Raw genomic sequence first — 576,716 nt, forward strand, 5'->3', positions numbered from 1 at the left:
TCTGGCCCTTTGTTGAGTTTTATCAGGTTATTTCGGCCAATTTGACATTGTCTCTATCACACATACTGAGAAACAATTTTCTGGGTTGGAAGAGCTTGATTTTACTGTGCTGGCAGTATCCAAACTCAGAGTGAGAAACTAATAGATTTCTTGTCCTTGTCTCTAGCCAAGATCCTGAGTGTATTTGCACCTGATTTTAAAAAGCCCAGTTTTTCTGAAGATTAATTCTATGTTCCCAGTCATATCAGAGTGGGAAAATATGGAGTAAAGGACAAAACACCCATGGGACTCTAAGCATGGTGGCCTTTTGTCAGGAGGATGAAATTCAGCCTTGCAGGGACCTAAAATACTTTTGGCTCTTGCTTTGGCTTTAATTTCAGTACTTCTTTGTCTTTGTTTTTCCACAGTAACTCCCAACAGAAATCTACACACTGAAATGGAGCCTACTGAAACCATGCCAAAATGGAGAAGACAGATGTATTGATATCACTACTTAATTCAGCCAAACGATTTTGGTTGACTGCAGGGTACAGGTGTGAGAATGAAGACACTGCATATCTGCCAGTCTGCCTGCTCCCTGTGATTAATGGCCTTGCGCTTTCTGCTGCTTCTCACAACTCCTAGCGTATAACTCCTGAGGGGAGGCAAGTAGAGGCTTGATCTGGGACTCTCATCAGACTGTACGAACTCCGTGACCTGCTGTTCTGGTATTAATAAGAAGTTAAAATATGCACATGCATCCATACATACAGCTCAGTAGAGATATATTACTTAGCAATAAAGTAACAAGTATGATCATGTAAAAAAAAATAAAAAATGCTCACAGCAATTTCTAGCAAGAAAGGCCAAATTAGCTCTTTGCAGCCACTGGTTTTTAGTGACTGAAGTGTATTGAGATGGTAGTTATCACATTACCACAAAGGAGCACGAATTAGAATGTGCTAACTACATTTTTCTCTTTCTCTTAAAGGTTTCAATGAAAGAAGACCCTACAGATTCAACACTGAAAAACGTACCCCAAATCCTGCAAGAGTTCATTGGAGACAGGAGTGGGGGAAAAGGAAGAGAAGGAGGAAGCCCTTCTGCCTTCATCAATGGTATTGTTCTTACCCACGGGGGCAAATGCCACCACCAGCAAAAGGAAGGGGGAGTCTGTGCATCTCGCAGATTAAACAGCAAGCAGTACTAAAGGATTTAGCCACGTGGCCACTGTTGAAGGAACCACAGTACAGAATTAGATACCTTTTTAAAATTTACGTGTTCCCTCTGCTCAGGGCTGAATCCTTATTTGGATAAATATTTGTTTCAAAAAGCCTATCTGGCTTGCTCCTCTCCTTCAAAGCACAGTTTGAAAGAGACCTAATAACAGCACTTACCACCACCACCCCTGCAACCTGATAAATAGGGCACGCATTTAGAAAGTAGGATGGTCTAGGACTTTAACTGGGCACGACGACAAATGCTACTGTGCTACTTTCAGTCCCAAGCTGCTTTGCACAGAGCAAGTTGAGTGCACTGTGCACTGAGTGCCCTGGTGGCTCCCAAGGAGAGTGTCAGAAGTCATAGCTCCTCTGTGACCTGAGCCACATGAAAGCAAAACTGCATAGTGCTCAAATCAGCAAAAAGTTAAATGCATGTTGTGGTTTAACCTCAGTCGGCAACTGAGCACCACACAGCCGCTCGCTCACTCCCCCCACCCCGGTGGGATGGGGGAGAGAATCAGAAGAGTAAAAGTGAGAAAACTCATGGGTTGAGATAAAAACAGTTTAATAATTGAAATAGAATAAAATCCTAATAATAATAGTAATAAGAAGAAGAATAATATACAAAGCAAGTGATGCACAATGCAATTGCTCACCACCTGCCGACCGATGCCCAGCCAGTCCCCGAGCAGCGGCCCCCCTGGCCAGCTTTCCCCAGTTTATGTACTGAGCATGACGTCACATGGTATGGAATGTCCCTTGGGCCAGTTTGGGTCAGCTGTCCTGGCTGTGCCCCCTCCCAGCTTCTTGTGCACCTCCAGCCTTCTCAGTCGGCAGAGCATGGGGAGCTGAAAAGTCCTTGACTAGTGTAAGCACTGCTTAGCAGCAACTAAAACATCGGTGTGTTACCAACATTATTCTCATCCTAAATCCAAAACCCAGCACTGTACCAGCTACTAGGAAGGAAATTAACCCTATCCCAGATGAAACCAGGACAATGCACTATCCCTATTTACTGACATTTTGAGCCCTTAGACCTGGAATATGCAGCTTTCCAACTGCCTTAGAGGTTTCTTTTTGAAAGCAAAAGACTGAGGACTATTTCTCTTACTCAAGTATCAATAATGTCTTCAAGCTCCTATATATTATATGACCTAGAGGAGAGATTCGAACATGTGGCTAAATATTTATATTGATAAGAATGGACTGTTACGAGTCAGACACAATGATCAATTAAACCGCCCTGTAAGAGCCAGAAAACAAAAATGACCTGAGGAAACAGGGGCACACACACATACCCCTCAGCTGATGTTAGCTTAGAAAAACTGCCATGGTTAGTTTCTTTTGATTTTTGTATTAAAAGAGGAGGCTGGTTTTGAGGAAATCCATGGTAGTTTGCCTCCAGTGCAGGCTTCAGTGTACTGGTGTAGCCGTGGTAGGTGAAGTTTGGGGTGAGCCTGGTTCAATTGTTTTCTAAATGATTAAGCTTACATTGAGACTGCATGCAGATAAGAATTGATAAATCATGCTGGGTTTCCTAGGTCATGTACTTCAGACTAGTCATTAGTTTGAATTTGTTTTGCACATTCAAGCATAAGTTTCAAAAGCAAGATTTTCTTGCACACAGAATTATCTGTATTATTGATCACTATTATTGTCCAGTTATTTAGAAACACTGAATTGAAGAGTTAGACTGTTCATTCATTGATTCATTAAGAGCTTTTGGCAATTTTTCATTTCAGTAGTTTTTGATCACGTCCTTGAAATTACATCATGGCAGAGCCAAAATTAGTAATTAAATTTCAGTCTTTTTCTGATAGCTTCAGGCTACCATCTCAGGTGGCTTTCCAGTACAGGCTACTTTAATTTGAAACCAAAAATACATTCTGAGATACCCCTTTGAGGTAAAGAGAGCAAAAACTAGTTCTTTACATTAGCCATTTCTATTTCTTTGGGCCACTATAAGTTTCTCCTCATTATTCTGAGGCAATATTATATAAATTCCCAACCACTGTTTGAAAAGCAGGTGACAACCATCAATAACTAGACCATATCTCCAGAACTCATGTGATGAAGGACTGGCAGAAATCCCTGCACTTTTAAAGATGCGGCTAACTTCCATTACTGGACTAATTTAAAGCTGTAATTTAAAGCCCTTTGAAATCACTGGACAAAGCTCCCATTGACTTCAAAGACTGGTAGAGTAGGCACCAAACGTGTGTATGCCATTTCTGAACACTTACCAAAACAGCCCCTACATGTGCATTCATGTGTAAAGAACGCAAACACTGAAACCTGCTGCTCATCCTGTGTTTCCTCCCTCCTCATTCCTCCTGTCACCAGCAGTGAGTACCTGCCTCCCAGAAGACATAAGCATGCTCCCAAAAACATCTGGAGGGGTAGACTATGAGGTTCTGAGATGGATTTCTAACAGGTTACAAGCATGGGTCCTGGGATTTTGACCAGGCCAGTTTGTAAAATGTGATTTCAAACTTTATTGCCCTTCAGCTGATGAACGTTGTGGCAGAAAGGGTGGAGTTAGACTCATGTCTAGCTCATTCCCTTTCCTTATTTCATTGTCTTTTCTGTAGATCTCACTAATAGCATCAATGGTACTATCCACAACTAGAAGAGACCATCAGCCGTTCATTCCGTTCATCCTATTCAAAGCAAGCTGAAATTCTGGCAGCTGTCTATAGTCATGTTCTCATCTTTGTTTCCCACCCTCAGAACTGGCTTTCTGGTTGCAAGAGTGAGAAACATAGCCCTGTAGAAAAATATATGAGTAACTGAATAAAATAAAATAAATAAAAAAATAAAAAATTGAGCCAAAGTAATTAAATTCCATTTCCATTGAATTCATGGGGACTGTGGGGTGTAACAGAGGAGCAGTTGGGTCACTAAGAGGACTACCACTTCTCTTAGAGAAAGGGAAATCTTCACAGTATAGTTAGTGCCTAAGCTTTGGATAACTGCTGAGGTATCTCAAAAAGTCCTCAAGGGTAAAAGTGTATGTTGCTGTGGAGTACAATGCTTACAATAATGATTTATTAATAATGCATCTATTTTGTTCTTTGTAAGATTTGGAACCCAAGAGGCCATTTTCAGATCCATTCCAAATCCCACTATTTCAATGCTAATTACTAAAAGTGCAGGAGCAATGCACTCTCTCTGCTTGGACCATCTGGCAGATTTCTGAGCTTTGCAGTTTGTTGGTCTTCAGAGTTACTCTGCAAGTTATAGAAAAAAAATATTTTTGAAGTCTCATGATTAGTTAACTTGTTAAAAAAATAGAACAATAGAAATGCAGAGGTTCTACTAACAAAGGTTGAGGCTTCACATTAACAACAAAGTAATTATGAACTCTAGAGAATGGAAGGAGCTATTTAATATAAATAAACATTCTTTTTCTACAATGTTTGACTGGGGTTTCCATCTTGTGATGTTTTTCTGAGATGAACCTCCATAAAACAGTTAAATGCAATTGGTCAGCTACCCTTTGATGTCTGACAGGGGCATTGTGAGGTAACAAATTAGGCTGTTACAATGCACTGCAAGCAAGAAAATGGGCACTGCTGGTGAAATTGTATCAGACTTGCTTCTTGAAAGTAAGACAAGCTGTACTGAAACTTCATTGAGAAGAGATTTCTGCCAGGCTAATAGCTAATTAGCCAGAATTGTTGTGCCTTGGACATGACACCATTAGATGGTCCCCCTGACAACTGCGTCTAAGGACACAAATAGCTGTGGATGTGGTCTTTAAATCCTCACTGATGTTTGAGTCAATGTTCAGTGAAGCAAGCGCCCATTGGTTTTATGTGGAAAGACATACATAGCTAAACAGGGCATACTCCAGTCACTAATGCATTTGTCTCTGGAATGCCAAAAGTGTGATATATGTAAATACATAAGGTAATTACTTGCAAGATTAAGCTGCTGCTGAATAGTTGTTTATTCAGTTACAAGAAATCATGATCACTTACAAGAAATCAAGAGAACAGCTTGTTAATCAAATCTGGTCCCCTGTTATTACAATCAATATGCTGCCCTTCACAGACTTCTGGAGTCACCTGTGTAAGACCTTATGTCATGTTTGCTTCTTTAAGTAAACGTTTAAAATTGTCATGAACAAGAATACAGAAGTATGCTGCATGAGAGTTGAGCACCCAGCCTACAAAGCCCTTTGCTAGCATGCCCGAAAGACCTCAGCTAGCATCTCTGTGTTGAGCTGGGGGTAGCTGATGACTCCACACCTAGTATACCTGCTCACACCTGATACCTACAAGTTCTTAAATCTTGTTTCTTTCCCACTTCCAATCCCTAATTTCATGAGAGTTTATTAATTAAATATGCACTGCATATTAATTAAATAGAATTTATTTGTTTGTGTTTGCATTTCCATTTTTCAAAATTACTCCCCAGTCTGAGATAGTTGTATCCATATATACACTATAATAATGCACAATCTAATACGGTAAAAACTCATCAAAATAATTTCCATACAAAACAAATCAATATGCAAATAACATGTCCCACTCCATCCATTTAGCCAATACCCTGAGCAATCTAAATAGCAGAGCTGCATGCCGTTTGAATACAAATGAAAGGAAACAGCTGGTGATACATACTAGCGCATGGGCAAACTTCTTCCATAATGGATTTTCTTTCATCATCAAATTGCTCAGAAAGTACTTTTTAATTTGCTTATGCTCAAGTCATTCAAACTTTCATAGTAGAGAGAAATTACCTGTAGTATTGATTACCACAGACATGAACCACCAGTGCTCTGTGATCGGCTGCATTTATACTGATCTCTGGAAGAAAAAGTGTTGGTTTTGACGTCTTACACAGAAACACTTAGTGGCCAGTCTCCTTGAGATATAGTTGGGCCACATAGCTTTGGGGAACTGCATTTAGGATTAATCAGTCCAGCAATCATAGCAAGAGCTTGTAGCCATGTGCAAGCACAAATTTCCCTGAAGACCACATTCTTTGAATGCAAATCTCTGCCAAAGCATTGCTACAGGTGAGTGCTAGGGCACACCAGGGAATGAAGCTGGGACCTGCATTCACCCTTTGATTTGGCCAGGTGGTGTCTGCCTCCATACATCTCCTCTATCACAACCTCAGATAAACTGTCAGGAAGACAAATTAACCCCTGGGCCTAATCCTCGCATACCAAAAAGCAAGATTTATAGGTACCAGAAGGGGAGCTAGCCTGCCAACAGTTTGATGGTATGGTATCAATCTACAAATGTGATATAGATATGCAGATCCTGTGATTCCTCTGAGGTACACTCAGACTTAGAGACCCTTGGGTTGAAATCTTTCTGGAGTCATTAGGAAAAAAATCCTGAACTTACCTTTTCCTCCAGTGATCTGAAAGAAATCTAAATAACACAGGAGATGAGAATTCCAGTTTTGGCACCCTGAAAAATTTATTACTGCTCTAATACTTAGTGCTTTTGACCTCTGGTTATATCAAAAGCATACAATGATTTTATGTTTTTTTTTCATTTCTTTTGCCAGATATCCACTACGTTTCCACACAGCTATGTGGAAAATGACTCTCTTATAATGTGGAGAGTCACATGGCAAAGAAATGTCTAGATATCGCCTTTAGGAGATGCTATGTGAGCAGTTATAGAAATCTGGGATATCGAGATATCATCCAGTCCATTTTCATGCTCTGAGACAGGTTCAAGGATATTTTGCAGGTCCTTCCCAGATGTATTTCCAGTTTTCTTTTATGCCCCTCAAAGACAGATCTCTCAATGTTTCTTGCTAACCAGTGAGATAGCCAAAAAGCCTTTTCTGCTAGCCCGTCTTTAGTTTTCCCAGGGTTGGTTAAGCCCTACTACCTTTTGTCTTACTCTGCATGGACATACAGTACAGCTGAGCCTACCCTCTTCATAGGAGTCTTTTATTTATTTGAATATTGTGAAACATGCTCCCAGTCATCATTTTTTTTTCCTTTTTTAATGCTTAATAAAAATTATTCCTTCAAGTTTCCATATAGGTCATGCTTTTTTCTTAATGCTTTAAAACAGTTAAAAACCAGATAATTTCTCAACTTTTTTTAAAAAGATTTTGTTCTTTGTCTTTTTTTAAACATCTTATTCTTTGTCAGTTTGTCTGGCTTTTCTTTTAGCAGCGGACATCAGTACCCCAGCTGAGAAATCACTAAAGCTGAGAATATCAAATGACTTTCCAATTTTTGCGTATGTGTTGTGTTATTCAACGCGTGTTTAGTCTCTAGTCCATGATAAACACTCATCCTTTCCACACTGCCTGCAGCCTAACCAGTTTTTCCTCATGTTTTACTTCTGTCATTCTTCTTAAATGCAGTACTTTGTACTCAGCTTCACTGAATATCATCTCAGTGTTTTGGGGCTATTTCTCCAAGTTATCAAGATCACTTCAAATTTGACCCCCTTTCTAAAGTATTTGCAGTTCCTTTCCCCTTCGGTGTCATCTGTGGATTCGGGAAGAAAATTATTGTCCATCATCCTAACTGTTAGTGCTGGTATTGCGTATTACTGAGTCCAGAAGAGACCCTCATGGGCCCCTCCTTGGTATGCCCTCTAGTTTTACAGAATCCCATAATCACTCTTTGACTGCAGTTTTGAGCAGTGATGCACTCACCCCATAATAATTTCATAGATTATGATCCATGTATAACTGTGATTAAGGCATTGCTCATGGTCTTAAATTAGACTTTTAAAGTCTCGAGATTGACATTTGCATTCTTCCTCCCCCCAGACTCGTGATGGTAGTATAAGCCAGAATAAAGGTTGTGCGTGGGCTATTCATCTTAACATAAGCAGATTTGCTTTCAGTAAAACCTAAATTCAGATTTCCCTGGATTTACAATGCTGATTTTAGGAAAATTCTAACATCTATATACTTACAGATGCCTGCATAATACTTGCTTCATTTTCTTTAGCTGCTTTTTTGTAGTATTTCTTCATGAGAGGAAAAATTTAAAATACGCTATTCCTTAATACTAAAAAAGAAATCCAAATGTTACCGCATTATATTTCTGAGGCTGACAATAGAGGAACGATGATAAGGAAACCACATTTAGTTTAAATCACTTTGGCCGTTCAAACACCCAAGGATAGATTTTCCACAGCAGCAAAGCACTGCAGAGCCTTCAAGAATGTGATGACTGGCAGAACCAGGAGGGAGCAGATGACCGAGTCCTGGGAGAGGCCTTCCCGTGCCCCGAAGCAGCTGCTTCCACTTCTCGCTCTCCTTTTCTTCCACACACGCCTCCTCCATATGGGATGGTATCAGCATGCTGGCTTCGTCTCGCTGGGACGGGGGCAGGCACACAAGAAGTCATCTGCAAATTCACCTTGGCAGGGCAGCGCAAAGCAGGCGGCCAAGCTCAGCCCTGCACTTGCGTTTAAATTCCTGGCTTGGAGAGCTGTGAAAGGAGTGGCAAACAGTTAAATGCAGTCTTTAAATAGTTGGGATTGCTGGAGCAAGTAATTTCCCAGAACGTCTGGTGTGTGTGGCCAACCTTTATCATATGACTACAGTATTGTAGTAGAGAGAGCTTCATCGCAAAATAGCTGCAGAGGTAACTGACTGCCTTAATGATGATGGCACAAAAGTCCTATTTAAAATATATCTGACTTTTGCTCTGGCCCTGCCTATAGCCCAGTATCCGTGGGTTTTAAATTGTGGTCTGTGGACCACTGGAGTTGGTGGCCTTTCTTATAAGGACTCTGCAAACGATAACTAAACGTCCTTCTCAGCACAAGCCCCCCCCCAGCCTGTTGCTAGTAGCCTCAAATATGTCATGTCACAGCTAAACCTAAATGTTTCACCAAAATATTGTGGAAAATTTTTAAGGAGCCCACAAATGAGAAAAGTTAAACACCTATTGCCTGTTTACCGTTGTAGCACCTAGGTATCATTACTTAAATTTATGTTAGTTACAATCTTTTAGCACATATTCATGATACTGATTAATTTAAATGTCTTTGTTATTCTATTAAGATCATTCAGGGCAATACTGATATAGATAATAAATTTTTAAAGATGTTTTAAATTACTTTTAATTGAACAATTAGCTTATTTGCATTTTCTCAGGAAGTTACTTGTAAGTTCAAAATAAATGTTATTTTTTTAAGGGGATTGGACAGAATATTTCCATTTAAAAAAGAAAAAAAGCACCAAAACTTCCGGGGCCCTTTATTCTGAGCAATTTCTTACTATTCATAAATTTCCATGTTCACATATTGTTAAAACATTGGCTATCTCATTGTTTCACCTCAATTTCAAGATTTTTTTAAATGTTATCATCTATATGCTTAAAACTTATTAAGAAAAAAAGAATGGCAAAAGGTCTTTGAACTAAAAGAAGCTATACCAAACTAAACTTTTTTAAACATTTAAAAGACGAGTAGATGAGGCGCTTAGGGACATGGTTCAGTGGGTGGTGGTGTTGGGTCGACGGTTGGACTCGATGATCTTAGAGGTCTTTTCCAACCTCAATGATTCTATGATTCTATGAAACTAAAATTATTTTATTCACCATGAAGTCACAGCACAGCTGCATATGCAAAGTATGAAAGGAAATAGAAAATCAAGGAAGAAGAAACCATAATAAAGTACATATTGTTATAGAAACTGTAAGCAGAGCCTTGGAACATGGAGATCCAGGTAAGAAAATGAGGATGAAATTTGACAAATCTATCAAGACAACAGGCTGCAAAAAATAAGGAAAGTAAAATATTGCAGAAAAGTTTAGGGGTATATTCTGCTACTCTTACTGAAAGGTTACAGGATGCTACTCACAGAGGGCATTACCCTGTGAGTAACTTCTTTCATTTCAGTTTACCCCTTGCATACTGATGGAATGTGTTAGCAAACTGATGAACATCAGAAAACCAGTAAGCATTGATGGTATTAGTCCAGGTTGTCTGAAAGCATGCAAGAATTCAGTTGACTTTGTTGCAAATAAAAATACATAGTTGCTCAGTGATATTAGCTCCTGTACTGGAAAAATGAAACAGTGAGTGTTGTTCCAACATATGCAATTGTTTGACCCTGACTCCAGAACATACAAATGAACTAAATTCATTAAAAATAGAATGATAAAACTTTAAAGTGAGCATGATACACAGCTAGAATCATCAGGATTTCTTTAAAGAAAAATATTCACTCGCATGTTGATTCAAAAATTCTTTCAGTTTGTGGAAAAAAAAGAAGGAAATTCAAAGGCATCTTCTAAGTGAGGATTTCCAAAGGAATAAATACTTCTTTTATATTTATATTTATATATGTATCTATACTAAATTTCTAAGCAGGGGCAATAAGCCTCATCACCCCTTAAAGTAATTCCTAAAATAACTCTTAAGTAGTCTTTCTGGGAATACAGATGTCATGAACAAAGCACACAATGATGCAATTCAATTACAGAGATTTCACTGAAGTTCAGTTAAGATGATCCACGGATCTCACTCACAGGTTTTTAGTGATGATATTGTGCTGTTTTGACTAGGATGATGCTAGTAAAAACCTTATGTTCTCTCATCATATACACGGTTCTTTCACGTAGGTCTCTCTGAATTTGGTGTAGCACTGTATATTGGTCAGAAGCCTGATGACAAAATAAAACAATAATCTGCTTATACCATTTCTTACTGGTACATGCCCATGTGTGTCATCCTCCCAGCACTGCCCACTCATGCCTCCCGGCATCAGCTTCAAGGAGGAAATCCTATGATGCCCCAGTTAATTAAAAGCATTCCAAAGGAAAAAAAGCAGTGTATAATAACATACAAAAGGCATTGAAAGGTTTTGAGGGGAAAAAAAAATCACAAGAAGGATTAAAGTGACAAGGTTAGAGATAATCTTGAGCAGCTAAGCTGGTTCAAAGGTATATGCTACAAGAACGAGTGCAACTAAACTCTTTCAAACTTAGCTTCAGTCGTTAACAGACCCTTCTAGGGTACCGTGCCATCCTTTTTTTTTTTCATGTTAGGCTTTCATTTTAGTATTAAACCAGCCACAGGAGGAAATTGGTTGAAAAGAATAGATCATTTCTCGGTAAGTAAGTGGGAGGAGGAATTATGGGAAGAGAAAAACAGCCAGACATACAAACAAGGAATTTGGGATGGAATCAAGGCAGCACAAAAGTAGATTATTGGAGGTGGGAGAAAGAAGGAGGAAGAGAGAGAAACAAAGAGAAAGAGAAAAGAAATAGTAGCATGTTCTTGATTACTTGCCTAAACCCTTTACATCATTAAGATAACAGTCAACCCTAAACTTCCATTAGCATTTCATTGCTTTTATGCTTTCTAGCTTTATCAAGATAAGCCTGAAAAATAGCAAAAAAAAAAAAAATTTATAGGTCAATTTCCAAATTTTCTTTGTGTATTTCTGTATGTATATCTTGCCCTGTTAGACACAAGAAAACTGTTCTAGCATGAGTAAAATGGATGTTACCATGCTTTCTTTGTTTTAGAATGTGTTTGTCTTTCCAGAAATGCAAGGATTTGCTTGTATTAAATTGTTACCTTTTTTTTTTTCTTGAAGTTTTTTATAGAGCATGCTGATTCTGGTTATAGCTATCTTATCCAATTATGATGATATTCTATCGAACTTCAGTTTAAGGATTTTGTTCCTTCTGCTGTCTTGTGTGGGTGTGAAAAGGCTAGATGTAGGCCAGCACAAAGGAAAGAAAACAGATTTGTTTTTATTCAGATTGAAATACTGAGAAATAAGGAGCATATACTTTCCAGGCCAATCACTACCACCTGCCTACAAATATGGCTGGTAAAGAAAAACTTCCTTAAATTGCTCAGCTGCAGTTCTTCATACACAGGGGCATATTCAGCAAGTGAACTCTCAGACAGTTCAAATATTAAAGCGGCTATGTGGAGATGCAGTGCCTAGCTTTGCCAAAGAAAAAGAAAACACATTTTTACTTTTATCAAGGCACACTGTCAATGTCATGCTGCTCAAAGCTGCTTCACCCTCTGTGCTGTTCACTGATTTTTTTCATTATTTATCCTCTCAGAGATGTTGAAAACTGCTTCAATTAGGTTAAAAAGCCCCTTTGGACTTCCTTCAGTCTTAAAGCAACTTGTTGTTTTCCTATTCAGACTCTTCGTAACTTCCAGAAACAGGGCTTATTCAGTCAAAAAGGCTGAATGTATTTCTTTACTAAAGTATTTGCACTCAGTCTTTTCATTTTCTTTCCTTCCACAGCCCACCCCTACCAATGCACCCCTCGGTAGCTGTCAACAATTTTTTTCTGTCCAAGGGAATAGAAAAAGGAATAAATCTTCACAGTCGGACCAAATGTCTTGTCCAGCTGCCTTCAAAAGGCAAAAATTTACACTATATGTTCTGCCACGTTGCTTTATAAGTGCTGCACGTTATCAAGAACAATGTATGGACAGATTCCCATCAGGTGTGCCAGGGTTCACAGGAGCTGTAGAAATTCTTCATGTTGCTTAGGGAAAGATGACTTTTTTTTTTTTAAGTACAAGAGATCAAAAGCTGATGCTTCCCTTTTGTTCTTACTTCATTTCCTACAATAACCAAATCAATTTTGTTGTCCAGTGCATGATGAGTAATCCCAGATACTTGTAAACTACTGGAAAAAAACCAAAAAGGCAAAATTAATGGGGCCTTCAAATAATTTTTGGGTGGAAACATTTTCCCCTTGAGAAGAACTACCTTTCTTCATTATCTGCATTACCCCTCCGAGGAGAACTACCCTCCCCTCGTTATCTGCAGAATCAAAGGTTAGCCATTCTCCATTTGTGCCTTTGCCCAGTATTAATTCTGTGATTGAAAGTAAAAAGTGCTGTGTCTTTTGACTTCTGTAATAGCTGGCAGAATTGATCTATTATTTAAGCGTAAGATGTTAATCGTAGACAGGGTAATGGAGACTTGAAAGATCTTTTCTTCTTCTACTCAAAGATTTCTCAGACAAGGAAACCGAAAAAAGAATGGATCGCTTTGTTGACATGTGATGGGAAACAAAAGAGAAGAATGGAAAGGGACTAATGGCTGGGCCTGATACATGTTTTTCTTACATTCTTTTATTATGCTAGGGAGCCATTTCTTTCGAAACAGGAGGCCTGTCGTAAAGAGGGAATTGCTTGTCATTTGCAACAGCATACCGAAGCCTGGCCCTGCCAGCTGTGCACAGGTGTGGCGGGAAGAGCAGTCACACTGACACCCGCCAGCAGCTTCCCACACGGGTTCTTGTAGGAACAAGGAATAAGGAAAGGAGAATCTGTCAGGGACTCTCTTGAAAGGTGTGAAGCAAAGAGATCTGTTTAAAAGTCTTCTGCATGTAAAAGGGCGATGTCAGTCTTGAACATCGTCTCTACACTTGCTGCAGACCTTCAGCGACAGAAACGGCTGATGGTGGCCAGCCAAAACAGCTAGGAGAGCAACGCAATGGGAGGGAATGAGGAGCTGTTAGCTGGGATTGGGGACCAGATCCCACAACGCAGGCAGCTGCAGCTTAAGCCCAGCCTGCTGCCCCGCAGTTCCAGGACGTGGAGTTCCAAGCCTGTGAGTGATGCTCCCCTCCCCACAGTGCAGCAGGAAAGCAGCCGGCCGGTCTGCAAGGTGCTACGCTGAGAAAAGCACCTTTCAGGAAGCAGGTGCTGCGCATTCCCATTCACCTACCTTGTTTTCATCCTTTCTCCCTTTAATAACACACAATTCATTAGGCCAAAAAGATTACTTGTTGCAAATGAGGACATACAAGCTCATGTTGCATCAAAATGTTTAATTTAAATTTTCTGCGTGGGACGTGATCTGGTGTTTCTGAATTTTGCAGAAGCTATTATTGCTACCAACACACTCCTGGCAAAATTGTTACCGACGTTCAGAAAGGGGAAAAGCAAGAGAATATGTAATTATTTTTTTAAATGGAATTCCAGAAACTAATGTTTTAATAGTCTCTTGTCTTTTATTTGAATGTAAGATTAATATTTTAGCCAATTTCAGCCAGTCCTATTTTGACAGACAGCATCAAAACTAACTAAGAGCAATGTACACTGGTCTCGCCAAGAGAGAAATGAACCTGTCTAGCCAAGCTCATATCCTGCTCTGAGACAGCCAAGTATGCAGTTCAGCTTTCACAATGTACACCCATTCACATTTCACTGAGACAGTAATTCTTGTACAAGCTTTTCATCCATACTTTTAGTAGGGCATCCACAAGGAAATCTGACCGATTGCATCTAATTTACAGGTAAAATTCCAGACCCAGAAGGCTCTTTGTTGCTGCTGTTGATGTTGTCGTCATTATTATTTAGCCTGCGTTATTAGTTGCAAATATTTTCCAAAACAGGTTTTGCATCAATAAAAATTATTTTGGAGAAACCAAGGAAGTTTAACGATTTGGATGAATATGTTATAGAGAAAGAACAAACTAAGTACAAAACTCTTTTTCACAAACCAAACATCAGGTTTTAAAGGATGGGAAGCTTGTATTAGGCACCTAAATCCATATTCAAATATCTGACAAATCTTGTTTTAAAAAGTACTGAGCATGCAGCATTTCCCACTAAGAATTCTGCTTGAAATAGATATGTTTTTTGGAAGTTTATCTATTGACACGGGGAACTGTCTTTGGAGCTTAAAATGACATCCCGTTCATATTCAATAGCAGAGTACAAAAATAAATGCAAGTATTTTTAGGTACAGATACACTTAAAAGTAGACTAAAACAAAAGCGCCCAAAACATGGCATTTGGCAAAAACTACTGCTATTTACTCTAGCAGCCCACAGTGAGTGGATTTTAGCACTGTAACAAAGATACTTAAATCCTGAATGGATTTAAATGCCAAGCTTTACTGTGATTTTACTCTATCACAGGCTGTGGAAAATCCTATGCTTTTGGATCACAGTTCTTAACACTCTTCTTTCTCCTATTTTGCATAGCTCTGGCCTGCAGCTTATTTGAAGTTTTCTTCCACAACTGTTTTTTAGCAGAAAGTTGGGTTTTGCTGTCATAACAGCCCACTTTTCAGCAAGAGATTAAATATTTCTTTTGCCAGAAAATGTGAATACGTGAATACTAAAAAATGTCTTCTCACAACTGCTGCCAAATATCTCTCAGGAATTAAAGTTCAAATGTCTCAGGTCTCCATCAGCAGTTGCACGGTAATGTGCTGGGGAGAGGGAAGGCAATGGTATATCCCTGGACACGTAGTATAAATATGTATAACTACATCAACAGAGGAGAATGAGGACACAAAGCACCAGATGCACAATTTTCACAAAATAGTAGCCATTTTTGTCAGACAAAAGTTTCCAATATAAATATTTCTGTTCTTGAGAGGTTTTCTTTTTTGGGGTGGGAGCATGGGGAGCAGAGTGCTGGCAAAGAAATAGTTGAAATTTCACTCAAAAGTCCTTTTAACGTTTTTTCCAAAGTAAAACCAGCTTTTCAGCAGCCGTAGTAACTATTCTCTGACTCCTGTTTTGAATAAACCCTAAAATGAAACTTAATTCAAGCTGGTAAGTTCTGCCTGACTCCAATTTATCCCTAGCTGGCTCCATATTTCTAGGGAGGGCTGTTGTCATCGCGTAATCTTTGCTTAAACGCAGCCCAGGTTTCAGGTTTTCTTTTAAGAAGTCCCAAGCAGCCTTACTCAATAGCCCACTGTATGATGTATCGGGCAGGCCTGGGCAGACCCCGGTATTAGAAACTTACTTGAACCTCTGCTTCAACTCACATCCAAACCATGTCACATTTTATGAAAGGCAAATATATACTCAGTTTGCTTTGGCAAGTATTTTCCATTTTCTGCACTCACTGTTCTCAAAACGGAGAGGAAAAAATGGCTGAAGGCTTACAGAAAACCTGGTTTTGGGAACAAGATTTTTTTACTAATTCGGGAATGCCAGGCAGGTTGATTGAGTAGTGGATGTTGATGCCACCCCCAACCTCACTTCTGCACCCCTGAAGAAAGGCTGGTTACTAACACAAGTTCCCTATTGTCTTTTTTTTCTTTAGGCCTACAATAAGCAGTTTCTTTGCTGGGTCTTGCTTTGCCTGTTACAGGAGGAAGAGTCTCAGCTCATCCCGGTGCTGTGCTATGGGGTGACTGGTACTGCTGGGGGGGAGAAGAGACAGCAGCTGAGCACAGCGGGTAGGATCATCACCACACTGAACCAGGAGCCCTCCAGCCTCTGGGAGGCTGCTGAGGGGACCGACAGGCAGCCCTGCCTTGGGGACAAGGGGTCAGCAGAGGGTACAATGAGAGTCTGACGCAACTCAGAAATTATCGTGCATAGGCTGAACCAAGCCTGGGGCATGCACCCACCCTCCAAGGCCGCAGTGGGTAAGAATATTAAATCCTTTTTTATTTCTCGCTGGCCTGACCTAATCATTTTGAGTTTTTTTCTACTTTAAAGAGTACTATCTCCATTAAAACACAGCCTTTTCAGTTTAAAAGCTCTTTAGATAACCTGGGGCATCCCACCAGGGAAGTGCTAAGCAAATCAGCTCAAACCACGTCCTGTCAAAAAAATTGTTGGAGGATTTTTTCCATCTTCCATGCTCAAATATGAATAGTAAGCAGAAAGCAATGCTCTGAGATTGCAATAAAACAGAGTATGTAGCCCTTCTGGTGAGCTAAAAGAAGTGGGTAGTAAATGAAAATATTATTTAAAATGAAAGAGCAGCAGGCAACAGACTGAGTTTTAATTGATTATTTTTGTTTTCATGACAAGGATTCAAGCTGTGATCAAATGAGCAGTGATTTGTAGCTGTTCTTGATCAGAAGGACAAAAGCCATGCTATCTGCAGGGAACGAGGATGACCGACTTACTGAAAGGCACCGGCGATGCCTCAACTACTCATTTTCATTTCAGATCAACGATATTTGAAGCCAAGATACTCTAGCTGTTTAATTTCCTCTTTAATTGTCGGAGGGGCTGGGCGGTATGATTGCAGTTGAGCAGGGCCAGGAGCGAATGCTGTGCCCGTTTATGGAAGGCAGCATGTCGAAGGTGGGCTCCCGACGGCTGCCCGCTGGAGCTGTGCCAGGCAGCAGAGGGAAGTGCCCAGCCCGAGACGGGCAGGCAGGCTGCAGGAGCATCTCCTGCACACCAGCCAGCATGTCCGCCTGCCCCTCTCCCGCCAGAGCCCCCACAGTGCGCTCTCCCTCTCGTACCCAGCCAAAAGCCTGGTGTGGTTTTTTGACAAGCCACCTGTATGCTCAACTTTGCTGCAACAGGGGCACAGGTCCTTCGCTGAGGGCGAGGAAGCCTCCTGAAGGAGGATCTTGGAGAAGCAGGCTTGTGCCAGTGAGGGCGAGGCAGAACCACGGCCGTGCATGCTGCGCACCACGAGAGGACCGGACACATGTGCATCGGCTGGTGTTCCCGACTGGCTGAAGCTTGGTACCTGTGACAACAGGTGGGAGCTGGTGGGCGTGCAGAGGTCAGCAGTCCGCTAGCACAGAGCGGCAGCGGGCACCGCTTGCTGCAGAACTGAACAGTGCTGTGACACAGGTTGCTTGTGGGCAATGGTTAGATACAAGGTAGGCAACAGTGCTATCATCAACCCTACTGTCATCCAAACAGCGAGGAAACGTTTGGTAGGGGTGATGTTAAATGTGATCAAAGTGTTAACTAAGACATCTAGCATGAAGAAAGAGGCCAAGGTTTGATTTTCTGGCTGCTGCTATTTCCACCCCCTTCTCCTTGCAGTCCTTGCAGTCAGAGCAACCATACCTTTTACTCACCCAAGCCAGGCAGCTATTCCAGTGTCTCGTTCCCCAGCCTTTTCCCGACAGCAACGTGAGCACTCCTCACACCTTCCTGTAAAAATACATCTGGCTAAAGAATGGCATTTCAGTATCTGTTTATGCCATGAATAAAACAATGTGTATTTCAAATGTGTTGGAGAAGGGAATGTTGATTCAGGAACACTGATAAATTATTGTCATTCATAAAAATAAATTATTATTTTTCATGTAATTTTATTTTCCTACAACATGAAGTTGTAATATGTTATATCACATATAAACACATAATGTGCAATCATATGCCAGAAAATATATAATGTAATGTACAGTATGATATTGTAATACTTATTACATAACTTACAGTATTATAAAATAATATGCATATGTATAACAAATCTGTAGTTGAATTAAAGTCATTAATTTAGTCAGCATTATTTAGTGTTACTGAAAGGAATGATTTTGACCGAAAGTGGGAGGTCTGAGACTGGCTGCTATTGCCTGGTAGCTTAGCATAGTTTAGGATGCAAGCACGTATGACAGAAAACTACAGCTGCGTTACTGCAGCCCTACATCATTCCCCTTGAGAATGCAGTCTATGATTTTACTCCAACTGTTGTACCTTCTCCCCTGAAACATTTCCCAGACCAAATGGGGGTGGGGAACAGAAAGCTCCTTGTCATCATCTTAAACCCAGGCTTGTGGGAGTCAACTATGTGCTACTTTTTGTGTATCTTTCGTCTCTCCTTCTCTTTTTTTTTCTTTTTTTTTTAAGCTAAACAGGTGTCATAGTGAAGAAAGGAAAGAATATGTATTTAATTCAGTAACACCTCTCAAAAACATATTTTAAAGTTGTTAAAAGCGGCTTTTCTTTTTGGCTTTGCATTATGACTAACTGCATCCTTCACTGAACTATATTCTAAACTGAAGTAGAGAAATATTTTAGAAGTAGCTGTGACTGATACTCTTTGAGCCAGTCCCTAACGCTTACTAGAAATGTTATTGTCTACTCATTTTTACTATTAGCCATTGACTATGCCACAGAAAAATATTCCAGCAGTGCTGACAGCCATTTTCCGCTGTGATTCCCCTCCGCTCCCTGGATGCTGAGCATCCACAGTTGCTCTTCCACATGGTGGCAATATCTTGGCACTGAGCTAGGCACCTGAACAGTTAAAAGTGTATTACTTATCTGTAGGGTAAGGGCTGCACCACCTCATCTCATCTGTGGATTGTCACAAAGGTGGTTTGTAACATGCACTCAGCAACCAACACAAAAAAAGAAAGGTCAAGACCTTCCAGCTATGTTTTCTTCTTCTTTCCTGAAACATTTACATAGAAGAATGTTGTTTTTGAGCAGCCTTATGTTGTGATCTTCCCAATTAACACAGCACTTCAGCAGCACTCATTGTAAGGTGAGATAAATGCCATATTAAATTTTTGCCTAGGAAATGAGATAACTCCTAATACTTGAATTTCATTCTACATCCCTTCAGGGAAGGAGGGGAGTTTATATTATAAAATAAATGAGTATTCACTGTTTCACATCGGCATCCAACATCTGAGAGTCAGCCACAGAAACTGGCAAACCCAGCTCCTTTTGCCACACACTCAGGTCCAGAGTGATTCCTATTATTGATTTCAAAGACTGAGTCTAGTATAAGTGACAGCTGCTACCCCACCGCAGTGGCCTCTTATGTAAAATGAGCAAATCTGAAAACTGCATGCTCCTTGGACTGGAAACACAGGGCAAACTCCAAAAAGATTGACCAGTCACGCTGAAACAAAACTATTTCTATGCAAGCATAAATGCATCTGGCTAGCTGAAGAGCAATTACATGAGGAAAGAAAGCAGAAATTAAATCAGAGCTGAAATAATTTGAGAAAACAGAAGTAGAAATAAAACCAGCTTAAGTCAACGTAGAATTGTTGCTCTACTTCAAAACTTGTGTCAAATCATTTCTCAAAACTGACGTTTTCCTGCAAAAGATTTTGATTTTTCTGCTCTGCCTCCAGCCTGCTGCAACTGCTCCCAGGGAAAATCTATTGCAGTGCCTCTGCTATAGGATCTGCAATGCACTTCTCCACTCTTTCTTTTATTGATACACATGTCTGGAATAAGTTTCCCCATGTGCCTGTCCGGATACCTGTTCTTCTGGCATCTCATCTGTGAGGCTACTGCCCAGGCTGTGCCCAGCAATCCCTGATGTGGGTTTGGCTAACACTGCTGTAATGAGGACGTTTGACAAAGTCATTTGGTTCCCACCTAAATGTCCCATATTGTATTCACTTCTCTTTTCAGTCTACCCTCAAAGTGTAGAGAGCTGGGTGGCATCCCTGCCCCTCCTCCCTGCCTCTTTGTGTGCAATGAAGCACGTTCTCCCCCATCCCCAACATGGCCATGGAGGACCTCCTTGGATTTCTGTGCATCTGAGGCTGACAACCCTGCCCCTGATTGTCCTTGGCCTTGGTGCTTTCAGCTGTGATCCAGCACTCGTGACTCATCTTCTAACCCATCAAGGCAGCAATATTCTGGTGCAAATATCAGTTGCAGGCCACCTCCCCCACTACCCTGTTGCCCCATATAGCTGCTTGCAAATGAAGGGGTTGGTCCTGGCTGCTTACATGCTGCTGGCTCTCTCTGGCAGTGTCTCTGGGAACCAGAAGATTGCATTGGACAGACTGGGATAGGGGAAGAAGTCTTTTTTATCTTTCACATTCATGATAGAAATAGGATAATTATTCCAGGGGTTCTTCGTGTTTTGGTTGGGGGAAGAGGGTGTTGAATGCTGAGGTCAATATTTCAGCCTTTGCCCAGATGGAAATCTATTGACTTTTGCAAAAGAACAGCAGGAGCAGCAATTATGTTTATTTTAACTTTGGGATTTTGTGATTAGCTGTTTTCCAGAATAAAGCAAGACTGATACAGAGACCAAAGGTGTGCAAAACCAATCATTTTCTGCAAATGAGACTGTATCCTACTTATTCAGGCTGAGAAAAAAATAATCTCTTCTGAAGTATGTGTCATTGTACCCCATTGTTCAGCAGTCCAGGCATTTCCAAGAAGCATCACAGATTTTATCTTAAAATTGCTTTTATAATTTTGATTATTAAAAATTAATTAAGTCATGTTAACCTGACATGTGTGTGTCCATCCAAGTAGTAACATGGGAGCTGCTGGAAACAGAATAAACAATTAGTCCAGTTCTTGTCATCACAAGAATGTAATGCACAAAAGTCATGTGAAACCTGTCAGTTGGATACAACATCGATGTCATATACAGGGTCAGCCTGGTCTACTTTTCCTCATCTGGTTACACATCACATTCTTGAGAGAAAGGGTGAAGAAAAAAGCCAGCCCATGCTGGATCTCACAGTCTTCACCCTTATCTAGTTTGAGGGGGGAGAGAAATTTCTGGTTTGCCCGCAGCTGATGATCAACATAACTTCTGCAGGTTGAGGCTTGGTAATCTCTGCCATCATCTGCTCTCAGAGCAGAAACTGCACATGCAGTCACAACTCTGGCCTGGACCTTTATTCTTTAAAATGTGGCTGTTCCTCACAGTGCTCTCTTGCTTTTGTCAAAGGGTCCAAGAACCACGCACACCCCGAGCCTGCTCCAGCTGAGTACAGAGAGAGACTCCTTGGCCAAACCTGGCATGTCCAAAGTACAGTTCAGTCCGTATGGGGCCAGTTTTATATCAGAGGCACCTTTCTTTCTCTGACGTCAAGAGCTGTGACTGATTCGACATCTGCCAGTTCAGGGGCTGGAATTTGTCATCCCTTGCTATACATCGACTCTGTGAGGTCCCTGAGAGCATTGGCCACTCCTGCGCTCCTCCGGTTTCTCCTGCATTTGAGCCCTTCTCTCTCTCTCTCTCTCTCTCTCTCTCTTCATCTCCTGACTGTTCCCATCTTTCGATCTCAGGACCGCTGTTATCTGTGCATTGCTGTCATGGATCTACGAGGAGGGGATGATGGGACAGGGAAGGAGGAAGCAGAATGGCTGTAGGACTCTGCAGAGCCAACAACACAGGGTCCCTGGCAGGTGACTAAAGCAAATACAGCACGGTGGTACTGTACAGCCAGATGAACGGGGGGTCAGGCCAGGCTGCAGGGAGCTGGAAGAAACCGGCCAGATTCCCTGCATGACATTTGGCAGCTCTGTAAACCACAGTACCTGAAACAGTCCCTGTCAGACAAAGGGAAAGGAGGGTGGTAAAGCATCTCCCCCCACCCCCAAGCATCTGCCCCCTGTTAGGAGCTACCTCATATGACCTCCACCAGCTTTATGCTGCAACCAGTCTTACCCCAGCTGGTTGTCAGAACGAAAGTCACTTTCTCAGTATTGGGAGCCAGGACAGGGTAGCTGGGGGAAAAGCCTTCACGCTTGTATGTTCCCAGTATCAGGCTGCCTCTGCTGGCTGTGCTTGAGAGCTTCAGTCAATCCAGGTGCCGCCTTTCATTTTCATTTGTAAGTCTGTTTCTGCCTGTAGAAAATATTGCTGCCGGTCATTTCCAGCACTGCCACCCTTCCACCATTCATTGCCATTGACAGCTGCACAGAGTGACTGCAAGCTGCCAGGTTGGATTTTACAGCAGCATTTTACACCCACCTTTGGAAAATCCACCCACCAACATCCTTCAGGGGCTTAGAGAGGCCTGTTGGGTGGCTCCTGGCTGAGGGAGGAAAATCATGGACACTAATACTGTGCACATGCCCGTGCTTTACATTTACAGCTGTTTGGGCACCTCAGACTTTGGTAGGAGCAGTTGCATGGCTCACTGAGAAGGGCTGCACATTTCAGGAGGGCTTCCTGGTGGGAATTGCATTGCTTGGGGCACCCTCTTTCTCTTACAGCCTTTTCAGAGCTCTTGGGTGACCACTGTTCTGCCAGTCCTGCCCCAAACTTCACTTTTGATCCTTCGATTCTGTTTACACTCAAGGCATATCAACGTCCATAGTTTTGCTGTATAGTAAACCACTCTTGAGTCACATCCTTGGCTGCCCGTCCCACTGTCTCTAACATTGTTATTAAGGTTTGCATGTAGATCTTTTTACGGTTCATTCACTAAAGAACACCTGCATTCCCAACTGATATCTCGTCACTACTGATATCCAAAAAACTGTGTTTTACAGTCTTGCTTTTAATGTTGATTGCCTCCGCAATAAAGAAGAATGCTACTGAGAAAAAAAAAAAGATTAAAATGCTTGCCTCTGAATTCCTTATTCAAGGATATCAGCTTCACATTACAGCGAGGCAAATTAAGGACATACACTATAACATTAGAAAACATCCATTAAATAAAGCTAAAATTGAAGCTAAAATTACATGCTTTTAGTGACTGCATTTTATGTGGTGGTATCACCCCTTGGTGAGCTCTCAGAATGAGCTGCCTGTTGGAAATCTGGATGATGCCTCAGCTTAATCTTTAAACCTCCAGTGTTATCTGCCTAACAAACCAAATTAATCTCTGTAATTTATGTAATTGTTATTACCAAAAAAAAAAAAAAAAAGAAGGCTCAAGAGGAACACAATCAGAGTTTATAAAGAGCTCCAAGGATTCTTTATGGAATAAATGATCCATCCTGGCATCCGACTGGGAATGGGGTAATGGCAAGGGACAACATAGCTAAAACTTCAAGAAAGCATTTCTAACAATATTTTTGGACACTTCAGCTCTACCAAAGCCTTGAATAACCCTAATGACAAAAATATTCATTTCCCCCTTATCCCCCCATTCCCTTATTTGATACTCATTATCCCCTTCTGTTGGACACACAGCCACACCACTGACCACAGGTGGTCACTGGATTTGAGAAAGAGAATGGCAACTGGTCATAGCTTTCCAAGGACCTCTGGCTTCACACCTAGGTACAATCAGCTGCAGTCATCAAGCTCTACCTTCAGGTGGGAAAGCATGGGTCCAAGAAAGGATACACAAACAGCTTGCAGAGTTTTCTGCGCTTTCTGAACTGGCTTTCTTTCAAACACAAAATCAATTTCAAAGTTTTCCAGTCTTTGCTGGTGTCTCCAAGAAGTTTGGGAATCACTGGTGTAGGGAATTGTTTTTAAATCACCATCACTTTCCACACTGCCCTGTAAATGATTATCTAGACTAAAGATCCTCAGACTAAAGAGGATAATCCCAGTTTGCATTGTGGCTATTCAAATTAAGGTCAAAAGCCTAAGAGAACTTCAGTGATATCTAATATTTGTGTCAGGGCTCAGGGAGCACACAAGATTTTTTGGTCTGAAAAAACAGGCCACACTTGTAAAAACTTTGCAAGCTTGCATAAAAAATTCTGACAACTCATTTCTTTTGTAGTGTCTTTGTAGGTGCTTGGTGCTGTTTGTGTGCCTGGCTGTTCTGCGCTACTGCGCATCTGGGCAGTGCAGACCGTCCAGCTTCAGTCATTTGCATCGCAAGAGGATCAACAGGTGATAAGTAATTGAAGCATGAGAAGATTAATTTTATTGATAATATGTGCACAGTTTTGTCATCACAAAATCGTCAATGATGAGTTTTACCATCAAAAGAGAATTCAGGAACAGAGTACAATTTAACATTAATTAATGTACACAGTCATAAGACGGGCAAATATTAATATTCAGTTACAGGTGAAAAAACTGAGATGCTGGAAAAGTTAAAGAGGTTTCTTGAAGATGTCATCATGAGGTTCCATATTTGTTGTATCTTTACTTTTTTTTGTCAGATACATGTGTTCCACAGCAAGTGCTGTTTCCAATGGCTCATAAACTTGCCTTAGGACGTGGCAGGAAAGCGTGGGCTCTTAATATAACCTGTCTCATCAGGAGTAGAAGAAAGGCCTGAGCTACACTCCTTTTCTTTGGTGGATTTCTAAATAAGAATGTATAGGACTGTCTTGAATGTGTTCCACGTGAATTAGAAAAAAAAAACCAAGAACTTCCAACAATATCTGAAAGCTTGACATTTATTGGGAAAAAGACATCCCTTCAGAAGTTAATCTAATGATTAATTACTTTAGCTGTTCTAAATATGCAAGTTAGTTATACATTATAATAATATTCATATAAATATGCTCAAAATATACAACATATTCTATCAAAATATCCCTAGCTTTAATTTGCAGCCATTTTACTGGGTTGGATGGAAACTCCTGATCAGGTAATACTTCCACCTATACCCGTGGTGATGGTCATCTAACTATCCACCATGGCCCTGAGTTGTGTTTCATTCACTGCTTCTCAAAGCAGACTCCCCTAAATAGTGCGTGTGGTTTAGGGTCTTTATTCCTAACATATATAAGAACCTACATTAAGCTATGTGAAAACATGGTTTATTTACTTGCACAGTGTGCTGATTCTGTAGCTTTTCCTTGTGTTTACTTACTAATTCCATATTTTTGTGTCAGCACCTTCAGCATTGTTTTTTTCTTCCTGACCAACACAAAAAGCACTGAACAACACAGGGGTGAAAATAGGTTTCTGTGGAAGCCTATTAAAAACACTCTCTCCACCCAGAGGAGAATTCCTTGCTAGTGACCTATCAATTAGCCAGTGTTAATGTGTTTCATAGCAGTGATATTGTTTTAGCTTTGCAGTGAAACTGCTAAGCGATAGCACGTGGAATGTGAGTGGGGAATAGCAGGGCACTAAACTGCATATCCAAGTTCATACGGGTTAATGGTTATTCCTTTCTCAAGGATCACAGCAATAGTCCAGCTTACTTTAGGAGAATTTTCCTAATTATGTGCAGATTTATAGCATCCTGGTTCTGCAGGTAAATTTATAAAGGCTTGAGGAAGATGATGGACTGTTCATATTTGCCCAAGTATTCTCACATTTCTTGCTGCTGAGGTGGATAATGCCAGTCGATTTCTGCACTACATTACAGAAAAAAGGCTTGAAAAATCTGTGGTTTTTGCCAAAGCTGTTGATGAGCTATGACGTGGCAAAAAATTAAAAAATACGTCAAAATGCGATATGCTTTCAGCCAGCCATCAGAAAGAGTTTGCTTGAATTTGCTTCAGATTTTTCTTTGGTGACAGACCATACAGGCAAAACTGAGACCCCACCTGCTTCCTAGGGATGTTACAGGTGAGATGGGGAGCCTAGTGACATTTTTAACTCAAAACTATCACTGTGAGATAAAGGATCATCTTTTTTGAATAAACCTCTAGGTTAGAGGTTAGGGTTTGATGTTTTCTTTTGCCACAAGACAAGTATTGCATCTCATGGAAGTTATCTTGGGCTAGATTTATAAACAAATCTAGAGCTCTAACTCCCTGCAGTGAGAGCAATTCAGCTATGTACCTTGATAAAACTGCTCCTTAATCTTGCCATGCCACTGTCCCCCCCACATCGGTAAGAAGGGGTTGTACCACCTCTTCTTGTTCATCCTGCCTACTGATGCTCAGAGAACTGGTAGGTGAGACCCCCCTCCAGTCATATTGCCATATTCTGCACAGTGCTGCACGCTGACAGTGAGGATCAGGTTGGGGGGGGGGGGGTGTCAACCAGAAGGTGAGCACATCCACTGGTGCCTCAGTGTGCACAACCAGTGCCACCCAGCAAAGTCAAATTACAGAAAGAAAGTTCAGGAACCAGTTTATCCCAGCTGTCAGACCTCACTCGGCAGCCCGCAGCGGCTGGAAGCCTCTGTTAACCAGCCAGCACAGGTAGGCTTATGGCTGGTTAGCAGAGCTGAAGTGCCATAAGGGCATCCCCAGCATACAGATAAATATAACCCACAAAGTACCGCAGTGTTTATTGTAAGACTAAGGTGCCGTCTTCAATCTATTCTCGTGAAGCAAGTGTTTCTAGCTTTGCCAGCTGCCCAGGGCTTCTCTTGAACAAAGACTGCCCCTCACAACAATTTGCAGGCTAGATTTATGATCTGGATGTGATTCAGACTTAATAATAATTTCAAGCCATCCAACTGTAAAAGGGTAAAAGGTCACTTACTCATCTCACCTACTAGCACTTGTAAGAAAGAGCCACAAAGATATTCCTGCGTATTACATGACATTTCTTTCCTGATGACCTATGTAAATATTCACCATTTTTTTATTTGTTTGTTTGTTTGTTCTTCTCACCCTAGGTCTTCTAATCATATCTACCACCAGGACAGAGCTGCAGCAAAAGAAATTGCTGCATAAACAATGATGCATTTCAATATTTACTTTAAACTCTGCTTAAGTCCTCTTGGACTAAAACTATTTTGCAACTGCATTCATTGTATTTAAACAGGCTTTCACAATTTAACACTGGTTCAGAGTTAGGTAAATTAAATTCTATTTCACATGTTTGCATAAAGATAAAATTTCTTGGCAGTAGCCTGTTCTGTTTGTTGATGTGGCTGAAGCAGACAGCATGACAAAAATACTGAACAAGAACATTTTAACTTTAATACTTGTAGTGGATAGAAGCCAGACAGTGAAATAATATTTCTCTTTATTTTTTAGTATTCTAGGTTTTTGATGAGGAAAAGGTCATTATTGGTTGGTTACAGGGCTATTGCTGAAGTTAATTCAAATTAGTAACTGGCTAAAGTGGCTAATGTTTTTAGCCACAGAAATTTTATTTGGTGCAGAGAGGAAACCAAGAGTTTATTATCATATGGACAAAGCAGACTGAAGCCTACCATCTGGACACATCACTAACAAACACCGACCTCCAAGTGCAGTTTCCATTTCTGATATGCATTGAGTCTGCTCTTAGAGGGAAACCATGCTGGTGATGCTGGTGGTAATCTTGGAGGTTGGCTCATTTATGTGTAAGGCCTCACATTAGGTCCCACACTGCTGGCAATTGCCCACTTTTTAATGATAGCTATGAGTTCACTACATCAGGTCTATTTTATTACACATAAACTTGCAAGAGTCCCAGCCTAGAGCCCACAGCAGAGGTGCCTTGTTACTGCTGGTCAGTATTTTTTTCCTCCTGAAATACTAGCTCAACTTTGAATCAGTGCCTATCAGAGATATGTGGTTCTTAGGAAAAACAAGTTTCTTTGAGATGGGAGAAATTGTTCTCTATTCTTACTGTGCTCAAAGACAGTGGTTCAAAAGAACTGGAGAGCAGTTGATACTACAGCCGCAGGAAGGGGAAAATACAGAGGTCCAGAAAGAAAGGAAAAAAGGAAGAAATCCATCATTACCAGGTTGTCTTCTAATTTGTTTTGGAGATTTGTTTTAACTCCTCACACACAACCCAGAGATAAGCTGTTAACATAAAGTAAAAGCACAAAAATTACTCTTCAGCATATGAGGAGATCTGGTGGACATCCACCAGGGAAGCTGGTGCTCTGGGCTGCCGATCTCCTGGGAAGGTGCCTGCGAGTAGGGACGCTTTAGGAGGCAAAGTTTCGTGCAAGGTGCTTTAGTTTTTGTTAGCATCAATTTGGCTCTCATTGAAACTTCATCGAGCATAGTTTTGGAGCCAAAATGGCAGACCAGATTGCTGGCAATCCAGTGGTACCCCTGTTAATGATCACTAATTGGCTGCTGCAAGCCTGGTGATGTTTTCTTTAATGAGGAAACCGAGAGGATGTTGAACTCAATTTATACTGACTGGCTGAGTAACCCTTCAGACGATTTTCTTCAGAGATAACAACACATTACTTAAACCAAAGGCTGTCAGCACCTACTGCTCAAATATTGAGGCAACTCACATTAACAACTCCCACACAGAAACCCGATTTTCTGTTTTGTGTTTATGTACCAGACCTCAGTCAGTGTGTGAGCTCTCAAGCATCAGCAAGAAACACGACCACAGGGAACACGCAGAAAAAATATCATTACACACACAAAAAAAAGCTAAAGCTATGATCTGACGGTGACTTCAGCAATCTTTGTCCCAGTCTCCCTTTGTCATGCTGGGCATGTATGTGCCTGTATGCATATGTGCGTTGGTCAAAGAGCACGTGAGTCCAGATAGACAAGGACATGCACGTTTTTTCAGAAATAGGCAACAAACAGCAGGTAAAAAGCCGTAAGGCAATTGTGCCGTGCTTTGTCTTTCAAGCAGAGCCTTTTCATCCACAGATGTCAGAGAGCAGAGATATGCACATCAGAGAGTTATGCTAAAAAATCCAGCCTTGAATCCTGCCCGCTATTGGCTGTGGAAAATGTGCAGGTGAAATAAATCAAATTAGCAGCACAAGTCTTTCTGCTTTTCCAGAAAAGCTTTGAGGAAAGTTCCTCGTGTTGTCTGAAACAGCCTCCTGTTTAAATGTTATTATCTATAGGTTTTCCAGGTTGGTGACTGGCTGATGTTGTCACAGACCTCTTGCAATACGATAGGAGTGCAGCTCTGCATCTGTTAGGATGTTTTTTGCTTGTTCACTTATTTACTTGGGGTTTGTGAGCATTTAAAGACTGTCTTTAATTTCTTAGTAGATGGTGAACTCCAGATCAAGAGAATATACTGCACAGGTATGATGGATGAATTTTCCTCTCTTCAGATTTCTTTGGCTTTGTTGTGGGTTTGGTGGTTGTTGTTTGGTTTTGTTTTTTATCAAGCTCTCCTATGAATTTTAATCACAAGGGCTGTGTAAGACCTGGGGATGTAAAACATAGTTTTCCATGGCATAAACAGTTGTTAACATGGAGGGTTGCACTCATTTTTGTCTGCCTACCATGTGTTTGCTCTGAAAAATATTTCTGTCTTAATCTTAAAAACTACCAACACCACAATAAAGCTGCCTGCCCCTAAGTACCCACCTGAGCCTTCCAAAATCAAATATTTGTTGAAGAACCAAGACATCTTGTCAGGTGGAGTCTACAGCAACCCAGTCACAGCCAACCAGGGAGTACACAGGTTTGAGATTCAACATTTATAACCAGAAACCAGCTTCTGACTGGAAACAGAGAAGATGGAGGCAACCACGCAAGTGTCTGAAACCTTGTGCTGGAATAAGGGTTGCAAGATAGCACCAACTTACTGCTCTAGCACGGGGTAACAGGTGGAGGGGCTTTGCAGTTACAGTGCGGGGGGGATTGCTATGCAGAAAGCAATTCCATTACGGCTCAGAGAGTCCTAATTCCTGTAAGAAAAAATAAAAATAGAAAATGAAGAAACATTGGATTCCATAGCAAGGAAAGGCTATCCTTTAAAAGGATTATAGCGAAATAAGGAACAACTGAAGCACAAATATAGATGCTCTCAGTTACTGCCAGGAGAGAGGCTTAAAGACGCTTTTGGTCTTACCCGGCATGACAGCTCTTATTATGGTACATTAATTACTGTAATCTATGTGAGGAATTTATATTCCAAAACCACTCCCAGAAAACCAAGCTAGCTACATTTCCTCTGTTTTCATTTTCTACATAATTGCCACTGATAGGAAGAAGAAGAGAATGCCCTTTTCAACCTGTGCCTTTCTGCAGCACGTTGTATGTTGACAGCAATGTCTTTACTACTAGAAAGCAACTCCTGTTCTAATCTGTACCTCAGGAGAAATCCTAGTTCAGGTTTCATGGAAAATCATAGGCAAAGGTGGGCTTATTATGGCTGTGGATAAATAATTGATCAGGTTTCAAAAAAACCACCCATACAAGGAATGGTTTTGGGAAGTTACGAATATTTCTAGGAAGTCAAGGGAATGAATGACTAAACCATATTTGGGGCCAAATCATGAGATTTGAAAATATTTCTACCCATCTCTGTGGTGTGGGTTCATGGCAAGTTTATGTCTGTTTTAATATCAAACGCAATTAACATTTCATGGGATCAGGAAATCCCATAAACGTGGATTTAACTGTAAGCACTGACGTGAAGAGCACTCTTACAGATGAATATACTCATACACTACAGCCCCTGAATAGCACCAGGCAGGAAGCTTCAAAGGGAATATAAAAAGCTAAAGAAGTTGATTTTTCTTTTCTTCTGTACAGAGTCCAAATTTATCACTGCAGGTCTTGGTATTTCCTTGTGGTTTAGTACTGTTTCCACTAGTGCAAAACCCAAGCAAATAAAAAGTATGGCTTAGAAGATCACAGGTGTGTGATTGAAGTTTGACTACGCCTGTTAAGGATAAGTGTTTTGATTTGGGGAAAAGTGCTAAATGAGCACAAAAGGATGAAGTTCAGGTCATGCTGACATTAAAGACCTGAAAAAGGCAGTAAAATCCTTATAATCGAAGCTGAAAAAAAAAGACACTAAGTCAAGAAGGAATTGTGAATACTAAGCAAGGCAGTAAAATAATATCAGTATGAGTAATGGAGACTAGAAAAGTGGTACCCCCCCAAACCTAGAATCCAATTTGGTACAAGCTAATTCATCAAATTAAAACATGTAAAATATCCAAAAATGCCACTAGAGAGGGAAATATAGGGCATAGACATATGATGGAAAAACACTGTCACTACCCGTCAATTGAGCTGCTTCTCTGCATTCCAGATAACCAGTAAAACATTATGTTAAATTACCTCCCTGGAGTACTAAATAAGTCAATGGACGGCCATTAGAATACAAATTTGGTGAGCTGTCTGAATAGGTGTAAATCCAAAGTGAGCTCTGTGTCAGTGGAACAACTCTGCAGTTGCAGCTGGCTTAGGTCCCTGCACACATGCTTCTGTGCTCGAGCCACTGCCCCAGTGCTCCTTCTTAAATGGAAGTATCTTCAGCAGCTTTCCTGAGAAGTTTTGTTAAGGAAGCTGTTTTTGAAGGAGTTAATGGCAAGGGAAAATTATTCCCTATGAAGTTCTGTACAGGGATCATTGACTCCCATTATTGCAATAAGCAGTGGCATTCTCCTGATACCAAACCAAAGGTGTTTACTATTGCTAAAAATCTCTGAGCTCTATTTCAATTATTTTATCTTGGGTACATCACTATTAAAAACAATTTTTCCACTGTATAGGACATTTCATAGGGCCATGACAAGAGAAAGCACTTTTCAGCACACAGATATAAAAGCGATTCCTTCTGCAGCTGTACTGGCTTCAAAGCTTTATTTAAAGGTTGGGACCTTAAATGTCCCATTTATTTGAAATTTGATATTTATTTCACTTTCAGTCAATGCCTACTGCTGCAGCTAACAAAAGGGAGAATTAATGCAAAACCATGGGCTTAGTGATTAGCAAATATGGTTGCTGAATCCTGGAACATATACTGTGTTACTGTTAATTACCTTCCATGATATTTTAAAATCCAAAGCCATTGTTGGATGAGGTTTGTGGATAAATCCTTTGGAGAAAAAAAAAAAAAAAGCACAAATAACAGCTTCTTCCTGCATTATCAGCCTCTAGGACTGGATTGTGAGAATGCTGAGTGTTACACCAATTGAATTTTTTTCCGAAATGATATTATGAGACTACCATCTCTGCTCAGATGTTCATTTCAGTTGAGGCTATATTACATTCAGTTTAAGAACAATTAAAATAAGCCAGACTCAGTATCAGTGTAACAGTTTTCACACAGCCCTTGATGTCAGTTTTACAATACAAATTTTTAGCAGGCTTCTGTACTGGTATAAAATCACTCCTTCAAACTGATAAATCCTCAGCTAGGTAGAGCTGTAATCAGTTTCCCACAAGCAGAAAAGGCAAGGGGGAAAGTATGCAAAAAAAGTGCCCAACCTGGATCCAAAGAGCCAACTGGAAACAAAAGGTTTATCTGTTCCTGGTACACCTCTCACCGTGCTTTCATTTGCACCACGGAGCAGTCTCAGAGCATGCCGTCTGGTGTGTTTGTTTGTTTGTTTGTTTGGGTTTTTTTAATGAATGAGCGAAACTAAAGAGGTACACTCTAACTGGTAGTGGGTGTTCAGCCTGTGGGACTAGCCTGGAGCTAGTCCAAAACCCAGGAGTTCAGCACCAGCTGTTTTGCTCTACAGATCTGCTCCTGTTGCCCTGTGCTTCCTACCAACACAGATGTTGCCAAAATGCCACCTGTACTGCAGCGCTTACTGCTTGCGAAAGCATTTTTCTCCCCTAATGCTCAGTAACGGTCACAACTTTGCACAAGCACCTGTTGCAATCAGCCTGCTTTTTGCTTGAGCAACTAGCTGGCTTGACTACTCAGGAGGTCACACCTCAACAGCCTTGCCCTTGGCAGTTCCCAAAAAGCCTCTAAGTTTCTGTGAAAGTTTACTGACGAGTTTGCCAAGCCTTCAGTCACATTCTTCCGCATTTCTGTTTCCACTTTGCCTACCCTTGCTACTGCTGGGGTTGAAATCTTTGCCAAACCTCCCAGGTTAGCACATTTACCTCTTTGTACCATCCCAGTTAGAAAATGTTGTCGCATGGCAACACAATGCAAAGCATTCATTCCGCTACACAGAACAGTCTAGCTAAAGGCCGTTTCAGCCGCACACAGATTCATTTCTGTGGAGAAGCGAAGAGAGAAAGAAAGGGAAAACACTCACAGATCCCAGAACCCTTCTTTATTTAGAAGAATGGCTTTTAAATGAAGTCAAGCAGTATCTTGTTTTATCATTCATTTATTTAGCAAAGAAAGGAATGAATTCAAATACCTCACACAATAAACACGTATCTATTCCCTGATATCAAGATGCAGATTTGCTTGTGAACAATTTTAATGAATCTGGTTTTTTACTATTGAAGTCATGTTGTACTGTGCATGGATTTGTGCAGAAGCAATATATTTTGGGCTCAATCCTGTAAACACATTAAAATAAGTAACTTGTTACATCCAGACCACTGAACTCAGTGTGGTTACTTATGTGATGAGTAAAATCATACTCAAGAGCCTAGCTTTTGCCCATCTAAATTTAGGCATCCAAATGACAGTGAAAAGTAGAAGTGTAACCCTCTAGGCTCACTATAGTGTTGGTGGAGAGACACAAGCCCTCGCCAGGACGTAACCCTGCCCATCTACGGATGTTCTCCCCGACGAGACATAGAGGGTGCTGGTGGCAGCTACAATCAGAAATTGGTCAGATGCCTCAAGCACAGCGAGCAAAGCTCAGGCTAAACTGTTTACAGAATTGATCTCATACAGCAAAGCCATTAGGCATACAATTAACTTTAGGAATGTGCTTATGTTGCGCTGATTTTAATAAAACTGGTCCCACATTTAAAGAAGTGAATATATTTATTCTATAACTATGAGGAAAAAATATTGAAGCATTTATTCCCATTAACATTTTTGTTGCATCTGGGACCTCTTACTTTCTTTTCTGGTTTGAACAGCCATATGGTCTGATGCTCTGAGAACTTTCTTCACTTAAGTGCTTTGGTAGCTCTTGATTTGTACATTGATGTGGTATTTTCCCACAGGTTACTGCGGAGTTCTGGTAGAGCTGACTAAATGCACAGTGTCCTACACCCATCTGAGACTTTAATCAGTACCGCTTAATAGCCTGGAAATCAAAGTCATTTAAGCCCCATTCCTTCACCCACTCTCTTATGAAAAACCTAATACTAGTCAAAAATCTCTTGATTAGTTTTAGCCAAACCACACTGCTCCAACAGCAGGTGACTGCAAACGGCTGGAAAAGCTTCCACGTAAAGTAACTTTAAATGACCATAAAGGTCGTCAGGCTCAAATCAAAGTACAAGGTAAATCTGCAAGCACAGGAGTTCATTCTCTAAGGAACTGGGGAATGTACGCTATGTATCAGACACGAAAATAAGCCCAAAATGTGTACTCAAGCACAATTCTACTTTGAGTTATCCAATGAAAGTATATACTGTACAGGATCTGACTGGCAATCCTGCTTCCTCCTCACTCCATCTAGCAGGGCTACACATAAACAGCTTTACTCAGAGAATTTTGATCTATCTGCTGATATGTTTGCACTCAAAATAGAGAAACATTTTTAAATTTATGCAATCAGTGCAAAAGGGATTTAGTAATTTTAACTATTGGCATCAGGGGTAATACAATTATTTATCCAGAAAAGATCACTTTATCCAAGCGAAAGGATAAGGAGTATTTAAGCATGGCATTTAATGAGCAGGGGAGTTGATTTTCCCCTTCCAAGAACAGAACAATGATGTAAGAACCAAATTTTACCCTTGTGCAAATTTGAGAGCTCCATCACCTTAAACAAGATTTGCAGGCAAATGCCCACTTTGTTACATTTTTGGCAAAAGAAAAATAAGAGCTTTCATGCAGAAATCCGCTTTTCACCAAAATGTATGTAGCCTATTTTAGAAAAAATGCTAAATAAAGTAAATTGAAAATATTAGAGACTGCACTTTGCTTTCCTCCACGTATTAGGAAAGGCTGTATTAAAATACCTGGGCATACGTGTAGAACTCAGAAGGTGAAAATACTGATATAGGCGGTACATCTAGGGTCCTCTAAAATTACCTAAGACACATCAAATGGCTTTAAAACCTGTTGTCTCAGAATCTAGCTTGACAAGGAGACCTTGCCATAAATTTTTTCTCATTGAATTGCTGTGAAATTTCCATGTTTACCCTACTGTTTCAGAGAGAGGTTTGAATATACCTCTGCCTGTGAATTAGAACAATGTAATTTAGGAAGCTAAACGACGGGGGGGGGGGGGGGGGGGAAGTTTAAAAGAAACACTTTTCTGACAAGTTGGAAAGGTGTTTAAATGACATCACATGGGAGTTGCTCAAAGATCTGGAACACCTGAAATACTCCTTTGGGAGACGGAAGTGTGAGCAGACTGAGCATCTGCTAAATGCACTTCTACCTATGATCATGCAGACTTAACCTAGGGTATTATTACTGCATATATAACACATATCTAACATATGTATCTATCCATGAAAAGAATGGAAAATAGATCACTGTAAAGATAGGTGTGCCTCAAACTACTGAAGAGTTAAAAAAAAGCTAATTTCAGATAATTTTAATTAAAAAAGGTTAAAATAAAAATACATAGTTCAAATATTTTTAAGATATTTGTCTCATAACTAATAGTCTAAATATAAAATCCGTAAGTCAGACTAATGTGCTCTTATGAGAGGGGCAGAGAGGAACAGTGTTGTGCCTACGTGTGTATGTGTGTGTGCTGCTTTTTCTTGGCAGTGGCAGCAATATAGATTTTATTTATCTCATTTAAATGTAAAATTTTATCTTTTGGCATGAACAGAGTGATTCAGATACTGGACTAGTTATGATTTGGAGAGCTTTTTCCCGCTCTATCTGTTTCACTGAATTTACTTGCAGAGAAAATTTCTCTTACCCAAGGGCAATCAGCTAGTTTTTTCCTGGAAAACCAAATCTAAATGTACAGTAAAAAAATCACAAATTACAGAGAACCAGTATTATTATACTTTCTGGAGATGAACTGGTGCAAGGGTGGAGTGCTTTCTTCTGACTGAGTTAGTAACAGGGAGAACTATTCAGCTGGAAAAAATAGGTGGCTGATCTTAATTATTTTCATAGATGTTAAATGTGCGTTCATTTTACTGCACAGCTTTCCAAAGACCACTTGCTTTGCATTTTTCCATTTTACTGCAGAACAGAGATAGGAAGCATAGTGCTACATTCAGATCTATCCCCGTTCAAAAATGCTGCTCATTGCCGTCGTTAGATACCGTGTTTACCCTTGCTATGTAAGTGGCTGGACCACCAAAGCGGTGCTCAAATGCAGTCTCACGTGATCAATGTTTCTTGGTACTTCTTGCTTTTTTTGTACATAGTTTTGAATCATTATAATCTGTACATGTTTTTATCTATTTGCCTATCATAGCATAACCTAATGATCAATGGCTCTAAACGCAGAATGGGAACATTGCCACTCTGCTTCTCCTTGCATACCTTCCTGGTATATTATCTTTGCATCTAGCATGCTCAAAAAAATGAAAGCCCAATTCTTTAATCCTTAATATTCACTTTTAATTTCTTCTCACAAACTTCTGAGAATAACAAATGCTGCCTTACTACTAAGTACTCTGGCAAATCTGGCCCAAATCCCTGCCCTTTTCTTTTCAATTATACATCTGGAATTTCAGATACAAAAATAACAATGTCATGTATGTGGGTGAAGACAGACAGAACAAAGAAAACGGTATAAAAATCCTTTGTGTTTCCTCACCTGCCACTACAAAAGGAATTAAAACTGATAACTTAAAACTCAAAACATTATTTTAAATATTTACATCAATGAAGTCCAACAAGATATTCACTTAAAACACCGTAAGAATGTTCCTCTAGGGGCTGACTAGCGTGGGTCGGACATGGCAGCAAGATGAGACAGCGCTTTGCAAATACATCTGCGTTTTCTGAGCCAGCTTTGTTTGTCAGACGTGCATATAAAGTAAAAGCTGGAAAGAGAAAAGCAGATCTACGATTATGCCTACGTACCCCCAAGAGCCTGAGAAGGCACACAAAACGCGGTGCAGTCGTATCTTTCCGTGACCAGCCTGACGGCGAGTGCTACAGCAGAGAGACGAGCGGGTTCCCATACGCACGCCCCAGCGGGAGGAAGCCTGTGGGATGCCACAACTCGTGCAAACCCAAATGCTGCAGCAAGGCCGGTTTACTAACGACACACAGAAAAACCTTCCAGTGTGCCTCTCCTACCCGCCCTCCTCCCTCCGCCTCCCTGTGGGACATGCCCTTGCACACCCTACCAAAAATTAAATCGAACTAGGTGAAGGCTTTATGCGACTGGACTTGGCTCGCAACTGGAAACCACCAACCCTGTAGCTTTCTGGGTTAATTACAAGATTGTATCCCTCGGTACGGCACAGCTGAACTACAGCCAGAGTGATTTACAGCCCAGGAAGATCAGCCCTAGAGAGCCCAGAGCTGCTGCACAGCATCGCTAGACCACCACGTTTCTTCTTGTCGTTGTTCCCAGCACCCTGCGAGCTCTTTTTGGTGGTGTGAGCTTCAGGAGATCGCACAGAGGGCTCCGTGGCTAACAGCAGAGCTCCCTTTTCAAGCCTCATGGAAATAAAAGACAATGCCTAAAAAGAAAATTAGATTTGTACTCCTGGCGCAGCTTTAAGGGGTAACATTATTATTTTTTTTAAAGCTCAGGAATTACTTAGTCACTTCTTAGAGAAATCTGACTGGAAGTTTATGAAACTGAGTGAAGCGATGCAATCCTTATGAGTGGTCCAGCGACACCGAGGGACTATAGCTGCACCCGACACTGAAGGCCAACCTCGCACCCTGCAAAGAAAACATCATGTCACAAACAGGTGTTTGGGGCTTTTGGCAGCAAAGGGACACTGATGGCTTGGATCGTGCTTGAAATGTCTCTGAACTTCATCTCTGAAGCCTCAATCACATGAGCAGTCAAGTAGCACAGGCCTTGGGGACTGGGGAGTTACAGGATGCCAGAAAATACACAAGCCCATTAGTACTCATCATAATTATTGAAATCTGTAAAATAGGTATTAGAATAAGTCTTTGCAGTAAGATGTGGATTGAAGTATTTGTTTCTCTCCTCCAGAATCAGGTTGTTTTTGTTAAATGCCTGGGGAAAAAAAAAAGAGAGAGATAAGAAAATGGGAAGGACAGAAGAAAGGTAGCCACTAAGTGCTCTTTCACCAAGGCAATTTTTGTGGCAAATATCTGTGTATAGTAAGTCAGTCAAAAATGCATTGACAAATACCTGCACAGTTACAAAAACGTGCATTTGCATGTATCTGCTTACATAATAACATTCCTACAAAAAGCAATGCTACTCAATAAAGTAAAGCCAGGCACTTCCCCCCCCCCAATATTATAAAACTAACGTTATGATTAAAAATACTTCTTAATCATACATACTCAGTTCTTCCTATTAGAATGATTCACACATTACTTTTTTACTGAATAAGAATTATTTTCTCTTTACTGCATTAATTCCTCAATTTTCAAATGCAAAATGTAGGAGAAATGTCTGAAGGTCTTAAGAGTGTAAATCCTGTTTTTTTTAAAAGTTATATGGGTATTTAGAGTATGAATTTTCAAAGTTTTTTTTTATTTCTGTAGCTCTGTAGCTATCCAGAGAGATGATTAGTGGAGTTTGCAAAAGCTTTAAATTAGGTACATATTCCACCACTGATTACAAACTCTAGACTTTTCTTGCCGTTTTTAATTAAATTCTTTAAAATGAAAGAAAAATGCAGAAATTAAAAACTGGATTATCCAGGTAGGATTTAAGAAAAATCCTCATTTACAAAAAGCTTTGCAGCTGCATGAATAAACCGTGTAATCTGAAGATACTGAGCTAGGTATTTTCAGAACGCTCATCCTTCCTTAATCCAGTGGATCTGAAAAGCAGAGCTATTCTAAAAGGTCATAAAAAGAAAATAGCTGTTTGGGAACAATGATCATATGATACAGATATCATGCCAGACTCTCAGCTAGTGTAAATCTGTACTGCTCATTTACAGAGTATTTTGGGTGGGAACACTAGCTGAGAGTCTGACCCATAATATATGCACCAGATACATCTCCTGTATAAAGACAGTGCAGGAAGATGAACAGTGCCCTCAACACCGTATCACGGGAGCCAAAGGATTATCTTCAGTATATGTCACGATGATTGTTAATGGCCTTATTTACTTCTTGAACAAGCCACTAGGGAACACAATTAGGAAAAAAAACCAAAACCACAAAACAAAACTTGAGTGGTCTGTTTTTTTCCAGGAAAGGCTGCTGCTGTATAAATTACACATACACACAAAATCTAACTCCTGTGTAATAGGGACTGACGAAGGAAAGGATCTGTAATTACAATGCTTCAAGTGAAATCTATTTTTGTTATTAACAATCAGCATAATTTGAGTCCAAATGCCACTGCAGAAAACTAGCAAGTAGTGTTCGTTTGATACAGCAGAACTGTTGTCTAGGACCATACCATATTGTCACCGAGAGGCTACCAAGCTGTCACCGAGAGGCTACCAAGCCTCGTACAATCCACTGACTATTATCCGCTGCTGCTGTTTCACGTGGGCACCAGTGACACAGCCAGGAGCGGTCTGAGGACTATCAAGAAGGACTGCAGAGCCCTGGGAGCAGCGGTAAGGGACTCAGGAGCGCAGGTAGTTTTTTCATCAATCCTGCCGGTCAAAGGGAAGGGGTTTGAAAGGGCCAGTCGAATCTGGCGAGTCAACAAATGGTTACGGGACTGGTGCCACAGCCAGGGGTTTAGCTACTTAGACCATGGGACTGGCTTTGAGAAACCTGGTCTGCTGGGGGCTAATGGGGTCCATCTGTCAGAGAAGGGGAAGAGCATCTTCAGTCATAGGCTTGCCAAGCTGGTGAAGAGCTTAAACAAAAGTTGCCAGAGGAGGAGAACCTCAGTCCATCCCACTCCTACCAGTTTGACGCCAGGGCCAGCAATAGGTGCCCAGAGCCTGGAGAAGGATCACAGGCCAGCAGGAGAGTGCCTGAAGAGCAGCACAAAGGAACTCCAGCCAGTAAGACAGCTTCATCGGGGGCCCAACTTAAATGCCTCTATGCAAACGCACGTAGCATGGGGAATAAACAAGAGGAGTTGGAGACATGCGCACGCTGGCAGGGCTACAACCTTATTGGCATCACGGAGACGTGGTGGGATGGCTCCTATGATTGAAGTGTTGGGATGGAGGGATACAGGCTCTTTAGGAAGGACAGGCAGGGGAGACGAGGAGGGGGTGTCACCCTCTTTGTCAATGACCAGCTGGAGTGCATGGAGCTCTGCCTGGGGATGGATGGGGAGCCGACCGAGAGCTTATAGACCAGGATTAAAGGGAAGGCAGGGACAGGTGACATTACGGTGGGGGTCTGCTACAGGCCAGCTGACCAGGAAGACTGAGCAGATGAGGCCCTCTATAGACAGATAGGAGCAGCCTCAGGCTCACAAGCCATGGTCCTCATGGGAGGCTTCAACCACCCTGACATCTGTTGGAGGGACAACACGGCAGGGCATAAGCAATCCAAGAGGTGCCTGGAATGCGTCAATGATAACTTCCTTCTCCAAGTGGTAGAGGAGCCAACGAGGAGAGGTGTTATGCTGGACCTTGTTCTGAGCAACAGGGAGGGGCTGGTGGGGAATGCGAAGCTCAAGGGCAGCCTGGACTGCAGTGACCACAAAATGGTGGAGTTCAAGATCCTTAGGGCACCGAGGAGGGCGCACAGCAAGCTCACTACCCTGGACTTCAGGAGAGCGGACTTTGGCCTCTTCAGGGATCTGCTTGGTAGAGTGCCATGGGACAAAGCCCTGGAGGGAAAGAGGGGCCCAAGAAAGCTGGGTAATATTCAAGGATCACTTCCTCCAACCTCAGGAGCGATGCATCCCAACAAAGAGGAAGTCAGGCAAAAATGCCAGGAGGCCTGCATGGATGAACAAGGAGCTCCTGGACAAACTCCAACACAAAAAGGAAGCCTACAGAGGGTGGAAGCAAGGACAGGTAGCCTGGGAGGAATACAGAGAAATTGTCCGAGCAGCCAGGGATCAGGTTAGGAAAGCTAAAGCCCTGATCGAATTAAATCTGGCCAGGACATCAAGGGCAACAAGAAAAGATTCTATAGTTACGTCGGGGATAAAAGGAAGACAAGGGAAAATGTGGGCCCTCTCTGGAAGGAAATGGGAGACCTGGTTACACGGGACACGGAGAAGGTGGAGGTACTCAATGACTTTTTTGCCTCAGTCTTCACCGGCAAGTGCTCAAGCCTCACCACCCAAGCCACAGAAGGCAAAGGCAGGGACTGAGAGAATGAAGAGCCACCCACTGTAGGAGAACATCAGGTTTGAGACCATCTAAGGCACCTGAAGGTGCGCAAGTCCATGGGACCTGATGAGATCCATCCGCAGGTCCTGAGGGAACTGGCGGATGAAGTTGCTAAGCCACTATGCATCGTATTCGAGAAGTCATGGCAGTCCGGTGACATTCCCACTGACTGGAAAAGGGGAAACATAACCCCCATTTATTGAAAAGGGAAAAAAGGAAGACCCGGGGAACTACAGGCCAGTCAGTCTCACCTCTGTGCCTGGGAAGATCATGGAGCAGATCCTCCTGGAAGCTATGCTAAGGCACATGGAGGACAGGGAGGTGATTCAAGACAGCCAGCATGGCTTCACCAAGGGCAAGTCCTGCCTCCCTAGCCTAGTGGCCTTCTATGATGGAGTGACTACATCAGTGGACATGGGAAGGGCTACAGATGTCATCTATCTGGACCTCTGTAAGGCCTTTGACACGGTCCCCCACAACATCCTTCTCTCTAAACTGGAGAGGTAGGGATTTGATGGATGGACTGTCCGGTGGGTGAGGAATTGGTTAGATGGTCGCATCCAGAGGGTAGTGGTCAACGGCTCAATGTCCAGATGGAGACTGGTGATGAGTGGCGTCCCACAGGGGTCCGTACTGGGACCAGTCCTGTTTAATATCTTCACCAATGACATAGACAGTGGGATCGAGCTCACCCTCAGCAAGTTTGCAGATGACACCAAGCTGAATGGTGTGGTTGACACGCCAGAGGGATGGGATGCCATCCAGAGGGACCTGGACAAGCTCGAGAAGTGGGCCCGTGTGAACCTCATGAGGTTCAACAAGGCCAAGTGCAAGGTCCTACACCTGGGTCAGGGCAACCCCCGGTATCAATACAGGCTGGGGGATGAAGGGATTGAGAGCAGCCCTGCCGAGAAGGACTTGGGGGTACTGGTGGATGAAAAGCTGGACACGAGCCAGCAATGTGCGCTCGCAGCCCAGAAGGCCAACCGTATCCTGGGCTGCATCAGAAGAAGTGTGGCCAGCAGGTCGAGGGAGGTGATTCTGCTCCTCTACTCTGCTCTGGTGAGACCCCACCTGGAGTCCTGCGTCCAGCTCTGGAGCCCTCAGCATAAGAAAGACATGGACCTGTTGGAGTAGGTCCAGAAGAGGGTCACAAAAATGATCAGAGGGGTGGACACCTCCCCTACGAAGAAAGGCTGAGAGAGTTGGGGTTGTTCAGCCTAGAGAAGAGAAGGCTTCGGGGACACCTGATTGCAGCCTATCAGTACTTAAAGGGGGCTTATAAAAACGATGGTGGTAAGCTTTTTAGCAGGGCCTGTTGTGACAGGACAAGGGGGAATGGCTTTAAACTAAAGGGACGTAGATTTAGACTAGATAGAAGGAAGAAATTTTTTATGCTGAGGGTGGTGAAGCAGTGGCACAGGTTGCCCAGAGAGGTGGTGGATGCCCCATCCCTGGAAACCTTCAAGGTCAGGTTGGACGGGGCTCTGAGCAACCTGATCTAGTTGAAGATGTCCCTGCCCATGGCAGGGGGTTTGGACTAGATGACCTTTAGAGGTCCCTTCCAACCCAAAGTATTCTATGATTCTATGATTCTATGACCATATACGTTGTGCATTATAGAGCTCCCAACCCACTTCTCACCTTGATGGCTTCTACAGAATCATATTTGTCCAGTTTGTTGATATGGTTGGTAATGCTGGTGTTTAGAGGAGCTGGTGACACAGGATGGATGACAGTTGCATCATGGGACTGTTGTTGGTATCGTTGGCAGTAAGTGTAAACAAGCAGCGTAAGGAGGCAACCAAGTATTGAGCTACTTAATCCCACTGCAATCATGTGAAACATGTTGAACTCTGCAGAGTAGAGAGCAGAAGACAATCTTATTTTTAAGGAAGTAGCAATAAAAGCTTAAGCTTGGGGAAAAATGTAGACAAGTGCTTGATTCAAATAAGGATAAGGGAAATTTCATCTCTTTCCCAGAAACATCTCAGCTGCAATGGTTTATCCCTGCAGTAGCAAATGCACTGTACTTCCCTGAAGGGATCATTATAAGAATCTTAGATACCCATACATCTCTGTAAGTATTAAGACTGAAGATTTTTGAAAGATGCTTAAACAAGTTCAGAACCCAAATAACAGATGAATGAATTGCATTTTGTATGTTTGAATAGTTCAGCAAAATTTCTTTCTTCAGACTGTATAACAAAGCCTTTTTATATATAAATTATGTATATAATGTACATACATAGCTTTTTTTCATTGAACTACAGTATCACCTCCTCTGCTGTTCTTCTAGTTCTTTCTCTTACACATAGTGACTTGTGGCAGAATAAACAAGATCCTGATATCTTTGAATCACAATCCTAATTTCCCTGAAATGTTTTCTGTATTCCCTTTAGTTGGTGCATGTCCCAGAAGCAGTGGCATACATTTTTTCCATCCCCTGCTTTGATTCTTGCTGGGTCTCACTGTTTCTTTGTCTTTGATATATGGCCAACTTGTTCCCTTCTCCAGCCTTCAGAATTTTTTCTATATGGAAGGGTGGGGTGAGGAAGAAACAGTAGTGTTTTAGGGGAAAATGGGAAGGGGGCGGAAGAGAGACACTCCTTAAAGCTCAGTGTGCTTTTAACCATAGCAGCCAGAGAGTGCAAAGTCAACAACTCAGAACCCAGCACTCTCCTGTCTGCTCTGCCCTTCAAAGATACTATGGGATCAGACAGTGGGAAACCCTCTCCACCTGCGCAAGGATTAAAACTGAGAGGAAGCTCATTGCTGCATGAAACTGTAGAAGGGAATCTACAGCACAATCGTGCCCTGACGTTCCTGAACAGAGATATCGGGTCAGATGGGGCACCAGTAGGATTAGCTGGAAATAAACAAATTACACTGCTTTTCACTGTTATTTCGAACTGGAGCTGTGCTTTTTGATTAACAAAGAAGTATCAGTGAGAAGCTCATGTTGGAAATTTCATCTTAACATTACTGAAAATTTGTTTGTGGTTGCCTACATGCACAAGCGAAAGATTTTAAACTGAAAGACTGGCACCAGTCTGAAAAACACCTGTTAACGTTTTTCACTGTAATACAGAAAAATGGTCCAGCACATGGGTCCCATTTTTGGCAAATGCCTAAGGTAGGAGCTTTACATGCCTACTGCGCATTTAGAAACACAAACAAATATTTAGGTGACTAGGTTGACTAACCCAATATATAAATTTTCACTGAGATATCCTTCTACACTTCTATGAGAATTTCCCACTGTTGCAGAACTTGCCAAAATGTTTTCAATGTACCACTGCTAATTAGAAAAAAAATCAAATCGCATTATCCTGGCTCCCATAACAAGTTACCATGCACACTAGCACCCTTGCATAACCCCTGTGTTTTCATTGTCCCTTATTAGGTTAAAAATGCAGCTTATCTGTGCCTGGAAGAATACTAGAACCGGCCAGAGCTATTACCATGACGACACAGACTAAGCGTGATAGCTCAGCACAAAAAAATGGTCATTTTTCCTTTTTCTTCTTCTTATTGTTTGGGGTTTTTTTAACAGTTTTCTCTTTCAAGATTTATTTTGCTAGCATCAGGACTCTCTGGAATGGAACTTTTTTTTTTACTTTTTAGTTTTGTCTTCGGCAGCGAAGCTGAAAATGTGTCCCAGATACAGTCTGAGCTATTAAATGAGTTAGCAGGCTGGCTTTCTGCTATTCATTTGGAGTCCCAAAAAGGTCTGTGAAATTATTATCCTGAAAAAGGTGGAGCAACTTTACAAATTTTGACCTACTGATAACTAGCTTATAATAGGAATTTCTTTTTGAGACAAGGGTGACTGCCATACTGAAAAAGAAGAAAATACAAACATCCAGTAATACATGTTCTTGTCTCAAAGGTGAGCAATGGCAGATGGATATTTAATGAGAAATCCTGTAGTAACTACATCTCTTTTTCTGCACGAGTGTAAATAATGAGAATGCGGCATTGAGAAGGTAGAATAAAACTAAGAGAGTGCAAAAGGTGAAACAAAAGGAAAAAATGGGGAATCAATATTTCAGCATTTAATGCACATCTAGAGCTGAAAAGCTTACCGCCACATCGTTTTTCTTCTATGCTGCTGGATCGTGCCACTGATATTTCTAGAAAAATAAATAAACCGCTTATGCCAAGGAGAAAAAATATTACAGAGAACTACTAGTTTGATTAACACAGTAAGGATTTAAAAATTTATTCTACTACATTCACTCCAAATCCAAAGTAAAAAAGATTTTGACTATGTGGTAGAATTAACAAAAAGGTCCCATGACATCTTCAGGTTCCTTAGTTTCCCAAGCAAAAGCAGCAACATATTTAATTCTTGCCTCAAAACATCTCTGGAATTAAAAAGATGAAGTGCACATGAAAACATTCTTTGTGGAGTTTAAGCATGTTGAGAAAGCACTGATTTTCTGAATAGTAAAATTAATGAGAGTCTAATTACCTTGTGATCAAATGGGCTCATTACTTCTAAAATCACATCTAGCACTAGTGAGAGAAGAGGGAATTTATGAATCTTCAGAAAAGATGACTGCCAATTTCATGGGTCTCAATTGTAAACTAATAAAATGTAATTCCAGCCTGTATCCTTACCATCTTGACTTTGGAAACATTCTGAATAAATATTGAATAAAATCTGTTGGCAATCAAGTTTTCCCACTCTTTACTTCAGAACCATGGCTTCTGTGAAGGGACGTCCTGCCTTACAAACCTCTTGAACCTCTCTGAAACAGTCAATGATCATGTGGATATGGGTGGGGTAACTGACACTGTCTACCTGGATTTCAAAAAAGCTTTTAAGTTCCTTGTCAAAGGCTTTCCAAGCAACAAATGAGATGAGGGAAAAGACAGAAAACAGGGCAGTACTATGTGCCCAGTTCTTACAAGGGAGGAAGGTTACCACTTCTACAGGGACCTAGGCTTTTCAGCAGAGCTAGAAAAGCAGGAGGCAGATGTGGGTTTGAAGATTGCTGATGATACAAAGTCAAGGTAGCATGGACAAGGGCATGCTGTGAAGAGCTGCAGAAGTGCCCTACAAAACTAGGCAATAAAATAACAAATGAAACAGAAGGTAGATCAGTATAAAGTAATATATACAGTAGAACGCCATCCTGGTTTCACATATAAAATGGTGGGCTGTGAGCTGACCATTACTACTCATGAGTGAGACTGGGGGTTTATGACAAATTGTTCCATGAAAATATCAGCTTAGTGCTCAGAAGCAATCAAAGAGGCAAACCAAGCCTCTAGGTTTGGTACCTACCTCTTGCTAGGTACTACCAAGAAAGCAATAGTGAATAGGACAGGATATCAGCATCATGGCACTTTACAAACCCATGTGCTGTCCACACCATGAACACTGTGTGCACCTCTGGTTTTCCCATCTAAGGATGTCTCTAGTAGAACTAAAAACAGACCAGAGAAGGGCAGCAATGATGGCCACAGGTATGCAATAGCTTCTGTATGAGGAATAACAGAGTAGGCTCTCCGCCAAAAGATGATCCACATGCAGCTACTGCTAAAGGGATCACAATTTTTTACCTTTCTTCACATGCTAAATCAATACTATTTTCAAAATGAGAAAGTATCAGACCTGACAGAACAGCACTCTCACAGAGAGTTAAAGGCTGAGAGCATACTTTGTCTGGTTGAGACTGTTAATTCACAATCCAAACAAAAAGCAGAAAAAAATGTACCAGAAAACCATAAAGCTCTGCAAGGTAATGTTGGTAAGGACTAACTCTGGAAACACAGGAGCAGCAATGACGAGGAGGAGTCATTTTTGCACTCTGCAAGAATCACTCTATGTACTAAGTTCTGTAAAGGAACAGAGCTAAGGTAAGCAGGAGGAGGAGGAGACAACATGAGGGTGGACATGCCAGCACACTAGCTGAGGAAAGGAGGGAGGTAAATTAGAAAAAGAAAGAGAAGTCAGGAGGTAGGGAGGGAGGGAGGGAGAGAACTCTGAGTCGGAGGACCTGGAAGAGTGAAAGCAAGCTGAGCGATCCCAAGAAAGCAAGCTAGTTTGCCTAAGGTGAGCGTAATGGGCATGACCTTATCTGCTGTGATATGGGTAATTTGAGGAGGAGTGGCAAACAAACCAGAAGGGTGAGAGAAGAGGTGGCTCATTTCAGATTCTGAAAATGCCTACTTTCCAAAACAAGATGTAGCGCTTATATTGGATTAAGCAGGGGATTCACAGAATGTGAATATTAACGGAGCTGCTTCAAAAGCCTGAGAAAAAGGGGGAAATATAATGTGGGAGTTTTTGCTTTCACACTGACGTTTTTCACATTGGTTTTGGAGGAAAAAATAGTATTTGGGAGTTAAAGCATTATGCACCATCCATAAAAACAGTGTTTAAATTTGTTGATTTCTTTGTTATATTGTACTATACTGTACCGCATAGTCACAGGAAAAAAAGGTTGCTGTACTGAGTAAACATAATTGCATTTCAAATGATACATTAAAATGTAAATTTCTCTGTCTATGAATAGACTGCTAGCTTTTTTTAATGTACACAGGCGGAAAGATGACTGTTAACAGCAGTGCAATGTGGCCACCCATACTGTTGCGTGGATTTAAATGACTGCTGTGATTTAAAAAAAAAAAAAAAAAGAGTACAGTCATGAGTTTCGATAAATGCTATAGAATAATACATGACGTGACTATCCGTCAGGTACTTAGTGTTAATGGGGGAGACAAGGACCTGGGGCACAGTTAATAGTATTTATCTTTCTAAGCAGTTATTAATTTAAGGGACTCTGTGAAATGATTTCCAGATTAACTACCACAGCACCAACTTTTATATATGCAAACCACAAAACCTAGAGGAATGTTTCTCTAATAACCCCAAAGTCTCAAAAACACATAAATTAAAGAGCAAACTATTTCTCCTAGCTGTCTGTAGCCATCCCTGCACCCTGCTACCAAGTAGGAGGGGAGGGACCTGCTGAATGCTGTGACAGTGACTAACCAAAGTCCCAGGCGTGACAGCAGGGACAGCTCTACAGCACTCTGTGCCATGAGGCAGACTTTCATGAAGACACTAGATCTAGCAACATCGGCTCTACATAGTAGACCAACACACTTTGGCTGACAAAAGGCAAGTCCTGTGCCAGCTCTCGTCTCTGCACAGTGCAGTCTGGAACAGTACTACGCCTCGCTCCTGAAACGTTGAGAGATTTCACTAATCTTTCAAGGAGCAGGCTGATCTCACCTGGTATAAAGTTGGAGTCCAAAGCACAGGCTCGGCTCTCGGTGGTGTTGCCCGTGCACTGGCTGCCCACAGGAAACAAAATGATGCACTGACGAATGCGGAACTGGAAGCCAGACGAGTCGCAGTCGGACCACTCGGACCACTCGGACCAGCTGTCTGCAACAGGCAGAGAGGGACACAGACAGACGCTGCAATTAAATGCTTCAAGTACACCAAGTGAGAGAGAAATAGCCTGTATTTCTGAATTATGACAGAAGGCTTCATCCCCAGCTACCACCAACTAGCAGAGGACAGCTCTTTCAGTACGATAAAATAAAGGCAGTTCAGCTTTGGCAAAAGTCTCTGAAATGTGGAGTGTGATGGTAAATTTGTCACAGACGTATTACGGCTTTGGCTTCTGCTGCGGCCTTTGTGTGTGGAAGTGAGAAGCTGGAGGGATTCTGTGGTGGTGACTGAAAGAGCGATTGCTGTGGAGTTAATTCCAGTCTAGGTTGTTAGGGTGGACAATGACACTGTCTTTTTTTTATGAACCTGACAAGTAGCAATGAGAGCTGTAAGAGCATGTATTCCAGGTCTGAAACAGGATGTTTATTTAACCACAAAAATAGTAGTATCTTGCAGATATGGTTGGGGTTTTTTTGGTTTTAGCTTTTGTTATTTCAGGTCCATTTCTTTGCTGTAGATAGATCTCATCAAATATTCTCACCTTCTCTTCCCCATTCAGTTCATTATCAGCTTCTATTGTTTCTCTACATTTCTTCCTCTGCCTATGTAGTTTTGATTAAGACATTTTTATTTCATGCCTGTGTGATCTCAGAATACTTCCCTTAAATAAAGTGAATTGATCTCATTCCCATGAGGTGCTGCGAGTTTACTGAGCTCAGCTTTCTTACAATTCAAGCACAAGTCTTGCCTTCATAGCAATCTTCTGAGTTTGGCATGTATAGTAGAAGACAGAGCTCAGTTAAACATTTTTCTTTCTTGTGTTGGCTTTCTCACTGAGGTATGTTTTATGGTTTTGATACGCATTAAATAGTCCTAGTGTGCCAAACCAGTTTTGTTTCTACTTCAAAATTCTAATTGATTTTACGTCACTATGAAGCAAATTTACAAATTTCATTTTGCTTCAAATAAAAAAGTATATATTAACCTAGTTTTGTTTCAAGTTAGATTGAAGAACATTAAAATTTGTGAATAATTTGGAAAATTCATGAAGGTTAGGTATACTTTTTATGAATCGGGCGGAAAGTCAGGAAAGCCTTGTACTGTTTTGGGACCCTTTCAATACATTGCATAAATCCAGCATACAAGGTTCACATTTACTCATTACCTTCCCCTTGGCCATAGAGGAAAAGGTTAAAACTCTTAGTCATCTAAAATTTAACAGATTCTAACAGGAGTATTTGAGATCACAGTCTTGAAAAATGTCAAGCAATATATGCTTTCCATGACAATGTTGGACATTCACTTCCTAACCAATAGTATGGTAAAAAGAAATGGATGGAGGAGATGGACCTAACTTCAGCACAGAAAATCTCAAGCCGTGGTCCTGGAACAATTTCAAGACAGTAGAAGCGTGCTGGTTAGAGACAGGAGCAACCAGTCCTAGCAGTCTGTTGTTCAGATGCATGTCATCACTTGTGGAGTTGTTCATAAAACAGATTTACTCAGCAGCTCATGTAAGAACCTGGATATCGATATTTATGAACAATTAGCAACTGTCTGGATGGGGCCTCCTTTGAGCAACAGGGCAAATACCTTGACACAAGCAGCTGATGTCAAACAGTAGGATCTTGTTATTGTGAGGAGCAAGAATACTCAGCTCTGTCCTTCAGCTCTTCTGCTTCCTAGGAGAGGTCTTGGGAGGACCTCATTTGCAGAGTGGGTAGTAGGAACATGGAGGCAGATGATATAATGTAGTTGGATCCTAATTCAGTGGGGTAGGAGAGCTGAGGTGGGAGTCAAGCAAATGGAGCAGGCTTCTTCCTGCTTATATAGTGTGGCACGGCCAGGAGCTGCTGTTGTCACCACCAGTGTCAGCTGCTGGACCTAGGTAAACTAAGTACATGGATCCTTACCTTAAATATTTGGTAACAATAAAGCCCTGCTTGTTCAAGTTTAAAGGAATGCTGCTCATTACAAATCTTGGCCCAGCTCTCGTCGGTGGCAGAGAGCATGCTTAAGCCAGAGCCGATACTCTTCCCCAGTCCTGGTATAATTGGGATATACGCAGCAGCTGCCAAAATGCTCGTGAGCATCCTAAATGCAGCTTGTTGGCTGATGTACTCTGCAGCCTCGTCTTGTCCAATGTGCTTTTGGCCCACCAGGTTCCTTGCTGAAGGGGCTACATCCTGTGATAAAATAGGAACCTCTGAGCACGTGTAGATCATGCTAGGTTGCATACTGGTGGCTGGGCAAGGCTACTGTTCCAGCCTGCCCTTTAGGCATGGGTCTTCTGTCAAGGTGTTTTGAGCAGGGGGTCCTATAAAAGACACTATGTGCATTGGGACCTTCCCACATATGCAACACAGGGCATCTCCCTCCCATCCTGGAGTCCCATGGTGCCGCCCAGGCGCTACAGCACAGGTAGTCAGTGGGTCTGGTGCCATGCTGATCAGCTCCGTCTGGCACACAGAATCACAGAAGAGGAGAGAGGGGACATTAGTGCACGTTTGAGAAGGGTGGACATCCCTGCAACGGTGGATCCTGGTACCAAACCTGTGTTTTGAGGAGTGCCACTGTTAGGAGCTCAGAGAGTCACACAGAAGTAAGGCACCCAAGACTGACAGATGTATCATTTCACATTGGCAGACCTGCCCTTTGTGGAGCCGCTATCTCTGTCATCACGGAGAGGCTGAACCCATAGCTTTGGCATGCACTTCTACAGACTCAGTAATCCTGCCTCATCCTTTTGATTTCTTTAACTTCAAAGTATCTGAGGCTTTCCACCTCAGGCAGGCTCCTCTCAACTTGCTCCTCAGTTCTTTGCAAAAGTCACGAGAATGGAAAAGAGAGGGTGGATGGGAGAGGTGTTTAATCTGGAACTGCTTTTCACCTCTAACACAGCAAGGCTTACTCAGATGTCATGTTTTCTTCCTACAGAGTCTTGGCTGGCCTTTGAAGCCAGGTTAAGTCCAAGCAGTTCCTGAAAGATCCCTTGGTCAAGAAGGCACCTCAGAAAGATCAGGCCACCCACCAGTTTGTAAAATTATAAATTTCTTTCACACAGAACTACACCCTAATTTCTAAATGCTCAACTGCTTTATCCATTATTTGCATGTGTGAGTTAGCAATTCAAGGATAGAATATATTTTCCCCTCTTACAGAAGCAGTAAATACTTTCAGTATAAAATACTGCTTTATTCAGTGCATTAGAGACACCGTTGCAACTAATTACACTTACTGATAAGCAGCCTATAAACCACTACTGATCAATAGTGCAGGGCTTCCATTCATATTAATGCGATTGCATTTGGATAAATTAAAAGAAAAAACACGAACGCAGTGATACAGCTTTTAAAATGAAAGACGAGAAAAACTGATGTAACAGCCGGTTAAGACACAAGTCTGTTACTTTCTTTTAAGTGCATACTTGCATACTTTCAGTTGGATTTGCCATTAACCCTCCATATCCTCAAAAAATCCTTAGTATCAGGATTCCAGAAATTTTAGTTTTCTGCTGGTTTTTTTTGGCCAAAGAAAAAAGTACTATTTAAAATTCCAAGAAATCTTTACTCTTTTCACAACTTAAGAAACATTATAAATAATTTCCATTTTTGCATATGCATTTCTGTGTTGGTTGTTTGTTCTTAGATTCCAAGTGTCACTACTATTCCCTTCCTATATTAAACATGCCACTCAAGCAGCGAATGTCACCAATGGTACTTCCAGATCTGCACAAGGAGGAACTGCTGGCCACACGATCCTCACTACAAGAAAATGACTCTGCAGGGATGCAGGAGTCTGTTCAAACTTGACATGTGTAGCACTGCAGTTATTTTTGTCCCATACCAATGTGAAATAAGAGCAGTACAAAAAAGTTTTGAAATCTGCATTGTAAACATGAGGCAAGGGCCATTCTCACAGCTAGTTGATGATACGCTGTTTCAAAAACCTATGGCAAATTTTCAGTGAGATTGAAATATTAATAAAACATCACAGAATGTGAGAAATACACTTCACCCTCTGAAATTTTATTGCTTTATAAAAGTTTTCACTTCCTTGAACCAAAATGAAACCAATCTCCTCCTCCTCCACCCCCCATCTACTCCAAAATTTGGCTAACAAGCAGGTCCAAATAAGATGGAGAGATTATTTATAAATGTTTGCAAACTGTCATTTCTAGAAAATGGCGGTAGAAAACAAATGCACAACAAGAGAAATCGCTACAATACTAGCACAACGAATGCACCAGTTCTGACCTTTTAAAGATGCCTTAAGGATCTCAAGGCAGCTATGTAACTTCTACATACAAATACATACTATTTGTCTTGAAAAATCAAATCATCAACTGATTTCTATGTTTGGGGGTTTTTTAAACACAATACAGAGTATTGCATCTGCTTTAATTTTGACAAAGTAGGTACTTTTATTCTGCTGCAAGACAGGCAGTGCCTAGAAAAGGAAATTAACCTAAATTGTAGTTCAGCACAGGTAATAGGATCCATAAATTCGAACTCATGGGGCTTGTGCCTTAACATGCACAGCCTCATCATATGAGCAGAAAACTTTTGCTATGAAGTCTAAGAGCTCGCAGTGAAGCAAGTAATACAATGTGGCATCAGAGCTGCTTTTTTTTTGCTGTTGCCTGTAATCCATTAATCAGCAATAAATGAAAACAGATTTTCCCACTGGCTTTTCACTAATGATTTTATCTGGGTTTGTATGGTTTTACTCTCTATTTGTCACTTAAATTTCATGAAAAAAATTAGTTTCCTTTAATATGGTCAAAAGGCAGAGTCAAAGTTACAGAAAAAGTCATGATCCATAATATCATACAACTAACAGGAGTGCCGAGACATTTCATTTACTAAGTACTCCACCGTCATTTAAAAAGATGAAGTCTCTGCTCCTTAACATCCGAAGTTGAAGAAGGTATTTTACAAAGAGCGTTAAGGTTTGCTCTGTGTTTTATATGAAAACAGGGCAAACATTATCTACTTGAAGGACCTTCTGATAACACGTGTTGTTGAATATTAACCTCAGCAATTTGCTTGCTGTGAATGTTTAGTGTTATAATAAATGCACTTCTTAGTGATATTGTTATTAAAAGTCTCCCAGGCTGTTTGCATGATCCACTTCAAATACTTTACAATTTTAGTTTATCCAGACCTGGAACCTGGTAACTTAAATTTTAATTTTTAAAGAGGGAGAGAGGAGGTAGTGTCCTGTAGGCTATATCCTATTACTTGATTTAATGTGATTGTAGCATGTAAGAACTGATTGTGCACTTCATAAGGGAGAGAAATTATTTGCTCCTAAATAATAGATCAAGGAGCATTATGTTGCCTAACTGTGAATGCCTTATTCTGTGGCACACAAACAACAAAGCTGCATCGGCTGATATATCATACCTGGACACGGCTGTGTGTTGCAGAGTGCTTCTTCAGTGTGCAGTCCAAGGCAGATATCTCCTCCGTATGCTGGTGCCGGATTTGTGCAGGAGCGGGTTCTCATGTAATGCCCTCCTCCACAAGTTGCTGAGCACTTTGACCAAGATGACCAACAAGACCAGCCTCCATCCACTGAAAAGGCAGAAAATAATCATATTGTTCCGAGTTAATGTGTGACATGACATAATCCAACCCATCTTTCTCATATTCTGTGGATCCAACTCATGGCCTACTGAAATTATTGGACATTTTTAGGTGTCACTGAACATAGGCCCACAAATTTAATCTTACCACAATGCAATTTAATTTACATATTTTAAAAGCCCCTGGTATACTGGGAAGTCATCCATATGAGACACTTCCAGTGGGTACCATAATAGCTTTAAGGCCAAAACTCTTTTCTTTTTCTTTTTCTTTTCTTTTCTCACTTGTGAGGAAATAAAATACCAAAGCTTGTTTAGCAGAAGTATTATATGCTCAAACTAATTTTTTATTCATAAAATAAAACTTAGCCCAATAATATCAACAGAGACTGAGGAATCCAGATTTTGTTTTGCAACTCAGGTGAGATTGCCTTAACCCTACAACCCATTTTAATTGATCTAACACAGTTGTAGGGTTTGATGGGCCAATATAATGTTACAATCGTAATGCAGCTCTCGCATAGATGCCAGCTGCAGAACAATGGCAGTAGTTCAAAAAAGCAACAGACAAATGACAAAAAGGAGTTGCCACTTAAAGTTTCAAACACAGATTGTTGAAGAATTTTTTTTTTCCCCCATTAGTATTTACTGATTCAAGTATGTCAAACTGTTCTCCAGTCTGAGTTTTCACAACGTTCCTCTGAAACGTAGGCTGGATTTCACAGGAGCCCCATTTGTCAGACGGCTTTCGACACATGGCCGCTGAACAGGCTTCTAATGAAAGTTCACCTCATTGCCCACACTGGACTGGCTCCTTTGCAGCCACTGTTCTTAAAGCTACTGCTCCAGGGTGTATTTCTGGCATTTATGGCCATATTGCTGCCCATCTGCCAAAGGCTTCCTATCTGCAGCCACATGACAAAGTCAGATGTACTTCTCCCAGGGACAGCATTCCCTCTGCACAGAATCTCAGTATTTTGTTAATTTCTCTTTCAATTTTTTTTGGAGGGAAAAAAGGCACCAAAAGACTAAACTTTCAAAATGTTCATATCCTACAAAAAATTTATTTCTTTTCAAACCTCTATTTAAAGTGTTATCACTTGCTTTCTTAATACATAAGTAAGGAAATTATTTACCACGTCTGCAACTGATTAAAAGAAATACAGTGTGTGTAATTCAACTGACGCTAATAGATGAGACCCTAAGTATAATAAAGGCAATGTGCCAGTAAAGTTTTGGTTTACGACAGGGCCCTAAACTGAGCAGAAGTTTTGCCTTTTTTTCTCCCATCATTCACACCAGCAGTGGGCATTTTACCACACAAAACAGAAACTCATTATTGCCTACTTTTAAAAATACTAGGTAAGTACACGTTTTCTGTACACCATTTTTACAGCGCGCTCATTGAAGACATTCCTTGTAAGACTTTACTTCATGGTTTATTGAAACAATCGATTGTCACTGATGTCTCCAAAACATTCATCCAGCATTTCACAATGACTCCTTTTGATTCTTTCTGTTCAATTAATCAAACAGCCTTTCAAGGAGTAAACCAGTTTCCACTGGTTTATTGAAATGCTATTCCATAATTATCTCTTACCAAAAAAAGGGAGGTTCCAAATCTGAAAAAAATTAACTTACAATGAAAATATCTGTGCAGAATTTCTATTTACATTCTCTCTTAGATGGAGATGTAGAACATAAAAAAAATACTCATTTTATTTTGGTAGCACTGTATACCACAAATGCACCCATTGAATCAAGCAGAATGACTTCTATGCAAAGGCTGCAACAGTGAGAAAATGGGCTAGGAGAATGTGGTTATTTTGATATTAAAACCTACACGTGCATTTTTGAATGTACTTTCCAATACAACATACCCTCAGGTTCTCATCTGCTAATCAAACAGGTAATTCGCTAGTGCATACCTAAGGCTATTAACTAATCCTGTAAGTGTTGTTGCTGAATATATAACATTTTAGTCTCTGTATTGTTTGCAACATTATCCTATAAATCAAGAAAGCATGGAGTTCGCACCTCCTTGCTAAGAACAGTAGTTGTAAGAACTTTTGCAAGTAATGTATCTGGCCTCTGAATAGCCTGATTGGACAGACAGGATTCGTGGAATTTGGTACCATATTCCAAGTGTGTCATTTAAATAATTTCCATTATTAAGGAATTCAATTATTGCTACATTTTTTTTTTTATATATATATGTTTGATGATGCTTTATCATCCTTTGTCTATTATATTATGTCTCCATTAACTGTAATGGAGACAGTGACCCCCAACACTTTCTACTTACTTTCCAATGGACCAGAGTGAGAATTACAAATGCACACGCATTTGAAGCTGCCATCTGCCATCTATCTATAGGTGGCCAAGAACACAGAGACCGATGTGACATCTAGGAATGTCACCATGTTCCACAACTGCAGGGATCATTGCTATACTATAAGCCTTCGGATGTAAAGGGAGAAGTGGGTCTGGGGAAGATGGGAGAGGACAGACATAATATAATAGACAACGTTAGATTTGATCATGGTTGAGCTGGATGGTGTAAGTATAACTTTTTTTCTTAGTGACTATTTACTGACAGGCTGCCATCCTAAATCTCTAGTCCTCTCAAGGATTATCGTAACTACCTCTTTTATTTGTCCCCAGAACTTTTCCTTCTCAGCAACAAAGGATGATAAAGCATCATCATGGTTAAATAAGATCAAAGGAGTGGGTATTTACTGCTTGAGTTTTTACAAGACCTAAATAGAGCTCTGTGGTTTCTTTCATCTTTCTTTAAAGTTGCTTAGCAACACAGCACCATCTGGGGTTTTTTTTGTTTTTTTTTTTTCTTTTTGTCATGGAGTCCTTAATGTTATTTCTGCTTCTTATAGGAGGAAAAATACACAGCTGCAAGGGAAGTTCCAGCCACTACAGTTTCTTTACATAACAGTTTTGTAGAGCTGTTGGACAAAAGAAAGTCATTAAAGCAGTTCCACAATGAAAGACACAAAGAGTCTACGTTTTCTGACAATTACTGAGATTGGTCTCTTTTGGAAGAAGGCACCCTTCAGCTAGCAGGGTGCTCTCAAACAATGCTCTTTCCTTTATAGTAAAGCAAACAACTTTTTGCCTACTGGCTGTTGTTGTGGTTAATAAATATTTCTTCACTATAATGAAAAAAAACCCCATAGGTAAGAGGATGTTCTAGGGAGAAACAGTGTACAGAAATGGGATCTCCTGGGGACACGATAAAACATCCACACTACTGGAGAATTTCCAAGAGACAATTAAGTAAACTGGATACCCTGCTATGCATTTTGGGTTTTACAAGGAAGTGGAAGGAAGCGTGGGCAGACACACTGACCTCACCTGCTTTCATGAGAACACAGATAGGATCACAGGCTCTTTCATATACTGCCTGGTCTCATTTCAGATTTAAACAACAACAACAAAAAAATTCTTTGGTTTCTTTTGGTTTATGTCTTTAGGTTTATAACTTTTCATGTTCATCTTTTTGAAAGCGTAGCAAAAGGGAATAAAAAATGCTGAGAGGTCAGTCTTTTCTATATGCATGAAGGAGTATAAATAGAGGGGCAATAGTCCTTTCCACCCACCAAAATGCAGATGGTGTGCTTCCCGGTGGCTGAGTAGAAGTTAATTTCAGGGACACTGGGTGTTTGGCAGCCTACAGACCTAGGAGAGTACTGCTCCCTTCCAGACACCTGGGGATCATCCCATACCACATCACTTAGTCTACTACTTTTTCCTAATCCTGTGGGATATTGCTGTATATGTTTCAGTGTGGGAAAGAGCAATTTTTACATCATAGTTTGCAAAGGCAAAGTCTTGTTTCTGTGATGCTACAGTTACCTTTTATTCACAAAAGCAATGCTGGATGAAACAGTCAACATAGTGCAGTGCAGAAACACAGAAGGCAAACAAATGTTTCTAAGGAAAGAACAACAAAATCTAAGGATCAACCCAGGTTTAAAGCTGTAGCTGAGACTCTTAGAAAAGCAACAGTTGCTTCCAAAGGGCAGTTCAGCCCTCTCCTCACTGGCTACAGAAGCAGCCTAGAGAGATCAATACATGGGAAGAGACAGACTTCAGCAGCCTCAGAGACAAGATTTATTGGATCGGAGCAATTTTTTCCCCCTGATTTAGGAAGTTACTGTGGGATAAATTTTGTCCATTCCTTTAAATATATTTCTGTTTCCTTGTGGGAAGTATGTTTCCTTTGTGTTCAGTTTTGGGCCCCTCACTACAAGAAGGATGTTGAGGTGTTAGAGCGTGTCCAGAGAAGGGCAACGAGGCTGGTGAAGGGTCTGGAGAACAAGTCTTCTGAGGAGCAGCTGAGGGAACTGGGGCTGTTTAGCCTGGAGAAGAGGAGGCTGAGGGGAGACCTCATCGCTCTCTACAACTACCTGAAAGGAGGTTGTAGCGAGGTGGGTGTCGGTCTCTTCTCCCAAGTAACTAGCGATAGGACGAGAAGAAATGGCCTCAAGTTGCGCCAGGGGAGGTTTAGATTGGACGTGAGGAAAAATGTCTTTACTGAAAGAGTGGTGAAACATTGGAAGAGGCTGCCCAGGGAAGTGGTTGAGTCACCATCCCTGGAAGTATTTAAAAGACGAGTAGATGAGGCGCTTAGGGACATGGTTTAGTGGGCATGGTGGTGTTGGGTTGACAGTTGGACTTGATCTCAGAGGTCTTTTCCAACCTTAATGATTCTATGATTCTATGATAAGTATGACTGCAAGGAAAAAAAATATCGGATAAAAAAAAAAAAAGCAGTAATGAAGAAAACAACAGGCAATAACTGGCTGTAGGGGATGCATAAGTAACTTAAACAGTCTTTCAGGGAGTTTTGTATATCTGAAACTCTTTATTGTTATTAGCACATTTAGTGATATATGAATTTATTCAGTTCTTCTCAGCCAAAATGTCATAACTAAACCAAACTAAAACTACTATAATAAAAATTTGAAACTGGTAAAATCCCAAAATGTTGTCACGAAGTATCAGAATTTCAAATCTAAGAGATGGCAACTGTCCTGTCCCTCTGATCCACCACTATGCTCTGTGAAGAAAAGGGAATAAAAATTCATGTAGCTCGTGCTACGCAATGGCGCTTATGTATCTAAGCTTTAAACTTCTAATTAAGGCACATTGGTCAAGTGTCTCCATGTGCAAAAGAATAAAAGAGAAAGCAACAAGTAATAAAACAAAACAAAAATGAAGAAAAAGTTGTCTTTTCCTACAGTAATAACTGAAGAGACGTGTAATATTGTGAACTAGGACAGAATTCCTTACATTTGGTTATTATTATATTCAGGCAAACAAATCTTCTAGTTAGTGAATTCCTGTATTTTTTGTAAATTTGCAGAATTTACCATTCAAACAATGCTTTTCTTCATCATCTATTTACATCTTCATAATGTAAATATCTCGCAAGTCCCCAAGGGTAACAAACCCCTAATATGTCTCATAACAGACTCCTTTCTTTTCATATTGACCACATATTAGTAACTGAAAGAAAAAAATGTCAGTGAGCATTCACAGATCCTTTCCAGAGTTATTGAGGCTGTTCAGTGCTTGCCAGCTCAACTCTTCACCACAACTCTGAGCCATAAAAAAGGGGCTGAGGCACAGGGCCAAAGCATAATTTGCTAGTGCAAGACAATAGTGCAAATTCTCCTATCCTACCCCTCAGAGCAGTTTGGCCACGTGGAAACTGAGTACTGGGAACAGGCTTTATCCTACACTGACTCCCAAACTATTTCTGCAGATTATTTGGCAGACTGCTAGTTAGTCGAAAGCAAAATTGTATGAGGGAACGTTCTAAAACTTGCACAATACAGACAAATCATATTCCTGGGCCTGGGTACAATTTCTGGCAATTTTCTGGCACTGTTCAATTTACTATTATATATTCAGTCTTCAAATACTATGAACAAAAGTAATCTGCCCAGTGACTGCTATCAATCCGCATGTCAGTGGACCATTTACTTTGCTACAAGCTGTGGGAAAAATTTCACTGTTTCTCTCTCCCCTGCAGGCTCAAGAAAGATTTAACAGTAGCTGCTGAAGGCAGGTTCTAGATAGTTTCAGTATTTTTTTTGAAGTTCTGGGATCCTGCAGCACATTTAGCCATAAATTACTGGCTATTAATATATTAATGAGTATATTTAAAACTATGCTGCAAGACACTTAACCAGACAAGAGATCCTTGGACACTCAGTGATTGCTCCATGGGCTTTTCCACTGTGTCAGTCCTTCAGAGCACTTAGTATCTTCCAGGATGACACTGAGCCCAGATTAATTGATTTAGAAGCACAAAGTCTTATCGACTTTCAGCATGACTTAAGTATCGCTCAGTATATTTCTCCATCACTCATCTTTCTCACCAGTTTACATCATAAGGGGTTGATCCTGTCTGCAATAAGCAGGGAGCACAGCAGAACCTGAGCCTGCACTAGCAGGAAGGCTTCTTTATGGCTACAATCTCACCCCTTCCTACTAACCGGAATATTTCTGAAAGGCTATTGACTGGACTGGACTGTAACTAAATAGTTCTGTGCCAGCATGGAGCACGTGAAGCTCTCCTTACCCCGAGGGAGCTCCGGTAAATCTTAGAAAGCATCAAATTCTTCTTTGTTGCATTTTTATTTCTAGTACTATGGCCAGTACTTTTGGGTCGAGGTCAGAACAGAGTCTCCTCATATTCCTTAGTCTTTCTGTCTGCACCTTACTTACTCACATGGGCAACAGTGAACTGTGCAGTCCCTGTTTTTCTCCTCGATGCTCACAGTGGCAAGAAGGGCCTGACATTTACTCCTACTCAGTCCCCGCATCTTGTCTACAGCCTCATCTATGTGACGAGGGTATAGTCAATACCATGATAAGATTTGCACCTACACCAACCTTTCTCATGAACATCTGCAAGGGTTGTGTGATCAAAGCCTAACAGGGACATTTTAGAAACTCACTTAGATAGCTAGGGTAAGAATCAGTTTGTACAGCTGTCCTAAATATAAGCACCCAGGAAATAAAATCCAGTCCCTAGTACAGTGGTTAACAAGAAGGCTGAAAATTGATCCAAACATGGTTTCTCTTCCTGGCTGCTCTCCTCTGTGCCCCTACTGTGGTGTCTGCCACGTTTGTACGTGTGGGCCTGGAGCAAAGTCTCTTCACCCATGTATTGTTTATGTCTCCCCTTTCCTGATGCGGTCTCATGAATGTCAACCTAATAGATGTTCATGTTTACTCACCAATTTAACTTTCTGTGACTTTCATTAAAAATGGAGAGAATTCAATTTCATCACTATGCTTCTCTAATAAAAAATTATCCCCTTTCTACAAATTTGTAATCAGATCTAATTTATGGATAAGCCTTATTCTGCAATCATTTTTTACTCTCCCATGTCTTAAAGAAAAAAAATAATCAATTACATCTACCGCTTGCAATGTTTTCCCTTCAGATTTATCTGAGATCTGACTTAGCCCCTTACATTTCTTCTTAATTACTGGCAAACAGTAGTTCTGTAGCTGAGGAACTTTGTGATTCCTCGCAGGCTATCATACATCTAAATACTTCATTCAAGCTCTACATATTTATTCAAATTTGCTTTGCACTAAAAAGAAAAATGAAACTTGCCTCAGAAGAAAGTTATTAGATATATTAGGACACCCCTTCTTGCTTCAGAAAGGCCCACCACACTTTATACCAACTGATCTTTAAAAATATTTTCAAATTCAGAGACAGCAAAAGAGGGAATAATTTTTATATAAAGCACAATTTCAAGTTCTGCCTTACAACTTCGTGTATTTTAGTTTTGGGTATTGGCTAACTCATAAACAACAAGGGACTCTACATCAAACATGTCTGCATAACTGTGTTTTACTGGTTGGAACAACTTCCTTCAAAAAACAGTGTACTAGCTACAGAGCTAATTAAAAATACCACTTCTGAAAACCTTTAACTTATTTTAACTTTGAAAAAATCCAACAAAATTCAAGACAGTGTTTAATTTAAGAATCAACAGCAAGAGATGAACAACAAATCTGGCCCTGTTTTATAGATAATCTGGGCCCATTTAATGAATGCACTTCAGTTACTACAGTATAGTAATACAATCAGATATCTTAAAGCTTGTGAGCAGAGCTGTTAGCTATTACTACACCACTCACCTGCTTCAAAGAAAGCTGAAGGCAGTGTCTCATGGAGGGATTCCCTTTGCAAGGGAAGAAGGAACCGATGAGGACGTGCTACGTTCTAGATTGCTTCACCTACTGCGTGCATCCCTGGGGAGGCTTGCACATGTTAGTACAATGGTCTCCTAAATCTTTGACCTAAAGCATTACTGTCAACCTTCAAAATTTTTCACAGATGAACAGTGCAGCTGCATGAAACAATTGTTTATAATTTTATTATTCAAGAAAAGCAAGGTGTTATGATCACAGTTTGGGAACTAATGAATTAGAGCACGCACTAGGGCTGTGCAAATGTGGAGAAGATTTGGGCCACAATTTTATAATTCTCTGCCAACTGTTCGTTCTCTGCTGATTCCCTTTCACCTCTCTCTCACACTGCTTGGTGTAGAAAACATGACCACCCTTCACTGATCATGCTTCTAAGCTCAGAAAGACATATAATCTCTTCCCTTGATCTCATCAGATGATTACACTGCCAGATAGAGAAGCTACACAATGAGCATCTAAAGCTACTTTCCTCCTCCTTGGATGCAACAAGAAAATTTCACCAGAAAGTGCTGGCTGCTTGTGCCCAAGCGCCTTTTTCAGAACCTCAGTGGCTCAACGGGCATTCACCCAGAGCGAAGCAGGGATCCCCAACAGAAATTCCCTTTGGATCTGCCCCACCAGCAGGAGAGCTGGAGGCTTGAATGCCTCAGGGGGCTGCCTGAGGCATTCAAGTTGCCAAGCAATCCTACTGTTCCCATTAGTAATAAAACTGCAGAGAAGTTCACTTTCACTGAGCAGCGAAGAACACTCACAGAGCTGTTGGGTTTGTGGGATATCTGCCAAAACATATTACTTAGGTTCAATTCAAGATGGAAACATGTTTTTCAAGAAACTGTGTCCTCCTGAAAGGGAAGCCCTGTCTTCTGCACAGATCTACTGCTTAGATTCTAATGCAGAGAATGGACAGTGACTGTCAAAGGGCTTACAAAGCTTAGGGAATGCACTGCAATGACAAGATTGGACAAAATATTCAAATTAAAAAAAACATATCCATGATTTAGGGAACACAGTTTTAACTTGTAACCATATAGATATATATAGACATAGATAAATACACACACACATATGTTTTACTATAGTAATATACATATGTAATATGTATATTGCCATGGTAATCCTCCATGTCCACATTTGTATAAATGCCAAAAGCTCCAAGTCTTCAATAATAAAATATGAAGCACTGTTATATATAATTAATACAATTAAAGATGTATGAAAGCTTATTTCTAAATTTACTTGTTGATACTGGAAAGAACTGGGTCTCTCAGTCATTATCCTTCTTCCTCTCTATCATTTCTTACCTTGAATTCTTTCCTCCTACTCCAATTGCTCTTTCTTTTCTTCATGTGTTCTCCTATATCCTTCCCCTTTCTTTTTCCACAAAGCCTCTGCAAAACTCAAAAGCCTTTGAATTTGGATGTCTGTTTTATGAAGGGTGAGAGGTGACTGAAGCCAAGATTTTTTTTCCCCCCAAATGCCTAAGATACAACAATGATTTACAACCCGAAGTAGGTTCTTGAAAACATATATTCTACTTGTAATCCTTTTTATAGAATCTTAAAACAACTTTCAGTGAAGGAGAAGCTCAAGATTCCAAGAACAATCTTTATGGCCTACTTGAGTTACCATCTAGTTTGGTGATCAGTTCTGAACCTTATTTGCTGGAGGCTCTACACTCAAAAGCTAGCACAGATTTAATGGCAACTGTGATGCAAATGGTATTTTGAGTTTAAATAAAGATTAGGCCAGATTTCTCATGTCTTGCCAGGTTTCTTATGGCTTTTTTCCTCTTGTAAGTTTACTTATTAAAATTATATTTTTACAGTCTCACAAGTGAAAAAAGACATAGCTGTTAATACTGTTGATGATAAACTGACTGACATGACTTGGAAATCTTACTCAAATCCACTTATATTATAAAGGTAAATTTGAGCTGTAGTTCATTCAAAACTTAAACAAACCCCAAACCCACCAACTAAAAAAGAAACCAAACCAACTATTGCAAGATATAGCCTTGAAGATGAGTTATTTTATTTTCACATGCTTCCCTCATTTCAGTTGACTCTTACCTGGACAAGGCAAAATGTTGCACTCCTGGTACTCTAGAGATGGGCCGAGGCAAGGAAGTCCCCCGTACTTGGGCTCAGGATTGCTGCAGACCCGTTTACGATTCCGTATGCCTCTACTGCAGTCACGACTGCACTGAGACCATGGAGACCAGGGTGACCAGGCACCATTGATGGTATGAGCAGAGTATCGTCCAGAACGCAAGAAATCACCTGACAACCCTAATAAAATAAGGATTGAAAAAACCAATACTGAATTAAAACAGTATCTCACTCCAAAACAACATTTTCCTCTTCAAATTTACTCCTAGGCTTCTAATAGTAATATGACCAGGAGGGTCTTGTCCTTTAGTCTCACAATCCAAACCCTGGTTTCATCTCAAGAATCTCTTCCATAATAAAAATTTCATAAACACTTGAACAGAACTACAGCGAAGACTTGGATCCAACTCTTTAGTTAAAGCTTTACAGCTGCATTGGACTCGGTAATGACTGAACTACCGGAGTCATTTTACTTCACCTGAGGATGATAAAAATTCTCTCTCTTGCACAGGAATTGTCATCAGAAAATCTCCAAATACATTACATAGGTGTTATTGCCTCTGTTTTAGAGGAAGAAGGTTGCACAGAAGACAGGACTGAGCTGCCTGTGACCACTCATCGAGCCAGTTCCCCTGGTCCTACTGCAGGGCTCTGCTCCCTTGATCTACCCAGTCTGCCTCCACTAGTGCTTGCTGTGCCCAAAGGCTCATGGGTGTCCTACAAAGCAATGCACTGTACTTATCCTAACCATAGTCAGACTTTGTAGACAGTGTACAGCAATAATTCCACAAAATCTAATTAGACTGCCCTTTTGTGAAGAGCAATGTTTTGCCACTTTAAAAACAGTTTATTTTCCACTGAGTTAAGAGTTCTAAACCACATATAAGCTATGGAAATCAGCCCTTTGGAGACACACACAATAGAATACTTCCTAGTTAAAATAACCATCTGGCAAGTGGAAAACATCTTTTCTAAGTGAGTTTAGTGCTGAGAAAAGGCATTAGATTAAACAGTGATAGAGGCTGAAGTCCACTATTTATCAGTGAAAGGGGAACACACAGAATCTTGTTCACAGCATACAACCAATATGCTGGGATGTAGCCCCGCGTGAAGTCCTAATAATCTGCAGTTAGTTTGAGTATCTTTGTCGCTTTCAGGCTTGGTCCTGCATGGAAAAAGACTCCCTCAACTGTACTCAGCACAACACCGAACTCACTCTTGAGCTGTAGCATTACCTCTAAGCAACACTACTAAGCATCTCCAGCAACACTACTGGGATTTCCTACTGTTGCCAAAGCAGTTCACCTTCCCCAGTGCTAGCATCACTGGAAACTCTACGATCGATGGACCGCTAACTGCTGCTTTTATTACAAGCACTTATTTAAGTACTTGTGATGAGAGAAGGTCCTGTGAATGGTACTTAAAACAGCAGAGGATGTGGCTGCCTGCCTATGCTAGAGCTTCAGTATTGCTAATGTAAGTACAGATGAATGGTATCATCAACAGTGGAGAAATGTAGGGGATTGCAGCTTGAACTGCAGCACAAACTTTTATTCTTAAGAAATTGTTTTATGCCCTACCGACAAGCACAGGCACTGTGGGAGTATCAAATGGAGCTAAAGAAACAGAAGATGTACTGAATCACGTACTGAAAACAGCTGCAAGTAATACCGTGAAAAGACTGCCCAACATGAGTCCTGGACTTAACAGGACCAGTACTCTGGATAACCAGAATGGAGGAACCCCTCATTCGTGGTGTGCAGTACTGAAACAATTACGCCTCATTTCTACCTGTGCTTATGGCATTAGTAATGCTGCTTAAGTTCTGCCCTGAGGAGTACATTCACAATCATCCCAAAGCAGATGAGACTTTGCATATTTTTATTCAACACTTGATAGCAACTGGCAATATTGGAATGATGATGCAGTGACACAGAAATACTTGTAATAAGAAACTGTTGAAATTAATAAGAAAACAGCAGAGCAGCAATATAAAAATGACTAAAAATGGGTAAAACCTTTCAGTGATTATAGAGGGTAACTATTTCTCTCCTGCTGAGCCAGATTCTATTACAGATATTAAAAGCAGCATTTCAAGAAACATGACATACATTCAAATCCAAAAAGGGAGCAAGTACAGAGAAACAGTATGGGAGTTATGAATACAGGTCCACTTTCCAGCTCTGTAAGAGGCTTTTTTTTGCAATTTTGTATCACTTTGGGCCTGGAAATGCCCAGCTTACGCATGCAGTGAGCTGTGAGACCAAAATAATAGTATTTTTTTATACCAGAATTTCAAATTAAGGTTTTTTTAGTTATTAACAGCAACGCAAACAATGGAAAAAGTGTTAATCAGACCAGATTGCCAATCGTTTTCTTCATAAAACACTGCAGTGTGCATCACTTCATATCAATACTAGGATGTTTTGAAGACATTTTTGCAGGACAGGTGTAGCTTTTCCAGTCCTAAGAAAAATATGTGATCCTGTTTGCCGTTATGATATTAGATTTCTTGCGATTTAAATTGGGGAGTGGGGAGGGGAATCTTCTAAGGGAAAGCTCTGAGGTTCTTTAGCTCTGAAACAGAATAATATACTAAAGAATCTTTTCAGAGTGGAGTTTGGTCTGCAGCGAGTGTTCCTCTGTGTTTTCTTCTTTCCAAAGCATTAAAAAAATTTATTACAAGGAGCAGTCTTTTCTCAGTTTTACAGTAATTCATACAGTGTTCATAGAGGGGCTTTTAGAATTTTCTCTTCAGACAGAAACTGCACGTTAAAAAATTAACATTATGATACTAATGACATTAAAAATAACAAGATCAGTTTACCTTCTGGAAGTACAGTACTATATATTCCTTGAACAACCTTATAGACTTCTACAATGAGGTGACTAGGTTCATGGATGAGGGGAGAACAGTGGATGTTACTTATCTCAACTTTAGTAAGGGTTTTGACACTGTCTCCCATAACTTCCTGATAGACAAGTCAACAAAGTATGGGCTAGATAAGTGGACAATGCGATGGATTGAAAACTGGCTGAACAAGTGGGCCCAGAGGGTTGTGATCAGTCATACAAAGTCCAGCTGCAGGAAAGCCACTAGTGATGTACGCCAGGGGTCAGTACTGGGTCCAATCCTGTTTAACACCTTCATTAATGACCTGGACAAGTTTGCTGATGATACAAAAATGGGAAGAGTGGCTGATACACCAGAGGGTTGTGTCGCACTTTGACTAGGCAGAGAGGAACCTCATGGAGTTCAACAAGGGGAAATGCAAAGTCTTGCATCTGGGGAGGAACAATCCCATGCAACAGTAGTTTGAGGCCAACCATCTAGAAAGCAGCTCTGCAGAGAAGGATCTTGAGGTCCTGGTGGACAGCAAGCTGACTGTGAGCCAGCAATGTGCCCTTGTGGCAAAGAAGGCTAACAGCTTCTTGGGCTGCATCGGGAAGAGCCTTGCCAGTAGGTCACAGGAGGTGATGCTTCCCCTCTACTCAGCATTGGTGAGATCCCATTTGGAGTGCTGGGCCCCATTCTGGGCTCCCCAGTACAAGAAAGATATGGACTTACTGAAGCAAATCAGGGCAGGGCCAAAGGATGATTAAGGGCCTGGAGCACCTTTCATATGAGAAGAGGCTGAGAGAGCTGGGACAGTTCAACCTGGAAAAGAAAAGACTCAGGGGATCTCATCAATGTGTATAAATACCTGATGGGGGAAATAAAGAAGAGGGACCCAGGCTCTTCTCAGTAGTACCCACCAACAGGACAAGAGGCAATAGGCACAAATTAAAACACACAAAATTCCATCTGAAGACAAAAAACCACCTTTTTACTGTGAGTATGGTCAAATACTGGAACAGGTTGCCCTTAGAGGTTGTGTAGTCTCCATCTGTGGAGATATTCAAAACTCAACTTTACAAGGTCCAGGGGCAACCAGTACTTAGGTGACCCTGATCGAGCAGGGGGATTGGACTATATGATCTCAAGAGGTTCCTTCCAACCTAAACGATTCAGTGATATTTAAGTACAATGGAAAAAAAAAAAAAAGTAGAAATAGTTCACTCTCGACTACAGCTTTACTTTTACCTGTACTCTTATGAAAAGTAAACATGATCCATTTCCTCTGTTAAGGAGGAGATTTGACTGATTATTCAAGACGTGACTATTTTCCTATTATTCTTGCATATTTATACTTTCCACACCTAAAATCTCCTTTGCTGATTGTATTCAGAAGTTAGTTGCAACTTCTTATAAAAGGAGAACACCGTGAACAGATGGATTATAAATCTGTTTTATAGGTTATTCTAAGGATCTTTCTTGAGTATTATAAGAGTTTAGGCCTCTGAAGATGGGGGGAGAGAAACTAAGCAGGTGGTCGTCTATTTCAGATACATTAAGAAAAAGAATGATTATTTCTTTCAGAAGATGGCAAGGCACAGAACGGCTGCCTCTCTGAACACAAAACTCTAAAGAGCACCTTTGGCAATGACAGAAAACTCACTCTGTGTAAGTATCCCATCAATGCAGTCTCTGCATTTCTACAAAAACTGTAAATATCTCCTTCATAGACAATGCAAAAAAAAAAGCGTGACCTGAACAAAATGACTGGATATAAACATAGCAGCAAATACAATATAAAATAGGTAGATACTAGAGAAGAAATCTAAGAGAAAGGAAGACATAGTTGAAAATTAATGAGACAGCATTCTGTAACAAACCCCTTCAGTTTCAGGACCTTGTGCTTCTGAGGCATTTTCACTGTGTTACAACTCAGATCATACAGTCTCTTTTACGTAAAAGTTCTTCAATATCCTATATAGCTAATATTTAATAAAGGCACCCCCCTAACAAGTTTTTAGTATTAGAATATTGATACTTTCACATGCTATTTTGAAAAGCCAATATGGAGTATGAATCTTTAGGGTGAATTTGCCTAGCATAATACCAGCATGAGGACAATCCAATAAATCATGTGCACATATACATACATACACACATATATACACATATATATAAATATACATATAAAAAAGAGGACTCATGGTCTAATTATTACATGTCTGCAGAGCTCTTGTAACTGTCCATGCAAAGACTTTGTTGCAAATGGAAAGTCCAACCACCCCTTTCCTTCTTTGGCCAACTGATGTGTAGTAACTTGTTAAGCTATGGAAAACGGGTGGAGAATAAGAATCATTGAGTCCTTCAGCTAAGAAGTCCTGTTTATTAACTGAGGTGGTGGCAGGGATGGGGAGCAGAGGGGGTAATGCAAAACTAACCAAAAGATTACACTGTAGAATTTCTTCAAGAAAAACTTCTTCAGAAAGTAAGTGGCTATACAGAACAGAGTCCTATCTGTATCACAGTTTACATCAAATTCGATAGGAGAAGGTATAAATATAAAAGCATTGTAATCTTTCAGATCAAGTGGCACGAAACTATGAAAACTCCTACTTCTCTCATTAAATTGTGGTTTTCTTGCTTGCCATCTCTGTTTGCGATTTGGGTTACTTTCTGATTGCTCCACATCCACCTCCAAGAACAGAAACCAGATTGTGCCCCCCAACAGAAAACAACATTAAGCCTTCTGTATTTCTCAGCTTATTGTCCCCCAAGATGAAAATATCTGGCTAAAAAAGAATGCAAGGGCCAATGCCCTTGGCTTGGTAACAGCAAAAGTCTAGTTGCTAAAACAACACCTAAGCTCTTATTATTTAAAACCTATCTACAGAAATAGTTGTGAAATCTGCAGAAGAATGATCAGTCATAGCATCATCAGTGAACTAATGAATAGTCTTCCAAAGACAGACAGAACAGCTGTGAATCAAATCCAGATCTGGCCTTTATGACAGGTTCATCATTCAAATGTTTTAAACTAAATCATTCTCAGAAAGCCTATGGCTGATTTAAAGCCCTGTGAACGACTCGAATGTATCAATTCTGCTTGCAGTTTACCAACAGGCTTATTTTCAGTTGTTTAGAAGCCGTACTCAATTAATAAACTGCTGCACACTGAGGCTAGAAAAGGGAATTTAAATATTTAATCCCAGTACAATTTTAAACAGGCAGCTGTTCTTCCCTAAAGCAAAAATTTCCACAAGTAACAACAAGTACTGCAAAAACTTCAGTAAAAGCAGTCACAGGGATTTTGTGGACAAAATAACCATCAACTTCTAAGACCAGGGAAGACAGAAGATATGAACTGACATCTAAACAGAAGACTATTCTCTCATTTTAAGCACTTATGCTTTGTTCAGTATGGGCAAAATTACAGAGAAATTAGCGCTGCTTTGCTGCTGACTGACTTACTCCATTATACTTAGCAAGCACGTATAACAGAAAAAAAATTGTCTAATTAAGTTACATAAATCTGATCTAAACCAAGATGATTTGATAATTTCTAAGTAAGTTTTTAAAACTTTTTGGTCGAATTGGAATAGTCTAACAACTCCATAAGAAATTAATCCTGTTCGGAGACATGTTAACATGAAAGTCACCTGCCCTGACCAGTACAGGAGAAAATATCTGCCTTTGCAAAAACCTGTAATGAGACTTTGATTGGCCTGATACTTCTTGAAGACTGCAACATTCCCAGCCGAGTTCAGTTAATTTGCCTTAAAAGAGGCAAATGTAATAAAACACATATATTTATAGTAATTCTCTAGTCTAGCCTGTAGCTAAGGAATACAGCTCTAAATAAGAGAGAAGTAGCAGTGACACCTGATAAATTGTATTACTTGACTGATTTATGCCTTATGTCCTCCTGTTCAAACCTAACAAAGAAAATTCAACTATCCAAGCAGTCTAGGTTCATGACTTTGGGAGAAGATGATCTGGAGCCAAAATTCAAGTATCCTGAATCATTTCTAAATGACAGCATGAAACGCTGCTTAAAGTGCAGCAGGTAACAAGGATAAGCAAAGATTGTTTCAGTGTTGTCACTTTCTGAAGATATTCTGCAGGTATTTGAGAATATCATTGAAGCATAAAACTTACATACCTTCAGGCCTATATACCTATAACTTATAAAAACCTTATAAACCTTCAAAATCTACTTAGTAAAATTTAACTGGTAAAATGCAATGACAAACATTAATGCAATGCAAAGATAACATATTTAAAAAAAAAAAAAAACAGTATGCAGATGGAGGATGTTATGTTACCATGAGAACTTTATTTCTTGTACCTAGCTTTTCTGTGTTTAAATATGTAATTCCAAAGTTCCAATGAAGAGTTGCTGTTTGTCAGTCAAACTTGAATTTGTTACCAAATTCAGTTTTAACTTCCACAATTCATTTTGTTATCTCAGAATACCACGGTTTAGCTTCAATAAGACAGTATAAGAGATAACATCTCAAAGGTACTCCTCCTGACTACAGGACATTACTGATTATCAGACCTGTTTTATTCTGTACTAAATTCTGAATGCACTATAGATTTCCTGTGGGTAACAATAGGGTTTAATCAATCTCTTCACAAAGATCGTGGCCACTAAAACAGTATTTCAGCCTAAATTACGTCCTGCCTTCAAAAATAACTATTGTTTTAAGTTTGGCATAGAGAAAGCAGTGACAACTGGGAATCTAAGTTCAGGTTTCCAGGTGCCTTTTTCTCCTTTAAGGAATTTGTGACTTTTCTTCAGATTTTATTCTCCCTTCCCACCTAAATAAAATAAAAGACTCTTTCAGACTGACTGAAATTAGAAGCACTGTCTTTGTTTAATTGTTTTCTGAAGGTATTTTGGGAGCTAACCTCGTCTAACTTTGGCAATGTCAAATACAAGTGTCTTGTCTAAGCTCATCATTGCTGTTTCCTTTATATACACAATGGAAAGAAAGCAGTACCTCTAGAGGGTGGTTTGTGCACATATACATACATATGCACGGCAGCACTCAGCAGTGGCGTGACTTTGTTCAGGCCACGATAGTCTACTGTTAGTCTCCACTCTCCATTAGACTTTCGCACTGGCCATATGGGACTGTTAAAGGGTGAGCGAGTCTTGCTGATCACTCCTTGGCTCTCCAGTCGACGAATCAGCTCATGGATGGGAATCAGGGAGTCTCAGCTGGTGTGATATTGCCACTGGTGCACCATTGTGGTAGCGATCAGCACCTGTTGTTCTTCGACCTTCAGCAACCCCACAACAGAAGGGTCCTCCAAGAGACCAGGCAAGGTGGACAGCTGTTTAATTTCCTTCCTCTCCAAGGCAGCTATGCCAAAAGCCCACCGGTACCCTTTTGGGTCCTTGAAATACCCTCTCCTGAGGTAGTCTATGCCAAGGGTGCACGGAGCATCTGGGCCAGTCACAATGGGGTGCTTCTGCCACTCATTCCCAGTTAGGCTCACTTCAGCCTCCAACACAGTTAGCTGTTGGGATCCCCCCGTCACCCCAGAAATACAGATGGGTTCTGTCCCTTTATAGCTTGATGGCATTAGAGTACACTGTGCACCGGTGTCCACTAGAGCCTTATACTCCTGTGGGTCCAATGTGCCAGGCCATCGAATCCACTCAGTCCAGTAAATCCAGTTGTCCCTTTACTCCACCTGGCTGGAGGCAGGGCCCCTCTACTCCTGGTCATAGTATCCGTTACTCACTTCTTGTAAATGCAAATCAAAAGTCCCTTTATTAAGATTGGAAGTGAGATCAGCCCTTCTACTCTGTCTGGGGAACTGCTCGCTGGAAACTGGAGCAGCAATTTCCCTCGAAGAACCCCCTTTTGTGATTGGTTCTCCTTACAAATCACGTACCCGTGCCTCTAGGGTTGAGGTAGGTTTTCCATCCCACTTCCTCATGTCCTCTCCATGGTCACATAGGTAAAACCACAGGGTGGCCTGTGGTGTGTATCCACTATATCCTCTCTCTTGAGCAAAGGGACACTTACTCCTAATGGCAGAGATACTGGTCCATACAGGTGGGGAGTAGGACCTATCCTCTTTGAGTTGTTGGACCTCTCGAGACAGTTTCTCCACAGGCAAGACGCAGGCCCGTAGGGAGGAAGAGAGACTTGCTCCGTATTGCCGGAGTTGGCCAGCCAATTCATCCACTGTTGGTTCCTCTCGTCTTTCCAGGTCATTACTGCCAATGAGTTGGCATATGACAATGGTGCGCCCCATACAAACTTCCGCCACATGGGTTGGGTGCACTTGACTTCATCTGGATCTTTGGATAACTGCTCGTTGTTCAGGTCACCATAAATCACCTCCAGCATGGCTGGAGTCCTCTCCATGGGGGTCCTCTTGCTTGGGTGACATATGACATCTTCCTTGAAGGAATACCTTTCCTTCACACCTGAGGGGAGTCGCCTCCAGAGGCTGAGGGATTGTGCCCCTTTTCCAAACGCTTTGTCAATGCCCCCTTCCCTGGAAAGGGATCTCAGCTGCTTGGCTTCTTTACCCTCTAATTCCAGGCTACTGGCCCCGTTATCCCAGCGTCGGAGCAGCCAGGTGACAATGTGCTCGCCTGGATGACGACTGAAATCTTTTCACATATCTCACAGCTCACCCAGAGATAAGGATTGGGTGGTTACCATCTCATTTATGGGTTCTGCCTCTTCCTCCTCCTGTTCTCATGATGGCCCTGGTTCATCTTCATCCCTTACTAAATGAGCTTATTTTCTTGTGGATTTTGTCTTGTGTATATAGGGGTGACTGATACTGGCACGGGTTGGTTCTCTGCTTCAGCCACAGTGGCTGTCGCCAGGGTTTGAGTAGCTGCAGTGCCTGTAGTGGGGGTTTGAGTAGCCGCAGGGCCTGTTGGGGGGCTTGGTCTCTGGATGGTATTCTTAAATAATTGTTTAACCTTAAACAAGATCTGAACCACATTCAGGAGACATAGCAATAGGAACATGCTGGTTTGAACATCCCAAGGATACTCAAAATTCTCAAGAGCTGTTGTAACTAGCCTGAAGGAGAAAGGGAAGGTGAAGGAGCGGGGGAAAGTGTCCCCCCCCCATCTCCCCCATAGATTGGTTCCCCGAGGAGAAAAGGTAAAGAGTGTAATTATTAATAGTTTCCGAAAGGTGGCTCCCGAGGTATGGAGATGATGGCAATGTCAAGTACAAATACCAGATTAGTCTCACGACCGATAATTTTATCACATCATAAACCAGTAGTGTTACACAGTGCAGCAGAATGGTATCCTTGATCCAGCTCCCAGAGGTGACAGACAGCACAACAGGGAACAGGTACAGCAAGAAAGGTGTTACATGACACAACTTTGAGAGCAAGCATGACAGCTTTGAGAGTAAATTAACCAACACTGTGATCAGTGACTGTTAAACCAATATGATGAATGCTTATAACAAATTTGCCTTAACATGCTCTAGTCAGATCTGTCATTATCTCAACCCTTCATGCCCCACGTTGGGCGCCAAAAGGACTGTTGTGGTTTAACCCAGCAGGCAGCTAAACACATAGCTGTTTGCTCACTCCCCCCCAGTTTATATACTGAGCATGACATCATATGGTATGGAATACCCCTTTGGCCAGTTTGGGTCAGCTGTCCTGGCTGTGCCCCCTCCCAGCTTCTCGCTGGCAGGGCATGAGAAGGTGAAAAGTCCTTGACCAGTGTAAGCACTACTTAGCAACAACTAAAACATCGTTGTGTTATCAACTTTGTTCTCACCCTAAATCCAAACCATAGCACTATACCAGCTACTAGGAAGAAAATTAACTTTATCCCAGCCGAAACCAGGACACCATGGTATCAGATGCTTATCTTCAGATGGATCCCACATTCCTCAGGGGTGCTAGCTGTCTTTGTAGACTACAATGGAGTTCAGAGTTAGGTGAGATAAATTCAACCTGGAAAAATCAGGTAACCTCATACCCTGTGAAATTTTAATCCCTGGATTAAAAACTTACGTTTTCAATACAACTCGTAGTGCTTATATATCAGATAATCCTACAGAGAGTCAGTTAGATTGTTTAATGTAGATATTTAATATTTTTCATAAGCACACATTAAAGCCTATGGTGATTTAATTTCTAGACTTTTAATGGTGGACTGTACAGACATTTGCATTAAGATGTGCAACAACATACACAATGTCTCTCAGTTTATTTGAAATAGCTGTCTGTTCCCTATTGGAGCACTATATGAAAACCCAGAGGCAGAGAACAAAATGTATGCATTTTTCTTTCCTCTTAATGAAACTTCAAATCAGAAAAGCATGAATAGAGTGTGCAAATGCTACTGCTCGGCTGATTAAGATAGAAATCTTACCACACTCAGGAGGAGTCTGGTGGGTTTCTGGTAAGAAGTTCTACCTCTAAGCTCAGACTGCAAAGAAAGTTTGCTTTGCTAGTGTCTGACAGTGAAACATGATTCTGTTTAACACAGCATGACTATAGTTGCACAGTGGGAGATTATAGGCAATGAGAAAATTTCTAACAAATGGCTCTCTTCTGCAAAGAACAGAGAACTGATCTTTGCAGAACACATCTTTGGTAATGAAGTATGCCAAGCATGCTGTACCGGTATTAATCTTTCTATAAAAGCCAGCAAATTGCTACAGTTCAACATGGAGATAATGAAAAGAATGTTTCACAGTATGCAGGCTCTGGTCAGGTGGAAGTAAGTTATGATGTTTCCTTGCTATCTAGCCAGAAATTGTGAAAGTGTCCGCCAAAATTCATGGTTTCCCATTCTCATGAGATCCTTCTGTTCCAAAAGCTTCAGCTACACTACATGACTCTTATTCATGTATTTTCTTCCCATGAAATCAAGGAGCAGCAGAGGGGTGGTGCGTTGACCTAAATCCAAACCTGGGATCAGGGAAGTGCTCCTGAATCCTGCAGTTTAGAGGCAGTCAGTAAGTTTCATCACATCAGCAAATCAAAACAGTGTCCCCCCCCAGCAAATGTTCCACTCCATACTGTTCTGACATCCATAATCAGAAAATGCCTAAGCAAACAGGCTCAAAATAAAATGTGGCTAAAGGAGACATAGCAGTAACTCTTTTCACCAGAAGCATATTGGTTAATGCAGCCACTTGGAACACCGATTGGGTTTGATCTTTCATTACAGAATAATTACAGACTCACTGGCCCAAAAGAGTCAAAGATTGAGCACGAATTAATGACAAAGTTATGAGGGCACTCACTAGGAGGAATGGACAGATGTGTAATAGTTTCTGCCCTGTCAACTACTCTATATAAAGTATTTAAATATTCAGTAGTTTTGGGATTAGTCAGCAAAAATCCTTCTCCCAGCTGAACATTTCAATTACTGTGCAGCGGGGTCACTCCCATACATTGGGCCAATGATTAATTGTTTCCAAATGAAGCAAAGCAGCAGCTTCAGCAAGATGCAACAAATAAGCTACAACACTAGGAAATTCAGGACTCTGATGTTCAGAAGTGAAAGAAAAATCTTCAAGCTAATCAGGCAAAGAATGCACCCTTGTCTCTTGCACTCTGCCTGAACGCTTTATTTAACAAAATGTAGGCACTGTTACTTCTGACTAGATTCTGTAAGAAAGAGTCAGCTTATGCATCCAACTCCAGCAGAGGACTTATGATCATGACTTCAGAGCTGAGAAAGGTGTCTCCATGCTTAATTTGCTTGCAGCAATGTGGTCTAAGACAAACTGGCTCTTGCACTGGTTTGTCCTACTAACCTGCTCTCTAAATAGCGTGTCGGCTTTCTTATACTCCATTCTTAAGTGCTGACATAGAATCATAGAATCATTAAGGTTGGAAAAGACCTCTAAGATCATCGAGTCCAACCGTCGACCCAACACCACCATGCCCACTAAACCATCTCCCTAAGCGCCTCATCTACTCGTCTTTTAAATACCTCCAGGGATGGGGACCCAACCACTTCCCTGGGCAGCCTCTTCCAATGTTTCACCACTCTTTCAGTAAAGAAACTTTTCCTCACGTCCAATCTAAACCTCCCCTGGCGCAACTTGAGGCCATTTCCTCTCGTCCTATCGCTAGTTACTTGGGAGAAGAGACCGACACCCACCTCGCTACAACCTCCTTTCAGGGAGTTGTAGAGAGCGATGAGGTCTCCCCTCAGCCTCCTTTTCTCCAGGCTAAACAACCCCAGTTCCCTCAGCCGCTCCTCATAAGAATTGTTCTCCAGACCCTTCACCAGCTTCGTTGCCCTTCTCTGGACACGCTCCAGCACCTCAACGTCCTTCTTGTAGTGAGGGACCCAAAACTGAACACAGTATTCGAGGTGCGGCCTCACCAGGGCCGAGTACAGGGGCACGATCACTTCCCTACTCCTGCTGGCCACACTCTTTCTGATACAGGCCAGGATGCCATTGGCCTTCTTGGCCACCTGGGCACACTGCCGGCTCATGTTCAGCCAGCTGTCAGCCAGCACCCCCAGGTCCTTTTCCGCCAGGCAGCTTTCCAGCCACTCTTCCCCAAGCCTGTAGCGCTGCATGGGGTTGTTGTGGCCGAAGTGCAGGACCCGGCACTTGGCCTTGTTGAACCTCATACAGTTGGCCTGGGCCCATCGATCCAGCCTGTCCGGGTCCCTCTGCAGAGCCTTCCTACCCTCCAGCAGATCAACACTCCCGCCCAACTTGGTGTCATCTGCAAACTTACTGAGGGAGCACTCGATCCCCTCATCCAGATCATTGGTAAAGATATTGAACAAGACCGGCCCCAAAACTGAGCCCTGGGGAACACCGCTCGTGACCAGCTGCCAACTGGATTGAACTCCATTCACCACAACTCTCTGGGCCCGGCCGTCCAGCCAGTTTTTGACCCAGCGCAGAGTCCACCTGTCTAAGCCGTGAGCCGCCAGCTTCTCGAGGAGAATGCTGTGGGAGACGGTGTCAAAGGCCTTACTGAAGTCCAGGTAGACCACATCCACAGCCTTTCCCTCATCCACTAGGCGGGTCACCTGGTCATAGAAGGAGATCAGGTTGGTCAAGCAGGACCTGCCTTTCATGAACCCGTGCTGGCTGGGCCTGATCCCCTGGTTGTCCCGCTCATGCCTTGTGAGCGCCCTCAAGATGAACCGCTCCATAATCTTCCCCGGGACCAAGGTCAGGCTGACAGCTGTCAGACAAGAATATACCCAGATTCTTCTGTAGATCTACTTCTAGTTGTTGTGATTACTCTCCTAACTCTGTACTATCTGGTGGGAAAAATATTCTCTTTCTCATTTAATCTCATGAAATTTTAAAAAGGTGTCATAAATGTCAAAGTGCTGGAAGACAGCAAACAGCACCACTGCCACACAAAAGTCTTATTTAGGATAAGAAAGGTAGGTCATACACCAATCCTAGCAGAGCAAAATCTCTGCTAAATGCTAGTTTGAAACTTAATTTGGATGAAAACAGAGGAATAGCAGAAACACTTGTTACAAGAGTTGCTCCATGCCAAAACCTGCCTTGCTATCCAGACCTAAAAAATAAACATTGGAGACTGTAGATTACCTGAAATGGGAGTGACAGAGTATGAAACAAAGTCTCATCTGGAGTACCATGGGTTTTGTTTTATTATTTCACGCAGTTTGGTACTATGTATTTCTTTAAAAAATTACTAACATCCTGCCCCCTCCAAAGATACACAGGTGTCATGTGAATCAATGAAGCTTTTACACAGGGTGAAGGGCATGGGGGAAGCTTCTAGCATCTTCTCACAGAAGCCACTCCTGCAGCCCCTCCCTCTACCAAAACCTTGCCACGTAAACCCAACACAAGCAGGAAATGCTTAACACTGATTTTCACAATAGTTGGTCTGTCAGAAAAAAAGTATTGAGAACTAGAAAGCCCAAGGACTTGGAAACTATTCTCTCTTTGTGGCCTTAGATAAGCCAAATGCCTTCAGTTATACATTTTTTCAGCTAACCTGGGTGTTGTGAAGATACAAAAGGCTATGTAAGTGGACAGCAGTCTATAAATATTAAAATATAATAATTAAAAATCAGTATTTCCTTAGATTATATAACTAAAATATAATACTTAAAAAGAAACACTGATATATAATTTAAACTAGATAATGAAATGTATTAATAAAAATTAGAGTGACTGTCAGAAGTTCGCCTAGTTTTTAGTTTTTATATATATACATATAACATTTATTCAAAACTATGTTTTACTGGTAAGGAAAGAACAAAATTCTGAAATAAAATAATTCCAATTTAAAGTCATCTAAAGTTGAAAATATTTTGAAGGAGTCCAGTCTTCCATCTCAGAAATAAACAGAAATTTAAATTACTAGCAATAGCATAACATAAACTTTTATAATAGAAATTATCCAGTTCATAAACCCCTTATTTAAACACCTGCATAAATCTTACAGTTGTTACTTTAGAATTACTGAGCAAAAAGTTCTTCTCAGCATCAATACTACATAGTCTAGGTAAATATTTACCAAAATACATTAATGCTGCACAAAGTCTCCCCCGGTAAAAACCCGAGAGAGTATAAGGAGGTGACAGAATCCTCCGAGAACTGGGCTGCCATGTCATGGCTCGCAGATTATTGTAAAGAATATTAAAATAACCTGGCAAATCTCATAAACGGTGGTAAAAGACACTTGATTAGTCTGAATGATGAAGCTAAGTCCAGAAGAAATACAAGCTAGATTCCCTGTTGAGATCACTATGTCCTCCTTTTCATTATCCGTTCTGTTATGCAAAACACCAGCAAACAAAAACTTCCACTCTGTGCTGAAAATGGAACTGCAGACACCTCGCTAGCAGGAGGCATCGTGCAGCCACTCTAGCTTTGCTTACCATCTGTCGAGCATCCACTGCTGCCATCACTGGAACAATAACGCATTTCAATCCTTTGCCTTCCCACCTCTAGCAAATTTGGGTCAGGCAAGCGCGCTTTGCAGGTGTATCGGAAACGTTGTTCATAGTGGCCACCGTTGTCTGAAATATTGACTGGGGTCCAAGGCGTCCAAGGAGTTGTCTTTTTTAACTCTGGACAGGCATTGGTGTTACAAGGCTGATATTCCTGAAAGAAAATGTTCATAATGAATATAACCATTAAATAAGACTTAAAAAAAAACCCACAAACCCTCAAAACAGACAAAAAGCCAACCAATAAAAAAGCCTCTGATATTTTTTCCAGCATTTCCAATAGCAGTGATCATCAATAAACTTTTAATTCCAATCTCAAACTGAAAGTGTTTTTTTCTGCTTCTAGGCAAGCACAGTATCACACTGCTAAAAGCAATAATATACCAGTACAAATTAGATCTATTACATCCATAAAAACAGTAAGCTGAACACTGTAAGTACCATGATAAAGTGCATCCTTTATAAATTAATAGCCCCAAATAAGGTGTAGCTAAGTATGTTAAAGCTTTTAATTAAGAGGAATTCTGATAAACTGCAAGTACAAGACACAAACCAGCAAATAATTCCTTGGTAAAATCTAGTGGCATATGAATAAGTGAACCACTGTCCATTTTGTATATTGCTCATGTATTACAAGGGGACAATGGACAAAAAATGTTTCCTATTACAGAATCTGGCTCCCTGAGGTGCGTGTTACCCATAGCTCCAGCATTGCTAAACCTATCATCAGAAGCAAATTCCCTGTGGACTGATATGCACCAAAGGGAACAGACCACACCTAAGAAACAAATGCAGAATTGCCAATATTCTCAAGCCCCAGAATATATGTCTTCTGATGAGTATCGTCAAGATCTGTAGGTCCTGCCCATTCATTTCCCAGAGCATAATACGCTTCATCTGATACAAGTGCTTTGTAAACTATATGGATGAAATTAAACAACCATTAAATACCAGAATGAATTCACACTGACAAGTTATTAAAGACAAAAAGAAACAGGCATCAGTGGGAGAATTTTAAAATGATCTCTCTACCTCTGACCTCTTAGAGAGGTACTCAGCGGAGGGTACCTTCTGAAAGGGAGCCTACTAACTAAGCTTGTAATTCCACTAAATACTAACAAATATGGACACAATAGAAATAATGGTTTTATCACATAGTACAACCTCTTTCTTCCATAACCCCTACCCCAGCTGATACCACCATGTTCTAACAAGCAATAGATTACCTGCTCCTCTCTTTCCCGTGGTGATAATAGCCTTTTTATTTCATACTTTCGTCAGTCCACTACCTCTTCTCTCATACGGTCTAACTTATTAACATAACCAATTAGGCTGAGAGCAATTGCTCTCAACCTATATTTTGGTTTAAAGGCTGTGTTGCTATTTCAATCTAAAAGAAGCTGCTTTGTCTGAAAGCTTTTCTAATTTTTCCATCTGTTAGGGTTGGGAAAAAAATTATTCCCCAGAAACCTCTGCCCCGCTAACACAGCAAGGCACCAGAGAACCCAGCGCTGTGTTCAAGACTCTCATGTTCTGAGGCCAGGTGGACTTGTGACAAACTTCCTGGTTTCATAGTTTTGTGGTACTTCAGGCAAGAAAGAGCTCTTAGCCCAAAGACTTCAGCTGGACTACTCCTGTTGACTCCTCAAGGCTGTGCAAAGCCCCTTCCCACCTTAAAACCTGGTGATCACTACAATGGTGACCACCTGAGTCATACTCAGGGACCATCTATGAAAGAGGATCCCTTTAGAGCACAGAGGACTGGATCAACTTTTCCGGGATCTGAGTTTCAGCCTTCATTGGTTTTTGGATCAGAAGACAGCAAAGAACAAGCAAACTATCTGGTCCTGTGTACAGCAGGGGAAGTAATTTCTTCATGACTCCTCCAGGCAAGTGTTTAAATCCTGTATGTTTTAGACTGAGGACAGGATAGGTACGACTGTTCTCCTTGCAGCACATAAACTGTAAAAAGGAAATCATAAAATTAACAGATCCCAGAAACAGCCAGAACCACCACGCTTGCTATCCCAACTGGCTATTGACCTCCAACGTGCAGTCCCCTCCAGCAGCTGGATTACAGTGCATCTTTTAGCAAGAGCACTCCGTCTTTCCCTTTTTTTTTTTTTTTTAAAGATGTCTAGCACTGATGAGTCTATCACCTCCCCGCATCAGCTGTTCCACTATTTAGTAATCCTCAAAGCTAACAAATTGCAAGTTAATTCAAGGCTGCATTTTCCCCTTAATTTAATTTTCCAGTCACTGAATTTTGCTGTGCCTTTATCAACGATACTGAAAGTGTTTCTTGTCCTGTACCTACAAACATATTTTTCATGCCCAAGTACCCATACATAATGATAAAATAAGCTGAACGTCTTAAAGCTACATAGTATTTAAAACCTGATCTCCAGGTCCTGTGCATCTCTGTGGCTTCCTTTTGTCCTATTTCCTTATTTTCCTTAAGACTGGACACCAAAATTTGACTTGGAACTCTTGAAGCAGTCTTATCAATACAGCATGCAGACGCAATCATGACCCTGTTCCACTTGACAATCTGACTTTAATACATACATTATTGCATTAGTGCTTTTTCCTTCCACAACATTGCACAAAGAGCTTAAGTAGACCCAGTTATCTTTGATAACCTGTCCTTCTCTAAATCACAGCTTTACAACTACATATAGTTTCCTATCCCACACAAGAAGCTGGTGTTTGGCAACATTAAAATATGTTTTATTAGCTTCTGCAATTATCTAGTATATTATTTACTACCTCAACAATCTCTGTCATGGTCAAGTTTTACTGAAGATGTCTTATATCACTGTCTAGACTGCTGATAAAAATGTTAAGTGCTATTGACCCAAGAACTGATTCCAGGCAGATCCTGCTAGACACGTCCCAGTCATTTATATCTGTCCATTAACACCACATTTTTCAATTTGTCAGTGAGCCAGCTTTTAATCCATTTAACATTTGCCATATATTTCAGTTTTCCAAATCAAAGTATTTTCTGCTGCAAAGGCAAATAAATGTCTTGGAAAAATTCAATGACAGTCTGGGAGAAGTGCTATATCACTTCCAAACATCTTGAAACATAAGCGCTTTTCTAGTAGCATGTAAGCAGGAATAATTCAATCAGTATAGTAGCTACTACAGTGTTTGTTTCAATATAGTCACAATCGTCTAAAAGTTTCAGTTCCTCATTTGCTGTTGATTTTTGTATTGATATTTTTCAACCAAAAATAAAAGCTGCTAGAAATGTGAGGTCTTTCTTTACTGGATATGGCGTAGACAGGTGAGGGTCATGAAAAGCAGAATGTGTGAGATATGCAATGAACCCCTTGTCAAATAAAAATAGGCAATAGAGGAAGAAGTTCATTTAGTGGCAATGTATTGAATGTTGCTTTGCTAACACACATCTGAGATGGTTCACTCATTTCTTGAAAAAACAGACTACCAGTAATCAGTGTGCTTCAGGATAGGTAGTCCCTTCATACACCCTAACAGAGGGTATACTCATATGTTCTTACACGAGCCAGAAAAGAAAGATGTTCCTTAAGAGTATCTGTAGAGACCATTTGTTAGTTTTTCCTTTCTTTTTGCTTGGTGCATAGCTTATAAGAACGTTTGTCTGCTGTCATGCCTGTCTTATTCAACCACTGGATAATAGCCATGAAAGGCTCAGAATGGCAGGGGAAACAAAAGTATATGTAGATTACCCAGAAAATATTTACAGCAGTAAATAGTCTATCTTTGAGAAAATTCAGAGGAATATCCTAACAATGGATGACCCCACGAAGCTCTGGCACTAATAACGACCTGGCAGAGCCTGTTGACTTCTCTCACAAACAGTGAGTGCTGCACTGCTCTACCAACTACCGCGTCTGCCACAGAGGAATCAAAAATCACACAGTGCTTGATGAAAGCATTGATGTGATCTGACGCTACAAAACGGCAGTATAAGCAGAACAATGATCTTGCTCTGAATGGTCTCAGATTTGGAAGTAAGTAAAGGGGGGGTGAGAAAAGGCACAATTCAGATCACACATGGGTATATTTAGTCCTGCTAGCATGAAGACATAGTCTGATTGGAAAGATTTGTCAGGGACTGGGAACATGGAAACTGCTATCTCTGCTTGGATTATCCTCCTCACCTTGTCCAATGCTTGAACAATTTACTCAAGTGGGATTTCAGGAATATGGCCCTCTCCAAAGCAATTCGACCAGCTAGAGTCATGGATACGATAGTAAAGCAACCACACAGTGGAATAAAAGTCTCAGATGAAACACTGAGGTCTCATCTCAGCAAAACAGTGGTAAGAAAGAACTAGAAAAGCAGTGAAGCATTCTGCTTCAATAGGGCTGTTCAGAGGAACCAAGACAGTGGCTGCCAAACTCCACCTCATGTGCTCCATGTGGAATAAAGGAAGAGATGGGGTCGAGCTCTCCTGGGAGGGACCTCTAGATATCCGTAGAGGAAAACTTCAGGGGCTCATATGATGGGTTTAAGTACATTAGTTCTTAGGGTAAACTTGTGGACTTAGAACAATAATTATTTGAGCCTATTTGCAGACTCCAAAAATATCATTGCAATAGTTCAAACTTAACCATGTTTTCAAAGTTCTCTTTGCAAGTTGTCCTAAAACTTGAGGCCTAATTCACCATATTGTGGCCTTTAGTTCAGAGTGGATTTAGTCAGTTGAGATTGTTAAATTTATGCCTGGCTATGCCTGGCAAAGATACAATGAGACTTTTAAAGATTAAATTTCAGGGGACAGCTCAACAGTTAGTTAGGAATTTTCCACAAAATACACAAATACATACATCCATCACAAAGCACATGTCTATGAAAACGAGAAATTAAAATTAAAAATTATCATGAAGCATACTGGTGGTAATATGAGAAAAGTCATCATATATTGAAAACATAATTTGGAATGATAGAAAATAAACATTGATTATGCTATTAACCAGCTACCTTGCTTCTGTCTTTAAATAATATTTCCTAATATTTGTGTATAATGAAAAAACAGTATTAATGTCATGTTTGGTACCAAGATTTATTTAGAATTATTTGGTTGTATTATTCTAGAAAAGGACAACTAAAATGTAATATCTAAAATATCTTATTTCAAACTGGAGGAAATTGTGCTAAATAACATAGCACAAAATTCTACTGTTTTCTCAGGGAGGACATGGAACAGACTGATTTTTTTTGCCTCTGCATAGCCACTTTAGTCAAATTCCTGAAAATTTTGAGAATCTCTGAGACTTTACTCCTAGTTTAAGTTTTAACAAACAGCATGATAGCCTGATACTTCCTTAGGAAACTAGGCTAAAAATCTTATCTACATTTTAACTACATTTGAACTACAACTTTTACGAAAAACAGAATTCAGATAGAGAGTTCTATTCCCATTTATATTACATGTTTATATTGTGGAGGGATTTCTCCTAACAAACTCTTATTTCTTTCATGTATATAGTACGTCTATGTTGAATGCACTTCTTTACTTCTCATCTGTGTTTTTCTTTCTCATCTGTTAGTGTGAGAGACTATCTTCACAAGGCAGCTAAATCAACATTAACAGTCCATTTAAGTATTTTCAGCCCAACGGTTATCTTTTATGATTTGCTTTTAATATATTGTATTAGTTCTCGAATATTCTTTTGGAATCGCCAAACAGTCCATTGATTAAAAAATACTTATAAATTTTTGCTTTTGCTCCATCAACTTCAGTTTGTCTGGCCCAAAATATTTATTTAGTTTTTCAGCTATTAAGACACCAATAGAAAAGAATGTCACTGATTCATAAATTGAATGGTGTAGTATGTCACCTGGGACAAGACAGGGCTGTAAGGTATAAAAACCTGAGTCTCTCAGCCACCTCCCAAGCTTTGAGTTTGTCACAGCAATATGTAGTTAAAGGAAAGGATAGCTCTCACGTGCAATCAAAACAAAGGCCAAAATGAATGTAACAGTGTTATAAAACTTGAGAGAAAAACAGTTCCTATTTATAGGGGGCCTTGTTTACACATCAAAACATAAGTTTCCTGAAGGACTAATATACCCTCTCTGTCTCCAAGAACCAAAAGATAGATAACATTTATCTTGCAGTGGTTGAAAAACACATTCAGGAAATCACTAACTGAACTTGAAAAAATAAGTGGTTCATTTATTTTCATTACAGAAATGTAAAGTCTTATCCATTTAGAAAAGCATTTTCAAACTGAAACAAACAAAAGACAAGTATGTCCCTGATCATGTTTCTATTTATTTCCACAGTTTAAAAAGCCAGGTTCTTCAACCAAATACCATTAGATATACCTTACTTTATCGCCATTTTTCTATTACAATACTATTGCAAAAGCATGACCTGAAAGAACACCCATTGTAAATTTCACAGCTATACTTAAAAAACAAAACCCCAAAACATTTCTAAGATTCCCTTTGTATTTTAATCATGAAAGGCACATCCATATCCTAGTTCATAGGTAGTATTTTAGCTTCAGTTGACATCAATGGGAGTAGTTCTATTGATTCCAGTGGAGTCAGGACTTCAGAGACTACTGCTGAGCGCAGATGCAATCCTGTAGTGCTGTAAAGTAAGGGTAGGTAGCTTGTGTTCATAACAGATTTTTAAAAATATTTTGATGGATAGAAGGAAGAAAATCATGTTACCCTATGCAGAAGGAACAGGTTTCTTCTGAAGTGAATGGATTTCTTTTTTGGCTGCAAATACTGACTGAGCACAACCTTTTGTTTCAATTTTGTGTATTTTAAACAAAATAATTGGAAAAACTTCCATTGATGTAAAGGGGAATTTAAAAGGAATTAAAGGCTGGATTTGGAACCATTTTCCCTGGAGTTCAGAGCCTGTTGGGCAGGTCATTAGACTGGGACAGTTCGATACTCAAATCCTTCCTATATTCAACATCAGTCATTTTATTTATATAAGGAAAGTTCCTACTTTCATCATCTCTTCATAAAACCATCAAATTTTGGAGTGAAGAAAGCTACCACTTTCCTCTTACTTTTTCTCTACCAGCCATTTGTGTAACTCCATGCTCGAAAGCTACATTTTATGTCAAACTAGTCAAACTTTTGTGAAGGAAATTGTTACAAAAAATTAAATCACTTAATCATGAGTAGCTTAACTGAATATCTCAAACGCACAGGGTTAGTAGGAGCACCTTCAGCTCCACCTCAGCAAGCAGAACGGCCTGGTTGCATCAAGGAAGTGCAGTTTTTATGCTTAAGTACTGCTTCTTGGACGCTCACATTCACATTGGCACCTGAGAACCATTTAGAGTGATAAACATTTATTTCACATACATGACAATTCCTAATAGTTCATTTTAAAGCATGATATTTGGAATTAACTCATATTCAAAATGAAACTAGAAATGTCTAAGGAATAAAAAGCTTCTTTATTCTGATGACAGAGATTTAAAAAAAAAAAATATAGAAAGAGGCATAGTAGTTAATTTGGATTCTTCCAAACCTACTCCATTTATGGATCTGCGTTACAATTAACCACCCTACTCAAATGCACCTAGCAAATGAAATTGTTATGTGATACAAAACAGGACAAATTTGTCAAGATTTGTAAATTGTTTTTCTTTTTTTTTTTTAAATAACTGAATACATCAAGAACTTATGTGTATTTTTGCACACCGCTCGTAGAGAAATGAAAAGTAGTAAAACCATAGTAAATCCACAGCAGCAAGTCTGCCTGCTGACAGCTCAATTTGTACCAATCCTCCAAGCGTCCCTTGTGTGATCCCAGTGCTAGTACTAGAGGATCCCACTTCTATACCCCATGTACAGAGCAGCCTGCTAACACAGCGCCTTTACTTGAATCTCCACACCCATTTAACACTTGCATGGGCAGACTATGAGCTCCCTGGAGGAGAAGCCATTTTGGACTGCCTCTTTGAAGGCCTTTGTACAACGGCATCCTGGTTCATCATTAAAGCTTTCAGGCAGCAGGACAACAACAGTAATGTTGTAACTATAACGCTTTGGAGGCTAGCTTCCTGCTATGGTAGGCAGCAGATTTTCAATCCAACAGTTTTAAACCCCTTAGCGAGCTGCAAGTCAAGACCAGGGAACGGCAACCATGCCGTCCTTCCCAGACTGCTAAGGCAGTAATGGGTCCCAAGCTGTAGTCACTATGGGAATTCAAACTCTAAAATGGAAAAAAAAAAACATTCTCAGTGCTTGTATGTTCTTAATATTGGAGAACATCTCAAAACCAGTCAAAGAACTGACTAGTGGAATTTACGGTCAGTTTTCAAACTAAGAATGACGTACACTTAAAATGTAATGTGTTTCAGTGAAATGGATCTGAATTTTGGTTACAGATGTGTCTCCTGGAACTTGCCTGCTTGTTCAATAACTATTCAGAATTCAGTGTCCTGAATAGGCTGAAACTAGAAAATGCATGTTTGTTTTTACTGGACACTCACCTAACTTTCAGGGATGTGTTTCAAGTCCACAAGGGGAATTAGTATTCAGTCTTGTCACCCAGTTCCTTTTTGAATGTGGATTTACTTTGAATTCTAGACTTCTCTTATTAAGTTAACCCTAGATTTTCTTTTGATGAATAATACCTTCTATGTTTTGCCCACAATAACATAAGCCTCCTGTAAATTACCCTGTTCTTTTCACTCTTGGGGCATTGAAGATATTGAATGTATTGTTAACATTTAGGAAACAAGCAATGCCTCTAAAAATGCATGGCCTAAACAGAAAATTCTTCCTCTCATTCCTCCTTCCCTTTTACTCTATACATGGTCTATGAAACATCTCACAAAATAGACGAGCTGTGCAATGTGCTCTGAAGGATCACATATTCAGCTACACGCAAGAACACAGCAAATGGGTTTCCTCTGACTTAGGGGGTTTTTTTAAGTAACAAATTTTACTTTCATGATTTTTACCACATTCATGCAATTATGTGCTTTTCTGTATTGGTGTACACCACTAATTCTAAGTGTCACACTTAAGCATTTTTGTCAGTCATGTAATTGTTAGGGACTTGCCACTAATTAGGAGTCAAAGATACTTAATTGCCAGTCCTAAAAATTGATAAATAATAGTCCAGGTCCTCAAAATCATTACATTGGCTTAAAAGAACCCTGGACAGAGGGAGGGGGTCCATCTAGTAAAGGAAACTGATTAAGTTGTTCATGCATTATCGTTAGGAAGAGTGTGTCCCATCCTTCTACTGAAAACTACCGTTTTGCAGATAAGTTACTGTTTAGGAGATAGGTGTCCAGGGCTTATTTGCTCCAGTTCGCAGTCAGGAGTCATACTGAAAATCCCGCCTTATCTATGGTTTTGTATGCCGTATTGCAATCTGGCACAGCACAAACACGTCTCCTGTTCTAGCAGCTCTACTGAGATGTAGGAACCTCCAGAAGGGGGGGATGAGAAGCTGGGACATCACCACCTGAACCCGCTAAAATTTGATAAGCCCAGAGGTGTCTGTCAATGGACTAAGGATTCAGTTATTTTTGCCCTGAGTGTTGCCATTTAGACTGCTGCAAAGCCTGCACAAAGGAAGTAGGACGTATTACTGAGCTGGTGAAAACAGAACACACTGGACCATAAATAATCAAGGCTGTACGGCTGAAGGGATTGTCCACCTATAAATGACTGCATGGATCTACCAAAACTGACTCAAAACTGATTTCAGTTAAGCAGGTGCTATTCTGCCATGTAATGAAGACCTCAACTGCAGTAGGAAAGACACGACCTCCAAATCTGAGCAACAACATGACAAGTAGATGATGAAATATAAATATCATTAAAGGTAAATGATGTGTTACTTGTACATGAATCAAAATTAATCTTTTAGGCATTTAAATCAGAATTTAAAATTAGTGTGTAAACATCAGCTTTGAAATCTATATTTATACATTTAAATATAAGGAGAGGATATTCAACTTTACCTTTAAAATTAAGAACGTACTAGTTGCAATTTGAAAAGACCAGGGAAAGAAATGTAGCTTCCTGTGAGCTGCAATTTTGCTTGCCTGATCACTCAGTATTTCAGAAGTGGGGAAAAGGGGGTTGTTCAAGATTCCATTTTGGGGGGTACAATCAGCTGATTGGAAACAAGTGAGTTGCTGCAGCTTAGTGAGTTACCACTCAGCTGGGCCATGCTAATGATCTGTGCATGTGGCTTTATTCATTACAAATGCAAATGCAAGTGCAAAAGAAGGCAGATTAAGTCAGACGGATTAGGGGTGATTTACTTTGCTGTAATAACTCCATTGTTTGCAATTAGCTTCACATACTCTCACTGTGAAGCTTAAAGTTTTTCACGTAGGCCCTATAATTCCTGGCAAAAATATTTTAAATTGCTGAAATACTTATTATTAACTTAAAATGTATTTTTTTAAATTACTGGAAATCATGGCTATCCAAGTATTTATTAACTGAGAGTAAGAATGTTAGAAGATAATCCAATAGTCAAAAAGGCATGAAAAGGCTGTCAACTCATCAATTTTAGAGACTGCTGCTTTGTAATGACTGCAAATCTGTTATCACACATAAATTACCTTCATTTCTATTCTGCAGCGTACATTTTCCTTCATGTAGGCTTCTAGAAAGACGATGAGAGCTACATTCTTGTTGTAAAAGGAGATCCTCAACAACAAATTTTTAAACACCTGGGATTTTAGTTTTCACAGGTAACACTAGAGTTACTTGGCTACTTTGTGACCTGGAAAGAATTTGATCCTTAGATTCCTGATTCTTAGATTCACCCATTGCTAGCTATAATGATTGTCCATGTGCCTTTTCCTGAATTTAGCAATGGGAGAAATCTGCAAACAAGTTTCAGCTGGTTTTGTCTGCCACCATATGTCACTAACTCCACAGGTTGCTAAAACAATGTGTAATTGCAAAACAAGAAGAGGAGAAGAAAGTAAAAGCTGCACAGCCTGTAATCATGGGGTTTAGGATAAGGAACCAGGGTGGTACTCCTACAGAGAAAAATGGCTCATTTCTTTCACAAGGCAGTTTCAAATTAAGTACAGTGGTAAAGTTGTTCTGGAAATTTACATACTGAGGACACATTTATTTCCATAATATTTTGACCTGGAAAACCAACTGTGTGAAAAGCCAGCCAAGAAGTAATGCAGAAAAATAAAACAGTTATTACTATTTTATATCCAGCCATAGAGCACGCTTTCAGATTCTTATTCATTTACCCATAGTCATTTATTATATTGCCAGTGCAGCCTTATACCAAAATTAATCCTTTTATCAGCCTATAGATCATCATTAATCTTATTTTCTACAATTACACAATCTTTTAGGTTCAGCTGAACTTTCACATTTTAAGCTCAAAATCTGAGGGCTAAAATGCAACCACTAATCAGTGGCACATCAAAACAGACCTGAGAGTATGAAATTATTAACTGCTTGTGAAGTCATTTAGACAACAAGCACTCAATTGCAGCTTGTCTTCTTGGTTCCCCCCTCCCCCACCTTTAATTATAAAGAGCTATAAACTGTGTTTTATACAAAAATGGAAGCAAAATTTGAGAAAGCTAATGTTGGAAAGAGATGAAGTCTGGTTTTGCTCTGAAAATCTGATTATTTTAATATTCTTACTGTATCTTTCATTCCAAAGAATGACTTAAATGGTATACAAATCACTGGGGAAAAAAAAAATCCTATAATGTCACCACTCCTGAGGTAACACTCTAAATGTTAGAGCAGCTGCTAAATGACAAATGCATAAGGGATGGAAATGGTACAAAGTGAATAGATGAGGAGCCATGAACTTTAATTCAGAGTTGCCAGCCCAAACCCAGGAGCTGCAGTGAAAAGCAGAATTGCTTGTTGAAATGCATTAAACTGTGCAAGTATTTAAATCCATTGAAAATAGATTTAGCCACACAAATGAGACACATTCAAAGATTTTGATCATCTGCACCTTCTAATGAGGTAGCAGAAAGGGTATGCTCTGCCTTTCTGAAAATGAAGCCACTCAGTAGGGGATCTGAGTATGGATTTGGAAGCCTAGTGAAGGTGGCAAAATACAGCTGCCAGAGATCTCTCCAGCACCAGATGGATTGCCGTCGTCTCCAAAAATTCCAAATATTAGGAAGCTGTAATTATTTACTAGGAGGGAAGTCAAGAATGGTAAGTTAATGTGTATATGAACATCCACGTCTTCCTAGCTCAGAGGCCACGCTAGTCTTCTGTAAATGAGTGAAAGAGGAAAACCAAACACAACCCCCATCTCCCAAATTCCTTTCAAGCAAAATTTTTCTCTTTCTCTCTCTGTGGAGAGTGTGGACAACACCTGTGGAAAATGGGTATAGCAGGTAGGTTAAAAAAAATAATTATACTATAAACCTCTTTTTCAGGCCTTGACCCAGGCACACTGAAGTGAACAGTAGTATAACTGAACTGAAAATGCACTTAAGCACAACTTAATACTTTATCACACCACAGACATCTGCCTTTCCCCAGGGCAGAAGTTACAGCAGAGCTGACAGACGTGAACATGTGCCCACACCTCAATCACTGCTGCTACAGTCGAATGTAAAACACAAAACCATCTTCAGTTACAGCTTGTAATCACTTGGATGAGGAAGCACAGTGACCGAGATGAAGACACGTTTGCTTCTGCCAACTCCACTATGGGAAAATATGACCTCTAGCAAAGGGGGACACCTGAGCTGGTTAAATTAACAGTTGGGCAGGAGTGTTGATCTGCTCGAGGGTAGGAAGGCTCTGCAGAGGGACCCGGACAGGCTGGATCGATGGGCCCAGGCCAACTGTATGAGGTTCAACAAGGCCAAGTGCCGGGTCCTGCACTTCGGCCACAACAACCCCATGCAGCGCTACAGGCTTGGGGAAGAGTGGCTGGAAAGCTGCCCAGCAGAGAAGGACCTGGGGGTGCTGGCTGACAGCCGGCTGAACATGAGCCGGCAGTGTGCCCAGGCGGCCAAGAAGACCAATGGCATCCTGGCCTGTATCAGAAAGAGTGTGGCCAGCAGGAGTAGGGAAGTGATCGTGCCCCTGTACTCGGCACTGGTGAGGCCGCACCTCGAATACTGTGTTCAGTTTTGGGCCCCTCACTACAAGAAGGACGTTGAGGTGCTGGAGCGTGTCCAGAGAAGGGCAACGAGGCTGGTGAGGGGTCTGGAGAACAAGTCTTCTGAGGAGCGGCTGAGGGAACTGGGGCTGTTTAGCCTGGAGAAAAGGAGGCTGAGGGGAGACCTCATCGCTCTCTACAACTACCTGAAAGGAGGTTGTAGCGAGGTGGGTGTCGGTCTCTTCTCCCACGTAACTAGCGATAGGACGAGAGGAAATGGCCTCAAGTTGCACCAGGGGAGGTTTAGATTGGACACGAGGAAAAATTTCTTTACTGAAAGAGTGGTGAAACATTGGAAGAGGCTGCCCAGGGAAGTAGTTGCGTCACCATCCCTGGAGGTATTTAAAAGTCATGTAGATGAGACACTTAGGGACATGGTTTAGTGGGCATGGTGGTGTTGGGTCGACGGTTGGACTCGATGATCTTAGAGGTCTTTTCCAACCTTAATGATTCTATGATTCTATGAATTATCGTAGCAAGCGTCAGTGTAACTCATCAATCAGGGTCCCTGGCTATGTGGAAAAAAACCCCACAAAAACCAAAAAGACAATCAAAATAATAGCATAAAATTTTACAGGTTGCCTGGTCGAAAAGCAGAAACATAGAAACAGATATATGAAAAATATGCCTCTAGTTGTGGTAAGAAATGTAAATTCAGATTACCTACAAACATTCACAGGTTTGTGCTTAACATGTTCAGTAGTGAAACTGCATAGGCAAATATAAATATACAGTTGTCTTTAATTTTCTCATGAGTGGATATCAACTTCTCAAAGCTTGTACCCTTAATATAGGATCCAATTGCCCAAATGCAGGGCTCTGTTGCCATTTTAAATGCTGTGGGTTATCTCACCTAGCTTCCAAACTGCTCTAAAAGAACATGGGTCTCTCACATGGCCTCTGATATATCTTCCATGTTCACCCAGATGTTCGAAATCCCCTGTGGCTTTTCAAAAAGCAACACGTGTCTCTGTTTAGGCAAATCTGCATCCTGTCCTCGCATCCACCAGTGGAGCCTGGCATTTTTCAGAATCATGTCAGAACTGAATCTCCTGTTGGTTTAAATAACTGTTTCACATTTTCCATTTAATTTGCGGCAATCTAAAAAACTGCCTATAAATCAATTTCTCTCACACAACACTCTTCATTTTTAGCTTTTTAATATTGTTGGGTTTATAAAAAGTTTATTTACAAAGGGTTTAATTTGTCTATGTTGTATTTTTGGAACTCTGTGGTTGTGAATAAAACACTTTTTTTTGATCTCCAGCCAATTCCTGGTAAGACAGATGTTTCTGGGGGGAAAAAAAAAAAGTACTAATTGGATGCTGGCTTCATATTATGCTCTATTTCCAGTATGAGGAAGAAAAAGGCAAGAATAGCTGTGTGCTTCCTTTGCATCTCCTCAAATATGAGCTGTTCTGTAGCTGGCATGACCCTAGCATAAATCAGATCAGGTTTTAATTGACAATAGCCTGTGTGTTTCAGCTCAGAACTGCTGAAGCCTATGCTCTGCTGCTCTGGGGAAATTCCTTAGGAGACGATTAAAGCCCTTTTATTTTACACCTTGTTTGAAGTCTCAGCAAAAAGGCTAAGCACTATACAGGGGGAAGGCGGCACTGCTAAAGACATTCAAGCCAGAAGGTTAATGAAGAAAACAAAAGGAGAAAGCGATTATAGACTGTACAAAAATAGGAAAGAAAATACTGTGGTAATGAAAATAAACTGACCAGGAACAGAGTATGGCTGCCTGGTAAAATTAAATCAAAGCACGTTTCAAATGAAGCATTTTATGAGTTTCAACAAGTTGAATATATAACAACAATATCTTTTCTTAACACAGTACTCATGAGAGCTCTTGAAGAACTTTACTACTTAATGTACTTAGAACTTTAATACTTAATGTACACACAGGATCCTTAGCTTCTCTTTATAGTCAGCTACGCTCATCTCAGTCTTGTCCCAAATCAAATTTCCGCATGCCAGCTTTGCCCCCTTATCATAAAATTCACGTAACCTCATTTACAAGAGGAAGAAAAAAAGGAGATGAGCAAGGACTGATTTACCCTGCAGTGATCAAATTGGGCAGAAAAAAAAAAGTCAGTGAATATGTCATCTTCCAAAATTCTTCTTTTCAACAAACCAGAAAAGGGACATAGCTACAAGTTATGAGGGTTGAGTTACATACCAGAGATTGGAAAGTTTAACAGTGGTCCATGCCTTCAGGATGCTGAAGCTGTAGACTGCCACTGGGTAGTAGTGTTGTGTTTGCTTATCAAAGCAATATGTAAACCCACATTAAATTATTGGAAAAGCAAGGGCTGGGTAATGCACAGTGTCGTATTTCAGACATTCCTAGCAATGTGGAGAGGACTTACTGCCAGTAACTGCGTAAACATGGCTGGAATACACAAGTCAAACTCACAGGACTGAATTTTAGCTCAAGGTCAGGATGGGTGCCCTGAACTTACACTGTGGGCTTTGTAATACAGGCTTCGTTTTGACAGCTCAGTAAGCATACCATCAGCTCTTTGGCATTTTCAGGCCAATGACATTAGTAACTGGAAAATAAAAGTGTTAGCTATAGACTGCAAATTGCTTTTTATAGGAAAATAATAGGAAGTATTTTGTATTCACATTGTGCTTTTAAATTCGAAATGTCTGACCATTTACAAAGAGTTCTGGCTTATCAAACAAAACTCTGAAGTCAAGTTTGCTGAGCACCACACTATCGGAGCTGGCCGATTTACGAGTCTTGTCCTGCAGGATGATTAGGAAGTTACAGAAGCTCACAGAAGGAGTTCTATTTGGGGAAGGCAAGGAGGGATGCAAAGGCAGCTTGAAGTTGCACATATGGAAAGTGAAAATTATAGCAAAAGATTTTTGTGAGGTTTTTTTTTTCCCCCGTGGACAAGCCGGTAAGACATCCTTTTGTCTTTCCACTGATCTAAGATACTCAGATAAACTTGTCACCAAAATACAGAAGTTCTGGGGAAAAGAAATCTTTATTCTAGATGCCCAGAGTCAAGGTAAACGTAGAAAATGGTCCAGAATGGGTAGGACAGGCAATCTGCTTTGTTTTTAATTTTTCCTTAAGAATCCTAAGAAAAGAATCCTTAAAGGGGCAAAAAAAAAAGAAGAAAAGAATAAAAGCAATAAAGGTAATAAATAGAAGATAATGACACTGAGCTGAGTTTGCTCAGATGTTAATGTGACTACATAAAATAAAAGCAGCAATAGCTAAAGAAATTTCACTGATAAGAAAATGCAGGTGTTTGGCAAGAATTTGGGGATGAAAGTGTGAGGATGCAAGCAGTCAACAGGATCCCAAGGAAGAGGGAAGAACAAAAATGACAATGTAATTTTCAATAATTTTTGCTTTGCAGAATAAAATTCTCAGAAAGCCTTAAAGGGAAGGGTCAAATGTGTTTTTTTTAATGCCAACTAATTCACCTATTCATACTGTTGCAGTTTTTAAAAAGCACAAGATATGGTATATCTTTTATCTTTTAGTTCCGTAATTCAAAAATGTGTATAACGTGGGACTTAGTTTTGGTCACAGTCTCTAGCACATCTTAAGACAGTGGCTTCTCAGCAAGGTGTAGGTGTTTTAGTAAATACTTTAGTAGCAGTGATGAGGTATAGAAGATGAGGCCCACATGCTGTGCAGTTAATTCTTGGTTTATAAAAGCAATCACTCTGCAGACACTGAATGATATATAAACTCTCTGTGTTAATGGATCCCAGTACTATATGAAACCTAAGAGATTCAACCCAGGTATTTGTGTGCCAGTAGAGAGGCATGAGAGAGATGCCTAAAAGGATTTCAGGAAGGAGGAACAATACATGTACGTTTACTAAAGATTTGTTTAAGGTGCACAAAATCATGCATCATTACCTTGCTTTCGTTTCAGTGCATGCTATTTTGGAACAGAACTTTTTTTCATTTAACTTTTTTTTTTTTTTTTTTTTTTTTTACTTTTCATACAAGCAAAAGAGTATTTTTGTAACTGTTTTGCCACCTAAGATTGCATCGCTGTCTCTTCATGTTTGGACAGGTCTGTGAGAAGTCACAACTTTGAACTGTAGCTGATGTAGCCAAAACATTTCTAAAATTAGGGAAGTGGTTTTTTAAACCCCATGACAAAATAAAAAAGTTAATGTGACCACCCTGCGGGATGACAAAGAAAGTCTCTGATTTTACAAAATGGGAAGTTCACTACCTGTTTCCTTTGGAAGAATCTATGGTGGATGCATGAGGGAAATTTTTTGGCTTTTAAACATGGACTCCGGAAAGAATCAGTCCAAGGTGGCATGGCTTTATCCTGCTCAGAGGCGAACAGACATTTCATTTTGTACATGGGAATGTTCCAAAGAGCGTTTAGCTAACACTTGAACACAGGATCTGTAATGATATGGCTGCTCACATGCCTCAAAGACACACAACATTACAGAAAATGCAAATTACTTTTTATAGGATTCAGTGACATGAAACCTCAAAAAAATTTAAATCAATCAGTATTTCAAGTCAAATGAGAATAACATCCTGAAATACCTTACGTCCTCATCATTCCTTCCATCAGTTTAGCCTCAGAGAACAATTCTTAACACAGGAGGAAGCTGAGATACAGGAACCACATCTCGTGCCATAATAGTACTAGATGTGATTATTACTCACATCCTGAAGTTGTGTTTTATCTGAAAAAGCCCCCTGCTTCCTTTCTTCTACTGATGGCAGGAAGGACAAGTGGGTGCAGAGACTATATGCATTTCTAACAAAACAAAGGAATTCCTTGCTAGGGGGTCACAAGTATTTACATTAACGCCAAATTCAAGTTTCTTTGAGACTCTTTTAATGTGGTCCCATGTGCCCCTTTTATACACTGAAGATTATTAATTTTTTAAAAAATATAATTTTAGGCACAGGAGTTTAAGAACAGCAATAAGAAGGAGAGCTGTGTGGTTTATATCTACTTTAATTGAGTGATAAACAGAAGGATCTGGCTTGGAGGGGCTTTTGATCAGAACACCAACATGTAATGTTAAGATTATGTAGTTTTATCAATACAGCGTACCATCTTATTTCTGGCAAAGGGAGAGCAAATGGGGGCCTGCCTGGCATCACAATGAGATATGAATATACAACAGTTGCATTTGATCAAGGAGTTTCCTACTAATCAGCAGTTAAATAAGAATGGCCAGCCTTCTCCTACCAGGACCAAAAAATCAGACGTATCTTTATTTGCCCATGGGATAAGACTATTAGCCACCATTAAGAATGAGAAGCTCATGACATAAGTAATTTATTCCAGTGGATGTGAAGTCTACTGCATAAATTCCAGAAACAGAGAACTTATTTCAAATCAAGGTCGCTATCACAATCCCTAGACGAAATGGGATTTCTGAAACGTTGATGTGAATACTAAGAGATTCAAATATTGACAATCCAATGTGGTTTGTTTTCTTTTCATGGGTATGACAAGTACCATTACACTTTCTGAATAGGCATTCTTACATTCCAACACGGATGGTCCATCTGAAATCTAATCATAACTAAACCACTAACATGCTTCCTAGCTTTGTAGCTCAGTAAATAGGGAGTCACTGCTGTTTGTAACAGGCCACAGGTTTTGCATTAAGCTAACAAGACAGGCTTCGGGACCGGCTTTGCCTGTGCTTGTCTTGGTCTGCCTGAAGATTTGTTTTTGCATGCAATAGCAATTATCTAATTACCAGATCTCTATTACCTACTTTGTTTTAACTTTTCATTAGCTCTGTATAATTGTGTGATGTAATGTCTATAGTGATTTTTGTAACTAATGGGTATTTGTAACATCTAGTTACTGTGGATAGAATGACCTATTAGACCCCCTTAATAAAACACAGCACAGAGGAGTATCAGAAGCTTTGAAAGAACCTGCAGAGGACAATACTTGAAGCCCAGGGGCTGTAAATAACTCGCTGATGGCCAATTATTGGTCATGAAAGGAATGCAGTCTCAGGAGCAAGGTAAGTCAAGCCATTCTTGCCAAGCCTTAGAGGTAGCAAAGAGAACAAAGAACAAGCATCCAACATACCTAAAACACACTACAGAGTAAATTCAGATGCAATATGGACTTGCAGACCAATGAATAATAAGCAAGGTGTAGAGCCTGTTAGCAAACACAAAAATGATACCAACCACATCCTAAAGTGAGAAGGAAGAAACCATCAACATCAATGTCATACTTCTGGCAAAAGATTTAGGATATTGACCGGTTGCTGTAAACCCACCCCCAGATTGAAACCATCAACCTTAACACACAGAGGGGCAGTGGGAGGGCAAGCCTAACACCACAGAAAGGGGGAGACTAAAAAGTTTGTGTACCTGTTACCTGCACGTAATTTAAACTATTTGATAAGGCTGTTATGACTGTTACGACCATTAAGACTGTAATTAGGCTAAGAATAAATTCTTGGCTTTGCATGAATGGTGTATTCCTTTTTGCCTGTAACAGGATCATGAGTGTTAACAAACTGGTGGGAGTCCAAGCAATCTATTCTCTAACTTGACTGCAACAAATTTCTCATAAAATATTGCATGGTTAAGGGTATTTTTAAGTTTGCATGGGCAACTTTAATTCTGTTATTGTCATTAGATCATGCATCGGAATGCTTGAGTTTGCAACTTCATAATTTCCTTAAATCTAAAAAAAAAAAAAAAAAAAGATTCTTTGCTGGTTTTGCGATGAAGACTTTACCATTATCAACAAAGTTATATTAAACTGATTTACCATCAGTACCTTTGAATTCAGAACTATGAGATTAAACAAGAAAATGTGAAACAAAAATCTAAACGCCATTGGACAAAAAAATTCTTCAAACCCTACACGCTTAGATGTCTTGGGTCAAAATATACATGGACAAATAAGTAAATATACACATTTCTTGAAAGCATCCCAAATGCAGGAAAAGATTTTTTTTTTTTTTTTGGGGGGGGGAGGGCAAGGGGGAAAAGTTAAGCTTGAGGAATGTACATTATTGATATAAAGAACCTGAACTGATAACAATATTGGTTAGTTTTCTGTTTGATGTCTGTTCTCTACAGATGTATTTCTAGTAGTGAGAACCAGTGGCAAAAACAATTGTTAAGAAATGTAGAGGGACTCAGAATATAGAATGGAGAAATGCAAAGCATTCTTTTCAATTTACAGGAGAGAATGAACTATCTTGCATTTTTCTATTTATGGTTCAGAAGAGACTTTAAAGATTATTTTTGCTTGCAAATGAATCTCTTCAGCACAATATTAAAAAAAGTCTTAAGTCTCCAGAAAAGAGGGAACAAATGTTTAGTTCAGAGACTTGAAGGTGGCCTTTGGAAGAACCAATAGTAAGATATAGCAACTATTATCCTGACCTCTTGGAAGGCTTTTTCCTCTGTAATGAAACTGCCCTCCATATCTAAGCTGTCTTTGTTATCATGTAGTATCTGCAGAGACCTATGAATGTCCTGGCCTCCCCGGTTGTGATTATACTGTAATTATACTCATCTAATATGGAGGATGCAGATAGGACTGTAAAATGGAAATCTCTTTACAATGGAGACCTAGGACAATAATGAAGAGAACTACTCAGAAGGATTAAATTTTGTTTCTGAGTATTTGGATACTTTCACAAAGGTCTGGGAATTGTAAGGCAGAGACTGACATTTTACATTTTTGTTTTATTTATTTATTTTATTTTTCCACAGAGCTTCCAGCTTCCATTTTCATACCATTTTCAGAAAAGAATCAAAACCAGACTTCTCATTCATAGCATGCCATTTCAATGCTGGAGTGAAGAAAAGTGACAGGAAGGAACCCTCACCAGCACCAAGTCAAGGGGAATATTGTAATAAACCAATCCCATTAAAACCATTAAAGACTTAGGCAGTGGTGAGTGAAAAATGGTTTCCTCTCTCCTCTTTTTTTGCCGAAAAGGTTGAAATTATTTACCTCATTTGTTATGTTTTGAAGACCTAACATGTAATGATTTTTACAAACTAAAATGCTGACCAGGAAGTTAAAAATTTTAGGTAGTGGGAAGAAGAGAAGAGTAATAGAAGCCTTGGCACAACTGAGCTCTAGTTTCCTTAGTTCAAGACCTTACTGTGATGATAACCAAGTGGTGAACTATGAAGGTATAGAATGTGCTAGTATAGGTAAAACTGCATTCATCATACACTATCAGCTGTTTCATTTGCTTCTTCCTCACCAATACATATTCTCCAGTTTTATTTGTAATTTTGAAGCCATTTAAAAAATGCTCTGAATTTAAAAAATGTGTTGAGAATTCTTTCCTCTAAATCTGGAATATTTTAACATTAATTACAGTACTTCAAATCCTTGAATGTGTACTGTTCTGCCCTAGATACACTTTAAGGGTAAGAAAATGGAGACATCATAATTCAGAAAGTCAGGAAGATGCTCTTCCAGTACAACAGGCATTACCGTTATTGCTCCTTGGTTCCTGATCTGAAAATAACAGCATTGTTCTTAAACAAGCTGTTTAAGATAAACCTTTATGTTTCCTAATGCTGTCTTTTTGTCTAATCTGCCTGTGTAACCTGGAATACTGCTAATATAATGATTCAAAGTCCTGTTATGCAATACTTTCAATTATAGTTGGGACTGTACAGGACTTACAGTGACTGAGATGCAAATTTTATTGGCAGTAATTCATGAAGTCATTCATGCTTTGCTGCTTTTGATGAATGAAACAATCCCAAGCTCATTCAATGATTGGTACTATTCAAAGTAAGAGAAATGAGAACAATACTGTAAACTAAGCCACTAACTGAAACAGGTAAAGTCATTCTTTTTCTAAACCGCCTCTCTACAACAAAATAGCTTTCAGGAAACCTAGATGAATGTGTGTTCTCCAAAGAGCCTGACCCCAGCCTGAATTACAGCAATTCAGTCAAGCCAAAGCTAAAAAATCTTTTTAAACATTTTGCAACCAGTTTCATAGCCTTCTCCTTCAGTATCCTTTACCTCGGGCAGCCACCCAGACAAACCTGGATTAAGCTACTCCCCAGAACGTAGGTGTCTGTTGTTCTCTCCCAATATGGCTGTGCTCTTGATTCTCACTAAAACCTTGCAATATGTTCAACTATCATGTACATCCTGAGCATACACACATTTAAAAATATCTATTTACAACCCAAAATACGTCACAGATATACCTATATACATGGATACAAACCTTCTCTAACTTCAACACTAACTGAAAGTTAGACTCCACTGTTAGATTTTAATTGGAAAGTTTTAGAGGTGGTCTTTAAAGGCCTATCTGCTTTTGTAAGGTTAAAAAAAAAAAAAGTCTTCTGACATAGTATAAACTCTGCAGAGTTAAACCTTCAAGAGTTTTCTATCATAGCATAACTGTACCACTTCCTCATTTACCTTTCAAACTCACATCCAGAAAATCCCTGAAAACTATATTGTGTTTGTACTGTACACTTAAAAATATACGGACATATGGTTTGTTAACTTTAATTAATGGAATCAAATAAGCATGCATCCATTTATGAAAACTCTTTCTTTATGAACTTGTATAATCTCTTCACCACTTAAAAAACCCAACAAACAAACCACAGAGCACTTAACATTTTTCCAAGGAAAATGTAGGGAAGGAATCAATTGGAACAGCTTTGTATTCAAAATCATCTGTGAAGCATCAAAGTTATGTTTGTTGGCATCTGTGCTCCAGCTGTGGGGTTTGGAGCTTTTTATTTTTTTAATCATGTTCCTTATTCCAATGAGTATGTACTTGATTTTGTGCATTTACAGAATTGGAAAGTGAATTCATCAGGGACTGTTCCTACTCCTGCAGCCTTTAATGGCGTTTCACTAAAAGAACATGGCAACTTTAAAGCTTCACAGGACATCTATTTTACTGGGTCTTGGTAAGTGACAATTTTACAGTATAAAGCTAGATTTGAAAAAAAATCTTGGTTTTACTTGTTCTTGGTGAGTGACAATTTTACAGTATAAAGCGAGATTTGAAAAAAATCTTGGTTATACTTTGAACTGTGTGTAGAGAAAAAGATGCCTAAAAAGACAATTAAACCAGCCAACAAACAAAAGCCCCTTGCATCCAATTCATAAAAAATATCTCTGATGGCAATTTTAACCAATCCTTTCACTGTTGGGAAGCCATTTATGAGCAAGTCCTTATCTTTTTTAAAAAGCAGTCAGAATGACAGAAAGTCTGAGACTGACCCAGGTGCCCCTGAAATCAGAGGAAGACTAAATTGACTGCAATGCCTTTTGGATGAGGCCCTGTTTTAGCAGTGACAATCAAGCACTAAAACCACTTTGTGTGTCAGTTTGTGACTCCATATGAAGTATAAAATGATTCTGAAGAGCTACAGAAACCAAATGGTGTATTTTCTCCATGACTTCCAAAGATCATGGATTCTGAGTCCTCTTGCTTGACCTCTCATAGCCACCATAAGCTTATCAGGGTGCAAGTGTGGGGGAGGGGGTGTTTTGGGGTTTTTAAGTGTCATATAGCTATTGCCCAGTTCAGCAGTTCTGAAAAGTCCCCTGCAGGAACTCACCTTTTACCCTTGACTAAGCAGACTAGGTTCCTGGTTCAGGTGCCCAAGGTTAAGAAATATGAATACAGTGACAAAAACTACTGTATTTTGGCCAACTATTTTTTCCCAGAGAAACATAAAAGAATTTACTTTGCTGCTTTCTGTTCTCTTGAGAGGTGACTCCACTCAAGAGAAAAGTGTTAAGGGATTAGTCCCTGACCTTTTCTCTGCAGTACAAATGAACAAAGAAGATAGCTGAGGTCAGTACAACTATTGATGAGGGACCTGAATCAGGGACATGACCCAGCAGAGTGCTCCAGGAGGGAAGCTCATCATGGGCATTGTATTAGGGGCAGAGAGCAAATGCTTGCTGTTGATCAAGAAATCTGAGGAAGGGCAAAAAGAAATCAGCAGAACTAAACAGTAGAGCGAGAACGGTCATTAAAAGCATGAAGCCACTCTTCAGAAATCTGAAGTCATGTACAAATGAAAAATGAATGGAAAGGATCATGAAATCTGGCATATCAAATGTAAAAACACAGTAAGAGAGGCCAGAAAAGTATTCAAGGAGGAACTTCAAAAGGTATAAAAGCTAATACTCAATCCTATTTCAAGCATATCAGGGACAGAAAGCTCTCTACAGAGCCTATAGGCCAAATATATCATGAAGGCGTGCAAGGGGCATTTAGAAATCCAAGACCACAGCAGGCTGTGTTAGTTGAAGACATTATGGAACAAATAGACAAAATGAAGAAAAAATGTCACCAAAGAATATAATTAAGGAAACAGAAATAAGTAAACTGATACTAGTGGCACACAGCTTCTTGCTTAAAATTACCTTCCTATCTGAGGCCTGGAAGATGGTAGATGTGACATCATTTTAAAAAACACTTCAGGAAGTTCAGGGGAACTATAAAACAATGAACATGACATCTGAATTGGGCAAATCAGGGAAAATTATAATAAAGCATTAAATTAGTGGACACATGAACAAATATGATCTACTGGAGAACAAAATTATATACCCTGCTTTTTTATAAAAGGAAGCCACGAACCTATCAGAGTCTCTGAAGGAGTCAACAAACATATGGATACAGGAGGTAAGTCGATACAGTTTACTTCGAATTCAAGAAGACATTTCACAATGTCTCTAAAAGTCTTTTAATGAAACTTGCAGCCACAAGCTAAGAGAAGAGCTGTTATCCTTTCACAGATAATTAACCGCTTAAAAGATGGGAAATGGAAGAGAGGAATAAATGGTCAGTTTTCACAATGGAAAGTGTCCAACATGGTCTGGGCTGGGACCTGTGTGGTTAAACATATTCAACAGCATAGGAAGTACTGTAGTATCTAGAATGCCGTCTACTTTCAGGAAAACACTCTGAAGGGGGTATTGCAGGGGAAAAGGGAAAGGGTAAGTACATAGTTAAGAAAGTGCACGCTCTGTATCAGGCTGGTGCTGCAGGCAGAATGCAGTTCTAAGAACTAAACTCATCAATAAATTTCCCCCAAATAATCAAGGGTGCCTACCTTGTCAAAGGCAAAAGATTAATAGTCCATTTTCATCTCTATTTGTCTGACTATTTTAGGCAAAGCCCTTCTGTGATTTCAGCAAAGACAAATACTCTTTTTTAAATCTTGCACCCTCATGATTTAAATTTTCCTTTCTTCTGCACGTTTCACCCTACCTGCCTCTCACAAGACAGGAAATTCTGCTCATACATATTATTCTTCCTATGAAGTTTAAGGCAATGTAAGTTAGTTTTTCTTGACATTTTGGGACTATCATGGAAAGCCAGATTTGACTTTATAGTTAGGGCATCTCATATTGTTATACTTCAGTTTTACTTAGAAAACTAACCAGTAAATAAAACGCCAATCATTCTGAAAACAAAAGAAAGAAGCGAAAACATTTCCCTAACGAAAGACACCAAATGAGACTGCATTCTTTACTTTTTTCAAAATTACATTTATATGACCCTCAGCAGGTTTTTGATGGATTAATTCCTATAATCCATCATTTGCTTTTTTCCTTGCATTCTGTGTAATGGATCATTTTTATACTTCATACCAAATTGCTGATGGTAGATTTCACTATATGTCTAATATTCCTTTTAGCCCTCCATTTCAGAATAAGATTATATGCACTGATATTACTTCTTTTTCTAAGCACTTTAAAACCTCTTTAACAAAATATTCATGCTGCCAGGCTATCTCACACAAATGCTTCAGTATGTGAATGGGGATTCTGGATCAGCTTTTCAGTAAGGGATAGGACACATAAATTAACTATTTTTAATAGAAAGCTTAGTGAATTTGCAAAGAGGGTTATGTGCTCCTATGTTAAAGCATATAGTATAATTCTAGTTTTGTGAGCAACCGCCTGAAAATTTTTGAAACTTCTGACTGAATCTCTTTTTGTGCTTTAAATAGAGTGGACATACTTCACTTCAGATTAAAGCAGGATTATTAAACCAAGGTCTTGGTTTTCTAGATAGAGTAACAGCCAGATACACTCTCTGGACTTCTGCTGGTTCATGTCATTCAAGGATGTGAAAAGACTTAGCTAAGTCAGGCAACACCGAGAGATGTGGGTCTGTTGACTAACTCTCATGTTTTTCATATAGCTTGTGTTGATTGGGATGGGGACAGAAAAAACTCATCTGTGGGAAATGAAATTTGCTAGTACATCCACAGTAGCATGACATTACCAGAACAGTAAATTGACAGAGCCACGCTATCTGAGCTCCCACATTGCAGATCTGAGCCATATACAATATCCTCGCAAGTGCTGACATATAAATGGCCTTTTATAAAGAACCTTGGAATCTGCCACTACCTTCATAAATGACCTTCATGTACTAAAAATAGGGTTGCTTGTGAGTAAAAGAGCAATCACAAAGAAAAGTCTCGTGTTGAGCACTGTGCAGATGTTGGCTATGTAAGAGTCTCGTATCTGACCTGGCGCCCAGCAATCCAGCCTGCGTAATTGGCAAAGCGGCTGTAGAGCCATAGGATCAAGGGAGAGATTTAAGTTTCCTTTTCCTCTCTAAATCCATGAAGGAAATGAGTGGTTCAAGTACTATCTCTGACACAGCCTGCTTCTTCTCAATACTTGCGCAGCCTCCTAGCTGGCATGTTGTGGAAGAAACGCCTGGCCACCCACACAGCAGGATGAACTGCATAAAGAGCTGCCAATGAGGGTACCCTGAGCTAGGGACCATGAAGGCATTTAGGATCTCCTAGTACCGTCTTATTCTGTAGAAATGTTCACAGTTTGGAGATTAATATGTCAAGCTGTAACTTGCAAGTTTTCTCATGCATCCTAGAGGGAATCAACAGGGTTTCATCAATTTGTGCCAGCTGAGGACCTGGTCAACTCCCCTTAATTTTAAATGCAAGTAAATTGCTAGCAGAGTTAGCATGTCAGCTCTACCGTTTCTTCTCCACTTTTCCTTCCGGAGATTGATTTAGAGCCCAAGGAGATCAAAGTGAGTCTGTCCTTCCTCTGAATCAGCTGAAAAATAAAGGTATAGTCTACAGCATTTAGAGCCTCTCTGACAAAGCAAAGCAAGAACTGCATTTTGGGGCTGACCTATTTCTGGACCACTCCCAGTCTGCATAGGGGCTTCACCAATTTCAAGATAAACCAACTCCTTTGTCTTCACAGAGCAGTAAATGCTTCACTGATCTCTCACGCTAGAAATTGTTATAAGTAACAAAGTTGGAGATTTTCATAATATAAACAGAAAGGCCTATTTTTATGACTTCAAATTCATTCACCTTTCTGATGTTTCAGATGATGTAACGAGTATTGTTGAATGAGAAAAGCTCTGTTCTGGAATCTGCAGGATTAATAATCTTACTTTCAGCTGCATTTCTCCGACAGAAAAGAAATATGCTATGTAGTGCTGCTTTCAAGTACCATAAGGGGTACTGATAGGGGGACTGTGAAACTAGATCCTGCCCTTCAAGCTGCAAGGACAAATCACTGTGTATGCTGGTAAATGAGCTCAGTGTCTGCATGATCTTATATTCTCAGACATGAAGAATACAATCCCATCTACTGGAGTATTCAGACCTAAATATTATTATTTCAGAAAGCTGCTGCAACAGACTGAATCACAACATCCTGAAGATACAGAATAAGTTATAAATAAACACAATGAAAATGTATGTTTGCCTTTTTTAAGGCTTGTGAACATGTTTGTTCAAGATGAATGTCAGAGGCTTTGAATAACTTAATGCCTTTTATTTGGTGGCTGTAGTATTAGTACAGCAGTCTTCTAAGCCAACAACTGAATGTGGAAGGGACGAGGGAATCAACCCAGGAGGAAAAACCAGGTAGTTTTAATAACTCCATCAATAAATATTCCAGATTTTTTTTAAAATGATGCCCCAACCTGACAAAACGTGGGTAAGAATAGGGCTGCCTGACACTATTTTCACCAAAAAGCAAAATCCTACCACAGCCTAATAAATTAAAAATTACTATAATGCTCTGAGACTAAGTGAAAACAAAAGCCAGCAGATAAATATCATTAATTTGGATGGAGTTCCATTTAATTGCACTTGGATGGCTAAGAACTGCTGCCAATTAGCTCAGCAAACAAAGCAATCTCGCACTCTTCAACAGTTGCCACAGGAGTGAAGCTATAATGGCAACAGTGCATATTACTTATTCAGGCTTCATCCATCCCTCAATTTACTGAGGTCGAAGTGAAGAACAGTCAAACAAAACTCTGCTTTGTGTTAAACATCAGGTCTACATGTGAGCACACTTTTTGGTATAAAATGTGTAAACACAATGACTATGTTTGCACTGTAGCATTTTAACTACAGGTGGCTAAACCTAAAAGGAACAAAGTAAATCAGAGGGACAATTTGTTGTAAGCCGATTCAACACTCACTTACAAAGAGGAACATTGGAAATGCCATTCTAGATCAGATGTGCTGACCCTGGTTATTGTCAAAGGACAGCACTGAAATAAGTGGAATGCCCAAAGCACAGCTCTCAGTCTGACTGTTAATATTCAGAAAAAGATTTAAAACTTTAAAATGTGATTCACTATGCTACCTAAAATGTAATGGGTTTTTTTGGTCTATTATAATTATAGTTCATCCTGATATCCTGCATAATTTTAGCTGTGTGTGGTTTTTTTGATTCTTAAGAATTAAGCCTCAACAATTTCTTGCAACAAGTTACATCATTTAACAATGCCCTTGATAGAAATTATTCCCCTTAATTGACTTCATATTTCCTTAAAATTCAGTATATTACAATATAGAGTGCACAGAAATTCCAGTGGTCCCTCTCTAAACCTATCATTAATTTATATATTAGTTCTTCATACACTAGAACCCTGCCTACTCTGATTTATCAGAATCCCAATCTTTTGTCTTTCTTTGGGACATATTCCAGGGCTCAGCTCACTTCCACCAGTTGCCATGTTCTTTAAGAACAGTAAGCGTGGCTACAGAACAATTTTATGTAACAGCTTTATCATGTTTCTGAGATCATTTTCAATGCCATGCTTCATGCACTCTTTTTTCCCATTTTGATTGCAATTGCACAATGACTTAAGGTAGTTACTGAACTGCCTACAGTAAAATTAAGGTTTTTGCACACTTCCAAAGACATATCTCTGTAGCAGAAGAGACTTTGAAAATTTGTAGATGAAATAATAATGAGCTTCCATGACTTCAGTCATTGATCCAATGGTGTCAGATAAATTCAGCTTCAACAGAAGCTCAGCTTTGAAGATGATAGCAGTGGTGGAGAAATCACATTACTTGCAATATATGAAACAAAAAGTGTGATTTCAACTAGCGTCAGTCCAGACTGTTACAGTCATCCCTTCTGAGATTAGTTTATATGAATCCCTAGACTACCTTTTTTGTCTCTACTGGAAATAGCTTGCTGAAACATCCTAAATGCTAAAACTGAATCTACATTTTTCACTGCTGCGCAACTTTTTTAGTATCATAAACAACTCACACACCAGGGTCATTCTCCTGTCTTGTTCCTCACTGTGCTTCAAGGTGAGAGCAGGAGTTTCTGTTAATTTTATGTTAAGTTCACGACTTTGCAATTATGACACAACTCACTTCACTTCTATTACTTCAGCCCTCAAAGACATCTAGTGCCTCCTATATGACATGCAAATGGACCTCTGTATTGATGATGCCCCACAACTTCAGGTCACCAGCAAACATAATACAAATTTGTCTACCAAAATTACTAAGAACGCTAATAAGTAAGATCTGCCTAAAGTCATTCCTTTAGGAAATCTAGAGTAACCTCCCAAAAATCTGACATTTCCCCTTCCAGGACAACCCACTGGTATGTCCAGTTAGATTTATCCATCTTTTAACTAATACACCTTCCTGCTAGTATATCACTTTAATGATGACCCTTTTTTGTAACACTGTATCACAAATTTAATACCATATACTTTGAAGCTGCTCCATTTTGATTGTCAGAAACCCCTGTTATCTTCTTGAAGAACACCACTGGAAAGGTATGAAGTGGTCTATATTGGTAATATCTTAAGGGATTGCACTCCACTTTCCATTTACATCTGAACTATTTTTTACCCTGAAGTTGTTCAGCATTTTGAAAATCAGAGATCAGGTGAAACAGCCTGTCTCTACCTGCATCACTTTTTTCTTTTCCTTGAATTTAGGTATGAGGCTTGCTACCTTTTTTTTCCTTCTAAAACCAAACCAAACCAAACCAAACCAAAACAACCTATTAAATACAGCTCTAGTCTTTCCAGTACTCCAGGACAGAGATTACTTTGTTCTTCCTTCTTCCTTCCAAATCAGTGGTCCGTTTAAGTCTATTACATTTACCATTTATAAACTGGTGCATTTCTATAGTGTAGTAATTACTATAACCATCATATTTTGAGTTTTAGCCAGGTGCTTTCAGGGGTCAAGAAGGATTATTTTGCATAAGCAAAATTGTCTGCATAGTTTTTATCTTATTCCTCAGTTGCAACTGAAGACAGGACCCTTACTGGGCTGAGCCAGGACTCTGGGACAGTACAGAAAATACTAGATGGGCTACTAGATGACTATCTGGTGTATCCTACTCCCATGATTGCTAGATGGAGGATAGGAAGAAACTTCCTCCCAGAACAGATTGGCAGAAACACTGGGTGTTACATCTGTTGTTCTTTGTTGGCCTCAATTTCCCCAAAATACATTTCAATTGCCACAAAACTACCCATTCCCCGAGTCTGATGAAATCTCTCTGTAATTTTTTTTTTTTTTTACAGTTCTCCCTGTTTATGTCAGTTCTGATTTCATGGAAATGCTGCTTATGTATCAAATAAAGCTACACTACACATACAAAATAAGTAGATCCATAAGCACTGGAACTAAGGAAGCCTGATTTCCTATAAATTTATATTTCAAGTCTTTTAAATTTTTCCTACTCTCATTTCCCTTTCCCATATCTCCTGCCAGTAGGACTTAGCAGTCCTACTGCTAAAAATTAAAAGACATGCAGTGGCTAGTCACAAGCTTCATGTGTGCTAACATGTACACTCATTGACCAGCACCTGATGCAACTTGGACCAAATAAGGGACTCAGCTGCAACTCTGTCTTTCAAGGTGGGAGCTAATTTAGGTTTTTGTCCCCTATTGGACCACTGTTTTTCATGCAACTTGTTGCAATTCCATGTTGTCATCTAAGACTGCCCTCCAATCAAACACAGTTGTAATGGGGGAGTGGGTTCCTTACTTATGGGCAGAAGGGTAAGAATACCCGGCAGACTACAATATGATCCTGTAAGCCTTATTACTTGATGAAACTAAGCTAAACCCATGCCACCTACTTTTTGTTTTGATTTTAGTGTTCAATGACAGAGTTATGGGTTACTTTCCAGAGACAACTGAATGTTCTAGGTTCACAGCAATGAAAAAATCTCAGGCTGGATGAAGCATGAGTCCCCAGGAAATATCCTCCAGCTTCAGTATCGCTCATTAATTCATTCTAAAATTATTGCAGCACAAAACCTCAGCACCCAACATCCTTTCTTCCTAAATATCTTTCTCCTTTTTCATTCAGATTCAAAAAGCAGCCGAGTCAAAGGGAAGTAGTTCATGTCTCGTAATGCTGAGCCCTTGAGCCCAACGCCGTGGCTGTCGGCTGCAGAATGAAGGAGGTTTCAAAGACTACACCTACAGCATGGGAGCCGGTGAAAACTGCAACAAACAGCAATAGCTGTGACAGGACACACTCATTTGAAGTTGGCATTTTAGGAAACAGTGTGGGAAATTCTGAATGTAGCAAATTGGGTCTCCTATCTCTGATCAATACAACTCCCTAAGTGGATGAAGGCACTTGGCTGCCACCTGACCTTGAGGGACACATTGGCTGTTCCCTACATCCAAAGCCCTGAGAAAGCTTGTGCACAGTTACAGTAAAATTTGTTTCCTAAGTTTTTTTAAATAAGAGTTGGACTTCTGAATCAAACGCACATCATCTGTATCACAGGTACGCATATGTCCAAAGCAAAGCTCTTGAATGTGAGAACGCTCACTTTGGAGAATCATTCTAACTAGATTGAAAGAGATTTCAAATCAACTGGCATTGGTCCACAAAAGAAGTTATCGTACATGACGTGGAAGTCCCTGAAAGAGCTTGCTATAAGAACCTCAGAACAGGACTGCAGTCAGTGTCAATTGTCACAGGTTGAACTGAATTGCTTGAAGTGGAGTAGTGACAGTTTTCCAGCAGCTGAAGATTTATTTCTCAGCTTTAAATTATTTTAAAAATTACATGCTTCTCAAAAAATGTATGCTTCACACTGCTTTGTTTTAAGCAAGAAAGCAAAAAACTTGCAGTTTAGCCTCTTTTTCAAAATTAAATAAATCAAACAGCAAAATGATCACGGGATGTGTAGCTAAAGACTACCTTAAACACCTCACATTTGGATATATATGCACATCAGTTCAACCAGTTTAGACTTCACGTTTACCTTGATTATACATGCCAAGTTGATAACTCACTTTACTGATACAGTTGAGTACCACATCTACCATTAATCAATATATGTTAGCATTTTCTGAAACTATTTGTTGTGGGTTTGATTTTTTTTTTTTGTTTTACTCTCTTTTAATTACTTGGCATTGCTTATAATTGCAATAGCATATGCAGCATCAAAAGAAGACAGGCTCTACTTTGCAAAACTTTTAAAACATACAAAAACTAGCTAATACTCAACAGAATTTACATTATAGACAGAAAAAAAGATTGGAAAAGGAAATGAACATGAAGTAGGCAAATGTCATAAAAAGTACAATTTTTTTGTACCTCATGCTTGTGAGAATATGTTTTCTGGTTTTGCAATAGATGATGTATTATTTTATTTTTCTTTAACTCGAAGTCAAATGGAAACTTAAAAAAGAACCATAAAAAAGCATAATAACAATCTTCCTTTCTAGTCCCTTTTCTCTAGACTAGGCATTTGGAGTTTGTTTTGTGAGTTGGCAAGTATTTTAAAGACTCTGTCCTTTCTGATGGACAAAGTACTTCTGAAAACCTTCCATCTTCAAATTCCCTTTAAAAACTTAACGAAAGAAAACATTTCTGACATTTGTTTTTCCAAGACTTTTTTTTTCATCTTGTGTCATAACAGAAACTTTAGAATACAGATAGTTTTCCTTCCCAAAGTTTTGTGTTCAGCACACTTCCGGAACATTGAAATAATAATAATAAAAAAAGATGAGAGCGACACTAGCAGCTATTTCTAAGAAGCAAACAAAATTCCTCCTTTTTTTTCTTCCACAGCAAAACCCAACATGCTTTGTTTTGGCATATGGAAAGTATATACACTTTACCAGTTTCCCATTACAAAAACTAAAATTAATGCATATGTTAGCATGACTGCAATGAGAACACAGACAAATATATGTAAAGTATGTCACCCAACTTGAGCCTCAAACTAGATTTCTTATTCTAGCAATAATTCTTAAAAAAAGTTATTTTTTTATTACTGGCCTGAGGCAAATTCAACTGAGATTATGTTTCTCAGGGGAAAAGAAGCATTTTCTGAAGCAAATGTACAACTTATCTGAGTACGCTGTAAAATCTGAAGATATTTGTCCTCTGAGTCATATTAGCACAGTCCACAGAATTCCACAGTTCCTTCTCTAGAGCATGTATTACCTGAATACGTGAGAGTAATACCTGTTTTGTGATCCATTTAAACTTTCTATTACCAGATTTTAGCTGCTCTTAAATTTGTCTGTGGTGGTCCTATCTCTTATTAGACAATTTTAAGCATTCTTTACTAACTTTGATTAACGTAAAGACCTTGACAGGTCCTTACGGCTACAGATTTTCATTTCGAGCTTCATCATTTTGACCTTTAGGAGTCTCTGGGGTCTAATTCTCCTATATCATAAGGATTTATGGCTTTCTATATTCAGTGCAAATGCTTTCAGTCCTAAGTCTCTGGCCATCTATTTTCATGTATTGAGTGCTCTTCAGTGAGAGATGCATCTTTAAAATATCATCATGTTTTTCTCTCTTTGGAATATTTATATGCATCAAAAGATTATTATTATCATTATTATTTTATAAGATGCTAAGTTTGCGATAATTGCAGGGAACTCTCTACTGAGTCCTGATAAAAAAACATTCAAGTGTCTTGGTTGATTTTTGCTATAAGACACATACAGCCAAGGAACCAACTGATGAAAACATGCAAAAAGCAAAACACGGGCAGTAGCCCCCTGCTGTGATATTAAGACTAAGAGCAATACAACCAAACTAAAAGGAAGGAAAAATGCTAGGTAAAAATTATGTAGTATAAGTCATTAGGCGGACACAGACAACAGCCATGAATATGGTAGAAGCTGCAAAATGAGAACAGCTAAATAGATTAGGATTGGCTATACTGCAGTCTCACAGCCTGGTTGCAGATTGGAGAACGGAAGAGGTAGGTTCTCCTACAACATAAAATCTTGTCCCCTGACGCTGCTGGCAAACAAGCTGTAAGACTTCCTTTCTCAAGCCTTATAAAACCAGCTGTTGTCATTTTTCTCCCCTGATCCCCCACTGAAAAACAGCTCTAAAAACAAAGAATTGGCATAGTTGAAAGGGGTCCCAAGAGAGCATTTACTCCACCTTACACCTCTGATGCGTCAAAAATTTCATTTCAAGATGAAATGAAGCCTAACATAGTTATTATCTTCTTAAATAATATGTTCTCCAGTCCTCTATCTACACATTTTTCTTTCCCACTTTTTACGAACACAAGTCTTGACTTTACAGACCACAGACTCTGAACTATACAGCTGCAGAAGACCTATGGCAACTCATACCATTCAAACATTGTGAAATTTTCCCAGAGTTCATCCTCACTGAAGGTAAATAGGAAACCTGGAGAGTCTCCTTTTAGATTAAAGCTATCATCTAATGCTTGAAAGAGAGAACTGGGCATTTTAAGCCCTTGAGTCTATTCTCAGCTATGCCTTTAATTCACTTGTGAAAATTTGGCTCATAACATCTTTTACTCCAGACCGAATATCCAGTAGACAGGGTAGATTACTACCACTTTCATTGCAACTTTTCCTGAGATTATTTAGCTTTCAAAGTGCTCTGAGATACTCAGAATAAAAGGTTTTTAAAACAAATTAAATTCAGTAAAGATCTTTCACCACCTGAGTTTAGTATCACTACAACCAGTAAAGATGGGAAATTAGAAGTAATAAGGAACAATAATTTCTCCTTTATTCACTATGGTAACAATCCATACTTCTAATTGTTTTGAAGGATACATACCTACAACAATAAAAACAAAAATTTGGTTGAAGCAGAAGAACCTCTGATGAATAAACAAGTTTTGATATTCCTGCTTCTCATTCATTAGGATTTTATTAACATAAATATTTCATCCATTCAACAATTACAAGAAGGCATAAAAAAATTTCAGATTGCTCTTTCCTACATTAATGAAACAAACTCTTAGAAGAAATAAAGTACTTTCTTTTCCAGATACACTTATTGACAAGGTCCTACTATGGCTGCAAAACTTTTGACTCAAGACAGGTAACTTCCAGGTTCAAATTCACTGAAACTTAAACAGAACACAGACTTTATACCCGAGTCCTTTGTCTTGCAAGAACACCAGGGTTTATAGAGGATTTCTACCTTAGCTTGGCTTCCATTGGTACTTAAGTATTAGCAAGACAACTATGTATTCCAAAGCTAAGCACTTTTTTGAAACCATCAACGCAATAATTTTCTATTTAATAAAAAAACCCAAAAACATTTCCATAGCTGAACTGGTAACTGTTTTGTGACACAGCAGACACAACGTGCTGAGACTGGTAATAAATTACAAACCCCAGTAACATTAATCTCAAATCAGTTATAATTAAGAAATTTTTACAGTAAAGGTTTTCCTACTTTCCACACAGAGCTTCCCAAGAAAATTAGAGCTACATATTTTTCATTTCAGACCATGGGAAGATTCTGTGCAAAACAAAATACTGCTTTCTTTCACAAAGGGTAATGGGGTATGGGGGTAAACAGGGATGATCGAGACAGAAAAGCTTCAGATTGTGCTCTTTTCTCTGCTAGTCAGGAAGGTTTAACAATAGATTGAGACCATATGTCTGCTTTTTTGTGTACCATCAGGGGGAGACAAATATTTTGGAAAACTTGGTATAATTCTAAGTTATTACATTAATTCTTAAAGTTCAAATGAAAGACAAGAACAAACCTGTTGGATGTTTTCAATCTACTGAAAATGTAATTCTACCACCAGGATAAATGTTAAAAAGAAAACAAATCCTGGGAAAACGCACAAAACCTTAAAACTAGAAAAAGGTAATAAATGATCCTTTCTTTAATGTTGAATTACTGCCAGTCTAACAAATAGACCACAGATGATGACAAACCTCAGAATTAAGCTTACTCTCTGAAATGAAGGCATGTAAAAGTTGGTTTAATATGTGAAAAAAAATTATTTTTCTTCTACCTCTTTAATATTCTGGAACAAAATTGAGTACATGTTTCTCAGTGTGCAACATTAGGCCCGGCCATTAAGCACAACATGGCTAAAACCGAACTCTCGTTTTTCCTTTGAGCTGTGCTCACTCTTGGTCACTGGGGAGATTAACATCACCATCTGTCATTCACCAGCAGAATCTGTCTTCTGCAGTGTTGCCTACTTCAAATTTTTACCCAGGTTACGCTTTCTACATAATACCCCCTGCAGTGACAATCTACCACTAGAATTCAAATTATCATGAAACAGCACCCCAAGGTTCATCTTCTGATATTCACCTACATTTGCTAAGACTTTGCTTCAGCTTCTCATTGTCCTGCAACAATATTCTTTCCTCTGGCTTTGACAGTGTTATCCATTCAAGAATACTCACACTGAGGTTATCTTCCCAGTGTACTGCAGTGAATGTGTCACTCTGCTCTCTACCTGTCTCTGCTACGTTTCTCTCCTTCATCCATATACTACTATGCATCATCTCATTCACCTTCAAGAAAACAATGTCCCATTTTGATGTTCCCATCACACGAAACCTACCACCTCTATTTGTTCAGATATAAGAAAAAGCCCCTATATTCTTTCCCATATGTTTCTCTTCATAAATTGGGAGAAATAAATTCTCCCAATAAAGAAATAAATTCTCTTCATAAAGCACTTCTATTCATTCAAAATCATCCCGCTTCAGCTTCAAAGCCTGACAGCTGCTAGGCTGTTGCCGTGCTAAGATCACTATCGCTATTCAAGCTTACTTCAGGACTTTCTGGTGGTTCCATGTATTCACTTATTGGCTCCTTATGTATTTAAATTTCAAACTTATCTTTTTCTGTGCTGTACAGGACATAATACACTGGAGTCCTGGGCTCATAGTAGGAGTTCCTATGTACTCTGGTGATAAAAATAAGACACCATAAACCTGCCAAGGACACATCCATATCTGCACCAACCTTGCCTCAGGAAGCTCATGTTCTAGATGATATTGTGAAAAAGCTGAATTATATATATTTCTGATTGATAAACTGTGTGAATTTCAGCACACGCGAACAACACAGAGACAAACACACTCTGGTGACTCATGTTAGGGGTAGAGCATACAGACATACACAGATGCCCTATGGACATAGGGACATCCATGGCATACGGCCATAGATATTTGCTGAAGGGAAAGCTGAGAATTACTTACCACGCTGCAGCCAGGACAGTCAGGACCATTTTCACATGTCCTACGCCGTGCCTGGATTCCTCCTCCGCACTGAGCAGTGCAGCGCTCCCATGGACCCCAGCCTGTCCAAAACACATGAGGGGGGCACAACAAATGCTCATTGCAGTACCTGTGAGAAGAGGCAAACAAGGAGGCAAAGAATCTATTTAGTACCAAGACAACACCTCCCTCAGACGTCCCTCATTTGCATTATTCAGATAGATGTTTGTACAGGGAAATATTTTATACAAAGGGCCCCTCTCTGTTCATAAAGTACTGAACTAACAGTTGTCATACTGCACAGTGTTTAAACGTTTGAGGGGTTTTTTAGGCCGTAATTGCGTGGGTGAAGCATTTGTTTGCTTTATTCAGTGCCTTTATACAATCCATGTGATACAACCATGCTATTGTACTGAGAGCACATAAGCAAGGTTGACAACTACTTTATTAAAAACAGTTGTGGCTACACATCTGGGGCAGAAGTGAGTCAACCAAACGGAAGGCAACCATTTATGCAGGCAGTCTTTTATCAGTCTCCAGCTAAGCATTGATTAGGATCCATCTCTCTCCTCTTCAGAGAGCTAAACTTGCTTTTTGCTTTCCACAGTGTCTCCACTTTTATGGGTAAAATAAAAGCTAAAACATTGTTTCTAGGCATAAAGAACTGTACTGTTTTCATAATGTTAATACTTTATCTTTTAAAGGGTGTTTTTAGCTATTATAATCTTTGAAGGATTTCCCACTGGGCTGCAAACTTATTCAGAGGCCTACTAGGTTCTTGAGGGAAGCAGGAATATTTTACTATTGAGCTATCATTATTGTAACAAGACATTCAGATATGTGGGAAGGTCCCAACTTTTAGTGAGTTTTTTCATTTTTTTTGAAAATCCTAAGATTCCTGATTTTTTGAGCGTGCCATCCAATAACTCTAGCCATAGCATATGCTGCTTAGTAAGGACCTTCTACACAGGTCCAAAGGATTTGGGCCACCAGCAAGTGTGACTGGGCTCTTTAAGAGACGAAGCGGTTATTTCAGATAAAGCAAAGCCACAACAGATATTCAGAAAACAGATGACCCTGAAGGAGTGCTCATTTTATGGATGCGGCTGGGTGGCTCTTGTTCCAACTACTGACTGTCCCGAACAAACAAATCAATCTCTTAACAATATTCCCTCATTTTTTTACACCAGCCATCCAAAATCCAGTCTTCTTGCCCTTCTAACAAGTTTCCATCACTTTGTACTCTCCTGCAATGAAAACTGACTTTAATACTTCAGTAATTCATTTTCTACAAAAAGAGAAATGACAATATAAACTGTTGTCATTTTCAACAAGAATAACCATAACCACATTTTTTTTGCAGAAAGCCCCAAGATCCTCAAGCTCTAATTCTTCATTACCAAGAAATTTGCACATTCAGAATTCCGTGGGAAAAAAATGTTGTTTGTGTATGTTATATACAACAGTAAGTTTATCACATATGCTGGAGCCTATGACTCAGTATTTGTCGCTAGGTCTGAGCAACTCCATCAAAACTTAAAAGGTTGGGAGTGAGGTAAATAGGGGAGTGACATTTAGTTTTGTGTTTCTGTATAGTTAAGGAAACTATTAACAGCTTGTATTGACCCGGTCTGGTGTTTACTAGCAGACTGAGGAAAAAAAAACCCAAACCCTCAACACTTATGAATCTGCTATCTCAGAATTCTTCAGTGTGTGATTTAGGTAAATGTTTTTCAACAGTAACTTATACATAAACTACCTTCTTTTCCTCCTGCATGTTCAGTATTTGCAATTCACAGTTCGCATTATGCTGTCACTAAAGATGCAGAGCAATGTTCTGTGCCTGGATATTCTTCCCCCAAAACTCAAACAGCTGCACGCATTCTTTGTCACATGCAGTCATTTATGTGAATGTTTGTGATAGTTTGCCTCTGTGATCATTTGTTGGGTACGTGTACCCAATGAAACACAGATGTAACATTTATTTAGTCAAATGAGTACCTATTTTGCATAATTTCATTAGTTCTTAATGGAGATGTGCTAAGTTAACTTGGGACACGCACATAGGATAAAGCAAGTCTGCCATGAAGTTGACAATTACCAATATTCAGCCATGCAAAAAGTAAAATTAAGGGTGGGACTCATCTCTCCTTAAAATATAGGCATGTACAGCTGTCTAGAAATGAAATAGTTACCGAAACTTGAGCAACAGTTCATGGAAAGAAACAGCCTTTTTAAGAACACGATTTATGTCACCCTAAAGGAAATGTCTAATGTAGGTCATACAAATACAGCCCTCAATATACTGATTTCTCTCCACTGACTATAAAGGCTGTGTGGAAGACAGACATCTAAGCTCCCATTACAGCCAAAAGAAATTTTGTCAATACAAGCTATGGAGGCTAGAATGATTTGACCAAATTTAGGAATATACAGTAGAAGGAGACAAGTCACTCTCTTCTCCAGAGCCTGTATTGACTAGATTTCTACAGACCGTAGTGGAAGTTCAGACACCTGACTCACACAGAATCACTCACATTCGTGGACACCTGAAGTTAGGTGTGACAAATCTCACTTAGATGAGATTCATGACACTGTACAGTGCCTCTTTTAGTGTCAACGTGCCCTATCATCTGCTCGCTCACTTAAGCGGAAGACAGAAAAGAAACCTAACAACTGACTCAGTAAGCACTTCAAAGGCTGGCAAATTCTCTTAACCAACACTATTTAAAGATGCAGCTGAAACTACAAAGTGAAACTCAAAAAAGCCCTAAAATGCCTATGCAAGCTACTTAACTTCAGTCTAGGGAAGAAAAAAAAAAATTAAAAATCAACAGGAGTGAGTGGCAATTTTTCCTTTTTTTCAGGAAAAGGAAAAAAAACCCACAACACAGCATACAAGTAGAATCTTATTTTCATTTCTGCTAGCCAGCCTCTGAAAACATCAGGTATGTTTTCACAGCTAGAGACATCCCTGCAGTTGATCTGAGAGCTGTGCTACAGCTTTGAGCCAAGTCTCATTATATCTCTTCTTGGCTGCATTTCAAGTCACTCAGTAAACCTTTTTCCCTTTTGCTCTTTCTTCCCCTCTTAATTTTGTTCTCAGGACCCACAGGGCTAACATTTTACAGTAATTCAACAAAACATGCAATGCAAGAAACTTGAATCTGTGAAACCACTGCCCTCTTCCCTAATCTAACTGCAATGAGGTCAGAAGGGAGAACAGCCTAGAGAAATGTGGGTTTTGTACAGTGACCCTTCCTGTTTCCCCTTGCAGTGAATCCAAGTTCAAATGCCCTAATGAAGGAATTATCATACTGGGGGAAGAAAGAACATCCTCTGTCCAGTTGTGTCCACAACCACTAGTTCCTACAGCAATTTTTAAACTTTTACTCCAGGCAATTCCAGTACATCTGGAATTACTATTCTTGTTCCTATGAAGATCTCATCCTTTAGTAAAACATCAATTTATTTCAGTATTGCCATGCAGCACCGAGTACCTCAGGCTAACTGCATGACAGTTACAAATGTGTCTTTTTTATTCCACAAAGAGATGCTATTTAATTTACACACATAGTTCTTAATTTTGAACTATATTATACTAGCATATATTTAAGAAAAACAAACCTTCATCACTGTCTGCCCATTCCTATGCCATATACTGTTCTGTAGTGGGTACTCGTGATTACCAGCTGGTGACTTACTGGGAAGCACAGACTATACTGACGTTGATGGGAATGCTGGATTCCTTTAATTGAAGGCAGATACATGATGCACACACATGCCTTACTGGACTGAGATTGCTGAATCGACAGAAATCCCCACCCAGGAGACTGTGGTAGGTGGCGGGGGCCGGGGCATGTGCTCCCAGGGGCTTCTGTGGAAGAAGAGGAGGGAGCAGAGGAAGCAAGGAGCAAGGAGGATGGGAGCACACACTTCCCAGCAAACAAGACAGCCATGGGAGCGCAAGCAAGCCCAAAGCCTCGTGGCATTTGATCTACTCTGCTGAAGGGGACCAGGCTTGTTCACATTGCTCGGAAACAAGCACTGCTACACAGAGCAGGCACTTGACTCTCAGCAGTTCCTCCTTCTCACAGAAACAAGCCCAAAAGCTCTTGAATATCTGCTGAGGATTGTGTACAAAAACAAGGTGACAATATGTACTGCTTCTAATCTTCTTATACACCCCAAAATTTCCAGGGCTTTCAAACGTTTACTCCTCATCTGCAGCCAATTTATTTTTCTACTTCTGATTTGCCATGCTTTTTTTCTTTCTTGTTTTCTTATGTAATAAAAGATAACTACACTCACTAAAAGCAAGGGATTCTCATTCTAATGTCCCTCATTTCTGCACAGATAGGAGAGAGACCAGTAGACTTACTGAGCCCATATCCACAGCATCTTCCACAGAAAGGAGAGGACAAACATTTTCACTGAATGAAAAAGTCAAGACAGGATACTGTAGACTCTATAAACGAAAACCTAGAGAGTTTTCCAGCAGCTTCGGTGAATCTTTCTCATACAAGAAAAAACAGAATTTTTTAAGTCCCTAAGGAATTCATCAGGATGTCTTCCATCTGGAGTCTTAGCTACAAAATTATTTTATCTGATTAGCAAATTTTTTTAAAATATTATTTTTACTGCCTCTCCATATTCTGTCTAAATGCACATCAGCTGCACTTTTGACCTATTTCTACAAGGTGAATTGGCTTTGCAGTATTATTCTTTGCTGCTCTCTCTCAACTGTTTTCCACATCCCCCACCCCTTTAGCAGCAGAGCATGCAACAGCTTAACCTATCTGCAACACTTTAAATTGGTAAATATTGCCATTGATTTCACGGGAATGACCAGCAAGCACAGAGCTGCCTGATACATTAGCCATGATAGGATCATGGCTTTCATGAAGTAAAACAAATATAATCTAGATAAACATTTAGCTCTTAACACATGAACAAATACTCTCAAACTGAATATGCATTCACATCTGCAGGTGAATTTACCTCAGATATATTTTGCCTTTTCTGTGTTTGCTTTCTATGGAGTTATGCACTGGACTTCTACTGAAATAACTGTTTGTTGAAAAGCTGTTTCAAAGTTTGGCACAATGTTGGCTGTGGAAACTGAATCCCATATTTATGCCCCTGAACATGTGAAGGTGATGTGAATATGCACTTTTATAAAGACAAAGGCACACAATGTGTAAACCAACTAATTCTAATTTTTACTAAGACTACACATATGTTCATTTTACATATGAGCTGGGCCATTAAGAAAGTGAAATGTTAGGCTATTTATAAGCATCAATTAATTTAAATGAGAAAATCTGAGAAGCTGCTTATTGGTACTCTGGATACAAAACCGAGGTAAACGTTTCTTAGGAGTTACTGCCTGTGGAGTATTTGCTCAGCCTGCCTAAATGTACTGGGCCCAATTCTCAAAGGAACTGTTTCTGTTTGGTGCAGATGTATCTCCAGCGGTACTGGAGTGAAGCAGTGAATTAGGACTACTGCAAATACTGGTACTCCATTGCCCTCACAGCTCAAAACTCTGTACAGGCTGTCAGCCCTGAGGACACTCATAAAGCCCTAATGGCCCCAACCAGCCTCACCTGGGACCTCTACCCACACCCATGGGCCCAGGAGCTCTATTTAAGCTCTGCCAGGGACCTTCAACACTTTCCTGAGCTGTGCTGTTGGAGAAGTGCTGGACCTTGTCCCTGGCCCACCATGGAACCCTTTGGTCTAGACCTCAATGTGTGGAATGGTTTTTGGCCCTGTTGCTATAGACCTGCCTGGTGACCACTAAACCTGATCCTAACCCTGGCCTGTGGCTTGGCTTCCCAGCTGGACCTCAGACCTGCCTCATCACCATGATATCACCTATTATCTAGACTATTGGTTGGATCTGGCCACAATTGCCAGGCTTGCCCCGCTCCCCTGCTGGGGGTGGTGGGATGGGCCCTGGCTGCTGAGTTTCCCAGGACACTCTGCTTTTACAGCTCTGAAAAGATTTATCCAAGTACTTGGCCTGACACCGACAAAAATCCTGGCAAATAAATGATGCCTCATTCCTCTAGCTGCTTTATAAATGATATGACAAAACTTCCTAATATACCACACCTTCTGGAAATAAATTTTAAAAGTACTTTTAAAAAAAAACCTTTAAAAGTGTCAGCATACATCATGGATATCTTAAACAAAATCAGGGTAGAAGCAGGAAGGTCAGCTGTGAGCAAGCTAGTGAGTGAGAGGAAGGTGCAGGGCCGGTGGGAGTGGAGGGTGTTTCAAGGAGATAGGAAACAGCGACAGAGGAGCTATGAGAGAAGACCGCATCCTGCAGTAAACTCACAGGCATGTACATCCCAGATTGCTGCTGAACTGGATGAAGAGGGAAAGGACAAAAATTTCTTTACTGAAAGAGTGGTTAAACACTGGATGGAACAGGCTGCCCAGGGAAGTGGTTGAGTCCCCATCCCTGGAAGTATTTAAAAGACGTGTAGATGCGGCACTTAGGGACATGGTTTAGTGGACATGGTGGTGTTGGGTTGACAGTGGGACTCGATGATCTTGGAGGTCTTTTCCAACCTCAATGATTCTATGATTCTAAGTAACCAGCAGGCTACAACAGCAAAGCAACATAAGCCTGCTGTTCCTTCAGAACTGTTCTGAACCAAAATTCAATCCTCCTAGGCTGCTATTATTTCAACCCATTGTAAGTATCACTTTCCATTTTGTAACTGCTTTTTAGTGCACCCATTGTCTTAATACTGGACATTTTCTCCTATTATTATGGAAGTATTTCTCACGGTTTTCTGTATTTCTCTGAAACTCCTTATTGGACTTTTATTCCATGTTAAACCTAAGATGAACAATGACTACTAATGTTCATAGTCCATCACAAAAGAGCCTATCCCAACTGAACTCTTTTCTTCTATATTCAGTCGTCTTGTGTCCTGCCCTGGACTGACATCTCAGTTCAAGAAAATCAATAACTATTTTTCATGCTTGGACAGAGCTATGTAACAGCAGATATAATCTACATTTGGTGGCGATGGCTTTTTGGTCAGACAACCTATTTTCAGAAAGCAATTTAGAAAATAATAAAATGCTCTCCTCTGCCATGAAATGGTAAATATTCATGGCTCTGAAACAGCAAGAAGTGTTCACATGTTCTGTGATACTGATCTTTAACATGTAGAGTTAGAAAGACCAGGTCCTTGCTGATCTGTTAATACATAAATGTGTGATGCAACTTCCCTTCAATGGAATCTCTTCACCTGAAGAAATGCCGGAGTTGGTGTTTAATTAAATCCCACACTGAAACTCATCATAAAGGTTACTGAATCTTGTTTTCATCCAACAGCAGTATAGGATACTAAATCATCCATACAGAAACACTGAAGTAAGCTGCAAGTGCATATTGAGAGGAAACGTATCCACATACATCTCTTGGAACAGATGACTACAGTACTCCAATTCTTACACCAACACCAGTCTTCTGCTATCTAGCTTTTTGGCATGCCTCGGGAAACAACATAATGTATCTAAGAGTTGCAGTTTATATGAATATATTCTAGTTTGATTTAAAGAAATATTTAATTCCTGTTAAAATTCCTAACACATCAATTAGAGACATTAGGGTGCATGTAAAATGGAATCAGAGGCCTGAACTTTACATTCTGAGCTAGTGACAAAATACCCAGCCCAGTGCCAAAGCAGTAGATGGTGAAATCAAAATCTGAGCTGACTTGATCTGCTCAGGGGTTAATATATCTACAAACAATTTAAAAAAACCCTGAAACCTTACTAAAAGATATTTGAGTTCAAGGTGTATTATATTTATTGAATATATAACAAAGCCCTTGAAATTTCCTTTCGTGTTATATAGATTCTTAATTCATTTAAGACAAAAAAATGAACTCACAGCATCAGTAACATAATGCTGTGACCTTACTACATTTTGCTCTGAATTCGAGGTCTTGAAGCTGGGCGAGTTACAATTCAAACACACTGCAATCAATTTTCAAGGAGAATCAATTTTCAGGGTCTCAAGGGACAGCAGCACATTGCTTCAGCACAATTCTCTGGCACTACCAGGAGTTCTCAGCTGGCTCAGGAGGGATGCAGCTAAGTGAAAGATGAAAGAACCACTGCAGACCCACAGCCTTGCTAATGGGAATACTGCTATTGTACAGCAGTGGAGTTAAAGAGTGAAAGGAAAGTGAAGAGAAAACCAAGGCAGGCAAAGGAGAAAATGTCAGTGGAATACAGCTGAGCAGAAGAAATTAAAACAGACAGTAGAAAAAAGATAGCCCACCTCTCCTCACGATTCTGTCCCACACAGACGCGTCCTCCATGTCGAGGGGTTGGATTGCTGCAGGAACGCTGACGAACTTGAAAGCCTATTCCACAAGTGGTACTACAAGGTGACCAAGAAGTCCATGGTGTCCAGCCTCCATTTCTGGTAGAATAAAAAGCTCAGGCTCTGTCATCTGTTATACATAGCGAATGGCTGATTAGGTGTGACTGACAGCAGAATCTGGCCCATTAATATTTCTGTAGAAGTCATTAATACTGCATCGTGTTCCATTTCTTAAAGAATACTGAACTAAAATAAAGGTGCTCTGATCCTTCCATATTCCATGCTTTGTAATCAGCAACTGCTAAAATGACCCAATTACACAAGAAGTTAAGTACAAAGATATGAAGCTATTTAGTTGCTTTCGGTCACTTTATTCTGGGTAAACTTCATCTGCAAACTCCTGTATCAAAGTTCTGAAGATAACTTTTAATCACATATTGTTCTAATTATTATTTGTGGGTCTTTTTTTCAGGGAGATTAAAATGTCAAGTTTTGCTACCTCTTCTGAAAGGAAAGTGATTAAAGGAAAAAGAGTAATAAGTAAGTGTCAAAATGCATTAGTTCGCAATTTCAACAGAATACTCCATTAAGGTAACAATACCTTATTTTTAATGTAACAAAAAAGCTAACAGAATTCACATGCTGTATCCTGCATTTGTGAACTTTTGGAAAGGCCACTCCTGTCCCTCCCCAATATACCCTAGGAAAAAATGTACTAGACCAAACATCTCAAAAGGAATTTCATACCCTGTCCTAAGCAAAAAATGATGCACTTCAAGGAGTTCCCAAAACCTTTTGATGGCTAGCTTGCAGTTTCTGTATTGGCAGAAGACAAACAGAAATCAAGAAAAATAAAACTAAACAATAATGAGTTCTTGAGGTTTCATCATAAAAGCAAAAGTTAAAATAGCGCCTTACTTGATTTTGAAATCATTTTTTTAAACAATGAAAATAATTAAATCCAGTAATAAAAATGACATAAGATTATTCAAGTAATTTATCACAAATATTACCAATTTAAATTTCACTCATCTTGGTGTCTTGTTATTATAAGGGATATAAGAGTTGATAACACAGAAAAAAAGCTTTTTAAAAAATAATCAGCTATCACTGGTAACACAGACAAAAAATAAGATCTCTGTCAGTGCAATGTCTGATCTAAGTGGTAAAATGAAAAAAATACCTGCATATCCATGAATTCTGGGAATCAATTACTAATATAACAGTGTTAACAGAAGCAAGATGTTAAAACAGTAGTGTAATACTGCCAATGGTAGTACGTGAATCAAGTCCCAAGTCATGTTCCAAATTCCCTTCTAAACCTGACAGCCAATAACCGTTGTTTGATTGTTCAGTATCTCACAGCATGCTTATCTTTTCTACCATTCTCCTAATCTGATGTTATATACTACATTGTTATGTTTTTAGTAATTTCCCTAAAATCGACTATTTCCATTTACAGAGCTTGCAGTTATCTTGTGCAGAAGGATAATCAGTTTTATTCACTACCATGATGTGCTTCTGATGTTTAAAAAAAGAGACAAAAAGCAGAAAGAATCACTGAAAATAAGCAGAATGCACCAGTATAAGTTTCATCTTGCAATTAAAGTATGTATAATGTTTTAAACATGAACTCCTAATTCAGTTCAGAATATGCAGTGTTTTGAGTGTCTTTGAAATGATCTGCTCTCACTGTTTTTTCTGGGAGTGGTTACGTGCCTGAGGAAGACAAAAGAGTGGCTAAAGAGTGGCATAGAGACTGGTAATAGATCTAGATGTCATGATACAATCAGAAGATATAACAAAAACATCTTTCCCAAGGCAGAACGGGGGAATATAATGGTGACATGAGACATCCAAAAGAGTAAACAGTTCTGACTTCCAGAAAAAAAGTTTTATGACTTACAGAACTGAGAAAAAGTATCATACTTTAGATACTACCTAACGTTGATTTTTTTTTTTTCCTGAGTTTTTGTTAAAATTAGCTGAGGACAATACTATTTGGTACACAGCATTTGAAATCAGTATTTGCCATCCGTCTCATTCTCTCTCCCCACAAAGTCTGAGAGATACTTTCTAATGTCTCATTTGCTGTGGCCATTGCTGTGAGCTGTTTCATGCACTGAACAGGATCAGTGGATTGCAGATGAGATTTCACAGGGTAGGTTCTATTCTGATTAAGTTAAAAACTTTTAAACCATAAATGATAGAACCTGAAATTGTTTTGTGTACCTGGAACAGTTGGCAATCTCCATGGTTGGTCCTTCACACAGCCAACCTCCACACTGAGGAGCAGGACTGTCACACACACGTGTCCTGCAGAGGCAGGAGCCAACACTGGCACCGTCGGTGTGAGTGCAAGGTTTCCACTGCGACCAAGTTCCAAAATGCCCATCCACTGTCAGATTCCTCATCTAGAAACAAACACAACAGAAAGGCTTACCTAAGGCCTGACAGTTCCTTCATACAACCTCTTAATTCTGCAGTACACGGAGGTACAGCCTTCAGCCACCAACAATAAAAGCCTCCACTGGAGAGGTGTACCTTCCAGACAGCAAGCTCCCCTTATAATTTCTGTAGCTGCATAGTTCCCACCACCTCCAACCGATCTGGGCCACTGGATGCCACCACTGTGGCAATAACAATAATCACAACTAACCATTACCTTTCGCAACCGTGCTTGCCTACAGTGATTCAACAAAGTATAGTTTCACTTTCTCAATTATCTTCTGATAACAGTATTCCCTATTTGCTAAAATTTACCTGTGATTAGGAACCTGGATACTGACTGTAGAACAGCATGTGCAAGAACGCTTGTGGAAACCCAGATCTAGATCAAAAGGAAGAGGCAGCAGAGGATAATACTCCAGGGTAACAAAACTGGATGAATCAACCTCAAACCTCCATGATGAGTGTCTTTTTTTGACAACAGTTTTTTGAAGCACATATAGCACCATTTCATAAAAGTGAAATGTGGTTTTAAATATGACTCTCTAAACATTACATGTAATTGTATGTATAATTCCTAAAAACATCTTCAAAAAGCAGCACCTAACCCTCCATGATGAGACAGTTTGCTCCCGTTGAAGTCAATTCTCAACACCTTTGGCTGGAAGGGTCGGACCATTCTCATCTTGACTGGAATGTTTCCATCATGCAGCCATAACACATGTTAATAAGAAATCTTTACTGCCCAGCTGAAACAAAATGTGCTAAAGGAAATTGCAGCAGCCTCCATGGTTACTGGAACTTATAAAGAAAATGGGGCTGGACACGGGGAATTCAGCTCTCTTAACAAAGATAGGCTTTCATATTGTTAATTCTTTTAGCAAGGTGTTAATCTTGACTAATCTGTGATCATAGATGGAAATGATGGCCACTTTTTCACTTAAATGCTAAAGGATTTGCCTTTTGATTGTCACATTTTAACTTTCAGTCAAAACAGCAGTACTAACAAGTGCAGGCTAAATAGCATTTAAATTCACTCCTAGATAAAAATAAATATGTATCAGTTGTAATCATGCATATTTTATCAAATGTGTAAGAAAGTAACACTTTAACATTTGCTTATATATTGAAATAGGAACTACAGCTGTAGACTGTCATGAATGATCTGAAATGGTGTCTCCCTTTTTCTATTTTTAGTATTGTTTCATTTTAACAGTGGTGAGGGAAGTATACATTTCACTAATAATTTGAAGATACAAGAGATTCAATTACAGCACAAGACATGTTTCCACTGCCACGCTGGATGCTGGCTGATTCTTTCCACTGTGGTAAAGGTTCCATAATTTCACTCTTAATTATATTTCTCATGATTTATTTTTCACAGATATAGCTTCTCCACAGAACAGCTATGTGCATGTTCTGCCAGCTACAACTGACATAGCATAATTCATCATTTCAAAATTCTGCTGACAGCTGTTCATTGAAAATAACTCACCGACCTTTGCTCATGCAGAGTATACACTGTTGTTTTTCACAAAACAACAGGAAATACTTACTTCTAGTTAAGTGACAAGTAAACCCATTCTCTCTTACACAGCTGGTCTAACAAACATATTGTCCATAAACTAGCAATGATATGTCCCCAATCCAATTAATGTCAGAGATGTGAAAATGTCTTTACTGCTTTCTATTTCTATGCTGCACCAAAGCATCTTTATTGTTGCACCTACAATTATAAACTAAAGCTACAGTTGTCTACAGTTATCATAATTTATATCAAGTGGCAGGGAAAGTATTCATAAAACTTAGCTGAAAGCTTGAGCTCAGAAGCACAGACTGATGGCAGGTTTCTCTTTCTTGATCTGTGACCCCTAGTCCTGTAAAGATCATCCCACTGCAGTCTCTGCGGTTCCCCATGACTCACCTGCTCCGTCTCTCTATGAATATCTCCCTTTCACTAGTGATATCAAACAATTTCATCATAGGACTATAGGAAAGCAAAATGTACTGATGAGGGGCCTTTTTAGCCCTCACGAGAACCTATGCCCATTAACCTTTTAACATCTGACACGCCTCAAGGGGAAAATCACAATCATGCAGACAATATGGCTGTACTTTCCTGACACGGCTGCACTCTGCTTTCCCTCTCTACCACCCTGTTTTGTCAGCCTTTCCCTGCTGCAGATACTTCTAGTCCCTTCTTCCTTCCTAATGTCCTCCAAATATCAGTCATCTTTGTCTTGAGCCTCTCTGCACCCACCTTGTCTTCCTGGTTTGTGCCTCTGCACTCTGAGTCAAGGTCACATCTTCAGTGACCCATTCCTTAAATCTGCCACGAGCTCTTTGGTTTGAGATTACTTTGTGTATAATTCAGTGGCTCTGGAGTATTTCCTGAAGCTGCTAATGAATTCAGGTAAGATCCCATACTATACTTTTTCCCTGCGTCCAATGTTTGCTACAGCTGTAAAAATAAAGCCACTTCATGTTGCATACTTATGTAAAAAAAACCCACAACTTTTTTAAAAATTATTTTTACTTTCCTTGTAAAAGCTCTTTGATAATGTCACACAGTGTATTTTTGAGCGATGGATTGCAAGTGGTCCCACTGGAAAATATTTCGGCAAAACAATGAACCTTCATTACTATAAAAAATATTGGATGAATAATTTGACCAACTGAAAGAAGCTCAAAGTATATATATGTGCCATAGCATTAATTACTATCTATATTCATGCACAATTGGTGTAGTCATGCAACTGAAACAATAACCTAAAAAAACAACTTGAAAATTAAATCAAAGCAAGATAACCAAAATAACCACATTTGTCTCAAATGATCTTCAAAGTTCAGAGAGATTGTAACACAGATGCTCAGCTACCTCTCCTAGCCCCCTCCCTGCTCTACCATGACATACCAATAAATATTCAGATATAGGAATAATTCCCTAGGAAGTAATTTCTCAAGTGCAGCTGGTACCACTTTTAATTTTGGGCTAAACTAGTGTATAAACAGGCCTCCCTCTCTGATCCGAGTTTAGAAGAAACTGGTCATGCATTAACTTGACAAATTTTTCTATAGTGTTAAAAAGATCAGTGTAGCTTTACTAACAATTAAGATACTGGAACCAATTGGAACCAAAACAGGGAGGGCAGAAGGTTTCTAATAATCTGTTATGTTCTGCCTGCTACATTATCTTAAATGTATATAGCAAATGTCAAGGATGGACATAGCTCAGTTGTCTACAAAATGAAATTCATTACATCTCGGCTTATATATCTTGCTGTGAATACAGCATATAAAAATGCTGTAAACACAAATATTTGAAAGCCTCGCTAAGCAAAATTGTAACTGATTGCAGTTTGCCAGAATACAGTGTTATTTTAAAGGAATGTTTCTATGAGGTTTTCAAATTTGTTCAATAATGTGTTACTTAGAGTTCAGCGGTTTAAGACAGTAAAGTGGTAAAACCACGCTTTTCAATTTAGACAGTGAATTCTAAAATTTTCCTGATATTATGCAATCCTAATCTGCTCAACTCCAAAATTCCTTTGGAGGCTCGCTAAATCTTTTCATATATGATATGCAGAATAAGTCTCACAGCTGTGGATGAATTTCTGAGCAATCCTTTGGTGCTCCCCTGCTTTGACTAGACTGTCAGTTCCTACGCAACTGTCATGTATAATTGTTTCTCCAGCTGAACGGAACAGAACTGAATTCTGCTTTCTAAACCATTCATCCCTCCCCCTCCATCCCTCTTGGCCACATGCTTTGTATCTATGAAAGAAAGTAAGGGGTAATGCCAGAATTCAAAGACTAAGCAGTAGGCAGACTCCTCATGCAAGTATCGACCGACCAACCCATTCCAGTAATCCTTCCTAAAACAGCAACCCAACTAGGCCACCACCAAACCCTCCACATAACCACATTTACCCTGTAGGATTACCGCAGGGAGATATGATACACTCCATGTACTTGAAAATGAATATACTGTACAGTGCATCTAGTTACTTGCCAATCAGGGAGGCAAGGACTGCACTAGTGACTGAATCCAGACTTTCTGTGAGACAATGGCTATGTCTATATTAGCAAGTGGTACACACATAAACTGCAAATCTGGAAAATAAAACAGTTGGTGTTGAAGACTTGACACATACACCATACGTATTTTGTGGGCTTTACTTTGGACTCATTCTGGTCATGGATCAAATGCCTAGCAGTAGTTGGAGCACATTTTTGGTTTAATTTCATCTGAAAGTAATGTGGCTTGTGTGCTTCAAGACTGCTTTGTCATGTGAACCAAAGAACAGTAGATGGGAAAAAACAGAGTATTTACCACAAAGTTGCTCCTGATTTGAGCTAAAATGTTAATGCAGATTAATCCAATGCAAGCCTTTTTTATTAGGCCACTATGTGAGAGCATGGATGCAAAGGACAGGACAAGATATTGTTTACAAAATTACTATTTAATGTCAAACACAGACAGTCAGAAGACAGGAGCTAGTTCTCAAGGACCTCAGAATCGGTGTAGTGATTTGTATCTATGAGGCTGCTGCAACACATGTAGAGATCACAAGTGAAAGCTGGAAGAACTTTATACTATAATTTTGCATATCTCTAGTTCACTAAACAAAACCCAGCTTAAGAGAGAGGAGTGTCAGTAAGATGTTAAAAGGAGCTTGTTAAACACATGGAGAATAGAACACGGATGTCATATGAGCATAAATTCATAGATGCATGTGCTCCAGTGGCGAGTGGGGACAAGTTCAAGGAGTCCTTATTAGCAATGAAAGCAGAATTGAGTTGGAAAGGCTCCCTCTTCATGGGCAGAAGGCAAAGACAAAGCAGCATGAGTCTCCAAAGGAAAGAGCTTAGTAGTACAAGGAAGATCCTTCTTAACCCTCTTTTTGTGCTCTTTGGAGTGAGGGAAAAGAACCAATACTAAAACAACACTGGAACCACATTAAAAAGGAGGGATAAAAATCAACTTTGTTGTTTGTTTTTTTATTATATTAAATTTATTCAAAATCATTTTTAAAGAGAAGTGTTAAGCCACTGTAAATATTAACACTAAGTTTATTATAATTATCACTCCTGTCATTTATGTGGGTGAGACTTAACTCATACAATTCACCCTTCCAATTCATGGACTTTGAAAAATGTTATATGGCCTTTTATATTAGCAATGATGATCCTAAAAGAAAAGATTATACCACTAGTGATTAAATTTTTTCAAAGTACAAAATGGAGAAAAATCCTACAGAGAAAAATATGTCAATATCTCTAATGTTAGTGAATATTTGTATTCAAGGTGGGAACACAGACACTACAGGTAAAAAACAACTACCCTTTGACAGTACTATAAATAATTTGATTATATAAGTAGTTTGATAAAAAATAGAAAACAAACTAAATGTCCTGTTAAAATCTGATGGGAAGGCCTGAAGAAAATGGCATTAACACAGTTTTCTGAGCTTGAAAAATCTATGCCAGCTCATTTTCATGAAATTCACGTGGTATCAAAAGTTTTAAGAGATAAATGAATGTATTTGGACTTACTGGACACACAGTAATGCTTTGCTCCCATTGACTCATGCTCAGACTTTCTTCCAGTGTTGTGCATTTCTTCATCACCATGTCCCAGCCACAATAAGGGTCTTGGGATCCAATGCATGCACTGTGAATGAAAATCAGTCAGAAAACATGAACATTTATCTTCGTCTGCACCGGCCAAAGATCTCTAAATAACTATGTGGCACCTCTTCATATTTCATAGGCCTAAAACAGACAGTGAAATTGATGATGTGGTATGGCACAGATGAAATGACAAAACAGAAGAAAAATGAATTTGAATACCTACACAAAGCCAGGATTTCTTTTAAGTGCATAGCTGAATTTCTGGCTGTATGCATGGTCTGTCGTCAGGACTGATTATTGTACTTAATTACTAGAGAATTACAGCAATTCATAAAAAGCGTATGTTGCCTGCTCCAAGTAAACAAGATATCAGGAGTTACAGTTCTTAGTCTTTTCTATTGGTTTTGGAATTATAGTTATCATCTTTGTCAGAAATCAGAAGACAATGTCTACTCTTTGAAAATTAACTAGAAAACCCTCTGATTTGTTTTCTGCACTGCTGTAGAATCCCTGGAAATAAGTTCAAAGGGGTGCTGGTGGCTGCTATCACACCTCTCACATATCACATGCTGCTCTAGACATTCCCTCCTAGTGGCACTTGAGGAGGAAAAAAGAAGGTTAGAGAGAAGGATGGTAGTCCAGCTTCCTACAGACTCTGAAAGACCCGCTCTACAAAACTAGAAGTTCTTTTCTCTGTTAAATGGCAGCTTTCTCTTGCTACTGGTAGGTTAAGCATTAACAGTCCAGGCAACAGGTCTGCAGCTTCATAGCTAAAGATACATAAGAAAGTAGGTGTAAGTCCCATCATAGTGAAGCGTAACAGAATTGTTTTAACACTTGTAAAAATACCTATAAATTACACATAAAAAATATAAATTCAAACATTTTGTCTAGATTATAAAAAATGCTAGACTGATCCATGGGGATCACTAGACTCAAATCCATGGGAATTATCATTCTCTCTTTAATTGTCTGTTCACATCACATCTGTCCAGTGAAGGGCCACAAAGATGATTAAGAGACTGGAGCATCTCCCCTAGGAGGAGAGGTTGAGAGAGCTGGGACTGTTCAGCCTGGAGAAGAGAAGGCTCAGAGCGGATCTCATCAATATGTACAAATACCTGAAGGGAGGGTGCAAAGAAGGGGGAGCCAGGGTCTTTTCAGTGGTGCCCAGTGGCAATGGGCACAAACTGAAACACAGGAGGTTCCCTCTGAACATCAGGAAACACTTTTTTCACTGTGAGGGTGACTGAGCACTGGCACAGGTTGCCCAGAGAGGTTCTGGAGTCTCCTTCCTTGGAGATATTCAAAAGCTGTCTGGACCTGGTCCTGGGCAACTGGCTCTAGGTGACCCTGCTTGAGCAGAGGGCTGGACCAGATGACCTCCAGAGGTCCCTGCCAACTTCAACCCTTCTGTGATTCTGTTCTCACAAATCCTGTGTTTTATTCATATTTCTGTTTATCTATCTCTGGCATTCCTCATGTAGTTCCATGCTAACATCAGACAAAACGCAGACTTACTAATTCCTTAGTATGCTATTCCATAATACCATTACAGAGGATTCTTAGTGCTTATAAATTTCAAAGGATTAGTTTCTACACTTGGCAACGTGGATTTCCAGTACTATGTGGGAGGATAGTTCCCATCTGCAAAATGGGCACAGAGTAAGAAACATAATAGCCAAAACTCCCTAGGTACCCCTAATTAGGCTGCCAGTTCGCAGATAAAGCTTTTGGTTTAGGGGATTCAGTGTTCAGAAGAGAGTTCCCAGTGATGGCTCTTGCAGCTGTAAGCACTTAGCATTTTTGTAACTCAGGCTGCACGTTTCCATTTAACTATCTAGAAAGTGAGGAGGACAATTAATGCAAATTATGGAAAGTTTTAAGTGTCTTGGCCTTCCAGTGTTTGCAAGACAAGATGTTCAGTGATCTCCTTCAGAGTACCTCTGATAAAGCACGTATTTTATGAAAAAAGAATACAAAAAAAGTTAAAGGCTGACATCATGCACAATTGGCAACTTTAGCTGTGCTATTTCTCAAAGTAGAAGTGCTCACTTTTCCAACTTTACTATTCCTTTATGTTAAGTGTTAATATTTTTAAATGCAGTTATTATGCTTTAGACACTTTTTATTAAAAAAATAAAATATTTTAGAAGTCACTGTCCTTTCACTTAGAACCACACTCCTCTTTCCTGGGAGTAAAGCTGATCCTTCTCCCACTCTGCTCTTAGACCCCATTTCCTCTTTTGCTTCTGTTTCCACATTACTTTCCACTCAGGCAAATCAAAATGGCTTGCACCTATCATTACAAGTCACTTAGAAGTTATAAGTAGGGCACTAAAAGCATATTTCAATTGTTCTTATAACTTCCTGGTATCAGAACAGATCCTAGTTTCATGGAAGAAATAAAGTTAAAAAAAGTCCTTGCACTGCTGGGACAAAGCATGTTCAATCGCTCTGTGGACACCGAACATGGTCGTTTCAGTAAGTGAACAGGTTTGGAGAGCACAGCAGCAAGATAAAATGAGGTGAATCTTTTCAGAATTTAGTGAGGAAGGTCCACTGACCATATGAAAACTATGATTTTAAGAAGTTAATAACTCAGCTAACCTCATGCAAATGACAAGAGGCTAAGTGCGAAGAACTTCCTCCAAAAATGAGAGGCATTAACAGTCTTCAATATTTTTTTTTTTCTTTACACTATAGTACAGAAATTAATCCTGGAAACATATGTACTATTCCAAACAAACCAACAGTAAATTTTGTCTGAGAAGTACTCCTCACACGAGAAACTCTAGTTTTGCCTTTTTTTTAAAAATAATGTTCTAATTGATTGTTCCAGTCATTGTTATACCTAAGTCTCATCTTGTAAAAAGTTTAATTTTTGAAATCTTATATTCAGAGAGAAAAATCATACCATGGAAGTGTAGTTCAGCATCATCACCCTCTTTCTGGCATTTCAGTTCAGCATGCCACATATATTCATGAAATGAGGCAGGACCAGGCTTAAATAGCTGCCCTGTTCTCAGGTATTAACACAACAGTCCTTTTCTGTTCTCCCTGCCTCACATCTCAGAGGGTTTTCTTATTTATTTCTTTTAGATCACTTGCTTAGATCACCAATATCTCTGAAAAGTGGATATATTTCCTTTTAAACGAAGAAGAGAGGTAATATGTGGGTAAATTTTTATCCGTATTTGCTTAATTATGTCACCTTTTAAAACCATTTTCTTTCCTTTGAGGGATAATTTAATGTGCGAATAACAGCAGCTAATTACTTTAATCTGCTATGCCTAGATAAAAAAGAAAAGAAACAGATAAAAAAATAAGTTCAGAGATAGAAAATGAGGATAGAATAAAGCTTCTAAGTATGAAAATATCAGAACTTCTATCTGAAATGTGAAATTTAAAGGGACTATTATTACCTCACAATAATGTGTCCTTACTGTCCTCCATCAATGAAAATTTTATATTGTTTTAAATCTTTTTTAATTAATCTCTCTCCCAAGAGACAGCAGTAAGAGGAACAGCTTCAGTGTATACATGAAATAACAAAAGAAATTGTACAAAATGGCTACCAAATTCATGTACGTAAGGGAAGTTGGAAATTAGATACCACTACACAACTTTATCCCTTTCTCCTCCCAAATCTCTGTCTAAACTAAAGCCATTTTAGATGCTACTGTTGAAAAATTAGATAAATTTTAAAATTAATATTAGGTCTTTCAATTGACAGGGCTTTTTCAGGTAGTGACACTGGAAGTAGCAGAGCTGGATAATATATTAGCCATCTTGTCTCTGGAAGTCTACCTTGCATCTGAGTTTCACCAGAGATGAAAATGAATGTCTTGTCTGTTACTCCCAGTAGGCACCAGCCCACATCTCTAAGACTTCACATGATTTGTCCCTGCTGCTAAAACTGGCAATTTTGTGCAGGAAGGAAATTCAGGAATAAAAGTGAATTGGTTCATTCTAAGACTCTTGATGCCACTTACCCTGTTGAGTCAGCACTCTCTACAAAAACGTTGAACAGCGTTTGGCTTCTACTGATTGATTCTGATTTTCCTCTATGTTGTTATTTTACGTTTTTACCAAACGTAAATGATAGGTAGTTGAGTGTCTCTCCTGCAAGGCATTCATTTGGCTGCGATGGTTCGGTATGCCCACTGACAGTCATGCAACACTTAAACAATGGATTTTGACTGACTACTAACAGAACCGTAAGTCATCCCACTCTAAAGCAAGCCAGCAACAGCAGGTCATTTTCCTCAGCTATTTTATAATTATCACCAAGCAGGCTAGCAAAACTGCTCTACTTAAGATACATTTGAGATGATTTATTCAGACAGAAAATGAGGCAGAAATGAACACCATTCAGAGCAAAATATCTTAAAAACCCCATACAGTTTTAGACTAAAAAGAATTGTGTGTGCTCCAAAGAACAAAAAAACCTTAAGATTAACAGCTATATCCTGATACCATTCGTTTCAAAGAGATTTTTAAATCTCCTTTCAGGGGAAGAATATATCCCCATATCAATATACATTGTAAGTGCTAATCAGATATCCTCTTGAGCTGTAACATGTTATTCAGAGAATGTATAAATGTAAGAGGTGCATCTTCTGAGACTGTTCAATGAAGCATTTTTCTGTCTTTACCTATACACAGCATTTTGAAGAACAGAGGATATTTGAGTCTCCTGACCCTTTCAAATCGTTTCTACTGAGATAGCCATGCCTGGTTCCAATTACTGTCAACTGTGATCTGGACACTTTGTATACCAGGAACTGAACAGGGGTCACCATCTTATTTCACAGAAGCCAGATTCTTCACTGCAAATTTGAACAGACAAGTGAAGATAAAAGCCTGTCTTGTGTTCCAAATGCACTGTGTTATCTACTTCTGAATGAATACACAAATCTGATACCAGACTTCTGTACACAGGTACCTATCGGTGTTTTCATTACTACCGGTTTTGTAGACATATATATATGTGTCTGTATCTATAGATAAGTGCAATGAAGAACAGGGATCTAAAGATACAGATGAATGATGCAGAAGAACATAAATGGTACGCACACAATTTATAAAGTCGTAGAAGCTCAAACTAAGATGCGTGTCAAGTATTCAGAATCCTGCTTAACCCTTGCCTGTACCGTTAAGAAAAATCAAATCTTTTAATCATCTCAGCCACTCTGTGTGGACTACTATTGCTTCCTCCTACTTGAATTTCTATAAGGCAATCAAAATCCATCTAGGTACAATTCAATCTTGCAGCATGCACTGACAATACTAGCCTTAAATTTACAAGCTCCTCCCTTCAAATCCAGAATCAGGAATTTATGTATAATTTTTTTAATAAAATTGTTTATAACACACAATTCTCTGAATACAGACGATTCCAAGTGGCTCTACTTGGAACAAATGTGAAAGACAACTTTCAGAGCATGCCCTCTACAAGAGAAGGTAGGCTTGCCATTCATTGTAAAGAAATAACATCTGAGGTCCCCATCCATATCAATCAGCTAAGACAAAGTTTCCAGCCCTCTGATTAGGAGGTAGGAGCCTGGAAATGCTGAGACCACCAGGTGCAGCTGGGTTTTTCGGAGTCCTTTTGATGGGATGAAACTAGAGCTTGCAAATCTGTGGTTGGCAAATAGGGTCTGAAAATCATAGAACCATAGAATAGTTTGGGTTGGAAGGGACCTCTAAAGGTCATCTAGTCCAACCCCCCTGCAATAAGCAGGGACATCTTCAACTAGATCAGGTTGCTCAGAGCCCCGTCCAACCTGACCTTGAAGGTTTCCAGGGGTGGGGCATCTACCAACTTTAGGGAGTTTAATAGTTATCTTCTCATGATAATCATTCTATTTATCTTGCATTATAGTTAATTAGCAGGTATACGAAAGTCAGTTGTGCTTTATGCTTGGCCTACTCAACTTTGAAGAAGTACAGAGAGCTGGAGAATTCTTAGTGAAAATAATAGCTCCAGTGAATAATGTTGATGGTCTTCTGTAAAAGTTTGATAAACATGTGTGAACTGCAATACCCAGGTGATAGTAACCTGGTCAAATCTTAACGACTTTCCCCAAGGAGAGCCGAACTAAGGTAACTGCTCTGCTGTTTCCTCCTGGAGCATGAAGACACCAGGGCTTTTTGCAGAACTGCTTGTAAGAATTCACATGGCCCAAACTATTTTTCCCTAGCTGATTCCTGAAAACAGCAGGATTATGACAGGGTGTTCAAAACTATTCAGCCATTGGCAGAAGTCTGAGGGAGACCCTCTCCATGAAAACTGTCAATCCAAATAACTAACACAGGCAACTCATAAACAACAAAAACATCATGGCGTAATGGAAAGTGCTGAGCAACCCAAACTACAGGTGTGACAACAGGCTCTGCTTGTGGTATGGTCTGCTGTCACAGCAATAAAGTGCACTGAACTGCACCTAGAACACCAAAAAAAAAAAAAAAGGGGCAAATTTAGTCTCCAAATGTAAAACAATATTTTCAAGGGCCTTCAATAACAGTGTCTGTGGGAGTGGAGCCATGAGCTGGCAGAATAGGACTGTCCTGAATCAAAGGGAATGTCTGTCAGAGGCAACACCGTGTCACAGAGGACTCCACCACAAGAAAGTGCTGGTGGAACAGATTTACAAGGAAATACGAATTAGCTAAATATGTACAGCATATCAGAGTGATATATACAGAGACATAATAAACTATGAAGAAAAGCAATAATCACATGCTTTAGAGGCTGGTACGTGAAGATAAAACAAGGAATAATGAAATAAAAATAAAAAATAGACAATCTCAAGAAAATTATCTTGACATTGAGATATTAGCTTGTGGAACAGTCTGCTCAACAGAGGGACTGAAGTTGCATTGTCTGAAACCCTTGCAATAAACCTAAACAGAAAGATTAGAAAAGATCAGACGGTGAACGCTCTGCCATTGACACAAAAAGGAAGGACAGATGAGCTAGTACATCTTCAGCCTTTTGGCTTTTTTAAGGCTGTTATTTATACACAAGCATGCTCTATTTCTCAAAAATTATATGAAGTCGATATTAAAGACTACACATGCCCTTGATCTGGGGAAGAAACTCTAGTTATTATTGATGGAAGTTCAGAATATAGCCTTGGTGCAGTTATACAGCCCTAAGTATGATAAATGTGAACAGATAAAATTAAAATAATCCAAAAAAAGAACCACAATGCCTCAAGGCATTTTCCTTAGGTAAGGTTTACTCATTACTCTATTTACCCATTGCTATAGTGTAAAAGTAATAGTTGGCAACATATGACAAGAATGTGAGTATTAAAGCACCCAGCACTGCAGTGCCTAAGTTTTAGAAGTTTCATTACCTAGTGAAATTTATAGCCCCAAGTAAGGTACCTACACTCTCTCCACCTGTAGAGAACCAAATACACTTGAAACCCAGCATAAGCCCAAGAAAAAACTAGTCAAGCCAAAAGTGATAGGTAAGAGAAAGATTATGCCTGTGTTTTCCAAACGATCTGAGTCTCTAATGGTAGATGACAAGGAGATGCCTTATTTCATCTAGATCACAGCTGTAAATCCTCTCCTTTCTCACAAAACAGAGCTAGAATTGCTGGTGAACTCTTTAACCAGGAAGAAAGTATGGATGGTAACCCTTTTGGTGCAATGGATATTTAATTATTCCAAGCAAAGCGGTACAACTACAAAAGATATGACTGAAAAACCCACAAGTAATAATTTTATCTCCTTTTAAGTAAGTAATTCCAGTGGAAGACGAGACTTCACATACCTCTGGGCAGAGGAATAAAGTACCATTTCAGCAGGATTTGAGTCATTTAACTACTGTTCTACTCAGTAAAATGGGAACAGCACCACTTTTTTTTTTTTTAGCGCTCTTAAAATCTTGTCAATTAGACCCCATGCTCAAAAAGGGAGAAGAACGCCTAGCCTGCAGCCGTGTATGTGGTCTATGATTTGACACAGTGGTCCCACCCTGTGAGGGCAGAAGCATGTTTGGGTCCTGCAGTCAGGGCCCAAAACAAGCTAAAAAACAACCAAATGCATCTGTCACAGTTCTCAAAAAGTTCATCACACTGGTTCAGAGTTCATCTGACGTAAAACAGAACAATTGTACTGAATTACTGGAACCACACTTATATCAAAGGGAAGATATAACTAATTAGATGAAATTAACAATCTCTAATAGCATATATTTTGCAACCCAGAAGTACTTTTAGATAACCTATAGAAAAAGTTGTACGCTGAACTTTAAATTCCTTAACTACCATAATACAGTCTAAAACAAAGTGATAGTTTGTAAGTTATTTTCCTTGTTTGATCGAACAACTGTTAGTTGCATAACACTTTACCTAGTAGAATATTTACATTTATTATGGTTCCTGATCCAGCGCTACCTTTAAATAGACACTTTTCCAACTAGTCTTAACTCTCAGTTCATCCAACCTAGTTTTCTTGCTGAACCCACAGAGATATTGTTTACTCAGTTATAATTCAGCTTAAAAAAAACCCCAACTTAAATTTGTCCAAGTTTCAAGCTTTAAATATATTAAACCAGCAGCTATATTGCACATTATCAGATACTTGTTTTCTATATAAACCATTTCTTGCTGTTTCATTTCACAATTCAGAATCTGTATGACACTTAAATATCAATATAATTCCTTGAGAGTCTCATCTAGTCCTAACAAGTTAGTAAAAGAAGTCAGAGACACTTCTGATAAACAGTGTACCTAGAAAGTCATTGCTGAGGGAGGTAATTAATTTGGATTCCTACTTAGTCATTTTTCCTTCCCATTTTCCGCACCCCCCCGCAAGCATTTTTCTCCCATCAAGTCAGACTAGCTGATTCTTCATACCTGTATGTTTTGTAAAAGAGACATCTCTTCAGGGGGACCTTAATCACATGTTCCTGAAGGCCCACGAAAAGGACACTCTGGCTGTGAAGAATCTGAAGGCTCCTGATGGGCTCTCGCTGACTTTTCGGCAGGAGTTCAATTTCCTCGAGCAGGCAGCTGCTTGAAGTCTGGTTCATCGGGGCAAGTACTTTCTTAATAGTGCCATAGTCTGCAAACGCAAGAGGAACATGAGTTACTAAAAATCATACCAGCAATTCTACCTACTTGGTGTCATTCAGTGAACAAATCTTTGTCCCATGCTGGATGTTTTCAATGAAGCCTCAGAACATGGGAGTACTTTCACTGGAGTTTCCTAAATTGCTTATAGTACAGTGAAAAGAACTTGAAAACAGCCGTTAAAGTTTTCTGTGGATGTAATACAGTAAAAAATAATTTTATTAGTGCAGAACAGACTTCACAGCAGTAGTCACTAGAAAACAAGGTTTCAAAGTCTGGCTATTACAAATGCACATTCACAGCAAGGGTTACTGATTTCAGTTTACCAGATTGTACTACACTTTACTACGTTTAAAGCAGTTTAAAAAGCAATAAAGTACATCATTGCCCCAGTCTGTTTTAAAATTCTATGTGTTAAAAGCTATGGGTTTTAGATATGTATCGCATTAATTTAATAAAGCATATATGCATGAATATCTGCAGGTCTTGAGTCTAGGCGAATGTAACAATAAAACGAGGCTGCGTCCCTTCTTCTTACTTATCTGGATTTTGACCTCTGAAAAATCGTATCTTTTAGCATTTGCTCTTCACTTCTATTCTTATTGTGATTTCTAAGCAAAGACAGTTAAGCATCACAAACCAGTGTCAGATGACTGATGAGATTTCCGATTCACTCACGCAAAGTTTTTAAATAATTTAAAAATATCAAAGAACATTTGTCCTGAACACAAAGGACCACATTCTCAAACTGATAAATATTTTAGGTAGCTGTTTGACCAATACTGCATTATGCAATGTTCTATGTGCCAGCAACAGTAAATATTAAAGATCCAACACTGCAAACACATACTGAGACCAGCTCTTACTCACCTGAAGTCTCGAAAGACTGTAATTGTGAGTCGGTAACAATTGCAAGACAAATGTTTGAGATGCTCTGTTCTGCAGCCCAGTAAATATTTTTTTTTGCCATCACTAGCACAAGGCCAGAGGCTTGGTGGAGATCTGGCAGCGCAGGCTCTCAGGACGTGTCTGGCCCTCCCTCAGTGGGAGCTGGTTTTAGCCACGGCAGCAATTGCCTGGGGACCACGTGCCTGTGGCCTCCCTGTGTTGGCTTCACTCTGGGAGCGCCCGGGGCGGAGGGCTGGCACCCCTACATAGTCACTGCGCGACAAACAGCTGCTCTGGGGTAACGGGGCTGGGGGAGGGCAGCGTGCGGCTCCCAAGCTTTGCCTGGGAAGTGGTGAGGAGCAGCAAGTAAGCAACCTTAAGAAAATACAAAAAAGTAGCCTCAAGCAGACTCCAAAAGAGTCTGAAGAGGAGGTGGAGAAACCAAGATGCTAATTACTGTTAAAGTCTTCTCCCCCTTCCTAAGGAAGACTGAATAGTCAATCTTAAAACCTGGAGAAGTACTGGAAGGGGGAGCATAACACCAAATAACAGGGGGAGTTAGTAGGAGTTTATATATGAGATTTTAACCATATTACTAACAAAACTTTAATAAGTAGATAAGATGGACTTAATTTTATGAGACAGTCAAAACTAATTAGATGAACCATAAATGCTTAGCTTAGTATATGAAGTGCATTCCCCTTTCTCCATAACAAGATTTTGAGTGTAACAGATCATGTCTGCATGTTAAAGTCTTCTGACTGACCTCTCAATTCACTTCATGTAACTGTTTACATTTTTCTCCTTTCTTGGTATAAACAAGCTTGTCAGGATTTACTGTATGTAAGACTATTTGTTAGAAAAAAACTTTTATTAAATGACAATTTTAATTTTCATTAAAATTTAACCTTTTTGAGATAAAAAAAATTCTAATATGACTATCACTCTTTTTCCCAAACAACCTAAAGCAGAGTTATATTCAAAAATTAATTAAACCTTTGCCAAGAGTCAGTTATGTCTCACAATTAAGCGATAACCAGCTCAACTGAAGACCATAACAAGCAGTGTTTCCACTGGTGATTGCTGGATGCAAAATCTCAACTATAATTACAGCAAGTTTCAAGGTCGAAATATGGTCTGAGAAGTGCCCAGAAAAAAAACAGTGGCTGTATTAGTTAGTGACTGAGTGAAAAAACAAATTATTTTTTGGAGCACAGAAGCTGGAAAAATGTACTAAGAGGAATAAAAGAGATCATTTTACGCACGCAAATGAGTTGGTATCACTTTACAGATCAGTTAGTACAACTCTATACCACTTGTCTAAATGGCACCCAGCAGATTCAGTATGATTCACGATACATTGCATTTGGCTTGCCATCTTTTTCCTGCATGAGACAAAAATCAGGTACGCATTCAGCACGTGCTTCTCGCACAGACTAATATTTCTTCCTGCCACGGTGCTGGGTGCGGCATGCACAGACTGAGTCACCTGCTGTCACCTCCCCAAAGATAAAAGAGAAAAAAAAACCCCATGACTGGAGGCCTCCTTCCCCCATGCCTACATACACATTTAATCTAGAAGTGCAGTTTTGGACAAGAGAATATGATCAAAACCTAATATTTTGTGTTTCTTTTCTCCTCAGTAAATTTGTTTATTGTAGAGGGCAGAATTACAATTTTTTTATGTTCAGGTCGATGACCTGGAGAATATGGTTACAGCAGCATACTACCTTAGCACGAAATAAAATATTCTCACTTTGAGAACTGCAACACTAACACTTTCCCCAGGACAGCTGTCATGGCTCTCGTTCTTCCTTCTTATCTTGGCATACAGTCTCTGTTCCTCCCATTTCCTTTTGCTTTCTTTCAGCATCTCCCAAATCATTCCTTTCCCATTTGTTGTCTAAGAGCATCAGCACTCATACAGAAATGTTGAAAATCATAAATGACTGGGCTTTAAGTGAAGAAGCAGTGCCAGAGATCCCACAGATTATCAGGAAGAAACACTACCCTTCACAGCAGCAAGGTGGCTCATATGCAAGTTCAGTAAAAAGGAATAAAATGTTATCTGAGATCTACCTCTGCCTCAGTAAACTCTCCTACTTCTGACCTTCTATAACCTATCTTCTCTGCTTTAAATTCCTCCTGCCTATTACTCCGATTTTGCATGGACCACCTGGGAGCCCAAACTAGGGTGAGGATCTGTTTTTATTCTGCAACTTTGAGACAGACACAGATTGAATTGGCTTCTATGTTCATGAGACCATAGTATGTAGCAAGGGTATGTAGCTATCAACCTCCTCAAACTATAGTATGTAATACTGGCTATACCAGGCTTCCTTACAGCGGAAAATCATAGCCATTGCATCAGTACTTTCAAAAGCCAGGTGCTTTGCTCCAGTGTTTCCAATTCTACTACAATGTATGCAACATTATGCATCCAGTCTCCAGCAAAGATTGCAGATTTGCTGAAGAACTTGTAAAAGTCCCATCCTCAAAAGTGTTGTCTGTCATTGTCTGTGTCATTTTCACACCACAGTTGTAAAGCAAAATAAAGAGAGAAGTAGGGAAAGAAATGAGTCTTGACTACGGCTCTGGGGCATGGAGGTTTTCAGACCTGTCAAAATCTTTCAAGTGAATATTTACTTTATAATCAAACTAACTGTCCACTTCTGCCAAGAAATAGCTAAGAAGAATAGTAAACACAGACCTTCCTAATGGATGTAACTTTATTGCCGTGGACACAGGGAAAGTTCCAGTTTCATCACAAATGTCAAGGCTGAGTCCAACAGCTATTTAAGAATTCAAACAAATGGCATCTTTGCATCCTGAGCATAAGCTCTGGAATAGATCCGGACACCTGACAGCCTTGGTTTAAGAATGACCGAGTATCTACATCAATAGTAAAAGACAATGACATTGGCCAGAATGAGTAAATAACGTGCTTTGTTACCTTGTACTGCTATATTTTCAGAGAGACCTGCAAAACCAGCAACTGAACATTAGAAATCTATTCACTGTGAATGAAGATGAAGAGGAAAGAAAAATTCTGGTTGAAACATTACTATGTAACGCATAGGAGACTATGAAGAACTGAATGGAAAACCTGAGATAGAGTTGTAGAGAACAAGCTTGGAGGCAACAGAGTCTGTAATGAACAAAATTATAATGGGACAAAATCAAAGGATGATCTCTAAAACTGAAAAGCAAAGTTTAAGATGTTAATGGCATAAAGCATAGCCAGCAATGGAGAACACTGCAAGAGTGTGGTTGAAATTGTAACATCTCTAGTGACAGCTGCAAAGGAAAACAGAAAATGAACACACAAAACAAATGGCAGATGCAACAAACTAATAAACCTGTAATTACTCGAGTTTCCTAACAGAAAGAACACTCAAAGAAGCTGTAGCAACTTCTTTCTATGGAGAAGAATAAATATTTATATGAGCTATTATGTTTGCAAAATATTGCTGCATTCTTCAAGTAAAAACATCTTTAACAAATCATCCAAAATGAGGCAATATCGAAGTAAGTTCATTTCACTTCTTTAGAAGACGGGAAAAAACCTCTACCCATTCCTTTTTGGGAGGGAAACACTTTCAGTCTTAACTCTTGCCATATTTGACAGTGAAACAAAACCTAATTTAATCTTCATTTTACTGTAGTTTAGCGTAGTACCTTGGAGAGAGGGTTGGTCTCCAGAAAGCAACTGAACCTGCACCAGAACACAGAATCCAAGTCAACGTTTTTCGAAGGAGAAGCCTACGGTACCATCTTTCAGTAAATTGCAAAAGAAGTCATTGGTGCCTTCTAAACTATATGAGTTGCCAGCAAAAGAAACTTGTAATAGTCTCAAATATATCCTCAGGCCAGTTGTATGCCTATGTTTGTGACTTTACAAGTATTCCTATACTTTCTGAGCACAATAAGGTGCCTTTACAGATCTGAAAATCTCCTTGTATATACCAAGAAAAACTCAAGGAACAGCAAAATCGACTGCAAATTATAAAGAACAGTCAATGTAAATAAGGGCCTATTTTGCAATTTCCGCACAAAATACTGTTTAGAAAAGCAAGATGTCTTAAGCAGATGAAAGAATGTGGTCAATAGGGAGGAAAGGGGCCATCAACGCAAGACACAGGAAATGGAAGCTAAAGCTACATTCGGTACTTCAAGTGACATTTGTAATTGAACTTGAATAAGGTACCACCTATGCAAGAAATACACTACTCTACGTATATTATAATATGTGAAAACAGACTCATTGACACCCTTAACAATCTGTCAGCATAATACTTTTTTTTTGTTTTAAAGAAAAGTTTAAAATTAATAGATGGATATTTGGGAGAATACATTTTAAAGTGTAGTTGAAATGGATACAAATCACACATATTTTCAAGTGTAATTTGAAATAGACTTTGGAAAATTATATTCATTAACTATTTTGATTTTGTCCATTATACACTGTTTTTGCATATTATTTGTTGTATATAGATTATTTTTGCAGTGGGAAAACAGAAGCATGCAGACAGTATTAACACTGCTGAAATTAAAGAAAAAATCTGTTAATGTTAAATTTCTTGTAAATATTATCCATATGTGTATATAAACAGTGTTTACAGTAATCATATAACATTTATATTAATTAAACACCATAGAAACCGAAAAAATAAGGTACTAGGGTTGTCTTCAAGGCAGAGGTCTTTCAGAAGAATAAACTGAAATACCAAACATAAAATTGATGTACAGAACGTATAATAGTACAAAATCAAAGAAAGTGCAAGGTGATTGATAAACATCCTGTCACTGCGAAAAAATGTGTCATCAGTATTTGCTTTCCTCCACCACAGGAAGTGAAAGAAAGCCCTACCGCAAAGCAGAACATGCATTTGGTTAACAGCAGAAAATTATTCCAATGAAGAAAGTATTAGGTTGCATAAGGGCTTAAGTACGCCTAACACAGAAAAACGACACAGGAACAGCTAATGCAGCAGCTGGTTGAGCCTACTTACGATTTAGCAATCTGTGTAACATCAAAAAAGATGCATATGGTACACAGAATACGAGAGGATTTAAAACCTGCTCTTTTTTGCCCTTCCTAAAAATAACTTTAAAATTAGTTAAATCATCAGTAGAATATGGATAATTAAAGCCTTTCCTATAATCTGTTTTCCCATATGGGAGTGGGGTACAATTTGGTTCAAAGCAAGGGCATATTTAGAAGATAAGGTAATATAACCATTCTCTGTAACTTAATTTATCTTTTATCTTCAGGTTTCTGAGATATGTATTTATACTTGATTTACAGGAATAGGTTTTTAATCATACTATAGCCTAAAGGACAAGCAAAAGACTGAGCTTCAACCGTTCTGCTTTAAAAACTAAAATATATTATGGGCAAATCATAGAATCATAGAATCATTTAGGTTGGAAAGGACCTTTAAGATCATCGAGTCCAACTGTCAACCCAACACCACCATGCCCACTAAACCATGTCCCTAAGCGCCTCATCTACACGTCTTTTAAATACTTCCAGGGATGGGGACTCAACCACTTCCCTGGGCAGCCTCTTCCAATGTTTAACCACTCTTTCAGTCAAGAAATTTTTCCTCGTGTCCAATCTAAACCTCCCCTGGCGCAACTTGAGGCCATTTCCTCTCGTCCTATCGCTTGTTACTTCGGAGAAGAGACCGACACCCACCTCGCTACAACCTCCTTTCAGGTAGTTGTAGAGAGCGATGAGGTCTCCCCTGAGCCTCCTTTTCTCCAGGCTAAACAACCCCAGTTCCCTCAGCCACTCCTCATAAGACTTGTGCTCTAGACCCTTCACCAGCTTCGTTGCCCTTCTCTGGACACGCTCCAGCACCTCAATGTCTTTGTAGTACAATGTCATTGTAGTACCTCTACAATGATACAGAAAATAAAAAGAATATAGTTTGATTTTAAAATGCCCACCTTAATTTACAGAGTTTTACTTTAAATATTTTCATATTTTTACATGTATATTCATTACTTCTTTGGAAAAAAAAGTGAACCTCAAAAATGAATATGGAATTCTGATGCTTTATCAAGTCATAAATTTCAATTTTTAAAAAATTTTCATTTTTAGTTTCAGAGCTGTTCTACATGTTCATAGTTTGTCTCTCCATTTGAAATTAAACAACTGTTTGAACAATCTGGTCAGTGTGCTAGTTAATTTGTTCTTTTTCTCTACTTTTAATATATTTCTTGGTGTAATAAAATATATATGATGTGATTTTTCTACAAGTTTCAGTCAAAAATGGAGGTTAAAAATCTGAACATGTTCTGTTTTGCAGCCTTAATAGAGAATAAAACTGTGAGAAACTTACGAAGAAATTCAACAATAAACTACAGTGATTGCCTTGCTATTACAGCTCATTATCATCATGATGATAACAAGACAATGGTGGATATTAACAGAAATACAGATATAAAGCACATTTATTAGATTCAAAAGCTAATTATGTAATTGTATAACAAAAGCTTCTAACAAATATTGTAGCTGGAAATACAAAAAGAATTTCGTTGCATTTCCCCAAGAAATGTTGTAATTTTTTCTGCTAATATGGAGACTTACTTTTAAACACTAAATAGGCTAAATGAAATGTTGGTTACCCTCTGTGCCATCACTTACAGGAAATAGGAAAGCTTAAGCTCTCCCTTATTCAGGTATCTTAGTTTTCCTACTCCATTGTAGGACACTTTTGGAGAAAAAAGTATGCAAGCAACCTGGAAAACTCACAAATCATTGCTCATGGACATTTAATTAAATTTCAGTAAATTTAATTAACTGAAGCAACAGTAACCCATGTGACAAACTTGTTATTATAAAAGGTAGTATTAATACCACTGAAAATCTGGAACAAATATAAATACTAATTGGTTTCTGTCACCTCCAGAAAAAATACACAAACCACCAAGAAGTGAGCCTAACTGAAGTTCTTAGATTACCTAGCTGTTTTTTATAGCTGCAAGAATGCAAAACAACTAAAAATCTACATAATCTACAAAGTGAGCTATAATTTTAGCTGAATCATTACAGCATCATCAATGTGTCTCAAGAAATTGTACTTTATAAGTAGAACAAGAGACGTTAGATTTTTAAAAAAGCTGCAGTCTGGGGCTTGAGAAATCTTGCAGCTTATTCATGTGAGACCTTAGCCCAAAACAGTGAATATGTTTGGTCTTGGAGCTTTTGGCCCCATGTGAAGTAAATATAAAAACAGGTCCTTTCTAGTTCTAGGTCTACTCCAGAAAGACAAGTAAGGGGGTTGGTTTTTTGTTGGTTTTTTTTTATGATCCCAGATTTTAAACCAAATCATTCGTGCGCCATGCCAAATTTCAAAGGGCTTTGGATTTCAGAGGTTGTTTATGTCTTTCTGCTATTGCTAGAGAGTAACAATAATCTAAGAATCCTTGGCCATATAAGAGCACAGACTTGTACAGCTTAAAAGCTTTTAGGAAAGTCCAGGCACAAACATAGTCATTGTTGGTCTGCTGGTATGTTCCGTAGAAAGAGAAAATTAACAAAAATGAGCAAAGACTCCCAAATTTAAGGAAAAACAACTTCCACAACTAATAAATCCAAATTTCATGCTTCCTGTCATACTATACACAGTTCATAGCAACCCTACAATTAGACATTCAATTTTCTGGTGTCTTGACAATTAGAAAGAAAGAAAGAAGTGTTAAAATGGTACATATATAATTTCAATATATTTTAGTAAAAGCCACCTTTAAATTATATACAGTTATACCACACAGTGTTTCGTGTATTAACAGTTTCAAAGCACAGAATAGTTGGTTAACTATCACACTTAGGAAAGGTTTGGCTCTTTCTTTGAAGAGAGTTTTGGAAGCAGCAGAAGAAAAATGTAGAAAAATACTACATTAAAATATTCTTCTCTGGGTAAGACCCCTAGTATTTCTGCAATCTGGTTTTGTTTTGTTTTTCAATTCTTGGATGTAACAACAGCAGTTTTGAAAGATAGTCTATAAAAAGCAAGCATGCACAATATTTTAGATTTACTTTCTTTATCTTTGGCTCCAACTCCTTATTCCCTCTTTCCTATCGCTTTTCAAGTAAATATTGATGTGCTTCCTTACAGTACTGGAAATTAGTTTGAATTAAAGCTGAAATGAGACACATTGTTGATAATGCCTGTCAACAAAGGAGGTATCATGGTCTATTATAGGTCCCCAGGCTTTTATGCAGGAGAGATAATTTAACTCATTTGCCAACTATTAAGATTCTGAAAGGTGCAATTTTAGCCACGCTCTATTTGCATACCTTCTGAAATGATTAGCAAGCTTCTTAATGCCCTAGTGGCTATTCCAAGAGAAATTCAGTTGTACCTCCGCAACTAAAGGAGTTTGTCATGGCTGTATTTCAAAATATAATATATATTTATTTTATGAAGGGAATATTTATGGACTAACTTTTTTACACAGGAATTAGCACTACTGATTCAAAGACTACTTTGAATAAAAAAGCGCTCATCTAGATACTGGTTATTCTAGTATAAGGAACTTTCTTCAAACAAAGCCATGTGTTTGGTAGGACAGAGAAAGAACATACAAATTAATGACAAACACTGTTCAACAATTATTGAAGATTAAACCCATCCCCACCACCCAAAAAAAAAAAAAATTGGGTTCAGTTTTCAAATACAACAATTTTGGAATTTATCTATCAATGGAAATCAGGACAACTGCCATCTTAATCCTATCTTTATTGTTTTCCAAAGAAAGCTTCTTAAACATAATGCATTCTTTAGAACACTTCTATCCCCAGTAGACTTAATTCCCATGTATTACAAAATCTCAAAAGCATCAAGGAAATATTAAATTTGCAGTCGAATCAGCAAAGGCTTCTTCTAGTAATTACCATGAAAAGAGTTAAAAACCTCTTTAACACAGAAAACATCTACCGCTCCTTAAACTAAAAGAGACTGTAAGTTGGTACAATTAAGATTTCCACTAGCAGTGTTTCCTATGAATCAAAAATGTATTATTAGAAAATCGTACAATTCGTGTACCATCCCCCAGTGGCCATTTCATGCCACCTATGTTGAATTGGAAATTAAAGCCAGCTCCAGTCAGATTTATTCAAAAACCTTTCAAATAAATAGGTAATTCAAGTTCTAAGGGAAATTCAGATTTATTTGAGACTAAAATGCAAAGCAACTAGCAGCTAAACTAAAGCAGCATGCCTTTTTTTGAAAGACTATGCCTACAAACTTGAAGCTGCTAACTCCTAAAACCGAAATCTCTTTTTTCTGCTTTCCCTTTGGTCTTCTCTAGAAGTTTAAGCAAAACCCCATGCTAAACAACAAAACACATGCTGAATTATATGTCTCAGCCTCCACATCAATTAGGTCTGTTTTCTTCACAAAGAAAGAATATCAAAGCAAATCACCCCTTTTCCTCAGCTTGTTAGATTGAAGCTCATATACACTAGTGGCAAAATTTTACCCTCCCTAGATCTAAAACAGATGTTTCTTCCTGCCTCACAAAAGAAACCAAGTAATTTCAACAGTCTCAAAATACATGTATTTTTCATGAATCATGGTCATTGTTCACACCTTTATTTACTACTTTTCCATTTTCAATCTTATAAGAGATTTTCAGCTTGCCAAAGATGTGACTGAGAGAGATAAGATAGAAGTTCATAATTTTTTTTCTGATTTGGAGGAGCTGAACAGATCCGTAACAGTTCATGCACTCAACTGACTCAGAACTAACACATATCTTTAGAATATGTATAAGCAAAAGCATATAGCATATAGCAGCTACAGTTCCTTAACAGGCTATAGTCGATAAAAACCCATTTATTAACATTTCAATCTGTGGTACATTACTTTTATTTACATGACATAAAGCATTAGTTATTTTAAGACTTTATGAAGCGGTACTTTTAATGATCTTTTATTTGCAATCTCATTTAATTAGTTTTCAATGATAAAAGTTTTAATAAAGAAATTGCTCTTATGGATCAATTTGGAGACTTGCGAGATCTGGGTTCAATCGACAGCTTTCTCTCTCTTAAGACTTCATGTGTGAAACTGGTATTCAGGACAATAATACCATCTAAAGGGAAAAAAATTAAAACTTAAAACTTCACTTTTTGTAAAACTGTTTTATGTAACTATAACATCTTAATATAGATACTTTAACAGGTACCTTTTCTTTCTGAAGATTTAAAACCTCTTTCGTTATGCTGTTTTCTTGCACGCTGACAAATTCAAAACCAGTGACAGGCAGTAACCTTATTCTCCCTCGATGCATAGGAGACAGCTGAACTAAAGACAGAAAAGTCTCGGCTGCAGCCAAGAAAAATCATGAAGTCTCTGAGAGTCGTGTTAACATTCACCAGTGGGGAAGAGTATCAAAGAGCTGGGTGAGAGAGATAAGCAATATACTGAGCCTGTGAAAAACACCTGTTCCTTACTCTCAGCAGCTTCTGATGTGATTTTATGCCCTGCAAGCAATAGGTACCTTCCACGTCCTTAGGGAGTTTCAGGGAGGACTTACTGCTTCTTTAAAAAGGCATTGGAAAAATATTTTAATAGTCCTTGCAGCAGGGAGCAAGGCATCATCTCTCTAGCTGAATTCTCTACCTGCTTGGCTTGTGAACTGCTGTGCTCCTGTATCTGCAGGCCAGATGAACCACGCGCTCTGCATGCAGATTAAAACACTGTCAGTGAGTGGATCCGGGAGGGCTCCTCCCCATCCACAGCAGCCCCTTTTCTCCTGGATCAAGCATTCAACAAGGAAGTGGACAAGATGGCTTTGAACTTTGAAGCCCAAGAGAACCTCAGCTCTACATACCCCATATGAGTGACCTTTCTCTCTCGTGTTGCTGTGTTCATTGCAGAGGATAATCCCATGGAAGTGTATCAGATTTGCTCAAGGCACGGCTACTTGATCATGTCCCCATACCAAGTATCACCATTTATATCCCCTTCAGAAAGTTATATTAAAATGTGAGAATTCAAACATATAACAATACTTTAGATACTAACATTGGTTTAAGAAATGCTGTTCATGCAGAGAGGATATGGTTAAAATTACCGCATAAAATCTTTAGATGAGGCTTTAATGAGTTTGAGAACGGAAAGTTGTTTCTCAGGACTTGGCAAACAGGTGACTGACAACAATTTCAAGTTTGGCTCTAATACCCCACACTCGTTCTCTTTTTCTTCCTTGTGGAGGTATCAGGAAATCTCAGGTAGGCAATACAGAGCAAAGGCATGATTCATAATAACAGCAAACACAAAGTTCTTGATCTTACTAAGCAATAATCTCATTTTGAATTTGTATTTAATTTACCTGAGTTCTGTCTATAAAGGTACTCAGTAATAAAAAGGATTTACAAGGATCATGACAAATGAAGCCAGCATCCTTAAAGAAGACCAGTATAAATTTTTTTTTTTTGTCTTGCATCAGACTGAAGTAACTTGGCGTGGAAAAAGACACATTCTTCCAGCTCAGAAAAGGAATGCACTTCAACAACATCAGGTTCAAAATGAAATAGAATATCAAGACTATGTTGGTGCATCAAACCTAAAGCCAAAACAAAATGTACATATTTATTGCCTTTGATCATAGTTACTGTATTTGAATGAAACAGATCCTGCCAATATACACATTAACCTGTGAGCATGTGCTATGAGACTACCTTTACCAAGAATCCTAACAGATGTTTTTAGGAGTCTTAAATATTTTGGTCCATTGGATATGAATTCTCCTTTTAAATCAACACATGATCATAAGAAACAATTATGTGAGGATTGCTTAGGGCTGTACTTAAGGTTGTACTTGAAGTGAGCCATCTAGTTTAATACTTACAGACATAAATTAGGACAAATTAGGCTGCAGTTCAGACACAGGTGGTTGAGAAGAGTGTGACTGTCAACACTCTTATTGCCAAACATGAAAAAAATTTACTGCCTAAGGCCAGTTAGATGATAACTAAACAGAGTCAATATCAAGAGCTACACGTGAATAACACCTATTCTAGAGAATGCCCATTTGGCAATATATTGTAATTACAGCCACTCGTGCTGGCAACATCCAGCTTTTACTGTACTAAAAATCACACATACCTACACAAAACCTGAAGCCCTGAGGCAAAGAAGACACAAGAATTCTTATGGCTCTGAGTGGGAAACATTACACCTGTCAAGAGATGCATAATTTCGATATCCTGGATTCTGAAAAGAAAATGAAATAAAACTAGAAGGTTGCTACTGGGTAAGACAATTCACAATGAAACAAACAAACAAAAAAGTCTATATTAATTTCCCAGAAGCTTCTTCTCAGGAAGAGAAAACATTCCAATTTTGGAGAGACCTGCTAAAATATTTAATCAGTAGGTAGGACTGGACTTCTCAGATAGTGGAGATGAGTGCCTCTAAAGAAATGTGTAACCTCTAACTAAAATAGTAGAGTAGATAATAAACATAGATATTAATCACAAGATGAAATGGTTCTTACGATTTAAAGCTTGCTATCTGACACGGAGCAGCAGTGAAGAATGTCACACTGTACACAAAGGATAAAATTACTATCAAATACAGGCCCTGGATCCCTGCCAGTCTCCCAAAGTTGACATGTATTAACTCTGATCGGTTCTGACCGGACAGGGAGTGCTTACTGCTCCTATTATTTTTTATTGCCTTCCTTCATGCCACCACAATAATAAATACCTTGTACTACCTAACACATGCTATGAATATGATAGTGTTTTCCCACTGCATAAATTTTCCAGTGCCTAGATCAAAGAAGCACTTACATGCACAAGTGGAGAAAACTACTTCTCAGATAATAACCCACAATAAACCTTGCCTGATCTCTTAACTGAGTCATATGTGGCTATGTTTTCATTAGAAGTGTCAGAAAGACAACTGACTACTGTACAGATCCAGAAGCACCATAAACTTGGCTGACTAGAAAGTTTCTGGGACTATCCTCTACTCAAACTCATTTGCAGTTTGCGTAGTTGTCCTGGTTTCAGCTGGGATAGAGTTAATTTCCTTCCTAGTAGCTGGTACAGTGCTGGGTTTTGGATTTAGGATGAGAATAATGTTGGTAACACACCGATGTTTCAGTTGTTGCCAAGTAGTGCTTACGCTAGTCAAGGACTTGTCAGCTTCCCATGCTCTACCGACTGAGAAGGCTGGAGGTGCACAAGAAGCTGGGAGGGGGCACAGTCAGGACAGCTGACCCAAACTGGCCCAAGGGACATTCCATACCATGTGACGTCATGCTCAGTACATAAACTGGAGGAAAGCTGGCCGGGGGGGCCGCTGCTCGGGGACTGGCTGGGCATCGGTCGGCGGGTGGTGAGCAATTGCATTGTGCATCACTTGCTTTGTATATTCTTATTCTTATTACTATTATTAATAATTATTTTATTTCCATTATTAAACTGTTTTTATCCCAACCCACGAGTTTTCTCACTTTTACTCTTCCAATTCTCTCCCCCATCCCACAGGGGGAGGGGAGAGTGAGCGAGCAGCTGTGTGGTGCCCAGTTGCTGGCTGAGGTTAAACCACGACAGTAGTACATGCCCCTGTGCCTCAGTCCCAAATGAGCCAAATCCAGTACATATATCCAGTTCAAATCCAGTATGATGTGCATGGAACTTCAGCAGCAATTTCAGCATAAAGCATAGCTTTTGTTCAGAAATACAGAAGGAAAGAATGATTTTCTTTCTAATCTAATGTAAATTAGGAAGTAAATGGACAAGAGACAGAAGCAAAGTTGGGATTAGAGACATGAACCTAAAAACCCCTCACCAGAAGATATTCATCTCACTACTCTAGGACATTAAAGCAGTAATAACCACAGTATATAATATATATAATCATATGACATTATATTCTTTATATAATAGTCTAGGAGTTGGGGCATCTGGCAATAACCAGGAAATCTCACACAGCTTGTTAGTTAAAAATCAGATCTTATCTCCTAGGCAAGTGATCTAACCACTATGTTGGTTGTGATCATGCCTATTCCTCCTGAAGGTGTGCAGTTGTAGAACCAAATTTCCAAGATTCATGGGATAAGAAAGAAAAATAAAAATAAATAAAAACTAGAAGAATGAATCTATAGATAAGTGAGTCTCTGCTCCAAATATTATGACTCTTACCCAGTGACTTGATACAGTAAAATGCGTGTGGAACCTAATCTATCTTTCTGTGAATCTTCCTTCAGGTTATAGGACTCCTCACACAAAGGCCACGGTATTTGGAATAACACATCTTCACATTTTGATGACTCTTACGAGTCACAGAACAAAGTAAATAAGGCGTATCTTTACTGAGAAATTCTTCAGCTTATGAAGATTTGTCATGTCCTATGACCAGAGCTGGGTAAACACAAGGAAAAAAAATCCACAAATACTATTGGGGAAAACCCCCGTTGATTACTAGCGGCACTGCTTGTATTTGCTTAGTTGTAAACATTTGGATTTATTGAGGTTTACTGGGGAAAAGGCTACAGAATGAAGAAGCTCATAAACGTTAAGAAAAACAGGAGTTCAGTAGAATATCCCATTTAACGATTGCTTTACTGACAGCTCACACTGAATATCCTACATATAATATCATCATGTTTGTGACCCAACATTTCTTTTTTTTTTTTTTAGGGTCAAAGACGAGTTTCATATAGGGTTTGGACTTTTTTTTCTCCCCATGATTTAACTATTCCACTTTCTCTGGTTGGCAGGGGTTTACTGAGTCACTCTTAAGTATGTCCACCTTAAATGAAAGGCTTTTTAAAAGTAAAAGGCCTTGCAGAATATTCTAAAGATGTTCACAGTGCTCAGCAATGTGCAAGTTACCTAATCCTTTCTGAAAAGTTCTGATACAGCCAAGTCCCTTCAAAGGGAAGGCTTCCTCCCCACATCTCTCAGGAGAGTCCTGAACACTAACTGTGTACTCACGCAAGAGTTACACAGTTCAAAGGTCAAACTTCACCCCGAGATAAGGCTAATTCCAACAGCTGATTTCAAAATTAGGACCAAGCCTGTTGACCGGCACTGCATGCTAGCAGGGGCAAAACAAGAGATTTGAATATAGGCTTAGATGCTAATAGATACCTTAGCTTTGAAGACAGCAGGACAACAGTGAGTACCATGTAGGATGCCCCTTCTCACTCGCGGCTTCACATTCTGTGCATTAGAATTATCTAATAACAAATGAATGTAGGTGTTACGAAGCCTAGTTTCCCTGCCAGGAAGAAGAGGTGATAGTTCCAAAAAAACTAGACAGGAAGAAGGAAAGGCAATTTGGCTGTTCTAAGTTTATAAAGTAGTCAAACGGGATTTGAAAGCTCAGCATCACCGTGATAAAGAGGAGCTGGTCTCTTTTTAATGGACGGTTGAGACATTGCCTCCAGCTCTTCACAATCTTTCCCTCCCTGGCCCGCGCGTTAGCCTTGCTCCCATGCAAACAGAGCCAGCTGTTCTTCAGCCAGTACCTGCTTCTTGCAGCAATTCCGACTTCCAGTGGCGGCACAGAAGTGCACACATCGTATGTTCTTTGGACATTTATTTATAGTCTTTATCTGATTGAGCTGGGCAATTATAAAGACATTATGATAATTTGTGAACAGAAGAAAAGGGCTTCTCCTACTTAAATTTGTCCCACGAGAGAACAGAATACAAATGCCGTCTACTTGCAGCAGGCTATTCATGAACATGCTATCTAAAATACAAACAAACTATATAAGCAAGTATCAGCAACAAACTAATAAAAATCATTACCTGTTTATGGGTTGATTATAATAACAAAAAATGACTACAAATAAGTGGTGGGTAGTTTGTGAACCAAACAAAGGGCTACGATTCTCACGTATAAATGGCTGCCAATGAATAATTTAACCAGCTCTAGTTAGAGCCATCTATTTAGTAAGAAACCTCTTTAGCACTCTCCAACTGGAGGTGGCAGAATGATTTATATCTACACACAGTGATAAAGCCAAGGGAAATCAGTACTACTGGACATTTAAAATGCTGGGTTTGATTCTCTGGAGCCCTATAGTATCATTTATAACTATGCAGCCTGGACTTTAGACATGACCATTCTCATTTGGTAACATTTTAAAGCCACTTTGCCCAGTACAGATGACACAATACACAAGGCAGTGGCAAATCAACATTTCTGTGTTTAAATTACATACCAAACCAGCTATGCTTTACACTATCCTTCTTTGTCTTTAATGATATTTTACATGGAAAATAACATAAATATTCTAGCAGGAGTATATAGCAAGCATTCTTAGTAACATTAGCATAAATCCCAGAGTGAACATTAGACTCTTGAAGACAAAACCAAGCAATCTTTTAAATCTTTTTTTAAACTTCGCAGCAAAATGTTTCCTGGAAAGACTAATAATATAAACAAAGTATTCATTCAGCTGGGGTTTTCCTTTATCAGAGGTAGTGGCCACTGCAAAAGGAGCAGAGAATAAGGTTATTAATTTTATGGTTTATGGCTTGATTTTTTTAAACAAATGTTAAGATCATCATGTTGCTGTTAGGACAGGTGTCTTCCAACATGCACCAGTTTTAGACAGCAGAGTAATTGATGACTGTCCTTGCTTCAAGCCTCTTAAAATGACATCGCATAAGACCAGAACGATAAGAAGTTACAGGGAAGTAGTTTTAAAACCATTGCAGGGGTGCTTTACAACTGTGTAAAAGCACACTATACCTTTATCAAGGAAAGGCATAAGAAACAAAGCAACCATGTTTTCTGTTACAACAGAAGAGAAATAGTTTTAAAAAGTGACGACTGCCTGCCACAGTGTGTATGCCCATTACCCATCTGCACACTGATTTCCCTGTTTCTCTGTTTTTGAACTAGAAAGTATTAATACATACAAATAAACTACCTACCACTTTCATACTTGACTTGTGACTCAAATTACAGCTACTTTGATCATTATTATTATTGCATTTATACTGTAGTGTCTAGACTAAAAAGGTGCTTCTCAAACTGAGAGGAAAAGCCTATAGTTCCTTTCTACAAAAATTATCTGCAGATTACTTCCAATGACTTCAACACACTTGAGATAACAGTCAGAAACAGCACCAAATTGGAAAAAATGCAGTCAATTTAAGCTCTGTTGCTCTCTTCACCATGTATGAAACACATATAAGCATATGTTTTTGCTTACAATTTTAAGGTCTGTAACTTCACATTACTACATATATTATGACACCATGCACATTAAACTGTGAAAGCTGCACACTTTGATCAGAACCTGTAGTCTCCCAGGAAAATGACAATATTTCATCTGAGATTTTTAAGCAAAAACACGCACAACTTTTTTCCTTAAGACCTTGGGTTGTTCCCTGGCAAAAAGTGTCGTGTATTGATTACAAAAACAAAAGGAAAAAGATAGAACTGTAACAAAAATCACAGAGGAATCAAATCGTGCACTACTTTGATCAATTTGCTCCCATCTAGTAAGACAAACAGGAGAAATACAAACTGTTTTGACAGCATTCCCAAACTGAGTTTCATGCAAACTTCCAAATCACTTCATGAGGTTGAGACTGGTTTCTGGATAATATGTAGCATTGGGGCTTCATGAGAAAAATGTTACATTTGTGGAGATTTATTACCTGTTAGAACCCTTCTAAGGGCAAATGTATGAAAAAAAATCTGCATTTTCAAAAAATATCTTTTGAAATTTCTTCATGAAACCTCTCCACTTCTTCATAGTAACTGCTGTTTGTGTTTCATCAGAATTATTTTTATCATTATTCTCTGCATTGCTACCTGTAATTGCGAGGCCTTAAGAGCAGGGAAAAACACTTTCTAGAACTTATTGGACAGGGAAGCTCAAAACCTGTTTTAACATTCTCCAGTCATCTTTAAGCCTCAGATAAAACCTGGCTTTATGGCATAAAAATTCAGGTTCAGTTCAGCGAACAACCCACTCCTTAGAGACATGCAATGTAGCCAACAATAAGTCTTTCTTCAGGTTTCATACTCTCTTTATAGGTCAGCCTTACCCCAGTTTCACCAATGCTAAACTATACATCCCAAGAATCAAGATCCACCACTGGGCATATACTGTTTCTACTCAGGATATGGAGGGGACATCCTCTGTCCACTGGGAATGAAGAACAGAGAAAACATGGGAGTCTTCCACCAAGTAATTTTTAAAATACAGCCTTAAAGTTTCTTTTCAGACAGTGCAAATATTACCTTTTCTGAACTCCCAAGAAACAGCAACCAGAAACTGTTTTCAGAATACCTTCAAACTAGACACCATACCTAATAATTGTCTTATTCATTCTAATAAATCAATACATTTTGCAACAGTCCTTTAAATAAGGGCTACTTGCTCTTGTTGCAGCATCCTGTTTTCTGAAAAATGCTTTGAAGACCTTTTGGTATTGGCAATGTTTTTAACCACGGGACACCTAGGCATTTAAATTGAAAGGGAGAAATAAAAATGAGAAACAAATGGGAGAGGGAAAAAAGGGACAAAAGGGAGGGAAACAAAACTATGACATACGTAGCACCATTTTGCTTTGATTTTTTTCTAATGAAGGAAGTAAAGTCTTTTAAACTTGAAAAGTTGTCAGAATATTGGGTTGTTCTCTAGCTTGCTCTACTTTTAACTTAGTATTATAGATGATTTTTAGTTCAGAACTTCTGTGAATGCTTTCCTTGACTTTCCTTTCTGTATAACTGAAAATTGTTTCAGGGATTTCTGCCTGCCTAAAGCCAGCAGCACTGCTAGTTCTAAGCACTGCTAGTTCTAAGCAACACGAAATGTGCAGGAATTGATATATCCCTTAATTCTGTGTTAGAAGTCAGTGCAGCAAAAGATTAAGATGTGTTTCCAAAGTACTAAAGTATAGTTTTTGATGTGAGCAGTAGCTGTTAAATCTCAGCACATCAGAGTCTCCTAGCAGAATGATGACTTGGCAAAGGTTTAGGAAATGAAGACTGTTAACACAGTACATTAATGCATTTGTTTGCTTACTCCCAGTGTCCCTTTGAGTAATATTATATCTATTTAAGGTTTAATGAAATTAGATTACACTTTCATACTGTCAGGGTTATTCTCTTCGTAATATTTGTATTCTAATAACAGGGTGGATAGGCAAGTGAATGTGGCAGGGGGAAGAAGAGAGAATTTTCTCTTAACTACTACCCATCTGCTTCAAAGAATCGGATTTTTGCTTTGAGTAACAAAGACAGCAGAGCATTCATTTGTATTCAGTCCAATCTATATGCCAACCTTTCCATTGAATCATCTTTGTGCATTTTAAAATACAGTTTTTGTAAAAATGTTGTAATGAATTATAACTACAAAAGTTATGGAGAGTACATCTCATACAGCATGAGTTGGATCCATCCTGCTTTACACCAGTAGGTGTAAATTACTTACTGCCAGTACTTCTATTAGAGTTGAATGCACTTCCCTTTTGGCAGCAGAAAGTACAATGATAGCTATTATCACAGGGTTGAGTAAAAATGTAATTTAGCCCAACCAGTTTGCACATTGTACAGGCATACAACAGACAGAGGATAATTTAGGTTAGAAGGGACATGAGGAGGTCTCAAGTCCAACCTCCTGCTCAAAGGACAGCTAGCTATAACATAGACTGGGTTGCTGTCTAGTCTTAAAAACCTCCAAGGATGGAGACTGCACAACCTCTCTGGGAAATCCGATCCAGTGCTTGACTGTCCTCGGAATGAAAAAAGTTTTTCTTTATATCCAGTCTGTAACTCTCTGCCTGTTGTCTCTTGTCTTCCCACCATGCACCATTGTGAAGAACCTCGCTTCTGTTCTTCATGTAAACTCCCTGTAGGTATTTGCAGCCTGTTACTAGACACCCCCCCGAAGCCTTCTCTCCTCCAGGATGAACAAGGCCAGTTCCCTCAGCTTCTCCTCCTAGGGCATGGTGCTCCAGCCCCCAACAGAAGGTAACCCTCCACTGAATTTTGCTCCAGTTTATCAACGTCCTTCTTGTACTGGAGGGAGGACAAAACTAGATGTGGTCTAAAGTGTATTGATCTCTTCCCTTGATCTACTGGCTGTGTTCCTGTTAATACAGCCCAAGACGCTGTTGGCCGCCTTTGCTGCGAGGGCATGCTCTTGGCTCATGTTCAGCATCCTGTCTACCAAAGTCCCCGTCCTTTCAGCAGAGCTGTTTCCTAGAGCGTCAGTCCCCAGCCTCAATCATTGTATAGAGTTAGTCTTTCCCAGATTTGGGACTTCATATTTGCACCTGTTGAATTTCATGAGGTTCTTGACAGACCATCCCTCCAGCATGTCTAGGTCCTTCGGATGGCAGTGCTGCACTCCAGTGTAACTACTGGTACCCCAGTCTGGTGTCGCCTGCACACTTGATAGAGCGCACTCTGTTGTCTCGTCCAGGTCGTTGATTAAAATGTTAAACAGGACAGTACTCGGCTCCTTACCACTTGTATACATCCCATTAACAACTACCCTCTGATCCTGACATCCAAGCAGGTTTTATACATCCAACATACACGGTTGTCCACCCATACAGACCATACATCCTAATTTGGATATATGAACATTGTGGGAGACAGTGTCAAAAGCTTTGCTAAAGTTGAGGTACTACTCTCTCCTCATGCACAAATCCAGTCATTTTACCACAGAAAGTAATCAGGTTGGTCAGGTGTGATTCACCCTTGGGAAATCCATACTGAATGTTCCCAATCACCTCCTTCTCCATCATGTGCCCACAGAAGTGTGCTCCAAGGAGGTGTGCTCCTTGATTTTTCCAGGGACTGAATGCAGACCAGCCTGTTGTTCCCCAGATTGTTCCTTTGGCTTTTTTTGAAGATGGAGCATTGCGGCAAAAATTTAACTCCAAATTTAATTTGCCACCACTTTTAATAATGCAAGTAAATTAAATCAGAAAAGATACAATAATGACAACCTTTCTCAGTCTGGTAGTGACTGTAACCCCACTCTTCCACCTCTCCCAAACATAGACACGCTTCATGGTGTTAGGAGCTTGGGGTAGATGACATTGTATGCAGGAGTAAGGATAAATTCAAAACTATTAAACTTGGTGTGCTTCCAAAGTTATTGTTTATTTCCAAAGTTAAGGCTGCTGCCTTTTAGTTTCTGTTATTTAGAGAAGCAGTGGTGTTCTCAGTAATCTTCTAGCACATGTAGTTTAGGACGCAAACTCAAAGCTAACTGCTCCACAGTTTCTACACAAGCAAAGATAGGACTATGGAGAACTAAGATGCTGCATTATTACCAATATAATGAAATTAAAATTATGACCTGCACCCCAAAGAACATAAAAATACTGCCTTTCTCCCCAAATCATAAGATTTTAAGTAAATTACACTGTGTATTTTGGTATACCTTGGGATTTTTAAACTACCCTTAAGTATTGTAGGTATGGTATTTATATATAAACATGTGTGTGGTAATTTCAAAATCTACCAAAAAGGTAATTTTTCTGAAAAGTAAATATTAATATTTCTTGGAAAATAAAGCTTAGTACTTACACTCAGTTGGGGGGAGAGGGCAGAAGGAATGTTAGCAAAAACCACTGTGATTCAGTGAAATAGAAGTGAAATAGAATTGCTCTGTCAAGAAAACTTCAAGAACACTGTATGGTTAGCTGTTTTTTTTAGCATACGTCTTCTCACACTTATAAAACATACACTCTCCGATTACATAAAAGCATGCGCTGGAGTCAGACTGAAGATCCAGCTAAAGTAGTATGCTACTTCCATGAATGACCAAACCCACAGGTACAGAGAAGAATAAAAGTGGAAGGCAAGCATACATCATAAGGAGTATAGGAGCTATATCTTTTTAGCAGCAAGAAAGATGCATAGAAAGAACCTAGAACCTTCATTGAACACAATTTATTAATGAACCATGAGTAAAGTTTTAGATCCTTTCTTACTGAATCAAACATAAATGGAAACACAGTAAGGGAAACTGAAAACTGAAGACAATCAGAATTATGACAAATGACACCATTCTCAGTGCTGCTATTATAATGTAAATATCCCACAATGCAGTGATAGTCTATTCATATAAAACCAACTCAGTACATGTTTCTGTAATTCATTTTCTGTCAGGAGACCTCTACAATATAAACAGCATTTAGTATTGGCATGATTTAACTTAAAACGCTTTGATTTACCAACCAGCAGGCTGTTTTGACTACAATTGTTCAAATCCAAGCACAGTTTTAACTTATTAAAAGCTTTTATATTGCTGCCTATCTTTCAAGGAGCACAATGAGAAAGCTACAAGGATAATATGCAAAGAAATAGTCTCACCTGAATGCACCAAATTACTATGAAATTTCTTCAGAATCAAAAGAATTAATCTTCTCTGAAAAATGGTATCATGCTTTCAAGGGAAAATTAAATCATATATTGAATCACAATGCACATTTTTCTTGGGCTCTTGATAAATGATAAGCTACAGAATATACAATTTTCATTAGTAAAGAATAATTCTAGTAATTAAAAGGATTGATCCAGTTTCTACTGAATCAATGACAATTTTGAAATTTACTTCATTGATTGCAAGATCAAATAAATAGGATGAGGATTTTTTTTCCTCTTGTTGCTCAACAGATTCTTTCCCTAAATTTATCATATTTGGTGCCTACTCGCTGTGAGACAAACTATGCACATCATTAACAAACCATTGCTTTGATGACCTATCCTCTACTAATGTGCATGGGACTAAGTATTTGAGAACTACCCTAAGTCTTATGCCATGAGGCTCTAAACATGTTACTCCAGCCTCGTATTTCAGTCTCAGCTGGGGACATCCTTGTTCTGCAAAAACAGTTTTCTGACACCCTCGCTATTTTTAAGAAGCTTGAAATTTTGAACCAAGAAAGCGATACTTCTAACCAAGGCAATTTTAGATAGAGGTTTATTTTTCTTTCATTGCTAAGCTCACATATAAATGGACCAATAATAAGGCAGGGTGTAAAACTGCGTAATGAATTACTTAAAAATGAAATGAAAAGGAAAGGTAATAAAATATTTGTGAGCAGAAAAGTCAGAAATAGCAATAGCAGTAATTGTATTTGCTATTTGTAGAGTTACTTTTATCTCAGAGGATCCTAAACCATCTTATCTTGGGCAAGATTGTACCCTGAACTACATAAAAAGAATAAAAGAGAAACTTGTGAAGTCCTGTTTATAGAATTTCCAACCGTTCACTCCCTCAAGAGCATGTAGGCTTCACACCTTCAAAGAATAATAGGAAACAGACACCAAAACTTGAGTTCACAATATAATATAAACAAAGACATTGCAAACTGCTGAATTAATCTACTCAGAAAAGGAAGAAGGTAGAGTTAATGCTGTCAAAGAGGAAAAGCTGTTTTCAAGGTGCACTATATATGTTCCATAACTGATTCACAGAACATTTAAACTCACGGACCTCATAAACTTTTGCAGTTATCACAGCAATGCAGAGTTCATACCTGTGGCAAGATAGATGATATGGAAAAGCATGTCCTTGCCCTGGACAACATCCACAACCACATGGGAAAATCGGCTGTTGTCTTCCATGAAGTAAGGAATTGGAATAACTGGTTGAACGACCTCGTGCATTAAGAAGAATTTTTGAGCATCTTGAAGATTTCTCTCAGTCAGATTTACATACAAACCCTGGTCCATGGTGCCACACTGTAAACACAGAAAAGTGACATTACTCTATGCGTCAATGATAACAACAGATTTACTCTCTGATTTACAGCACAAGAAAATAAAAACCAAGAGTATATCTTGTAGTGACAGTGTGGAATTCCACTTTCAGGTCTCATTTTGGTGCTGACCGGACTGTCCACACAGTGATTGAGGAAGCTCTGCTTTCCTGAGGCAGTACTACAGAGGCTCCCTAACTCTAAAAAATATGAAAGGGCACCAGACTGACCACCACAAGTGGGCTGCAGTAGTATTTTATATATCCTATGTTCACAGGGCAGGAAGGAGAAAAACTACCATCCAACAAAGCACAGATTTTTCTGAATAGTTTTGTTTATAATTTACACAGACGCAGTGCTAAAGACATAACAAATTTTCAAAGGAAAGCCCATGTCCTACCACAGCCAGGGTCTGACAGAAATCCCAGGTCACAGCACCACGCACAGTTCTAGCAGCTTCTTCAGACCCTGCATTCACTAGCCAAGAAAGGACAGTATGGAGCTCTAACTATAAAGTGTTACCCATGGCAAAGAGATTTTTGCTTTGGAACTGACCGTATTTTATATCGGAAAACTGTACTCTTTTCTTACAGAAAAGCATTCACTAATTGCATGCACAAATTTCAACCACAAATAAACAAAGCAAAATAAGTGGCAGTTAATTTTAAGATCTTTGTGTTTAAGTCTTCAACTAACTGAGGACACAAAAGAGAAAGCTGCTTAGCGCATGTGAATATGTAAACAACCTTATGTTTACTCATGCATAATTGCATCAGAGAATTAAAACAGTACTTCACAACATTTATCGAATATGTTGGTGATGTGAAAGGCATACCTAAGTCATACTTTTTCATTCTATTATACTATGTCATAAATTATGCTATGAATTACAGCATGAACAAAATAATACAGTGTGCAAAACCCTACCAGTTATTTTTTCATTATTGCCATGTTTTCAATCTGAAATTAAGTGACCATTCCAAATCCACAACTGTTAAGAAAAACTCAAATAAATAATTTCATAATGAGAGATCATATGATGAGGAAAGACAGTTAAGCAACTGGCAGGGAACATTACTTGCTCTGTGAGCACCCTGCATGTCAGGCCAGTGAAAAAAATAAACCACGCCAAAGAAGAATTTCTCTGAATCTATCAAGCAGGAAAGATTCCAGCTGGAACGCTCACAGTACACTGAAATACATATGGTCCTTGGTCTTATGCTGGAAATTATCCTGTGTAAAGAGAAAAGCAACAATCTCCGGAGAGAAACAGTGTTCCTCAAAACTGGGACTCCAATAGTATTCTAATCTGGAAAATATTTCATTAATATAATCCAGTCTTGGAAAAACAGTGTCTGATGTAAGTACCACTACGTAGCAGCAGCCTTCCTTCAAACCACATACTTCTGTCTGTTATTGCTGAGTAGGTGAATACTCTGAGGATAAATCTACTTCCGAGACTATACAAACAGAGCTTCTGATATTTTATCATAAGCACTCTACAAAAGAAAAGTCCTCCTTTCTGGGAAGGAAACCAGTGACTCAGCCAATGAATATATCCCATCTACAAGCAGTATGTACTCTAACGCACCATCAAGTCACAAAAAATGGTTGCACCTAGCTCTAAGCATTAGACTAGCTTCTGGTATACATCAGTGCTGCAGTTATGGACCCAGAAATCTAACAGAAAGGTCAACAGAATAAAAGATAGCACCTGCAAAAGAACAGAAGTTTGACATCACTAATGATACCTAGAGATCAGTTAATGTCAATTGGCTTCAATATTGAGTTGTAAAAGGCCACGTTACAGCTTTTAACACTAGCGCTGGCCTGCAAAGCTGTTGCTCAATGAGATATGATACAACTGTTGCCACTGTTCTTGTAAATTTGATGAAGTACCAGCCATATTAAAATGAGCCAGACTATCCAAGCAAGAAATTTCTTCAACACCTGTCTTGACTGGGATTGAGAGATGAGCGCCGACAGTAGACTAGAGACTTAAACCGTTTTTACACAACCATCAGGCTGTTATCTTTGTTTGTATGTACCATTCTGTATGGGGTGCTCTCACAATAATTATCAACACATTAATACAAGGTTTGTAGGGAGAGGTTAATAACTTTTATTGGACTTGCTCAGCTAGTCAGAAAGAACGTAAGATTTTTACATACGAGCCTTTCTTCAGGCTTTCTCCTTCAAAAATTTAGCCTCATTTAGACCCTCTTACTGTCACTATTTTGACAATACAAATATTTCTACAATCTATAAAAAGCTGTATACAAATATAGCCCGCTTCTGCAAAATGGCTTACTTAAATGGTGTATTGTTACTTGGGGCTGATGCCAAACATACTATCTAGGAAAGGTAACGTGGCTCTGGCCTGTAATTCAGAGCAAATCCAGTGCCTTATTTTCCTTTGTTTGCTTAAATCAGGAAGTAATTAAAACTACCTACAATCCTCGACGGGTGATTCTATTTCATGCTTGCAAAGATCTCGTGACCCTTACAAGAAGATAGGGAAGGCACTGAATTCGTGAAATTGCATTGAGATTAAGGGATGGTGAAAGGTGGGTAAAGGTGGATACACTTAAGTATCTTGGTGAAAAGCTGTTGTTAAGCACTAAATTAATGCTGTTTTCCCTTCCATTTCCCTTGCTAGAATCACACTCACTAAAATTGTCCTAGGAGGAGTGGTGACTATGCAGAAGAAGAAAACAATGCATATGTGCTTACCTGAAATACCCTTCTCTTTTTGTAGAAAGTTCCTCTGAGTGACCCACTTTGGACTGATTAGTTTTATGCTGTCAGCCAACTGCAGATTATTACACCCTCTGAGGCTGACAAGTTCAAATGAGGGGCACACCACGTCACAAATTCTTTTAATCGGACTCTTCAGGGAGTGTGGATCACCTTGCACAGGAAAATATACAAAATCCTGACCACTCCTCCTGTACTCCCCCCCCTTTCTTTTTTCTGTCAAACAACGTTCCTTTTTCAGGTTCTAACAGTACAAATACAATATAAAAGAGAATAGCAGTTTGATCATACTTCAGCCAGGAATTAATGTTACCTTGACAGATAACTATAGTGTTTCATTTTGACAGAAGATTGAACTTAAGCCTTTTTTCTCCTACCCTTCAAAGCACATCTGCTTTTCAACCCAAATTATTTTGTGGAAGGATAAAATTAAGTATGTTGAAATAAGGGGACCTCTTAAGCCTTTTTTTTTTTTGTAATTTTTTTAAGGCCTTGGGCTATAACATACTGCAAAACTGGACTTATTAACTATGAACCATACAGCACTTTGACAAAAACTCCTGTAAACTATTGTCCTTCTCCCACGTATCTGTACCTGAAAATTCGGGTTAGGATTGGGATATGGAAGCCAAGCGGAGCGAGAGTTTTCCTGGTATTTGAAGGGTCCATTGAAGGCTTGAGTTATGGCACTCAGGTTGAAAACACAAACTGCTGAGGCTGCTATGCTGTTCCTGCAAAAGAAATATAAACATTAACCCAAGTGACAACATTAAGAAGTCCATTTGCTGAAAAATAAATAAAAAACACAGTAACTCTCCAATCCTTCAAGTAATTAACAAAGCAGATATGATCAGCCAGGAGATGATATCTCAAGATAATGATATATGATGTGCTGATTTAGGCACAGACATTGGATTTAAAATTTTTGTCAGCTTTGCCAAGTAGCTGGTGTGGGAGAAACTCAGAACTTCCTACCTTCTCCTGCTGCTCTAATACCACAAGGCCATACTTTACTCCCACACATAATCACATGCACCAGGGACAGCTTTCTTCTAGTTACAAAGTTCAGGATGAGATTATTCTCAGGGCTTATTAATGTTTCTTCTACACAACCAATGGCAGCATGACAGAAGTAAGGATTTTCAACGTATGGTATGTCTCTGGACCCTGTGGAACCCCTGAGTAAGACACCTCCACAAAAATCCCATCTTCCAAGAGATGTTGTACAGCAATAAGAATGCAAGTTCCAGAAACCCATCAAGAGAAAAAAACTTGGACTGCATACTTTACAAGATACCCCGTTAGAGGAATAAACAGGAATAAACAACAGCCGGGCAAAACATACAATTTCCTGTTCTTGTCCTGAAAATGTGATATATGTGACAATAAAGTAATTTTGCACAGTGTAAACAATATAATCCAGTGAGTATGAGAGCTCGTAATATGGAAAACTGCATTGTTCTCTTCCACAATTTGAGATAAAGGGATAGATAATGAAGGTGGCAGTTGCACAAATGTCCATTGCAGGTAAAACTGCTGACAATTGATTCACACAACATTCTTTTTTCTTTTTTTTCCCCCCTTTTTTAAACTTAGCCTGTAATTTACACAAGGCTTAAGAAAGCCCACTATAGAAACTCCAAAATGATGGAAAGAAAAAATTAACCCCAGGGGATCAAATTTGCCAACAAGTGAAAAAAGGGTTAGGATATATGGATTTAATAGCAGGACAAAAGAGCAATTTGCTTTCTTATGCTTGTCACTCTTACTTCAAAGAATCCCTAAATCTTAAAGTTTCATGCTAACAATTTCTGCAGAATCAATTATCGTTGGATTTGATAATTTCTTGCCTATATAAACTATCACTAAAGGCAGCTCACTAATATTATTAACCATACCAATGTCTTCTTGAATTTCTTGAAGTCCTTAAAGGACATCAGACTCATGCTTACAGATTTTCGGATGGTCTGAAAGAAACAAAATCACCTTCATTATGAAGCAGTGGCCATAGTGGACTTAATAGTCAACCACACCTAAAGGGTGCAGGCTTTGCTATTACTCAATCTTTATTGACAGAAATGCTTCATTTTTTTCCCCACAAAATGATTCACAGTATATTAAAAAAAGCATTAGGGTACAATAAAATCATTGCAATTTTGAAGATACTGAGATTGACAAATGCTGAATGTGATTCAGTAATATCTGATGCTGTTACACCCACAGAAAGGAATATGTTGTTCCGCCTCATGGGAAACCCATGGTGTTTTTCCACTGTCAGGTTGCAGGGCTGAAGGGTGGATCATACGGGTTGTGCAGATATGTCTGAACAGGTGTTCAACATGGGAAAGTAATCTTAACTCTACAACATCTCAACAATGTCCAAAAATTTAGTTACACTATTTGATGGCAGGAACAAATATAATTTAAATTGAGCTATCAAAAAACCTACCCCCAAACAGTTGCAATTAATTCCTCTTTGAATAGTCCATCTCTGCTGGACAAGGCAGAATGCTGAGCTACTGGGGAAGAGGGAAGTAACAGCAAGGTTTCAAATACTGCCTACTTCCATGTGGCAAAGGTAGTCTTACATTAGCGAGTCCTTTCTCAGAAGAGCCAGGGTGTGCTGTTGGCAGCGCTGACATCGTTACGCAACCTCAGAAACTGTGGAATTTGTAGCACAGGAAACTCCATCATTCCCCAAATTGCCAGGACAGCCCTTCTGAGAGAAGAGCATTGCTCTCCCTCCATGGGCAAAGCCCTGTGGATTTTCTGGAGCAGAATTCCTCCAGTTGGGCTTTCCATGGTAGGAGGGTGTCAAGACTATTTTGACTTCTCAAGAAAGATCATGTTGAACAGTGTATGAGCATGCTACCTGAGAAATATCTGTCTTCTAAGACTCAAACTAGCTAGTAAAACAGACCAACGAAATTAAAATTACTAGTCATGCTCACTGCCTGAGCTGCTGGTGCAGGGGCCAGCTTGAGTCTGGAAGATGCTTAGATGTGTTAATAAAGGACTGTACTAAAAGCAGGAGAAACTAGCTCAAGCCCAAACTCATGCTCATGGTCTAAAAAACGTAGGGATCGTAATTTGCTGGCATTAATTTCTGACTGTTTCCACCTGGTTAATGGATATTTATAGAAGGTAGGTATCCAGGTGTTTACAGCAGTAGAAAGGGGCACTGATCGACATTTTAGGTGCCCAAGTACCTTTTAAAATTCTAGGCAAAACTGACTTACAGAGCAAGACACTGCAAGCAGGTAAGAGAATCAGACACTAAAATTTGAAACCCTGTTCCAGTGGTCCAAACACTAGGCTGCACAGCCATAACACATGGGCTGCTCTTACCGAGCAACATATGAACTTCAGTTATCATGTTTAAAGTAACAAAGGACATTTCTGAGATGAATGTCTCTTTTTTCCTAAGAGTTAAAGAGCTCTTGATATCAAGCTCAGAGGCTAGGGAGCTTTTATGTCCCTCCAATCTTTTAATATTTAACAAATTTTAATTTTTAAGACCAAACTGTACATTTTTTAATTTTACCTTGTTGATATAACAGATTCAGTTAAAATTAGATTAGATTTTTGGTTTGACCCTCAAACTCACATGAGTATATGTTAGGACTAATTTAAAATACGTAAGAGCACCCCTTGTGCTCTTTTGGGTAAGATGAGTTCTTCCCGACGTGGTCAAATTACATCATGTCAAATTCATGATCATGTCACATTACAATTATAAAACATTTATTTCATAAATACATAATATATTTATGTATTACAACAGTGTGCAAAATAAAAATAATTTCTTTATAAGAACGTATGAAAAAGATGACTGAATAGTCTTAAACACAACTGGCTCCCTGCTGTAAGGAAATATTAAGAATTCTTCCTTCTTTCATACACCTTCAACAATTCATGTGGGAAGCATTTGGAACTGACACTTGTTCACAAGAGGACAGTGGATTGGGCAAAACAGTAGTTTGAATTTATGATGTTTACTTGGCTTATGCAGAAGACTTCAGCTCAGAAGCTTTAGTTTTCACTGTCACAAATAGCAAGAAAATTATATCATGGAATTTACTTACACATTAGTGGTAAAAATCCCATAGATCAAGTCCAATTCTGGCAGGAAGAAAGTGCTCTGTAGTTCATTATAGTAAAATGGAATTTCTCCAGGGCGAGAGCAGTTCAGCCGAGCTTTCATGAAGGTAGTCCAGGTATCCTCCAGCACGAACTTGCCACCAATATCATTTTTGCACACCCGAGCAGCACGAGAGAAGACTGTTTTCCCACAGTCATGTTCCACTGCATTCTCCCGGAAGAAGAAGTAGGTAAAGTTCCCAATGTCATAAGATGACACAAAATTTGGCTCTGAAAATAACAGAAGAAAAGATTATTTATCGCTTCATGCACTCATACCAACATGGAAGTTGGATTTATCTTCAAGCATTAGAGTTAGAAAAACACATCTTTTATTAGCCTTGCAGGGAACTGGCCCCATGACATCTGAGCAGGCCAGCTCATGTCCAGCCAGGATTATGAGCTACACGAACATGGCTAGACAGACTCTCTGCTCTGGGTGTCTATCGCACATAACTGTGCTGGGCAGCCCTGGCCCAGCTCAGTCAAAAGCATCACTGAGTTTTTCTTCTCCACATATGGACATGGTGTATTTTTACAAGGTAATTGCTTTATCTGTTGTGTTGACTGTTTCTGCTTTGCCACCACGCCATTACCCCAGATTAGCAGAATAATGCATAGTAACGAGTGTGACTAAGAATGTGCTCAGAGGCTGTAATGAAAAGAAAGAGAATTCTACACAAGAGCATTTGATGGTAAGATAACCTAATTTCAGCCCTATCTCGTTTAAAGCTTTTGATAGTATTACAGTCTTTTGTTTTTCTTTTTTCTTTTTTAAAAAAAATCGATTAAAAACTGATCAAAGCAACTGACGGTGATGCAGGAGAAATTAGAGAATATATATTTAAAAAAATCTAGTAAACAACAGATGGGAATATTTCTTAAAAGAAAAAAAAGGAAACAGTGGATACCAAAGACAATAAACATGTGGCCCATTTCCCATAAGGATTACTAAAACTGAGGAGAGTCCACGACCTTAAGAGAGATTGGCAACTGGATGAGTTCTTGAATGAAAGACAAATTTGATACACAGATTTGTGAAGAAGAGCCCCCCTTGTGTAAGGAATCATTATAGAACACTGGTACCTCTGAGAAACAAGCAAAAATTTTGTTTTCATTCCCAAATTTTATTCTAAAGTGGGAAAACAAAGAAACAAACAAAACTGTTTTAAAAACATCTATTGTGGGGAAACACTCCAAAGAAATTCAATAGGTGAACATTTCTTGACAGCACTACTGTACTGTAATTGTACTGTACTACTGTGCTGTAATTGAATGTAAGCATTTTGCAGGAACATCTCAAAACCTCTCAAAACTTTTGAGCGGAACTAGAAAGGCAAGCAAGCTGGCATTTCCACGCAGCAGTCCAAACTCTGTCAGACAACTCTTCTCCAAAGACGGCCCAGTTCCCAGCTTAAGTGGCCTCTTGTGCTGCTTCCCTCTCTATCTGCTGTGCTGAGAGTCTCCAGGGCAGGTTTTTGGGCAGCAATGGTCATCAGCTGCCTAGGATAGTTGAAGCTGAGCAGATACGATAGCGCTCTCACTCCTCCCTGTAACTTTCACTCATTATCCTACTAAGCGCTTCCTTGAGATTAGTCTGTAACACACCACATTTTCCCCATACTCAGATCTGCACAGGCGTTTTGCTGGAAGATAGCAACCGAATACTTTTGAGGAGAACCTGTTGGTATCCTGAGCTCTCGTAAGTTACATAGTACCAGTGCATTTGTGTCTTAAAAAAAAAAAAAAGGGCAAAATAAAGTAGTTTGAGAGGACTTGTGATAGCAATAAAGGTAAAATTGGATTGACAATATACAAAAACTTTTAGTAACATTTTCCCTATTAGAACCTCATATCTTCATTCCACATGTGTGTAAAACTTCCATTAAAATAGGGATTTTGCTTCAAAGGCTTCAAAAATCTTTAAACTTCATTATTACAGTTTATAGATTTGTAGAAATAATTCTTAGTTGCTCATGAGCTCTCATTCTTTAAATATAACATGTAATACTATTACACATCTACACACTAAACACTGAAATTAGAGAAAGCTGAAAAAAAGACCTTACTTTTTAACTTTGTTAATCTTTTTTTTCTCTAAAAATGTGCACGTTTGCTGAATAGGTAACACGGTAGAATGATATATAAGATTTAATTACAAGTACTAATGCTAAGATGACAAAAATATGTGGCTAAAAATCACAAAATTGTATACTGTCACATTCTAGACAGGGTAGACAGTTTTGGCAGGCAAAAAATACTAAACATATCCAGAGATACTTGCATGCAAAGTTTTTTTTCTTATTATAAAGCCTAATTATATTTCATTCATTCTCAATACACATCGATGTTTTCAGCTCTATGGAACAAACTTGTATTTATTCAACTGAAGTATACTAGAAAGAAAATCTTTTTAGGAATATCAGGCTAACGAAAAAAAAAAAGAACACACTGTCCCTCATTATCCAACTTCAATTTATATCCATAACACACCTAGCCATTATTTCTCTTAATCTGTAATGTACTTTCTTCCCTCACTCTACACAATATTCTTTTAGATTGTTCTTATACTCATGGAAGGACCTACTGTCTGTGAAGGAAAGAAAAAGCATTCACTAGTCTGAGTGTAACATGGGCTACTTGTCCACTGTACTAAGGTTAAGACTTACTTAAAGTAATATCCACTAAAGGTAGACATTAAGAAAAACAATCCACCTGAAACGGCATGCAAAAGTAAAATTTTCCAAATATGCGTTTGACTTTTTGTAGCCTATAAACCTGCTTGCTCTTTGAAATCAACTAAAAAATATCTTGACTGATGTAAAAAAATTCTACTTATTGTGCAAATACTCAATATCAATTTGATCTACCCACAAAAACATCCTGTACAACCATTAAACACAGAGGCCCTGCCTTGCAATGATGCCTGATGATGCTTCTTCTCGCTGGAGGCCCACTGATGTAAAAAGGTCTCGCGTTGGCACAATAGGATCTCACTACAGAGCCAAACACACTACTGGAAGCACTCAAAGTGTGGAGAATAATGAATTACAAATAAAATCTTCATAAACTGTAGGAATAAAAATCATATGAAATGCATTCAGAATGTTTTTAGGGTTCTTAAAAAATCCATGTCAATATTTCAAGGGACAATATTTTAAAGTTGCAACGATAATCGTAATACATGTATAAGTAAAAACTAGTACTCATATTTCATGGATTCAAAACTGAGAAACAATATATACATCTGCAAACACCTATGCATATATTTTACTGATTATGAACTAATAAAAATGTGATCTGCTGTTGAAACTTGTGAAAACTGTTTTCATTTGCATGAAATGTAATAATCTCAGAGCTACCTTGGGGAATTCTGTACGTATGGAGGGATTATCATGTCAGACTTTATTTATTTCATTTTCTCTTTGGGAAAAGTGAACGGAATCACTTCAAAGCTTCAAATGAAAAAGGAGATTCCTGTCTAGGAAAAATTAGTTCATATGTTTCCAAATATTGTGCTGTGAACTGCTATTTGTTGACATGGAGGACTTCCCATAAAAGCTTTTCCTGCAGAAAATGAAGTGACTCTCTTGTTTCCTGCTGAATTTGCAAATAGTTCTGGAAGGGTGACCTGGTCGGCTGCGATAGAGTTAATTTTCCTCCTAGTAGCTGGTACAGTGCTGGGTTTTGGATTTAGGATGAGAATAATGTTGATAACACACCGATGTTTCAGTTGTTGCTAAGCAGTGCTTATACTAAGTCAAGGACTTTTTAGCTTCCCATGCTCTGCCAGCGAGGAGGTGCACAAGAAGCTGGGAGGGAGCACAGCCAGGACAGCTGACCCAAACTGGCCAAAGGGACATTCCATACCATGTGATGTCATGCTCAGTACATAAGCTGGGGGGAGTTGGCCAGGGGGCGGCGATCGCTACTTGGGGACTGGCTGAGCGGCAGTCAGCAGGTGGTGAGTGGTTGCATCACTTGTTTTTCCTGAGTTTTGTTTCTCTCTCTCTTGTTGTTTTCCTTTTCATTACAATTTATTATTATGACTTTATTTTCTTTTATTTCAATCATTAAACTGTTTTTATCTCAACCCATGAGTTTTCTCACTTTTTCTCTTCCGATTCTCTCCCGCATCCCATGGCACAGGGGAGGATGAGCAAGCAGCTGTGTGGTGCTTGGTTGCCAGCTGGGGTTAAACCACGACAAAGGGTAAAGGCTTCTAATTTGCGATTTATTAGATCACCACAACAAGTGCAAAGATTCTGGTATGCAACAGGATACAGCTAATATGGATCAACATGAGAATGTCAACCTGTAATAATGTCACAAGTATTGTGTATGACCTTTATAGGTTTTTATATATTCAATTTATGACTAGACTTTCCCAAATTAAATGGAACTAATGGAATCAGGAAAGCAAGAAAGTGAGTTTGTCCATGTGACACGACAAAGATCTCTAACGTACAACATGGAGCAGTGCTACACAGATACACAAGCCCGTGCACTGAAAGCACTAGGTGGCTAGTTAGCGCTGCCTCTGGGCAAACACGCTGTAGTGTGGTATTTCTGAAGTTTGCTTACTCAGCACAAAGCCTGGGAATCTCTACAGCTTCCTTCATAAAGCAGCATGACTGTCCTGCAAGGATGTTTCCCCACAGACTCTTCTAAGTTATTGCAAAAAGACAACTGAACCGTACGAATCAAGACAGTGCTTCAATCTGAAATAATGTAATTGTTTTTACAAGGGTTGGAAACAAACCTACATTTTCCAGAGAGCGTGGTCTCTGTTCTTAACGAGAAGGAGTTTACTAAGAAGAGGCAATGCTGCCCTTTAGATTATTCTCCTTTTGCACTCACCCAGGGAACTCGGAGACCAAAGAGACCAAGTCCATACTCACTGCCAGACCGGCCACACGTTGATGCTGTCTGACCGTGCCAACTGCTCCCGTAAGGGACTGGCTGCAGCTCTGCCACGCAGCACATGCTGACACTGCAGCCCAGAGCATGGCATTCTTATAGCATGAAAACAAGGGCGCGCCGCACACCCTGGGAGGTGGCATAAGGACAGACCAGGGGATTTGGGAGTGCAAAGCTGACTGGGAATGGGATGGGGCACTCTGGAGGGCAGAAGGAGCCAAATGGTGCAGCCCCACCTGTACTGTCTCTTGCTAACAGTGTATAAAGCAAACTTCTCCCTGACTGACACACAGGTTTTCACTGGGAAAGCAGTAGCTGGAGTGGTCCAAAACAAGGCTGGGAAGTGAGACAACAATTAAGCAATATGGATGACCAAGGGTGTCGTGCGTAAACTTATTTCCTGGACCTTTTTTATTTAGTGGTGTAGATGTAGTCTGAGTGGGTAAAAGGATGAGAGGAACCCTACAGAGACTTTATCTGGGAAGAGCAATGGGAAACAGGAGCCTGAGAGAGCTCTGTGAAAGCATCTGAGGCAGTCCTGGCCTCTTCTCGCTTCCTAAGCTTTGAGGCAAGAAAGTTGGCTTGTGCTCTGTACTCTTTAAAACTCCACATCCTCTGATGTAGACTAATATGACTTAATTTACCTAGTTAGTGGATGCTACTGTTTCCAGAGTGAACCAAATAACAGGGAAAGATCTGTTTCTGGAGGAAACAGCAATTAACCTTAAGGATTATAAGGTCCAAAGCCTACTCTGAGCAAGAAAGAGCTGTGATTTCCACTGACTGTCCCTGTGAGGTGTCCACTCACATCTCAAGTGCGATGCATTCAGAGACCCAGTCAAAAGTGAAATTAGCCCCAGAAATGTGAAAAGAAAGCTAAAATTAGAAGTTTGTCAGATCTAGACACAGATCAGATTATATATATACACAAAATAAGACACACACATAGATATAGGCTGAAGGGGGAGGGGGATAATATCAGACAAGCTGTGGGATGACACACCAAGGTTAGAGGGACGGGGTGCTAGCAAGGGGCCTCAGCCTGTTGCTCTAAGACATGCTGGGTATACTGGAGCACACTTGAACTCTGATGGAGATGAGCCAGGGGATCTTGAGGTAATAGGAGCCAACAGGGAAACACTAGTGAAATACCTCAAAGGAATTAAGCGGTGTTCCTCTAAGAAGGTGACACAGCCAACAGCCCAGCTGAAGTGCCTCTACACCAATGCATGCAGCACGGGCAACAAACAGGAGGAGCTGGAAGCCACCGTTCTGTTAGAAAGCTACGACCTAGTTGCCACTACTGAAACTTGGTGGGACGAATCCCATGACTGGAGTGCGGCTATTGATGGCTACAGGCTGTTCAGAAGGGACAGGCGAGGAAGGAGGAGCGGAGGGGTTGCCCTCTACATCAAGGAATGGATAGAGTGTGAAGAGCTGTCTCTAAAGAATACCCACGAGCATGTTGAAAGCTTATGGGTAAGAATTAGAGACTGAGGCAACAAAGGGAACTTTGTGGTTGGTGTCCACTACAGGCCACCTGATCAAGGGGAGTCTATTGACGAAGCCTTCTTACTCCAGCTACAGGAGGGATTGCACTCACAGGCTTTCATCCTGCTGGGGGACTTCAACCACCCCAACATCTGCTGGAAAAGGAGCACGGAGAGCTGTTGGCAATCCAGAAGACTCCTGGAATGCATTGAGGATAACTTCTTAAGCCAGGTAATAGACAGCCCTACCACAGGGGATGCGATACTGGACCTGGTGGTCACCAACGCAAGTGAGCTAATCGGAGATGTCAAGATTGGAGGCGGCCTGGGCTGCAGTGATCATGCACTGGTGAAGTTCACAGTCCTGAGGGATATGGGTCAGGCAAAGAGTAAAGTCAGGACCCTGAATTTTAGGAAAGCAAACTTCCAGATGTTCAAGGAGTTAGTCAATAGGACCCCCTGGGAAACTGCCCTCAGGGACAAGGGAGCAGAACAGAGCTGGCAGATCTTTAAGGATGCTTTCCATAGCGCACAAGAGCTCTCGATCCCCAGGTGTAAGAAATCAGGAAAGGAAGGAAAGAGACCGGCATGGCTGAGTTGAGACCTGCTGGTCAAACTAAAGGGCAAGAAGGAAATGCACAGGCAGCAGAAGCAGGGACCGCTATCCTGGGAAGAGTACAGGGACGCTGCCCAGTTGTGTAGGGATGGGGTCAGGAAGGCCAAGGTGCAGCTGGAGCTGAACTAGGCAAGGGATACAAAGACTAATAAAAAGGGCTTCTACAGGTATGTCAGCCAAAAAAGGAAGGTCAAAGAAAGTGTACCCCCCGCGATGAGCAAGACTGGCAAACTGGTAACAATGGACGAGGAGAAGGCTGAGGTACTCAACAACTTTTCTGCCTCAGTCTTCACTGGCAACCTCTCTTCCTACACCTCTCAAGTGGATGGACCACAAGACAGGGACTAGGGGAGCAAAGTCCCTCCCGCTGTAAGAGAAGATCAGGTTCATGACCATCTAAGGAACCTGAAGGTGCACAAGTCCATGGGACCTGATGAGATCCATCCACGGGTCCTGAGGGAATTGGCTGATGTAGTTGCCAAGCCACTCTCCATGATATTTGAAAAGTCACGGCAGTCAGGTGAAGTCCTTGGTGACTGGAAAAAGGGAAACATTGCACCCATTTTTAAAATGGGTAGAAAGAAGGACCCTGGGAACTACCGACCTGTCAGCCTCACCTCTGTGCCTGGGGAGATCATGGAACAGATCCTCCTGGAAGCTATGCGAAGGCACATGGAGGACAGGGAGGTGATTCGAGACAGCCAGCATGGCTTCACCAAGGGCAAGTCCTGCCTGACGAACCCAGTGGCCTTCTATGACAGAGTGACTACATCAGTGGACATGGGAAGGGCTACAGATGTCATCTGTCTGGACTTCTGTAAGGCCTCTGTCACAGTCCCCCCCAACATCCTTCTCTCTAAACTGGAGAGGTATGGATTTGATGGGTGGACTGTTCAGTGGGTGAGGAATTGGTTAGATGGTCGCATCCAGAGGGTAGTGGTCAACGGCTCAATGTCCAGATCAAGATCGGTGACAAATGGTGTCCCTCAGGGGTCCGTATTGGGACTAGTACTGTTTAATATCTTCATCAATGACATAGACAGTGGGATCGAGTGCACCCTCAGCAAGTTTGCAGATGACACCAAGCTGAGTGGTGCGGTTGACACACCAGAGGGATGGGATGCCATCCAGAGGGACCTGGACAAGCTCGAGAAGTGGGCCCGTGTGAACCTCATGAGGTTCAACAAGGCCAAGTGCAGGGTCCTACACCTGGGTTGGGGCAACCCCTGGTATCAATCCAGGCTGGGGGATGAAGGGATTGAGAGCAGCCCTGCCGAGAAGGACTTGGGGGTACTGGTGGATGAAAAGCTGGACATGAGCCAGCAATGTGCGCTCACAGCCCAGAAGGCCAATCGTACCCTGGGCTGCATCCAAAGAAGCATGGCCAGCAGGTCGAGGGAGGAGATTCTGCTCCTCTACTCTGCTCTGGTGAGACCCCACCTGGAGTACTGCGTCCAGCTCTGGGGTCCTCAGCACAGGAAAGACATGGACTTGTTGGAGCGGATCCAGAGGAGGGCCACAAAAATGATCAGAGGGATGGAACACCTCTCCTATGAAGAAGGGCTGAGAGAGTTGGGGTTGTTCAGCCTAGAGAAGAGAAGGCTTCGGGGACACCTGATTGCAGCCTATCAGTACTTAAAGGGGGCTTATAAAAAAGATGGCGGCAAACTTTTTAGCAGGGCCTATTGCAATAGGACAAGAAGTAATGGTTTTAAACAAAAAGAGAGTAGATTTAGACTAGATATAAGGAAGAAATTTTTCAGGATGGGGGTGGTGAAACACTGGCACAGGTTGCCCAGAGAGGTGGTAGATGCCCCATCCCTGGAAACATTCAAGGTCAGGTTGGACGGGGCTCTGAGCAACCTGATTTAGTTGAAGATGTTCCTGCCCATGGCAGGGGGGTTGGACTAGATGACCTTTAAAGGTCCCTTCCAACCCAAACCATTCTGTGGTTCAATGATTCTATGATATATGCTTGTATAATATATTCAAAATCTTAGAAGTCTAGATACTGGACTAATGCTGAACGACATCTGTCTGGAGCTTGTTCATTGACCTCACTAGATCAATGAGTCACACCCTCATACCATTGGCCTCTAAAGACCCATTTCTTCCAAATATTTGTATTCAGCCAAATACTTAATGGCATTAAATTCTAGGAAGATACCTTTGAGGTTTTTTTAATAAGGTTCAACCTCCAGCGAGAAATGCTCTCCAAAAGGGAAGCTTAAAATAATGGAAAGAATTTAAGCTCCAAATGTGGCAGTCTATTTTATTTTCTTTCACCTTACTGACATAATTAATGAAGTCCATTTCCTATTTGCAATTTCCTATCCCTGTATATTCATTAAGTACATTCATTTAGTGTAGCTCTCTACAACTGTTGGAAAACAGCATAGATCTTGCATTAGGCTGACCAAGGCATCACTGCTCATGAATGTTTAAGGACAAATATTAATCATAAAGTAAAATTTTCCCACAGCATTAAACACCTTAAAAGTAATATATAACTTGTAGTCATTACAGTTATACCCATCCTCAGGAGCTGAACTTTAAAATGTTAAGTCCTGGTGTAAAATTGGTGGAAATCATTGTTTATTAATAGCTATTTTTCCTCTGTGTTTCATAATTATCTAGGACACATGCTTAAAATGCTAGTCTGTCATAGCATAGCTTGCAGTCTATTTTGACTACTATTTCTTCTGCAATGCCTCAGCACTCCATGTTTTCTTTTATATTCTTTTTCTTTTGCTAAATTGAAGATTTTATGGGTATGGAAGAGCAAGGACTGCAAAATACACTAAAACTGTGTATGCCAGACATTTTTTCCAATGTTCTCTTACATTGCTGATAGATTTTATAATACAATTCAGTATAATCAGAAAAGTGGATGCACTCATTAGACATTACATTTTATTGATGTATTCTAATAAATTCTGAAATGCAATTATTTCTTTTTTGAAAAACAGTTTTCAAATATGGTATTACAAAATTCCTTGTTCTATTGCCTGTTGTTTATTTCAAATAAATCTCCTTCATTTTCATGGTAAAGTGTTCTTACATGGCATAACATTTTGCAATTTATTATATCATTTTGCTGATGCAAATTTGCCAGTGACAAACTTAGTGACAGAAATCATTCTTTACTCTGATCTAATACCTACTCAAGTCCTTGTGAGTCCCATCTGGAGTTTGCATCACCTATATTCACTGGATAGACACCTTGTAGAGCAGTATATTGGGGGGGGCAGGACAAGGATCAAAAATATAGAGGACTACCTTAATTCACTCAGAACCTCTAGAGGTTTGGGCTATAGGGATCTATCAAAAGATGCAGAAGTTTGGATGGTTACTTAAAACTGAATCCAGAATTCCACATACACAAGAACAAAAAAACCTAACTTGCTTTGAGCAGATTTTTCCAACCAGTAGGTATGGTATGGAAAGAAAACCCAATTATGATGGCTTACCCATTTCTCTCCAAACATTTGGACTGTCATTTTCTTTTTTTTCTCTGATCTAGTTTTGCAGGGAGGGAGACAATCAAAGGGCTTTCATAGAATCATAGAATCATTAAGGTTGGAAAAGACCTCTAAGATCATCAAGTCCAACCGTCAACCCAACACCACCATGCCCACTAAACCATCTCCCTAAGCGCCTCATCTACACGTCTTTTAAATACTTCCAGGGATGGGGACTCCACCACTTCCCTGGGCAGCCTCTTCCAGTGTTTCACCACTCTTTCAGTAAAGACATTTTTCCTCACGTCCAATCTAAACCTCCCCTGGCGCAACTGGAGGCCATTTCCTCTCGTCCTATCGCTAGTTACTTGGGAGAAGAGACCAACACCCACCTCGCTACAACCTCCTTTCAGGGAGTTGTAGAGAGCGATGAGGTCTCCCCTCAGCCTCCTTTTCTCCAGGCTAAACAACCCCAGTTCCCTCAGCCGTTCCTCAGAAGAATTGTTCTCCAGACCCTTCACCAGCTTCGTTGCCCTTCTCTGGACATGCTCCAGCACCTCAATGTCCTTCTTGTAGTGAGGGGCCCAAAACTGAACACAGTATTCGAGGTGCGGCCTCACCAGGGCCGAGTACAGGGGCACGATCACTTCCCTAGTCCTGCTGGCCACACTCTTTCTGATACAGGCCAGGATGCCATTGGCCTTCTTGGCCGCCTGGGCACACTGCTGGCTCATGTTCAGCGGGCTGTCGACCAGCACCCCCAGGTCCTTTTCCGCCAGGCAGCTTTCCAGCCACTCTTCCCCAAGCCTGTAGCGCTGCATGGGGTTGTTGTGGCCGAAGTGCAGGACCCGGCACTTGGCCTTGTTGAATCGCATACAGTTAACATGCAGTTTCCCTGCAGACCTGGTCCTCCTTTCTTTTTTTCTTTTCTTTTTTTTTTTTTTTTTCATAACAGAAGGGAAACCAGAGTTCACTTCCATAATCATCCCCTTTCCTTTTCACCTTAAGGCTTGGTATGTCTGCTACTGAAATTCTATCTCTGCCTCCAATATTTCTGTTCTCCTCCTTGCTTTGGTGAATGCTGCTTTTTGTGTGTTCGTGTTCCCTGAAATTCATCCCTTTTTCCACCTTCCCCTGGTCGAGATGTATTTCAGTTCTAAGTTCTTTCATTCTCTCTGGCTCCCTGTGTATTATAGTTTTCTGCAGCACTAATGAGGCTGATGCTCCTGTCACGCCTCTCTGCAGCTGGGCACAGATGATCTGCTTGCAGGGGTGCCTTTCTTCCTTCCTTGTTCAGCCTCTCCGATTGGCACCTGACATGAGCGGGCTAAATGAGATATAAAAGAACAGGCTCTGTCCTCAGTAGCCTCCTAGTCTTTTCAGAAATGGAGAGTGGACCTTGCTGTTTTACCTAGGGTAGATAAGAAGAAAAAAAAAACCACCTTCATGGGAAGTGCTGCCTGTCTCTACTATTTTAGATGAGTGAGGAAATGCTATGAAGGTGTTTTGTAATAACTTAGTCTGGCATTGGAGAAAGGAGGTCAGGGGATGCATCTCCATCTCGTATCATCTTACTGCTCTCCTACTCTGTCATTGCCATCTGGGAGAAGACGTACAGCTTTGAAAGGAAAAACACAGCACAACTGCTCAAATTTTCCTCTGGTAGCAGCTCCAGTGAAGACGCCTAAGGATGGCTTTCAAAACCAATGGGCATTTCCCTCCCACTTTAGGATACTGGCAAAAAGGATACATACAAAAGAACAGAACCAACCTTATGGGTGGCACAACCAAAGGAAAGTAATTATTTATCTTCTTGCAAAATAAGCAACAACTGGTAGCATATGCTTTGCCTATTTTCAGTCAGGTCTCTTATCTGAAAGCTAAAGACCAAATTGCACATCTCAAGAACACACTGGTTTTGTGTTACATAAAATATTACATAATAAGAAAAGCTTGCACTAGATAATTACAAGGCTTTTCATTAAAAAACAGAAAAACAAAAGGATAACCCTGAATTATTATAGTAATTTCCATTAATCCTTAAAAGCAAAAGTGAAAGGATTAATTTTTATTCTTAGGTCATAATTTCTCTCCACATATCTTACTAGCAGAAAGAGATATAATAAAAGTCCACTAACAAACAATAATAGGAATAGATTCAGAGCTGTATTAAACCACACTAACCAAATCACCTTTGTAAGAATTTTACTTTTACTGCTACTTGTGAAGACTAAAAGTACCTGCTCTAGATTAATAAGCTTTTTATTAAGTAAAATGTTTTTAAGAAAGTGATCTCAGAAGAACTATTTTAAGAGTATCTAATAACCAAGTGCTTAGGGCACCAAGAATAAAAAGTGATAATATTATGTCTACCAGCAGAGCAGAACAATCCAAACATTCCTATACTCTTCTCAGCTGGAAAGGTTTCTAATCTGTAGGAGATTTTATTTTATTTTATTTTATTCTGTTTTGGGGCTACATCTGATATAAGGTTATATTTTAATCATCCATGGTCTGCCCACTGATGAAGTGGCTTGACATTTAGAACAAAGTTTTTATTTATTTAACATGTTCCAATAGCATCTATCATTGTATGTCTAGGATAAAGAAAATAACTACAGTGTATTTCAAGATAGTTGGAGACCCAAACAATTGCAAGCAAAGGCATCTGGCAAATTATGAAACCAAATGTCCCAGTGTTTCTCCATGTGATGAAACAGAAAGGGATTGATTGGGATCGCAATTTTTTCTTTAATCTGTTTTGCCCTCTTATTGGCTAAGTGAAGCTAATAGACATTATAGACTAACGTAAATTTTAACACTGATGCATCAGATCAAGCATTTACTGATTTGAGGAGATGAATTGAAAGGAGAAATACCTTTACTAACTGTAAATGTTGGACTACAGAAAAAGTTTCTAAGTCTAAGCAGTGGAGGCTTTTCCTTGCCAGTCTGGACCCACTGCAGCTTGTGGGCTACAAATATTACTATTCCATTTACCTCTGTCCTCTAGAGTAAACGATGATGAATTCTGCCCCTGCTGCACTTTGCAGATCAACTCTAAAGCAAAGTCTCATCAGAGGCACACTATAACAGTCAAGTCTGGATATGATTTAAACTCTATGTTACACTGAGAGCTTAAAGAGACTCAAATAAACAGCATGCTAGCTGTAAATCAAGGTGTACTTTTTTTCTTAATGAAAGATTTAATTTATTTGCTATCATTTAATAATGTCCAAAGCAGACTGCTAAGGCAGACTATTCTTTTTATGAAATACCAGAACGGTAATTTTAAAAGGTTCTAGCAACATGCTGCCCTTTACTGACCTGAGCAGTTGGCTGAAGCTCAAGGTCTTGCTGTTTGCTTTGGTCAGGAGAAGAAATCAATGGAAGAGCTGTCTGCTTTAGACATCTTTAATGTGTGCTGTATTACCTCAAATCATTTCTCTCAAGCACAGAAGTACTTGAACACAGTCTCAGAGAGAAAGGAGAGTAGGTGGCAGAACAACACACCTTAAAGAGTAAGTTACTAGTAAGCAGCCTTTCTACCTTCTTCATTTGTTTGTGCATCTATATATTCATGTGAGTAACTTCAAGCATTACTTTTTTCTCTACATGGGAAAAGAGAAGGCCAAAACATGACATCATGAGAGGGAGAGGTGGGTTCTCTGTTTCACATTTTCAGGTTTCCTATCCTGCAGCCAGCTGGGCTGTTCAATGGGGAGAGCGCTGGTTTCCAACAGTTGCTAACTCGCCTGGGTGATCACGTTCCTCTTGACTGAGAATAGTGACAGAGTTACAGAGTACTGACAAGAGTTGGCAAGAAAGGTGAGGATAACACGGGGTCTGTCTCTTCACTGTCAGCTAATAAATTCTTTGTGAGCGACCCAACCTGCAGAACTGTTGAACTATGGTGAATGCTCAGGTCATAGCACTAAGGTAGTCTGGTCCTTCAACGGCATCTCCTCATGGAGACAAGCAGAATTTCTGCATGGTGATGACTGTGGTCAAAAACCTGCTCACTGCATTTGGGCCAGCTGCATTTAATGTTGTCTATAGGAGCACCAAGAAGACAGAAATAGGCTCCATAAGCAGAGCATTAATTTCTTTTTGTAGAAGAGGAGGGAAGTTCTGAGGTAAAAAAAATTATAACTGGCAATTGTATTCAGAGATAATCAAAAGCTGAATAGATTACTACTCTTAATTTTAAAAGAGAGTAAGTTCAGTTACTGCCTCCAGATGCTTCTTTCCTCCATCACTGAAGAAGGCATGACTGTTTACACTCTAAAGTTTTCCTAAATAGCAAAAATTTTTAGGAAGTGGGCAGATATCTGTAACATTTGGCCAACTGTTTTTCTGCCATTAAAAATTGTCAAAACAGATGAAATTCAGGGGAGTCAAATCTCAAATATTATCAGCAGGTTGTCTAGTGGGTGAACAAACAGCATATTCAGAGACCCTCTAAGATGGCTCCACAATAACTAGCTCCAGTTAGCAACAGGATTTCTGTGTTGGCAGTGTTGCTGTATTGTCCATCTACCTTTTTGGATCAGTGCTTGCTCAAGATACTTGTGCTTCACATACCATGGGATCATTGAACTTTCCTTTTTCCTTTCGGTTATACTCTCACAGTATATTCTTGCAGCTTACTTTTACACATATCCTGAATAATTCATATTTTTAACCAAGCTATCCCAACTCTTCATCACCCCGAATAATTGAGTGTTGAGTGCATCAAGAAAATGATAATACAGAAATGAAAGTTCACTGACTTCTCCATACTCTACTAAGGTTTAGCACCTGATCAGAATGATGCTTAGTAACATACGCTGAAAATAACTGCTAACTTACCTATTCAGCTGATGTGGATTGCTTCTAGACCTATCAAGCCCCCAGTAGACAGCAGGACCTGATAATAAATACATGACTCTAGCTGAACCAGAATGAAGGGGGAAGATCAGACAGGCCATGAACTTAAATTTATTTTATTTGTGATATCTGTGATTCCAGAAGCTGAAATCACAGCATGGTATATGGGATGTCACCCTAGCCACGTGACACATCAGCTCTGTTTTCCCCTCCCACCGGGTGTGTCATGATTCCTGTGATTACTGACCTTCTGACGATTAAGATTAGGAGCAAGGTTTCTTCTGTGATGAAGATTCAGAGCTTCCCACGTCAAGGTCCTTCACCACAAGTTACAGCAAACACTGACAGCAGACTGCCAAAGCATATGGGCATGTCCCTTTGGCCTGAGTGATGGCACTGAAAACCCCTGAATGCACTGAGAAGTGTGCTAGCCATTAAAATCAACCATGTCTTTATTGTGTAGCAATAACACATGGAGCAAGATAATCAGCTGTGTTTTAGAGCACTGCCATCGCCCCCAGACATGGTTTGAATTGGTCCAACGTGATTTGCAGAGTAGAAAATCTAAGTGAGAAAAAACATTGCGCTTCTGAGGGAAACATGGATGTAAATGAAAAACTTACTTTAAATTGGAAACATTCACAGACACATGTGCATGCACATGCACACCTAAAACAAGGCTGAATTACAATAACTGTCAGCTACTGCTGCTGAACACATATTGACTAGGAAGCTTCCATTCCAGTTGATGCCTTACTTTTCTTGCAGGATTATCTGTGTTACTTTCTCACTGAAAGCAGCAAAATCTTCACTTCCATCCAAGCACTGAAAAACTAATGCAGTTTCTTGGCACTCAGTCACATATGAGCAGGCAAGTTGACATAAAAGCAGATGAATCCCCAACTCAAGCAGATGAATCCCCAACTCTTAGCTACCCCAGAAGACATTCCCCCTCCCTTTCACATAGGTAACTGGGCTGCTTCCAGCCTTTGATTGGATTTGCTTGAACTGGCTCCAATTACAAAACTCATCTTGTTCTTCCTCCCCAAAGATAAAAGCCACATTTTCCTGGCAACTTAATTTTAAACAGATTTGAGGCAGAAGAATGAGCTCTAATGGAGAATATATAGGTGCAGCTGAAGCTTTAAATAGACAAAATGTAAATACAGTGAATCTGATTAATTAGAGGAGTCTGGAGGGGAATTTTATTGTGCCCTTTGGCATAAAACATATCCTGTTAAACTGAAAATTCAGTGTGAAGATTTTTTCCCTTTGACAGAAGCACCCAGGTGTAGCACAGCAATTAGTTCCAATACCACGGCTGTGTGGACAAAAGGTGCCTGAACAGGGATATCTATACAATGAGTTCATTCTTCCCCTCACATTTCTTTTGCACTGCTATAATTCTGTTATGTTCCATGCTGGTTGATTTTGTTTTGTTAATTAATATTCTAAAATCAGCTGACCTTCACAGAAGGTCACAAATTTCTCCAAGCTACCTCAGATGGCTTCTTTGTACAAGGAAAATACACCAAGCAAATATGCACAATTCAGCATTCAGATTATATGAGAACTGAAATATTCAAAGTAAAGTCTGTCACTTGCAGCTGACCTAATGTTCTGAAACTAGAAGAATTTATATTTGTACTTAATTTCAAACATGAGAATAATCCCATCACAACACGAAATGTACTGTGGGAATAGGGACTGATGGTTACTGTTGTGTCACGTAGCACGCATTACGAAAATATGGGTTTTCTTCTACTGGGACAAGCATAGGCAAATTATAATATACGTAATTTCATATTTTATGTTAAATAATAATTTTCTTTTTAGAAGAATCTGCTTCTTTTTTGTAATACATACAATGGCAACTGGCCCTGTTACATCTCAGGAATACCTATCTGTTTACAGCTTCTCCCAGCTGGAAATCCTCATCAGGTGATTAACATCCATGCCACAAGAGTCATTGCTACAACATGATTTTATGATATGTTTTGCAGACTAGTCCCTATCCTTTGACTATAGTAAGTGTCAAAAACATCAGTCTGCCACCTAAGCAGCTTGAAAGCACAACTTTTTCTGCTTGTCAAGGCTGGGACCTTCAGGGAAAGCCAGGAGAATTCAGTGCATTCTAAACTGTTTATTTTCTGCTTTAGGTTTTTGAAGGACTCAACAAAAGAATGCTCAAGGCAAGCTACTGCTCTTGGCTGACTCAGCTTTACCATGTAAGCACACCTGAGAGATACAGTACAGCTCATCCCTGTGCCTGAAAACATGACTTAAATATATAAGTGCACATCTACAAACTGCAACTATATTAATTAAATGCCATAATACTTATACTAGTAAAATAAATGTATTGTGCAAAATAATTTTAAAATTACATAAACAATACTCTAAAAACATTCAAATTCTCAGAATGGAATTTCAAGACCGTGAATACGGCGAACATGGGTTAAAAAGAGATGAGTCTCATGGTCCATTAGCACTCACCATTCAGCCACTTGGAGTTGTACTGGGCAGTGCGGAGAGGAGGAAGGGCCCCCAGGCTGCGATAAATGGCAGGATCCCTTCCTGGAAAATCCATGGCTGTAGCAGCATATAATTCCCCACTGGAAGTGAGAAGAGCAGTGGAGTTGTGCTGAGGACTGTAAGGACAACGAGCCATGCCACTGATTTGATCATGTATCTCTGTCAAGTTACTTAACTGTAAAAGAGTGAGAAAAAGGGATTAAAATGACGTGAAAATTACCATTTCAGCCAAGCTGCATCAGTCTGAGCAAAATCCTATCATAAACACCAGTTATCTGCTTTGGTATTGTACAACAGTAATGAGCTGACCTTTACATCAATCTGAAACTGTCTCATACAGAAAGTTTTACTGTAATGTTGTCTGATCTCGTTTTTGCCACTTTGATATGTAAAACATGCAAGTTAATCATTAGCCACTATGCCTAAAATGTTTTACATTAGAAGCGACTCAAAAATTAATTATCTCTGCACAGGTTGTTATTATAAAAAACAGATCTGATCGCCAGAATCAACTAAGGTATTCACCATAGCAAATGGTTGGACAACGAAAAAAAAAATCTATTATCTGTTTTGTTGGTGTGTTCTAGGAAAGAATCTCATACGAAAAATTAGATTAAAAAAAGGAGCTTTCTAGTTCAGCAGAACTATCTCTCTGATTTAGTAGCTCTAATACTTTCAGCCGTAAACCACAGTATGATGTTAATATGTTATTTGAAAATAAAGGTACAATAGGTTTAAATACAATAAATGTGCCAAGGAGTTTTTGGTGATAGAGCTATTCTTTGTATTTAAACGCCTCTCCCCTCCCGAAATAAATAGCCAGCTTAGTCCAAACAGTGACATTTTGATTTTTATTATGACTATTATTGATCCTTAATGGACTCTCTTTCTCTGACACACATAAATTACAACTAGGTTTTTTTTCAGAAACAGAATGACAGATTTTCTCAACCAAGATTTCTCATTCTTGCCAGTCAGAAATCACTAATACAGGTACTCTCATCTTCTCCAGAACTACACATACACAGTATGGAGCTACCCAACTACATTTTATAACTAAACCAGTTGATGCCAACCAAACGTGACGGAGTGGCAGAAATCTTAGAAATACCTAAGGTTCATGAAAATTGGCATGTGGGAGGAACTGAGCTGCTCGTAGCTGTGCTCTCTCCCACAGCTGAGGAAAAGACTTCAGAAAGAGATCATCAGTTAACTCTCCTCTTTGGCCTGCCACTAGCCAAATCAGCCTTTTACACATCAGGTCACCCATCAACATGCAAATAGCCTGGACTCAACCACAGCATGCTCTGCCTTTTATTCTGGTGGTTCAGACCAGGGATTCAAGCTTGTGGGACGAAACATTTAACTCATACCGTCCGATTGGTGCAGATAGGAGTGAACGCGTTGGTTCCACAGGTAAAGAGATGGTTGCCTCCAACAAGAAGCACTCGAATGTAGTTCTGGCATTCCTCCTGCCATGCAGAAAAGAAAGACTATATTCAGTGATACTTCGAAGGACAGGGTAGACTAATTATGATTTGCTTTCCATGGTTATGTGTCCACACATAAAAATTTAGGGGAACAAGGCTTAAGCATACCTGATGTGTTAGCAATCATGATATACACAGATTTCCTAACTACAACACATGCATCCATCAATCTTTGTGAGAAGTTCTTAATAGGATAACAATAAACCTCTTCAGTACTGAAGATTTCTTCTAAGTGTGTATTTCAAAGGTTTAACTAAACTCCGAAGTGACAGATGCTGACTTAAATAATACACTACTGTCTTAAGAGATCAGATGCTGTTTTCGAAGACACATCAGGCCAAGGGAGGAAATTGGGAGGAAAAGAGGAGAAAGAACAGGTTGTCAGTAACACAAGTATGCTGAAACCAGTACAAATAAAATTCTTGAGATGTTCAGATGCAGATTTGTTACTACTAGTTTCATAATTTGCACAATATTTTTTGTTAGAAGCATCTACGTTTCTGTTAATTTGAAGTTTCTCAAGAAATTTCATTACCTCAATACATAGATGCTCACCCCTGAGGAATAATTTTACATTTTTTTTACCCCTTTAGGATGCGTGAAGGCTTTATGATATTAATTTCTCTCATTTCAGAAGCTAGAAACCAACAGCAATTTCTACTGTTTATTCAGACAGGAAGCCTTTTCCTGCAATACTAAAAATCTCCCAGAACTGTACGTAGGAAAGATTCAAACATCCCTCCTGGAAAAGTCAATGTCCCTATCTAATAAAATGAACAAAATCAACAACATGCTTGGAGAAAATAAAGTTTTCTGGAACCTTCCATTTGAATGCTCTCTAGCATTCATTCACAAGATAGTCTCCTGTAAAGCATTAAAAAAACTATGAAAATACATCTACACAATTCTAACAGATATTAAGTGGAATCATGTAAGTAAATCCATGTAATAGCAATGGTGCAGAAGTCCCATTATCAGGCCAGTTATATTAAATGTATTGCTTGTTTATCTTGAAAATAGACTCTCATCCTGGAAAACAAGAAATATAATCCTGAATAAATTGAACAGGCACAAAATAGACTGCAAAACAAGATGGGCAAAGTACTTTAAAGATCTCTGAGAAAACTCTCAGTATTTATTATCTATACCTTTCCTCATAAAAAATAAAGTTAAAAAAACCCCACAACCCTCTGCCCCGTAAATTCTCAGGGAAAAAACCCACCTCTTTGAAAAAATACCCTCCAAAACTACTTTTGCATTAGTCTCTCATGAAAATGTAGCTTTCAAATGCTTCTCTTTGAGCCTTTAAACATAAGTGTCAAACATCTTAGAATTAAGATTTGATTCCCATTGGGTAAAAAAAGGTCTTTATATCTTGAACTTACCAAAACTGTCATCTTAATATTCTTTCAACCAAACAGAAGCTAATATGCAACAATATAACAGAGTTGGGCAGTGCAACAAGCCTTTTAAAAAGTAATTATTGCACTTCTGGGCTGTTTCCCTGTTGTAGGTTGTTTTAACTACACCAAAAAAAAAAAAAAAAAAAGGTGACAATTCCTTTTTTTTTTGTGAGAAGGGTGCTCAGGGGGGTTCATGGAATATAACACAGTGATTTATTCTTTGGGCTGTTTCCATCCTGCCCTTTGCAGCAAGCCATGGAATGTACGTGTAGGAAAAATAAGTGGGTACTGACATTACAACCCCTCCAACCTCTCCTCTTCATATTCCAGAGCTCCCTGAAATAGTGCCATTGCCAAATTACTTGCACGCTGATCACCCACTCTTTCTGTTCAAAAATAATGTTAATTTTTTAAACTCTGACATTCCTGGGATTCACAAGATTCTTCTCTTTAATGTTGCCAAGTCCTGTGCCAACCTCACAACAATCCATACTGCAACAGGGCAAATAAGATATCTCATATCAATTTTTTGTTGGGTATATAGTACAACAAAATCAAAACTGAAAAAACAGCTTTTACAATTGGCTATTTTCTTCATACAACAAATCCACAATAACACAAAACAAATAATAAAAAAAAAAGAGTCAGGAATAAAACAATCACCACCCAAAAACATATTGAAAAAGGACTCCATTAATTAGTCATTTGAATTGTTCAGATACACTTTTCTAGCTCTGGAGTCAAGCTCAGCTGGTTCACTTTTTAGATGTGCACAAAAGAGGTGTGCGTTGTAGAAGTGGCATTGGTGAATGCAAAGGACTTCAAAACCAAAGGGTTTTTTAGTTTGGAGCTTTGGTGGTCATCTTTTACGTAGTCTTATTCTCCATTTCATCTTGACCTCTATGCCACATACTTTCCTATTCTCCTATAAAAATATCTCTGAAAGAAAGTCATTCATATACGAAGTACTTTCTACTTTTATATCAGCATACCTGAAACAAAATACAACTATTAGAAACAATTCAGCAGCCAAGCAGGCTAGGTTGCTAAGTTTAAGACCAACTTGACAGTTCAAGGACAACCTGGCTGCATATGATTATCCGTTTGCAGCAATGTTTCTTGTGTAGGCTAACATTTTAAACACATCTGTGTTTAATTTTTTAATACTCTTATTGAAAGTTCAGATGCTAACACACACAGCCATTAGAATCTTAAATAAACACAGGATAAGAGACTTTACTTCAATTATATATATTTTTTTTAATCTCTCTTTGGTTTATTGTATCTTTACCATGTGTATTTATATTTTTCCTTTGTAACAGTCTTATAACAGGACTTATAACAGTCCCTACCACAAGTGCCAGTCTGAATGGCAAATTTATTCTCTTAACCATGTGTGGTGTTTTAGACTTCTAAATGCTAATGCATGCTGGCCACAAGGACATAATTTTGTCTGGCTCGCTCCTGGAGCCACTAGTTATTTTAAGCAACAGCTTAAATTGGTGGATAAATGTCTGAAGTTTCAGTAACAAACATCAGCCTTCAAAAGTCAAGTGTGCGTTACACTGTCAAATGTGACAGATGTCCCCATGTATTTTCCCCTTCAGCTCTTTTCCCTCGTTGGCTCCTACAGCATAAACCTCAAACAACAACTACTGCTAACAGCTAGAGGCAAAAATTCTGTGCAGCTTCTTTCTCAAGAACAACAAAAAAAAGAGTTGTGTTAAACTGACCATTATCTCAAAACTACTGGAGTTGCTTCAGGGTTCAAAGCTAGCTTCTGGTTTCAGGGCACTCCATCAGGAAACTGACTGAGTTTTGCTGCCTGAACTCACTGCCCCCATGCTAATCTGTGGGCAGCAGAGCTTCAAGAGAAACCAGGATTTGAATGAATAACTTACCCACAACCATCCTTGTAGTCCTCACCCCTCGTTCACCACAGACTGGGCTGGCCCTGTATAGTTTGTCTCCAATCTTTCCTGTCCCTTCCCTACAGTCACACATGTGTCTGCCCTGAAATCTGAAGTCACCCTGAGAAATGTTACAGAAATGCAGCCCCCAGCAACTCTCCAATTTGGGCTGGACCTATTTATACAACAAGAAGCAAGCAAGCAGTCTTTTTGATAACAGTAACTGGAATTGTGTCTCCCAGGGGATTTCCTCTGAAGAGGAACAATTCACTGTAGCACTGGAGTGAATTCCTCCTGGTCTGATAATTCCCAGTTTTCCCAGGGGAAGGCTTTTGTGGTTTGACTAGGAAGAGGAGCACGCCACAGACCAGGTGCTTTCCTCATCTGCATGCATAAGTCCTCCTTATACAGAGAGTATAGTGACCTTGTTTTAGTCTTGGACATAAGGCAATAAAAGACAAATATCATTAGGCTATCCTTTCTCTGGCCTTAAATTTATCCTTTGATTTTAACCTCGATCACACCAATGAAAGCAAAAGAGGCATGAAAAGTTCAAAAAGACAGTTGTCGTTCCAGCTGGGTAGGTTGCCTCAGTCAAGATCTCTGCATTCTTCAGCAACTCCTACATGAAGCTTTCAGGCCACAAAGTCTGCACACCAAAAAAAAAGTCCTATGGTAACAATAAGAAAAGAACTATTTCCTCCCAGGATTACCTTCAAATGTAATGAAATATGAGGACTGTACCTCTCATCTAGATTGTGAATGAGGAACAAGGCTATGGATACAAATGAAACACTAAATCTTTATCCAACTAATAACAATACTAAGAAACAATCTCAGAGGTCATTATTAGAATAGTGTGTATACTATTTTACAGTGACAGCATAACTTCCAATCACCAGCTTCTTCAAAAGGGTTTGAAGAGCATGAATGAAAATCTGCATTTATGTACTTGTCCTGGTTTCAGGAGGGATAGAGTTAATTTCCTTCCTAGTAGCTGGTACAGTGCTGGGTTTTGGATTTAGGATGAGAATAATGTTGGTAACACATGGATGCTTCAGTTGTTGCCAAGTAGTGCTTACACTAGTCAAGGACTTTTCAGCTTCCCATGCTCTACCAACTGAGAAGGCTGGAGGTGCACAAGAAGCCGGGAGGGGGCACAGCCAGGACAGCTGACCCAAACTGGCCAAAGGGATATTCCATACCGTGTGACGTCATGCTCAGTACATAAACTGGGGGAAAGCTGGCCAGGGGGGCCGCTGCTCGGGGACTGGCTGGGCATCGGTCAACGAGTGATGAGCAATTGCATTGTTCATTGCTTGTTTTGTATATTATTATAATTATTATTATTATTATTATTTTATTTCAATTATTAAACTGTTCTTATCTCAACCCACGAGTTTTCTCACTTTTACTCTTCCAATTCTCTCCCCCATCCCACCGGGGAGGGGGGAGTGAGTGAGCAGCTGTGTGGTGCTCAGTTGCCAACTGAGGTGAAACCACAACAGTACTACACTAAGGTCCATTCTTAAATGCATTTCACCAGTGTTGAGTATTTGTCCTAGCAAAATTATTCAATAGAAACATATGCTTCTGCATTGTTGAATTGAATGTGGATTTTACACCACAAACAGTATTGTAAACATAATATTCAAAAGTACACTACTACTGTCTCAAATGTACCATTACTTTCATCCATCATGTTAGATCACAGTCACTGCACTGTGACTTTCAGACAAACTCAATGTTATTCTCACCGTTTTAAACTTGGAAAATCACTGTAAAACAGAGGCATGAACTTTTAGTTACACACTGCATTCCTACCATGATAGTTTCTACTGTATATGCACCTTGATCAATGCAACCTGTCATATTCTATTGTCACTTTAGCATGCTCTCCTACTTCAGAGTACTGTCATCTGAACAGTAAGGCTGAAGGCTTGAGGGATATATTACATGAAGAAGCATAAATCTTCTAGGGAGAAATTACAACTTAAAAAATGAAACATTTGCTTAAAGTATGAAGTCCCAGAAGTTCTTTTTCTCTCTACAAACTGACAAGTAAGATTGTAGATCAGAACACTTGCTAGATGCTATTTCTGCCGTTAAAGCCTTCACACATAACTTAAGTCACCAGAATTTGTCTACTCAAGTTAGAAATCTTTAAGTAAAATCTAACCCATTTCTTTTCTCTAGCTAATACCTTTTCTATATACCTCGCAAATCCTGCACCTTAATAGCTAGTGACCAGTAACTCTTAAATACGTTTCCCACACTGGGATGGAAAGAAAGGGATAGGGAAAGGACAAAGAAGATAACACCATTCTTAATGCCTTTTCCCAGTACTGTAAACTCATTTCTACAGCGAAAGATGTTTCTCCATAAAGACAATCATCTTCCATGCATGAAGTTTTACACTGCACATTCACTACACTTGCTTTTTTTCCCAAGTAATTCTATCTTTTTCTCTCCTCACAGTATAACATGGCCCTGCTTCGGAAGTGAGGCCATTCTCTCCTTTTTAATCTCAAACAGAAATGGATAGGCCAAGGGTACACTGCAACATTATTTTCCAGCACTTAGTAAAAAAAGCTGGAAATGAACTATTTAATGGGAGAAGTTAAAAAGTCAGTGATTAGATGACTATGCAGAAAGAGACTCCTCCTCTACTAGATGGTAGAAGCATTTGGCATACGTTTTTGAAGCTTGGGTTTTTTTGAGTTTTGCACATCAATAACGTATGTTGACATGTTCTACCGAACGTTGGTCCTGAAAGCAAGTGTGCTCTTCTGTAGTTATCGCTCTTGATGTGTTTTCCCTTTACGTTTTAACTCAATTAACTTTAGTCATTAAACAGTATAATAATTGCAGACATAGATTGCATGCATTTCTAACTGCTTTTATAATTAATTTGATAACTAGCTTCAGCTGAGGACAGCCACTAAAGAACACAGCATCCGTACAGGTTCCATCTGAGCACTGCACTTACCTGCGCTGAACAAAAGAAATTGTAGTTGGCCAGATAAGGAATCGGTTCTGCATACTAAAAATATATCAAGTCCCATGTCTAAAAAGTTAGTGAATTTCATATTATTTTCTTCATAGCATCAGTAGATATGAAAAATAAATGTTCCTAAAATTGCATCTAAAACACAGGGAAATAAATTGAGGATTTTACAAAGTAATTACACAGTTATTCAGGATTTACACCACTGAAAATGACATGAGAATACAGCCCATTACATATGACATGTTGTAGAGTAAAAAGAGTAAATTGTTGGAAACTAAAGTTCTTGATCATTTCAGAAAAGAATCACGTGACTGTACCTCACACCCCACACTACCTGTATTTTTTATGGTTTTTTTATATTTATTATGTTTTTTTTCCTGTGCTTACAATCAGTGTCAGACTCCTTTCCTGCAACTCTCTTCAGAAAGGGAGACAGTAAAAATGCATAAGGTAGAGATTTATACACTGAATTATACCTGCTATTAACATATAAATTTTATTAAAGCAGAACAGCTGTCTCATGCTTACCTTTGATTTGCCTTTACTGTAACAGGCTTTTTTAGTAGCTTCATCACATTGCCATTCCACTGCCTGCAACCAACAGGAATTAGTTAGAAATGCAAGGAACACAGAAATATAAACCTCAGAGCTATCTAAGCCCATGCTTGAGATATGTGCTTCAGGCATACTGATGCTTAGCTGTGGATGATTCTACCCATAATCTCCTTACAAGCTTTTTCTCCTTAGAAATGTCGTTTTGCTGCTGATGTTTTTTCAGTGTCTTAACCCGAAGTGAAGCTGGCCATCCCCATGATTCACTGTACCTACCGCTACAGGAGAAATAACCACAATCACATTTGATGCTATTTAGCCACTTTTGTATGAGTCCTATTAAGGTAAGCAGTTAGGAACACAGAGAAAGGCTGAGCCTCTCTCCCCAGCAGAGTTGGGCTGCATCAACACAGCATCTGAGGTCAGCTCTGCTGAAAGACCTTGCGCTGTAGGAAAATGTGCCCTGTTGCTGTTTTTGCAATATTTATCTCAAGCATCAAATGGAAATTTTAGTTTCTCAAGGTATGACTGCAGCACTAATCAGAAGGACTAAAACATCTGTTCAGAGAAAGGAGCAATGGGCAAACACATAGAAGACAACAGTGAAATGGAGCACTGCAAAGCAGAAGCAATTTATCCTCATTTTTGAGCTGTCTCTGCTTCAACAGATTTATGCCAGGACTGTAACGCCTAGTCTGCATTACTACAGTTTCACTGCATGAGTTAACTCCAATTATTTCCATATTTAACATTCAACAGCTATGACTTATGAACTCTATTGTTCAGTGGAGCAGGTTGTATGCTTGGTGTTTATGTCCCAATACATGCACATATTTGAATGCCTGCATATGCTGTGTAGTCAGAGTGCATTTTAAATCATTCTGCATTCTTTCACCTTGACAGTGCACATCCATGTGTTCTTTAGATAAAAATGCCACAAAGCACTATACATTTTATCAGGAAGAATTGAGATTTCCAAACTAACCACTGCTGCTTAATTATTGAAACCGCAGCTTTTTCATTTTTATTTACCAGGAAATAATGAAAGACCATTCATTCAGATTTAATATAGGTAATTTTTTGTACCTGTTTTTTAATGGAGACTATACTAATAGCAAGTAGACTCTATAATTAATAAAAATAATAGGGTGAAAGTCTATTTAAACTAAAGGGGAAAATGCCTTCAGAGTATACTATGCAGTACTCTTTGATTTGTGTTTCAACAAGCCCAAGAATGAGCTTTTTCATTTCAGGGAAAAAAAAGATTTATAAAAACTAATGCCATTACTTCTCTTTCTCCACCCCAAACCTTCTCATTCACAGTGTTTGCTTTTGCAGATGAACGACTACAGCATATTGGGGCATATATTGAAAACTTCTGGAAGAATCCGCTTGCGAATGACCCTAGTGTTTATAACAAACTGTATATAGCAGCATGAAAGAAATCTCATACTGAGTTAGATAAAAAAGCAGAAATGTGTTAGACAAAAAAGCAGCAATGACTTAACTCTTTTGACTCTGTATTGCAAAAAGCGATTTATGTCCATAACGGAGATCACAGTACAAAAGACTGCTCTTGGATGATCAACGTAAATTCCTAATCAATCCATTCGGGCACCCTGAACCTATATGTTATATGGCACTAGATACAAGTATCTGATACTGAATATATTATCTTTAAACAACACAAAAAATGTCAAATGCCTGGAGAAACACAAGAGTGTCAGTAAGAAGTCAGAGTAGAAAGATTTAGTGGCATACGCGTGCTTCAAAGGAAGGTTTGAAGGAAAGCTCTTTCCAAAGCTGAACTGAGAACATGCCAAGCATGAACAGCAGGAAGTAAGAAGACAGAAAGATTGGATTAAAGATAAAATGTTTATCAATAAATCAATTTTCAGTGACAAAATACCCAGCTTTCAATTGGCTTTAAGTCCACGGTAAAAGAGTAATTTGAAGGAGAAGGATGTGAAATGCAAAAATTACACAATGTCACAAACCAAGCAAATTAAGTATATTTCTCAGGCACTGAAAGTTTTGGAAAAGAAAATCAACAGACTTTGGAGATGGGAAATTCAGAAGCCAAAAGTGACAGTTCTTCAAGCTTTCCATGAAATCTGAGGAAAGCATACAATGCATCTCTGCAAGCAGGTCATAGTTGGAGAATCTGGGAACTCCAAGCGCGTAATAATGCAAGTAAAATTTAGGCCAAGTCAGGCAGAAGCTTTATTAACTCCGACCATAGTGAGAGAACACTGGGACAGCATCTCCCCCTTTGCTCCCCTGTTCTCTGCCAAGTGATCACAGAGACCCAGCCTATATACTGTTTCAGAAAAAAAGAAAGAGGTGAAGAAAAACGGTATTTTTAATGTTAGCAAAGCCAGGTATCCATCCCTGGCAGGGATGGACTCCTTAAGGAGCTTGCTAACTGCCACACTTCTAAGAAGGAATCAAACAGTAAATAACGTGACAATACAGAGATATGGCTCTTGCTGGAGCCTGTAGGAGTGGCACACCCAGTATTACCTTAGCTCAGAAATGGTGAGTTGGAAACAATCACAGACTGTTAGCTTTTAGTTGAATGTTCTTTTAGTTAGGATAAACGTCTTAGCTAGACCTCTCAAATATTAAATATTAATAATTTTACCACCACATCACAAAACCACTAATACCATTATTAGCATAACTGAAAATAAACTTTCTTTTCTTTCTTTGACATCCACAAAATGCATAGATTTAAATAAAGATATTAAATATTAAAACATTATGTAATATTTCTGGATACCATAGTTAACAGCACATACAAGGACCCAAATAGGATAAACTACTGTAACTATATATAAATACATATGCTTGCAAGCTAACCAAATGGCAAACTCTCTGGGAAAACCCTGTTCATGACAACATATGCCAAAGGAGGCATACTGTCTGGACAAGAAATAAGTGCAGACACACTGGTGGCAAAGCTAAGTGCCATCTTTGAAATCCAGTGTACTTATAGTCCTATAGCCCTGGGTTCCACTGCTGGAGGAGACAATAACAGAGCAGGCTGCAAATGAAGAATATTACAAAGCATCTGAAGAGAGCCGAGTATTTCAAACTGTTGTGCTTTGGTCCCTAAGGCTCCCGCATAGTTCAGTAATGCATACATATGTCCTATTGCTGATTAAAGGAAAAGAGCAGGTATAGACAAACATTTCTATACATAGCTATCTTTTTTCTTCTAATTTTCAGGAAATTTGGAGGAGTTTCCCACAAAATGGAAATTCAGATATCCAACACAGCCTACTGGTAATATACAGGGGGAAGACAGGTGGAAAACTCTCAAGTTAAATGTCATTTCAATGTGGAAAATGAGAAAAATGTGTCCTGAACCTTCAGCACATAAATACAAAACAAAATTTCCCTACAGAATAATAACAATGTGGTTTTTGTCAGTAGAAGATTAAGACTTTAAAGTTTTAATTCTGAAAGATCAGACGGACACATATGGATTGTGTTGTTTTAGAAAGCAAGTGCAAAACCAGGTTTACTTAAAGATGTTACTGTTATCCACTGCTTGTGTTAAACTGGCATATTCTCCTGCTTGATACCGTTTGCTAGTATTTCCATGAAGTTCAGATGAGAAGTGCAAATATGATATGCATACCATGTTGGCTATTTGATTCACTATGAAGGCCTACACAGCTAAAGTTCATCCTGTTAGGATCTTTTCTTTCCTACATTCCTTTATAAGAAGCTCCAATTTTCACACGGCAAAATACAACCTTCAGCATTCTGTGTACTGTTTTTAATTAATTTTATAATTCTACTTAAGCTGGCAACAAAATTCATTGAACCAAATTATTGTATTGGGTTTGCGTGGCAAGGTTTTGGTAGGGGGGGGCTACAGGGGTGGCTTCTGTGAGAAGCTACTAGAGGCTTCCCCCATGTCCGATAGAGCCAATGCCAGCCAGCTCCAAGGTGGACCCGCTGCTGGTCAACGCTGAGCCCATCAGCGACGGTGGTAGCGCCCCTGGGATAACATATTTAAGAAGGGGAGGGGGGGGGGGGAACTTGTGCAACTGGAGCCGGAGAGAGGAATGAGAATATGTGAGAGAAACAACTCTGCAGACACCAAGGTCAGTGAAGAAGGAGGGGGAGGAGGTGCTCCAGGCACTGGAGCAGAGATTCCCCTGCAGCCCGTGGTGAAGACCATGGTGAGGCAGGCTGTCCCCCTGCAGCCCATGGAGGTCCACGGTGGAGCAGATATCCACCTGCAGCCCGTGGAGGACCCCATGCCGGAGCAGGTGGATGCCCAAAGGAGGCTGTGACGCTGTGGGAAGCCCGTGCTGGAGCAGGTTTGCTGGCAGGACTTGTGACCCCGTGGGGGACCCACGCTGGAGCAGTCTGTTCCTGAAGGACTGCACCCATGGAAAGGACCCACACTGGAGCAGTTTGTGAAGAACTGCAGCCCGTGGGAAGGATCCACGTTGGAGAAGTTCGTGGAGGACTGTCTCCTGTGGGAGGGACCCCACACTGGAGCAGGGGAAGAGTGTGAGGAGTCCTCCCCCTGAAGAGGAAGGAGTGGCAGAGACAACATGTGATGAACTGACCGCAATGCCCATTCCCCGTCCCCTTGCACCGCTCAGAGGGGGAGGAAGTAGAGAAATCGGGAGTGAAGTTGAGCCCGGGAAGAAGGGAGGGGTGGGGGGAAGGTGTTTTTAAGATTCGGTTTTATTTCTCATTACCCTACTCTGATTTGATTCGTAATAAATTAAACTAATTTCCCCAAGTCGAGTCTGTTTTGCCCGTGACAGTAATTGGTGAGTGATCTCCATGTCCTTACTCAACCCATGAGCCTTTCGTTGTATTTTCTCTCCCCTGTCCAGCTGAGGAGGGAGTGATAGAGCAGATTTGGTGGGCACCTGGCATCCAGGCAGGGTCAACCCACTACAGTTATAGACAATCAAGTGTTTTCGCTCTGGGGAAAGAGGAAATGGATTTGAACATTAGTGCTAGAGAAAATAAGGATGGGTAGTACATCAGCTACTGTTACGCATCTCCACAAAGAACGTAGCTGCACAGGTTAAGGAGTAGGGTTTAAGGTAGCACATCAGTCTGTTTCTGATAGAAAGCTGACACTATTTACAGTGGCATGGCTTTTACATATCCTGCTATCAATATGGTCTTTCAAGTACCTCTATAAATTCAACGCCTTGGCTTAGTTTCTGATTTCCCAATCTTCAGCATAACTCCATTCTAGTAGACATAAACAAACCTTAATTATCTAACAGTCACCAGTAGAGCAGTGTAAAGTGTTTGCAGTGAGATTTTTAGCCCTGTGAATGTCATTGTGGCCAACTCTAAAGACTGAACTTGACAGGTACAACTTGAACTTGATCCAGTTTAGTCCAACAAGGAAGTCACAGTTCACTTTTGAACACATACTGTTTTCTTCAACTAAAAAAACAACCACGAACCACAAAGCTCCATACAGATTTGACATAAAATCAGACTGAGCAGAAACATGGCTTTGGTGTACACTTAACTCGAAGTTTGAACTCATTTCAAACTGATGGCAGGCATCTTTTTGTAAAAGCTCAATTGTAAATAACTATATCAGTGTTTTAAACATTACATCACTGATGTTTTGTAAAGTGCAGGATGAAATCCCTCCTGCCATTTTCAAAGGGTAGTGGGAGGAGAGAAATTCTAGCCAGAGAAGAAACAAATTCCAACTCTTCGATATAAACTGATTTATCCAAATGCCTTAGAAAAACACTAAAAGAGAATCATGGAAAGCGTAGAAGGAGTGAATAATGTTCACGTGTCCCTTCCATTTAAGAAGTAACTGTCAAGGTGTTCTCTTCATGCTCAACATGCAGCAACAAAGTAAGTCCACAGGCAAGACATCTGAAGGTCCCTTCCAACCTAAATTATTCTATGATTTTCCAGAAAAATTACAAAATACAAAAGGGGGAAAAAAATCAAACCCCTAAGTAATTAACTTTAATATAGACCCTTTCTACAATTATAACTTTAATCAGTAAAGCAGACAGGAAATTTGAAATTTGAACACAATCAAGAAAGGACTGGTCAATTAGAATGTGTTAGATGAGATACGTATTAGTTGTACTTACAGGTCAACAAGAAACGCATGGCTTTCACCTACAGTGGAAGCTGCACACGCAACTGAGTACAACCAGATATCCTGGAAGAACTATGCTCCTATAACTACACAGACAGTCATTAACATATACATATAGACAGGTACACATTCATATGTATTTTTATATATTAACTTCTTTGAAGTGTAGAAACAGAATGTACTCTTACATTTCATAGAGAAAGAAGTTAATTAGTCAAGAACCAAAAAATGAACAGAACAGTATTCCAGACAGATGGTCCAGCACTTCTTAAGCAGATGGCTCTGCTAATTAGATACTGGCAAAAATAACATTAAAGAAGATGGTTTAATTACACAATGCCAAAAATTAACAACTACATGATATTTCCTTTTTCATTATCTGCTTGCTTTCATCTCTTATATCATGTATTTAAACAATACTCTGGGGAGTTGGGCTATAATGGCAATAACCATAATAATACATGTCAACAAACATGAGTAATATCGCCTTATTGTTCACATCAGTCCAGCAATGGAATGGCTTCAAAAAGTTATGACTTGTTTGGCGAGGGTGTCTTGCAGCCTGCCTAATTAGCTCTCAATGAACACGTATGCTGGAGTCCAAAAGCTGAGTTTAAAGAGGCCATAAAGAAAGTGTCAGGACCATAAATGCAAAGAAAGAATGTAGCCACAGAGAAGTATACCAGCAAGACATTAGTAGCAAATTAGCAGCCACAGAGTTAGTGGTGGCTTTGATGGTTACCACAAATTTTAAGGCGTGCTTTTGTATAATGACATCCTTGCTTCCAGCAAATATGTAAAGCCACTTAAGAAAGATTTATACCTCTCTATACTTCAGAGGAACCATTTTCCTTGCTTTCCACAGAGTCATGACCCCTCGTCCTCACAGCCATTATTGCTGGAGCTGTCTATCTTGCCAATAGGCTCTTGACAAACAGTCAACTTCGGAGAGTGATCATCCTCTGTGGAAACACTAGAGTAAAATATTAAAAAGGGACTTCCCTTTAACATAGCCTTCCCTTTTGGCTCACCAAAAAGAACAAGTTGGTTTCTGGGGACTAAAGGCATGCTGGTTAGGCTTTCATATGAAGTGATAGGCCAGCAGCTCATACAAGAAGTCCAACACCGTATGGACAACTTCACTAATTGACTACAGTCACCGCAGTATCTTGCCACCAATAACCACATGTAACAGCCAATTCTCCTGGGAATAACGTTATGTATGTTTTCATTTGTTCAGAACCAGCTTTTACTTTCCATCCACAGTTAGAAAATTACAGTTTCTTATAAAGTAAGCAGTGTGAAATATATGAAAATAAACATCAAATCATGCTTGAATTTTCCAGGGTTTGGAATTCAATAAGAACTGAGATCCCCTGATAGATATATAATTCCATACTTAAACCAAGTAATATATGAAGCTTTATATGGCTTCAAGGAGCTGATGTCAATTTTATTTCAAATATACTGGCCTGAAGTATGTAAAAAAGTGAGGAGAGAAGCACATACCCTGCCAATTCATGAAGTAGCAAAAGTTTTAATTAGCTTATTTTATTGACTATGCAAATAAATAGTTGTTGAAAATTGTCAGAATTAATATGATAAAATTAAAAAAAAAAGTTAAGCATATTAGAGAAGAATTTAGAGTTACTAAGTCTTTCACAAACCCTCAGAGTTGGGCTACTCCACTGACTTCAGTGACACAAGACTCTGCCCAAGACTGAACTTTCACAAATGCCACCTACCCATCCACCCGTGCATTCCTCTCTTTATCTTCTGCAAAGATTTCTAAATGTCACAAAACATCCATTTGGTTTATATTTAACAGAGAGAGGTTTATAGAGGAAAATGCAGTTCCGAACCTGGAAGTTAGCAACTCAAAACTTAAGTATGTTCGGAACTAGGGTTTTTAGTCCTGCTCCCAGAGAGTTATTCAAAAAACCAAAACTGTTGCACTGTGACTTTCAAAGTTTTGAATGCTCCAATCTGGCATTTTGAGGCTTTTACAGTTTTTATGGACATTTAAAAATTGAATGCAGGATTGTGCTGAAGGGGTAAAACAACAAAATGTTCTGCATTACCAAACTTGGCAGCCATTCAGCAGGTAGGAATGAGATTTCATAACATATTTTTAATGCACATTCTGAAATTATACTACATAAAGTAAATTTAATGTATTGACTAAATTACGTGTGAATCCTTTAAGATTTAACATCGTGTTAGCACACTGTTTTAAAGCATTTCCTGCTTTTTAGCAAATAAGATTGATTTTAGTAGGCTCCAAGACCTTTTGAAAGCAACGTTTCATTTTATTTTTTTACAAATAGCATTATAAACTTCTAGGAGCTGATGAGAAACATCAGGATTCCCTTTATTTCAAGGAAGGGAAAGGTACTTCAATGTAATTGCATACTCCTCAACCCCCTAGGTTAAATAACAGAGTAAGTGGAAAAAAGAGTCCCCTGGCACCAGAGTGCCACAAAATGTTGGTTTGGACCTTGAGCATAGGCAGGCAGAAGTTTATTTTCCTCTACACCTGCTCATTGCTGCTAAGAAACATGGAAATGGGAAAGGAGAAGGCGGCACCAGAAGGTGTGCCATCTTGCCCCATGCTAACTTGCTGTTCAAGACAGCCATGCTGGCGTGGATGCGGGGTTAAAGTAGCCCAGCAATCAGTGCTCCTTACCTTTCAGCCACAGACAGTCAAGGAAGGTATGACACCAGAAGACTGTGCAAATCAAAAACCTTACTGAAATAATTTCTGAGAGGCACAGTCAACATACTGTGTCTTGCCCCTGAGATGTCAGACAGCTGTATTATAGCTTCCAGATACGAGCTCACAAAAACAGATGAACCTGAGCGATATGGTGGAGGATAAAATTTGTAACATCTTCTAAGTCATACTGAATAACTGAGACTACAACAAAGAAATCTTTGTATTTCTATATGTACGTATATAGTTTTGTACATAATGTCTCATTAGGAACAGAATAACAATTTTATCATCATTTTCGTTTGTCTTTTTTACTTATTTATTCAAATAGTTTTGCCATTAGGCTTTAGAGATGGCAGGCTTGATTCTGTTCATAGTAATACACATCTATAGTTCTAGAGAAAATATTACAGTGACTTTACAATAACTTATTTACAAGAATAAAAATATTTTGAAAAGTTAGCCTAAAAATGGCATCTTACAAGACAATAAAGAGACAAAAAATGTCGAAGGAACTTTAACATATATATGTCCATTAAATATGCAACCAAATCAAGGTAAGATTTTAGACAAATGAAAGCAGTGAGAAAGCAGAATGCTAACAACAGAAGAAATTTAAGAATCACCAATTTGTACAGCTTGTCCAGTGAAAAGCCAGTGAAGAAATAAATGGTTCAACAGCAGAGAGATACAAACATGAGATTTTCTACATCATTCTAGTTAAATTAATTGACCAGAAAGGTGATTTTGCAAAATCAAGATTAATTTTTCTTCTTGCCATTTAAGAATAACACATAGATATATAAAACATACAGAAAGCAGATGGGGCAAAATGGAACACAGTAAGAAAAACACCACCAAATTTCCAAAGAGTTGGCAACAGAGTTGATGGCAGCACAACTGACAGTTCACTCAGGGAAAGAAGAAATAAAGTAATTTTTATTTTGGTTATGTTTACTTTAGAATAATTGGATTTAATTTGACAAATGCTAAAATAATCAGACACAAAACAGCAAGAATATGAAGAACAAAAAGTAAAGAGGCACATAAATGAGTGTCATCAACACATAGATAATACTGTGAGCTGTGGAGAAAAGGAAAAAAAGAACAGCAGACAGAAAAATTCTCATTAAACACAAAAAGCAAAAGATGCTTATTAAAACAGGAAAGCTTGAACCTACAGCTACTAGAAAAATCACTGGACTGTAGCTGCACTGTTAAATTATACAGAAATCAAGGGTGAGAAAGATAAACAGGAGCCTCAGGACTAAGGAGAGTATCTGCTCAGAATATGAAAAAGTCTTCAAGAGAACATCACGAACTCCAATTGCAATGGAAGGAGCAGAGGGAACAAGGAGGCCCATAATGCAACTTTAAATCACAATTTCATTGTGAAGATTTGAGATAATGGTGAGGCTATGAAAAAGCCTGACTATAAGTTCATTTTTCTCTTTTTTTGACACAAGTGAATGGTCTGGAGTAATGTCAATTACACATGGAGCTTTCACCTCCAGGTTATGTGTTAAACATCATTCAAGTTATTAATTAGTGGAGGTCAGTGACATCTGGTAACCTAGTATTAGCTATGTGAAATGAGTGGGTCATTTCTATCCAATTTCTAAAAGACAAACATTCAGATCCAAATGAGTCATAATTGGCCGTTTTTGCAGAGACAACAGAACGGCTGCTTAGAGGGAAAGAAATACCCCTGGTTTATATAAAGGTGTTTACCTCATTCCATGTTGACAAGGAATCCTGGAAAAGCAGTCACTGAAACAATCATCATCATCATACCTTAACAATTCATCTCCAACTTTTTCCCTCATATTTTCCTCCCTGCTGACCTCATATTTCAGCAGACGTAGGATAGTTGTAGGAAGTTCTCCTCAACCTTTAGACTTGGCCTAAGGATTCCAGCCAATGTGCTCCAAAGAAAACAACAACGAACAAGATGTGATAAAGGGGGAAAAGTTTTGTGTCCCTTGTGCACTTGCAGCTAGAGGGTATGTTGCAGGTAAAAGACTCTAGAGATGGGGAATTTTATTTGACTTAGTTTATTGCCAACCACCACAAATCTCAGTCCATCAAAATTCCTCTGGTAAGGAAGATAAGTCACTGAGTATGCTTTCAGTTTCCTCAGTGGATGATCTCCACTACCAATCAACTGGATTCTTAATGGCAGAGAGACGAAAAAATAATCATTACTTTCTAAGAGTGTTTAAAAGGTTAAATTGACAATTCATATTTCAGACAGATTAAATTTTTATAGATTTGATAAATTATTTACAGTTGTTTTAAACCTGAGAAATCTGTTGTAAATGGTCATGAGCACATTTGTAGAAAATACTACTGATGGACCTACGTAATCAAATGTAACCTAACTCAGCTATTATCTGACAGACTGAGTAATCACTTATAACAACAGGTTGTGTAACACAGTCAATTAATCATTAATTACACTGCTAAAAAGTATTTATGCAATGAAACTTAATAAATAACTGATAGCCATTCAGTATATGCCCTTGTTACTCAGTGATTATTTGCTGTGCACCCAAACCCACACTGTGACAGGTGAGCCTCTGATGATTTTTGCAAAAGAGCTTTTGTTCTAAAATCAAAACAGAGGGGGGGAGAAACAATCACAATCTCTGTGATGTGATGCCTGGTGTACAGACTGGGAATTCTGTATTTGTTATTACTGCATGATCCATTAGCATTAGAGGATCATGAACAAAGAAAGAGAAAATAGTTCATAAAACACTGATGCCTAGCTAAATGTATCAGGTGCTTTGTGAACAGTTTTACTGATGAGCTCCTAGATTATTCTACAGTGATAGTAATTTGGCAGAAATTTCTAACTGCATGCTTTCTTTGCAGTTTTTCAAGTGGAAAAATGCCAAAAATCACACTACACCAAAGACCCATGTCTGCACTTCTAAATAACACAGTTGTCTTTGCTGGCACTTTTCTGGAAGCTATATAAGGAGAAGGTAGCCATGGGAGAACTCACCAAGTAAGGCAAAAACACTGGTACCGTAGATGAGACAGAACCTTGAAGAGCAACACCCATATCCATGAAATAAACTGGAAGGGTGATAGGCCCTTAAAACTAATGACAGAAAGCTCAAATCTCAATTTATATCAAGAAAGTCAAAGTAAAGGAGCCCTTAAGTGTCGAGAAAGCATCTCCTAAATTTCAGTGACGCACAAATTTTAGCAGCAATCTCACACAGGGAGCCTAATCAAAGAAATTTATTTCTGAACCAGCTGTGTGATGTTCTCCTCCTCCTCCTGTAGCTCCTTTTCCATTTTTCATGGTTTAGAAACCCTTTGATTGCTGCATTGGAAGAACAATATTCTACTTTGGTATTTTTCTCCCAGAAGCTGAAAGCTCAGTGGAAGTAGCTATAAAAACATGATAAATAAAGCTCATTCAACAGGATGCCCAGCGTAACTGTTAATAAGTCACTTTATGCAGCCATGGGGCTCTCATTTCTTTTTGCAGATGCCATCAGCTTTCCCCCATCAAATTATACCTTATTAACAATTTGTCCCCTGATGGGTATGTTATAGCTTTTAGCTTTTTAACACTGGTTTATATTAGATACTAGTTTAGCATTATAAACAGAAAGTAACAAAAACTTTTTATTACTAGGAATTATTTCTTAAAAATTCTCCTGTGCTTTTTCTGCTGAAGTGAGTCCTTTGAAGTCAGTGTTCCAAATCCCAGAGCTTTTGCTATAGCAAAACACTCCAAAATCAAAGGGAGTTTTGTCTAAGAAGAACAGAAGAAAGGCTAGAAATTGTAAACATTCTCAATATTCACTATAGAAAAGGGACTGCTTCTGCACAGTAGCTTATAATAGGAAACCCTCATCATAATGCCTGAAGTGCTGAAGAACTTCAGAATTAGACCTATTAGACCTAAAAGCCTATTCATTTATACCTCTTACTTTCCTGTGAATAGTGAAATGGGTTAGAACTCAGATCAGGCTAAGTGCACCTCTACAAAGCTGCAAAGTCAGAAAGCTCCAAAAACTCAAAATTAATTTTCTATTTGAAGTGTAATGTATATCAAAATAAAGATTTCTCAGTATTCTTGAGGGAAAAAATAAAGGATAATCTTTATATCTGATTAAAAAGAAAGAAAGAAAGAAAGAAAGAACTTCATAGAAAAAACACCACTGGATTTATGTTTGCCTTAAAGTGCAGGGAGGAATATGTATTATTTTAAAACAATTCAATGGCACAAACATTTGCTTAGCATTTCTCCATAATATTCAGTGTGATGCACACTTAAGAAGCTCTAGGTATTAATAGCAGTCAAATCAAAATTCACAGAGTTCAAGAAATAAGACCTGTTACGCTTTTGAAAGATATTGTGAGATTTTAATAGCAACATTCTGAATAGTCTGTCAGTGTCCTTGCAGATTCTGTAACCTCTCTTTGCAGTGGAGGTTTTTTCCAATGGAAAACGCCTACTGAAGTTTTTCAGTGCCTACTGATATTACTCAGTTCTTTTACCGAAATTCAAGGAACACATGAAAACTCACAGAGAGCCCAAGACTCATGGTAAAGCTTGCATCTATAGACATGTTTCTTCCACTCTGAAAACAGAATGGCTACAAATCAAAAAGAGTTGGGGGAAAATAAAAGACTTAAAGAACATAAAGATTTAAAGAAGAAGAGGGAATTCCCCTATTTAAAATGAATCTGCAATGCAAGCAAGGTTATTGCCTCCTCAGGGAAGGTATTTGAGGTCTAAACTCGGACAGAACCAAACGAAACTTTCCGGTAATAACTTTTCTTGAAGTATACTTCAGCCCTGAATTTTCAACTGTTTCCCAGCACACAGACTCTTATACTGCCTGGGATCTTCAAGGAGAGAGTAAGGCTTTACCTAAAGTTACCTGCAGGACTAGGATCTGAGTCTATGCTAAAGGAAAGAGATGAATACCCACGCTTTAGCTTTACAATACACAAACTGTCCTACAAAAAAGGAGCAGGCACATCAGTGAATCTTGCTTGCTCTGTGTGGCAAAGGAAACTGAGTGATACTCATTTTTGAAACCAGGGAAGAGACATCCTTTTGGCCTTCGTGTTAACCGTGACTGAGAATCTACACAACCAATTCCTCAAGCAGAAGAGGAACTTCACATCCGTAACCTAAGACACGTCCTGTCTCACTGCCAGATCTTTTCAAGGACAATGCCCACATAACTTTTCAAATGGATTAAAACAATGCATTCTTCCCTAGCCACGCTCTTAGAAATAGCACTAGATAATTCTGGCAACATTCATCCAGGCTATCAGTATTCTGTGTTAATCATGGTGCTTTGAATTCAGATACTTTTAATATTAATTCTAATCTGTGAGTTAATGGGAAAGCAGAGGGAAGGCAGGACAGAAAGAAGAGTGTGTGTATATTTAAAAACCATGCTAGGATGTAGGCTGCTTGGCTGGCTGCCAGATGTCCACCCAGCTGCTTTCTCATAAATTCATTTTGTTGCCAATTAAAAATAGAGTAGGATGGTGAGAAACAAAGACAAATCTAAACCACTTCCCCACCACCACTACTTTTCACAGGACCAACTTCACCCCTTCACTCCCAACTCCTCTACCTCCTCCCCCCCAGCAGTGCAGGGGGATGGGGAATGGGGGGCTGCGGTCAGCCTGCAACAGCTCCTCTCTGCCGCTCCTTCCTCCTCACATTTTTCCCTACTCCAAAGAACATTCATAGCTAGAGACCCCTTTTTTTAAATCCAAAATGATTTTGAAAGTTGCAGCTCTCTGAGAAAGCAGTTCCAGTTAATCCCACAAAATCTATGCTATAGCGAGATGTGCCAGACAGACTGCAAAATGAGCTGCATGCAAGCAAGGACCCAGGCACTCCACTGAGAAACAGAAGCAACAAAAAACCCCAAAACTTGAATGTCATGCCACTGTATTGGAATTATGGAATTATTACATGGGTCTATATATTATAGAAATACATTATATAAAAGTAATGATATAAAAATCACATAATTTTTATTATGGAATTATTATATGTGTGTTTGTCAAGTTTTTGCATCGATTCTGCATTCTTTTTGCTAATAGTTTGCATGCTGCCCTCTTCAAATCACAAAAAATCCAATGTGAATATCTTCATTCATGGTGCTCTCCATTTGCCAGAAATCAGTTCAGGAAAAGAAAAAAAAAAAAAAGTTCTTCTCACAGCCACTTTAGCTCTTAAAAGTATTGATTCTGATGCACACCTTCGTAACTTCTTTGGTTTTTAATCACTCTTCCAAAAATATATGCATGTTTCTATTCTTACATGAGATTGGGTTACACTGAAAATGATGAAGATCCATTAACACACATTGGTTTTTTTATGACTAATCAATAGGGCTAACCAGACCTTTAGTATAATAATCTGCTTCTAACCCTTCTTGGTACTTTAAAACTTTCTGAAACCTCCAAAGCTCCACCATCTAGACTGAAATTTTCCTCTGCTAGAGAGGAAAATATGAGCAAAAGAAGTTATTTGTAAGAATGAGACTAGAGGAAAATAAACTTTTTTAATTGTTCTATTTGTAAAACTCTCTTCTGCCTTTCTTCTTCCACACACACAATCACAAAGCGATTGGGGTGAAAATAAGATAACATAGTAGGCAGCTTTTTGAGAAGTTCTATTCTGTGCTTGACCAGAAAAAACTTCTGATTTTACAAAGTTATTAGGGTAGCAAAAGTTCAGAACAGAATTAGGATTATGAATGCACGAGGTGGATTTTGCATTTTTTTGCTGATTTTTCTGGGACAATTAAATAACATCTCAATAACTTCAAAGCGATGGTTGCTGTCCTCAGGCAAGAAAATTCAATTTTTCAAAATAAATTCTCCTGCACCAAAAAAAAAAAGCCCTTGGCAAGAACATCATGCATTCCCTAAAAGATAAACTGCTACTGCTAGTACTAATAACAAGAATAACAGTAACAGCAATAATAGCAATATTAAAGCAAGTGAGTAAACTATAGAAGGAAAAAGGGGTACCCCAAAATGAGATGGGTATATGCTGCATCTTCATAGAATAGAATCATAGAATCATTGAGGTTGGAAAAGACCTCTAAGATCATCGAGTCCAACCATCAACCCAACACCACCATGCCCACTAAACCATGTCCCTAAGCGCCTCATCTACTCGTCTTTTAAATACCTCCAGGGATGGGGACTCCACCACTTCCCTGGGCAGCCTGTTCCAATGTTTCACCACTCTTTCAGTAAAGACATTTTTCCTTACATCCAATCTAAACCTCCCCTGGTGCAACTTGAGGCCATTTCCTCTCGTCCTATTGCTTGTTACTTCGGAGAAAAGACCAACACCCACCTCACTACAACCTCCTTTCAGGGAGTTGTAGAGAGCGATGAGGTCTCCCCTCAGCCTCCTTTTCTCCAGGCTAAACAGTCCCAGTTCCCTCAGCCGCTCCTCATAAGACTTGTTCTCCAGACCCCTCACCAGCCTCGTTGCCCTTCTCTGGACACGCTCCAGCACCTCAACGTCCTTCTTGTAGTGAGGGGCCCAAAACTGAACACAGTATTCGAGGTGCGGCCTCACCAGGGCCGAGTACAGGGGCACGATCACTTCCCTACTCCTACTGGCCACACTATTTCTGATACAGGCCAGGATGCCATTGGCCTTCTTGGCCGCCTGGGCACACTGCCGGCTCATGTTCAGCCGGCTGTCGACCAACACCCCCAGGTCCTTCTCTGCTGGGCAGCTTTCCAGCCACTCTTCCCCAAGCCTGTAGCGCTGCATGGGGTTGTTGTGGCCGAAGTGCAGGACCCGGCACTTGGTCTTGTTGAACCTCATACAGTTGGCCTGGGCCCATCGATCCAGCCTGTCCAGGTCCCTCTGCAGAGCCTTCCTACCCTCGAGCAGATCAACACTCCCGCCCAGCTTGGTGTCGTCTGCAAACTTACTGAGGGTGCACTCAATCCCCTCATCCAGATCATCAATAAAGATATTAAACAAGACCGGCCCCAGTACTGAGCCCTGGGGAACACTGCTCGTGACCGGCCGCCAACTGGATTTAACTCCATTCACCACAACTCTCTGGGCCCGGCCGTCCAGCCAGTTTTTGACCCAGCGCAGAGTCCACCTGTCTAAGCCGTGAGCCGCCAGCTTCTCGAGGAGAATGCTGTGGGAGACAGTGTCAAAGGCCTTGCTGAAGTCCAGGTAGACCACATCCACAGCCTTTCCCTCATCCACTAGGCGGGTCACCTGGTCATAGAAGGAGATCAGGTTGGTCAAGCAGGACCTGCCTCTCATGAACCCGTGCTGGCTAGGCCGGATCCCCTGGTTGTCCCGCTCATGCCTTGTGAGCGCCCTCAAGATGAACCGCTCCATAATCTTCCCCGGCACCGAGGTCAGGCTGACAGGCCTGTAGTTCCCCGGATCCTCCTTCCGGCCCTTCTTGTGGATGGGCGTCACATTGGCAAGCCTCCAGTCATCCGGGACCTCCCCCGTTAACCAGGACTGCTGATAAATGATGGAGAGCGGCTTGGCGAGCATCTCCGCCAGCTCCCTCAGCACTCTCGGGTGGATCCCATCCGGCCCCATAGACTTGTGAGTGTCCAGGTGGCGTAGCAGGTCATTGACTGCTTCCTCTTGGATTACGGGGGGTTCATCCTGCTCGCCGTCTCCGTCTTCCAGCTCAGGGGGCCGAGTACCCTGAGAGTATCTTAGAGCACTGACTGCCCCCCTTACAGTTGGAACCAACTGCTAGAGCAGGAGAACACTCCAAGCACAGCTGTATTGACAGAATAAGAAAGCACCTAAACTAAAAGTAATGTAAAATAAAAGCTCTCATCCCAGTAAGCAAAAATAGGAAGAGGAAGACATAAGGCTTTAGTCTTTGCTAGTTTTCATCTTCTTCTCTTACTCCGCTGTCCCAAATCCACTGCCAACAAACTGCTGCACTGGATTAACAGCAATTAGGAATTATTTTTGTATTCATCAGTTGAATTCCTTCCTTCCAAACATATCCGTGAACTCCTCTATAGTGGAATTAACTCACTAAATGTGCTAACTAAATTAGCACATTTTAACTAACCAGTCCAGTAACCCACCAAACGCCTCCTAATACTCACATGAGCAACTTCCAGTATACAGTAGTCATAGCATCAATAAATACAAACTTGTCTCAATAAACAGATAGAGTAATGCATGTGCAATAAATGTTTTTAATCTCAATCTAAATTACATACAAAATCATGTTTGATGTTGTGTGATCTGAAAGTTATTTTCTAACATACATTATTTTTCTAGTACAGATGTAGCTTGTCATGTCTAACTGTCAAAAGAATGCTAGCTTTCCAAATGGGATAAGCCAAGCAGGAATCTCAATCACTTGGCTGTTGTTCTTGTTTTAATGAAGAGAGATTGGTATCTCAAGAATCCTGGGGGGATAATGCAGATGTGATGCAAGGCAGAGCACAGATAACGATTCTGACTTGGTAACAGTCTGAACATACTTAAAATGCATGCTTTCAAATCCCTCCCACTGTCCCCACCACAATAACATCTCTTATCAAAGTTTTGTCTGTTTTAGGAGGTAGGCTCTCCACAAATGCTAATCTGTTCAGATTCAATTCCAAACTGAAACATGCACTTGTATAAATTAAAACAATGGAACAAGCCAAAAATTTCAACGGGTTGGCTACTTTCTGCGCACAAGAGGCAGATGTATTGTGCTGCACAGGGAGTACAGAGGGAATTTCTTTCGTATCTTAGCACAACAAGTCAACACAATTTTAATTTCACTTCCCACGTTATATGTTTTATGCATGCTCCTCAACCCAAACACCACAAGTGGAAGCAGGACTGGAGGAAGAGAGGGCACTAGCTAATATTCCTGGCAGTCACACAGAGTAAATATGCTGTATCTCTCAAAGGGCAGAGTATCTCTTTATCACACATGATTATGTGCCCCAGTGAGCAGATAGGGCAAGTGTCTTTTGGCCTTTTCTGAGAAAATTACATACTGTAGTTGGGGAGAATCCTCAACTGGAGTGAGACGGGAAAGTTCACTGTAAACGCCTACAAAGGGACAGTGAAAACACTGAACTGTTGAAGAATTAGATAAAGAGATATAGGCGCCTGTTGAGATGACCTTCAGGGACCCTCAGGGACAGTACTACGCCCAAGAGATGGAGGCAGGTGACTGAGCTGAAGGAGAGGAAAATGATCCAGTGTTGGGTTCTCTCTGCCTATGCTAATGTATGGGAGCAGAGAAGCCAACAAAAAAGAAGTGAGGTACAGTGGTTATTTGATCATCAGGTGTTGCACAAAGAAAGCTGAGATAAGTTTAGTGGGATCCATAGCTCATGCCATACATCATCTTCAAAGTTACTTATGGAAACAAAACAAGGATAGAAAGGAAAAGAGAAAAAGGAAAACCTCTCTCCAGTGGCCAGCTAGGAAGAGAAGCAATTGGGGTACGTAGATGAGCATCCTCTCCAGTGCAACAAGTAGTCTCCCCAAACACATATTCTGAGGGATGCTAGGAGGTCAGAAAGTGTAGTAGCAATGGCAGGCTTCAGCTACCCTCAGAAAGTCTGGGTATGCATTACACTGAAGCCTGGCAGCAAGAGTAAATTTTTAGACATAAATCAAGGTTTTCATGAAGCAACTCAACGTGAGGCCGAAGACTAAAGAAGCAACTCTTGACTTTGTCCTGAGTAGCGTGCAGGAATAGCACTGTAATAGCAACCACAATGTACTTAGATTCAGCATCATTGCAGGAGCAACTGAATACCCAAAACCACTACAGCATGTTCTGCTTCATAATAGGGAACTTCAGTATTAAGAAGCTTGATAAAAAGGAGCTAACCGAGGCAGCTGAGAGTTAAAGTTTTGCAGGCAGTATTCAAGGACACCTAGTTGGAGACACAGGACAAATGAACTCTACCTATAAAAAAAAAAAAAACCACACGGGAAAGGGCAAAAGTAAACTTGGCCTAGATTAACAGCAGGGTAGAAGTAGTTAATAAAAAGAAGAAAGCATCTTTCAGAAAACTAAAGCAGTGTCAAAATGAAGAAAACAGTAGAGCAAAACTCTGGCAGGTTGACTCTAAAAACCTAACAATGTACACCAAAAAGAGCTTGAAGAACAATTTGCAAAAGCCATAAATATTACTAATAAATCCTTCTTCAAACACATTAAAAGCAGGAAGCTTGACAGTTCACAGAAGCAGTAAATGATCAAAGAAGTGATTAAGAAGATAAAGCCACACCAGAAAAAATACATTTCCCCCCCTGCCCAAGTTCATCATGGAAGAGCTCAAGGAAGTTCTCATCCCAGAATGGGCGAGGCTGCTCATTAAAAACTCTGTCTCAAACCACAGTGTTGTTACAAGAGGCTAGAGAATACAGATAAAATTAAAAGCAACAGATTTTCAGGGTGGTTATTTATGCAAGAATATTAAAGGAATTCAGAGATGAAAGTGCTGAACTATTAATCGGTGTAAGACCTTTAGCTTACAACTGCTTTGGTACCTGAGGACTGGAAGATAGCAAATGTAATATCTATTTCTAGAATGGGCTCCAGGAAGACCCATGAAACTGGCAGCGCTGATGTCTGTACCAAGCAAATTATCAAAAACTATATAATAAGTAATAAAGATGGTGAACAAAGATGCAAGCCCTGGTATGTGAATTCAACCACCCTGACTGCTGAGTATAAGCAGTCCAGGAGATTTCTGAAATACATTGATAACAATTCCTTGATAAAGGTGAGTGACAGCCCAACCAGGGAAGATGATCTTCTGGACTTGTTACTACAAAACAGGCGTGTAAAAGGTGAGGTCTGCCCTGGCTGTAGTGATCAGAGTGGGGTTGACAATTTTGAGAAAAGTAAGCAAAACAAATAGTAGAATTACAGTCATGGACTTGAATAGCAGATTTCAGCTTGTTTAGGGATCTTCTTGGCATGATCCCATGAGATACTGCCCTCAAAGGCACAGGGCCTAAGGATAGCTGGTTGATCCTCAGGAACAACTCCTCACATCATAAGAATGGTCTGTTCCAACATGTAGACATCCAAGCAGGCATGGCAGAAGGCCAGCACACGTGAACAAGGAACTCCTGATGGAGATGAAACACAAAAGAGAAATATACAGAAGGTGGAAGAAGGTATGAGCTCTCCATGAAAAAATCTAGAGACATTGCCTGAATACGCAGGAACAAAGCTAGGAAAGACAAAGCTCAGCCAGAGTTGAAACCAGGATGGAAAGTGAATAGCATCAGAAAGACATCTGTAAGTACACCAGCTTGTGGCTCAGAGGGTAGGGGAGTTAATGACGAGTGACACAAAAAAACCCTGAGGTACTTCAGTGCCTTCTTTGCCTCAGTTTTCACTGATAAGACCTGCCCACAGGTCTGTCATGTCCCTGAGCCTACTAGCAGAGTCTGTGGAAGTGAAGCATTACTAAATGCAGAGGAAGATCAGAGTTAGGGGGCATCTAAACTAACTGAAAGTATACAAGTCCATGGGACCAGATCAGAAGCATCTAAGCATACTGAAGGAGCTGGCCAAAGCCATTGCAAGGCCAGTCTCTATCAACTTTGCAAGGTCATGGCAATTGAGGGAAGTTCCTGACAATTAGAAAAATTATATTTGTCTACCAGTCTTCAAGAAGGCCAGGGAATACCTGGAGAACTACAGGCCTGTCAGCCTCAGTCCCCTGGCAGGTTATGGACTAAGTCATCTTAGAAGCCATGTCCAGGCACATGGAAGACAAGCAGCAACTGGGAACAGCCAGCATGGATCTGCCAAGGGCAAATCACATCTTACCAATCTGATTGCCTTCTTTGATGAGAGCGGTGCACACTGTTTTACCTTATCTTTAGCAATATCTTTGCCACTGTCTCCTGTAGTATCCTTACAGCCCAGCTATTGAGATATTGGCTGGATTAATAGATGATAACACAAGTGAAAAACTGTCTGAATCATCAGGCCTAAACGGCTGCATTCAGTAGCACAAAATCCATCTGGTAACCAGTTATCAGTCGAAGACTGATATTTGGGCCAATATTGTTTAACGTCTTTATTAACAACCTAGACAATGGGACAGAGTGCACTCTCAGCAGGTTTGTAAATTATAGAAAAATCAGAGAAAATGGGTGATCAACATGCTGGAGAGCAGGGCTGTTTTTTCAGAGGCACCTCAACAGACTGGAGAAATAAGCTGACAGGAGCCTCATAAAGTTCAACAAAGGCCAAGTCCTGCATCTGGAATGAAATAACCTGCTATAACAACACTGTCTAGAAAAATAGATATGGATATGGACAAAGTATGAATAAAGGATATCCAGGTGATACATTCTGTTTGGATTTCCAACAGGCACTGGACAAGTTCTCTTACCAAAGGACCTTTAAGAACCTCTTCAAGAAACTATGCAATCAGAGCATAAGAGGGAAGGCTCTTTCATGGATAAAGAAGAGGTTAAAAAGTAGGTGGGGTAGGTATATGGTCAGTTTTCAGAGGGGAGGAGGTCAGCAGTTGAGACCCACAGAAATCTATGGCAGAACTCATAAATGCTGAACACATCCTTAGGTGATGCAGAAAAGAGAACGAACAGTGAAGTGACAATACTTGCTAAAGATACCAAGTTTTTCAGGTTAGCAGAGAGCTGACCGTATAGAGTTCTAGGAAACCCTTACAAATCTGAATGGCTAGTTATCTATATTGAATTTAATTTGCAGTTTTAATAAATGCAGTGTTGCACACCAGGAAAAAGAACTTTAAATAATGATATTACTTAATTTCATGTATTCAGTGATGGGCTCTGAACTGAATATTACTATTAAAGAATGAGCTCTTAAGTTGCAATAACAAAAAAAGGAATTAAGAATAAATTATAAGAAGTCTGGAACTCTAGAAAACATAGTTGTACCATGGAACAAATCCATTTACCCCCTTGTTTTGAATAGCTTGTGCATTTCTGATCCAACCCCCAATTTCAAATTTGAAAGTAGAACTAGGAAAGATACATAGAAAGGGGACAAAAGACCTCCAGCTTTTGTATTTTCTCTTCAGGCTAGGATTAAACAGACTGATTCCTCAGCCTAGGAAAAAAGACACCTTAGAAGAGAGATAATAGACAGTTCATCATGAGAAAGGTGCACAGGAAATACTGTTTACTGATTTTTAACAGTGAATTAAAAGTGTATTCACTGTTCTTTGAATAGTAAAGAATAATTAACGATATAAAAACCGGAAGTTCTTCATTCACATGATGAGCTGCAGAACTCTCTTCCACAGGACAATGAAGATACAAAAAGTGGATGTGAGTTAAATGTCACAGGGTGAAGCCAACGTGAAAATATCGCTCAGGCAGGTGAGCTCTTGATTAAACCTGCCCTGCTCTCACTACATGATTCTATTTTGTGCTACAAAAACAAATCAAACACAGATAATTGTTTATTATTAAAATTTCTGCCACTCAGCGGTGTGGTCCTGTTCCTGTGGTTACCCCACTTTGCAAATCCCCTGTGACAGCTGGAAAGTTGGCTGGATAAAAACCCATCCAAGACACTACTTTCATCTCAGGAAGCTCCTGGGTTTCAAATAGCTGTGAAAGTTTTCTGAGGAAATATCATTACATGTTTAGGCGTTTCTTAGGCACGTGCCGTGGGCTAAAGACAAGACCGTACACTGTCTTGTATGATCTGACCCAGTACAGGCATCGATATAACCTCCTCATTACAAATCCAAACAGAGTTACATCATCCATTATCAGCCTTAGCTTCATTTACTTCAAATGAGCAATAAAGTTTCATTGAAACATTTTGATGTGGTTTTAAAAGAATTTCAGCAATCATGAAAGAAAGCTGAACATCATTTATAATCAACATCACTAAAGTTATTCTTCATAGCAAGGGAAATAACATGAAATGCTTATCAAATATGGAACAAGTATTTTTTTTTTTTAAATTAAGAGAATAAAATCAAGAATCTAAATCCTGTATTAAGTCTTGACTACACCTAAAATGCATTCTGTTTTTATTATAACATCCAGGTTCAAGCAGCACGCACTGCTTTCTTTTCCCTCATATGTTGTTTATTTTACACTGGAAGCACTTTTCCAGTGACTTACAATCTGTTCTGTTCCAGGCGGGTTACGAGTCAGAGCTCATAATCATGTTACCTGAATCTGAATTTGTCTTTCTACGTATGTACCCCCCATTTCCAATTTGTTCTTGCTACAGAAATTTCCCTTGTGCAAAATTTTGCGTATTCTGCACATTTCCTTTTTGCTTTCCCTGACTCAAAGCAGAGGGAAGAATGTCTAGAGATCGTTCTGTGTCCTGTCTGATAAATGAAAGTCCTGTTTTTTTGTTGCCTGGCTACACTCTGTGTCCATGCCGGCACCCGTGCAATAAACACATTCTTGCGATCTGCACTGGCCTTTTTTAGTTTGCCACTCCTGCTAGGAGAAGTCAGGGAAATGTAATACGCATCCACTGCTAACATTTAGATCTGGTTGGAGCGGGCTGGTGTTTGCAACAGGGGGAGGGAAAAAGACTGAGGGTAAGATATCTTGGATGCTGCCCCACAAGGACAGTAAGAAAAGACAGCACTGAAAGAAGAGATAAGACTTTCCCATGGGTCTCCGGGGCCAGGGGTTCCTGAAGGCTGGTCTTTCTGGCAAAACCTGAGGTAAAGGGGGCACTGAGTACCTTGGTCTTTTCCACGTCATTTGTCACCAGTTCCCCTGGCCCATTCAGCAGCGGGCCCACATTTGCCCCAGTCTCCCTTTTGCTGCTGAGGTACTTGTAGAATCCTTTGTTGCTCTTCACATCCCTTCCCAGATTCAACTCAAGGTCAACCCTGGCTTTCCTAAGCCTATCCCTGCAAGATCAGACAGCTACTCTACACTCCTCCTGGGTCACCTGCCCCTTCTTTCACTTTTTTTAGAATTTGGTTTTGTGTCTTCTGAGTTCAGTTAGGAGCTCCTTGCTCATCCATGCATTTCCATGCACATCCATTTCTACTTGCCATACATATTTTTAGTTGATCTGTAATAAAAATTCAGATACATTACTTTCAAAAAAAAAAAAAAAAAGCTATTTCAAATCAGTAACAGAGGCTTCAGGTTTTGGTATTCACTTTCTGGTGCTTGAGTACCTTGGCACTGCATTGATTGCACTGAAGTGCTAGCCACCTGCTTCCACTTACATGGCACCAGTCCAGGAATCACATCACTGTGTTGTTTCTATTTAAGCCTTTGCTGTGCCTTGTCCTCGTTCCATATTATAAATAGGTTCACTGTCTCATGGAACTAGCTATGGACCTGCCAGGCAGAAGCACCATTCTGCCTGCAGCATGGGCTCTGTTTGTGTGACATAGATGCCAAAGTCAGAGCTTTGAATTTCTCACAAGGAATAATGAAAATGATGTCCCACCTTTCAAAGCACCCACCAAATAAAAAAGGAAAGGATTTGGGTCTGAGGTACATTCTGAAGATCAAAACATCATCAAATTGTAATGTGAGCAAATCCAAGCTCAGAAAGTAGAAGGAATAAATGCCCAAAAAGTCTCACAGAGAAATAGGAGTTAGTATTTGGAAGTCCAAACAGAATTATAAATTCAACTCTTCAATAGTTTCAGAGCTTTTTTATCCAGCTAACATTTCTGAGCCAATCTAGCTGCAGTTGTGCATACCAATTTTTACCTGAAAGCTTACATCTATCTAAGTCTACCAATGTCTATCTAAAGTCTATCAATGACCTCCCTTCTGCTCTCCCTGTCCTAATCAAACCATTTCTACTTGCCAGCACAACGCTGCAATGGCCAGCAGGGCAAGGTTCCAGACAGAGCTGTAAAAACAACGGATATTTCAGTCTGTCTGCCAAAGCAAAGACAGAAAATTTTCTTGTTCATTCTTCTTAACAATTCAGTATCAAATGAATGTTTAATTTAATCCGGAATGTTTAGACTATTCCTTGTTTAGGTTTCTAAACCTGTTTTCCCTCTTAGTATAAACCAAATTCTATTCAAAACCAAACTATTCCGGAAGAAAAATTCAAAATGCTTCATTCAGGAAATGTTAAAATATGCTGAGATTTTGTAAAATAATCACAGATTCCCTCACTTTGGCTTACTAAGATTGGACAGAATTCACTTTTTTTTTCATCATCAAAATTGTCATCTATCCTCAAAAATTATCAGGTTGTAGTCTTCACCTAGTTCTGAACCTTTCCATCATTGTCTTTCAACTACTTCTCTCCGGCTTCCAATAGTCTCCTCCCTACCCTGAAGGTCCTGTGACCACCGTGTTTGAGTTTAAGCCGAACTCCACAGTTTTCAGAAAGCTTCCCTTACGAATACAGCATGTAGGCCCAAGTGTTTGCCCATCACAAAAGAGGTGAAAAAAAGATAACAAGCAAGGAGTAAAAGCCATAGACAAGAGACTCCAGATTAAAAATAAAGGGGATGCTTATTGGAAAATATCCCTTATCAATCTCCAGTCCGGCAGAGAATGATTCATGCTTTTCAAGGCTAAGCCCTGGATCGGGAACCCTACTGAAAATATTGAAGATTCTCTAGTCTAAAAACAGGCAGACAGACAAGTGGGAAACTAGACACTACTCAGAGTCAGCAAGTACTATCAGGCAAGAAAGGAGACATATAGATTAAAAGATCACACAGGAATCCAGATAATCCACAACCGGAAATTAGCTGGAGAAAAGGAAACAAACAAATAGTTACAGAGAAAAACTGATGCATGAATAAATGCCTTTTTAGTGTGTTTAGCCTTAACTCTGCCTTGTATGTTTAGGAATAGGGTTAAACAAGCATTTTACTTTGGAGTTGCTGTTTCTGAATAGATTCAGTCACATTGTTATTCTTCCATTCAAAATAAAGGTTTACATAATGCCAAACACAGGTGGGATTTCTCTTTGGCCCAAAGAGCAAGCATGAGTGGTTGGTCACTGTGATTCCAGTAAGAGATGCTATGCCTGTCACCGAGAGAAAGCCGCAGGGAGAGAGACTCTGAAGGAGACTGAAAGAGAGATAAAGCACAATTTTGTCCTGTGGTTATAACACTGGTTGGAACAAGCTTATTGGTTTTGTAACATAAGTAGGTCTTCCCCATTTTCTTCCTTTAACAACATTACCCCAAATCACATTATGTGGCATTGTTAATAATGTCAGTGTAAAATGAGACAATTAAAATGACATGAAATTGGATGAATGACTACTTGCCGAAATAAGTATCAAATAAAACAGTACATGGCATCAGCTTTGAATTTAAGTATCTCAGCTGGAAAAAACTACACTTGATGAGTTTTTCCCACATGAATAGGCATAAACATAAATAAAAAAGCCTATCTTTCTTGCTCTGCTCATCAGTAGCTCTGCACATCTGATAGTGATGCATTATTGAAGTGCTCTGTCCGAGTCTCGCGTGAGTACTGTTTTTTACTGCAATAGTTCCAGGCTTCCAGCTGAGATGCTCAAGAAGCCATCCCAATTTTGAAATATAGGCAAGTTATTCAGATTTAGTTTAGTCACAAACTATGTAACATGGCATTTTGGTTTTGAATTTTTCATTTGTTTCGGGTTTTTTGACGGTGGCTTTTGGCATCAGGACACTTGCTTAAGCCAAGTTACTATTTGCTTTCCATTTGAGATGTTATGATCCTGAAAGTCAGGATGCGGATTTAAAGAGAGAAACGTGCTGCTGTGATCAAGCCAGTGTTTCTCACAAGGATCACACTGGACTGAGCTTATTATCAGACAGAAGTCTGCCAGGCAGGTCCTTGAAATAAAAGTAGTAGGGCTGAACTGAGGTTAGCGGCAGCCAGAGCTCCACTCAACTTCCTAAGCACAGGACAAAGACCCATGTAGCTTCAAGTTCTGCCAATAAAAATGACAGAAAAGCTTGCCAAGGACCAGCTGCAACTGTTTTTTTAATCATAAAACTATTTTCCTAGGTGTCTATCCAGCCTCTGTGCTAGCCATTCAACATAAAATATTGAGGCATGGTGTAAATTCAAACAAAAGACAGCACCTTACCTTACACTTAGTGTATGAAAATACAATTTGAACAGCTGGAGAGACACTGTTTAAACATTGCAGCGTGGGGAGCAGATGGGAATCAATCCCAAAAATGCAGGAAAGTGGGTGATATTACATACCTATTTTGAAAATGTGTGCTGTCTGCATACAGTGACTTTCCTCATTAATTTTTCTTTAACACTTTCAAAAACATTATTTGAGTCATTGTTCCTCAGTTGTACATTTATGAACACCCTTACTATCAATATATTTTTCATTAGCATAATGGGTGCATGGTATTTTGAGAATGTCCAAATTCATGCGGCTCCATAGCATACAACTCCTGTGATGAGAAGTGCCATCCATGGTACAGAAAACATTACTTAGTTTAACAGTGAGATTTGGGACAGTCACATTACAGCCCTGTGTCGGCACCAGCACCTCATTGCAAAACTGCCCAACATCATCAACTTACTAAGAGAGGCTTTTCCTCTGCTGTGCCTTGGAGCTTTATTTGGAGTTGGTTTTGCTTTATGATTATTTTTTATTTCCTTATCCCTCTTCTACATTCTTGGGAGAGCAAGATACCTCAAAGTAATTAAATTCTGAAACTTCCAAGGGTAGTTTACCAACTTTAGTTTGAAGGAAGGCAAGGAGAAAACAGAGATTTATAAACTGGCAGAATAGATTTTCAGCCAAAGTAAATCTGTTTGAAAGGAAACTAGCTATTTCAGTATGATTTTTCAGTCCAGCTGCATCCAGAGACATGGATTATACAAAACAGCAGAGGCAAAAATGCCTTCAAGGAGATAACGGTTTAAGAGGAAAAGTGATAGTAGTGGTTTGGAATTTTATAAGTAAAGAAAAAACAATGCTATTTATTCTCTCTCAAGCTCTAAACTGTCCAAGCCTTTGGCCTTTTCAGGCTGTGCTGTAATCTCTAGCAGCAGCACTTGAAAAGAGCAGCTGAATGGCAGGGGAGTTCTGCCGTACTACTACTTTCCAAGCTGATGCACCCATCCCTACTAGTTGCAGCTCACAAATTCAGATTATTTATTTTTTACTTTTAAATTTAATTTTAAAAGAGTAAGTGTTCTTAAGAGGTTTTGGATTCTTCTGGAGGTTTTGTCTAGTTGGTTTTCTTTAACATGTGATTACATTCACATGTACATTCACAACCATTGTATTTTTACCTACTACCCATAAATAAATCACAGCTCTCTCCCTTTTCTCTTTTCAATAGATAGAAACGAACAGACAAAAAGGATTAATCAAAACAAATAACAGGCATGTTTTTTTGTTTTGTTTTGTTTTTAAGAGAATTAGTTCATGTCTAGTAATAAGCTGGTCATCTGAAGAGTGGGTTCCCCTCTCCATTCCCAGTTCTGCCCTGGGATGAGAGCACTGTGGTTCCACGACCCCTTCAGGCAATCCCAGTGAGTCCTTTCAGCGCTCCCCTTCAGCCCAAACTGATCTTGCTCCTGGCCACAAATTCCTGCCTCCTCCTCTGTGCCATCACATTTGCATGGTCCTACAGCGAGCTGGTAACTTCAACTAAAATGGCCTAAAAACATTCACTTTTTCCTTACAGACCAGAAAAATGAGAGTGCTGAGCGGGAGAGGAAGGCAATGCTCAGCCACAAACAGAGCAAGAGAGGATGGGTAGGAACGCTGACATCCCCAATTAAATCAGATCACGTTGTCAACCTGGGCAGCTTGGCCACTTGAGGATCTGTCAGACTGACACTATCATCATTCTCATCGCCCATGAGGAGTTTTATTTACTTATTCTTTTGAAAACATTTGGTGGTCCTTTAAAGAAAGTTGTTAGACCTGAGCAAACTATGAGGCTCAGACACTCAAAATCAGGAAACTACTGTTTGGATGGATGCAGCCTCAACTTGCAGACGAGAGAGATGGAGATAAAGAAAAGCCACCTCAACGCATCCTTTCTCTGCCAGTCTCCACAGCAAATCTACCCCTGAGCAAGCAGACTCTGTATTTAAGTATTTAAATTGACTTTAAAATAGATATATCATGCCTCACAACTCCTACTGCATGCAACAGAGAAGAACTAAGTACTCAGCATTTTGAGTGCTACTTCTTCGGTGTCTAACACTGAATTTAGGATTCTGCCCATGAATCTGGAAATACCAAACGATAAGGCAAAGACATCCAATGTAAGGCTGTTCTTTATATGTCCCTCTGGCAGCAGAGTAGCCAGACTTCTTGATGTGGCAGATGTAAAGCCTCTTTTGACATAAATGTGAATTTTGCCCAAGTCAGGATTACACGCTCAAACCTTCAGTATATCACGAAAGACTGAAGTTTGTGAAAAAGATCAGTACACTTTTATGTCCTCAAGTTAACCTTTCATATGTTGCAAATAATTTTAATGAACAGTGGAAAGAAGAGAAAGCAGTGGCATGTGGCAAACTCCTACATGGCTATCCAGCTGTTGAATAAAAAATTTAACATTTGAGTACTATCATCACCATTCCTCTAATCTTTACCATCCACGCTGTCAGAGTATTATAGTTTTCAAATAGGAGAACACAGAATTTGTCTCTGGACTTCAACTAACATTCAGGAAGCCATAAATTCCCCATTATATTAAAAAGGTATATGGGACATAACATTTTGTGATTCAAACCCTCAGAATTTAAACTTGAAACCAAGCTGTCTGAACACTGTATTGTAAAGATCTTGTTATACGAGGTGCAGCTGATAATGCAACTTGATGTACTCGTATGCCATCATTCCATAAAATAAATGGTCTAGAACCTGAGCAGAAGGATTTCATAAGCAACCTTGAAACAATAATGAGTGCCCCTCTACAGCCGTCCTGCATACATGGGAAGTTGAGCAAATGAGGACAGGCACATAGCAAGCACAGAATCATATAAATCTACGGCTATCTATGGAAAGTTTGCTGATATTAGTATATAGTGCAGAACACTCATTATACTAATTTTATAATTCTTGTTAAGATTTGGACTTAGTGCTCTGACTGTGAAGTCTCCTCACTAATGGTTTCAACTTCTCCACACTGCCAAAAACTGGAAAGATCTTACTCTAATGTAAAAAAGTGAAACATTCAGCTCAGGTATATGGAGACGCTGGATATTCTTAAACCAGTGAAAGAGTGTTTCTCAAATGGAATTTTCTTTAACATTAGAAATGTTGAATATTGAACAGAAATAATCAGTCTTGAACTATACAAAGAATGCCAGAAATAGATAAATATTGCCTATGTTGATTTCTTTGCTGCTAAGTTTACATGTAAATCTGTGCTGAGAAGCCCTACAAGATTACTTTTATCATTTAATGGGGCTTTTTTGTAAAAACAGGTTTTAAATGTCAAGTTTGTGTTTTGTTTTGTTTTTAAATTGCTAGACTTACTGCATCACTAAATTAGAATGTAAATCCAGGCATATTTATTGCATACAAGTTTTGTACTTTTCCCTTTTAGTTCTATTTCCCCTACAAGCAGAAAGTAGGCAAAGGTTCACAAATTTAATGCAGTTTCTGGTATCTACTGTTCCACCTTCTGCTTGGGGTCCCTGCCATTTATGCATGCTATAGTTTCACAATGAATTTACAGGAGGTACAGGCATATAAGGAGTTTACAATGAGACACATTTTTCCATGGTGTATGGACTTCTGACATTATCACCTCGTCAGTACAAGCATTACTCTAATTAACTCTCTTCTCCATCCTCATCATGTTTACACTTTCCTCTACACAAATACTAACAACACAACCCTGATTGTCACTAAATAACACCAATAAGGATTTTTCAACGTGCATATCGGAAAGTTCTGCAAACAGACCAAAATTTTGTTTTCACAACTTGTTTTAACATAACTAAGTCAGTAAAAAGCTACAGTCCTGCTCACATTTGAGGTAGTTCTTTCATAGTAGTTTCTGGCCAACTACTTTTAATGCAACCTGTCTGCTCTCCTCTTCCTTAATGTTTTTTAAAACTTTCCTCTTTCGTGTGTAAAATAGGCTTGCTGCTCTGCTCTGGTGCATGTTATGACATCTGTTCATAACAACATGACTCTGTCTCTTCAAGAAATAAGTCCTATCACAGAGTCTTGTCTATAATCAGTACAGTAAGTAATAGATAAGCTTTTTCTCAGTATTACATTTTCCCTCATCTATTTAAGAGTTAAACTTCTGAGATCGCTGTTTGTCTCCTAAGCTCAGAGCAAACGTCCTCTGTGCTTGCTTGAAGTCCTGACCACGGTCTCAGAGTTTAAAATGCCAAGACTAGAGCTGGACAAATAACTCAGTCTTATAAGGTAAGAACATGTGGAAGCCACAAATCATTCTGGAGAGAACTTCATGAAGAGAGATTGTAGCAAATTTTTTTTTATTTTTTAGTAATAGCAATAAGTATTATTATTATTTTAAGCTTGTGGAGTCAGGAAAGTATTATTGTTAAAATTCCTTGTATAAGACTACATCAAAATCAACTATGATATCAAAAAGGCCTGTACCAGCAAGAGTGATAACCATTCCAGAAATGGCATTAGAGGTCTCATACTTTCTACCTGGAAAAAGTAATAATTTACAATAGACACAGAATTTGTACAGACAGTAAACATTTAGGCTTGCCACTGACTTATGTGCGGAGGATGCTCCCATATCAAAAATGTTATATGCCTTCTCTTCTGAAAGGTAATAGCTATCCATGGGGACAGCTGAAAAGCTTCCATTCACATAAGTATCGATCCTCAAGTCCTGTAAAATAATGCTAAAAGCCTCTTGAAAGAAGTGCTGCAAATTTCTTCTAGTCATTAGGTAGATACTAAAGCATGTCAAGACATAACTAGCTATGCCTATTAGAAGCAGCAACCTACCCCCAGCATTAATCTCTTCATAAATCAATTGCTCGTGTGTATTCAGATCCCCATCTGTTCTCCAAAACTAGTATGTCTTCATTCTTCTTGCACCAGACAGTCCTGCAGAGTTGACACCACCATGAAAGGGCAACCTCAGCTCTGCTTTCTCTTTGCCTATCAACAGGATTATTCATCAGACTTCCAATCAGTCAGCTCATTTTTATAAGCTATTTGCAGGATTCTCTGAGTATTACCAAGCATGCAATTCAACCTGCCAGACTGTTGGTACTAGCAATAAGGCACGGGAAGAGAAGGGAAGAATATATCCTAGATGGAGTCTGTAAGGGCAGCATTTTTGTTTGCTGTTCTTTACAAGAACTTTGCAGAATGGTTGCACTGCATAATGCATACGTGGGAGACGTATAACCAACCATAACAGGTGCACATCGCCATTATCTGAGTCATTTCTTCAAGGAGAAGCTTATTTTTGCAATCTAATTGTCCTAGTAGCGATGACAGCAACAGCAGAAGAATTTACATGAGAAACCAAACATTCGCCCTGCGAGGGCCTTGCTTTTCACTGTCCCAAAGAATTAAACACTTTTCACGGTCTCAGGCACGTCACAGAGGTCTCTGCTAATCAAGCAGATGACAAATACAAAAAATGTCGATCCACTTCTCTAAAACTTGCTGTAGGAACCTGTAACAGTCTATGTACTTTCAAGACAAGAAAAAGTAGATTTAGATACTCCTTTTCTTGATGTGACTTATACCAAACATGGTCAGAGTGATCTGAAGCCTATGTTGCAGAATTCGCCTTTGTCCTCCTCTTCTGAAAACAAAAAAGGAGGGAAAACAAATTCCAGTAGGAAAAGGGACTCAACCAATATTCCCATGGCTATCGTAACAGTGCATTAACATTAGAATCAGTAATTATGGTATTTATAAACTTCCACACAGTAATTACACTGTTCAACAGGCATTTTAAAGCGACATCGATACCACAGACAGTTGAGATAAAGGATATCTCAACATGCTTCAATTAACACAAACATCTGCTACTCCAGTCCCATGATATTAGAAGTCTGGTGCACAGTCTGTGTAGAAGTCCATGCTTCTACAGCTAATGCTGTAGAATCAATCCACATGCTAGCCAGATTAAGGCACCTCTGGTATGCCACATATGTGTGCAACCACTACAGTGCTTCTAGCAAGATCTACCCTTGAGCAAGATCTACCTCACTGTACTGTGAGGGTAGCAGAGCAGCGTTATCCAAATCCACCCACCCATTCATCTATCAATCATTCAAAATAGACATAAACTAAATAAGAGACCTGAAGAGTTACAAAACTTCAGCTGTCACGTGAACGTCAGCATAACAAACACTAGCCAGCACTAACAGCACACCGGCCTGTGGCCCCAGAAGCATGCCACAGGCACATCTGAGAAGTCCTGCAGGCTTCCCCTCCCTTAAAACCATAATCTTATACCACACAAATACATTAAATCTGGCCAGGACTTTTCCAACAATAGTAACAAAGTTGCCTGTGGAAAGTGTTGATTTGATACCAAAAAAAAAAAAAAAAAAAAAAAAAAAAAATCCACCCATCATCACCGTTCCCAAAACCTTTTCCAAGTTTCGCTACAACTTTACTAGAAAAGCTTCTTGGAGCTTGAATTAAATCTGCAAAATGAGAAAAACCAAAGAGTCTTCTGAATCCTACTGTTTAGGAAACAGATTAAGCTACAGAAGAGACAGGTCCAAATCCATGCTGTGAATCAGATGACAAATAAAGACACGAGCCAGTCTCTTACACTCAAAGGCAGTATGCTAGCTGTTAGACTATTAACTCTATTTCACTTTCCAGCTCTCACTTGCCTCTTCGAGATGTTCTACTTCACACAGACAATCAAAAATGTTTATCAGGGATATGACAAACTACCCAAAACTCGGAATGAGATAGAAAAGTAGTTAAGCTCTTCTAGTATTCTAATCCATTATATATTTTCACCGGCCATCTCTATCCTGTTTTATCTCAGAACCATGGGTATTTCTGGGAATGAGACTGTTTGATACAGTGCAGAGTCTTCCAATTAACTTATCTTAATTTTATTTTATTTTAGTTACATTTTGCTTTGGTGTTGTGGCCCCAAAATAGGTTCCAATTTTGATGGATTTAACACTTCTAAAAATGGGGTTCGATATGTCTGCTACCTCCTGCCCTGCAGAAGAAGAGGAGGTAAGCTTATCAGCTGTACTAAGCCCATCATACATGAGAAAATCCACAGTGGTTTTCCTACAGGAGGAACAATTTGGGAATCACTTGATTCAGATGCTCTTTGTTTCAGTTTTCCCTTTCCTACTTTTGGTACTAAAGGTATTTTTATTTAAGTACTCCATTTCACAGTCCACAACAGTCTTGTATCATTTGAGAGGCCAGTTACAGGTAACAGAGTGATTGTGTTGGGCTGTGTTATTCCAGACGCAAGGTACAACATGCCGACTTGACTGCAGATTTAGGAGTCGTAAATAACTTCAGACGGTCCCTGGGCTTTGCTCAGCTCTCGGCAGACTATGTTTCAGCCAGGAAACTTGAATGACTACACCCAGGATCTGCACAGCCATTTGCAGATCTTTGTAGATATGTGCATCTGGAGGGTCTCAACCACCTGTTCTGTAAGAATTTTGGCTGAAAATTATGCATATCAGCCTGGTAAACACAGCGTTAGCCTTTCTCCTTCAGTCTGCTCATCGTATGCTTACACTGCATCCAACCTGCTCCAGCACTCTATGAGTCTTCTCTGCCATAGTGATCGGGTGGGTTTTGTCTCTCACGTTTTTTCATGTTGGCTGGCTTCCAGAGATACTCTAGTTCTGTGACCGTTTTGTGGCCATTTTTAAAGGGCTGCTTTTCGTGCAATGTATTCAGCCAGACCAGACGTTCTTCTTGAAGAAACTAATGGCTTTAATCCTCTTTTCTCCTCAGATTTTATCTTCCAGAACTCCATTTTCTGGGCTACACTGACTAAAGCTCTTTCATCTATTTGACTGATTTGCTACATAAACCAGATTCAATCTGTGCATTTTTTGGAAAAAGTTACCTCCAGCTTTCTGGCACTTTTCCTTTAGCTGGCTATTTAGAAGCAGCAGGGAGTTTATGCATGGCTGGTTCTCCCAGCAAGGACTTCAAGATCCTTTCTGTTATGTTGTGCACTGCACATACAACTGCTGTTCTGGAAAAGTCTAGTAAATATTACTTCTTCTTCTTCACAGATAAAAACAAATAATACATTTTTATTTACTTCTTGCAGTAAACAATAAACTTTCCCTTCTGTGATCTCCCTGACTCCATCTGCAAGGTGCATTTGCCCTAGCGTGACTGTGTTCTCAGGCTAAAAGATGAATTTTCTTTCCCGATACACAAGGGTGATTAGCAGAGACAAGCCCTTCCTAGCACCGCGTTGTCCATGAGTTTTGTACGTCACATCAACTCTAAAATGCGTTTACATAGCCTCACTCTGATTAGATTCATTCACAGTAATTAATTCTTTTCCTCTGTTCCATCCTGCCTAGTTATTCTTCTCTGCAGCTTGCAAGTCCCAGTGATAAAGTACCTTCTAGAAACCAGCTTTTCATCACACTACCCGTTATTTGATCACAGATGTTAATGAAGTTTTGGCAAATTTGATGATGAAAACACAAATATTTGTTCAACATTTGCCTGGGTAGATGTACCATTCCTTATTCCCTTATGTTAATGTGCACCTACATTAAAATGCAATTGTACAATGAATAACTTCATACGTGTTATATGTAATTTTACAGAAATAAGAATGACTTGACTTTTTTTTTGCTCCCCAATTAAAAATGAAAGCAGTTCTTCCTTTTGTGTGTCATAGCTGGGTGTGGAGCAGAAAAATCAATGAAACTACAAATTTTAGTGAAATAATATTCTTGGTTTACACAGCAAGCCTGCTTTTGTAGATTATTTGGACATGCATCAGTCATTGCATCATGCAATCAGATGATTTTTCATGCATCAGTTCCCAACTTTCAACTTGCCTTCTCAGCCTCCTTTACTGGATAGCTGGAGTATTGAAAGAGCGTATAATCTGAATATAAGTTAAAGAGAAACATGACAGCAGTTGGTTCTTATCTGATTAATTTCTTTTAAAATAATGTTATTGTTGCTCTTCCCATCCCTCTTCAGATTCAACTACACGTGTGCCTTGGATTTCCTCATCCTACCCCGGCCTGCTTGGACAGTGTCTCTATATTCCTCCCAGGTCACCTGTCCCTGATTCCACCACTCGCATGCTTCCTTTTTATGCTTGAGTTTAGTTGGGAGCTCCTTGTGCATCCATGCAGGTCTCCTGATGCCTTTGCTTCACTTTCTGTTGATAAGTATGGACCATATTACGTAAATAAAAAGTCAGCTTATGGAGGATTTTGTCTACATACACATTAGCATATGAAATTCTCCACTCAGCTTTTATTTGTCAATGCATATGCAGGGTTTTGTTGAGCACAACTCATTCAGCTTTATTTTCTCATGCTGAGTAGCACAATATTCTACAAGTAACACTACTGACAGCCACGTGAGAAAAGACTGTGGAATCATGCCTAGAGCAGTCTTCATAAATATACGATGACATATTTTTGATCTTCTATGAACTTACAGCATTATTGTTTCTTCAGACCTGCCCTGACATATGAAAGCTTCATTAATAAATCCTAGCCCTAATTAAAGTAAGAAAAAATTCCACTGCAAAAGGGTTTGTGTGTGTTTGACAGTGTAAAACTTAATTCAGATATATTTTTTCTCTTTTTTATTAATTGCCCAGGTATTCAGACAAAACAGAATGCAAAATTCTATTGGAGTAACAAAAATAACCATGTGCACTGGTTTTCGCTGGGATAGAGTTAATTTCCTTCACAGTAGCTAGTATGGGGCTCTGTTTTGGATTTGTGCTGAAAACACTGTTGATAACACAGGGATGTTTTCGTTACTGCTGAGCAGTGCTCACACAGCGTCAAGGCCTTTTCTGCTTCCCACCCCACCAGCCAGGAGGCTGGGGGTGCACAAGAAGTTGGGAGGGGACACAGCCGGGACAGCTGACCCCAACTGACCAAAGGGATATTCCACACTGTATGACGTCATGCTCAGCATGTAAAGCTGGGGGAAGAAGGAGGAAGGGGGGGATGTTCAGAGTGATGGCGTTTGCTTTCCCAAGTTAGGCATGATGGAGCCCTGCTTTCCTGGGGATGGCTGAACACCTGCCTGCCGATGGGAAGGAGTGAATGAATTCCTTGGTTTGCTTTGCTTGCATGCGCAGCTTTTTCTTTGCCTGTTAAACTGTCTTTATCTCAGCCCACGAGTTTTCCCACTTTTACCCTTCCAATTCTCTCCCCCATCCCACTGGGGGGGAGTGAGCGAGTGGCTGGGTGGTGCTTAGTTGGCGGCTGGGGTTAAACCACAACACCATGCATCTAGGAGTCAGAAAGAGTTTAACTGAGGAAGCTTTCATCTCATCAATGGAAATTAAAATGTGTGCAAAAGTCTGAATATTCATGCAGATGAACTTCGCAGTTCCCCTTCCCACAAAGTCTCTCCTCTCACTAGATCTTGTTTTCATCTCATAGTAACAGGGCGGGGAAAAAAGTAAGGAACAGTTTGACCTTTCATCATTTCAGCTCCCCGAGATGAGCGTGAGGAGGCACAGAACCATTGCCCAGAACTGTCAAAATATCTAGGCAAAGACTCGGAGCTTATGGGCCTAAGGCTATAACCCTTATAAGCAGAATTTCCACTGACAGATATCCTAAAAGCAATGGCATGTACAAATACTGGGCAGCTACTGCATTTTCCACTCAGTGTGGCTTCTCTCATTCATATTTAAGTGTAATTAACAGAAACCAATGTGAAGAGCACTTACCAGACACAGCATTTAATTCAAAATGCTCAATTTAAAAGCTCTGAAAGTCAAAAAAATATAACAGGATAAATTTGTATTTTTTCCAAAACAGTGGAAAAGAGTGATTCAACTCTTTTTTTTTCCCCCCCAATGAGAAATATTTACTAACAAATCAATTTATCCCCAAGGCGATTTTGAAATTCTTAAAAATCAGATTCACCTTAGGTTTCATTTAGAAACTAAAGCATTAAGGAACTGAATCACATACCACATAAAAATGGTCAGTGCCACAATGAAGTTGTTATTTAACTAATAATTAACAGAAATTTGTTTTGCTTCTGTCCCGGTTACTGATTATTCCTAGAATTGATTTCCATAATGTTGCTTTATCCTGGGTACCCACATAAATACAGAATTCTGAGATTTTCTCAGGTCTTTCTTTTGCCTTTTAATAAACCTAACTGAATCAGTCAATTTAAAACCTAAGCCAAAACACAGTTTTGGGGCTGACTATTTCTGATTACTACAATGGTAGCTATACCCTGGGAAAAAGACTAACAGGTTTTCATCAAGGAAGTAATTTTCAAAATTGAATATATACACAACTGCGGATAGAAATATTAACCTCTAACCAAACTCCTTTTGTTTTAATTAATTTGTTTTCTTTGAACCATATTGTTGTCATTACTTATATCAACCTAAATTATCATAAGTATCTCAAGATATATGAACAGGCCCAAGTACAGACCCTACAGTTTCTAACTTCCCATAACTTTGTAATGATCTGTTCTTTTTCTTTTGGTATTTTGTTCATTTGTTTGGAAAATCAGTATACCAGCCACCATCACATCATAGAATTATTTTACAGATTTGGAGAAGAAAATAAATAGTTTTCCAGGCACTAGAGCAAACGTGAAATCCAGAAGTACTGACTAGAGAAGCTAGTATTAAAATCAGAAAAAAAAAAGAAAAAAAAAAAAAGAAAAAAAACCCCAAACATACAGCAAATAAGCCTATAACAAGGTTAATTCTGTTATAGACCAGCCCACATTCAGTCAGCAATGAAGCCTTGCTTAAGAAAGCACAATAGTGGTCACACAGTCTTCAACTTCGTACTGCTATTTCAGTTTAGAAACCATGACAGAAAGAGCTTAACATACATTTTAGATGCAATTTACTCACAATGGAAGCCTGTTGCATATGGGTGACATAGAAAAAAATCCCTATTGTCAAATTCCATAAAGATGCCTAACTCAAAACAAGGGGTGGCATTTATGCTTCCCTGTGCTCTCAGCTTTCCTCCTCAGTGGGATTAGATAGCTCAGAACTCAGATGTCAGTGGATCCTGTGCTTGGGTATATAGCTAGCCCAATGCACCGGACAGAGAGCCTAAGCACCTAACCTTGGACTCCAAGTTCCATTCTGAGAGCAGACGCCTAAAAATACTGTGATGGGGCAGGCAGGCCTAGACCCCACAGAACAAGTGTAATTCCCAAATGCTCATTATATCGAATTGCCCTCTAAAGGTCATAATCTTACCCATAAAGCAATTAAGAGAAACTACGTAGCTGTTTATGATGTCAGTGCATTACTTAAATAAATAATGTTTTCAGTTTGTCTGTCTTCAAATAAATTCAAAATAACAGCTGAACCAAAAATTTTATATAGAAATCTTACATATATGTCTAACACCAGATATTTCAAAGCATGTGTAGTTTTCAGTTTTAATAAATAAATTGATTTCCATATTTTGACATGATTTATTGCTCCCAGACTTGACAACAGAAGCATCATATTGTGGTACCATCCAGGATGGGTAAAACAATACATGCCAAAAGAGAAGTGAACATCTACTAAAAACAGGGGAGGGAAAAGGCAGTAGAAAAATAAGGATAGGCAAAATGAAGGCAAAAGGTGTCCCAAAAGATTGAATAAGCCCATCAGAATAAAACTCGAAACAACTTTAGTCCTCTATTCTCAGTTCAGACCAGGACTAGCTTCCTATGTGTCGTGGTTTAATCTCAGTTGGCAACTAAGCACCACGCAGCCGCTAGCTCACTCCCCCCCTGGTGGGATGGGGGAGAGAATCGGAAGGGTAAAAGTGAGAAAAACTCGTGGGTTGAGATAAAAACAGTTTAATAGGTAAAGCAAAAGCCACGCATGCAAGCAAAGCAGAACAAGGAATTCATTCGCTACTTCCCATCGGCAGGCAGGTGTTCAGCCATCTCCAGGAAAGCAGGGCTCCATCACGCGTAACGGTTACTTGGGAAGACAAACGCCATCACTCCGAACGTCCCCCCCTTCCTTCTTCTTCCCCCAGCTTTATATGCTGAGCATGACGTCACATGGTGTGGAATATCCCTTTGGCCAGTTTGGCTGTGCCCCCTCCCAGCTTCTTGTGCACCTCCAGCCTTCTCAGTCAGTAGAGCATGGGAAGCTGAAAAGTCCTTGACTAGTGTAAACACTACCTAGCAACAACTAAAACATCGGTGTATTATCAACATTGTTCTCACCCTAAATCCAAAACACAGCACTGTACCAGCTACTAGGAAGGAAATTAACTCTGTCCCTGCCGAAACCAGGACACTATGCTATGACCAAGCAGTGTGTCTCTCAAATGTTTAGGAGCAACAATCCACATCTTACATTGGGCTCAGTAGTGTTGACTGGGCAAGTTACACAACGGAAGCGGCACAGACCCTCCCTTTGTGCCCTGAACCATTTAGGAGAGCAGGACCCTCCCTCCTATGCACCCCTGCATGGGCTCCTTGCCCACCAGCGTTCTTGTTGCAAGTTCCTCAGATCTTTTCTTTTCCTTAGGTTAAAGCAACAAGCGTCCATGTTTCTCATCCTCAGTATGGCTGCCTTGTTTTCTTAAATACTTCAGAATCCTGCTTTTCCTTAACCACAGTAGCAAAAAACTAGTCTCCTGACCTCGAAAAATTTTCTACCTCTTCCCTACAGATGAAGGGAGCAGAACTTTTTGCCTTATGGAAACAGCCAGTTCTTCCCATAGTTCAGCAGCTGGGTGCATCCTTTAACAGCACTGTGTCAAAGGCTCCTTAGAGCTCAGTGTCGAGATGTGTATCTTAAATTTTCCTGCCTAGCGGTGAGGGGACACGAGGCGGCTCCACCATTTTCTCTTACTCTCAGTTAAAATGTTGTGGTTTTTTAATTTCATAGGTCAAGAAACAATGGCAGGGGATGCTACGGACCACACAGTGCCCTTACACTAGGTACTGATGACCGCTAACATACAGGTGTAAGCTGAACTCACTCCCTATATGTAGAATTACCCAAAAGCATCTATGTCCATTAGCCTAGCAGAACTGTTGAACGGATCTCTGCAGTACTGGAAAACACAATCGTCGCTGTGACTGAGAAGATGTGTCTTTAAGCCTACTCTTTGAATATGCATGGCATACAAACTGTGGTTGAACTCAAATTAGTTGTTACAGGCCAGAACAGACAACGAAGTTCCATATCAGTGTCTGTAAGCAAAAACTGATAATCATGTTTGCATCTGTATTACAGGTATAATCTCTTTCAAAGCATACTGCATATTCCATCTCCTTTCTAAATTGCTCAGCACTGCAGCATCTAGGTGCCAAAGAGCTGAAACTCTCCATCAGCAGCTGCTTGTGGCAGACTGTCCACCTGGGCAAGACAATATAAGAATGAAGGCAATCTGCTTTCAGTCTACATATTAGTATTTTCTGCTTTCATTTTCTGCACAGTCTGCTAACATTCCTGCACTTTTTCAGTACAGAGGCTACAGAGAAAGAGGCTGATTCTCAAAGGAGAGCCTGTCTCCCTCCACAAGTATTGCCCTGTTGTCACAGAATACTGCTTTAGTCCAGAATTAGCTGAAGTATGCCATGGTCCTATAGAGTCCAGATATTTGGAAAGCAGCAGCCTGATTTCTTTTCAAACAGACGCTACTTGGTGTTCACTCTTGTGCAGTTGTATCGGTATACTCATGTTTGTGAAAATGTCAACACGAGTGCCACCTTCTTAGGAAAAGATGTTTCCACAATTACTTTTAGTACATGTAATGTAGTCTGGTTGACCACCATACATACCAAGAAAAATTATCAGAAAAGGTTAAATTATACCACTATAAAATCCACATCAGCAGTTTCATTAATATCTGCTGTAAAATGTACATACCTTTTGATATCACCTCTGTTTCTCATGACAACAAATGCACTCATATTATATATTCAGGTGATCCAGGCTTCCCCTTTATTTTAGAAACAAAACGCAAATGTTCAATATCTAAAGAAAATAGGAGCTTTACTCCAGTGGAAGTGAAAAATTTTAGTTCTTATTTTTCTTCTTTACTGTGAAACCAGAACAGAAAATTACTGTAAACACAAAAGAAATGCAGCCTAACAAGCAGAGGTTAGAAAGAAAAAATAGAAATAAAAAAGCTAAGCTTCTCTAGCTAAATGGATGTATTCAGTCTCATTTGTCTAGAAATGCACCTGCACTTGTATTTCAGTACTGGCACAAAACAATGACAGGTACAGCAAATAAATGAAAAATGACAACGTCTCTGCCTGGCTTTCTTTTTTTTCTCTTTCCCTCCACCTCCCAAAATACTAACACATACTGATAAGGCAAAGCAGCAGCAAAGCCCTGCCAATTTGCCAGTGTTCTTTTGCTTCACTTAGACTCTTTCTAAATCTATGTGACAAATTTCAGCTGTACTGAAGGCTAAGCAATTACAAATTCTGGAGACTAAAACTTTCCAATTATGTAGAAGCCAAGTGTAAATGAATAACAAGCAGAGATGAGCAGAAGAAGAGTCATACATCCAACTGGCCGCCTCATATGCCCCGTACATAGTTTTGTAATGGGGGTCTGCATATGAGCTCAGAACATCACACGCAAAAAAACCTCAGACAAACAGATAATATATGTAACTACACCCCTGCGGGTGAAAAATCCCATGCATGGAAAGAATATTCAGAATGAAGAGTGAATCAGTACTTGGCCAAATATGACCAAAGATGGTTTCAGAATAGTAGCCATCTTCGCATTAATATGTAGGTGAATCTATGAACACCAGCTGTTTCAGTAGCAAAATTTTTTTCAGCAGAAACGGAGCACTGTCTGGTGGTAATTGATTTCCCCACAAATACACTATAAAGTGAAGATCAGGATTTGTGTGTTCTCACATGTTTTATCTAGCTTGAGGAAGCCCCTTTCAGCTGCATGCAAAAGAGGTCATTTGGGTAAAGATTAGACATATGTGAAATTACGCACTGCTAGCCGAATTCATCCTTTTCTGGCTTCAATCAAGCTATAAGTTTGGCCAGAAACTACTGTTCTGCAAGCAGAAAACAACGTAATGAAAATACTAATGGTATCACAGAAAAAAAACTGGAATGGATTTCAAGCAGCCAACAAGTCCACCTCTACCTGCCACGAAGGACTAGCTCTAGCTTCACAAATACTTCTTAATTCTTCTTTAAATTCCCAGTTGTCTAATTTAATTATTTGTGGACTTGCTGTATAATAAAATCCAACAGTCTGCCATAAGAAAGGTATCAACAAGAGGAAGAGGTATTGTATGGAAGTGGCATTGTGATACACAGATGTACTGCACTTTGTCTTTTCTTTTTTTTTTTTTTCTTTTTTAACCTCTGCTCTCAGCACCACCTTATACAAAAGGTAACAGTTCAAATACCTCCTCAAGTTTTGCTCATCCCTAGCATCCAAGCAGAAGTTTGCACCTGCTCTATCACCTTTTGGTCACTCTGCAATTTGCTCACCTCAGTCTCCTTTGGAAAAGTTTTATGAGCACTAGTTGTTCCCTCTGCTTCCAAGCTTCCGAGGAACTTGGAAAAGCATCAAAAGTAACACTAACTTATCTGTTCTGCTTATCCATTTTTCATTCACACGTCCCAGACACAAAAATGGAGGGCCCAAGCAGAAATAATGTTTTGGTGGCTGATGCTCCCTTCACATAAAGAAGGGGAAAAAACATCTGTAATAGGGAGGAATACTCTCTGTTCCCCTGACCCTTAAGCAGATACCAGGCACAGGAGAACCCAACAGAGGTTTTTTTTTCATTTGATTGTTTGGCTTTTTCCCCCTTAGGGACCCAAATAGAATGTTAAATCTCAGTCTGTTTTGCATTCCAATGTTGCCAACCTATGGCTGTCAGAAGTTAAGGGCATCCTTAGGTTAGTACCCTTATGCCTTCAAGCGTGAAATCAGAGAAAGTTTTTCTTGCATCTCCTTTTCTGCACAAGTAGCTTCACCCCAAAATAAAATGATGATTCATTAGGTTTCTTTCATGTATTTCACAAATCAGACATCTATTACACAACTAGTGACTGTAAGTAACATACAACACAAAAAATAAATGGACTGAAATACAGCCAATGAAAGTTTTAGGAAAAGCATTAAGCTGCCTTTTAATGGGTTCTATTTATTTGGCACCTCAACAAATTAAGGAGATTAAAAGATTAAAGCTTAACTTCCTTACCTTTATCTCTGAAGCTGTTGTTGATTATAACTGAAAGTTTTTAATATTGCATAAATTAAAGATTTGATTCTACAAGATGACTTCTTACAGGCTTTCATTTTGTTCATACCAAAGGGAACCCTACAGCACTGTCCCAAAAATGAACTGTAAGGAGAGTCTGAGTGATTTGCACCTCTATTGGAACACCATTCACTCTAGATTAGGCCAAATACCACCTTAGACAAAAAGACAAACTAAGGTTATGAAAGCCTCTCATAAAACACATAATATGATCTCATTTTATCATAATAACAAGCAGTTGTTATTTTCAAAATGGGATTACAACCCTGGTAAATATTTGATTCCTTTAAAAAAAAAGAATCAAGTGTTGTTAAAAAATTATGTTCTGTACTACAATTAAGGTAAAATTTATAAAAGTGTTTCACATTATACATATGAATTTATTTGTAAAAAACCTCAATCATGAATTCAGGTTCCCTCTTTGTTTAACCTAGATAAAAACAAAGTATATATTCAAAGTATATTACAATTTACTCAACTCATTAGTTAGCCTACCATCTAGTCATTAATGAGTCATATAAAAGTGAACTATCATATGTAACAGGTGTTTATATAACAGGCTTGCCAATGTGACGCCCATCTACAAGAAGGGCTGGAAGGAGGATCCGGGGAACTACAGGCCTGTCAGCCTGACCTCGGTGCCGGGGAAGATTATGGAGCGGTTCATCTTGAGGGCGCTCACAAGGCATGAGCGGGACAACCAGGGGATCCGGCCTAGCCAGCACGGATTCATGAGAGGCAGGTCCTGCTTGACCAACCTGATCTCCTTCTATGACCAGGTGACCCGCCTAGTGGACGAGGGAAAGGCTGTGGATGTGGTCTACCTGGACTTCAGCAAGGCCTTTGACACCGTCTCCCACAGCATTCTCCTCGAGAAGCTGGCGGCTCACGGCTTAGACAGGTGGACTCTGCGCTGGGTCAAAAACTGGCTGGACGGCCGGGCCCAGAGAGTTGTGGTGAATGGAGTTACATCCAGTTGGCGGCCGGTCACGAGCGGTGTTCCCCAGGGCTCAGTTTTGGGGCTGGTCTTGTTCAACATCTTTATTGATGATCTGGATGAGGGGATCGAGTGCACCCTCAGTAAGTTTGCAGACGACACCAAGTTGGGCGGGAGTGGGGATCTGCTCGAGGGTAGGAAGGCTCTGCAGAGGGACCTGGACAGGCTGGATCGATGGGCCCAGGCCAACTGTATGAGGTTCAACAAGGACAAGTGCCGGGTCCTGCACTTCGGCCACAACAACCCCATGCAGCGCTACAGGCTTGGGGAAGAGTGGCTGGAAAGCTGCCTGGCAGAAAAGGACCTGGGGGTGCTGGCTGACAGCTGGCTGAACATGAGCCAGCAGTGTGCCCAGGCGGCCAAGAAGGCCAATGGCATCCTGGAATAGTGTGGCCAGCAGGAGTAGGGAAGTGATCGTGCCCCTGTGCTCGGCACTGGTGAGGCCACACCTCGAGTACTGTGTTCAGTTTTGGGCCCCTCACTACAAGAAGAACGTTGAGGTGCTGGAATGTGTCCAGAGAAGGGCAACGAAGCTGGTGAAGGGTCTGGAGAACAAGTCTTCTGAGGAGCGGCTGAGGGAACTGGGACTGTTTAGCCTGGAGAAAAGGAGGCTGAGGGGAGACCTCATCGCTCTCTACAACTCCCTGAAAGGAGGTTGTAGCGAGGTGGGTGTCGGTCTCTTCTCCGAAGTAACAAGTGATAGGACGAGAGGAAATGGCCTCAAGTTGCACCAGGGGAGGTTTAGATTGGACGTGAGGAAAAATGTCTTTACTGAAAGAGTGGTGAAACATTGGAACAGTCTGCCCAGGGAAGTGGCTGAGTCACCATCCCTGGAGGTATTTAAAAGACGAGTAGATGAGGCACTTAGGGACATGGTTTAGTGGGCATGGTGGTGTTGGGTCGATGGTTGGACTCAATGATCTTAGAGGTCTTTTCCAACCTTAATGATTCTATGATTCTATGATTCTATTTCAGACACTCTTGACACATGTAAACACCAGCAAGAATTCCCTTTGGTAAAATTCATTCTCCAAAGTAGCTCCTTTTCCTGACAATTCATAGATCAAATCTTGCCTTTAATTCCTTAAATGCCTCATTAATGGGTGTGTATCTATATATACACACACACATCTATATATCTATATCTATCTATATATACAAAAAAACCCAAAAACTCAAGATCCCAGAATTTGAAGTTGAATAAAACACATGAAAAAGAACCTCCAACCTTCTTAGCCTGCATAAAGAATCTAATTTGAATCTTGTGGTGAACTAGTGGCTAAAATTGCCTTTAAAAATGGACTTTGAGGCATGTGTATTTCTAACTGAAAGATGTGCAGATTCAGCATGAGAATAAAATCTCAGGAGAATTATGTAACTACAGGAACTACAGGTGGAATAGGCTCATATTCAACCTTCTGAGCATCTCAAACTGAGAATAGGCTTCATAGATGAAAGATTCAGATGGGAAAGGCAAACTCAAGCATGTGCCCTGTAAGTGCCTTAATAATCTGAGTTTGTAAAGAAGTTCATTTTATGGATGAAGAAAAGATGCATACATTCTACCAGGTTTGTGAAAAGCTTATACATGCTGGCTTGTAAAAATGTTTATGGCAATTGTGACATAAACACTTTCATAAGCCAGCATGTATTAGCTTTTCACTCTTCACAGATACATCGGCAAACTTGTCATGTAGGTAGACACAAACAACTGTTTGAATTTAGAAGCTCTCTTTTCAAACAATTAAAAAAAAAAAAAAAAGGTGAAAAATAGACACTTGTTAGAGCCATCCTCTACATGATGTCAAAGCCCTACTATTAATCCTGACACTGGCTAGATATCATCTTTTTTAAAAACGTTTTTGAAAACAAATCTATTCACTTAAACACTACTGTTTAGGTTTCTGCTTTTATATTTTAAGGAATAGAAGAGAGTTTTCAGGAAATCCAGCTTTCATCTTGTCCAATGCTTTTATGGATTATTCTACTATTACTTGAGGTGAGCAATAACAAAGCAAAACTCACAAAACAAAACCAGGCAGAGTCAGGCCTTCTATGTCTGTAAGCCTACTATTGCTGTAGCAAGAGTTATAAAATATTTGTCCTTCTACAACCACAGCCCAGTGAGTGCTTCTTTCCTAATCCATAATCGCTATGCACGCATTGTTCCAACAGTCAGCTTTGAACAATTTGACTCTTAGGCTTCTCCGGCGAGAGCTTAAAAGGTTTTCACTTGTTTTATTCTTCTTTATTCTGCTACACAAAGGAAATTGCTGAGACACATCAAATACTGGTTTGCTACAGACACTATCATATGAAACTTGCTTACTCAAACAACAGGCTTTTCCTATAAAGTACAGAGCACAGAACCATGACATGTGGGATGACAACTTTGATGTACCCACAATGGGCAATGATGTCTCACTGCATAGTCCTAGCTCACGTTTAGATACACATCCTGTCTGATGCAATCTAGTTGCACTCTAACCCTCACTTTTACAAGGGATTAACTTTCACTAAACTGATGGAAACAGTACCCTTTTAATACATGAATCTCTGTTCTGCGTTTCTTTTGTGAGAACTTGCATTTCAAATGGCTGTCTGGTTTTGGGTGGTTTTTTTTAAAAGGAAGGTTATCTTGTGTTTCAAAACTATTTTCCAGGTATACACTTGTAGAAAACAGGGCATACACATATTTTGGCCCAAAGTAATTTTTGCAAAAGTCTGCAAACAAGGAGTCATTATTTTACTTTATTCCTTTTTAGAGAGCTTTCCTATTATAAAACAATATCTGATAATATTGCAAAATAATACTTTATTTATAAAATGTCTCTCTCTTCAAAAATATACGGAAATTTGTAAACAAAAGATCTGCAAAGATACTTTTACTATAACTAAATGATTCTTACTGTTCCAGTTTGTTACATGTAACATGAAGCCTTTTATCTTCATAATAGCAGTGTGTGGACAAACTGACGGCACATTTGAACAGACGCTTAAGCTAAGAAAGATTAAACTGATGAAGCAAACAAAAAATCAAAGCATGACTGTAAAGAAAATAAACAGTTATAAAGGTCTAACTGAAAACTGTAGAAAAGGAGGATGCAAATCGTAACAATCACCCTTGCTTCCATGCTGGAAGTATTTGCTGTGCATGAGGAGAAGTCGGCAATTTTCCTCCTCCTTCAGACATACAATAGCAAAGATAGAGCTTGAGCAATTTTCTAAAATAATTAAACAACAGGTGTATAGGTTGTCTTGTTTCTAGCCCTTTCATGTTGTTATTGTGCTACACTGAAAGCTTCTTACAGCTAGCACTTCACTGTGTGCCTTTTCTTCCAGATGCAAAAACATAGTTTATTAGCTTGTGAAACATCTGCATGTTTTTACAAAGGCTGGTTCATGCAAAGAAATCAAAGTGAGCAACTTACGTAGAAGAATTAAACTGGGGTTTTACATTATTATTATGACAACTGTGTGAAGAAAAAAAATGCTAAAAGTTCTCCAGTCCATACATAAAGTGTCAAGGTGTTCAGTCCCTCGGCAAACAAATGCTAACTAGCACATAGAGTATTAACAAGTTAAAACACAGTATGCTTTATTTCTCCTGTGAAATTCCATCATTCTGTTTTGCAAGGATTTCACATAAGCTTTACTTTGCTTCTCACTTTTGTTCCTACCTTCCTCAACCATAACGGAGTTTCAGGTTTGAAAGATCTGGAGCTTCAAAATACTGTAATTTTTAATTGCTAACTTGGTAAACTTTTTATCCTCTAATCCTATTCAAAATATTTCTTTCACCACATGTGAATGACAGAAACTTCACGTGCCCTTAAGTTTCAGAAATCGAAGTTTACTTCAATTATACCTGAGGTAATCCTATACAGCATGTTGGGATGACTGGGATTGCAGCTAGGGTTCTGTCGTTCCAAGAGAACTTATCTGAAAGGTCTGTAAATCTCAGTGAATCATTTGGTAGATACACTCTTGGCTTTAGGTGGGTTTCAGGTGGGTAGCTGGTAAGTTTGAATACAAGTTTCCACAGGAATGGTTACTGTCTCTTTCATTACTAAAGCTTTCACACTTTCCAGCATGAGACAGAGACTCTCTTCGTGTCTTAGCATTTCCCAACAAAGGCGGGGAAAAGTTGTGCATCTTAATGGCTGAAGTCTTGACAGAAGAGTTCAGACAAGTAACCACCAGTAAGGACAGCAGCACTGACCCCTGATCCTGCCCTGGGGCACCTGGAGGGGCTCCAGGTACCCCAGGCCTCTGAAGAACTCTCCCAAATCTACTTTTACGACTACAAGATCAGTGACTAACTTCATACTTTCATACCAGATTACAAGATGACCTGCGTGTGTTGTGTAATGAGTTTGGGAGTCCTAAACAATACACCTTACATCCTGGCTTACTTGCATCAAAACAAAGCTTCAGCCACCTCACAGCCGATTTGGAGCTGCCATAACTGGCACGTCCAAGGAAACACAGTATCTTTTGGATAAGGGCTGTCCTGGGGCACTCTTACAGAACCAGAAGGGAAGCAGAGGGGAAGAAGAGGAAGAGAAGATCTATGAAGGACAAATATGAAGTAGCCATCATGGCAGATTTGAAAATAAGGGAAAAAACTTGAATGCTTGGAGTAGGGGTAGTAAAGATACGCTGGTGAAAGAAAAAAAAAAATTACATACTTTGATTTCAATTTAGAAATACAATCTCCCTAAAGGCTTGTGGAAAAAGGTTTGAAGATACAGAGGCAAACCAGTGGTGCTACAGCACTGAAGACGGAATAAGAAACTTTACCAAAAGTCAACTTGAGAAGACTGTTTAAAGGCCTCTGCACATTTATAAGACCAAAACCTAGTAACCTAGTATAACATCAACAGTATGATTTCTGTCCTCATTTTATATTTTTTGCTGATTGGAGTGAGAGGATGTCTGTTTGAGTCAGTCAGCACAATTATAAACCTCCATAATCTACAGACTTCTCCCTCATTAGTGAATTCAGCCTACTGATACTTATCCTAACAGAGAAAAGCTGTGAACTTCAATCTATGAATTAGCAAAATAAACTACAACAGCACCATCAGAGATCTCTGAGTGCAGCCTCTCAACAAGAATCTTCAGGACTTAACCCAAATTATTTGCCAGGATATTGAGCATGTCACATAAGGTGAAAGTAGACAGTCCGAATTCTGGATATTAAAAGTGCTTGGTGTGTCACAGCCTTAAGCACTAGCAACAAAATTGAATATTTATAAATACTGCAATTTTGGTTAATTATAAGCCAACTTCAGATCTTGTTTCTTGTAGTCTGGGAAGGTAAAGCAAGTCTGCAAGCCTAATTAAAGCATACACAATGTGTTCCACAAATCACAAGGACAGCCTTACCTGAATGCATTTTACTTTTCCATATTCAACTGTATAGTATTACTTTGTGATAATAGGCACAGTACTGAATCTAAAGCTAGTAAATTTTAAATTGCATAAATGAAAAGATTATGAAAAAACATACATCTTTATTTCATTGTGATTTTCTATTTCCACACCTTAGCAAGTTAGCCAACTCAACTAAATTTACTAAAACAACTCTTAGAGCCAAGAACACTAGAATGCTGGAAGTTAGAAATGATGCCAACGAAAGAGAAAACCAACAAAACCTAAGCAAGGAACACCACTCAGAAGACTGAGGGAAGACGAGATTGCTGATATATGGAAGTCAGATGAAGTTCAGGGTAGAATAAATTGATCAGGGATTCTCACTTACCTTTCTATGAAGTCTAACTGCCTCTAAAAGGCTTTGTTTCACCTTCCAAGCTCTAACAAGTTTTAAACAATAGATAGCCGCCTTATATACAAAACTGAGATTCTGATACCTGTGTTCACTCTATATTTCTTCCTTGAAAATTTGCTGTTTCATTTGCCCAATTTAACTGTAGCAAGTATGAATGAATTTTTTTATTTATCATTATCTGAAAAAAAAAGTATTTTCTCGATAATAACATAAATACTGAATACAGAAGCTGCACAATAATAAGTTGGAACACTTTTCTAAGAGAACATGATCCTCCTTCCCAGCCTCCATTTTTATAGATACACTCTAACAAAATCACAGCAGAGTAAGGTAACATCACATCTGTATGGCCTGGGACAAAGGCTAATCTGGAATTAGAATGGATAATATGACTTATATAATATGGGGCTGAAAAGAGGACAAAAACAGATGCATACTTATCTGTAGTTATGAAGCTTATGAATATCTTGATTATCTGCTTTAAAACATCTGCTTACCTACATCATGCAGAGGAACTAAGGAAACAAACATAAAACATACCTGTATTAGAGAGAGATCCTCAAGCTGCAACCTGAAGAGGTAGTTTCTGGGGTTAAAAAAAATAGTAGATAAAAATTAATTGTTACTAGTGTTTAAGTAAAAAAAAAAGTGACTAGCGTTTAAATAAAAATATAATTAATGAATATAAAAGACAGGAAAAAAATTAAAAAGTGACAGGCAGTCAGGACTCTCAATTCTTTCAGGGACTGTCTTAACATACAGCCCTTTGGGCTAAGGACTAAGGCGATTTCTAAAACAGATTTTCAGCTTGAAGGACTGGCTGCATATGAATAAAGTAGATATTTATACTGCATACATGGACATCTGAGTCATTGCTCCAGTCTTCCTTTAGAATCAATGGGAAGAAATACTCAGTGCTTTGGCAGATTCATGTGACCAGTGTTAGATGTCTAAATGAGAGTAAGAGGACAGGCAGATTAAAGCTGTCTGTTTCTCTCCACAATGATGGGAACCTTATGCGATTAGCTTAGCCACAGATACATAAAGTTTGAAGCAAAGGATCCCAGTATGATGGAGTGTCTGTAGAAGCCAGAGTTTTCACAATTCTGACTGAAGTCCTGTCATACCCGGTCTGATTTCTTTGAAACCCGAGGATTTTTTCCCACGTACAGCAGGAGGTACACACGAACCAAGCATATTTTTCAAAAGCCCATGCTTTTATTGCAAAAGGATTTCTCACTCCGCTTTTTCTCTACAGCAGTATCGCTGCACCTACAGAACTTGGGGGGAGTTCAGGCAAACCATGAAGACGTGATGCAAAGGCACTGCTTGAAACCTGGGGAAATGATGGGTTAGGATACTCAGAAAGGTGAGCGTGCCCCACCGACCAAAAACACTTCCTTCAGCACATACTGGTGCAATGTATGTGAGCTATCGCAACTCCTCCCAACTTACTGTGTCTATGTAGTTAAAGCAGCTGTCTTGTTACACCTGTTCTAATAAACCAGCTCTGTTGGTAGCGCTCGTGGTATCAGTCCATGACCCTCATAAAAATGAGCAAGTACCACACCGTCTTTGAACTGATTTCAGCACATCCTTCTCTAGTGCAGATTCTCTTTCATGCTAGGTCTGAATAAGGCTCTTCCATGCTGCATGTCCATATTCCTCCTGCCCAATTTTTTTTTTCTTTCTTTCTTAGTTTCTTCTCACGCCTCTTTTTCTTCTTTTCATTATGTCCTTTTTTTTCACTACATGTTCACATATATAATACTCTTCAGTCCTCTTCTGCCTAATTTTTACCTTATTTAAAGCGATTCTGATTTTCCAATGCCACTACAGAGTGATAATGTTTTATAGATAAAAATAGAAAGGAAGAAATTTTTGAAAGGTTAATATAAATTATGTCGATTTTAATTTATTCGTAACAAATCTGTAACATTAATTTCTAAGATTTCAACAAATTCACTTAAAGCAACAAAAACATTACAAAGAGATGAGTAAATTAATCTTTAAATTTAAATATTTGCAATATTCACAAATTATCTGCAATATTACATCCATGCAACTGGTAGAAGTGTAATCCAAATTAAAATTAGGCCACATTTTTTGAGATAATAATCCTAATTCTTTCCAAAGAGGTATGAGGTACTGTTAATTGGCACAGATAGCCAGGACCTGTAGTTTACATCTCTATTATTTTTTTTAATAAGCCAGTGGGGGGAGGAACAAAAACAAACTGTGTCTAAAAAACGAAAACAAATTTTTTTCAAAGCATGTATCTCATAAACACAACCACTATCATGGCCAGCTTTATTTATGGACTCTGGGGTGCAGCTACGTGTATTTATTTATTGACTCTGGCACACATATGGCCTACTTAAATTATGGATGTACAGTAATCACATCACTAGTCTTTCCTAGGAATATTGCTAAAGGGAGTTACTCAAAATGCAAGAGGCAGGCTATTAAGGGCAAGAATTCATGAGAAAGTAAAATAAAGACAGAATATTTGTTATTAGCACAGATAAATCACCACAAGGAAATAACTAAAATACTTGGGTTTGAGTCATGAAGAGACCTGAAGTGGGCAAAGAAAACAGTACACTGCAGGACAATGTTTACACAAAGCTTCATCCACAAGCTACGTGCAAGTTGACTTGAAGGACTTTCACTGAAACGTCAGGAAATGATGTATATAGTCTTTCTAACCCACCTACACTCTCTCTGTAAGGGTAAAAAATATCTTCACATCTGCAAAATGCCTTGCTCAGAAATATGCAGCAGGGAACATAAATACTTAGTCTGCTCCTCATCTCATTGCATATAAGCTTCCATCAGCCATCATTGATTGTGCTTCTTTCACTCCAGATATCAAAGTTAAAGAAACCTACAACTTCACTGCTGTCGCAAATCTATTTTTTCCACTTACAGAAGCAGAACAACTTTTTTCTTCCAGAGAAATTGAGCTGCATCCTCAGCAGGTATAAACTGTTTTCTTAACTCAGTGGTATCAGACTCACAGGAGTGGCACATAAATGCCCCATTTCACTCTACAAATAAATGCAGTCTCTGTTGCAGAATATATGAGCAGACAGTCTGGTCTCACACTTTTAGTTTTCGGGTCAGTACTTAGCATAGTGTCATGTCAATCTCTATGTGTACTTCATCTTGAGATATCTACTGAAGATTTATCAGTGATGTGGCATTTTAAGACAGATTATCAAATTATTAATGTCTTTTTACGGTCTTTCATCCTGACATCATTTCAGCCTATTAAAAAGTAAGCTATTGTCCCAAATTGTAAAAATTCTATATTAATAAATACAAAAACAGAATGTCAGGCTGAAGAAAAACAGAGGCTGAAAGTTTTGTGGGATTTTTTTCCTAGAAAATGAGATTTGTATCCTATTCAGTAGAGCACAACACTTCTACCCATTAATATATCCAGTATGGAATTAGAAATATTGACCCTATAAGTGTTAGGGAGACTAAAATGTCTATATTCATGTGAATGAGCCAAGAGCCAGAGCTAATTAGTGTACATTTTTCAACTTCCTGTGGCTGCCAATAACCAATTAAAATATTATTTTCAGCTTCATAAAGCCAGCAGAAAGAAAATGGAATAAGAAGAAAAGCAATGTGCAAGACACAGTAAAAGCATTACACCTTAGCAACACAGAGGTAAACTGGGCAAATGGACAGCACAGAGTGACTGTGACTACATAAATAATGCTAGGACAAGTGGCAAACTAGCACTGGGAGAGCAATCAGAGCTATTCCTACCTAAATGTGCCCACTGCAGCAAAAATTGCAGGACTACATTTAGCTCTGCAAATACCTATTGTATTTGTTTAACATGCTAAGGCATGCATCTCTAACATGCGAGAATTCATTCAAAAAGGACATACATGAGAAAAATCTAAAAAAAAAATATAAGCATGACAGTAAAAAAACACACGGGAAATATGATATTAATAAATCGAGCAGTCCAAAGAAGAAGTCAATGCCAATTTCCATTACATGTGCAGAGCCATTATGCTGCTCACGAGATAGGTGACAATACTTTTTTCAATATGTTGTTGAGATTATGCCCTGGATTGCCATTTTTCAACCTCCATTTAGCTTTATTCTAGTGCATTTATGCTTTGAAGGCAACAAAGGATGTGAAATAAAAATGACCAAGTACATTTCTGAAGCATAGACACAGACCTCTTAGCACGTAGGCCTGTCTCCCGTCTAAATATGATGGTAATAAAAGCAAGACAAATACAACTTTACATGCTGGAATTAAACTGATTTGACACTGGCGGTAATTGGTAAATTTGTTTCCATTTGGTGCTTAATGAATGAGGAAAGCAAATACGTTACATAAATCTGCAAACAGAAGGACACTGTAATGAGAAGAAAACACAACGAACTCTGAGATACAGCAGCATCCTGTATTCCTTCAGATAGCCAGCAGGCAGTAAGCATTTTGCTTTACACTGACAGCACTGAACTACTTTTCTAGGTGAACTATGATAACTAAAACCTGTTAATCAAGAGCCTGCTCAAACCCAATGGCAAAGACTTCCACCAGTGTCAGGGGGAACTGAATGAAGCACCACAAAAAGCATGCTCCAGTCACCTCCTTGACAACAAGGTATTTCCATCTATCGCAGTGAATACATTTAGCATGACTACAGACAGAAGCATAAAGCTAATCTTCTGTATGTTCCTAAACAAGTCCATGTCAAAAATCAATTGAAAACGCATAAAGATTCGAAAGCATAGCATGCTAGTAATGGTTGTTAAATCCAGCACTTTACCCTTTTCTTTGTGAAACAGCAAGCTATAAAACATGAACCCAACAACAAAAAATACTGTTGCATTCAACACAGACATGAATTAGAAGAACATTAAGGTGGCATATACAGCTTAGGAAAACGTGCTACAGATTAAGCTTTTGAAAAACTCCTAAGATAGCAAGAAAAAAAACCCACCCTAAGCCCCCATATGCATCTGCAATTGAAAGCCTGAATCAATAAATAGGGGTTGCAGCAAACTCAGGAACTCAAGGCATGATCAGACATGCTGCCAAATCTCCTGGAAATAAACCAGTAAAAGATTCCTTCCTGTGCACTTCTTTCAAGAAACTGTTTCACATGAAAGAAGAAAATTTTATTCAATTTACTGGAAGGAAAATATATCAAGACTGAAAATGAAAAGTATAAGCTCTGTAAGAATCAACTATTAAGCAAAAAGTCACGATTCCACAATCAAGACGGGAAAGTTTTGGGTAAAAGCCAATTCTAGTTCTGCAGTGTAATAAAATCAGCAATTGGAAATAAAACAGAAAAAGAAATAAGAATAGGAGGAAAGGCGATAATCAATACAAATAAAAAATTGTGATGTAGAAAATTCATATGGTTATATTAAGATACAATAGGAAAAATATGTGAAAAAGCTTAGGATGATACATTCGAAATAAAAGAAACCTAATCAAAGTGGTCTAGTTGAACTATTATATGAAAATGGTCAAATTACAGTAACAAAAAGCAGACTGGTCAATAAGTAATTTTTTCTCTGCATTTTGCAGAAAATAGAAGTCTCAGCAAATGAGAATAATGAAATAAGTAGCTTACTGATAAATGCTAAAGATGTGAAAACAGCATATACAGAGATAAATATTTTCAGACTCGCAGGTCATGCTAATTCAACCTCAAAATTATGGAGAAGTGATTTTTGGTCTTCTTATTGCTCTTTTTAAATAATTTCTAAAGTTACAGGCATTCTTCAGGAATGACAGACTAACCATGTTTTATTAACATTCAAAAGGGCAAAAAGGAAGACTCAGGTGATCATAGGCTGACCAGTGAGACACTGAGCTTGGCAAACAGAATAACACTATTGGAGTCAGTTAGGAAAGAATCCCATTACAAATTAAATTAATCCACTCAAAGGTCATGTAAAATCTGATTTCCTTCTCTGATGGTTGCTCCTCAGGATTAGCAAATCTTACTACATTCACTTCCCTGTGGCTCCACATACAGCCTCAGCAGCGACTAGAGATCCTAGAACGTAGCACTCCTGCACAGATGTCCAGCCACAGCCAGGCATCAGTTCTATGTATTTCTTGCCACGGGCTTCTCCAGGAAAAGCAGAAAGGCACTAGTGGCCTGTCTCTGCAGCTCTGGAGCTCTCTCTCCTCCTGAAGTTCCATCATGCCATGTCATCTCAAACATGCATTACCATCTTCTCCTGTTGGCCCCTGCTTCTCACACACAGCACCCAAGTTCCCGAGCTGGGGATGGCCTCAGAATATTTGTCACCTGTGCGCCTCTGATGCATGCAGATCAAGGCTTTTCTGAACATTATGCTTTAGTCCAGATAAGCTTGTGAGCTTACTCAGCTATTTATTTAGTAAGTTGTCGTTGGGTTCAACTTTATCCTGAAATATCACCTCAACCAAAATGTTAACCCTGTATTTCATAACTGTGGCTGACCAAATCTTTAATACTTTTTAATGTTACAATGCATATCTCAAAGTACATGCCCCCAGTTTTTACATTTTGGCAAATATGGCACACACTGTACAGTACCCACCCACATAAACAGCCATACAAATCCTATGTGGTCTTGTTACCATTTCATTGTTCAACATATTAATCTTCTGTTTCTTTTCAAGATTAATTTGAAATTAAATTTAAATGCTGCTGTTATATCTCCTCGAAAAAAAACAATAATGGAAATGGGCTTAAATAAACAGAAATTTTAGACGGTTCATGCCTTTTGCAGCCTCCTTTCCTACAGTAATCAACTTTGGCACATAAAGTTTGCTTGAGCTGTTGGGGTGGGTTTTTTTGGGGGGAGGGGGAAGAAGGTAAAGAGTCTAAGGTAGCCGAAGTTTGGACTTTTTTTAAATTTTATTATTTTATTAAGAACAGAAACTGCAACAACAAAATGATCAAAAAATATCTAAGTGATCACATTAATGCTAAAGGTACTTAAAGGAAGGAGATACTAAACTCGATGACCCACATTTTCACAGCCAGCCTTGAACTTCCCTCCTGTGATCATGCTGTAGTCCTCTGGTAAAACCATTAGTTTCCAGCAGAGCCCTTCCCTTCAGTGGAAGTTCGCTGTACATGGGAAATTCAGAAGCAGGATGCATACCAAGGTAAGCACATGATGTCAACACATCTCTATATAAAATGCAATCTTGCTCCCATCAAATTTTGAGAGGTGAAGGTCACGTACACAGTATGCATCATTGCACTGTTAAATTTTCTGACTGTACTCTTGGAATGAGGACTGAAACATACACACCTACCTAGCATCCGAGCAGCCCTCTCACAAGATGAGTGCAGCCACTCAAGTGCATCCACAAGGGCGCTGCAGTAACTCATGCAAGGCACCAATGTTTCAGAGGCAGGGAAGAGTCCTTCGCAGATCTGACTGCTGTTCCAAGTGGCACCTCCCTAGGACTTCTTCTATATCATGGTTATCAGCTTCTGGCCAGCTGGTAGCTCCCTGCCCTGCATTTCAGTGCCGTAAAGGCACACACAAGCAGACAAGTTCAGCAAGGACCAAACTGCTGGCGATGTAGGACAGAAACCATATGTTTGGACTAACATTCGTTGCAGAAGAAAGGAACAGCTAACTGACATGAGAACACAGTCTAACCAGGAACCAAGAGAAGGCATAAGTTGCCATATTCTGCAGCAGGACATGTACTGCTGCTAGCACAGCTCAAGTGTGTCATGACTTCAATTAAAGACAGGTACCCCTTCAGAACACCACTCATCTGATGTAATTTCTAAAGATGACTTACACTGAAATAGCAGTGTTCTCTGCCAAAGAAGTTCCATTTACTCCTGCCATTTCTCTTTTCATCTTACCCCGAGTCAACTCCAGGGCTCCTCTGATGATGCATCATGTTAGTTCCACTAATTAAAATGGCAAGACATTAAATCAGCACAAGAAACCGAGTAATTTTTGTGGGGTTAGTAAATTGATTAGTGTTACTCTGCAACCAGACTATTACCAGAGCTGGTGCAAAGGAGGAGAAAATTGCATAGTGGAACAAGGCATGAGCAGGGGAGGTACAAAGCATTAGCTTTCAAAAATATTTAGGAACCTATTAGCAAGGTAGGAAAGAGAAGCAGTAGGGGAAGAAAGACCTTCCTCTTTCTGCAGCAGTAGGATGATAATTTCTCTTAGATTTAACATTAAACCATACCTTAGTTTAGATCAGATCAATCAGTGGAAGGACAGACATTGACTACCCTGAACCAAGTGTTAAATGAGCAATAAAACCCAGATGGATGTTCAAAGAACATAGCGCTAATTCCTGGTGCCTGTATATTCTCCCAATATGTAGCGCTCAGAGCATCTCATTAACAAGAAGCTCTCAGATTCTCCTGCTGGGAGCAGACGACAGCAAGAAGCAAACCTGTACAGTTATTTATTCCTTTATTAGATATTCTTAAACCACTGTTAATGAATCCTTCAATTTGCCTTTCTGTTATTATGGCAAATAGTGGTAATGGTTCAAATTAACATTCCCAAACACACATCTAATTAAGTGAAAAGGCATACTGTTACAGTCCTTCATCAGCGAGATAAGGAGTGACTGAGGCAATAAGCCACCCCAAAGCAAGTTATAATCCTCAAAGCAAGTTTAATTAACTTGCAGAACATATAGGAGAAAGCCACCATTATTAGGATGCTCTGTGTAAAAAATAATGTAAGATATGTCTAAATATATATTATCCAATTAAAAAAAAAGTTGAATAGCTTTGAGACCTATTTCTGATAAGCAACTATATAATTTTAAAGTATAGCTGAACTAGCCCAACTTGAATTTTAAAAAAATAAATCACCACGTCTTAAGAATGAACTCCAGCTAGGCTCCTACCAGTTCATAATTTCAAGCACAAGAGGCTTGGGAAGAGGAGGATTACTTCATTTTTCCTTTAAACAAACAAGTTTCTTCCAACATAATTCTTCTTGCATGGTCTGAATAAAACCATTAAGAAAAAAAAAAATTAAAAGTCATAAAAAAAGAGAAAAAAGAATGGATTAAAAGGAAAATGTAACTAATTATTTTGAACCTCAACATTTTTGCCCCAAGCTACTGGGTTTGAGACATGCTTCTAGTTGACTCTTATTTTACCAAAATGGCTAGGACACTTTTAACAATTTCTGATTCATAAAAACTAGAGCTGATAAGTGTTTAGTGCATTGTCAGGGAATGAGGAGAAAAAAAGGCAATGCACAATTTGCCAGGGCAATTCAGTATCTTTCCCCAGAGCTGGTCTTTTCCCCCCTCAATTGACCCTTCCAAGACAGAAACAAAGAAAATGCTGCAGGACATATGGCAAAGCGCTAGGAAAAGAAGGCAAGGTTGCTCTTGGGGAAATCTATGAATCTCCATGCTTACTGGCACTTCAAAATACAGAAAGCATTATCATATTTGATTAGATACTAAGTCAGTCCACTAAATAACACACAGAGAAATATTTATCTGAATATTTTATCAGGATTTATCAGAATAAGATAAACAAGCAGTCTCTTATTTCCTTGAGCTTACTGAGGAGCTAATGCCCTGAGAGTAATCCTTTGCTGGTGCCACTTAATTATAAAAGTAAATTCTGCCCTGCCGTATGGGTTTTTTTGAAGAAAACAAATTAATTCCCTAGAAGGTCTCAGATTGCAAGAGAACTCATTTATTTTTACCTTCCAGGTCATATGTGATGTTAAGAACAATGCCTGGTGCAAATTTTAAAGATACAGTTTCGTGGGAACATAGCTACATTGCCCTGTGTCAAAAGCCAATAGTCTTCGTAATGTACTAACAACTGTTTTACATCCATACTGAATTTTCTCTGTGGTGTTTCTCATTAATCTGGTTTTTTTCCATTTTACATAAATATATAATCTCATACAATTTAGCACATACCTATTACGAAAAAAAGTTCCTTTTACATTAAATCTAGACCTAATTGACAAAAATCTGTCATGTTCTTCAAATGCAAATTTTAAAACCCAGCAACTGTAATAAAAATCATTCTTCTTCCCTTAATTCAGCTTCATAAATTGAACTGTAATCTTTGCTTGTCTTCACTATGCACTTTAGGCTGTTTGACCAAAGTCAGACAAGATAAATTTCTCCCTCTGCCTTTTCCCCTGTCTGTCCGCACCCCCTCCACCCCACTCCCCCATTTCTCAAAGCTATCTAAATGAATTTTTCTACACAGACAATTTGTGCAAAAACGTCCCAGGCAAGCAGGGCAACTGTAGGCTGTTACTGAGATCCAGGCAAACTCATCACTCATTTCAGAAGACATTCCTTTCCCTCTGAAGCCCTCGCCAATGGTACACATATATCTCCTTCTGCACAGCAGATTGATAGAAGACCAAATGACACTGTTTTAAAACAAAATATTACAACACTTATGCTTCAGATCTAATATATGTTATTAAGCAGACCTGTTAGACTGGAAGGCATTCATGATTGTCAAGTGACTCTGACAGAAAGACAAGTGCAAGCCTCGTTGAACTTGGAAGTTGTGCCAGCTCCTTTTACAATTAAAACAGGAAGTATAATTGAACCTGTACTGTATAGCACTATTCAGAAACTAAAGTAGTCGCTACTAAAAGGCATTGGACTTCATGGTAGGAAATGCGCATCAGTGTGACCTAAGAAATAAAGACACTCCCCACAGTGGAGGTAAAGGATTTGTGAGGAATTTGAAAGATGAACAACAAAACGGACTGCAGTTACTTGTTTCTACTGCGTTCAGAGAAACATGACTGTGCACACTCCAGAAATAAGCCAGACTGAGCCAAAACCAAACTTCATTGGGATCAGCAACCTCTCTCCCTAATGCGGGTGATGGGAGAGGGAAAGCAGGGGGTGGCTCCAAATCTTACGCAGCTCCTCAACACAAGGGAAATACCAGTGCCAGGGTGGACTGGATGATTAAAGCGAAGGTTTGTGCAGTATTGGAGTAGTAACATTCGTAGATCGCTGCAGATGGTGTAAGGAAACTGAAATAAGGCTAGCAGACTCCAAATTAATCAACTCAAGACCTGCAGGAGAACTGGACATTTTGCAGAACAAAATAAAATATCAACCAGAGACTTTTCACAAGGACTGGAAGACAACCTGCAGAGGGCGGGGGGGAGGGGGGAGCAGATAAAATTGTAACAAAGTCTGGTTTTGCACAGCAACTACAGAATGCCCACAGACATCAGAAGACCACCTTTATTTCCCAAACTGGACAAGCAAGACTAATCTTAGCAATATTGGACTAGTAATTACCTTCCTGGTCATTGCCTGCTATGGCAAATACTAAGGAATAATGTCCCTTTCATATATTTAGAGATCTCTATCTCAAAAATATTTCTGTTCTTGTTTTGTTCACACTGCTAAAATGTGACAAAACTCGTTGTTTCTTGACTAAATTACCCATGGCCAACTTAAACCGATTTGGTTTTCTGCCAACACTACTGTGTAGTTTATACAGCTATTTCCTTCCCTAGATGTACCTGCTGATGGATTTATAGGTAGGTGCTGCACACTCTCAGCCTTTGTTTTCCTGCACTACAATTCCAACCCTCTTCATTTGCCTTTTAGCAGCTCTTCCCTACATCTCTTTCTAATTTCAGTTAACCTTGTTTAAGCATATATAAACAGAATAATACACACTACTACAGCTTAAAGTCTCCCAAGGACCTTGTGAAATGGTATCAATAGTTCTCTGTCACTACGGGAGACACCTTTTGAGGCATCATGGGATCATATGTGTCTTTTTACATAGCTGCATGACATTGGCAGCTCCCAACGGGAATCCAGTCTGGATCCCAGCTGGGATCTTTGCTACCTTGCTTATTAAGACAAACAAGTCATGAACCTCTTCAGAGGCTGTAGAACTTCAAAACTGGAAGAGAATCACCCGCAGTGAATATCAGTGATGGAAAAGGGATTTAAGAATTTCCAATAGTGTCAAATTTTCACAACACTATTTTATTTGGTTTCTAAGACACAGAAATTTGGGGGAAGAGTTCACTGAACTCCACTAAGGTGAAAAAAATCAATTACAAACTTAAGCTGAGCCAGGACATAGCTCCTGGCTGTGAAAATCATTCCTCTAGTTTAGAAGAACACCACTTTACTAAAGCAGAAGCCTAGAGGTGCAAGCTTCACGCCTTGTTTTTGTTTGGATGCTGGACAAGTGAATCATAATGGGAGTACTTCTCTTGGCAGTGTAAATGGAGTAATCTAAGTTTATTTGTAACTTTGGCACGTGCCACATCACATATTTCCCTTCTGTACCATTGATTGGGTAGAGAAGGGGAAACCATGTTAGAGGGCTACAAATTATCATTTTCCCAACTGAACAGGAACTTTTAACTGTTCAGATCTTACTGAAATCACATTGCACATAGTTATTAGTTTTTCAGTACTGAAGTGTTAGTACAAGAAGATAATAAAAATAAATTGTTGGAATATTCTAAGAGAAATAACTGTATGTCAAAAAATATTTCACCAGGGAGCAGGAATTAACACTGCATTCTCTTCACTGTCTTTATGAGAGCACATTTGTGGCTTAGGACAGAAAATGAATTCTTCTAACGGCTCTTCAGATATGTGAATCCTGTGAGGCAGATGTGCAAGAAACTTGTACTAAAATTTTATCCACAGGCCATAGCACAAGTATGGTAATATTAATGGTCTGTTCAGATAGCCCTGGGTGAAAGGTAACTACAAACAGTGCGTTAAAAAAAAAAACATTAGTGCAGCCAGTTGAGACTATGAAAGGCTGCAAACACCACTCCTGCAAACGAGCAGAAAACTTGACATCATATTCACAGTGAACAGATTCATTCTACATGATAGCGGGGACTATATGCAAAAGGTGCACAATCAGTAAGATCAACACTTGCATTTTTGGGACTGCAGCACCCTGACAACTGGTAGCTAGTCTCTGAATCTATGACTCCATGACATACAATGACTTTCACCATATAGTCTGGCACAATGCTTCAAGAAGAGAAAAAGTGTGTAGTGAAAAGGACACACTAGTATCAATAACATGTACAATTAGAGAAACCCGCTGGCATGTGCAGTCATTCTAAAGTGAGGTCTCCATGGCCAAACACAACAGTGCTGTGGAAAAGCTTAGAATTTAGAATGGAAATGCAGAATAAGGAAAGGAAAAATCCAATAAATTCTATGAACAAATAACAGCCAGCTATACTGGACTGTGGAAAACAAAGATTTCTGTTGTGATTTTAAAAACACTGAATATTTTTAATTTTGCAATTTTAGCCAGAACAAGAGATACAAAGCTCTGAAGCAGCATTAACTTATAAAGAAACCAAATGAATCCTATTGCTTTTACTGTATTGGGTCTTTTGCAAAAGGCAGAATTGGCAGCTGGCATTTTTTCGTAGTCACTGACTATTCAACAAAATCATCCAAAGCTTATCCCATAGTGACTCAAAAGACTTCATCAAAAGCACAAGTTTAAATGAGCGTATTCTTTGCTGAGATTTGGAGCCCAGATGAACAGTGTGGAGAAAAAAAAGAGAGGAGGGAAAAAAAACCCATTTTTTTCATCGGTTATTGAGTCTTATACAGTGTGCATCGATCCAACACACAATTCCATGGGACTGAGGAAAGGCTCAGACAGATCTGACTTACGCTGGCTGTCTTTACAGAACAGCGCCAGTTAACAGCCTCATGCCTCATTTCATTTGGCAGCTTACAGAACAGAAAAATCAACCTGCGTGCACAGGATATCCCACTTCAGGTGGGCCAGAGACAGATATATATCTCCACACTCAGAAAGTTTTGCCCCTGTAGCTAAGCACCTTCCCTTGGCACACGGAAGAAAAATTCTCTCGCGGTGCATTTTATGACTCTGTATTTTGAACCTCATTTTCAACTAAGAAACAAATTGGGAAACAGAAGTATATTCCAATGCTAAATCTAACAGAAAAACTTCATTAATTCGAGAGTAAAATATATTCAGAAGGCAGATTTAAATAATAAGATTAGATGGTTAAAATCTTTTGCCAACCGAAATGTTTTACTATATAGTTCATATGCTAAGAGAAGAAAAAATGGTGTTCAAGGACTGTCACTGCTTCAATGTTGACACCTAAGACAGTGTCACTGTTGATCACAGCTTGCAAAGTACTGTCCTACTGTGCAAAAATTATGATTACCACTGACTTTACCACTAATTCTGCAGTCTTTAACAAATCGTTCCTGACACCATACTGAATAATTATTAGAAACATCCAAGCACAAAGAGCCGTATTGTGTAGCCAAATTTGGGATCATCGTAAGTTTTATGCTATGGTAACTCTTCTCACATTGTCATACAGCATCTGCCTGTTCTACTGTATGCATGCAAAGTTTGAGAGTACTCCAGGACAGTCCTCTTAAAAATGAGAATAGAGTAAGCTATTAGGATCCTTGATACCAGGTAGTCCATCTTTTAACTTTGGTCAGGAATAAGAGAAAAAAACATACATAATGTTCAGTTTAGTGGGTCTGGAAGGCAGGGGAGTCATATGAAAGCAAGCTGATGTTAGAAGTTGGCTCAATACTACTTATCAACAAAGAACAAAATCCAGTCTGAAGCAACATGAAAAGAAAATAGATTTCTCACCTTGCTCCAGCAATAAGCTCTTTTTGTCCTGGGTCAAACGTTAACTGTGAGAAGTCCACAGCATCTTCTGCTCTGAACACATGTAACCAAGGGGCAATTTCTAAAAACAATCAAGAAATACAACTGTTACTGTAAATGTCATAGTTGTAGTACATCACGTAGCCAACGTTACATTTGCAGATACTGTGAGGCTACAAGTTTTCTCAGTATGATCCTCTAAGGAAACATAGGAGGCTTTTACCACCATACCACGTAATTTACACTACAGGCCTGTAAAATATATAGAGCAGTCACCCAATACACGCTTGAAGGAAGCATTCAAATTTTGGTCTGATTTATAAGCCAGATGTGTTTTTCCTCCTTAGGTAAAGCAGAAAACACCACAGTACAACTGCAACTCACTGGTACATACTCAAGTGAAGTCAGACTAATTTACCATGCATCAGAAGCAGCTGAGGACTAGAGGTTTGGGGTTTTTTGCTTTGTTCTTTGAAAAAGGATCCGATCAAGTGGAAAACAATGAGAAAAACAAGCAAATTTGACTTTTCATCATTTTCACAATAAAAAGGTTGAGACATGAGGGATGAAAAAGAGAAAATGCTTGACATCCAGGTGAACTTTTTGGGTTTTTAACCTGCCTTTCTCGGACCAATTTAGTGCTACATAAAACAGGGCAGACAAGTGGGTGAGTTGCTGAAAATTGGCAAGGAGCATTACATGTATTAAGAATATGAATCTATTCCTACTTTCAAAGTTAAACACATAAATAACTGCACACCAAATCCTTAAATATTTGCATCATTAGTTATTTTTCCATTCATATCACTAGTTGGATACACAACAGTGCAGCTATATGAACACAAATGCTGTTCTGGGAACAAGCATGACTTTTTTTTTTTTTTTTTTTCTACACAGACACACAGAATACATAAAATTGCTATAACAATATAAAGGGTTCTTTAAAAAAAGTGCAGTTGTACAAAAGTCTCATCCTCTAGAGTTTCTCTCCCAATTCTCAGGATATTGAAGCATTTTTCTTATTTATTTTTTTTTAATGTAGTCACAAAGCAGTGGTCCGGAATGCATGTGAAAGGTGAAGAGGGCTATGTATGGATGGCACAACAGGCTGTGAAACTGTCTATTTGAAGACTATAGATGTGAAACAGTCAATAAAAAGACCAAAGGTGAGCACATGGTCATGACCATTTAGAATACAGAGTCAACACCACCCCCCCTGAGAGTGCCGTGGCAGTGTAATTTTTGATATTGTATCACCAGTTGCAGCTCAGGTTGCCAACACCCATTCTAAGCTCCTTTCTTCACTCATGAGCATATTTTTCCTTTTGCAAATGTCTGGGATGAAATAATCCATGTCTGGTGCCTGTTTCAGGATGATTTGTTCCTAATTTAAATTAAAGTTTTAGCACAAGTAGGTCATCCATTCCTAAGTAGAGGGCCCAGGAGAAAAATGTTATTCTGTGTCAAGACGTGTTCAGCCATTGCAGAGAACCATTAAACGCACTGTGCAAAAGCTGTAGAATCATATACTTTGGAAAAACAGATGGAACTGTGCAGTAGAATCACTTGGGTGTCAGAAAACTAACCTGCATTTTTAATGACAGCCTGTATGCATCTGGGCAATTTCAGGCCTGTAATGCCAGTTTGTACATGTTCTGCAGAACTTGTAGCTAAATCTACTGTTGATTCCATCTGCGCTGGACAGATTCCCAAATCAGGGTCTGAACACTGGGCAGGAAAGGGGATGGGGCCGCATATTAGATCACTGATTACAGCTGCCATCAGCTACTACTGTAGATGCTGTGCATAGAAACCTAGCAGGATTCCATAGGAGGAAAAAAAAATATACACATACCTACATATATATATGTTATAGGCCTGTGCAGCCTTATACATACTTACTTATCTATTTGTATTTATATATATAAGGCTACACAGGCAAGCCCAAAAGAGGCATTTCTTAACTTTTTTGTACTTGATTTTGCAACCTTAACTTTTCAGTCATGCATTTTGTATGAAACAATCAATTGCAAAGTTCTAAAAAGTTGATAAATCAGGTAGGACATGAAGATGAGGAAATCCAGATATAGGTCTTGAAGAATCTCACTTACCGGAGAAAAAGACAAAAAAAAGAAAAGAAAAATAAAGCTAAATAAAATTATGTTTATCAGTTTATCAGCCAATGTATCTAAAATCTCCATAAATTCCCTTACACATTTCCCACATGGACACAGAATATGCACATGGTCTTCACAGAAAAGATACACACACACACACACACACACACACACACACAAACTCCCAACCAGAAACAGCTCTCAGTTCCGAGGGCAGCAGAGAGGCTGCTTTTCCTTGTATCAAGCACTGTGACTAGGACCAAAATGGGTGTAAAAGCATTTTATAAAGTAGCAGAAATTCAGACAAAATGATAATACTAACGAATAACTGATAATACCACAGAACAAATATCCTATGGAAAAACTCAGGGCTTTAAAGACAGAACAGAGTACCCAGGCTGGGAGTCCAACCAAGCCAGTGGGCAGAGGTCGCAAGAGGGGCTGGAAGGACAACCCCAGGACATGGGTTTAGTCCCTTGGCTGCTACGTTCCCCTTCCAGGTGGTTGCACAAGCCATGGGAAGTGCTGCCTCACACATGCAGGGAATTTGCACTCTTTGAGATGGCAGCCACGGCTCCCTGGGCTCTCTCTGCTTATGCTCGTGCCCAGAGGTTTCTGCTTCTGAGGAACAATCTTGCAGAATCACACACAAGTCTATTCCTAAACTGCCAAAGTACAACTCAGGCTATCAATGTGTATACACGTTCAAATGTGTATTGCTGTGTGCAGACAGATAGAGCTGAAAACGCCACTGGCTCAGCAGCAGATCTGCTCACAGGTAAAGCCAGACCTGCTGTGGAAACAGCAGTCTCTGAAAGAGAGACACGGCAAGCAGTTGAGAATGGGATTACTTCAGCTCCATATTGGTACGACAAATGAGACCCTTGGTCTCCTGTAAAACAAGGAAAGCAGTAGCTCCCCATAGCATGGGTACACCAGGGACATTTCAGTACACAGAGGTATTGTGGTGCCAGAAGACTACAGGGAAGACTGACATTCAAGGACGCAATTCTCTTCCACTTGTATTGCTGTCTCAGCAAGGCACAATAAAGCTTCAAGGTACAGCAAGCTGGTGATTGAGACCATTTCCAGGTTTGAATCAAGGGGGCAGGGGCCAGGCAGGGCAAGGCAAGCCCAGGCTAGAGAACAAGAATGAGGACTTGCTAAGAAATCTCTCTGAAATCTGATTCCCCTCTGTCCCTCCAAAATATAAATTATTTTATCCTGTCTTTGTTGCATTCAGCAGTGTTCATGCCTGAGGGAATAAAGTCAGGAAGAGCAAATGGCAGCTAGAACTGGTTTTTTTTCAATAAACACCCTGAAACTGTATCTCGTGTGTCACAGTGGCATCACGTGTCACGCAGGAATAAGCCTTTATGGGATAAAGCTACAACTTTGTGATACTTCCGTATGGGAAAACAAAAAAAAAAACACCAACAAAAAAAAAAACAAACAAAAAAGACAACGAAACAAAACCCATGTAAACTGTAAAAGTAAAAACTTATTGGTGAAATTCTGCTTTGAGGTACGCTACAGAAAATTTATGTAACTAAATCAACAGAAAAATTAGATTTCTTTTCATCTAAACAGTAAAATCTAGCTGAAAAGCCTTAGGTGAAACAAGACCTTTCAGTTCTGTTACGAGTTATCTCCTTAGAGTCAAAAATGCGTATCAAGCTATTAAAGGTCTATAAATTATTTTTCTTTGAATTAAAAACTCATGGTGAAGTAGTAAGCAATAAAAATTTCACTTTATTAATGGTTTTCACGTAGATACAACATGACAAGCTTTACAAAATAACACAGCTATAGATTTTGTATACTACAACAGTACCATAAATAAATGTGTAAGTTAATTAAGCTGGCCTGCTGACACGTAACCTAATCGTGCTGCCTGCTGATCACAGGTGACAAACAGCAACATCCCTCCCCTTTCCAATTCTAACCCTCCCCTTCCCGGCATTACCCTCTTCTTCCTCTGCCCTCAGTTCATGTGCAGCACAGTAAAATACGTAGCCCTTTAGTGACTTCTCTTTTTCTTACTCCTAATACTGAAAACACTTATTCAGACGCACCTTCAACCTGGATTTTTTTTCCCCCTTTAAAACTAAGTATGCATGTTTACCGTTCTACAGACATTGGTCTGACTTAAAGCTGTCCATGGAAAACTATATCATGGTATACATACAGTACATTGTGACAACAGCTGGTCTCCAACACACGCTGGGTCCTTTTGGTACATTCAAGACATACTTACCCTTAGCAAAAAAAGATTAATTTATTTTTTAATTGCTATTACAGGACTGAAATCTGCAAGCCTTGTAACTCAAAAACATTCCTGAAAGAAAATGCACGTTTTCCCATGGAACTAAAAGATGGGTATTTAAAAAGTTGGATTCTGAGAAAGCTCTCTTTCACGTGCTGTGAATCACATGCTGTGAGTTTTCCTGGGTGTTTCAGGTTTTGGGTTTGTTTTTTTTAATAGCTTAGATTTTAATAGGAAATAAAGTTTGCCATGACTCATAAACCTATGGCAAAGCAAACGCACCAAAGGCCCCTCAGCTCCTAGGAAAGGTCAAGGGAGTCTCCTAAAGAGCTTTAAAGACAAAGGAGGTTAACAATCAGAGCTGAGCAGGAGGATGTTAGATATACAAAAAATGAAAGTCCAGAAATCTGTCTCGGTTTTACTTTAAATTTAGTAGCTGCCCAACAGGCCATAGCTTGTTTGGTTTACATTGTCCAAGGACTTGCCAAGGGCTGAGCTCTACGGTTCTTTGCAAATGAAACAGTGAAGTTGTCTCCAACCTAAGTTTCATTATTCAGCCCTTCAAAGCTACAATAAACAGTAAAATAAATTGAGAAATTACTAATAAGGAATAGAGTGGTATGTTTAGAACTGAATTCAGAAGCGATCTTTAATGGTAAATAACAAAGTTAAAAGACAATAAAGACCTGACTTCATTAAAAAATTAACATAGATATTAAAAATTTCAGCAGTGTTTATGGTGTATGTATGTGACACCTCATGCCATGGTGTCCTTTTTGAAAATATTGAGCACAAAGTTAAACATAACGCACAGTACCACCTTCTTGAAGAAACTCTGTTAGCAAAATAATAATAATAATAATAATAATAATAATAATAATAATAATAATAATAATACCACAGTTGAAAACTAGCAGATTTGCAATATTAACAGAAGTCTCTGGGTGGCATCGGTACGACAAATTCACTAATCTTATCATAAGAAAATTAAAATATACTACCGCATGCTAAAGTTATTTTATAATTAAATGTATCTAATCTAAGGATGATACAATAATGCCCGTCTTCCTGAAGCTGTATAATGATTTTAGCCTAACTTAGATCTTCTCTTCCTGTGACACTCAAGTTACATTACTATCCTCTTCAAAGGCAGCGAGACAAGTCAGAGTCTCCACAGTGGTGTGTCACATTGACTCCATTACATCACCCCCGCTGCCCTGGTGCCAGCCCCATTAACCCCAGGGGAATCTATTAAGCGAGGTGTCACGGCTGGCAAGAGGCGATCCACCTGTTTGCTCATTCAGTGCGCCCTGTTTCAGGATTTATTTGCAACATTTGCTCTTTAAAGACACAGTTAGGTGCACTTGTAAACACTCTGCTGTGATGCTTCAGGACTCCATTGTCCCTAACTATTTTAAAACTAGGACTGAGAAAAACAAGATTTTCTTCAGTAATTTCTGTGCATCATCAGTATCAATTCAGTGTGATTGTTAAGTCCTCATTTTTAAATTCCCATTACAACATAAATATATCCATGAATAATAAATTCACTCAGAACAACTTCAGGAAGACAAGCATTGTTCTGTGTTGGGAAAAAAGAGAAAAATGGCATGCCATAGCCTGTTGCATCTTTTACAACTCACTTTTTCTGTACTTTTTTTCTTACATTTCCAATCACCAGTCTTTTCTAGCTCTTTCACTGTGTTCTCTCCTCACAGAAATGCATTAAACACACCCTTGCTGGTAAGTCATTGACTCACTGCAGCTGAAAGGAAAAAAGGTACCACAGCTTGAGCGAAGAAAGGAAATATGTGCAAATACTATTCCACAGGTTCTGACCAAAAAAGAGGACTCCATCATGACAGTTCAGCCAAAGAACGGCTGTACTACTTCTGAAACCAATCACAATTCACCCATGCTTATCTGAAAGGGGCTGAAGCTTAGTTTGTCAACCACATAACTTATTTTTCTAGGACTTATTCAAGGCATGTGTTGCTCAGCATTCGTGTACAATGACTCCATGTTTTAAATAATTTTGAGCAATAAGGTTTAAAAAAAGTAGTAAATAACAGGAAGAAAGCAGCTATAGTTACAAACATGTAAGTGACAACATAAGATATTCTACACAGATGTTCTATTCCTCAAATGAGTTTCTGAAAACACAGCTGCAAACAGACTTCTAGCTCAGGCATCAGGGCTTGTCCGGTTGTCATTGTAGCGGAGAGAAACCTATGCTACACCTGAACAAACTACCTCGTGCACTCCTCAGGCTACAGCGCCGTGAAGCTCCACGACAACTATGGTGGTTCTATTTCTGGTATCTAAGTGTTTAAACCCATACAAATGCAACTTATTCTTTACATATTTGTAAAGTCATTCTTTACATATGTGTACTTAATGTATATTATTGTACATTACTTAATGACAAAGTCGTTCTTTACATATTTGTACTTACTTTGGACCAAATTCTTCCTCTACCCTAGCCTAGCACTGTTGCAGAACAGGCCAGAATGGGCTTTTCCCAATGGGTATATTCCTGTTGGATGCATTAACCATGAAATCATTAAAAGTGCCATTTCTTTTGAGAAAGACAAGCAAAGACAAGACAAGACAAGCGAATCACAAACCAGAAAACTCATCTAACAAATATAGTAAGCACAGCAAATATTTTTCCATTTCTCTCACAGAAAAGACTCATTCTAGGAGTTAGAAGTACCCCAGCAAAAACTATATGCTAATTATACTCATCTCAAAGTCTGAGCATGAACATCTGCCCTGCTACTTGCTATTCTTCCATAAGGCCCATGGTAGAAGCTGAACACTTTGAAGACAGCAGCTCAGGGCAAAGCAGAGAAGGCCTGCCTGTTACAGGCTGCTTTTCCAAAACCTGTAATTCCAGACATATGTTTTCTATATGCAATGGTAAGTTGGCAGATTTGCTTCCAGGACCATTTACCTCCTTAACTTTATGATCCTGACTGCTTACGCAGGTTGTCTTGCAGAACTGTATCACTAAGGTGACTGTGTCTTAGCCATGCTGTGGAGCTCTCTTCTAGAGGAGGTTTGGGGAAAAGCCCACGGGGAGATGCTCTAGAGTGCCTGTTGCCTAGGCTGTGCATGCAGACTCCCTGTAGAATCATAGAATCATAGAATCATTAAGGTTGGAAAAGACCTCTAAGATCATCGAGTCCAACCATCGACCCAACACCACCATGCCCACTAAACCATCTCCCTAAGTGCCTCATCTACACGTCTTTTAAATACCTCCAGGGATGGGGACTCAACCACTTCCCTGGGCAGCCTCTTCCAATGTTTCACCACTCTTTCAGTAAAGAAATTTTTCCTTACATCCAATCTAAACCTCCCCTGGTGCAACTTGAGGCCATTTCCTCTCGTCCTATCAGTTGTTACTTCGGAGAAGAGACCGACACCCACCTCGCTACAACCTCCTTTCAGGGAGTTGTAGAGAGCAATGAGGTCTCCCCTCAGCCTCCTCTTCTCCAGGCTAAACAACCCCAGTTCCCTCAGCCGCTCCTCAGAAGACTTGTTCTCCAGACCCCTCACCAGCCTCGTTGCCCTTCTCTGGACACGCTCCAGCACCTCAACGTCCTTCTTGTAGTGAGGGGCCCAAAACTGAACACAGTATTCGAGGTGCGGCCTCACCAGGGCCGAGTACAGGGGCACGATCACTTCCCTACTCCTGCTGGCCACACTCTTTCTGATATAGGCCAGGATGCCATTGGCCTTCTTGGCCGCCTGGGCACACTGCCGGCTCATGTTCAGCCGGCTGTCAGCCAGCACCCCCAGGTCCTTTTCCGCCAGGCAGCTTTCCAGCCACTCTTCCCCAAGCCTGTAGCGCTGCATGGGGTTGTTGTGGCCGAAGTGCAGGACCCGGCACTTGGCCTTGTTGAACCTCATACAGTTGGCCTGGGCCCATCGATCCAGCCTGTCCAGGTCCCTCTGCAGAGCCTTCCTACCCTCGAGCAGATCAACACTCCCGCCCAACTTGGTGTCGTCTGCAAACTTACTGAGGGTGCACTCGATCCCCTCATCCAGATCATTGATAAAGATATTGAACAAGACCGGCCCCAGTACTGAGCCCTGGGGAACACCGCTCGTAACCGGCCGCCAACTGGATTTGACTCCATTCACCACAACTCTCTGGGCCCGGCCGTCCAGCCAGTTTTTGACCCAGCGCAGAGTCCACCTGTCTAAGCCGTGAGCCGCCAGCTGCTCTAGGAGAATGCTGTGGGAGGCGGTGTCAAAGGCCTTGCTGAAGTCCAGGTAGACCACATCCACAGCCTTTCCCTCATCCACTAGGCGGGTCACCTGGTCATAGAAGGAGATTAGGTTGGTCAGGCAGGACCTGCCTTTCATGAATCCGTGCTGGCTAGGCCGGATCCCCTGGTTGTCCCACTCACGCCTTGTGAGCGCCCTCAAGATGAACCGCTCCATAATCTTCCCCGGCACCGAGGTCAGGCTGACAGGCCTGTAGTTCCCCGGATCCTCCTTCCGGCCCTTCTTGTGGATAGGCATCACCTTGGCAAGCCTCCAGTCGTCCGGGACCTCCCCCGTTAACCAGGACTGCTGATAAATGATGGAGAGCGGCTTGGTGAGCACCTCCGCCAGCTCCCTCAGCACTCTCGGGTGGATCCCATCCGGCCCCATAGACTTGTGAGTGTCCAGGTGGCGTAGCAGGTCATTGAGTGCTTCCTCTTGGATTACGGGGGGTTCATCCTGCTCGCCATCCCCGTCTTCCAGCTCGGGGGGATGCAAAGCCAGGCGCACTCGATATAGTTACAGCTCGGGTCAGCACTCTGGGCATTCATTAATCCTTTCTACATGGCTCCTAATGCTGTCCTTCTTTAGCATGCATTTCAGAGGCAAAGAAAATAATTATTAATGCTTCTTACAATAGGAGAGCTTAAAGCTAGTACCAGCATTGCATTTTAGTCCCAGAGTTGAAGTTATGTATAAGGAGCAAGAAAATACCCACGTAATCTGACCCTTAGATACCAAGCACATATATACTCCACCAGGATGAATTAGAGGCCAGGAAGGTGCCTTTTCTGTAATTTTTAGTATTCCAGAAGGACAAACTACTGCATTAAGAACCTTAGTCAAATGGACAAACAAGAAAAAAGCAACTCTCTAACATTTAAACCTTACAGAAAGAGACAAATCTGTTCTAAAAAAAATCAAAAAGCCAAGTCAATCCCAGCCCAATGCCCCAGTGAAACTCCTGGTCCACCTGTTACTGAAATTAGAACATAGTTGGCATGTCCACTTTTCCATATATATGGTACAAACATCCAGATGTCAAGGCTAAGGATGGTCATGGATGCAACAGATGTAACAGTCTTTGCTACCAGAAAGTTCTTATAATCTAAATGGAGTACACCAGAAGAAGACTGGATGCAACATATGTAGAGAAAAGTACTAGTTCAGCAATAAAAAGATGGCATCAGCTGACACCATTTCATGTTTCTCTGTAAAATGAAAGGATTAGGACAGATAGGTCTGTTACAATACTCAGTATTGCATTTTAATGAAAAAGACATTGCATGTAGCCCTTACCATACAGAACACATTTATACCAGGGCTGTGTACACCGCTGACTTTAGTAATATAGAATTAAGAGTATGTGGACATCATAACTGGGAAACAAAAGAATGTGTATTTATAGTAGCTAATCCCTAATTTTTAATAAAATTGAAAATGAAAAATATTTCTTATAAAAATCAAGAATATTTTTAAATGTAGATAATACATTGAAAAATATAGGCATCCTGGTAATTAAACAGTAATTAGACAGTAAGAACTGTACAGTTTCTAAAATAGTGATCCAAGAAGATATAAGAAAATAAAACATCATTTCTTCCTGCCAAGGAAGAAAATAAAAACAATTGTTTAGGCAGGGTTAGCTAATGCAATCCAATGCTCTATAAAAGATGGAGTTACGACTTTGCCCAGCATGATTAAATCAGCAACCACAAACTAAAAGGTTCCTCTTTTAAGTCTCACCACACTACATTTGGCTCCCCTTTGGAAACATGGAAATGTGTCAGATCTCCATCTGCAGTTCAGAGCTCATCTTTGCTTATAGGGAGAGGGGAAAAAAAAAAAAAACAACAAAAAGACAAAACCAACCTCAAAACTACAGCTCCCTTTCAAGATGCAGTATTCTGGAGGTCTCTTTAGATCACAAACAAGGCAGCTGCTTTCCTTCTACTATCCAATACAACTTAACACAGTCCTGAAGCTTGCCTTTCCTTACAGAGAACTGCAGATGCCAAGAAATAAATACGTAGCTCTGGCCTTATCTAGAAGCTCTGCCAGCTCCCCGAGCTCCTCTCCACTTTAAATCATCTGTAATAAAACAAATCCCAAGACCATAAACCTCTTGACATTTTCAAGAAAGTTCACCACCTGCTTATTGGGCCTTTGTTTTTTAAACAACTATTACAGCTTCAGAACAACTTTGGAGGTAATGAGGCAGGGTAATTTATTTATTATTAATGGAAAAAACAGAAAATAAAGCATACTTAAAGAATATGTTTCTTGACTTTAACCGAGTGAACTTGAACTTCTTTCCTAAGCCTACTGTAAACTTACTTCCTTCTGCCCGACTCCTCACATCTTTCTTTGGTTCTCTCATTAGGCACAAAGTCACTGCCTCCACGAGTTGCATACCCCTCTCCAGGCAGGGCAGGCACAGTCACAGCAATTGCCCTGCCCTGGTTCCCTGACCTGCTTTTACAATCCGCTCTAACCTCCAAAGTCTCAAGGTCTAAAATCCAGCCTGCATTCCTGTTTTCTTTGTCCTGCCAGAGCTTCCCCAGCTAGAAGTACATATTTCTGCATTCTTATGTGTGTGCATATGTCTATTACTGGGATAATTAAAGGGAATTTGGGTTCTGACTGTCTGTGCCCTCGGGGAAGAGACAGTAACATCTGCTGCAATGACTACTTATTTCTTATTCTTCTGAACAAGGGTTTTGAAATGTTTATGCTTCATTGTTCAAACACACACGCTGCATACAAATACAAGAAGGTGTAAGGGGAAAAAAGACTGAACCCCCATCTAGATGAAAGTGGTTTCAGCGCTGCAAGCACAGTTTTTATATACTCAGAATCACTTGCAAGTTCTACAGAAATTATGCAGTGACAAAGTATCAGCCATGATATACAATTACAGCCCCCTTGAGTTTTCTTTCTCTCATACACAGAAACAGCATGAAACTAGAGCCCCAGGCCATTCCAGAAAAAAAACAATAAAACCTACTTTGCAAAGTTACACTAGCCAGCTGGAAGAGATCTCGTTAACCATACCCTTCCCACTTCTAAGGAAATAAACCCTTGACTCAAACATGGCATACCTGATGTTATAATATTTTTAAATTATACAGTATCAGTCATTTGAGGATAGCATTATATTTAAAAATAATAACTAAGCATGCTTAACAACAGTTTAAGTTGCCAAGAACTCTGCCTAAAAATTTTCAGTTGCCTGATTTTCTGCACCGGATTTTGAACAACAAACATAAAGTGACTGTCAAGTAAGCCAAGAGTTGAAACAGGATTTCCAAATCCTGGTTTGCTTTACAGCAAAAGGCCTACCAACCTTTACCAATTGTTCAAATTAGGAACCATGAAAATATCATGCCAGCAGACTACCATGAAGAAACAAATAAAAATTAAGGAAAAAGAAGGTAAGAACCAAAACTGAAGCATCTGAGTTTGGGGGGCTCAGTTCCGGGGTTTCCCCCACCATGCCCTCTCTTCAGAGGGGCTTAACCTTTCACTTTTTAAGGCTTACATACTGGCTTTGGCAACTGGTCACAGAATTCATTTTGAAGGAAATCATGTTGTATGGTTATGGGAAACCAGTATTTGGTCTCGACATGGAGTTTTGTAAAGAAACCTGCTCAATTTTTATACTGGTATTGTAGGAAACAGATGCATAAAGCCAACTGCCTACAGACAGCTATAATAATGATGTGTTATTTTTGTGGGAAATATCTATGTTTCAGTTAGCAAGACCTTGTTTCTAGAACTGACCATCTTGCAATGATGCATTCTTATTTATGTTGGCATATGAAAATACTAAACTTCTTCATTTACATTGTTTTAGCATAATACAATTTCTTGATTCTATCAGTTCTGCCCAAGACTATAGCTCTTAAAATATTTTCAGGTCTGAAGATATTTCATGCAAAAAATACAAAGACCAACAAAACAAGTCTTACTGTAACACAAAGGACATAAAGGGTAAAGCCTGACACTAATCTTGGTAAGAGCTTGGAGCCAGGACTTCAAAATGGAACATACTCCCCACCCCCTCCACTCCCCCACCACAAAAACAAAAAGATGCCCTCAAGCCAAAAGAAGAAAGTGACAAGCAAGAAAAAGAAAAAGAAAAACCACAACCCCGCAAACAACAGAACAGCACTTCTCTTTGTAGAAATTATTTTTGTTCTAAAGGGCACTGTCGAATTCCAGGTATTTGTCATTATTAACAACTACTTTAGTTGATTTACCGTAGAGCTCGTTGTAAAATGGTGAGCTCCTAATTCTCAGAAATGGTAGAGAAAAACCGCATTTCTTTGTCCAGAAAGCCTTCAGAACAAAACCTGAAGTGAGCACTGTAAGTGGAAAGACAAGCTTATGACAAGTCAAAGTGTGGTCTCGCCTGAATGTGACAAATTACCATGTAACAAGTGAGTATCTACCATGTTCAGCCACACAAACAAAATTAGCTGCCATTCAGCGTCCTATAGTCTTGTCAATAGCAAATGAGTAGTGCCACAGAAGGGAGGCAGGAAGGAAAGCATGTGAAAAAGAATCACTTTGAAGAAGCACTGACTGCACTTCTCGACTTCCACCCATTCTGTCAAATAAACACAAAATATCTCTGAAAGTTTATTTAAGAAATTGAGGGGAAAAAGGGAAAATCAACACATGTTTTTCCTCCGCACCTCTAAGATTCCTGGAAACTGTAGAGCTCCAGGCAAGGCCCAAGGGTGGGCCAGGGTGTCCCCAGATCTCTCAGCCGATGCAACAGCCAGCAGAAGGTGACATTCAGTGACAGGCAGTAAGGGCAGCAGGTACCACTGAGTGAGTGCAAGGCAGGCCCTGTAAAAGCTGCGCAGAACCTGGAAGGGAAGACCACCAGAAGGAGTCTCTCCAGAAATTTGGTCACTACCAAGTATGAAAACAGGGCTACCCAGGATCAGAAGGCCAGTAACCGCAACTGTCACCACCTTTCATGAACTAGCAGTCTAGATTACTTCAGGAGAAGTAACCAAGAAGAACTGAATTAAGGACGTTTCTTGCAAAACGTAGAGCCGTGCTGCTGCCGCTGCTGTGAGAGGCCAGGCAGGCTGCGCGGGCATCCTCACCAGCGGTGGAGCCCGCAGGGCCGCCCGCTCCACACAGCACAACTGCATCCTGCCGGTCTGTGACAACTGTGCAGCCACGGGCTCCATGAAGAGCTGGGCATGAATGGCTTACACCAAGGCAAGTTAAAAAGGGCCGACTCTCAACTCCTCAGCCGTGCAATGCTAACTAGCCATATACATGTTCTTCCTCTTCAGTCAACACTCGTTAGCTTTGGACATGTTGCAATGCAGTCCCTGAAGAGGGAGAAGAACCGAGTTCACATGAACCAGCGTGGCGATTATGCATAGAGAACTTAAAACTTCAGTAAAACATAATTTACACTGTGCCAGATGATTTAGAAACAATGGATATGCTTCATTAATGCCTTTTCCAAGAGGTAGATCAGTAGAATACTCATACTGACAGCTGTCAATAGAAGGGACTTATTCTAGTAAGAATAACAGAAAAAGACTTATTCTAGTTTAGGGAAGACCTATGACGACAGATTTTAGAGCTGAAACATTTTCGGATCTACAGTAGACTTTCTTATTTATTATAGTTTCTGGGAGAGAGAAAAGGTGCATTATGCCTTCCTAACATTAATTATGCAGTTTAATACCTTAAACATCCCATGAAAAAAATTAAAATACTGTCTGACGGGAAAAAAAATAAAATAGAGAAAAATCAAAGCAATATTTTGTTTCCTCTTGTCTTTAAACACACCAAAACTTCTAGAAGATGATAGAACTTCAGCTGCTTAGGAGCTCTATTTCTTGGTTGCTGATCTGTTTCTTTAACATATTCCAGTTTGGATGTTTTACAACCTTTCAGTAAAAATGCCCATCTCCATTAAAAATACATCTCTTCTGAAGAAGAAGGAAAAAAAAAAAAGCACAAAACCCCAGATTTTAATTCCATCTGCCTGCTTTGTACAGCTAGTGGAATGTGGCGGGAGCCTCTCACTCATTCTGCTGCTTCGTTAACAACCACGAAATTTCACATGCTCCAAACTTCCACATTAAGGCAACAGGGAAGAAATCAGCCATGGCTGAAAGGCTATGGAAAGGCTCATAGGACGTCTGTGCAGCTCACTAGCCATTGCAGTCACTGCTGATTTTCAATTATCAGAAACATTAAAATTATTAACATTCTATGATGGCCCAGCAGTTGGCTGGGATGCCAAAATAATTGTAAATTGATGCTTGCTTTAAAACATGATCACTTCCACCAAAAAAAAAAAAGTTAGCCAGTATGCAAGTCCTTTGCTTAGAGAACTCAGTCCTTGCCACACCCTGTTTTTTATGGGAATGCACGCCGAAGATACTGGGTGATTCAGGGAAATAGTAAGGGGATAGTATCCTTCAATCTTCAAAGCCGTAATTTTTAAAATTAACTGTAAGCAGTTGAAAGTTGCCGTTCCCCAGCAGGCGCTTAGTCCACTGTACAAAAGTAAAGGCAAACATGATTCGATACAAAATACATACAACTGGTGGAGGAATTATTTTCCTCCTTAAGAGGGGCTGGTTCTTGGCAGGGTAGTGCAAGCAATCTCATAGTCCTATCGTCTAGACAAAGCAAAGTTGCAATATCTAGCAATCAACTTTTCTTCACTGATGAATCATCTTTACTTAAAGAAAAACCCAAAAGAGGATAGGGGATGGAAAGCAATACACCTCAATCCCATTGCTGAAGCTGGCAGGAGGTCTTTAAAGGGTATTTTTGAAAACCAGTGGAAAGAGAAGGAAAAAGCAATAAAAACTGAGCAGCTTAGTAGACTACTATTAGTTTAAACAGTAGCTTGCAGCAAGATTGGGGAAAGAGAAGAGAGTACAAACGAAAACAAGTTCATACACCATGTATCCTTCTTCATTCAGCCCACATGTTATTTCCTCTTGGCACATGTTAAGTGCATGCACTCCATATACAAACCACATGATAAAACGAGCAGAGCGACGTACTGAGTCTATATTACTTAGACAAACATCAAGGGAGGGAATTCTGTGGTAGTTAGACAATAAGGTTAAGAAAATATATTTCTTAGGATTTCCGAACCAAGGAATCAAAAAATAACTATGCTATTTTTCTTTTCTGGTTAACCTCAAGTAGAAATGAGGGGTTTATGTTCATTTCTTCTATGGATTGAGACATGTTATTTTTTAGCATGTTTATTCAACAGATAACTCCTTTACAGCACAGCATGTATTTAAAATATCACTAAATACAGCTTCTAAAATTATGTCAACTGATGCTTTTTTGTTGAGACAGCACAACTTTAAATTCTGATTACTTTATGGGAGCATAAAAGAATGAGATTTGCCTCAGAGCAGATGATCTCAGCTGTACCCTCAACATCAGTTAAGTTCACAACTGCAGTTTATTTCTGATAGAAAAGCCTAAGAAATTCGACTTTACACAGGTAAACTGCAGAACAGTCAATACTTATAACTTCACACCTGAAATTGGAGTTGGGTCAATTTTTTTTCCAGCTTACTCTCACACACCGCTAAGCAGTTGGGATGGGCCCTTCAGTTCTACCTCACGGATGGAGTCTGCCTACAGCACAAGTCTTCAGCTGAGTGTGCGAGTTTTGACAGGTCTGACAGTTTCAAAGTTCAGCAAATGTGGGGGGAAACAAGGTGCCACTGTAACTACTTTTACACTTTTTTTTTTTTTTTTTAAAGTCAGTAATAAAATATCAGCTCCATCTACCACAGAGGCTCTGTAGAGTGGGTCACTAAGTGCTTTGAAACCTATGGAAATATTTAGACAAACGTTACACTACTCAACTGGTTTGCTTTGTTTTTTGCGTAAGAATAGTTCAACTTTTATAAACAGTCATTGTTTCTCATAGGCATCTTATATTTCTAAACACTGTTTGCCTATGATTTACCCCTCACTGTTCCTACCCAGAGGAAATTTGGTTTCCACAGCCTTTTCCAACTATTTAGGTTAAACACATCCCTTTACTATATTAAGAGAGTGTGTTTTCCAAGAAGAAGTTGACCATCAGTAAACCCTAATACACTTTACAGAGCTAACATTTCATATCTACATGCACATGAAAGCATACTCAGATAAAATAAAATTTAATAAAAATGAAAATTGTAAGGCTCTATCTTTAACAACCAGCTTATTTCAGTCCTTTTTCTTTCTTATTTCAAGCATAAATATACTTATTTACACACTGTAAACATATGGAAACGTATGCAAAGACGAATAATCTCACACTATGAATCTCTGTGTGTCCATTCAGTCACCTGCACCTTGTTTCCTTGCACCCAATTCTGTAAGTTGCACACGATTTATAACCTCTTGACTCTTAACGCCTCTATTGCACTTATGCTAGCATAGCTGATGAATCCTCAGTACATGCATCTAACATATGAAGACAGATTTTTAAAAGAACTTTTTTTTTTTTTTTAAAGCCTGAATTTCAATAGACTAGCACATCTGGAGGCAGACTCCTCCTTGGAGAGAAAGGAACTTAAAAGAGGGACTATGCATCATCACAGTTAGTCCCACCACGTAAAACACTGAACTGCACGCTACCGGGCTGATCCTGTCAATCCATCCCATACTTAGAGGTCTGCTTTTATATAAATCTGATCTCTGTGATAGTTCCTACTAACTTTAAATAATGAGAAAAGGAAATTTCCAGCTTCAAGGAAGACACAAAGTGCCTTATTCTAGTCTAGGGAAGACCTATGACAACAGATTTTAGAGCTGAAACATTTTCAGATCTACAGTAGACTTTCTTATTTATTATAGCTTCTGGGAGAGAGAAAAGGTGCATTATGCCTTCTTAACATTAATTATGCAGATAAACAAATTACAACGTGATTATTACTACTGTGTATGAGAGACATAAAATGAAAGAGATTTTTAGATCATGTCAAAAATCCTTTGAAAGTGCACGCATCTCCGCTGCTTCTGCAACTTCTCTTTCCTCTCCCACCGGCAAACAAAGTGCTTGAGTAAAGGTTCTCAAGTGGTGGGTAAAATTCTTGCCGTTTGATATCAGGAGATATATCATGGTCTTTCAGCTAAAACTATTTAGCTAGGAAAATCAGTGATAGAAATAATACATGCCTCTCTACAAAAGGTAGCTTGACAGGATCATCACCTAAGTGAGCAGTTTTTGATGGGCAGTGGGAAAGAAAGTAAGCTCTTTCAGGAGATACACTCCCTTTCCATATTTCACCATGACAACTCCTGGGGACTACTTTTTCTTTTTATTAGTTTTTTGCAGCTGTTCATCCATACGCTACACCAGACTCTCACTCCATTAGTTTTATTTAATAGTTTATACTCCATCTACCATGCCTCTCAAAGGAAGACAAATCAAATAAGTACATTGCTATTTTGGCATACCAGAAACTACAAAAAAAAGGGTTTAGTCAGTTATAAATAAAACAAAAGAGTTGATATCTCTATAAAGTTAGTACTGAGTTTACAAGCTTTAAAGTACCTACCACTCAATACCAGCCTTGGTTGACATTCAGCATCCTACACAGCATTTAGCTCTGGTGGATCTAATATTATTATAAGACGACTTTACAGAATAGGGTATTAATGCAGCATTCAAATTAAAGGTTTCGTAGCTGTTAAGAATTGATTTCAGGACTCTGTGTTGGTCTAATAATGTCAATAGATACAAAGGGCATTCTCTATAGGCATTCATGAAGTCAGTAAATGCTGCAGGAAGTATACAGAAATCGGGAAGAGGGCTGGTTGAATCCTGCCAACTCCTACTGCAGGATTTGTTCACAGAGTAGCTCTTCTCACACACATCTCTTTTTTTATACTTTGATACCCCAAGTAGTCCATTCCTAACACACAGGTTCAAAGACAACCTCTCAGTCATCTTTTCCTTCAGTCTCATATCTTCTGTTTTCCCTTACCTAGCAGTCCTGCAACTACAAGTCAACCGCTGTGTGCCCACACCAGTTATGTTACATAGCTATCACATACTCTATACTGCATTGCCAATATGTTTCTACGTGTACTTTCTAAGATGATTCCCGACAGACTATTGTGGTGAATACGAATTACAGTTTTTCAGAATATATTTAAGTGAAGGAAAACTTTTTCAAGATATGTCAGTTCATAAAAGCTAAGGTATGTCATGGATATGTACTGATTAATGATATTTTTACCACAAAGGTCAAGAGGGAGTCTGGCATTGAAAATCTTACTAAATCTCATATTAACAATCTGACAATAAATGCTTCTATATAATTGTATTTCCCACATATATTTACAGCAAAAATGAATTGGTTTTGTTCAGTAAACTCTAACTGTGACACCATCTCTGGCTACATCAAAAGATGCAACTGAAACAAGACAACAGAGGATGTCTCTGTCCCCAAAAAGCCTTAACATAGTAACTTAGAACTGGAAGGACATCACTAGAAATTAAATATGACAGAGAACAATAACAGTCTAAAAGGCAGGATCAGGCTAAATTCAAGCTACTCTCCTAGACATTGGCTGAATCAGATTCATAAACCAACACATTTTTAATCAACTTTTAGCATGTGGCTCTGGTAAAGAGTCTCAATTATTTGCCTTTACAGTTGCATATACCAAAAAAAAAGTACATGCAGTGATCCCTTAGTTTGTGAAATTAAGCAGTTAAGTACCAGAATTTTAACTGTGTTACTTTAATTTACAACATTGTGTATGCGCATTATGATAAAAATAACATTTTTAAACTAAATTATACACACAACATGCATGCTAAGAAAAACAGGTATTTTATCAGAATAAATCATACTATTTAGTCTATGAGTAAATGAGAGATAAAGGTCCCTCCTTCACAATAGACTGATGGTTTGCAGTTCCCAGGTACAGGATGTAACCACTTTAGTTCATTCTCCAATGCATTGGAGAAAGTGACAGCTGGCACCATTACTCTTATTAAACCATTAAAATGCCAGAACAAAAATACTTTCTGTAGAAAACACAACATTATTTTCTCTAACTTTATGAAAAGAATGGAAACAAATCTTTTTTCAATTAAAATTCAATAAATCCTAATTCATTGGAACAAAAAAAATACACATGTGCTTTCTGAGAAAAACAGGAGGAATGCAATATGTAATATAATACATCTTAATCCCTACATCCTCATAGCTCCAAACTATTTGGAACTCGTTCTAAGTTGCGACTAATGGAAAAATCTCAATTCAAATAAATAAAAAAATCAGATAAGTTATTAAATGCCTCAGGTTTTTACAGACAACATCCTCCAAGTGTTCTTCACTTTGCTCCAGCTGTTCCTCAGCGGTCCATCCCAATACTCAAGATGACAACCACATGTATGAAGAGACTGGCTTGGAGAAGCAAGGAACTCATGGTGGAGCTCCAATGCAAAAAGGCTGTATATATGAGGTGTAAGCAGGGACAAGGTGACCAAGGAGGAATTTAGAAACACCACATGGGCATGTAAGGATTGTGTCAAGTTAAACAAAGTTCAATGGGAGTTAAGACTTGCATGGAATGTCAAGGGCAACTAGAGCAGCTTCTACTGCTACAATAGTAATGAAAGGTCAAACAGGGAAAATAGAAGCCTGTTGCTGAATTGGGCAGGTGATCTAGTGCCAGCAGACACAGATGACGTTGAGGGACTCAATACCTCCTTTGTTTCAGTCTTCACAAGGTCTCAAAAGCATCTGGTGTTTAGCGAAGGGGTTCAAGAACTAGAAGCAGTAGATGCAGCCTGAGTCAGGGATGACTTGCAAGATCTCAACCTATATAAATCCATGGGATCAGAAAAGCTGCATCCACAGACACCGAGATAATCGGCCACTCTTCATCTCTGAGAAGTCACAGAGATGAAGGAAGGTCCTCAGTAACTGCAGGGAAACAAACGTGGGAACTACAGTCCGGTCAATCTCACTTAAGTTCCTGGGAAAGTTACGGAGTTAGTCCTCTTGGAATGCACTTTTCTGGACATACGGAGGAGAAGGAGGTGACTGAGAACAGTCAGCATGGATTTGCCAAGGGTAAATCATTCCTGACCAACCCAATTGCCTTCTATAATAAAATGACTAGTTTTAATGATGAGGGGAGAGCAGGGGATGTCATTTATCTCAAGGCTTTCAACACTGTCTCACTGCAAGTTAGGATGTTATGGTCTGTCTCTTCAAATGGGCAACCAGATGGGTAAAAAGCCGGTTGGATGATCAAGCCCAGAGAGTAAATGTTTAATGGACCTTACTCCACCATGAGGCCAGTAACAAGTGGAATATCACAAGGGTTGATCCTGCGACCTGTCCTGTTTAACACCTTAATCAACAACCAAGGCAACAGAGTGCAGTCTGTAAAGTGTGCAGATAACACCAAATTCAGAGAAACAGTTGGTAAGCTTGAGGGCAGGGTTGCCGTCCAGAGGGACCTAGATCGGCTGGAGGAATGGGCCAAGAGCAACCTCATGAAATTAAGTGTACACATGCAGAGTCCTACACCTGGAAAGGAACAACCCCATGCAACAGTACAGCCTGGTTTTAATCACAGAGGAAAATGAGTCACCCACCTTTAAATGACACATTCAGCACCAAATTGTTAACAAACTTTGCAAGCCTAGTTGTATTTAACTTGTATGGAATACAGTCCAGGTTACTATGTAACAGCACTGAATACACTTTTTTTTTTCATATCATTACACATTAAAAACAGAGGTTTCAATGAAGAGATTACACAATCCTTAGCCTACTTCTGGAAAAGTTTTTTTGCGCTTACCCCTTACCTTTGTATGCAATAACTGGGTGCTCAGCTCGGTGGCAGTGGGTATCTTCTGTTGTTGTTGGCTCCAGTATTCCTAATACCCCAAGTCCTGCCAACAGCAGTGCAAGGAGGCAGCTTCCTTTCATGGTGGTCATGCTGTCCTCCACAGCAGTGACTTCTTTTAACTGACTACTCTTCTTGCACTCATGTGGGAAAAGCACCTGGAGAATTCAAAGAAATTTACTCAAGCACAAGAGCAAACCACAGAAAAAATTAGACAATTCTTGATGTTTAAAACAAAACAAAACAACACCGCCTTCTGTCTGTGTAGTATTTGATTCCTCAAAAGTATGCTATCAGCTGCTCCTCTAATTACTTCATAAACTTATCATCAGTGACACAATTTAGGAACATTGATTTCTTTTATCACCCAGCAAGATTCAAAAACTGTTATTCCTTCCCCCTCTCTTCTACTTTAAAGTTTCATTTTGTAATGGGGGGGGGGAATAATGTTCTGCAACATTTTTTATTTTATTTTTTTAGATACAGAAAATGTATCTAAATCTATGTTCCACGTACACTTGGATCCACTGCCCTTTGCTCTGCCTTCCTCACAAAGGAAAGAGTGCTTTGATTCCTTGTGAGTAAAAGGTAGGAAAGTAATTGCTCCTTCACGTTACTGACTGTTTTGACAAAACAACAGGCCTAGAGCATGTATTTTTTGCCTATCCGTAGAGTATGTATAGCACAGCACAGAAAGCGGTAGGACAAGGTTCACATCAACGTGAATGTGAATTCACATGCTCTGACAACGTACTTTTGCTTTACAGAAGGGACGGTCACTGGTTCTGATGCTGGCTTAATCCCTACCCGTTTGCCAAGACTGATGACAAGGTTGCATACTGCAGATTCTAATGCTGAAGACCCCTTTCTACTAAAATCTAGACACCAATCAACGATGTAATGGTTTTCATTCAGTACCAGAATAAAGTTGAAGTTTCAACTCCCTGATTTTTTGAAACTTCCAATAACCAGACACTTATTTTATAAGTACAGAATATTCACAGTGTCAATATCATTTTAGATCCAACCCAATTCCTTTAGCTTTATCATAACAAACATCCCAAGTAGTAACAACCTATTGCTGTGACCCAAAAAACTTTCACCACTAGCAGCTTTACTGAGTCCCACAAGCTTGCTTGCTGATAGCACACAGTTATGAGACATCACTGCCTTTCCGGAGGGGAAGACTGGAGATTTGAGACAACTCCATAATGGCAGAACTGTCGTTCTGCTAATTAATGGAGCGATTCAGGAAAAAATAATCAGCAATATTGACTTCTAATACATTTGATCTCACTGAACTGCAGTGTGCTGTTTAATGAGGTGGAAACTTTCTATTTCTATGAAATAAACATCCTAAACACATGAAACAAAGGGCTGTTAATTAAAAGATACTCCACAGTTAGACCAGTGTGTTTTAAAAGCTATGCTCAGAAAGCAGAATGGGTAGTAAACATTGCTCCCTAACATTACTGTAGCACCAGCCATCATAAGATGAACTGCTCTTCTCCTACCACTTTATTTTGCTGCCTTTAGAAGCCTTCCAGCTAAGACCTGGACACATCTAATCCTCATTAATTTAAACTAAAATAAATAGATCAAAGACATAATACATCTGAGCGGTACATAAATTTAATAGTCAATTTTAGCTTCTCTGCTAAATTCACTTATGTTTCAGAAAAAAAGGAGGGGGAAGCTTCTAGGCAGTTAAATTCATATTCCTACCTTTCTAAGCAGTATATCTTATGATGTCATGTTCCAATATGAATCTGTCCCTATAAATTGCTTGTGGCTCACAGCAGGCAGGATCTGCTCATAGAAATTCTGTGCACTCACGTATATAGGAGCATAAAGCGCCTGTTCCAATGTTTTGGTAGTTCATTTTCTGCAAGGGTGGCATTTCAAGCATTATGCGCTATTCTTATCCAAATTCAACCAGTTTATGTAGGTTATATCATAGCTAATGGATATTACTAACTTACAGATCATACAAGTACATTACTAACAGCTAGTTCTAATTCAGGTTTCTGTAAGATTATGTATGTGTATTTAGGAAGCAAAATGAAGGACAGATACCACATCACAGACTCTCAAAAGCTGTTTTTCTTGCACACAGTACAGCAGCAGGTATTCCAACACCTAGGAACATGGTACTTTCACATTAAAGAAATACAAACTTTATTTCTTTTAATTTTAAAAGTCTCAGAAATACCCATAAATGTGTGAATATAATGGACAGAAATTAAACAAGAATAAAATTAAACATTTGTACTGGAATCTCAGCCTTCTCTGTCTCCCTGGCTGTAAATGAAGCTCCATGGTCTTTATGTAACCGGGCTACTATATCCCAGCCAAGTTTCAAAAAACAGCTCTACCCAGGACACAACAAAAAGAGAATCCTGTTTCTCCAGAAAGAAAGAAAAGGACCGGTACTCTTCATCCAGGTACTATATCTGTACGTATTTATGGATGCCATGGATTCCATTACAAAAAGGATATTGACTTTCACGGGACTAATCCTGGTATTAATAAGGACTGAGATGTAAATGTTGACAGGTCTGATGTCTTGTATCCTGCAGGTGTCAAGAGGATTTCTCCACACCTATCCCCTGTGTGCAGAAGTCAGTAACAGAAGCAAAGATTCCTTCACAACAATACCTTTCCGCAGCCTCTAAATCCAAACAGCATCCTCTGGAAAGACAGGCTACTCACATGCCATAGTTGCTCTCTGACATAGTTGTTTACATGTACAGTCATGCTGTGGGAGAATTTTGGGGCCAAAGAATTTCTTCCTACTTAGCTGAACTCCTACTCTTGCTGCATGCATCTCACATGGTAAAAATGGAGGCAGGAAACACTCCTTTCTCTCAATCAGAATATCCAAAGACAAGGTTGGACTCTGAAGGAGAGACAAAGAAGGATGTGAATGCACTTCTCATAATATAAAGAGAAAAACAGTAACAGTTTAAGTTTCTCTCTACCTCAACCTCTACCTGTTTAAATGCATTGTGCTATTTTATTAATTGAAGTGTATTAATTATTTTAGATGCATTAATTTAAATGTATTAAATACATTGTGGGGAACTGCAAGTAGAAGCTTACTTGCAACTACTCAGAGGAGAGTCTTCAGAGACCCTAATCAGACAAGAGAACAGTAAATCAAGGTAGCAGATGGAAACCTCATTGCAAGTTCTCGCATGAGAAAAGGACAAGCTTTAAGTCAGCTGAGCAACTGGGAGGAACAGGAACTCACTACCCACTTCATTACACTACAGTTATGCACAGGAGGAGAAAGAAAAAGGAGTCTGAAGACTGCACCTACTACGCTGCTAGAGTAAAAAAAAAAAAAAAAACACGAACCACAAAAACAAAAAAACCCAACCAAACAAAAAACCAAAACACACAAACAAAAAACCAACACCTCCCCCAAGAACCAAAAAACCCACACACTCCTGCCCCCCCAAAAAACCAGAAAACCCCAACAAACAAAACACACCTTCAACATGTACCCACAGCATAAACAGACGAACAGACAACTTAGAAAAGCCTTCAAAACCAAATCCTTTTCCACAGAATTTGCAGGGGCTGGATTGCTCCCTCCTGCGCATCCTTGAGTAAGGACCGCCACACAAGTTCCACCTCTGCCTGAGATACTGGCCGTAAGAGCGAGCCTGTGGAGGCAGCACCTGAACTCCGTACCCACACAGCTCTGAAACGCTGCAACTGAGAGTCAGAAGTCTTGATGCAGGCAAAGGAGTCTTTCCTGAAATGGGCCCTTCTCCTTACTGAAAGTGCAACTACTGTGCCAAGAAGTCATAGCCTGGAGCGTAAAAGCCAAGAGAACCCTAAACATGAAAAGTTTAGGCTAGTTCCCTTGATTTCTGTATAATCTCCATATGCAAATCTCTCTCAACAATGAAATATAATGGTCATCAAAACTCTTCGAAACATATCCATAATAGTGACACTGACCGTCTTTCTAATTATTGCTATACATTCGGGAACCAGCACATTGACCTATATTATTTGTATAGTTTTTCTAGCACAGATCTTTAATCAGACTTCTGACAAATTGCATTTTTGAAGTCTGTAAAACAATCTGAGGATGCGAAAAGAAAACAAAAGCAGAATTAGAAAATGTAATATATTTCAGTATATTATTTTATTTCTATATGTAAAGGGGTTTGTGTACTTATTCTCTCCCTCATTCACTTTTCTTTGATCTAGCTTGCCTAGAAGAAATATAAAGATGAATGAAGCCCATTAGGTAAAGGTATTATTTTTTACAAACGTAGTAATTAGTTTCTCCATCAACAGTATTTGATGAGGAAAAAAAAAAGCAATTCAAGATTTTCTATTTTAGCTGAGCCAACAAAACATACCTATTGCTAAAAAGAAAAAGTGTGAACAGCTAAGCATGCAAGGCATGTAACTGCTACTGCTAGGTCCAAGCAGATTCATTTAGAGACTATTCCCTCCAGGCACTGAAGTCATATATTTAAAATAAAATAATCAGGATGTCAATATTTCTAGATCAGTTAAAATACACCGTGTTGGAAGTACAATTTACCTCTGAATTATAAACTACATTTTCTTTTGTTTGATTAAAGTAAGCTGCTGTATAAAAAAGAGAGTTGTCACACTACCTGCAGCTGTCCAGCAGCAAAGATGCTTTCAAATAATTATCTTTGCTGATTCTGTAAGTGTCAGTTTAACTGCACTTTCAGTGAATGATGAAGTGAACTTATGTAAAGATGAGTTTACAAAGAGCAGAGTTTTGTTAACTCTGGTTAAAAGATGCCTGTTTCAGGACTGGTTCTGGGTACATGCATCCACAAGCAGGTCTGGGGTTTCTTTACATGCACACCAGTGTCTATTCCTGCAGATGCTGCTCATGTAATTTGCTGTGGGAGACTCATTCCACTTCCCCTGGGTGCTTTGCTCCACTCCTTGGTTTGCAAAACAGTGAAAGTTTGATAAAAATTTACTCATGCTAACTAACTGCTCCGGAAAACATGCAACTTTGTGCACAAGCAAAAACCTGAGTGAAACAGACTATACATTTTATGGGTTCATCAGAACAGAATTATGAGTCCAAAGAAAGATGTTGTCCCGTATTGCTACTATACACACTTTAAAATAGTAATAATTATTTCATCTTTGGTCATGTCAATTTTATTAAAAATACCTATTTTGTCTACTACTGTACTGTACTGCTAGTGGCACCTTTTTACAATTTATTAAATGAATAGAACATTTGCTTGCTGCTGCAAGTGATGAGCAGACAGGGAGAATTGTTTCCTCTTTAGCAAAAAAAGCCCACGCTGTTGTGTATTGCTAGTAAGCATATGGACAAATCAGGAAAAAGGGTATCAGCAGTCATATGGTCATAAAACTGGAATACATGAACACCCCTATGATGTAGCTCAGTGCCCTTTTCTGTAATAGCTCTTGATTTTTTAAAGCCAAACTCCTCATATTCATACAAATCATTTGAGAGGAAGATTGCTAGAGAAAGGAATATGTAAAAAAGGCCCTGTCATCACACCTACCAAAAAATCTAGCTAAATTCTCAGGCAATGTGTACGCTCTTAATTCCCAGTCCTGGCAACACCACTAGTGACAAGCCCTGGAGCCCAGAAGGAAAAAGGGATGGAGGTGGGGGGAGGGCGGCATCAAGAGGGCTGCGTCAGTCTGAAATAACAGTGCTCTGCTCTCCTCCAGTGAAAAATGTGACTGTTGTGCGTCAAAGACATTCACATTTCACTTTTTTCACAAATGTACTGTCCCTTTTTTTTAAGTCATCCTTCTCCTAATAATATATAGATACAAGGTGAATAAATATCAAAACCCATTTAAAACTTGTTTCAAAAAAAACCAACCAGTTGTTTTTACTATAGTGATTAATTCTGTTCCCCTGTCAAATGCACAAATAAAAGCTATACCTCTTTATAATATAATTACTTTGAAATACATCCCTTACTCGGTATAGCTTTAGAAAAACAATTTGTGTATCATTCAGATACACAATTAGATTAGAGCAATAGCTCAAAGATCACCTCATTAAACATCGAGATGAGACTGGAGGCTATAGACCTTCTTCAGTAAAATAATCCAGCCGTACACTATCATGTCTCATCACTGGACCCAGCAATGCAGACTGTTTGCTATGCAGCAGAGCAGCATATTCTAATTTGTATTCTCATAAAGCGAGAGTCAGCTTCAATTAACAAACTGATTACCGAGTTCCTTCAACTGTTTTTTTAATATTGCCATTCATTTCTGCAGTGGCATGAATTTTAGGATCTGCAAGAGGCAGTCACCCATCAGCTGTCATTGACTAACGCAGTCAAAAATCAATCCTTAAATTCATAGTGACATTCTGCCAAGAGTCTGCTAATATCTGTAGCTGATGGTGACAACTATAAAAGAAGAATCTGTCATCAAATCTACTTCTCCAGCACTGCTCAAAGAGCTGCAATACTTGTGATTTCCGCAAAGGAAGCACTGCTTCAAGAACAGTGGCCTGAGTGAAGCAAGAAGTTTGTAATAATGCCTCAGATCTCATTTATCACGTCGTGGGCATGTCTGCCTCATCAGTGGGGCACACCGCCAGTGGACCACAGCTTCCTCGAGCAAGCACCAGCCAACGCAGCAAGTCCACACAGAAGAGCACCACAAGAAGCTTAGAGGTAAGAATAATGGCAGTCAAATCAGCGCAGCCTAGGCCCAAGTTCCAGCAAAATCTCAGCTCTTTTTTTCAAATCCCTTTTTCTCTTAGCTATCCTTTAGCTCCTCGGCCTTTTTGGTATCCTCCCAAGCCCCAGATTCCCATGTCTAGTGTCCTTCCCCTCACAGCTGGTCTCCTGGTCCAGTCACCAGAGCACCTTCCCCCATGCATTGCTTGGGACACCCACTGAACTGTGATCCTCAGTCTGACCATCAGAAGTCAGCCTGAGGTGGCGGAAGGAGGGATTCTCCTCCTCAGACAGACTATAAAGCCAGCACAGTTTTTCCTTTACAAAGTAACTTCAATGGAAAAACAAAATGGTAATGATTGTTTGCAAATGAAGGTCTGAAAAGTGGAGAAAGTTGGAAGGAAAATCAGAGGAAGTTTAACAGCCAAAGGAAAGGCATGAAGTGAGAGAAAATGAGCCAGGAGAGAGCAGAAGTGTCAGCTAGTGCAGGAAAAGGAAATGGAGAGGGAAGAAATGCAGCAATTCAGGGATCTACACACACATCCCTGCATTTGATCTTCTCCTTTCTCTCTACACCACACTTGCCTGCTCCTTTTCCAGTTGGTACTTTTATTGGCAAACCAAACACATTTTCTTAGGGCCCAAAAGATGGTCAACACCATCAACATGGCATACAACACACACTGTTCTGTAGTATAGAAGCATAGAATCATAGAATCATTAAGGTTGGAAAAGACCTCTGAGATCATTGAGTCCAACCATCGACCCAACACCACCATGCCCACTAAACCATGTCCCTAAGCGCCTCATCTACACGTCTTTTAAATACTTCCAGGGATGGGGACTCAACCACTTCCCTGGGCAGCTTCTTCCAATGTTTCACCACTCTTTCAGTAAAGACATTTTTCCTCACGTCCAATCTAAACCTCCCCTGGCGCAACTTGAGGCTGTTTCCTCTCGTCCTATTGCTAGTTACTTGGGAGAAGAGACTGACACCCACCTCGCTACAACCTCCTTTCAGGGAGTTGTAGAGAGCGATGAGGTCTCCCCTCAGCCTCCTTTTCTCCAGGCTAAACAACCCCAGTTCCCTCAGCTGCTCCTCAGAAGACTTGTTCTCCAGACCCCTCACCAGCCTCGTTGCCCTTCTCTGGACACGCTCCAGCACCTCAACGTCCTTCTTGTAGTGAGGGGCCCAAAACTGAACACAGTATTCGAGGTGCGGCCTCACCAGGGCCGAGTACAGGGGCACGATCACTTCCCTACTCCTGCTGGCCACACTATTTCTGATACAGGCCAGGATGCCATTGGCCTTCTTGGCCGCCTGGGCACACTGCCGGCTCATGTTCAGCCGGCTGTCGACCAGCACCCCCAGGTCCTTCTCTGCTGGGCAGCTTTCCAGCCACTCTTCCCCAAGCCTGTAGTGCTGCATGGGGTTGTTGTGGCCGAAGTGCAGGACCCGGCACTTGGCCTTGTTGAATCTCATACAGTTGGCCTCTGTAAAGTAAAAATGTACTTAATAATAATATACTCTGTAAAGTAAAAATATACTTTCAGGTGTTGTGAGTAATAGCAGTTCAGTAGACAGTCCTTACCACAGGATTCTGTTGATTTTAAAAAATGATACAGCTTCAAAATGGGGTTGGGCAGATCCTCAGAAAAAGGATCCACTGATGGTTATGAAATACCTAGACACTCCCATTTTGCAGTCTGAAATTCAGGAACTTCCTGAGCCCGATACTGCAACAGGAAAAGTCCCACTAGCTGCTTGCTGGGGTCTTACTCTCTTCCCTGAGACATGTGCTGTTTGCTCCTGACAGAGACCAGATGCTGGTCTGGATGCACCTCTGACCAAGCACAGCCATTCATTCCCATGTTCTGCAAAGATCTGAGCTCTGCACCGCACAACATTCATAAGTTGTATTTTATTCACTTGCATTGCCATACACTACATACAAGTCTGTATTTATGAGTTATTCATAAAACCTAGTGAAAAGTGAAGATACATATCTGACTGTAAGACAAGGAAAATCCACTGCACAGTTTTTTACAAAGCACGTACTACAGTACATGAGTTGTGACCACAAAGAGAAACAGCATCCAGAATAGCCAGTCAATGGCATTTTTTCTTTGATATTCCCTCACCCATCTAGTAGGAAGCCCTATGGTTTGGAAAGACACCTGTCTCCTGGTTATAGCTGAATCAGCAAAGACCTCAATCTCAACAGAATCATGTAGTCATTAACTGGACCTTCCTTATAAACTGTCAAAAAACATGACATAAATTACATTTCAGAGTTTCTTTCAATTTATGCAGTGATGCTGTTAGCGGTCCTTACAAATATGCTTTCCAAATATCCCTGGCACGCTCTTGAGAGATAAAATATAACATAAAAAGCTGTGGACAACAATTTTTAAAGCAACATGTACTTTCAGAGACCTAGCAATGTTGCCCCTGAATGAAGATGCTATACTACATATTTCTACACCTCAGTAAATGAAAATTATTTGTGAAAAATCTTATTTACCCATTAAAGCTGAATATAACAAAAGTATGCTAGTGTGGTGGGTTGACCCTGACTGGATGCCAGGTGCCCACCAAAGCCACTCTATCACTCCCCCTCCACAGCTGGACAGGGGAGAGAAAATATAACGAAGGGCTCGTGGGTTGAGTAAGGACATGGAGATCACTCACCAATTACTGTCACGGGCAAAACAGACTCGACTTGGGGAAATTAGTTTAATTTATTACGAATCAGAGTAGGGTAATAAGAAATAAAACTAAAGCTTAAAACACCTCTCCCTCACCCCTCCCTTCTTCCTGGGCTCAACTTCACTCCCCATTTCTCTACCTCCTCCCCCTCTGAGCGGTGCAGGGGGATGGGAAATGGGGGTTGCTGTCAGTGCATCACACGTTGTCTCTGCCGCTCCTTCCTCTTCAGGGGGAGGACTCCTCACACTCTTCCCCTGCTCCAGCGTGGGGTCCCTCCCACAGGAGACAGTCCTCCATGAACTTCTCCAATGTGAGTCCTTCCCACGGGCTGCAGTTCTTCACAAACTGCTCCAGTGTGGGTCCTTTCCATGGGTGCAGTCCTTCAGGAACAGACTGCTCCAGCGTGGGTCCCCCACGGGGTCACAAGTCCTGCCAGCAAACCTGTTCCAGCGTGGGCTTCTCTCTCCACGGGTCACAGGTTCTGCCAGGAGCCTGCTCCAGCACAGGCTTCCCACAGGGACACAGCCTCCTTCGGGCATCCACCTACTCCGGCATGGGGTCCTCCACGGGCTGCAGGTGGATATCTGCTCCACCGTGGACCTCCATGGGCTGCAGGGGGACAGCCTGCCTCACCATGGTCTTCACCATGGGCTGCGGGGGAATCTCTGCTCCAGTGCCTGGAGCACCTCCTCCCCCTCCTTCTTCACTGACCTTGGTGTCTGCAGAGTTGTTTCTCTCACATATTCTCATTCCTCTCTCCGGCTCCAGTTGCTGTTGCGCAGTTCCCCCCTGCCCGCTTTTTAAATGTGTTATCCCAGAGGTGCTACCACCGTCGCTGATGGGCTCGGCCTTGGCCAGTGGCAGGTCCGTCTTGGAGCCGGCTGGCATTGGCTCTATCGGACATGGGGGAAGCTTCTAGCAGCTTCTCACAGAAGCCACCCCTGTAGCCTCCCCACTTTGCCATGCAAACCCAATACAGCTATTCCACCTCACTGAACAGGGATTAGTAAGAAAAACAATGAACAGACAATTAAAGTATTTTTAACACTTATTTTCATCATATTTGTTAGCAAATGCAGCCTCAGTTTATGGCATTGTTTTCTCCTTTGTTTTAAGCTACAAAATTATTTTGATTTTACAAAACTAATTACATATATTTTTAGAAGGGCAAAAAAATGTTTCCGTCTAGAGGGGAACTACTGCAATGATAACATTTCTTGAACAGCCTTCAAACTCTGTTCTTCCCTAGCTTAACTGTTAACCTACTTTTTGTAGTCTTCTGCTAAAAAAGCATCTGTACTCCCTGTATAATTCTGTAAGGGGCTCACAGAAAAAGTGAATTTTGAAATTTCACCACTGGGAATTAGGAATCTATGCGGGACCAGAGTCACAACTACAAGTAAAGCTGTAACTATTACTCTGCATTAACAATGTACTGAAACTTCACTATATATAAAACAAAAAGTACTCTTAAATTACAAAAGCTCAGGCTTTGAAAGCTGGCCACGTATCTTGCCTTCTACCATGACCTCTACCCAAATTCAGGTATGATGCAGGATAGGAGAAGGAGAAGATGCCCTAGTTTAGGATGCTTTTCATCTTTTTCTTTTCCCTTCACATTATTACAAACTGCCTTGTACTGGAAACTATATTTTTTAAAAAAAAGCAGGTTTAAAAACATGACTTGATTGAACAAAAGGCAGTAGCTCAGGACTGGGAGGACATCCATGCAACAGAGCAGCAGACTATGCACTGAGAAAACCATCGGAAAAAATTTAGCTGGGAAGAGGAAAGTTTTATCAGCTGGTGGGAGAATGAATAAGATGAAGGTTAGAGTTGGATGAAAAATTTGTGTAAAATCTTGAAGATGTATAAAAAGTAGTCTTGAGTGAAGGCAAGGTTAATGGAAGTAGGTAAAAAAGAGGTAATATGAGAGTAATGCAAGTTTAGCTGCTGCATTCTATATTAATTGGGAAGAGGGGACACAGAGATTGCAGTCATACATGTTGAATAATTAAGACAGAAGATCATCACATCACAGATTATCACTGTAGTCATCTATCTAGGACATACTTTTTTGTATTTGTAAATTGTACAGGAAAACATGCCCAAATTTGTACATGGATGTAAGAGAAACCAGAAGGAAGACAGTAAAACAGCAACTTCAAATAGCTGGGTTTTAAAAAAAATTATATTCGACTGAAAACAGTTCTCTACCATTTTGTATGTCACTATACAAAAGTACTTGATAGTACTTGGGATTTAGCTTTCATAAGGACTTAATATAATACATTTTTAAACGTGAATCGCCAATCTAAAGGACAAAACCATACTGCTAAAACAAAACTATTAGTGGTTATTCTGCACATTAATACTAGGCAAACTTCCAAAACAAAGATTATATTTAAGTAGTTACTATTTAAAAGAACTGCTGGATGAGCTCCAAAATGTCATGAAATGACTACTGTGACAGCCTTCTTCAGTTAAATAATACAGGCAAATTTGTCCTTCTCGTGGTGGGTTCAGTCCTGCAGTTCTTTGGTACAGTTTTAAAGGGCAGTGGTTATTAAACACATTTCAGCAAATGCACGGTGGTCACAGCTTTGACAACCAAAATACAGTGGAGAAGAATACACTTTTGTACGTCAAATCCACTCACCCCCGCGCCCCCATTTGTAAATGCATTTCAGACCCCCACCTCCTCTCAACTCCTAGCCAATTACCAGCTTTTGATTGGCTTCTTCCCATCAATAACCAACATAGCCTCTCTTTACAGCAACAGCTTAAGCAACAGCAAGGTTTAGCAGACTGATATGAAGGTAAAGGGAGAGGCGAGGCAGCTCAGAGCTCCCATCCCACATCACTGCCATGGAACACTTCTGCTCACCACCTATTTACTTATACGTAGCTTTTCTATCAAGGTAAGCGCTCAGAACACCCACTTATCTCACCAAGCTTCTGGATTCTTCCTTCAGTTCTTGGATAAGCAATAGAGAGAGAATCCTACAGAGAACACTTGGGTGGACAGAACCATCCAATGTCTCTGCACTGGTTATACAAAATATCTAGGGTAAGCAGGCTACTATCTCACTTTCCTTGCTCTTTAACATTACCACTGCAAAGATGATGATTTAGATTTTTTTATACAGCAGCAAAAGTTTTCCCGCACACTTACAAAGATTTAATACACAAATGAAAGCGCTGCTTAACGTTCCTTCTAACTCCATGATTAACTCCCACGATTATAGGCAATAGGGCTCAAAGGGGACACACCGATCCACATGACACTCTTCTATACTAGATTTTGCATTTAGATCTCTGATTCAGCTGTGAACTGCAACAGAAAAATCACACAACTCCCTTCTGTGCCACATTCAGTTGTGTTAATATCCAGATAATTCAGAGATATCACACAAACATGCCTTTTTTTAATTAGGAACATTCACTGTGTGGCTAACCATGCTGTCTTTTGAGGATGTCCATCAGAAACATAGGAAACCCTGACAAAGCTATCAGAATCCTGCAATAAGAAGTCTGAAGGGAAAATCATGGCTTCTGTTAGATCTTTCTGAAAGTTCGTCTACCTTTTGTTAGTTTTTCACTAAATCCTGAATCCAGATACAGATATTTTACACCTTTGGTGAAAGATCAAGTTCATAAATCCTCTCCCAAAATAAACCAGGTAAAATTAAAAATAATGGAAGGCGCAAAGATTTTCAAAGACCATTCTACAGATAAAAAATCCAATCTATCAGAGTCTTCAAAAACAAAAGGCAAAGTTCAAAATGAATACAATGCTTACACTTAAAACCCCATGTATTCACATACAAAGGTTTCACACATATGAGGAACATCCCTACACATGCCTGAACTTCCTGTCAATACAAACTTGCTTATTTTTTGCTAGATCCTAAGATTTGGCATGACAAAAAAAAAAAAGAAATATCCTTCTAAAGAGAATAAATCATAGCTGTATTTTCTTCCCCTAACATCATTGTTAAAAATTTAAGTTCTATTTTTAAGTCTGTTTAAAAGTAGTAAAACTTTACACAACAGAAGTCATGTACTATCTGGTGGAATGCACCCAATGAAGCTGCCAAACAACGAATAAGGAGATGTCAAATAACCTAAGGTTAAATGAGGAATGGCTTTTGACATATTTGTTTCAATACACAAAAGCCTCTTATGGGTTTCCTTCAGAGCATACATTGTGCTGCTCTGTGTATTTGTGTCTCAAAAAAAATAAAATAAATATCTGTTTTTTCCAAGTCTGAAGTATCCTCTTAAAAAGTTATTTTAACTTATTTACATTTCCATGTTTTACCTAATTGTTAATGATGATGCTCTTTTTAATGATTTCCATTTAAGGGCTTTCAGGAAAAAATCTATTCTGTAAGGTTATTTCACAAACTAACAATGTTGTGAAAATCCAATTTGTTTGGTGACATCTTTCCCAATGTATTCTCAGTGGCTGACAGTTTCCATCAGTCAAAGACTACATGAAGTGTCACTGATGTCTCCATCATATCCAAAACCACTTCAGACTTCTGTAGCTTTGTAGCCATCATTTTTCATTTATCACTTTGGAATCTTATAAGCATACAGTATGTATGCACAGATTAGATAAATTGAAACATATCTTAGACTCCTCCTTTTGAGGAATCTAAGATTCAGACAGCAAATGTGTCAAAGTCACCTTGAGCTCATAAATAGAAACATGCAGGATGATTACGTCTTCCCTTGGATTTTTCTAAAAGTAAAGGCAGTGTTTCAGCTTTCTTAGGCTGTTTTGCTTGCATCCAATTTTTTCTAGTACCCCCACAGGTTCTTAAAGAGAAACTTCCTGACCATCCCTACATTTTATACCTTACAGTACACTCACGGGTGTCACAGCAATAGCCTATGGAAAACCTCCCTCCCTACTGCACCAGCTCTCCAGCACACCATCAGGCAAAGCTGGATGACCTGCAGTCAGAATATCCTTAGCTAGCATTGCCTGAGACCACCAAAATCTATACCCGAAAGCCATGCAGTATGGCCTGCACCCCTTTTTGCACTACTTTCTGTACATCTTCATACCCTCACATACTGCGTTCCTCAAAAAACCAAATGCACACATAGCACAGGCAGGGATCCCTTTCCTGGGATAAACAAATAACCACAACACCAACACACTGACACGCCACAGCTGAATGTTACACACTTTGCTGGGAAGACCACATGCCCACTTAGACAACAGCCCATAGCAATAAGCAAAGGCATTCCCCCGGGTACACCAGTATAGCCTCCACTTCACTTTGCTGGCCTGCCCCTTCATCTTCTCCCGTACCAAGTCTACGTCCCCGTTCCAACACCACACCCTAAGCCCATCATGTAGGTTATGTAGCAGAGTCATGACATGTACCACATGTAAGTAAATAAGAAAGCTAGGAAAGTCGTAGCCAAGATGCTGCGAGTGGTTGTGGAATAGCCCATTCCTTCTTGATGTGTCCCAAGACAGGTGACCAGCTATCCCACTGCATGAACGCTGCCTTCCACTATGCCCTAAGGAAGGGTGGAGCTCAGAGTAAGGGAATACAAATCAAGGCGTGTTGACACATCTGCCCTAAGCTTTCCAGTCACTGTAGACCTTAGTGCCTCTCTTTTCTGAGGCAACCAAAATCCTCTTTGATCAGCAGGAGAGGGTATTCATTTAAATACATAGAAAATGCTAAAACGCTACCTTTCCTCTCCTGTGTTTGTTTTTATTTCTTTTCTCAGCCTGTCAGTGGTACTAAGTATGCTCTTACTTCCTATAATCTCCACCTCTTCTGCTCTTCTGTAATCCCTTTGCAGTTAAATTCCTTCTCCTTTATTTATGAACTCTCTGCTTTAATGTCATTTGCATATTACTACAGAAAGACATGTTGTTAAATCTACTTCCAAAACAACACTCCAAGCAAAAAGCTCTAGAAGGAATACCAAGGAAAATGGCCATTAAAAAAAACAAAAACCATAAAACCCTTGTAAATGGCCTCTGTCAATGACACAAGGGAAAACATAAGTACAATAAAATGTCTTACAAATAAAAGTTCAACTAAAACCTGCCCTTTGGCTGCAAGTGTGGTGTTGAAAAATTATTAAGTCAGAGCATAAGTGTCAGTTTACGTAGCAGTGGTGCAACGAGATACAAGCATCATGGTATGAGAAAGGTCTATGGAATGGAATTGTTGGAATTCAAAATAAAGAGCCCAGAAGGAAAACGCTGAGAATGCAAGGCCTTTCCACTGGGAGCCTTGTGTAACAATGAAATGCAGAATTTGACCTAGAAAGGGGCAAAAAGGAAAAGAAACTGGACACAAAAAGCACCAAACAAACCAAGAAACTTGCTGATATTGCACGCATCTGGCCAAGTAAAAAACTGGCAATTTACATCAGCATTAGGAAATGCATAACTCAAGAAGACAGATTTAAAATGTGCATGATACTCAACTTGTAAGAGTAACAACAAACTTTCTAGCATGGCGTGCTTGCTATGCTTTACCTCAGCATGCTCCACCCCAAAGAGAGGATGGGGCTTGCACGCTACTGAGAGTCCCAAATGCATAGTTTGGATACAGCAACGGATTCCCTCCATGCTTTCATACCTGGCCAACTCTCTCTTCTGTTACATACCACTTCACCATGATGTTGATGGGACAATCACAGAGTGATCTAGCAGAAAATCTGTATTGCTAAAGTCACCATGATGCATTCTGGTTTTTAAATTGTTAACTCTTTGAAGTTAACATTTTGAAGATCACATTTTATCATGTATTAGTTCAATCACTATAGCCCTATCAATTTCTACAACTAATAATATAACTATAGATAAACACATCTCTTTTACATGGGCAATCCAGTGCAGAGTTCATAGTTCTTTGCTTTTTAAAGACACAAACCTGTATTTATACTGTAATAAACATATCATATAGAAAGATACTGAAAACACAAATTGAAACATGACGCTCCCATTGTGCAAAATCTTCGCAAGCCTTCAGTGCTCTGTAAAGGATAAATAACTGAAGCAGAGGTCATCTCAGCAGGTTAATCATGAGTCCTACTGCCAAGATACAGAGTTTGCTCCAGCTAGGCTGTGCTATCTAGTCCATGGATAAACTGGGATTTCAATTTCCAGGGCTGTCAATCTTGCATGTTTTCCAGCACTGGATTCCACCATATTTTATAAAGATACAACCTGAAGCTGAGTGAAAAATAATTCAAACTGCTTGCAGTGGTGTTGCAGAAAGGGCTTCCAGAGCGAGCACATTACACACACTACATTAATGCACACACCGCAAGTTCAAAAATCTGTATCACACGGTGGAAAAAAACAAAACTACACAAAACCTGGATCAACAGAGGCAGCTCAAAGGGTCTCAACACAGTGCCTTTTCTACAAATTCTTTTGACAATTTCAACAATCAAGACAAGAGAAAGCAACCCATGAGACTTCAGGCAATTGAGAGATATCTGGAATACTTAAAGGCAGCATCTCTGTTGCAAAAAGTGTGACCTGGGGGAGGGCAGTTGTGCTGGTGGGGGGAAGTTGAACCTTATTCCCAACCAGATTTTTAAGCAAAAAAAAAAAAAAAAAAAGAAAAAAAGAGGAGATTAAAATTATAAATCAAAGACCATTTAGTCTCACACCAGGTCTTAAAACCCTGCTTCTAGATACCATTAATTTCAGAGATATAACAACAGGCTTTAATGGGAAAAGGCTCATTCTCTGTAGCAAGAAACAAAGGGTCTTTCCATTAGACACGATGACCTCATCCATCCCTCTCTGATCCTCCTTCACCTCATATGCAGAGTCAAGCACAGCACAATTCATCACTTCAGTACAAAGCTGTTTGCAGCTCAGTGGTCCGCAGTTACGTTACATACCAGCCACAGAGCTTCTGAAAGAGAATGAAGCTCCTTCATTCCACTCTGAAATTGCTATTGCTGCTTTGAAGAAACGCAGGTTCCTTTTAACAAACAGTATCTCCATCATATTTATCCAATGTCCTTTCTAAAACAGCCACTAATCTAATTTTCTTAATTAATCAACTCAGTTTAAACAAGAGGCCTATACGTTTCTAGGCTCCCCGATTCCACATGAATGCTTTCTAAAACATGGCCTAAAATTAGACATCTTCAAGTTCTCAGCTGCTGAGACACTTTAAAGCCACAGCCTGCAGCTGGTCTATTTCACTCTTCCGTTCCTTAAAAACTTGGGTAAGCTACATCTGGACCTGTTAAATTGGGAACATGCAATTTGTTCCACAATCTCTCCTACAAATGCTTCCAGCTGAGAAAGGCAAACTCATAAGCCTCCCATAAAAAGGGTTCCAAAACAGGAACCACCCCACGCTTTTCAGTGGTGAGCACATACACACAAGAATTATTTAGTTTTCTGCCTTGGCTTTATCTCAGATCATTCATTTCATAATGTCATTATGCGCAGGCCCCACAGACTCTTCAACTAGCTTCCTGCTACTGGTGTGGTTGAAAAAAGCATTTATGAATTTTATGTTTAGCCTGATAGGGGGATTTTTTGGTCCTATTTTCCTTCTTTGGACGCAGCCACAGCTTTTTTTAGATGTTCGCTTGCTTTTAATAGTCTCCTCTACCTTGTCATTTAGCTATACGGGCTTCCTTTTCCTAAGTCTTTTTTAGACTGATGGTAAGCATTTGTGTGGAGCCTCCAAAACAGCATCCTGAAATAGTGTCTCTGCCACCTACAAACATGTTACTTTTACAGTTGCCCTTTCAGCCTTTCTTTAAAAAGACATCCCCATTTTTACATAGTTTCCCTTTATGAAGTTGAGCATAATTTAAGAGAGGGGAGAAGAAAGGAGAATTGCAGGTTGTTTTTCCTGCATTCCTCCCATTTCCATTTCTTGCATTTCCTTAGCTTAGGGAGGAGAGAAAGGCAGAATACCTGTAACGGTCTACAAAGCCTTCTCGCAAGTCTTTTTCCAGACAGCATCTTACAATCTCTCCATGACATCACCGTCTACCCACTGAACAAAATACAGTCTCTTACCTACCTTTTAGTCACCATCCCTCTGTAATCATCTACTGCCTCTGTTCAGTGTTCGTGCAGAGCCTAGCACAGTGGGGTCCTGGGTCTACCTTGTAGGCTCCTAGGAGATAAGGAAACATAAAAGAGAAATAATAGGTATTGAAGAGACCACTCATCAGCAATTCTCAGACATTTATAGCAGTCATAAAACATCTGTCTTTCCAGACAATAAATTAGAAACGTAAGACACTGAACTACACAGTGTGAACAAGAACCAAACAGAAAGAGACAGAAAAAAATAATTCTTTAAAATAACTGGCAGCTTGGGATGAGAATTAGAAAAGAGAAGCACTTGTCACAGAATTAACAAAATCCATGGGACATATGAATTTGAGAAAAATCCTCACTGTAAAAATCTCCTTTGGTTCCTGAACCACCACTAAAATTAAACATGCCTAAAACATGGGCTGAAATCTGGCCCCAAGTGAAATCCATGACAAAATTCAGGTAGGCAAAACTTTAGTGTTCTTTCATCTTTCCATAAAACAGAAAGTTCAAGAGAAAAACGCAGTTACTATCTAACGTCTCGAAACAATACAAAATACATTTTCAAGAAAAAGAGAGCATCATTAAGAACACTTCAAGATGTTAACCCATTTTGTAGGAACGACAAAGACAATGCAAACATTCAAAAAATTATCTTGCTTTTTTCTTTATTGAAACAAAGAAGGTACTGCTAATCAATCAAGTGCTATCTTTACTTGAAACAGTGAGACAGGAATCACATAGCAGTTTCCTGCTCTCAACACCTCAACAAAAAGGTACTTCACTTCAGAAGTAAAAAACAATAGTCCATCCAATTTAAGCATTCGTTTCTTTGATTGAGAATGTCTATGGCACAGAACAAATACACTAGCAATCAACAGTTCACCCTTGAACCTAATCAGAGGCATGAGTCAAAAAGGAGTCATTGTTCCACTGTTTACTCACTTATATAAAGTGACTGTACTAGATGACTGGAAGTGCTTGCGATTTTTTTCCAGTGCTTTTCTGACCTATGAAAGTCTCAGGAAATCTGCCATAAGCAGTACTGTGTAAAAATGTTTTATAACAAGGAAACATCATAAGAGCAGGAAGAACTCTCCAGGTTAGACAACAAAGATCCAGATTTATGTTCACCATGTCAAAATTTCTCACAAACTCCCTGCTCCCTATCAGCAAGTACTTCAGATTTTTATCATTTACATTCTAAATTAAGAATTTATATCATATGCACACATATACACACCCCTCCACAAAATTCAGCGATGTCAAACTCTGCTGTAGAAGCTGCCAAGAGCAGTTTTAGATAGTGTTCTCCATGGCATAGCAATCAACCGAAGCTGAAGGATGCAAGGTCATTTTGAATTTCATAGTCCAAAGTGGTAGGTGAAGCTTATATTGTTGAGAAGACATTTCATCACCTTTTCTTTGCCTCCCACTTTTCAGAAAGGCAAGGACAAATTTAAATCTTGGAAGAGGACCAAGTTCTGCTTTTTATATTACTATGTACCAGAGAATACTTGAACACCTCAGCGCAACTACCCGCCACCCGTGCACATTGATGACAAAGTACTCTGAGACATCCAGTCTGTCAAGTAATTAATTATAACTGTTACCATGCAGTAAGTTCTACAGACAACTACAAGCAACCCATCTCTAAGATGCAGTGTGCTAGTGATTTATGTATGCACTCACTACACCAGAATGAACAGCTGAATTATTATGCTTTGAAACATTACAAAGAAGGCTGTATGCCTCAATTTTTCTAAACAAAACAGATAGTACTAGCACTTTCTATATGCACTTCAACCCACCCACTGTCCCCTCATCACTCATTTCACAATTCATATTTCTACATAAACATCTCAGATTTTATTTTAGCAAAATAAAAGCTTTAGCAAATTTATTTTTATTCTAATCTTAAGAATTACCTAGACAAAACTGCAAAGCAGAGTCTGAATCCGCCCTACTGACTTAGGGAAAACACGACACACACGAAACAAACTCTTAAAGTTTGGATTTCTATAGATTCACGTCTTGCTTATCTTATACCTCTTAATATGGCAACCCTGCGGTTCCTGTGACTGTGGCGGCACTCTCATCGGGCACAATACAGTATATGCTATAAGTAGGATAACACCAGAAATTAGCCTGAGTATTCATTTAGTTAAGCTAAAGTTAGGCTAACGCAGCCTACACAGCCCACACCAAACCCATCTTATAGAAATTGTAAATTAAGCCACCAAAATCAGAAGACTGACTGGAAAAAACACATCAATTTTTTTTATTTGGGGGTATATAACCATGTTTTAGTTTATTTTTGCTTTGGTTTAGCATCATTTGCTAAAGCAAAAAGGCTACAGTGGCTGTGCTCCCTGCCTCTGTCTCCTACCCTTCCCTTTCAAAATTACTTCTGAAACTGATGACCGGTTTCAATCTAACACAAAAACTTTCATGAAAATGGCCAGGCAAAACAAGAGACAAACTCATTTTCCAAATCGCTGTTTTTCCCTACTCTCAGTGACAAACACAGGCACACAAGAGGGGAATTCAGCCATGGTACATTTTATTTGCCCAGAAGCACATTAAAAGAACAGGGGGAAAAAACCTTCTGCAAATGGATAAAAATATACACAGGTGTAACACTAGTGGAAGTTTTCTGGAAATCTTCACTAGATTTAATGATAAACGCATAGGAGTGCCGTTTCCCACTGCTGTTAGAATATGGTACTGAAGTCATTGGTATGACCAAACAGTATGATTAAATCTGGTGGGGGCATGGAGGAGAGCGCACATGCAGTTAACAGCCTTCGCTGTCATATGGATACAGGCACAACACTCACATCTGCCTAGTATATTTGGAAAGATATTTGGCTACATACTGAATTGAGCAAAGAAATAGTCGTAGCATGTCTAGACGCTGTGGCTCATCTGCATGCTGAGACTTCCCACTTCTGTTGTAGCTGCATGGCACTGCTCAGGCAGCGCGCCACAGCAGCAACCTTGCCTCACCCAGTCAGCTGGGAGCTTGCCCAGGCACCCAGGATTTTCATACAATACCTAATGGCAACCATTGCTCACCTCGCAAGCAAAAAAGGACACTGAGAGGGATAAGAATACACCTGCTCCACACCACTCCAACAGCCAGCCTTGGCTTTTGCTCCACGGAGATCACAATCTGAGTTAGGCAAGCTGCTCCAAGCTACTTCTGCTGATGTTGGTGGGGCTGAAGTAGAAGTGTCAGGAGCGCCAGGGAGATGGGGTTTTTCCCCACTCAGTGCTCTCACCGTCTACACACAGGAGAACCGAGCACATATAAGTAAACTTTATGTACTGCTTAAAATACAGTTGAAAAAATTACTTGCTTTTGTTGCTATCTGGCAGCAGGAGAGAAAATCATGTCAAAACTGAAAGTGTACTAAAATTGAGAGGGAGGGAGGGGAAAAAAAAAATTTAAAAAAAGATACAAATAGCCTCCCTCCTCTTCCCTTCCTCCAAAAAACGCCTGCGTTATGCAAATATATCCCACTTTCAGGGATGAATCAAGGATGAATGGTTAGAACAGCTGCTATATACAACCTTGTGCTCCTTCTACAAAAACTAACATTTCTCGTTATAATGTACGCTAGCTAATATTACTACTTATCTCTCTCTTTTCATGCTGAAGAGGTCCTCACATAAGGAAAGAGATCTCATTAAATCCAGCTTATTTGCTGGACTAAAGAAGAGATGTGGAAAGACGGCAATTATTAAGCTAAATCTAGGCATAAGAAACATGAAAGAAAGAAGAATACCCTTCTTATAAAGCCGCATTTTGTTTATATGCTTTCAAATAACAATATCGAGTAAAGTAAAACCAAAACAAAATAAATGTAGGAATTCTTAGGGAAAAAAGTAGAACAAAAGAAAAATCAACAATGTCCTTGAGCATGTCCCAGACACCACTGTTTGAGACCACAGAAGCAGCCCACACAAACGCATCCCAAACAGACAGACACACGCTGCAGAGCAGAAGGTCAATGTATGGAGCACTACACCCGCTCCCCTGCTCCTTCACATGCAGGGCTGGGAAATGTCCAGGTGTTCACAGATGTGTCTTCTGGTTCAACTCAGAAATCACATCTGGACAAAACAGGAGCAGTACAAGGACTCCCTTAAGCTTCAGCATTGTTCTTGCCTTGCTGAACACAAGCTCCAAGTCATGAAGAACCGTGGACTTCCACACACATGTACACACGCTCCCACATGCCAACCACATAAGCAATAGATCTGACTCATCCAGAGTTTGTCAGGCTTACTTCATAGGCATGGTAAATCCAACATAATCAGAACACAAGACACTCACGGCCCATATGACGATCATCTTTGGGGAAAAGAAGAAGAGTCCCATAAAGTAGACTCATTGCGTTTGCTGTAACACACGCCAATGCTCAGGAATATGAGCCCTGGTGATATTCTGCATATTGATAGCTATACTACTGGTCATGGTACCTTTTTTCCAGGTTTTCTGAAACAGAAGGTCTTGACAAAGAAAATTAGATTCATGAATTACCCACAGCTTTAACTCTGTTTACAGTATCACTTTATTCTTCACTAGGCCAAAATAAGAATAAATGTAGAGACTGGAGTGCCAGAACGGGAAATGTATTGCTGACAGGAAAGCATAGATCAGAATATGTGAAGTTACCAGTCAGACGGAGTTCTCTGGCTGAAAATTATAAAACAGAATGACATAACATTTATTTGGTTTTGCAGGGATTTGACTAATAATAGTTCATTAAAAGCCGCTGAACTTGCGCTACTTACTTGCTTTAACTCCATCTAGGTCAAAGTGACAGGACATGTTAGTGTAAATTTAACCTTTTAACTAACCACCACAGATTTATAGTCCAAAAGCAGCACTTACTTCTTGCCAAAAACCACCATGATTCCCAAAATAGTAATTTTTAAAGTATAATACATCATTAAGACTGCTAACAGAATGAACAGTATTACCCAGTTTGAAATGGTAGAGATGGAGAACAGTAATAAAGGAGAAATTATTGTGGTCTTGCTCCCACTGCAGTAATGTTTTTTATGAAGACTTCACAGAGCAGGGAAAACATGGCCTTTATCCAATTTTCTGCAAATTACACAACTGAGTATTTTTATTTAAAGTAAATCAGTTCTGATACAACTCTGATCTCCTCGAGTTTGACAGCAAAACTTCTTCTGAAAATATTTATTCTTGAGCATGACATGATTTATCCTTGTGCTTTTCTGGTCTTTAACTGGTCTATAGGACATTTCAAGTGCTCTGTTGCCACTGATATTTGCTGTCTACATATCTCCAAACTCTTACATGGTTTCCTGAACCTGAAGCTCATTGGACTGATGTCCCGGTTTCAGCTGGGATAGAGTTAATTTCCTTCCTAGTAGCTGGTACAGTGCTGTGTTTTGGATTTAGGATGAGAATAACGTTGGTAACACACCGATGTTTTAGTTGTTGCTAAGCAGTGCTTACACTGGTCAAGGACTTAGTCAAGGACTAGTCAAGACTTGAGGTCCCGGGCGACTGGAGGCTTGCCAATGTGATGCCCATCTACAAGAAGGGCCGGAAGGAGGATCCGGGGAACTACAGGCCTGTCAGCCTGACCTCGGTGCCAGGGAAGATTATGGAGCGGTTCATCCTGAGGGCGCTCACAAGGCATGAGCGGGACAACCAGGGGATCAGGCCCAGCCAGCATGGGTTCATGAAAGGCAGGTCCTGCTTGACCAACCTGATCTCCTTCTATGACCAGGTGACCCGCCTAGTGGATGAGGGAAAGGCTGTGGATGTGGTCTACCTGGACTTCAGCAAGGCCTTTGACACTGTCTCCCACAGCATTCTCCTAGAGAAGCTGGCGGCTCACGGCTTAGACAGGTGGACTCTGCGCTGGGTCAAAAACTGGCTGGACGGCCGGGCCCAGAGAGTTATGGTGAATGGAGTCAAATCCAGTTGGCGGCTGGTCACGAGCGGTGTTCCCCAGGGCTCAGTACTGGGGCCGGTCTTGTTCAGTATCTTTACCAATGATCTGGATGAGGGGATCGAGTGCACCCTCAGTAAGTTTGCAGACGACACCAAGCTGGGCGGGAGTGTTGATCTGCTCGAGGGTAGGAAGGCTCTGCAGAGGGACCTGGACAGGCTGGATCGATGGGCCCAGGCCAACTGTATGAGGTTCAACAAGGACAAGTGCCGGGTCCTGCACTTCGGCCACAACAACCCCATGCAGCGCTACAGGCTTGGGGAAGAGTGGCTGGAAAGCTGCCCAGCAGAAAAGGACCTGGGGGTGCTGGTCGACAGCCGGCCAAGAAGGCCAATGGCATCCTGGCCTGTATCAGAAAGAGTGTGGCCAGCAGGAGTAGGGAAGTGATCGTGCCCCTGTACTCGGCACTGGTGAGGCCGCACCTCGAATACTGTGTTCAGTTTTGGGCCCCTCACTACAAGAAGAACGTTGAGGTGCTGGAGCGTGTCCAGAGAAGGGCAACGAGGCTGGTGAGGGGTCTGGATATGAGGAGCAGCTGAGGGAACTGAGGTTGTTTAGCCTGGAGAAAAGGAGGCTGAGTGGAGACCTCATTGCGCTCTACAACTACCTGAAAGGAGGTTGTAGCGAGGTGGGTGTCGGTCTCTTCTCCCAAGTAACTAGCGATAGGATGAGAGGAAATGGCCTCAAGTTGCACCAGGGGAGGTTTAGCTTGGATGTGAGGAAAAATTTCTTTACTGAAAGAGTGGTTAAACATTGGAACAGGCTGCCCAGGGAAGTGGCTGAGTCCCCATCCCTGGAGGTATTTAAAAGATGAGTAGATGAGGCACTTAGGGACATGGTTTAGTGGGTGGTGGTGTTGGGTCGATGGTTGGACTCGATGATCTTAGAGGTCTTTTCCAACCTTAATGATTCTATGATTCTATGACTTTTCAGCTCCCCATGCTCTACTGACTGAGAAGGCTGGAGGTGCACAAGAAGCTGGGAGGGGGCACAGCCAGGACAGCTGACCCAAACTGGCCCAAGGGACATTCCACACCATGTGATGTCATGCTCAGTACATAAACTGGGGGGAAAGCTGGCCGCGGGCACTGCTGCTCGGGGCCTGGCTGGGCATCAGTCGGCGGGTGGTGAGCAATTGCACTGTGCATTACTTGCTTTGTATATTCTTTCATTATTGTTATTATTACTACTATTTTATTTTATTTCAATTATTAAACTGTTCTTACCTCAATCCACAAGTTTTCCCACTTTTACTCTTCCGATTCTCTCCCCCATCCCACTGCGATGGGGGGCAAGTGAGCGAGCGGCTGTGTGGTGCTCAGTTGCCGGCTGAGGTTAAACCACAACAACTGACAACTGGGACAGTCTTTCCTAGTTCTAGGATACTGACAAGAATAACACCTTTCAGCCCCTTTCAGCCAAGTTGTGTTAGTACTGACAACACAAGAGGCTGAGAGTTTCATGACCAGGGAAATCAACTTCGTAATGAAAGTCAATGAAGAGAATTCTTAAACACTGTAGCATAATGTACACGAGATTTAATTGTGTGCATGTGTGTATGCATGTCTGCAAGACTTCGATAAAAATCAATATTTCTAGCATTTTTGGGTGTCCTTAAGATGAAACTCAATAGATGTGTTGTGTTGGTTTTTCTTTTTTTTTTTTTTTTTTTTGGGGGGGGAGTGGGGTGTGGTGGGTTTTTTTAGTATTGCAAGAAGGATACCATGCAACAATCTTCTTGAGAAATCTCCTTTCTTCCCCAAAATGCAACACTGTACTGCTTCCAACTCTTCTACAATTTTCACCTGTAAGAAAAATAGTCTCAACATCACTCCATCCACCCTGATAAGAGCAACTGTCCATGGAATAAAATGTAGTTCCTCTTATGGAATTCTGCCAAGTAATTTCATGACCTATCTGAGTCTCAAATTTAAGTTGCGCACTCAAAACTGATGTCAGCATGTAAATCTTAAATCTCATTGATCACCATGTAAGTTCTTCAATATCTATGCCAATTTAGGAAAAACAAGCAAAACAGAATACCTTGTAATCTATGCATTTAGTCTGCATGAAACCAAACAGTTGTTCCCTATCTTTCATTAACCAGTATATGGCTACTTTATTTTCCAAAGAAGGCAACTAAGCTAAGAAAGGTAAAACTAAAAGTATGGGTAACATAGAAGAGAAATCCTGAGCAAAAGCATCTTTAGATATGTAACCATAAAATAATATATTACGTTTTATCTGACCTTTTGCAAAAGACAGTGAACCTTTTCAATCCAGTTTTAAAAAATTCAAGTGAAGCTTAGATGACAGACACCTTTTAGAGAAAATAGTCCACAACCCTCAGGAAAACCCTGGGTTTTATTTACTATTCTGAAAGACATTTTTTGTACTGCAGGATACCAGCTGGTATATTTTCTGTAGCATACTTAATTCAGAGACATCTGCTTGCTGGCGGACCAAGGATGAAGCTTGGGGTTATGAGACCTGGATTATATTTCTGGCTCAGCAACTGATTCGTGGTGCAGCCTTGAAAACTTTGCTCTGTCCCCATTTCATCATTATAAAATGTGACGATGTCTTTTAACATATCCCAGTTTCTTTAAATAAAATGCAAGTTTTTATATATCTTAGTGAACTGCATTGTGAGAACTACAAGTCCAATTAACAGTGAACTCCTGAGTACAGTGATAACTTCAGGAAAGCTTTATGGTCGCGTTCTCGCAATCAGAGCCCAGCTGCCTTCTGGAGAAACAGGACTGAACAGATTCATGTAGGTACTGCTGTTGCCAAATAATAACAAAAAGACTAATCCTGAATATTACAGCTGCTGATAATGCTCATTGCCTAACAATGCAGAAAGTATTACACTCACTATTGCCTACAGCATGGACTGTTACAGAGAAAAAAGAGAAATTATATGTAGTCTGGGAGAATCCAAGATGATAGTCTGAAGAGGAAAATAACTCAGTGCATGTACCTTGAGGTTATGAGAAAAGCATCTGCTAATATGCAGCAGGCTCCCATAATTGTGCAGCTGAAGTAATAATACCCCAACAAAATGCCATTACAATGTGCAGTGTTTCACAACTGTGCCAGTTTTCACGCATGTCGGTTTATTCCACAAGCTGTCTTATCCACTTAATTAGCCTAAATGCTCCAGAATGATTTAAAGAAATCACATACACTACATTTTAAAGACAGGAGACCATATTAAATCCTGGGTAAGTCTATTAATTTTAATTGTGATGTATCAGGATGTCCTGGTTTCAGCTAGGATAGAGTTCATTTTCTTCCTAGTAGCTGGTACAGTGCTGGGTTTTGGATTTAGGATGAGAATAATGTTGGTAACACACCGATGTTTTAGTTGTTGCTAAGCAGTGCTTACACTAGTCAAGGACTTTTCAGCTTCCCATGCTCTACCGACTGAGAAGGCTGCAGGTGCAGAACAAGCCAGGAGGGGGCACAGCCAGGACAGCTGACCCAAACTGGCCAAAGGGATATTCCATACCATGTGACGTCATGCTCAGTACATAAACTGGGGGGAAGTTGGCCAGGGGGGCCGCTGCTTGGGGACTGGCTGGGCATCAGTTGGCAGGTGGTGAGCAATTGCACTGTGCATCACTTATTTTGTATATTATTTTATCATTATTATTATTATTATTATTATTTTCCCTTCCTTTTCTGTCCTATTAAACTGTCTTTATCTCAACCCATGAGTCTTACTTTTTTTTTTCTCCCTGATTCTCTCCCCCATCCCACTGCCACGGGGGGAGCGAGCTGCAAGATACACGAAAAGATTTCGGCCGTCATCCAGGCAAGCGCATTGTCACCTGGCTGCTCCGACGCTGGGATAACGGGGCCAGTAGCCTGGAATTAGAGGGTAGGGAAGCCAAGTAACTGGGATCCCTTTCCAGGGAAGGGGCATTGACAAAACGATTGGAAAAGGAGCACAAGCCCTCGGCCTCTGGAGGTGACTCCGCTCAGGCGTGAAGGAAACGTATTCCTTCAAGGAAGATGTTACATGTCACCCAAGCAAGTGGACCACCATGGAGAGGGGTATCCAGTACCTGAGGGAATTAGCCATGCTGGAGGTGATTTATAGTGACCTGAACAATGAGCAGTTATCCAAAGATCCAGATGAAGTCCAGCGCACACGACCCACGTGGTGGAAGTTTGTATGGGGCGCACCATCGTCATATGCCAACTCATTGGCAGTAATGACCTGGAAAGACGGAGAGGAACCAACAGCGGATGAATTGGCTGGCCAACTCCAGCAATAGGAAGAAAATATTTCTTCCTCCCTAGTCTCGGCTGTGGAGAAACTGTCCCAGGAGGTCCAACAACTCAAAGAGGATAGGTCCTACTCCCCACCTGTACGGACCAGTATCTCAGCCATTAGGAGTAAGTGTCCCTCTGCTCAAGAGAGAGGATGTAGAGGGTACACACCACAGGCCACCCTGTGGTTTTATCTGCGTGACCACGGAGAGGACATGAGGAAGTGGGATGGAAAACCTACCTCAACCCTAGAGGCACGGGTACATGAGTTGCAAGGAAAAACAATCACAAAAGGGGGTTCTTCCAGGGAAATTGCTGCTCCAGTTTCCAGCGAGCAGTTCCCCAGACAGAGTAGAAGGGCTGATCTCACTTCCGATCTTAATAAAGGGACTTTTGATTTGCATTTACAAGAAGTGAGTAACGGATACTATGACCAGGACTAGAGGGGCCCTGCCTCCAGCCAGGTGGAGTACAGGGACAACTGGATTTACTGGACTGTGTGGATTCGGTGGCCTGGCACATTGGACCCACAGGAGTATAAGGCTCTAGTGGACACCGGTGCACAGTGTACCCTAATGCCATCAAGATATATAGGGACAGAACCCATCTGTATTTCTGGGGTGACGGGGGGATCCCAACAGCTAACTGTGTTGGAGGCTGAAGTGAGCCTAACTGTGGCAGAAGCACCCCATTGTGACTGGCCCAGAGGCTCCCTGCATCCTTGGCATAGACTACCTCAGGAGAGGGTATTTCAAGGACCCAAAAGGGTACCGGTGGGTTTTGGTATAGCTGCCTTGGAGAGGAAGGAAATTAAACAGCTGTCCACCTCACCTGGTCTCTTGGAGGACCCTTCTGTTGTGGGGTTGCTGAAGGTCGAAGACCAACAAGTGCCAATCGCTACCACCACAGTGCACCGGCGGCAATATCGCACCAACCGAGACTCCCTGATTCCCATCCATAAGCTGATTTGTCGACTGGAGAGTCAAGGAGTGATCAGCAAGACCCGCTCACCCTTTAACAGTCCCATATGGCCAGTAAGAAAATTTAATGGAGAGTGGAGACCAACAGTAGACTATCGTGGCCTAAATGAAGTCACACCACCGCTGAGTGCTGCTGTGCCAAACATGTTAGAACTTCAATATGAACTGGAGTCAAAGGCAGCCAAGTGGTGTGCCACAATTGATACCGCTAATGTGTTTTTCTCAATCCCTTTGGCAGCAGAGTGCAGCCACAGTTTGCTTTCACTTGGAGGGGCGTCCAGTACACCTGGAACTGACTGCCCCAGGGGTGGAAACACAGCCCTACCATTTGCCATGGACTGATCCAGACTGCACTGGAACAAGGTGAGGCTCCGGAATATCTGCCATATATTGATGACATCATCGTATGGGGCAACACAGCAGAAGAAGTTTTTGAGAAAGGGAAGATAGTCCAAATCCTTCTGAAGGCCAGTTTTGCCATAAAACAAAGGTCAAGGGACCTGCACAGGAGATCCAGTTTTTAGGAATAAAATGGCAAGATGGACGTCATTAAATCCCAATGGATGTGATCAACAAAATAACAGCCATGTCTCCACCAACTAGCAAAAAGGAAACACAAGCTTTCTTAGGCATCGTGGGTTTTTGGAGAATGCACATTCCAAATTACAGTCTGATTGTAAGCCCTCTCTATCAAGTGACCCGGAAGAAGAACGATTTCAAACGGGGCCCTGAGCAACGACAAGCCTTTGAACAAATTAAACGGGAGATAGTTCATGCAGTGGCCCTTGGGCCAGTCCAGGCAGGGCAAGGTGTAAAAACTGTGCTCTACACCACAGCCGGGGAGAATGGCCCTACCTGGAGCCTCTGGCAGAAAGCACCAGGGGAGACTCGAGATCGACCCCTAGAGTTTTGGAGTTGGGGATACAGAGGACCCGAGGCCCGCTACACTCCAACTGAGAGAGAGATACTGGCAGCCTATGAAGGGGTTCGAGCTGCTTCAGAAGTGATCGGCACTGAAGCACAGCTCCTCCTGGCACCCCGACTGCCGGTGCTGGGCTGGATGTTCAAAGGGAGGGTCCCCTGTACACATCATGCAACTGATGCTACGTGGAGTAAGTGGGTCACACTGATCACACAACGGGCTTGAATAGGAAACCCCAGTCGCCCAGGAATCCTGGAAGTGATCATGGACTGGCCAGAAGGTAAAGATTTTGGAATATCACCAGAGGAGGAGGCAACACGTGCTGAAGAGACCCCATGTTGGGCACCAAAAGGTCTGTCGTGGTTTAACCCGGCAGGCAGCTAAACACCACACAGCTGTTTGCTCACTCCCCTCATCACAGTGGAATGGGGGAGCGGATTAGGAAAAAAAAAAAAAGAATAAACCTAAGATTCATGGGTTGAGATAAAGACAGTTTAATAGGACAGAAAAGGAAGGGAAAATAATAATAATTATAATAATAATGATAAAAGAATATATAAAATGAGTGATGCACAATGCAATTGCTCACCAGCCGCCGACCAATGCCCAGCCAGGCCCCGAGCAGAGGTCCCCCTGGCCAGCTTTCCCCCTGTTTATGTACTGAGCATGACGTCACATGGTATGGAATGTCCCTTGGGCCAGTTTGGGTCAGCTGTCCTGGCTGTGCCCCCTCCCAGCTTCTTGTGCACCTCCAGCCTTCTCAGTCGGTAGAGCATGGGAAGCTGAAAAGTCCTTGACCAGTGTAAGCACTGCTTAGCAACAACTAAAACGTCGGTGTGTTATCAACTTTGTTCTCATCCTAAATCCAAAACACAGCACTGTACCAGCTACTAGGAAGGAAATTAACTCTATCCCAGCCAAAACCAGGACACAGGAAAAAAAAGGATCTGTAGTCTGCTTTTCCAAATGGGGGGAGAGTTCTTAAAGAATACTGGGGGGCGGGGGGGGCAACACATCAACAACCTTCAGACAATTTAGGTTCCCAGCCCAAAGGTATTGGAATCATTTATGGTATAAGAATAAGAGAGAGAATTAACAAGAGTTTCTTAATCTACAGTGCTTTCATATTCTGCCTCAATTTTTTTTTGGCTTAGATTGTTCTCCTTCAATGATGGATGCTTTCCCTTCTTCCATCTCAGCATGCATGAGAGAACGACAAAACTTAACATATCCATCACCAGAGCCTGAACACACAGCACAGTCCATCTGGTACCGTAAATCACAAACTGATAGATGCTTGCCCCTTCCCCCAGCAAGCTTCTTAGCTCTTCTACTCTCTCTTCAACATGAAGTCAAATGCTGTGGGGTTTTTTTTCCTAGGTGGCTGTAGAGATAGCAAGAATATGGTGGTTGTGATCTGGACATATTCCAAGACTTGTCTGAAATATTCTTACCCAGGGCCAAATGTTTTCCCCATCAGCAGTAAAAGCATTCAATGCTTTGGCATTCTTCTAGCAGCCTGTCCCTCCCTTTGCCACCCAACGTGCATGCACACTCCCATCTCCCTGGCTGCTAGCAGTGCTAAAGCAATCACAAATTCCTCAGGCAAAGCAAAGATACAGAGGTAAACATTTTAGTGCTGGGCATCATCCCAGGGAGGACACACATAATAATTTCCAAGCTCCTCCTCAACAGATTATTTTTTGTATTGTGTTCAGTACTAACAAAATTAAGGAAGGAGAAGAGTTTAACGTACAAGTAGGATCCCTGTCAAGAATTTCATTACAACGCCTAGTTCATCATAAGCTGTTATTAAAAGCAAATGTCTAAATGTCTACTATCCCCTGCTGTGCAGTAGGCTTAAATGACAAAGCAGGCAGCAGATCCCAGAATTGCTCTGCACTGGCCCACAGCTAACTTCCTTTCACAGCCCTCCTTGCCCTCCTCCAGTATCTCCAATCTTCGCACTTACTTTCAAGTGGCATATTACATTCACTTTTTTTTTTTTTGAAGATTAAACCACTACGTAGAGCATAAAGTACATGATTCTGCATTTGCCACACTGATGTCCTACATGTTCACCTCAGGCAGCAGAAAAAGAATACCTGGATCTGATTTTGCTCCCGTATTTCAAGTCTGTTTGAGATACCCATTTCACGTAAAAACAAAACATAAAAGAGAGCAAGAGGTTTTGATAGCTGGTGCTGGGGATGATCTGGAGTTTTCGCACTCAAGCGGTTGGGAGAACTTATGCAGAAAAGTATACAGAGACATTAAGCACGTTATCCTGAGGGGCGTTTATTAAAATGCAATGTTAACTTCAGTATCTGGTATTGGTTCTCATTATCTTTGACAATTAACCAAGCAACACTTATGTCGTGGTTTAACCTCAGTCGGCAACTGAGCACCACGCAGCTGCTCGCTCACTCCCCCCATCCGGTGGGATGGGGGAGAGAATTGGAAGAGCACAAGTTAGAAAGACTCGTGGGTTGAGATAAAAACAGTTTAATAATTGAAATAAAATAATAATAATAATAATAATAATATAATATGATGATGATGATAATACTAATAATACACAAAGCAAGTGATGCACAGTACAATTGCTCACCACCCACCGACCGATGCCCAGCCAGTCCCCGAGCAGCGGCCCCCCCGGCCAGCTTTCCCCAGTTTATGTACTGAGCATGACGTCACATGGTATGGAATGTCCCTTTGGCCAGTTTAGGTCAGCTGTCCTGGCTGTGCCCCCTCCCAGCTTCTTGTGCACCTCCAGCCTTCTCAGTCGGTAGAGCATGGGGAGCTGAAAAGTCCTTGGCTAGTGTAAGCATTACCTAGCAACAACTAAAACATCAGTGTGTTATCAACTTTGTTCTCCTCCTAAATCCAAAACCCAGCACTGTACCAGCTACTAGGAAGGAAATTAACTCTATCCCTGCCGAAACCAGGACAACTTACAATTTAGATGTTAATTCACACCTTAATAGCATGAATCAGTAATACATACAGAACTACCTGCAGCAAACTGCCCAATAAACAGGAAACTCCTATTAGAAATGCCTTTAGGAATACTGAACAAACTTGAATTGTGACACAGAAGATTTTGCTTACTAGGACAGGATGGGAGGATGCATGTCCTGTCTGCAAGCACTTGTATGATTCCGCTGTTTCTGATCACTTGTAATTATATAAGAAGAAAAAGGCGTTTGATTTAGAACATCTGCACCACAGCAAGTCTCTAAAATTTTCCTAGAACAAGTGAAGGAAATAAATAGCACAAACAAGGAGAAGAAAGAACTAAGACATACCCAGACTTGATATGGAAATCCTGATGTTAGGACTGGTATTCCCTTCAGAAATACAAACAAGACTGTTGGAAAAGTTGCCGTGTTCCAAAGTTCTCATCCTCCTTCAAAGGTAAGACAACTTGAAACAATGCAACAAAGCAAAGAGAAACGTGCACCGCAGATAAATCTGCGAGATAATCACTCTTTGTCTAAGACAAGGTTCAAACTCTACCACTGACTAAATATACACACGTGGTGCCCATGCTGCATTTGCCAGTGCTTCTACCCATCCCACATCTTAATTTATTCTCTAACTTTCTACCCCAAGGTCTGAATTTTTTCAAAACAAATTAATTTGGCTCTCACATTACATTGTGCTGGAGGCAGTATTGATACATAGAGATTGTAAATGAAAATTAGACCACACAGAAGGGTATACTAAATTATCCCAGTTAAAAACAATGTTAAAATGGGATTTAAACAGAATAACATTAAAGTAATAGGATAAAAAAAATACATATAATTTTGAAAATAATTGTAGTATTTTACAATCATTATCGCAGATGAGATGAAACTGAACAAAAATGTGAAAGCATCAGGAAATGTGAAAGCACGTTTAAACTCCCAGACCACTTCAAATTGCTGCTTTACTTACACTGTGCACTAAATGTTCATATAAATATTGCTTGTAGCTCCAGATCAGATGCAGCTGCATTTTAAGAACATTTTGGGTTTCTTTTATTTTCTTCTTTTTTTTTTTCTTACTGTGATTCTCTCAAGAAAAAGATTTCATGGTGAAGCCACTGCTTTCACAAAGATGATGAATATATTACACACAATTTACTTTTTGGGGGTTTGTCAGGTATCTGAAGATTTATTTATTTTTCTAATTTAGACAACAAGCTGCAGGGATACTTTTCATAGCTCCCTTACAACCTTCTCCTAAGGAAGCATTCTTATTCTCTCATCCAGAAATCTGAGTAGCTACAAAGACCCTTTTGAATTACCTGTTAACAGATTAACAGAAATGTCTAATTCCTCTTGCCACAACACAGGACTATTTCTGTCCCTTTTTGTGCATGACACCTCCGCCTCCTCGGGGTTAGGACCTGTGCTCTTTGTGCTGCCATCATGACACCATGCAGTCAGTGCTGGTCCAGAAGTGCACATCACTTTGCATGTCCAGCAGGTCCCCCCGGTTCTCTCCCTTGGGGATTTCTGAGCAATGGTGAACAGATGAAACAGAATTCTAACTCAAACTTCTCCTTCCTTTAAACAACAGGAAGAGGGACTTAACCAAAAGGGAAAATTTACTTGTAAATATGCAACCTTGACTTACTGGAAGCCTTAGTGTCCTAGCAGGGTACTCAGCAATGTTTTCACCAGACACTGTAGAAGCCTCTTTGCTCTGCTCTGTCTTAATCAACTGAAAATGATGCAACTGTTTGAGCTAGTCTCAGGACTATACTATGCTGTTAATAGAAAAACCTTTTCTTCTCCAAAACCTATTTAAAAAAAAAAAAAAAAAAATCAATATTGGTGTTGGCTTTTCTTTTTCCTCCTCTTTCATTTTTGTTTATTTTCTTATCCCCCCACTCCTTTCTCAGTGGTAGAAAAGAAACCAAAACCAGTTTATCGGCTACTCTTCACCTCCATCGCCAGTCAAAAGAAAGTCAAAAGATGACAAAAATCAAAAGATGCCTTTTGCTTTTGTTTGTATTCACACATTTCTATACAAAGAGTCATCTTCAGGTGGTCCCTCTAGTGATATAATAGAGTCAAGATTCAAGTCACAGTCTTAACTGTGTTGCATCTGGAGAACTTGGTCTTTGAGAGACCAAATACACCCCCCCAGTTACTCAAAATCAGGCTCCGAATATGTAAAAATGTTGTTCTTTATAGAATTTTAACCTACGTCACAGTCCTTCCTCATTCCCCAAAAAATCCTCTTAAGGACATGGTTCAGATTCAGCAACATCTGGAAGAAAATTTTCTCTACCAACTTCCAAAAAGAGATCTTTCACACTGTTTTGTATACTACTACTGGGAATTACTGGGAAAAAAACTGGAAAGGTTTCTCTATTCCCTTGTTGGAACACGCTCTTCCACAGAAGACCTATGGGCCTTGTACTTTGTGCTGAAAGTCTCAAAGTAGGTAGAGCAAAGAGACAATCAGGCAGTCCGTGTGGTTTGGGACAAAGTTGGGCAGTTCTGGAGGCAGAGACCAAACAGAGCACGAAAAATAAATATGAGCGCTCTATTTTTACTTTATTATGCACCTCTTGTTATGGCAGGCTGGTGATATATCTCAGAGCAGTTAGAATGGAGCTTATAGCACAAAACACAAAGCAGAAGCTATACTCCTGTGGCTCAGTAATTCCTTATCCTCCTACCCGCTAAGTGGCAGCTCAGAAAAATACTGACAATGAAAGACAGCAATAAACACTTCTTGATACACTGGTTTTAGGTATACAGGCTGCCTTCTTTTTTTACAGAGTATAAGGATCATCTGCTTCTATATCAGGTAGTCAAGAAAACACCTTATTTTCATATGTAACATTAATGGGAAAGTACTACATAGCCTGTAACTGCAAAAGCAGATCCCATTTGAGAGGCAGGCATTAAGGCAGAGAATAACTATTCAATAACTAAAGGAAATCAAAACTAATATTGAAATGGAAAGGATAAGGCAAGTCAGCAAGTGGGAGGTTAATAAACTCGGCACCAAGTATCTTGTTCTTAAAACTGCAACAAGAGACACTGCTATTTGCTGTTTCCTGACAACGTCCCATTTCATGCCTCATTTCTGCATCTCTTGAAACATCTGTAAATCAGAAGAGTCATAACAGACAACTAGTTACTTAAAAATTTGATGGGTAGGCCATGTGCACTCTGGTTTCCCTTTTTTTTTTTTTTAAATACGGTAGAATTTACTACAATTTCTAACAGAGGATATATCACTGGGATTTAAGACATCTGTTGCTTTTTCAGGTTCAGAGCTTTGCTTGCAGTTTGTAAATTAAAATCAGCTTTCTCAATAAAAGCTAAAGTTAATAAGTGAAAGCTAAAGAAGAAAGTTACAGTCATCACAATATTTTCTCTATAGCCTATTGAGTGACACCTTTAGAAATGTCGAAGTCTTTTGACAGCAGTATGGCAAAATTAACAAGCTCATTTTCCAGGCATCTCATGTGTACAACAGGATATAAAGTCAATAAAAGCAATTAGTGCTGCTCAACAGCACCTCTGTTCTGACTCCCCGGAGTGCACAGTGGAAATCTTGTGGGGAAACTTGTATAAAAACCCAAGCTAGTTGCCCACCTAGTACTGTTAACTGTGTATGTTATATACTGCACAGGGACACAGTCTATTTCTTCAGGCATCTTCTCCCATTCTGCATTAGCCTGTTTTCCATCAAACAGATTATGTCAGAGCTTTATTAATGCTCTTTTACTTGCCTCTGTGTATCAATGATTCAAAGAAAGGAAAAGATGGAAAAAGTCAGAACAATAACATAAGTCTCCCACCCCTTTTTTAGAACGTACTCTACAGAAATTGCCTCAGAAGGAACATCACCTTCATTTGCACCAGCATAACCAAGGGGAGTCGTTTTTGTTTTCTTTCAATTTATTTTTACAGACACACTACTTCCGATGCGCGGTCCACCTCCTTAGAGGAAAAAAAAAAGAATAGTTAAGGATGCCAGAGCTGTCCCCTCAATGGCAAAGAAACAAGGAGAGTTGGAGAGTAGCTACTGTGGTAAAAATTCCATTCAGGTCACTATAAGCATTCCCACTGGTCTCCACAAAACACCAAACAAACAAGACTGGAATTCATTCAACTCCAGCTTCAGCCTCTCAATACTTATAATTACTCCCAAAGGACTAATGAGGAAGCCAGTTCTCCATCTCGTAAGAAATACTGACAGACGATCAGAAAGCAAGACACTTGGTACTATGCAGCAGATGAAGCTCGCCCCTAAAATACTGGGACAAGTAGTGAGGGAAGTGGATTTTTAATGAATCCAACATTTCCAATAATTTCATCCTACAGCAGAAAAGCATTCATCTGCTCCGTCTTTCTTCTCAGACAGTCCTATTTTTAAACCATCTGTTTCACAAAATGGCTCTATTTATATATTACGAAACGCAATAAGGCCCTCTGAAACAAATGGGACATGAGACAAAGAACGGGGGAGAACTATCTGTCGTGTAAGAACAGCTCTGGATGGATTTTGACAATTTTCTCTGTTCAGACAAGTTACATAATTTCAATTCCTTCCCTACTCATCAAAACGGGGTTCCAGACTTAGACAAGACAGACTTATATGAAGATGTGGTAAACTCTTGTTTACAAGGCAATAATTATGCTTGATCCTCAAGAAAACCGACCAAGATACAAAATCCTTTATTGAATCCTTATTTATTGAAATACTGGATGTTCTTCCCTTTCCACAGAAGATCTAATACTTATGCTCAAAGATACACTGCAGGAATGATTCTTTTTTGAAATGCATTGTAGATACTGGACTTCTTGAACTTCAGACATATGATGAAAGTAGCAAACCAGCGTCTCTGAAGTCTAACGCATCATCACTCCCAATAAATCACCTCCCAAAGAGAATTATTCCAGTAAAAACTCAATTAGTGGCCCACTCTTAAAAGGTTTTTCAGTGTTTTATTGCACTCCTTTAATGATCTAATTTTACAATGTAATTCTTCATTACTTATCCTGGATCATCACCTTAAGCTCTCATTTCAAAGAGCAACAAAAGCAAAGGTAAGTTGTCTCCTGGAGTTCTCAAACATTTTTCTGAATAGCAAGGTTGGTCAAATTAAATTTCAAATATCATGGCAAGTCTTCTGAAATTCTTTTTAAATATATCATCTGCCACACTTTGGAAGGCAAAGAATTTTCTCCAACAGATGTTCAAACCAAAAACTAATTTAAAATGCTAGTACCTCATCCCGCAGATGGCAAGCTTTGAGTTCCCTCCTGATTTTTCGTTAAAAAACCCCATAACTTAGTCCTGCAAAACAGCTCTAAGAACCACTTCTATGTCATGGATTATTAAACTGAACCAAAAGGAGGAATACATTTAAAATATAACAGAAAGCTGCAACTCGATGAAAATCATCCCTTAAGCCTAGCCAGCATTTATTTTTACTAAACTCACTAAAGTCCTAAGAAAACTTGGTCACTTCCAGCTACAAAAGGAGACAATATTTATAGTTATTTCTATGGATGCCAGCATCCCTTTTTGTTGCACTGTTCTCCCATTTTCTAGAACGTCAATTTTAATACTAAGGAGTGGGTAAGCAAAAGAAAGCAGAAGTAAAACCACCACCAGCAATCCTAAACACAAGAGATGACCATTTAATTTTATTTTATGATGTGTGCTTGGATAGGGAAATTGCACTGAAACAGAGAAAGAAATATGCAGGTACTATTTCTAACATCATCTCCCATCACCCTTAAAATTCAAGTATTCTAACATACATACATATATACACACATGTATGTACATAAAATACAGACCGATGATAGAATCACTTATCATAATCACCCAAGCCATTATATAAAAGTCTTAAAATATTTTTTCATAAAACAGTGGGAAAAATCAGTCACTAGAAAACTGCAATAATTCTTTCATCCCTAGTTATGAGCATCACATAATTAGTTCAGAACTCACACCAACAAATGTGTTTCTTTTAAGAATAAAAGGTTGTAGTATACATTAAAATAACAAACAACAGCAAGAGTCCCAAGGCAAGATTTTAGAGAACCTTAGTTTTCTAAAATCCAGGCATACACACACTGCATTGCCATTTCTGCTCCTGCCGTAGAAGGTGTCTCCAGAGACGCTGCTTCATCCTGGCCTAGGATGCAATCGGGATACTGAAGTTCAGAATCTCAGAAGCATTTCAAGTCAAGGCACAAAGTCACTCCACAGGACAGTTACCTTCGCTAAAGCTTCTGTTCCTGGAGCGGGCAAATCAAAGTCCCTTCCTTACGCAGAACTGAATACTATGGATCCTACTATTAATGCTGCCATTGATAAACAGCACATCTTCAGAGAAAAGTGGAAAAATATGAAAGGAGCAGCCATGACTCAGAACAATCTGGAAACTGAAGATAAGAATGGAGGGACAACAGAAACAACAATAACCTAAAAAAAGGGGCAGTGTTCAAGGTGTTAACCAGAACAGGTAACACTTTCTGTTAATTGCAAGAAGCAGATATTGCAAAAAGAGGCACAGAAAGGGCCACAATCTCTGTGCCAAGCACAAAAAAAATCCTCCTCCAAAAAAAACCAAAACTAAGCCTGCAGGAATGATAAAGTATTAGGAATCAGCTCATGGGATTAACCACATCACCATCAAGATGTTTAAACTAATCCATTCTCAGTGTGCCAGTCACAAATTACAATTCACTGAGATCGGATTACAAAAAGCAGCTGTTCCACCAAAACCATGAAAAACTAATGGACTAATGACAAGGACCACTGCGTGCTCTGTGTTTGATCTACATTATTTCCCCAGCTAGTAGTCCTCAGACTGTAAATGCAGTGCAAAAATGCCTTCCTGAGCACCGGGAAAAATACTGGCAATGACTCTTTTGTACTCTTTTACAGAAGGCCTGAGCACTAGTTGCACCTCTCTCGGCTGCTAGATACGTCATGATGGGACAGCTTCTTCACCTCTGATGTGCCTGAAATGCATTGCTTACACTCAGCCGCTATTTACAATAAACCTTGTTGTACTTTATGAACCTTCATTTTAAGTCAGTTGCAGCTCTCAGCGTATTATTTAGAGGCTGCTCTTTTCCCGACACGAACACAAGCTTTTCAATTTGGATTTTGAAAAAGCTAAGCTCTCCAGCAAAATGGCTGGAAATAGCAACTGCTTAGTAGTTTAAAACTTTCTCTAAGCACTGGTCGCAGTCATCAATAGTCCAGCACTTCACCAGATGAAGGAGGACCAACAGAAGGGTACTTGAAGCAAAACAAAACTTACTTCCTCTTGAAAAGTAAAACAGGGGAAAAAAAAAAAAAAAAAGCAAAACATTTAGCAAAAAGTACTGGAGCTCATCTCCTCCTAAGTATATCAAGAACAACTGGGGACAGCTGGGACATCTAGAAATACTCAGAACACATGTCCAAACACTGCCAGTGTCCTCCTCTTTTGTGCCAGACCTCCCATGGGCTGAGTGAGCTCTGAGGCACAAAGAGGTTAGAGGGAAGAAGGGAACCTGAGGCCAGAAACAAGTTTAAACTGACCCAGCTGTAATAACAAAGGCACACAAGCTTATACCACAATAAATTTTTATTCTAAAGAAAACACCAGTTTAAAGAGGTTTACCTTTTTCTTCACGCAATTATATCAACATAATTTCTTGCTTTCACAATTTTTTTTTGCGTACAGCAATAGGAAAGGTTTTTAAAAGCCATGTGAAAAAGGTGCATAAATGCAAATACGGCTAACTTACAAAAGCCCATAGTTGAATCCACACTGAAAACATTGAAAAGTTTACCCAAAGATGCTTTGTAAAATGATTAGCATTTTACCTCTTGGGAAAATTCCCTGAGAAATGAAACAATTTCATAGAGGTCTGTAATTCCTGGAGGCATAATTGTCTAAAAGCACTAGAATTCTTTATATTTTAAAAATCTTTTGTAGATTTTGGGGGGTTTGGGTTTTTTTAAGGGATAAGGAGGTTCTCTTTCAGAACACAGTTGCGAGTAACTTCTTACCTCAGCAGCCATTTTTCTAAAGCACCCTTTCCCCTGCCACCTCCACTACCTTTCCACAACAGGTGAGAATAACGTGCAACATATGCTTTCCACAAACAGGGCAGTTGTCAAAGTCACTCGATATTTTAATGTGCTGGAGGCTCTTGCAGATTAAGGCCATGGGCAGACGTCAGGGTGAGGAACGCTACGTGCAGGCAATTCTCTCATGCCAAAATACGCAAAGCAGCTGAAACTCAAGACATTTTATCTAATGTACAAATAATCTTCCCACACACATTTTCTAAAACCCAGTCCTTCATATCCATCTATGCAGAACGTGCTTCAGAGGTGAAATGCAAAGGATGTACAATTACTGCAACATCCCTCACTAACTGTGAAACACAGTTGTGGCCTGTTCTTATCCATTCAGATACATGGCTGTAAACAAGCATTTTCCTAGCACAACTTTTTCACTAAGACACCATTTCCTCCCCCTTTCTGAAGGTTTCAGCCGTGCTTAAAAAAAGAAGAGAGAGATCAAGATCTTTCAAGGCCCCTGCATGGACCACTTTCTTTTCCGCCCAAACCAACTGCCAATTTTACCTCCAACCTGCCTTTGCAACCAGCCACTGCTGCTAATTTATCATCAGGAGTTCCTCCCACTCAATCCCTCTTAAAAGAAGCTGCACATCAGCATCTGCAAATTCCTTCGCTGTTCTCCTATCCCTCCCTGAACTACTTTGCTGATGCCTTAAAAAAAAACCTAGCACAAGCACCGCTGTTTACAACACAAGACAGACTTGTTTCACTATTCCTGGGTACTCCCTTCCATTCATAATCCATTTTTTTGTTTTAAGGTGGAAACATTTTGCCTTGTTCCAGGTTTCCTCAGTGGTTAACAGAACAGTTCCATTATGGCTCTTCATTATTAAAAGATCTGCCTTCTGTCCTCTACTTGAGGGCACAAACATGGCAGTCAGCGACCACTTCATATGATAATTACCTTTTCAAAATAAAATATTCAATAATAAAGTATCCTTCATAAAAATCTGCATACAATATTTATAGTGAGCTTACTCATACAGAAAATAAACAGTTTCCATGGATATATTTCAAAGCGATGGAGTGCCAGGTAAGCAATCCAATATATGTAAGTGACGCATCCTAAGGGATATACGTCAGAAGGGGAACCACCAGAAAACAGCAGAGTGACCTCAGCTACCAGCACAAATGTGAAACCCGGGGAACGTTGGAGAAGAAATGCAATCTATTAGCTTTGTTTATGCTAAAGGATATTATCTTTAAAGAGTTACAGTCATCTAAGATTAAAGAGGTTCGCTTTTCATAAAAGCAGAACACCATAAATACATTGTTGGATTGTGGATAAAAAGCTGTATTAACTGATTAAAAATTAATTTGCATATGGCAAGAAAACACAACAATAAAATTACCAGGATAAAAAGAAGTATCGTGGCTTTACACACTTGCCAGAGCCTGTCCTCCTACATTACAATTTCTAGTAAGTTAGTCTAAATCCTTAAAAAGGAAAAACATCAACAAGTGATGGGAGATGAAGATGTTTAGTAAAAGTCTTCATATAAAGAACATAATTATCTTTTCAATATAAGTCAAAAATCCCTTTAAGCAAGAAACAAGACAACTTATTATTTCCTATTTATGCTACTGTTATTATACCACAGTGATTAAAGATAATCTCAACAACAATGAAGATTAAGTGGTTCCATATTAATTAAATACTCATTAAAGAGAGACAACTTCATCCATATCCCAATGAAAAGCATTCTAAAACATCACAAAAAACTCATCTCTGTATTCAGCGCTAAGCACTTCAGTCATCTTACTGATTTCAATAAGCTCAGTAAAATACTCTATTTAATGTAGCTGATTAATATTAGGAAAATAGCCAGTCATCCTATGGAACTGGAGTAACAGTGTTCAGCACAGTAGGCTTGTACAATTAGAAACCACCAGTTATAATTTAGAAATAAGCAATACTTCAGATAGGATGACCTCTTATAAACCATAAACACTTAACTATTATAGTTCAATAAACTAATAAACTATGTGTCTGGAAGGGTTGCAGAGGATCACCCTCAACAAAGTTAGAAAGAGGAGTACAGAGAGGACGAGACCTAGCTGCTGTGGAAGGAACGGCACCAGGCGAGAGCAGGCAAAGGGCAGCTGCTCTGGTCGCTCAGGTCCCTGGTTTCAACGCCTGAGCAAGGCCGGGCACGGCCCAAAGGACACGCCAGGAAGGCCACACAACACGACTCCTCCGTGTAACAACGCAAAGAAACAAAACAATACTACGAGGCTTTATGATTAATAACACTGTCTTCGGGAAATCATTTTTTACATAAAAATACAGTCTGATATCTCTATACAACAACCCACATTTTTTTTGCTAAGGCAGGAACAGAGGAATCGGATACTTCCTTCCTCTAGATCTTTCTCCCTAAAGAACCAAGTAAGCAATGTAAAAGTCTTCCTGGCTCACCACTCATCTTCACTAGCATCCCTCTTAATTCTGTTTCTGTAATGCTTTTTCCTATATAAAACAATGTCTAGTCACTTTATGTGTTACATATTCAAAACATACACATAAAACACCTAACATTGAGGACTACAAAAAAAACCCAACAAAAAACATTAAAATAAAATAAACCATTTTAACATATTAAAAAAAAGGTTTGTCTCTGCCTTTAAGTGACTCAAAATAAAATATAAATGTTACATATTTATTAGATGAGTGCATATAAGAATACAGCTCACAACATTTCCAATTTCAATTTATTTTTTCTTTTTAAGACAGGAACTTCATGACGTACCATGTTTGAGCTATTAAGCTAAGATACAGCTGCACAAATTCCCTGTGTATCTTCTAAGACAGAGTGTTACCATCTAGCATGAAAAGTCACAGATGGTTTGCTACTATAAGTGTACAGCAGATAAAAACAAGTATCACATCAGGACTGTTTCTCTGCACATTAACACAGCAGAGTTTTCAGTGCGATGGCTACTTTAAAGGTTACAAAGAGGAAGGTGTTACTCAGTTATCTAACTTGCATTTCCTATGCATTGAACTTACCCAGTTTCAATAAAAAAAGTGTTCTGCTCATCATTTATGCATCTGAAGCATTTTTCTCTATAAAGCTGGCATTCTGCCAGCTTAGAGATTGCCTGCTAAACTGCCCATCTTGGCTTGCGTTATGAAAAACAGGAACAGGCATGCTTTTATAAGGCACAGAGCCAAACTAAGTAATACCTTACAATTTATATAATTACAGAAAATGAAAACTTGCTGAGATGCATATAATAAGAAAAGTAAATTTATTTCTATTTCCATTTTTAAAAATCTGTCTCACCAGAAGTAGCTACATACCCACAATATTTGATTTCATGAAAACAGATCAGCATCTGTTAATTTCTAATACAAAGAGCATTCCATAACAAACTCAGGGAAAGTACACTGTACTCTTAATTCCTTACATGCATGTATTTTTTAAAAAAATATGCTGAAACAAATTGATACTGGGGGCAAAAAGAAGTAAAGTGAGAATCCAGGTGTTTAGCATTCATTATCATCATGCAATCAAAAGGATACCCGCAGAAATCGTCCCCCTATGGAGAATTTTTTTTAAAATACAAGGCTTCACTGTTTTTCCCTTGTCATTCAACACTAAACACTGAATATTTACTTAATGCTTATAGAATGCAAAGCGCTAACTTTAGTGTTATCAACTACTATTATATTCCTCATTAAATAACCGTAACAGCATGAGGCTGTTAATACTACTACTTGCCAGTCAAAGCAATCAGTAATTCCAGTTCTTCTAACACAGTAATAGGGGACTTGAGTACAAGGGCTAGAGAAAAGTAAAGAGCTGTGAAAGAATACAAGCGTCTTCAGAACACGCATTTAAGTCTGCAATACCATATCACATCAACACAGTAAACCCCAGTTTCTAGAAACCCGTGCCCCTGTGGTGTGAGTAATACAGGGGGAAAAAACTAGCCCTGCAAAAAGTCAACCTCCAAAGCCCACATACAGATTATGGGAAAGACAAAATTAGTTATTCGTCATATAGCCAATCACCCCATATCACCTGCATTTCCAGTGATATGGATATAGCAACTCAGTGACATTCATATCCTGATTTCCCATCATAACAAAACAAAAGTACATTTCCTTTTTTAAGGGTCAATGGTTTTTTTTCCGATTCTGTACTTTGCCAAAACACTTCAGTATTTGGCATCTACTGTGATGGCAGAAATTTATCTCAGACAATCCAAGTTTGACTTCAGATCAAATCTTCTCAAAAGTAACATGGGAACTAACATTTATTTATAATTGAAATTGACCTGTAATGCATGTGCAATGATCTTAATGGGTTTTGCATGGGTATTATCTGGAGTTATTCTTCTAGACTCACACAAATTATTCCAACATGACTATCTTGGTTATTTCACAGTATCTGCTTTTTACCAGCATCCTGTTTCCCTTTTTTTTTTTTTTTAATGAGACTAGAGCTCATAAAACCATTGTTCCCTTAGTTTTATTTTTCTCCAGCTTCATATGTTGAACAGATAGCAACTGCTTTAGAAATCTAATAGACTTCATTTTGTTTTGCTTAAGTTCTAACTCCTCAGAATCATAAGATTTCCATCATCTTACATCCCCTGCTCCTCCAACATCTTGAACTTCTAAAACATCACAGCAGTCTCTAGACAAATGTGGCTCACCCTTGTGTTCACATCTACTGACATCACTGCGGTTCAACCATCGTACATATATGCCTACACACAGAGATGCGCTCTTCTGAGTCCACATACAGTACTTTCTGGCCCCTTTCAGCCTAGAAGAGAGCAAGCTCTTTTATATATATATATATATATGAAAATATGATCCAGTTAGTTCAAGGTGCTCAGAAATCCACTGTAAACATAAAATTTATCACTTCCGACTTTGCATTGAAAAGCAAAGATGAAAATCAAAGGACAAAAGACTACACTGGTTCCAATGTTTCTTATCTTCCACAATTCTTTATTAATCTCCATGTTTTTATGATAATCAGCTTTACAGCATTATTCCCCTTGAGTCAACTGGTTTACTGCCATGAAACCACTGTGTAATTAGCCTAAAACATACAAGTTACAAGTCCCTGTAATTGGACTCTACTTTCTTATCCCCTCCTTATCAGAGCAAACATCTCTCTTCCCAACAGACATTTCAGAAAAATACTGACGTAAGTAGTAAATCCATTGCATGTGATTGCAGAAGAGACAAGTACAACCCAAAAGATGCATGTACAGAACATCAACCGCATGCTGTTGAAGTTGGAAAGTAAGAAGCAGGGATGTAAGAAGCAATTGTCACAGGGTAGTAATAAACCACTTCCATTTGTCTCATGATTTCCAGCTGATAAATTTGGGAAAGTGTCAAAGCATTAAGGATGTACTAACAATACCCTGTATTAGGCCTAAGTGCATTCAGCTGCGTACTCGCTCCTGACTGAAGTCAGTGTCAGAATATTCAAAATATGTCTCTACCAATGTAACAGGCTGCTCATTCCATACAAAACAAGGTTAAAATCACAATTTCCAAACCTTTTTTTGTACTTTAGAAAAATGTATGTAATAGTTAGCATTTGTTAATAATAAAAATCATTATGATAATTACAAAACCTACGTTAATCAGCCAATTATTTAGTGTAAATGTTCATCTTTTCAAACTATTAACTTTTTGCATTCTGGGAAGCAGTTATCCATCAAAGCAAGCATGCAAACATATCACTGGAGGAAAAAAAAAAGCGAAAAAAGAGTACCACTGAATGGATTTATTCAAAACAGCTGTTTCCTACTTAAAAAGAATTAGGGAAGTTACAAGCACAAGTTTTGCTTTTATATTTAGAATAGACAGACCAGCAACTCACAGGAATGCACGAAATTTGACGCAGTCCATGCTGAGATGCAATGCCTTGGTAGGGTCACAGTTCAAGCAGGGACAATACAGCATATGCCAACATTTGAATTTCTGCCAGTACTGAAATAGCAGTTATGGCTAAAAACCTCATCCAGTTTTGGCCAGAGTAGAACTTGACAACTAAACTGGATTTAGAAGTTTAAGGGGAAATTATAGCTTGTTTTAAAAAAAGCAGTACTTTAAAGTCACTTAATCCAAGCTAGTATTTGAAGTTTCAAAGCAGATTTTAGCTCTTAAGTGGCAGGTAACTGTAACCTTCTGGTTCTTCTTTCACATTTCCCAGCATTCATAAATACACAGGTTCTTGAAGGTCTTGATAGTTCCAGCAAAGATCCAAACAATCTCCAAAAAAAAAAAAAAAAAAAATCAACGCTGGCCTGGCACTGGAGCCAATCCAATCAATTTCTCCAAAAGCCCAGAGCACTAGAAAGTACACTGCTAACACGCCAAACGGTTATACTTACAGCTAGTTTGGGTCCAGCAGAATAACAGCAAAGGCATTTGCACATCACTGAACTAAGTTAATAGATTTGTTTTGCATTCAGTACGCCCAGCTTGCAACTTGGCAGCACCCTAATCAGAAGAGAGCGTATGCACGTACAGAACAAAACAAAAAAACCCAGAACTAACATGAAGAGATCAGAGGCAAAGATTAAAAGTGAGATATGGCTTGCTTTTGTTAAAACCCAAGAGAAAAATTCAACTACAGTTAATTGACGTGATTATCCCGGTCATGTACAATCACTATATATGGTATCTCTTGTGGGGTCCTCAGTAGCACAAGCTGTGAGGACACTTGAGGAGAAAAGTTAAAAACCAAACCTTCCAGGTAAGCAGAGAGGCCCTTGACTCAGATGGCAAGCACAGACAAACTCTAGCCGTGGGCCTGACGCAACTTTCCTTCATAATTTCCTCCGAACTGAGAATGAAGTATTAAAAACTTATGTGGCATACTCTTTGATATAGAATCAGTAAGACAGTGAGTGGAGAAGTGCTGTGCCTACCCTCACACAAACTCATACAAACAGGGAACATGAGGCAGATTTTTGGATTATTGCCATTTCAAACAGGTGGAAACAATCAGCTGCCAAGCACTAAAGAATTGCTCCTTGAAGGACAGGTCAATAGCATAAAAGTGATTTGTCAGTTATTGGGAGGAGGGAGGTGGGCTAGTGATAGAAAAGCTTTTTGTTTCTATTTTATCAGGAAAAAAAATAATCGCATAACAAAATATACACCAAGTCCTCCTAGCTGGACTGTCTCACAGTAGCAGCTAGCAGGGCATGGTCAAGTGTCAGCTGATCAACTACAGCTGAAAATCAACTTTGTGATGGACCCAATGGGTCTGTGGCAAGTCAGTGGCCACAGGAAGGAAATCCTGACTTTCTACTTAAGTTCTGAATCTGATTTCTCAAAGTGCTACACGTAAATAAGTAAAGTGTCCAGAACAGAAAATACTAGACTTTTGATATACCTATAAAAAACCTCATTTTAAAGTACTGAAAAAATTCAGTGCAGAACTATTTGCTGGATTTATTTATGAACCTTCTCTTCCTGCACAAACGAGCGCTGCATTTCTGCAGTGCTGCTAATAATATTATAACTTTCTGGTTGTAGTATTATTTGGAAAAAAAAAAATTTTAAAAACTGCTCTGTGTTTAATGGTAGGCAGTAAACATCATGAAGTAAAAATACACTTAATATAATAAAATCTACACAGCCACCTTTTAGTCTGATGATAAATACGGTTTTTAGGGTTATTCCCAAAAATGTAAGCCCAAATGTTAGACAGAATGGAGATTTAAATCATTACCAGCTGCATATCCACATACAAACATCACAGACCACAACAAAGTTTACTGGGCAAATATGGACAGACAGCATTGCCATTTTCACTTGTTTGAATTCGAGGCTTTTGGATTCATAAGTCTCAATAGTATTGCTGCTATGACTAATTCATCATGCCAATTATTTCATTCTCATTATTTCTTTAAAGTTCCCACTATCTTCTTTCAAAGGACCAAGTTGCAACAAAGTTTGGTTGTGTTTTTTGTTTGTTTTTTTTCTATTCTAGGGGCCAGCTGGACAGAACTTAGTACAGATGCTAAATATTTTGTTGCTCTTCAGGAGGGATATGTTTCCTCAGCCAATAGCCTTGATGTAGAGGCACAGCAATATAAATCTTGGTACACACACCTGTCACTCTACAGGCTTGATCCACAATCCGATTCCTCATGATGATAAAGAGAAAGTCTGTTCTGCAGGGGGTTCAGCAGATTTTCTATACATGGACCACCAGGATTTGGCTTTTAAAGAAAAGGAAGCCAGACATGACCGTATCAGTGCATTTCTGTTTGAAGATCTCTTCTTACCTTTAATATCATGATGAGAACATTTTTGAGTGGAATTGCAGGAAACTCAAATTCCTGATTACAAGGACCTGGAAATTACTTTCACAGGTGGATGTAGTCTTGTAATGGTCAAAATCTTAAAATTAAAACCAATGTCCATTGCAAGAGTTTAAAACAGCTGTAGAATGCTGTATTCTAGGTGGCTTATTTCAGAAGCCACAGACAGATCATCTAGCAACTCGACTGCTGAGATGATGTGGTCTTTTGGACTCACAATCCAAAACCATTTGTTTAAACAAACAATAGTTTTATTTGCTATGTTTCTTTATAAGATGACAAGGCTTTAGATCCCATGATACAAGAAAACTGAATGTGCAAGGAACAAAGACTTGTAGCTAACCCATTTGTCTACCTTTACACCATACAGAAAAAAGACTTGTTTCATTATAAGTAACAACCAAAAGAATATATTGAACAAAGACCTATTAGTGTTAATAATACTGAAGAAATCCATACAACAAATTCTACCTTTACCCCTTTTCCTGTACACACTCTCTTATCTTTCTTCCACTGACAAAACTACATCATACAGCCATAAGCATTACAAAGAAACTAAAAATGCAAAAGATGTATCAAGTCATCTAACCTCACCTCTGGTTAGAACAATATTGCACTGGCTTTCAGACAATGGGGTACATTTCCAGTTAGATTGGCTTATGAATATGAACTTCATAGAAGTCCTGTACAAAAGGTAGCTACTCTCATAAAAGCCAAGGAAATAAATAATTCCCTTCATCGCACTGAAAAAAATACTGTCTATTTTATAACCTGACTAGGTCTCTGTGAGGAAAACAGACTTGATTCTTAATGTAATCATGGACTTATATCAGCGTTTTATTGTAACAGAGTTAAAAATGTTAAGTGATTTAAAGTACGTTTATTTCTAAAAATGCTACCTTGTTATTATTATAAGGAAATGTATGCCATTGGTATGAAAAAAAAAAAAAAAATTAGAGTGCAGTCTTGGTTTTCCCTCCACGCATCTAACTACCATTTCTGAGTATAATAAATGAGCAAGGCAGTCACATTCCCATTTTGTTTTCCTTGGGTCTTTCACCTAGCAACAAAGAACAGAAAAAAAACCAAAAACCAGTTTAAAAGGACTGCATGAAAAGTGCAAATGCACAAAAATCGACAGGAACTCCAAAAAATGCAGTTATTACTTTAATCTCAAAAGTATTTATCCAGCCTCCACTACCTTCTCACGGAAACAGTACATACACATACAAAAGCAGAAGGAGAGAAAGGGACAAAGGTGACAAAGTGACTTTTTTCTCCTTACCACGCACACCCCCCCACACCCCCTTAGCCCTTGGGTATCTTCTTGCTGCACATACTCAAACCTGTTCTAGGATATATCCACTTTTTCAATCATCCCAAGAGGTTGCTCTGGAAGCTAAGAGACTACCAGAATGCAGAAGCACTGTTACCTCCTTTCCCCTCAAAGATAATCCCAAATTCAGGTTAGGAGCTATGGCGGTGTAAAAAATTTCGGTGGACAGCCGCAGAGGGAACTTCATATTCCCTTTGCACTCATGGTTTAAGGAAGAGGGATTTAGTCAAACTCTTACATCTTTAAATGCTAAAAATGTTCCACATGTCCATACTGTTCTCTCTAAGAAGTTAGCAAATGCCCCATGGCATCAGGCCAATGGTCCATCTAGCTCAGTGCTGTTTCTCCAACAGAGCAGTAAGAGATGTGTCCTGGGAATACCACAGGCTTGGCCAATTTCTGTAGCCTAGTCCTTCCTATTCCTCCGAAGCTCTTGAATTAGAGATGTTGGAGGGCAGTATTTTTAGTATCTATTTATGGACCTGTTGTCCATGAATTTGACAAACCCCTTTTTGACCCCGTCTGACACTCTCTGTCTCCACTACCTCCTGCGGCAGCAAGTGCCAGGAGCTCACCGCTGTCTGCAGCTCCATCGAGTTCCAAGTTTCTCTCAGTTCTTGTATTGCAGGAATTAGTGAACAACAGTTCCCCACTTCCCATATTGTGATTTTCTAAAATGCAGTCAGCTCTCCTCCCCCCGCACAGTCTGTTCCTCTCCACCATGAAAAGTCCCTGGCCTTTTTATTCCCTCCTCCTACTGCATTTATCCATCTCTTAATGACTACTCATCCATCCCTACTTTCAAATAGCTCCAGGGACAGAGGCTCAGTTACTGGCTGCAGCATAGCCCACTTGGAAAAATTTCAAAGGAAAAAAAAAAATCAAACATCTGGTAAGAGAAGAAAGGAAGTACGGCCGCCTGACTTACACCTCACGTGCTGGACAAAAGCTCACATTTGAAACAAAAAGCTCATAACAACATTAGTTTGAATACAGACGTGGTAGTATCATTCACTAACATTCAATAACATCAAACTTTTTCTGGTTTTAAAAGCATTTTTATTTAATTAGGAGTTCTCAGAAATATATCCATGTTTTCATGAGCATTCATAATAACCCTTTGATATAGTTAACGAGATGGTTACCTATCTCACTCCTGTACAAGAAAGCAGTCAAAGATGGTTTGCTGTCTTTCCCAGAACTAAATAGATGTAAAGAAACAGGATTCAAACCTAATTTTTAAGACCTTTAGTGCCTTACCTAGGTCAAAGCCCATTTCTCCTTTTTTTTCTGGACACTTGCTCAGAACCATTCCATGCTATGCCGCAGCACTTCTTTGTGCACACCTCTATCCAGATATGGAAATACTACTTATCACCTTGAAATTATATAGTGCTCCAATTCCTCCTCCTTTTTCATGGCAAAGGTTCTAAATAAATTCATTATGCTTATCTGCTTTTGAATCCCACCTATGCCAAACAGTTCTCAAAAAAATATTTCCTTCTTTTTGTTTCCCCTATCCAGAAATGTTCTTCACAATTACTCTTCTGAACAGAATGAAATATTTCTTCTCTTCAGGAACAAAACAAAAACTAAAGCCAGCTGAAATTTGGATGCTGTTTTTCAGTGCTTTCTTACAATCAACACCATTTTACCAAGTGAACAGATAAAGTGAGCTACAAGTCAGCAAAAGAAGTCATCATAGCAATTTACCACTGATTGGAAAAATATTAAATAGCCTCAGGCAAATCAGTCATTAACTGCTACTGATTTGGAGGGTGATATAGTATTAATAATTCAATAAAAAACACTTTGAGCAATAAAAGCTTAGGGTTATTTATTTAACCAATTAGATCCTTTTTGGCAGCATCCCTGCTTTTGAATAAATCATGCGTGTTCTTCAATTAATCATGAGAATTGAAAACTACAAATCTGCAGTCTCTACCTTCCAGTCAAAGAGATACATTGCGCAAGAAGCCCAAAAGATTAAGGGAGAAAATAAGCATAACTTACATTCTCTCTCAGTGGACAAAAGAGAGCTGGCACTTGAAGATGTGCTAATTAGCAAAGCTTGGCTACTGGTGCTTAACGATCTGTTCCTCATGCACCGCTTTCCGAATCCACTGAGAGACAGGTACAAATTGCACCTATAAAAAGTTATAACCATTAGCATGCATATGAGGTGCATCTTGTTACCACTGATGTTCAACAGTCCCCTCTAATCTGCGAGAGGCAGAAAGACGCAAATGTATAACTAGAACATGATACTGCATTACCATGCATGTCATTTATTAACAGCTTTATTTTATTCAGAAACCTCAGTGTGACAAGCCATTACCACCCTGGCAGCCTAAAGTCATGGGGGGGTTCTTCAGCGTTTTGAATGCTTCTGTTTCGGTCTTTCTCTCTCCAGGGAATTGGTACGCGCCTCACGGGCCATATAAACCACTTAATTCTCCACCATAAATTCTAAATTCCTTACAATACGGTCCAACTCAAATTCCTTGGTTTGGGTCTCTTCTTCAGTGAGCCAAACAAACTAAACTCTCTGGAGTGCACCCACAACTGGCCTTACAAGCTGAATACTCAATTTTCTCTTATTCCTTTCATGAAACATAATCAGATTGGCTCTGCTTATTTGGACAAAAGCCAAAATTAGCCATTATAAATCAAACAATCTGCTTCTATCTGATAGCTGAACTGGCCTTAGCAAATGGATGAAAGGGAAATATAAAAGATGAGGGAACCCAACCCAGCCATGGCCCTCACTTCCACAACTCACAATGAAGTTGTGTCCTTATAATTAAGTCTTTTGATATTTAAACTGGGATTTCATGTAAAAAACAGAAGGTGATGTTTATTTAATTTTAATGTTAGTCATCCCAGCAGTAATGCCTAGCATTTTGAAAAGCAATCTTTGTAGTGATCATTTCAAAAAAAAGATTTCACCTTCATTACGCATACTGGGATCTGTCAAACTCACTTTTGAGAGAAATCAATGAATGCAAAAGCAACGTAGATCCTATATATGTACCTGAAATTACAACAGTAAACTAAAAAAAAAAAAACAAAACAAAAAAAACAACCCACAAAAAAAACCTAAAACACCCCACAACAACAAAATCCAGCACCCCCCGCAACTTTTCCAGAGTAAACTAAAAATCCCACTTCAAAACTATTTCATTTCATCTTAATCCAGTAAGATTACTAATTCTGGTGAAGAATTAGGGGAGATGTGTTTGTTCATTTTTAACTGTCAATACCTCATTTCTCTGTAGTGGTTTGGGATTTGGGGGGGTTGGGTGTTGGGGTTTTTTTTAAGTAAACGTTGTTTAAGACATCACTGTGTCACTGCTTAATCCACCATTTCCAACGTGGTATGTTTATACCACATCCATATCTAATCACCTAGCCACACGCCCCAGTTTTCTGAGGGGAAGCATTTGGGCAAATAGCATGAACAAAGGACTTTTTCGTCTCCGCACCTGAAACAAACCCAAACTTCTAGGTATTTACCTCTATTCGCAGAGTCAAGCAGCTTTAATTAAAGGAATGCTTCCCCAACTTAATGAACATCTTTTTTAAAAAAAAAAATTCTCTTCCTATTAAATTAAATTAATTTTCTGGTTTCATTAACTATTCAGTAAGCCCTCAGTGTAAAATTTTGGTATTAAGTCAGACCAGTAACAGTTGGAGGGGGGGGGAGTGAATCCCCTGTCCTAGAAGAGCAAGGAAATGCTTCAAATCTCAAATGTATATATAAAAAAAAAAAAAAGGACTTGGTACTGTATGAAACTACATAGCAATTTCTAGTATTTCAGAACAAGAGACCCATACATATTCCACACCTAAAATTTCTCTTCTCTAATAAGGATTTTAGAAGATACAGGGTGTGAGTGTGAATTCTGCGGCAAAGAGTTTGAAAACAATCATCAACAGACTCATACTAGTGCACCCACACTAGGAGCACAACATACTTGCACTTCGACAACCCTGAAATGTCAGCAAAGGACTGAAATGCAGCAAACATTTAACAAGTCACAGCAATAATAATATTCCCATTATTAATTATTGTTCAGGCATCTAGAAAGTACGTTATATGGTTCCAATACAAAAACCCTGACCACAACTGAAGGCAGTAACTTTGACCTAAGACAAAAAGCAAGATACACAAAAAAGGTGGACGGCTGAATAAATAGCACCACAGTGACAACAATGTAATCATACAGCAAGCAAAGCACACAGCTGTTTTAGGGGATACTTTTGGCTTTTCAAACTCTTCTCCTCAACTCTCATGAGGAAGGCAATGTGCTACTCCTTCCAGAATTGAGCTTCAGCATCTGTTCTGCTAAATGATGATGATTCTGTCCCACTGTTTCTCAGTGATGCCCAGACTAAGAGTGCATAACTCTTGTGAATATGTAACTGAAGCTTTCAAGCCACCAACACCAGGCGTCAACCAGCAGTTTCCTCCTTTCCACTTCCAAACAACTCATCTCTCTTTGCTCTCCTATTTTTTCCAGTGTTGTCCTCTTCCTGTCACAGTTGCTCCCCACCACCCACTACCTCCTATTCTGCAGGGAACCTATTACTACACGTCGTAAGCATCTGCAGTGGAACAGGCATACAGGGTTTTCTTCCTTCTCCTCTCCTTTAGCCATGTAAATAGAAGGGGAACAGTGAAACATATAGTAATACAATACTGATTAATCTGGATGTGACCGTAGATTTGAAGCCATTCCTTTTTGTATTACCAGACAAAAAGAATTACGTCAAACAAGCGGTGAAAAACATGACTGATATGAGAGTACAGACCTGGAAATAAGACTGTCTACAGAGGAAGCAAACCTTTAAGGGCAAAATTAGCTTTAACTGAAGAAACATGATAGCTTTCACCCCAGAATTCTGAAAGAACTGGCCCATGAAGTCACTGGTGTGACAGCAAAGAGTTTTAGAACCGATCTTATCAAGACAAACAAAAATACTTGAGTGGAAAAAATATTTGCATGGAAAACAAAAAACCCACCATCTATCTTAAGTCAAGAGGGAGGGGAAAAAAGTGAAGCAGCCCATGATCAGGAGCAGTCAGGCACACAGGGAATTACTTTCTTTCAAGATGAAAGATGGTTAATTACCAGAAGTGGAAACATACTAGAAACCTAGGAAGGACACGAATGCAAATAAACCAAAATAATTCAAATGTTCATGTGTATGACATTTAAAGGAAAATACATTCCTTGCCTTAGAAAACAGAAGATAGGAGACTCTTCAGTATGGAGTGGAATTTGTAAGTAGTTTCTATAAAAACTTGTGGTAATCAGATAAAGCTACTTTATAAACAACTATATATTATATGCAAAATATATTCTGAATATGAACATTTCCTTCGGATTTCTACAACATTCTCATACTGTAAAACCTCAACAACAGAAATTCTACCTGCAAATTTGCTCTAATGACTTTTCTTAGCTCTGCATCAAACTCTTCTCAGCAGTTTACAGCCCTTGCACAGTAGCTATAGCATGTCCTGCACTACACTCATCACTTAGCATTTCATATAATCATTCTGGGTTGGAAGGGACCTCGGGAGGCCCCTAGTCCAATGTTCTGCTCAAAGCAGGGACAACAGTGAATTTAGACCAGGCTGCTCAGGGCTTCATCCAGCACGCTCTTGACAGCCTCCAAGAACGGAGATTTCACAATCTCTCTGGGCAACCAGTTCCAGTACTTAAAATTATCTTCATAGTGATTTTTTTTCCCCCTTTTGGAACTGGAAACTCCATGCTTCAATTTAGGACTTATCTCTCATTCTCCCACTGTGTATCTGCTACTAGGCCTCCTCATGCCACCTCTTCTGCAGGCTGAACAAGCCCAGCTCTCTCCGTCTCTTCTCTCCCTTATGTGCTCCAGTCCGCTGACCATCTTGTTGGCTGTCCACTGGATTCACTCAAGTTTATCAACACTCTTCTTGTACTACGAGGGCCAAAACCAGACACAGTATTCCACACGTAGTCTAACAAGTGCCGAATAATGGGGAATAATCACTTCCCTCCACCTACTGGCTAGACTCCCATTGACATAACCCAGGATGCTGTTAGCCTTCAGCACTGTCAGGGCACACAGCTGGCTCATGTTTAGACTCCTGTTAACCCACCCCCAGATCACTTAACTCTAAATGAAGTCATCTTAGTTGCATTACAATTTTTATCCTCACAATGATATCTATATATATTTATCCAGATATTCTCAGCCACAAAACTGATGCTCTGAACTACAGTATAAACTTTTTGACGAAAAACATTTCACAAAAAAAAAAAAAAGGCTAGCTAAGAAAACAATGGACACATTCAAGTACTGTAACTTAAAAAAAAAAAAAAAGAAAGAAAAAAACAAACAGATCTGTTTGGAAAGAGTTATTTGAATACAAAAGATAACCAAAACCCAAAGGCATGGTAAAACAAATAAATCAAAAGTTTTACACAGATCAACAGGCACCCTGAAACTGATTTTGCCACTTTTACGGTACTAGGATTTTGTTGAGCACGCAAGCTCAGAATTGGTGAAATGAAGCTAAGTTATCATATTATCACTTCGAGTGACCGTAGCACCTTGCACTTCCAGTCAGAGGCTGAGCTCTTGCAGAAGGATTTTCAAAATTATTTTTAAGTTTAAGTAATCATCAACCAGTGTCCCTGAATTTTTAAATGTTTGACAAAAATTCTGATGAGCCTGTGTGTGTGTAAATCATTAAGCAGCTCCAATTTCTAACTTTGCACTTGCATTTGACAAACTTTGGAAGAGCTTTGTTTTCCCACTTCAATATGCAGCAATTTCATTATTCCAAAGAATGTCAAAGCATGCAGACATCTGAACAAGTCATTAACAATTTAACAAACATACAAACATACTCTGAAGAGTAACGGATCAAAACAATGTGATCAACTAAATTATTACGCTTGCAGGATATCCAAGTAATTTCTTAATTCAATTAATCCAATATATTTAAATAATCGACTTAAATCAATAAACATAAAATATTTTGTCTTCATTTTAGCATCCTGCAGTTCACTGGAACGTAACGAGCACTAATTAATCACATAAATAGAATAAAAATTACTGGAATGAATGCTGGAATAATTCACTGTGCTTATAATTTGAGTTATAACATTTTTCATAGGAAGTGCATTAGCTTCCAGCCTCAACACTAAATATTTAAACTTGTAAAGTTTCAACTTCATACCCCTGAAAAATTAACTTGACAAACACAGATGGCTTTCACAGTAAATTTTCACACTGACCAACAAACTTCAAATAAATCACCATCTTGGTCTCAAAAGTGTTGTCATAAAAAAATCCATCACATTGCAAATACTGTTTTTTAAAAAATAAGAACTAGAGTCTAACCATTTAAACATACAGCATTGTTTGAATACATTAAAAACAAATCATCTTCAGAGGTCTGTATTACCAGAACTACTCCACAATTTCAACACCCATATATCATTTTATATGAAATAAGAATAGTAACTCTTACTCTAGACATTTTTTATGGCCCTGACACCATGATCCAGTGATGAAAGATAAAAACAATCTGGCCACTGGGCAAAGAAAGAAAAGCATTGCCACTGCAGCGTTGTGCTCTCCTTCCAAAACTGAACCCCCTCCAAAGCAGATCTCAGTTGAGCTTCTGCTCATGTTAATGGCAATCTGGATTAATGGATGTAGAAGGAAGAAAAGCACCTATATGGGTGCCTATGCATAATTCACACTGCAACCACATGGAAATATTTGCATGTCCCCTTGATTAAGATGCAATGCGAACCTTATATTCAGTTCTAAAATAATTATGTGCTTATAACAGAGTAACACATTGTAGTGACAACTCGGATATGCTTTCAGGCCAAACACGCAAACAAAAGATTACATCTATGCAAGCACACAGCCTGATAGCGACAAGCATTCTTAAAAGTCCTAACCCAGCATTATCTCTGCAAGAAAAACAGGATCAACCCTTTTAACTACGTTTGTGAAGTCTTCTAGTCTTCTAGAAGGCATATTTAGAAATTCAGAATCTAGAATTTAGTGGAGAAGCATTCAACCAGCGCATGAAACCCCTTCAGAAGCACGAATGCTTCTGAATGCTCAGCACGACCATTCAAGATAAACACTGTACAAAAATCACTGCCAACTCTAGCAACGCAGGTAGAACAAGACTCAAAACTCATCCATGGAGATCCTCTAGATGTAAAATTTCCTAACTGGAGAATGGTCACTTCACATGTGGAGATGGAGGGACCAATGCCCTTGGGAGGCACGCCCCCCCAGCCCTGGCAGGGCCTGTGGAAGCAGCCCTTGCTGCAGGCGGGAACGCTCTGATTCTGAGCTGCCACCAGCTGGGGCAAGGCCCCCCAGCCTGCACAAGCACCATCACTCACAAAGCCGTGAGGTCACTCAGATCAGGGACTAATCCAGCCGAAAACTAGTCCCTTCTGTTTCTGCTTCTGCTCTTCCCTGGTTCTGGAGATGAATAGGGATAGGGATGATGATGAATAGCCACTAGGGACAACGTCTGTTAGCATCAGTGCAGACCACTCGTTAAGTACAACCTGAGAAGACACAGCATGATGGTACAACCCCTCCTCCTCCCCCGCTGCTTTTGTACCAGTGGGGTTATTTGGCAAGTTGCTGTTACAGCCAGCTGAAGTGACCTACCAACAGCGTAGTAATGGCCTCAGCCAGCGCAAGAGAAGGCCAGGGCCACACGGCTGGGAGCAGGAAGCATTGCAGGACAGAGACGAAGCCCTTCCTCGTCAGTGACAGAAGGCCTGTGCATGCTGTACCCAGCGCAGGTGTCAAGCATTGGTAGCGGCAGGGTCTGCAAGGGGCGGCCCCTTTGAGGAGCGGCTGGGGCTGCCCCGTGCCGGACACAGCCGGTTCCAGCTGGCTCCAACGGCCCCACCGCAGGGCACGGCCGAGCCCCTCAGCCACGGGCGGGCGCCTCGGGGAAAGCCTGGCTGAGAAAGGGCAAAACGCTGCCCGGCAGCCGGGGCTGAGGGAAACGGTGTGAGAAAGAGCCCTGCGAGCCCCGGGGGGAGAGCAGGAGGAGGGGAAGAGGTGCTCCAGGCGCCCCAGCAGAGAGAGAGATGCCCCTGCGGCCCCTGGAGAGACCCCGGTGGGGCAGGAGAGAGAGGCTGGGTGGGCATCTGGCAGCCAGCTGAGGTCAACTCACCACACATCCATGGGAAATACCCTTAGACCAGCTGAAACTAATGCTGAAAGCACACTATAACACTCTCAAATGTTGCTGTACACCCTTGTGTTTCATCATCCATATTTAGTGCAAAGGCCAACACACAGATGCAGTGTCAAGTTATCAAATGAAAATATAATTTCAGGTTTCTGTGTTGATTTAAGCTCCCAGAGTTTTAGCAAATGATGCTGCAAACGGTGCTGGCTTTTAAAGGACAAATCCAAATGTTACACGCTTTAAAAAAATAAAAATTCCTTGTTCTTTTTAGAAATAGTGTGGCTATAAAAGTGCAAAAATAAGTCAGAGACTCAAGGTCACATATAACACCTGCAACTGTTTTAAACTCATTAGATCTCAAACAAATAGGTCCTTTGTTTGCAGCCTACCTTCCATATTTTCAGAAGAATATTTTACTTTAAAATAGTTCATTTTTTTTAATAAAACAGCAGTATTTTTTTCCTTCTTCTCCTCCCTATTGCATTCTAAGAGCTCATACGCTACCACTATCAATATCCAGCATCCAGTATCATAACTACTATCAATTTCAAATGAAATAAGCTTTAATTTCAATAAAAGACTCCTTCCGTTTCTCTTACAGGCAACCATGCCCTCTGACAAATCAGCTGTCCCAAAAGGATTCCCAACCAAACTAGTAAGCAACTCCTAGGAGGCTCCTAGAAGCCTTCTCCAGTGACCCAATATGAAGTGACAGTACTTAGCTGCCAAAAAATTTGGGGAATTGTTAACATGCTGTTGAGCCTCTTCAATGCAGGAACATCTACTGCCCAGTGCAGGAAGGGAGAGTGGAAATGCTGAGACCCACCCATCATTTCTGACACAAGAGGGTAAGCTAAAATTCCCCCACCAGAAAGAATAGTTGAGTTTAGTCCTACTGTATCTCAAGCCAGGTATTTCAGTGGCACTACCTTTTTAACTAAATTGACTTTTACTAGCCTGAATCATCATCATCTGAGTTAATAACAGTTTTGTTTAGTTTCTCCATTACTAAGGAAAGTGTTTCCATTAAAAAAGGAGACTTCATGTAGAAAGGTATTGAGTAACTGGCAACGTAGTTTGAAAAATGTTACACTATCGTTTACATGTCCAAACTGGTTAAATTAACTCTTTAAATAAGCCATTCATCCATAATAAGGAGGAAATTAAGCAGTTTAGCTATCACCACTTGAATGCTACAAAGCCCCAAAGGGGGGAAAATACACATACTTTATACATAAACAGTTGGAACCACTCACTATGGAGAAAGCAACAGCTGATGAGGTTTTAATAGGGAACAGGGGAAAAAACAAACTCCTGCAAAAGCCTACAGACTAGAAAAGGGTGAGCTAGGCAGCTCATATGAGACTGCAATTAATTTTACTATTTAAATGCTTACTCCTAATGTATATGCTGTCACAGAAGTCTATAGGAAAATCACTGGCTTAAGTGAGGTCAAAAAATAAGGGGTGAGGAAAAATGGAGGGGAAAAAAAGATGCTACCAGTCATATTTTTCCCCTCCACTTCTTGATTCATGAAGTGTAGTAATTCTGTTCTAGCCCTAGGGCTGCTTTCAGTTGGACACATCTGCCGCAACTGCTACTGCTGGTCATTCCAGTATGCTGGGGTTTTCAAAATAAAACTGTGTCAAATTTAAATGCAAGATGAAGAATGCAGTGGACCCCTATGCCAATAAACTCTGCTGAGCGAATTATTTTGGGGTGCATGTTGCACAGCAGCGAGGGTATAGGCAAGGGAAGGGAGGCCAGCCCACTGAGCCAGTCAAGATGGGAGAAGGTGGATCAGAAGACAGCAGCAGCTGTTTTGGAGAGGTGTCAGCAGCTAGAGCCAAGCCCACCTGAGACAAGCTTGGGAATCCCTGCTTTGATCAAATGCCTTCCCCCCATAACAGCATGCTTATACTACCATGCTGAAACACAGTGGTCTCGGGAAAAAACTCCTTGCCTGCACGTCATTTGCCCCAAGTGGGTATTGGTAGAGTAATGGCAGGATTATAACATAGGCACTCAGTAGATATCCATTTAATTTTATTAATGCCATATACAAGAAAGATTTTTTAACGTTATTAATTAATTTGATTTTTACTTAATATATTGTTTTCCTTTAATATGCACAGTATTGAGAATCACAAGAATATTTTATTGCATATTACTCACACGTTTATTAAAAACCTGCCAGCACTTGCATTAAAGTTGCTTACTAATTAGAAACTTTTCAATTGTTTCAATTAAATCCTTTAGGATAGTGCTAACAGTTTAGTACTTTAAGCAAGAAGGTGTCTAAAAAGTTCCTATGTTATTAACGTTTTACTAAAATGTGGTTTGCCAGGAAGCTGAGAGGGCAGAAAAATGAATTAGGGATGAGCAAACCAGGGCAGCTGCTACAGAGAAAACTGATTCCCTTCCCCCCCAACCGACTCCCCCACCCCGAGCTTAGGTCCAAATGACTTATTAAGATTTAAATGTAACTGAGTAAAATAAAAGAGTTTGCCACAACCATACAATTATCATATAACAATATTCACATTACATTTGAATCTTCTAATATGTATTCATAGGGAAATTTATACAAATAGTTTTGTATCAGTTTCAGTATTCTGCAGTATTAAAAAGGGTTCCACTACTAAAAAAGATGCAGTAGACGAATGGGAATGCACAGTTATTACACAGTTTAAACATCTTTTCCTTTTCATTTGGTGATTTGTTCCTGAATGGGTTTTTTTGGGACAGCTATATAAAAAAATACTAACTTGTCTTCACATACCAAGACACATACTGACTTTATCAAAAATATGTTCCTACTATTTCCTAAATCATAATTTCTTGTTAATTCATACTCAGACTCATTTGTCATTTTTTCTTCTAAGTACTAAGATGACAATGCAAGAGCTACCAGGTCTTTCATCATGGCCCATATATTAACCATTCTGATTTGTTTTAAAAGAGAGTTTTTACAGAGAAGCCAAGTAGGATTTCCTCCAGGAGAGATACTGACCTTTGAAAGTATTATCCTACTAGTGTCCCATTTTTTACAAAGAGTAAACAAACCTGTAGCTTCACTGATAAAAGCCTACTATGTTTCAGGGTACTTTAGGAGCAGCAGTCTTCTCTATGTAAGGATACAAAATTTTAAATATACAAATGCCTTTTCAGAATAATCTCAACCTTACGCATTTTTTTTCCCCAGAAATCTTAGGCATCACAGCAAGTTCTACAAAAATGAAATGTCACTGATCAGCAATCACTGACTGAAAGTAGAGAGTTTTCACACGGAACCACAGAAATGCTTTTTCCCCCCCACCAATTTATATCACTGGGTTTTGCACACCAAACTTTCTTTGATCTGGCAAAAGGTCTTTCCTAACCTTTTGCAAATATAAATGTTAACATGTATACTCTTCCAAAACATAACCAAAAGGCCTATAATCTGCATTTTATAGATGACCTCTTTAGAGATTTGTCTAACCCCTGTTCTTAACATCTCTAAATCTTTAACAGAGAAAGTCTGGATCTGGATACTACATTTGTTTGAGGCAACATGAGACAACAAAGTTAAACTTTGTGAAGTAAAAAACAAAAAAAAACACAGGAATTGCCTTAAGAAGGAATATATCTGCTTTATCTTCCACTGGAAGTACCTATACGCAAAATATGACTTACTCCAGGGAAGCTGAAAACACAATTCAGGAAGAATTACAAGTATATTTAACAAGTACACTAACTGTGCTGAATTAGATCAAAACCATTAAACCATGAATGCACATTTTTTCTAAGTGAAGACTGCATCTTTTACACCAGCTTAATGTCTTTTGCTGCAGAACAATGTCATGTTTCATAACAAGAATTATAAATTTCAGATCAGTTTAGCTGTTCAAGGTTATGCATTTGTGGCAGTCATCTAGTGCTTTAATATAAATCACAAGTTCAATATTGTATCTAAAGGTAACAACATATCATCAGTGTATGCTAGTCTTAAAGTCTCAAAAATATTTCAGAACTTTTGAAACAATAATTTCAAGCAAACTATCATAACAACAACAGCTGGGCCGATATTTAAGTGTAATTTTTTAAAAATGCATTTCTACTACTGTTAGTTATATTTAGGATAAATAAACGCGTCCCTGCATTTCAAGCTATGAAGTTACAACGCCTGTAGTGCAGCTGTTTGCACAGGATGGTTCAGTGGCTAAGGCCAGGCAGTCTGGCACTGATGTATCGATATTCAACTCGGCAGATTAGCGTAAGCAAAGGCTGTCGAAAAGCATGAGTGGGAGGGTGGGAGTGTAAAGTATAGAGAAGATGACATCTATCTTTAGGAGGTGGTTAGTTTAATTATCTATGAAGTTATTGATCCTGAGTTAGGAAGCAGCTGAGCAAGTGTTTTAGGGAATGACATGAGCAGCCAGCTCGTGATTAAAAGAATACTCATGCCCTTAGAGGAAACTGGAAACCAAAAAAATACTTTGGCAGTTGGGAAATACACATTAAGTAGAATCAAAACAGAAACTTAAAATATTCATGTCTGCGTGTGCCAAGTCTTTGGCGGATTTTTTCATGCAGAAAATTCCACATGACTTCAAATACAAGTTTTTAGAAATATTTTCCTACTTTTCTCATTAAATTTCCTCAAAATGAGTAATGTTGAAATACTTCTACAGGTAAGTATTGGGCAAACTACAAGTTCCTGGTCAAATAACTTTCCCATGAGCCACAGAGCGGGCACACAAGTATTTTGTGCACCAGGAAAAGAATAAATGTTTATGTTCAGTGAAACAGAGTATTAGTTTAGACCCAAAACCTCACCAGCTGGGAACCCAAATGTTTAACCCCATTCTATAAAACAAGCTCCATCTTTTTTTTTTTTTTTTTTTTTTTAAGGTGAACACTTTTACTCACTGGCTCAGTCCTCCTAATCTCATTTGTACCTTCACCACCTATGACCCTGGGTATAGTAAGGTTATTCCAAGCTCCTGTCAACATCACCTTTCTGGTCTCTTTACGTGAACATACACAATTAACAAGCAGGAGAGAAATCACCTCAGTTTGAATTATAAACCAAATGCTGCCATTCCTCATTCCCTAAATACCCATAAATAAAGCTGTAAAGGACTCGAAATTCACAAGGTAAAGGTAAGATGTGGGATAAACAGAGGTCCTTATCTGCAACATGCTTCGGCCAAAGTCTCAGTAATGTAGCAAAAGGCTGCACGCTTATCCTCTTCAAACAGAGGGCAGGGCTTGTTTACACAAGGAAATGCCCACACAATTCTGTGGCTACGGTTATTGTGGAACTTCTTGTAAATAGGTCAGAAAAAAATGCTCCTTTCTCCTTCTCATATACTGCTGCAAACCATTTGCCAGTGGAAACCCCTGGTCAACTTGGTTAGGGCAGCATTTCACTGGATTTTCTTTTCAGAGTTAATCTATGCTGCAGACATACCAATTTAGCTCTACGTTGGTTAGCATAGGTATCAATAGCAGGGCAGGCATGAACCTGATCACGTCCCTACAAATCTAAACTAGGGGTGAAGCTCAAGTCACCAGTGTTTCCAACCTATCAGCCCCTGAAATAGATACATGAAAACTAGCCTGGGCACATCTGTGTGCATGTCAGTCACACTTGCCTGCTACAGCACGGTCCTACGCAAGACTTCGTACCTACAGAACTAGTATTTGGCACCTCAGCATGACTCACTGCTACTGAACTATTACTAAAACTATTACTGAGAACCATCTTTACAACTATTTTGATTTTATTAACAAGTGCTTATCCACTAGTGCTCAAATATTATGATTAGAGAAGACATAAAAATTAAACAGATTAGACAGAATAATTTATTACATAAAGAAGCTATGCCACAGGTCCTGAGACAGTAGTTACACAACTGAAGCCAAATTTGATTACTCAGCTCCTCTCTGAACACTCGCCTTAATGCTTTTTTTTTTTTTTTTTTTTTTTGGAAAACCTATATTCGTATTCCTTGATTCACAAACCCTCAAGATAAAAGTCTGCCTGTGCTTTCAAAGTGTAAGTTAATGATTAATAGTGAATAATAAATATGCATGCAGAATAAAATGCTAAACCTTTATACCAGGAGGGTCACTTTGGTTGTTTCTAAATTATCGATCTTTACATCTGTTTCACTGACATGCTTCATGAAAGTCTTGAGCTCAACCTTTTCTACTTTTTAGCCCTATAAAGTCAGGAAGAATGTACAAGTTACTACTTTAAACATAATATGACATAATTCTAATTTTGAGGTATTCTGCATATTTGGGGGGTTAAAATACCTTCTCTGTGAAGCACAAACAAAAAGGGAGTAAAAACTCAAAATCTTCCTGCTCCAAGCACACACTTCTAGATACGCCAGATTTGTCTTGCTAATCAGCCATATCCAATCAAGTATTTCTTTATTCATTTCATCAACAAAATATCACCTCAATACACTATTATACTGTCACATGCCCATTCCCAACTCCTATGCTGCTTTTTTTTTTTTAATATTTCACTATTACAAATAGTTTTCCCCTTGAAAGCTACAAAATAAGATTACTTTTGTGTTAAAGGGCAATTTTTGACACATGGTGTTACAAAAGAGTCAATGAAAAAGACATTCATATAAAAGGACTTGGGGGTTGAAAACTTTTTTTTCCCTTTTCCCTCAAAAATGACTTTATCCATCTCAGTGTGCTTTTCTTTTATAAAAACACGTAGAAGATTAGAAAACATAGTCATATCTGAAAATGTCTGAATAAAGTCCTATTTCAACTACCCAGTTGCACAATGGTGACTTAAGTTTTTGCTTTTTTCTCTGTATGATAAGAATGTGTAAGTAAATAGTTAAGCAAGTATGAAGAAAGACACCCACATTGATTGTATTCTAGAAAAAGATGACCAGTATTCATTCCTGATTTACAAAGAGAGTGAAATGACTGGGTGGTTAGCACGGCATTTCATAACCAAGACTTCTCCCAAATCAGGTTTTAACAGTTACATCTAGGTGTCTGATTTTATGAGTATGTGCATACAAGTGCTATACATACTAGTATTGAAGTGCATGACGCAATTGAGAGTTCAGTTTCACTTCTGATGCGTTTAAAAAAAAACAAACCAGCAACAAACTTATCTATGAAACTCAGAAATCCACAGTAACTTGAACTGAACATTAGAAAAATATTTTTCCATTAGAAAACTATTTTCTTTAAAGCCAGCTAGACAAACAATTCCTGGATGTCCTAAAAGAAGACAAAACAGGCTTTTCTCCTGTCTCTCTGTATATTGCACAGTCACACGGTGCTTTCGAATGGTTACACAAGTCCCTTGCTCAGCGCCGAGCTCCATGCTTGTCATGACACGAGATTGCACTGAACAGACCAGTCCGCAAAACAACAGACACGTGAATGTTTTACACAGCACAAACCAGAGGCTGGTTATAGAAACAAAGCGATAGGCATTGCAATCAAGGAAAAAGCACCTAGGAAGTGACTGCAGTCAGGTCCCTTCCTTGCACCTCCTTGCCATCTACCCTGGAGTCGTTTACCAGTGGGATACAATTTGCAGATGTGGCTAGCCCCCACGCTGGCAGGCTGAAGAGGGCTTGGGAGTGGGGAGGAAGCATTGTGGCCCCTCTCATTATTCTTCCAGACAGCATTACACCCAGCCAGGCATCAAGGACACAAACATGAAACATTCGCAACTCATTCATCCCCCACACCCAGAGAAGTCTGCAGAAGGTTTTATGAGAAAAGCAGCTGGGCTGTCAAGGACAGTTTGCTTCTACAATAAACTCTATTTTAAGGTCTCATCGTAACTACTACCTGTATGTTTTTATTTTCATTATTCATTTCCAAAAAAAGCCGGTCAGTTTAGGACCAACTTTACTTAGGACCTTAAGGACACTACAAAAGGCAAGAACTAGCAACAGTTCATTTTGGCAAGGCTCAGCTACTGAAGTTTATCCTATGCAGGAGGATAGGGCTGAAAAGCACTTAATTTAAATTAAGTCAAAATTTGTTGATTTGTCAAAATGAAAACTACTAAACAGATATTTCTGTTGTTTTATTTTGACAGAAGCTAGCAAGCTTGTTTTTAGAACAGTATTATCAGCTATAAACAAAAGCTACTGGTTTTCACATTAATGCATTACACTTGCCACACAGCTGCCAAAAAAAAAAAATTCAGAAATACTTTTTCCACCATCAAAAGTACAATAAATGCACACAGAATAAGAATTCCTCAATGTTTCTCACCTGTAGGCACCTTTGTATTTTTATTTTTTTAAGCTTTCTTGGATCTCAGTGGTGACAAAAATTCCAGACTGTCAGTACAAGAAGCTCTGTTAAATCTCAGCTCAGTGAGCATATAGGCAACCAAAATGCAGCTTTCCATACAGTATCATCGCTCTGTGCCTAAATCCTTGCCAGGAGAAAGCAGCTACTGCAATGTAATACAGACAGAAACAGTTCAGTACAGCATACCACGAGCAAAGTTATTACAGATCACAACTACATTAAGAGTGCCTTACCAGTATAGCAACTTCACCCCTTCTACTTCAGAGGCAACTACACTGGCAAAGATATTACAGGATCACAGAAGGGTTGAGGTTGGCAGGGACCTCTGGAGGTCATCTGGTCCAGCCCCCCTGCGCAAGCAGAGTCACCTAGAGCCAGTTGCCCAGGACCAGGTCCAGACAGCTTTTGAGTATCTCCAAGGATGGAGGCTCCACAGCCTCTCCTGGGAGGTTATACCGCCTATCAATACTGCAAAACTGTTACCGCGAGCCAGAGAAAGCCACAGAGTTTAGGTTCCATTTTAATGCTTTAGAGGCTTTTCCTAGCAAAAATCTATTGGTAACAAATCACACCTTTCCATCTTTCTGCACAACTACATCAGTCTTTGAGTACACAGGGTGGACAGAGGTCATGCAGGTAGATAAAGCTGATATTAAATGTCAGCCTGTCCTAACGCTTGTGATGCATTCCATCAAACACAATGAAGTCCGTCAGCATGATCCAACAGATACATTGTGCTTTCCAGACCATACGTAGTTATGTACTAGCAACTATGGATACCCAGGCACTAGGCCTGAGCTGCCTTAACACTCACAAAAACCAGGAGTGAAAGTTACTCATGTCATCCTATGCATCCGCTCAATGCTGGCAACTATCACATTAATTTTGTCTACAACAGGTGAAGTTGCTCTGTGACAGACTGAGATTACTTGTCACAAAGTAAGAACACCAGCTTCTCACCGATGGAATATACTGGGCTGCAGTTCCAAGTATCAGCGGAAGTGGTAAAGACGACTGCTACGTTAGAATAAGAAAAGGACTTTAAAGGACTTATTACATTACAACAAGACTAGATACATGGTTTAGAGGACATTTTCATTCTCAATAGACCTATGGAGAAAACTAAGAGGAAATTGAAACCGAAGGGGCTTAAATTTCTTATGCTTTCATCAAAGTCACTTTCTCTCCTAGCAAAGTTTTATTAAACAGTTTTCCTTCAAACTTTCTGACAGCTGAGCAAAGAAGTAAATGCACAGGCAACAGTTACTGGTAGACAAATAAAGTGCATTTTTAATACATTTCTAATGGTTGGTTGGGAAGGGTGGTGGGGTTTGCAGTGGTTTTTTTTTTCCTTCCTTTACTTAAATAAGTGGGGGGAAAAAACCTTCAAAATCTCAAGTTTGTCATACTTACTCCTGAGCAAAGACATGCAATTTGTCGTAGAAGAAATCTAATTCAAGTTAACTTAGCAATGAGTTAAAGAAACAATTTCTTTAAAGTCTTTAACCAAGACACCACTCTTCTTGAGGGAAAGGGTAAGAGGCTGCAAGAGAAGGAGCTGGGAAGCATGCTTAGTACCTCCCATCACTGGATCTCCAAAATCAGTATCTACTCAAGAAGTCTGGCTTCCTTCAGGTGCCGTATCATCCCATAGCACAAAAGAGAGACGGTGTCTGCACAGAGCAGTTAAGAGAAGGCAGAGCAAGGGTGTCAGCAGCAACGTAAGGAGTCAGGATACAGAACATATAGGTCTGCGTACGCTGTCATTCCTGGTCAATGGAAGAAGAATTGTGCCTGTGGAAACAGAATTTCCCTAGAGTTAACCTAGGACAAGAGCAAGTTTACCTGGCCACATCTGGAATCCGCGGCAGAACACAGCTGTAAAGGATTTCCTACAGAGCCCACTGACATGAATACAAAAGTGTTTATTACCTCCAGGCATCTTTAGCTCAGACCCCAAACGCTGTGTTGCACATCTAAAATTCTGAAGGCCAGATTGAGACTTAATAATCCTACAGTAACAATACTGTTATGGTACATAACCATTATACTTGGCTGTTCTTCACTTACTGATTTATGAGGCAAAGATGACCTGTTCAGCCCTCTGGAAAAAAACAGAAACTTCATAGGAAGAAGTGGGTTTTCTCTTTTTAAAAGCCAAAGGCTTCATCTGCAGATAAATAAATAACAGCATGAGGAAAATATATGGGATGTGATGCTCCATTAGCAAACATCACATCTGTTACTTGTATTTTAATATCTTCACTGTCACCCTGAAGCATACCATGTGCAATTAAGAGGAAATTGCAATGCAATTTTTTAAGTAAATTATTGTCAACAGGCATACAGCACTAAGCCAAATGCAAATCACTAAATCAATTCAGCACCAGTTTAAAAAGTTTTGATTAATCCTCAATTCATTGCTATAGTATTATAATATGTTATTAAACACACCCGCCACTTTAAGAGTCCCTCATTTCATTTGTAATTACAGTAAATATTGATTGCAAGGGTGGCCTGGAGACAGCTCCAAAATGTGCAACTGTGGTCCCTGGAGGCGGAACTTAGTGACAGTATTCTGTTCCTAGGACTGCCCTTCAGACAGACTCAGTGGAGATATAAAAATTCAGTATATTAATTTACTGGTTAAAATGCATACCTGCTTGGATTTTGCTCAATTAAGCAGAGAAATTTGTTACAGCACACATTTTTTTATAGAAGCCTTAATTTTGTCTTTAAATGCTGTTGTGGAAACTGTTCCAAAGCAGCTCTGAAGACAGCCTGAAAAGTGAATCACAGTCTCAGAGTACAATTAAGAGCACTGGCCACCATTAGCTTTCTTCTCCCTGGTTCTTCAACAAAACCAACACATACAGATAACAGAGGCCATAGCCAGTTCGGCAGAGTAAAAGCTGAGCTCTTCTAAATAGAGCGAGTGACTACACCTCGGTTCCGACATCTGCTCCTGCTGCTGTAGGGAGGCAAACACAACAGTCCCCCTTCATCCCACTCTCCTTTTACATCACCCCTTCTGCTAAGGGGGCATCTCCAGCCTCTCCCTCTAAAACCTACTATGCGCCCCGTTCCCAAAAGGTGCAGACACCCAAAGCTTCTTCACATTCTTCTTGCCAGGTGAAGGGGAAGCCTAGCAGAGAGTCCTCATTTACAAACTTACAAGCATCTCCAGGCCAGACTCCCTGCAGCTCCTAATGGGACAGCAGCTATAAAAAACATTTTGTCTGTGAAGCTCCCCCTACCATAACCAAGTTGATACACTGCAGATTTGATCACGTTTTTTCATGCACTTCAATAAAGAATAAAAATAAGCTGAATTTTAATTTTCACACAAATAGGTTAAACAATCCTGTGAAACATATCCAGAAGATTAGCTTGTGTAGACACACGGTGTACATCTCCTGGCTAGTTATTTAGAATGATGCCGGTCTAACTACGGGCTACAGCATGGTTTCATTTAAAGGCACCACCAAGATTTGGCAGAGAATTCAGTCACACCTTGAACCCAGTTCCATTAGAAGATTTTGCAGAGCACAAATGCCACACATGCACACACCAAACCTATATGTTAAAAAATGGACCTAAAACCAGACAGCTAAAAGGTCGGCATGGGGCACAAACTAACTCATCCGCAAGTAGTACCTCATTACATGAAAGCACCATCAGTACAACTTGTAATTTTATTGCCATCAGAATATAATTATAATTTGTCCCAAACATTTTTACCTAGTTGTACATGCTCTATTAGAAGCCACCAAGGCTACATCTGCACAAGCTGATTAAATAGTACCAATAAATATTCCCAGGCACTGGAAATTTCATTATCCACCATGTTTGTCAGAATGACCCCCAGCACAGCTTCCATCAGAGCTAGCTATCATTCACCCCAACACCTCCTACGCATGCTCCAGGAGCCAGCAGTATCCGGGAAATACTCCACGTACACAGTCCCCTTTCTGAAGGCTAGAAAGTTTAACAGTATCAGTGCAGGATGTCTTGTGCCGTTTGGCTTCAGTGTGAGAGAGTGGTCCTGGGCACACAAATTTGCAAGTAGAGATGCATCCTCAAAGATTTATATTTTGAACAAAATCATCATTAAAAAGAAAGTGGAAGCCTGTGCTTCTCCTAAAGGCAGGCAAAGAGAAAACCTCAAAGTGACTGACCATTCAGCCCATAGCAAAGAATTGTTTCCTCTACACCCTCCTTGCTATAATCAAATACAGATGGGATTGCTATTTGTTTGTCATTAGTCTAAAACACATCTCCCAACCCAAAACGCCACCGCACATATGGAATGCCAGGAATTACAAAAATAGACTTCCAGTAACCGTATATGCCAAGGAACAATCTACATGGAAATATAAACTAACCAGTTTGTTTCGCAACTTTGATATGATGTACTAAAGCACCATCTGCAGCACTGTAACTTGTCTTCCCTCTTGCAGTCAGCCATGACATAAGAAAATGACTAGACTCTTTCTGTCAATTATTTGAGGCAGGAGATTGGGCAACAATCAAATTAACTTTTTTGCAGTCTATCCATTTACGCACTCTAAAGATTGAACGCATTTCAACCAGGAACAAAATTTCTTCTGTTTGCTGGATTCAGAATGAAATACAGAGAGAAAAAAAAAGTATGTGTATGCGTGTGCATGTATCATATGTTAATGAAACTAAGGTCAGGTCTTGTGCATGTGTGTGTGTATGTTCTGTGTGTATGCTCAGAACAGCTGACATGAGTTTCCATAATGCATCTACAGATCAAACTTGGCTGTACTGCAAGTTCATGTGATACAGTACATGCAGATAAAAAAATCTAATTAGATTTTTTGGAACTTTGCTCTCATTAAAGTAACTCAATAAAGCAGCCAAATCTCCAGAAGTGCTCAGTAGTAAGTGGATTACATTTTTTTCAGGCGCTGTTGGATGCTGAGAACTTTCAGACAAGGCAAAACAGAGTCATAGCATGATCACTTTCACCATCTGGTGCAACAGCAATTGGCTCAAGAGTGAGTAATAATTATAGCAACAGAAGTCAAAACTATAATGCTGGTATAAACACAGGCTAACGTGGTGCCATTGTCACTATCTGGCACAGGACTCGATCACCTTAGCATCCAGCTCAGGCTGCAGAAAGCTGCCGATCCCTGTGGATCCACTTGGAATCGGCCTTTCACACAGAAACGGACCTCCTCTACCGCCAGCCCTTCCACAGGCTGTTCCCCAGTCTAAGGTTCGCCTGTGACTCATCTGTAACTATAGCCACATACCCTTGAAATGAGAAGGGCATCAAGCCACTGAAAATTAATGAGCCAACAAGAAATATCCAAAGGCTACTATTCTGGATAAAACTTTTCCCCAGTAATAAAGTTAGGGACACAATGTCCATAACTATACTATACAGATTTGGAGGTGTTTCACTTCAGTCTATTTCTAGTCTAGTCTCCTGGAGTGAACGTCCATTAGTAGATAGAGAGCATCTTTTTGTTCAGTTTCATTGGAAAGGAATCCAATGTCTGTGATCCAAGGTTTCTTCAAAATGCAAGCTAAAACAGTAATAATCAAGAGATTTGCTTCAGCTAACCAGCCCAGGACTGTAACAGTAATGTAGACGCAAGCCCTCCCAGAAGGCTTCCATGAAAAATGGCTCCCCCCAAAGCAAACAGCAGTAGCTCAAATCTTTGTTCAGGTCAGACTGGTACATACCAGATCCTCTCACCTCACATCCTATTTTACTGTGTCTAAAAATACACACCCTTCCCCTCAGCTCCACAACGCACACCACCTGCATACTCTGATACTCCTCAGACTGTGAGCATACGGGTTGCTCCCTGTTACAGCCAGTGGATATACAAATCAACCCCAGAACGAGAAAGGAAAATGATCCCGACCGCCCAGCTCCCACACTGGCCCACAGAGCAAGCAAGCAGCAAGGTCAGATGGGCTGGCACGACTCTCGCACTCCCTCCTACCTAACGTGGCGCTGGAGGAGCGACGGTGCAGGGTGCTCCTGCCAGCTGTCCCACAGCTAGTGTGACCCTCACCACCACCTCACACTGAAGTGACATCTACAGATGATCAACAAAAAACATTTTCAGAGAAATACGAAGGAGAATCCTTCAGGCACTGCAGTGCAGAGCAATCAGACAAGAGAGTTTTGGGAATCTGAATAATTATATTTTCTTATCATTTGTTTTTTACCACATTGTCCTTATAAAATATTAAGGCAACATAAAAAGCATGCAAGAGTATATTTCTACTCCATTTCTCTTTTTCACCATTTTCTTTACTTCTCCCCCCCTCCCCATGTTCCTCTCTATCCTTTCCCCTCCTCACTCCTCCCTCCCTTCCCCTACGCCCAACACCCCTCTTGCCTGTGCTCTGCAGAGCTGCTGGAGCCGGTGGGATGGCACTGCCAACTATCAAGGCGGTCTGACACCTCACACAATCAGATCCTGTTTTCACCCACTTGCACTGCAGCTTCTCATGGCAACTGCAGACTGAACAGTTCGGGGAACTTTCAGCTGAACAGTTCAGTCACTGCCTGGACCAAGGTTATGGAAGATACAGGGTCTTGCTCACGCTATACCATCGTGAAGACTATTCTCTGAGACACTCCACTGCCTTTGGCGACAGCGGAAGGACGGGGCACCAAGCGTCTTCCTATTGCTGCTCTGAATTTCAGCTAAATTTGCTATACGGTCAACCAAGGTGGCTGAGCTAAGTGAAGAGCTTACTGCTGCCAGAATGGATGGACCCGCTCCCCCTTCACCCTTGCTTTGTCCACTCCTCAGAGTTCACTGCGATGCTTCAGCAAGCCAGTTCATCCCTCTGAGCAACAGAAAACTGTTCTCATTTTTGGGTGAGTCGGGTCACCAGCCAAGCAAGTCTGTTCAACAGAGGATGAACCAGCACACAGCCAGAACTAGGACTGCCCTTGCAGTGGCAGCAAGCACACAGATAATCTTGGGGGCATCTTGTCAGGCTGCAAAATGAAAAGCAAAATCTATTTCCACATAATTACTAGACAACACCTAGAGCCGAACATCTACAACACTGTCCAACTTCAGTATGTTTGTGTAAAGGCAAATATTGACTGATGCAATATTTTTACAATTCTGCCATTTCAGTTTTGCTCTGTTCTGGAGCACCGGCCAGAGATCATCATCTTCCGTATTAGTCAAAGTGTTATAGGGTTAAACTTCAGCACCTATGCTTGAATGTTGACTGAGAGTTATTAAACAGATACTATCATGCAGTTCTCTAGTAAACACACAGAAAAATTACTACCATTCACAGCGCTTTCTGTTTGGAGTATTATGAATAACTCTTAAATGCAAATGAGAAAACAGAAAACCTATTGACATTCTTCACAGAGACTTTCCACCATTTGTTAGTCATATATTTTGACATCTTGCATTGAATAAGTGTGTTAAGGGATGGGAGCACAAATGTTACCTATCTCCTTTACAGACCGCTGTTACGGTGTACTATTAATAGGAAGCATGTCACCTCCGCTCTGTACTGGTTAAGGAGGAAAAAAAACGTCAGGCTCAGGCCAAGCATTTCAGTCACATAAGTAACTTGTCTAGCAACCTCCACGGTCCTGGCCACGTTCCAGTCCTTGCACTGTGAGCTGATGCCTCATCATTTGCTGGTGAAAACAAAAATGTCCAGAGCGATCTTGAGTGGTATCTATCATGTTGACTTTTTTCCCCTGTCAGTACACCACTTTCACTCCACAGGGTGGAATGCAAGTCTTTCCCGGCCAAACTCTGGCTCCTTTGGAAAAGCTGTCACCCACCAGGTGTATGCCCCAGCTCTTGGAACAAATACAGCCTGTCCAAATTGACTGAGATCTTTTGCTCTTACAAGTCGGCCCTTCCAACCCTCTCAGCCCCTGCTGGTTCACCTATCAAAAAGTGAAAGGGTGTGAGTTTACTACTGCTTCAGAAAATAAGAAGTATAACGATTAAATGCCACATTTTATTTCTGAAAGTTTCCAGATCCTTCCAGCTGAATTATCCTGGCTCATAAACACAGTATGTTTGGAGAACAGCAGCATATTGTGTTTCAGCTAAGGTCTATGCTTTCTCCACTTACCTCTCTCTTTAGGCCAAAGTCAAACGCTATGAGACAAATACATGTATTATAAATCACATCTTTCAATACCAACAGTTGGCCAGCCTGCTTACACATGGATGTTGCAGAGCACGCTCCCTCAGATGGTAACTGGTGGAAGCGAGACCATAGATCCAGCTGCACTGGGGATGAAACTGAGAGGACTGAAAGTGGGAGGCAGAGACTCTCCTGCACTAGCAGTGACTCTCTCGAGACACCCAAAGAGAGAAAGAAGCTGCTTGGTGAGAAAGGAAGAAAAGACGACGGATAGGAAGCTATTTAGAGGGAGGGGAATGGTTCAGTTGAGGCAATATCTCCTGAAAAAAAGGCATGAGCAGAGAACTACCTACCCCTGCAAGATGAGGTTCATTTGACGGGAAATTCACATTCTTTTGGCTGGTTGAAGAGACCATCACAGCCACATAAGGCTCAGGAGGGAAAACACAAGGCGGGGGCAGGGCTATAATAATAATAATCATCATCATCATCATCAGGATCTTCTGGTCTGTTAGGCCTGAGATAAAAGAAGGGGAGGAGGAGGACAAAACAAACTTTGACAAGAAACCAGATGGAACAGAAAAGAAATGGAAGGGTTGGCCTATGACAAAACAACTGAAGGACACTGCATTACTGAAGGAAAAAAGAATAAAAGTCAGAGTATCCAGGGTAATGAGTTTGGGATTAGCTGGAGCAGAAGGGAGGGAAGGACTGTGAGGAGACAGGACAGCAAGGCTTCAAGAGGACAGGTCAGGACTGAACAACAGAGAGCAGACATGGCACAGAAAGCTTGCAACGGCAAGTCAAGCTGGCTAGGTGAGCAAAAACAAGGCACTGGTGGGGGACAAGCAAGACTGGGACAAGCTGAAGAAGCAGAAGAGATAAAATATATTTATAGGCCTGTATTGGAAACAAACAAAAAAATAATCTGTGACCCAGATAGCAAAACCCATATAGATGCTGCACTGGAAAGCAACATTTTGGCTTTCAATATATAAAGGGGGCTTATAATAAAGACAGAGAGAGACTTTTTACCAAGGCCTGTAGTGACAGGACAAGGGGCAATGGTTTTAAACTGAAAGATTTAGATTAGACGTAAGGAAAAAAAAATTTTATGGTGAGGGTGGGTGAGACACTGGCACAGGTTGCCCAGAGAGGTGGGGGATGCCCCATCCCTGGATGTGTTCAAGGTCAGGTTGGACGGGACTTTGAGCAACCTGGTCTAGTGAAAGATGTCCCTGCTCATTGCAGGGGGGTTGGACTAGATGATCTTTAAAGGTCCCTTCCCTACCAGTCTATGACTCTATGATGATTTCCAACCTCCACCTTGCCTCCCCTTAGAAACAGCCTCGAAATCCACTGGCCATATTCTGGTCTGGTTCACATGCTGGTTCACAGAGCAGTAAATCAGTTCCCTATAATATCCTCCAATACCTCATATAAGGGTGGTCTGCACTATAGATCTAGTCATTGACAATGACCCATATCACACACTTTTCACACAAACACACGATGCCTTTCTTCTAATGCATATGGCAGGCCTTCTGGGGGGGGAAAAAAAAAAAAAGACTCACGTAATAAAGGTGGGGTTTATACACTTTTTGCAGTGAGACACAGAATTGAGGAAAAAGAACAGTTTCACAAGTACAAAAGTCACCTGTAACGTTGGAAAACTGGCCTCTTGTAAACTTCTCCTTTGATCCTAAATCTTGCAGTAAGCCTAAATATATTATTTAGTTCAATCACATGACTACAAAACATCAGGTCTTCAAAACCAAGATAAGACAGGGTTGTCAATAGGCAAACAGAGTCAGAAAAAACAGATTGAAAACAATGCAGTCAAGAGGGTTTTGTGGCTTTTTTTAACCTTATCTAGATTAAGATGACTTAAAAAAAAAAAAAAATCAGTCAGGATGACAAAAAAAGTTACCTGGCACGAGGAAAACATTCCTCTGGCATGGAATACGTATTCATGTTCATTCTGCAGATACTCCAAAACCCTCCTTGAAACATTCTCTAAAGTTATGTATGATTTTCCATCCTGATAAGTTAGCTTCCTGTCAGTGTTCTTTAAAACAATCCTTAATTACCTACTCTTTCTTTTCACATTTTCCTTTGTTTTCATTTAGTAGCCACATAATCATCAACTACATATATTTTGTATGATTGTATCACATATATTTTCTGTCATACTGTACTCCTTACAGTGCTTAAAATTTTGTACAAAATACCAATAATAACAATAAAATAATAAATAGTATGACCTAAGGAAATTTGTAAATTTTGAAGCTTCTTGTAAAGCTTAGAGAGGAGACTAGAGGCTGCACAAATATAAGCTACATGTCTTGAACAGAAATTCAGACTGATTTTTGATCAAAATCTGACACTGACTGAGTACTTTGGAAAGTAAATACAAATTTGAAATGTCATAAACAGACTGAGCAAATCCAGGTCTGATATAGCGAGGCCTGTTCCAATCCAGCATCAAACCTGGCAAACTGCATGCCCGAGGTATGTGTGAGGACAAGCCCTAGGGAGACAGACGGGAAGGAGCATCCCTCCTGTAACTGCCAATTTCTGATGAACTCTTCCAAATCAGACTGGGGCGCTGGCCCTGCAATTATTAAAAACAGTAGATGAAGAATGGTAACAAAGCCCTGTGTCAATCATACATTAAAATATCAGGTGAAGAATATTGGGCAATGAGGTCCTCTGAATTGGAGAAAAGCACATATTTCCACCTTTCAGCTGGCAGGGAAAATGTACTCCCCCATTTCTTCCTCTCTTCCCCACCCATAAAATGCGTTCTATAATCTCCAATAAGAGAGACATATAAAGTTCTACAGGTCTGCAACAGATGGCAACACTCATTATATTTAAGCCACAAAAAAAAACCCAAATTCTGAAAGATTAGATTAATAAAACTGTTCCACCCACAAGAAATTTTAAAGAAGTTTGAATCCAAAAAGGTAAAAATTCAGTTATAAAGCAGCAAAGTCGGATCCCCTAAAAGTTGGTCTTCATACTGCTACATATACACAGGTTTGAAAAAAATAGTCACAAAGATGAGTGAGAGGAAAACAACAGTGCAGGAAAAGGTAATCTTCAATTTCCTTGCCCTCTCATCCAGTAAAGCTGAAGAATCAAAATCTATAGCTCATCTTCTTCCTCGACGTGAAGAGCAGGAGGAAGTTATACATATAATTATCTTGGCCAACATCAGACCTTCCAACCAAGCAGAACAAACTGCTAAATCTGAAACTCCCCCAGGTTCTTACACACACAGTTATGAACCAAAGATAAGCAAGAGGCTGATCCTGCATACACATCAGCTCTATTCCTCCTCCCACAACAACAACAAAAGAGAAATTAAAAAGTTAAAATGAATATGAAAATTAAAAAAAAAAAAAATAGAGGCCCAAGTAATTGAACTGTTAAATTTAGGTAACCAATTACAAGAATGACTAGATACCAACCCATTTCAGGCAAGGATTTCTTTAAAATAAGTAACAACAATAACACTAATAATACACCTTTCAAAATCCAAGGTTACAGGTGCTAAGGTTGTAGTCACCCACTCAAAAAAATATTTTTAGATCATGAAACTCATGGTCAACACCACCTTTGATAGATGAGAGACTTTCACAGGCACTGCGATCACACCTGCCAACCCATCCACGTTCTGGAACAGTCATAGGTCCGGACAGTGCCACCCAGGGCAGGAGAGCAGGGGCTGTAAATCACAGCCTTGCACATTTAGAAAAAGAAACCGTTACCAGGTTTTGAGCAAGTGTTAAAAAAATGTATTTTAATGGCTGACCAGGTCAAGCCCTTCAACCAAATTTCTACAAATACTGAAATAAAGGTCTGGTGCTAAAAAGGAGCAGGTCACAGTTTAATCTTGCAACTGGGATCAGATTTTCTTGCTACAGAGAACATTGCCCATTAATCTGTGGTTTTCAGCCCCAGCTAACAGACATGTAGAAATTACCAGAGCTATCTAGAGGCATCTTTAGGAAAAAAAAATAGCTTCTCTCCTGTATAGTTGTAAACACACACTAGCTTTTCTAAATGACAAAGCAGCAGCCAAGGTTTCCGATTATCCAGGGAACACAGAACCCGCTTGACAGCAAGCAGCCTGCACCCTCGTGACTTCATCACCCCTTCTTCAAGAGGATCGACCTTTAATTTCTGATAAAGATCACTTCCAAGCTTCTGAAACCAGCAGAGAGATAGCATTGTTGATAAAAATGAATTCTGTTTGTATTCTCAAGAATATCATGACTCCCTTTGAGGGGGGTGAAAAAAAAGTACAAAAAATGTCACTTTAGCTTCTTTTGCTCTCCCATTTGAAGGGTCAAAGGAATTTGGTGGCCTGCCACCAATTAAGTTCCCGCAACAAGTGGTCCTTTGCGATAAACATGGAAACAGCGCAGCCAATGAACAGACCCGAAATTTTCTTGCAGGGCAGGAAAACATGTTTGAACGGTGACCCTTGCAGAGCTCGAGCTGACCACAACTACTTAAAATTCCTGCTTCCGCTCCTTGTTACTCAGCCACTACTGGTCTGTCACCTGATGCTTGGACTTGCTTGCATTACGTGCTCGGGCTCATCGCCCAGTGCTGGAAGCTGCTTCAGTTTCACTCACCAGCCTGTTGCTGCTGCTCTGTCCTTTTCCAACATCTCCCACGTTCAGCCCTGCTTCTGTTCCACACTTCGCTACAGCTAGAGAGGCTGGGGGAGGGAGAGGTCATCTACAGGTAGGTTCTCACTTTGATGACACTGAGGGTTATAGAGGAGAGAAGGATGGAGTTGAGGTTTCCAGCCAAAGCTTGGGGGCAGCACTATCCCTTCACTCAGCTATGATTAACAAGTCACTTAGGCTAACTTCCCACAGGCACCTCCCTTGTTTTCTGGGTGCCTAGCTTGCAAGTGGGATGTGAATTAAACTATCATGATACAGATATAAAACCTCTGGGTTAGATTTTCCAGTTTTAAAGTTAGCTACAAATTTTCTAACTTGCAAATTCTTGACTTTGGTTTTCTTCCATACCCCATTTTTGAAGTGCTGCAGTAACAAAAATAGCAATTGAACACAATGTTGTTAAAAGTTCCAAACAGCAAATGGGTTTGGGCATGTAGGTAGAGGAGAAGAAGTGAACAGCCTTTAAGTTTCTAACCAAGAATCTCAATTCATTGCTTGCCAAAGAAACAAAAGACATATGTGACACAGAGCATAGCTATGTCATCTTTTGCAGAATGGCTAATACCTCATGATCTCCAAGCTGTCCAACAAACCCACGGGAAAAAATACAACTCATAGACACAGCAGAGTTGTGTTAACTTAAGTCTGGCACTGCACTGAACTGAAAAGCTGCATTGCTTTCAGATGGGAGCTGGCTCCCAGCCAGCCAGCTTGAACCACAAACAGAACGAGCTTACTCTGCCTTTAGGTGTTGTGTGGGCACATTCAGAACACGGTAACGAGATGCACGACAGGACACCAAGGAAGAAGCAGTACCTCTGTGCTTCTGATCATATAAAGTTGGTTTTTTGTTTGTTCGTTTGTTTAAATACCAGAACGCATTCAATGCAGCTGGACCAAACAACATGGAAACAGGGTAGTTCTGGGGTCCTTAAATCGCCATCAGGGCCCTTAAATTGCCATCATCTTCAGCGTTATAGTAGTGTGAGTGAACAATTCGGGTATTTCCCTGCAGAGTCATCTTTCTCTACTTGTCTGATCAGTTCAGATGAATTTGTAAGAGGGCTGAATTACGCTAATACAATTAGCTCCAACTGACTTTATAGCCAAGTCAGAGTAGAACAGAGATGATGGCCACTCTCTCTCCGTATTCAGTATCACTTCTTCCTTGGTCAGAGGAAGCCATTGGTGGACAATCCATGAGACATGCTCTTGTTCAAAGAGCTAAATACGCTCTCTCTCAGAAAAGTCCAGCGAACAAAGGACTCTGACTGCAAAATAAACCAATTCATCCAGAAGTTACTTGCATAAGGATTGCAAAGTATGAACCCACAGTAATTATTCAAGGAGAGCTAACTCCCAGAAAGACAGTGCAGGAGGCATTGTAAATGTCTTCTGCATTTGAACGAGTTGCACTCTCTCAGGTAAGTTGTGTTGTATTTAAATAATAAATAAAGCAGTCAACACACACAGCAGTGCTGGGTTTAAAATATTCTAAGTTTACATCTACCTAGTATCAAAACAACCTGAAATGTATTTCATGGCTGAGGGATCAGTAATTTAGAGGTAAGCAACAGAGCCCCAAATTTCAGAACTAACAGCATGGAACAAGAGATCAGTGACAACTAGTAAAGAAATTATTAACATATGTGGTACAGCTCTAGCAATGTAGCACTAACTGCTAAAACTGCAGTATTATAATAAAGAATGCAGATGGTATTTGATATCAAAATAAATAAATAAAAGCATCATACAGGCCTTGTAAAAAAAAGCCTATATTAGCTTATAATTTGTTTAGCAACAAATCATGTTCTGTACTTTGCAAACAAAGAACTTATAATCAAAATATAAGTTAATAAATGCACAAATCAATACTGACTATGTTTGTTAAAAAGCAGCCTTCATCTTGCAGATTTCACATGTCTGTACCCTGAAGCTGGGTAGTATTTCCATATATGCTGAGAGAGATGGCAGCCAAGGCTTGAAGCTGAGCAATACTCTTTTTCTAGCCCACTCGCAAATAAAGAACAGCACCCTTCAAAGCTTTTGAGAAAAAGAAAGGCTTTTCTCAACATCTTCCCTTGTATACAGCTGAATATGAAGAGCAGACAACAACCCATTGGTCACCGCAGAAGAGAGAGAGTTTTTCCACTCACTGCTTTATCTGATTTATTCCAAAGTCTTGAAACTAAGAAATAATTATTGTATATTCTTAGAAAAACTGAAAAAATGCTTGAGCATGTTGTTTTCATTCTGAAAGCCTATCTTCCACAATCCCAAGTATCCCAAGGCTGAAAATTTGTTTTCTATAAGGATACTTTTCAAGCTGTAATTATGCTTGCAAGCATGAAAAAGGTCAGCGGACTTTTCATGTCTACCTTAAAATACGGGAAAGTAGTTAGCTTTGATGCTAGTCTCTCCTATTCACTTCTTTTGCCAGTATCATTCACAGTTTCTAATGCAAACCAGATGATAACAGCACAATTCTGAAAAGCACAAAATAGCTAGGTGTGTCATTTCCACCACCTGGTCTTTACTAAAGCAGAAAATATTAATTGCACTCTAATTTTTCCATTTTTACACCGCAGCTGATCTTGTTCTGCAGCTCACACACAATTTACATGACTGAAAACAAAAAATGCTTAAAGCACTGCCAGAAAGAGTCACTTCTTTTGTGCCAGGAAACTCATATTAACATCCCCATGCATAAGCCCAAAAGCCAGACTCAAGCTCCCGGTGGAAAAGGGCTCCTATCACCAGCCCCTTTGCTACCCAACAGCTGACCGATGGTGGTTGCAACACCCAGCTGATCTGCACAAGACCTTGCATCACAAGTGCAGATCACTCCGCATCGCTGGCTCATGCTGCAGGCCGGCCCGACTACCCCAGACACCCATGCACGCTGTGACAAGGACCTCCCTGCACTTAACATGACACTGAAAGTTAAATGTTAAATTTAATATACCAGAATATTCAGGTTCCAGAAGAATTTTACCGTTCCCTGTTGAATATTCTTTATGATTTTTGTGCCAACTGTACCATAAAAAAAAAAAAAGCTGGATACTGTTATTATTGACTGGTTTCCAGTCAAGACTTTTGTGTCAGTAAAAGGGTGAAGTGAACACTGGAGACATCCCTCGTGCTATTTTATACTAATACACCTAGGAAAGTTGTACTTTTATACGTGACATAGCTTCACAAATAATTGACCTACAGCAAAATAAGTCTGCCCAATTTATTAAATAATTTATCCCATTGTAGTTTTGATTAGAAGTTACTCTTTTTACTTTAGTAGACAGAAATATCCATTTTTTTATGTAAAGATAATGTTATCTTTGTAAGACATGTGAACTCAGACCATCCAAAACTCCTTCCATAATTCCTTAATTTATTGACCAACCATATACTTTGCTTTAAGTACAAATATTGGTATTTAATAGTCAGCACTAAAAATTCACATCTGAAGATGAAAAGCATAAAATAGTCACGTAATAATTTAGGAACACCTACACTCTTCAGAGCTATATTGTAAATGAAATGCACACAATAACCCCAATGGAGTCTGTGAAGATAATTGCATATGCGAGTATTTCAGAATAAAACCAAAAGTACTCCAAACAAATATAATAGGAATGGATAAGTATACAAAAAGATTTTTTTTGTCATTTCCAAATAGATGCAAAATTGACCTTACTGTCTTTATCTCACACAGTTGATTGTATTTTATTACAAGGCAACTCTTATTAACTCATTATTCTTAAAAATCACTAACTAGTGCCTTAATCCTCAATTAGTCCTTCAAGGGGACTATCTCCAGAACAAAATGTTCCTCCCAGCACTTTGCTTTATCAGAAGCTGGCTCGTGTACCAACACGAAGCTACTGTTTTAAAAGTATCACTGTAATGTAGAATTCTGCAGAGATACGTAAAAGCTGTTGAAGTCAGGCCACTTCCATGCCATGGGCCATGGTGCAACATCGCAAACAGCTTTTGCTGCCACACCTAAGCCAGAAAAGAAGCAAAGGGTTGGGAACACTATAGGCATGTTGCCACAAAATACCACACCTCAATCTACAGGGAGTTAGGATTGTTTAGCAGTTAGTTAAGGTATGAGTTTGGGGGGATTTTTTTTTAAATATCCCGGCTTGGTTTTGCTCACACATGCTACTTTTCCCCATGCTCTCCGGGGGTCCAGTTTTCAGCTAGAAAATTCTCTACAAAAACAGGAGAATAAAATTTTGTTATTAACACTTGGTGTCAACAAAGGTAGATGTAGAAGAAACTTAGGCAAGAGCACAACGTATGATCATGCTTTTTGATTACCAACTTAGAAGAGGGGAAAAAAAAACCAAACCAACTTTGCTGCAAGCACAAGAGAGGGTGGGACTCCATAATTCAGAAGAGAAGCCAAGTATAAACAAAGGAGGCTGACACTTTAGAGGATTAGATTACAGCCTCAGTTCAAAACCATTAGAGTAATGAAGATATCTAGGAAGAGAAATGTACATGCTTGTTTATTTTTATTACCTCTTGTAAAGGCTGCTTGGCTTTGTTTAGCTTCAGTTATCATGGTCTCTAAAGACACAAGCTGCAATACAGAGCACCTACATGACGGAATCTGTAGATCCGAGTAGAGCATGTTTCACTTACTGTAGTCTCCCATTTCTGCAACGATCCCGATGGTTTCCCACAGCTGAGCCACAAGGTCTCACTCCTACGGAGACGCTGCAGGAGGTACAGCCGGAGCACGCTGTGCAGCACGCAGGACGCGTTGGGGCTGGCGCAGGGAGACCTACCCACCGCCTGAGAGCATGGCTGCTCAGAAGCTGCGATGAAAAATTTCACTAGAAAAGCTCAGAGCTGACATAAACCAGCAACTGTACGTGCGCAAGTGAAGAGTGAATACAGTATCCAAAGCCGCCTGTCTACCAGTGTCTGTGCAGATCTAGCCTCAGTTTGTTATGATTAGTAGGTATCACCATTTGCCGATTGCCTACAGAAGACACGGGCGGTGGGAGCCCAGCTTTGTATCACTAAATCCATCGGCAGAACTGGGCACTGGTATTGACTGTTACAGCAGAGAAGAGAAAGAACAGGTAAGTAACCAAGTTTCAGCCACCAATAATGAAAAAAAGAAGTAGTGAAACTATGAATCTTAGAGATAAATTCACAACAAACAATTTGCATCTGAATAATCCAACACTATCTACAAGCACTAGAGGAGGCAGGGGAGGGGGGGGAATCACACAGGACAAAAGATTTCTTAGTTTCCTTTGTTTTATAAGGAAACACATTCTAAAACTTAAATATGATTTATGCTCTATCCTCATGATGATCTACTGGATGCTCACGCTAAAGAGAGGTTTAATCTACAGCCACATTCTTTTAACAGCATCTGCAGTTTATGTTCCAGGACAAGTGCCAGTAGCTAACGATCCTCCTGTTATTGATTCTCCCTAGATGGGATGAAAACTCATTTTCCTGGTCTTGACACACAAAGACCCTGTCTTGCTTATTACAAATATATATATATGTATACAAATAGTTTGGGTAGCGGAAGGCATTTAACAGGATCAGGACCATCAGTATGGCTAAACGTATGGCCAAACATGAAATCCACTTTTGGCACTGGGATTTTGCAAGCAACCCTTGCCACCTTACTACTACTGTAGCTGCTCAAAATCCTCTGGCTACAGGAATTCTTCAGGGAAGGATTTGTACATGGGACATCTCTGTCTTAGTGTGGATTTGCTTTTAATCACAAAGTAATTTTCTGTATCTAAAGAAAAGGAAACAGGTAATACAACACATGTACAGATGAAACATATGAGGTTAGTGGGAAAAAAAAATGGTACACTATGATCCCTCTGCCAGCCACGCTTTTTTCCACCATTTCCTTACCAACAATAGGAATGACCAGTTCAGATGACAAGCCAGAATACATTTGAGGAGTTCAAAACTCGTGTATTCTGCTCAGAATTGGGCATCACCCCCTGGGTGCTCAGTCCAAGACAGCAGGGACGAGTACATTTCCTTACATGTAAACCACAGGCCACAGAAGTTAAACAGATTAGAAGCTCACAAAGAACTGATTAGGAGGATTTTCAGGGACACAAGACCTCTTAGGTGGCAAATTAAAGACAAAGGGTGTCTCACCTAAGTAGCTGGACAAGTTTGAGACAGCATGAAAAATCCCTCTCCCCACGTGATAGTGAAGTGGGAACTCTGAATCCATGTAACATTTCCCACCCCCAGTAACAATGCTGAAATAAGAAAAGAAGCCCAGTCTTTTAAGACTAGTTAGCTTTATCATAGAGGTATTTAACAGAAACTTTAGACATGCTATTCTCCCACTAGACACCAACTTTTTTTTCACGTATTCTAGAGGAACAGATAGTTACCTAGGAGTCCCATTCTGCATAGCTATTAGAGAACACAGACGACTCATCCCACTCTCCTTTTCATTATTAATTGTTAGACTTCTAACTCAAGGATATCTTTATCTTACCCCAGTAACAAACCTTTCACCTTTCAATTACACAGTGAATTTTCACTGCTTCATGAAACTGATTAAGCCTGTCATATCCTTGCCCATAGATAACTTAAAACGTGTGTTCGGTACAGAACCAATTACCTTTGACCAATGAAGGAGGCATTCTTCCTTCCTTTGGGTTTTGTTTTGGTTTGGGGTTGGTTTTTTTCATTCTTTTTTTTATACCTACCAAGTCCTCTTAGCTGAGGTCTTTTCACTGCAAGAACAGTGAAAAGTGAACAATGAAACAGCACTATCAATCTCACACTTTCAAGATGTTAGTCTGATTAATTCTCTACAGGGTATGTAGGACAAGTACTGAAAGTCCTGAAGAATACGAAGTTTCTAAATTTGAGATACTCCACAAAATGTGCTAGAAGAGGCTAAATGAAAACAAACATGGTTTGAACACGGGTGGTTGACCAGACGATCTCCACCAGTCCCAACCAACCTACCCTCAGTGATTCTGTGACAGTGACAACAAACATGCAGCACCCACCTGGGGCACGGTGAGCAACCCAAGCGGCACTGGGAAATACTGACAATACAGAGGGGAAGCGTAGTTACTGCCCAACGCTCTTTCCCTCTGTATTTAAATGATTGTCTAAAAGACGAATTTAGAAGTAGTAGGATTGCCTGGAGAAACCATTTTTGTTCTCTGTTCTGTTAAGCTGGTTTCCAAAAGAGCTGGAACCATCAGCTTTGAATAAGTAATGCACACTCTGCAGTGTCTATGGGCAAGTGGCTACATTTACTTTAAACGCACTGTTAAAACACAAACATCCATGAGGTATTTGGCAAGTAGAGTACATCTTCTTTCACTACTGGATATCAAATGTCAAAAAGATCCCATGGAGCCAAAACAACAAAAACAAATTTAAAAAAACAAAAAATCTTCTAATGCTATCAAGAGCATAAAGATCTAAAGACAAACTCAGATGATATTACCACATACAAGAGTTAAAGCAGAAACATGTCCAGTTAGTCCTTTTTCCAAAAAGCTACTCATGCGAAAACAAATTCTCCTTTTTATTTCTTTTCTTTTTTTCTTTGTAAAATATGTCTCTGTTTGGGGAAGTGGAAATTTTCAAACGCACAGATGTTTGTGATTGCACACTAGCAGCCTGCTGGGAACCATTAAAGGCACAGAGAGTAAAGTTATTCAATCATCTGTAAGTCACTTTTCAAAACTGTTACCCTCAGTCAAGGGGTGATTAATGGCGTCCAGCAATGACACAGATTACCCCCTGCCCACGCGAGCTCTTTGATTTTAATGCAGTTAAGCTACTGAAGTAAACAAACCAATTTGGGCATTCAACTAACTCTTTGTCTCATTACAAATTATTTGACTTAGACTAGTGGTAAAAGAATATTGCGTATGTCCCCAAATTCAATTTGGCATTCTGTAATCAGAGCAGCAACGACATTTGCAAAAAGTTAAGAAATTAACAGTGGCAGAAAATGGTCAACCTTTCATTAGGGACTTTCATTAGGGACTTTCGTGCGTAACAAAATTAATATTTTCTAACCACCACGGTACAGCAAACATGCTTCTGTATGTTTCAAAGAGGCCGGCAGCAACTACAGTCACCAGGCAAAAGTCTCAGCAAGCATTTGCAAACTTGCTGTTCAAAACCAAACAGCACTCTACCTCTCCCAACTAGGATTTCTGCAAACTGCAATTTTAGCATCCCTCGAGAACACCTTCTGCAGTCTGGTGTCAGGCTGCACTTGGCATTTCATGTCAGGGCAAGTTTTCCTTCCCTCTCTTGTACAACCAAAATGATTGGTGTGAATGCAGCGAGTTGAATTATCAGGGCTGAGGCATTTTGTTTCTTTATTTAAATTTCAGGTGCCCCATAAAGGTTTGAGTTTAGTGTACTTTCAGTAGAAAACTTGAACACACAATACCCGTGAGTATATGGCTACCTTTGTGCTCCGCGCACATTCAGCAACAGAGACAACTACCGCAGAAGTCACAGAGAGATGCCAGGCGGTTTGTCCTCAGAGACGCGCTTTGGCAAAGCTGATGGCAAACCGCTGCCGGAGGAGAACCGGAGGGAGTATCACTCTGGGCATGACCCGATGATCACTTTAATTCCTTTTAAAGTGATGCAACAGGACCGTGCCTCAGAGCTATTTATGGAGCTAACACCACCAGCTCGCTGCGAAGTCCCACGCGGGCTCCTGGCCCCCACCAGCCGGGCAGCCCGGAGGCTGGCTGCTGCGCTGGCTGCGAGACGGCTCCCTGCGCCTGTGCAGTGCCACACCACAACCTCAGGCGCCACTTGCAGCATGTCTGCATCACCTTCCTGGCGTATCCCATAGCATTATCGTCGTCTATTGCTATCGTTATCACAGAGTACTGAAATAAAAGAGAAAAAAATCAGGAGTCCTCTTGTAAAGCGGAGCTGACAGCATGCCATCCTTGGTTTTAGAAAATGTCACTGGCCACATATTTCACAATACATCAAGGATTGCTTTCAAACCTTCAGACAGTTATCCGAGCCTCATTTTTCATCACATTCCTCCCGACAAATTAATACCAGCCTTCCGCATCTTACAACTGAGAACAACGTATCTGTTTCCCACACATCCTGATCAGCCTCTTTGCTCTGAACTCACTCCAGACCCATCTCCTAACACCCTGCTACTTCCTGAGCGCTCATCTCGACCTTCCTTTCATCCTTCTCACACAATTTTGTAGCATCTATTCTACACATTCCCACAGCACTGTAACCTGATAGAAACTTTGTAAAACCTGCTTAAATTCAACAAAACACAATAGACGGCAGGGAGGATTATTTTCCTTTGGCAGCACAACACAATCAGCATCCCGAAAGTATACTAATAAATACAGTTTCCAGATCAACACAAATAATACAATTCACATACGTAGATCTGATGAGCATTTTAATCTCCCAGTGTCTGGACTTCTAAATACATGATGTTATTGTCTGATAAATTTACTGAGGAGGGACAATCTATGAGACCAAAAGCACACAAGGTGACAAAAAGAAACAAAGCTTAGCAAATAGGGGCAGCATTTTATTTTGTTTATCAACACATAACTTAAAGGGGGAAAAAAAAAAGAAGGCTCCAGCCATGTCATCCTCAGAACAGATTTAATCCGTATCAAAAAGGGCAAAGGTTTGCTCCAACTTGCAAGTTTCTAAGGAAAAATAATCATACATTTCCAGCAAGACATATCTGTATGTTGCTTTGGTTCCAAATACAAAGTGAAATATAAGAAAATTATATTCACTTGCTAGTGTATTACAAAAAGAGTTTACATTTTTACAGTATGCTTCCTTTTTAGCTTTTAAGTTTTGTATTCTACTTTCTGCTCTATTAAAAGAATTTTTTGCCTTTTAATTTTAATTATCTTCTCTTTACCCTTTCTTCATTTCTTAGTTGACAGGATATTATTACTCCTTATGGAGAATGCTCTTTGATAAATAGGACCACTACTTTAAAGCTGCATTTAATTCCTCTTACTCGCTTACTCACCCTGAAGCAGTTTGCCATTGAGCACCTACTCTTTTGAAGGAGTTTCATACATGAATCAAATTTCAAGACTCAAACCCAGAGCATTAATTGTTACCATAAAACCTGAACTTTGCTAAGCAATGAAGCTACAGACAATGAAATCTAAAAATCTGAAGTCAGCTTTAATGGATTTCTGTGTCACTTCCATTACAACTTTCTTATTTGACCTCTGCAAAACGTCTCTTGGTTTAACGCAAAGGACAAAGTAGAAGAGGCACACAGCCTTTTTAGTTGAGATTTCTTTGTTAAAGCTGTTCTTACTGCTAGCAGATGCAGCTTCTTATAGCTTCATCTTGAATGATGTTTTCTCAGATAAAAATCTTCTCCAGTCTGTTACCTGTCCACAAAAGTTGAGACATGTTATTCTTTTCAATTATGTTTTGCGGAAAGTGGATAAGGGTGATCTGACAGCGTCAAGATAACGGAGAAGTGTTTAGAAGTCAATAAATGTTGTTAATGATTTCTATGTCTGATAGCTAAAATTCCAATTTTAGCTTCCTAACAGAGTCAGGAGACTGCAAAGAACTCAGTAAGGCATCAGGTAAAGAAAAAAAGCACCCTACTGCTGAGTCAATAACCACATTGAAATTATAAAAGCAGAAAGACTTGCTGTTTTCTGAAGACAGTCCAGGTGTTAATCATACAAGGAAATAGCTTAAAGCATAGCTTGCTCTTTTCTCCCCTACCTTTTTTCTTTTTTAAATAAAAGCTTGCTTTTCTCCCAGCAGTGTTTACATATAGCTAAGGCAGTGAGTTCTTACAACATCTTGCATTTTCAAATGTCATTCAAGCTGTTTGTCAATCTGTCCTAAAATGTCACATCGTAAAGAACTAGTCATGTTTTCTACTTATCATGCGACGCTCCAGTTGTCACCTGAACAAGTAAGATGGAGGATTTTTTCCCATATCTAAAGAAACTTTGTATAAAATTAGTGTTAACACTAACAATAATATGGGAATAATTTATTTCTGTGAAGTTTAAATCCTTTTTATAAAAAGAGATGAACCATCCCAATCACAGATGTGGCTCGTTCACAGAGATGAATCAAGAATGCTTCGCTCCTGCAGGGTGCTTTTACCGAGAAGCACAGGAGCTGAGGGGCAGGGGGAAGGAGAGAGTCCAGAAATGAGCTCTGCCTTCAGGAGTTTTCACCAGCCCTCCAGCTAGGCCAGCACAATTGTTGTATTTGAAATAGGCATTAAATTGGTCATTTTCAGGGAGGGGGCGAGGGCTGTTGTTGTTTTGAGGGGTTTTGTCTTTTTTTTTTTTTTAACAAGTCTTAGAAAACAATCAGAACTTTTTAAAAAAGAAAGACTGGAGAAACCAAAGCTCTTCTGAATTTTCCTATTTTAAATGTGTTTTTCAACTATTTATGTTGCTGTCCAGATAAACCCTAGAACACCATTCAGGATTTTTTCTTTATCAGAGTACTAGTAGCTCCTAAGTGCTTACTTAAAAAAAAAAAATAAAAAAAAAAAAATTAAGTTCACTGAACTTGGATATAATTGACCTATTTACCTATATAGCACCTTCCATTGAAGCAGTCGGAACTCCTTTACAAAAAGTTTTGCAAACAGCATGTACAAATTAATTTCTCCCCCTAGACAGGAGAAAGGCATTATAGGTTTGTATTTTTTTAATCTATTATACATTATTTCTTTATTTATATGTCTTTGTTATAGGTATCATGCTAAGATAATAGCTATAGCTTCACTAGATCCCATGACACAGTATTCAGCTTTCCCAAAATTCATCCTGTACTATATAGTTTCTTAGCAGGTTCTTTTTGGTGCTTGCATTTACTGCGTCCCTGCAGGTGAAGAACGAGAAACATGCACACATAAATTTCACTTGCAAAGTAAACCAGATCTGCAGAACCCATTTCTGCTTCAAGCTAATGCGCTGTTTCATTGTGGCTGATGCTCTCATAATGCCACTCACTTCCATGGCAGTACAGCTCTAACGTCTGCTCCTCCGAGATGCAAATAAGAAACCAAGATCCTTGTGGCACCGTACCATACTACAGGCATGTTAAGGTCAGGTTTATTTTGGTGGGCAAAAGCCTAGTTTTCTTCCTGAAACCACTTATTTATTTAGTGTTCCCACAATAGCAAAGACTTGTAACTAAAATAAAAATCCAGACTGGCTTAGGCCACTGGGTTTAAGCTTACTGAGCTGTAGTACTTCCATTTCCATAAAGACGTGAAGCATTTGAAACTTAGTATTTCATAGACGAAGAGGAACCAGGGAAGTTGTTCTTGCTAGCTCATCCCCTCAGCACGTGGTGGAAAGGGTAGGCTACCGTACAGGTGCTGGCCAGCATTCCACTTCCAAATCCCTTCCCTAAGGGCTGCTTTGTGAAGGCAGAAAAAGGAGAGAAGAGAACACCATCCCGAAGACCCACCTTCTGAAAAACTGTCTCATAATGCCAGGAGAGAGAAAAAATGCGATCACTTAAAAATACCTTTATTAAAAATTTCATATGTGTTCCCCCCCCCCAGCTTTCAAAGCACAAGTGCCACTCAGATCCCATCACTATTTTGAAGCCTGCCACTAACCTGCTATGGCAAATAAACAGAAGAAGCCTCTGCCATGAATCTTTGGACAAATTATGCTTCTGTCTTACCCACTGTACCTGTTGTATCACCACTTCTGTACATGTGAACAGCTTTCTCTTTACTGTAGCAGTGAATGTTACATCTAAAAATTCAACATCTTCATCCCAGGATTACGTAAACTCTTAGAAGTGATACTAAATGAAAATAATAGACATAATTTAAATTAAGGATGAAGTTTTTTTTTTTTTATTCCCCAAGAAGTTGTTAAAATACTCACAACTATTCAATATGGCAAAGAATTGTAAGATTCTATGCTTTAAAAATGTGTGAGCAAAGCAATAAAGATCTGAAGACAAATCTGAAAGCATGGAACAGAAGTCTCACTTTACTTAAAAATCATGTTTTTAAAAGCCAGAAGCCAGTCTTTTTAGTGGTAATCTCCAGAAAATGTATTAATATACTCTGAATTAAAAAAAAAAAAATTATGGTCACATATAGTTAAAATATAACAAATAAAGGAAACATTCATTTTTTTCCTAGATGTTCGTCCTCTAAGAGAATATTTACATATACACACAGTTCTGTTGTCTCTCTCGCATCCCCCTCCACACACACACAGACATATATATTGAGAGCGAGCGAGAAACACAAGAGAGAAGCACCCATTCCAATGGGTTTTAAAGAAACCTCCTGCCCATAGTCCTTAAAAAGCCTATGTCCCTCTGTTTTCCCAGAAAGGGGCAGAAGAGGACAGGATAATGCAAAGAAAAAGTCAGTACAGACTTTCCCCATACAACTAATCAGAACCTACTGTAATTTGCATAAATATTCAAGCAATTAATCAAACCATAATACCCAAGTTCTGTTTTTCCTCAGGCTTTACATTCCCTTAATACAGGGGATAGCACTTTTCCTTGAGTTTATTTGACCAAACTCTATTGGAATGCTACAAGTAAAATAGTATAATGTGAAATACATCACTCTCAATCCCGCCAACTGACTGTGTGTTTATATGTATTATCAGAAGTAAGTCAGGATCTACTTATACTCCCAGCTGAAGTCAGCTGGAATTGTGCCACCAACTCCCATTCACACAGGACCATGTTAAAAGTCTCTGGCCAAGACTTTAGTACCTATGAAACACATTGCACATTTTGATGCCATATAAAGTACAACAGTAATAACAGTAAGTCAGCCTTGCGTAAAACCATAAAACGTTTAAAATAAATATGTTAAGACCTGCTTGAATAACAGAGGGTGCTGAATGCTATTCAGTTCTTGCGACCATATCCAGGATACAATGCTAATTTTAGATTTCTGGGTGAATGCCCACTATAGGATATGCTATTTTTACTAAGTTCTGACATGTCCGTCCAATGGCACCTCTCCACTTCTAAAGTGGTACTGTAAGGCTATTAAAGCTTCCAGTTACCACTTGGCTCAAAACTGCAAACTACTACAAAGTTATTTGGCAAAACTCTTCTGCATATTCTGATTGACTTTACACAATAGAACTTATGAATACAACCAAAATAAATACCTGGAAACAGTATAATTAGAAGAGGTTACCTGTGGTGTGCATTAGTCTTCCCTCCTCCCCCAAAGTCCTTCTCATCAAAACCTAAAATAACAGTATTTTACATGTATTATTACAACTTTCAATTCAATGCACAGAAAAATCATACAGAAATAGCCTTCACCTTCTAGGTAGACTCCTCCAGGCGTCTATACTATACTGACCACATCTGCCTCTGTCTTACTGAGTGGCAAAATAGAACCAAACAAACATGGTGATAAATGTATTACTACATTCCACATAATAACATGGATGTTGGGGACCACCATTCATCAAGTTTCAATTTAGACCTGTAAGTCACTGAGTACAGTGGACAATCAAGTTTTACATAAGAGTTTATACTACAGAGCTGCTGTCTAGTTTTCCCAATGAGGTATTTTTAACCAAGGCACCGGGTCAGCAAGTTTCGAATGAGCTTTAGCAATTAGGGTTTAAGATTTCTACCTTTCTACTCACATGCACTTCTTCCCTTACCTGCCACATTTCAACAGGTAGACGAGACTGTTCTGAGAGCTGTCTTCCATTATGACAGATTTTAATACATTTTTAATCATAGAGATTTAAATGTGAGCATAGTATTTGGCATGCGTCCTGAAGCAAACAATAAGACATATCTTCTGCCAAAATCTCCAATGAAGACAATCCCAACAGTTAGGGGGAAATGTCAGCTAGAAACAGTTACAGGAAGCATAAAACACCGCTGAGAAGGAAAAAGTCTTTATTTTACTAAATTAAATGCAAATTTTTAATTCTAATACTTCTGATCTGTTTTTGTGGATTTTCTCAGGTATGTTTAATTAAACCCAGTCATCAACACCAACTTGTTCAAAAGAGCAATTATTGAATATGGCACAGAAGCCATTCCACTCCCTGGAGGAGTCTCTGACATTTGTTCATAGTGAAGACTGTTCATTAATTGCTCCCTTCGTTCTAAGCCTCTTAATGATATTTTTGACACAACACTACAAGTTGTTGTGACTTACTCCTCACAGCTAGCGACATCTGCACTATGTTAAGTTAATAAAACTACCTTTGAAAGATTTTCAAGAAGATATTTAAAGACATGGGGAAAAAAGGTCTGGATGCGCTGACAGCAGAATAAAGAAGCTATATTGAAATTCTTACTATTATCTCCAAGTACACTTTGTATTACAGATAATTTAAGCAAACATTTTGTGTTCCATATTTGCCATAACTAATGGAACTCAGGCAGAAGTCCACCATGCTATTCCAACCTATTTGAACTGTGCTCCCACACCAAACTGAACTGTAATGCTTCATAGGTCTTCTGCTGATCATAACTTCTCAGACAACTGAGAGGATTGGCTTTTTGATTGCTTCAGTAAAAACCATTGCCTTTTTTTTGTTTTGTTTTGTTTTAAAAAAAAAAGGAACAAAAGGTGGAGAGTAAAGAGTCTGGCTCTGGGTTATGAAGGAACCACACTGAACCAAAGATCTCTCTCCAAGAGTTAACACAAGGTTGTTGCCATTTCACACTTACTTCTGGAACGCAAAAGAGATAAGCAAAGCCATCACATAAATTAAAGCATGTACTCAGTGCGCATTTTATAAGTTTGAAAAATTAACTTGTTTATCTCCATAACATGTCCATAGCATCATATCCTTCATAGTAGAGTTCTACTGCAAAGCACATCATAATTCACAGAAGAAACATAAAGCAAATCATGAACAAGCCGCGTGGAAAGTTTGTACCTGGAGAACAGCTGGAAGCCCTGTAGATCCACAGGCCTTCAACATGCAAATGAAAACAGTGTCCACCCTTGGAGCTGGTGACATTACTCCAAATATCCTGACCCAGTTTTCCAACTTGAGATTCAGTTTCTGTAATTCATATTATATAGCAACTCCTTCTGCCTGCCAATTATTTACATTAACGCAGCCATCAAGTTTCATGCAGTTATATGTGTGAGAAACTCTATGTTAAGCATTTCATTAGCTAATTGTACACCTCTAAGTACTTAAGAAAAGTAGCGCAGCAGCAGTGGGTATGGTTAGCTGGAACCTTGTTTCTTGATCTAGTCCTAAAGGAGCCAGATCCTGTGAACAGCCAAGGCGAGCCGAAGAGGGTAACGCTGTGAGCCCGGGTGGGGTGCTGGGTGTGTAGAAGAGAAGGAAGAAAGGTTCCCACAATTTTGCAATTGCGCATATCCAGTCTACTAGCTCCCACCACATTGTTCTACGACACACGGGCTCTGGTCTCCTCTGAAGCTTTCCATTCCCACTCATCCAGAACATCCTCTCCCACCTCTTATTTCTACCAGCTGTTTCTTCCCTCTTGCCCGCTACCCACCTCATTATCTTTACTCCCTGAAGGAGGCATTAAAAAAAAAAAACCACACACACCCAACAGCAGCTGCCCTTCTCTGTACTGAGCTTCAGGACACAAAGCAGCAGAAAAAAAAAACCAGACAGCCGCATGGGTGCCAGCAGGCTCCTGCCAGCCCAAGCACCCCTGCTTGCCCAGAGTCCAGCAACTGCAATACACTCGGCCTGGGCTACGGAACGCAGGAAAGGTGACCGGCACATCTTAGGCATGACAGAGGTAACATGGCACTCAGCACACCTTCCGATGGCTAACTGAAGGCTGAGTTTGCACATGGCTTGCTCACAGAAACAATTTTACCTGCTGGGACACCATCTTGGCTGACTTACTAAAGAGTGAAAGCAGAAAAGAGTAATTCCACCTAGATAGAAAATTCACAACAGGTTCTCATCCTTGATGGGTTAGTCAGAGAGGGATCAGCAAACTACACCAGCACTGCCATGCACACCTTTTTATTTATATGCACAAAAGAATCACTTGAGTATCTAGAGAATCACTTGTTCATTAATACATTTACACACATATAACCTATTAGCAGAATGCAGGAGTACCCTGGCCTGCCTTATACCTTAGGCATCGTCCTGCACATGACAGATCTAGCAGAATTAAGTCAAATTACTAAACAATACAGCAAGGGATATTCTGATTTTTTTGCCTTAAAATGTACACGGAGCAAAAAGGAACTCAACAGAGCATATGAGCTCATTTTATTAGCATTGCTATACTAAAAGGTAGATAACAAACCCTGTAGAACATTTATTTCCAAATTTGTTTGGACCATGAAGCAGTGCTAATGTCAACCCTCAATATTCCACCCCCCTTCATTAGCATTAAGCAACCTAACCTTTAATTAAGAACCCTACAAAAGCAACATACTATTGTACATTACCTCAAATAACATATTAGGACCTATTGATCCCACTTTTGGAACTACAGCTGCAGTTTGAGGGAATGGAAGGGGAAATAACCTGAAGGATTTAGAAATTAAAACGTAACAACTCTACTTAAATCTTACACAATACACGGACTTAATCACAGCCTGCAGCAAGAGTGCATGGCAATATATACCATCAAATCAGAGGCAAACTATGGAGAAACACTTGCACTTACAAAGCGTTCATCAGCTTTCAGAAAAGTATATTAATACTTAAACTTCCATGTACATTCTTGTTGCTGTAGTCCAATTAGCTTGTCCATGTTTCTGGTCCATCTAAATTAACATAACTTCATAATTTACTGAAATTCTACTGATTCAGTTGTATCTTCTGAATCCAGTCAAATCACATCATGATCTCTGCCTTTAGAAGATCCCACTATAGCCATCATGAAGGATTAATTTAAATTACATTTCTTATATTCATTTTTTTCACTCTCAAGCGAAGGTTGCTCCATTCTTCCCTGCAGTCCAGCTTGCCAGAATAAAGTTAAGAAGTTTATGAATTTTAGATATTACACATAATCAATATTTGATGCCAACATTTCTTTGTTCTTCAAAGAGATGAGCTCTTCAGAGCTCAAAATAAAATTATCAACTATCAGAACAGCATCCTGATCTCTATTTCAGTTCACTTTATCTTTTGGCATGGTCTTGTGCATTAACCACTGGACTGAAGCTGATAAGTTCTTCCCAGCAGAAAGGCCTCTCTGTCCTTCCACTATTATTTTGTCTGGGATGCTACAGCAGCATTTTGGTTAAACAAACAAAGGGAGCATATGATCTAGCCAGTACCACTGTTTGACAGAGTGGAATAGACTGTAAAAATGTGTGTGTGAATGCATGTGTGTGTATGTATAGAGAGAAAAAAAGCATATATACACACCCCCATGCACCCCTATACATATATAGGAACTGGAAGGTAAGGTTAATTTTGACCATGCATACAGTAAACCAAGAAACATTTATAAATGCTGTTTGCAAACAGTTCTTTAAGAAATTACAAGTGTCACAGACACATTTTATAATTAATATAAAGCTTTTAAATTATACATAGGTTTTGCTGTCAGGAGGGAGCATTACTATGATCCAGTCATCTAACTAGAATAATTTTGGTCACTGAGCCCCACCCAACAATTCCTACACAGAAGTTATTGCTCAAATGAGTTTTGCCTATCATAGCCTACATTTAATTCTAATACATTTGTCACACATTACTAAAGTATCTATCAACACTCTAGTTTTACTATGCGGATGTGTTATACTTGATCTTTCTTTGATGTTTCAGAACCTTCAGCAAACCGAACATGTCACCTGCGGGATACGGGCAGCTTCTAGTCAACAGAAACACTAGAGGAAGGCAGTTAGCTAGCATCTCCAGATTGCTTCATGCCACACTGCATAAGACACCAGAAATCTCACCGTTGCGATGGTTCTGCACGGAGTGACTCGCATCCTTCACTTCACATCCTGAGCTATAGTGGAATGACTGGGAGTGATCGTGCCAGACAAACAAGTATGGATTTCTCTGTGTGAACGAAGACTCCGTCCGTAGATGCCCTGGGGCAAGGATGCTGTATTTCCATTCATTTTTGAATGGCCAGGTCTACCACCAGAAAAACTGATAACAGAAAATTGATGCAACAGCTTTCTCTGGTGATGAGCTTCTGGGACCAAGGGATAAGGAGTACAGTTATCAGCCTAAAACTGTTAAAAGGATGAGAATATCTTGGGAACTAGTGCCACAAAAAGAAGCTAAATGAAACAACATTTCAGAAGAAGATACTAATAGTTTATATACCAGTTGCCATTGCTAAGGCTGAAGAGATTATCAGTTAGATCCAGTCATCGCTTCCTCCCTGGTTAGCTGCCTACAAGAGCAATTCCAAATTCTTTTCAGTCACAGTATGACATGTAAACCTGAACAACATAATACTAAGTCTTGTTAACTCAAATTCTTATGACTCAGTCACAAAAGTAAGGGTCCCATAAGCACTCCAGTTCACATAAGCCTAATGCTTGTAAGACTAGTTATACAATGATGGAAGTCAACTCAGATGCTATCATGAAGTCAAAGGAGTTTTTTTGCTCTTCTTAATGTTTTGGGATGCAGGGTGGCATCAGAAGTACCTAAAAGACAACATGAATGATACTCAGGAACAGACAGTTTTTCCTAAGATTGATCACCCCAGTTATCAACTATCTACAGATATTAATACAAACACTCACAGAAACGCTGTTCTATGAAGACTGATTTGTGGAAAATAACTTTTTTATGTGGAAGCAAGAACATTCAACTTATGCACAATTTCTTATAAGGCTTAGGAAGTTTTAGTCACCAAATAAGCAAGAAGGAAACAAGGGACTCAAACATGCCATAAAGCAACACTTCCCACGATGCAGAAAGTGGCAAGGGGAGACAAGCACCTGGCTTGGCAAGAAGTGAACCAAATCTGCTGGTTAAAAACAGAAATCTCTAGATCCTCAAGTTTCACCCATAATTGAGTTCTCTAGACGTGATCTATGGCTACAGATAAATCTTCAAAGGTGCCAGCATGTGCAGAGAGCTGGGAACAAGTGTAGTGTCAACTGCTCCACTCATTTCAGATGCCATTTTCAAAATTTTCCGTGTTGGCATTATTAGCAATTTGGGGCTTATAAAAAAGGTCAAGGTTGATGAGAGTAGCAGGAAAAGAAAACCCTCTCTTTTAGAGGACTTTTTAATGGGGAATGCTAAATCTACAAAATTAACAAATACATGGAATTATGAACCAGGCCTGATTTCTACAAACAATTCACAGTAGATCAAAAAGGTAAGTTAAGCACATGAATTGTTCCTTGCAAACAAATGGAGCTCCCTCTATTTGCAGTTATGCAATTCTTATATTTCCTCTTATTAAAATATTAGTGATATGCCTCTGCAAGAAACTAGTTCTTTTTTTTAACCTTCTGGAAAAAAATAATTACAACACAGCATCTCTACAACTGAAGTTGAAGGACAAGCTTTGTCAACAGTCATCCTATAAAAAGATTAACGTGTGTTTTCCCAAGAGGCAGATAGCCCATTGCAAGCAATGCATTCATATGGGTACTCAAAGGAAAAGAACACATTTGCTCAAGGTATTTTAAGAGCACTTCATTATTACGGGCTTGAGAGACAAATATAAAGACTCAAGTTAAATATCAGAATTAAGTGTTTACTTCTAGTTCAAGACTATTTTTCTTCAAACCCCAATACTGATCTCATTGGCCTTCAGATTAAATAAATTTGCAAAACAATTTTCCCTGCCAGTTATAGATAAGTGAGCAAAAATGGCATTTTCTAATAAAATCTAGTTGCAAACTCACTTATAGAAAGGATACTGAAGGAAGGAAACAAGTCCCTCCACCCAGACCATTAATTTAATTTAAAACAACAGACAACAACAGCAAAAAGAACAGTGATTCAGATGCAGAGCCCGGATATCTCTTTTTGCTGTTGGTGCTAGTTACACTTTTTTTGTTACGAGCAGTTAAAGGATGATGCCCAAGCTGCATTGGTTTGTCTTCAATATTAAAGACTTATCTAATGCTTCAGGTAAGGAGTCTAACGCTATGCACTCAGGAAAGCAATAGAAGATAAATTGGAAAATCTTGCAATTCTCTCGGACAATTCAGGTGAGCCTGTAGACTCTGACCAAGATTTATGACAGAATCGCATCATTTGCACAAGTCTCCAGGGCCCGGGGTGACAGCATTTTAGGACTCATACCCACATTTATCAAGAGAAGCTTTTCTCCCCACAAACACCAACTTCTTCACCTCTCACACATCTCTAGATCTGTACGCGTGAACTCATGCTTTTGGCAAATCAACGTAGAACAGTTATGTCGTTTTATACTATCAATTCCAACAGCATGTATCAGAATCCATTATCATTTTTCAATAGAGTAAGGTCTGACAGACAATCTCTGGAAGACTGAGCTCCAGTTTTTAACAGGTTATTACCCTGAATTTCCCCACTTCCTGACACGCTCAAGGGCAATGCAATGAGGCGTTGCCTTTCAGCTACCTCAGTCCTCCGCAGATGAGTTTAGACGGCTGAAGACAGGCATACGTCTGTGTGTGCCTCAGTCCATTTGCAACCTCCACAAGAGAGCCTGTTGCCTCCTATAAAACTAACATAACAGAAAGCTGTATGAACACACTTTAAACCATGGAGGCAAAATCCACCAGAGCTCTTCTGCCAGTCCTAAATTTCGTTGTTATTTGAGGGACTAATCAGAATTTTCATCTGCACACACAATCCTCCTCTCCCCTCCTGCCTCACCTGATAATACTCATTGCACACCTGCAGTTACGCTGAGACCAGTGCCTATGGGGCCCTACTGGGATCAGTGGCCGTGGGTACTTCAAAGACAAAAAGTGTTTTTAAGAGGATCAGTTCCCTAATACTGTTTACAGTGTGGCTCCACACGAAGAGTTACATTGTCACAACCGAAAGGACCCGGTAGACAACTGACTGACATGAAGCCAGAATTGCCAAGGAGGACAACAAACCACAACACCACTCTCTGACTGGCACAGCATCCTCCTCCTATATCTGCCTGCCTTCGGGGAATGCAGCATACAGTGGTTTTCAGGTCACAAAGAGAAGCTTTTATTAGAGGACAGGAATTCAGGGGGTTTTCTGGTTGGTTGGTTGAGGTTTTTTGAAGTGTTTTTATCAAGTGAGAGTCAGAATATGGATTTGCAGTGTCAGAAACAGATGCAAGAGACAACAACACTACCGACATCGTCTTTAGCTACTTCAGCATCACAGCTAGTTCATAAGGCTCATAAGAGTCATTAGACTCTTGGCCTACCCCAGGCTGATTGGCCTTGAAGAGCACTATCAGGAAACAGTCCTCTCTATTCCCTTCCAAAGCTGAAATCCCATCTTCTGGCTAAACTATGAGTCCCGTGTTGCAGTACTGGGTAATGTAACATCAGATGCTAGTAGCAATTTTGCGCGCTTACTCTCTCCTAGACATTCTTATTAAGTATTTCAATATCATTGCTTAGGTTTAAAAAGTAGTGAGGAAGAGCATGCACCGGAGCAAGAGAAGCTAGATAAAAATTTGAATACACACACTGGTTTTGATGATAAAATCTAATAAAACAACCATATAACCCTACTGCAAGTTCAGAATAAGAAAGCAAACAAGTCGTAACAGAAAAGGCCATCAACAACCGAACTCACATTAAGCAACATACCAGCCCAATGACCGTGGACAATCCCTTTTCACAGCCTCCAACTTTGACTCTGACTTAGTAAAGAAATCCTAAAACTTTGCCAGACTTTGAGAGACACAAGGCAACAGACATGACCTATCCTCCCGTAACTGGCAAGGCCAGGAGTTTTCCCCAAGTACTCAGCAATTCCACTTCTATCAGGCAAGGTCAACAGAAAGGGCTTCATCCCGTACGCCTTCTCCCATACCAAAACCATTTCAGCAGTGCTCCTAGGGTACAATTCATAACTAGGGGGCTCTGCCAATGCAAACGTTAGTGGGCTTCCACTGAAACCAGGTCACTGAAGTGATCCAGATTATGAAAACACACATACGAAAAAAAAAAAAGGGCAGCAGGAATTTCTGAAGTGACTTTACGCTGGAGAAAACACAGTGCAGAACAACTGCCTAAACATTTTTAAAACCGTAACACAAATACTCATTCACATACCTTTGTCTGTAGAGTTCACCAGCAATAGAAATGAGCGATTCAGCAACAATCTTACTGTGGCTCTGAAGAACAGGGCCCAAAATTACTAAAATACTCTCTCTCTAGCTACAGAGGCCTTATAGTTAACTTCACACTAAGCATTCTTGATTCTCAGCTAAACCTAAGTCTAACCTTAGGTTAGGCTAACCTAAGCACATTTCAGTAGCGTTCCGGATTACCACCTAGACTAGTAATTCAGAGAAGGAAGGCAGCAGCAGAGAAAGCAGCTCAATTTTGAAATTCAGAGAAGGGGTAAGGAAAAGAAGGTGGGAAATGTCACAATTTCCATTATGGCCCATCTCTTCAGGCCATCCAATTCACGTTATAAGCCAAGCCTGCAGCCATCACATATGATCTAATTCATTCATCACATGTATTTAGTAAAGCCTAAGAAAGCATCCCAGTATCACAGAGAGAGGACAGCAACAGGCTGCATTTCAGCATTCTGAAAGTTATGATTTCTGTAAGCTTCTCCTAAACCAAACACATACTGCTAAGTGGTTGCATGTTGCTGTTCATCTAGCAAGGAGTTAAAAAATCAGCAAATTTTATGCCAAAGATTCAGAGCTACTCAATCAACATCCTCCAAGTGAAACAGTAATTTCCACTACTGGGGTTGGTAGCCATGAAAAGGCTGACCAGTTCTGTCAGAAATGAAGATCCAACAATTCTAAGGTATATCCCTGGAGCTCAGGGATATATCCTGATTTTAAAAATTGGAAAAGGAATGAAAATCTATATTATCTTGCTATCACACAAGAAATTTTGTAACACAGATAAGCTAATCAGAGATAAGTTTGGAAATGATAGTGCAGCTGACACGTTACACAGCATTTAAACTTTTTCTAAAACAAATCATTCAAACTGTTTGAAAAGAAAAGATAACCTTTGAAAAGATAAGTTTTAACAGTTGAGTTAAACTCCAGAATTTCACCTGCAAAGGCCTCGGTGCAGACTTCATATCAATCCCAGCTTTCTGCTACCATCACTGACAAACATCAGCTCCTTTGTGAAATTGCCTGACTTTCTAATATACACTGGGACACCAGTACAGATTTCTTCCCAAAAGGTCCCCAAATAAAGGTTCATTTTATTAATATATTTATACAAAAATGAGTACGGAGATAAAGAGTTGATTTTATACAGCAGACAATTGGATTGCGTCAAAGTACTTCAGGGAAGACACAAATTTGAGAATAGATGCATGAACAAATCCACTAAATGACAAAAGATTAACATGCTTTATACTTTGGAATATACATTCTAGCAAAAAAGCAGGAACAAGACACTAATTAGACTGCAGTTTTGGGGTCACTAACTTGGTTTACATTTGCTACCTTCCTGACAAATGTTAAGCGAATGTGCTATACTTAGATGCAACCTGGCAAATCTCTTAAATAAATAACCGGACACATTTACGAAGCAAACTAAAATAAAAGCCCCGACCTTTTTTGGAAACAGTTTGCTGTTAAATCTGTTGCTGTTGAAGCAGCAAACTGTACCTCGACCGCACAGTTCAGGCTGTGACGTCCCCAGGTTTCTGTAAGAATCGCAGATAGCAGACTGCCACCTGTCTTTCACAGGTCACCGCTGCAATGCTGCAGCCTGGAAATTAACACTAGCCTACCGCCAACAGTTGACAAACGTATCTCAAAAGGGGCAGTTTGAAAAATGTTTGTAGTGTTTGACAAAAAAAAAAACAAAACTCATCTTCTGAATCAGTTACAGCTTTATGAAACACATTAGGAAAGAGCAAATGTATAGGCTGTAACTTAAAACTGTTTCCAAATAGGAATGTATCCACACGCCAAAGAGGATAAAAGGATGATAATGAAGAGAAACAGACTGATTAACAATCATTTGGAGAACTCACCACTGACAAGAACTCCCATTAAACATCTCCATAAAATGATGTTACAGAAAATGAGAAGTTCCTCAGTGCTGCTTCCTGTCATTACAGCAGCAGCAATGCCAATTCATCTCGGGAGCTGTAGTAACTTTAGAACATACATTACCAAACATTAAGATCGTATCAAAATTTTATAAACCAGATGTTAAATCTAAAGCTAAATCATATATCATTGCTATTCAGAAGTCAGCCATCACAACATACTAACTAATTACTAGATACTTCTTTACGTTAAATAACACAGTATCGGATTACACACACCCTCCCCCCCACTATCAACCGACAGTACTGGTAGTACACACCTACTATCAACTGATAGTACTATCAACTACCCACTTACGTGTCCTGCAGCATAGAAATAACCCCCAGCCAACACCTGGAGTGACGCAGCCCTTGCAGACCAGAGTGCGGAGAAGGGTCTGCTCCCGCTCATCCCAGGAGCTCAGCTGCTCCCTTGGCTGAATTACTTCACACAGCCTCTAACACAGAGACTGAAGTTCGCAGGAGGCTTATGCTGTATTTCTGCAGATTATGGCTTGTAACATACAGTTTACTCACTGGAAAGTAATGCACTTCATTCAGTGAAAATCCTGGATTTGTATAAGAACACGTTGTATTTGTATAAGACTGCATCAACAGAAGTTAGAATCCACATGGTTTCCCTAAGTAGCTGGGGGGAAAGGAAAGAAAACACCACACAACTCTTTTTCTTCTGAAAACAGCAGCAACACATAGTTAGCACCCTTTGCATCTCTGCCCAACAGGAAATGAGTACAACAAACCTGATATAACCAAAGTTTATGGATCATTACAAAGTGCACGAGCACTCCTACTACCTGTAAGTATTTCAAGAAAACAGCACGGGTTAAAGATTAAAAGAAATGAGACACTAGAGATATGAATGCCATCAGCCTTCTCAACCAAAACAAAACTGTTACAACATCCTAAGGAATAAGCAGTACAACTTGAAAGCAAGTGTTTACACTATTTCGTTCAAAACAACCTCTCGAACAGAAAAGTAAACTGCCACCCTCCAGAGCAAAGTCTTAGCTCTCAGCAGGACTCCTCACAGCTGTTCAGCATTAAAATGAGAAAATGAGATGAATCCATTAGTAAACGTAATAAAGTTAGATTATCAGTACCTGCTGGAGAGGAAGGTGGGAACACAGCACAAAATACAGAGGTCTAACAAAATCTTTCACTAGACTAAGCAAAGTACCTAAGGCCATACTTCAGCCTTTCAAGGCAGCAATACACTTTTAATTAAGTACGCATTACATATATGACATCACCAAGTTCAACAATTCTTAGTAAGTCAAACTTTGCTAAACTGAGTCAGAGTCTTACTCACGTAACAACCAGAAGACACTGGAACTGCTAGAACTAAGGTTTGAGTGCAATTTTCATTACGAAAAACTCTATTTTTACAGCGCTTTAGCTGGGCTAGCATCATACCGGCCTTTCACACAGAAGTTCAAACTTAAGAGCGTTTAGTCAGCTTTCAGAAAATGCACTGCCTTAGGGCTGCCGGAGCACACTATTACTATCATTTTAACAACAGTATTTAGTTATAGGATGTTTTTCTTAGCCGTAATCTTGCCAATTCTAACCATCTTCGCAAGGATGCGTGTGCATGCATGCACAGACCTCTCCTGCCAACAGTCCGGTGTGCTGAAGGAGGGGATGCACTGACAGCTCCCCTCACCCCTGCTGCCCCCCAGAAATAATCCCGGGCAGATTATCATTGTGTCAATCTGCCGTGCATACTTAGCATCTGGAATGATACAACAAACCCTAATAGCTGCCATTTATCTGGTAAGCAATCCTCACGAAAAGATGGATTAATACAGCAGACCGAGGTGTTTCCCTCTGCGTCGTTGCAGAACGGCAACTCGAACTCCACAATTCAGAAAATGCCAAAATACGGTTACACCACAGACCGGAGACAGTCCAGTTAAGTAACAGCGACAACAGAAGTACATTGGGACTTCGAATCGTACTGCAAGAATATCCCACCGAACCCCCCCGCGTTTCTCAGGCAACTGCCGGCGCCCTTCACGCCGCTTCTCTTCTGCTCTCACCAGAAGAAGGGGCAGAGCAAACTTCACTTGCCGAAGTGTGACAAAACCCCTGCAAAACGCTTCGGAGCCATCGGCTGCCCTCCCGCAGCCAGGGCTCAGCGACCGCAACGCACCTCACGCTCCCGGGCGAGAAAACCCTCCCGCGGCTGCGACCCCGAGGGCAGGAGCGGCGCGGGGGCTCCCCCTGCGCGGAGCGCCGGGGGGGAACAGCTGGGGTTTCGGCCCCGCTGGAGATACGGCCGCCTGCCCGGCTGGTTTTTCTTTCCCCGAGCAAGCAGCACCGTCTCCGGAGAGAACGACCGCCGGTTTTGAAAGGCTCGGTGGACTTTCGGGGGTGGGGCCGGGCAATGCCCGAGACGGGCTCCGACCGCCGGCAGCGCTCCCCGCCACCGGTCCCCGGCGGCAGCGCCGCTCCGCCTCGCTCCCAGCTCCCCCTACCGGCACCCTGCCGCTGCGGCGGCCGAGACCCCGGCCGGCCTCCTCGCCCCCCCGGGGCGCCCCGGCGGAGCCAGGGGCGCAGCCCCGCGGAGCCCACGCGAGGCGGCCCCGGGGAGGCAGAGGGCGGCCGGGGACGCGCCATCCCCGCGGCCCTGCGAAAGCCCCGTCGCCCCCATCCCGAGCACCGCGCTGGGGGAGAGGGGCCGGGAGGGGTTTACCTGGAGGCGCCGTAGGGCTGCGCGGCGCAGGCGGGCGCCGCCGCCGCGCTGATGCCCCGCTCCCCGCCGCCGCCGCGCTGCCGCCTCACGCCGCCATAGCCGCAGCCTCGCCCCGCGCAGCCCCGCCGAGCCGCCCGCGCCCACCAAGTTTGCGGCGCGGCAGCTGCGCGCCTCGCCCGCCCGCCCTCCCGCCGGCCGGACCCAGCGCCCCGCCGCGGGGGCGGAGCAGCGGCAGCCGGGGCGGCCGCGACGGCCGCCCGTCCCCGGCGATGCGCGGGTCGCCGCGCAGCCCGCGGCCGACGCTGCCCCGGGCTGGGGTGGTCTCGCATTACTCCCTTCCCTCCCCCGCGCTCCCCCCTCCGGGCCAGCCGAGAAGTTGCAACTGGTTGACATATTTGTGCTTGGGGTTTGGGGTTTTGATTTTTTTTTTTTCCCTTTACTTACCGCAGCCCAAAAAGCATGACCTGAGGCTTCTCCTCGCGATCAGATCTGAGCAGGGGCGCCGCGGCGCCTGTACAACTAAGCACAACAAATTCTGGCGAGCTGCAGCAGCGGGAGGGAGAGGCGGCGGGCGAGGGGCAGCTCCGCGGGTGCCGGGGTCCGCAGGGGCTCCCGCGGGATGGGAGGGCGCGGCGCCCCCGGCCGGTGCCCGGGGCTCCGCGTCTCCCCGCCGAGCGGGGCTCCGGGGCCGGGGGAGGCGCCGCCGAAGTCGGGGCGCAGCAGGTAGAGGAGCCGAAGGAGAGCCGGGCGCCAGCGGCTGCCGGGGATGCCCCGGAGCGGTAGGGGCGCGGGAGCGCCCCGGGAGCGCCCGCCTGTGCCGAGGCTGCGCGCCGCCGGCTCCCCGCTCCCGCCGCCGGCTCCCCGCTCTCCCGCACACGCCACCCCCCACCCGCCGGGAGCCGGCGAGCCAAACGCCAGCGTCCCGGCCCCGGGCCTCCGGGGGCCGGCGCGGAACCGCGCAGGCAGCGGGCCCCGTCCCCGTCCCGCTGCGCGGGTGAGCGGCCAGCCCCCGCGCTGCGCTGCGCTGCGCTGCGCGGCTCGGCGCGGGCGGGCGGGGGAGCGCGGCGCTGACATTTTTCCGTCCACATAAAAGCCTGCGGCGAGTCCCTCTCCGCCCCCTCCCCTCCCTCTACGGCACGGATCGACGTGTCAGCCCCGAAAGTTTATTTTTAGGCCCTGGGTGGGTTCCCTATAAAGGTCCCGTGGCGTGAGAGGGGCGGTGAGACGTGGCACTGCGGGGCCGGCAGCCGAGGCGCGCAAGCATCTTCCCCAGGTACGTACGTTTGCATTTCCGCGCTCACGGTATTTTCGACGCATTAGCCAACCCATCTGTAATAAACCAGGAGGTTATTTTTGTTCGTACGTGTATTTTAATGAATTCCATCAAAGTTTTTTTTTTTTCTTTTATGGCAGCATTTGCACGTTTCTACTACAAACCGCTCGGAAACTGGCTTGCGTTGTTTGCAGCAAGACCTCTGTTTAGGAGACTAAAAGCACTGAGAGTTTATTAAAACAAACAAAACCATGGAATTGATCCACGCTAGAGCAATCCTATAAAAATATACTTAATTAAAACAACTAGAATCAAAACTTATCTGCAAGCCAAAATGTTGCAAATCCAAATTGCCTGAAACAGCCAGCTCAAGGGAGAATGTTACTTTGGCTACGTTATGAAAGAAACTTGTTCAAGGAGAAAAGTTAATGAAAGTTTGAAATTATCATTAAAAATGAAGCTCTGCAGTTTGGAACATGATTTCTGATTGCTTCTTGGTATTTAAAAAAAGAAAAAAATAAACAACAACCCAAACCACAAAAGCAAATACTAAAGGCCAAACTTTTTTTGCATTACAGTCACGTAACCCTGACAGTCAAGGGTGTTTCCTTATTTATAACAATACAGTTTTGTAAGACACCAATGTAATGTATATTTATGTAGGATCACTTTCCTGTGAAATTTCCTCAGCTCCAGAAAATACTTGTATAGAAAATAAAAGAATCCATTTTACACCTAAAAATTGCCATCAAAGTAACTGAAGATGTAGGACAATTCACATATATACTCCGTGAACTCATTTGGAGTGTTTTTAAGATGTATCTGTTCACATCAGCAAGTCCCATGCTTTGTGTGTATCTCCACCTATTACAATAACTTTAGACTTTTTAAAGAGGAGATATACTTGTTTTTCCAACTGCTGGAAAAAAAATACCCAAACATCCATACTTCATCTATGAAAAGTAAGCACTCTGTATGCAAAACCAACTGCCAGTAAAAAAAAACATCAAAATTCTAGCACCTGGAACGATGTACATTTTGACCCCTAACAATTCCTCTGCGGTTTGGCTATGAAACAATGGACATATATGTAAAACAAACAAACAAAAAAAACCCCAAAAAAACCCACAGGATTTGTAGCTTTATATGATACATTACATCCTAGGAAAAATTCCACTGGAATCATACTTTCTCTATATCATCCCCAGAGGTTTTAAGTCATGTGCTTTATAGCTAACTACCAATCTCATGGAAGAACAGTAATGATGTCAATGATTAATTCTATTTAATTTTATTTTATTTTGAGAAGCTCATGGGCAAAGATGTATGAAACTGGCTGTGAGGTTAACCATGTTTGATATAAAGCTACAAAACGTAACATTATTTAATATTACACGTTACTCTGTGCTATGTCTAAGTGCAGAGTTAAATCGGATTAGTTGAGCGAGACAAGCAATTTTAGGCAAAGCAATCCCCAGACATACTCTTGCAAGTAGTGGCTGAGAGTTTTTTAGGTCTGTACAGGTACCTTGCACAGTGGTGTCTCAATCCCAGGCTAAGCCTCTATGTGTTACTATAACCAAAATACATAAGGATGTCCTAACATAGTCTAGAAGCACTATGCTGAGGGTAGGGGAGAAAGAAGCGGGAGAAGCACTGCTCTCTGATTTAAGGAAGGAAAACAAAACCCTGAGAGGACCAAGTCCCAGTTCCATCCAGCCTTCCTTCCAGTATGGATCACCTCCTCCTCTGCCCTGTATTTTCCTGTCATTATGTTTCTCACTGTTACTAATTCTTGATCCCTCCTTGCAGCAAAACAGAGCCTAGCATGTTAAGGGATGGCAGCATGTGAAAGCGGTAAGGTACCGCAGTTGGAAGAGGAAAGGTTGCACAGCACCTTCAGGCTTCTGGCCAGTTTGGTGGGAAGCCAGATTTCAGCTCCTCCCTGTGGTGGCAGGATATAAGGAGTGTTAGAAAGCAGGGAAGGGGGTGGATTTCCATCTGTTTAGGTGGTAAAGCCATGGTGTAAGGGAAGGCCTGTCTTCACATTACCCATCAAAAGCACCTTGGATAGCATGTCTGTTTGTCATTATTTAGAAAAGCAAAGTCAGATACTGTAAGCCCGAAGTTTAAGTTAGGTTAAAAGGAAAAAGAAAGAAAAAAGAAAAAAGAAGAGGAGGGAGGAGTTAGCTTCAGGAAAACTGAGCCTTGAGCTATGCTTCCATCAGAGAGAAAAGACCTCACTTGCTTCACAATGACAGAGTTCAACGGCTTTATTTTCATTGCATTTTGTTTTTTTCACTGCATTGAAAACATTAGTTATTTTTATTTAATTCATGAGAAACATGCAGAGAAAAACCTTGAAATCTCACAGTTAATTGCCTGCTTTTGTTTTTTCAACCACATCATCTATTACTCAGGAGAAACCCTCCTGGTGACCAGAAACTTTCCAGGGCAGACCAGCCAGGAGCATGGTGCATGTGAACAAGCTCCCTTTCCTGAACCAATGCTAAAGGACACAGAGTTTGTGCAGTCTGGTATCTTGAATCCACCTTGCTTATGTGACCTTGCTGAGAGACATATTCATCAGGTCTACACCGCTGTTTCTTCCTTCTTTCCCACTGAGATTTAGGAAAGTGTTTGATCTGCTGCATTTGAGTTGTGTGAGTCCTCAGCACTCCCGCCTGCATCGAGCAAAGTCATCTTCCAAGGCTGGATCATCATGAGTCTGCCATATTTGGATGTCATCCTCAGATGGTTCCAGTAGGGAAGTGTACTGTTAAAAAGCAGGACGTGCAAGGCTGTAGCCCAGTAGCGCGTACGCCAGTAGCAGACACAAGACAAGTTCAGACTGAGCAAAATTTTAAATGTTTTAGCAAAGGCACCATTGCAATACTTGCTTTAAATCACAGGGAAATAAATGCCAGAGTTAGTTACAAACTCTCTCCTGTTTTCTGTCAAATTATCATCTTGCGTTAAGTGCTGTATTTAAAGGTTACGCTGACTAGTACCTGTGATATCTATGAATTAGGAACACAGAGATGAGATTCTAAATTACTTGGCTTTTGAGAGCTAGATGTTTATCTGATTAGTTTATATTTACCATTTGTGATCAAAAGAGAGAATAAACTAGTATTTCTCACGGTATTTGTATGATTCAGGCCCTTTATAAACAAAATGGTTTAATTTTATGAATGCTTAAGGTCCTTTTTTTGACACAACTATATAATACAAATAAATGTGCACTTGCGTTTATAAATGTGCAAGCTGATTTTTAGTAATTGCCTCTTTCTTTTCATTAAAGTCTCTGACAGTTAACAAAATTGTTATATGAGCCTTAAATAAGGGCTGTCTAACTTCAGGTTCCTAACAGTAGTTAGGTATTTGGTGAAAATGATGAATTCTGAGGTACTGATTCATGTGATTTGAAAAAGCCATCCATTTCCTGATTCACCTTCATATCTCCTCCAGAAAAAAAAGGAATATTTTACAATGAATACCTGCAGTCAAAAAAATTTTATGTGTGTGTTTTTCTATCTTTCAGCCACTTCCCAGAACTGATACTTTCAAAATGAAGAGGAAGGTAGAAGTGAGAACAAAGAATGCCTTGGAGAAATCCAGTTGAAAAGTTTGAGGGGTAGAAATAATAGGAAAAATTAATAACTCTGGTCTCTTAAATAGGTCAGAATTTGGACTGAAATTATGAAAAGTTACAAACCTAAGACATAAGTTCTATTACATTTGAATCTAGAGTCAGGGATTTTTAATACATAATAAAAATATTAGTGTGTTTTTTCCTCTACTTTTGATGATAATATATTCTGCTGCCTTACACAACTTTCTTCTATAGACTAATTTAAGTTTTAATTGCTTGATTGTTATCCCCAAGACACCTCCTTAAAGTAAGCCGGGGTACGAATTAGCAATCCATTAGTTGCTCCTCTCTGTCTGCAGGTCCGTACTCATTAATATTGGATTCCTGTGTTACTACATCACCCAGCAGTACAAGTGGGATTTGGACAAAGAGTACATATACATGACCTTATCACTGCCAAGTGGTCTAAAGCACAGGATATAGAGCTTGTCTCTCTGGACTTCAGGCTTTTGTGGCCGTGTGGGTAGAGACGATACTTGGTGTAACTCCTGCCTTCACAGAATTAGACCATCACATTTTTTAGAAGAAATCTTAACCAGCTGTGTAGCCCTCATACTTGGGCAACATTTCTGTGACACTGATCTAGCATTAGGAGCCCTAAATCACGTTTACCCCGTGAAAGCGCACCAAGCCGGCAGCGAGGCGTACGGCACGGGAAGTGACGGTGGCGTTGTCCGCGCACAAGAATTTCATAGTAAATTCTCCAAATAAGCCAGCCCCTAAGTCACTTTTAAAAAGTGATTTAGCTAAATTAGAGCAAACTCCTGCATGAACATTTTTGGTTTGCTTTGAGCGTATCTTAAATCCACTCAAAAATGCATGTAAATTACATTGAAATGAACAAAACCAGACTAATCAGAAAAGGGTTTTCCTATAAAGAGTCTCACCGACTGTCTTTAATGAGAGTTCATTTACCCCTTTATTTAAACGCAGACAGCATATTTGTGTGACCAAGATCTCAGTCACCCTCTGCCCTTTCACTCTCTAAGACTCACAGTGAACACAATAAGCTAGAAGTACTTGTCAAGAGGGTTTACGTAGGAAGTAAGACGGTCAGGAGCTTAACAAGATGCATGGTATATTATAATACATTCATTTTTCCAGCCACACACTCCCTATCAGATCAGATCATTTAGTAGCAGCAATAAAAGTTACAAGTCCAATTCAAGTGATATTTTCCTCAGTTGCCTGTTAGGAAAAAATTAAATGGTGTTATTTACAACCAGTCTTTTTAGTCTGGAATTGTTAAAAAACAAAATGCCTAACAACTTGGAAGTGGCTATAGAAGTAGTATTAGGCAAAGACAAAAGAGAAAATAAATTAAAACTAATGAGTGTTTATCACTGAGAAACTAAAAACAAACAAAAAAACACCTTCTGAATTCATTTACTTCGCTGATTTTAAATGGATACTTGTCGTGGTTTAATTTCGGCCGGCAACTAAGCACCACGCAGCCACTCGCTCACTCCCCCCCACCCGGTGGGATGGGAGAGAGAATTGGAAGAGCACAAGTGAGAAAAAACTCGTGGGTTGAGATAAAAACAGTTTAATAATTGAAATAAAATGATAATAATAATAATATGATAATAATAATAATACACAAAGCAAGTGATGCACAGTACAATTGCTCACCACCCGCTGACCGATGCCCAGCCAGTCCCTGAGCAGCGCCCCCCCCCCCGGCCAGCTTTCCCCCAGTTTATGAACTGAGCATGACGTCACACGGTATGGAATGTCCCTTGGGCCAGTTTGGCTGTGCCCCCTCCCAGCTTCTTGTGCACCTCCAGCCTTCTCAGTCGGTAGAGCGTGGAAAACTAAAAAGTCCTTGGCTAGTGTAAGCACTACCTAGCAACAACTAAAACATCGGTGCGTTATCAACTTTGTTCTCATCCTAAATCCAAAGCACTGTACCAGCTACTAGAAAGGAAATTAACTCTATCCCTGCCGACACCAGGACAATACTAAAGCACTGTCTTCACAGTCTGGTCTTCTGTCCCATCACTAGTCTAACTCATGTCATACTAGAGCAATAGGAGTGTAAGCAGGTACCTACGTCATCCTAGACTCGAAAGGAAGCCTAGCCCGCAGCCCTGCAAAGTTTTTGTGCATCTTGGTTGGCACTTGTGGATTTTGCCCGTTCTGCCTGTCTCTGTTCGAGGTCAGACATGTAAGTGTTAAACATACATGAGGGAGATTCCCCTACCAAGTGTCATTTACAAGAGCAGATGCTGTGGGCTGTGAACTGGGGGCAGTGGATATTGGTCTCACATCATGCCGTTGTTAATATCCCTGTTTGTATCTGATCACTGCCCCAAATCCCTCCCATATGGTACACAAGTGTCATTTTTTTAATGTTTTTCAGAAGTCACCTATAAGTAGCACCAAAAATCTGTGCTGAGCTGAACTCTCTGCAGTCATACCTTTAGCCTTCATGCAGTGCTCTGTCCCAAAGCGATGCTCAAACCAAAGGGACCCCACCATTTCCCAAACAGCTGTGAACTTTGCTGGCAAAGTATAGTGCATCTGTTTATTGCAGGCAGTCCATTTAAAAGTGTGCAGCTATTTTCTACTATAAGGTGGTTTTTTTCATTCAAATATGCATAAATCGGCCTGCCTTGTGACACTGTCAGTTCAGGGTATAAGGAAGATGATGTTCCTTGGTGAGCAAAAGTAGGAAGCAGTAGCATTACAGGAAGGTGGAATTAATATGCACTTGGTGATCCTAATTCAAGTACTACCAACATTTGAGTGTTTGATTTATTGCCCTTAGCATTCTGCTAATATCAGATGTTTGGTGTAAGTTCAATTATTAAATTTGTATCCCTCTTACTGCTTTCCATAGCCTGAAACAGTTGTAATTATTGAAATTATTTAAATCGGTATTGTATTGAAAATGTTTTTATTGTTTTTCTTTGTATTTTACTTAATAAAAACTGCTCTATTAAAAATATTGTGTGTTAATTATTTGGCTGGACACATGAAAACATGTAAGAGACTTTGCTGAGGAAGGGAACACCTAGCCTGAGTCAAGTCCAAGAAGCCAGAGTTTGATTTTCGAAACCTAAAGTTTCATAAAATAAGCCTCATTACAAAAGACTTAGCAGGAGGAGGGATGTCCAGACATGCTATCAAAGAGCACGAGCCACTTTTTTTTTTTGCAGTTAGCCCCAGCTCGACTTAGATTACTAAGGTTTTTTACTACGTAATGAGACTTGGAGGTTCATTAAAGAGACCAGGTTAGAGGAAGGAAATTGAAACCAATGTTAAACTTGTAAGTCCACCATCATGCTTTAAAAGCCACCAGAAGATACCAAAAGGAGACCAAAACTTTAATGTCGACACGCCTTGAAGTACCTCTTGTCTCTAAAGGACATTCTCAACTCAGAGCAGAAGCTGAGGGCTTGCGGGGGGGTTGGTGTGTGCACTGATGGTGCTATATAAACAAAATAAGGCTGTTCACTGTTGGTTCTTTCATCAGCCATATGTTTACAAAGACTTTAAAGGCTAAAATTTTAAAAGTAGTTGTAGCATGACAAAACTGTTAATTAAATAATTTGCATAAAAATGTCAGATTTCAATTGGGTTTGGCAGCTGTGGACAGAGATTCTAATTTAAAAGACAAGAGTGAGTAAAGGAAGAAATACATAGGAGCTACATGGCTAACGCTATCTTTTTTATTCTAATAATCGATTCCTTCTACTACCAAAAGGAGAGTGTTAATAATAGGACTCGGTCAACAAGTGGAAAAAAACTTGAATTATCTCAGGAAAAAAAGGAGAAAAAAATAACATTCATCCAACTGCAGCCCAAAGCCTCCATGCCTGCCAACATTCTTGACTTTTCACAAAAATAGGCTATGTATTTATGCCCGAAAGACACAGCAACTAGGACCACAAGATAGGAACTAATTCTAAAGTTGAGGACTTCTCTGAAGAAAAATCTTCCCAAAGCAGTTCATCTTGAGCACTTAGTAAAAGTGAATAACTAGCACAAAGGAAGAGACATGTTCTTTCCAAAGTGTGTACGCATAGGAGAAAAGCAATCAGTCACTCAACATGGTAGATGATTGGCAGCTTCTGGTTGTAGCATGATAAATCATCTAGCAAAAAAAAAAAATCTTACACATATACATTAGCATCAGGTTCTGGGAGAGCTTTATGTAGCGATTTCTCCATGAGACAGAAGCAAATGCAATGTCATAGCAGCTGCATGTGGAAACAAGCAGCTCTGCGAAAAGATCTACTGAAGCCTGCGGTCCCTAGGCTGTGTCTTATGTCTGAATGGTGAAACTCTCAGGTCCTCCTGCTTTCCATATGCTGGGAAATGTGCGAACTATGCTCCTCCATCCCTCACATTCTTGCTGCTCTCCCCATGTCCTCTGGCCTCCTGCCCTCCCAACCTAACCCCCCAGCCTGGCTGGTCACCTGGGCAGGGGACAGGTGTGATGACCAGGCTAGAGCTCAATACTGGGTACTGACTGATTGACCAGCGGACTGCTGCTGACCGCTAGCTACCATGCACGCTGCCTCTAAGAGGCTGGCAGGGGCAAAAAATGTACTCTGTGGTCCAGCTGGGACTGTTCAGTGATTTCAAAGACTATTAGAGATTGACTGATAGCTTAATCATCATTTTGGGCAATGTGCTGATTTTGGCTGGGATACAGTTAATTTTCTTCACAGTAGCTGGTATGGGGCTCTGTTTTGGATTTGTGCCGGAAACAGTGTTGATAACACAGGGATGTTTTCGTTACTGCTGAGCAGTGCTGACACAGCGTCAAGGCCTTTTCTGCCTCTCACCCCACCCCACCAGCGAGGAGGCTGGGGGTGCGCAAGAAGCTGGGAGGAGGCACAGCCGGGACAGCTGACCCAAACTGGCCCAAGGGACATTCCATACCATGTGACGTCATGCTCAGCATATAAAGCTGGGGGAAGAAGAAGGAAGGGGGGGACGTTCGGAGAGATGGTGTTTGTCTTCCCAAGTAACTGTTGTGTGTGATGGAGCCCTGCTTTCCTGGGGATGGCTGAACACCTGCCTGCCCATGGGAAGGAGTGAATGAATTCCTTGTTTTGCTTTGCTTGTGTGTGTGGCTTTTGCTTCGCCTGTTAAACTGTCTTTATCTCAACCCATGAGTTTTCCCACTTTCACCCTTCTGATTCTCTCCCCCATCCCACCGGGGGGGAGTGAGCGAGCGGCTGGGTGGTGCTTAGTTGCCGGCTGAGGTTAAACCATGACAGGCAACCAGGATAGAAATTGAAGCTTTTTTAAATCCTGACATTGTATTTTCATAAAGCAACTTCTTTGTTGTGTTTTTTCTTTTAATTAGATATTTGTTTTCTCAAATTAGAGCAACAAAGCAAATATTTGCATGTGTACCTGAAGTGTAATGAAAAACCAGCAAATAAATATGTTCTATAATAATCTTTGCTCTTTGAATGTTTATTTAATTCACCTGATTTTCCTTCTTCTGATTTGTGAAGCACTATTGTAAAAGGAGGGGCAACAAGGCCTAGATATTTGTACAGGATAGCCACATTTAGATACTCTTCTTTTTAAAAAGAAGTGGTCTCAGTAAGTCATCTCACTTGGAGGAACTAAGCACAAGAGCAGCTCCAAAAGACATACCAGATGGTCGATTTTGTTGCCTTTTCACTGGTTCAGGGAGTTCAGTGTAGGAACTCAGATTTGGTCTAGATGTATTAACTATTGGTTTTCTAAACTATTCACATTATTAGTTTTTTTCTTTTAGAGAGGGAACTGAAGAGATGTTCTATTGTTTGAGTCAAAAAGTGTATGAACTGGAAAAGTTCTCTATGGTCATAAATGCTTTCATTCTGCTGCTGTGACCAAAAGCAATGTGAATGGATAGAATACTGCTCTTTATATAATTTTATTTCGCAACAGCTGAGGAAATGACAAGATTAACATAACTTCCAAACACTTCTACCCAATGTTTAATGGTTGATGTTCCCAGGGTCAGCAGGCATGGAGCTGCCGTCAGGAATGTCTGGACATTCTTTACAGCAGATTGTCAGGAAAAGCCTCCCACTTGGCTGACTCCACGGGATCTTTCTTCCTCACTAGATGCCGTAAGAGCATCTGTAAACATTTTGAAGTTTTGGTCAACAGCAAATCCTTGGCAAAGATTTTTTTCTGACTTTACTGGGAGCAAGAATGGGTTATATCATTTCTAGGTTGATACAACCAAAAGCCTTTTAAGGAAATGAAGTGCCTGCGTTTTCTTGCACACCAATGAGATTTGCAATTAGAGGAAAACTGATAGATACTGTAAACAAATAAAGCTCAAAGTTCCTGCTGTATTTAGTGACATCTTGCAGTACACTGAGTCTTAAAAGTGACACAGCGTGAAAAAGTACACTTTAAGACTGAATCCATTACATTCTGCTTGGAACTTTTTATGAAGAAATGCACAAAACAAAATTCAAATGCATATTCTGTATAGCAAATACAACTGAAGAAATCAGCACAGAAAGACTTAGAGGATGGCAAAATACTCTTTGGATTTGTTAGTTGAGATCATGAAAGAAAATCAGAATTGTGTCTTCTCATTTTAAATGATAGCTTTCCTTTCAGTTCTCGAATTCACATCACTCATCCAAAACCACAGATAATTGACATATATCCTATGTTTGATAACTATGCAGCATCAAGAGTACAGTTTTTTGATCTATTTAAGAGCACAATACTGGTTACTGCTGACACTGCATTGTCATCAATAAATATACCTTAGGAAACCGCAGAAGAGTTTATCTCTCTGTGCATTTACTCAGTGGTTAGCACAACAGGACTCTGGTTTGGCTTGGATCTACCAATGGGCATTACTGTTAGATCAAAAACATTGGTAACAGTCCCTCTGTTTGATAGAAAGTTACACACTGTGATTTTCTGGGGAGGCTGTTACAGATAAACTCTTCAAATCTGATGGGGGAAAAGCCATAGGTGTTCAGATATTATGGTCATATATAGAGATCTGAGAATCCCATAACACTGCCAGGACCTAGGAATGGAGTGTCTAACTATATCTAATTAAAATATCGTTAAGGGAACATTTGGTTTCTCAGAAATTAATTACCTGACAAACATATGTCTTCTCTTGATATTTATTTTCTCCTTTTTCTTACAACTCCCTTCCCTGTAACTGAAATTAAAGTGCTGAAGGAATGAACAAGTCCTACTGATTGTTTTTCTCTGGTAAGATTATAAATGAAAACACATTTGACTAAAGCCTGTGGAAAATGTAATTTGTTATGTCACAGCAATCACTCAGCATGTGTACAGCTGGGTTTGATGATACCAGGCCCTGCTTGTTATGAAATCAATAGCAATGGCCTCAAGGAAGGAAGGGTAAATGAAGAAAGACTGAGGCTTGTGGGCTCAAACTAGTTTGGGTCATCGGGAGCTAAAAGGGCATGTTTTAAGTTGCTAATGAATTACTATTCCAATGCCGAGGCAGAGGAGTGGAGGCCAAATTAGTGTCTCATGTCTCATTTCAAAAACATTCCCTGTCTTTTACCAAAGTCCTTTTGATTATTTCAGAATAGAGAAGGGGGGAAATGTTGTGGTATGTATGTATATATCACTTAAACCACTTTCTGAAAGGAATAATAAGAGCATAACAAGAACTAAATATAGGATTTTCAATGGAGCTTGCCATAGGCCAACTTCAGTTCCACCCACTTAAAAGGAAGCAGTACACCACTCCTGAAAATCCATCAGTGCCTCGTTTGTGTTAGTTCAATTCAAGGTGAACTTATCAGAAAAGCTCCATCTTGGAAAAACCCAAGAGTCTTGCACCACTGTCTGGATCAAAACAGAAAAACTTTTATCCCTCCAGACATTTGTTATTGATAGCCATTAGCGTAACGCTGAAAGCGTAGTGGGAGAGTAACAGATCCAGTGGAAACAAGGCTGGCTCCCCAGGATCCCACTGGGGTGTCAGCCACTGATGCTGGACCAGGAGCTCGGACAGTGCCATTGCTCTGGAACTACTTTTTAAGCTGATCTCTAAATACTGAGTGAACAATGGACTGCAAGTTCTTCTGCAAATAGTAATAACAGAGGACAACATTAAACCAGAATCATAACTCCATGCAAATCTTCCCCTATGGCACCTCCTGATGCTGTCTGATAGCTGGAAGATCGCAGACTCTAGGCTAAGCTCAGCTCAGCTCCGCAGTAGAAAGCCAAGAACAAAGAAGGAAAGCTGGAAACACTTCACAGAGGATATTCACTAGTGTGGGTGCTTACTTCTATTTTGTGTTTAGGGCTGGAGGATTGCTTGGTATGACGGAAAAAGAAATGAAAGAGAAGCAGAGATTAAAAGCAAGCAGATGAGGAAAAGCAGTAACGTACAAAAAAAAGTGAAGGATAAGGAAAAGGGAAAAGGCAAAAATATGTCACCCTTCATTGTGTCAACCAAATAATAAAATGTTTTCTCAGTACTATGCCTGAAATCCACCCATCCTTTCCCAAACAATATTCAGATAGTCCCTTTACTCAGAGCACTCAGCTTCTTTAGTGTGAGAGCTGGAATTAGGACAATGGTCTGTCTAGCCTGAGTATCCTGTCTCTGATAGTCACCCATATCAAATGCTTAAGAAAGAATTTAGCAAGGCAAACATACAGCCGGCCATCAGTGATTTATGACTTAGACGTCCAGTAATACAGGATCTTAGCACATTTATACAGTCCTTCATAGACCTATGTTTCCATAATTTATTCCACCACTGACTTCATGCATCCACAGCATCCTCGAGTGAGGAATGCCACAGCCGAGGTATGTCTTGAAAAGGCACACTTCCTTTTGTTTTGAACATCTTCCCACTTAGTTTCCCTTGTCATTGTATCATAAGACACAGTGACGAGTCATTCTCTATTTGCCTTCTCCAGACCTCATACAATTCTTTGAATCTCAATTTTCTGTCTTCTCAGTCCTTTCAGGTGGAGGGGCCTTGCTTAATTTATATAGTTCACATGGAGAAGTGATTTCATAGGGCTGGTCACCTTGCCACCACTTTTTTGTATCCTTACCACTTCTGCTGTATTCTTTTTGAGACAGGAGGAATCAGAATTGCAAACAGCATTTTAGGCTTAGGCATGCTTTGGATTTATATAGCATTAAACCTCATATAGAAGCAATAGGAGGTTCTCTGGGTTGCTCTCTATGCTTTTCTACTAATTCCTAACATTCAGTTCTATTTTTGACCACCACTGAGAGCTGAGCTGGTGTTTTCACAAAAGTAGCTATTGCAACTCCAATATCTTGTTCCTGAATGACAACAGCAAGTTCAGAATCCATCACTGGTCGTGCAAAGTTAGGGTTGTTTCCTTCTGTGTGCATCCCATTACACTTACATACATGGAATTTCATCTCCCCTCTTATCATGCACTCACGCTACGTTCTGAGGTCTTTCTGCAGAATTTGTAGTTGCTCTTCATCTTTGATACCCAAAATAACTCAGTATCATCAGCATGTGCTCAAGTGCCTCTTACAGTACATGAAGAATAACAGATGAATTTTCATCAGATTGTATTAAACAGAAACGCTAAAATTAGTATTACACGCACTTGAGCAAAATGCAACAAAATGCTATACCTACAAATGTAGAGAGCATTCCACTCTGATCTTTGATGGATTTAAAAAATAAACGCAAAAATTGTCAGGATTACCACCTTTACACAGAGGGTTTTGATTTCCAAACAATTTTCTACAGCTTGGATTTTTTCCTTGATGAACAGCATCGGTCTAAGACATTCTTACCAATTCAGTTCAGAATGATCATTTTGAGCCATAAGTTTAAGATTCAATGATGAATACTGACAAGAACTTTTTGAGCTCGATGTTGTGACCAAAAATTACAAGCCAAAATTACAACTGGCATTCAAGTGTTTTAAGCAATGGTCAGAGAGTGTGTCTGGTTATTTCTAGAGCTCTGCTGTGGTTACTTAGGAACTGCAAGTACAATGACAGAACTGTACGAATGAAAACCATTAAGTGTGAATGCACAGTGCCAGACTAGCTCACAGCTTGCATCAGTGCAACTCATTTCAGCTTCTAGTTACAGCTATAACTGGCCACAATTCAAAAGATATAAGGAACACGTGATTTAATGCTTTTGGTCAAGACGTGCTAAACAGATTAAAATTTCAGACACACAAATCTCTAGATAATAGGTTGGCCAGCATTTCCACATACTTTTTATTCCTCATTTTAACAAAGCAAATAATATTAATAAGTTAACTTATTTAAAAATACAGTTTCCAAAGACCCCCTCAGTACTATCTGAGATAAATGAGGAAAACTAACAAGGCGGGGTGATGATAAAAAAAAGGTGGATGAAGAAATAACTTTTTCTGTGGAAAAGCTGAGTTAAATTCTTCATGTAATAAGTCTCTCTGGCTTTTGAATACATTGAAAAAATTTGGAAGAAATCTTTGCAAACAAAAAGAGAAACATAAAAAGTTGTAAAAATGAGAAGAAAATAGAATATTGTTGAAAACAAACAAAAAACAGGATTAATATCCTTTCAAGGCACTTGATTCTCTTCTGATAATGCCTGTTTTCAGGGATTCAATTAATGCTGAGTATGAACGTGTGACTGGGTCATTGCTTCCAGTACATAGTGGGTTCATAGCTGTCTGCATTTCCTTCTCCTTTAGTCAGAGGTTTAAGAAAAAAGCTGAACAGGTAGCTACTTGGGAGACAGAAGAGAGGGAATACTGTACTCAAAGACTATGTTTAACAAGTAGCCACAGGACAGGTCTGGGCTTTTAAGACAAGTTATTTCCTTATATCAGTTTAATTCAGTCTGGCCTCTGTAGAAGAGTTTTGGCTGACCAAGGTTATTCTTCATACTGTAAAGGCTCCACCAATTTACACATCACTGTTAATTTAAAAGGCTATTAACACCACTATTTTAGGCTACAGAGGTTTTTCTGCATAAATATCACTACCACAGAAAATACCCAAACATATCTGAATCACAGTTCTTTAATAGACAGGGAATTTCTATATCCTGTCTTTGAAATATGGCACCAAAACTTTGTATCCTATCCATCAAGTATCCTATCAATTTTAATACAATAAGGCACTGAATAAATTAAGCAATTCTGTTTAAGAGGAAGGCATCAGACTTTCATATGAAAAGGCTACACTTACAGGCAAGAGGCAACACACCATGCATATGCAGCTAAGCATTTATGGTGAGCCTAACTGGTATCTTAATCATCTAGTAAAAATATAACTAAAAGTTATTATTAATCTAGTTATAATAATAATAATAATATTTACAGCACAAAATATACAGAAAAATCTCATTAATAATGATACTCATAAAACACTGCTATTCAAGAAAGCTTACTAAAATCTACCCCTTTTCTCTGGTGTCATGATCGCTATTCTCACTTCCCTCTGGCTTCTCTGGTTGATGGCACCAGGCTTCTTCAGGCAAGAAAGAGCATCACAGCCAGCTGTCAGCATCCCAGGTGTTTCATCAGGGTTAGGGCAATGCTGGTGAGTGGGAACACCTTCCCTGGGGTGCCTGTGGGGCTATCTTCATAAGTTTTCCTATCACAGCCTGCCTCCTTCTCCCTGCTTCCCAGGCAAAGTCTGGGAGCCACACACTGCCCTCCCCCAGCCCCGTTACCCCGGAGGGGCTGTTTGTCCCGCAGTGACTACGTAGGGGTGCCAGCCCCCTGCCCCGGGTGCTCCCAGAGTGAAGCCAACACAGGGAGGCCACAGGCACGTGGCCACCAGGCAATTGCTGCCGTGGCTAAAACCAGCTCCCACTGAGGCAGGGCCGGACATGTCCTGAGAGCCTGCGCTGCCAGATCTCCACCAAGCCTCTGGCCTTGTGCTAGTGATGGCGAAAACCATATTTACTGGCCTACATGATAATGACTACAGGAGTTCATAAGTATGGCCTAGCCTTTCAAATCATATTAGATGTGAGAAAGTGTTAAATATCAGTACAACCAAGACATGTAATACTGGATGCATATGAACATTTTAAAGGGTGAAGAATACATGTTAGGTCTCCCATTTTCAGATTTTTCATGGACCTTCAAGTTTGCATAAACTTGGAAAAGACTGCAAGAAATTATTAGAACCATCTTCCCAAGCTGTCGGCAAAGTCAGCCGTACCTAGTCTTGGTACCTGCTTTTCTTGGCAGATGTGTATCTGTTCCTAAAAAATCCAGCGGAGGGGGCATCACAGCTTTCAGGGATTGCTACCTATATTATTGCAGGTTTTTTGTGCTCCTTCACCTAAATAGCCCTTGTAACAACATAAACCAACCTCTTCTTTTCCTGATTGCAATGGAGAGCAGTTAATTTTCTCTTATTTTCCAGCTACCTGTAATGCTTATGTAGACAGTAATCGTACTTACTTTTTTTTTTTTGGATGAAAAAATCCTAATTCTTTCATCATTTCCTCATAGGTCACATTTTCTACACGTCCAATAGTTCTTGTTCCTCTCTTCTTGATTCCCTCCTGGTTTCATCCCACCTACAAACTCCATTATCATCTTTATCTGAAGGATCTCGGATACTGCTTCATTCCAGACCTCTCTTCCCTTACCGAAAACATTACCTTCACTGGGTGAGATCAAGGCATGTCTTGCTGGCATGCCCTTGGGAGTGCCTGGCCGCCATCTCAAGTTCAGTATAGCTAAAACAGAGCGCTCGGTCTTACCTTCGAGCCGTCTCTTCTCTGCATTTTCTCCAGATTCTCAAAGGTCTCTTTCCATCCTGCCAGTCTCAAACACCCGTAACCTGGATGCCAGGTTTAATTTAGACTCTTTGCTATGCCCACAGAACCATCTCTGAAACTTGGCCTTTTTCATCCACTCATGCTGTTAGAATTCTCGTTAAGGTCACAGTTATTTTACAGCTCACTTACTGTAACATCTTGGCCCTGACAAAGGCATTTTTGTCTCAGGCATATCTATTTATACACTGCTGCCAAGACTGTCTTCAAAACCCACCAGTTCGATTAGCTCATGCAGCTCTTTGCATTTTTGACAGTTCCCCTCACAATAAACAAAAAATTCATTTTTTTAAGACATTGACAGCTATTCTCATTCTATGAATCATTTTTCATTTATTATCCAGGGATGAGGTTCAAGCTTTAATTAGTCCACATATTGCCCATCTGCTTATTTGTTCAAAAATGCTACCTCTCAAGCCTACATGGAGCTCCCCATAAACATACATAACTTTAGGCTTTTCTCTTCCATGCCCCCTTCATGCTCACCTCTTCGCTGTAGTGCCTAAAAATCCCCCCCAAAAAACAACTGATAATGATTAATCTGCTAGCGTGTGGAAGACAAGCACATTTGATTGACATTGTCCCGTAATCTCCTTCTACATGCTGGTTTGTCTTCAGTTTTTTACCCTTTGTAATGGATGGACAATATGCTCTCTTATGTGTAGTGAGCACCGGATCTGGGCTTGGGGGTCCTAAGAACGATAATGATAACAAAATTAATACTTATATTGTATCATATGGAAGCTGAACTGATCCAGCCCAGCAAATAAATTCCTCAGCTAGGATCTTGCACAAACGTTGTAGTTTAGAAAGTTTAGAAAAGCACAAACGTCTGCCAACATTGCAACATATTTGTTCTCATTAGAGTTGCAGAGGCAGTAGTCCTGCTAAAACTAGTATAATTATATATAAATGATCTTGGCAGACTTCATAAAATATGTCAGAAGGACAGAACCAGATGTTTCCTGGACTGCATATCCTCAGTAGGTTTTATACCATCACTTTGCAAATAAAAGTGAAGGCGTTTTTAGTGAAGTCAGTTTCTCTCTTCTTCCTGGAAAGACCACCTGTTTTCTCATATTGTACAGAGACTAGTACATAAGTTACCAATTAAGTTTTCAATCACTCGGGCCTTCTAGGCAATTCTCCTAGTCTGACTTTGCCCATTTTCTATGTTAAAAATGCCGGGCTTTGTTTGTATTGAATCCTACATATTTCCTTAATCCTTGAATTGAGGGTTAGTATTTTAACTCATTTGTGGTTTCAGTCCTGTCTTCAAAACTTAAGAGCCTAAGCCTACTTACACAACTTTTATTCCAGCTTTTACCTGCGAGTATGATGTGTCTTGCACAAGAAGTGATTAAACAAGTCTGTGCTACTGAATAGGAGCCTACTTACATTTGCACAGTTTTTTTATCTCGATACTCCCAGTTCTCCATGCATAAGCTTTCTTTTGCAAGAACTGCAGTAGCCTGCATCTAGTGGGCATGTATTGCAGGTTCAGGCTTTTATTTAAAATGCATCCTACCCATGTATCTTACCCATTAACTCTGCCATGAAATCCATTTTTTCTGTTCACAGTCTCATATAACTTCCGCTACCTATGCTTTTTTATTATTCCTCAGACTGTTATACTTACTTCTACACACATACAGATCCCTTTACAGTTGTTCATATAGTGACATAACCCTGAAACCCATTTCTCCAAGGTTAGGATTTCCTAGAAGCAAACACATATCCTTTACTGATAAAAGTAAATGTACATTAGGTATTCTGCATCTCAAAGAGGAATACTAGCTATTAGGAAAAAAGACAGTAAAAATAAGCTGTTGAGGAGTTAGGAACCATGGATATTCCAGCAAGTAGCATCACTTAAACACATACACATCTCCAGAAACTTTACTGTTAGGGCATTAAGGAATAATCTACTCATGAGGGAGGTACAAGCCCTACTTATTATACACCCTGGGACTGTTTCTTCTTGATGCCCATATCCTGATTAAGTGGTCAGTGTCATGGCCTGATTCACACTGCATTTGATTGGGCTTTCTCAAGCAATGAAGGCTCAGGGTTATATCTATTTCATCTCAAGTTACATAGAAAATATTCCTCTCTTGTTTATAGAGGCTGAGATTAATTGCAAGGAATCTATTAAATACAACTGCCTCAGACAAGTAGAATCTATTAGGATCAACATAGTTGAATTCCTTCTGCTTTTTCTTATACTCTGGGTAGGGAATCAGAGGAAACTCATGCATGAGACCTCATTCCTGATATCTGCAAGCATTCTGAGATCAGAGTCTTTCTGCAGAAGCAAAAAACAAGAAAAAAAATCTGAGGTCTTTTTGATAGTGAATAGGTCTTTAACTGGACTTATTCACTGTTGAAACATTGATCCAAGGATAGATCATGAAAGAGCGCATTTGAGACTGGTGAGAGATTGTCTCTTGAAAAAAAAAATTATAAATAGTTGCTAGCCATTGGTTGGGAAAATAATGAATGGGTTCTTCCATACTTGTTCACATAATGACTTAGAGATGTATTGTCTGGGAACACCTGGTCAATGGAAATCTTTAAAGGAAGAAGGAATGTCTTCCCGGGTACCCTGATTTCCTTGCCTTCCACAATGTTTATGTATCATCTCCATCTGGGTTCATATAACAGGATCATCCCATGGTCCCAGTGAGCAACCTTTTATATAAATCAGCAACAGAGGTTTTGTGAGAAAGATGCATCTTTATGAACATCCTCAGTTTAAGCCAAGATAGAAGACATACGTAGCTGGCTGTCATTCCACAGCCTGATATACCAACCTCTGCCAGCTCTGTAATGGAGGAAGGGTGATGTCTGGCTTCAGGCATTGCATAAGTGCAAGCTGACATGTGGCATAACAGTCTGAAACAGTCTGAAATCTGTGGCTGACAGATTTATCTTGAGGTTACAGATGACTGTCCAGATGGACTGGAAATCTCTCCTCTGGAAGGTATGCAATTGCTATTTGCAGTCCATTTGAGCTCCAGCGAGTGACAACTTGCTTCAGTTTCTCATCCGATTCAGCTGTTTGTAACAAAGCTGAAGTTCAAGGACTGTAGTGTTGTCCTGAAAGCTATGGCTTTGAGTAAGTAATTGAGCAGACATAACTGCATTAACTCCATATGCACACCTAGTTGATGAACGCTTCCTGTAAACACCCTTAGCACTGGGGAAAGTCTGAATATTACTTTGCTGTGAATCAGAGATATTTTGTGGGAAAGAAAGAGCTCAGAGTATGGAAGCATGCATCTTGAAGGAACCTTAAAAGTGTCCTTAAGATTTAAAAAAAGAGAGAGAAAGAAAGGAAAGTAATGTTACCAACTTGAGTCTGAGGCAGTCCAGTTTTCTCAAGTCAAACACAGAAAAAATACTTTTATTTTTATTTTGGAGAAATTAATTGTCAGTAGTAGACTTTTTCCCTTGATTTCCAAAGATGTTTCCTATCAGTCAGATATCCAATAAAGCAAGGCTATATTTTTTTTCACGTTATTCATGAAAGACATCCATGGAAAGGATGAGAAAAGCAAAGAATCTGTAACTGATGAGAATACCCAAAAGGGATGACTTCTAGGGTCTGACTAATGATTATTCTAGCCCAAACCTAAAACAAAAGGTAAAGATGATATCCAAAGACAGGATTTGGGAAGAATTGTCACTTTTCTTCGGCATATCAACTTTGGACTATCTTGGTTATGTCACAAATTGGTTGCATTTGTAAATGATGGTAGCTTTTTAAAAGGAAAATTATTTTCTTAAAGCATAACTGGTTGGTTATCACTGCATATATGTATATGTACTCTGTAGCTGTCTGACCCTGGTATTTGAAGGGTTTCCACCAAAAGACCAGGATATATTTGAGCAGATATTCTTCCTAGGACTTTGTATGACATATGTTCAGTTGCTTAAGAGATATGTACCTTCAAAGGCACCGAGTTCTCCTCTCTTCAGAATTTTTCATGAACCCTTCATCATTACAATCATTATAGCAAATTATATGGAAAAATAAGTAATTGTAAGGACCAAGCTTCCAGTGTTACTCATGGAAATTTAGATATCTTTCAGAAAATTTAGCCTTTTATTATTTAGCTTGACACTGGAATCTGTTCACAAAGGCAGATGCTTTGTTCTGTCAGTAAGCAGTATTTACATAATAATGTTAGTTTGCTAGGCACAGTTGGACTGAAATAGAGGAGTACTTCCTTTACTTATTTTAGTCTGGCTTTTGGAGTTCTTTATCCCTGGGAACAGCTGTCATAAGAGAAAGCTGTTTAGCTTTCTTAGCATCTGGAATGACAGTAGCTCGTGTCATTTTTAAATGACTGCAAGATGTCTTCTTTAATAAACATCACTAACTCCAGGACCTAAATGGATTGATAATTGATGGCCCTTTTCCTCTGATCATTGATTTTTCAGTCTTCGGGGTAGTACCAACCATAGATGGCACCTCTTGCAAAGCTCTGAGATCAACTGGGAGCAATGTAAGAGCAGAACAGTGTGTACTGATGTCCTGATGATAACGATGATGGGTTCTTGGGAGAAGCTGCAGGGTAAGTCCTCGTGATTCAAGATTTGTGTCTTCTTTCTTTATTGGGTGTTCATTGTCTCTGTCTCTAAAAACTTATCTGAGAGTTCTTGAAACTGAGGCCACAGGAGTATTAGGCCATTTTAATTAGCAGTACCCTGCAGATAAAGTGGGAAGGAAATTTGCTTCTGCACCTTAATAAACTCAACAGTAAATTTACTTTGGATAGTACTGAAGAGGAGATAATTTGCACCAACAATAAATTAACTACATAATAAATTAGAATGATGATTGTAGTTTAGGATGATGATGTATAGCATGTTTCAGTGTTGCCACTGCTATATATGGGGATAAAGAAATTATATTAAATGTAGGGACTAGAGTACCCTTAAAAGCTGAGCTGGCTGGGGAACAAGCTTCACAGGTGTTCCTACCAAAATGGTATTTTGAGCTCTGTTCTCAATGAGGAAATATAGGCAAACAGGATCTTCCTTTTTTTTCCCCCTTTTTTTTTTTTTTTTTTTTTTTACCCTTCTATACTTTCTTTACTTTAGTGCAGGAAGTTCAGCACTAAGAACCAAGCCGGTCCAGTGCCTTGCTATTATCTGCCTTGAGCACTACACCCTTGCTGGAAGCAAGAGATAGATCACAGAAGTCAGAGATAGAAAGGCTTCGAGTTCTTACTTCTTGCTTTCAGAGAGCAATCTCATTTTGTTGTGAGTGCCCGTATTTCATTCTCCTGGAAGAGGATGACTGACAGGTGGAGCAGCTGAGTGTTTTTTGTTAAAACAATGCAGACAGAAACTCTGCACCTCTGGGAGGAGGATGAGTCTCTCATGTTTTGAATCCAAATTTTGAAATCACTGATATGCAAAATAAACTGAGAAATATTTTCTAAAGAATTTTTAAAAATTCAGAAAGAAAATTGGCAGATTTTACAAGGAATTAATGCCTACTGGCTTGAGAAGGACAGGTTAGAGAATGAACTACAGATTAGCAGACATTCAGAGGCAGTATGAGGGAGTTATCTAACTGCCGTCACTCTCTCTTTTATGTCCTCATTGGATGAAGGGCTGAAATAACTTATAATACTGATCATACACTTGGGCCAAACAACAGTACTGTTCAAAGCGTGGTATACAGGGGCCCTTGTGTAGCTAGAGTGGTTTCCGTACAGATGAGCATTTATAGAAGAACCACAGATTCTGAGTCATAAAAACAAAGGTCAAAAAAGGTCCTTCTGCAAACTTAATAGCATCTGTTCAGAGAGCAGGAGGTTTAAAGCTTAGATACTTTTTCTGTATCACTGAGTTCGGCACTGACAGCTCAGTCACTGAGCCAATTTTTCTTCTGATATTGACTTGGGGAGTACAGATTGCTGGGGTTTGGTTTGGTTTTTGGTTTTTGGTTTGCTTTGGGTTTGTTTTTTTTTTAATCTGGACAAATACCTGTTGTTCCAAATGTAAAAGTTTAAGTGCCTACACTAAATAGATGTAAGAGTTAGACTTGCTTGTCATTTTTACGGAATTATATAGAAAGATTGTAAAGACAGTCTGATTTCTGGCATGTGCGTCCTACAGGACATTCAGTAGGTAAGATAAAAGAGAACTGAATTATCCTTCTGATGAACTCAGATTTCAGTAGTTATTTTGAAAGGTAAGCATAATACACAAATGATCTGGTGCAGTATAGCAGCGCACAGAAAGCACTTTCTAGTGATTACACATACACCCACCTACCACACATTTGAAAATACATGGAAAGAACTATTAAACACAATCATAAGCTAGACGGTGTAAGAAGCAGGGTCTGAGAAAGGAGTAATGTATAGGCAAAGATGAGCCTGTGACACAAGGATGATCTAGTGCAAGCCCAATCTTAGCAGACAGACATCCTCTTCCAATTAGCGGTGCCTGTAGAAGAGGGTCTTCTCTCCCAGCCTCTTGTCACCATCACCTAAAACATTATGGCCACTCCTCTGCTAGTGGTGTAGGTTGCACACATCATGTAAAACTAGCCAGGTTACCTTGGGCAATTTTAGCTATTTACACCAGATTTACACCAGATTAGGAAAAGGAAGGTGGTGTGATTATTACAAGACCATGATATACCTGAAAAATGTGTTTAACTTCCTCATACCTAGTCCTCCAGCTAAAAACTGATGCTTGGCATGGCCGGAGCACAAACTCCAAATTCTTTGGCCCACCCCACAGTTTCCCATTTGCCTGTCTGTGGATGAGGTTTGGGTATCAGATACTCCTGTGCTACCCTATTTTGTGTGCAAGCTAGAAGACCAATATCTCTAACAAAGCTACATATGAGTGAGTGGAGGGGGTTGCTCCCAGGGGAGCAACATTTCTTATTTTTATGTAAATAAAATAATAAGTATACTATTTAGTTATGGCCAAGCTTCTCTGAAATGTATTCAGTGATCCAGAACATATCTCCAAGTACTTGGACCACCTCCATCTCTCTTACTTGCCAAAACAAGCAATAGCAACAATCTATACAGACAATAGAGGAATTTCAAACCTCAGTTCATACTGTATGATTGCCTTATACCAGAGAAGGAATTTTTCATAAGCTTGCAAAATTTGCAAGGTTTATGTTTTGTTGATGTAAATATCGCACAATAGACTCACAAGTGAGGACATTTAACTGTTGAGTTATGCTTCTTTGATTCAAGATCATAGGACTGTTTTATTTTGCTGTAAATTTATTGCCTATTTCATCCCTACCCAAACAATGGAACAGGCTGCATGCCTTTCCTTTACCAAGGGAAAATACATTTATTCCTTCATGCAAATATTTGTGTCTTTTTACCTGTTCATGTACAATGGAATCAGGTTTCATAAATTCATTTAACATGAATCTCCCCTCTTAACCAAGCTTACACAAGCGTAGCACATGACTAGCAACTGACTCCCAACAACAGGCACTGCTACATGTGTACTAGATGGAGGTCAGTATCAGAGACTGAAATGCTCAAATGGTGGTCCACATCTGGTTGGCACCTTTCAGTAACTGGTCTCAGGTGTCATTTCTGGTGCAGCACTGATGGGAGTTTGCCTGTGTCTGCAGCTGCAGCCAGACAGCATGCAGCACGGCTTACCAGCATGTTGCTGACGCTCGATCAGATACAGATTCTTTCTGTTGTGTAGATGAGACCTTAGACAAAGAGAAGTTCCCAAAGAGTTTCAGTGCGTTTCATTGGCATCTCACTCCAGGGGAGCAAGTTCCTCTGAGGTAAGTCCTTCTCTTTATAGGAGTTCATACAGTCCAGACAGGTGTTAATAGCCAAATTCCAGAGGGATCATCACTTCCCCTTCCCTTTCTGTGCTGCCTTAGCAAGGCTGGAGAAGGGATTTGCCACTGTGCTGGGATAATGAGCCGTCTGTCTCAATCCTGTTGCAACTCTTCCCTGACGCTGATCTTGCCACAGCTGCTGCATGACTCTCATACTTTTTAACAGGACAGATCACATATTAATCTAGAGCTCAAACAGAAGGACCCCTTCCCAACTGGTGTTCAAAAGAAACATTTAATGTCCCTTCACTACAAAGTACAATATCGTGATCCAAGTGGGGAAAGGTGGCATAAGGAAATGCTTGATGCATGGCATTTACTTCAAACACAAATTGAATTTTTTTTAAAGGCCAAATCCCACTTTATGCACGCGCTATTGATTAAGAACTAGCTGACAGAGATCTTTAACAGAGGTGTCAGTACAGAATTGTCCTTCACAGAGGGGATTTTCTCTAAAGGTTCTTATTTACATTCAAATCCATTCAGCTTCTCCTGGCTAGAAAAGTAGACAAGAAAGTAAGCCATGTACTCATCCAGCATTTCATGCACTATCCAAAGGTGGCATGGGCCACATCATAAAAACCTCTGTAGTAGGAACTACAGAGGATCTTGCTGAAGTAAAGATCAACACATGCCCTTTTGTTGTTCAAGCATTCTACTGCTGGTACCCTTGACAGCAGCAGATTGTGAAGCTAGTTCTTGCCAGCCTTTCTGGATGAACAAGCTACTTGTCTGCTTCAAGTAGGCTATCTTTTGCTCTGATGAGATACTTATCTACATATGAAAACAGACACTGACCTGTAACGTAAGTAACATGTCTCAGACAACGGAGAGCAAAGGATGTTACGCAGCCAATAATTGTTACGAGAATGCTTTTTGTCAGGTGCATTGATTTTACATCATAACATTTCACAGCAGGATGAGACACACTGCCTTCTCATGCACCTGTATAGCTTCTGCACTGATTCTCCTACGAGCTGCCTGTTGCACATCAAGCAACAAGAAATGCACACAGGATATTTCTGAAGCATTACAGTGCTTGCTACAGTACTCAACACAGCAATTAGCTACAATAATCCTTGAGTAACACATAAAAGAGGACTTCAAGCTTCCCGGCAGTAGGTTACATTTCATATCCCATCTCCTGTCTCTGTATCACTTTTATTCATTTCCCAGCAAAATAAAAGAAAGGATCAGAAAACATTAATACAAAGGGCAACAAATCCATCATTCCACAGTATGTAGATCAAAAATTAACTTCCCCTTTGCGTTGTTAAAGTCAAAAAAGATAGTCAGTATGAGATACATTACAATGGGCTACTGAATATGACATCAATGCCAGAGCAAGTAAAGAGAGAGCACTGTTGAGTCTTGAAGGACACAAGTTAGGGGTTTTTTATGGAATATAGGCCTTCCGAGGTCTCATTTCGTACTTTAAGGAGATAACAATTTGGGGAGTGGAGATAACTGCCAAGCTGTTCATAAATGTAGAATTCTGTAAGGCATTTTATTTAGTGCCATGTGACATACTAACAAAAGGGCCAATGCTACACAGTATCATTTTATGCATACTTTATTGGGCAAAAAAGAGCTAACTGAGAAACATCTAACAAGAGAGAGAGATTTCTAGAAATCTCTGGGAATAGCAGGGAACTTTCCTTCCCTAAAAGAATTGCCGGGAAAGCACTGCAAAACTACCTTGCCTCACAGTATTAAACTTTTCATCGAAGATCTGGACTGCTGTAATAAACTCAGATGAAACAAAAATCAGCAAAAAGACAAAAAAATAGATATGTTTGTATGGTATAGGGTAGGTAGGTGCATGCATGCTCTGCCATGATTGCTATGATGGTAGGGACATGTGAGGTCCCTTTGCCCATACTTCACCTGATAAAATGGCATATGAACAGGGTAGTAAGTGTTGACTGGATGATAGCTGGCTTGTAGTGTTGGTTAGGAAAGACATTCACTTCATGTAAGCTGAATGAACACAAAATGAAGAGTGGTTCATCACACAGAGCAAAATGAATCATGTGCTCACATCTGAATGGACCATTCAAACAAGATGCATTTTCAAACTAAGTCATCTGGCTAACGAGTGACATCAGATCACTCTTGTGGGAGAGAGCACAAAAAGCTCAGCAATAATTCCCGGCGTCATACTATGCCAAAAGGACAGATAAAGGGGAAAGCGGTGATCAGTAGTAGCAAGCTGAAATTACTTCTGACTGCGATTTTAGTGAAACTCGTATTCACATAACATAACCAGTGTCAATATTTGTATTTTAAAAAGGGCTTTGAGAATTGAAGATGATCAAGAGCCACAAAAACAGTTTGTACTTTGGGGGAAAAGGTTCTTAGATGATACAAACTGTCACTTCATCACAGGTGAAAAATGAAAGGCGACTTGCTCACGGTACAACTATCTTTATTGTGGAAAAATTAGTGAATACTAATAGGCCCCTGAAACTAAAGGGAAAAAAATGTGTACTAGTGGGCAGAATCTGATATCAGACAAATTCAAAATAGAAATTAGGCACAGCTTTTACCTAATATGTCCTTTTTGGAAAAACATATACTAGTCAAGTGTAAATTTCCTCAGACACAGGTTATTCAGATCAATAGAGGCAGAAGATGGTGAAATAGAATGAGTGGCAATATGGGTCCATCTTACAGTATGGGCTCACCAGGGTGTTGGGATTGCATTGCAAAGAGTCCTCCAACACTTGATTGCAATAAGTCTCATGAAACTGGTGCACATCACACCCCCCTGATTTTCATGCAGAAGGTGAGCCTAATGAACTGGATTTATTGTGCATGGAAAAGCTTCTGTATCACACACGACACAGACTCACAGCTCTGGGCCTTCTGGATTATTAAGACAGGTGTAATAGGATATACAGGAGGTCAGCCAGTGTGATCCAATGCTTCCTTCTGTCTTTAAACTCTATGAGTCTATGATAGCATAGCCTAAACAATGGCAAATAGTATATTTACTAGCATAGTTGAGATCTAGGAACCTATTTAGAGTAGGGTAATCAGAACTCAAATATTTGAAATGCTACTCAGGTTTGCCTTCTTAATAAAACCTTTTAAGTCAAAACATAATTCACTTGGGGCTACCAGTGATTTGCTGAGTCAGTCAATTTTGTTAGCATGCAGCACTCCAGGGCCTTACCCCCACAAAGTTGCTAGCTTATGCTGCTTAGTCCTGTCGTGTATATTCTTTGTTCCAGTATTTTTGGACACGCTAGGTTAGGCTGTTAACTTTTCCTGATCCAGATCCTCTTTCTTGATTTGGGCAAGTAATTAACTTATGTTTTCTTCTGTGCAGAAATATGATTGCCCCGAAGAGAATGGGTGCAAGTGTCAAAGGATGCTAATAATGTTTCCTGCTCCAGTTAAGCGATGCAAATATTGGTACTGGTGTCATATTCTTCAACATGCATTTTGGTGTCTCATGTAAAAGATTTTCACTGTATATGAAATACAGAATAAATCACTTTCCCTTAGCACTTTGTGGGAAATGATTTTATGTTCCTCTTGAATACTATGATCAAAGTCACTTACTTACACTTTGTATTGGGTTTGCGTGGCAAGGTTTTGGTAGCAGAGGGGCTACAGGGGTGGCTTCTGTGAGAAACTGCTAGAAGGTTCCCCCATGTCCAATAGAGCCAATGCCAGCCAGCTCCAAGACAGATCTGCCGCTGGCCGAGGCTGAACCCATCAGTGACCGTGGTAGCGCCTCTGGGATAACATATTTAAGAAGGGAGGGGGAAAACTGCGCAACTGCAGCCAGAGAGAGGAACGAGAATATGTGAGAGAAACAACTCTGCAGACACCAAGGTCAGTGAAGAAGGAGGGGGAGGAGGTGCTCCAGGCACTGGAGCAGAGATTCCCCTGCAGCCCTTGGTGAAGACCATGGTGAGGCAGGCTGTCCCCCTGCAGCCCATGGAGGTCCACGGTGGAGCAGATATCCACCTGCAGCCCATGGAGGACCCCACGCCAGAGCAGGTGGATGCACCTGAAGGAGGCTGAGACCCCATGGGAAGCCCATGCTGGAGCAGGTTTGCTGGCAGGACTTGTGACCCCGTGGGGGACCCACGCTGGAGCAGTCTGTTCCTGAAGGACTGCAACCCATGGAAAGGACCCACGCTGGAGCAGTTTGTGAAGAACTGCAGCCCGTGGGAAGGATCCACGTTGGAGAGGTTCGTGGAGGACTGTCTCCTGTGGGAGGGACCCCATGCTGGAGCAGGGGAAGAGTGTGAGGAGTCCTCTCCCTGAGGAGGAAGGAGCAGCAGAGACAATGTGTGATGAACTGACCGCAACCCCAGTCCCCATCCCCCTGCACCGCTCAGGGCAGGAGGAGGTAGAGAAATGGGGAGTGAAGTTGAACCTGGGAAGAAGGGAGGGGTGGGGGGAAGGTGTTTTAAGATTTAGGTTTTATTTTCTCATTACCCTACTCTGATTTGATTGGTAATAAATTAAACTGATTTCCCCAAGTCAAGTCTGTTTTGCCCGTGACGGTAATTGGTGAGTGATCTCTCCCTGTCCTTATCTCGACCCACGAGCCTTTCATTATATTTTCTCTCCCCTGTCCAGCTGAGGAGGGGAGTGATAGAGCAGCTTTGGTGGGCACCTGGCATCCAGCCAGGGTCAACCCACCACACACCTACATCCAGATTCTTGCACAGAGAACGAATATAATCTCTGCCTGGTTTTAAGAACACCTCACATTAAATCCATGCAGTTAGAAATCATTTATCCATCAGCCACTGAATCTTATATTTAGATTTTTATGGTATTCTAGGAAAGAAACATAATCTTGGTTTCCAAATACATAAAGCTTTGAGCTTTTGATCCCACAATCACAATCACTCATGCAGTACTATTGAAAGAGGTAATGTAACTTAGAAGTGTAATGTAATTTAATGAACATTCTTTCACACTGTGAAAGCCTTCCTGCTTTCTATCCTCATCGTCTGAGTGGAACCAGAGTTGGAAGAAACTGAGAAATTGCAGTATTTGTTTGTCTGTCACATTATAAAAGCACCTGAAAAACTCCAAATCAATTGAAATTGCTGAAAGAAAGACTCTACCTATGAACTACAGTAAGAGAACTATCAACAGACACACTACAGGCACTAATCATAAGAAAGAAAATGTAACAAAGGGCACATTGTAGGAGCAGAAAACAGGAGTTATGATCAAAATGAATTTTCTGCAAACAGCAATTAAAATCTGTACCTCAATAATTACAGATGACCCATCAGAAAGAAATTTATCAGGATTCACATGTGCAGTGCCTCTAATAATGAACACTCTTCAGTGTTCATTTCTGACACATTTTTATTTCCACAATATTTTAACACATTTCAGTTATGTGCCACTAAAGTGATACCGCCTGTTGGGGTCGGTTACAATAAAGTACCCATATTCCTGTCAGACAGAATGATCTAATCTTCTTCAGTTCAAATGCTCTAGTATATCTTGCCAGGCACTATTCTAAGCCCTTGAGGTATCACGGCAGTTTATATCGCAGGACATACAAACTGTCTTGTGTTTGCCAGATGTAAGTACTGGTAAGCCTGAGGGCATTCTAAATATTATAGCAAGTCCTTCAATATATCTCTCTTAAATGGGTGAATATAACACACAATGGGCATATTTAAAATTTATTCAAGAGATGAGAAGTGGTAGGAGTTCTCAAAAGGGAAGAACTTTCAAGGGTGTCAGCTGTAACTGCTCAATTATGAAGACTAAAATTTAGACAGAAAATTACTTTCATGCTGAACATTACACTATCTGGCATCCAGGTACCTTCCTGTCTAGCGGAACCTGCAGCCACACTGCAAAAGAGGGATTGGAGAGAAGAAGGTCCACAGAAAGCAATGTGTGTAGCAGAGACCGTTAAATTAGCAAACATGGGAAGCTTATGCCTTGGCATGCCCTCTTTCAGAGACTTTGGTATCTAATTCCTTAAAATAAGAAAGCACCTGCTTTTACTGAAGATTCCTTATTTTTTCAAGAGCTAAGTGCCTAACCATTTCCTTCCTTCCACAGGAGGAGGAAACGGTGACTGGTGGTACCACGGCTCCTTGCAAAGCCCAGTTAGGACAACTCTGATCACTAGAACTCAGTAGCTAGACCACTTACGGGAGATGTGGGTTTAAATCTCTACAGAGGATGAAGGGGTAAAGGAACCAGGGTTTCCAACACAGCAGATGACCTCTCCAAATACTGTCTTACTGTTTAAAATAGAGGATACTTTCTTCATCTTCTCCTTTGCCAGCAGCATTTTACATGGTGATCCAAGTATGTTTTCTAATGACCTACTGGACTGGGCTCTCTGAACAGTCAGCAAAACAATGTCTGCCTGCAGGTGCTGTTAGGTCTTAGAAATGTAAGCATACAGCACTGTTAACACACGTAAGCATGGGTATTCAAAAAAATAGCGAAGACCAGACGTATAAGTACTTCTGCATTTAAGGCACCTTCAGAGTAATGTTGCACCCATATAGGTTTTGATAATCTATGTAGTGAGATGTAGGTGCGAAGTAGGGGGTTTTTAATGGATCTATAATCTCTCTGTTATGAAAATTTGAAATATATTCAATCAAAATATGTCCCTTTTTTATATTTCCAAATTCTGTAGTCTCCGGGTTTTTGAGGTGTGGAGGTTATTTCCTAAAAGCTAGGGAACAGGAAGAGGAAGACTCTCTCTCAATGAAATAGTTCATAATTATGTTTGTCATTTTAACCTGTTTTTCATTTCTAATCTGCCACATCAAACTAAATCATGATGTGTTTCACTACCAGCAGCACATAATAGGAGCAAGTTGACATTCCTGAGTTCATTTCATTCTGTTTATTTCACTAGTGTTCACAGATGTGAATGACCAATTGTTTGAAGAGCAATTTTTCACATAAAAGGATTAAATAGATAATTATATTGCTCTGGTGGTAACAGTGAAAAGTGCAATATATCCTCCTGGAGGGAAAAAAGAACTTTCAACCAAATATATTCAAGAAAATATCCCGAACAACATCAAACTGAATTTAATTAATTAATTCAGAATTCAATTTTACTCTCACTATAGTAAATGGGAGCTTTGTTAGTATGCTTAATGGAGGAGGAGTAACAGCTTAGGAAGAAAACACTTCATAGAAATCATTACTGAGGCAGATGCTCAGAAGAACAGAGCTCTCCTGAAAAGTGGCCACAGGTCAGAAGACCCAACCACCTCCTCCCAGCAGCAGCTCCAGGCTCCTCTTCAGAGTCTCCCTCTCCATTCTCATTCCCTCAGCTGCCATAAAGGTTGTTAAAAAGCTTCTTTAAACATAGGCTACTAAACATAGTCAAAAAACACAATTGAGATACTTGACTTTTAAAATCTGACTTGCTAGAGCAGGCTGTCAAAATTAATGACCGTGAAAGCACTGAACCAAGTTTCTTCAAGGGTGTTTTATTATATTACACTGGGGTTTAAAAATCAAACCACATCTGATGAATGCATGCATGTACTGTGACTATGTGCCACTGTTTGCAAGTAATTCCAGTTTGTGTGTTGTGATGAAATCACTGGTAGAGATATTTTTAAAAGAACAAGCAGAATTGAATTGGAAATGTTGGTCTCATTTTCAAGTTCAGAGACTTGGAAAGACTGGATTTGCCAACCTCCTGTCAGTTTGCCTATTTATATTGCACGAAGCAAATATGAAGGACGTCATTGTTATGATGAAGAAAGGAACCCAGGGTGGTAGCAATGCGCTGGTTGAGTTGAATTATGTGGAGGACTGAAAAGTCTTTAAGAGAATGACTCACCATATCCTGAACAGCCCTTCCATATGAACATAGTGAGGACAAAATGTATCAATAAATTGCATGAGGAGGGGTTTAATTCTGAATAATTATTGTGTGAAATGACAGGATATTTTGGGAACACACAAAAGGTCACTGGGGACTTAGGATGAGTCTCTCAGACCACTTTATTTTTTTCAAAGGGGACGGGCCAAAGTCTGCAGAAGTAAAATGTCAATGTAGCAAGACATGGTGACTCCATATCTTAGCAGATGCATTTATAGCAGCATCAGTGCCATTTTCCAACACAGGCATGGAAGGTATCAGTGTAGAAAGAAAAGAGGAGCTGACCAAAGGTCAGCCACATGGGGAGTAACAATGCAGATAGTCAAATGGAAACCTGAAGAACGGAGGGCAAACAGCATTGACCAATGGCTAGTAGAGTGATCACGAGAGACGAAAAACAGGGAGATGCCATCTGCCACCTCATTCACCCTGTCCTGAATGAATAAGAAGAATCAAAGAACTCCAGAGACACCATGAGAAACTCCGGTGGTCTGAAGGTGGAAAAATGGCTGCTCCCCCAAACCAGTGACAAACACTCATGGCTGTAACACTCCCTGCACGTAAGAAAGGTTGCTCTGGAGCAGCCTCAGGCAGGTTTCCCTCTCATGGTAGTATCTTGGTGTGCATCGATGTTAATTCAGCAGAGAACAGATGGTTAGACTGGGTGGGCATATTAGCAAGAGCTCCATTGTCGTGCCAGGGAAATCTCTTTGCAGAATTACAACCACCCAAGTTATGAGCCCTTAATAGCTATTTTCATGTCATTTCTATTTGTATTCAGATATGGCTCCTCATTTCTTTTTATTAAGCAGCTGCATTAAGGCTACATTCAAAACCAGGTCCTGGCCCTGAAAAAAGTCTTAATTATTTCCATAAATCTGAGGCAGGGACTATATACTGCTTTTTTTGACATCTTCTTTGTCACTTCACCCTTCTCTTTCTTTCCCTGGATTGATACTGTTGTCTCCTCACTCTCCTGTGGGCTGTTAATACCTCATCCTTAGCTGTTGGCTTCAGGAGTATCCAGGTGGACATTACTGGCCTTGGACTGTATTCTGCTCTATGTTCGTCCTTTCTGCTGGCACCAGTCAGCACTGGTGTGCTCCTCATCAATTCTGAACCAGTAATCTAGATGTTAAATTTGCTCAAACTGACCATCACAGAGGGACATATTGAGGAAAGAGAAGTAAATGGTTGGCATGGTGCAGCAGCTTTGCATGGTGCAGCAGCTTTGCATAAAATCGCCTCTTGCCCTCTCATCCCCCAGGTACCTGCCTGAGCCTGGTGCATGTGAGGTGCTACTTCTCTCCTTCATTTGTCCCCTTCCTCTGCTGCCAGACTAAGGTTGTGCAAGGAGGAATCCATGAGTACATTTACTTGTCATTTAAATGGAGGTGACATTAATATTGTTCTGATTTTTCTTCCCACTAAGCGTTTCCTGAGGTCAGTTCTTAGGAGCAATGCAGTCTCTGCATTAATTATGTACAAACGTAGACACACAGACACTCCTGATATACATCTTCTGACCCGACACATACAGTTCAGTCTGAAATGAGGTTTGTAATCGGTGGGTGAAGACACTTTAACTATCTCAATCTTAGAATTAGAAAGGGGACAGCTGGAGTTTTTTCACTGCAGAAGATTTTTCAGGGGAATGACCTTCAGTTAGCCAAGAGAAATGTCTATGCTGGATTATAACAGAAGATATTCTCTTATCAAGAATAGAGTGAAGATAGTCAATGACGGTTTTGCTGAAAACTGAAATACTGGGGGACACAAAGAAAGTTCACAGAAAGGCACTACGAAACATTAGGGAGCAAGAGCTGAAATATCTGGAATGAAAAAGATGGTATGAAAACAACAGTAGACTATATTAGGGAGTTGTTAGTCTTATAGCACCTATAGGAACTAAATTTTAATAAGCCATAACAGATGGCACCAGAGTACAAGTGGGACAGAAAAACCAATGTAAAGAGAGTAAGAGCAAGAGAACTTGTCATAAGCCACCTCATACACATTGCATCTTATTATTTTGGTGCTGATACAGAAATATTAGGTACCTTTAGTGTATCTATCTAGAGCATTTCATTATTACAGGATTCCACTGAATCACCATACAAAGTTAACAGAATATAGTTAACACTATCTGCACAGAGCTAGAAAATGAACATGAAAGAGGGTATAGGAAGGAACATCACAGAAAGGGCGTGCACTGGGAACACGTGAAATGTGGAGAAAAACCGCCATCAGAACCATGCAAATGTTGTAAAAGAGAGTGTTTGATAACACTGCATCTGCAGTGTTATTTCAAGGTGAATATGAAAAAGTAGCAATTTAAACTGACTACAGTCTCAAAGTCCCAACCTGCTTCCTTAGTAGCTGCATGAGCCCTGTTTAGCTATTTTTAACGCATTTTCTAGAGTGAGAAACTAAACAGGGACATCGAATAGTTCAAGTTTATTTTATATATGAGAGAAAGTAAGTTGAAACTGGCTGTTAGTTTAGGAACTGGCACTAACAACTGTGTTCTTGGCAGCAGCAAGGGAAAAATACAAATCATTCACAGAACATAAAAGAAAAAGAAGAGCAAGAGTCACAAATAAAATGGTGACGTGCAAAATTTCAAATGGTCAGGAAAAGATTCTAACTGTTTCTCAGTGTTCTTTATTTCACACTGGGAAGATTGTTTGCACGCCCTTTCACACAAACATTTTTAGAGAAAGTAGATTCTCTGTCCAGATATAGCTATATGTAAAAATAATTAATCCATTCACTGACAGTAACAAGACACTCCAGGATATACGTTATTCTGTTAATAAAGAAAACTTCAGATAGCTACAATTATCAAGCTTATCAAGGCATGACTCTAAAGCTTAGCGCTGCACAGGAGGACATGGCTTACTGTTGCCTAACGTGGAATGCAAGAATGGCTGGGGGCTGCACAGGGCGAGTCAGCAAGAAACCGCATTATGTGTAAAAGGTAAGGGACCAAAAAGACATCGACACCTCTGGGTTTCACCTATACTGTTCAGCTGGTAAATCCACCAACCAAGAAACAACATGGCCCAGTTTTACAGAGCAGAAAGGACCAGTGAACCTTATCGGTGTAGGAAGAATATTCACAGGCATCCATGAGTAGCAGAACTACGAAGCAAATGCAGTGAAGTCCACAGTTCCTTGCTGGGTTTTACGGAGCATGAAAATACGTAACACTTCTCTTCTAATTTGTGATATCTCAGAATCTATTTAACAGAACTAGAGTTTTTTGGTTTGGTTTTGATTTTAGTTTTTTTTAGATTTGTGGAAGACTGCTCATGCAAAAGCCAGGAAGCTGCTATGGGATAGACAGGTCTCTTGTTAACGTTGGACCTAGCATTCTTAGTTTACATTCCAGTAAGCCCAGAGACCTCTCTGGAAACTTCCATTTCTCCCTTTAGGTCTATTGACTTGGCTAGCAATTTGATTTTTTAGTGCAATGTGTTGCAGTAATCACGCTTGGCAGTCACAAACACGGATTAGCATAGCCAAGCGTAGGAAGACAGGGTGCAGTTTCCTGCCCAGCCTCAGGCAGAAGGGGACATTTTGCACAGCTGGCATTGCACATGTTTGCAAAAGCAACATAAACATGCAAAAGGCCCCACAGGCTTTACATTTTGACACATCCCAAAGTTCACTCTAGTTGAAGTGCTTCCTTTTGCCAAAAGAAACTGTACGTAATTCGGGGAAAAAAAAACCCACCACATATTAAGAAACCCATGACATTCAGTCTAGTAGCAAACAAAAAGTTGTGTTAAAAGCTAGATCAGCATCTGTCATTGCAACTACATTTCCTAGAAAAGAAGAGGGAAAAAAAGTTTGGTGAGAAATGCTGAACTGCTTGCAGATTTCCTTTTTGATAATCATTCCCTCTACTCTCTTGTCTCAAAGTAACCTCAACCTTATCAAAACAGAAAGCATCACTGGCAAAGGATCTTCTATACAGTGGATGTAGTTTTGCGTGTCTGGTAGAATGATCCTGGATTTACTAGCAATATTTTAGTGCGGAAAGGAGAAATAACTGTAGTTCTAGTAAGACTGAAGATGACTTATCCTCTTCCTTGATAAAAAGACTGCTGTTTGAGCCTGCCATTCTTGCTTTCTGCCTCTGATCTGTAATCAAACTCTTCTTTTATTTCCAAAAAGGAATTGCAAAAGTTTCATCTGAAATTTAACTGTTGTTAGACAACATTTTCATTATGAAGGAACATAGGTTTTGCTTATAGATATTCCTCTACAGAGCCAAGCACAATGCATGCACCAGTAGCAAATCAATACTGGATGCTTTAAAGAAAGACATAAAAACTGAAGCTGATCAATGCTTTTTCATCAAAACATTTTCTAGAAGAAAAGGAAGATTTTTGGTGAGAAATCTTCTAGGTGTCAACTGAAAAATACAACAAAGCTTTCACTAACAGTAAATGCAAAGCAGTGGCTTTAGTCAGGGAAGTAAAGGTGAGGGAAAGGTAAACAGGCAAAAGAACAGCTACAAACTGTGGAGATACTTTTTCAGGGAATTGATGGAAAGGGGGAGGAAAAACTTTTGAAACTGTCCCAGGACAAATATGGGGGCACTTCTGGACGAGTCCTTGACAAAACCCATCATGCAGTTAAGCAGTACTGCTGGTGCAAAGTGTTCATCAGTGAAGTGTCTAGACACTGTATCTGTAATAAAATTTATGAAACTATTAGGGACCTACACTTACCCTTCTTTCTCAGCCCAGTTGTTCATATATGTTAACCTTCCATAAAGAACAGAACCTTTTTACACACTGAGAACTAATGCCAGAGAGTATGTGATTTCACTAACCAACATTTTGAAATGGAAAGCACTTAGTGAATTACTTAGCTCTTTAGAAAAATCATCTTCAGGTTTTACCAGCTGATTCATTTTGCACGTGACAGTCTCAGAGTCCTTATCTTTCTAAGGTTTTTGCAGGAGATTTTAATATTATCTTCTGCTTGTTGCTCCATGGACATGCCACCAGCTAATGATTACCAAGGATATGCACTACCAAAGTATCCTCTTAAATCAGGGTCACCATATCTGCAATACTCTACATAATCGGACAACTATGACAAGATATCTACCCAATTATCACCCTCAACAGCTTCCCAACTGCATTTGTGCCTGCCAGGTTCTGTACTGTGGAACAGCACTGTTGATATCTCATGAAAGAAAAGTCGTTGGACAGATGGGACAGCTCTCCCCAGCAGTGGTATTGCCAGCCAGAGGTGTAACCAGCACTGCTACAAATCTGCTATTAAAGTTTCCAATAATTGGTGTCCTTTGATTTTGCTAGGCCTTTACAGAGAAGCTATCCAAAGAAAAACTTCTCTGGACTGCAGTGGGCTTAGGATCTGGCTAAAACAATCCTAAGCAATAAATACTCTTTAATTCTGCATTTATTTTACATGTGAGAACCAAAAATAATCAGAACTACTGGGAAAAGGAATGTACCCATTTTTTTCCTTGATTTTTTGTTTGTTTGGTTTTGGTAGAATTTAAAGTTCCATATACAAGGTTGAGTGTGGACACAACCACGAGGACCCACCTCCTATTCTCCTCCTGGCTGATAAAGAGAACAGAGAAGATGTAACAAACAGACTCACAGAATCATTCAGGTTGGAAAGGACCTCAGGAGGTCCAGCCTCCTCCACAAAGCAAGGTTAACATTGAATTCACATCAGGTATCTCAGGGTCTTGAAAACCTCCCGGGTCACAGACTCCACAGCCCCTCTGTGCAACCTGTTCCAGTATCTGACAATCCTCACAAAAGAAAACAAAACACAAAACAACGTTATATCCAGTCAGAGAGTCCCATTTCATTTAACAAGCACTTTTTCCAATTCTCACACCATGCATCTCAGTAAAGAAGAGTAAAGAAATTAAAAGCCATTTTCAAAGGAACGAAAAGTCAAGGAATAAAGTCTTGTCAGCTTCTTGTGTGTTTTCAGGAAGACTTATTCAGGACTGCACTATATTTTGTGTTTATTCTCCAATTCCAACAAACTCCTTAAAGTGGCACGATAGCTTCTTTCTCCTTGCTCTCCTGTTCTCTGCCTGCTTTCCCAGTAATCCCTTGCTCTGCTCTTTAACTTTTCTCCCCAAGATCTTAGTTCTAAGCATACTTCAAATTAAGCATTCATTCAAGAATGGACTGACTGGAAGCCTTTAAACAATGAATAGTCCAAGCTCAGCTTTTCCCTGTTTTGTTCATGTAAACCTCCTGAAAAGCATATCCTGGACCTCCACATCACAACTTTCTATGAGAAGGCAGCATGCAGAGAGCCCAGAAAACCACCACTGTATTGGCTAGAGCTGATGTTTGCCATCTCCCCGCTTCTCTCCAATAACATAATCTGAGCCATGAACCATTTTTTTTGTCCGTGTTCTATGAACAAGCAATCTGTAGGCCGTGTATGTATTCCCATGTAGAGATTTATAAGGCACTGAAGTAGTGAGTCAAGGAACTGGATTGCTTTTAATGTCCTTTCAAAACAATGGAGAAGCTCAATTACTGAGGCTCACTACTGCTCTCACTGCTAGTTATGTAGCCTATTTAAAAATCCTAAATACTCTTCTCAAATATCATAGAAGAAAATCCTCAACACTTTTATCATTATTCCATTTTATGTATGTTCTCCTCTTTAGCTTCTTTTACTGCCCTAATTTTCTTTGGTCTTCAACCTCATCTTCATTCCTATCTTCTTTTTCAAAAAGGATAGTGTGAAACCTATCTCAGCTTTGGTCTCTGATTTTCATTTGCCTAAATAGAATTAAAGAAAAAAAAAAAGCTGTTCCGTAAGTGTTTTCTTTGCTACCTTTAGTACACTTTTCCCTTTAAATTTCTTCTAATATTTTTAGTTCATTGTCTTCCATAGTATTTGTTTTTCTTTCTCTCAAAGGTGCCTGATCTTTCTGAATGTAATATCATTTTCCCTTCAACAGTATCCTCTATTGCTTACAAGGGTGTCTTTTGATGTCTGAGACCTTTTCTTTATGGGCTCACCTTTCATTCTGCTTTTATTTAGAACTATTCAACCAACAGAAGTCCAAGACCATGTTAATAAAAGTGTAAAACTTAAAAAGCTTCATTTTGTTTGTTTGAATCACACTCGCTTTCTCTGGAAAAGCTAAGTAAATATGTCAGGTAACTAGGCATAGACAAGACTAAATCTAATGGATCTTTATACATGGCTAATACGTCCTTATACAAATATGTAAGTATATGCGGTATCAGACACAGTTGTCTTGGTTTATATCCAGGTGGCCAACAGCTGGAAAGACTGGCCAGAATTAAGATAAGCTCCAGGTTTCCTGAAATCATAAACAAAGGCGTGCATGTATCTACATTTCATGGGGCCCTGCCACTATTTTATTGCCCTAGACATCACTAGAAGTATACACATTGAGACAGCAGGCTTTCTACATGTTTCTGCCGTCATTCTCTCTAACTAGCATGGCCTCTGTATCCACTGCTGAACAAGGACACACGTTGCAGCAAAATGAGGACTGTAGATTTTGTATCAAAAGTTGTATGACTCCACTGTTTATTATAAGAGCCATACTCTACAGCTTAATAGTTAATGATTAGTAAACAGAAAATCAAATGCAAACATATTTCTGTGCAATAAACTTGGATTTTGACAGTGAGAGAAATATTTTTTGTATTTCACATAGTTTTCAAGTATTGGACATTACAAAGAATAACCCTAATTCTTTTTACATATATTTCCAAATTTCCCTTCCACGCTTGCATCACATGTCTAAGAAACTTTGAGAGACCTTTGTCCAATGACTGTTTTAAAATAAAATGCATAAAGATTACAAGAAATGAAACGACAAAGAATCCCGTGCACCGTGGCTGGAGTCCGAGGAGCCACAGTGCCCAACCAACTGCCTGAAACACTGGACTATGGCACCCTGTGCCTCCTGGTATGGTCAGAGGGATTTTTTAATTCTTCCCCCTCAAGTGGCCCAGCTTGTCAAGAGAAGTGGAAAATGCCACCATTCAGAGCTGGTGGCAGCCCGGCAGCCAGGGCAAGCCCCGGGGGTGGAGAGTACCCTCAAGCTGAACAGAGAAGCAGAGCCTGTGCCCTCTGTTTCCTGGTTGAGCGTTATAACCAGTAACTTACTGGTAACCTTCTGTTACCAGTAAGTTGTCAGGTAGGTGGTAGGAGCTGACACACACACCATTGCACCTTCCAGATAGAGCTTGTGAGAGGCCCGGTGCCATCCACACATTTGGCAAGCTCAGAAGTCACACCAGGATAGACGTCGCTCTGCTCAGCGTCCCAGTCCCACCAGGGCAGGGATCTCGCTGCTTGGAGAGAAGCAGCTCTGGCTATAAGACCAACACAGGTTTCTAGCATCAGCAGAATTGCCACTTCTTCAGAGACAGAATTAGTCAACTGAGATATTTCTTGGATTACTGTACCACCAAGCAGAGTTTTTTAGATCACAGTGAGGGACTCCAACATCCCTGGTTCACTTAAATCCCCTTTTTAGACTTTCCTATTAATGTAAAAATAAGTTCATAGGGCTAATATTGATTATGTTTCATAACACACACAACATAGTTCTAGACACTTAAAATATTATAAAATCTAAAAGAAATAATGCACAATAAAGAAAATAAACTCCCACAAAGAAATCTTCACTTGCAAATGTGTCGACCCCATTTCTCCAAGATATCTACAAGTGAAGGTGTCTACTGAAGATTTCAAAAGCACCTAAGCACGCTTTGAAATCAAGGCGAGGTATATCTTGAATATACTAGTTTTGAATATACATACCTTGAATATACAAATGATAACTGCTATTGATAAGTCATTCAGTATTAACAATTTTTAACCAATGCCCTACTAGTGTAAGTAGGGAGAGCTGGGACAAAGTTGGTGGCATATCATCGCTTTTTCTCATTAGATTTTTACATTTATGTATGAGAGAGCAATCACAGTTTACTTCGAGCTTCCCTCCCCAGAAATCTTAAAGGATACAATTCTGAGTCCACACGTCTCCGTATAAACATATGCCTTGTTATTACTGTTTACCTTTTCTTTTTCCAAGTTTCATTCCATGAACACTAAAATTGCAGTCACCTAGTATTGACAGTCATCTGTCAATACTGTATGTTTAGAGGAATAAAGGCAGCTGGGATATACATTATACACAGTGAATTTGGTTATCTGGTTATGTGCTGCTTATATTCATGGCTAGCAATCATGAAGTCTGTAGTGACTATATTGTTTTGTACGGTTCCAAGCACACAAGAAATGGCATCATAATTCCCCAGTCTAGCACAGGACAGCAATGTGCCAGGTCACCAACATGTAAATGAAACCACCAGCATTTGAGGGTCAAATCAAATGCCATCCTCCACATCGCTGATCTCTCTTAACACCCCACCAAAGCCTTTCTCTGAAGGTTCAGCTTAAAAGGCTGAAAAGCTGAGTGGCCAGCCAGGCTCTGTTTTCATTGCACCTCTCAAAACCTGACAGGCAGGTCTAGCCCTACATCTTATTCTCTGCTGTGAGGTATTCATCTGGGTCCCTACCAGCAGCAGACAGAGAGACACATTCAGGGACCGTGTTGTCAGAGGCCAGAGCAGCAGGGGGCTTAGGAAGCACAAGGACAACTACAGTACTGAGACCCCAGCCTGCTGAGCCTAGATCCTCTCCTCCAAAAGTGGCCAGCTGAAGATGTTTGGAGATTGCTTTAAAAAAAGATATATATCTTTTTTAAGATTTCTGGGGAGGGAAGCTCGAAGTAAACTGTGATTGCTCTCTCATACATAAATGTAAAAATCTAATGAGAAAGTATACCCTCCCAGTAGGAAGACACGGGCCTTCTGAGTCTGCATCCAGACCAGACAGGTTTTTTAGTCACCAGTTGAGCTACTCTTTATGAATTCACAGAGTCACTTTAGAAAACCATTTATACTTCTAGCCCTCGCAAGGTTGCACGGGGAATGAATTCACAACATAATGGTAGATTGTGTGAAAAAGTACTTAATTTAGTTTTAAATCCAATAATTCCATTGGCTAACTCAAGTCCCTGTATTTTGAGAAACAGTGATTAAATTATTTCACACTCCCATTCTTCATGCTAGTCCTGATTTTATAGCTCTCTATGACACCTTGCCCTTTTCCAAGCAGGAAGGTGTGACGTTTTACTTTATCCAGAACACATTCCCTGCTGCTGACCAACCTCATTGCAATTAATCTAGATGAGTTATGGAAAGAGCAGTGTTAATGCGATTAAAAGCTAAACCTGAATAGTCGCCACACCCCAAATTTTGAATTCTCCTCCCCTCCAACAGGGTCTTGAAATAGCTAAATAAAGTCTACACTCAGGCCTTGTGCACTAACAAACAGCCGGGCTGTCTGTAAGCCTTTCAGGCAATCTTGCTAAGGTGGACAGAAGCAGCTCTGGTTCAAAAAGTGCTGTGCTCTCAGAAAGGCTTATTATATTAACCTCAGCACAGCACTTTCAGACCAGAGCTGGCTTAGGGCAAAGCAGAGTGCAAATTGCCAAAAAGGCTGGGTAGGCAGGTTGCACGGCACATAAGGTAGATGATGGCAGAAAGGCAGGAGCATCCCTGATGTGAAGAGGGAAACAGTGCACGGGGAAAGCTTGTGCCTGTGGATACACAGGCAGAGTGTTCCTCTGGAGAGAGAGGGAGCAGAACTGCACGCAGCCTTCAAGGTGTGACCTCAAGGACCCAGCTCCAGGGCTAGGACCCACAGAAAAAAAATCTGCCAGACATTTTAACAAGAAAAGTATTTTTTTTCCTAAATGAAAATTCTAAAAAAAAAATCTTTTGGTTTTATTTGGCATTTCATAATTTTTCTGTAGCTTGTTCCAAGCAATTACAATAATTCAGTCTTTCCTGTGAGGAAACAATTACTTTAATAAACAAGATAAAATAATGTTACCAAGAGATCTGAATAAGGAGATATGAAACCTCAGCATTTCTGGAAAACAATTTGTGATGTACTATCAGAGTTAGTCAAATAAAAAACTCAATATGAAGGGGGTAAGACCCCCCCTTAACTCACTTTACTGTTTATAGAACTATTTAAGTATTTTGTCTCTGTAGCCTTGTATAGCTAGACATTAATGAACAAATGATTATACATAGGGTTCTTCTAAATTAAACATAATATAATGATATGAGTGCTGTAATGATATACTAGTAGTTATGTTTCAGTGGTAAAGAACATGAGTTCATTTCTGAGTGCTTATTTAGTTCAGCTGAGGTCACACATTATCTGACTCTGTACATGCTTCTATTACAAACACTCAGCACTTCATTGTTGGTTGCCCTGGTTTTGGCTGGGATAGAGTTAATTTTCTTCACAGTAGCTGGTATGGGGCTCTGGTTTGGATTTGTGCTGGAAACAGTGTTGATAACACAGGGATGTTTTCGTTACTGCTGAGCAGTGCTCACACAGCGTCAAGGCCTTTTCTGCTTCCCACCCCACCCCACCAGCCAGGAGGCTGGGGGTGCACAAGAAGCTGGGAGGGGACACAGCCAGGACAGCTGACCCCAACTGACCAAAGGGATATTCCACACCATGTGACGTCATGCTCAGCATATAAAGCTGGGGGGAAGAAGGAGGAAAGGGGGGACGTTTGGAGTGATGGCGTTTGTCTTCCCAAGTCACCGTTACACGTGATGGAGCCCTGCTTTCCTGGGGATGGCTGAACACCTGCCTGCCCATGGGAAGCAGTGAATGAATTCCTTGTTCTGCTTTGCTTGCGTGTGCGGCTTTTGCTTCGCCTGTTAAACTGTCTTTATCTCAGCCCATGAGTTTTCCCACTTTCACCCTTCCGATTCTCTCCCCCATCCCACCGGGGGCGAGTGAGCGAGTGGCTGGGTGGTGCTTAGTTGCCGGCTGGGGTTAAACTACAATATTAGCTTACTATCTTAATGAAATGAATCTTAATGAATAAAAATAAGGAACAATAAATGTTATATTAGGATTCTGGGGATAAGTGTGTTGAGTTCAGCTTTTATGGTTGACAAAACTATATGAATTCCTTTAAGGGATTTCTTATTTGATTAATATCTTGACATCTGTGATTCTTATAAATTTTACAGGAATCTGTTCTTGTAATATTTACATAGGTTTAGTTGTGTAATATTTAACCTGTTAATTGCTGTTGAGTTAGTCTTTACAGTATTACAAAGACAGACAACTTTTTCTAGGATATGCCAGTTTGCTGGGAGGTAGCCAAATTGTGTGTTTGGGGTTTTTTTAACACATGATTACATGTGTGCTACTGATATGAGATTATTCCTAAACTAAGACAAATACAGCTGAAAACAGAATTTGGTTTAATATTTATGCATACTTAAATTGCTTAATTATCATATTAACAAGATTAAAAATGTGTGCCTTGCAGAATAGTTAATTTCACTGAGAAAAATCTTTTGCCATCATTTTCTGATTTGGCATTACTGCAGCTATTTATATTTAATGTATTACTATTTTACCTGCTGTATAATTAGGCTTGTTTCATTTGTCAGCAAGTTCTAAATTCTTTAATAGAAAATAATAAAATTATATTATTATATATTGTGACTAAATATATCTATATTTTAATGAAAATTTATTTCAAAATATATCTGCCATAAAAAGTAGCAAAAAACCCCATTTATTTTTGTAAGCTCAAACCCATGGTCCTTATTTAACAGCACTATTGTTAAGATGATTGACTTCAACTGCTTCTTTTACAAAGAAAACCCTACAAATTAACAAAAACCTACAGGGGCCTCAGCAAATATCTAGTTTTAACTAAGTAAATAATTACATTGAAGCTAAGGGAATCACCTCCATGCAAGATTTAGATAGTTATTGAAGTGGTGCCAAAGCTGTTTTGTTAACACTTGGAAGAATGAGAGAACACAAGCAACAGGACTACAAATCAGATGTTCACCAGGGCAATACACAGGTGAAATGTTGCTTTAAGGGGAAAAAAAAAACATATTTTGTTTTTTTTCTTTCACCAGAAAAAAAGGCTGTAATAGCAACAATGACAGAGCATCACGAATTCCTGACTACAAGAGAGTGGGAGTATTCAGCTGATGCCTAGGAAATGCCTTAGGACTTCACAGTATGGTGTCATTAATCAACCCCAAAGCAACATGACACAAAACATCTGATGGTCTTCCACTTATTAATATGGCAACAAGGGATATAATCACTGAAATATTTAAGTTGACCCAGCAGAACACTTGTTTACAGTTTAAAATGGAATATTTCAAGACGTAGTTGATTAAAACTACTAATTAATATTGTTTAATATTAACTCTCAAGTCTGGAAAATACTAGGTTCTCTTCAATTCCATTGAAAACACTGGCATGTGACAGTGCTGTCTTTTTATGGAAACAACCACAAGACATCAGGTGGTGATACAGGATCCTACACACTTGCAATTGGAAGTGTTTTTGTTAGTGGGGTTTTTTTTTAAAGACTAGACTAAGCCATTCTGCAACTGGAGGTCAAATCCTCACCCTTGACTTACTTGAATAAACAGCTTACTTGAATACCCAGTCTACAGCTGAGACTAAATTCCCCAAATTATCAATAAAAGGAGTCAGTAGACTTCCTGAAAGGAATCTCCTTTCTGAAGAAATTCTAATAGAGTTTTTATTTTAAGTCCCTCTTCAAACACTAGTCTCTTTCCCAAGGAGCAACTATAATAAAGGTGAGCGAGCTACTTTATTTCTTGCTGCATTCTGTAAAGGTGGCCCTCGATGTTTATCAGCCCAGCAATCAGTAGGACTTCACAACATGTAAAATTTTGCACTTATGTCTGAAGCATATATTGGTGAGCATTCACAGAATATATAGTTGGATAGTATTTGTACCTGAGTGACACAAACAAAAGTTGTTTTACAATTGTGGTCTAGATTTCAGATCAGCTTTCCTTACTATATTTGAAATTGTCAAGGGGAGCTGTCTAAACTCTGATAGCCTGAAAATAAAGGTGGTATTCACTAGCTTTTAAAAAATAAAGGAATCACAGTATCAAAAAAAACCCAGCAAACACACAAAACCCAAACCCAATAAAAATGCAAGAGCCACCACATCTGGCTGAACACTTGGGCCCAGAGGGTCATGATCAGTAGCACGAAGTTTAGTTGGAGGCCAGTAACTAGTGGTGTACCCCAAGTGTCAATACTGGACCTGATCCTGTTCAACATCTTCATTAATGATCTGGATGATGGGGCAGAGGGTACTCTCAGCAAGTTTGCAGATGACGACAAACTGGGAGGAGTGGCTGATACTCCAGAAGATCACATTGCCATCCAGAGGGACCTTGACAGGCTGGAACACTGTGTCCAGTTCTGGGCTCCTCAGTACAAGGGACACGAACATACTGGAGAGATGAAGGGAGATGAACATACAAAGATGATGAAGGGACTGGAGCATCTCTTCTATGAGGAGAGGTTGAGAGAGCTGGGACTGTTTAGCCCGGAGAAGAGAAGGCTCAGGGGGATCTTATGAATGTATATAAATACCTGAAAGGAGGGTGCAATGAAGATGGAGCCAGACTCTTTTCAGCAGTGCCCAGTGACAGCACCAGAGGCAATGGGTGCAAACTGAAACACAGGAGGTTCCCTTTGAACATCAGGAAACACTTACTCACTGTGAGAGCAACCAAGCACTGGCACAGGTTGCCCAGAGAGGGCAACCTGTTACAAGTGGCACTGCTTGAGTAGGGAGTTGGACCAGAAGCCCTCCAGAGGTCCCCTCCAGCCTCAACCCTTCTATGATTCTCTGAAAAATTCTTGGGAAACTGGTGACTGCATCTGAAAAATATAAACCTCTTCCATATTTTCTCCTGTGCTGGTTTTGGCTGGGATAAAGTTAATTTTCTTCATAGTAGCTGGTATGGGGCTGTGTTTTGGATTTGTGCTGGAAACAGTGTTGATAACACAGGGATGTTTTCGTTACTGCTGAGCAGTGCTGACACAGCGTCAAGGCCTTTTCTGCTTCCCACCCCACCCCACCAGCCAGGAGGCTGGGGGTGCACAAGAAGCTGGGAGGGGACACAGCCAGGACAGCTGACCCCAACTGACCAAAGGGATATTCCACACCATGTGACGTCATGCTCAGCATATAAAGCTGGGGGAAGAAGAAGGAAGGGGGGGACGTTCGGAGAGATGGTGTTTGTCTTCCCAAGTAACTGTTGTGTGTGATGGAGCCCTGCTTTCCTGGGGATGGCTGAACACCTGCCTGCCGATGGGAAGGAGTGAATGAATTCCTTGTTTTGCTTTGCTTGTGTGTGTGGCTTTTGCTTTGCCTGTTAAACTGGTTTTATCTCAACCCACAAGTTTTTCTCACTTTTACTCTTCTGATTCTCTCCCGCATACCATTGTGGGGGGAGTGAGCGAGCGGCTGGGTGGTGCTCAGTTGCCGGCTGGGGTTAAACCACAACAGTCCTTTTTGGCACCCAATGTGGGGCTCGAAGGGTTCGAGATAATGACAGATTTGATTTGAATGTGCTAGATCGAATTTATAGCTGTTATTGTTTAGCTATTAATTGACAGGCTCCTGTGCTTGCCATGGGGCTTGCTTGCCTTACTGTATATTAGAGTCTAGTGCTCGTTAGTGGCTGCTTTTTGCTTTCGCTGCTTGCTGTACTGCTGCACTGCTGATCATCTGACTCTGCAGTGCCTGGGAACATTTTGATAACAGCAATGGCGATGTGCCTGGGCTGGCAGATGGCCAGGGCATCGCTGCTGTTTCTGTGCTGCTGTACTGGACAGGCTGGAACTCCAGTGTGAACTCGAGTTGAAGGGACTGTGACCTGTGGATGAGTCCATGCGGGAGCAGGACACCCCGAAGCGTCTGTGGCCATGAATAAGCCCATACCAGAGCAGGTACATCTCAAAGAGTCTGTGGCTGTGGTTATGTCTGTGCCGCAGCAGGTATACCTGTGATGGGATTGTGGCCCAAGGATAAGTCCGCGCTGGAGAAGGTACACCTCGAAGCATCTGTGGCTGTGGATAAGGCCATGCTGCAGTAGGCACACCCTGAAGCATCAGTGGCTGTGCATGAGGTCAAAGCGTGTGGCACGGATAAGCCCTCAACAGAGCAGGTACACCCGTGGAGGGACTGCAGCCATGGGTGAGGCCACGCATTGTGGCCCATGGAGAAGGCCACGCTGGAACAGGTGCACCTCAAAGCGACTGTGGCTGTGGATAAGTCTATGCCACAGCAGGAATACCCCTGGAGAGACTGTGGCCCATAGATAAGGCTTCACTTGGAGCAGGTACAACCCTAAGGGACTGCAGCCTGTGTCCAAGCCAGAGCAGGGGCAAGAGGAGGCTTTCATTGCAATGTTAAACCCTATAACCTGGCCCAAAGGGACCAGGGGTGGAGATTGTAATGGAAATACCTATAAATTGTTGTAACCCATGATTTGAGTTGCATGTTATAGGAATTACTATAGCAGAAACCACCTGAACCAATGGAGGACAAGCCTTACAAGAAGCAGTGCAAGTGCAGCAGTGACCTGACCTGAGCTGGCTTTGGTGCCCAGCAAGTCCACACAACACACCACCTCTCCTGTCCTGAATGACCACTATAACCGATGGAGCCCAAAGTCATGGACTAAATGAACTCAATGGACATTTTGTGGACATTTGTGGACATTTTACGGACATTTCACAGGGGTCATCAATAGACTAAGGGAATTATATCTGTGTATTATATCAAAGGATGGAAAGTGGGGTGGTGGGTAATGAGAATGTATTGGATGGTGTGGGACCTGACCATGACGTAAATGGTATGGAATAAAGGGTGGAGAATGTGCTGGTTTTGGCAGAGGTAGAGTTAATTTTCTTAATCTCTTCATAATGGTCTTTATCTCAACCCACGAGTTTTCTCACTTTTACCCTTCTGATTCTCTCCACCCTCCCACTGCGGGGGACTAAGCGAGCAGCTGTGTGGTGCTTAGTTACTGGCTGGGGTTGAACCATGACAGCTCCCAACAAACATTTTGAACATTGATGGTTTCTGCCATTAGCAAAACTCATAAAGGAAAAAGATAAAATCAACTTGTAATCCCCATTTACATCCTACAGACCTGAAGTTTTTCTAGTCAGAAAACTATTTTGGGGAAATATTAACTGTTCTCAACAGAGCATAAGAAAACTACATCTCTGCTTTGTGTCTTAAAAATAGAGAGATCCAATGAATACCAAGGATCTAAGCTTATATAGGAGTGAACATCAAGTGAACATTAGAGTCTGATCAAGTGAAAAACAGTAATTTTCTCCATCAAAAAGCAGTTAACAAAATTGAAGAACAGTACTGTTCGTTTTGCTGTTAAAGTTGTCACAAACCAATTATTTGAATATACATTTAAAAATTTAACTTTGAAAATACTCAGTACGTTACTGATAGATATGCAATTTTAAGTATGCTCATTCTTTATTCTGTGTTTACCAGGAAAAGTAGGATTTATGTAACAATCGTCTTTGATCAGATCTTAAATGCTTGTTTATGGCAGAGATTGCCTGTTGTCCAGTGATCTGATGCTAGTGGAGTAAAAGAAAGCACCTCACTACTGGTCTTTGAAACTCTGCATCTATTCTATTTAATAAGTTTGACAGATAGTGGATAGACAATGTTATAAAGAAAATACACTTCTGTTTAATTTATTGAGACTTCCATAAATTAATGTAAAAATATATTAATATAATCAAATGGGTGTTGTATCATAAAAATCATTGTCCCAGTAGCTCTTCTGAATTCTAATGTCCAATGTCATAAGTGCTTTGCAATCAACTAGAGCCTACTCAATCTGAGAGAAACCATGTCCAACTACTTTTGACACAGTATGAGAGATTGATTCCCAACTTTTTGGGCCAGTGGACCAGACCCTACCTGCAATATTTCCTACAAATCGTCCAGGTCATCCAATTTTTTAACATAAATCATTATTTTAATAATTGCTTTTATAAAAGGTTGTTAGTTTATAGAAATAAAAAGTTTTATTCCTCAATAGAAATAGCAAGGTATCTTACAGGGGATGAACAAAGCACAAAAGCTATCTAATATCGGCAGCATCAAGCATGGGGATGATTTGAGGGACAAGTCTGAAATAAGCCTACTGGGAACAGGAACATAGTCCTTGGACATGTTACTGAGAGTCCTAAACTGCCCTTGCCAGAGAGATCACCAATACTCACAGGCAGCTCTCAGCAAAGGGGAAAGGAAGAAACAAACAGGTACATTAACTTTAAATTGTGCTCAGCAGGGCATCACGGCCTCTGAATTCAGATTCACTGAACTTCCTAGCCAAAGAAAGAAACATTTGTCACTGCCAACTCAGATGCTGAATGTAAAGTGGAGGTACCCTGTGCATGCAGTTTAGCTTTGCGTATCAGGTAAATAGCAAATGGTCAGGTCCCTGAGAGTGGACACACATGACATTATTTGAGCAGTAAGGGAGAAAATTAGTCTTAAAAATCCACATTCAGATGCTGAAACCATCCTGTGAGAAGCAGGACTCTCATGAAACATGGAAGAGTATTCAGATTCAGAACAATAATTGAACAATATAGGACAGTAAGGACTGTTGCATGCTTCTTTTGAGCTATTGTGTGCTGAAGAGGCAGGACTTTACAATTCAGCCTGAGACACAGTCTCTTAAGAACCAAATATCTACACGAGCAAAACAACGCTCTTTCCATAGACGCACTGTCTAACACCAGGATCTCTGAGAAAATCCAGAGGGCCATGTGGAGACGGCAAGGACACGTTACGTCAGAGATGCATCAGCCTGCAATGGAGCAAAACCACCCCCAGTGCAAAGACCTTGCTGCGACACAGAACCCATTCCCTTCTCTGTTATGAACCCTGGCACTACTGCTACTGTTCCTACTTTTTGTCTCAAGAAAGTCAAGTTATTCACCTCTGAAGTCTGGTGTCAGACTAGCCACTTTTCTTTTCTGAAAAGAGGAGAAAGTTGCTCTGAACTCCTTTATCTAGGGGTGAATAAGAACCAACTTCATAGCACTGGCAAGTCACACTATTACACCTGTCAAAGAGCATCACATAGGAAGGGTGGCTTGAAGGCTCCAAGGACTACAAGCAGACTCTTTCCAGGTTCCATTTTTCTGAAATTATGGCCTATCTTGCTTTGTAGAGGATGGGGAGAGTAAATGAGTGGACTAGAACAGTGTGCCGCAGGATCAAAAGCTTCGTCTTGATGCTGACATGTACAATACAAAGGAGTCTGGTCCCATTTCTTACTGCCAGCAAGAAGCCTGAGAGAACTTCCTCCAAGGAGAAGGAATTTGAGAACAATACATTAGTCTCCTCTTTGAAGCTGAATGGCACACACCAACATAAACATAACACAGCTATTAAGTTTTTGGCAAGGAAGCAGTGTCTCAAAACTACAAAATTCAAAGCAAAAATATCAAAGAAAAGGGAGTTGACTTCTGAGGTATCAGAAAGGGATTGTAACTTGGTACAGTGTCTTCAATGCAATGGCACTCAGAAGAGATTATATAGGGTGCAGCATCTTTCAGAACCATGATTTGATGAACCTGAGCTGTCAGCACTTCAAGGTAATGCATTGGTGGTTCAATAATGTTAAAGTTCATTTTCCTAGTGACTAAGCTGTTCATGATCTACCTCCATGTATCTCTAAGACTTTGGAGCAGGACACACTTTAAGAATCAAAAGGCTTCATCCAGGCATCAGTTCAGAGGCTAGTGATAGATGGCTCCTCTGCAGAGAGAACACAGCTCTTGGGAGAGAACACAGACTTTCCACCTAAATAGGGGGTGTATCATCTGATTTTGAAAACTGCCCTCTCTCTGCTTAGGATTATTTATCTTCTACTCCTCAAACAAGCTGAGTACTTGAGAAAAAAGAAGCATTAGATTGGGACAGACCTCTGAGATAAGATCTCAGAAGGAGTATAGGCAAATATATGTATTTTGTAACTAATTTTAGCTGGTTTATATACTGTTCAGCTTTAATACTTATTTTTAAGCAGGCTCTACGGGTGAAAAACAAAGTAAAATATTCTTCTTTGAGTCACCAAACCAAATTTTTCTTCAAAGATGACCCTAATATAAAATAAGGTTATAAAATTATTTAACAAGTGTAATTTCTAATATTTTTCATATATGAATATGTGCAGAGAAGTAATTAGCTGGTTAGATGGCTCAAAAGGCATCCTTTTTTCTAAGGTTTATTTCTAGATGTTTAAACCGATTTTATAATTCTTCACAGTAGCAATCTTTAAATTCCATTTAAAGAATCCAAGTATCAAGAAACTATCAAGAACAAAATGTATTGTATCTGCTTCTGTATGTATTTCTACCATTTTGCTGTATGCAGGTTAATTTTGTAACTGGAGGAGTTTATCCTTAACGCTGTATCTTGGCTTTAGTTTAATTGGCTTAATTTTGCTTGTTTGCATCTCGTGAAAAATATCACACTATAACCTCCCTTCTTTCACAGCCCATTAAATAGTTTTATATATTATATCAATTTGGTATTTCATATCATTTTTTCACACCTCTAATTTCTCTTGTTTTATTCATTCTAAAATTATTAATATAGAATATGTTTCACTTTGTGGTGTAGATCATTATTTCTGTGAGCATTTTTTAATGTTTGAGAAGTTAATCAGTCATTTACAAGAATATTTAAAAAAAAAAAATCCTTTCAGCAAACGTCAGATGTTCTTGAAGCAGAATTTGATGTGACTCCATTATAAATTTTTTCCCTGTCAGATTTTGTTAGTTGCAAAAGCAAGTACTCATAAATAAATCCCACGCCCTGTGCTATGAAAGGAGAACATACACATTATTTTCATTGCTGACATAAAGTTCTGATGGTTGCCACTTTTACTTCAGAATGGCTCCTTCCTTCAGCTGTGCTTCTAGTAATAAGTTACTGATATAAAGACAGACACCTGTCAGAGTTTCCTTCCTGAGGCAGTAGTAAAACCATTTCTCTTCTTCGTTCTCTGCACTGAGCAGCTTCAACGTTACAAAGGTACAAGGATAGAATGAGTGAACATCCTAGAATTACAATTTCAATGGTATTTATCAACAACAGTAAATGAAGACACTGGAGTAACTGTTGATATTCTTAGCTGTTAATACCAATCTTAAAACTTATTATAAATTGAACAAACACACAAGTTTAGAGTAACAGACTCTAATTTCAGCTTTGTGACTTATTTGCTGGGAACTCAAATCTCTCAGTACTCCAGCTTTCTTTTCTGTAAAATATATCTGGCCATTCATGCCTAATTTTCAAGACTTCTGGGGGGGGAAGTCTAATTTGAAACTTAACCTTCAACACTTACATTCAAAAAGATGCTATCCATTTACTGAAATTCTCCATTTTCTTGAAGGGAAGGCTCTATAAAAATGCAAACTAATGCTGTATTCATAAGTTCTGCATAAACACTCAGACAAGGAGTAAACTTAAATGGAGCCCTGCTACCTACCCTACAACCAGTTCCTGCAATGGAGCAGTGCAACAGTCTTCTTTTTGTAAGCCCCTTTTTCACCACTCTCTGCAAACTAAATTATCTCTAGGATTTATAGCAGACATAACCCAGGTTCTTTCTGTTACTTGGTTTTATACAAACCATTAAGCAGTTTGTGCTGTGCAGAGGCTGATACAAAAAAAAAAAAGAAGATTGTTTTGTGACAACCTTTGTGTTTGCAAAACATACCCTGTCATAGCTGAAGTTACTGAAGAGAGAGAGTTAAGGTAACTTCAGTCACAGTGTTTTTTCTAAGGATACCTTGTTTGTCCATTAACAGTAACTGATGGAACACACTGCATCCAATAAACTGTAATACAGAATTCCTTTTTTGTCTGGTTTAGTTAAAATTTTAGAAACAAAGCCTTCTGACCAACCACTGAAATGTATTAATCAAAGTTATCACCTCTCAAAAAGTTGGGAAAATAAATAAAAAAAAAAAACAGCCTGTCCTCTGAAATGTTACATATGGTAGTCCTCTGACTGGAAATGGAGTGGAGCCATCATAAAGTGCTTTAGTTTGGGGTTTTTTTTCCCACTGTTCTGGACAGCGAGACATTGAAATCTTCAAAGCTATGTGTTTTCTGAACTTACACAAAGATGGAAATAAATCTGAAGGGATTCTTTTGTTATGGCAGTTGTGGGAAAACATTTCATCATGCTCAGAGGAGAATGATCACTATGAAAATTCAGAAGCATTACATATGAATTTCCAGTCAACCAAATGTCAGTTCCTGCTCAAAGTAAGGGCACTGTTTTCCTTCTTCATACTAAAGTAGAAAAACTGCTTACTGGAGCTGAAGATTTGGGGCGGGGAGGAAAATTGCCAAAGTAAAAATGTCAGAAGGTGTCTTTTGGAGAGGACGAGGAAAACAATGGGGAAAAAAAATGACACTAACTAAATCTAATCATTCTTCCCAAATATATGCTGCTTCATATAAGTTAAATATCCACTTTAACACAGAAATAATCCCCTGTATTAAAAATTTCCCCTGAGCTATGTTTTGCTGTTACTGTGGCGTCACCATCAAGCTCTTTTTCTGTGTAAGTCTTCTATGCAACTAACTAGGGTTTCAATTAATGTTTTTTCAAGTGTCCCATTATAACCATTCAGCCTCCACAGCCATTCACAAAGACGTGAAGGAAGCACTGTTTTAGACACCCGCAACCTCTAGGTAGGTGAGGCAAGTGTGACACAGTGTTTATGGGAGGCCTTCTGGTCTGGCAGCTAGAACTAAGCAGGATATCAGAAGACATCTAAAATTGCACAAGCCACCTATGTCAAAGCACATGTTACAATCCCCAAAGAGCAGCCACTGGTAAGCAGCACTTGCACAGCCTTCATGAACCATGATAAAATACAGGATGGTCTTGAAAGCACCTCTTACTCTTGTTTCCTACAATGCGATGTTAGTACAGTCAGTAGCAATATCAAGCTCTCTCAGTAAAGAGAGCTTGTGAGACATGACACTTGTTTGGCATTATCAAATCACCAGTTTCCCCAAAGCAACGATGGACACCACCCCTCAACTTACTGAAATTTACTTCATACACCATTGTTTTCTTTCTTCCTTGTTATCATAATGCATTTCACCTTCAATTCCGGTGCCTGACGCATTATTGTTCCCCTTGTTATTAAGGCAGGTGGGAGCCATTGAGGTCCACGGCCTTGATTACAGCCATTTGCACATTGATCTAATACTTCCCAGAGCTCCTCAGAGACTACAAAATATCCTGCCTGGTGGCATTGTTTCTCCCACCAGAGTCTCAAACCTCTCTGTGATGACCAGTAAAGAGGTCCAGAAAGAGCTGTACTTACAGTAGAACTAATTAAAAATTAAGATCTTGTGCAGCAGTAACGGGAGCTAAAGAAGAACTCTGCCCATGTCCAGAAAGCTCTGTAAGAAACCTGACACTAAAGGAGACACATTACTGTAGGTATGATCTTTGTATTTAAGAGAGTAAATAGTTTACTTGCATCTAACATTTCCTTTGTGCTCTAGACATTCATGAGTTTGCAAGCAGTTGCAGAAGGATCTCATGATGATGAGCAATCAGGCAATAGAATAGCAGATGAAATTCAGTGACAATAAATACATGTAATGAGCAACCCTGACTGCACACACAGTAACAAATGAGCTTATTACGCTCAAGAAAGAGGTCTTATAGTCACTGTAGATATTTCTGTGGAAACAAATGGCAAAATGCTCACTGGTGACCAGAAAGACAATAGAACATTAGAAAATAAGTAGAGAACAAAACAGAGATCATTATGCCATAGTATATATCAGTAATGTGCTCAAATCCGTAACTATCTGCTCCTCTGCGTTTCACAAATAGACTATTACTAGAAAAAGAAAAAAGAATGATAACAACACCTCTGTGTAAAAAATAAAGGAACACAATTAGATGCTAGAGAGAGGAAAAGGAATGATAAAAGGGGTACAACAGAAATCCATGAAACAAAGAGCAGCATGCAGTGGATGAATAGGGAGTGACTATTGACTGCTGATAATTGAAGTGCTAAGGGTCATCAGATGAAAAATATCAGGCATTGGGCTTGAAGCAAACAGAACTAAGTATTCTTTGCACAAAGTATAATCAAACAGCCTGGTAACATTAGGATTTTCTAGAATATTAGAAACGAGTTCAAAAAAGGCTTAGGCAAACTAATGGAAGAAAATTGCATTTTGAATAGTGAAACACAAAGAAATATGAACACTGGCTCAGGAAACCCTTACAGCAGTTTGCTGGAAATGGTATAGTCAATTTATTATGAAAGAGTAGTCAAATTTACTGCAAACAACTTCTCTTTGTAAATTTGCAGCAATCCACCAGGATAATGTCTGGAAATGTGTGATATTCTGAATTTGAAATCTAAAGTGCACAACTGGTCTTATAATTAAAATCACATTAGTTTTGCTCCACAACTGAAATAAACAGCAGGGGATTTGAAAACCTCAGGACTGCGATTCCCGCAGAGTGAAGGTGAGACAAGCTGAAGAGGGGTCAGGAGGAAGTTCTGGGGTATTATAAAACCCTTTCCTTTTATGGTTCATATAAATTTTGCACAGGACAGAGTTTCTATAAAAATTAATTCATAGCCCAGTAGCCAGGGCATTATTTTGAGAATGAAGAGAACTTTGTCCTCCCCTCCTTAATTCTGCTGCTGATTTACTGTGTAACTACCTCACATCCTTTGTGTTTTAATTATCTCACCTACAAAACAGAGATAAAATATTTTACAAAAACAGCCACTTTATTGAGATCTATGAATTAAATGCTCATTTACTTATCATCAGCCTATAAAATGAACCTGACAGAGCAGCCCTATTCAGAGACAACGGTGGACTAATTTGAGTAATCTGGCAGAGGTTAACAAAGAATGACTATACATTAGAACGGCTCTAAAAGGTGTCTTTTACTGAAGTCTCTGTGCATTGCCAATGTCTTTATTCGTTTTCCTGATGACTCTCTTTACCAGATTTCTAGATTATTCTCTGAGCTTTTAACGTTTAGCTAAATACATACATCCTCTTTCTCTGGAAAATGGGAAGTGGTAGAGGAAGGAGACTGTCAGGGTGGTCTCTGTTGAGAGAATACTCATACTTGCATCTCATTTCCATCAGATGTCTGGTTCCCCATGCTTTCTTAGGATGACAGCAACGTGTTCAAAGTTTTCCAGTATTAGGTACTTGAATACAATACAAAAGCAATGCCTTGATTGTTCAAATAAGGCCTTGAGAATACATAAGCACAAAGGTCTAAGTTTCTATTAATAATAGGGGTTTGTCCTTTACCAAGCTACCAGTCAATCCAAGGATAATTTTGTTAGCTACTGAATGTAATATTTTAAGTCCATTTGTATGCGGCAATACATTTTTGATAGTTTTGTTTTTTCCTAGTTTAAAAAAAAATTAGTCTGCATTTCTCTCAACCTAGATCATATTCATACTCCATAGCTCTAACTTTAGTTGAATACTGTGAGACTACTTGTGGAGAACAGGGTGATCTTCCTAACGCTGGGTTGACATTTGTGCTGGTTTTAGCTGGGAAAGAGCTACATTTCTTCATAGCAGCTGGTATGGGGCTCTGGTTTGGATTTGTGCTGGAAACAGTGTTGATAACACAGGGATGTTTTCGTTACTGCTGAGCAGTGCTGACACAGCGTCAAGGCCTTTTCTGCTTCCCACCCCACCCCACCAGCCAGGAGGCTGGGGGTGCACAAGAAGTTGGGAGGGGGCACAGCCAGGACAGCTGACCCCAACTGACCAAAGGGATATTCCACACCATGTGACGTCATGCTCAGCATATAAAGCTGGGGGGAAGAAGAAGGAAGAGGGGGACGTTCGGAGAGATGGCGCTTGTCTTCCCAAGTCACCGTTACGCGTGATGGAGCCCTGCTTTCCTGGGGATGGCTGAACACCTGCCTGCCCATGGGAAGCAGTGAATTAATTCCTTGTTTTGCTTTGCTTGTGTGCGCAGCTTTTGCTTTACCTATTAAACTGTCTTTATCTCAACCCACGAGTTTTCTCACTTTCACCCTTCCAATTCTCTCCCCCATCCCACCGGGGGGACAGTGGGCGAGTGGCTGGGTGGTGCTTAGTTGCCAGCCAGGGTTAAACCATGACAACATTACACCAGGTCCCTCTAGATTTTGCTAGTTGTCTATTCCATGTATACATAAATCAGAGGGTTAATATTGCCTTTACATATCCCTGTATAGTATGACTTAGCTTTCTAAGAGATAACTCATTCTTTCCCCTGTACTCTGACAAACACGATCAGCTAGGTCATGCAACCTTATTGTGTTGGGACCTGTTGCAGGGTGTTTCCAGTTGAGAATATTTGATTCTGGAACATGTATTTACCCACAGATCCCATGTGATGTGTGTGCTTTTAGCCCGCAGGACACTGGGAGAATCATGTTACAATGAAACAAACATATTACAAAACCCAGCCAGATTATGGTCACATATCACCTTGAGGCACTTTGCTTACACCTTCATAAAGATATAAAAACAGTAAGAGATCTGTAGTTTGAAAAATGCAGTATACCCAAGATTGTTTTATGTATCCTTAGATATAAGGGTAGAAAAAAATATATCATTCAAAGCCCTGATATACATATCTATCAAGATGACCACTTTCTAGATACAGAAATATACCAGTATGAAAGTCAACCTGCCTTAGTTCAAGTATGATTAAAACAAGTGTGTTTATATTTCATAGGGTGTCTCACATTTCATTTGTCTCACAAGTAGAAAATATAAACTGTTAATATGCTATGTCAGGACAATACCTGTGTGCAGTCAACAGTGCTAGTGAATTTATATACCTGAATGTGGCATGCTTTCATTGATAAATGAATATACATGGAGTTAATTTGAACAGTAAATTCAAATTGATGACACATCTCAGGAGCTGTGTATGTAGAATAAACATTCCAGATTGCCCACAAAATGAAACAAATTTACCTTACAAGGAATCATAGTTGAATGCCAAAGATTGAATTCAAGTTTCGCTGTGGTTGGTATCGTATGAGATATTCCGGTAAGAGTTCAGCCCCACGCAACAACGGCTCGTTTGAAACTTGCAGTGGTATTTCAAACGGCAATAAGGAGGAGGAACAAAGTGAAAGGAAAGGAGCTAACTCTAAACCACCAGCCCCCAACATCCACATCCTCTGTGCATAGGCTCAGTTGCCTGAATCTAAGCTAGACCTTCAAATTAAACTTATTGACCTTAAGATGTCATTGATATTGAAAATGCAGCAGTAGTTTTAAGAAAAATATTGCTTGCTATGTCCACTTCAGTTTAGCATGGAGCTTTCTTAAATAATGCTAAAGACACACAGTGCTGTGACTCAGCTTGGTATGACTTTATTAAGCTGACCCAAATATAAGGACAATGAAAGGTAAACACTCTTTCTAACCTGTTTTTCCATTTCTTGTTAGGTTATATACATATGCCTCGGTACACAGTATCCTCTTCCAGGTCATATGAAAAGCATAAACACATTTTAAGAAAAAGAGTATGAAGACCTACAGCAGACTTGAGGGTCTGCTTTTAGACTGTTAATTTTTTATTTTTATTTTTTTTAAGGCTGATAATTTAAACTTTTTAACACCAGCTGGCCACAGTTTTCTCCTATTTTTACTCCAAGAGGTATTAGGCAATTTACATATAATGTTTCATTATCCTCACCAAATGTTTGAGGATGATCTTTGAGAACTCATCTTGAGATTTATGATTGAACTTTACATTATTCTAAAAGCATAACTTAATTGTTAACTAGTATAATTGATTTATCATAGATTTTAACCTCATTTGCTTAGAAGAAACTTCATTTAGAATTCTTACTACATGTTCTTTGTCTCTCCTAATAGTCTTCCAGATTTTTGTTACAAATGTGCCGTTCAGAAAAAAAGTACATAAAAACCTGAAGTGGCAATAGCTGAACCTGGAATGACACTGCCTACAAATGTACAAGTTTGTGTAAGATGTGTGCAAGTGAAACTGCATGGTAAGTAACGATGCTGGTAACACATGCATCCTACATAAAAGTCAATGAATTTAAACACTTTGAAAATGTTAAAACAGTAACAAAAGCAGTAAAGGTGATACCAAAATAATCTAGAGGCAAATGTGCAATAGACATAAGCAAAAGGAGAAGACCTTGGTGGAAAGGCTGCTCGGCTTTCATGACTGGCATTGGTTTCAGTAAAAAAGTGACCTTTTCCGTGACAAAGGTAACCCCAAATCACTAGACTTGCATGGGCTAAGAAGCACTATTCAAACACAAACATACTGATTTCAGTGCAATAAGGAGTCACATGCACCTAGAAAATATAACAGAATTAATTTCTATTGGAACAACAGCCATCTGGAAGTTTGGGGATAATATATTTGGATAGCGAACATAGGTAAGTTTATTTCCTTTGAAATCAGTATGAGAAGTAATGTGAGTGAATTTGTCTGTCTGGCTACTGGGGTCTGTCAGTGCTACTCTGAACAGAAACACGAGTTCTTAAAAAAAAAAAAAATCTCAGCTCACTTAAATTGACCAAAAAATACTCAGATCCCAAAGTCTAGTGCAGAGTATTTATCAGAGATGACAAATATTACAGCCATTTATTTCTGTGTCAGTCGAAAATGAAACAACTCAAATCCTACTGATACTATGTTTTAATATGTTAGATATATAACTTTAATAGAATAAACCCAAGGGATTTACAACAGCATACTGTATTAAAGAAATCTCAAATTCTAATAATTTTACTATGATGGACACTACTCATTTAATTTTTTGCTCTCAGACCATGTACATATTAATTTAAAAAGAAGTGACTCGTCTCAGGGGAACCCAGCAGAAAAAGGGGGCGGGGAGTAGCTCATTTTTTTAGGATACAATGGACTCTATTCAGGGACAGCGGTCTCCAGGCTCCAAGGGACAGTTTACAGAAAAAAAGAAAGCAGGCATTACAGTAAGCAACTGGGATCTGTAAAGAAGAGCTGTGAAGCATCAGAGGTCTTTGAATGTAGAACAAAACCAAAGAAATCTTTTTAAATACTACAGAGACTCCGTAAGATATGCTGTAATCCACACCACCAACAACCTCACAGAAGCAAAGCCTGAAAGCAAGGATTCCTCTGCACAACGGGCAAGGGGAGAGTTATTTATGAATTCTCCTTATTTCTAATCTATCCTACCTATTAACTTTTCCCCCTCTATTTAAAAACTAAGTTCTTCCTAAGCAATATTCTAATAAAAGTCAGCTCTTTTGGGTTTAAAAGCCATTTTGGTCACTGTCTTTGGGGAGTCAGTTAATAAGTGAACATCTAGGCAGATGCACTTCAAAGCCTTGACCGGCTCAGTTACATTGCACTTACAGTAATGTTTTCTGAAGTATGACTGTAATTATACTGGACTTAGATTCTCTCTAAAAATAGAACTCCAGCAAGCTACAGAGTGCATGGATATTCTTTGATTCTGAAGATCTATACCATATAATTTCTAATATCTTATCAAGCACTGCTTGGTTGAAACTGGCTGCTAAAATGTTTATGGATCACATCTATTCTGTGACATTTACCAGTTTCCTTCATACAGGCAGCACTGTTCTCTATGTTCTCTACAAGCCATGCCCAGTAAAATAGTCAATCCTCAAATCAGGCAAAGTAAGTTATAATACAAATAAAACACCACTGAGTAGAACTAAATGCACAAGGGTTTGGGGTTTTTTTGAGGGGTGGAAAGGTTCTAGCTCTGTTTTAATGTAAATTATGTGAAGAAAAATACCTTAAAGAATTTTTCTCCAGTTAATGTTGTATTTGGTTAATTAGTGATGATTAGAACACCACTGGCTGCCATAAAAATAAATTTCAGGACCAAGACCATACGTTTTAAAATAGATACACTGCAGAGGCTCTGCCTGCTGTGATCATTAGGAATCCCCAGGCATAAATTACCTGAACAGAGAGGATTAGATGTTAAGTTAAGGCTAGGTTCAAATGTGAGAAATTACATTTTGGTGTTCTGGACCCTTTAAGAAAGCAAGAAAATTTGAGCAAGGTATCAATATCTCAAATCAGTTTGCCGAGAAGACTATGCTCAGACACATCAAATGGTGAAGAGCTGTACCTAACTGATATCACACCTGTCTTATTGGGACAGGACGCAGCCATCTATTCAACTCCCTCCTGACTCAGGCATTATTGCATTTACTAGGTGGGGGTGCAATAGAGATATTTTACGTGTATAGTTTCAGTCCTGACCATAACCCTTAGAAAGACAACAGTACGATACCATATAAGCATCATTAGTTCCACAGCAAGCCAAGTCAACACAAACAGAAGCATAAATGAGCAAGCAGAGCTAAGACAGTGTGATACGTTACTGGCTACGCAGTTATGAGGTTTACTCACATCCCTCACCAGTTCATGTGCTTCAGAACAGTTCAGTCCTTTCTTAGCTGTGCCGCACAGTGGTTTGGGAAAAATTCTCACAATTGAAGCTTGCTGGCATCCAGGTTAATATAAATCAGTTTTGCTGGTGCAGGAGTACTTGAGTACAAATGCTCCAGCAATAGCTTCCTCCTCATGCGTGCTGACCACCTCTTGTGCACCACCTAAACAATATTCTGTGCAACACAAAAGTTACCTCTTCCTATTAAGCTGGGAGAAAACAAACATTTACAAATCAAGTTGGTTTGGGCTTAATTCAGAAGGTGCACGCATAGTGGCACAGACACCTCACCCATTTTCTTGAATGTACTATTTGAAATAATGGTAAGACCCTTTCCACACAGCTTTATTTTGGAATGCCTGTGTATTTGACCAATTCCCAGTAGGACAGACCTACTGCAGATTAATAGTGTCTTTTCAGAAGTAGCTTACTTTTCTTCAAAAATGTACTAAACTATTTGAAATAAGTCACTCTTACTGTGGAAGAGGTGTGTGCAACAGCAGGAACTAGTCAGAAGTACCTAAGCTAATATAAAGTCACACACATCCGATCGGCACTAACCCTGTGCAAACAAGGCCAAAGTCTTGCGCTGCCTCGGTTGCTGCGCTAGCCTCAGCGTAACCTGTTTGTAACTGATGTCACTAAATATGCCTGCATTTGCAGCATCTCAGGGTTTATCTAAACTAGAAAGCTGTCAAAAATAAACTATGAAATGAATAATACACCCCAGCTGTTGCACACGAACTCCCTGTGTGGATATTGTATTCTACCTGGAAGGAGCATCTGTACTGCAGCAAGAATTGAGACTGCAGCCTATGCTGCCACACCTAATTTAGTTTCACTAGCTCACATACTAACAGCTCCAGCAAGAGAGGCGTAGTTACTGACCGTGCAAGCAGTGCAACAGTACTGCAGTCATGGACCTAAAGGAGAAGTGAACACCTGGAGGTGGCTGGACAGCAGGGACCCATTTCGTTCGTGACATCAAGTTTTGTGTCAGCCATACCATGCCACTGTCAGCAGTGAGGTTCCTGTGGGCATCCTCTAACCAGCTGCAGGCAGTCAGGCAGATTAGCATGAGCAGTTTGAACAAGAGGTGGGAGGTAACCCAGTTTACTTTGCTTGAAGCAAATGGTTGTCAGGACAGGGAAAGAAAAGCAGTATCAGATGATCAAAACCTTTACATTTTGCTGCAAACAAATGACTCTGTTCCTTCTCCCCTAAATGAACCAAAGAACCTGGCAGAGGCCAGCACAGCCACTGAGTCACAGTGCCAAATCCCTAAAGGGCAGCACACTCTGTAAGCCCACCAAAGCAAACATGACTTATGACGAAGAATCCAATTGGAAGGGGTGCAGATAGCCACAGGAATTCCTTGACAAAAAAAAAAAAAAAAAAGTAATTTCTTGACTGACAAAAAAAACCAAAGCAAAAACTGAACTTATGTTGCACAATTTATTGCAAGTGATGGTTCACATGCACAAACCTCATGTTGCAGGCAGGGCTCAGAATATCCACCAGCTTGCTTCTCTGGTATATGAGCTCTGAGCAGAGGTGCCATGGAAAAGGATATAGTGAATCACAGAGTGAAAAGTTCTGGAATTTTTTTTCCTGTTTTCAATTCAAAATTCTGCACAGCTTTATCATGCTTGCCTTGTCATCCCTTAAGCAACAGCCCAGTTATCTAAATAACAACCATCATTTCTCCTAGGCCTAACATCTCTGCTTTGATGGGCAGCTACAGGCAGGAAAAGAGACACCTACAGAAAGGCACAGTAGATTTTCACAGAGGGAGCTTAATGCAGAACACTAAGAACAAAGTGGCAGCGGGTTGGGGGGGGGCTGTTGGGTTTTGGGGTTTTGTTTGGTTTTTTTTAGTTCATCACCCAGATAAAAGAATGAAACTTTTCTAATACACAAGGCCCAAAGTCAAAGGGCTAAGACAGGAGAAGTAACTGAGCATCCAGGTAAGCATAAGGCACCAACCATATTTGTCAATGGATTTATTCATCAATGATACTCAGCTCGGGAGCGATCGATAGCCTGGAGGGCAGGGCTGCTCTTTGGGCAGACCTCAAGGCTGGAGAAAAGGCCTGACAGGAGCCTCAAGAAGCTCAGCAGCAATAAATCAATGGCAAAACAAAAATCCTGCAGCCAGGAGAGAATAACCCCAGGCTGAGCACCCACTGGCTGGGGAGAAGCTCTGCAGAAAAAGCAAAGTTCGCAAGTTGAAGATGATTTAGCAGCTTGCCCTTGTGGTGAAGAGGGCTGTGTTAACAACAGTGCAGCCAGCAGGTCAGGGGAAGGGATTACTCCCTTCTATTCAACACTTGTGAGACCGCACCTGGAGTACCATGTCCAATTCTGGCATCCCCAGGGCAAGACAGACATTGAAATAGTGAAGCAAGTCCAATAGATGGTCACCAAGATGAGTGGGGAGCTGGAGCACATGACATCCAAGGAGAGCCTGAGAGAACTGATCAGGTATTAACAAATTTCTTCACCATGAGGTTAGTCACACACTGGCACAGTTGCCCAGGGAGGCTGTGGAATCTCCATCCCTGGAGATGCTCAAACCTTGAGTAGACAAGCAACCTCACCTTAGTTTTCACTTCGAGTGAGCGTACAGGTATCTTCACAGGTCCTTTCTAATCAACATCAGTATATGATTCTACATAATGATACCAACTTTTTGATATCCTCCTTTCCATTTCTCAAAAATACATCCTTCCTTTCTAAGAAATGCTTTGTTCTTCTCCCATTTACTTTCTTTCTTTAAAAAAAAAAATCCAAACAAACAAACATAATAAACATCTCCCATATTCTCTCTTTTTTTTTTTTTTTGCTTCTTACAAGAAGCCTCAAAACACCTTTTTATATGAGAAAAGTTCTTTTCTTCAACCTGCTTGGCTAGAAACGTTCTGCTCCCTGGCATGCCAGCTAACAGCACCTCTCTGACATCTAAGGAATCTGTTAGTATCCAGAAACCAGCTCCCTAGGAATTAGGTCATTACTTGAGAGAAGACTAAACTGTAAAGGTGACTTAGCTTGTTAGAAGCTATTCTTCTGTAGCCTCTTCCATAGCTTAGAAGCTATTCTAGGAAGGGTAGACAACTGTTTCTTATTTAAGTAACTTTATTGATGACTATAAGATTTATGGCCGATGCACAGTGTTTCCCTTGCTAGCTGAGAAAATAATTTTTCAACAAAGCTGAAAGTGGGGTTTCTGTTTCAAAATTCATCTTCCTTTCATCATTATTTACTGTGCATTTTGTAACATGGAACAAGATGTTTAATTAGCCTAGCACATGATCAATACATATACTTCCACATACAATGTCTGGAATGTCATCCTAGAGGAAGTTGAAAGATATTCCGTATTATAAACTACTCTTAGTTATATCACTGCTTTCATCTGCCCAGTACAAATGTTTCTTTTCCTATTCATAATCTTATGTTTTTAGAGTTTCTTCTGGTTTGCTTTGGGTTTCTGTGTTTTTCATGCCTTTCAAATTATTCCATGCTACCACTTAAATCATGATATTGAGATCAAGTTTTATTTCCTGCAAAATTATGAAGAGAAGTAGGTATGAGAAAAAAAATATAGGACAGGCAGTTCCAATTGCTTGTACAACTGTATTTTCTGTAATCTATTTTAGGTGTTTTTTTCTTTTTATCCCGTTCTTTCAGTAATTTATGAACTGAGATAAAAAGCTCATGAAAGTTAAGAATACATTAGGTGGTCAGAGAAGAAAAAAAATATGCAGTGTAACCGGGAGAAAGGAGGATAATTAAGACAACACCAAAAGCAGTGTTCCCGGGCCCAGACTTGTACCTAAAAATATGCATTGCGTAATGATTGCAGATTTTCTTTTATTATGCACTGTCTATATAGTACAGTTCACACACCTCATTACAATACCAATAAGGTTCATAAGTACATAAGGTACATACAGTAAAATGTTTTTGGGTTATTCATCTAGTTTTAGCTAAAGAAAATGAAGTCTATTCCAGCCCAGCAAAACAGCTCAACTGACAATTACAAATTAATTTATTTATAACAAGTTTCTTGGGTCAGAAGAGACATTGACACTAATCACCAACTTGCTGCTCCAGCTATTTCACTAACAATAGTAATAAGCTAACATTACTTTTAACATAAAAAAAGCCTGATGTAAACAAACTGTCCATCAATATTTAATTAAAATATAATGAGGAACTGGAAATACAGTTATGGGTACTGTTTAAGGTTGTGTGGCACCATTTAAATGTTGCACCATGTGTCACATCTGCTTATTGACAAGGAAGTGTACGTGACACCTGAGCACAAATTTACTGAGATAATACCATGCATTTTAATATTCAGTCCCCATTTTATACACACTGACGAAATAATCATTTTTACCCTTTGCATTCCTCCATTAACCATCAACACAAGGGTCTCACCAAAAGCCTGCAAAAGTCTGTGAAAGTCTTTACTTTAACTTCCATGGGCTTTTAATCATGTTATGTACTATTGCTCCAAAACAGAGACTTTTTTTTTTTTAAATCCCTTCTCAAAACACATATGCTTATTGTCTATTTCACAAGTAAATCACTAGTTTGATGGTTTCACTTAAAAAGCACACAAAAAATTGGGAAGAAAGTGGAGAAAATTGGAGTGTAAGCACTTCATTTTCAATTTACGCAGAGGTTTAATGTCTAAAAGCCACTAAAATCAATGTCATCATACAGAAATGTACTTACATAATTTTTTTATTTATAACTTGGGTTAGTTATTTATGGAGTTTTAATGGAAAAATTCACACATTTGGGCCCAAAATTCATCACAGAGCAAAAATGTGTCTATTTTCATATCTTGCAAGCTTTATACCTCTAAATTAAGACATTTATGGCATTACCAATTTTCCCAGGATTCCTCTCACTCACACCCAAACAGAAGAGTTACAAATGTAAGGTAGGGCTCTGTTTACATTCTTTCTGTAACACAGTAAGATGACATGAACCTGGCTACAAAAACATGAAGAAAATATAATAGAATTTTATTATTCTAAATATTCACCAGGGGTTAGTGTACCGATAAAAGATATCGTAAAACATCAGTTACCAAAAAAAGTGACCAGGACTAAAGTTCTTTGTTTAAAATTGCTTCAAATAGTACCTAGCTTAGGACCTAGACCTACAAAAGAATGCAAAGCCTTTTTATAGGGGAAAAAAGCCTTAAAGACACTTCTGCATTACAAGAATTCACCTGAAAAGAGAGTATGGTCACATTCAAGTCAACCCTGCCTGAGCCCCACTTCCAGAGATAAAATTTAAGTTCCCACTTCCAGAAGGTATGGGAAAATGGACTATAAAGTCAAGGACAGATAGCTGGATGTTAAACTGGACAGTACAGGGCTGCAACGGGTGACTCACCAGCAAGCATCAAGTACCAGCTTGGAGGCTGTGGCAAAATACTCACCTGTGAGATTAGGTGAGAGGCTAAAGTTGATCTGATTAAACTGATGCAATGTGTGCGTCAACAAGCACTAGCCTGCAAAGAAGTTTTACAAACCTCAGTTCGGTTAGAATCAAACTGAAAATCTGGATTATTTCCTTGGCAAATCCTGACAACAATAACAACAACAAAGAACTGTGTCATTTCACGCACACTCAGCCTCAGACAGCTTGTCAAAAATGTCTTGCCTTGACAATCTGTGAATGAAACCCCGCTCAGCTCTAAGGTCACTGGAGCCACCAGGTTGGTGCCACTGCCTCTGACCAGAAGACTCCAGCTGAGGGATGGGACTGCTGGTTCCTAGCCTCCACTAAGCACCAATTTCAGAGTGCCTTGATGTACATTATAACCTGTAACTTGGGATCCATACTTCTGCTGAGCTCCAAACCATACTCCTACTTCCTCGACAGACCCACTTAAAACACCGATTTTAGCTTATTTAACCAAGGTAAACTGCTGAAACCACTAACTGGTGCACTCTAACATAACTGCAGATCACCTCAGGCAGTCCTTCCATATCCCAGGTGAATGAGCTAACCACTGAATAAAAGGAGCATACAGGAATACACTCTTCCCCTTCAGGTTTCATTATCTAGAAGGCTCCCAGAAAAGTTTCCATTTAAATTATTTTTTAATTCAGATAGAATTTGAAATAGTTTTGGTTGAACAAAGCTGTATTTCTAGGAAATAATTATTAATATAATAAATAGAAGTACTGTTCCAGAGCCGCATAAAATACCCTGCTTCTGGCCTAGAGAATTCATACAAGAAAAATTTAAAAAGAGTAATATAATTATATCATAGCATGTTTTCTTTTTGTTGGAGGTCAGCTGAGCCAAGACATTCTAACAAAAACATTTCTTCTTAAGGTACACTATGCCTCTCAAACAAAGAAGTGCTGAAAATGCCATCAGTAAAGCAACTTTAAGAAATATAAATTATAGACTCCTATATAACTTTTGGAGACTTTTGTATCCAACCACACAAGCTCAGTTCTTCTGAGATTTTACTTGGGTACACTTCTAACTGAATCCATTTGCACAAATAACTGTCTTAAGCTTACCAACTACCATTTCAAAAGCAGCGAGGATTAGTGCAAAACATGTCCTTCCTTTACAGAAGGTACAGAGGGTATTCTCTCCTATTTTTATGGCCACTTACAGAAAGCCAATACAACATGTCACAGCACTTCAATGACACGAGATCCATAATACTCCTTCCAGCTTTATGTGCTTCATTAATGAGCCCCTAAAACAGGATTCATTGAATGCATCTCATAGTTAGATAAATGTACTACTTACTTTATAGGCAACTCTAGAAATATGCTACCATCATCTTTCCTGGATTCTTTTTCTTAGTTTTCATTTTGATCACATCTACTGTCAGCTATTGGAAACAGTACTTTTCCCTTCCTGAAACTCCATTTTGCAACAGACTAAGTGACCTGCTTGGGGCTGGGCACTCAATTCACAGTGACTTGAAAATTCTCCTTTTGGTCAGGTAAAGACTGGAGAAAGAGGAGATGAAGTAACATTTACGGCAGTTCCTGATGTGGCCACATGGACCAGAGTCCCGTTCCTAACACTTTCCACAATGGCTGCAGCTGAACACTGATGGCAGCAGAACTTATGTAGTCTTTCTTTTCCCTATCGCTATGAAGAGTAATACATCTATCTGGCAGCTTGACAGTGAGGTGAACTGAGAAGGTATGTGCGGTGCACTGGGTCAGGGTTATTGCTTGTCTGTCCTGTGCATTCTTTAATTGGTTTTTCTCCTTAGTGGTTTCTTCCACAGAAAAATGCATACAGCTCATGGCCTTCTTTCTGTACTTTACCTCCCGTGCTCTCTGCAAATTTTAAGACTAAAATATATGCTGATTATACTTTAAAACTTGAAGTTCAAGCCCCAAAAGAATGACAAAAGTAAAGAGCATTTCAACAGTTAGTATTAACTCTGACATATACATCATGTTTTACTTTTGTAGCTTTTCCGCCTTTTTCCATTTCTCCTCCTCTCCTCCAATCCTGAGCTGCTTATGTGAGCAAAGAGAACTCGGATAACTTAAATTTTATCTCAAAACTCTAATGAACTAAACATTTTTCAAACTTCTAGAGTCTGAATAACAGCTATGATTTCATCATTTTTAATGTTCTACTTTTGGATTTCATCCAAAAGTGGAAGCAGAAATTATGATTGTTTCAGATGCATCTTTGATAAATACCGCCAATGTGCTCATGCTACATGGGACACAATGATAGATGTTGTCTATATCAGAGTCATGGATACTTAAAGACTCATAAGAGAATATGTTCTGGCAAGAGTTCTAGTTCACTTGCCTGCCTAAAACCCATCATTGATCTTTGGGAAAAAAAATTCATCTGTATGCATTTTCATGTACATAAAACCTTCATCTTACACCTATAGAGAGATAACTGCATAAGTGAACAGATATATACACATCAGACATACCAGACCTCTGCAACATGCAGAATCTTACTAGACAAAACCATCAGTACTGAGGTTGGTTCCACAGCCTTAAAAATTGATGCCAAAAAACTGGATAATATGGACAAACTTTGGCTGTAGCCATAAGAACAATCCAAACAGAAATGATAAAGTTTTTCATGTCTGCCCACAGCATGCACAAAGCCAATGCAATGTCTGAACAAAGGAACACTATGATTAATATTCAGCAGAATATTGTTCATTGAGAGGATCGATTTTAAGTCTTTACCTTTCCAGTTTACATTTTGATGTAGATGGGGTTTGGATTAGACCTTTATCTCTTCTGGCTGCCCAGATGCACTGATTCACAGAGAAATTGTTTCTACCTGCAAAATGGGTGGGGAAAGAAATAATTTTGCCTTTTAACTTGATCTGTACAAATTAAAAAAAAAATGAACCGGTTCACATCCCTTGTAAAACTACCCTGTGTCATAATTTCTATTATTTCTGTGATAAAAATCTTGCCTAGAGATATTATGTCCCTGTGGTGAGAAACTATGAAGTCATACTTAGCAAGTCTGAAATTCCCTTTTTGACAGGAACCTGAGAGCATATAGACAGAAGACTGTTCTCTGTAACAGAAACACATATGGCAGCTTACAGACCTTCACAGGATGAAGTCCCATTGTTTTAAGACTAAAGCTGAAGAGAGAAGATGAACAGCAATCAGAGGAGAAACACAAAAATGAAATGGATTTGTAACTTCCAGACAGTGTCTTGCTTTTTCCGCCACTTACTGTACATTAATGGAGCAGTAAATGCAAACCAAATACTTGTTAAAAAAAACAGGGACAGGGAAGGGACATACTAAAGCTATCAGAAGTTTGAATTAGAAACTTGGACTGAATGAGGCTTCATCAATTATAACATTGTTAATTCTAATCCAGTTTATCTGTTCAATCTGCTTTTTACAGTCAAGCTACTCAATTACCATCCTTGTCTTCCTACACTCACCGTTAACATCTCATCCTCTTCTGATTGTTTTTCCTTACTCAGTTTGTTCTTAATCCAGCCCCTATTAACCCTATCTCTGTCCATCTGTGTGTATCTCTGCTTCCTTTCACTGTTAGGCAGAGCTTTTAAAATTTCAAAATCTGTTTATTCTGCTTCTTATTATTACCAGCTGAGCAGTCTAAAGTGGTATATAGCCAAACTATTCAACCAAAATTGCTTTTAGTGTTTCTAAGCCTCCTTGTCTCTGTTCAATCCTCATCCATTTCACATCTTTTTATGGCTACTGACTATATGTATTTTCCATCAACTGCTAGAGCAATGTCCCACTATGGCTCTTCTTTGACTTTGCTGCCTGCTGTTTCTGCGGTTACTTTTCACCCCCCCCCCATCACATCCTAGGGGACCCAAACTAAAGTTCTGCTTGCTGCCTGCCAGCGGCAGTTTCAGTGAGACTGTTAACTCCTTCTAGAGTCAGCTACAGGCAGAGAATGTGATTTTCTTTCCCTACTGCCATCCCTCTTCATTCAGTCCTATCCTGGTCTCTGTGTAGCACAGCTTCCCAGCATGGCAAAAGCAGAGCATATTTGGGAATGACCCACCAAGGGGAGGAAACCCTTGGGACTTGGTGGTTCACACAGCACCCTGTCCTGAGCCTTCACAGGCAGCACGACAACCCCACACACGCCTGTCAGAAACCAGCCTGGAGCAGCCACCACACTTCTCTCACAAACCAGCACGGACAACACCCCTGGGCCTGGCCACAGCTTCCCCCACCCCTCAATGGCAAGGACAGTCTTCTCAAAACCTTATGTCACATTTAGGATGGACCATTGAGGCCCTCTGCTGTACATGCCCACTCACACTGCTATTCCAGCAACGGAAGAGGGACAGAGAGATAGGCCTTGTACTCGTACACAAGACTCTCAATAGAGAAGATTTATTCTCACTGCCAATGTGAACGTCGAGAGCAAAAGAGGTTTGGCCTTGACAGTAAACATGTTTCTCTTGGCAGAAATAATGTGGTGTTTAACTAATTCTTTTGTCCTGACTTGCTGCCCTGGGGAGGCACCTCAACTTCCACATGTCATCACCACTTGCATGCTGGCCCAGGGACAGACTGGCCAGCCTCTGCCACCTCTGGTCATGCTGATCATTTCTGCCCACTTTGGACCAGAACTATAGGCTATATCTAATGAAAAGCATCTGGATCGAGGGGAAATCAAGGAAATAACAGGCATGCCAGGATCTCGCATGATCTTCATCTCAAGAGAAGTAAGGAGCTATCTGCTCTTTGCAGACTTTTGGGCTGGGCTAGCACTAGGAACTAATGCTTGGCACTGTCCCTGCTGTAGCTGAAGTCCTCTCAGAGTCCAGTCCTTAATCTTCTTGGCCCTCTGCCCATTAGTGATCTCTTTATGTCCGATGTTGTTTTATGTCATCTCAGAGGCAAGATTAACCACTTATTCTACTCTCCAGGATGCCACTAAATTTGCAGGTTCTTTCACCAGAAATATCAAAAAATCCCTTCTCATCATTCAATTATTTCTCTTCCCCCCCTGCCCCCAATTATTTTCCTAAGCAACCTTTATACAGGGTTTTCTCTTATTTCCATGTCTGAATCTCTCTCTCTTTGTTCATATTCTTTACTTTACTTCTTCCAGGAGACACACACCAAGAAAAAGAAAATAGAGCAACAACCATATGCTTCCTTTCTGATTTGTATCCTTATTTACATTAGTAACAATCCCATTATAATGAATGATTCATGGCATTAAGAACCACTGAGTGTGAAGCCAGCTTACTTTAGCCCTAAAATGGACTGATTGATAGTGAAGAACAGTTGGAGGACTAACATTTGCGGAAAGAACAGCTGGTTTTGAAAGAACATGTTTCTCCAAGACTTAATTTACTCCATGAAAAGTTTCACTGATTAGGACAAAAAAGGCTCCACACGTGTAAGGTATCTGGTTCTGTAAAAAGACAAAAGGATTTTCTTGTGCCCAAAGCACTTTGAAAGTACTAACTGATAAATACTTACAGACTTGTACCCACTGGACTTTCCAAAGTATTTTAGGCTTTCATGTTATTTTAAATGCAGTTTACTGTGGCCATTGAAGCTGATGAAAAACTCATTTTGAGGGGAAAAAAAAAGATTTAGCTTGATGTAAGACAGTCAAAGCAACACCCTGTAGTGTAAAACATACACAAAGAAGGTTTTTTCTGTTGTTATTCTTGCTATCTTTGAGAAAAGAATACCACCTTGAGAGCCATCATATTAGAAGACAGATTTTCTTTTTTTTTTTTTTTTTATTTTAGCACCTGGCTTAGAAATGAGCTCTTAATTTGATGCTACTTCTTACAAAACCATTTAGAAAATACTTCAAGAATTGCTTCAGAAATAGCTTACCACCCCCAGACTATCAGCGTTTTCACTTTGAGTTTAGGGTGTTATGATCACACACACAAAGTCCATTGTGCTAATTTTGGTTACCAGCATATGAATACAATTCTCTTTTCTCTCTCAAATTTATTCTACATACTTCATCATTTAACTAAATAATCTTATAGCACAGTGCTGAAACAGGAGGCTTTTTGTTTTCAAAGAAGAAAATCTGATTAACAATGTATGCTTAAGCAAATTCACAGGTTTCACTGTAAAAGAAAATTGTCACCAACATTTGTCTTCTGCACTGAGTTCCATCATTAGCCGTGGTTAAACATGCAGCTCAGAATAACATGTGAAGGCAGGCTGAGAAAAATCTATAATCTGTTCTTCAAGCAATGATCCTAACATGGTTTTATCCATTGTCTCTTGGTTTTATAATCGTGCCAGACCAACATTTGGGAGCAACTGATTATTGCCTTTGACACAGACCAGATGAAACTAGGGAATCTAACTGTTATTTTATACACGATCAATCCCAATCCACACACTATTTGTTGCCTTACATGTGGGCTCAGGACACTACAAGAACTTAAGGAATGTCCCAGCGGTTCAGGCCAACGGTTCCTTGAGCCCAGTGCTGTCTCTGCAACAGAGCAGTAAGAGATGCTTCTCAGGAATACCATAGGCCCACTTTCTACAGTCTATTCCCTCCTTCAGCATCCAGACTTCATGAATTAGGAATGATGGACAGTACTAACCTCCCCTGTGCTTCTACTATCCATCTATAGAGCCATTCATAAATTCATGCAACTCTCTTGAACCTGCTGATACTGTCCATCTCCACAGTTTCCTGTAGTAGTAAATGCCAGAAGTTCACAACCTGCAGCGTAAAATATTTTCTTTTGAGTTCTTGAAATTTATCTACCACCATTTTCATCTAGTCCCCTCAATTCTTGCATTTTGGAATTGATGAAAGACAGTTCCAACAACCCTTATCTGTTGCCTTCATGATTTTGCAATCTTCAGTTACCTCACCCCTCAACCTTTTCTCCAAACTGAAGAAACATGAACCTTTTAAGTCCCTCCTCAAAGTCTCCTTCATCCACTATACCATTTTAGTTGCCCTTCCCTCTATTCCTTCTGCAATGGTACTACATCTTCCTTCAGGTCAGGAGGCCAAAACTGCACACAGTACTCAAGATGCGAGTGCATGAAGATTTTACACAACAGCAAAATAATGCACTACATTTTGTCTTTAAAACCCTTCCTGATGATGGCCAAGATTTTTTTATTTTTTTAAAACTTTTTTTGGCTTCTGCTGCAAACTGAGCTATGGGATTTCAGAGAATTGTCAAGACAGTCATGACAAGTCCAAGAGTTCTTTCCTGAGTTGCAACTGCCAGTTATGAGTACATGAAATATTATGTTCAGAGTGTCCCAATCTAGTGAATAAAGCTTTAGGAATAAGCCCCTGCCTTTGCAAATCTGCTCTGCAAACAAAATCTTGGCTGTGCAGAGTTAAAGTATACTTGTTTTTTTGAGCTTAGTTTCTATTTACAAACAGAATACATCACAGCCTTGTTCTCCAGCCCTGTAGTCCCTGCAGTCTAGGCAATCTTTATGTAGGAAACCTCTCCCACCTCTTTTTAACCTGGCTTCTTGAAGAAGCAAGTCTCATGCAATTACACTATGCCTGCATGTGATAATTTGCCATTCCATTCCCCAGTTATCTTTGAACCTACTAGCCAATTTCAAACACATTAAACAGAAGGATAAAAATCTCCAAGGTCATTATATCCTTAAGTTTCATGGAAATAGAAAACTGGAAAGGAGAGAGACCCCAATCAGTGCCTCTACTAAGCAAAAAGCTATAACATGCAGTCATCCTTAACAGAAAACATGCACAGAAGTAGATTTTCCGTGCCTCAATTGCACAAGAAATTTCATTTGGAGTTTGTACTTCAGTAGACATCAGAGAATGTAAACATAAGACACAAATCCATCAGAGACCAATCTTCATTAATTCTAACACTCGTGGAAGTACATATCGATTCACCTCGAGTAATGACTCACAGGAAACCACTTAAATTGTTTCATGGCGGGAGAGGAGCCTGGGCCCGATGCAGCCTCAGCTGGAGTTGCCAACAGCCCCTCTGTTCTGGCTTGAAGATACTCTTGGATAAAATTTTCTAATTAGCAGTGTGACTAGTGCCCCACAGACCAGTACAGCAGAAGAAAACAAACAAAAGCGTAAGATAACAACTTCTTTTTACTGCACCAAAATCTATACTTGTTAAACATAATTGCATCTAACTGCAGAACAGAGGCTGGCAGTCACTTTTGGTGGACAGGATTAAGAGTAGGGAGAAAGAGGGGGATTGTCCCATGCTTTCCACCAAGCAGGCTTCTGCTGGGAACTTTGGCAGCAAGGAGGTCAGAGCTCATCTCCGGTAACAGCAAAACCCGGCCGATGGCTGAGGCAGCAGCACCCGGCCCATGGTGAATGACTTGGCTGTGCTGGAGGACCTCCAGGAGAGGCAGCAGCATCCCTTTCCCACCCCGTCCCAATCTTGGCAGGGGCTGAATGGTGCTGCTACTCAAGGAAGCAAAATACCCCAATGCGGCTAGTTCACATGGTTCCCGCTGAGCGCCATCCTCCCACGGAGATATTGCGTGTCAGGGCCCTGAGGACACCAACAGGCCCAAACATGGGCCCAGTTGACCGCCGGCCATGTCTGGGTCTCCCAACAGAGTCCGCTAGCAGCATCTGGCTCTGCCCGAGGTGGTCAGACCCCATGGGCTTGTGCACCATCAGCGAGGTCCTGCCAGTGCTGGAGCAGCCTCGGCTCCAGCTGGCTGGCCCCAGGTGCCCCGCCAGTGTGCTCAGCTGTCAGGCAGGAGCTCTGCCGCACTGCCTGTGCAGGCAGCAGTAACCAAGCCTTGTTTCCTGCCAGCCTTCCTCAGGGTCACCTTCCCCAGAGCAGCGTCCCACCGTGAGCACTGCCTGCCAACACATTACCTGGTGTGCTTACACCTGTGTTTGCTACAGGCTTAAACAGAACCCCAGCGATGTTGCTCTGATGGCAAGTTACTTAGCTCACCAGGAATATGTTTTGATGTTGGCCTAGGAACTCCAAAACTCATGGTTCCAAAGAGAGAAGAGGCAATCTCTTGCCTTTTCCCTTCTTTGAATTTCCACAGAAAGCTACCATCAGCTTCTCAATAGGTTTCCCTCCTTCAGTGTTTGTTACAACTTCCACAAGCATTCATCAATAGTTCTAATTTGCTCTGCTGAATATAGCTAATAATCTATTCCCCTTTCCCTTCTAGCAACTGTGAAGAGATTGTAAATTGAAATAAACCCTTGGAAAACCACACTCTGTCAGCTGAGGATCAAAAGTCTGTAAGAAACACCACTGCAAACTCAGGCAACAGACAGCAACACCAGAGATGTTGACTCAAAAGTCATTTGAGAGCAGATCGTAACTGGTGATGTGATAAGTAATAGTGATAAACAAATGTGATAGAAGTTATTTTTGAGCAAGGATTCCTCTTCCTTTCATTCTGGAATTTGTGTCTCATTCAAAATATTTTTTTCCTAGTATATCCAGAGCTCAAAATTTCAATTTTCAATTTTCAAAAATTGAAAAAAGTGAACAAAGGACAACCCACAAGGTTGTTTATTTGGGTTGTTTTGTTTTGTGCATTTGCATAGCTACTGCTAGGTAGTATTGATTCAGTTAAATTTCTAATTAATTTGTTAAGTTCATTGTTTGTTAAATTTGTTTGGGGGTGGAGGGGGGGCAACTGGTGAGACAGTTACCAACTTATCATAGGAATCTGGCTTTTGCACAGAAAAAAACCCAAAAAACCCAAGTTATCTTTATTGCTAAAGTCAAATACAGTTCTAAAAAACAAGCCTGCTCATACTCACTGCTTTGATATGCTGAGACAACATGAACAACATATGCCACACTTTTTCCTTGGGAAGAGCCATTCTTTGCTATTGGTTGTAAGTATAAAGTTTTTTTAGGTTGGTTTGGTTTTTTTTTTTCTTTCTGATCAAAACAAATTCTGGTTCTAACAACCTGACATACCATAAAGTTTAGTAACCTTCTACATTTTCCAACCAAATTCAGATATTCCCCTCAGTGAAGGAACACATTTTCCTGTACGCTTACCATCAAAGCGTTTAGTTCACTTAGGCTTATAGTTTCAAATTCAAAGTCTTCCCTTGATAACTTCAATAAGGCTATTAAATTAGAGCTTTACGTGTGCAGGCAGCAGCCTAATGTGAAGAGAAGTGACCTGCACCAAATGATGCAATGCAAGTGGAGAAACAGAGAAGTTATCAAGCTAGAACAGCTTTCCTCTTCTTTTGGCCAAACTGATACCTGGGAGGATCTGTGGTAGTGCCACTGAACTAACACTACACCAATATGATCTGATTATTTCAAGCTAAATGATACACAGACATTTAACTTCAGCCTTTAGGAAAATGAGCTAGAATACTGTAGCATCCCTAATTATCATTTTCAGTATTACATAAATCCCTGATAGAGAACAGCATGAACCTCCAGTGCACGCATGTCCTGTGACAAGAGAGTTGTTGCACGTAACAGAACAAATAGCATGCTATTATCCAGATCTGCATCACTCCTTAGCAGGAATCTCTTCCATTCAGAAACACAGAAAAGGAAGGAACTGTTATTATGGCTTCAGTAATAAGCAGTGCAGAATACAGAGTCTGTCCCAAAAAATGGAGGGTGAACATTGGCTGCTTGCTTGGTCATTTTTAAAATAATCTAATTCCATGGAACAATTCAGAGAGCAGTTAACAAAACAATTTTAAAAAAAAAAAGCAGAATTAACAGGGCAACAGCATCCCACGGTGGCAGCAATGGTCTGTGTGCTGGGGGCAGCAGGGGTGGGAGGAGAGACGGACCTGGAAAGTAAAAGGCTAAAGATTAAATTAGCTTTGTACAACAACAGCCTAAATCATCTCAGGGTGTCATTCACTTGAATTTTGCAGACAGCCTGAAAGAGCAGAGCCAAGAGAAATAAATATAGCTGCTGTCAACTTTAATGGCCTGTTAACAATACAGTTATTGTGAATTTGGCCTCTTTATTGCTGATGATTTTAGCAGTAATATTCTACTAGTGAGCTCGCAGCGCGGTCCAAAGTTAACTCCCTCTAACACCTTTCTGGGTGCAAAGATCCAACAGAAAACTAAATAGCTGCCAATGTGTTCAGCTCCCCTTCCCCTAGCATTTTTTATGGTGCAGTCAAAAGTTTCAAGACATGATGGAAGCACACCGAAAAGTAAAACTGAATTCCCCAGCAGATATGCTGATTTTGTTTCTGCTTAAGATTATAACATGAACACACAAAGCTGCTGTAGATATCACTCGGTGTGCTATACAGCACATCCAGGGCCCTCAGCAGAGGGGAATTAACCAAAGCTGAGAATAATCCTGTGACCTGCATGGTTCATAAACCCCTAATCGTAAAGGATGCACAGCAAGACATTGTGAATCAATGAGGCAGCACGGGAAAACATTTGCAGTTGAATTTTATAGATGCACTTCATCTCTTTTTCCCTAAAACAACAAGACAAGTCTACTGTACCCAGAATTTCAAATTAGGCTTTACCAGCAACAATATTTTACTAGTAATTAGTGCTAGTGGAAGTGTATTTTATTTTTTTTCATTTCTGCTCAGGACATCTTTCCTGCTAATAATCTCCAGATTTTTACGTCATTTGCTTTTTCAAATGACTAATATTTTGTTGGGAGGAAGCAGGCTATCTTTACTGATAGAAACAGCACAAATTTAGAGTCCTAAAAAAGCAATCCTTACTCATGCTGTTGAATGTTCGTTAAAAGCAACAACCCCATTAAAATTTATGTGGTTCCTTGTGTAAATTCACCAAATACAGAAGAGCAGCTCAGGGACACAGAGGGTACATTTCACTGTAAAGAGATTACAAAAAACTATCAGTATACTTAGGAATAACCCTGGTGCTGGAAAAACTTTCCCTGCAGTCATGTCAACTTAAGTCTCCCTTGGAAACACCCAAGGATAAGAAACACACAAGCAATAGCATAGGCAGGGCATTGCAATCTCCCAGCTCCATACTGTGCTTGCTACAACCTTACATAGGATACAATAATGGAACACAAGTTATTTTGAAGTACAAACCATAAGAAATGGAGGAGGCCAGAAAATAATCTGGTATTGTTGTCCTGATACCTGCAAGATCCCACAACTGGATCTCAGCTCAAGTGCTTGCTGTCCTATGAGCCTATTCCAGAATTGTAAGTTAACATGAACCCAAACCATGGAGCTAAACATAGATTAATATCTTTGCTCTCCAATGTCAAACTAAGACTAGAATAGTTCTTTTCAGCTTAGACAAAAAAAAAAAAAAAACCTAAACAATCTAAATGTAACATTTTTTTTATTCTGTTATAGGGAAGATTCCTACGGGGGAGAGAAACTGAATTGTTACCATTTTGGGGGAAAAAAACCCAGCATTTCTGAAGCTTGTGACTTTTGTATGTTCTTTATAATATAGTTTCTCAAAACTCTCTGCATTTCAGCCCAATTTACATTTATCTTGCCATTTCCTAATAGATCAGCAGAAATGGGCTTTATTCCATTACAGAATATCTCTTTGAAAGAGAGAACCTGAAAGTGACAAATGGAGAAAAAAAAGGCAGAAAGCTTTTGCAGAAAGAAAAAAAAAATCCTAAGATAAAAGGGACAACCTGATAAGGACACATCTTTGAGATCATAAAGTGACACCTTTTTATCTGGTTACATAAAATAGCATCGCAGTAAGTTACAACCGTTGTAAGAACAGCAACTTCATCTAAGTTAAAAATACGAGTATGATTGGTTGTGATTCATCAACCCCAGCAGACAGAACTGCATTTAAACTTTTAAATTTCACTACGTGCTGTTACTGCTTTTGTGAAATTCTAGGCAATTCCTGAAGAAAAATTTGTAGGCTTTCAGCAAGTATGCCTCAAGTAGAGTCTTCCCTCTGATGGCCTATGTGGCAGTATGTTTCTAATTCTTAGTCTTGAAGTTTGATTTTAAGTTTTAATAACAATAATCAAGTGGATCTTTTTCAATTTCTAGTTTAAATGAAGGTCATTAATTTTAAAAAAAACCTCATATAATAAGAAAAGCTGATCAATGCTGACCCTTAATATTCTCATGAACTGTGATACTAGTTGAATTTACTATTCTGCCTTAGTCAATGCATTCAGAAGTACTATTTTCTTTGCCTTCCATAGTTATATGCATTGTTATGAATATACACAGTCCATAACTGTTGTTTAAAATGCTCACTACATACCTATTTACCTATGGCTGTGCACTGGTTACAGCCACAGCAACACAACTCGGAAAATCTTCGTGCTAGGAGCACAGTTAAGACCTTTCATTTGTATTAGCACTTTTCTGCAGTGCCTTGAGAAACAAATAACCTTCCCTGAACTACCTTTCTCTTACACAGGAGTATTTTGCTTCAGCTCTTAAGTCTGTCTTTTTGCTTGCCACCCTTACTAAGGGTACATTACCTTTTTTAGCAACTAAGCTGCCTAATGAATTCCTTTATTCCAATAAGAAACAAAAACACAGCAAGCTCTCCTTAATCTGCAAGGCTGCCGCAAAGAAAACATATATAAATCCTTCTTTAATGGATCTTAATTTGTACTTTTCAATTTCATTAGACCTTACATGCCATGACATGAAAACTGCACTTCCCGAAAATACGACTTCTGCAGATGAATGAACTAAGCACAACGCCCAACTGATGGAGGCAAATGGAAAAAAAAAAAACACCACAAAAAAACCACAACAACAAACACCACCACACATGAAACTTGCATGCACACACACTTATTATCCACACATTTTCAGACTTAAACATCTTTCATAAGTCTCAACTAGTGATTCAACCATTTTCACAAAGATTGACAAGAGCACGATAGCTTTGGTCTCTCAGATCAGAGCAGCTGAGAAGGACAGGGTCGATTTTGGTGCACAGCCCAAGGAGCTACAGTAGGACTGTACAGGGACTGTACTATATAAGAAACCTGTTTTAAACCAGTCTGTGCTTTTCAATACAGGGCAGGTTATGAAGCATTTGGGGGGGGGGGGGGGGAGCGGGCAGCGCTAAATATCTTTACATGTATCCTGGTTTACCAAGAAGTAAAAGGAAAACAAAAAAAGGAGGCAAGAGGTGTCCACATCCAACCACAAGACAGACATATTTTCTTCTAAAAAGGAGACTGAGGGAATGAAGGGGATTGTTTTTTGCTTTTATGAAGAAAAGCTAATGCAGTATCTTATCAAACAAATCTTCCTTGGTATTTCTGGAAAAGTTGTGCAGTATTACTGGTATGTTTCTAATAATGTACTTCCAGTTTTACTAGCTGGTCAAATTACATTAAAGTATAACACAGATGGACAGTATTATTTTAACTCTATCTAAACACAGCTGTAAAGATTTTTTGCAGCCAAGGCACTTTGATATCTACAATGAATTTAATTCACACAGACCCTTTTAGAGTATCATGCAATAAAGAATGGTTTCCAGTCTTTTTAACCCATGACACCTGCACTTCAAACAATCCACTACCTCTTATGAATTAATCGCTATTTATACAAAGAGACAGTTATGGTATTTATCTTTAAGAAATGGGAAAGTCAGTGTAGACATTGGGTGTTAACTTTTGTTGGCAGAAGTTTTTGAAGAAAAATAGAACTACTTAGCAAGAATGAGATTTAGGGTCATTTTTATCCATTTCTTTGAGGCTATTTGTCTCACTGTGAGGAGAATTAAACTGTTTTAAATATTAGACTCACAGGCATAAATAAGAAAGAAAATAATGGCATTTGATTTAGGAAAGAGGAGGAGCAGACATCTTTACCATGACAAGGGAGCATTGTTGAAAATGTGTAAGTCAATGTAAAATCTTACTACAGAGAGAATACAAAAACGACCTCTGAAAATCTTGGTCAGATGTCGTTAAAGTGAGTCACAGTGAATAAGCTGGTCATTTAGTTCAGTTTGTATCTTGAAATAAACTACAAAACACTTAGTTGCTGTAAATGCTTTCAGAGCAGAGAAACCACCAAAATCACCACCTTCTCAAAAGAACTATTTGAAACGTTATTTAAATTTTGTTTCTCCTGCCTCCCTCTTCTCTTTGCTTCACATCTTTTCCCCCCGCCCGTTGCACAGATTCCCACTCAGCCGATCTTCCCGTTGCCCATGGAAGAGCTCCCCAGTAGCATTCTGCAGCTCCGGCTTGGGTGTTTCAGCAGAACATGAAGGCAAACGGCTGCTCAGGCTCCTCCGGGGCCATAGGGAAAGAAGGTGGGAGGTCTACTTTGCCACCACAGGCTCTCCCAGATGCTTTTTCAGTTCAGCTGAGCATTTGCCTTACATTTCTCATGAAAGGTCCAAGCTGCTGCTTAGCGCTAAAAGAGTGGGGGGAGGGCTACTTCCTATAGAAATGTAAAACAAGTAGCTCATCCAGCTGCATCCAGGCTGAGGACAATAGGAAGCCCTGGCCACCGACGTCGCGCACTTCAAATTTATCTCTCTCTCTCTCTCTGAAGCAGTGCTGCAAATACGAGTTTCCTGATGCACTCTTTCTAGAGCTATAGCAGCCATGGGGTTTATGTTTCTGTTGGGGAGAAAAAAAAGCCATCTGGGAACCATCTAATGTTTCTGACTACATTTTTCAATAGAAGTGAAAAGGAGCTGCTGAAGAAAGTTTTGAGATATGAAAGGAAAGCTGGGCTATACCTGAGCAAATGGTAAGGTTTGGGACAGCGTATTGAAAGAGGAGGACTCAGGGATATTAAAAAGCATCTGGTAAACATTTCTTAAAAAACAAAGTGAAAACTGTGAATGGTGTTAATTCTTAACAAGTTGACACTTGAAGGGGAAAAAATGTTTGTATGACCCAAAGACGTACATGTATACAAGTAACTGAACTATATAAATGAAATGGGAAAACTGCTTATACAGATGATGCTGACTCTTCAAACCATCCTCAGAAGAATTTCAGGTCAGCAAGTCTAGTCCTCTGCTTTTTCCTGATGTCATCTCATATAAACATATTTGTAATATCAAGCTCCATTTAAAACATTTTTAATTATTATGAACAGACCTTTTCATGACCAGCTTGTACATCAGAGAACATGATATCATGATTCAAATGCATCCAGTGTTACGTGCATGAGCAGACAAGAGCACATAGAAATGTGTAGCAAGGTTTGAACAGACACATATTTTTTGTTTGGTTTTGTTTTGTTTTAAAAGAACAGAGTCTTTAGACTCATGAATTGGGGTTCTGACAGATGAACTTTGACAAACCTAGCAGGAATGGTTTAATCTATCAGCACCCTTAACTCTCCACATCATCCGACAGAGGTTATCACATCACAACAGATGGAAATGCATGACTTGGTTGCTCTGGTTCACAGTGCAGTATACCAACTTAAACCACTGATGAAGGTGTGGTTTGTGTGAAGACATCAGACCATGAACTGAACCTATTGATGCTGTGCACACACATCTTACCAAATCTGCGGAGGGGTGGCACGTTTCAGGATGGCAAACTAGATGCAGCATTGCCTTTATAGGTGCGGCAGCTACATTTATTTGCCCAGTCAACATGAGCAAGACCCCTCAACCAGATGAGTACACTCCTCGGATGAGTTGGCAACACTTACATTGTCCAGTTGCTTAATGGGCCATATCTTCTGTTCATCCTTTTATTTCAGTTGGCTCACCTGATTAGTTTGTATCCTCCACAAAAGGCTAAGCACAAGTGAAGGTGTTCCAAGGCCTTCACTGTCTGATATGAGAGTATTTAAAAGAAAAGTATGTAATTAAAATCGAGAAAAATTAATTAGTCTTTGTAAATAGATCAGAATTAGATTTTTCTCAGAAGGAAACCAGAAAAAGATTTACTGCTTAAATCTCTGTATCCAGTCTCCTACTGTCACAGAGTTATAGCCCCTCAATTTTACATGATTTCTAAGTGCATGTTATATCTGAAGAAAGACTATTCCAGTCTAATCCAACCCCCTGTTACTAATTTCCCCCCAACTTTCTAGAAGTATCTCCTCAAAAACTGTAAAGAAAGCCAGTGGCTAACAGAGATGACCCCCCCACCTCAAATTCTGTTGCCAAATATGAAATTCTGTTTTTAGAAAAAATGTGAGAGGAAATTTAGAAATTAAATTTGTTGTTTGATTTGCATTTTTCCTGTCTACATTCATGCATGGGATTATGTTTAAAAACAGAGTTAATGAAATGTGTTAACTTCAGCAGAAATCAAAACTTAATTTCATTTTAAGGGGAAATAACTGGAAACAGCCAAATTTTCCTCTGTCTTCCTGTCCCTAGCATCACAAGAAAATAATTACTTCCCTGAAGTATATATAAAAGTCAGGAAAAGCACAGCAATGATCTTCAAGGATACATCTCCACTAAGAGGAGTAAAACATGTTGTTCAGCACACCGAACAAAAGCACAGCTAGTACTTAAGACAGAGCAATAAACACCTTCGGCACTTGCGCAGGAAGGAAACTGCTTTTGTACCCAGTATATCTACGTGGCCTATTCACTCAGATCAAAGAATCCTCCTGCTTCCGGCTCAGACCTTTCCCCAGCCCTTCCTTGGAAGGCTGCTAGCATACACAGACCAATTGATCCCTTCATATCTAGCTAGCCTGGCTCAGAACAAGAGTCTGCGACACCCTTATGTCCCCCATTTCTTTCCTTCCCAGTCTTCTTCAATTAAGGTTAAGAATTTTAGGGAAGCGCACAAGTGCAGGTGATGGGCTGTTTCCTGCAGCTCTGATTTCCTACACATCCTGTCATTTTTCAGCTGTAAATCTGATCAGAAACACACTGGTCCTGCAAGGGAAGTACAGCCAGAGGAAAGGGAAGGCACACAGACTGCACAGAGGAGCCAGTACCCTCAACCTAACATCTCTCAGGTGAGGTGTGTTTTGCTTTCGCATCCCAAACTTCGAGACAACAGTCCCCTTCCACAACTCTCCTCTACTCATCAAGTGGATACTGGATATCCTTCAGGTTGTCCTGGTTTCGGCAGGGATAGAGTTAATTTCCTTCCTAGTAGCTGGTACAGTGTTTTGGATTTAGGATGAGAACAAAGTTGATAACGCACCGATGTTTTAGTTGTTGCTAAGCAGTGCTTACACTAGTCAAGGACTTTTCAGCTCCCCACGCTCTACCAACTGAGAAGGCTGGAGGTGCACAAGAAGCTGGGAGGGGGCACAGCCAAACTGGCCCAAGGGACATTCCATACCATGTGATGTCATGCTCAGTACATAAACTGGGGAAAGCTGGCCGGGGGGGCCGCTGCTCGGGGACTGGCTGGGCATCGGTCGGCGGGTGGTGAGCAATTGTACTGTGCATCACTTGCTTTGTGTATTATTATTATTATCATATTATTATTATCATCATTTTGTTTCAATTATTAAACTGTTTTTTATCTCAACCCATGAGTTTTTTCTCACTTGTGCTCTTCCAATTCTCTCTCCCATCCCACCGGGTGGCGGGGAGTGAGCGAGCGGCTGCGTGGTGCTTAGTTGCCGACTGAGATTAAACCACGACAAGGTTAAAGGTCTAGCACCTCATTTTCACTGATCCCTTCATTATGCGCTGCTCATAGAAGTTTTAATCTGCGGGTATTGTTCAGACTAGGTTTATTTTTCTCTTCCAGTATTTCTCTATTTGTGTATGTGTCATCTAATGTAAGGGTTGCAGTGGTAATTGCTACCCTTCTGTGGAAATGCTCAGTAATCACTGCAGTAAACCTTGCATAACATCCAGAAAGCAGCTTATAGTTGGCTCCAGACAGCATTCATTTACATATCCAAATGTATTTTTGTAAAGCTAAAATAAATGTGTGTTTGTCAGACAAGTCATACACTCAAAACGACCACGTCCTCAGCCTCTTTTCCACCAAAAGGCTCGTCCTTATAAGGGAGATGGAATTTACTACTAGGCTGTCAGCTACTGTCAAGCAGAAGCCCTTCTGCTCAGGGAACACATGATAATCCCTTTCCCAAACCTAAAAATCAGCCTAGGGCAAGATACTGTCCCCGTTTCATAACTAGTTATACCCCCTAGGAAGAAAACAAAACAAAATTACAAACAAACAACAAAATACAACACATACAGAAAACAGAAGGAAAAAAAAAAAACAACAACAACTATTTCCCCTAGGGTAAAGTTTTTCTAGGGTCTTCTGCCCATCTATCATCTCAATAGCTGTTTTGGTGTCTACAGCTATAGTGTGCAGCACAAATGAGGCCAGACAGGAAGGCAGAAAATTTTGCTGATGGCATACAATTGTAAATTATTTAATTTAATTAATTAGTTAAAAATAAGATGATCAAAGTCTCCTGAACAGAACAAGCAGTATTAAGGATCAAACTCTGCATCACAATTAGACAGTACTTCATCGCACCAAATGTATCCAGAGGAACTACTTACAAAATGGATTTAATCAATAGCTGACAATAATAATGCCCACCAGATTTAATAATGTGAATAGCAATATATGCAAACATATGCCTTTGTTTTTTTCAGAGAAATAACCTTCTGAAATGGAAAAAAAAAATCTGTAAGAAACTGACAATAAATGAGCTATAGTTCCTTCCAGGCAAAAAAAGTTATAAAAGCAGCACAAAAGTGGAACCTTAATTAAAAGCTTCGAAAGCATATAATAGCCCAATAATAAAACATACATATATAAATAAAAAAATGAGTAGAGAATGTGGAGTGTGACAGCATCACAAGGAAAGCAAAAAACGTAAAAGAATAACAGTGAGAACAGGAGAATTGAAAGAAAAAGTGCACTAGGCTCTATGAAATTGAGATAAAAGAAGACAATTTAAAGATCACTTGTAGTTTACCATTGTCTTAAATTAACATAGGCAGAAGGAATACTTACTTAAATAACTGTGTAACGTATCCTTTGCAAAAAAACCCAACCAAACAAAAACAAATAGAGAAAATTATAAAGCTATTCATAGACAAAAAAACTGAAGAAAGTGTTTCAGAAAGATGTTGGAACTGAAATGCTTAAAAAGAAATCTACTTACTGCAGAATTGTATTTCTGAAGGTCAAATAAAAAAAAAAAAATGTAGGTGCATAAAAATGGGACTAAGGCAAAACTGAAAGCGACTAGACCCCAGACTGCAACCCACTTCTGCCTTCTCCGCTTTCCACTCAGTTGCCACCTAATCTTGAAGGCATCTAAACACTACATACACTTCAGTCTCTGATCTGAAGCCCTGGAACAGTAACTGCATGCCCAGAAGTGTTTCAGGTCTGTACAGCAGCCTTGCTAGTAGCAGCTCCCTTGCTGGTACATCATTCATGCTATAGCCTGAATGGGATTCAGAAACTGGGAGTTCCCCTACTTCAGTTTGCTGAAGCACTAGCACGATTGCCATCTCTGAGTGTGCTATCAAGATCACAACTCTACAAATGCAACTGTAGCTGTCTGCCTGACTTGAGCATTTTTATACTGAATTTTGTGTTAAGCAGGCCTTAGACAAAATACAGAAGCTGACCTGGAAGCCAGGACAGGGGGACCATACATTCCCAGCTGAACACCAAGCATGGAATTCACCTCCTAATGGAGGTGTCTAGGTTCCCTCTGTAGTCAAGAGGAGGCTAACCAACGCAGCCAGGGGGGACTAGACAGCAATTGACTCATCATACAGCAGACATGTTGGTCAAATGAATCACAGCTGACTAGCTTACTCCGTCATTGACTACGGTAGAGTTTTGACACCAGCCTAAAATTAACACCTACTTGCTGGCACCTAAAGCTCGGTGTGATAAATCCTATTATAGTTTAGTTGCTCCTTCATTCACTCACTCAGGTCCAGAGAAGTCCACCTTTCTTGTTGTACACTGGTGGAGATACAACTGGAGGGAAGAATTTCCTTATCCAAGCCTAGCATCGCAATAAGCGCACATCACTACAAGATGAGAAATAAAGGTATGATCCCTTTCAGCTGAGAAATGCAGGAAGCACCAAAGTTTTCCCCATCCTGAAAAAGTATTCCCACTACTTTGTTTAAAAAAAAAAAAAAAACAAAAACATCAGCTGCTTTCAAACTTTCTCCCAAAGGGAGGCTGTTTTTCCCCAGCTGTTTATTAGATAGGGGACAAACACCACCCAGGGCACCAGGGCTGCAAATCCCAGGGACATCCCCAAGAGGAGAGGCCAAGTCCCAGAAAGGACAAGGCTTCTACATACACACCTCTTCCCACTATTTTCTGTGGGCTGGCTGTAGGTGGGATATAAAAATATTTAGTACTGCATTCCCATTTAGGTACCTACACACTAGTGGACCTGGGCCTAGTCACATAACTGCTTTGCAGAACCCAGCTATGAGTCTTTTCTGGTATTTTTACCTTTCCCCTCTCTGTATTGCAATTGCACCCTGTCCTGGTTTTGGCAGGGGCAGCGTTAATTTCCTTCCTAGTAGCTGGTACAGTGCTGGGTTTTGGATTTAGGATGAGAATAATGTTGGTAACGCACCGACGTTTCAGTTGTTGCTAAGCAGTGCTTACACTAGCCAAGGACTTTTCAGCTCCCCACGCTCTACCAACTGAGAAGGCTGGAGGTGCACAAGAAGCTGGGAGGGGGCACAGCCAAACTGGCCAAAGGGACATTCCATACCATGTGACGTCATGCTCAGTACATAAACTGGGGGAAAGTTGGCCGGGGGGGGGCCGCTGCTCGGGGACTGGCTGGGCATCGGTCGGCGGGTGGTGAGCAATTGTACTGTGCATCACTTGCTTTGTGTATTATTATTATATTATTATTATTATAATTTTATTTCAATTATTAAATTGTTTTTATCTCAACCCACGAGTTTTTCTCACTTGTGCTTTTCCAATTCTCTCCCCCATCCCACTGGGGGGGGGGGGGGGGAGTGAGCGAGCGGCTGCATGGTGCTTAGTTGCCGACTGAGGTTAAACCACGACACACCCATATAACAACATTAACTTTTCATATTTCCAGCTCCTTCTCACAATATTTACAGAAAGATTGAAATAAAAGAAGTCATGCATCTTCTTCCCAAGAGCGGGAAGGTCAGCTCATGACAGATAGATAGGTAACTCAGTCGTTCATCAGATCATCATTTCCTGCAACCTAATGTTAATATGCTTGGGTACGCTTTCCCTTTGCTAAGGTATTGCTGGTTTGAAACTTATTGAAATATTCTGTATTTTAATAAATGGTGAAGAAAATTATATGCCAGGTTGCAATATGTAACATGCTAATAAAAGCTAAAGTCATTTCAGGAATGAAGGCAAAACTGCAGTCCTCAGCATCCTGTTCTTGAATTCACTGATAGATTGGTTGAGAAGTGCACCATACTTGTCCAACATGAACAAATCTAGAGTCCATGTGGTTAGGAAAATGGCATCTGTACCTGAATCAGCTCTCATTTTGATCTGCAAAATGAAATACCAAGAGAGGCATGCCCAAATCTTGTTCTGAAGGAGGATTAGCAGGGAGTACGGACAGTAGCGTTCAGCAAAAACAGTTCTGCAAGCAGCTGTTTCACAGATTTCTAAATAGTCTTCCTACAAAAACCATCAAGTGGTCCCATGGTTATTTCTAAGCTAAAGAAGATGACGACACAGAGGTTTGGTTGATCCCATGTCTGCACAGTGCTATCATAGTTCAAACAGAGAGAAAGCTTGCCTTCTTGGAGGAACTCTACGGGATATTTTGAATGAAGATGATAGAGCTGAGAGACAGATAAGGCTCTTGTTTATTTATTTTTATATATTTACATAATGAGCATTTATACATATATATTATATATAAATATTTACTTTTTTTTTTTTTTTTAAATAAGATTAAAGCAGCTCTTCTGTACTTCCTGGGGACCCTTCAATAACAAATGTTACCAGAAGCTCCAGAATGAGCCAGCCACTTAGCTATGATTAGTGTATAGCAACAATATGTGCTGGATGTATTACAGGACAAACATATTGTCTAGGTGGAGTAGGACTGGAAAAGTCATCCAGATTGGTAGACATGAGCGATCTGTCACCAACTAGCTGTAGAAAGAAGCTGCAGAAAAAAAAGAAAAAAAAAAGAAAAAAAAAAGAAAAAAAAGAAAAAAAAAAAGAAAAAAATCTCACTTGAAGGACAAGAAGCCAAGGAGTCCACTGCAGCCACAAACTGGCATTTAAAAATTGCTGACTGAAAAGACAACACCTCAGAAAGAATTGCCAGACCATTAGCAAAAGTCCCTATCCTTTTGTAGAACAGTTTGACAAGATGTTGGGAGGAAAGAAAACAGAGACAGGAACTGACATGGAATTTACAGTGTAAGGCTATAAGAGTTAAGAGATGCCAAGGAATGGTCTATCTGAGATAAGCTAGCAGGAGGGCATGGTACTCACCTAGTGAACTTCAGCATGCTCTGATACTAGTATGAAATAATTTAGTCAATAAATAATTACCACTTCTGGAGATTCCCAGCAAGGGGGCTCTAAGAGGGAAAGTACTAACCTTTACCCATACCTGTTAACATGGAGAAAGGTAAAAGCACACTCTGCCAGGCAATCAGTGTTCTACAGACAGTCCCTTGCAGAAAATTCACGGCACAGAATGGCAACGTATTTTGCGACTCAGACATGAAGCTCCTGTTCCATCCTGTGCCATTAATGGACAAATGCAGCAGCCTTCTTACAGAGAACATTGCTACCTTTGCAATAGCATGCACTGCCCTTAATAAATCCTAGTGAAAAACAGTACAGACAGCAAATGAAGAGATGTAAAGCTTTTTTGACCTTTCTCAATCCAATTGTGTTATAGAAATGCATTGATCCATATCTCCAAATCAGAATATTTTAGATGATTTAAAAAAAAAATCCAGTTCCGTAGCCTGAGATTACAAACACAAAATACCGCACACGTGCAGTATTTGCCTTGCAGCAAGGAGGATTAATTGGGGCGGGGGCTACCGAGACTTAAAGGGATGCCATTACGGGCTATTTTCAAACAAGAAAAATACAACATATCGCTTGGCTTGCCAAATCAGATTCCAGTCCTGTCTCCTATAAACAAAGTTTTTTCATAACTTTTCATAACTTTCAAACACATCAGTTTTTCAGTGATTGCTGAAATGTAGCTATTTATGTAGAACTTTAATGTACATACAGTATGTTCCTTCCTCATCATTGCAGGTGATCGCCCTGTGTCCTGGACCAGAAGTAGCAAATGACTTCAGCACTGGGAGAGACAAACATAGAGAAAGCAGAGTCTTACAGAAAAAAAATAAGGAATTATTTGTTAGAAAACAAACAAACAAAAAACCCCCAACCCTACCAACAATCAGCATTAGTCCAAGAATGCACTACTTAACATTTTTAAAAAAAATGTTACTGGACTGCAATACTGAAAGGCAGCCCAAGTTAGACACAATAATATTAATAAAATACATCACAAGATTTTAGGTAATGTTATTCCTTTGTATTACGCATCTATTACCTAAGACCATGTCCCACAATACAGTTTTGTACAAGCACATGATGAAGAATTCTCTAACACACATGTTTACTGGGGCAGGATGAACTTGTGGAGGAATATGATCTTTGATTTTCACAGGAATAAAGCCACACTCTAAATCTTTTCTGAGCATTAATAAACTTTATAACTACACAGAACTGCAGTATAAAAAATGATGACCCAGTATCTTTTTAGATTAAAACACTTCATTGTGACCCATAATTACTGATCAGCTTTATGAGCAATGTAATGTCACATTCAGTGGCCCTCGCAAACTCAGTTGGGTAAGTAATAGATGTTCATATTTTCATGCTGGGCTAAAATAAATGCAAAATATCACATGACAAGACAATAGAAGCTGATCATAGCTTACAGCCTTAAGCTATTAATTCCTTGGAAATCCCAAGGATGACTGCCTAGGACATCAAAATAGTTTGTAAAGCACTACCATGTGCTCCCAAAGTGAATAAATTCAAGTTTGGTCACTTCTTTCCAAATTCTGTATGGTACTAGAAGGAGCTTACTTTTCCTCATTTAGGCAAACCTGTTGTTAGAAAGTTCAAAGAAACACAGAAAGCAATTGGTGAAATCAATCCATAGATCAATAAAGACATGAACTGCAAAGAATTTTTATTTTTGACAATGGAAAGACATTTAACAAACACTTTTGTAAATTAATGAATAATCCTAAAAATAAAGATATCCCTATCTGATCACACAATAACAGCTCGAGTAGCTTTGTTTGCTGTGTTTAAAAGCTAGCTATATCTGAGCAAACTTAATGGCTGTACAGCTTTATCCATACTATGCAATTTCAAAAATAATTGAAGAGTTTTATTTTATGCCAGGAATGAGCACATTAAGTTAAGAACAGAAGTCACAAAGGTTTATGAATAAAATCAACCATGAGTGAAGAGATGTAAAGACAATTATCCTTCTGCTTTGCAGCTGAACCTTTAAATCAAATGCCTCACCATTGAGAAAGGAACAGACTGCTTTTGGGAAACAAGAAATTACCTTCATATATACGATGATATTATCAAGCTGAGCAAAGATGCCTGCACCAAAGTAAAAAATGTGGTGGAAATCAGCAATTCCCAACAATTGCTGAGATTCAGGTTCCACAGCCAGCTTCATGAATTGACTTGTGTAGTCAGCAGCTAACTGACTTGCCTGCTAGAGCTCCAGGAAGACAGCCTTAGACACAGCTGCATGAATACAGTCCCCAGTAAGCTGCTCTAAAGTACTGAATAAGACATCAGACCCTTGGAGCATGGGGACACTGAGCAGCTGCACACAGAGGATGGCTCGGTCCAGGGTCATCGCTAAGAGCTGGGAAGTTATTTCTGCTGAGCAGCTAACATCCATTAGGTTGAGCACTGGGAAGGCAGCAAAGATTAGCTGCAGGCAGCTGACAAATCCCCATACTCTCACCCAATCTCAACTGAAGACGCAGGGGTCAGTCTGGGTGCAGAGGATGTTAAAGAGGGCTGAAGGGCTGCAAGCTACCTCTGTACTCTAGCCATAGCTCCCTGCAGGATCTGGAGGTCACACAGGAGAGGTGGGAGGGCTGCGCAGCTAATCCACAAGGGAGGACGAGCCAGGAACCAAGAGCAACCACAGCACCGACAGGGTCCCCGCTCACCGTGGCACAGCCCCACAGCAGGCAAGCAGAGCTGGGTTGGTGAGAGCACCAAGCTTCATCAGCACGACCAGCAGTCACCGGCCAAGGGCAAGGCAGCAAATCAAGTCTGAGCTCAAGCTGGGAAATACAAGCAACCATTCGAGAATAGCAGAAGACAGAACTCCGAACAGATGTACCTACAACACAGCTCAGGCACAGACCGACAGCCCCAGGCTGAGCTGAAATGGGGTTCCTGGGCCCATGGGCACAGGGTGCAGGTAAAGACCCAGGTGAGGCTGGTTAGGGCCATTAAGGCCTATTAGTGCCCTCAGGGCCCTGGCACATATCACATGTGTACAGGGGAGTAGATAAGTGTAACCTGAAACTCTCCACATTCCACACAGCTTTAATGCTTCTGAACTATTGTTTAGTAGTGGTTTTGCTTGGCTGTAAGATAGTGACCACATTACTTGGAGACCCTCTTCCATCAGCTTCTAAAGACTCTTCTGATTTATAGATTCTGCTATTTAGATTCTTGCACAACTTCTGTTCCACCATTCCATATGGCACAGATGTACAATCTGGACTGAGTTCATGGAGAACTGAGAAAATACAAAAAATCCGAGCTGGTTCTCAAAATGAACAGCGTATGAGACCTGGGTTTCTTCAGAGACATGTTTAGACTGCAAACTATACAATGCTAAAATACTCTGTTAATTGACGTGGTTATTTTTGCTACGGAAAAACGTATAGTGTATCTACAGAACAAAGAGATACGAAGTAGCATTACGATAATAGCTGGTGATCAAAAATAAATAAATAAAAGTTGTCATGCCAAACAGCCACTATCCACATTGAAAAGTTTTCAAAAGGGTTGGCATGGCTTGCCACCATTAAACCACTGATTAAATAACTGTTCAAAAACCTCAAGAGTGCTAGATTTTCTTTACATTCCAGAATTTACAGATGACTTGCATACAATCGATAATTTTATTCACTGTTCCCTGTGACCTTTTTCCCTCTGCCCCAAAAAGTTTGCTCCTTGGCAAAGATGGAATGGGGCAGAATACTGCTACCATGTTTTCAAGAGAACAGCATGCTATGCCTCCTGTGCTGGCCAGGTCAGAGGAGCAAAGCCATGGTCCTGACTGCTTTTTCCCCTTTGTGCCGACTAGAGCCTCTGCAAATGTAAATGCTATAATTAAGCCTAAGCTCTGAAAAGATAGTGAAATGAAGGAAAAGCTCCTTACATTCTCCTTTCCCTGTGTGCATCCAAAAGGAAGAGCTCTGTTTCAGCCTCACATACCATGATAAAAATACAGGTTAAAAAAAAAAAAAAGCAGCTGTTCTTCTGTACAGCCATGTCTACACAAACATGGCAGAACTGGGGAGTTGGTTTGCTGCTCCATACATAGTCAAGCTGTAGAATGAAGGCGTTACCACAAGCAAATACTTTTTGCAGCAGTAACTGCAGAAGAAAGATTTTGCCAAGATTTGCAGAGAACAGGCAAATTTTCATTTAAATGTCTAGAACATAACGTTTTATAGTCAGCCTATAGCACAAGGAAGGCTGAAAGAGGACGACTGTGACCTGTCCATTGTCTCCTGTTCAGGAGACCTGAAAAGAAGGTCTCATGTAAGAGGTTTGTGACAACCAAAGCAAATCTGTCAAGTTCACAGGTATAAACGTTTCACAAGTCTTCTGCACTTTTCTTCAGCCAGTCAGCTTCCCCTCCCTGGTCCTTTCTCAGATCTCATCCTAACTCCTCTGTAGCTTCAGACTAGCTGTTCTGGGATACAAGGGTCACCCCAGCAGAAGTCTCTATTCGGTAACCTGCCGCTGCCTACAGCAGCCAGCCAGACGAGTGTCACATGAGATGCAGACGGGCACAACTGGCTGATTATTGCACAGTGTTGCCTCAAGAGTACAAAACAGCAAATACAATCTACTACTCACAGTTTCTGTTCACAATATCTACAGCCTGATTTTGCAGCAGAAAAATTAGATTAGCTTTCCTAGAACAACAGAAAATTAGAGCCAAAAAGAACGTCAGTAAATCACTTTGTCCATATCTCTGCCATAAAAAAAAGAGGAGAATTGCCCAGCCTGTTTTTAAAGATACGCAGTGACAGGTAACTCCACAGCCTCTCTAGACAATCTCTTCCAGGGATTCAGTGTCCTAATCATTAAGGAAAAATTACTAACATCTTATCTGAATTTTCCTTACTGAAATTTAGGTCCCTTGCTACCCTCCCCTGACAGAGTAAACCATTTATTCCCTTCTTTGTAGCACCTTTCATGTACTTGAAGGCTATGACATCTTCAGTTTTCTTCTTGCTAAACATCCCTGTTTATTCAGTATCATGGTAGAGTATGTTTTCCAGACCTTTGATTCTCATTTCTTCCTTGGGCTTTTTCCAGTAGAGGTGGAGGTTACCCAAACATGAGTACATTATCCCAATAGAACCCCAATCAGCTTTATTTAGACTGAAGGAGATTACTTCATGTGTCTTGGAGCTGTGCTCTTACTCACATACCCCAATATGGCATTTACCTGTGTTGCAAAGGACAGCACCATCATCTGCTCAGGTTTTAATCTCCTAAAATCTCCAGAACATGTCTGCCAAACTGCTACACCATAATTTCCCCTTTCTGTATTCATACAGTTTATTATTTTTGCCTGAGAGAAGAAACTTGCACTGTTACTTTTCATCCTTATTTCTCCAGTGAGTTCAGGAAAAGTATGAAGAGGAACAAGGGAGAATACATTTTCAGGTACATGAAGGATGTATAAACTTGCATTCAAGTCTAGGCTGTTAAGCTCTGAAACATTCTGAGTGATGATTAGAGAAGGAAGCCAATAGCAGACTTCTGGTGAGCAAAATACTAGATTTGATGGAAATGGGAAGGTTTTTAATTGGTTGGAAAAGGGATAGAGCAGAATGCTAAGTGTCCAAGAAGTTCTGGGTTTGTTAAATACAGAAAGGGGAAGAAAACATCTAGAAAACTTACAGATCTGCTTATAGTCAAGAGGGAAAAACTGACTGGGAAAGCAATCTGGGTGAGAGCAAGCACGAAACAATGGAATTCACAGTGTTTGGGAGGGAAACAAGGAATAAGTGCAAAATAAAAGAGCCAATATAAAAAAGACAGACGTCTGTGAAATCATTAAGAATATAACTCAGGGCTATTCCACTGCAAAGGAAAGATGTGAGGTATGAGTCCTCTTGGTTTTACTGACATCAAACATGAAAAGGAAGCATGGGAAAAGTGAAAAATCAAGTCAGATCACTATGAATAAGTATGAAAGAATAGCACAAACGTATAAGGAAAAAAAAAAAGACCAAGGCACAAAACATGGTGCAATTAGCAGAGGATACCAAGGCTAACAAAAAAAACCTTTATTATTAGTAACAGAAAAAGAGTTATAACATGGGTCCACTACTCAAGACAGAAAACTACTCACATATGGCAATGGAAAGGAGAAAAGTTTAGTAAAGTGTAAGGAAAAAAGGACATTAACTATGGTAATCGCCCAATTTTAGTTGAGATTATATTAATAGCATAGGAGTTCAGCATAAAAGCGAGAAGAAATAGTTCAGCTAAATAAAATATTCTCAAACTGCCCAGTTTGGATGAATTTCATGTAAAAATTCTTAAAAACCTGGCTGAAGTAGTCTCACAACAATTAAACCACTATAGAATCATAGAATCATAGAATCATTGAGGTTGGAAAAGACCTCTAAGATCATCGAGTCCAACCGTCAACCCAACACCACCATGCCCACTAAACCATGTCCCTAAGCGCCTCATCTACACGTCTTTTAAATACCTCCAGGGATGGGGACTCCACCACTTCCCTGGGCAGCCTCTTCCAATGTTTCACCACTCTTTCAGTAAAGACATTTTTCCTTACATCCAAACTAAACCTCCCCTGCCGCAACTTCAGGCCATTTCCTCTCGTCCTATCACTTGTTACTTCGGAGAAAAGACCAACACCCACCTCGCTACAACCTCCTTTCAGGTAGTTGTAGAGAGCGATGAGGTCTCCCCTCAGCCTCCTTTTCTGCAGGCTAAACAGCCCCAGTTCCCTCAGCCGCTCCTCAGAAGACTTGTTCTCCAGACCCCTCACCAGCCTCGTTGCCCTTCTCTGGACACGCTCCAGCACCTCAACGTCCTTCTTGTAGTGAGGGGCCCAAAACTGAACACAGTATTCGAGGTGCGGCCTCACCAGTGCCGAGTACAGGGGCACGATCACTTCCCTACTCCTGCTGGCCACACTATTTCTGATACAGGCCAGGATGCCATTGGCCTTCTTGGCCGCCTGGGCACACTGCCGGCTCATGTTCAGCTGGCTGTCAACCAACACCCCCAGGTCCTTCTCTGCTGGGCAGCTTTCGAGCCACTCTTCCCCAAGCCTGTAGCGCTGCATGGGGTTGTTGTGGCCGAAGTGCAGGACCCGGCACTTGGCCTTGTTGAACCTCATACAGTTGGCCTGGGCCCATCGATCCAGCCTGTCCAGGTCCCTCTGCAGAGCCTTCCTACCCTCGAGCAGATCAACACTCCCACCCAACTTGGTGTCGTCTGCAAACTTACTGAGGGTGCACTCAATCCCCTCATCCAGATCATCAATAAAGATATTAAACAAGACCGGCCCCAGTACTGAGCCCTGGGGAACACCGCTCGTGACCGGCCGCCAACTGGATTGAACTCCATTCACCACAACTCTCTGGGCCCGGCCATCCAGCCAGTTTTTGACCCAGCGCAGAGTCCACCTGTCTAAGCCGTGAGCCGCCAGCTTCTCTAGGAGAACGCTGTGGGAGACAGTGTCAAAGGCCTTACTGAAGTCCAGGTAGACCACATCCACAGCCTTTCCCTCATCCACTAGGTGGGTCACCTGGTCATAGAAGGAGATCAGGTTGGTCAAGCAGGACCTGCCTCTCATGAATCCATGCTGGCTAGGCCGGATCCCCTGGTTGTCCTGCTCATGCCTTGTGAGCGCCCTCAAGATGAGCCGCTCCATAATCTTCCCCGGCACCGAGGTCAGGCTGACAGGCCTGTAGTTCCCCGGATCCTCCTTCCGGCCCTTCTTGTGGATGGGCGTCACATTGGCAAGCCTCCAGTCATCCGGGACCTCCCCCGTTAACCAGGACTGCTGATAAATGATGGAGAGCGGCTTGGCGAGCACCTCCGCCAGCTCCCTCAGCACTCTCGGGTGGATCCCATCTGGCCCCATAGACTTGTGAGTGTCCAGGTGGCATAGCAGGTCATTGACTGCTTCCTCTTGGATTACGGGGGGTTCGTCCTGCTCGCCGTCCCCGTCTTCCAGCTCGGGGGGCCGAGTACCCTGAGGATAACTGGTCTGCCTGTTAAAGACTGAGGCAAAGAAGACATTGAGTACCTCAGCCTTTTCCTCATCCTCAGTGACAATGTTCCCCCTTGCATCCAATAAAGGATGGAGATTCTCCTTGGCTCTCTTCTTGTCATTAATATATTTGTAAAAACTTTTTTTGTTGTCTTTAACGACAGCGGCCAGATTGAGTTCTAGCTGGGCTTTTGCCTTTCTCATTTCTTCTCTGCACGACCTAACAAGATCCCTGTACTCTTCTTGAGTCGCCTGCCCCTTCTTCCACAAGTGGTAAACTCTCCTTTTTTTCCTCAGTCCCAGCAAGAGCTCCCCGTTCAGCCAGGCCGGTCGTCTTCCCCGCCCGTTCTTCTTACGGCGTACAGGGACAGCCTGCTCCTGCGCCTTTAAGACTTCCTTCTTGAAGATCGTCCAGCCTTCCTGGACCCCTTTGCCCTTCAGGACCGTCTCCCACGGGACTCTCTCAACCAGCGTCCTGAACAGGCCAAAGTCCGCCCTCCAGAAGTCCATGGTTGCGGTTTTGCTGCCCCCCCTCCTTACTTCACCAAGAAGCGAGAATTCTATCATTTCATGGTCGCTAAGCCCAAGACGGCCTCCGACCACCACATCTCCCACCAGTCCTTCTCTGTTTGTAAACAGCAGGTCGAGCGAGGCACCTCCCCTGGTAGGCTCACTTACCAGCTGTGTCAGGAAGTTGTCTTCCACACACTCCAGGAAGTGTGGATAGTCCTACTATCTGTAGGACTGTTGTGGTTTAACCTCAGTCAGCAACTGAGTACCACACAGCCACTCGCTCACTCCCCCCCCCCCGCCCCCGGTGGGATGGGGGAGAGAACTGGAAGAGTAAAAGTGAGAAAATTTGTGGATTGAGATAAGAAGAGTTTAATAATTGAAATAGAATAAAATAATAATAATAATAGTAATAATAATAAGAAGAATATACAAAGCAAGTGATGCACAGTGCAATTGCTCACCACCCACCGACCGATGCCCAGCCAGTCCCCAAGCAGTGGCCCCCCCTGGCCGGCTTTCCCCAGTTTATGTACTGCGCATGACGTCACATGGTATGGAATGTCCCTTTGGCCAGTTTGGGTCAGCTGTCCTGGCTGTGCCCCCTCCCAGCTTCTTGTGCACCTCCAGCCTTCTCAGTCGGTAGAGCATGGGAAGCTGACAAGTCCTTGACCAGTGTAAGCACTGCTTAGCAACAACTAAAACATCGGTGTGTTATCAACATTATTCTCCTCCTAAATCCAAAACCCAGCACTGTACCAGCTACTAGGAAGGAAATTAACTCTATCCCAGCTGAAACCAGGATAAGGACCTCAGGGGAAAACAAAATAGCAAATGACTAGAAAAAAAACCATAGGCCATATCTTTAAAAAGTGTGGAAGTAAAAATCTGGGGAACTTTCAGTTAAGATCAATTCCTAGAGAAATACTAGAATAAAAAATACTGTAAGTGCAAAGATAGCACAAAAAATAAATGATAGCTAAGACAGGTTCCTTATGAATAAATCACATCAAACCAAAGTAATGTGCATCTTTGGCAGAATCATATGTCCTGTGAATAATTGAAAGGCAGTAGAATTTATAAATTATAAAGATTTTGGCATGATCTCATGTGGCATTTTTGTAAGGAAGCTAGGAAACCAAGGTCAAAAGCTACAAAAGGTGCAAAACTAATAGTCATATTATTGCTATGTATTAACAGGGCTCCACACTGGTCTACCCAGTACTGTTGGAAATTTTCATTAATCATCTGAATAATGCAACAGAACATCTATTGTTACTAAATTAAAACACGTCAGCAAGCTGGGTTGTAGGAAAGAATGAACTCAGAAGGATCTTAAGAAATCACTAAGTAGTAGTGATTAATAGCCAATCATGCAGTGCAATTCCTGGGATGGTAATTCTCAGTATAAGCATCCTTACTATGCTAATCTTAGAAGTATTTAGAGTATTACAACAATGTAAGTGGAAACTGAAATATTAAAAGTCATCTTAGTTTCTGTTTTATTCAAACCACAGTGGAAAGAGAAAACTACTATAATACAAACATACACAAGATTTATGTTGTGTTTCAGCCTGTTTCCAAAGCTAATGTGGAAAGCACTCACACTCTGTTGTAATATACTGGTCTAATCAGCAAAAATGAGAGTAAAACAGAAATACAAGGTCACAGTAAGCATTGAGAAATGGATCTAAGTCAGTCTTAAGGATAGAACTGGTTCTCATTCACCTTTAGAAGTCCACTGAGGAGACAACTGCATCTGAGCTAGCTGCCTAGAGCAACTTTATAGTCAATAAGCAGATGCAGGCACATCAAAGTACAGTTTATCTCATCCTAGGATACACACCTGACCATGAGTCACACCCAACTGCTGCATTCTCCTCTCCATGGACCTTAAGGGAGACTGCATAACTAGCTCACCCAGGCATCTTAGGTTAGAGAAATGTAGTCTCGTCCTCAGTATTGAGGCAGATATTCTGAAGCACACCTGTTGTTAGAAGAGCATCAGAGTGATGCTACAGTTCTGGGTTTTTTTATATACATTGCCACAAAACAAATAAAGACCTTAGGCCGCCCACTTCAGTCTAGCTTTCTGTCGCCAATTAGGCTGAGGCTGATACAAGGAGGTTATGCAGCGTCATAAGCAGACCTTAATAACTCTGAGCTCATATTTTTTCCAAAGTAAGCAGCTGACATCCTGCCTTCTAAGCTTTCTGTGGTTCCTCCGATTACAAAGACACTGACTTCTATGCTGCTTTTGAATAGAATTCTCCATTTGTTCCCTTTCCACCACAGCTCGCTATTTCTATCAGATGGTTCAGAAGAGGGAACATTCCTGTGGCTCTCTGTAACATGGTTAGGACTGCTTGAACCCTGGTCCAGCAACATCAGCAGGAGTTTTGTCTTTGATTTCAGTAGCACTAGAATTTCACTCACACAGCTTTTGGACACAGATGAGCATAGGGTCTGATGTTCAGCATTGTACAGAGAACTCAAAAAAAGGACTCTTCTTGCATTGTTCCTCTACAACACACATGTTCAGTAGAGATATACTGCTGGATGATTATTGTCACGAACTTGTAAGAATTTATATTTTATGATTAAAATGGGTAATAAAATCGTTCAACAGTACCTTAGGGTGATCAGAATAAAACAGCTGCCACCTGTTCTTTAGAAAGGTATCTTCTTGTGTTATGCCCATTTGCTATTGATAACGTTCAATAACTACTTTCAAATGCAGCTTTCAAATACTGCTTAACACTATATACCCAGAGGTAAGCTGAGCTAGTTCTTCCAAGTGGGAGGTTTGGGGAATATCAGTGGCTGCTATTTACAAACAGAACAGTATACCGTCACAAAAATACTCCTGACTGGTAGGTGAGACAAGACAGCACTCTAGATTTCAGAGGTAATTGTGTACATATCCCTCCCATTTCATACAACAGCTACTTCCAATTCTCATTGACTTCCAGACCTCAAAAATCCACAACAGTTATTTTAGAGAGAAAATTAAACATACCGCATCATCCTTTTTCTTCCATGTGCTGAAGAACTGATGTCAACTGTGGCTGTGTAACACACAAAACATTACCGTTTGATATCAAGGATCATTGACACCTGAGTGAAACACAGTGTTACGAATGAAGCTTCACAACCTCTTGCCTGATTTTAAAGGAAAACTGAGCAATTTTGTAGGGGATCATGAACTTCATCTTGTAGAACATGCATACAACAACATACTATGTTACATGACAGTAAGTAGGCAGAAGCAGTATTAAGTTTCAACTGAGGAAATAAAGAATCCCTTACTGCTCTTGTGATGTGGGATATTTCACTGAATACTGCTCACAACTGCCACAGAGTAGTTAAGTTTTTACGATAGACTGTTAAAAAATTTTCTTTTGCCCAAAATTCAGTATAGGACTTGGCAAAGAGACAAATACATGTTCACATCAGGTCACACTGAAATAAACTGCTAATATACTAGAGTAGCCCTTGAGACAACCGGGAGTGGGTTTCTGAGAATAAGAAGCTGGGGCTGTGCAATACTGGGGCCATAGCTGCAGCTCTGACCACTGTGTGTTTCTTCTCTGGCAGCAGAGGTTTTGACCTTCCCGGAAGGCTTCACTTTTAGACCACTTCTGTTTTATTTAATTTTTCCCCTCATTTTTCTAACAAAATATTTTATTTATGAACACTTCAGCCTTAGGGTTTTTTTCCTACTCGCATAACTCACAGTGGCCCCTTCTTCTCAAAGGCATGAATTTCTGAAAATCAGATAAAAACCCAAGGTCAATATTTTCTGCACTCAGGGAAAGAAAAATCTAGTTATCTCATCTCGCCAGATACTGCTAATGTGCTCTCTATGTTAGCAGAATACATGAGGAAAGGGATCATTTTGGGTCGCTGAGGAGAAAATGGTCCAAAAGGAAGAAGAAATGGTTCCTTCCCCTCCTTTCCGATGATAAATACAGCGAGACACACTTCCAGGATACGATCCTGGAAAGTATATGTACTGGATTGCTAATTGGCCAAAGTTTTATCTCTCATGGCCTTAGCACAGTGGCAGAAATTAAGAGTTCTGCTGTGGGTTAGATAGTTGGTCTTTAGTGCCATGCTAATAATATTGTAGAAAAAAACCCTCAAGCACAACATGTATAGCTGCATGAAGAATTGGTTTATTTTTAAATTCCTCACCAATTATTCTGTTGCTTTCTTACCCATATAGTTAATTATCACACCTAGTTTCCAAATACAAGACTAGAGGAACTCGAAGTAGTCCTGAAATTGTGCCACACACAAAATTCAGTCTTCCCAAAGAATGATGAAGTAAGATAACAAGCTTCCCAGAAGATGGAGGACACATAACTGTTGTCCAGACACAAATCAGACAGAGGAGAGAACAAAAATTTGCTAAATATCCAAGCAAAAGATTATTTATCATCATCTGTGTCCTCTTTCAAAGCACGAAATGGAAGATGAAAAGTACATTTTTGTACCTAATGGCCAATATCTAGGACAATATGTTACTCTGTACTTGCCCAATTTTTATCTCTCTCATTAAGCATCCCATACTCATTCTAAGACAAAACAGCATCCTGGACTAACCAGACCTTTTGCTACCTACTATGGAAGTTGTTATTTTCCTAAATGTGCTCTGCTTTAGGACTGTGTAGGTAAAACAAAAGTAGAAAAAAATAAACGTATCTAAAATATTGGAATGATTATACCATACCAGTACAACCTAGTCAACACAAGTACTTTCTATTATAATGATTCGGCATTAATTTGGATCCACCTTTGTACATAGCCATGCCTAAGTAATTTTTCTCTTTTCAGTACATCTCATGGAGCTAGCAGAACTCCACAGAAGAAAAGTTATCCATCTGCTCTAATGTCTGCAGGATTAAACCATTAGAAATTTAGAAGTATGATAAAAGAACTTTATTTGTCTCTGAAGTTGAGGCCCCTTACAGCATCCCTCCCGATTTACACGTTCAGTAAGTTTCTTCATCATGAAATGAAGAGTTTTGAGAATACTAGAAGAGCAAAAATCAAAGGTATATTCACAGAGATTCCAATTCCCTCTCCAATTTCCCTTTGTAATACAAACATTTGTACTTCCACAGCAAAGTAACTTCATGATGGGAGGGGGAGAGAACCATTTTGCCATTACTTTAAAGGTCCAGATGGACCTTTAAAATCTATATTACTTAATGGAATTCCTAAACTGGCAAATGTTTTCTACTTTATTCGCTGCTTAGTTAGACAATATAATACAAAGTAAACCTATTAATTAAGTGTTTTGGTAAAAGTGCCTTGGAGCAGTTCTTTAAGAAAGAAAAACAACGAGTTCAGCAATAAGTAGGTGCTAAAACTTAAGTGCAATCACAGCTTCAAAACACCTGGCAGATGTCTAACCTCAAATTTGTTTTAATCTGAAATGCTTAGAAACTTTTGAGAAAGTATTTCAGCCTTTTTCTCAAGAAAAAGTGAGAGTATCTCATTAGTTTATCCAAATATTTTCAGCAAGGTACTAGAACTTCAAGCACCTGTAACACAAGGTACTAGAATAATAAATTTCATCTAGACATAATGCAGGTATACAGCTCTGGATGCTGCCACAACTCCGGATAGTTGAGCTTAAACCTGACAATGTCTCAGGAATTGGGCTGTGATTAGACAGTAGTTGGGCTTTAGTCCAAAGCTGCAAGAGGGAGCCTTTAACTCAGTAGTGAAAATAAGGCACAATCCTTATTCCTAATTCACTGGTCGTCTTCATCTTTCAGGGGAAAATAAATAAATAAATAAAAAGCTCTCTTCTATTCTTTAGGAAAAAAAACTGTAAGAAGCAAAGAAAGAAACAAAAGAGGATTAGGAAAACACTGATGAAATAAAGTTTCAAGTTGTCACTATTTAAATCAGTCAGTTGAACTCTTTCTTCCGAAGGCATAGGAGAGAGTGACTGCAGTTCTTCTGACCAGGTAAGAAAAGCAAATCTCTTCCAATACCTGCTGAACACATTCTGTGAAGCACTCCATTTCAGGAGCATTTCTCTGAATACATTTTGCACAGGAAAAGGAAAGTAGGAATTTCCAGGACACTACCATATAAACACCAGTAGCATTACTGACATTTCCTTTCCTTCTTTTAAGCTTTCACTGCCTTAGGTTTCTACCTTCTTATCTCCTACTAGTGATGCTTTCCTGCACTGCTGGTGAAATAATACAATTCGAAGCACGAAGAAAACTTAAAGCCTATTTCAGGTGTACAGGAAGAAATCTACTGAATTAAGAAAGATAAATTCTACCTATTTTTTCATTACAGTGGATTTCTGCAACAAAGCAAATGAAAGGAGTAAAAAGAGACTGATTTTAAAATACAGCACCCTCTGACATATGTCTAAGTATCTCTTTTCCACTGCTCAAACCTTGGGTGCAGGAGGAAATTCATGGCAAAGATTCCCCGTGATCTTTCAAGCTCATCATTGCTAACAGCAGGTTTTCCTGCTCTTATCAGAACTTATTGTTAAATTAGTCAACTAAGCAATGCAATTAACACGACCTATGTGAAGCAACACCACAAGGCAGGGGCTGCCTGCCCTGCACACCACTCCAGGATCAGGCAGAATGCTTGTGCTGTGAAGCGTTAATGTTCCCCTCCCCTTCTGAAAGCGGGCACGGTGGAAAACACAGGCATGCTCTGGGAGGTGAAATGAGTCATATAGTGCCTGCTGCTCTCTGCCTTTATTACAATGAGATAAATGTCAGCAATATTACGAAGGTTTAATTTACACCACAGACTGACTCAAACATATTCTGTTATCACCCATTTGTTTTTGCTTTTCTTGGTTATAATATCATCCTTCTTATTAGAGCAGAAATGCTTACCTCCCTCTTGATGTGAAAACAAACAGGAAACTGACTCACAGAAAAGTCTGGAAGAATGAAAAGTCTCATAGGTCATTTCTAATTAAATGTCAGCCTACCTCAAACAAAGTTGGCCCTGGATCTCCGAAAGATATCAGGAAAAAAATGAGCATAAAATATTGTCAAAATACAGTTGATCATCAAAACATATTGAACTATTAATTAAGTGAAACTCCAATATTTTCAAAGCTTTTTCATGCATGTATGTGTACATATTTATTGTTAATAAGTCAGTACACCCCGCCTCCACAGAAGTGACCAGTGAAATAATATCTAATGTACATCTGTGTACAGTTAATAGTTCAAATGAGAAAATGCTTACTCATGTCTACCTCAGAAAACTGAATGAAGGACCTTCTTTCTTGTCCATGATCAGCCTCTTCGATGGGCAAGGAGTCCCAGGTCACAGATAAATGCTATGTGGCTGTGTGGCTATTTGCTTCTACAAGATAAGGCTGAGGGATCATCTATAGTGACCTAGACACACTCAGAAAAGAAATCTTTGACCAAGTGTTGTTCATCCAGCAAAAGAATATAAACTAGAAATTCCTGTGCATGCTTGGAGAAGAGTGAAGTCCAAAGCTCAAGGAACCTGACCAGGATATTGAGGACCAGGACAGAGTGTCCACGCAATGGTGATAGCAGTACTGCAAAACTAAAGCTGTGTGGGGTATGCTAATTTCCTGTTTTCTATAGAGGACACCATCTCATTCAAACAAGATCAAAAATGAGAAAAGGGAAAGGCAGAATCATTCCTCTTGATGGTAAAAATTCAGGATGATCTAGAGCTGGGAGAAGACCAAAAACTCTTTACAGTGAACAGCATCACATCAGTCCCAGGGAATGACACAAATATTGCCAAGGAGAAACTACATCAAATTGACTGGGAGCAGTGCATGGAATAGAAGGGGCTACTCGGATGCCTGAGAATGCCAGGAGCAAAGGTGGTGTTTTCACTGATGGTCTGAGATCCCACACTGTGGAGCAGAAAGACAGTGCCACCTCAGTGAGGACGAGTGGAAGACAGACCGGCAGTGGGTCCAGCCAGTGTTGGTGGGACAGCCTGATCAGGCTTGCTCCTGGCAGTAGCAGAAACGCAGAGAGGAACAGGATTCCCCCAGGTACGGTAATCTTTGCCTCAGCCTGGCAGCTTGAAGCCACAGGAGGTGGGGCAGCACAAGTCAGACTCCCAATCTTACAATCTCCTGTAGATCCCAGAGAGGCTGAGAGGTCCCAGAGTCACCATATAGGTTTAGAAATATATCTTTAGTGACACAAAACTACTTACTAAGTATGCTTTAATCACCTTGATCCTAGAATTGGGATCCTAGATATGAAATGCAAATGCAGCAAGTGGGATGGTACCCTTTACTGTCTGCCTGAATCTACACCCCATTCTTACTGCTTACATGCCTTCCAGGCTGACGTGACCTGCAAGCTGGCCAAACATTTTTGACATTGATACAACATTGTATCAATCACACACCGTAAGAAAAGTTCACATGCCTACAATTTACCCTTTGTCTCCAGGTCTTATTCAGCTTTTCATAGGAATCACACATGCTATGTTAATAAAGTTGGGAAGCTCCATACTCCACGGTTTTTTCTGAATTACTTCCCTGCTGCCCGCCTCCCTGTTTGCTTTGATCAGTTTGTGAAGGTCATGCAATCACAGCCACTAAATGAAGAACGCTGTCAGAGTATGATATTCTAGTGGACAGAAAGCCCTCCAAGTCTCCATTCTTGCTAACTAGCACCTTCTTATTATCTTCTAGCTTGATAAATCAGGGGAAAAAATGTCAGTGAAGACCCCATCTACACATAAACCTACAATGGTTTTAAGTTAGTTCTGTGAAGCCAAAGCAGAGTACAGTATGGATGCTTATTTGGTTTCCAAGTAGCATGCTTTCACAGAAATACAGAATAATATAGGCTTGAGGTATCTAGTCCAAACACTTGCTCAAAGTCTCATTAGACCTCATTAGATGAGGTTGCTCAGGCTGTGTCCCATCAAGCCTTGAAAACTTCCACGGTAGAGATTCTACAATCTTCCAGGCAATGTGTTCCTGTATTTGATCATCCTTCATGGTAAAAAATTATATCCTTATCTAATGAGAGTTTCCCATGTTCCAATATTTGTCCTTTGCCTATCATCCTACCACTGTGCACCACCAAGAGGAATCTGACTCCATTTTCACTGCATCTTCCAATCAGACAGTTGTAGACAGCAGTGAGATCTCTCCTGAACCTTCCCTTTTTTAGGCTGAGCAAACCCAGTCCTCTCCTCATATGTCATGTGCTCCACTTCCGTGGCCATCGTGATGGCCCTTCAATGGACTCATTCCCACATGTCAGTGCCTTATATTGGGAAAACCAAAACTGGACGCCATACTCCAGGGGCAGTTTCACAAGTGCCACAGAGGGGAAAGATCACTTCCCTGGAGCTGCTGGCTATATTCGTGCTAATACAACCCAGGAAGTGGTTGGCCTTTGATGCTTTAATTGGTTGGCCTTTTTGTTTTAATTAATTCTATTTCAAATCTATAGTTCACTGAAATTTAAAATAAGCCAGTCAAAACTGAAATAACACTATGCACAGGGGTTGTCAATGGTTTAAACACAACCAGCAGGAACTGGTTTACTTTCTGCACATACCTCCACCTGGGTCTTTGTTTATAACCAAGAGTTGTGCTAATTTAACTAGCATGGCTTTCGTCCTACTCTGTGGACACAAATCAGCTTAAGAGCAGTTCAGCAATTAAACTGAAGACATTTTCATACCACTGTCAGTAGAGTGACTCCTTACTTACATTAGGGCAAATGAGAGTTAAGTTCTAAGAGCTGTCAAGTAGAAATTAGATTTACAGTAATAAATGCAGTACATACTGGTAGGCATCCCCCACCACCCCAGACCAGTATAATAAGCCCTGTCATGAAAGTGCTAAGACTTTTCAAACTAGTGATACTTTTCAAACTGGTAGGGCATTGCCATACATCAACCTAAATAATAATGTACTATTTCACAGGAAAACATAAAATATCACAAATTTTTGCATAATATTCATTTACTTCTTTGACTTAAAGAATAGTAGATATTAAGATCTCTCAAAGAGCAGGACAAATTTTTTTTCTGAAATTACTTTAATAAAAACAAAGGCATTAAAGTTTTACACAGAACATTCTAAACTGCCAAAGTATTAATTCAGGGTAATAACTCCTATAAGCATTACTGAATTATACATTTTAAATTACAATTTTCAAAAATGGGAGTGGGTATATTACAAAGCTGAAAATAAATTTCACAAAACCTATTCTAAGTATTTTCTATGCAATGATTTGTGTGAATTATTTAACATTTTCATTAACATTGTCTGGAAATGTACAATTTTATCTGACTCATGTCTTGAGATTCTTGTAATGTTAAAGGACCTAGTTCTGCAAGTTTTCCTGCATAGGCATGCCACTAAATGCACACATACATATTTCTAGAACTCAGGAGGTTCAGTACTGAAACTACGAACTAATGCTGAATGTCAACACCATTTGAATCACATTATATGTACATTGCTCCCTTCCAAGCATTATACATTTATTCTTCTGTATTACATTAAAAAACACCAAACTCATAAACTTTTGCCTGGTTTTCCTGCTCTTTCAGAAGCATATAAAATTTAGGCTTGCAAAGGGAGACAGAATTCCATCAAAGAAAGGTTTTCCTTTAAAAATTCAAGTGTCTCTTGTGCCCAGTTAAGCAACAGAAACAAGCTGCATTCCTTAGTGCAGCACCTGTTTTGAAAGAGATGTGACAGGCCAAATAATTAAATCAAAAGCATTCAAAGACCAATTAACATTTGAATTGAGGTTCAAGTAAAGATTTAAACTAGGTCTTATATTATCAGAACCATCCAGACCATCTCTAATACATGAGAGAGTGAGACACAGACAGATGATAACAGTTATTGAAAATTAAAGCTGCTTAATTGTTTTCATCAAGCAGAAGGCAGTCGAGCAACATACTGCTATGGAGATTTTATTTGTCCCCTCCACTTCATTAGCACGGTCCCTTCAGTGTATGAAAAGTCTCACCAAAACCAGTGAGGTTTTCACAGGAATTTTCAACCTAGATATGTGGAGGGGAACTAGGTGCCCCAGTGCTCTCCTAGATACTGAAAATATCTTAGATAGATCCTTTTGTCACTGGTGAGCTTTGCAGACATCTAAACCTCTACATGCATATGTCTCTATCAGTTAAAATTCAGGTCAGTTAGCAGTCAGTAATGAGTGTTGCTGATTATGCTTACAAATGGCTTCAGTTCGCTAATCTTTAAAACCCATACACTGATTGGAGAAAAAAACAGAACTCAGGCTTTCCTGTCCCACATGTATCTAACCATAAGCCCAGTGCATCCATTTCTCTTTTTCCGACATCAAACTTGCCATTTGCTGCCACGTCTCCTTGTCAGCAACTCCCAAATAAATGCACTGAATTGGGCCTTTCTGATTAACTCATGTGAAAAAAACCCAAATTCAGGATGTCATTGCATTAGCTTAAAATGTGCATAGCAATTTTTTTCATAGTGCTGTCAAAAATTTCCAGCTGCCAAAGACCAGCTAAAGTGAGGGAGAGAAAGAAGTGTGCACCTTTGCTACAACTTGGCAGACATAAACAAGGCAAAGTATTTTGTATGGATTTCCCAAAGGATATATCAAGAACTATCTTCAGCATGTCGGAGATTATAAGTAAGATTTAATTTGGGGTATTAATAGCTACCTTGACAATTTCATCTCTGCAAATGTTATTACTATTACGGGAAAAAAATTCTATATCCATTTTGCTGAGGCCATTAGCCTGGAAGTTCATGTGGTGAGAGGTATTTCTTGCTTGCAATATAAATTCACTTGCACAGTATCTATTTTGCAAAAAGAGAGAGTACATTGGTTTCCAGCCTTTCTAATGAAAGTTAAAAAGAACTACAGATTTTTTTTAAGCTTTGCCTTTGTTTTGGCACTCATATGTTACAGGTGCCTGCAGTTATGTGGAGGCACACACAATATTAACACTTAGATATTTAACTTCATAATATGCCTATCTAGACAGGATGTGAGCTAAATGAGGAATCTTGTACTCACACTATGTTATTACACAAAATCTCACCTGAAATCATCTTGCCCACAAAGCTGTAGTTATAAAAATGGAGAATATGACTATTTTCCAAATGAAACTCATAATGTCAATATCTACAATTTTATATTCTTGAGTGATTGCTTATTGCATGATTTCATATCTTATGGTAGTCCAGTAAAAGTCATAATCTCAAACCACAGATGCTAGATTTTACAAGGATGTGGGATACAGGTATACATCTGTAGAAAAGCATGTGAAACTACAAAATAAAATTACATGTTTTCCATAGAAAATACCTGTGATCCACTAATTTTACAAAGAAAGCAAAAGAAGTGAAGTGCAAAGGACCTACCAACAAAACCTTCAGACAGATTACAGTGCATCACTCAATGAATTAATTTCTTTACTGAAAGAGTGGTGAAACATTGGAAGAGGCTGCCCAGGGAAGTGGTTGAGTCCCCATCCTTGGAAGTATTTAAAAGACGTGTAGATGAGGCGCTTAGGGAGATGGTTTAGTGGGCATGGTGGTGTTGGGTTGACGGTTGGACTCGGTGATCTTACAGGTCTCTTCCAACCTTAATGATTCTATGATTCTATGATTCTAATTAGTACAGGCTTATACCACAAAAAACAGTTGGTAAGAATCTCACATTCTCCAAATGAGGTGCACTAAGATTCTTGATTAGCATAGCATGGACAAAGAAAGTTTCAAAAATGGTTATGAAGCTATTTTTTAAATTACTACATCGATAAAATTAATGTCTATCATCTCTTTCAAGGTTGATTATTACAGTGAAAACATTCCTTTAATATTTATATAAACAGAAGTTTAAAAAAGTATACCTAAATAAGAGAAATTATGTCACTATCCTCACACAGTAGTCCCACACGCCGACTCAAGTTAAAATACATTTTTTTAAGTTAGAATCCTGTCATTCATTTTTGCACTCAAAAGGCACAACAATATCTGTTCTCAGCTAAAACTCACTAAAAGTGAAATCATGGCAAGACCTAACTCTATGAGAATTATTCAGATTGGCAGAACAGAATAGCAGCGGGAGTAGTGTTACTACCTGAAGTACAACAAGAAACAGGGCTGAAAGAGAAACAGTCAATGTAAGCATATGTCTCAGCTATTATTCACTCACATATCATTCCAACAAAACACTGTTTTCTGTGCACAACATTCTAGAATAAGTACAAAACTAACTTTCTTGCTAATAATGTGAAGCACAGGCAGATTCACAAATCTGTTGTTGTTCACTAGCCGTGCAAATTTGCCTTTTGTAACACCACAGAAAGCCAGAAAATGATGGAGAAAGAAAGAAAAATAGCTGATGCCAACCATTCGGCATATAACAGAGCAAATTAAAGAAATTCATTTTGTCTTATTGCAGGACGGCAGCATTGTGATTGACACCATTTAGTTGGTTGCTTAGCATTTGGGTCAGCAGACTGAAATGGCACTGAGAAGACAAGACTAAGCATTCTACAATATTATCACAGTGTTTCTATTTCCAGTGCATTTCTTCATCAGAGAGAAGATGCAACTTCAGGGTTAGACTTTTCTATAGACAGTTTAGTATTAATAAATTTATATATTAGATCCAAATCCCCAAAATCTTCTAACTGCTTCCAGGGTTCTTGGAAAGCCAAACTTTCTGAAATTTTTCAGATTATTCCTTGAAATACAAGGACGGGATTCAAGCCAACAGGTTTGGAGGGCCTTTTTTTCCTAATGGTTAACGTAAACACAAAGGGACAAGATACTAAATCAGTGGCAGACACAACCAAGTTCTGAGTAGAGAATTTATAGGGAGCTAGAATCCAGGTTAATTCAAGACAAGAAAGACCACTTGCCACTGTATCAGCTGCAAAGAGTCAGATGTCACAAGAGACCAAGTTCTTTGCCATAGGTAAAGCTCCAAGACACATCCTGAGAAGGGGTTATGTCAGAAATAAAAAGAAACAACAAAAAAAAATATTTGAGCTGAAGATAGCTCCATCATCTTCAACAGATACAAAAGCCCCATCTCAGAGGTGATGGAAGAGGAAATTGGTTTGAGGCTTAGATGCTTGAGGCAGATGCTAACCATTTCCAAGACAAAAGCAACCTTCTTCCTACCGAGGACAGGCAAGAGGAAAGAGAAGCTGTTTTCTTTCCAGGAGGACAGAACATACAGCAAAACTACATTCTGATCTCCAAGAACAGGAATGGTCATTAGCAAAACTTCCAGTGTCTACAAAGGAGGCCAGCATTGATCTCTATATCTTGGGCTCGTCATGAACTCCATCCCAAGCTCAGAGATAAGACCATAGAAAGGAGACATCAAAAAGACAATATCTTTGGCACAGTCACACCCCACTGACAGATGCAATTTGTTGTGTCTTGGTCCCAGACTGGTACTGTTGTCACACAGAAGGTTCTTCTGGAAGCTTCTGTTGCTTGTGTTTTGAAGACTTCTCTGAAGTCAGTCTTGGCTAGCAGATATGTCTGTCTGAAACACATGGTGAAGTCACATTTCTTAAAGGGCATCAGGTCAGCTGAACAGATGGGCATAAATATAAGAAGTGTCTGCTTCAAGCTTTTTTTTAATAGATATTCATCCAGACATACTATAAGCAAAAGTGAGTGGCGTCTGTAACAATAGCAAATAGAGGGTAGTAGACAAAGCTAAGCGACCCCTTAAGGACTGAGTGTATAAAATGAACTCCATCACGAAGCAAGACCACTGTTTCAAGTTCGGCTAGAGTTTCACGTAAATAGCACTTCCTACAGATCCTCTTTCATGTCACAGTCTCAACAAGCTCTAGGTTAACTATACTTACCCCCATCAGTGCTGTCTTAAGGGGGCTCTGGATGGCAACTGGTCTATGGTATGTTCAAAATCAGACAAGCCTATACCTGCCAACATTTCCTGAAGCAGGAAAGGTTCATATTAAAGACACTGTTTTTATTCAAATCTTCATTTTCTCCCACTGTTTCCTGTTTGCTGGGGACCTGTTACAGCTCCTGGGGAAACTGACTGGGTAGTAGGGTCCTCTCTGACACCTTCCCAAAGACACACCTTTCCCCACACACTCATAGTTCAAAACATACGCTGAAAGTTTCATCCATCTCTGATTCAAGTGGACCCAAAGGTCACCATAAAGATTTAATTCAAAATGAATCCTTGTTCCAACTTTAATTTTGTAGTCTGGTCAGTAACAGGATGACTAAAGTAAAGCTGCAATACAATATAACAGTTTTAATGCTACCACAAATTATAGCCACTAGACATTTTTCTAAATGTCTATATGTAATCATAAAAATTTTAAGACATTTTGATACTGCATGACACTGATTAGGAATAAAAAACATGTCATAGAGCCCTGGAAACCAGAGACCTTTGTAAATTATAACAAAATAAGACTTATATTCATTTAACTTTTATAATACTTTTTTATGATGTACAAATTATATTATTAATTAACCTTGAAGCAACTTTGAAATTTTCAGCCTTTCTTTCAAACTTTTTTTAAACTTTCTGGTTGCTACTAATGGAACTTTGATTTTCTAAATCACACTGCCTCATCAGACCTGGCCCCTTTCTGGGGGTGATTGAAGAAATGCAGAGAGCAGCCCAGACACCCACCCAGGGAGAGAGTACTAGCAGAGAAACTGCCAGTCAGGAATGGAGACTAAAAGGAGGACAAGTACTTCTCTCACTCTTTTAAAAATACAAAAGAACCCTGTGACTCAAGAAACTGTAACCAGTGTCCCATTAGAAAGTGTCAGAGGCATATATCTGCCTTCTCCCCACTCCTGTGGTTGTGACTGAATGTATTCAAGCAAAGCACAAAGATGCAAAACGTCTCTCCTGAGCAGCATCCAGAAGCTGTAGCTCTAGGATTTTTTTCTGACTCTGTCAAGACATATACACATTATGTTGTTCAAAATCCTTGGGACTGTCCATATTTGATAAGTTGCTTATCACTAACGAGTTCTTCAAAACATTTACACATATGCTTTCCATTTATGTGCAAACTGCAGTTACTAGGATGTAACTTACATCTTTCTTCCAGTGACTGCCCACATCCGTTTCCACAGAAAGGTTACTTCAAAAGAACTCCAGGCTCAGTTACCAGGATCTTGGTGTCCTTCATTTAGGCAGTAACTGAAGGATCATCCTACCAAGGCATGTCCACAGTGAATACCTCTGCAGTAATGCAAAACTTAAAAGATTGGGATTCGGCCCCAGAGCTGTACTAAGCAAATGCTGAGATGGAAAACATTCTTCAGTGAGGTCCCAGACATAGCTTGAGTTCTAATGGAGTGTACTGTCAAGGTAGAAAATGCTTTGACTATATGAAAACGGATTTTCCTTTGGACCTGTAGCTATTAATTCAAATAGACCTTCCAATATCTGAAGGAGTAAGCGCTGTAAACACAAGAAGAAAGAGTTCTCTTAAAACCAAAGGTATGAGGTATGGCTTCAGTCTTACAGGAACTGAATTTAGCCAAGAAAAGTGTCTTGAGGTGACACTTGGAAACTACCTTGGCAAGAAATTTGCAGGGGTACATAGGATTGCATTAACTCCGAAATAAGCTGTTTAGGGGTGGCAGAAGGATACGGGTTACTTCCTCTCCCTTTGCAAGCCAAAATAACAGCTACCAGAAGTTATCCTTTCAGATATACAGAGTTTGCAGGAGCTCAGAAGTGCTTGGTGTGAGAACGCAGAGGTTACGCATGCCCTGGAGAATGATGGTCTAAAAGGAAAGCCAGAGAAACGCTGGCCAAGCAGAAAGATGACTCCTTCAGTGATAGCAAGTATTTTCCTCTAGAGGATACTCATGTTTGAACTGAGAAAAGAAATTAAGAGGAATATGACACTTCATATTTTGCCAGTAAGCTCCACTTGTCTAGGAATAGCAGGGGTGTGCTAGTGATAGTCAACATTCATGCCATGAGCTAAAGGTGCTTACAGAAGGATGTCTCGCCTTACTGAAGTTGAGTGAATGGATCCAGATTGGGCGGGCAGGCTCTAAAGTTACTTCTGGACATGCAAAGGAGGAGGAAAGACACAGGCTTGGTGCCAGAAATGCATCTGAGATGTACTTTTGACACCATTTCATTTAAGGATCTGAAAACCTAACCGTTTTTCTTGGTATTTATCCCAGAGGGGTTCCCTGTCCCAGGTTACTCATTTCAAATTCCCATTTCACCAAAGGATGGTCTCCTGCACTTGAAGAAAAGCAGGAATCCTGTACCACTTTGTTAGCATAGAACATAACACCATTGTCACCATTAAACATGACAACCTCAGAAGCAGATCCAAAAAGTTCTACAGGCTCTGAAATCGTATGTTCATGTGGGGTTTTCATTCTCCTCAGAACCAGTGTCATCCTTCTGGCTGCTGAAATAGTTCACACAAACAAGACGTCTGTGGGGGGTCTGTCACATCAAAGAAGGACTGTGGGAGATGCTGAAAAGGGCACCTGCTTAGAGATGCTGGCTTGAACTATCCAAAAATCCAAAAAGTGCATTATTGTGAGAACTGTTGTGTTTGACAGAGACGATGCCTGCCTGAAGAATGGATGGTCTTTAGCTACACTCAGCCTAGAATCTGAATGCTTAGTAACCCTGAGACATCTTAAAAATGCACTCTATCTTGAAACAAAGTGGGAATAGAGCAGTGACTAAAACATAAACCAGCTTGTAGTGCTAGTTTAAGGAAACTAGTTTAAGGCAGAAAGGCTTTCTTTGCCACAGTATCCAGTGCCATCTCAGTCAAGTGTAAAACATGTTAGATGCTGTGTCTAAATTTTGGAGACCCAACTTTGAAGTGTTGGATGTCCAAGAACTGAATGTATTCCGTAGACAATAAGGAACCTATTCTTTGAACAAAAATCTAGGTGCAGTAACAACAGCTAAACTTAGATGAAATGAAGTTCAGTCATGACAGAAAATACCTTGAAAAAATTCAGAGTTAAATAGATCCTGAACATTGAATGGAATGGTCCTGAATCATTGACACTTCTCCATGTGTCACTCCTACATGGTGATAGAGAAATGTAGGTTAAGTTCAGCAAGTCTAAGATCAGTCCCTTCTGGAATGGCTATCAGAAAAAAAGCCAGTGACTTTCTTAAATGTACAGATACAGCAGTTTTATCTCCTTTAGCCAAGGATGTGTTATCATCTTTCTTTTCTCTTTAGAGAGGATGGAGAGCAACACTTCCTACCTGAGCTAGTCTGTTACCAAATGAAGAGGACAGTAACAAGTAAACCAGGAGGTGGTGACAGTAGGAGTAAAGGAAAAGATGGGTGGTTGCTCTCTGATAGGCTCTCAGTGATGTTGGCAAGGTAACAAGGGTTCAGGTGAGGATACGCTGCCAGAAGAGACCTTGAGTGAGGGAATCTCTTACATCTGCTTTCCTCAACGTGGAACCTGAGGTGAGGCTGGCACTAGAAACTAGGGGTTTTGCAAACAGATGAAACTACAAAAACGGGCAGGTATCTGGAGACAAAGGCACACTGCAACATCAGAGTGCCTTTTTCAAATAACAGAGGACACCATAAATCCTCACCTTAAACATGGCGATGCTAAAGAGTAAATCTTCAACCTAGGAATGCATATCCCTTATGCGATTAAACAAATATAGCTAGCATGTATCATGTGTTTAGCAGAGGCAACTCAGTGTTGCACTTAACTATAAAAGCACTTAACTATATCAATGAACTGATATGACATGTTTCCCAGAACATAGGAGCAGATGTCACCATGGGTCTTTTATTCACAGTAAGCAGAAGATGGTCCCAGTAGTTGCCTGGGCAAACTAAAGGAACACAAAAGTTTACATTCTTACCCAAAGTCTCCAGACCCCTGCAGTCCATAAATTTAGACGCCTTGATTTTTCTCTCAGAAGTGGCTGTGATCATGAGGAAAGGTAGCAGCAGATGAATATACAGAAACATGACCATCCTTCTGTTCCCTTATTAGTCTTTGTGGTCATGGGAAGCAGGACATGGAAACATGGTCAGCTTCAGATGGCTTCACTTATGGTCAGGGAGGTTCAGGATGATTCTTTTCCAATATCTTATTAGTCTATTAGAAAATTTAATCTCTCTCTCCAAAAGATAGAGTCTCCTCGTACACGGCTCAGAAAACTGAATATGACCATTGCATGTGGCATACTCATGAAAGGTTATCTCCATCATCTCCACTGAGACAGAAATATGGAGCTTGAACATAACTCGAGGAAGGCTGTAGTTCAAAGTCAAAACTGGGGCCACACTCTCACTCAGAGGCAGAGTAGTGGCTTCTACTATTGAGGTTGTCCATGCCAAATGCTGTACAATTGGAGAGAGATGCTTCCTACGCTCTCCACGCTACCTTTCCTTCACTCTTCATGCAGTAAAGGATTGCCAACAAATAATGAATAGAAGATCATCCAATGCAGTACAAGAACCTAGGAAGCCAGTCTTCTTCTTTCTGGCTTAACTTAACATAGCTCAGAATACTTTGCAATAATAATCTTAATCCATACCTGATCTTTTATAAGGAGAAGACAAAGATAGCCCATTACAATCCCCAGCATACTTGCTGTATTGTATCAAGGATTAGACCACTTTACAAATGTTTACTTAGCTAATATATTAAAACCTGTCCATACCAGTTGGACCTCAAAGATTAGCTTCCCACAGGAGGAAAAATATTTGCATGAGGTTTCTGCTTATTTTTAATTGTCATGAGCGTTCTGTGGGAATTATGAAGTACTTGTCCTGTCACATGAAGGTATTAAAAAAATGAAATGCTGGGAAATGACCTACAGTTTTGGTTCTCATCTGCCTGCAGTGATGATGGTGGTCTGCAGTGTTGAGAGGTTACAGATTTTAAAAAATATTTTCTCTCAAAGCAGTGGTATTGCTAAAAACGAAGTTCACCTAAGTGCATGTGGAAAGGAAGAAAATGTTGCTTTAGGTTTTAGGGATGGCAGAGCTATAAAATAAGTTATACCTGCATGAACTACAGGATGAAAATAATTCACTAACAATCCCCTTCACAGTGATAACCAACCACCAAAATGTCAAACAAAAGGCTGGAAACCTTTATTGAATCAGATGCTTGTCAGTCGTCTGACAAACGTACTGAAATTTTAGTCAGCAATTTCAGTAACAACCAAATGGCCTTTTGTACACTGAACATGAAGACAGCCTTCAATTGGCACAGAAAATAATAAATCTCAGGCTTTTGAACCTTTAATTCTCGCTCTTTTTTGGATGTATTGGAAGAGATAAATGGGAGCTTTACTGATCTCCTTGCTCACATTGATCAAGAACATTCTTTTATTCAGAAATTTTATAAATGGCATGCCTTATTTAAAAATCTGGAATTAAATGTTGCCTTCCAATGTAGGTCATCAGCACAATTCTCAGAACAACTTCAAGACAGCAGGCTGTATGCACAGCATAACAATGCTCATAAATAACTACCCAATTGGCAAAGAAGTGCACACTGTATTGAAACCCAGTTTGAGAGGTAGATTGGAAGTGTTCAGACCCTGAATGCTCTGAAGCTGGGTGCTTCATAAATGTATTGCTTTTGGCAAGGCGTGCGTATCAGCCATATCTCTGTGGGTAAAACCCTGCCAATCACAGCCTGCTTTGAAAAAAACAAAAGTCACCTTTTCTCTCCAAAGAGCTACAAGAGATGGAGGCAGATGAGGGACAAATGCAAACCAGACTAATAGTCTGTTTATCAGCAGTAGCTCTGCCAATTTGGTGAAATTATGCCAAGTTTACTCCAGATTTGCACCATAGCTCTGATGAAAATCTGGGTATAAGGAACTCAGTTGAGGAAAAGGTGCCAAAAGAGAATCTTATTTTCCAAAGTAAATTTTTGTACCTCTGATAACCCCGATACCTGACATTTTCTGTGACCAGAGAACAAAAGAGGTGGAGAAAAATGGACCATTTCAGACATCTATGCCAATTACGATTAGCCAGGAGAAGTGCCCTCATATTGACAGGTCAACTGGCTGCTATTTTCATCACTCAGCACCTAACCTACAACTTCATATTATCAATGTTTTAGAGGGAGGGCAAATGAATCTCCAGCACTCTTGGGAGCACTAGCATGAGGTTGGCAGTTCTTAGCAGAAATAATTCAAAAACAAAAGTTTCAAAAAAAAAAAAAAAAAAGAGTGATGAAAGCCATGGGGTAAGAAGGAAGTTTTGTCTCTGTGCCTGTTTAACAGTTGGCTGGCAACAGTCATGTGGCAAACCAGACATCCCAGGGCCCAGGCGATATCTGGGCTCACAAAGGTGACATATTGCTCAGGTTTGCTTCCAGATGGCCCAGAAAGAATCAACTTGCAAGTCCAAAAGAGACTTGATTCAGGAACTCCTGCTGTCACTGCTGTCAATCAGTGCCCTGGTGATAAATTGTCTTGAGGGTTTGATTGAGACTGCTATTTCTTACATTGCCTAGAACTCTGTATTATATTATCTTCCCCCTGAATCTCTCAGAAATGCTGAATATACACTTAAGACAATAGAGTATGTCTTAAGAAAGAGAACTTTTGGGTGATGAAAATTTTTCTAGATATTTTGGTCCTTTTTAAAAGTATATATCTATGAAAAATCAGTAGTTACGGTAAAAGCTGCCTATTGACAAATTTGAGTCCTGTAACTCAATCTGTTCATGTAACACAGCACACTAGAGGAGTAGTATTAAATCAGTAACCTAACTGCACATAATTTTTTTTTACAGAATTTGGTGTCTCAAATTGCTTTTTTTCTTGTTTTAGAAAATAAGTTTTGCAGCTTACCCACTACAAACTGATAGCCGTTATAAACTGCCAGTAGGGCAGAAACATATTGATTTGCTTTCAGGCCACTGAAGCCCAGACAGGAGTGCATCCATGTCTGCTGCAAGTGTTGCTATCAAAATGTCTTCCAACCAGAATGTCCACCTATTATATTAAGCATAAATAGCATATAATTAGAATTCAATGCCATTGTGAAAGAATTACAAATAAAGTCTGCTTTTCTCTTAAGACAGATGAAAAAAAAAAAAGTAAATAGCAAAACCTGAGTATTAGGAAATAAAATGTCTTTAAAAAAACCCAAACTGTCCTGAAAAATAAAAACAATATTTCAAATGACTCTCATATCCCTTTTCCCTACTTACTTGGCCTTTCTGAAACCATAAATGGAACTTTGAGACCTCAGAAAAAAATTTCAAAGGAGATATTCACACAGTTTATTCGATATCAGCAAATTTCCAGTACAAGTTTAGAGACTTTTTTTTTCCTTTTACAAACACCAGACCTTCCAGAAACTCATTCACACACCAAAGCTAAGCCAATGATAAATCTCTAAGTAATAGAAGGCTTCTAAGATTATGAAGCTCCAATTACAGCTTAGAATTATCATTCTTTAAATATTATGAAAGAGGCAAGCTAAACATCAGAGGAAAAAAAAAAGCTGTGAGAGCAGGAGAGAATTTATTCAGGCTGCTCATCAATCTACAAACACCAATTGATGAAAGCAGTGTTCTGATAGTCATTGCATTTCAGTGCATGCTTCTAAAAGGCCATTTACTCTTACAGTTACTCATGAACTTCATCAAAGCCTGACTTCAAATGTAATGCTAAATGCTGTAATTCAAATGCAAAAACAGAAATGTAAACAGTGGCACAATAAAGATACTGGTTTATATGAATTCATCACAGCCGTGATTACTTTCAATAAAGCTACAAATTCAGATGCATCAGAAATAATTAACCTTGGAGAATAATTGAGATAAAAAGCCCATTTAAAAAAAAAACTACCTAAGGACTGGAATTTTTGGCTACCTCTTTTGCAAAGAGACTGTGGCAGCAACCTCAAAAGAAACACTGAGTCAAAATAATCAAGGACCCAGCAAGAAGCATGGAGAAAGATTCTGAGAATGAAGAGGCAATATGACCTTTTTTGGCCAAGCAGATATCATGTTGCATTAGTCAACACAGGAAAAATATGGAAGAAGTGAAAGGAAGAGAATCCACTGCAGGTCTGGAAACACCATTCTAATCCTGGGAAATGGCACCTGGTTTACAGACAACTCTGACAAATGTGGTCCTTATATAAAGTTATCTGAACATGTCAGTCTATGACTCAGTACAAATATGAAATATCTGAGCTGATCCTTTCCCTGCACTGCAACCTGTCACATATGTCACTTGAATGTGAATACAATGTACATGGTACATATGAATTTTTTCTTTGAATAGTTTACTGGTTGTCATTTTCATCTTGATGGCTATGATACTGACGAGACATCATAAATTACAATTATTCTTTCTCCAAACCTAGCTGTTTGATCACAATTTTTACTCTTTGTATTGCAAAAGCATGAAAGATAGAAACACTTTATCTTTCTGCAACGAGATGCGGTGGACTGTCACACTGTGGTTTGTGTCATAATTCAGCAGGTCGGGAGGCTGCTGTTCTGAAATGGTTATCTACATACTCACGTCATCTAGAGCTGTTATCTGACCTTTTCCTGGCCTTTTCCTTCAAAGCAGTAAGGAAGTCCCAGAATATTTCTGACCTGCTGCAAACCTTAACATCCGTTCTGTGAATGTAATTCAATATACATGCAAAACATCTTTCTTTTCCCTTCAGTCATCTTCAGTTTCTACAATACCATACTTACAGCAGGATATAAAACACACTCTTCACACTAATGCATTCAGAAGTACTTTCAAGAAAAAATGCTGTTATCGGAGATGTGCAATGTATCTATCTGACACGTTACTGCAGGACTATCTGTTTTCTGCCAAAGAATTAGCTGTTACCACCCATTCACCTGGAAGTTTTCAGTACAGTTTCTGTTCGTAGTTTCTTTTAGACATCATTTGGATGATTTCTACTGGGAAAAGTCCAGTGTAGAGGAACTATTTATCATTTTCAAGAAATGATAAATAGAAATTTGAACAGAATAAATCACTTCATATTTAACAGGTGGAAAGCAGCAGGAGATGATTTGACAATTTAAGAAAAGGTAACATCAAAAAACAAAAAAGACCTGTCACGTCATCCTTCACAGTCCTACTCTTAGTACACCAAGTACAAAGCACAAAGGTGATACGTGTAAGGCAGCTGAAGTCGACATGCTGAGGAACAGAGCGCCTCTTTGCCATGCTGGAGGTTAGCATGAGAAACCAGCCATGATCATGCGGATCTGAAATGTAATGACTTTACACTCCAGAGTGCCAGTCATAAACAGGCACTGCTGCTGGAATCTGATATTACCATAAATTATTTGATGATTGTTGTTCACCATTAATAATAATTAATCATAACATGACCCCACTCAGGCAGACATGATAAAAATGGACAAAAAAAGAAACCGTTGTCTCAGACGGCAAAGGATTTATGGTGGGAAACAAACATAAACAAGTAAGTCAGGAAACAGTGAAGCAGGTGTGTTTGCAGTTTTGGTGAGCACTAAAGTCAAATAGCAGCAGCCGCCCAAAATTTTAGATTTCCATGCCATCAGAGTAAATAAGGGTTTTGATGAGGGTGTTAAAAAAAAATGAAGGCTTATGGTTTTGCTAAGGTGTACCTGAGTATATGAAGAGCAATTTGCAGACTATGTCATATATTATAGTTAAAAAGAAAAACTGATTGTATCTTGCGTATTTATAGACTTGATTCAGGAATACTCTTAGGTAAAACAGTAAACTTCAGTCGGGGATTTGGCTGAAATTTCTGTAGACAGAGGTATTATTTGAAGCAACTATATGATACAATGAGCTAGAGGATCAAGTCAGATTACGATTATGTACTGTTTACTCTGCAGTCTAAATGCAGTACAATTTATTTAGAGGGGCTAAAATGACAAGCTGTAAAATGCAAAATACTGATTAAACACAAAAAGTGTTCAGGAACACAAAATCAGGGTTCAAATGATTCAGCTGAGAAGAACAAAAGGAGTAAAAGCATGAGAGAGGAGAGGGAGCTATCAAGACCTGTCCTGAGCAAATGCTATTTTTTTACCGTGCACTTAGATAAGAAGGTCTTTTGTTTAGGCAGAAAGATAATATTTTATATAGGCTGCCAAGACGCTTCCTCCATCTGTCCTTAGTGAAAAGGCTACCCTCTTACCTTCACATTTGGACTTCTCTCCTTTTTGACACTACCCCTTAAAACTGAGACTGCCTTTGTTAATGGTTAAGAGGGTCAGCAATCTGCTGTCAATATTCTAATAAGGACTTCACTTGCACCCGTCATGCACACATATTTACCCTCAGATTGCAACAAGCATTGGTTCCTGATGAGTAGAAGTGGACTTGCAGAATAAAGATCTCAGGAAGTGGAGAGTCTATTGATTTTTCCCCCCTCTAATTTAAAAGAGGGCATGAAAAAACAAACATAGATTTGAGCTTATTTATCTTATACTTTCAGATATGAAATGAAGAAGGGTCATGTGCACGTGTTAGGAAAGATGTGCTTTTTTGACAAATACAATATCAGTAATGTCAAAGTTGATGATTATCCATTTTTAAAGGACTTTCTGAAGGGCCTGAGAACATTCACTGCATTTAAATTAAATGGATGAGAATCCTATGCATTTAAACAGACTTTTCTCCACTAAAATTATAACACATAGAGCAAATGATAAGCAAGTGGCAACAAGACCGAAAAGCCAGACTAATTTATACTATAAAAAACAAACAGAAAACTCCAAAAAGCCTTTCAAACCCTCAAAATACAAATTCTAATAGAAGGGATTGGGAGGAGAGGATCATCTTTCCTATTTTAAGTTTTAATTAATGTGCTTCTCATAAGACAAAGGCAGAAGCTATATTACTTAGCATATTGAAGAATATTCTTCTAAAAATAGCCACACCTTGTTCCCTAAACACTTACAGCCAAAGTAATAGGCAGCACAGAACTTATCTGGTATAGTTTGAAGACTGAATAGACATATACATATCTGTGTGTGCATATATGTGTACACATCACATTCATGTTCACCTATTCAGAATAAGGTTAAGGGCATAAAGTTATGACTACTCACTCTTAGTCCCTCCTTTGACAGGTTCCACTGTTACAGCTTGAAAGCAGTAGAGTAGTAGATACTGATGAAATAGAAGACAAAAAAATATCTGGCAGACACTGTTTTATGCAAAAGTCTGATATTTTATCATAATTTCCACACACACTGTAGACTGTAGATACTTTAAGAGTACTGCTGTTATTTTTAACCGTCCTTCAGGTGCACTGTGCATCTGCTAAAAGAAGATTTATTCTTTGCTCATAAAATCCAGGTGAATCTGTTTATATATAGTTTTCTGTTAATTTATAATATTGGCCTTCAACTGTAAGTTAGTTATAGTTATCCTTGTAAACACCTACATTGTGAGAAAGAGCATATCTACACTGAGCTTAAGGGTCAGATCTATGAAAGAACTAACTAGAGAGGTGCTGGGGCCCACTGACTGCAGCAATGTAATAGACACAGATTGCTAATAAATTTCACAGGGAGAGCAAACGTCCTCATAATGAAATTCAGAGAAGTGCTAGCACCCCGAAGAGCCTGGGTTAGATACCCAAATCAAGGTTGCAAGGAAATATGTGCTTCTACTTGGAACTCACATCTGAAAATTTTCCCCTGGATGTACTCTTTAAAAATAGAAAAAAAAGTCAAAAAAACAGATAACAAATTGCACAGCAAGGATTCTTTTTTCTTTAAATCACAATGAGGGCAGGGCACCTCCTCTCCTGTGAATCTCACTCCAGTATTAGAAACCTGAGTTCAGCTTTGCTTGTGCTGAAAGGAAGGGAATATGAACTAATCAATCTATTCCAGAAGAAAGACTTGGCTACGGAGTCACAGGGGAAAAGATCACTGTCACTTTTGCCTACTTTGCATACAGAAATAAATGATTCACTGAGCTGAGAGAGGGGGGAAGAGGTGAGCAACATTCTTTAGCCTTGTGATTAAGCTGCATGTTCAAGAGTGTGGGAGAGCAGGGTTTTGTTCCCTTTTCAGTGGCTATTTCTATTTTTTTAATCTAGGTACTGTTAAACTTAAGAGGTATTAGCCAGTCTAGATACAGGATAAGGTGCAATCTGTACCCTGGGTATCCTGTGTGAGCACTCTACCGTATGTCCTTTAAGCGGGAATACAGCACCGTGCCCTCCTCTGCCCGCCTTCACCACCACCACTGGAGCTGCACAAAAAAGTTAACACATGTGAGGTACATTGGAAATGCGTCTAGAGATCGGGACTCCCAGGTGTCACCTACCTTGGCAATCCCAGCAGGTGCCACACACAAGACAGCTACAGTCTTACCCTTGTTTTCTGGCAATAAACTAACACTTACAAAGCACAAAGCCGTGCTTTGTGTGAGTACTGCAAGCTAGTTCTGCAATAACTAAATCAGGTGCTAGAGTCAAGATAGCTGTGCTAGCATTGTGACCTTACAGAAAACATATATTGTCTATCTCTCAGGATCCTGAATTTTATATTTTTTTATACATATTTTTTATATAAAGAGGAATATGGTGTTATAGAATAATATTGAAATTTGGAAGGCAGTAAGTAGAAGCCAAAATGTCAATCTCCTTTAAGAGGTTGTCTGGGGGATTTTGCAAAATCTCAAAAGATGCTACTTAGCATGTGTATATGCACATGAAAGGCAGCATCTCAGCAGCGCAAATACTGAACAAGTCCTTTTCCTTCACTACTTATTGTGTCTTCTGAAATTTGGAGCTCCTCTGAGAAACTTGAGGTCTCCTGAAACTTCTGAGCACCACACTAGTGGTAACAGTAGTGTTAGTGACATTCAGTGATTCCTGAAAAATAATTCTCAGTTACTATTTGCTGATATAGTACAAAGAGGGAGAAACTGATTTCCAAGGAGTGAGGAACATTTCTGATTCTGACACCATCTTTCCTTCTTTTCAATGATGACCTGTTCGTGTAGGACTAGTTCTAACTGTCCTAGACCAGCAGGGGACTTTGTGGGTTTGCATAAGACGTGCCTCAGATGTCATTGGTAGTTTCAATTCATGTCTGAAGTGGTCAAGCAGTCACAATGTGCTTCACACCACAGCAAGAGGAACTGCAGCTACATCAGTACTCCACAAGCTAACAGGGCAAACAGCAGCCATTCACTGTACAAAGGCTGAAAGGTATTTTTAATTGGAAGAAAAGAAACAAAACTTGTAAAAAGAAGTCTTCCTACACTAAAAGCTCAAGAGCTGGAGGGGAAAAAGTAGTCTTTACTACCTGAAGTTAGGATGTAGGTCAAGTTCTGAGAGGGGAAAAAGTTTGTTCTTACTCAGTGAAACAATTGAGGCGAACTCAGAGAGAAGAGTATCTACTCTGTCCCTCTCAGAGATGATTCATGGATAGCACATGCAGAGGGATGTGCTAGAGATCCCTCCCACAGGTATTCCCAGGGAAAAGCTCTTCAGCAGTGCTTGCATATAGAAACATCCCCAGTGTGGACGTATCTGTGAAGGAAAATGAAACTTTCCGATCTCCCCAGAATTGGGAAGGCGAGAGTAGTATGTCTAGTATTAATCACTTTTTTTGCGCTAGATAGAGACTTCCTGGAGAAAAGCAAGAATGATCAGACAAAAGACTAAATTGTGTGTGTTCATTTATACATGTGTGTGTGTGTGTGTTTGTGTACATGCATGTATGTCCATTCTTTCCTATATGCTAGGGGAAAAAAAATGCAGGGAAGATAACCTCAGTCTTAACATTACTCAGATTGAACTGTTCTCTATGTCCATGGCAGACAGTAAAATAAGTAAACTACAGAAAGGAAGTGTTAAGCAGGGTATTAGAAGAACAGTAAGCATATTCAGGTACTAGAATATGCTGTAGAATCTCCAGTACTGGAGACATCCAAGAACAGATCAGGCAGTCATCTGTTAGCATAAAATATACAACTGACATCTACTTGCAGGGGAATAACATCTGTAAAGGAGGGCGGATGAATTATTTGGCCTCCTGAGGTCTGTTCCAGCCCTATCTTTTACTGATGATGGAGGAAACAGTTCTGAAGGAAAGCCTTGCTACAACAAATCTTAGGAATACTTTGTTTCTGTGACTAATTCCTAGCTCAGTAGTGTGTGTTTTCTTGCAGTGGTAGAATTCAGAGGCGAAGTTCTATGAATGAAAAATGCTGGGTTAGCTCCCTTGAGACCTCTTCTTGGGACAATTTGTCAAACGTACACAGAACTTGCAGCAGGAACTGGAAAAATCCAGTTGTGTGATAATAGCAGGAAATTTAAATCCCTACGCTCCACAGCTCAAGTAGTTAAAAAAAAAAAAATCCTAATCGGGTCTATTGGTTAAGCCACAGAATCTTACCTAATGCCACCATGCATGATTTACCAAATAACTGTCCATTCTCATGAACAAAGTCTCTCCATCTTGAAACGTACCTCAGGGAAAATCCTCCTGATTATGTAAGTATTGACAAATCTAATTTAGTCACATTCATTATAATCAGTTTTTCACCCCTGCTATGAGAAATCAATATTTGCCCCTGAAATCACCATCAGGTGTCTGGGTGCATTATAAGTGTCTTCAACTAGGCACAAAGGAAAAGTGTTCTAAGATTAATAGACATATTAAAAAAGCAATGTTAATATTATTTACATTGTAGATCAAAAAAGTGCAATTCATTTTGCAGAAATACATCCCTTTCTATTAGTTGGAGATCTGACTGCTCTAAACATACTGGGTTTTCTATTGAAGCCTTCCAGAGATCAAGAGAGATTTAGGGATAATTTCCAACACCTACTCAAAGAAAATTATTTTATACAATGGAACTGCCTTAGCTGGAAGAAGAGACATCCATCTTAGTCTAAAGCAGATCCTGCCATTTTTCTCTGTGCTTCTCTGTGCTCTGATGGTGAAGTTTTGTTGAACCCCAGCCTTAGGGCATCTCTTTCGTCCTGGAGTGAAGTGATGCACCTAACTCAGGGGGCATGAAGACTAGTCCAATGTCTAGTCTATCCATTCTTCCCCCTGCATAGATAAGGGAAAATGATGCTGATTAACATAGAGAGTCCTAAGACCTACATTTTATAGTAAGTTTGATTTGAAAACAATTCTTTTTTTTTTCCCACTGGACAAGGTAAGACATTAAATTTTAATGGGGGAATTCCTTGAAGAGTGTATACTCGCTCTCTCTGATTTTTCTTCAGTTTTCATATGTCATATCTTGATTGTAAAAATCTCTTCTCAGTCCTACTTGACATCTGATTTCAGTGGTTATCCGTTTTTCCAAAGCTGGTTTGTTTTGACCACATAACTTCCAATTCCTTTGTCCTTTGGCTGTTTTTGTGAGAACTAGTAAAACACAGTTCTCAATGGTCAGTTAAGCTTACTGCTTTTCTCACTACTCTAGGAAATTGGGAAGTGGATTTCCTCATGTCTAACATAGCTTGATTTTTGTTACGGGGAGAGATTTCAAGCCCTTAATCTCTTTAGCTGAAGAGCCACGATATTAATTAAAGCGTTTAGAAGGAATTTGAGGGAAAGATGTGATTAAACAGTGAACCAAAAACATCTTTAATGTGGCTGCAACAGTCTCTTATCTCCAGTCTTATACACCAGAATAAGAAAGCTTTAAATTTATTCAACTGCTTGCCTCCTAGTTGTATCCAAGATAAGGATAAGTATCCATGAGGATAAGTACTACCACACCCAGCTCAAGTCCATTTTATGCCTTTGCCCAGTCACACCTTGTGTAATGAAATACACTATAACATTAATGATACTTGTTCAAATAGCACTCAGAGAAGTGGTGAGCAAGATTGGCTGCGACCTGCTGCACGGTTAGAACAAAATCTAACTACTGCTTATTAAAAGTGTCCATGTTGGTTATGCATAAACAACCAGGATTTGCATATACATTTGTTCTTCGGGTTTAATTTAAGCACACTGATGACACTCACTGGTGTATACAAATATATACAGACTATAAAAGGTTAAATAACTAATGGCATAGTTATGTTACACTTCTTGATTAATCTACTGATAAAACAACCAAGTGGAGGCAAAAGCCTGTCACAGAGTATTTGCAAGTTGCTTAATTTAGAAACTAGTTTTATGGGCCACAGCTCCAGCAGTACAAGCCATCCCTCATTAATAATGCCTAAAACATACTACAAAAATAAAATTGATTTAATAATGAGAATTGCCTTAACTGGTATACGTAGTTTTAGCCAACAAGTCCAAAAAAGCGTGAATAACACTTAAAACAGTGAGAAATAGATCAACATTTGACTTGCAAATGTAAAATAACTAGAGAAATGAGTGAAAAAGCAGATAAAAATATGAAAATAAAAAGAAAAAATCATGGAGAAGCTCAAACTTAAGAAAAAAATGTGAGGATAGTCTGCCTAATAAAGACCAGGTGATGCATCATTTGGTTTGGAGTTTTTTACTTGTTTCAATATTAACAAAGTTCATGTTTCGTCACCAATATAGGATTCAGAGTGGAATGATACAGCTTTCACAGCAATCATCAACCCCTTCTTCATTTAGTAGGAAAGAGAATATAAATAATGCAGGAACAAACTATTGAACTTTTTTAGTTGCAAACATTAGTGTATATTAAAAGCAGTGAAAATATGAAGGGCAGTTATGTAAGCATTTATCAGTAATACTGTTTTATGCATTTTACTTTTTATATTCTGGATCCATATAATTAGGTAGGGAATTGTAAAACATAATCCCATGCCCTGTGGCAGTGTGATTATGATTAAGTACTGTCCTGGTTTCGGCAGGGATAGAGTTAATTTCTTTCCTAGTAGCTGGTACAGTGCTGGGTTTTGGATTTAGGATGAGAACAAAGTTGATAACGCACTGATGTTTTAGTTGTTGCTAGGTAGTGTTTACACTAGTCAAGGACTTTTCAGCTCCCCATGCTCTACCAACTGAGAAGGCTGGAGGTGCACAAGAAGCTGGGAGGGGGCACAGCCAGGACAGCTGACCCAAACTGGCCCAAGGGACATTCCATACCATGTGATGTCATGCTCAGTATATAAAGCTGGGGGAAGAAGAAGGAAGGGGGGGACGTTTGGAGTGATGGCGTTTGTCTTCCCAAGTAACCATTACGCGTGATGGAGCCCTGCTTTCCTGGAGATGGCTGAACACCTGCCTGCCCATGGGAAGTAGTGAATGAATTCCTTGTTTTGCTTTGCTTGCATGCGTGGCTTTTGCTTTACTTATTAAACTGTCTTTATCTCAACCCACGAGTTTTTCTCACTTTTACCCTTCCGATTCTCTCCCCCATCCCACTGGGGGGGAGTGACCGAGCGGCTGCGTGGTGCTTAGTTGCCGACTGAGATTAAACCATGACAAGTACATAAATGGGGTTTGCACCTTTAAAGGTTAATTACTTCCATTTACAAATGAATTAATGCATTTCTATTTTGTTTTTCAAAATAAAGGCTTATTCTTGGAAAGAAGTGTTATTTTTTTATTTCATCAATATTCTATAAACTCTTTTTATGCTGATGTATAAAAAACATTTTGTCCATTTTTCTTATTAATATCTTTATATAAAGAACCCTAGTACACCTAAAAGAATAGTTACCATACAGAAGAAAAATATAACACTAAGTGGGGCACCGTGCCCTACTCAGACAGTAGCATCACACATTTCCACATAGTGGTCGCTTAGAATATTAATAACACTTTGCATATCACAACTTCTAACAATTGTCAGCAACTGGCATGCACTGTCAAAAAAAAATCAATACAAAATAACACAGCTATCAGAGCAGCAGATGTGCAGAAGTTAAAAATCTCCAATTTCCTCCAGCTATATTTTGGGGAGAGAGGATTGTTGAGAATGAATCAACATGAGAAGCTTCTAACTTGCTCTGTGCACTAAGCAGACAATCCAGTTTCTTTTGAATTCCCTGAAGCACAGTGCATTCAGTATCAGTCAAAGCTGGAGTACAGCTACCATCTATGTGTGTGCAGATGCTGGTGTCTCCATTTAGGCATGGCAAAGCAGTGACACTTTGAAATTCTCTTGTACATAAAAACCACAATCTACACAATTTGCCTCTGGGTCCCTGACAGAACATCTGTACCATTTTCTAGTAGTTCGTCCCACAACATGCCTTAACATCAATGAGTAAATAGAAAATTCAGCAATGTGCTAGAAGAATTTGGAGTTTGATGGAGAAATAGGGTTCAATAACCTGTAAGAGCCTTCGGAACCACCACCTTGGTTCTATAATATTTTGCAATCTCCAAGTACTTAAGACTTTCACTATGGTTTTGGGGTTTTTTTTTCACAACAATTATATGATTAACGATTGCTGTATTGTTTTATAGGAGTAAAATAAAAGCTTTATTGGCTTTCCTATGTGTTAATGTCAAAGCATGACACAGCAGAATTTATTGGTGGTGGAGTCTTTCTTGCTCATGACCCCGCTGCCACAGAGCCACGCTACATTCTCAGCATAATTCACAAGCAATTCCCATTCCTCTTCCCGTTTTGCCCACTTCAGCTTAAGCTACTGTATGATGCAGCTCAGCAGCACAGGTAAGCACCTTAACATTTTCTGATGAGTATAGAATCATAGAATCACAGAACACCAGGTTGGAAGGGACCTCAAGGATCATCTGGTCCAACCTGTCCTGGCAAAAGCACTGTCTAGACAAGATGGCACAGCACCCTGTCCAGCTGAATCTTAAATGTTCATAGCTCCCTTATAGAAATAAAATCCTGCAACTTACTGTATCTAAGGGCTGTGAAATTCTTCTACTGACCACATTTGTCCTTCTCTACAATATATTAAGACAGCTTGGAACAGGACTATCATCATGAAACACACGCCTTCAATTGACATGGCTGAGACACCAAAAGTTTCAAAACTCATTTACATTTACTAAACTGTTGCATGTCTACAGACAACACTTCATTTGACAGGCTTGGCAGAGCTGATTATACTTAGCCTCTGCACTGGCTCTTCCCAGTCACTTTCAGTTTCTGTTATCCTCTGTGAGCGATATATGCTATTGTATAAAATCAAAGGGCTACAAAGATGGCGTACAAAATATCTCAAAGCACGCAACTTACTTGTTTCTAAAGTAGCTTGCGCTATTTTGTTGAAAGAGAAAGCCCTTACAATCTATTTTTTTTCCCTCTGCATGGGAAATAGTCATTACGGTTTTTACCCTAACCATGTCAGACACAGAAGCTACTGACATTATAGCACCATTAATTTCTTACTTAAGTTTCATTAATGAGCAAAGAACGGAAGAATGTGATCTATGCAGATAGAGGCCTATTGCCAGTATTTTCTGTTTTGGATTTTCCATTACAGTGGAGCACATATCTGCTGCATCTTCTCTAAGCTCATGATTTGACTAATTTTACTGATGTCAGTTTCTGACATAGGTATTTTGCTGTCATGGTTCATTTGCTCCAGGGAGCTACTTTTAAAGGGCACAGGATCCCTCCCAGTCAGACAGGTAATGCGTGTTGCTTCCCTAGAATTCCCACCCCAATGACTTGTGCCTACCAGAAGCATTTTGCGCTTCTAGAAGACATGCAGAAAAAGCAGTAAACTCAATCAGGGTGAAGGCAAGAGTGCTGGCACCAAGATGTCATTGCTAATGCCTATCAGAAAAGTGTGTTATGTGTTTTATAACTAAAAGGATGTGTTATCACAGGAGTCTTGTGAAGGATCTCAAGTCATGAATCCCAAAGCAGCGCTTCCAGATTCTCTTCTACATCATGGTCTCAGGAGCCAGGGTACAGAGATCTAAACCAGCACAAGGCTTGGTGATGTGACCCTACCCAAAAATCTCTTCAGGCTCTCCAGAACAGATGTGCATCTGTGCTTCCTCAAAGTTCATTGCTGTCCTGGGTCTTCCCAAGTACCACGTTCATTTTCTGTAATTTTATCCAGTGTTGCTCTTGTCTTTTGCATGTTGCAATAGCCATAAGATTAACGATTGCCAATGGGTCACTCTGCCACATGAGAAATTTCCAACCCTAATCACACAGATTAGTAAGCAGCAGCATCTCCTCAAGACCGCAGGTGGCACCTCACCAGAGCTTGAGTAGGTAGACTTTGCCACAGCAGAAGAGGAGAGGTGGAGGTAAAAAAAAGAACTTAAAAAATGGTGAAGAAGGAAAAAAAGGGGTTCAGCAAAGGTCTATGGTAACAGAAGGTATAATAGGGGAAAAAAGAGAGAGGGTTACGTGGTTTAACCTCAGCTGGCAACTGAGCACCACATAGCTGCTCACTCACTCCCCCCACCCCGGTGGGATGGGGGAGAGAATCAGAAGAGTAAAAGTGAGAAAACTCGTGGGTTGAGATAAGAACAGTTTAATAATTGAAATAAAATAAATAATAATAATAATAATAATAATAATATTAGAATATACAAAGCAAGTGATGCACAATGCAATTGCTCACCACCCGCCAACCGATGCCCAGCCAGTTCCCAAGCAGCGGCCCCCCCGGCCAACTTTCCCCCCCTTTATGTACTGAGCATGACGTGGCATGGTATGGAATGTCCCTTGGGCCAGTTGGGGTCAGCTGTCCTGGCTGTGCCCCACCTCCAGCCTTCTCAGCCGGTAGAGCATGGGAAGCTGAAAAGTCCTTGGCTAGTGTAAGCACTGCTTAGCAACAACTAAAGCATCCATGTTTTACCAACATTGTTCTCCTCCTAAATCCAAAATACAGCACTGTACCAGCTACTAGGAAGGAAATTAACTATATCCCAATGGAAACCAGTACAGTATCCACCCCTTATTCTATAACATCTACGTCATGCCCTCCTCCCCACTTTCCAATACATTCCTATTAATCACCACCCCTTTTCCTGCCTTTTAATATATATACAGACGGATATCATTCCCTTAGTTTATGGGCCATCCCTCTAAAATGTTCAGTGAGTTCATTTAGTCCATGACTTCGGGCTCCATCTGTCATAACAGTCCTTCAGGGCAGGAAAAATGGAGATGGTATGTGGTGTTGGATTGTTTCATGTTGAAGTCAGTTCTGGTTCCATCATCGCTGTGCTTTGCTTGGTTTCATCGAAGTTCATTCTTCATTAATCTGGGTGATTCTTGTTGTAATACCATTGGTATGGCATATAATACTATGTAGCAATTAACATCATACAGTACAAATCATGGGCTATTCTCACCCAAAATCAAATCCCCTTGAGGTACACATCGGACTTCCCCATCCTTCCCCATTATCCACCAAGTGCACCCAGGTCCTTGAGCAGAAACAATCCCATGGATGGGTTTGCCTTTGCCCGAGGCAGGAATAACCCAGACTGCCTTCCCCAGCATATTTACGTGCACTACAGGGACTTTATCCCCTTCTACAGTACGTAAAATTTTTGACTGGGCGGGGCCAGCTCAATCGGCAGATCCCCTCGTGTTGACTAACCAGGTGGCTTTTGCTAAATGTGTATCCCAATGTTTGAATGTCCCGCCACTCATTGCTCTCCGTGTAGTCTTTAACAGTCCATTGTATCGTTCAATTTTCCCAGAGGCTGGTGCATGATGGGGGATGTGATACACCCACTCAATGTCGTGCTCTTTGGCCCAGGTGTCTATGAGGTTGTTTCGGAAATGAGTCCCGTTGTCTGACTCAATTCTTTCTGGGGTGCCATGTCGCCACAGGACTTGCTTTTCAAGGCCCCAGATAGTGTTCTGGGCAGTGGCATGGGGCACGGGATGTGTTTCCAGCCATCCGGTGGTTGCCTCCACCATTGTAAGCACGTGGCGCTTGCCTTGGCGGGTTTGTGGGAGTGTGATATAATCAATCTGCCAGGCCTCCCCATATTTATATTTCAGCCATCGTCCTCCATACCAGAGGGGCCTTAACCACTTGGCTTGCTTGATCGCAGCGCGTGTTTCACATTCATGGATAACCTGGGCTATAGTGTCCATGGTCAAGTCCACCCCTCGATCACAAGCCCATCTGTATGTTGCGTCTCTTCCTTGGTGACCTGAGGTGTCATGGGCCCACCGAGCTATAAATAACTCACCCTTATGTTGCCAGTCCAGATCCACCTGAGCCACTTCAATCTTAGCAGCCTGATCACCTACCTGCTGGTTGTTTTGATGTTCTTCAGTGGCCCGACTCAGGTACGTGAGCATCTACGTGACGGACTTTTACAACCAGGTTCTCCATCCGGGCAGCAATATCTTGCCACAATGCGGCAGCCCAGATGGGTTTGTTTCTGTTCTGCCAGTTGCTCTGCTTCCATGGCTGCAACCACCCCCACAGGGCATTTGCCACCATACATGAGTCAGTATAGAGATAGAGCACTGGCCACTTTGCTCAGTCAGCAGTATCTAAAGCCAGAGGCTTTCACCTCTGCAGACTGACTCGATTCACCTTCTCCTTCAGCAGTTTCTGCGACTTGTCGCATCGGACTCCACACAGCAGCTTTCCACCTTCGATGCTTTCCCACAAGATGACAGGACCCATCAGTGAACAGGGCACATTGCTTCTCATTTTCTGGTAGTTTATTATACGTTGGAGCCTCCTCAGCACACCTCACCTCCTCCTCTGGTGATATTCCGAAATCTTTGCCTTCTGGCCAATCCATGATCACTTCCAGGATTCCTGGGTAACTGGGGTTTCCTATTCAAGCCCGTTGTGTGATCAGTGCGACCCACTCACTCCACGTAGCATCAGTTGCATGATGTGTACAGGGGATCCTCCCTTTGAACATCCAGCCCAGCACCGGCGGTCGGGGTGCCAGGAGGAGCTGTGCTTCAGTGCCGATCACTTCCGAAGCAGCTCAAACCCCTTCATATGCTGCTAATATCTCTTTTTCAGCTGGAGTGTAGCGGGCCTCGGATCCTCTGTATCCCCGACTCCAAAACCCTAGGGGTCGACCTCGAGTCTCCCCAGGTGCTTTCTGCCAGAGGCTCCAGGTAGGGCCATTCTCCCCGGCTGCGGTATAGAGCACATTTTTTACATCTTGCCCTGCCTGGACTGGCCCAAGGGCCACTGCATGAACTATCTCCTCTTTAATTTGCTCAAAGGCTTGTCATTGCTCAGGGCCCCGTTTGAAATCGTTCTTCTTCCGGGTCACTTGATAGAGAGGGTTTACAATCAGACTGTAATTTGGAATATGCATTCTCCAAAAACCCACAGTGCCTTGTAAGACTTGTTCTCCAGACCCTTCACCAGCTTCGTTGCTCTTCTCTGGACACGCTCCAGCACCTCAACATCCTTCTTGTAGTGAGGGCCCCAAAACTGAACACAGCATTCGAGGTGTGGCCTCACCAGTGCCGAGTACAGGGGCACAATCACTTCCCTACTCCTGCTGGCCACACTCTTTCTGATACAGGCCAGGATGCCATTGGCCTTCTTGGCCACCTGGGCACACTGCCGGCTCATGTTCAGCCGGCTGTCAACCAGCACCCCCAGGTCCTTTTCCACCAGGCAGCTTTCCAGCCACTCTTCCCCAAGCCTGTAGCGCTGCATGGGGTTGTTGTGGCCGAAGTGCAGGACCCGGCACTTGGCCTTGTTGAACCTCATACAGTTGGCCTGGGCCCATCGATGCAGCCTGTCCAGGTCCCTCTGCAGAGCCTTCCTACCCTCGAGCAGATCAACACTCCCACCCAACTTGGTGTCGTCTGCAAACTTACTGAGGGTGCACTCGATCCTCTCATCCAGATCATTGATATAGATATTGAACAAGACCGGCCCCAAAACTGAGCCCTGGGGTGGAGTCCTAGTTGGTGGAGACATGGCTGTTATTTTGTTGATCACATCCATTGGGATTTGATGACGTCCATCTTGCCATTTTGTTCCTAAAAACTCGATCTCCTGTGCAGGTCCCTTGACCTTACTTTGTTTTATGGCAAAACCAGCTTTCAGAAGGATTTGGACTATTTCCTTCCCTTTCTCAAAAACTTCTCCTGCTGTGTTGTCCCACACGACGATGTCATCAATGTATTGTAGGTGTTCTGGAGCTCCACCCTATTCCAGTGCAGTCTGGATCAGTCCATGGCAAATGGTAGGGCTGTGTTTCCACCCCTGGGGCAGTCAGTTCCAGGTGTACTGGACGCCCCTCCAAGTGAAAGCAAACTGTGGCTGCACTCTGCTGCCAAAGGGATTGAGAAAAACACATTAGCGGTATCAATTGTGGCACACCACTTGGCTGCCTTTGATTCCAGTTCATATTGAAGTTCTAACATGTTCGGCACAGCAGCACTCAGCGGTGGCGTGACTTCATTTAGGCCACGATAGTCTACTGTTGGTCTCCACTCTCCATTAAATTTTCTTACTGGCCATATGGGACTGTTAAAGGGTGAGCAAGTCTTGCTGATCACTCCTTGGCTCTCCAGTCGACGAATCAGCTTATGGATGGGAATCAGGGAGTCTCGGTTGGTGCGATATTGCCGCCGGTGCACCGTTGTGGTAGCAATTGGCACCTGTTGTTCTTCAACCTCCAGCAACCCCACAACAGAAGGGTCCTTCGAGAGACCAGGCAAGGTGGACAGCTGTTTAATTTCTTCCGTCTCCGGCAGCTATACCAAAAGCCCACCGGTACCCTTTTGGGTCCTTGAAATACCCTCTCCTGAGGTAGTCTCTGCCAAGGATGCAGGGAGCCTCTGGGCCAGTCACAATGGGGTGCTTCTGCCACCCATTCCCAGTTAGACTTACTTCGGCTTCCAACACAGCTAGCTGTTGGGATCCCCCTGTCACTCCAGAAATACAGATGGGTTCTGTCCCTTTTTAGCTTGATGGCATTAGGGTACACTGTGCACCGGTGTCTACCAGAGCCTTATACTTCTGTGGGTCTGATGTGCCAGGCCATCGAATCCACTCAATCCAGTAAACTCAGTTGTCCCTTTCCTCCACCTGGCTGGAGGCAGGGCCCCTCTACTCCTGGTCATAGTATTCATTATTCATTTCCTGTAAATACAAGTCAGAAGTCTTTTCATTAAAATCAGAAGTAAGATTGGCCCTTCTACTCTGTCTGGGGAACTGCCCGCTGGAAACTGGAGCAGCAATTTCCCTGGAAGAACCCCCTTTTGTGATTGGTTTTCCTTGCAACTCACATACCCGTGCCTCTAGGGCTGAGGTAGGTTTTCCATTCCACTTCCTCATATCCTCTTTGTGGTCACACAGGTAAAACCACAGGGTGCCCCGTGGTGTGTACCCTTTATATCCTCTCTCTTGAGCAAAAGAATGCTGACTTCTAATAGCTGAGATACTATTCTGTACAGGTAGGGAGTAGGACATATCCTCTTTGAGTTGCTGGACCTCCTGCGAGGGGTTTGTTTCTCCACGGGAGAAACTGTCTCCTGTGGGACAGTTTCTCCACAGCCGAGACAAGGGAGGAAGACAGACTTTCTTTGTATTGCCGGAGTTGGCCAGCCAATTCATCCGCCGTTTGTCCCTCTCCGTCTTTCCAAGTCATTACTGCCAATGAGTTGGCATATGACGATGGTGCGCTCCTTACAAACCTCCACCACACGGGTCATGTGCACTTGACTTCATCTGGATCTTTGGATAACTGCTTGTTGTTCAGGTCACCATAAATCACCTCCAGCATGGCTAATTCCCTCAGGTACTGGATACCCCTCTCCATGGTGGTCCACTTGCCTGGGTGACATACAACATCCTCTTTGAAGAGATACCTTTCCTTCATGCTTCACAGGAGTCGCCTCCAAAGGCTGAGGGCTTGTGCGCCTTTTCCAACAGCTTTGTCAATGCCCCCTTCCCTGGAAAGGGATCCAGCTGCTTGGCTTCCCTACCCTCTAATTCCCAGCTACTGGCCCCATTATCCCAGCGTCAGAGCAGCCAGGTGACAACATGCTCGCCTGGACAACGGCTGAAATCTTTTTTGTGTATCTCGCAGCTCACTCAGGGATAGAGATAGGGTGGTTACCACCTCATTTATGAGTTCTTCCTCTTCTTCCTCCCCAGACAGCAGCTGGCTCTCCTCCTCCTGTTCTCATGATAGCCCTTCTCCAGGGTAGTCTTCCTTGTATACTTCTTCCTCCAGCTCCCTTTTAGAAGTTTCTTTCTGCCTTACTAAATGAGCTGACTTCTGCTTCCAAGATTTCTTTTTGTGTATAGGGGCAACTGATACCAGCACAGGTTGGTTCTCTGGTTCAGCCACAGGACCTGTCACTGGGGTTAGAGTGACCACAGGGCCTGTTGTTTTGTCATCAGATCCAGAGACCTTCTCTCCCCTTTGAGGGTACTGAATGGTGTTGAACAGGGCTCGGTAGGCATGGGCCAGGCCCCAGCACGTTGCAGTGATCTGCATCTCTCTGGAGTTGCCAGGGTGACAGCATACTTTGTCCAAATATTCTACTAACTTTTCAGGATTCTGCACTTGCTCAGGGGTGAAGTTCCAAAACATTGGGGGTGTTCACTGTCCTAGATACTTGCCCATGCTATCCCACACACCCTGCCACTCATAACTATCCAGCCTTGGGGCAGATCTCTGGATGATATTCTTAAATTGCTTATTAACCTTACACAAAACCAAAACAATATTCCCAAGAAATACCAATAGAAGTATCTTAACTACCCAAGGATGTTCAAGATACTGAAAAATTACTGTAAGGAAGGAGGAAACATCATAGAAGAAGGTAGTGACGCTGCCATTCTGTATTTCCTCCATAAAAAACCTCTCAGAGGAGGAACTATAATTGCTAATTGTCTCCATGAAGTGGTACCCAAAGTACAGTAATGGCTCCAGTACAAAGCTCAAATACCAGATTAAGCTCAAGGCCAGTGTTTTAATAAATCTCCCAGGCAAAACATCACTAATCACTGCAGAGCACAGCAAACTGCAAAATCCAACACCAATCTCTAACATGTACAGCAAAAAAAAGAGCATGATGCAGATCAGACAAACCAATATCGAGAACAGATGAATAAATATTGTGACCTGCAACTGTTAACAGATATAAATTCCTTAATGCGTTCTGGTTAATCTGTTGTTTTCTCAAACCCTTTGGACCCCACACTGGGTGCCAAAAAAGGACTGTCGTGGTTTAACCCCAGTCGGCAACTGAGCACCACGCAGCCGCTCGCTCACTCTCCCCACCCCGGTGGGATGGGGGAGGGAATCAGAAGAGTAAAAGTGAGAAAACTCATGGGTTGAGATAAAAACAGTTTAATAATTGAAATATAATAATAATAATAATAATAATAATATACAAAGCAAGTGATGCACAATGCAATTGCCCACCACCCGCCGACCGATGCCCAGCCAGTCCCTGAGCAGCGGCCCCCCCCTGCCCAACTCCCCCCAGTTTATATACTGAGCATGACGTCACATGGTATGGAATGTCCATTTGGACAGTTTGGGTCAGCTGTCCTGGCTGTGCCCCCTCCCAGCTTCTTGTGCACCTCCAGCCTTCTCAGTCGGTAGAGCATGGGGAGCTGAAAAGTCCTTGGCTAGTGTAAGCACTACCTAGCAACAACTAAAACATCGGTGTGTTACCAACATTATTCGCCTCCTAAATCCAAAACCCAGCACTGTACCAGCTACTAGGAAGAAAATTAACTCTATCCCAGCCAAAACCAGGACAGAGGGTTACACACCAGGAAAAGTGTAGATGGATGAGGAAGGAGCAGCAGTCGAAACAAAACACTGTGAGCTGGCAAAGGGTGGCAAAGAGGTAGGTGCAGTGACATTTAGTCCTTGATACAGTGCAAGAACCTCTTCAACGTGTTGCAGGGGTTCTTAGTGGTTCAAAAGCCTCCTGCTGCATATTAGGTACTTCATGATGAGGTGGCACTTTTGTTGGTTCAGACCCTTATGGCTGTTCCAAAAGGCCTCCAGTGTCTGAGGAGTTATTCCGGATTAATTTCCTCTGAAAGATATCTAGTTCTCATGCACCACGACGACCCTAAAAACTGAGGCCACTGTGCTGTAAATGGAGACAGTCAGGGGGGTTGCTTCAGAAACGCATTACTGCTTGAAAACAGACTGCTAATGTACACACAGTCTCAGAGATTGAGGCCAATATTCAGCTATTGTTTACTCAAAATGCTGATACCTAAACACAGAGAAAAAACCAATATAAATGGTTGGGGGGTACATGATGATGCGCTCCCTAAACAATTAACTCCAATCTGATAATTTCATGGTAATAGGTTCCCTAATTGCAAAAGGAAGTGCTACAGTCTTCTAATCATGACTGGATACAGGAAGATCTCTCCATCATACATTATTTAAGTGGACTCAATCACAGCAACCCTAAATTATGTAAATACAGATCTCATCTCTGGAAACATTTGGAGCCTATTTGGAAGGTTTAAATTACTTCAGTAGTGAGACTGAAAATCACTCATGTATGCCAAATAAAAAACTACACTCATTGAACTGAGATCATGCTATTGTTAAAGCAGAACTATAAATATGAGTTAGATGTTGGCACCAAGTTACTCAAAATTTTAATCTGAAAAATCCTTAAATGGAAATATGAGAAATACAGGAAAGGCTGTATGATGAAGTATAGGCACTGATATATTCATTATCTAACAATTTCCAGATCTGGAGATCTTGTCCTCAGAATATCTTCAGATATCTGCCTGCAAAGCCCATACCAGCAAAGACCAATTGCAAAGCTTAAACATGGTCATAACCAGGGCCTGGAGTGAAGCTATAGCAGAAGTCCCATACTCCTGACCTATCTGAGAACATCAGCTTGCTAGTCTACTGAGTTTTTTTACCTGGATTAAAAACACCAGTGAGGGGAATTAGTTAATGTTATATGAAGAACTATTACACTTCACTGTTTACATTTTGTTTGCAAGAAAATGATGAAGGTTCATACTTAAGGTATTGTGTTTGAGAGTGACAATTACAGCGAGCCCTCTAGATCACACAATAGCAATAAAGAATGTACCTAAATGAGGAAATCCTGACAGTACAGTGACACTGTCATACAGGCTGACTGCCAGAAAAACTGACCTGTCTTTCCTGACACCAGCTGCCCAAAACTTAACAGAAACTGCAAGACCCACTGGGCATGAGTCTCCCACACCCTTGCATAGTCAGAGATGTGCAAATATAGTATGTGCAAATATAATGAAAAAATATAGTAGCATTTTACACAGTAGTGTAACAGAAGTTAAACATTTCTGTTGAATAAAGTGCAAATAGCCGCATAAAATACAAACCATTTCCATTTTGACTCTAGCCAACTAGTTTCACAGCACACGCTGTGCACAAACCACACATTCCTAATCCTTTACAGCTGGCAGTGAAATGATTCTTTGCAATAGCTACAATTACAGGACTGCTCACTCATCAGGCAGACTCCTTGTCAGATAGTTATGAGGAAGCCCTTCCTTTAACAACAGCAACAGGGAACTAAAGGACAGAGGAGCTGACAACCCACCTGTTTCCATAAGTTATCCATAAGCTCCACAAAATCTAGAACTGCTGAGTCCAAAAATAAGCCTCTGAGGAAGCCACCTGGAGATCCTGCAATCTACCTCCTTTCCCAGAGGATCATTCCTGCATGCAGAATTCCCATGGAGATGTATCTTGCACTTAAGCTATCGCATCAAACTGATGGAGGTGAATCCAGCACAATAAATGTATAAGGCAAAGCAAAACAAAGTGAACTGAAAGGCAAATATAGTAGCATGGCAATCAGTAGGAATAAAGACAGCCAAAGCAGCTATATATTACCATATCAAAATACCCTGTTGAAATAAAATTATACCGTTCAATCCAGGTCAATGGAATAGCACCTGTTCATATCAGAAGGAGCCCCATGGATTTTGTTTCCTTTTTCAGAAGAATGGGAGAAGACGATTTGCCTTTTTGAAAGAGTCACTACAGCACAGTAGACTTACAGTGGGTATGCAAATAGAAAACTATGTTTTGTCAAAGACAGTGAACTTACAAAGGCCGAATACTTTTAAGTAACTCTTTTGCACACACGTACAGACAAAATCACAACTACTTTTAGCTTCCCAGGGTGCTTCTCAGTAGAGGCTAGCAGTAATATTTTTTCACCACTAACTGTAAAGGCTGTCCCTTGGTTTCACTGGTTTGGGGTCTGGCTAAGTCAAGCCCCTACTCATTCTTGTTCTTCCTCTGTTCACTTATCCCAGTGTGGTGCATAGCAGGGGCGCATGCTTCTTATAGCTCTGCCAGATCACTGAAGACTGATATTCCAGCTCTGAATTTTGAGGGGCAGGAGTTACAAAGGAAAACAAAAGAAAACTTTGGAACTAGGTTAACTCTCCCATAGTTTGGAAAAGAAGTAAACTTTATAAAGGAATAAGAAAGTGTGTCTCAGAAGAGTAAGCAGACACAAATCTCAGCCTTTATTATTAGAGTTTTCAGCAAAATCAATATAATCCTGCAAAGCAGAAGACATTCTGACCATACAAGAATGCGTATTTCTTCATTAAACAACTGAATTGCGCTATTCAGCCTGTAGCCACTCGGAAACACCACACAGCTCTCACCAGCAGTTAGAGTCTATCAAAGGGTAAAAGACATCTGGAAACATCTGGATAGTCCACAAGACAAGTTTGCCTCCCCCCCCCCCCCCCCCCGGCCCCACACACACAGTTTTGGAGAAATGGTGACAAACCAGGAGACAAGCAGAGGCCACTAAAGCAGTCGGGGACTAGAGCACATGATGTAAGGCAAAAGGCTGAGGGAGCTGACTTTATTCAGACTGAAGAAGAGAAGGCTTCAGGCTGTTCTAGTTGTTTTTTTCAACTAAAGGGAGGAGCAGGGGAGGAGAAAGAGAAGACAGAGCCAAAATCTTTTTAGAAGTGTACAGCAAAAGGACAAAATATTATGGCCACAAGTTGCAATAAGGGAAATTCCGACTAGATGTAAGGAAAAAGAAAATTTATGATCCGAGTGGTTAATAGCTTGAACAAGTTGCCCAGAGAAGCTGTGAAATTTTCATCACTGGAAGCTTTCAAACTCACCTGTATAAAACCCTGATCGATCTAACTATGAAATTACCTGCATTTGAGCAGGGGGGTGGATTAGATGACCTCCAAGGTTCCCTTCCAAACCTAAACTGACTCCATGGTTCTAAGTGCAAAGAGTCATAACGATACCAGGGCATGACTGTAAATCAACGTCTGGTATCGACAAATGCATCCTGTTCCCTACTTTATATCTAAACCCATTACTGTACATGTTAGATCGATGTAATTCATCGTGCTTTCATGATAGCTTCCTGTGAGGATAACAGTGTAACTCATGACAAATACATATTGCTGTGCAAAAACAAACCTGTACGCACTGTTATATACGCACAGCTTTTCACTAAAAAAGAAAAACAGTTTAAGTGGCAAGCTTCTGAAACAGCAAGGAAAAAACGAAAGTATTCCATCTTTGAAAACCTGCTCATCTCTTCAGCATTTATCTATTAATAGTCCTTCCTTCCCATCTGGCTGAAGTTTAGTCTTAGATCAGAAGTCCAGGCTACAAGCCCTTTGCCTATAAACTGCTCTACTGCATAGCAACTTTGATCCATCAGTGGACCTCAGGGTAAGGAGCATAGGTGAAAACCTTAGCAAACAGGTGAAAGCATGAATGCAAGGAGTCTGCAGAGCACCTGCAAAAGTGCTTGGTCCCGAAAGGGCCTGCCACATCCCACTGCATAGCAAACAAGCCGAAGAAAGCCAGGTGAGGAGTCTGAGAAAGAACCACGAACACTTACAGCTCAGCTCTACAAACGTCAAGCAGTTCATTCAAGGTTGCACAGACAACACTTTACTGAAAAAAAAAAAAAAAGATGAAAAATCAGCAGTGTGTATGGTTTACACTATGGCTTCCTGAAGAGTGCCTTACTTACCAACCTGTTGGATATTTTGAGATGGCTGTCCATCAGCTTTTCCTGCTGAAGTAGTTCTGCTTTATTTAAGTATTTAAATGGTATCAGAAGGAGACAGTGAATAGGAATGACTTTCTAAAGCTAGTGGTCAAAATGCTCCCTTGAAAAAGAGAACTTGGCTTCCAGCTGAATTCCCAGGAAATATTTATATGTACTAAAATAATGTCAATAGAATTTGAAAACATCTTACAGTCTTGCCTCTCTGGAGACGATTTAATTAATTTTTTCTTGGAAGGCAAAAAATGAGTTTTAAAGCCTCTTCCGACAGAGGAAGACCTGAGTCCATGTTTTACGTGTTCTGGATCAATACTCTGAGGCTTGTACTCTTGATTAGAAGAAAGTTATTGTTATCACCTCCCATTCCTAGTAGTGCACATCAGTTCCTGAATTTTTTCTGGAACCTCTGCACAAATCCAGATATCACATAAGGCTTCATGTATGCAACAGGCGCAAAAGCACATTAAAACTTCTCCTATAAAAACTGATTTTCCTTCCCAGCACAATACCAAAAGCACTGCCTTTTTCTTCAGCTATTATCAGTTTCTTTCACTTTCTTGAACTCTGCCACATGTGGAAAGATAAATTACGTATTGATTTTTCCTCTGTTTAATAGCCTCATGAACAAAGAGGCAGTGATGTTGAAGATGGTGCCTCTGGGAGAGAAGGGACATCACCAGCAGAGCATTTTGAATCATGGCTCTCTTCTGGGTGTTTTTTCTTGAAGTTAACAGACTTATCACCACAGAAGCACACTTCCAGAAAGTGCATTCTGCTGATTGCTCCTCACATTGGAGCAAAAGAGAGCCATATGCATCTATCAGTATAGTTTTTCTGCCAATACTATAGCACAACTAATGGTCCTTTTCTGCCTCTGTCCCCCTCCCTTTGCTCCTTCAAATATTTTATGAGAGCATACCATGCTCAGCGTTGGTGCTTTGTGGCTACTCCTGTACCTGGTATCATTAATGTGCCCATAAAAACTATTCTCCTAGTAGAACCACCCCAAATAATGCATTACTGGCAATTTCAGCCTTAGGTGAGCAATCACTTTAATATAATTTACTGTGCTGTGCACAATTATAACTACAATAGGTTACTTCTTTATTGAACACTTCAAATCCCTCAGCTATAAATGGCAGAATTTTCAGCATTCAGCAGTCAAACAATATTCCATTTCTCTCCTCTTCAAGCATATTTTGTGAAGGTGAGTTAATTTAGGGAAGTTAACAAACACCATGAGGATAGTTCCCTTAAGGCATTCTGTTACTTGTTTTCTTATTGGAAGTCCTCAGCCAGAATAGAGACCAGCTATGCTGGAGGGTGTATGAATAAAGGCAAGTTGTTTATTAAGACATGCTACCACAAAAGAGACACCACAGAGTTTTAGGCTTTGGTTCAAAAACATACTAACAATGATGTCAATCATCGTTTGGTCCACAAACTAAATAATAACACCTATTCCAGTGGGACCACTCCATTTCTTATCAACATTTAAATACTAAAAATGTCTTTCATGTTGAGACATAAAAAACTCCAAACATTTCACAAAGCATTATTTCAACTATCTGGATTTCTGATCAGAAACTAACAGCAAGCCAAAGACCTTAACAGAAAAAGTAACAGAATTTTGCTAAAGCCAATATAGATACTCAGGTTTTGAGAAAACAGCATAGCACATCAGAATTTTATCTCACTGAAAACATTCTACATGTGGTGTTTGGACAATTTCTTAGTGCATCATGTGCCTATATAAAAAAAAAAACAAAAAACATTTTTTGTCCAAAATAAAAATCCTCCCATCCAAAAATAACAACAACAAAAAAAACCTTTCTAGAGGCAGAGGTAAAATTAGGTAACCTCAAGGGGGTTTTCCACCCCTGTTTAGGGTTTGTGTTTTGGGGTTTTTTTTAAATGTTTCAAATGACTGAAATTTTCAAAATATTTCATTTGGGATATTTCCAATAAAAGTCATATTAAAAAAGGTCCACAGCAAGATTCACCGTTCTAGTGGAGGAGGGTAAGCGCTCACATTTTGCTCAGTAGCTCCATTTTTTATGCATTCAGCAGGGCTGGGAAATATGTGGATTCTTTTCTCTCCCCTCTCTGAAAAGAACCATGCTTACATGTCTCCTTCCTCCAGAAGAAGGCTCTAAGCAATGGGCTTAGTCTTTCCCACTCACCATATTTGATGGTTATTTAAGTGGTCAGTGAAAAAGGGACCTCCAGCAGCACCTAGGGTGCTATAATGCAGAGAGCATCACACCCAGAATGTCCTAGCCCGGGAGTCACAGAGCACTCTGGAGGTGTGAATACCAGTCTACCTGGGCAGAGGATCAGACTGACACTTTGTGTTTCAGATGTAGGTTAATACCCCTATCTGCAGGCTACTGGCTTCTCCCTGACCTCCCATTTCTGCAATGAAGTCATATATTATCCTTGCTTTTATTCAAGTACACAAAATAAATAGCCTGTTTAAGGTTGCAAAAAATTCTTTCAATCACCAAAGCATTTTCCTGTCTTTTTATTCAGTTTTTTTTAATTATTATTATTTATTTTTCCATTTTGATTCACCACACTGGGTCCTAACCCTTGCTTCAGCAGCTGACTTGGGCAAAATAAAAGACATACAATTCTAGCTATAGCCAAGAAGTGAAGAGATTGCAGTCCATTTCTCACAGCGCCTCAGCCTCATTTCTCTCTTCCTGAAAGCTCAGTCTCTCTCCCACAGAATAGTCCACGACTCTACTGAAGAGTTTACAAACTGGGCAGCCACCATCTGCTGAGCCCACCTCAAGCAAGAGCATCCCATAGCAAAGGTTCATATGGTTACTGTAACCTCACTCTACTTGCTTGTTTCTCCAAAGAGATCGTTCAAGGATGATTTCCTAATAGCTTACAAGAAACTTGTCTATAATTTGTTGGGAGATTATGCAACAGGCATTGGTGGACTTTGAGCACATGAAACATTCTGCCTGCCCTAAAAAAAATGTAGGCACATTGTGTCCTGAGTTAATCTAGAGCCTCAACTCTATCCTATACACATAACAGAGCCAGCTACCCTTATGCATAAAGCAACTTCAAAAGCCAGGCCAGATATTTTATCTTTGTGGAGCAAAGGCGGTTATTGGTGACAAAGAAATAGTTTAAGTGTAAAGCCAAGACATAACATAGAAGAAAATGGTGTGACCAGTGGTGAAACACCATCGGTAGAACAAAAGAGGGGTAACACAGGTTCCTTTCAGCTCCTGCCCCAAGACTGGCTTCTGTGCTAGTTACCCACCACTGGTCATTGGCTTCCGATGGAAGGTGAAGTAACTAGGATCTCTCTTCAAACATAAATGTTTAAGACATCTAATTTCTATGCAATCATGAGCTGTTCCCTTCTCCCTGCTTTAATTTTGTGGCTTTTTTTCAAATCAGATTGTAAGCCCAATGACACATCCTCTTGTCCTTGTAGAGAATGCAGGCTTTAAGGTCACCTATGGCATATTAGGATCCTCTCCATCTGCAAAAGAGGAAGAACATCTCTGTTACAGAAAGCAAAGATGAACCAGAGTCCCCAAATGCAGATTTTGCTCTAAACTCTGGATCTGGGGTAAAAAGTGGGAAAGGATCTCTGGTCTGCATCTGACACTGTCTGAAAATTTAAGAGTCCCTGTTCTAATCTGTCCTTTTCTACCCTACACGTCCACTCACTCTGCACATTTCTAAGGATCTAAATTACTGTGACAAGTGGTTTTACGTGTAATGCTCAAAGCGCAGGGCTGGCTTTCATTTAATCAATATTATGTATATAAAAGTATTGAGGTACTGAACTCTTTATTTTAACAGTCATCAACATGACAGTTGATACCTGTGTCGTGATGCTTTTTGTCTAGTTGTGCAAAAAAAGGGCAAGGCTAAGTGTTATGAGTACACCAAAAATGGAGAAAAGATAGGGAAACACATAGACTAACAAATCCCTGAACTCTGAGATTTAGCTATCAAAAAAATCAGTAAAGTATTTGATTGTATGTTGCTCTTGTACTTGAAGATACAAAGGAAGATGTTATTTTACCTGTACCAACAAATGTAACGCTGTAAAGAACAATGTTCACTGATCAGCTCAGAGCAATGTTCTGTACTATTTTTCAGGTTGAAAAGTACTTTACGTCACAAATGGCCCCATTTGAGCGAATGGTAAGGTACTATATCCAGTGCATAAAAGCAATATATCTAAGCTTCATGGAATTAACCATTAGGAAAACTGTAACACTTAAGAAACCATCTGCATAAATGATATTATTTTGTTTCTTTTCACTCTATATAGAATCATTACTTCCTGTTAACTGTGCAAAGAAAGAAATACAACAGGACAAACACAATTTTGGTTAGGTTATTCACGTGAACTACAGCTAGAAAGCTGAAAGCAAATCCATTCACAGTTTGTTCCTCTGCACTCTTAGAGATCCCATATCCAGTTCAGTAATTCAGGTTAAGTATCAGTGAAAACTGATGGACATTTGTTACAATACAGTTTAAAATGATGGAATTCTAAGAGATTCGCTACACCCGTTGCCATATAAGAAATCATTTCACAGCGTTTCTTGTTGACCAGTTGCTTGTGTGTTTCTTGTGCAACATGATTCCACTTACCAGGGAACCACAAAGTGAGAAGTCATAACGCCAACACAAAACACACAATCCTACAGCATTAAAGCCTAGTTTACTTTCATTTCTTTTAAGGCATATAATTGTATCACCAGCTTAGCTGTGTTTCTCTGCTCCCCACCCCTGCCCCACCTCCTCAGCACTTCTTTTTTTTTGAAAATCCAAGAAAATTAAAACAGACTTAATGCAACATTAGGGGTAAACATTTAAATATGCAGAGGTCAAGAAAATAAAGAGTTATGGTTCCCAGAGCAATATTAATTTTACTACACTGAATACACTTTACATATAATTGTATGCATGTATTACTACTAACAACAACGTTATATAATATAAATCACTCAGCATAGCCAAGTAATTGTTACTATGGGAACCTTTATATTTTTTAATTTGCCTGAGGTTTTATATCTATATTGTTTAACTGTTGCATTAGAAGAATTTAAATTTTCTCATTTGCTTTATGTTATATTTTTACAATATACTGTAGCTTACTCCAATACACTCCACTATTGGGACCACTGAATATGAAGAACTGGAAATGCTGTGATTTTTACTAGATAAGGTAAACTTTAGGAGATTTCACAAGTTCTCAGTGACAGATAACTGGAAACTGAGAGTGAATTATCAAGGAAAATTTTGGGCATTTCTGTCCAATTTCTAGAATTTTCATGAAATTTAGCAGAGTTTCAAAAACTCTTCTAAAGTCTAAAAAAATTTCAGAATGTGTGTTCCATAAATTCCAGCAATAAAAGCACCTCAAAGGTAAAAGTTTGGAGATACCAGGAATTCAAATTTCCATTTACCATCAAGAGTCAGATACTTCAGTGTAAAAAGGCGACGCAAAATGCTACTAGTTCATGCAAAATGAGTAATTGTTCTTTTTAAAGAAGAATGACTATACAGAATTTGCAGCAAAAAGGCCCAAATTCAACTAGTTATAAAATGCTCTGAAAAACAACAACAATAAAAGCCAAAAATCATCAGACCAAATGCCTGCCCACTCATATATCTAGGAAGCTAAAATCGCATCACTGGGATGTTCCCGATAACAGAGCACGAATTCGTAAAACACACATTGTCTTACAGGAAGGAAAGAAAAAGGAACTATCGCCTGTAGAAGTCCAATGATTAAGTCCATAATACTTACAGATAGCCCTCCAATGACTAGGCTATCCTGCTTATGGCTCTTCAAGGCTGGTACTGTAGATGGCTTCTAACTTTTTAATCAGTTACTAAGCTTTTTGCAAAGCTGAAGTAATCACACTGACAGTGCAATTGTGGAGGCCAGCAGGTCTCGCCAGCTGGACTGCTGCTCACTGTGGCTATGATGGAAGCCAGCTCACCACCTTTACGTTGCTCTTACTCTTCAGAAGGGAAGCAGGGGTAGACATACTCAAAAATAAAAAAGCCCTTTTCTGCAGGAGCACATTTTTTCCCTCTCTCTCCATAAACATTGTCCTGCTTCCCTTGTCCACTCGTTCCAGACTGACATTCGGCCAAAGCAAATGGCTTGCTGTAACAACATTTATGCTGCTCACTTGCCCACTCGCTATCCAACAAGAATAGTAACATATTATGACCTACAAATTCAAAACTCAATTGTGGTTTTACAAAATACTCCAGATTAGCCAAAACACAACTGAGCCTCAGCCTGTTGGTTAGCTGTCCATACCAGAGGCCAGTTGCTTCCCTTTAAATACCTCTATCTATCTTGCATGGCTCTGTATTGCTCTTTTCCCTGTTCACCAGTAAAAATCCATAATGAATTTAAAGTTTCAGACAATAACACTTGCATAAAGAACAGGGAACCAAGCACATTCCCTTCTCGTTTTCCTCTCAAGCATGAGAAAAATCCCCCGCTTCACAACGGTGACAGGCTGAGCAGTAATCTGGCAACTCCCTTGGAGTCCAAAGTAATGACTGTCTTAATCTCATTTCCTTCCTTACTGCAAAACTTCCAGATCTTCCTGAGTCTTGCTGAGCTAGCAGTTACCTTAGGAATACTGGATATTATCTACAGGATAAAGCTGAAATTTTACTGTGTGTCTTTTCATTTTAGCAGTGTCTTGTATTTCTCTCAGGTCTGAGGTAGATTTTTTCTCTCACAGTATTGGTGACACTTTGATAAATAGTAAGAAAGATGCTCTGTTCTTTCAGTTTTGATTCTCTAATTTCTGAGCCACCTCATCATCTAGAAAGCAAAACATCTGAAAGCCATCTGCTCGCAGAGAGCACTGCTAGGCATTCCTTAAAGTTAATACTAATCCTGCTTCAGGGGATGGACTAATCTTTGTAATCCCAAACACTAAAAAAACAGCCATGGAAGTATATCATGTATCCCTAAATTAAGGGAACATAAAAGAATCAGAACTATGCATGAATTACATGCAGGACAAATGACACAAGTTACTGTTTTAATTAAAACTATGGTATTTTACCTTCTCCCAAAACTCAAGTTTTCCTCTTTTCCCTGATAAATCCTGTTGGTCTGTCTTCTCTTTTCCTATTTTACCTGCTGAGGATCTTTGAATTAAGGAAATGCTAAATGAGCATCTTTCCAGAACTAGGCTGCATTACTTCAAGTTTGGCAGAGAGATTTCTTTACCAAGAGTTTAGCACTGAAAGCCATTTCTGCTTCTTCAAGGCCTGAAAAACTATAGCTGGCATGACCTGTGACGACTGCAGAGGAAGCTTGATCCACATCTATTTTACACCACATCTGAACTAGTGAAGTGCCATTAGTTTCAGTGGATTTATTCGCAGTGCATGGCCATATAAACAAGACAAACATGCCCACAGTGGCAGAGTGCTCCAGTTCAGGAGGAGGAGGCCTTGATCAGAGCTAAACACAACTCAGTCAATGAAGAAGGCAACACTAATATTTACACATGCTTTTTTCCCAGTAGTTCTGAAACATAAATCCAACATTAATACCATTTATCAACTATTTAAGGCAAAATAAAATACACGTTATAAAAAAAAAAGCTGAGTTTTAATTGAAATTATTAATGATTGTGTATCAGACCAAGAATATCTTAATTAAATCAGTCTGCACATACTGAGTTTGACTCACAAGTTTAATAAGATATACGGGGTCTGGCTGGGATGACGTTAGTTTTCTTCATAGCAGCCCGTATGGTAGTGTGTTTTGGATTTGTGAATTTGTGACTAAAACACCACTGTTTTGGCTATAGCTGAGCAGTGCTTGTACAGCATTGAGGTTTTGGTTTGGGGGGGAGGGTCCTTCCTGTTTCCCACTCTGCCCCCCCAGGCAAGTAGGCTGGGGGTGAGAAAGAAGTTGGGAGGGGGCACAGCCGGGACAGCTGACCCGAACTTACCAGAGGGATACTCCGTACCATATAATGTCGTGCTCAGCAATAAAAGCTCAGGAAAAGGAGGCGGAAGGGGGAACATTCAGGGCTACCACATTTGTCTTCCCCAGGAACCGTTACGTGTGATGGAGCCCTGCTTTCCTGGAAGTGGCTAAACATCTGCCGGCCGATGGGAAGTAGTGACTGAACTGCTTATTTTGGTTTGCTTCGGCCCGCAGCTTTGCTTCACCTATTAAACTGCCTTTATCTCAAGCCACGAGTTATCCCACTTTTGCCCTTCCAATTCTCTCTCCCATCCCACTGGGGGTACTGAGCAAGCGACTGGGTGGGAGCTTAGCTTCCAACCGGGGTCAACCCAACACATAAGAAAATAAACACAATAAATAGACTTTGCTTCATATACAGAGTCCAGGCAGACATATGTGAGTCTAGATCCCAGCCTTTAGACCGGGAAGAGTCGTCTAGAGTGATAAAGTTATCTGAGAGTGGAAAATAGCAGAGAACCTGTCCAGCCAAGCAGGAAGCAAAAAACAGACTCTCTGTCATTCATCAAATTCAACAAGTCTGATAAAGGGTTAAGGAGACAACATCTGCTCCCAGGCAACTCTAGCCATTAACAAAATTAATTAGTAACAGACAGAAGGAGAAAACTTAGAGGAATAGTGTAAGAACAAATTGTAAACAATTCTCAATTCTAGAGAATTGAAGAAAATCCCTTCAATTTTGGACTGGCAGAAACCTTGTTTAGAGAAAAGCTATGGCCACTGCTGTAGGGCCTTAGGAAGGAAACTTTGTTCCATGAGCACCTAATCAATTAATCCACTACCCACCCATAGTATATTTATTACTTCTGTCACCAAAGTTTTGCTCTCTAGTGCAAGGACAGTTAACACTCTGGGACCAGAATCTTCCAGCAGAAATCAAACTGGCACCTCAGAAATTTCTTACTCTCAGTTTATTTTATTGTTATAAAAAAACCCAAACCACCAAATGCTAAGCACTCAGCAACTTGCATTTATGCATAGGCTGAGGTTCTTATGTGTAGTTGATGCATGTGCATCATATGTTCAAGCACATCTTTATTCAGACCTAAGCTACAAAAGGGATAGTACAGTGAGAGCAGAGACCCCACCTCACAGCGTTCTGCAGAGAGAAACATTCATAATGACTTCTTCTGCCCCACCAGTAAGGAAGTTACCAGGCTTCTGAACTTCATCATTTCAATATCTAAATCAATAAGGGGTGGGGAAGGAGCCCAAAAGGCATATCACACACAGGGGAAGAGGAAGGAGGAAGACTCTTGAAAAATGTTGCACTGTTTGCTAAGAGTGGCAGATCCTAATGAATAAAAAAGGAAAAAGCACTGGAGATAATTTTGCAATCCTCATATTGAAGTCTGACTCTGATCCACTGCACTGCATACAGTGAAGAAAGGTAATACAAATGTGCATAATTTTGAGTGTCTAGTGAAAAATTAATATTAGCTACCTAAGAGTTGCCCGCTTCAGTGTCATTCTCCATGAGTTGTGCTACATCTAATTGTTCTTAAATGAATCAAGACATGCTCTTGGGTGTTCTGCAGCTTCTCCAGTAATTAATTCAGGCCTTTCATCACCTGCGTTTGAAAGAGGAAATGAAGGTAAGAGTAGGGTTTGGGGATTTTTTTTTTCTCTATAGCTTGTCTCATTATGCAGCTGAGCATGATTGAGCCCATGCGTGTACGGTCAGCAAGCAAAAGAGAACTGCTGAGCACCCACAAATACTACTGAAATCAATAGGAACTGCAGGGACATTGTGACTTTGAGAAACAGCTCCTCCTTCTTCAGGAGCCTACTTATAGGTAGAAAGGCTTATTCTGAAGCTGTGTAAGAAGATTTTGATACTGATGGGGCTTTTTCTGTTTTGTTTCATTTTCAGAGGACAAAATCAGGCACACTGTGCCAGACAGGCCAAGTCCCAGGGCAGGGTGAGAAGGAAAGAAGAAAACCTCTGTCTCAAGAAGATCAGTAGAGCTCAGATGCATCCCTGAACCCATTTGTGCATGCGGGCAACAGGCGCACAACCAGAAGAGTTATTCTATGAGCAGCACATCACTGAACACTGCAAATTAACAGGCCCAGCTGAGGTTCCCAATAAGAAAAATCCTTCTGTTATCTGTTTGCATGCATCAACCTAGCTAAGATGAGTGTGGAGCGTTTAGCATTCAAGGACGACACAATGAAGATATCCTATCATCAAGAGCATTTTAAAGCTTGCCCTTATTCTATCTCCTGTTAAGCACTGCCATCAGAAAGGCATGAGTGGTGCATAGTGGTCATAGCACAGGGGTCACAAGCACTTCCAGAGTCAAAAGGCCAGGCTATCTAGCCTATCTGCCTTCATCATTACTACTAGAGGTTGAGACGTCTCAGTATTAGCCAGATCAGTGCAAAAAAGGCAATATGATAACTGACTTGTTTAAGGAAAGGTCCTTGTTTTAGAGTACAAGAACCGTAGTTAGCACTGCAAAACATGTGGCATCATCAAAGAAGGTGAATGAGTCAAGAGGGAGGTCTAAGATCGGAAGACATTCCCTTGGCCTTTTTCAGCAAGTTCTCCTGGGTTTGGATTCCATCCCTTTCCCGGCAGAGAGCTTAACTGAGAAGCAGCAACACAAAATGCAGTAGATTTCCTAGACAACACAAACAGCTAATATGTTGCTCTGGCAGTGGCTCGGAAAGTGGCTGTCAAACAAAACCAAAAGGTAATCTTCAGCAGCGTCCTCAAGATACTCTGTTGAGACAGAAGATGTAGAACCTGGCAAAAAGCTCAAAAAGTTCTGAAGAGAAAGGCAGCAACAGGACAGACAATTGAGACCATCATCTGCAAAAAAAGGTCTCATGGTGAAATTCAGAGTAACTGAAATGGCACGATACTCAATCTGCCTTATGTGTATTGTGCACAATAGAAGATAGGAAATAAACATACTCTCTCTATACACTGCAAATCTTGTAAGAGTTATCGAGGAAACCTACAATACAAATACAGATAAGGAGCACCATTTGAAGTATAAGAAAAATATCCAGCTCATACAAAAAGTTTCAGATTACTAATTCTGAAAAGAAAAGGGTTTTTCCCCCATTTATTTTAAATCCATATGTCCTGATGTGGGAAACTGTAATCTTACACATTGCAATGTATGAGGCTATATGCAGAGGAAAGTGCATTTGAAATCTTTGCCACTTTGAATTTTAACACATTAAAGCTTGAACATTATCAACAATCTCTTTTTTTTGTTTCTTAAGACACTCAATTTCCCCTCATCCATGCATTCTTGCTATTTCTCCTTTCTCCAGAGCATTTTAGAAGAAAAAAAAAAAAATATGTCAATATAGAAATGAGTATTGCATCATTTCTTAAATTAAAAACCCACATAATTAAACCTAGTGGCTCATTACCACTCTTCTGTCATAGTGTCCTTGTCATACTGGTCCTTTGTCCCTGATTAACTTCAGTAATGTCCCCTATTTTCCTGCATCAGAATTTATAGATATGATTAATATGCAGAATAAATGCATTTAGAAATACACACCAGAGTATTCTGGGGTAATGTATTAAGATCTTATGTGAAATACCTGACCAATTACTGTTTAATACTGAATATTTAAATTTGCTCTCATTTCATGAGAAGACAGTTTTTTTCAGAAAAGTTGGTATCGATTGCTTTTGGAGTAAAATAAGAGTAGATCCCCAAAAGACCTTACTGGAAAGACGACTTGGGTCAGGAAGCAGCAAAAGCCAGTGGCTCCCCAAGGGGTACGGAGCCAGCAGGGCCCCACAGCCAGGGTCTGTCCCATCGCCCCATCCAGGAGCAGGGCAGCTGGGAGGCACTGGGGAACCCCCAGCCCTGGGCATTGGGCACCTCCCTGAGGATGGAGATGGGCTGAGGATGGGCTAGGATGTGGGCCCAGCTTGGTGGGACCCATGGCTGGGCAGGGCAGAGGGCTGTGGCAAGCTGGAGACAGGACCTGCTGTGGCATCGCTGGGGCAAGGCTGGACAGGGACAGTCAAGGCTGGTGGCACCCCTACGGCCATCACAACTTGCACTACACCATCAGCAAGAGCTGTAAACAGGAGCACGTGATAGTTTTTGGTTTAAATCTTCCAAGTTTCACAGTCACTTAATAAAATTTTACCTGCTACTTGTAAACCCTGTAACACCTAGTTAAAGGTCTTCACATTTACCTTTTTTCCAGTAGAAGTACATGGATTTACAATAGCTTCACTGAAAGGCAACGTGTCATTGGAGACTAGAAGTCGAAAAACAGCTATAAGGCTGAACAAGGAATATATGGGCTGCTGAATGAGGTGGGTGATTTAGCAACAGCAGACACAGCTGAGGCTAAGCTATTCAATGTCATCTTTGCCTCAGTCTTCACCAAGGTCTCCCATACCTCTGTGATTAGTGAAAGGGGTCATGGAGACCTACCAGCCATGCATGAGGACTCAGTTAGGGATTACTTGAGAGAATTCAACCCACACAAGTCCATGGGATCCAACAGGCTCTACCCAAGAGTGCAGAGAGAGCTGGCCAACGCCTTTGCAAGGCTGCTCTCTATTATCTTCAAAAGCTCATGGAGATCTAGTGGTCCCCCATGAGTGGAGAAGGGCAAATGTTGTATCCATCTTCAGAAAAAGCCAAAAGGTAAACCCAGGGAACTCCACGTCTCACTTTTATCACTGGAAAAAATCACAGAGCAAGTCCTCCTCAAGCATGTTTCTGGGTACATGAAGTAGATAAGGTGACTGGGAACAGTCAGCACAGATTTACAAAGAGTAGATTGTCGTCTAGGATAAAATTAGTAGGTTTATGGATGAAGAAAGAGCAGTGGATGTCATTTACCTTCAACTTTAGAAATATGCTTCACTTTGTCTCTCACAATATTCTTGTATGCAAGTTATGATGTTATGATCTGGATTGGTAGGCAATTAGACAGGAAAAAAACTGCTTGGATGATCAGGCTCATAAGATAGTAGATAGCCCATCATACTGTACTTGGAGGCTAGTAACAAGTGGAGTACCACAGAGGTCTCTCCTGGGACCTGTCCTTTCTAATATATTTACCAACGAACTGGAGTAAAGTGGTTGCATGCACTCTTATCAAATTTGCAGATGACACCAATTAGGAGAAACAGCTGATATGCTTAAGAGCAGGACTTCTGTCAAAAGGGACCTAGACAGACTGGAGGAATGGGCCAGCAGGAACTTTATGAATTTCAACAAGGACAAATTCAAATTCCTGCACCTGGGAAGGAATAAGCCCTTGCAACAATGCAGGCAAGGGAGTGACTGGCTGGGGAACAGCTCTACTGAAAAGGACCTCAGGTAGACAGCCAGCAGTATGCCCTGGCAGCAAAAAAAAGTCATGGTATCCTAGGTTGTATTATCAGGACCATAGCTAGTAGATAAAAGCATTTGTTAGACCACATCTCAAATACTGCATCCAGTTTTGCCTCCTCAATACAAGACAGACATTGATAAACTGGAGCAAGATCAGCAGAGTTCAGTGGAGGGCTACCAAGACAGTCAGGGGTCTGAAGCATTTGCCCCATTAGTAGAGGCTGAGCTAATTGGGCTTGTTCAGCCTGGAGACAAGAAGGCTTCAGAGGAACCTTGTTTGCAGCCTTCTAATATCTACATGGAGGTCACAAAGACGATGGAACCAGGTTCCTCATGGTGATGCACAGTAGGAAGAAGAGAAACAGCAAGCATCAGTTGAAATGAGAGATTGAGACTGGCTAAAGGGAATTTTTTTTTTTCACCACGAGGAGAGACAAGCATTGGCGCAGGTTACTCAGAAGGGTTGTGCAGTCTCCTTCCTTGAAGATTTTCAAGACAGAAGTGGATAAAGCCCTGAGTAATATGGTTTGATCTCATAGCTGACCCTACTTTGAACAGGAGGTTGGACTAAAGACCTGTTTAGGTCCCTTCAAAACTGTACTATCCTATGATGCTATGATTATATTGGCTGTCTAGTATAGGAGGTCTCGAGATTTCTCTACTTCAAGGTTCTGGACTTCTTGCAAGTACTGTCATGAGACAGTCGTACAATTCTTTTCCAGAATATGCTACATCATATAACCCCTTGACCAGTCAAAATCAGAAATCACAGCTGAATCACAGAATCACAAAATTGTTGAGGTTGGAAGGGACCTCTAAAGATGTCTAGTCCAATGCTCCTGCTCATGTTGGGTCCGCTAGCATAGGTTGCCCAGGAAAAGCAACATATGCAGAGAAATTTTTCACTCACTCTGCTATTGAAGAAAAATTCTCTCCTCTCCGGAAACCCTTGTTTAAAAAAAAAAAGCCATGGCATCCAGTGACATCCTCACCTGCAAATACCAATGCAGAAACCAATCAGTCTTCTTTTCTCCTTTGAAGAGTAGAAAAAATATACTAAGCACTCCTAGCACAAACTTGGTGAAGTCCCAGGACTGTGCAAGTCTGGCAGAAAATGACTGAAGCAAAGACAGATATTTCCTAGGAAAATAGAATGGATCTGGTCTCTCCGAGTTCTGATTTAAAGAGTCCAAGCAAACTTTTGGGGGCTTACTTTCTTTTAACTCATTTAAACCTAACTGCAACAAATGTAGCTGAAGTTAAGAACCAAATCCTTCATAGAGCAACCAAAAATAGTGATATGGACCCCTAAGTTGGAATCGTCAAATGCTGTAGTAGCACAGTAGATCAGGACTTTGTTGAAATTGGAATGTTACCTAGGACTTGATATGCATTTGTGCAGTTGTCTTCATATATTCTGAATGATAGTTTCTGCCTACCTTAATACAGGCATAGGAGAAAGTAAGAAAGGAATTAATTAAAGAGTATGGAGCTGGGACTAAGGAGTTTCCCTAAAGTTATTTTGGAAGGTGAATTTTAAATATACTAAAGAATAAAATCATAACTTGCTAGATATTCAGACAGTATATTTCTCCCTCAAAAGGGGTTACATTTTCTCACCTCACGTGCCCAATGATTTACTTAGGAACTGATTAACTTTTAATTTCATGATCTCTAGTCAATATTTTATCCAAAATAGAGAAAGTTATCATTGTTTTTATTAAAGATCTGGAGATTTACTCATTCATTTTCATAACTCAGGTGCTATAATTATAATTTAGATAATTCTTCTGGATCTACCATGTAGTATAATGTTTCCTAAGTGAATTACAAATATAGACTTTATAATATTTCTAGGAGTCTCTTCCAAGGTAGATAAGTTTCCTAAGGTATCACTGTATTCCTGGAAAAATCTTACCTTAGCCAAACAGTCTAATCTCTAGCATTTATGGGGTTACCTCTCTTCCTCATTAAAATAGAAGTTATCTATACTAATAAAGCAGGTTATCCCTGCTTCTCTCCTCTGGAGATGAAACACCTCTGCCGCTGCCAGTAGAACATTGCATTTTTGTGCCTTTGTCTCAAAGAGAATGCATCTTTTCTCCACCAACTCATATTAAGATAAAAGGGAATAGATTTTCAAGACCATGAAGGACAAGAAGTTCATCAGGAATAGTTAGCAGGGATTTACCAGGTGCAAATCATGCTTGACCAGCCTGATTGCCTTCTATGATGAAATGACTAGCTGTATGGACCAGGGGAGAGCAGTGGATATGATACACCTTGGCTTTCATAAGGCTTTTCACACAACCTCCCACAACACTGATTTGGAATTTGAGAAACTGTGGGCTGAGTGGACTGTTAGATGGGCTGAAAATTGGCTGGACACTGGGCTCACAGTAATCAATGGCTCAAAGTCCAGTTGGCAGTCAATAACAAGAAGGGAATCACGGAGTTTCTTCTGGGTTTGACAACATTCCTTATCTTCATCAGCGACCTGGGTGATGAGGAAGAATGCACTTACCAGAAAACGTGAGGACAGTACCAAATGGAGGGAAAATGGATACACTGAGTGGTAGAGTTTTAATACATAGCAGTCTTGAGAAACTTGTGAACTAGGCCAGCAGGAATTTCCTGAAGCTCAATAAGGAGAGTTGCAAAGCTCTGCACCTGGGGAAGAATAACCTCATGCACAAGTACAGCTGGAAACTGGCTGCCTGAGTCACAGCCCTGCTGAAAGGACCAGGGGCCATGGTGGATGCCAATGTGAATATGAGCTGTGGTGCAGTCTCCCTGTGAAGGTGGCAAGCCAATACTGGGCTACGTTAAGAAAAGTGTGGCCATCAGGTCAAGGGAGTTGCTGCATTGAAGATGCTGTATCTGGAAAGCTGTTTAGTTTGGGGCTTTGCAGTTCACGAAGAATGCTGAGAAGTTGAAGACAATCCGGTAGAAGGCTATAAAGATGGTCAGCACTTGACCCATTAGAAGAGGGTGAGGGAGCTGGGCTTGTTTAGTCTGGCAAAGGGGATGATCTAAGGGTAGGTCTAATAACAGCCTACAGCTACTTGACAGGTAGCTACAATGACAATGGACATAAGCTTTTATCAGATACGGCCGATGGCAAAACAAGGAGCAACAGGGAGTAGTTGCACTTAGGAAGATTGATGGACATTAGGAAAAATTTCTTCACTAGAAAGATAGTTTAGCACTGGAATACATTAATCACACAGGTGGAACCTCCATCTTTAGAGGTTTTCAAGACTGGCTAGACAAAACCACAGCTGACTTGATCTAGAGTTGCTAACAGTCCTGCTTCAAGCAGAAGGATGGACTAGATGGTCTCCGGGGGTCACTTCCAAACAAAATAAAAATGATTCTGTGAAAATCTGTGAAATAAATAGCACTGGCAAGTGTAACTTGCTCTTTACAGTAATGCTTAGAAGGGTTATGAAATATGCCCCTTGTTCATGAAGCGCCCTGGATAAATGTAACCACATTAGAGAAAGGACTAATCCAAAATGGCAGGATCTCCCTTTACATTACCTACATGAAGAAACAATGCTAATGGTTTAGGACAATACTTCACCTATTTAGGAACTGCACGCATTTACTGAATTACAAATCAATGCTGAAAGGCAATTTTTCATAGGCAGAATGTGGTCTAGACTTTCATCAGAAAACAGCATGAAATGCCATTCCCTTTCTACACACTTAGATGTATTAAAAGATTTTTGGTTTTATAAACATGGCACCTTCAACACAAGAGTGCCAAAAGTGTCTAGTATTTGCTCAGAGAAAAGAATCATGAACATTATTGCTCAACTTGTTGGAGTGTGCCCAGAAGAGGGTCACGAAAATGATCAGGGGGATGGAACACCCCCCCTATGAAGAAAGGCTGAGAGAGTTGGGGTTGCTCAGCCTGGAGAAGAGAAGGCTCCGGGGAGACCTTATTGCAGCCTATCAGTACTTAAAGGGGGCTTATAAAAAAGATGGCAGCAAACTTTTTAGCAGGGCCTGTTGCGACAGGACAAGGGGGAATGGCTTTAAACTAAAGGGGGGTAGATTTAGACGAGATATAAGGAAGAAATTTTTTACGCTGAGGGTGGTGAAGCACTGGCACAGGTTGCCCAGAGAGGTGGTGGATGCCCCATCCCTGGAAACCTTCAAGGTCAGGCTGGACGGGGCTCTGAGCAACCTGATCTAGTTGAAGATGTCCCTGCCCACGGCAGGGGGGTTGGACTAGATGGCCTTTAGAGGTCCCTTCCAGCCCAAACTATTCTATGATTCTATGATTCTAACTTTTTGGCAGCTCTCCCATGCAAGTATTTTTTACTTCTTTTAAATGAGACAGAAAATAGTCTTCCACCAAAAAAAAGACTGAAAGAATTAATAAACTACAAATTGAAAAAGTGAATTTAAATCTGTAAGAAAGTAATGAGATATTGAATTTTGCTCATGTTTTTCGATAAAAGTATGGCACAGTGTTGCATTCCCACTGCCAAGTAATAAACATATACCACTGAATTTGGCTTCTCCTTCCTCACTACAAAGGAAACCCCTGGATATGATGCTTGCCCTGGCAAGGTGTCTTTTAAAAAGCCTGCCTCCTACCATGCACATTATTTAATATCCGAATACTCCAGTATTATGCCAAATGCATAAGTGATTTTACCTATTATTGGTTAGTGATTTCAAGTAACAGAAAAATATACATTTATTTGTAAACTGCATTGATTGGTGGGTTCCACCTTATCTCCTTCAGCAAACCAGTTTTCTTTTTTAATCATTCCACTAAAATTGAACCACTCATCTTTAACAAAGCCAATGAGCTACTTAGTACTGCTGCTGCAGCCATTTGGTCTTTCTGAGTTCAGTGGTGTATCTGTCTACATATTGAGAGCGTACAGGGATAAAAAAGCCAATTTGTAGTGGAATTATAAAATACAAAAATGATTCAGGGACAAATCCTGGAAAGTCATAGAAAATACTCAGAACTGGTAAAAAGATACAGAATTCACTGCCTTTGTCTATATTAATAAATTAAAAAAGGACAGGGCAAGGGGTCAAATACCAGCCTACACTCATCCATAACATTTAACTGCTAACATGTGTACTTCATCAACAGTTGGCAATTAGTACTCTCCCAGACAGCGGAAGATTGAGTACAGTCTGCAGGATAAGACAGGTCAAGGACTGTGCGTTGTGGATGTGTAAACACACTATGGTCCATTTTATTTTCTACCATGGGCACAATCCTTGAGTCTACAAGAAAGCTACTAAGGACAAGCATCAGCACTGCACTCTCCCATACCCCAAAATAATAGAATGGATATCAAAACCACAGGTAGTATCAGGTAGCACCAATGTATCTAATTTGTCCTTACTCCAGAACTCTACTGCTCTTTATTCTTCAGCATATATTTACTATGGCACTTCTCCTTCAAGGAGCAATGGGTATGTTTGGCATTCACTACTGTAACCACAGCTCATGTAGACATTCTTGACGAATTCAAAATACAGAGGCTGGATACTGCTGACAATGCAGCCACAGCAAGAATGAGCCAAGCTCAGGCCAGTGGGTAGAGTTTTTAACCAGTTTCCTTTGTGGCTTTCCTGCTGCAGCTATAATGTTGACAGTACCTGAGCTAAGGAACTTCTAGCTAGCTCAAACTTGTTCACCCCAACTGCAGCTGCTGTAACACAGACATACCACAAAGTCCAGCACTCTGAAGCCATAGGGATCTTCAAAAGCTTCTCTTGGCTTCTGACCAACCCTGGAGTCCAGGCTGGTTGAAGCTCACGGGTGGACATGCACAGAAGAGCCCACATCCCGCTTGTGCCAAACAGAAGCTGGGGTCATGTGCAGGCCCCCAGTGGCAACCCCTCAGGCCCAAACTCTACCCAAATGCCGAGCACGCCCAAGGAGTCAGCCCCACAAGTGAACAGGCAGGAGCAAGATTCCCCCCTCTACCATAGCAGAGGGTTCTTCTCCAGCGATGCTGGGCAGAGGTAAGCTAGTTTTAAACATGTGCATACACAGTCATACAACCTCAGCAGAAAAGGCATTGAATGTCCTCCCAAAGCAGAACATCCAGAACAGGATGGTGTACCTTAAAAATTACTGCAGTACCCCTACCTAAATCCAATGTGCCTGGGCATGTCCGAGTAGCAATAGAGTATTGGCAAATTTTGCCCAGGATATTGATACGAACCCTCCACTCACTGATAATATTTCCATAACTGTAACAGAAAAATACTTCATGCTGTATAGTCCCATCAAACCAGTGAAATTCAGTAAGTGGTTGTTGTGGTTTAACCTCAGTCGGCAACTGAGTACCACACAGCCACTCACTCACTCCTCCCCCCCCCCCCCCCGGTGGGATGGGGGAGAGAACTGGAAGAGTAGAAGTGAGAAAAACTCATGGGTTGAAATAAAAACAGTTTAATAATTGAAATAATAATAACGATAATAATAATGTAGTAATAATAATAATACACAAAGCAAGTGATGCACAATGCAATTGCTCACCACCTGCCGACCGATGCCCAGCCAGTCCCCGAGCAGCGGCCCCCCCTGGCCGGCTTTCCCCCAGTTTATATGCTGAGCATGACGTCACATGGTATGGAATGTCCCTTTGGCCAGTTGGGGTCAGCTGTCCTGGCTGTGCCCCCTCCCAGCTTCTTGTGCACCTCCAGCCTTCTCAGTCGGTAGAGCACGGGAAGCTGAAAAGTCCTTGACTAGTGTAAGCACTGCTTAGCAACAACTAAAACATCGGTGTGTTATCAACATTATTCTCATCCTAAATCCAAAACCCAGCACTGTACCAGCTACTAGGAAGGAAATTAACTCTATCCCAGCCGAAACCAGGACAGTGGTACACTACTCAGTTTAACTGCCTCAAAAAAATCTAACCCTGCTAGCATTAAGACCTTCTGGTCTTAAATACTCTAAAGAGCTTTCAGGGTGATGCTAAGCCATCTCCTGCAGTTGTGATAGTAAAGTTTTTATTACTTTCATGTAAACAGATAAAAACAAGTTAAGCTTCTGAGTTATAAGAGAACAGCAATAATGCTTGATTTTTTCATTTTCGTTCTAATAAAATAAAAAAATAGTAATTCCATGCAAAAATGGAAAAAAAATGCCACACACTTAAGATTATAATTGGTATCATCATACTTCTATGAAACAGGATCTTAAATAGCAGAGGCTACTCAAGAGCCCGCTGTCATGGTTTAACCCCGGCCGGCAACTAAGCACCACCCAGCTGCTCGCTCACTCCCCCCTGTGGGATGGGGGAGAGAATCGGAAGGGTAAAAGTGGGAAAACTCATGGGCTGAGATAAAGACAGTTTAACAGGCGAAGCAAAAGCCATGCACGCAAGCAAAGCAAAACAAGGGATTCATTCACTCCTTCCCATGGGCAGGCAGGTGTTCAGCCATCCCCAGGAAAGCAGGGCTCCGTCACACACAACGGTTACTTGGGAAGACAAACACCATTGCTCCAAACGTCCCCCCCTTCCTTCTTCTTCCCCCAGCTTTACATGCTGAGCATCACGTCATACAGTGTGGAATATCCCTTTGGTCAGTTGGGGTCAGCTGTCCTGGCTGTGTCCCCTCCCAGCCTCTTGTGCACCCCCAGCCTCCTGGCTGGTGGGGTGGGGTGAGAAGCAGAAGAGGCCTTGACTCTGTGTGAGCACTGCTCAGCAGTAACGAAAACATCCCTGTGTTATCAACACTGTTTCCAGCACAAATCCAAACCAGAGCCCCATACCAGCTACTGTGAAGAAAATTAACTCTATCCCAGCCAAAACCAGCACACCTGCTTACAATATTAAAAAAATAAAAAAAGTAAAGCTCCATTTCACTCAGTGGAGATTGGTACTTTCTTCATAAAAAAACCCTCTTATTTATGCTGACATGAAACTATTTTGTTAAGGCTTAAACAGCTGCCCTAGTAAAACATTAGTTTCTCAATTGGATCAAACTAATTTGACTTACAATAAGTGGGAGGAACATTTTAATTAGCACTATTGAATATACTCTGCACCAGACTAGATTTTCTTCTCAGCATCAAGCAGAACTCATTTAAAAAAGAGAACTCAACATTTTGCTCATAATTACCTTTGGAAGACCAGCACTTGAGACAATTTTCTAATTGCAGAAGAGGAACTGCACAAAGCTACCACTCAAATGCATCTATTCATTTAGGGTTTTTTTTTTTCTGCTCAGCATTCCAAAACTAATTATTTAACACTGAGGTTAGGAAATTGGAGTGAGCCTCAAGAGGGATGGGGCAGAAGGTCTCCTAAAAAAATAGCATTTCAGCTTTGAGAGGGACGGAAGATTCTATAAAATAACTGTTGTGAAACTGAGTAAGAAAAAAGGCCCCCCAAACAAAGCCTGTAAAGGGCATGCACTTCAGCATTGTTTTTGTCTTCACACAAATGTCTTATGAGATTGGAGAGTTACATGGCAGATGAAATTCACTGCTGATAAATGTAAAGTTATGCATTTGGAAAAAGAAAAGATTTGACATGCAGAGTGGCAGGCTCTGAGTTGACCATAACTAGCCAGAAAATACAACACAGATTTGCTCTACGACAGCCAGTAGCAGCCATGAAAGCAACCACTGAGATCACCTCTGATAAAGAGAACAACGACGTATGTGGATAGAAGCTTAAAAGGTAGGATTTCCTGCTCTGCATTTATTACCTAGAAGGCATGCTCTGACCTCATAATACACACACAGCAATATGCATACAAGAAACTGTATGGAGCCACCATTTTAAATTAAATCTTAAAATATACTTTGTGACTGTGAGGAAACTACTCTCATGCAACGTAATTCATCATCATCTAAATGGCCAGCACAAGGTTCATACACCAATGTTCCCACTGGGTACCCTTAATCCGGATCGTATCTAGAGGAAAGGGCAGTAGAGTTACTACAGTAACCATGTCAGCCAAATATTTTCCATTGCAGGAAGCAATGCTTACACCAAGTTTAAGACTTCCTTTGGCTATGCTTAAAGCGCAGCCAAAGATCAAACTAAGGGGTCTTAATAGAGCAGAAAAGACCACGGCAGCACCTCCGAGAGGATCCTCGGCATCTTCCAAGATTCATGTCTAAGTCTGCAGGTTGCCTAGTGAGTGATCTCAGTGTTGACATGCATACAAGAATGATTTCCCTTGCTTAATCCCCCAAATCTCTGTCCTACTGTCATCCTACTGTGTAGATCTTCATAAACACCACTTACTGTTACTACAGCTGCATCATGGATGGGAGGCTGCTATTAAGAAATGTATAAGCACCTTCTAAAAGGCCGTTTTCTCTCTGCTAACTTACTTTGACAGCATCTTGACCTATAAATTTATTGACAATCAATTCTTGTTTCACTGCATAACTTCAAGTATTGGTTTCTTGATAATAGAAAGAAACAAGTTAATACGTAACATTGTTCATTACCAGGTGCTGCAGAATCCTGCAAATCTTTCAAAGGTTATTGCTTTCTTTAATGAACATGTCTAAATTAGGCTTCAGTACTGACAGCAGCGTTCAATACATTTAACAGCTACAGTAATAGTCCTGTTTACAATTACCAAATATGTTTAATCAACTACTTTCATGTAAGCATCAATAAGGAAGATGGGCAAGGGCATCACAGAAAACACCTGTCTGATTTAAAGCTTTGAGAAGAGTAACTGTGATGGCTGTGGATCCTGCAACAGGGAAAATATTGAACAGTAACAGGAAGTATGGAGACTGATGAAAGAGTCAGCACTGTGGCTGGATGACACCACTTGACATCCTCAGATACGCTCTCGCCAGAACCCTGCACAGGAATCCTGTTGCTCAACAAAGCATTGCCCAAACCCCACACAAATTAAGTCTTGTATCTTAACTGTCCAAAATCAGCACAAGACAACAGTAATCTCTAACAATATACTACTTAAATTTTAGCAAAGAATTCTGTCTGCCTTAGACAATCAAACTGGATTTATATTTTTCATTTCATCTCATTAATTCTAGTTTTTCTTTACCACATCTTTCATACAAACCCCAAGTAATCCATTCATGAAATAAGAATAATTATACTGTCCCATGACAAGAACCTCAGATTTTCCTGGTAAAAATAACTACTAGACAGGAAGCCTGTGGCTTGATGGTATTTTCATTTAGTTTAGCATATCTTTCCTTTAATTTCATGGCTGAATGGGCTGAAAGAGCTCCTCGTTCAGACCAACATGACCGACACCAGAAGCAGACTTTTTCGCCTCAGAAATAGACTTGGAACCAGTTAAGCCAGGCCTAAGCTTTTGACATCCTTCTCAAAGAAGAGACTGATTTAAGAAAACACAGGAAGATTACTCTGTATTACTGAGGAGAGTAAGATTTGTTCTTCAAAGAAATATGGAGAAAATGCAATTTAAGAAAACCCTAACTATAAAAACAAGGTAATGTGTTATGACAAAAGCACGGGAATTATACCTAGGAAAACGCACTTTTTATAGCTGCAATTCAATTATTATGAAGTATATTAAGGTGAGGCTTGAATATAAATGGAAAGAAACACAATTAAAATCTAAATCATAAAAATTACTGTATTTTATGGTGTTTCACCAGAATTACATCCAGGAAAACAATGAACTACATAGTTTCACAAGCAAAATTCATATGAAGATTTGCTCTACGGATTTAACCACAAAGAAACCTTATGGTAGATCCTAAATAAAAGCCTCTATTTTAAATTCAAGATTATTTGTAGTACCCAAGTGATTAAAATGAATGTGATTCAGAATTGTTAAAGGAAGAAATCTATGTAGGATTAATACAAAAAACACATTTCAGAAGTTCAAATCCGTCTGTGCATTGCTATCCCTCAGAGCAGCATGCACATGAACAATATTCCATATGAACAGAAATGTTATTAAATGAGTATCACTATTAGGGGAAAAAAAAGTATATTGTTTTTTTCTGTAAATGTGTCTCCCCTTCCCCCCTACAAAAGAGTAAAGACGCGAAGAAAAACATGTTTGAAATAAATTAAAACCCCAGATGTATCCAAAAATAATTATGATATGAATCTTCCAACATGTACAGGCTCAAAGGATTTCTTAGCTCTGAGAAAGCTCAGAAAAAAAATCTTTCAGCCTGTTAACCTCTTGAAGTGTAAAGAATACTTTATGCCTGAGAGGCAATCAAGACAATTTAATTTGGGCACCACTTTCTGACGATCTTAAAGAATATTTCTACTCAAGACATAGAAGTATCTATTAAGTAATGGAGTTTCCAAATCTTCTTATTCCTCCTTTTATTTTATATATTTTTTTTAAAATCTCTTCACCTCTCCTAGGAGCTTTCCCCACACTACCTGATATAGAGGGCAGTTGTTCACTTCAGTGGGCTGTGGATCAGGCTCTTAATCACAGCGCCACCTAATATAAATATTCACCATAAAAATGGTGCAAAAATACTGAGCCTGATTTATCCTCTTCCTAATTCCTTCTTCTCTTCGTAATCACACCAGTATTGTAAATCAGAGCAGCAGACAGAAGCTCTCCCTGCCTGCTGCTCTAGCAGGGTTGGGAAGTGGGGAGCAGCTGCCTGGGGAAATGTACAGGATCTGCGGATGTGGGGATGTGCTTTAGCGATCAGTTGCTTTAGCTCGGTGAAGATGGACTACATCCAGTAGGCTCTACATCTAACAAACTCTACTAAGCTCTACTTATTAGTAACGCTATTAGACACTACTGACCTGCTACCGACTATCTGGACTGCCTCTAGCATGTGCTGCGCTGGGGCCCAACACCATCGCCTGCATCTGCAGTGTTGGGGCTGCAGGTCAGGCAGTGGGGGACTGTTGGGCTTTGGCGTTGGGGTGGGCTTGGCAGAGGCAGAGCTGAGGCTGCTGCCAGCACGAGCATTGTAAACCATGGCTGACAGCAGGGAGGCAGGCCAGCCCTAGGGGCTTGTGGCTGCGAGGGTCCAAAGGTGGGATTGCCCTGGCCCATGTGGAAAAGTTGCAAAACATGGTGGAGAGGCATAAGCAGCACGCTGGAGGCCACCCAGGGTTTGGCTGCTGTGCGCTGGTAGAAAGAAGAGGGACAGAGGGATGAACCTCTCGCTGTCTGCTGCTCCAGCAGGCTCTGGAAGTGTAGGAGCAGCTGCCTGTGGAGATGGATGGGCACTGCCGAGGCCAGGAGGTGCTTTAGCCCATCACTTGGTGGGTGCGGTTGTCATGAGTAGAGATGCCTGCGTGTCCCCTGCAGGTTGACCATCGGAGCTTTGGAAGGGCTACCTTTCATCCATCTCCGCATCCTGCCCCAATGCAGTTGGGGATCTCCGCTGGAGGCCAACTCTTCTCTTGCACCTCTACAGCAGGTGAGGATGCTCTCTGTTAAAGTTGGGGTTATAGTAGTAGATCAACTAAAAAAAGCAAAGGAGAAGAGCTAGTTGCCACCATGTAGAGACTGGAAAACCCCAAGCTACAAGAACTGAGATTTTGAATTGCAAAAGACAAACATGGATATTGAAAAGGACTCTCAGGGGTGTTAGAAAACCAAAGCTTAGGCTAACACATTACGAGACAGTTCTGTTAAGTCATCGACGCCCCTGGGTTTTTGGCGTCCGGGAGCAGAGCAGCGTAGGATTTTCAAAAGCATAAGAACTGCTTTTGAAAGGCAAATACCACTACTTTTCAGCCACTTGAGTGTGGAACAAGCACACAGGTAATACTATGATCCTTAGATGTATCTTCTTGGCATTCAGCAGGTGCCACAGGAAGATTTCAGATTTGGTACAGCAAGACACGTAGCAAATACATTCAAAAAAATAAGGTTACAGAGTCTGTCTTTCCATTGAACAGGTTCAATCTAAGCAGAATAACCAAAAAGCATCTTATCCGCATTTCTACTAGTCAGAAAGACTAACTCAAAACTTCCTGAAAATGACCTGAGAAGGAATTTAAAACCAGACCACTCACTACCATCCTCAGCTCCGATATTGCAAGGCCTTATCTTACGTGAACGTCAGTTGGTTGATGGGCAAAGCAACTGCTGTATCTTGCTGCAAGCAGAAGCTGCTTCTTCTTCTGCCAGGAATTCAGGAAGTGAGGCTGATCTTTGGAAATCCTGTTGCATTTTGATGAATTCATAGAGGTTGAGCTGTCTAATGAAACTCCTCATGCTCTTGGCTGCAAAAACACGCATCGGTCCTGCCTTGCCCAGCACTTCTCATTTGAAGATGTCTTCGTTGATGGCAGTGCACTTTCCACCTTCGCTCCACCAAATGGATGTTAACTGGTCGCTTTCCACCATCTTCCAAACCTTTTTGGGAAATGAGAAGGATAAGAATTTGTTGGCTTCACCCATGCTCTCGTTAGAAACATGAGGGACTTGTTTGGTCTCATGCTTATCGCTGCAAGGTTGGACATCCTGCTCCTCCTTTATCAGTCATACGGCAGCATCCCAGGGTGCTCTTTCCTCCTGTCCTGGAGGGCCAGGAGAAGTTGTGTCTGTCAATTCATTTATTGTCATGTAAATGCAAAGAGCAGCTGCAAGTATGTAGGCAGAAGGCTCTGCTAGACATAGGAGAAGGTTGTCCAAAGCACAGGGAAAGTGTTGGATAAAAAGAGGAGGGGAATTTATCTGGTCCTCAGCTTTTTCAAGAGGTAGAAATATATAGAAGAAAACAGCAGGAAGAAAACCTTTTCTGAAAAATCGGAAAGAAAGAAGGAAGGAAAACTATTAGGCAAAGATGTGACAGGATCAGCATCAGCTTACAACCTTTCACTGTGGTAATGCAACGCGGAAGCATCATCTCCAATACAGAGAATCCCTTTCCTGACATGTGCTCTAAAGCAGCAAAGGTGCCACATCCCAGCACAAGGCAGGAGTTAGGGCCAACCTGTTTTCCTCTAACTCCTTTCCACCACGGACAGGGACAAGAAGGCAGTGCTCACATGGAACCAGCTACATTTCCAACCATTATATGCTCCACACCAAACAAACAACCACGAGCCATCCACTGCTCAAACCAATGCTGAAGGGAGCAACTGCATCCTTAGTTGTCTAAGTTCCGAGATAGCCTGCTCTTTGCTGTGATTCAAGGAACAGTCCAGTTGGAAGGTCTAAGTTTCAAAGACTATTTCTCCAAAGCATCCGTACTCCAAGAAAATCTGTCAAATGTCTTTTCAAATGAGGAAATGCTGTACCAGCACTGACTATTTCATATTTTAAATAGTGTAATCATTGACACGAGAGCTATATTACCAAAATTTGGTAATTAAGACCGAGTGATGATATTTATACCAGCTAAGTAACAGCTATAAAAATCTACAACTAGTGCTTCTGGCATAGATTACATACACAATACAAGTGGAAACAGTTTATTAAACAGCTGAACCAATGGGAGAGTGGTGGTGGGGTGTTGCTCAAGAGGAATTAGATTGTACAACTGGGAAAGCAACAAAACTAGCACTGAACTCCCAAGCCAGGGCAAAAGTTGAAATATTGACATCATAATAATAATAAAGTCAGCTGTTAACCATTCTAGCACCAAAAAAAAGCATTCAATTCTTGCCTGAGAAGCCCAACACTCTTGTGCTTCTGTAACGAAGATCATGATTGTGGCTGAATAGAAGGAGAAGTAACGAGGTCCTGTACTAATATATACCCAAAACACTTAGAGAAATCAAGTGTGTATTGAGGACCTGAAAGACATCTGGAAGAGCACAGGCATTTCATAGAAGGTTTTTACAAAAATACTTTTAGATAATCTTTATACTGTACAGGACTAGACTTTTAAACCATATCTGACATCATTGCTAAAATGCTCAACTAAATACTAGAAAGGCAAGTGTGAAACCAACCCATTAGGAAGGTTCACAAATTATACAGCCCTTACCTCTCTAGACAAGAAATGCCAGGTTAGAGTATAAAGCCTGGAAAATGAGAAAAAGAGCAAAGTTTTAGGGAATGTTTTCCAGAATGTTTGGGTCATCATGAGTCAAATATTCTCAAGTGAAACTGTAACTTGGTCAAAAATGTGGTGTAGTAGGCCTGGGGGAAAAGAGACAATTTTCTAACAGTGATGAAAA

At 40.0% G+C, this 576,716-nt stretch overlaps 1 protein-coding gene and 1 non-coding gene across 9 annotated transcripts; one reads left to right on the forward strand and one right to left on the reverse strand.

The window, feature by feature from the left end:
* Positions 1–35,429: 35,429 nt before the first annotated feature.
* SEMA5A (semaphorin 5A) lies at positions 35,430–400,452 on the reverse strand. 8 transcript variants are annotated; one of them, XM_076330319.1, is made up of 23 exons: positions 400,313–400,452; positions 308,619–308,714; positions 290,117–290,315; positions 268,585–268,684; positions 254,456–254,501; positions 201,884–201,946; positions 194,916–195,014; positions 193,504–193,717; positions 175,597–175,882; positions 172,107–172,242; positions 168,533–168,737; positions 143,917–144,124; positions 134,960–135,077; positions 129,188–129,369; positions 126,911–127,054; positions 118,576–118,723; positions 80,614–80,839; positions 64,874–65,092; positions 54,364–54,534; positions 48,791–48,946; positions 45,627–45,674; positions 43,183–43,394; positions 35,430–38,312 (listed from the first exon to the last, which is right to left on the reverse strand). In XM_076330319.1, exons 3-23 carry the CDS (start codon positions 290,247–290,249, stop codon positions 38,193–38,195), a joined length of 3,234 nt encoding a protein of 1,077 aa, XP_076186434.1. In that variant the 5' UTR covers positions 290,250–290,315; positions 308,619–308,714; positions 400,313–400,452; the 3' UTR covers positions 35,430–38,192. The 8 variants fall into 8 exon arrangements, with proteins under 8 accessions (XP_076186434.1, XP_076186435.1, XP_076186436.1 ...); XM_076330320.1 differs by lacking the exon at positions 400,313–400,452 and adding an exon at positions 399,869–399,930; XM_076330321.1 differs by lacking the exon at positions 400,313–400,452 and adding an exon at positions 399,326–399,468.
* Positions 400,453–404,527: 4,075 nt separating this feature from the next.
* Positions 404,528–404,596, forward strand: LOC143157565 (small nucleolar RNA SNORD123). Its single transcript, XR_012994830.1, has one exon. It is a non-coding gene; the product is annotated as a small nucleolar RNA SNORD123 (small nucleolar RNA).
* Positions 404,597–576,716: the final 172,120 nt, after the last annotated feature.

Source organism: Aptenodytes patagonicus, chromosome 2 (genome assembly GCF_965638725.1).
Source record: "Aptenodytes patagonicus chromosome 2, bAptPat1.pri.cur, whole genome shotgun sequence".
NCBI classification, from domain to species: domain Eukaryota; kingdom Metazoa; phylum Chordata; class Aves; order Sphenisciformes; family Spheniscidae; genus Aptenodytes; species Aptenodytes patagonicus.

Excerpts from the sequence above, each read along its gene's own strand:
- SEMA5A (XM_076330319.1), bottom strand. The coding sequence starts at position 290,249 with ATGACCACCATGAAAGGAAGCTGCCTCCTTGCACTGCTGTTGGCAGGA. Across the intron at positions 168,738-172,106 it reads ATCCTAACCCGAATTTTCAG|TGTGGCACCATGGACCAGGG; the intron begins GTACAGATACGT and ends CTGTGTTTACAG. Across the intron at positions 127,055-129,187 it reads GAGATTGCCAACTGTTCCAG|AAATGGAGGCTGGACACCAT; the intron begins GTACACAAAACA and ends TTATTCTACCAG.